This window comes from Ictidomys tridecemlineatus, chromosome 13, assembly GCF_052094955.1.
Source record: "Ictidomys tridecemlineatus isolate mIctTri1 chromosome 13, mIctTri1.hap1, whole genome shotgun sequence".
Classification (NCBI taxonomy): domain Eukaryota; kingdom Metazoa; phylum Chordata; class Mammalia; order Rodentia; family Sciuridae; genus Ictidomys; species Ictidomys tridecemlineatus.
The window spans coordinates 24,736,990-25,313,705 of record NC_135489.1 but is presented as its reverse complement, the minus strand read 5'-3'; the positions used below and the strand labels follow the sequence as shown (position 1 = coordinate 25,313,705).

The window sequence follows — 576,716 nt, the reverse complement described above, 5'->3', positions numbered from 1 at the left end:
CAGTTTGGTTCTTAATCCTGGGGGTGTGTCCTTACTTTCTCAAGTTTCAGTGGAAAGTCTGAAGTCCTTAGTAAGTCCTTCTACCTTGGAATGGTTTCGACTGTGGAGAGAACTATATTTAATCTCTGCTCAGCTTTTTCAGCCTATTCCAGTTGTTGATTTACCATGGGCCACTTGGAGTTTGACCCCCATGTGTAGAGTGAAGGGGCCGGGCAGGGACACAAGGAGAATTTAGGCAGATTTCATGACTCTATGTTTCAGACTCCTTTCTTCCTCAATTTCCAGCTTTTCCTGGGGACTCAGCACAATAGGGCTCCACTTTCTGCTTGAGTCACTGTATTGCAGGGGCTGTGAGAATGCCCTTGGGGAAAGTCTGCATAAACCTGGATCTCACCCAGGGTGGCTCCTTCCTCTGAGGGGTTGAGCCTCCTCCGGGATGTCTGCTTGAGCCTCCAGAGTTTGCAATTATTAGCGGAAGGATTCGTCTGCTATACACTACTCTATGATTACCAGAAACTGGAGTTTAATCTTTTGGCTGTAGATATTATCTATAATCTCAAAGCTCCCAAATGTATATCAGCCCCAATTTCCCTGACATCCAGACTTGTCTACTCAGCAATTCTGGGATTTCAAACAAGGATTTCAGACTAGGTATCAAAAGAAATAATGTCTCAATTATTTCTCTCACAAAATTATTCCACTGAAAGTCTTTTCCATCCTCATGAATTATACCTCCGCCCTTCACAGCAAATTTGGAGGACATCCTTGATTTCCTCCTTTCTTCCCATCCTACATTCAACCAGCAAATCCTTAAAGACATTTGCATAAAATAAAATGGCAGAAGAAAAGAGGCAGCCACAGAAATGAGACAAAACCAGCCCTGAGCTCACCGCTGTTGCTGCTGGACGATGACTACATGGCTACATGTGTGTTATTCTGTGCTCTCTGTTTTGAGGTTTGAAATAAATTTCATGTATGTCATGTAATCCCCACCCTAGTCCAAATCAACGCCATCTTACCTGGATTATTGCCATAGCTGGCAGCTGGAAGTTTGCTGGCAGCTGGATCATCAGCCGGCAGCTGGAAGCCATGATCCTTCTTACTGGTCACGTGGCTTCTATCTTTGTCCTACCTAGGATGTTCTCAATCTGGGTGTCAGGCTAAAGCAGTCGTTTAAAAAATTAAGTCCCCTGGTGTGATTCTCAGCTCAAAACCCATGAATGGCTTCCCTGCTTATTTACTTTAAAAAGACCTTGGTGGTGCAGCCCTGTAATCTCAGGGGCTCGGGAGACTGAGGCAGGAGGATTGTGAGTTCAGAGCCAACCTTAGCAATTTAGCAAGGCCCTAAACAACTTAATGACACCCTGTCTCTATATAAAAATATTTTTTAAAAAAGGGCTGAGGATGTGGTTCAGTGGTTAAGTGCCCCTGGGTTCAATCCCTGATACTAGAACAACAACAACAATAAAAAAAAAAACCCTATAATAGTCTATAAGACTTCTTGTCACATCTTTCTTTTATCTTACTTATACTGTATTCCATGATTCATAATAATTTTGTAGTGTAGGATGTCCCAGAATTTGGGTGTTTCTGATGTTTTATCAGGATTGGATTGAGGTCACGCATTTTGGCAGACAACTCACTGAAGTGATTGACATGTGCCCGTGATTTCACATCAGAAGGCACTTGATGTCTACCATCTCATTGCTGGTGACATTAAATCCGATCACTTGGTGAGGAGGTTTTCAGTATGTCTCTCTACTGTTAAAATTCCCTTTCTCTTCTTTGTAATTGATAAATAATCTTTGTGATATCTTGATCCCCAACTAACTTTCACCCACTGCTTTTAGTATCTGGTGATGGTTGCTGCCTGAGTCGGTTGTTACCATGGTGCTGCATAGTGCTGATTTCCCCATATTTATTGGTTGAGATTGTCCATAAGGAAGTGTTCTTTTCTCTTCAGGTGGAAACTGTTGTTCTGAGGGTTGAGGGTAATGTTGGCTCCTATGAGGTCTGAGGTAAGGAGTTTGGGGTAGAGACTAAAGAAGATGATAGACAGTGGGACGGGCAGATACAAACCCCCAGAGATAGGTCAAGACTGGTGTCTTCAAGGACAAACAAGAAGGTCAGGGAGAGCCGAGCCCAGTGGACCCAGGGAGAAGAGTGGGAGGTAAAGTCAGAGACGGGGCTGGTCTACCTCTGATTTGCCTTTCTAAAAGGTTCAATTCTTGGGGCTGGGAATGTGGCTCAGGCGGTAGCGCGCTCGCCTGGCATGCGTGCGGCCCGGGTTCGATCCTCAGCACCACATACCAACAAAGATGTTGTGTCCGCCGAGAACTAAAAAATAAATATTAAAAAAAAATTCTCTCTCTCTCTCTCTCTCTCTCTCTCTCTCTCCTCTCTCACTCTCTCTTTAAAAAAATAAATAAAAGGTTCAATTCTCTCACCATTCTTACCCTCTCAGATTAAATAGGTTGAACAAGTTTAGGAACAAAGAGGTATTTTTCCTAACTAGGACTAGTATACACTGACACAAATTTCATGGAGGGCAATTCTGTAAGAAGTCAAAATTGCAAACTTAATTAGGTTCAGCAATTCTACCCCTGAGAATTTGTCTCATCTGCCTATGTGCAAAATGACATAAGTCCAATATGACTCATTGCAACATTATTTATAGTAGTAAAATCCTAGCAGTAATACCAGAGCCTACCAGCAGGGGACTAATAGAATATGTTACAGCACATCCATACAGTGGAGTATTATGTCGTTGGAAAAAGGAGAGTGTTCTTTACTAACATAGAATAATTTTCAGCAAAAAATAAATGAGAAAATTAAGTCATAGAACAGTGGATTGAATACAGCACCATTTAAGGTGGGATAAATACACATAATTGCTTATATGGTCATAAACTATATCCTGGGAGGATATAGGGGAAACAAGTAATATCGATTTTCTCTGAAAAGAAAGACAGATACTCTAATAGCCCATGTTTTGAACTTTTTTCAATTTTATACCAAATCAATTTATTTCCTATTCAAAAGTAGGATGAAAATGAAGGGACTTCTTGGCATCTATGTGGAAAGGGGCCTTTTGGGGGCACACACAGCTGGTGGTGGCAGAGGGAGAGGTGCTGTGTCCTTCAGGACTATCCAAGTCCTTTCCACCCCCACCCTCCTCAGTGTTACCTTCTGAAGAAGAAACCATCTCGGGGAAATTGCTGGGCAGCCCGGAGGGAAGGTGTGGTGATGAGTGGGCAGGAGACCCAGGCTTCTGAGTCCCTACTTGATGCAGGCCTAGTGCTACCAAGTCCCCTCCACCTGCTGCCCCTCTTTCCAAGCTGCCTCTGTCCCCTCCTGTGAGGCCACAGGCAGCAGCTGCAGCACAGGGTCTGTAGCCTGGGTTCTTTCCTCTGCAGCCATCCTGCTGCCCCGCTCTGCCCAGGAACACAGAGATCCCATGTCTCTCAATCTGAGGTCTCTTCCACGCATGCTCACACACGCCTGGGCACACACAGCTAAGCTCTCTCAAGGATCTCCACCATAGTGTCTTGACCAACTGACCCCCAGAGGGACCCTTCAGACCCCAGCCTCTCTCTCATATAGCCACTAACATCCTGTCCCACAAATCAGGCTCAAAGCACGCCCATGCGCTACCCTGGTTCCCTGAGTCCTGTTGCCAGACACATTATTCACATCAGTCCTACCCTCCGGTCTGCAGCAGCCCGCTGTGCTGTGGGAGCAGCATCTGGGGAGCAGCATCAAGGCACGGACACCAGGGCACAGCACAGGTGCTCCACACTCCTGCCACCGCGGCCCTCCAGACATCAGAGCAGGGCCCAGGTCCTCTGAGCCTGGGCTGGTCATGCTCCCCATTCTTTATTCATATCCAACATTCAAACTAAGAAATCAATGAGCTGCTCCTGCTCTGCCTACAGATATTTGTATGTGACCCGGAGATTTTGCAGGCACTGAAGAGAACAACTAACTGTGGAAATGACTGTCCCTTGGCAGGTAGTCTGGAGCATTTTTTTTTTTTTCCTCCTGGGACAGCTTTTGCCTAACTCCAAGGTTACTGAATTCAATACCTCTCCACTCTGTGCCTGGAATGTTACAGGGCCAGAGAGTGGCTCCGGGGTTTGTACTCTGGGACTTCCTGTGTTGTCTTAGGCTGGCTCATGCCCTGACCCCAGGGACAGCACACACAATGGTGAAGAAGTCAAGTGGACAGGCTCAACGTCAGCAAGGAAGAAACCACAGACCTCAAGCTGGAAACGACTCCCTGTGTGCTCACGGGGGGTGGGCCAGGCCCAAAGTTTAGTCCTTCATAGAGGAGGGCGGGCCATAAAAGAACATAGGCCAACACACGTGATGAATACTTTATTGATAACTCATCATGTGTTCAATGATATTCCATCATGTGCTTACTGTTTTGTTCTTCATCAGCAATGCATAGCTCAGTGTTCTGTGCCAAGTGGCACCAAACATGCCTCCCTAAGGGACCACATCCACCCGTCCCTCACCACGCCTCTGGGATGCATTGCCTCAAATATCGCGCATTACTGTGCATTTCTGATTTTTACTGAATACACCTGTCCTACAGTATGTCCCAGAGGACATACTCTCAATCTGAAAAAAAAATGAATGAATAAATAAATATTATCCACACTTTTAAACTTCAAGTCACTCTTGAGTGTGAGAAGTTCATTTGTAATCATTATCCATTGCTCCTGGTGTTCACCTCTTATCACCTACAGCCCAGGCAGAGAACCCAGGATTTACTACCAGTTGCCCTGAAGACATCAGGGCACACTAAGAACCATACAGACATTACTTCTTCCTCCTCTGAACAAAACCATGGCCAGCTGCTATCATCTCTCACCTGATTTCTTGGAAGGCCCACTAAACAACTCCGTGTTGGTTTGGCGACATGGGTCCTTAGCATGAGTAATTCCATTTTGGTTTGGTCTACTGGGGCCTAGAGTGGGAGCTCAGTCCAAAGCAATGGCCTCCCATCAATTTTATTTAACAGGTTTTAACATGGTACCTGGCACACTGGCTACACACTGAAGACTACCTACATAGCTTTCTGTGCTCAAAATATTGCTAGACTTCTTCGTAAAGACTGATACCAGAGTTAATTTATGAATCATGTAAGAAAAAAATCTCATTGCTTCATTTCCACTTTTATTGCCAACAATTAATTAATGATAATTAATTGAATAAGTTTGTTTCCAACAATCTACTCGCTGGTCAAGTATGGGACCAAAGGTGCCCACCTTGGGGCTCCATTAACATCGTTGACAGCATCACCAGAGCAAGCCCAGTGCTCGGCGGGCATCCGTGTCAGGATGGAGGTCAACTGGGCTGTTATGGAAAGAAGCCATCCCTGTACTTTGGGGTCAGACTGTCAGCCTCTAGTTTCTCCAGTTTGTTCCCCCTCCCCCATCTTTAAGTTCTTTACGTGGCAGACGGCAGGTGGAGGTAAGGAAATGTCAGTTGTCCAGGCCAGAAGCAGGCAGGGTGAGGCAGGAGGTGGGTGGTATTCTATGTCCCTCCATTCAGGAAAGGGAGCCAGATGGAGGTTAAGGAAACCCTTCAGGGGACTGGAAAGTGGACTGGCTGGTAAACATGTGCACACTCAGGAGGAATGGCCTCTCCACCCCCACCCCACCTTCTGCACAGGCACCTAAGGAGCACCCAGAACCGGAAAGAATGAAGCACTCTTGAGTTGGTGCCAGGTCTCCCAGACCTTAACTCTTCCTCCTCCTCCCTCCAGGTCAGAGCCCAGGAACAGGGCAGTGACTCCAATCTTTTGAGAGCTTCGCTGGATGACAGCCAAGGCTCAGCCCTGTCTGTAATTCTCTTTCAGTCTTCCAAGGTTTCCCCATCCCTGAGCTCACCTGCCCTCTCCTTCCATGATGATTAAGCTTGTAGGAAGATGTCACTGTTACTTGGGTGGAGATCGCTTTTAAATTCTCCAAACAAAAAGAACAAAACTACCCACTTCCTGGACTCACGGTCTGGGACACACTTGGATATGAAGTTGGGTGGACTTGCTAAGGAAACCTTCTAAAGAGAAGGTAGAGTGTGATTTGAATGTATAATAAGTATCTACCCCATTTGAAAAGCCATCCCAAAGAGGGCTGATGTGGTCTGTTTGCAAATGCTGATAATTATAGAGCGGAAACACATATTCATTCAGACATGAAGTCAGAGGGCTCTGCTATCCTGCTGCCCAGACCGGCTGACCTGAGCGTGATCACAGAAGAGCCCTGGAAAATACTCCAGCCCAGGTAAATGGAGTCTGAGAAATGGCGTCACATCCTGGAAAGAAATCTCCTGACTCAGGAATACTAAGAACCAAGAAGATTCTAAACCGTACAAATGTGAAAATAGGTGTTCACCAACCAAGTCATTTTCCCATTCCAGAACCTTCTGGGCTTTTCTCTTGCCCCTCTGAACTCTTTCCTACTCTTAACTCTTCCTCCTGCTCCTCCGTCCCCACTGTGCTCCTTCTGCTCAGGCTAAGCTCTCAAAGTCAAATGCTGCCCACCCTCCCTGCCCACTGCAACTGCTTCCCTTAGGAGACTCTTTTGAACCCTATAATTCCACTTGGCCTTGTAATCTGCGTTGGTGGCACCCATGAAGCAAATCAAGATCCTCCCAGTAGAGAAGGCCTTTCTCTTACAGCACACACAGTGCTCAACACTGCTTCAAAAGACTACCATATTTGGTCTAGAAATGTAATCTTCATGCATCAGCAAGAATAGCTAGGATCAAACACTCACTCTTGCTCCACCTCGGAACACATCATCCTTCTCCTTCCACTGTGGGGTGCAAACCTTGCTCTCCTCAGACCCAAACACTTCTGTGTTTCTCTTGATGTCTAAGGACAGTAATTATTGACCTACAGGTTTTTCTGTTGGAGTGAGCACTACCGTGTCCCAGGGGAGGAGGGCCGTGGGGCATCCTCAGTACCACACTGCAGTGTCTACAGCTTCTACTGAGATGTTCAGACCTCCAGCCTCCAGCCCTGGTGCGCAATGACGGAGGCAAGAACTAGTCGCTGTCTACTTGGTTTCCAGGGACAGTGTTGAGAGCCTGAGGTCATGGCCTCCCACATTGAAGGCCAATGCTGCCCTAAAGAAGCTGACTCTGAAATCCACAGCAGCACCTTCGGGCTCCTCAGCAACTGCCGGACATCTGCGCACTGGATTGGGTGGATTGGTTCCCAACCCCACCTACCCATCCCACCTCTGCTCCAAACACACACACACACACACACATTTCTTTATTTAAAAAAAAAATTTAAATTTTTAGATGGACACAATACCTTTATTTTATTTATTTATGTGGTGCTGAGGATGGAACCCAGTACGCCACGCATGGAAGGCAAGTGTTTTTACCAATGAGCCACAACTCCAGCTCCACATACACACATTGCAAAGTTCAAAGCTCATCACAAAAGACAAAAGAGAAAAACGACAGCCATAGATCAAGGTGGAATCCTGCAGAAAGGGAAAAAAAAAAAAAAGCAGAGTGAGGTCGGGGGAGAATGCTCTCTAAGTATTCCAAGCATTTTGAGATTCTGAGGAGAACAAATGAAAAATCAGTAACAAATGAAAAATAAATCCTTTCTCAGGAAAGGAAGGCATTCCAAGAGAACCAATCAATCAGGTCTTTAGAGCACCTGTCAGTGGATCAAGAAGCATTTCCGGCATGCCTACTGTGTGTAGGGCCCTGTTGGAGATGGTTTGAAGGAGACCCAAAAATGTAAAAAGAAATGGGGTTGGGGGTGTAACTCAGTGGTAGAGCACATGCTTACCATGAATCAGGCCCCCAAAAAAGCTTGAGAAAAAATGATTTTAGTATCTGACCATCTGACCTTAAGGGGCTTGTTGCCGATGTGGTGCGACTACATCCTAAAGCCCTCTCCTGAAGGTGCCACACCCAGGAAACCATGGTGCGGCAATGAACTCACTGCGTCAAGCCTTCTTTCATGTGCCCGTCACTGTCTCCCAGAACCTCTTGCACGTGTATCCCATGAATATCTGAGAGCTGCCCCCAGCCTTTGTTACAGAAAGAGGTGGCATTTTCAGCAGTTGTCTACAGAAGGCTTCACAGAGATCAGATTTAAACTGGAACTTGAACGTGGGGGAATTTGAAATGCAGAGCAAAGAGCTTCCCAAGGCTTGAAGGAGCTCTGGATTTAGCAAGGGACTTAGAGGTACCACATCCCGATTATAATGTGATGGATGCTCTCACCAGCATGAGCAAGTGACGGTACTGAGAAAGGGCAGGGAGTCTGGGCAGAATGGGAACAGTTCTTGACAGAGGGCATCACTGAACTGGGCTTTGGGGGGTGAAATTTTCTCTCTTGGGCCCTGAGCAAAAAGGACACTCAAGGTACTTACAACCAGGAGAGGCAAAGGCCCTGGATCCAGCCCTTATTTGTATTTTATTTAGAGACAAGATCTCACTGAGTTGCTTAGGACTTCACTAGAAGTCTGGAACAAGGCTGTCTAGGTTGGGTCAGTACTTTGACAATATTGAAGATTTCATTTTCCTTTTATATGTTCTCACGAGAGCTTTCCAAAAAAAAAAAAAAAACACCATATTATGAGGCTTCACAGGGAAGGATAGGGTGTATACTGGAGTAACAACATTACTTCCCTCTGACCTTCAGAGACTTTATTATTTTGTGCAATCAGCTTTTGGCATCTCTAGGAAAAATAGTAGTTTTGTTTTTGCCGGGTTGGCAGGCGGGCGTGCCAGGGCCTCAGGTGTGCTAGGCAAGCGCCTTACTGCTGAGCTACACCCCCAGCTCATAAGTAGTTTTTCAAGTCAGGCTTTGTTGAGAAGGAGTAAGGGATTTCTAAATTCTAAGAGCTCTATCACATGCCAAAAGCCAAGTTTGGGTGATTGAAAATGAGTTTTACTCTAAGCTATAGAGAGAAGCTCAGGATGTGGTGTGAAAGGAGCCCCTTCATTAGGGAGATGGAGTGATCCCCAGTAATGAGAAGAGAGGCTCGGAGAAAAAGTCTAGGTTGTAAACAACTGCAGTGGTCAAGGCTCAATTATATGTGCACGTGTGTACACATGGAGCCGGGTGGGAAGGAGGCAGAACTTGCAGGACAGGAATGTGAGTCTTAGCATCAGGGTTAGTGAACTTCTTGCCTAGGTACAACCCAGGGAAGGCCACAAGATGCTCAGAGAGAGCCTGCTTCTGATTTAGAGGCATCCTGGATATGACGGAAACTCTAGTTCAGTGCTAGTGAGGGGAGGTGTACCCTAGTCTGAGAAAGCATTGTTGGCTTCTCAAAGCTTGAGGAAGATGTTAAGGACATCACAAAGTTCCAACATCCTTCTTGCCCCATCCCCAATGCCAAGCGTTTTCAAGGCCCTTATAGAATAACAGAGGCTGCTCAAGTTGGACCAAAGGCAGTGACAGAGTTGTGGACAATAGGGCATGCCGACATGTGAACAAGGGCCAGGGATCCACTTATATCCATGAGCAGATGCAGCAAGAACTGGGGTGCCCAATGGGATCAGCAGGAGGAACACCAGCTACAGAACTGCCAAGAACCGGATTACAGGCAACCTGCTTACCATGCCCCTCCCCCAAGGTGACCTCTACCTCCCTTCTCAAGCCACTAAATACCATCTGAGATGGGAAAATAGGAAGAGCCTTTTAAAAAGCTGAACGTTTATTCAAAGATGCAGTTTTGAAGCCTGAATCACAAACATGTTAGCGAGTTTAAAGCCAGGCACTTCCTCCAACACAGAGATAGGGTTCATGAGGCATTTCAAATCCTTAATATGAAAGCAAGATAACTAACACTTTCTTTGCATTATCTGAGTTTTGATGGAGGAGAGGTGGCAAGAGGGAAGAACACTGGTGGGTGTGGCAGGGAGGCCTAAGGAGAATATTGTCCTTAATAGTGGTTTAAGTTCTGGCTGGTCATCACCCTGGGTTTCTAAAAATGCAGATCCCTGAGCTCCCATGCCAGGTCAGAGGGTCTGCATTTTAAAAGCTCTCCTTGTGACTCCAATTAGACTTGGACATGACTTTCTCCAAGTTGGAGGAAAGGACAAGGGCAACAGTAGCAACCGGAGAGGTAATAGCAGTAAGGAGGGGTGGACAGAGCGTCCACATGGTTGGTATCAAGCAGTCTTAACGTGCTTAGCTTGAACAGCGGCCATGGTCATAGTTATCTGAACTTTGCTGTTGTTCTTATAAAGGGGAATTAGTGAGCCCAGGGAGAAGGTTGGAAGATGCCTACAGAGGGAGGATGTAGTCACAAAATTGAAAACCTCTGTGAAACTGATGGAGTTCTAAAGCTTCGCTGAACTAGCTAGGGTTGGGAGCACATGACTGAACGGCAGGAGACTCTGTCACAAGGCTATGCGGAGACGGAGGGGCTGGAGGGTGGAGGTGTTTGCAGAGGGGTCACCTAAGGGAGAGTAAAGGCACACTGCACCTCGGATTTCTTAGGGCCTGGAGAGCAGATCAGCTTTCCTTGAAAATTTCAGGTCCCATTCCACATGTAGACAATACTACCAAAAGGCTTTCTTCAGGGAGGGCGGTGGAAGGGGGCTGAGATGGAAGGAAAAAAAAAATTTTAAACAACTGTTCTTATATATTGTTCAGAAGTTTTTTTTTTTTTTTAATTAGAGAATGCTGCTCTTATGTAATCATGTAGCTTTAAAAAATGTACAGTGACTTCTCTAAAAGTACTTTTGGACATTTATAAATGGAAAATCTTAGAAGAGCCACATTATGGCCCAATAGCTATCTAAACAATATATTGAAATATGAACAAGGACATGATCAAAAATGTTTTAATGTAATATCACTAATAGATTAACTTGAGATGTTGAAATATATACAAATCCAAAGAATTTTCTGTTTATTATATCTGAACACTTATTGCTAGTTGATCAATAAAATTCTTTGGTTCATTGTACACTTTTATTTTGGGGTACTTGCAATAGACAAGATGTTTGGTCACATATATACTAATTAAGAATACTCAATTTAGGGCATCTAAAAACTCACACATGAAATTCTTATATTTAATTTCAAACACCAAATTTAAATAGATCAGCACAGATCTTCTGTGGTTTTCAACACAAATTAATTACATTTCCATATATCCATTATGGCCAACTGAATGGCCTTCTGCATTTTAGAATTTTATTTGTAGTAACTTTTTTTATAAGATTATGTATATGTCATGTAATTTTTTAAAATGTCTTTGTTTATTTTTATGTGGTGCTAAGGATGGAACCCAGTGCCTCACATGTGCAAGGAAAGCGCTCTACCTTTGAGCCACAACTCCAGCCCCGATTTGTAAAAACTTTGTCTGACTGTGCTGGAAGGGAAGCCTCAAACATTTTCAATTGGATATACAGACATATTTAAAATAAAGACTTTAAAAACAAACAGTGATTTTCTCTGGCTGTTGGAATCTAGGTGATTTTTTTTTCTTTTTGTTGGTGCTTTTACATTTCACAAAAATAATGGGTGTATTAGAAAGTTCGGAACCATAAAAAAAAGTTTATAAAAAATATCCCATCCAATGTGAAACACCACAGAATATTTTTGTGTATTTACAGGAATGTGATTATCAGAATTTGTACCTCCATGCAAGATGAGTAGGGGAGCAGGGAAGCCCATTTAAACCTACACCCAAGAATGGTGCTCAATTTTCTGAAGTCTCCTAAAGGTTGCGGGGTGATTCCACACCATAGCTCCATCAAGTGCCTGAAAAGTCTCACCAGAGTGAGTTCATATATATCTGTACCTCCTCAGAAACACTGCTTCGACACTCTAGGCATTTTTGATACTGGTAACACAGAAACAGGATACAGGTAATTGTGGACTTAAAAAAAAATTCAATGTCAGAGTCAGAATATATCTAGATCAGTCAATTATTGGCCAAAACATTGTGGGTAGAGCTGCCTAAAGCACACCTCGCTTCTCAAAGGGGCTAGTGAAGTAAAGCAGAGAGACAGCATCTCTGCATTTAAGAAATCCCAGAAAGGTTTTGGAAGGGGTAAAAATGTGTTTATTATGAATAAGTTTCTATGAATGATTCATTCTTCCTACCTTGGTTATGAGGCATAACCTAATTCTGTAGAGGCGAGGCTTAGAACTAATACCCATCGATAACATTACAGGGACCTTTCAACAGAAAACATACTGCTTTGGTTTTATCTCCTTTGCTGGATATGTTAAAATAAGGCATCTACTCAACGCTCTATGAGGTAAATACACTGAACCAAGTGGCCACTCTATATAGACCCAGCTTGCAATCTCTTGGATCGCTCCCCATCTTCCTCTTTTCTGGTGAAGAGTAACCTCTCAACACAAAGCAAGGGCATGGCAGATGGATTCACCCAAGGTGCCAACATTTCATCCTCCTGGTGTCCTCCCCATCTGCTTAACTCTGGGGTTCTCCACTGTGCCTAGCCATGTGGCTCTGCTTCTGATGCATGCTGGTCAGCATGAAGCAAGCAGATTTGAAAGGAACTGTGGGATCAGGCATGGTTGTTGCTCATTGCCACCTTCATGAAAATATTGGGTTAGTGTGATGCAGGGGAAAAAGTCCCTGGAAAAATGTTCTCTCTCCAGTGTAGGCCAACTCCCCAGAGAGCCAGGCAAACTAGAACCACCCTGGATACACCCAGCTGCAATCAGTGGTTGACCTTGGAAACCAAACATTATTGCTCAATAAACATTGTCCCTTTTTTTTGTGTGTGTTTTTTTCTGCATTACTTTTGTGGCATTAGACAACTGCCCTATTAGGTCTTAATTTGACACTTCTGAGTTTGGAATCTATTTTGCAACTTTTCTGAGAGCATTTGTTAGTAAAGAAGGTGGTCATCTCCTATTATTGTGTAGACTGCAGCCATCTAATACTGAGCATCTCCTTTGTGCTGAAGGCTCTCAAGTACTCTGATTCTATCTTCTTAACCACCCTGAAAATTAATTTCCCCATTTTGGAGAATTTGAGAAAATGAGGCACTTTGAAGCTGACTGACAAAATGATTTATCCAAAGTCACACAAATGGGCATAATCAGGATCCAAGCCCCTAGACCTCTGCGTCCAAGTCCAATTGTATTTTCCATTACATCAGAAATGTTAACCAAAGCTTAAAGCTAGTAGGATGTTATTCTGTCCACATCACTGAATAGTGAAAAGTTTGTTTAAAGAAGGCAATTGAGTTACAGTGCTGTTTTATTCAAGCTTTCTATCCTTATCACTCTTGGTTAAATAGCTTTTAAGGTATTTTTCCTGTTGAGAAACAGTCACAAAACCAAGGAGACCAAGTCATGTGTCTCCTCCCCCATGTCCAAGTTTAAATGATTTTAAGTTCGAAACCCCTTCTAGCCAATCACAGATTAAATATAAATTGTGAATCTAAAGACTATTCCTTGGTGGCAATACAGGTTAGAAAAGAAAGCATACTGTATAACAGATATAAAATGGAAGATGATGTATACATCATTCTTGTTTAAGGTTAATCTTTAAAAAATGAAAGCAAGGGGCTGGGGCTGAGGTAGAGCACTCACTTGGCATGTGTGAGGCACTTGGTTTGATCCTCAGAACCACAAAAAATAAATAAATAAATAAAAGATCGTGTCCACCTATAACTAAAAAAAACGAAAGCAAGGCAGATTCCTGGATATTGAATTTCACTTCATAATCCAGGTTTTATGCCAAATTTATTTATTTATTTTGGGCAAAAAAGTTGGGTACTACCCATTATGTGAAGCTTTTATTTAAAAATGTGCCGATATTACTTAAAATCATTTATTACTTAACTGTCTTTGGTGTCATACTAGGATGCATGCTAGTGAATGGATGTTAATGCTGTGGCAAGGGTTATGTGGTGAAACACCGGCTCTCTTTTTGAAAGTTCAGTTCTTAAAAATATAGAAACAAATCAATTCAGTATCATAAGGGAGTTTTCTAAAGGTTTAATTGCAGGAGGTTAGGAGTAGACTATAAAACAGGGTAGAGACATAAGTTGACATTTTGGCAAATAAAAATTGTGCCATATCTTACAAAGAAACTGTTAGAAACTCTGAACACCAAAATCTGCCAAATCTAGCTATACTTTATTAAGTACATCTGGTTATTGGAATAAAAATCAGGAAATTAATGCTTTAGTAAAAAGGTTAAACTTTTACAGTATCACACTTACCTGGGGTTTTCATTTTAGAATTAAAAAAAAAATGTCCCCTTTGCCTCTTACTTCCTTTATGCATGTAGCTTTTTGCAGAAAATACTTCCTTTAACAACTTCAGGGCAGAGCAAGAAACCACAGTGCTTTGCAGGCCACTAATTCTGTTACAGATGAAAGCATTCAATTATCTCTATAAAATTCAGTTCCTTAGAAAACGTGTTTGTGATTGACTAAGTATGTTCTTAAAATGCGGGTATACCACATTATTCAAGATCTTAATTTAAAAGTTGGAATGAAGTAGTTTGTGGTTCTTGGGTAAAACAAATAGACACTAATCTGCTTTTTTAATATAAAAGGGCAACCTAGACATTCCTATAAAATATTTTATTCCAGATGGTAAACGAGGCTTGTTTAAATCTACATTTGTACCATCGCAACCAAACAATATTTTAAAAATACAACTATTTAAAAGTGAGCAATCACTTATATTAAAATTTTATTTACATGGCACTGATGTGATCAAATACTGCCAATAACAAGAGTCAATATAGATCTCTCATGCAAAGAACCTTAAGATTTAAAATCAAAGTAAGTGAATTGCCAGTGTAGTTCAAGATGGGTGGTCTCAAAACAGAATCCCTATTGGGCAGATGCTGCAGCCTCTGAAGATTTGCTACTATCAGAATGACTACTCTGCTTAAAATTTCAGGAGGTTCTCTAGATGAACAAACTTCAGCTGTTATATAGAGTCCATTTCATTAATACACAACCACAGTATGCTGCAGGTCGCACCTTCCCTCCCCTCCCCCCCATCCTCGCTTGGGTCATGGCTGGCACTCACCATTGCTGCCAACTGAATGTTCAGGAGACCAATCTCATTGTAGATTGAAAAACCCAAGGTACAACAATCTACAGCATTTACCTCCCACTCTCTAGCTTTACTCTAAGTGGGCTTAAAAGTAGCATCTGCTTGGCTTGTGGTAGTCAGTTTTCTGTTCACCAAAGCTCAGTTATGTCTGTTTTTCATGCACCTTCTTTCCTAAAATCAAGAGTTGCTCCAAAATCTTTTTGACCACTTCAGAAAGTCCTCTCCATATCTCCAAACTGAATGCATCCTTGTATACTTAACTTTGTCCATGTTCTTCCTGGACTACATTGCACCTTCTCCTTCCTCTAATCACATCTCTTCCCTACTGAAATTTTACAGTAGTCTTATTACCACATAGCATTAAGAAAGGCAGAGACAGCCAATATTAACCACTGAATACACATTATAAAAACTGGCAAACAACTTTGTCAAACTTCATTTATGCTATAACCAGTAAGATAATGCAGCTTAACCCGAAGCAGAGTAAGAGTCTACTTTTAGGAAACTCTCCAAGAAGCACACTGGGCCCATTGCTGACTTCTCCTTGAACTTGTTCCTCTGATTCAGTGTTCTTGCCTTCTATTAATGTGGTTGATTTTATGAATAAAACTATCAGTTTAAACTGATTCTCCATTGCAGCTGCAGAATTTTCATTGTGTGTGTGACATCTCCATTTTTATTCCGTGTCTTATACTGTGAGCTTCTAGTTTTTAGATTGGTCTCATTGGATATTGTGATGAAAAGGACAAGTAGCTCAAAAAGAAAGGGGAACAAGTATGTGGTGAAAACATGCTTTTGAATAGTAGATGAACACAGTCTTTAGCTCCTGGACATACCTGGTGTTAAAATGCTACTGGATTCCATCAATTTGATATTATGCCTGCTTCCCACAACAAAGGCTTTCAAACTATTGGGAAGCAAATAGGGGGAAAAAGATATACCAAGTAGGAAAACTGCCGAAGAAAGACCTTATTTGTCATCCCCTACTCTTCAGCCACTTGATGAGCATGTGGGATGGTAAGAGACCAGGGTCATTCATCTCCCACTGCAGGTAACCAGTGTCCCCAAAGAAGGACACCTAGTAGACATGCTCCCAGGGTAAGGAAACAGTAAAGAAGGATCTCCAGTTGTCTGTTAACTGAAGGGATGTTGTAGCTCAATGTTGAAAAGTGCCTTTTTGGACTGTTAACAGTTACCTATTGCAGCAATTTTAGAACTCAGATTGCTTAGGTTTTTTTTTTTTTTTTGCAAATAAAAAACTGATGAAACTATGCTGATCTCTGGGCTGCTCAATGCCAAACAGGACAATGTGCTTTAGTTTTCTGAATTCCCCTTTTCATTGTACCCTAAAGCAAGTTTTGTCTAAAATTATTTGAAGGAGCAGCCTGCTAACCGGAAAAACACTCATCTACTTACAACCTGAGCTCTTGTAAAGTACAGACAGATTCTAGCTGATCTAAAAAGTTCCCTGAGTTTTTCAATTATGTTATTACTAGTTATGAGATTATGTCCACTATTTTTCATTGGGGCCTTTGAAAAACAGGATTTGCGCTTTTTTTCTTGTGCTGAGTGTATTTTGACAGTAAACCTGAAGTTCACCTTCTAATTTGTGTACAACTAGATCTTGTCTATTAGAACATTCATTTGGCACAAGCAAGCTATGAAATAAGCTAAAATGCATAACTAGGGCTGTGTGGCGTGTGCGGTGTTTGTTTATATAAAGCAGTACCTACCTGAGAGAGAGAAGGGACAGTGTTTTTTGTGTTAACACTGAATTTAAAAAACAAAAAAGATCCAGTCTTAAGAGCATACATATACGAAGTACATACAACAACAATTTTGTATTCATATTCTTTAGGCAGTGGATACGAAAATGTAATCCCCTTTGTAAAAAGATCATTTTAAACCAAAATCAATTAAAACATTAAAAATCAGTCCCATAAAATGGTCAACAACTCAAATGGCTTTCTTTTTAATGCTAGGATAACCGTCCACCTTTCAATGGCAACAGTACTGTTAACACAGGTAAAAGTAAACAACGTAAAAAGTGAAAGCACACACAGTTGCACACAAATATATATATATAAACTGACCAGAAATCACAGGACATTTAAGCAATGTTTTCTTAAGCAGAACTATTTTTTTAATACTTTAAATAGACTAAAATATTTGGTGTGGGCGGGGGAAGGAAATCAGTATGTCACAATTTCAACTTGAAAACCAGATGTAATAAAGCCTCAGCTCATTGTTCAATTAAAAAAAAAAAAAAAAGGAACCACATCATTTTTCTGACAACCATAGGAGAAAAGCTTACAAAGAACACACTTAAGTCTCCATCGCGGTGCATGGAGGATGCAGCCAGAGGACTAGCAGAGAGGAGCAAGAGGAGTCCACATCCATCGTACTGCAGCATGGTGATGCTGCCTCAGAAAACCTCAGCTCTCAGAGTTCAGCTGGGAAGCACCTAAGGAGTCGGAGGACTTATGATTGGAGAGCAGATGGGTCAGTCTATAACCAGGACACCCAATACTAACACCTGTTATTTACTGATGGTGTTTAATAAAATCAATACACAACATTTACCAAAAATAAAATACCACATTCTGGTTTCTTGAGAGGAGACTACAAGATGTGAGAGAGGTCAGAGCATCAAAGGCCATATATTCCCTCTGAGAGAAATCCACAACCACACGCAAGTTTTTGTTTACTGTGAAAAATTTAAATTTCACATTAAATTTAACCCCCGAAAGAAACATGGTTTGTACTGAATATACACATATTCTCAAGAACTTGGCTGTCTAGTTGTCCCCTCTATATATCACTTTTCACCCAGTTACCATTCCTGGATCACCCTTATCTCATTATTTTGGTGCTTTTAGCTATTATTGGTTATAAATCTCAAGTTCCATTCACAATAATAAGTGCCTACAGAATACATACCTTAGAATTAGAAACATTGACAACCATAGTAGCAACCATAACTAGGTCAGGGAGTAAGGGTTCATCACGGGAACACCTGAGGTAGTCACCTCTTTCTGGGTCTTGCCTAGGTCTAGTACTGAGAGTCCTGCATCCAGGAAACCCCTCAGTCCAGGCACATGAGGGCAGCTGGTCACCCTAAGGACACCTCCCTTAACATCACTAACAAAAAGTTAAGAATTTCTCAAAGTATAAGGCTACTTTTAAGGACATCAGCCCCCCAAATGTTTTTAGCTCACTTGCTAAAATGGCTAGTTCCTCAAACTTACTAAAAGGTTAGAAGTTCAGAATTGCCTTACTTAATGGTGTGAAATATAAACATTTGTGAGTACCCAATTTAGTGAGCAGTTTAATCAAAATTCACCCATGAAAACTGTTTCCAGACAAACCTTCCAAAGGTTCTTCTGGTTTTGTCCAGTTATATAGTATCTGACTGTATGTTTTCTAGATTTTTCAGAGCTAAGTGCATAATCCAGTTCTGTATGCCTTTTCATACTCTTTTTAGGTGAAAACATTTAATGCCAGCTATTGCCCACATTCTTGCTTTACAGATTGAAAAGAAGACTGCCAACTGCAGGGTATTTCCAAAAACCCAGAATTATGTTACTTTTAACTGTGCTCTACCAGAAAATCTGGCCTCGGGCGAAATTGCAAAAAATATACTCAGATATGAACATTTTTATTTTGCCTACAATGCTGTGACTGCAGTTCAAAGACTGCAGAAGTGCTTTCAACTTAATCTCTGCAGTTTTTCTTGTATTACCCTCTTACACAAAATGTTTAGTGTCACAGCATCACTATCACCAATAAAGACACATAAATATTTATGCCTTAAAGTCAGGGTCAAAAAGCAAACATGAAGCCTGAGGTAATGTGGCCTAAAAAAAATGCCCAATCAGAATTCTGCATTTTGCCAAGAAATATTTGATTAAAAATGCATGCATGTTACTTAATTGCTACATATAATTATTTCTCCTGATTTAAAGTAGTCTGTGAGCATATGAGTTATATAAAGCAACAAAATGACTACATTCTTAAGGCAATGACATAAATTTACAAGGAAAGAACCCTATCCTTTCTCCCCAAATTTCTTTTCAGCCTGAACAATCCAATGTGAATAAGAAAGACAAACGGCTATTTTCTGAGGAAAATGAAAATTTCACTGGAAGAAGTAAGACTCTTGTTCCTATAGACAAACGGTAAGAACCAACTTTTTGCTACAACACTGTGAAGGGCAGAATTTAATATAGAACTAGAAATATGGCAAGTAACCTAGTGACTAACATTGTAAAATAGCCAAAAATGTAAAAGCCACAGGGAGAAAGAATTGTCAATTGTGAAATGGAAAATATATAATATTTAAGTATTTTTATAATTCTAAAACTTTACTTTTGTCCTTAAAAATCAATATATTATGAATTTTGTTGTTTAATAACTTATCTTTAATTACAAATAAAAGCAAATCCCCATCCCAAAGAGCAAACTGGGAAGTTTGGAAAAGAATTCTTATTTTTCTGAAAGATAGAATAATGTCCTATTTCTTGAAATTTTATTAAAAAAAAACAAAACAAAACTCAAAGCCCTCCGTGTAGAGTTAATGAATCCTTGTCACCTCTATCATTAGCTGCATTATTTTTCCAAGGAATCTTTACATCTCAATAGTGAAATTTTGGTACTATTCTGGACCTCATGGCAGCAAGCCAACTGATATTGATGTTAATGTGGGTTAATACACCCTGGCCAGGTCCTCTCTGGTCAGGGACAGTCCCAAGAAACATCCAAAAATCCATTTCTGTGAGCACAGCTAAGAAAATAGGCCAGAACTACCTTCAAGCTATCACTAGATACGGAGGGTCTTTACCTTGTGGTGGTAACTTCCAGGCACCTCAGGCAGCAATCTTTTGATTGCTGAGCCATATCCCTAGCCCTATTTTGTATTTTATTTAGACACAGGGTCTCTCACTGAGTTGCTCAGAGCGTTGCTTTGCTGAGGCTGGCTTTGAACTCGCCATCCTCCTGCCTCAGCCTCCGGAGCCACTGGGATTACAGGTGTGCGCCACCATGCCCGGTTCAAGCAGCAATCTAAAGGGGACAGAAAGGAACTAAGTGGGGAGCAACTTAACAAAAAAGTTGATACTAGGTCCGTACATTCCAGAGACTACTGGATGTATAATAACTTGGTGAAGGGGTATATGACAAAGTTTTATTTGACATTAATGAATTCCATTTATTACTGTTGTCAAGCTGCCTAAAAAATGACATGCTAAGCTGCCAAATTAGGACTTTGGCAGGTATGGTGGTATGGACCTGCAATGCCAGCACCTCAGGAGGCTAAGGCAGCAGGATTTCAAGTTCAAAGTCAGCTTCAGCAAGTTAGCAAGACTCTGTGTCAATAAAAGAGCTGGGAACATCTCTCAGTGGTACAGCACTCCGGGGTTCAATCCTCAGTATTGCCTGACTCCCACCTCTAATTATGCTAATGAAAATTACACTGATGGTTCATCCATGGAATGAAAATATCTACAAGCAAGTGAAGAACTTTTTCCTGGGATCTGAGATTTAAACAGTGAATCACTCATCATTGTTAAAATGATCCCAACTGGTAATTTTTCTATGAGTGTATGTGTATTTAAATTTGTATGCTTTACTTCCTACTAAAAAGTGTGAGGCAGTTCTGCTATAATGTAAAGGTAGCTATAATATCCAAGATAGAACACTCCCTACTCAAGAAATTACATGAACACTTGAGAGAAGTTCCTATTATAAAGGCAGTCACAAGACTAGTATAGCTCACATTTCCCAGCTGTTGAGGCTCAAAACTCAGCAATTGTACTCCCAAAAGATAATTTGCCCCTCAATCCCAGCACACAAAAGGTAGTCCAAACGGAATATTCATGGAAAACTTGAATAGGAAGGTAGAGAAGGAACTCAACAGCAGGATTCTAACTCTCTGGAGAACCATACACCATTGTCTTCCTGATCCGTACTAAGTAACAACAATCCAGTGCTCTGAGATAGAAGAAGGCTGGTATGAAAGGGAAATTACTGGCTGCAAGTGGCAGAAAAGTCCATAATCTTAAATATAACTTAAAATAGAATCTGATAATTTGCTACTTGACAGTCACAAAGGCATTTAACTGGACAGAATTTCAGAGTCATTTGTAAGATTAAAGCAGTGTACCAATTTTAGTACTAACATTCTTGGTTTAAAAAAAAAATGAAGACAACATATGAAAGCACCCTCCTTTTCTGGATTACAGTAAAATTCAAAGGAGAGAGACATTCTGATTCTGCAGATAAAATACAAATTGACAGGGGAAAGAACAATCAGCAAGTACCACTTGGATACATGTTGTCAGAGGGTAAGAAAAATAAAATTCAGTTGAGGAATATAAAGGATTTAACAAAGTAAAGCATATGAAGAAAATGGGCAATAATTTGATTGATTTAAACATCAATGCCTTAGATCAGAGTTAAGAGGAAAGATCCCTGGTTGCTTATACCCATGGATTAGTGAGTTATCTAGAGATACTCTGGAGGCTGGGGCTCAGTGGTAGAGTGCTTACCTAGTGTGCAAAAGGCCCTGGGTCTCTCCCCAGCACAGGGGTGGCAGGGGGGGATACTTGGGGAGATGGCTCAGAAGGGGACAAATAGGAATGTTCATCTTTAAACCAAAGACTGTACATAAAGACAAATTTTAAGTACAGTGAAGATTGTCTTGTGTTAAGATCAAAAGGATGCCTAATACAGAATAAATGCTCAAACTATTTAGTAATTTTTTAAAATGATAGATTTTCAAGATCTATAAGGGCAGCTTTTGGAAGAGGTAGAAAATCAACTGGGTATATACTTTTTTTTATTTGATTTCAACCAGCAAGAGACTAGACTGATTGTTTTTCACTTTCAAAGTCTTAGTCTTAACCAAAACTTACAAAAGGTATAAATAAAGTGAAATTACAATAATTTTTAACAAAGGAGAAAATCTGAAGATGTTCAAGGATGGATCAAATAAAATAGCATATGGTTTAAGGTAAAAAATATAACTAGATATTAAATAATTTGCAAATATAGACTCAGAATACAGAGTAAGAGTACATAAATGGAATACTTAGCATTTAAGAAAAATCAGGCAGATTTTTTTCTGGCAAAGTGACAGGTCCTGAGAGCAACTAAGCCCCACACATTAAGCCCAATGGGAGGCCAGAACCATATCCTAGTCATCTTTTTATTATTCAATATCTGTCACAGTGGCTGGATAAACATAGGTATCAATAAGTGTTCACTGACTGAATGTATACTATAATTGGCATGGTTCAGACCTTACCAGGAAAGCTTCTTTAAACAGGATGAAAGAGCACAATTCAGTGGTATTCCAAGACTGGCCCAAATCCAGATTTATTTTCTAACTTGGGTATAAAGACTTTTCAAATTTTATTCTTAAAAAAGCAATCAAACTCTTTTTTGAAATCTCAGACAGAACTCCAATATAAAATAAGCTGCCACTGATTGAACCAAAGTCAGTGGGAACAGCATTAGCCTCTACACCCTAAGCCAGCCTCACAGCGTCTTTGTGGAGCTGCTGGGAAAATCCCAACTCATTTTAGAACTGGGTTAGCAGCATGGCGATCCAGTTCCCAGGGTGTTACAGTGCAATACCACCAGTACCATGGAGAATAAATTCTAAATAATATTGCTGATTAAATAAGGACAATTCAAAAGAGAGGAGACCCTATCATTTGGAATAAAAACTATCTCTATAAAGGAAAAAAAAAAAGGAACAAAAATTAGGCCACAGTAGAAAAAATATAATGCAAAAATCAGTATCTCATTAAAAAGCAAATATGATCATTAAACATTCATACAAAAGAAATCACTGTGCTGAAGTTGAATGCTCAATATGTTCAATACAATAGGTGTCTCCAGAGTTCAGTCCCAGTTCCATGCTGTACAGAAAAAAATCCCACCTGAAATATGGCGATGTGCCCCACTATTGAAATGCCATAGTTGGCACTACTTCATCAATGCAAGATCAACTGCCAGGACCTTCTACCACATTCAAAGCTGTTCTCAGCTTCCAGATCTGTTGCCTAACATTAGTACAAGTCCTCCTGCATGTAAAAACTTCCCAAAAGGGTAGACACTCCACAGACATTACCTCCAGCAGGCCTGACAGTGGTTAATAACTGGGACATTTACTCTAATCACAAGATAGGCCAAAGTAATAATTAGCTGGCAGTTGGAAGTCTGGAAACAAGCAGCAGGTCACTATGTTGGTGAAAAATTGCAAAGAAAGCATTGGTGGATTAAGTGGTAGTGACCTGGTGCAAACAAGACTTTTATAGCAAGATTTGAGAAAGAAGATGTAAGTGAAAATGACACAAAGCAGTCTATCACAAAATAAGGCCACCTTCAACATATTATAAACTGTAGAACCATTCTGATCTTCAAGTTTGGATTTGTGTAGAGGTTTCTGTATAAAGAATTAACACCTAAGAGTGAGTCTCCTTAAGAATGAGCCTTTGCACTTGATGGTGTTCTCTTCACCAGGAGTGCTTATCTCCCTTGATTCTTCACATGGTTTGGTCCTTCTAGGTCAGGTGTTAGCTTGAACATCACTTCCTTAGAGGCCTTCCCGATGTCCTACCTGAAGCATCCCATCTGTTATTCTCTAGCACAGTACCCTGTTTATCTCCTTCACAGACAGGATGATTACAGGTTAGAATAACTGTGTCTCAGCAAAGGCAGGAACTGTAGCTGTCTTGTTCACCTTTACTCAAAGGCTAAGAAAGTTCCTGGCACATAACAGGTGAACAATAAATATTTGTTGAATGAGTAAAAAAATTACTATAGCAAATTTTACATGAACACATACATATACACAAATATATAGGAAAATGGGGGAGTATCCAATAGAAAACAACCAAATGCTGAAAGTATCGAAAACGATACCTGTACATACAGGTGAATATGGTCTCAAAGAACAAGTACCAAAGGTATCTATCTTCAAAAATATGAAAACTTACGAAAAAAGAATCAGGAGTGGTATTTTCCATTTCTATTAAGATGCAAACAAGAAGAAATGTTTACATTGCAATGAGTCAACATTAGACATAATAATAACTTGCTGCAGAATGGACTCCCAACAGAGCTGCTGGAATCTCCTCTCACTGTAGAGCATAAAATATGGTCAACCACATACCCAGGATTAGATAAGATCAGCTCAGACTGCAGGTAATTATAAGCTAAAAAACTTGCTAAACAATTTCTCCCCCAATTTTAAAAATTCTGAATTCGTAATTATGTAAAATAACATTCAATTTATAAATTGAATACAACATACTTTAAAAACAGATGGCCCTTAACTGCTGATCATACCTCAGCATCACTTTTCTAGGTATTTTGCAGAAGCAATTACATTTACAAAAGGTCCGTTTCATAATACAATCTGGTAAGTAAGTCAAATGAAGCTACTTAAATCAAAGAGCAGAAGGCCTGCTGCTGAAATATTTTAAAATACCTTTTAAAAAATGGTATTTATATTTATAGATTGGCTTTAAAAAGGATAAATATACTGAAGTAATTCTAGCATATCCCTGAAAACAATTATACTGCCACTTGTGCATTCGTTATGAGAATACGGAAGGTTAAATCAATACACTGATAGGTTACACAAGTCAATTATTATCTGTTGAAATCTGGTTCTAAGACAAGGGAACTTACTTACTCTGCATGAACTTTTACTGCAACCAGAATTAACTGGTGCCAGCAGTGTCAGCACAATTGGCAATGATGTCACGCTGCACTGTTTTGGTATCAGAACAAAAGTGGGATGAAGAAAAGAGGCTTGGAAAGGTTTTCAGTATGGTTTCCTTATAATGAGATTTAGCAGAAAATAAACAAACATAAAAAGAATGACTGTTAAACCCCACTGAACACATTAAAATCATGGATTTCAAAAGTTAATCCACTTTTCTTCCCCCAAGAGTTTATTTTTGGTAAAAGGCAGAAAAATTAGTTTTTCCACAAGGAAAATCTGCTTCTAGATGATAATTTGAAAATCTTGATATATATTATATATTAAAAAAGACACAAAAATAACGGAGAAGTGGGAATAACAGATTAGGTACTGTAACTTTATAAAGGCTTGCCTAGATCATGAAGCAGCACACACACACCTCATTTATGCAAACTAAAATGTATATAAACGGCACAATACTGCGATACTGGGTCATGATACATTACCTGTACACATAACTACTACTGTTATTAATAAACCTTTGGGACACTCAGTCTTATGCCCAACAAGATATCATTAAGTCTTTAAATCTTCTTTTCCCCCTTAATGGGAAGACACTTCTAGACACTAATTTTCCCATCTAATATTCAAATATAGGAAACAGATTTCCACAAGGTGCTTTAACTGATGAGACCTCAAGTGCTGTTTTCTCTCTGGAATTTTTGGATAGCAAACAGTCCATCGGGACCATACACAAATACTATGACAGAAGAGTTGTTACATTAAGTCTTTTGATGGGACTCAGTTGGTGATGAGCTTTATGACATGCTTGAGCAACGCACTGAAGGGGATCCCATCTGAGTTAATACTTTGTCCAACCACTGTAGAGGTCCATTCAGATGAAGTTCAATCCAGCAAGGAGTACTTGTTACCGTCTGTCTTCTGTTTGAAAGAATACAAGAAAATAATCATGAAATTAAGAGAACAACATGGCTATATTTAGGAATCTGCATGAAGAATTCAGAGAAATTTAAATGCTGTATTAGCCAGGTATGGTGGTACACACTTATAGTCCCAGAAAGCAGAAGTGGGTGTGGTCTCTTAAACCCAGGACTCAAGACCAACCTGGGCAACATAAGGAGACCCTGTCCCCACCCATGACATGCCCATGCCCCCCCCCCAAAAAAAACCAAAAGTAACCCTCTATATACTAAAATCTAACTCCTTTTTTGGATGATTTTGAATATGATTATTATTTGGAAAAATGGATGATTTTCAAAGTATTGCAATGATTTTTTTTCTTTTTGAGAGATTTTTAAAAAATATTCTTTTCTGAAATTAAAATTAGTATGTTGTTTGCAGGCACCTGGATGAAGCTGGAGAATATCATGCTAAGCAAAATAAGCCAATCTCCCAAATCCAAAGGCCAAATGTTTTCTCCGATATGTGGATGCTAATTCACAATAAGGGGAGGGTAGAGGAAAACAGAGGTACTTTGAATTGGGCAGAGGGGAGTGAAGGGAGGGGAGGAAGTGTGGGGTAATAAAGGATAGTAGAATGAATCAGACATTACTACCTTATTTACATAAATGATGACACAACTGATGTGATTCTACATCATGTACAATCAGAAAAATGAAAAATTATACTCCATGTTAGAACAACAAAAAATTTAGCATAGTGACTTCCTAAGAGGAGAGATATGAACTAGGAAAGACTTCCCCAAACTGAGAAATGTGGATACCTTACACATTAAATCAATCAGACTAGTAGACACTCAAATATTGAATGGAATTTAAATGAAACAGGGTTCAAATTTAAAATATATCAAAACAAAACAGATTTCCCTCCTTTTGGTATCAGGGATTGAACCCAGGGTGCTTACTCACTGAGCCACATCCCCAGCCTTTTTTATTTTGAGATAGGGTCTTACTAAGTTGCTGAGGCTGGCTTTGAATTCTCAATCCTCCTGCCTCATTTCAAGTCACTGGGATTATAGGCATGAACCACCACGCCCAGTATCAAAATAGAATTTTGACCGAAACAAAATTCTCACCACAGAAGACTAAGTTCAACTTTCTCTGAAAGAGCCAGTGAACAACATCCCTTTGGCAACATCACTGAGGCTTTTGCTTAAACACCACCTCTAGTACTTCAACAAAAAGGGCAACTCCCTGGGAATCACAAATCATTCAATGACATCCTTTCTCTTCTAAAGAACTCATTTTATTTCTTTCTTATTCACTATATAGAATAAGTCAATAAATCTACTTTTGCTTTTTTAACATAATGGCCCTTTAAACATGACACAAGTCCATTATCAACTCTTCATCTCCAAACTTTAAAATGATTTGGTATTCTCATTCTGGTACATATGCTGGTGGGAAAAGTATACAAACTAGGCCTTTAAGCTTTCCAAAGTGGAATTTGAAAAAATTTTTAAATGTTTACATTTTAATGAGTTCATTCATAGAAAGGAAAGACGAAGGCAGTGCTTCTAGGCACCAGAGTAAACACACTGTCAATCTGTCATTCTGAAAAAGAAATATGCCTAACATTGTTGAAAACTATTTCCAAGGATGTGACTTTCTGTAGCAGATGGCATCAGTGCCCCACTCTACCTTCAGATTTTTAGTGTGCTCTAGCCAATTTCCAACTGTAGGTTTATGAATTTCTATGCCTGAGAACTTCCATGCTATGCCTGTAGTGCCAGGAAACTGGCATCAGCTGACATAGGTAACTAATGAGAACTACTTATTCAATGGTCTCAACTAATTTTTCCAGTTTTATTTTTCTCTACTCTCTATAAACTCCACACCAAATTGCTACTCTGTTGTCAGGATTACAGTTTTCCACACCACCCATCCCCAACTACTGAAATCTTATGCACCTTTATCTCTACCAGAAAGCCTTCTATAAGCCCCACAATTCTCCTTTTATGAACTGAAACAATCCTTCAGGTATACCTCTTTTATAATATTTAACTCTCTGCATTATGTTAAAATGCATGTCGCATATTTTAATCATATCTTCTCTATAATGCCAGCATACTAATTTGCAACAGTTTTTGATCTAGAAACCCTCAACTTTCACTGTTTTGCAAAAAGATCTCATGACTCCACACCTCAATGAAAATAGATATAAATGAAGATCCAAAATAATGGAATAAAAAATAATTACATTATAGAAATGTAGGAAACAAATATGTATTTCTTACCGATATTCTGCTCCCCATCCTTTCACAAAACTCATTCTTATGGTGCACATTCTAGTTAATTGGTACACGGCTTCAAAACCCTGATTAACAGACTGAGCCAGAAGAGCAGCAAATTCCTGGTTGTTGAAGATCTTCAGGTTACAGCCTAGGATTGAGAAAAAGTATAACTGTAAAAACTGTATTGTTTTTAGAAAATAATTTTAAAAGGACAATAAGCATGCAAAGCATCACCTGATTCCTAAAATTATTAGCAACTACAAAAACTAAGCAAGTTGATGTGACAGGTTTATTTACATTGTTGAGTCCATACCTGGTGGAATTTTACACACTGTTGCAGGGTGCCAGCCGTATCTCTGATTACAATTGGGGCTCTGCACAAAGATTGCACTATCACTTAGGCACTCAGCAAAAACTTCCCCACCTATGTAATATAAGCGCACTCCTCTTCCTAAAACAAAATACATATGGGGTTAGTCTTACAACACTTAACTATTTCAGTGTGACTTTGGGAGAGTCTTCTTGGAAAAATTCTGAAATGACATAAGGTATTGCATGACTTTTTTTTTTCACAGCCATGTTTTTCTGAATTCTAACTTTGAAATATACCACTGTATATTTTTTAAGTATTTTTTAACAATGTTTTTAAATATGTATTTATAAAAAAATACATAAACTATGTAAAAAAAAGTACAAGGATAATTCAATAGTTTCATACAAATTATGCATTACTTTGAAATCAGTAAAAGTAACTGAGTTAACTTCAAAGGAATTAACATACTTGGACAAATATTTCTTTATTAGTAGTAGTATTTCCTTATAGATCCCACTAAGGTTTTAAAAAAAAGATTTTAAAAAATTCAAAGTTAAACATATATATATTATGGTGGCAACCAAATCTCTAAATATATAATTAGGTAAGAAAAATTATATTGGCTATTTTAATAATTCTTTCTGAATCTGACCAAAGACACAGCTGCTACTGAGAGATTTTGTCAGATATAATTAAGGCAGAAATCAACTGACTTTAAGAAATGGAGATTATCTTTGTTATACAGCAAGAAAACTAATAAGATAACCAACAAACCAGATTTAACAGACAAATGCAAAAATTAGTATTTTTTCCATTAAGAGACTATTCTATTATTACTAAGATTACGGAATATTTGTGAAGTAGTCAATCATGTTTTCAGGAAACATTAAATCTCCAAAGTGGATTTTTCAGGCTATATTCTCCGATATATATGCATTCTCTGGTCATATGATAAGTTAGAAATCAAAAGTAAAAAGATGATCTGAAATTGAAGCAAAAATTTTATCTGGAGAAAAGAAAAGGGTAGATGCAAATAAAAGTATAGGTGGGAACTAAGGGCTCCTCTCACTTGCAATGACATCTGGATACTTTAACAAGAATATCCAAATTTATATGTCAAGCAAGATTTGCCATGTTAAGTCAAGTAACAGAACCCCTAGGCACTACCATTTTACAGTTATCAATCACTATGGTAAATCAGCATTATTTCTTTAAGGATGTGATTTAATTCAAACAAAACAAAAATAAACTGCCTTTTGTCAAAAGAAGCTACCTTAAGGTAATAAGAATACTTCTCAATTATTAGTGGCTTTCAATTTTTTTGACCTTATTATTAAAAAAAAAAAAAATACTCGGGCTGGGGATGTGGCTCAAGCAGTAGTGCGCTCGCCTAGTATGCGTGCGGCCCGGGTTCGATCCTCAGCACCACATACCAACAAAGATGTTGTGTCCGCCGAGAACTAAAAAATAAATATTAAAAATTCTCTCTCTCTCTCTCTCCTCTCTCACTCTCTTTAAAAAAAAAAAAAAAAATACTGAGGACCCCAAAGGGTTTTTTTTGTACGTGTGGATTATATTTGTAGAAACTTATCACATTTTATGTTAAAATAAGATTTTTTTAAGTACTCATTTAAAAATCAATCCTATAACTTATTAATGTAAATAATAAGTATATAAAAAAGAACTATATTTCCAAATCCGCAAAACAAATATGAAGAGCAGCAATGTTTCACAGTTTTGCAAATTTCTTTAATGTTTGACTTAACAGAAAACATGAATTCTCATAACATATCTTATATCTTGCAAAACTTTATACTTTGAAGCCTCTGGGATAATTCAGTGTACATTTCTGAGAGGATGAGAGTGAAAAATGGCAAGTAACATCTCGGCACCATTATGAAACACTTGTTACCTCACAAACTTACTGAAAGAGTGTCTGGTACTGCTAGACCCCCAGACCACATTTTAAGACACTCTGAATAATATTTTGAACCATATTAAATGTCAGTTCTTGTCTTAGAGATCTAGCCTCAGATTAACAGTGAGAAAGATCTGGTTTGATATATGAAGTCATAGAAGGAGCAAAAACAAAAACAAGATATCAACAATGAAAACCCAGGAGATATAAATTGGAGGGAAAAAATCATGATTTATAAAAACCAGAACCCAAAAATCTGAACATAACAATTTCAGGACTGGCGAAGATTCAGAAAGTTACAATTATTTTTAACACATGTTTAATGAAGGACTTCCTCGTATCAAGGTTGCCAAATAAAGAGAAAGTCAAAGCAGAGTTTGTAGAATGAAGACTCAACCAAGACTAATAGAAGTGAGGCATACGAACTTAAAGAGTGGAGAGAAGGATGGCATTTTCACACTCAGGTTCTTGATGTTGTAACCACATAAGGTCCATATGAACATACAGCACTGTTTTTTTCACACAAGGAAAATAAAACATACCTATATGCCTTCTCGTCATTTCTACTGTAGCATTTCGGTTAACATTAGAGAGCAAACCTAAGCAGAACCTCTCTGAATTCGATGGGTCTGTAAAGCCATCTACAGTGAGCGAGGGCTGTGATGCATGGAAAGTCTCTCCAACCCTCTGGTTTAATTCATAATATGCTATTGAACACCAAAACGCAGGTTCTGAGTAAGTAACTGGCTGCAAATCTGGGGAAAAAAAGAGATAAGTAAAAGGTAGAAATGTTGTACCAACAATTCAAACACAAACTTCATCACCATCTTCATATGCTCTATGCCAACATCAACTCTATGCCAGTTCACAAGAGGTAGAGTGCTATCTCTATTGGTTTCCATACCAGATTTTCCATTTTTCAAATTTCCCTATCTCATGAGGTCACTTATGTTAGATTATTTATTAGTAGTTTTAGCCTATTTCCTGTTCACACATAAAACAACCACAGTCAAAAGTAAGTCAACTCACCATACTTGGTGCATTTCTGATAATGCACAATGAAGGTAATTTTTGGTAGACTAAGTAGAATAAAGCTGGTGCAACATTAATGAATCAAGGGCCACAAGAAAATGTGTCATAACAAAAGGATACAAAGTATGACATTTTTAGACATTTGTCTATTTTCACACAAGGTTCTTGACAAGTTATCTTTGTTACAATAGAAAACTCATGCAGCACTTATAAGAATAAGAAAGTAATAAAACAGCATTCAGGTGGAAACAGAATATGCCTGCAAGAGACCACTTTTCACAAGAAAATAAGGATCACATGTACTTCTGTAATTTTGACTAAAACATATCACAAGAAATACTATGAAAAAAAATGACAATTTTCTAGAATAAATTCCAAATATGTAGCAGCTGAAGAGGAACTGTCAAGTGGCAAGGCAAAGTGGAGGCCAAAAATAAAGACATGTATACACACTCTCACTCATATATACCCTTCCATATGTTTTATGTACTCATCACACACACTCTTATATTAGTTGCTGCTACAAGATATATCATAAACATATCCATAGAAATATATCCATAATAGGCTAAAAATTTTTCCATAAAGAACATTTCCATGAATAAAAGAATATTTGATATATTCTTAAAAATTTTCAATAATATTGAGACCCATTATCAATTTTTTAAAGCAGTCTTTAAAACCATTTGCCAAATTATTTTATTCATTGGTATTCTTATACATGAAAAATAATTTTCAGAGTGAACTTTTCTTAAGTGATAAAACAGAGGGGGAAAGAAGTGGTAACTTACCCAGGCTATGATTAACAGGGGAGAGAGTAGTAGGAGACAGTTCTGCTGGAGAGCCTAAAACAAAAGGAATCAACTTAAAAATAGATATTTAAGTGTTCCTAGAACTGTTGATTCTGATCAAGTACAAAAACCCTAGTTGTATCTGGCTGTAATTATCACCAATAATACACAGATAATTAAATCCCCAGAATTCAAAATATATTAACGACTTTATTTTAGTTTAATTTGGGAGCTTCAATATATAAAAGACACAAAATCATATAAACACTATTGGCTTATTATGTGGTTTCCCCTTCCAGAAGAATCCACTATTAACAATTTGTGTACTTTGCAAAAATAGTCTGAGAGTCATAAGTAAATTTATTTTTCTTCTGTGCCTCCTCTTTTCATACACAAATAGCTCAGTTCTGAACTTCTAGACTACTCTCAGAAACTTCATATTAGTGTTTCCTTGTCATTTACTTGTCTATTTACCTATGCATCAGCACTATAAAATTACATCATGATCCTATATTTAGAGATATTCAGGCCACTCTTGATTTTTCAAACATTTAGTGTACTTCCAATCACATCTGAAGTATACTCTGGTTTAAACATTTTTGTCTTTGATAATATTTTGTAAAATTATCATTTACAGAATTTATACCAAATTACATTTCCAGTAAAAATACAAATGGTGAGGAGATATTATGATGATACTGTTGATACATGAAAACATAGTTTTTAATTACAATTTTAATTCACATAATTCTTATTAACACTGAGGAGTGTTATGTTTATTTATATTGTATTTCCTTTCTGTGAACAGTCTTTTTTCTTAGCTCATTTTTCTGTATATATTGGTCATTTTTCTTACTTATTATACAGGCTCTTCAAGTATTAGAGATATTAGTCTCTTCATGGTAAGGTTTGCAAATATTTGGTCACCTGTTTCATGACTCAATTCTAATTTTGAGCATGCAGCATTAAAAAAGTCCTTTTACATATGATTTGCCAATCATTTGGGTGTTTGTCTTACTTTTGACTTTAAGGTACTGCTTTTAGTGTTTTCCTACTAAGCATGATACAAGACTTGATGCTAAGAAAGATAATTACTCAGGATTTTGGTATCAATAGCCTCAAGCAATACAAGTGTAGACTGCCATATCTGTAAGGTTTTGTAATCATTATTTTGACAATCTACAAGTTTTGTCTTTTTCTATGCTCTGCAACAGTTTAAAAATTGTGTTATAAAATCACATTCTTTAAAAGTTTGGTAAATTCCCTCATGAAACTGTTTGCAGTTAACAATTTTCTGGAAATTACTCTGAGACATTTCTCTATTTCTCCCATGGACGTTGATTTAAGATAGCTGTTTCTTGGAATTAGTTTTGTTAAATTACATTTTCTGAGGAAATTATCTGATTCTTTGTGTTTTAACAAGTTAGATCTAATCAAAAAGAGGGCACAAATACACAAAATAAGAAAAAAGAATGAACAAACTCTAGATAAGAAAAAAAAAATCACTGAAATGACATTACTCAATTTCATGTGACTTTTAAAACATCTTTTGAAAATGCTAAATAATGCTATTATGATTATAAATATAGAATCAATTTCGTTTATGATCATCATTTTCTATATGAAGAACATGAGATCTCCTAAGCTTAAAATGCATGTGGGAGATGGTAGCTTCATGCAGTCCACTCCACCACACACCACCATAACCACAACACAAAGGGCAGGCCACAAAGGAGAAATGGCAGCCCCCAAATAAAGAGACACATCAGAAGAACAGATGATGACAGTATTTTAGAACCCAGAATAGCCTTCCTCCATAAGTTACATTCTTTATTATTCCTCAGCCTGAAAAATCTGCTGGCAAGTCACAACAGATACAACTAAGAAAGATCAAAATATATTTAGAACAATGAACTAAAATTCAGTGCTATTTCCTGAAGCAGACATAAAATAAACAAACTATCAGAAATGGAGGAAATTGCCCATTATTCATATTTCTTAACTGTTTACTCTTCTATTAAATACTTATTTGAAATGACCAGTAGTGTCACAGTTCATTAATTTGGACTAATTAAGAGTTTAGTCAGATTCTTTACAGAACTAGGAAAAGTGGTCCTAAAATTCAGATAGAAAAATAAAAGGCCTAGAATAGCCAAAGCAGTATTGAGCAAGCAGAGCAGTACTGGAGGCATTACAATACCTGATCTCAAATGATTCTACAGAGCTACAGTAACAGAGACAGCATGATGTTGACCACAAAACAGAAAGGAAGACCAATGGAATAGAAGACAGAGACAAACCCACACCGATACAGTTATCTGATATTTGACAAAGATACCAAAAACATACACCGGAGAAAAGAGAGCCTTTCAGCAAAAAGTGCTGGAAAAACTGGATATACATACGTAGAAGAATAAAACTAGATCCCAACTTTCACCCAGCACAAAAGTCAACTCAAATCAAAGAACTAAAAATTTGTAACTGCTGGAAGAAAACATAGGCTCAACAGTAACGGCAGTTTCCTCTGTTCTAATAGTTCCTTCCATTTCTAATAGTTAGGGAACCTCTTTAAGACCTCTAAAGCTCAAGAAATAAAACTAAGGCTCAATAAGTGGGACAACACCAAATTAAAAAGCTTTTGCACAGCAAAGGCTTTAAGAGTATGAAGAGAGCACATAGAACGAGAAGAAATTTTTGACAGCTAAACGAAGAATTTTTGACAGATGACTCCTCTAACAGGGAATCAACATCCAGAATATATCAAGAATTCAAAAAACACCAGAGCAGCAAATAATCCAATCAATAAACAGGCAAAAGAACTACACACATTTCTCAAAGGACTAAATACAAATGGCCAACAAATAAATGAAAAAATGTTCAATATTCCTAACAATCAGGGAAATACAAATCAAAACTAGACTGAGATTTCATCTCATTCCAGTTAGAATAGCCATCATCAAGAATACAATTAATAATAAATGCTGGTGAGGATGTGAGGAAAAGGTACATTCATACATTGTTGGTAAGACTGCAAATTTATACAACCACTTTGGAAAGCAGTATGAAGAGTCCTCAAAAGACCAGAACTGCCACCATCTGTCCCACTCCTTAATATTTACCCAAAAGAACTAAAATCAGCATACCATAGTGATACAACCACATCAATGTTTATAGCAGTGCAATACAGCAGACAAATTATGAAACCAGCCCACCAACAGATGAATGGATAAGAAAATATGGTACATGTACACAGTGCAATTTAACACAGCCATGAAGAAGAATGAAATTATGGCATTTTCTGGTAAATGGATGGAACTGGAGAACATCATACTAAATAAAATAGGCCAGACTCAGAAAGTCAGAGACTGAATTTTTTCTCTCATACGCAGAATTTAGATGGGGAAAAAAAAAAAAAACACCACAAGGGGGGTAAGGGTCCCATGAAAATAGAAGGTAATTAGTGGAATAGAGAAAATAATTGAGGTGAAGGAAGGAGTGATGGGAAATAAAGGGAAGAAGTGTGCAATGAAATTCACCAAATTATGCTATACACATAAACGAATATGCTACAGTGATTCCACTTTATGTGTATCTATAAAGCACCAATTAAAAATAATAAACAGAAGGAAGACCAGCAAAGGAAGGTGAACAGGAGGAGGGAAGAGAAGAAGGAAAGAGAAAGCACTAGGGATTTAAATGAAGCAAATCATATTCCATGTGTGTATGAACTGTCAAAATGAACCCACTATTATATATGTAACTACGACGCACTATCATAAAAGAGTTCAGTCAGATGTGACAAGTTAGTTTCACATATTTTATAAAAAGAATCGCTCATTATAAAATTTTAAATTGATTAGCTAACAGAAGCTATCAGAAAAACTTAAAGACAAATAATCAATAATTAGCCTATGGATTATTCATACATACATGTTGCTACTTAATTCTGGCCTACCAACAGACTTTCTAGGTATGCAAGTACTATGTAGTCAATTTTAGCCAGTTTGAATCAGCAATGCCTATGATTTGCAGCTAAAACATCTAGCAAAATCCTTGTATATGCTTTGGATAGAAGTTCACATATATTTTGAAGGATACATTTTTCAGAGAGAAATGTTAAAGATATTACTATAAGTAAGTGCCCAAAGAGGTAGTCCTCATGTGACTTACCCCCTAAATTTTTTCTTCTGTCTCCCCAGTCACAGTGCAGGATCTTTCATGGTCATCTTCACCTTCAAGCAAACTTAGCACCGATGCTGCCTCAGTGACATAAGCCCCCCTCCCCCCTCCCGCCGCCACCACTACTAAGGCCTTTGCATGTAAGGTCATGTATGTAGTATGCTTGCATACAAGTTCATATATATTTGTAGGGCACATTTTCAAAGAGGGAATGTTAGATAGTTTCTTTAGTGCTAAAGTAATCTCTTGGTGTTTAGTTTCCCCAAGAATCTCCGAGCTAGTGTTTCATTGCACTGTCACTCCATATTGACATCTACCAATTTAACAAGTTTCAAGGAGGAACTCTTAACAAAAAATTTTGCGGAGACACTAGGGATTTAACCTAGGGGTGCTTTACCATTGAGCTACACCCCCAGTCCTTTTATTTTTTATTTTGAGATAGAGTGTTGCTAAGTTGCTTATGGCCTCCCGAAGTTGCTGAGTGAGGCTAGCTAGCCTTCTGAGTTGCAGGAATTGCAGGAATGTTCCACCAAACCCAGCATGTATCAATTTCTGATTTTTGGTTTTTGATGTAAATATCACACATTCTTTTTTGCCCATTTTTCTATTAACTACTATATTTTCCCTCTTGATTTGCAAATTTTTAAAATTTAGAATCAGTTCATAGAACTGCCTTTATAAATGTTTCCCCCAATCTTTGGATCTGGTTTGGTGGTTTTGTTGTTGTTGTTGTGCTGGGGATTGAACCCAGGGCCTTGTGCATGTGAGGTAAGCACTCTACCAACTGAGCTATTTCCCCAGCCTTGAATTGGTGTTTCTTTCAAAGTAATATTGCTTTTTTTTTTCTTACTCTCAAAAACAAAAAGAAAACACACACACATAAACATGAAACAAAAATACCCATTTTTTTTTTTTTTTTAAACTAGGGACCGAAAGCAGGGGAGCTTTATCACTGAGCTACATTTCTAGACTTTTTTTTAAGACAGGGTCTTGCTAAGTTGAGTCTAGTCTCAAACTTACAATTCTGCTTCAACCTTCAGAGTTGCTGGGATTACAAGCGTGCGCCACCACACCTGTCAATACTTTATTTTTTACAGTAATTTGAGATTCACAGCAAAACTGAGTGGAAAATACAAAAAGATCCTATATACCCCTACAACCACCATTCCCACAATCTTTCTACCAATATTCTCACACAGTGGTACATTTATTACAATCAATGATCCTACACTGAAACATCATTACCATCAAGGTTCCCAGTTTTCATTAGGGTTCAATCTTTGTGTTACTCTGTCTATGGGTTTTGATATGTATCTACCATCTGTAGTATCACATGAAATAGCTTCACTTTACTAAGAATGTCTTATATTTCATATATTTAATACTTCCTTCTCTGTAACTCCTGACCTTTTAACTGCCTCCAAAGTTTTGCCTTTCCCAGAACATCATATAGTTGGAATCATATACTATGTAGCCTTTGAGACTGACCATTCTCACGTAAATATGCATTTAATGTTCCTCCATGTCTTTTCATGACTTGATAGCTCCTTTCTTTTTCACTGAATAATACCACTTATCTGGATGTGCCACAGATGGTTTACCCATTCATTTATTAAGAACACCTTGGTTGCAAATTATGAATAAAGCTGCCATAAAGATCCATGTTCAGATTTTTGTGTGTTCAATTCACATGGGCAAATACCAAGAAGCAAAACTGCAAGATTATATATTAAGAATATGGTTAGTTTTGTAAGAAATTGCCATGCTGTCTTCCAAAGTGGCAATATATCAAGTCAGGACATAGGCAGATGCAAAATGGGGCCTGCTAAAAGGGAAACCAACTAAAACTTTAATGGCCCTCATGGGTAATTGGAATTAAGAAGGCCAAAGAACAAAGCCAGTTCAATTCATCAACTTGTTCTAATGTGTCATTAGCTGAGTACATGCAGCAAAGAGAAATCCTGGGCAAGGCCAGAAAGCAAAAAGATAATCCTGTAGTCTTGCCATTCTCTTATCCAAAAGCCCTGCCAAGGAAGGGCACTAACCTTCTCTGAAACCTGAGATAATCTGCTAATAACTGAAGCACCAAATCATCACCCATCCAACTCAACTTCTAATTAGAGGGGAGGGATCAGCTTCTCAACTTAGCAACTAGAAAGAGAAAGGGATGGAAGTGAAAACATGTACCTATAATACTCCAGTATTATTTTATATAAAACACCAATTATCCAATTAAAAATCATGAAACATTCAAAGTAGGAAAATCTGATCCATAGTCAAAAGATGCATCAGATAAATGAGCAGATCTATATATTAATCAGACACTGGAATTATCAAATAAAGACCAAAGTGGAAACTGCAAAACTGGAAGAGTATATGAAATGAAGACTTAATTGGCTAAGTAGGCAAAATATTGGACCCAGGTGTATATGATCATTTGTTTGTCATATGACCACTAGATAAAGAAGCCAAACCAAATCAATGAAGAAAGGTTAGAATGAAGAGCAGGAATAAAAAGCAAAAAAGGTAAATATAAAATATTACTTATTTTCATTTAAAAATGTTTTAAGGCAACAGTAACATTGTATTTTGTGGTTTAAATATATTTATTAGGTAAAATATATGTCATAGCACAAACAATGGGAGTGATGAATAGAATTAGTGTTATAAAGTTCTTATATTTTACATGAAGCTGTAAAACCTTACAAGTAAAGTAACCTTCTAGGTCAAAGGCGTTAAACAGAATGTAATCACTAGAATACCTATAGAGAAAATAATACTAAGTGCTGGACAGGTATACCGGTACACGCCTGTAACCCAGGCAATTTAGGAGGCCAAGGGAGGAGGACTGCAAGTTCAAAACCAGCCTCAGCAACTGAGCAAAGCCCTAAACAACTTGAGGAGACCCTATCTCAAAAAAATAAAAAAAGCTAGGGATGTGGCTCAATGGTAAAGTGCCCCTGGGTTAAATCCCCAGTACCAAAGAAAAAAGAATGCTGAGGTGCTGTTGCTAAAAAGCTGAAAGAGAATTAATAGAATGGAATAAATATATTGTATTAGTCTATAAAATGAGAAAACAGGAACAGAGCAACAAGAACTATATAAGACAAAGTTAAAAAAAAAAAGTAAAATAGTGTCATAAATTCCCATCATAACCATAATCACTTTAAATATAAATGGCTTAATTTTCCCAATTTAAAGACATAGATTCTTGGGTTGACTAAGGGACAAAATGATAACCACAATAAACCATCATATATATAAAGATGTAGGTAGACTGAAAGTAAAAGGATAAAAAATATACCATGCAACCCCTAAGAAAAAAGATATAGTGATGCTAATGAGGCAGATTTTATAATTTGTTTCAATTAATCAGGAAGATATAGTAACTCTAAATGTGTATCACCCAATTACAGATATTAAAAATACATGAAGCAAAATAGAAATATAGGAAGCAAAACCTGACAGGACCAAGGTTTGAAACAACAAATAGAAAATTAGAGTTGAAGTACACTCCTTTTCACGACTGACAGAAGAAGTTAAATCAGAAAGCATTAAGAGGATTTAACCCAGGCATGGTGACAAACACCTGTAATTCCAGCGGCTTGGGAGGCGGAGGATTCTGAGTTCAAAGCAGCCTCAGCAAAAGAGAGGCTCTAAGTAACTCAGTGAGACCCTGTCTCAAAATACAAAATAGGGCTGGGGATGTAGCTTGGTGGTTGAGTGCCCCCGAGTTCAATCCCTCCTACCTACCCCCTACCCCCAAAGAGAAGATTTAAAACACCATAACCACCCTGATCTAAAAGACATTCAGAGAACATTATAACTGCAAAATACACATTATTTCCAATTTCAAAGGGCTGATGTTATATGGCTTATATTGGACCATAACAAAACTAAATCAGAAATCAATGAATCAAACTTTTAAATGACTAATGCCAAAAAAAATTTTTAAAAGTTTCTATTAAAAATGATTACATGATAATGAAAAACAACATGAAGATTTTTAGTATTAAGCTAAAATAAGGCTTAGAAGGAAACACAGCTTTAAAAGCTTTTTTAGGAAAGAATCGACACTCTCAATGTATGCCACAACAAGCAAGAGAGGAGATTAACTGCAATGCAGCTAGAAAAAAATAATGAAATAGGCAACAGAAAATATTAACAAAAGCTGGTTCTTTGAAACAATCAATTGATAAATCCCTTGTGAGACTTTAAGAGAAAAGCGAATTACCAATATTGCAATTTAAAATAGGACATTACTACAAATCTCACAAACATTAATGGAATAGTGAACATTAGAAAAACTTTATTATAAATAATCAATTTTGCAGCCGAGATGAAATTAACAAATTTATTACAAAAGACAAAGTACTAAACACAACAAGCTGAACATTCAAATAATCCTTGATTTAAATAACCAACCTTATATATTCTCTTTCATAAAACAAGAGAACACCCTTTCCAATGTATTTTATATTAAAACTAATAGAAGCAATACAAGAAAACTAAAAACCAATCTCTCACAACAGGTGAAACAAATCCTTAAAATTAGCAATATTAAATCCATAAACAAGGCTGGGGCTCATCGGTAGAGCACTTGCCCAGCACATGCCAGGCCCTGGGTTTGATCCTCAGCACCACATAAAAATAAATAAATAAAATAAAGGTATTGTGTCCAATTACCACTAAAAATAATAATAATAATAAATATTAAAAAATCCATAAACATTTTAAAGTGTTAATTCATCATAACCTAATAAAGTCAAGGTTGGCTTGTCATTAGAAAACTCACTTCGTAAAATTCACCTAATAAAGAATTAAGGAGTTGGGGATTGGGCTGGAGCTCAGTGGTGGAGTGTTTGCCTAGAGTATTTGAGATTTGTCCCACCACTATGAATGTAATTAAGTAAAAGAACGAATAGGAGTAATTCTGTTTAATCCTGTTAATGGCTACAGAAAAAGCAATGGAGAAAATTTAACAGCCATTAATAAAACATACACAAAACATTAACAACAGAAGGGAACGTCTCAATTAGATTTAAAAATAAAATCTATAAAATATTCATAATTGACATCCTACTTAATAAAGAATTATAGAAGGTATTTCAGCAACAATGAAAAATGTCCATTCTTACCACTTCTATTCAACATATTACTAGATCTTAGATCTTAAATATTGGAAAAAAGGAAGGAAAACTATCCTTATGACATGGATGTACATGTAGAAAACCAAGAATCTACGGAATTCTAGAACCAAAAGGTGAATTAGCAAGAATTTGGGAAAAGAAATCAAGATACAAAACCCAAATATCTTTTTTTATCCTAGGAATAATTGGAGATTTTTAATAATTAAAAAACAATATATTCATAATAGCCCTCAAGTGTAGCAAGGAACATTCTAATGAAAGATATTAATCTCCACTAAAATCTATAAAACATGGCAGAAAAATGGCATAGCCAATAAGACCACTATCCTCAAGTTCTTAAAGTTGACCCCTCATTCTTCACTAATAGTCTTACTTTCCAATTTCATAGAGAAGATCTTAACCATGAACATGAACTGCTTGTGTCTCTGGATCTCAATTCCTTATTTTTCTTCAAATCTTTGAACAACCAACTTGCTTCCTTTTCCTTAAAGATTAATTCCTCCTTTAATATTTTCTTTAAATACACTTCCATAGTGCTTATCATGCACTAGTAACTCTGTAACTGCTTACAAATATTAACCCTATAAGTTAGGTCTAATATTCCTTAGGACACAATATCCTTATTTATTTATTTTTTTAATGTGGTGCTGAGGATCAAACCCAGTGCCTCACATGTGTGAGGTGGGCACTCTACCACTGAGCTACAGCCCCAGCCCTGAACAAATAAAGTTTTAAAAATTCATTTTGACTTGGAAAGAGATTTATTTCAGAATACAACAAAATGTAATCAAACTTTGAGATTTCTTGTGACATCTGATGTAATCTTTAAAAGCCACAGACACTAATGGAGGAATAAAGACTTAACCAGAGAAATTTTTTTAAAGATGGGGGGGGACCATGCAAAAAAGTTATTCATATAGCTCCTGATTATTATTATTATTATTAGTGCTCGGAATTGAACTCAGGGCCTTGTGCATTCGAGACAAACACTCTATCAACTGAGCTACATCCCCAGCCCTATAGTTCCTTGTTCTTGTTTTCTGTTTGCCCTTTTAAAAATATTAATTTATTCTATCCCAGAAGGGTATGAAAATGAATTTAATTATGTCCTTCTATGAAAGGTATGAACCAGAGTTGAGGTGAGGTCAAATTTTATCTAAATTGAGACTTGTCATTTGCAGGTAAATGGATGGAGTTAGAGAAGAATGCTAAGTGAAGTTAGCCAATCCCAAAAAATCAAATGCTGAATGTTTTCTCTGATATAAGAAAGCTAATTCATAGTGGGATAGAGAAGGGAGCATGGGAAGAGTAGATGAACTCAGGAAGGGAGAGGGCATAGGGTTAGAAATGATGGTGGAATGTGACGGTCATCATTATCCAGACACGAATTGGTGTGAATATACTTGGTATACAACCAGAGATATGAAAAATTGTGCTCTATATGTGTAATGAGAATTATAATGCATTCCACTGTCATATATAAATAAAAAAGAAAAAGACTTATGTTTTCTCTCATATATGGAAGATAAAGGGAGAAAAGACACATCATAAAAGTAGAAAGGTGACTGTATTATAGAGGAAGGGGGTCATGGGGAAGAAGGAGGGAAGAGTGGAGGCAAAACTGATCAAGTTGTATTTCTATATATGCGGGAATATGTCACAATGAAAACCACCATTCTGCAGAGTTGAGATGAGCTAATGGAAACAATAATTTTTAAGTGTTTAAAGATGAAATAAAATAATAAAAATAAAAACAGTCAAACTATTAAAAAATAAAATAAATAGAGACTTGTCTATTTCTTTTTTTCTTTCTTTCTTTTTCCCCAGTGGGATCTCATTATGTTGCCAGGCTGGCCTTCAACTCCTGTGCTCAGTCTCTCTAGTAGCTGGGACTTCAGGCATGCACTACACCCTGCTGGAACCATGCTGTGGCACTGACAGAAACTGATGGTGGCCAAAAGACTTAAGTGAAATGATCTTTGTGAATCTCATGAATGAGATATTCACAACGTCATTATTATAGGAAGTAATTTTAAATGTGTCATTCCTTAAGTCAATAAGAGTGCCCCAGTGAAACAGACCAGAACTATTAAGTGAGGTTCAGAGCTAGCTCCAACATTGAATTCACTTGAGATGAGTCAGTTACTCTCTATTTTAATTTATTTATTTGTTTTTTGGGTACCAGAGATTGAACCCTGGAGTGCTTAACCACCAAGCCACATCCCTAGCCCTTTTAAAAATATTTTATTTGAAAACTGAGCCCCATTGGTGAGGCTAGCTTTGAACCTAGGATACTCCTGCCTCAGCCTTTCAAGCAGCTGGGATGATAGGCATGCGCCATGCCTGGTTCATTTTAAAATTTTGACTCATTCACCACAGGTAGTTATTATATTCATCTAATTGTTCCTTCTGTGTTTCAGTTGTACTGTCAAACATATTTATGCAACAATAGAGTACGTTGGCCTTTTTCTGTCTGGCTTCTTTCATAAACATGATGCTTTCAGGGTACATACATACACGCTGTAGCACTTCATGCTGTACTAGCATTCTTATAGTTGAATAATAGTCTACTGTAGAGAGACACACCTCATTTATTTACCCATTCATCATCTGATGGATATGTGGGTTATTTATACTTCTGGAATGTTATAAACAATGTTTATATGAATATTTATGTACAGGTTTGTTTAAATTTTCTTGGATATAGACCTAGGAGTGAAATTGCTGGGCTATACAGTAACTGATTTTATCTTTTAGAATAGCAAAATATTCCCAAGTGGTTGAACCACTTTTTATTTCTAGCAGTTTATGAGGATTCTAGTTTTTCTATATCCTCACCAACACTTGTTAAGTGTTCTTATCCAGGGCAAAAAAGAATACTGCTGATTGAAAAATAGAAGTCACTGGCATCCAGACATGCAACATTTGGAAAGCCAAGTATCATAACATTAAGATGTGTAATGTGTTATTTCCAGTGATAATGAGATTATTTCTTTCTACTATCCTAACAGTCATAAAAATGATAGCAATTTCACTGGCAATGTACTAGATATTATAAGTAATTATGTAACAACTGATTTAAAACTTTGATGTGTATAATATTTATTATATGTTAAAAATTTTTGTTTATCCTTGTTTGGGTATGATAGCTAAATACCAGAAATCTATCAAATTAGGTCAGCTAGAAGGTATTCTGTGTAAATAATGGACTGTAATTCAGAGCTATTAAGTTAAAAAAGAGCCCTGAAAAGCTGATCCTTATCCCTTACACCCCAAATCCCTCTGAAAATTTTATACTAATCAAAACAGAAGCATAGAATTCTTAAAAAGAATATTCTCAAATTTTCATCCTACCAAGAGAATTTGTGCAAATAGTTTGTTAAATTTTTAGTAAGAACATGGACATCTTTGATGTTTCAGATACAGTTAAATCAATATAGAAGATTCCTGTTTTTTGACATATTTCTCAACTTCTCTAAATTTGAGAGGGATGTGTCTGTCGTCTTTTGAGTTTCAGACAATACAAGAAATGTATAGTTATCCCTCCATATCTTTAGGAAACAGGTTTTAGGAACCCCTGTAGACACCAAAAAAAGTGCAAATTTTAAAGTCCCTTATACACAATGACATGGTAAATGCTATATAGGTAGTTTTTACACTGTACTGTTTAGGGAATAATGACAAAGTAAAGTCAAGTCTGTATATATTCAGTACAGATATAACTAACCCCTTGCCCACCCATATTTTTAATCCATGGTTGGCTTAATTCAGGGATGTGAAACCTGTGGATTCAGAGCACTAACTGTGTATTTGATAATTTTGAAATTTTGAAAGACATTTTTTACCTGTGTCCATACTTTGGTTCAATTGTTGATCACTTGTTTCTCCATCTTCACTGATATATCCAGGAGGTGGTGTTTCTACAAAATTTGGAACAAATCGAGTATAGTTGCAATTTAATTTCACCACTTTCTACCATCTACCAAATTTAACCAAAGAATCACTCCAAAGAACAAATAATAAATGTATATAACATTATTACAAAACCAACACTGGATACTAAGGACTTATGATTCAGGTTTTGATCCAAATCTTGCAGGTGAATCCTTAAAACCTAGTTTTAATACAATCTAGCTCTCTTGGCATATTTGCTTTGACATTATTATCTGGCCTCGCTTTCATATGTACATAATCTGGGGCAAGAAGCAGATGCCTTGATTCTAACTCAGTAGGGATCAAAGACATTAGTACCTGCAATTTTTTGTTTTTACACTAATACACATCATTGATGAATACTTATAGGCCACTGCATAAAACAGAGGCAAAATGCTTCCTAAAAATAAATATTAGGATTCTACTGTGTCGTACCCAACATGTTTTCTGAACAAAATGTTTATGTTCAGGATAACATTTATTCAGCATAACATAACATTTATTCAGTATCTGAATAGCTGAATAAGCTTCAAAGAAAATAAAAACATTTATACGACTTTTACTTTATAATGTTAAATAGGAAAAACAAATTCATAAGATTTTCAAAAGTTTAACCTTTGTGTTGGTGAACAGTGACTCAAACGGAGAAAATGCAAACACATACCTAAAAAGGATTTTGTGATTATCCAAAGGAGGAGAAGTAAGATATGGTTAAGGGTCTTCACTTCACTAACCCTTAATAATGTGGCTCAATAAGCAACAATATAAGTTTAACATAAATAGTAAATTTTTCATTTAAGAATAAGCATCCCAAAATCTTAAATATTGAAATTTTGAGAATAAAATATCTTCATATACTCAATAAAGAACATGAAAATAAGAATACTGCATTAAGATTATGCACTATTTAAAGGTTAAAACTAATAAAATCTTTGCCAGTTTAACCACCAGGGTCTCAAAGATCTAAGTAGGAAGTAAAACTGAACCTTAAGATACTTCATCTTAGGGGGGTGACTCAAAATGAGATAGGGAGGAAGAGCATGATAAGAAGACTACCACTAAATAGGGAAGAGAGGTGGGAGGGAAAAAGAGGGAGAAGCGGAGTTGCAAGAAAGATGGAAGGAGAACCTCATTGTTATACAGAATATATATATGATGTTGTGATGAGAAAAAGAAAAAAAAAGTGTGTCACATTAGATTGGATAGAGAGAAAGGATGGGAGAGGAGGGGAAGAGTAGGAGGGATAGGAAGGGCAGCAGAATAGAATAGACAATATGATTGATAAATGTACATTCCATGTATATATTATATGTCAAAATACATTCTGCTGTCATACAATGCAAAAAAATAAAAATAAATCGTATGGTTAAAAAGAAATTTAAAAAAAGATACTTCATCTTCCTGTATTTCTTTACCTTTTTCCTTTATTATTTATCTAATAACTGATATTAAAGCTAGAAGCATTTAAGAGAAAATGTCAAAATTTCTTTAAAAATGAGATAAACAGTAATTCTTTAGCTTTGCTCTCACTTTGAGCCAGACAAAGTCTCACTGTCTGGAAAAGTGAATAGGTATAAATCACTTCTGATTTTCTACTTTATATACTATTAACACCTGAAGAATTAAAGTAATAAAGAAGAACAAAAATAAAAAATAGATAAGGTCAAACATCTTCACATGTGAAGGCCACTTTATGTTTTGATTAACATCCTTGGAAATAATTACTCGGTACGTATCTTATAAAACTGTATGCTTACAACTTAATTGCCAAATCAAAGACTTAAAATGCCTCCCTTCCTCCTATCACTTGCACATGACAAATTTATGAAAGACTGAATTTTTCTATCTAGGAGAAGTCCTGCTTTATAGTTCTGCTATTCCCTTCCTATCCTACTCTATCATACTGTGCCTCACCCTTTGCTCTTACCTCCCAATTTCTGAGAAAGCTGACTTGCCAGCAATAAAAAAAGCAGTGTTAAATCCTCTTTTGGAATGTAAAGAAATGTACATTAAAACAAACTACGTCCTATATGTAAAACACCTTTTTTAAAAATTTTTTAACAAAAGTTTGTTTTTTTAAATTTTTAGAAGTCTTCAACGAACAAGGACTGTTCCGATGATAAAATATATTAAAGAAACATTTTTACTATAATTGGGTTAAGTTGATTATATATTTTCAGTTGTATAAAATGAAAATAAAGGATGGAATAGAGGAATATTTTTAAATGAAGGAAAAACTGAAGAGACTAAAATTCCAGTATGTAGTTTAATCCTCATTCTAATATCTTCAGTTTCTGCTAGGGAAAAAAACAAAGGGAAACACGAGAAAAGAAATAAGTGTAGTAGTTTTCTCCTTAAAAACAAATAAACCAACAAAAAACAGTAAAAACTAAAAGGGCAAGTACTGCACTGTGAAATATTAAGAGATCACACAAGAAATTTAACCAGAGTTAGAATAGAATTTGAGAACTATGTAAATTTTTTCATTTCATCACTACTGAAGTCCATTAAAAATAACCCAAATAGGAAGTTGGAAGTTACATTTACATCAAAAATTATCAAATTATTTAAGAAAAAGTGATTATTTGGTAAATTTTTTTAGTTACATTTGTTCAGGGGTACTCTTTTCTTATACCACTTATTTTGTTTACATTCTGCATTTCTCTCAGCTTCAACAACTAAGAAAAACTTACTAAGATCTTTTCTTTGCTTTGATTAAAGTCCCCTCAAAAGAAAATTAAATATAAAGTAAAACTTCTCCAAACAAAACTAAGCTTATACATTCTGCAAAACAATCACTGTCAAATCAAACTTTAATATCCCAAACCCTAGACAATTTTTAAAGTGAAATCATATTTATTAATACCTGAATGCTTATGACAAAATTTTTATCTTTCTAAGTTTAAAGAGATTCGGAAGGTAAAAATACCTGGAATATAATTACTCTGTGGCTCAATTCCCGCTGGGAAGTTAGTGTTTTCTGGAATGGAGTGGGTATAATCATCCAGAGGCGGTAATTCTGTTAGAATTTCAGTGTGTCGTGGCACTAATACCGGAGGCAAAACTACAAAAGTTAAAGAAATCTAAGTTAATGGCAAGAAACAAAAGCATGGAGATGGATGGCTTTATTAAAAAGTTTCAAAAGGAAGGATAAGGAGGCAGTCTTATTTTTAAAAGTTAGGATCTACCTACTTAGTATTAGTGACTAAGAAATTGATAAATCTAAGTGTGGCTTTAACTTATCATTTAGGCCACTATTTAAATTTCTAAGTTTACATTTATTTCATACTTTGGGGCAAAATATAAATCAGCAAAAAAAGTTCACAAACCTCCACTGAAAAAGGTGAGGAAAGATCTGCTTGGATATATAAAGTCAGATTTAAGAAATTTCCTTAAAAAAAAAAAAAAGTTGTGTTTTTTTTTAAGTAAGTTTCAAGCACATAGCCAATGAAATAAAAAGTTTTACTACAAACTTCATTCAATAACTTTTATAAAAATATTGCCATTAAAGTACTTCCAAAAGTAGAGTAAAATGCTTGAAGCACAGAATGCAGAGGTAAGTCAGTTCTAACCGCAAATCTGTGGGATTTCCTGAATAGGTACTTTGATGTCAAAAGAGTATAACAGTCCAAGAAACTGGCAGACGTAACATGTTTTTCTATAAAAACTGGGGGAAAAAAATTTAACTACTGACATATAACATGCTGAATTTAGGATAAATTATTAGACTTTTTACCCTAAAATGTCCCTGGGTCACAAGAATACCTAAATAAACTTAAGTTTATGCACTTAATTCAAAGCCACGAAAACCCTGTAATTTTCCTACCTGGTGTCTCGACTCTCTGATAGTGGTAAGGATTTACACATACTTCATCCTTTTTTAAATTAAACGCATATTCACAGTTTTCAATTGCCTTGAGTTCATGATGACTGTGAAGATCAGGCCAGCGCCATAACCGGCAATAGATAACATGTGGTAACCCTTTTCGATGAGAAACTTGAAGGCGACCATCAAGAGATCTGTTGGGAATCAAGGGGGAAAAGGAGGAGGAAACTTTTAAAAAACAAACTAACAAAAATAAAACATAGGTGTAGGCAAATGGGGTAATTAATACACTAAGAGCATAAAGAAAGGAACGACAGCCACTTAGTTAGTTTTAGTGAGAACCAGGAAGAAAAGTGTACTCTGTGATGGATCTGACAAAGTAAGCAGCAGCACTAGCAGATGTTTCCTAACAATATGCCACGCCAATGACTCAAATGCCAAAGAAAGGCTAACAATTTGGGGAATACTGATCTTTTAAAAGAATATCATGTAGTTATACTTGAAAATCTTTTCATCAACATCTACCTTTAATAAATCAAACTCTATTTAATGATGCTTCAAGGGCATTAATTCTGTATGTAACTAAATAGTCACAAAAAAGAATGATAATACCAACAATGATGTGACAGCAACTTACTCAGACTAATATAACTCATTATTCAGTTGTGACTGCTTTAATAACTGAGGTATATTTATATAGCTCACACATAAATGCAGATGGTGATGAATATGAGATGAAATGGAAAATATCAATATACTTAAAAAAAGAGAATGAGGTGATTTTAAAAAGATAACATAAAAACAAGTTAGCCTACTGTTAATTGTGATGTAAGGGGTTCATTAAATAACTATGTATTAGTATAAAGATGAGATTTAGATGGTAACAAGAAATTTAGCAAAAACTGATCATGTATATGCTTAAAAATTAGGCCAACAACAGATCAATTTAATCTTGAACTAAAATGAGTATATGGCTATCAAAATTCTTATTCTTTATGGGATACAATAATTTAAAGAAGATTCAAAACCAGAATTGCATCGATCAAAACATTAGCTGAAACATTTAATATCTTTTTAATACTGGCAAGCAGATAATATTTTAAATGCTATGCCTTATTTTACATGAAGGAAACATCCTAAGCAAAATTATACTAAGCAACCCAAACAGGTCTTCCAAAACACACCCCCTCCCACAAGATGTCTAAGATTCCATAGAGGGCAGAATATTCACCTGGTTTGTTCAGAGAAGCTGTAAAGGCCTGTTGTATCCCACTGATCTATCGTATTTGGTGTACTCAGTCCCCAAATTTCAGAGCAAGTGCTGTGCATAAATTGAAAAACAAAAAATTGATGTGAACATGGAAGCATGGTTATTCAAAATACCATGATGTAAAACATGGAGAATGTACAGAATACTTCCTTCACCCAGAAAATATACATTGCTTTACTTTTTCACAGACATGTAGTAGTGTTCATTACTATATTTTCTATATGAAGGAAGCCAATAAAATGGAACATGTGACTCCAGATAAGTTATGATTATGTTTTTAAAATGTGAACACCAATGCTCTCTAGTTTAATGACATCACACCTATAACACATCCTTTCCAATTTCCTTTACTCAAAATAAAAGATCTAATACCTATGCATTGGCCTTACTAACAGTGCTTCATTTCATCAGACCTTTTGGAAAAAAGTTTACCAAAAAATACATGTTAATTATTTTTTAATTTACTGATATTGGCAAAACACTGATATTTTTAAAATAGAAAATAATTGCAATTAAAAGATACTAGCCACAGTTAAGATTTTTCAGGTTATTTGACTGCAATCATTATAAACAGTATAACTGAAAATTATTACTGCTCCATCACTATTTAAAAAGAATAAGGTAGACTTTGAAGTCATTCTAACACAGCATACAACTTTAAAATTTTTTTCGATATTTCTTTCTAAAGAAAGAAATAACACAAGCAGCCCAGAGATAATTCTTAATATTTTCCCTGCCACCACTGAGCTGTGGGAGAAGGGAAGTTTAAAAGGAAGTTTTGCCAAGAAACATTTGACTGCTGTGTCTCTCAGGTTCTAATTTGTACTTTTTAAATTAGTCACAAGGTAAATTTCTAAAATTTAGTTCCATTTCTCAAATACTACAAAGTCTTCAAAATTTCAAGGAAGCAGAAGGTATATTTCAGAGCACTTAAAAATAAATCAAACAACTGATTAAATCCCAAATTTATACACTGCTAGTAAGCTAACTGGATCAACATTTCAAAGTATATCAACGGTGAGATGTGCTGATATTCAGTGCCAACACACACGAACTGCCATGGCCTCCCTTCCTATACTGTAGCCCCTATACTACTCAACAGTTTATTAAGGGATGTTCAGAAATTTTTCGGCACTGCCTTGAGACATTTTTGATTCTCTCTCTTTTTTTTTAAGGATACAAAATTTACCAGACTTACAAAAGACATTTCCTTTCCGCCTAAAGATATACTAATTTTAAAACCATGACATAAATGGTTTCTTTATTTAAAAGCTATTTATCAAATATATACTAAAAATATACAGCCCAGTGTAGTTTAAGTCACAATCAAATTACCTAAATTCTAACCATTTGAGTTTAAGGAAGAAATAGTAGTATACAGCTGAAAATAATTCAAGGAAAATGATTAACAGTGTAGATCAGAGGCTATTCTGTTATTATGGAGCTAAAAAGAATACTTCACTCAAGTTACTCCGGAATTGCCATGAGAACAAGAATCTTAAAAGAGAGCAGGAAGAACTTAAGTTGTGCTTTATTTAAGCCTTGAAAAAAATAAAAAAATAATAGTCGTTAAGAACATGCACTCAATCTAAAAGCTGACAGACTCAGACCCCAGGTCTAACTCAGCCATGTTCAGTCTGCCACCAGAGGGTATATTTAAATGTTTTAACATGTATTACATTACTTCCTTCATAAAATTGGAAAACATTTCTAAGAATATTAAATTTGCATTTAGCTAGTTGGTAAAAATCTGTTTATTTGTATCAGGTAAAGTATTTTCAAAAAGAATCCAACTTATAACAAAATATTTATAAAGCATATAAAATAAATTATGAAACTGTCAAAATTATGTAAAGGAACATTTTAAACACAAAAGTACACTGAGAAAAGACAAAAATACACACATCCCTAGATAAGAGAGTAGTATAGGGTTATCAAGTCTAACAAATTTATATATTTGATGCAAACTCAATTAAAATAACAATTCAAGATCCAGACAATATCATTCCAAATATAACACATCAAAATAAACAAAACTAACCAGGAACACTCTCAGAAAAAAGAGAGAATGGCCCTCCCAGATTCTAAAAATTCTCAATAATGAAAGAAGTATCAATCAGCAAAAGTATACACAAATAAAACAATAGAGGTTTTCCTTCCAATAATGGTAGAGTAGCCTCAATTAGGCTAACTTTTCTTCAGATAACAATAATAAACTCCAAACCAAATAATCAACTATTTGAACACTATTTCTCTTTTTTGGAGAAAGACAAGAAACAGACAAAATCTGAAGAGATAAGACATCAACTTATGGAAAACAAAAACTTCGATAAATGAGAACTGTGCTCCTGTGGCTTTGTACCCAAGGGAACTTTCCAGCTGGAGTTAAGACAGGGCAGCTAGAACATCAGAAAAACCTGGAGTTTTTCTGTTAAGAACGCACAGGGAGAAAAACATCAAACTGTGAATTGCCCTACACTATACATACAGATAGTTTATGGGGCTGTGCTGAAGCCAGCACTTGGAAGGCTGAAAGAATGGAAATTTTAGCTGTGACCTACATCAGAGGAAAACCATTTAGATTTTGAGATCATTTCAAACAACATATGAGAACAAAAGAGAACAGAATTCAGAGTCAACAATGTTTCACTCAAATATCCAGTATTGATTGTCAGAATTTGGATCTAGAATATCCCCCAGTCTCATGAGTTCAGAGGTGGAAAAGTAATTGGATCATGAGAACTCTGACCTCATCAATGAATTAATCCATTGATGGCTGAATGGACTACTTGGGGGGGGGGCCTACTTGGAAGGAGGAGGTCACTGGGGCATGCCCTGGGAGAGTTTCTCACCTTACCCCAATCTTTCTCTCCCTATCTGCCTCTACTGTGCCCTTCTGCCTTGATGTTACACCTCACTTCTGGCCCACAATGCTGGAGCAGGCTGACCACAGACTAAAATCTTGAGCTAAAATAAATCTTTTCTCTGCTTGTGGTTCTTATTGGGTATTCTGATCACAACAATGAAAAACTAACAACAACAACCAAGAATAACTAAACATGAAGAAATAGAAGAATGTTACCCCTAATCAAAATTTAAAAGTCGACAGAAGCAGATCCCAAGATGAACAAGAATTTTTTAGAAATTATAATAAATATGTGCAGAAACTCCTTAACTCCCTTGTTCTCCCTTTAATGCCTAGTCATCTCTATGTAAATCAGATTGTGAATCTTTGCATAATAAAATAGAAAAATAAATAGAAATATTAAAACTGGGTATTATAAAATGGGAAATTAAAAAAATCAACCTGATGATTAGGAGACAAATAAGTAAATCTTAAGTTAGATTATTAGAAATTACCTAAAAAGAACTAAAATAAGACTGATAAGCAAAACGGAATTTCAGTAATACAGCTTCAGAAAAAGAATAAGTCAGAAAAAAATATTTGAAAAAAATAGCCAGAAAAAAATTTTCACTGTTAGTAAAAACAGTAAATTTATACACCCAAGAAGCTCAATGAACACCAAGGAGTTTAAAAAGAAGAATTATATAGTCAGGTACATCATTTACCAAACTCCTAAATACAAAACTGTTGAAGCAGTGAGATGCAAAAACTCTTGGCAAAAATAACTCTATTCAAACCCTCCAACTAAGAGATCTGACCAATTTTTAGCATGGTTTCTAGCAGCCTAATACGTCCTTGGAGCAATCCAATCCCACTTAGAGTTCCTGTCAGTAAAGGATCAAGGCTGTCAAGAAAACTTATCACTTATTCCACCTAACACTTGATGATAGGCAGTTTCCCCTCCTTAAGAATATTTATACTGTAAATCCTTCTCATCTCTTTGAAAGAGATTTTATTTCCAACAAATCACTAGAATTATTCCTCATGGACCTGAAAGCCATTTTTCTGATATGTGATGATCAGGAAGTCCTCTATGAATTTAAATTCAATAAATGTTAGTTAGAAATTATCTAATCAGAAAAAAATGTCTGATTAGCAAAATGAATAATCTTAGTAACAGATAAGTCTAATCATATTCTCATTAAATAGCCCTCTTATTGCCTTTTATAATTTTCACTTCCCTAACTGTGCCCGAGTTAACAACAGCTCACTGCCCCTTCCCCACTCCCTCCTTTTCCCTATAATGCCTAGTCAACTCTATGTAAATCAGCACTGGACTCAACTCTTCCCCCACTGTAGTAGTTACTAAATAAAATCCATCTTACTCTCTTTAAATCATGTCTGCTTTATCTTTAGCAAGAGCCAGGAGAGAACAATGCATTACATGTAGAGGCATAAACACCAACTATTTATCATCAGAAACAATGGAAGTTAGGAGACAATGGAACACCCACAAAAAACTGAAAGAAAAAAAAACTATCAACCTAAAAGTTCATAACTGACAAGAGTATCCTTAAAATAAGTCAAAGTGGGGCTGAAGTTGTGGCTCAGTGGAAGAGCACTTGCCTAGCATGTGTGAGGTACTGGGTTCAATTCTCAGCACACTATATAAAATAAATGTCCACCAACAACTAAAATAAATAAATTTTAAAAAAAGTCAAAGCAAGAAGTGTTGAGATGAACAAAACCTGAAAAATTTTGTTTCTATCAGTCTGTGCACAACAGAAATGATAAAGGAAAATTCTTCAGCATGAAAAGAAATGACAACTGATAGAAACTCAAAATCATGGGGAAAAAAATTAGAAGAATTGGAAAGTATTAAGAATATGGGTATGGGGCTGGGGCTATGGCTCAGAGGTAGTGCACTCGCCTGGCATGTGTAGGGCAATGGGTTCGATTCTCAGCCCTGCATTTAAATAAAATAAAAGTCTATCAACATCTAAAAAATATACATATTAAAAAAAGAATACGGGTAAATATAAAAGATGATGTCCTTTCCTTTATTTCTATAAACGGGAGATGACAGCTTATAGCAAAATAATAACTCAAAAAGTATGTTTTCTAACAGTATAGTTACTTTTAATACCTCCTGTTGCTTAAGCGCAATCAACAGATGGTGTTAAATGTAACTGTATTGTTACAAAACTAAGGACTCATACTGTGATCAAAAAACCCCCAATATTTAAAAGCCAGAGACATTAATTAAAAGCCACATTAGAAATAAAAAATGAAATATTAAAAAATAACTCACAAAAAAGAAGGAAAGAAAAGGGAAAAACAACAAACAGATGGTAATAGAAAACAAACAGTAAAATGATAGACTTAAATCCAATCACAGCAATAGTAACATTAAATACACCACATGCTCCAATAAAAGAAATGTCAGAATGAACACAAGATGCAAAATGTCCACAAAATACACAATTTAAATAAAGACAGAAACCAAATATATAAGAAATCATCCATAAAAGCATTAAGTTTAATAAAGCAGATGATAGTCTACTATCAGAAATAATAACAATTCAAGACTATTACAAGAGATAAAAATACATTTCATAAAAGAGTCAATTCATCAAATGACATTAACTATCTTGCATGTATCTAAAACCAAAGTTTCAAAGTAGATGAAGGCTGGATCAGGAGGATCACAAGTTCAAAGCCAGCCTCAGCAACAGTGAGGTGCTAAGCAACTCAGGGAGACCTTTCTCTAAATAAAATACAAAATGGCTGGGGAAATGGCTCAGTGGTCGAGTACCCCTGAGTTCAATCCCTGATACCAAAAAAAAAAAGGAACTATTGATACACTGATGAATCTCAGAAACATTCTGTTGATCAAAAGAATCTGAAAACAGACTAAATAATGAGTGATTCTTTGACATGAAACTCTACAAGGGGTAAAACATTGAAAATAAAGATAAGAAAAGAAACACTGGTTGCAATCAGAACCACTGAGAAAGAATATGAAAGAATTTTCTAGGTAACTGAAAAGTTCTATTATATACTGGCATATGCAATATCAAATCTAATTCAATTGGACACCTGATATGTGTACTTTATCATATGAAGATTTTACGACCACAGGGAGATGAGCACAAAAGAACTCAAAGAACGGGGGGGGGAAAAAAAGAATAGAAAGTACCAACATTAAATAAATTTCATGGTAATTTAACATATGATAAAGAAGGTTCTCTATGAATTGATACGGAAAGGTTTCTAAAATATCATATTAATTCCTAGTCACACTAAAATCATAACTTTGAAATTCATTGTTGGGTGGGGAATGGATCTCTCAGCTTTCCAGTTTGTTAATAGTTGTAAATTCTGTTATGGCTAATTACTAAAATATACAGAAATATATATATATATTAAAAGAAACAAGTGCAGGAAAATTTTAGAGAAGTAGCACTGATTAAAAACTATTTAAAAAGTCTTTTACACATTCAATAACTCTTAAGCTGTTGTCTAATTTAAAACACATTAAAAAGAAAAGTCATTTCCAATTTTATTTATATGCTGTATCTCAAAAATGAAAAATGCACATCTAAGAACCAATGAAACATATAATAACAATTACCTTTATAAGTTAGTTATTACATATCAAGCTATGTTTAAGACTTTAAATATATGATAGGTCTCACTCCTGCAAGCTATGTAAGCAGTACATATCATTCAGCAAATTGTTAGAATTTTGGTGGCTACATAACTGAGTATAAATTAGTCTTTTAATATGCATAAGTTCCTACTACATTATGTTTTTATACATTTAAACAATAGTAAGGGAAGTCCACAAGAAATGTCTTCACAGTACTCAAACTGTGAAAAGCATGAACCTGTACAACAGCAAGCTACTTACAAGTACTAAAGAGACAGAAGAGTAGATCTAAATGTTAAACTAATAAAACTACTTGCTATGTGAAATCAACACTATATCCAAAAAAAAGTTAAATATTTGTTTTATGATGATGGTGATTGGAAAGATGATTAGCAATATACCAAATATATCAGTTCAATATTTCCTAAGTTTATTTAACTAATCTCAGGACACAAGTAAAACTCCTCAAGTACTAATAAGTCTGCAAAAATTGACCTCATAACCAATACAATTAACACAGACTATTACAATGTCAAAATAGGATGTAATACACCATAAACCATTACAATGATGTCCCTGCTTCAATATGTAGACAAATAACCAAGCATACCTATGTCAGTATCCCACACAAACTTAAAATTCTTTGTATACAATACAATTTCTCAAAGGCAGATTATCCCCTATTAATTATGTAACTTTCTTGCTTACATATGGAGACCAAGTAAAAAAAGATGTGAAGAAGAAAGCTGGGACAACTATTAATAGTCCAAAAATACTAATTACCAATGATAATTTGGCATACAAAATATTAGTTGAGTACTGGATTAAACCAATCACTTGGCTATAAACCTAGAGGAAGTCCTTATCAAATTTCCCTAGTAATCACACTTATGAAAGTTGTCTCAGGAGCAACCTTGTTCTTGTTAAAAGTAGCAAAGAATACATGTGAACAATTAAATATTCATTCACTGCAGAAAACCTGCCCAAAGTTGCTGATATTTAAGCATTTAGTAAGTACTAGCATTACTCAAGTACTTTATACAATCTATAAATTTATAGTCATTATTAACCCTGTAACATGAATTAATATTATAACTGATTTTCAAAAAGGGGAAAGAAACCCGAGCAGTTAAATAACTCAAATATCCAGAGCTAATGTGGTAAGAGCCAGGATTGTTCTATTTCTCCCTGGCTTAAAAGTCTTAAGTTCTTTAGGGCACACTTGTACAGAATTAAGGTTTAAATCAGGTATCAAATTTCTACAAGAGTGAAAATATTTTCTTAAGAAATGTAAATATTATTGAAAGATATAAAATACATTGAAGTATCTAATTATAAATGTTTCAGTATTATTTACTTATTATCTTATCATTGAAAATGTGATTGTTTTGATTAAACCAATAATTTTAATTGATAATTAATAACAAATAGCCTGTTACTTGCTTCAGAATTCACTTTTCCCCCTCTGTTTTGTTTGCAAGATGTAGACAATTCTGATTAAGAAAAAAGTACCTGCAAATACTATTTTAAAATGCAACTTAAAAGTTGCTGTTTGGGGTTGGGAATATAGCTTAGTGCTTGTCTTGCATGCACAAGGCCCATGCACAATGCACAATCGCCAGCACCCACAAAAAAAAAAAAAAAAGGTTGCGGTTTTGCTCATACTAATAACTATTTCTTGAAAACTTGGGATATTATTGAATAAAAATAACATAAATATAAAAGCAAGGTGATAGGAAATTTGTTTCAAAAAGGTGAATTACCACCAACAGCTAGCATGCTTTACATTCCTTCATAATTAAGGCATAATTTAGCAGTAATTAAATCTGGAGACAGTTTAACAGGGTCCTTAACTGGCTTCAACCTTCACCCTTTCTAGAGAGTTTTCCATCTTTATTCTGCAGCCTTATTAAACAGTCATTCAAAAACAAACTCAGTCACCAAATGTGCATCCTAGGATGCTGGGGTTTCACAACACGGTTCAAAATAGAACAGAGAAAGCCTAGATTCCAAGTACTTGAGCTATACCTGGCTTTTGACAGAGCTCACCACATGGTGCTATAGCACTCTTCTTACATAATTTTACAAGAAAACACACAAAATGGAATTTTAAAGAATATGCAAAGCTGAATCTCCCTAATTAATAATAACACAATGAAAAAAGTTCAAATATATGTCCAGATGTGTCAGGAATACCTTTATTCTAATGTCTTCAATATTCATGAAAAAAAGAGACCTATGTAAGAATTTTAACAACCCATTCTATCATAAAACACCAAGTAAAGCCTCACAGAGTTTATTTCTAAGAATCAAGTGAACATTTTTTTTTGAGGGGGGGCTCAAAAAAAGTTCCAACCATCTCAAAATATTTATGTCAACTTCCTGGATGGCTAGAGAAATAAGTATCTTGTGCCCATTTTTGCAATTTAAAACTTTTCAAACATCTGTAAAAAGTTGTAAAAGATATAAAAGCACACATATTCATCAGCAAGATTCTATAATTAATATTTGTTTTATTTGCTCTACTGTACATCGAACTTTCCCTCTATGTATCCAACAATCAGTTTTGATACATTAAAAATAACATTGTGGACACTTCAAAGTGCCTATTAATTGGAGTTCATTGTTCTCTTGAGGTATGTTTTACAATATGAAACATAAATCTTACCTTTTAAAATTATATCAAGTGTATAAACTGTGTAACTATCAATCCTGTTAAGATCATCACCACCCATGCCCTTTTCGGTCACCCTGCCATCTATCCACGAAAGTAACCACTGGTCTGATTTTTTTTTTACTATACGTTTAGCATCTTGTAGAATGTCACATAAATGGAATTATGTACTATATATTCTTTGGAGTCTGTTTGACTCAGCATGGTGTTTGAGATTCATCCATACTAATGTATATCACAGTAGTTCATTCCTTTTAGTGCATGGTTATCCATTACATGAACAGACCACAATTTGTTTAGTCATTCTTCAATTGATGGACGTCTAACCTGTTACCAGCTATAACTATAGTGAATAAATTTGTTATAAATATTCAAGTAAATACATGTCTTCTTGTGGACATATGCTTTCATTTCTCTTGGGTAAATATCTGTATCCTAAGTAAAATTCTTGAGACACCGGGTAGAAGCCTGTTTTGTGTTAAAATAAGCAACCAGATCTTTCTCCAGAGTGGAAGCACTTTTTATATTCCCTCTCTCACTATGCAAGAACTCCTACTTTGTCAATATCTTACCAGCATTTGATGTAATCAGTCCATTTAACTAGATTCTAGGGGGTTATGCAGTGCTATTTCCATGTGGTTTCAATTTGCATTTTCCTGATGGCTAATACTGCACGCTTCTCCATTTCTTTACTGTATTTTCTTACACAAGCTTTATAATTCTAGCTTCTGCATGAGAACTGATCCATCTGGAATGAATTCTTTGGACTGGTGGGGACAGGATCATTCCTTACAGATATCCAACTAATCTAGTACTCTTTGTTCAAACCTTTCCCTACATCTCTGTTGAAAAAAATTAAATACCCATATAAGTTTTGTCTATTTTATGTCATATATCTACTTGTTTTAATGCCAGTATCACTCTGGATGTCTTGAAGTCAGGTATTTAACACTCTAACCTACTGAGTTTCCCAACTCACAAAAATTATGTATCATTTTGCCAATTTTTTGTCTGATAGTTTCAACATGTGGGTTGTATCATGGTTGGTTCTCCATTGACCTCCTCCTAAGAAAGGTTCATATTTTCATTTTTCTTCATATGCTGAGTAATCGACCTTGTGAATTTTGTGATAAAGGGCTTTTGTTAAATTCTTACAATGTTTTGATTTTTGGCTTAAATTAGCAATTAGCTTAGAAGGACTCAAATCACAAACTTGTCTTTGGGTAATTTAAACCAGTTTTTTTGAATCAGTCTTAGTAGGGCTATCCTAAGTTTACCCCAAACGAGCAAGTTTAGAGGTCAGCCAGTGATTCCAAAATTTCTAAGTAGAATCTAGAACTCTCCTTCTGTAGCTCTCTCTTGACTGAAATTCTCTTACTATTCAGTAGCTGTGGTTATCCCAAACTGTGACCTCTGGTTCTTCAGGGCAGAATGTCAGTGGGTTTTGAACTGAACTTTCAGTTACCAGGGACACTTTGGATAAAAGCCATAAAAACAAAATCCACCATGCCATTCCCTTCTTCTAGTTGTCAAATCCCTCTAAAATATGCTATTTTTATTTCTTGTACCTTATGCCTTTTAAACTTAGTGCAGTTTGTTATTTGAGTGTCAGTTTGGTGAAAAGATGCCTATCTGTACAAAAATCAGAACTCCCTCTTAGTTTTGTCTTAAATTTCTTTTAGTAAGGGTTTGGGATTTCATATAGAGATTTTGAGTATTTAAAAAAAGGTTTATTCCTAGATATTTTAGCTGTATTAATGCTACTATTCCTTTTCTCAGTATTGCTTCCATTTGTTTGCTAGTACTAATAAAAATAGTATTGACTTTCAGACATTTAACCTGTAAAGTATGGTCTTTCTAAATTTGCTCATTTGCTTTAGTGGTTGTATTAATAGATTCCTTAGGATTTCCTACATAAATAATCATGTCATCACAAACAGAATTTTGATAGATTCTTTCAGATCTTTATGCTTTCTACATTTTATTTTCTTCACTTACTGCATTAGTTAAGTCCTACACTATAATAATGAACTAAAGACAAAAGAGTAAATCCTTATCTTATTTCTTATTCTTAGGGAAAACATGGTATTTTTTTAGGTAAGTATATTCTTATTTGTTGGTTTTTTTTTATCCTTTTGTCAGAGGAGGAAGTCTGAACATATCACATTTGCAGAGTTTATCACGAATGGATGTGGAATTTTCTCAAATTGTATGGTGCTCTCATGGTTTTTCTCCACTAATCCAATTTGTTAAATTAATTTTTAAAAGTTATAAACTAACTGCATTGTTGGGATAAACCCCAATCATAATGTACTTCTCTTTTTGTACATCACTAGAGCATATTTTAACAATTTTTCATCTATGTTCATGACAAATATTAAACTGTGATTTTTCTTCTTTTAAAGCCATCATTGTCAAGTTTTGCTATCAGGCTATTTTGACCTCATAAAACAGCTTTCATTTTTCCCTGAACTTCTATGTGACTGCTGGCATTTCTTTTTAACTGTCTGTTTTGTTTGCTTTTGTTTTCATGTGAGATGGGGTCTATACGTTCATCAGGCAGGCCTCCAAGTCCTGGGGCTCATGGCTTCCTCAGCCTCCTGAAGTAGCTGAAGACTACAGACAAGGCACCAACATCCAGGAGATATGTGCCTGTGTATCTATATGAAGTAGAGCAAATCTTTTCTTTTTTTTTTTTTTTTTTGGTAGTGTTGGGGATTGAACCCAGGACCTCACATATGCTAAGCAAATGCTCTACCACTGAGCTCTAACCCCAGTCCCTCAAATGTCTGAATCTACCAATAAAAATGCTTGGGCCTAAAATTTTCTTTGCCGGAAAGATTCTGATTAATAATTCACTTCTTTAACTCTTATAAGGCCATACAGATTTTCCACTTCTTCTTGCATACACTAGTTTAGCCACATAATTTTATCATTACATGTAGTCATCAAATTTCATGATTTACAGATATTTATAAATAACTTGTCATCCTTTTAATGCCTATAGGACCCAGCGTGAAAACCCTTCCTTCATGGCTGATACAGGTAATTTGTGCTTGAGGGCTCTTTTGCTTTGTTTTTCTTGATCAATCTAATTGAGTTTATCTTCCCAAAGAACCTATATAAATAATCATGCCATCACAAACAGAATTTTGGCTTTGTTAATTATTCTGTCTCTCATCTGTTCACTATTTTTGCTATTACTTTTGTTTTTTCTTCCTTCTACTTTTCACTTCTTTTCCCCAAGTTACTTACATGAAATCTTAGGTAAACTTTTTTTCTTTTCTAGTAAAATTTTTAAAGGTGTAAATTTCTTGTTCATCACTGTTTTAGTTGCATTGCACGTTTGATATGTTTTATTTTCATTATCACTTAGTTTGAAATGTACTCCAATTTCCTTCGTGATTTTCTTCCTAAATACCATGAGTCAAACAACTGTGTTAATTTCCAACTCTTTACCGATGTCTTATTGACATTAATTTCTAATTTCACTCTATTGTTGACAGAGAACATACTCAGTGCACTTGGATCTAAAACTTAAGATTTGTAAAATTTAAGTCTTTCTTGGTGAGTTTACCATGAACACTTAAAAAGATTGTGTCTGCTTAGTATTCCATAAATATCAAATGAATGGTTAATAATGTTAACTTAGAACTTCTATGTCTGTATTAATTTTTTTTTTTAGAGGGGAGGTCTAACTGAACTCTCTAACTTGAACATGAATTTGAGATTGTATCCCATTAACTGTACCAAGTTTCACTGCATGTATTTTGAAGGTCTTTAATTAAGTAGATACACATTTATTGTGATGACTTTTCCAAGACAGCATTTTAGAGATGTCATTCTACAATCTTCTGGCTTCACTTCTTTTGATGAAGCCACAAGTCAATCATTTCTTTGTTCTTCTGTAGGTTACATGTCATTCTGTACTGGCTGCTCTAAGATTTTCTCTTCATTAACTAAGTAAGTGTGGTTTTCTTTCTATTTATTCTGCTTCAATTTAACAAAAAATCTCACTGTATTTTTGATATATGATGCTGATAGTTTTCAAATTAAACCATTCCCTCTTCTGCCTCAAATTTGGGCAAGTTAATAAGAAAAGGAAGGCATTACCTCTGGTCCTGGTAAGCCTTGGCACATGTACAAGTGCAAGAACAGTAACCCCGGCCTCCAACTCCATTCCCTAATTGACATCCAACCCAAGCCACTGTCCTATTACTGATCCCTCAATTCATATTTGGAACAACTTGGGAGCCTGTCCTGCTCTTCCCAGAAAGCCTTATTATGTGATTAATGAACCTTTTCTGAACTCTCAGTGCATGTGTGGATGGCCTCTTCAGTCTCCCATCAAAGTTAAATCTTGAGGGTAGGAGGAGTCCTTCCCACATACAGTTCAAAATTACTAAACATTTATAATGTCCAAAGCACACATTTCAAATCATTTCATCTACCAACAAGCCCATGAATCAGGCATTATAATCCTCATCTGATACATGAGGTACTAGAAGCACAGAGATAAAGTAACATGTTTAAGGTCATACAGCTAGCAACAGGCAGGAACAGAAGGTGCATTCTTAAGTACTAATACTGTTCTATCCGTTGTGTAGCTTCTAAAAAGAAAAGGCAAACATAAACACAGAAGTCAAAACTAAAACAATGATATTGGTCTAGTATATCAGATATGTAAAACATTTATGAAATATGCTTAATTATTAAAAACTAAAGATTTCACTATAAGAGGTATTGTCTCATAAAAGAATATTTCTTTGCATAAGTTAGTGGGTGGCACCTATTCCAAATTAAAACAGGGGAGAAAACTTCTAGTCACAGTCCTCTCATACTCCTCTTTGGTTTGGACACAGTCCTTCACAGGAGAATGGGTTCATGAGGGATGATTGCAAAAACCTTTCCTGGTAATTTTCACCTCTACCTTCACATGTTACATTGAAAACACTACCTGAGATCCTGCTAAATATTTTTATCAACTCAACAAATATATTCCATGAACATAAAACACTCCCTGCATTGAAAAGATTAAAATATCAATTCTAAAAGTGGTAAGACTTGCGAAAAATAGTAATTTTTACTTTAAAAAAAAAAGCTAACACTAAAAAGAATCAAAGACATTTATTTATTAATATAGCTTGTGGAATTCTAAACTTATTTTCATATATATATTTTAACAATTAAAAAATAGCATCCTAAATGACAAAAATCCTGATAGAAATGCATAAAAATCTGGAATATACATAAAATACAAAATGAGGATTGTAATATAGAATGGGATTCTATAAAATTCAAGGGTTTATTTATTTTTTTTCTTTAAATGTTATGATGTGAACCCAAGGCCTCATATATGCTAAGCAAGTGCTCTACCAATGAACTACATCACCAGTCCTTCAACATTTTAAGTTATACACTTTTGTAATGCTTGAATTTGGTTGTAAATAAATGGTTTTATAATATGAAAATAATTTTTTAATTTAGCACCCCACAAAATAAAAACTAACTTGTATAGTGCCTTGAAATAAACAAAATGCTTTTACAAATAGAAATTTCATAAATTACATATGTAATGTACATACACGAACATATTACATGAGTAAAACCCCTTTTTAAATTACTTAAATTATTTTTCACTATAAATTTCTGTTCAGTATACTCCAGACTTTTATATCAACAGAAAAATAACCTTCCTTCACAACCCCTGCTCCCTACAGGTCTAGCAACCTAGAGAAATTTTATTCTCTTACATACATATAAAGCCATAAAGATAAAAAAAAAAAAAAAGTTCTTAAAAAAGACTAGGTGGGGAATTTAATCAGAAACCTTACCTTTTTCAGATCTAATTTAAGCATTATTAATGAGCAAAGCTTCCTAAGAACCTCAAGATAACCATTTCACAGTGCTTCCTGTAATAACCCAAAGGCAGAGCTAAAAGACAGGCTGGATTTTGAGAATAAAGACTAACCTAACACTTTCAGGAGGGAAAATGATAGCAATGGAAGAAAATTCTAGTTTAAAATAGTCTTTTTGAAAATAAGCCACCACTAGATAACAGGTAATCGTAGTCAAATATTCTGGGTTAAGGAAAAAATGGTTTTGTTTCATAGATTTCAGGCAGGTACACACCACATCCCTCCATTCCCCTAATACATTCTCCCTGTCTCTAGCAGTCACTAAATTTGAAATCCTAAATTTTCAAAAGGAGTACATAGACAACACACGAAGCAAGCTGGGCCCAAAGCATTCTCTCCCTCCGCTGTCCCATATCACTGCTTTCCAACAAGCTCTCAAGAAACTGCTTTCCTCCTTTCTGCATAAAAATCTCAAAACGATCACAAAGGTTTTTCCAGTCATGTCCAGATATATTTATTTACAATAAATCTCCCTTCAGAAATTAAAAATTCAGCTTAATCTAAGTCAAAACTTTATTGTCTCATTTAATTTCACTCATTCCACTCTACCCCTCTAGGTGTTAAAAAAAAACAACAACAACAAAAAAAAAACACCCAACTAGGTTCCTGCGTAGCAGGAAGAGGGGGTTTGATATGACAAGAACATAGGGATGGAGTACCTCGGAGGTCAAAGGCCCAGACGTCGATTCCTTCCAGTTCACTCCAGATGCAATAACTTCTTAGGCTGCTCTGTCTGGATCAATATGACCTGCAAACCAGATTCAGCCTCTTGTTCCTCTCAAGACAACTATCATACTAACATGGGATAATTTATCTTTGATTCATAAACTCTGATAAGGCAAACCTTCCCCATCATGCCTTTTTTTCACTCTACTGATACTGGGCTCCAGGTGGTCTTTTGCTTTTTAAGACAGAATTCAGTTCGTCTATGTAAAATCTCACAAACCTCATAAAACACATGTCAAACCTGAGACATTTTCCCAAAGACCTTCCACTTGGATGAAGGAAAAGGGAAATGGCATGAATATACTATTCTCTTCAAGGAAGTTCTCACTATAGGGTTCTCCTCATATCTTGATTTCATATTTTATTTATACAGTCAAATATGGTAGATAAATGCAGCAATGCTTGTCTCAGAAAATCCTTTCTCCAAGTCCTGAGGAATCACCATTCCTTTTTTTGGGGGGTGGGGCGGCAGGGATTGAACTCAGGGGCACTCAACCACTGAACCATATCCTCAGCCCTATTTTGTATTTTATTTAGAGACAGGGTCTCATCTCACTGAGTTGCTTAGCACCTTGCTTTTTGCTGAGGCTGGCTTTGAACCCTTGATGCTCCTGTCTCAGCCTCCCAAGCCACTGGGATTACAGGCGTGCACCACCGCACCTGGCTCACCATTCCTTTTAAAAGTAGGTTACAAGTAACCAACTGTTCTCAGATTTGGGGTCTCTGAGTAAATACCAAGAGGACTTCCCATTTTAATATTGTGTTACAGTTCTATTTCCAGATAAGGCACAGCAGGTCACAACAGGCCAACACAGGTGGAAAAGAAGAAGAAAACTGTATGAAGACAACAGTAAATAATCCAAGTTTAGTTCAGATGAACTATAACTGAAATGAAAGAAGAGTTTCTGGATGAATGAACAACCGCCTACCATTTCCTCCCCTGTGGTCATTTGCAGATTTTAGGTACAGGCTAAGAATCAAAAGAGGTCTGGAAGGAAAAAAAACGCACTGAGGAAAAGAACACAATAGAACCACTGACTATCACATGAGTCTCTCCCTCTTCAAGATGTTTATAAGATTTCAAAGGTAAGGCTATAGAGTCAAACTCAAACTATGAAAAGGGTAATAGTATATTTCCCCAGTGTTTGAGGAATTAGGTGTTAATCTGCCAGGTTTTCAACCAAAATCCAATAAGAGCACTGTTTGCAGAAGAGGCATAAGCCAGTGTTAGACTCAGTCAAATTAAAATGGTAACCCAGCCTCACCCCAATTCAATCCCTGATTAGATTAAGGTGACCAAAGACTCTTGCAAAAGCATCATTTGCAGCATTTATCATCCCTTTATATGTGAGCTTTATATACTGTATGCAATATACAGCATTCACTCAAACTGACATATGAAGAGGAAGGAAAATATAACTGATAATCAAAAGAAGGAACCAATAATAATAGAAGTAGACAAAAAATAATCCAGATTATTACAGTTGACACACAGACTAAACAGTAATTACCACAAATATACTAAAGAAAATTCAGGAAAGTAGACAAAATGGACAGAGAATTAAGAGAGATCTAGAATCTATATCAGAGAAACAAACTAAAATTGAAAAAAAAAATCTGAATTTAAGGACTTACTAAGTGGATTTGACAGCAGACTGGATAAAGTACAAAGAATCAATACATTCAAAGACAGGTCAACAAATATATGAACCATATACTTAAAGGTAGGTCAACAGAAAATACCCATATTTAAAGCGGGGGTGGGGGGTGGGGGAAGGAATTCATAGAACAGAGCAAAAGAGACATTTTAATTTTAGGCCAAGAACACGAGGAAATTTAAAGACTGTAGGATATTCCAAATTAATATTTTACTATTATGTCACCTCTCTACAGTCCACATATGGTACTACTTCAGGGGCTGTAAATGCTGGTACAATTACTGGTGTTGTCAGTGGCTCATGTCAGACCACAAGAGCCTGGAAATACTTCATTAAGAGATGGGAAGGAGTAAACAGCATGGTTAAATGTTGTCCAGAATACAGTCACATAGGAATGGTGTGGGCAAGTTGTAATGGTCCCAGTCAAAGATGGAAACAGATTGAAGATACTGAGAAAACAAAAACTGGTTGTGACTCTTATTTTAGGTAGGTTGAGTTTTCTTCCCCAAAGCCAGGGCATTAAATTAACGGAACAAGAAAAGTAAAGACGTAACATTTTACATCAGGTGTTCAAAATTAAAATTAGAGAGATTGTATAATTTGGGTATAAATCAGTAATTTTATACAAAAACAAAGATCCTAGGCAGGTAGGTATTTTTACCAACAAGGTGAGTGAGAAAAATGTTCCTTGTAAGAATGTAACATATACACAAAATAGGTTTGAATACCAGGCTCCTGGAGCAGGACCCACCTCAAAGAGCCGAATAACTATAAATGTAGATACCACATAAAGGTCAAGGGTCTCAAAAGTGCCTTTCAAAGGACTCCTGACCTAATCAGACGTGTTCTCACCACTTACAAAGCATACAGAACATGACAAATTGGACGCCAAGGTAATAAAAGGTACCCATTACTCAAACCTCAAAGTTCTGATCTGCATTTATGAAGTTTCATTGCTGACTTTGTAAGTAAATGTTCTATATCTGAATAAACCCAATTATGCATAACACAATGCTGCCTGGCAGAAACTTGTTCTAAAGCAAGGTAGACAATACAATTTAATGCCTACAAGTTAACATACATTCTCTTGGGAAAAATGAAAGGAAAATGAAGACATGAATTATCTATGAATATTTCAAATAGTCTATTCATGGTGACACTGCTTTATAGCTTATAAATGTGATTTGCATTATTTCAATGGACCTAAAAGTAGTACTGTGCAAGTACTCATATAATACTGCCTTGTACATATGAGGAAATGGTAAGTAGTTCAGTCACATCCCTAGGATCTACTCATCAGTACTGAGGAAGCTGACTCAAAGTAGATTTTCAAATTTCAGATTCCAAGCTTCCACCATCATAACTCTCCATATATGTATATTCTCATTCTCTCTCTCTCTCTCTCTCTCTCTCTCACACACACACACACACACACACACACTCACACCCCACATCTATGCATGAAAGACAGGGAGACAGAATGAACCTCTTTTCAAAATGAAAACAGCTTAAGAGAATCTGAAGAATATCATAGTTTAAGTTCAAAAAAATTCTCTGTAACTATTTCTTTTTATCTTGCTAAGTAAAAGGATAAAAATATAAAGTCAGAAGTAAAAAAGTTGTCTATCTGCATAAAGTTACTATAATCATGCAGTTTTGAAGTTTAGAAGACACAAAACAACATCCAAATGTCAACGACAGCATTAAAAAGAATCATCCTGGGGGCTGGGGCTATGGCTCAGTGGTACGCACTTTCCTAGTTTGGGTTTGATTCTCAGCACCACATATTAAAAAAATAAAGATCTATTAGCAACTAAAAAATATTTTAAAAAATCATCCTGGAAGGGTACATGAGACATCAGTAATACTACAAGCTAGCTATGACTGAGAAGAAAAAACTGAGTGACAAGAGAACAGGGATAAGAACAATACTTATTTTCCTACTGTATCTTCTGTGGCTGATTTTCCCATCATGTACACACACCATTTTATGTTTTTAAGTAAATAATTTTTGAAGGCAAAAATACTCAAACGTATTTTTTAAAATGACACTAAGAAAATGGAAACAGAATTATCCTTTAACAGAAAAACTGACTTCAAAGAATACAAGAAGTAAAAACCTTTATCTTAAGTTGACAAAAATCAAAATGCCCCTAATTCTATATAAAAAATTTAATTGTGCTGGAATTAAAACAAGACATGCTTTTACATATAAATATTAGGGGAAAACTACAGGTTATCACTTTATGAGGTCATCCATAAATAACCACTATTAACAATTTGGCATATTTCTCACTCAAGTTCCATGATTAAGAGTAATATATTTAGATGTATCTTTATCAAACTAAGAAAATTCCTATTTCTGATTTTTAACATGAATAATGAATTAAAACCTTCTAGATTCAAGATCATTATGTTCTAAAATATGAATACAGCACCTTATATTAATAGATTTCTTGCAGTTGAATCAACTTTGAAAGCTGGCAATAAACTTCACCTAGTTATGTTTTTGGTTTTTTCATAAACCACTAAATCACAGCTTCTGACAGTTATAACTTTTGCATCTATTTATACAAGTGAGATTGGTAGAAATTTTTCTTTTACTATTCTTGTTTAACCGTGGTATAAAATGAATTGGGCTAAGTTTTCCTTATTATTAGTTAAGAAAACTAAGGGTCAGGATTGAGTGAAGAGTTTGTTTGGTAATAATTTGCTATTGTATACAATACTGAAAGAATATCAGAAATCGTTGACAAATTGTCTGATTCCTTAAGATAAAAGATAAAAAGTGTGACTACATGCTCAAAGCATCACCTTAGGAAAGCCCCTGTAATAGTTTATGAAAATGATAAATTCTATATTTCTATAATGTACAGTAATTATAAAACTGTATTTAGGACCCAGAGTAACATGCTTTAAATTTTTATACAACTCCATCCCTAACAAGTTTTGATTTTGCATTATTGTAACTAATGTTTTGAAAGCCTTTTTTTTCTTATGTCTGATTCTTTACTAAATATCAACTACCATTCTGATTTTATAACTAAGTTGTCTCCCTTTTCCTCAGTCTTAAAAATACTGAAATGGAAAAGCTTCATGAAACCTTATGTTATTGAGTCCACTGCACCTTACAGAGGCTAAGTTCTACCACTGAAATGCTTTGTGTCACCAAACACAATGGCAGGAAGGAAGCAGTAGTGATATACATCTAACTACAGCTTCCAAACCTCCAGAGGCAGCAGAGTAATTAGGTGAGGGGAATGGGAGGAGCTTAAAGTTAATAGCAAGATCTTTGGGCTCTAACTTTAATCCCACCCTAATATTAGTGGGGCACAGGGCACAAGGGAAGAAACCACTAAAAGACAACAAAACAAGTATTTTAGCTGAAAACACTTGTTATTTTTTAAATCCATTCATTGATTTCTTGTGTTCTTCATCAACTGAATATATTTTTAGATTTATACAATTGTAATGAATTTTATTATCACCTTATAATTTTAAGTAAATGAGCTTCACCAAATGCATTTTTGTAATCCATTTTAAATAGTTTTGTTTAAACTAAGGTTTGGACTTACCCATTAAAAAAAAAAAAATTTTCCCCCCTCCCACTACCCATCTTTTTTATATTCTACATTTTTTATATTCTAAGAGTTGCCTGAATGTCATCTAAAATGTATTATGTTTAAAAATATTATTTAGTGGTTAAGGAATAAATAATAACTGTTCTATTAAAAAGTTGTAAGACACAGCAATTAACAGGGTGGAAAGGAGGAAAAGCAGTTCAATCACCAGAATGCAAGGCCTCCCACATGCCAGGCAAGTGTTCTACCACTGAGTTCCATCCTCAGCCTATTTACTTTGACACAAGGTGTAAGTTGCCTAGGCTGACTTTGAACTTGTGATTCTCTTGCCTTGGCATCGCAAGAAGCTGGAATTATAGACGTGAATGACTACACCTTAGGGCAAGCTAACAGTTTTTGACAGACAGACTACAATTAACTCTAACAAATCTACATTTTAAAAAACACCAACACACATCAAAGGAGATAAACAAGCTTCTAAATTTCAAAAAAAAAACTTTTGGTAATGAACAGCCATCACTTCACTTTCATTTATCAGATAAAAGGCTAGAGGGAAAAAAAAGTCTAATGATAAAGAAGCTATAAAAATATGAAAAGATGGGCTTGGGGCTGAAGCTCAGTGGTAGAGCACTTCCCTTGCACGTGTGAGGCACTGGGTTCAATCCTCAGCACCACATAAAAATAAAGAAAGCTACTGGGTCCATCTACAACTAAAAACTATTTTTAAAAAAATATGAAAAGAAATAACCAGAGCTATAAAAAGAACAGAAAATAAGAAAACTTAATGAACCTACAGTGATTTCCATAGCATATATACACCTATAGTCACTGGTAACCATCAGGCCACTCACTACCTGCTGTATCTCCTTGAAAAAAGCTCTACTCTCGAGCTCCTCTGTGAATCTCATCACGCAATGGCAATACAAGCCTTGGATGAAGATGTGCAAAACCACACTCCATCTCCTTTTGATGAGGTGACAATCCACTTACTGGGCTCCTATCACTTCCCTTGTGACTGTCTCAGAATCCATTTTTTCACTACAGTCTGATGCTGTAGTAAATTAATCTGACTTCTGGGCTTTCTGGACCTAAGATTCCAATGACTCCACCCTCACCAATCCCATTCAGGTTGAGTGTAAACTTCCTAGCACAGCCTGCTGGGATTCCTAACTATCTTTTAGAGTCATCTCTGCCACCTGCTGCTCCTCACTGACATTCTAAGGACACCTGTTTGCTGAGAAACTTTCACCAACTCCCCCTACTTCCACAATTACACAGTGATGCACTTGAGCCAACAGGCTTCTCCTGACTAATTCTGCCTCTATACCATCTAGATTCAACTCAGGCACAATATTCTCCCAGAAGGCAAGCTTCCCAAGCCTCCTCTATACATAACTCCCTGAGCATTTTTCTTTTATGACACCTACCAAAACTCAGAAGATTTCTTTTTTAAAGTTTATTTCCCTTACTAGAAGACAAGCAATTCAAGAGCAAATTTGAGTTTGGTGAGGAAAATCATATCAGCCATGCAGTGGGCATTTAATATGTGAATGGCGAATGGCCATCACCTAAGCAATGAACACTCAGCAAATACAACCAGATTCATTCTTAGGCAATTCACCATCAAGTCCTGTCAGCTCGGCTTCCAAATTACCTGCCAAATCCATTCATTTAGTGGTAGTACAGCCATGCCAGTCCAGCCTCCACCATCATCCTAATTGCCTGCTTCCATCCACCTCACTACACACATCCCACCCCCAGCATTTATCTCCAGGGATCAGTGATTTAAAGGAACTGCTGAAATTCTTTTAAAAAAGATTAAAATCTATTAAGAAAATTTTAGTTGCCTTCTCTATTTAGACCAACATCTGAACTCCCTATATGATCAAACTCTTTCCAAGTTTTACACTCCACTTCCTTTTAAAATCTTTAATTCAAAAAGCAATTTCCCACCAGAGGGTCTTTACTCAGGCTCTTTCCTCTGCCTAGACGACTTCTTAAGGAGCGGCTGCTCCTCAGAGCTCAGCTTATGCACCACCATCCAGCCAAGGCAGCTTTACCATCCCTTAGGCATTCTCTATCGTATCACATTGCACATACTGTCTTCTTTGCCCTCATTACCATGTCAAATTATATTAATTTGTTCACTTGTTTAGTGTGTGTATCTGTCCCCTAGGAGGGAAGGGATGTGTTTTGTTCATTACTGTATCCCCAGTGACTAGAAACAGTGCCTTGCATTCAGCAGACTATCCATAAGTATTTGTAAAACAGAAGAATAAACCAAGACCAATGACGTATATAAGATATACACGAAACAAGTAAAGAAGAAGCAATGGACAGTTAGTCAACCAAACAAGGCAGGAAAATAGTCTACCGTGAGCATCTGCAAGCAGACAGGCTGGTGTTATTGGGATTTATTATCTACAAGCATCAGGAGTATTTTCTCAAAGCTCACTGGAAGCAAGTCAAGTAGAACAGTTTCACACACTATATGCTCACACACAACACTGAAAACAATCATTTTAGAAAATTTTATATTTTTGACACACAAAAAAACTATATAAAGTATTGAAACATTTTTAAAATACCTGCCACTTAATTAAAAAAAAAAAAACAACTTCTAACAGAGGTACTTATTTGTAAATGATTAAATTTACATTCAAAACCTCAACCTTTTAAGTAATAGGTTTTTCCAATATAAAAGACTTCAAGACGAAGTCTCATTATTACATACAACATTTAAGGAACTGCCTCATATTCTGTTCTTTCTTGGCAGGAATGTTGCAACTCAAGCAAAAACTATATAAAATTCATTTAAAAAGTCAGCAGCCTCCTTTAACTCTTTACTGACTGAAGTTTTGACCAAGGGAGGAGAAAACTATCAGTTATCATTTGCTAGAAATAGAAAGAGCTTTGAATCTTTATTCAAATATCCAACCACAGAAATGAGGATATCACAGAAATTTAGGCAATGAAAATTTACTACATATATCTTAAGTCTTGTATGACTAAACCTCACTGTTCAAGAAAATGATTTGTAAAATAAAGAGACTTCACAAGTAAAATAAAATATGACAGGTTAAAAAAAGTCATATTTTAATAATCAGTATTTAGAGGTGACTTGACAAAAATTCAGTAATTTGAACGAAAATTCAATAACTTTCCTTCAGGTTCCCAAAAGCAATTTTCAACAAGAGACCATCAAACTTCAGATCTACACCACTTACCTTGGTATGGTAACACATTTAGTATTACAATTTTGAGTGGTGATAGCTTTCTCAAGCTCATCTAATCGTCCTGTTTTCTTTAGCTTCTTCACCAGACTTTTCACTGCTTTCTCACACCACTTTTCTTCCTGTCCATTCTGCTCTCCTCCTCCTGCTCCTCCAGACCCACCAGCAGATTTCTTCCATCCCAGCAGTCTCTTCACCACTGGCGGAGTGAAAGGCAAGATGGACGACATACTCTTACCCAAGGTAGCTCTCCACACTAGGGAAATAGTCTTGTGAATCTATCCTAGAAAAAGACATTGAAAGGACAATTTCAAGATCAACTTTAAAATCAAGAAATGATTACAATGTATTTTAGCAAACTACAAAGAGATACAAATTCAGATTATTACTTTTCACACAGATTTCCTTAAGTTTTCTTCACTGTCCATGAAAATGTTAATTTAAATGAATTGTGGTGACAAACAAGACAATGTTACAAGGACTCAAGTCTCAGGCAAATGTAATTTTGCAAGTAAAACCTATCAGTGCTTTGAACAATTTTATCATTATTATCACTACTTTACTCACAACTCTTAATAATGTCAATTATTAAAAGATGTTCACCAAAACAAGCCTTTTCACTTTTAGGATTTCAATCTGTTTTTGTTTTTTTTAAATGTTTTTTTAGTTGTCAATGGACCTTTATTTTACTTATTTATATGTGGTGCCGATAATCGAACCCAGTGCCCCACGCATGCTAGGCAAGTACTCTACCACTGAGCTATAGCCCCAGCCCCTTCAATCTATTTTTAAAGAACTTAACAACATACATTAAAAATGTACAACCCCACTTTCCCCAAAGCTTTAAATTTTCATAAATATTATAAAGAAACCCCTAAAAGTATAAGAAAAAAATTCATCATGTAATGCATGTGAAATAAATCAAAAGAAGAAAGGTAGTCTATGAAGAAAAAAATCCCTTGAAGGTCCTAATTGGATTTTTTTATGAATGACAGTAGAATCTATTTTGATAGATTCTACTGTCATTCATAAAAAAATATATTTTGATATATTTACACAAGTGTGGAATATATCTTATTCTAATTAAGATTCCCAGTCTTGTGGATATACAGTGGTGAGATTCACCGTAGTACATTCATGAGTTATGTCAGATTCATTCCAGAGGGAAGATTTCCAACTTCCTTCTCTTCCCTTCATTACCCTTGGCCTGATTCACTGAATTTCTATTCTCTCCCTACCCCCTTACTGTGGGTTAGCATCAGAGAAAACATTCAACCTTTTATTTTGAGGGATTGGCTTTTTTTCACTTAGCATGATAGAGTCTCCAGATCCATCCATTAACTGGCTTATGTCATGAAGTCATTCCTCTTTATGTGTAATATTCCATTGTGTATTTATACCAACATTTTTTTTATCCATTCATCTGTTGATGGGCAACTAGGTTGGTTCCATAACTTAGTTCCTGTGAACTGTGCTGCTATGAACATTGATGTGGCTCCATCACTGTAGGATGCTGATTTTAACTCCTTTGGATAGACACTGAGGAGTGGTATAACTGGATCAAATGGTGGTTTCATTCCTAGTTTTTTGAGGCATCTCCATCATACTGCTTTCCAGAGTGACTGCATTAATTTACAGTCCCACCAACAATGTATGAGTATACCCTTCCCCCTACCTCACCAACATTTGTTACTTGTTTATAACCGACTTCCTTAACAAGACCCCTAAAGTGCAAGAAGTAAAGTCAAAATCAATAAAAGGGATGGTATCAAACTAAAAAGCTTCATAATAGCAAAGAAACAATCAAGAGCGTGAACAAACAGCCTACAAGATGGGCAAAAATCCTTGCTATCTGTACCTCAGTCTTTTTATAACATATATTTTCATTTTCATCTAAGTAACAACGTACAAAGTGATTAAAGTCAAATATAGTTTGACATCACAAATACAGTTTCTCTTTACATCAAAGTGAATTCTTTAAAATCTTTCAGCTTTCACTCTACTTTTGATATTTACATTTAAGTAACAGTCTTAAAATATCAAGTTTAGGTATTATCTAGTGATTTTCCTATAAAAAATAACTTAGCTCCCTTATACCACTTTCCTTTCTCCTATCATGAATGAAAACAATTATCTTACAAATGTAATTATATAATCATGTATATAATATTTTAACTTGATAAGATATCATACAACTTTTTTCTCCATAATTAACTCATTTTGTTTTCTATGAACCTACCACAAATTCTTCCCACATTCTTCCAGTCCCTCAAATTTTCTAGTCATAATGCACCAAAAATTGACTAGCTTTCTTATATTCACATAGCCCTCCCTCACACTTAGAGTCCTATATCCTCCCACTGCAAACTGAACTGACAGTCCTCTGACCTGTGGTATTACTGTTATTCTAGGACCTTCCTTCACCTCTCTCAGGGCTGAAATCCCCCTCCCCTCTTTCTTTGGGATTGAAAACAAGGGCACTTAACTATGAGCCACTCCCCAGCCCTTTTTACTTATTTTTTTTTATTTTGAGACAGGGTCTTATTAAGTTGCTTAGGGCCTAAGTTGCTGAGGCTGGCTTTGAACTGTGATCCTCCTGCCTCAGCCTCCCAAGCCACTGGGATTACAAACATGGGCCACCACAATAGTCTTGAAGCTTCTATTTATTTTCTTTTATCTGGGGGGGGGGGGCAAGAGGGGCGGGGGGGGGGGAATAGGGGAGGCAGTGATTGAACTCAGGGACACTTGACCATGGAGCCACATCCCCAGCCCTATTTTGTATTTTATTTAGAGACAGGGTCTTACTGAGTTGCTTAACACCTCACTTTTGCCTTGCGGAGGATGGCTGTGAATTCTCGATCCTCCTGCCTCAAGCCTCTCCAGCCTCTGGGATTACAGGCATGCACCACGACACCTGGCGAAGCTCCTATTTCTTAATATCTCATCTTCATCTTTCTTGGTTCACGGACTATACTTTTTCAACTGAGTATGTCATTCCTGAAAAAGATGTATGGAAGTTAAAATAATGTAGAAGTCTTTAAAAAGACTATGCTGGGGGCTGTGGCTCAGTAGTAGAGTGCTTGCCTAGCATGTGTGAGGCACTGGGTTCAATTCTCAGAACAACATATGAATAAATAAAATAAAGGTCCATCAGTAACTAAAAAATTTATTTTAAAAAAGAGACTATGTTGGAAATCATTTTTACATATAATATTATTTACTTTTTCAAACAGCACTGCTTCTCCTTCTTATTAAAATGGTTAAAATGTGGTTCTATCATAATTTTATTAAACAAAGCAAATCCCAGATACCATCATTTTACCTCTTATAAATAGTACCCATCTACTAAGAATTTCTTCCCTAATCATTATCATTGCCTGGAATCATCTGTAACTCCAAATTTGCCTGTTTCAAAAACTTTTATTTTACAATTGGTTGGAGTCAGAATCCAAAATGAAACCCACAAAGTACTAAACCACAGGGAATAAATAATAATAACCCCTCTGCAGGGGATGGTCAAGAACAGTGAAGATGATTACCGTGATTAAAGTACACATGATAACCTAAGAGAAACTGTAATGCCAATTACAGGTACACAAAGAAACAACTCAACTTTTTGTTTCTTTTCTGAAACAGTATCTCAATATTTCCCAGACTGGCCTCAAACCTCCTGGACCCAAGTGGTCCTCCTGCCTCAGACTCCCAAGCTGCTGGAACAAAAGACATGAACCACCACACCTGGTAAATACCTAACTTTTGCCACAGGCATCAGAAAACATTTCCCAGATGACTGATGAAACACCTGAGCTTCCTTTAAGTCTGCTTGCCATTTATTCATTCCTTTTTAAACTCAACAATTTTTATTTTGCACATTTATTATGCCTGTATTTACCTATTTGTTCCCAAATCTGCTCTGTGTTTTTTACCTATACTTTTGTGCTATGGGCTGGGAAGAATGCAAGGAAGAGAAGTCCTTTACGGCAAAAAACTGGCCCAGCAAGGATGGGGGAGGAAGAGCAGAAGAGATCAACCTTCAGAGAATGATAATAAACAAAAGGAAAGAACAGATACTGGGAAAATAAAATTTACCTAATGTGGAAGAAAAAGTTAAAAACTGCAGATTCTTGCTTGAACAAAAGGTTAAATGAAAATACAACTGAGGGACTCGGGTTGTGGCTCAGAGGTAGAGTGCCCACCTAGTTTGCATGAGGCGCTGGGTTCGATCCTCAGCACCACATAAATATAGATATCGTGTCAACCTAAAACCAAGAAATAAATTTTTTTAAAAAAAGAAAATACAACTGAACAAAATACAAATGCTAGAACATTAAATTTAATTTTAGTTAAACTAAGTTTGGTGTACCAAAGAAACTTCCTGTTAGTTTTGCCCAATAAGCAAGTAGAAACAAAGATCTCAAGATCTAACAGCTAAGTGGTAACACAGAGAGAGTGTTCAGGGAAAGTTACACTCAGGAAAAAATAATATGTATGAAGGAGTTATAGGCCAGATGGTAGAAGCTGTAAGTGATTAGAGAGAAACAAAGGTGTCAGAAGTTCAAGGGACAATTTGGCTAACACATCAGGATCACACAACTCTTCAGTACCAATGCTAGGATTTGAATCAAACAGTATGATGTCAGAGGAATAAGTTCTTAATCACGATGATATTCTGCACTGCTCATTATATGTAGAAAATGTAGAGACCTAAAAATAACCACCATGAAAGCTTAAGGTCCTTACAAAGTTAACAAGGCCAGTTGCACCTGACATTAGACAGGATCAAAATGATGCACTAGCTCTAACCCCGTTTTCGGCTAAATTATGTACAAATTTAAAATCTGCTCAGTACTTACCACCTATAAGACAACTCAATTCACAGTAGCTAACTTTCAAAGGACTCAACAAACCTTAAGGACAGTGTCTCTTACTATTGATTGGTTAAGAGTTGACTACTCAATACTCCAGCTTTACTCTCCCTATCCCATATTACTGATATAAAATTGTTCATAAATTCCTTGCATTAATTAATGACTACAGGATCTATAGACATGTATCCTTTTTCATTCCTAATATTTGGAAATTTTACTCTCTCCCCGGGTTTCTTCCCTTCTCCTTCCCTTTTAATCAGTATTGCTAGTTTATTATCAATTACACTAATATAACACCTTTTTTAGCTTTGTTGTTTTTTATGGTAGGATTATTTTCTATTCATTAATTTCTGCTTATCTTCATTATTCCCTTACTTCTACTGTCTTTAAGTTTGTTGTGCTATTCTTTTTCTATAAGCTTTAAGAAAGCATGTTCTTTTCTACTGCATAAATTTAAGGCTACATATTTTTCTAGTATTATATACTTCCTTCAAAGAACACAATTATTAAAATCCAATGAAACTTGTTGAGGCTTTGTTTATGATCCATGATATGGTAAATTCTTGTACAATGTCCACTACAAGAGTAAAGAGTATTAATTCATCATTAACTGTTCTAGTGTTCTACATTATGATTACATCAAGTCTATCGACCACAATGTATATATCTTCTATGTACCTGCTTCTTGTATCAACTTTTGAGAAATATACTCAAAATTCTCACAAATATATCATTGTGTACTTGTCTGTTTCTCCTCCTAATGCAGTCAAAAAAATTACTTCAGTTTATAGATGTTCAAACTGTTATTGGATACAGATTTAGGATTTTGGTAACTCTCTGGTAAATCAGCACCCTAATATTATAAAATGTGATTCTCTTTAATGACTACTGCTTATAGTATTAGGTCTTGCCTAATCTGTATAACTACAATTTCTTTCCTTCAGTTAGCATTTCAATGGTTTATCCTTTCCTACTACTTTCTCTTAACCTTTCAGAGTACTTAAAAGATGTGCCTCTCATAAAAAGCAACAGTTGATGTGTTGTTATTTGTAAAGTCTGGTAATTTTTGCCATTGACTTGGAATATTTAGCCTATTTGCATTTTATTTAAGTTCCAATTTGATTGTATGTTTAATGATGCATTTTTCTAGTCTTCTTTTGAATTTATCAAAATTATTCATATTATTCAATCTCTATTCTCTTATTACGCATTCTTCTTTTAGTGGTTACTTTTGATTAATTTCTTTATTCATCCTTCACTTTTTGCAATCTGACGCATATATTTTTATTATTTCCTCTATAATGCTAGAATCATAGACTACTGCTAGGTTATAGTATTGTTATGAACACCACCTCTGGTTGGCTTCTGTTATTGGGTGAGGTTCTGCAGAACTTTCATCTCAAAGAATAGCAGGTCCTTATCTTCTTACCACCTAGATACAAGACTTTTGGTTTAGATGTTCAGTCTCTTAGTCTAAGCAGTTTCAGAATTTGACAGGGATTTTGAGGGGGAAGAAAGTAGTGGGTAAGATGAAAATCATTAGTGTATATTTACCTCTTTCTCAAGGATTTCCAATTCTCACCTATTGCTCTCAAGGTCCCTCCCATAGTGAATCTTTATCTCAAAGTCAAAGGACTAAAAGAAATCTCAATTTTCTTTTCTGAGATTTGATTCATCTTTTCTGCACAGATGAACTATTGAATTCAGCAACTATATTGTGGGGTTTTCCCTTTTTTTAAAGGTCCGTCACATTTCAATTTACTACTTACGCCCCAGGTTCCAGCCCAAAGGCCCCCTTCATCCTGTGTCCATAAAAAAAGAATGCAGAATTTTACTTACTTTAATCATTTTTATTTCCAGTTTTTTATCTTTAAATACTTACTTTTTGTAAATTACATGGCTTTTCTAGCTGTTTTATTAAGAATCTTGAACTACAAAGAATTACTGCAACCTATCTAGAAAACTTCCTTAATTTTATTTCAATGGTAAATATTCCACATGAGGAATCTATAAGTTCAAATAATTTAACGTGCATGAGTTCAATTTTGAAGTTAAAGATAAAACCACTTACTACTTGAAGACAATACTGGAGAATTAAGATTTAAAAATCTAACTCTTGAGAAATACTATAGGAAATGACTAGAGTGAAAAAACAAAAATTGTATCAGGTACATATTATCAGAGTATATATTTTAAAATATTCCAAAGAGTGGAGTTTCACTTCTCTGATCAGGATGTAAAGAAAATTACAACAGATTGTCACTTTCATTCTAACAACCAAAACCAGCCTGAAATGTTACAAAATCTTGGTTTCTTTGAACCATCAAACAGCTAAGGAGGCAAAGTAACCTGAATGGAACTAAATTCTATGACACCTCGACAGAAGAGAGGCCCATGAATGGTCTCTTTCCTGGTGAACTGACTAAAAAGAGGAATAACCTTTCCACAGATTAGAGCAAGGAATAACCAGTCTACACTGTAATGAATTTTAGCGGCAACATGTACACTGATACATTAGAATTCCAAGATCTCAAAGAGTGAATTTCATCCACCCCTTCACTCCCACAGGCCGTCACTAAGTGCTTGCCAAAGTATGCCAAAGGTTGAAGAATAGGGCTAGAAAGCTGCAGGAGCTCCTTTTAAAAGCTTAAGGTCCCCCAAAATGTAAGGAATCTGCCCTCTGGAGAAGAAAGAGAGAAATCAATCCAATAAACTCCTCACATTCAACTGCCAAAGGTTGAGGTAGGACAACACAGAAAGGAGAATAACCTCACCCAGATAGATACCCTGGATTTTCAACTGCCAAACCCTTGGGAAGGTATTACTTATAGAAAAATACCTCACTAGTCATGAGAGCTTGCCTGAAAAAGACCAAGTAACAGACAGCTGGAATATAAAGCAAGCCAATTCTCCCATAGTCCAGAAAGCTGGTGGCTCAGAAACTAAGTAACCAAACCAAAAAAAAAAAGGTTTTAAAAATCACACACAGACAGCAAACCTTGCAGAAAATAAAGTCTTCTCAAACTAAATTTAACTAAAGTTGCAACAAAGGCCAAAACGAGTTCAACTACACACCTTATCCACTTAGCCCATGTTCTATCAGACTAACCTGAGAACCACAGGGCTATTTTCTAGAGGTAATATTTACTTTAATCTCTGCTGTTTTATATAAATATTCAACATTCAATGAAAAATTATAACATAAGAAGTAATAAACATAGTCAAAAATGAAATTATTAATACACTCAGATCAGAGAAGGCACAGATATGGGAATTATCAGACACAGACTTTAAGATAACTATAATAAAAGCACTAAAAGATTCGATGAAAGTGATAGACAACATGCACAGCGAAAGAGAATTTCATCAGACAGTAAAGCTATAATATAAGTCCACAGGAAAATGCTAGAAATGGTATATAGTATAAGAAATTAAAGATTTCATTAAGTAGGTTTAACTACTGAAAGAAATGAGCAGTGAACTTGAAAATAGAACAAATTAAGGGATTTAAGTTAAAGTACAAAGAGGAAAATAAATGACTGGGAAAAATTCAGAATATCCAGGATCAAATGTCAACTGGGTTTATGTGACCATTTGTCTCAATTTGAGATATGGATTTAATGTAATCCTTATCGAAATCCCAACAAAGGTTTTTCTTTTTTTAAGGAAAAAAATACAAAAGTTAAAAAACAATCTAGAATAAATAACTAAACCCATCTTGAAAAAGGAAAAGGAAACTGGAAGACCTATACATTATATTCTCAAGACTTACTATAAAGCCTTAGTAATAAGTATAAGTGACATAAGAAAAAAGAACATTATAAGAACAGAAGTCCAATAACAGACATTTATATATATATATATATATTTTTCAATCATTCTCCATTAAGAAAATGTCAGTCTGTTCTTCAACAACTTTTCAATAATATGTAAAATCATAAGCCTTAACCACTCTCTCATACCATCATCAGAAAATTTTTAAATTTTATTTATTTATTTATAGTATTAGAGATTGAACTCAGAAGTGCTCTACCACCAAGCTATACCCGCAGTCTTTTTTTGCGGGGGGAGGAGGCGGAAGGGGGGGACAAGTCTCATTTAGTTGCTCAGGGTCTCACTAAATTGCTAAGGCTGACCTCAAATTTACAATCCTCCAGCCTCAACCTCCTAAGCCGCTGCCATTACAGGCATGTACCACCATGCCCAGCTAGGAAAATGCAAATTAAAACCACAATGCAGGTCTGGGGTTGTGGCTCAGTGGTAGAGCACTTGCCTAGCATGCATGAGGCACTGGGTTTGATTCCCAGCACCACATTTAAAAAAAAAAAAAAACTAAACAAATCGCAATGCAATACTATTTCACACAATCTAGATTAGTTTAAAATTTTTATGATAATGTCTAATATCAATAAGGATGTGGACTTTATTACTATCCTACTACTATAACAAATTATCAAAACTTGGTACCTTAAGACAACACATAGACTGGGGCTTTACATATCTCAATGGTAGAGCACTTGCCTCATACATGTGAGGTACTGGGTTCAATCCTCAGCACCACATAAAAATAAATACATAAAAAGATACTGTGTCCATTTACAACTAAATACACACACACACACACACACACACAACACAAATTTACCAAAATTAGTCTCAATGGACTAAAATCAAGGTGTCAGCAGGGCCAGTTCCTTCTGGAAGGTCCGAGGGGAACGTTCACTTAGTTTATTCCTGCCCTCTTTAGCTTTGAGTGGCTGCCTGCTTTCCTTGACCTGTGTTCCATTCCATATCCTCTTCTGTCATCAAATTTCCCTCTACTCCCTTCTAATAAGGACACTTGTGATTACACTTAGGGCCTGTCCAGTTGATCTCCAGATCTCAAGATCCTTAATAAGATTCAGTTTCTGGGAACTAGGATCAGGATATCTTTGGGCACTATTATTTAGCCTACCACATGGAACAACTAGAAAACTGATAGAAATTAAATAATATAATGCCTTTAATGGAAAACTGACAAGTTCCTAAAATATTGAACATACATCTACCTATATCATAATTTCACTGCTAGATACATGTTCAAGAAAAAAATTAAAACATGTTCACAATGAGAGACCTATACAAAATGTTCAAAGTGGGCCCGGTACACCTTTAATCCCAACAGCTCAGGAGGGTAAGGGAGGCTGAGGAAGGAGGATCCCCAGGTTCAAAGCCAGCCTCAGCACCTTTTATCTCAAAATAAAAAATAAACAGCACCTTTTATCTCAAAATAAAAAATAAAAAGGGCTGGGGACATGGCTCAGAGTTAAGCATCTCTGGGTTCAATCCCTGGTACCTCCAAAAAAAACAGAATGTTCAAAGTGGCCACAATCATAATAGTCCCAAACTAGAAATATGCAAAACAGCAAGAAAAAAAAAAAAGGTATATTCGTACAAACGAATACTACTTAGAAACAAAATGAATGAGCTACTTATATACTGTACAACATTAATGAATCTCACAAATATCATGCTAGCCATGATATATATAAATATATATATACGGTCCAATTACATTTATGACTTAATGGGCAAAACTATTCCAATGAAGAAGTCAAAAATGACTGTCTCACAGGGACTGGGGAAGGTATTGGAAATGTGTGAACACAGGCAGAAGTACTTTTCTGATGGAACCTTTCTGGAGTGTTAACACTGTCCTCTACCCTACTTTGAGAGGTAGTCATAAGTGAGTTATTAAAATTCATAGAAGTCAATATTTAAAGTTTGTGCATTTCATCAGATATAAATTACAATTTAAAAAATAAAAAAGATATCTGGAAAAATAAATGAAAAAGTTCCTAAATAAAGTTAAATAGATTACTTAACAATTTCTCAAAACCTTCAATATGCCAATACATACTAAAAACTTCAGAGGGAAGGAGGCTGAAATTTTCTCAAAGATGTACACCTGGCCAGGCACAATGGTGCACACCTGTAATCCCAGTGCCTCAGAAGGCTGGGAGAGGAGGACTGCAAGTTCAAAGCCAGACTCAGCAACTTAGTAAGACCCTGTCTCTAAATAAAATACAAAAAATGGGCGGATGTAGCTCAGTAGTTAAGTGCCCTTGGGCTCAATCCCCAGTGCGGAAAAACAAAAACCCCAAACATGTAAGCCTAGAGGCATCTGCCCACAACATGTAGGCAGGCTCTGCAAACACATGGAAGCAAAATTTTGCTGGGAGAGAGGTACTGATTTGAAGACAAAATCTGAGAACCCAAATGACAACCAATAATAAACTTAATTGAACCATGACAGTGTAGTTGCTGTTAACAGTTATGCATTTATTTTAAAAAGTGTTAAGTATGCTATCAAAAAAAAGGACTGAACTCTCAAAGACCATTCTTAAAGTCACTTAGTCCTTGGAGTAATTTGCTAGAAAACAATGGTCAGTATCTAATTAATAATCATACTCACTCCCCTCCAAAGGGAAAAATAATCAATGGGTCCTCCAACTCAATTGAGGAGACAACCCCCAAAGGTTTCCCAAAAGAGATAATATTATGCCCAGTTTCATCAACTTGGCTGAAGGCCCCATTTTCAAGACATAAGAAATACATATAACAATCCTGTACTGGCAGCACTGAGTATCCTGCTATAGTCAGACACTGAAAATATGAAAGAACTTTAAGAAATACAGCAGAAATAGTGAGAAAGTAAGGTTCTCTCAGTTAGGGAATGTTAAATCCATTAAAGGAGCAATAATGAGAAACTGACAGGAGCCTCTTACAGCAGTCTAATGGTAGACTATTGTAAAGCACACAAATAAGCACTTAAGTATATAAAGCTTCAACTTGACAAAACAAAGTCACACACAACTCCATCAGACACATGTGATAATCTACTAGCAGGCAGCTAAAGGTACACTTAGATACCTTTGGCCCCTGATGAATTTCTACTCAATGCCACGAAGTATGCTCTAAGGAAGTCAACAATACAACACCATGTGATAGTCCTATCCTAGTACAGAGAACATGACTAATTCAACCTTTGGAAGAGAGAAGTATCACAAAAGTCGCAGTAGAGCAGAAGTCTGAAGAGAAAGATAACACAGGAGGCAAAAAGTTCGGCATATTTTCTAAAGACAGGAAACATTTTAGGAGCTATAAAAATGTTCAGATTGTCACTAGAACAGAATACAGGAAGCACTGTGGTAGAGATGAGGGGGAAATAAGGCCAGCACAGATTTAAATGCCAAAAACAGAAGTTACTGCACTTGATAGGAATATTGTTATTTCAGAGGTAATTCACACATCTTATTGACTAAATGGATGTGAAAGTTTAGGGAGAAGAACTCAGGCATCTGATGCAGCTACCTACTGTAACTGAGCAATATAGAATGGGTCATTAGTCACCATGTGGACCATGGACAGAGGAACAAAACTAAAGAAAGGCGAAGGCTCTAGGGTTAGTTTTGTACAAGCTTTTATCTAGGGGGCTGTGTCCATCCCATGGCTAGAAGGTATGAACTACAATAGACTCAGGAAAAGACGCTAGTCAGTGCAAAGAGTGTGCCCAAGTCAGACAGAGGCAACTGAATCTTGAAGAAAAGCAGAGCAGCCAGTCTGGGCTTTGTTTCTCAGACTGTTCTGGCCTGCTCCCTGCTCCATGTCAACTTTATCCTTAGAATTGACACTCTTGGGGAGCTAGTGTGAGGGATCTCTGCTTCTTGTGAAAAACTGATAGAAAGCAAAATATAAAAAGAATCCACCTAAAAGTGCCTATATTTTTGGTTCAATTATTCCAGCCACAAGAATTTAGCCTAACAAAATGAATGAAAATTAAATGTTTGTATTATCAATAAAAATAAAGGGACTCCCAGCATCAGAAAGAATTTAATTTCTGATATACTTTTGTTTGAAGAAATGGTTCTTAGAAGTCGAGTCACATTTTTAGGGATCTAAAACTTTTCTCTTAAACCTTTAAAAATTTTCTTCATGGAAATGAAAAAAGTTTAGGCTTACACTAGATCATCTGAATGACCACATGACCCACCACACCATGTGATTTCAATGTACTATGTCTTAACATCAGTTTTAACCAACTTGGAACTAAGTAAACACATAGTTTAGATTCTTAAATTTTCCTATCTTAGTAATCATGGCTGCTTTACATCTAATTATCTCTAGACAATTTATAAATTATCATAAAATAACTTGTCAATAAAGCTAATATTTTTCAACTGCTATGAACATTTATTTTAAATAAGTATTATATTTAGCCACTGTTTAAAATGTAAATAGACTGGATGTAGGTTGACAAGGAAAAGCAAACAATATGTTGAAGACAAATGGAATAAGAAAATTAGATTTATATTAAGTAAATTGTTACAAAAATGTGAATGAGTCATTAATAGAAGATACAGTTTTCCTGCAATAGTGTGGCAGCAAACTCAGTTATTTTTTTCAACTTCTGCAGTAACTAAGTTCAGATGCTAATTGTTTCTACTTCAAGCAATAAATGACTTATATAATGCAGGTTTCAAAAGAACAGGAAGACTTTAATCTTTACTGCTGAATCAGAAAGCTTATCAAACAACACCTTAGTAAAACTGGGATTCTCAGATTACTCACTGGAAAGTCTCAATTAGGTAAGAGGTCTGACTATCCTGACTTTCTAAAGCCTTCAAGTTATTAACAACTTTTAACACTTTCATATATAGTATTCTCTTCATGTTTTATTAAACAGTTTTGTACATGCTTTTATCCAGGAGGATAAAACAGTTTTTTAAACAGTTCATATTCTCTGCAGTCTTCAACTGTGGTACTTTTGATACCACAACACTGAATATGTTATAAAAACTCTTCAAATTCTTAGAATGATTTTCCATTTTCTGTAATACTGAAATTTATATTTTAATTTAAATGTTTTATGATACCACTTTGATTTTAAATAGGAACAAAATCCCATTTTGACCCCCAATGTAGTAATAAACATACATTTCTCTAGTATAAAGGTCTAGTAAACAAACTCACTGCAATGTCCCAAGCACCAAGGGAGGTAGGTTACTATTCTTTTTTTTTTTAATATTTATTTTTTAGTTGTAGTTGTCAATACCTTTATTTATTTGTTTTTATGTGGTGCTGAGGATCAAACCCAGGGCCTTACAGTATGCTAGGTGAGCGCTCTCCCACTGAGCCACAAACCCAGTCCAGGTTACTATTCTTGACAAATAAGAACTCTGAGGCACAAAGGATACTTTGACTTTATAAATAGAATTTACTCTAGATATTATTGTTCACATGTAGATTTCTTGTATGAAATTTGGTTTTCAGAAATAAACGGTGATCTAATCAAATCCCATAAGAATAGCCTATTTTACTAGCACTGTTAATAAAGGTTACTTGCAATAATGAATAGTCATTCCTGTCACTTATCAAATCCCTATTAAATAAAGGTCTGATTGTGGGCTTTCTGTTCTGTTCATTGATGTACTCACACTTAACACCAGTGTCACAGAATTTTAATCAGTACCGCTTTCTAATTAGCCTTAACATATGTCAGGGTGAGCCCCCCTCAGTTTTCAAAATATGTATTATTGGTTAAGTTTAGCAAGTTAAGTGCCCCCCCAAAAAATCTATAGAACTTTCATTGAAAATGCCATTAATTTACATTAATTTGTAGAGAACTAAATATTTGTGACATCTAACATTTATATTACAAAAAAGTGATGTGTCCATTTATTTTGGACTTAATTAGTTATATAACTTTTCCATGAAGTTCTCACACACGTGGTTAAATCTATTTCTCCAGGAACCTTTGTACTATGAATGAGAGGTTTATTAAAACAAACTAAGGGGTTGGAGGCATAGCTCAGTGGTAGAACATTTGTTCAGCATACTTGAAGCCCTGGGTTCAATCCCCAGCACCCAAAATAAATAAATATTAGGTATTTCAATAATAATTATGTTGAATATACATAATGTTCCACCCAGCTGTCAAATCTTAGTATTTTGTGGTATTTGATCAGATGTCAGAAGTAAAGACACAGCTAAAGTCCCCTATGTATGTAAACTTTTCTGATCCCATTTCCCTCTGGCTTACTTCCCAAAGATAACCACTATCCTGATGTTTTGCCATGGTTAGCATTTTGTACATGGTATATCCAAATATTAAAGTTTTGCATACTTTGTAAATTTAAATGAACATTTAATAATGTTGATGTCAATTTGTGCTCTCTTCACTCAGTATTATAACAACCCATGCTGATATCTATATGATCCTAAATCCTGGTCATACATTTTAGCTAACATACAGCATTCCATCATAAGACTATGTCATAGCCCACTGTCCCTTCTCCTCTTGATGACTATTAGATTTCCAGTTTTCCACTTTTACAAGCTGTCATGAACAGTCTTGTATACAGTTTTAAATACTGTGTGAAAGCTGTTCTAATCCAGAAACTTTCCAATTTTTTATCCAAAAGAGCCCCATAATGAGAAATATGTTTTAGATGGCAGCCTAGTACACACACACCCTTTAAAAAAGACATTTACCCAAATGTAGTACACTATTTCTCTAAACTAAGGATCTTGAACCATTAGTGAGCACGAAATCAATGTAGTTGACCCTGAGACATATCTGTAAAAAATAAAATAAAATAAAGCAAAAAACAGAAAGTAGGGCCGTTTTTGGGGGGCAGGGGGCATGGGAGTTGGGACACGGTCTATGTTGCCCAGGCTGCTGCACTTGAAACTTCTGAGCTCAAATGATACTCCTACTTCAACCTAACTACAGGCATGTGCCCCCATACCCAGTTAGAAAAGAGAACACTTTAATTAATTCAGTTTTTGTCACATGTCAATTATACATGCTACATAGTTTCAGTCAGCAAGTGACTTTTGATGGCCTTTTGTATATTTAGTATTTCCTCTTAATGCTGAAATTATTTTAATCTTGTTATGAACATTTGCATCTTCATAAAAAATCCTTTTATATGCTGTGATATTCTACAAGTCACAGGCTAACATTTTGCTTTTTTACCATTAGTTATCTAACCTACTTGGGAATTTTTTTTTCATGTATAGTGTGAGGTTATCTTTCTTCTCCCCAACACCTATATTATAGTGCATCAGCACCATGTATTGAAACTTTCCCCTATTGATTTATGATACTACTTGTGTTTCTAAGTTCATTTTACTCTATTCATATATCTGAGGCAGATACATAGCATCATGTCTTTTTTTTTTTTTTTGAGTAGTAGATGGACATGATATCTTTATTTAATTTATTTTTATGTAGTGCTGAGGGTCAAACCCAGGGCCTCAAACATGCGAGGCGAGTACTCTACCACTAAGCAACAACCCCAGCCTACCATCATGTCTTCACCACTAAAGCTATATACTATGACTGACATCTAACAAAGTGAATTCCCTTTCACCTGCTTGCATTTTAATTGGAATGACAATGAATTTATAAATAGAGGAAAACAGACATCTTTATGATATAGTCTTCCCATGAACACAAGCATCTCTTCTTATGAATTACAAGCGTCTGAAAATTTTCTCCATTAAGGTCTCATGCATGTTTTGGTTTTCTTCCAAATATTTTCTAGTTTGAATTGTCACTTTAAATCACTTACATTTTAAATTTAAATTTTATTAGTTGCATGCACACAGATGTAATGATTCATACACTGGCTTTTTAAAAATAAATTTTATTGTGGTATAACTTATATACTGTAAAATGCAAAGATGTTAAGTTTGCAGTTTGATGAATTCTGACAAATATTTCTTTGCATATAACCAGCATTCCAATCAAGACAGAGAACATTCCCATCATCCTACAAAGTCCCCTTGCATCTTTTTTCAACCAAACTTTCCTATCCTATGTACTACTGATACCATTTTTAACACATCTTAATTTTACCAGTCATAGAAATTCATAAGTGGAATTCTACCATTTGTAATCTTCTGTTTTCTTAACTTTCTTTCATACTTTTATATTTCTAGTTTTCTAAGAATTTCTGTCATCAACAAATTCTGTTTTATCATATGCTTTTCTTCCATCAAGATTATCAAATGGATTTTCTTATGTGTTAATGTGATAAATTTCATTTACAGGTTTTCTGTTTAATCATCCTTACCTTCCTAAAACAAAACCTAATTAGTCATAATACTTTTGAGTTAATGCTAACAGTTACATACAATTTTCATTAGTGAGATGTGACCTCTATGTACCTGAAACTTATGTACCCCCTGTGACTATCTAGTTGGAGAATCAAGATTATGGTAGCCTGGAAAAATGATTTTTTCTATTATTTTCTATAACATTTTATATAAGATTGGAATGACTAAATCCTGCTTGACAGTTCTTACCCATCTGGAGTTTTCAATTAGTGTTTGGTGTTTTGTTTTGAGATATTTTAGAATATTTCTAACAAAGAATTAAGTTCTTAAACCACATAAATTTCTAATTCTTATTAAAATATTATTTTGCTAGAAATTGTTTCCAAATTGAAAGGAATTTAAAGCTGTACTCAGTATTCTTTATTTGTCTGCAAGAATACCTCTTTTCATTTCTAACAATTTGTATCTTCTTCTCTATCAACCTTGGGAAATTAAGTCTTTTAAATTTAGCACTTTTGGTCTAGTTGATCTATTGTCTGTTTTATTAACTGCTTTCAACATTATTATTTCCTTTCTTTTCCTAACTCATTACATTCTAAATTTTTTTCTAATTCATCATATGGTCAGTCATTAATTTTCAGTTACTTACTTACAAAATACTTCAGGTCCTAAGTTTCTCATACAGGCAACTGAATTGTTGCCACATCCCAAAGTCCTTTTCTTTTGTTTTTTTGTTTGTTTGTTTGTTTTTGTAGTGCTGGGGATTGAACTCAAGGCCTTATGTACAGCAGGCAAGCACTCAACCATTCAGCTTCATCTCCAGCCCTATTCCAACTTTCATGGGGATAACATTTTCATCATTCTATTCTAAGTATTTATTTTATTTTCACTGAGTTGCTCCTCATCCATAAATATACATAGCATGTGTATTTACTACAACTAGAAATTTGGAGATTTCATTGCTAGCCTCCGATTATGTTACTTAACTTTTCTGCACTGGGATCCAAGGAAATAATTTGTAAGGTATTTTCAAATGTCAGCACTTGAAGTGTCTAGAACATAATCAATTTTTGTAAAATTCTTGAGTACGTCCAAAAATACATCTTCTCAATTGCTGGGTGCCTGCTAACTGTACAATCTTGTAAACCTTGTTGTGTTTTTGTTTTGTTTTGGATGATGAGGACTGAATCCAGAACTTCAGAAACACTGAGCTATACTCCCAGTTCTCATGTAATTTTTCTAACCTACTTTAATTTACTTGGAGGTACATTAAAATTTCCTACCATGATTTGTATACTTATCCTTAAAATCCTGTCAATTTGAACTTATGATCACACCTAGTATATCTTTTCTATTCCTCTACTCTTGGGGTGTCTTTACAAATAGAGTATCTTTGATCCAAAAATCCAAAATGCTCCAATCTTCTGGCCAATGTGATGCCACAAAAAAAGTTTCACACCTGACCACATATTTTGTCATAATCAAAATGCAAGCACACTGAAAACAGTGTATAACATTAACTTCAGGCTATGTGTATAGGGCATATATGAAAAAGAAATGAATTTTGTATTTAGATCTGGGTTTCATTCCCCAAGAAATCTACATATATAAAAACATTCCAAACTCTGTAAAAAATTCTTATATACTATGGTTCCAACCATTTCAGATAAGGGATATCCAACCTGTACTAATAAAAAGCATTTAGTTGAATTTTGAAATTTTTTAATTTAATAAATGTAATCTAAGTTATTTTCATATAATTTTTGTAATTACAGAATTATATATGGGGCATATGGAGATACCTGCTTATTTTCTATCTTATTTTGTGTTTCCTAATTCTTATGCATCTTTTTTCTCCTTCCCTACCTTATACTCAAAATTTTCCTCCTTTCCATCCCCTCACCCTCAATGATGTGGAATTATACATTCTATTTCAATTCTTCAGAAGGTTACTCATAATTTTCCTAATGGAAAACCTGAACTTAACAATGGGTTGTAGGTGAAGATATGAGCCTATTTAAAAATCATAATAAATAAAATAAAAGTCATAATAAAGGAACCAGGCAGAAGGTAAAACAGTGTCCCTGGAATGGGAGGTTATCTGGCTATCATCAATTCCAGCTACTCCAGAGCCTGAGGTGGGAGGACAACTTTAGTCCACAAACTCAAGACCAGCCTGGACAGTCCAGCAAGAACCACACAGTAAAGAAACTTAAAAAGAAAACAATCTCCTGAAGATAAGAAAAAGAGGTAAGGAAAAAACTAAAATAAAATTCAGATAGCTGGAAAAATTAATAAACAGTAACTGCAAACAAATCAGAGAATATTAACTCCTCTAGACTAGCTGTTGGGAAAGCTGAGAAACATCCTGATTAACAGAATCCTCAAAATGTTTGAACTGAAAAAACCAGTTATAACAGAACTAGGAGTCAAGAGGCAGGAGGAGATAAAATGGGCAGAACTGATTAAGAGCTATCTGAAAAGGAATTATATCTTTAGATCCACTCCCCTACCCCCCACCCCACTTTCTCTGGGTGACCGCCCCTAGCCTAATGTTTATTCCCTGCAGAAGGAACAAATGGTATCCCTGGACTAGAAGGTTGCCTAGCCAGAGAAACAAGAGTAAAAGAATATAAGCATCTGGTATACAATGCAGATCTCCCAATCCCCTTCTCCTGCTGGGTTCTGTTTCCCAAATACCAGCAGCCAGACCTCTACCTAGTCAGACCAAGACTAGGGTACCTGAGTAACCCAGGAGAAATAATACAGATACTAATATTGAGAGTTTACCAACAAACAGCCCACTAAGATCCTGCTACAATAAAAATGAAAGGAGACAGCCTCACCCACATCTCCAGTTCTTGTTTAGTTTAACTCTTAATTAAAGATTCAGTTATCTTGAGGAAAAATCACAAACAAAAACAGAAAAAACAATTTCAAAAAATGAGACTACAGAAAGGGGGTACTTTTTTTTTTATCATCAATACAGTCAGTACAATAAGAAAAAGAAAGCAACATTGAAACAAGAGCAGTATGCTCCAAGAAGCATCATAGACTAAAGAACAGCTTCTTAGGAAGCCAGATAGCTCATGATAGCAGAAATAGTACTTTAAAAAAAAAAAGCAATATTAGAAGCAAAAAAATAAGTATAGAAAACCTCCCAGAAAGTAGAAAAGAAAAAAGAAAAACATTAAAGAAAGGTGAAGAAAACTGGAGGATCAGTTTGAGCTATCAAGTGCCCAGATAGGAGTACCAAAAAGACATCAAGAGATAAAGAAGAGTAGGGGAGTCTAATTGAGAAAAACATCCTGAACTTAAAGACATAAGTTTCCAAAAGAAAAGGGCCCATCAAGCCCCTGGTACAAGGGAAGAAAGCTCACCTGTATCAAGGCAAGTAGCAGTGAAACCTCAGAAAGCTGAGGACAAAGGCAGAACCTGAAGTTTTCAGAGAGAAAAAATAGGTCATATAGAAAAGAATCAGAATGGCTTTGGTTTTTCTCAACAGTAACACTGTAAGTGAAGTCAATACAGCAATGTCTTCATAATCCTGAGAAGAAAAAAAGAAGTTACTTCTAAACTCCTATGACCCAGTTAGGGTGGAATAAGTCACTTTCAACCATGTGATATCTCCAAATATTTAACCCCACACTCTCTAGAAAGGAAAAGTCCTGAAAAAATGTGTTTCGTGAGGGAAAAAAAGGAGTAAACCAAGAAAGATTACGAGGTTTAACAAAGGTGAAAACTGAAGAAAATCTATGCTACAAAGCGAAGGGTTTCCAGGATGACTGCTGTCTATCAGATGCACAGGCAACCAGTAAAAAATCTCTCAGACGAAAGAGAAGACTTTACATATATTTTATCTAATATTTATATGTATATGCAGAAAGAGGAATGGGCCTAATCTATGTCTGTTCTAGCACATTTGTTTGTGTCACTTTAGAAATTTAGTCAATGCTAGATATGGTGATGTAGGCCTATAATCCAGCCAAGAGGATCACAAGTTCGAGGCCAGCCTCAACACCTCAGTGAGGCCCTAAGCAACTTGGTGAGAGCCTGTCTCAAAAAATAAAAAGGACTGGGGATGTGACTCAGTGGTAAAGCACTCCTGGGTTAAATCCCCAATACAAAAAAAAAAAAAAAAAAAAAGAAAGAAAAGAAATTTAGTCAATAATGACAAACACTGATCCAAGTAGTACTGTCATTGAGAAAAGACTGCTAAACCTGGTAAACCTGGCAGCTGATCTGGAACAGCAGTAGGAAGAGGAGCACGAAAAAGACTAGCAAAAATGCCTCACAGAGTTGAAATTACAAACAGAAAATACAGAAAGCAAATACCTTTGAAAACAGATAGAGGGAAAAGAAGTTTCAAATATATTCAAGTTGTACAAAAATAACAAAATATTCCCCAAATAACTACGGGAATTTTCGTTTCAGGGGAAAAAAATTAAATAATTCATAGTCAACATAAAATATTTGAAAATATGATGGTACTGCCTCACAGAACATCTACAGTTTCCCTGGAAAGAATATAAAGTTACTATATTAGATTATTGACAATCTATGTCCAAACACACAGAGATACAATGCATCAGTGAAGACCTGAAATTTCACAACTATTAGTCAAAAAATCATAGGTAATCGAAACAATAAGTAGCATTAAAAAAAATCACAACACATAAAGTCTAATAAAAAAAAAAAACAGATTTCTCAATTCTCACTGTAACTATGTTCTTTCCAAAGTTGTAAGCTAGTAAGGAAAGACACTGCCAACTGGAAAACTAAGTTGGCCCCATGGTGAACAATGGATAATGTGTGCCTTTTAAACAAAAGCAAACAGAAAACATTCATGTGCTCAACTTTATGAACTGTCAAAATCTAATGTGAGTTTGTATTTAACCATAGAAGCAAGTAGTTCAGACTACCTGTTCTATGCTCAAGTTATACGTCTTTCACCTTTAATGAGCTCAGCAGCATCTGTAGCTCTATGATCAGCTTGTAAACATACAACTTACATATTGATTTATCATTCCCAGATTATAAATAATCATCCATCACAAGACTACCCAGGTCCAGACTCAAATCAACAGGAGTATTAAGCACCCCAATGGCCCTTTGAACTCCCAGTCATCTTGCCTCTCTAAACAGACCTGGCACCCGCATCAAGTCATGTGAGTTAGGTCCTCAGGCTGTAAAAATTTCATTAAGTCTAGAGTAGCACTGTCCAACAGAACTTTCTATGATGATGGAAATGTCCTTTAACTGTGCTGTTACAGCACCCATTAGCCACATATGGCTCTCTAAACTTAGAATAAAATGAATTAAAACTTAATAAAATTTAACATCAGTTCCTGAGTCACAGTAGCAGCATGTCAAGTGTGAAACAGCCACATGTGGCCAGCAGCCCCAGTTAGATACAGCAGACTTCTCTAAGGTCTAATGCTCCCCAGTGGTGCTTCAAAGACTTCCTCGGTGCCAGAATGAGAAAACTATCACGATCATCCAGTGCTACTGCATCGGCCCATTTCCCCTCCCAAAAAAGCTTTATATCCTCCCACAAAAAAAGTTTTATTTTTTATCGTTTTATATTTTGCAGTTCTGCATAACATTTCTCTTATTAAAGCTTTCTGGTTGCTGCTATATGCACAGATGTGCATGTGCTTAAAAATATGAAAATTATTACTTTAGAGCAGAAGTAGCCAATGCACAAACCTCAAGCCACAGACGGACCCTGCTGATACTAAAACATTTTTTTAAAAGAAAGCTGAGGGGCTGGGATTGAGGCTCACCGGTAGAACGCTTGCCTAGCACGTCGGAGGCCTTGGGCCCTGGGTTCAATCCTCAGCACCACATAAATAAATAAATAGATAGATAAATAAATAAAATATAAAGATACTTTAAAAAAATAAAAAGGAAAAAGAAAATTGGTCAATTAACCAACTAACATGAACAAGGGGAAAGGCGTGGGCACAGCTTCCATTGTACATTCATAAGCCTGATACAGTGGACTGCACATCAGATTCACCACCCTACATCCTGAAATGAAAGATGTTATTAAGATGGAACACTTTCTTAATACTTACAAGACCTTAAACATTATCTCTTTATAGAGAATTTTAGGAAGTAGCTGCACATGAAAAATGAAGTTCACTTTTAAGCAAACTATGAGATCACAGACTTACTATGCTACTTCCTCCAATCAAGTCCTCTTTGACCTAAGAGACTCAAGGTAATGAACACATGGATGTCCAATGGTTCACTCAAAATTATTCTTCCTTACTAATTAAATATCTTAAACCTGACACTATCCCAAAAAAGGAAAGATATTGAGCATTGCAGATTATTCAAAGAAATCCCAAGTTTTCAGATGCAAACTAGACAAAAGTCTATACTCACTTTCCACTGCTCCACAGTGCTGAGGCCAACATAATCTTAGATTTTGAAAAATTACAGATGGGGAAGAATTAGTGACAATTTCACAGTAAATTCACAAATTTTAGTAAGAATAAAACATGTCAGGATTTAAGAGTACAAACATAGATATATATCTAAATTACCAAGCACCTGTATTAACAGTATGGCTCAGTTTTAACTAAACAGAATCACTCACACTCCAGAATGTGAGCCAAGCAGGGAAGTCACAGAATTACCCTAATGTCTAGCTAATGTGACCAAACTAGAGATATTGTCTAAATCCACCTGGTTTGGAAAAATTATATTCTCTCTACATCAAATTGCTGAATAGATGTTGAAAGCTACCTTTGAGATGTAAATCTAGAATCAGCACTGAAATATATCCTAACTGAATGCCTCATAATTATACCAAAATCATGTACAACCACAAGAATGGGAAGTTATACTCCATGTATGTATAATACATCAAAATACACTCTGTCATGTATACCTAAAAAGAATTTAAAATTTTAGAGAGTTCTTCATATAAGAAAAAAGTAACTATACCAATCTTTAGAAATAATTGAAATTGATCAGTGATAAGCAATAAGCCTCTGTGCATTCTTCAATGGAAAAGGTTGTCTGCTTCTGTACTACTGCTAAAAATGAATCTTTTTTTTTTTTTTAACTAACCAAGACTACTTATTTCAAGGTCACTAGTAATTATTTGATTAAGTAGATGAGCTAGAAAATAACTCTGAGGTAAGAAAAAGGAGGATCCAAATAAATTATCAAAACTACTAATGGGCAAAAGACACAACACAGACTATGGCCAACTGTCCCCACTTACTCTACCCTGGAAATCTCTAGCACATTCTGTCTAAATGTGCAAGTGACACTGCTGCACACTGACAAAAAGAATGATTTACTCTGAAGAAAAGTTATGGCACAGGATGTTGTACCACTAAGGTCATCCTTCTACTAGAGGCTAGCATGAAGACTTTTCAGTCTGGAACCATGGTTCTCTGAATGGCAAAACAAAGGTGAAACATCTTGGTCACAGTATACTGTGGATCTTTCATGAAATAAGGCCTTTGCTATAGTACAATGCTCTAACCCCTTAAGAACTTCGGTTAATCATCCTGAATAACAACCTGAAGTATGTTGTGTAGATTACTACACTCTTAAAAAGGTTTTCCCGAACATGACTTAAGCTAATTGATGAACATTCATTACTAGACTTTCAGGTCTGGTCCTGCACTGCATGGCCCCAGACATGCTAGTCAAGCTTTGAATATTTTTGTCTTGTAGATTACCTCTATTATCCTTACCAAGCTGTTATTTGTTTTTGTTTTTTTCCTTACACTAGGCAGTAAGCTAACAGTTCCCTATTCTCCTATCTACTCCCCACCACACCTCTGTTAAAAGTTCCCACATTACCATAATCTACTGGTTTCTAATCTACTGTGGGTTTAGAAGCCAGATAAACTTTGCTTGTTGGGAACATTTTAATAAATGCCAACAAGTTCTGACTAAGGATCTCAAGGGCTCTCCTATAATTTAAGGTAAGACTGGGACAGTCTAGCTACCCCAGGCCTTTGCTGCTTAGTGTCTGCTTCTCAACAGCCTTTTACAATAGGTCAAGGATAAGAGTGTAGGCAAATCATTTAGATGAGAAAGAGTCTAAATTACAAAAACCCACAACTAGAAGAGAGGAAGAGATTATTTGGGAAGGTCCTATGTCTTAGGCAATGTTCTAGGTATTTTAACCACGAATACTGAACCTTCATAATAACCATAAGAAAAAGACATCATTACCTCCATTTTCAGTCAGAAAATAAGACTCTGGAGTTAAGTAATTTACCCATTATGAAACCAAGAAGCCACATATTAGCCTAAGATTCAAAATCCAAGGCATTTCCCCTACATCAGATCGCTACCCAATTATTCTTGATTTAATTATTTTTACGTATTACTCCTCATCCTTTCACTGGAACCTGACTAACTGAAGTTTGCTTTCTTTACCATTTTCTGTAACTAAAGGGCAATGGTTAACCAAACGGAGGCTTTATCAAACTTAGCTCCACCACTGTACATCTGTTCACCAACAAACACCTTTCTGAAAAACTGGCCCTATCTTCAGTATATAGACTGCAAAAATGGTGACAGGTGTAACACAAATTGTTCCCTGTGATACTTTAACAATTCAAATCTTCCCCACTTCTGTACATTTGACAGAAAGCAGTACATTTTAGGAATTGGCCCAATAATGAATTTACTGCATGCTTCTCCAATCTGTACACTAATACAATTAATTTTCTTATGCTAACCACTGGAGACTAAAGCAAGAGATGTGAGAAGTTACTACTTTCCTAATTCCATTAAGAAGAGGTGTACTTGTTTATTGTCAGAAGCTTTATTACTTAGACCAGGGCCTGACACAGAAAAAGCTGTTTCAAAAGAATAAATGCTATTTGTCCAATAACTACAAATTACTTGTTAAATAAATGTGTAACCTCTCCTGAACTTGTTTTGAAATCCTTAAATTTCACATTTTCTGATACACCTTTGTAATACTTGGTGGAAAGCATCTTTCCCCTTACAGAAATAAAGGGCCTTAAAAAAAAAAAAAAAAAAAAAACCCTCTCCTGCCAAAAGGCAAAGAATCTAAAAACACATGCCCCTTTCCACCCTCTAAAAATGATTCTTGTCCCAAGAGTATGAACAAACCTCCATCTGCCAGACTCCACTATATACAGCCTTTATATACATTACACAAACACCAGTACAAAAATGCTGCTACAAAACAGTTTCTGGAGTTCTAAAGCACAATACCAACAAAATCAAAAGCAAACAATAAAGAAAACTTTTACACCTAAAATTTAAAATTGACAATATTTACAAAACATAAAAATTCAAAAGGTCTTTAACCAGCAGTTTATGCAGCTAAATTGTTTTACTTACAATATAAAAGCTTCAATCTCAATGTGAAGTAATAAGACTATGACATTATTCTAATATTTACAATATGAAAATGTAAAAGGCACCTATTGCTCTTTTGAGTAGAAACAACCTTTGTTTCTGTTAAGGAGAACTGTTGAAATACACTAAACCATCCCCTCTCTTCTAACTTCAGAGTTAAAATATGTACCACACCTGACAAACCACAATCAGGAAATTACCCTGCAGTTTCTTATGAGACTATTACTTCACAAACCTTACAGGTTGTATAGAGTTAGATACAGGTAAGTTACAACCTTGATAAAACAAATTTTGTTGAAGAACTATACTGTTAAATCACAGGTGTAGCTACAAAGTACAAAAAACACGCTGTACTAGCAATTTCTTACCAAAAAAAAAAAATATATATATATATACACACACACACACACACACACATATATATATAAAGTGGGTGTTTGCAACCACACTACATCAATTAAACCTGGCCAATGAATTTCCCTAAACTCAAATAAATCCACAAGACTTTAACATTAAGCCTTTAAGTGGGCACCTTAGAAAAGCCCAAATAAGTGAACTATTTATATTTACCACTACCACAGCTAAATTATAGCAAAAACTAAGGAACTTTAAAAATAAAATCAGTGTTATTTTCTGAATTTAATGTGAACATTTGCTAAATGATCTTTTGAGAGAAAATTAAACATTCTATATCATTTCTTAAAGCAAATAAAAAAATTCTCAAACTGATACTTTCATGAAATCCATTTTACATTCCTCCCATTTCTGCTACTTTTGCTGTACTGACTCTCACATCAAAAACTTTCACACTTCATTTAACTGTTGGCCAACACGTCTCTTTAAGAAGGAAACTTCTAAAACAAAGGGATCAAAAGTTAAATAACAGCCAATACATGTTTAACATAACAGCAAATTTATGCTCCTATTAAATGGCTTTCTTTGAGCTTATCAGTGGTATACATTCAATTCATATGAAATCATGTGAGAAAATGAAAAGGAATTTTGGAAATCAATTCATATTTCAGGAACCATTTTTGAAAATTACTCCACGTAAGTTTACACTGTTTTACACACATAGTTTTAAAATTTTTAAATGCCACAATTTAGGATGATCCAAACTGTTTAGCAAGCAGTTTTTTTACATTACTGACAAAAAAAAAAAAAAAATGTTGCTTCCAAATTCGTTTTACCTGGATTTTTAAAATAAAGCTTTGATTGACAACCAAATGAGTAGCACTTAGCTTTTATGTCAAAAGGAATAACAAAAACCAACCTAGGTGTTGTTTTCCTTTTGTTTAAGGATCAGAAGGAAAACGTAACCAAGAAAGGATAAGTAAAAGACAAAAGTACCTGACCTAAGGGCAGTGTTCCTCAGAAGAAAACAAAGTAATTCAAGCTGCCATTCTGAAAACCAAGTTTGAAATTGGTGAAATCAATCAGCGAGCTTTCTAAAGGCATGTGATTTAAAAAAAAAAAAAAAACTAATAGGCTGCACCCACCGAGCAACTTTCACAAGTGCGTTAAGGATGGTCCCCGCAGAGTATCAGCGTGAGCGCGTCTGTGTGAGTGTACACAAACTATTCAGCACCCACGACTATTATGGTTAACAAAGGTTACAGGACGGGGAAAAGTGGAAGCAAAGTAGCACACGCTCCAAACTCGGCTTCCCAACTCCTGCAACAAGAGCTCTGGCCCTTCGGCTTTGGAAATCAGAACCAGAAAGTGCCGAGCGTGAGAGCCGCGCAAAGGAAGGGAAGAGGGAGTCCGCCCGGCCGGGCTAGGCTGGGGCGCAGAGCCCCTTCCCCCGGCGCCGACCCCGGCCCGCGCGCCCACGGCCCCGCCACACCCAGCCCCCACCCTCCGTGGCCATGTGACAGGCCGCCGGCGGCCACACACAAACACACCCCTGCGAGGCCGGCGGGCGCCCAGGCTTTACCTGCACCGAGGCGCCAGGTCCCGCCCCGTCAGATCCGGGGGGCCCGGGACCTTTTGTTCCTTCCTCTTCCGATGGGATGGAGGGGGCTGGGAGGGGAAGAGGGGAATGGGCGATTGAAGGCGGAACTGACAACACTCTCGGCCCCAGAGCCCCCGCCCCCCGGCCCGTGCCCGGCGGGCGGCCCCGGCGCACAGGGAAAGGAGGGAGGGCGGGCGGGCGCGCGGGGAAGGGGCCCGGCCGCCGCCCGCGGAGGAGGGGGTGGGGACGCCCGCTGCCCCTCCTCCCCTCAGGCGCGCGCCCGCCGCCCCTCCCGGCGCCCGCACGGCCGCGCCCTCGCCCGCCGGCCCACCTCCGCTTCCGCTCTCCGCCTCGCCCGCCGGCCGCAGCGCACCCACCTCCGGGCGGCTCGCTCGGCGCTCGCGGGCTGCAAGCTCGCTGCTCCTCCGCCGCCGCTGCCGCGCGGTAGACCCGCCTCCCACCCCGGGCCGCGAGCCCCGCCGATTCGCCGGCGCAGCCCCGGGGCTGGCACCCTGCCGCCCGCTGATTGGCGCCCCCAGCCGCCCGTTAGGGCGCGAGGCACGCCGGCCGAGCGCTGCGCGGAGCGCGCACGGAAGACGGAGGGAGCGGAGGAGGGAAGGAAGGAGGCCGGGCGCTGCGGGAAGGGCCGGGGGCCGAGCGGTGCGCGGGGAGTCGCGGGCCACCGCCTCCCCACCTCTCTTTGCCTTCGGCCCGCTCCGCCTCCCAGCCGGACCGGCGGCGCGCGCAGCCAATCGGCGCGCGGGGGAGCTCGGGGTGTGAGCCGCGCGTCGGGGGCCTCGAATCGGAAGGGAGACGTAGCTCGCTGATTGGTCCCGCCTCCCCCGTCGAACGTGAGGCGAGGCGCGGCCGCGCGGGGTGGGACGCCCGCGGTTTCGCTTGAGTTAGTCTTCGGCGCGCTCCCATAGGGGTTGGGGAGAGAAGCGGGGATTTAGGAGGACTGAGAGCACGACGCCTCTTCACCACCTGACCCCGAGCCCCCTACGGCTACTAGCGCCATTGGGTGGGGCCTTCCCGGGACAGCCGCTTCGTCTGTTATCCGTCGTGAAGCCGGGAGTGAACACGTGCTTAGTCCCCGAGGAGACCTCGCGTCCACTCGAGAACTAGACGCGCTTGGGGCAGAAAGGGTTCTGGAGAAGCCCAGTGCCCGGCGCGTGCAGGGCGCGCCCTTTGCAAATGAGTGGGCGGGACCCTCGTGCTGGGGACGGGGGCGGGGCCAGGTTGTAAATAAGCCGGGACCCGGGGTCTTTTATACGCGTTCGGAGACTAGGGTTCGGGGGTTACCAGGTAATTTTCTTCAACCTGAATCTTGGTCGCCGCACGAGTAAAAGTACTATTAACAGTGCATGCTCCAAGTGGTCATCGTGAAGTCTAAAAGATGAGCGCCTTGCTGTATTGCCTTAACTGCTTATCTTCCCTAACGTTTCTACTGTTCAGAGGATGTTCCCAGGCCCCAACTTCGTATGTTTGCCCTACTGGAGGCAGGCAGCAAGGCCCGAAAATTACAGCTGCGCCAGGGAAGATGTTGCTTTTTAAGAAGTTAGGGACACCCAAGCCCCTGCTGACAGAACATTAAGCCCAACTAATCATATCAGGTATTAAGCACCTACTGTGTCAGTCAGAACTAAGGAGGTCTCATACAGGTAGTTGGTGACTCAGATGGGCCTAGAGTACAGTTTTCTTACCTGCCCATTCAGCACTTATTCCTAGGTACTTGATAAATTGCCTAGGAGAGTCTAATTAAACCGGAAAGCAGCATGGGCAATACAAGTCTGTAATCAGAAAGTACCGAATGAGCATTCATAGCAGTAAGAGTTTTTGAGTCTGTTCCTTCTCCTCAGATATGAAGATATTCCAGAGGAGGGCGTCTTCAAATGGACCTTGAAAAATATTTGGCTATTCCCCGAGTAACAGATTTTCCAGGTGTTCTTTCAAAATCTTCATTTCTACTGTGTGTCTTCAAACACAGAAGTACTACTTGTGGGGAGGTTGTGATAAAGAGCACCAACCCTGGACCTAAGCCAATTGTAGTTTTGAATGGAGCTCTGTTTCAGATCTTTAGCCAAGTGGAGCTCACTTAAAGTGATAACTACTTAAATATAGTTGTGTGATGATGAAATAATGTGAAAATGCATAGCACAGGGCTTTGAAATTAAAGGAACATCAACATCATTAACTTTCCTCCATTTCTGTTGCATACAGATATGCCGAGATGAATCCACTCAGCAGAAATTTTCCTTGAAAAGTTTTCTTCCAGGGTATTTTCCTCTCGTCACTTTAGAGGCAGGCCTAATAATCCTTTCTAAAAAATAGTTTGTGACAGGGTACCAGGAAGCTAAAGGGTGCAGCTGAGTCACCTCCAGTGCCTTCTCTTACCACCTTCCAAAGCCACTGAGGAGAACAGGACCAAGTCTGTTCCTAGAAGTAGGAAACTGGTTCAGGCTTTAGATCCTTTTTCATACTGATGATAAGTCGTCGGGTTCAATATGAAATGGACTATTAAGAGCTACCTTGAGTCACAAATATTTTCCACTGTGTGGATTCGTGTGTCCACCTTATTGGTAGGAATAGAAACAAAAGCAGGGTTAATAAAAACAAAAGATTCAGAAGAATCTGCTCCTAGAATGAGAATTAGTTACTTTGGGGTATATTAATTCAGTGTGTAATATGTCTGAGGTCTTTCTTAGACCATTCCTCAAGTTTCAGATTTTGAGTCTAACTTCCATGTAGGAAACCTTCCAAGATCTAGAAGATTGAAAAAGAGGGGCAGTTTGGCTACTAATACACTCCCCCAAAGGGCATAGAAATGGGAACATGCCTACTGTCCCTCAGCTGGAATGCATCTAACCCAAAGTGGGTCAAGACAGAAACTGAAGGCACATAGAGCAGGGATTGCCATGGCAACAATCAGCTTGGAAATCCACCAGGGTACCTGAAGATCTATCAGTAGGTCCCTATTGTATAAATTATGTTGAGTGAGTCTGATTTTTGTATGGATAAACAACAAATTTAACCCTTTATTACTCTTGCCACTGAAAAATCAGTTAAGCCTGAATCAAGTCAGAATCATTTAAAGGTAGTTAAATGCACTAGAAAGACATAAGAAAAATAGTAATCCTGATTGCTTCTGGAAAGAGCCTGAGGATCATGAGTATAAAACTTAAATTTTACAATTAGCTCTCCTGTTGTTTGGTGTTTTTTTAAAAATTTTTTTCAATATTTTTTAGTTTTAGGTGGACACAATATCTATATTTTATTTTTATGTGGTGCTTAGAATCGATGCCCATGTCTCACGCATGCTAGGCATGTGCACTACCACTTGAGCCACATCCCCAGCCCCTGTAGTTTGGTTTTTTAAAAATATTCATATGTTGATTTTTCAAAAGGCAACTCATCTTCTATCTCCTGGTAAAACTGTAAATCCCTTCCTGGCTACCCCATCCCAAATCTATATCACTTTATCTGTGCCTTTTTTTCTAAAATATACTTTTGCAATGACTTCGCTTTGATAATTTTTTGACCCATTAGTTTAGTCCTGAGCAGTTTCTTAGCTTCTCGTGTGTATAATTTGTCTCCACATCTAGATTGTGAGTTCCTGAAGGCCAAGAACACCTTATTCTCGGTTGCCTTTTTACACCCTTACCAAAATATCAAGTAACTGAAGAAAGGTAAAATACAGCATTTGTACTGTGGGGAGAGGGAGGGTGGGAATATGGTATGTGCAAGTATTCTGCACCCCATCCTTCCAGTTTGTAATTAATACAGCTCCTGGGTCTCCGTGCTCTGTTTGCTCATCCTGGTGGAACTAAGTTGCAGTGAGCATTATTACTTCTTACAGGAAGATTTAGTTATTTCCACCTGAAAGGACAACCATTACATGAGATAACCTGAATAAACAGAGAAAAACTTAGGTAATTACTTTTATTGTAAATGATAATTAAGAAATCCAGCACCAGCTGGATTTATTCATCAATACAATGAAATTACATATTTTTATGAATTTATGTAGCAAATGTGGGCAAAGGTCTCTCTACACAGCACACACACTCCTTATAAGCAAGCTTCAGCTAAAAATAGTATTTAACATCTGGTGGGAATGCTGGAGACAAGAACAAGGCATGTTCAAGAAGAAATATTAAATTCAACAGGTATTCATTTGGTATCTGTAATGTGCCTAACACAAAAGTATTGGTTGATCATAGTGTAAAACTCATTCTTTGGCCAAAGACAATCAAGAAGACATACTAGTAGGGTTTTTTGTTGTTGTTTTTTTGTTTTGGTTTTTTTTTTTAGAATTAAAAAGGACTGAAAGAGAAGTTACTCCAGGTGAAATAAAAATATATGACAAAGCAAGTTCTATATCTCATTATTCTCCAAGTGTCTATTGATGTGTTTCTTGTCTGTGCATTTAAAGATCATTGGTAAATTTCTTGTCTATGCATAAATGATCATTGGTAAATTGATCATTGGATAACTAATCCAATGATTGTTGATATATTACTTAGAAAATGTACAATTCCAATGTAATGAGCACTCCCAAGATGACATCTAAATATTATCTGAGATCTACATATTTTGGAAAAAGACTAAACTAGGTTCAATATCTAAATCCTTAAAGAACAGTATACAAACTATTAAAAGTTCTGTTGTGAGGGAAGATAATATGGTAGTCATATGTCAACAAAAGGGTCTTAATGCCTTGATAATAATCGCCTGTGTGTGATAATATTGACTGAGCTAGGCTGCTGCTAGGCAGAATAAGTGTATGAAGGTCTAATACTCTTGGAAAATTTTAAGCATATTAGCATAATTGCTCTGATGAAGAGCTTATTTAACATAGCTGATTACAGTAGACAATAGATGCATAATCAGTGCCCTAATAATTGAATTAATGAGCCCCAATTGTTTATCCTTACTATAAACAGTCCTTAGCTATGAAAAAGACCTTGCTGAAGTAGTCTCACAATTGTGTTAGCTGAGGAGTGGCCAGAATATAATTAATAGTGGGAGAGAGCCAATTAATATTGGGTCTTAAAGACTTCAATGGTGGGTTTCAAGGAACAAATTGTTTCCCGACACAGAGGTTTCTTATCAGCTCCTTTTGCCTTCATATAATCATGGAGCCTGATTCAATATTGTTTTACAGTTACAGAAACAGAAGCTGGGGCTTCCCCAAAGTCCTATGACAACATAGTGCCTGGGATTATGAACATAATATCTTCTTTATCTGCTCTGGCAATGTCCACTAACTCGTCTCCCTGTCACTTGTCTACACCCAACTGTTCTAAATCTTTGCCACTTTTCAGTATCCCAGTTCCTTTTACTTTTATGTCTGTGTCCTCACCAGCTATTTCACAGTGAAAATATAGGCAGATTTCCTCCTCTAATGATAACCCTCTAGTGATAGAGAAATGGATCTGTTTCCAGATATATCCTTCCAGCCACTTCTGTGAAGCCTTCTGGAGACAGCTTTTTCCTCTGTTCCTTTGACCCTCCCCCTAGTGTATATTAGCATCCCCCCAACACACATATGTAATTTGAAATTTTTTCATCATATATAGATATATATGTATATAAGTATACAAATAATTTTTCATTCCTCCCCACTAAATGTAATCTTTGCAAGAGCAGGAAGAACGTCTGCTTTGTTCCCCACAGTATCCCTGACAAGCACCTCTGGTTGGTTCACCACAGTATCCTTAATTCAAACATACATGGTGTGATGGCGTTCAATACTTTTTTTTTTAATAAATGGGTAATTTTTACTCAAATTCACTCAGATTCAGCTTGTAAAGACTGAACTAATCATTTCCTTCTGTTTTCCTATCTGAGTGTGTCTTAGCCTGTTTCCCAGAGCCTGGGGCAAGGATTGATTGCTGGTGTCTTATTGGGACACCAAGACAGCAGTAGTAAGTAAAGAAGGAAGAACCATGCATAGTGGTATACTGTTTCAGGACAGGCCTTGAAGAAATATGGCCTGCCTCTTGGCAGATACACACACTTGGCCATAGGGGACATCTCGGGGTAGGCAGTATGGAGAAATCATGCCTTGGAACAATCTACAGAGGAAAGAATGTTATCACCATGTCTGCAATCTCCTTTCGGTTAAAGTTCATCTTCAGAGTCAAGTTTCTCTCATTTTCCATTGTGTTATCCATATTCTTTCATAGCCACTCAGAAAGCCAGGTTCTATGTCAGAAAGTCCAGAATGGGCAAAAGAGGAAAATTGTGGGCATGTGAATGGTTGGTCTCAGGCAGTCAAAACAGAAGGGACTTAAAATTAAGTCCCATGGTAGCAGGTGACACAGAGCAGTAGGACAAGGTCCCAGAAAATCTGCAAAAACACATAAACTGAGCCTGATATAATGGCACTGTTTTCATAGCAAAGTTAGGAACAGATTTGTTTTGTTCACTGCATGATACCCAGCATTCACCACAATAAGCACTAATTAAATTTTTTTATTAAATTCCTGCATACACACATAAAGGACATTACCACCTACCCAATCTACCTAAACAGACACCTTGGAGTCATCATCTTTCTTTGTCCTTAATTCCTATATAGAAAAATATGGGCAAAATTCCATTTGGCTCTACCTCCCCAGAATATGTCAGATTCAAGGGCTTCTTGCTAAGCTCACTGAACTGATTTAGACAATCATCTTTCATTGGAATTATTACTATAGCTCCTTAATCTATCTTCCTAGCAGTTCTTGCTCCCCTCCAATTTATTCTTCCAATTGCCAGAATTTTCTTTTCATAATAGCATATTATCTAAATACAAATCTGATATCACTACCTTAAGTTAACCAATTTCCTTTTTTGACCCAGGATAGAACCCAGAGCCTTTAGCATAATCTAAAAGATTTGTCTCAGGCCACTCTCTGTAGATTCACATCTCAATATCTTCCACCTTGCTCTTCATACCCCAGCCAAACTGAACTCTGGACAATTCCCAGCCCCCAAAAGCCATGATTTGTTTCCCTAGGGTCTATTCTATGCTCTTAGTTCAGCTAGAATGCACTACCCCTTAATACCTGACCAACCTCTTCTAATCATGCAAAACCATGTTTCCATGTTGCACCATTCATCTCTTGATATCACACACACACACACACACACACACACACACACACACGTTCAGTATTCATTATAAGAGACAATGTTCTCCCTTCTGAGCAACAGAGGAAACTGATGTTGCCTGACTTCAGGAGAAAGAGAATTTGTAGAAAGGTTATTGAACACTTGACACAATTTGCCGTGAAGGCTGTAGAAACAGACTTGGTAACAAGCAAGAGGGCTGGGAAGCCCCCAGGAACAGCCAAAATGCATCACAGCCTTGGGGAGAGAGAGTCACCTCCAATTCACACAGACACTTCAGTTTTCACTTCTGATTCTGTGGCACTGGGCACACACCACCCATCTCTCACATTACCATCTGGTACCCAGCTCGTAGAATCCAGATGTCACTGCAGTGCCTACTATTGCCTCCAGAATGGATTCTCCACCAAACCTACTTTACATTCCTTGAGCTCCCACTTTGGAATCTGGGGCAGATCCATTACATTGACTAAGTTTAGCATATGCCCCCGGTTCTTCTTTGCAAGCAGGGCTGGGAAAGTAAGCAGCTGATATTTTGGGCTTCCATGTTACATCTGGGATCTGCTTCTCTCACAGTAGCCATTAGAGAACTCTCCAAAGGAAGAAGTTGGGTGCTAGAGAACCCCCAAGTGATAAATGTCCACTATGTTCTCAAATGTATTCAATAAATAAATTGGGCATTGACCTATACAATGTTGTCTTTGGGGCACTAGGGATGCAAAAACGAACAAAATGACGGCTTCATTATCACTGGGATTGGTGTGGTCAAAAAGGTAGAAAATATCATCAAAAAGATGGAGAAATTGGAACCATCATAGGCTACTGATGGGAATGTAAAATGGAGCAGTCATTCTGAGAAAAAAATTTCATCAGTTCCTCAAAAAATTAAGCAGAGTGACCATATAACCTAGCAATTAACTCCTAGTTATATACCCAACAGAAATAGACATGCACATCCATACACTTGCACACATAAGCTGGGGTTGTGGCTCACTGGTAGAGCACTTTGCCTGGATGTGTGAGGCCCTGGGTTCAATCCTTAGTGCCACATAAAAATAAATAAAGGTCCATCAACTAAAAAAAACAACAACAACAAAAAACTTGCACACAAATGTTCACATCAACATTATTCCTAAGAGCCCAAAAGTGGAAACAACCAAATATGTACTGTGAATGAATGGGTAAGCAGAAGTGGCAATCCGTAGGATGGAATGTGAACCACCCAGGAGAAGGAATGAGGTACTGAGACGTGCTCCCATATGGATGCATCCAGAAATACTCTGCTAAGAGGAGGAAGCCAATCACACAAGGCCACAAGCCATTGTCACACAAGGCCACACACCATATAACTCCATTTACATGAAACAGACAAATCAGTAACAATAGGAAGTGGATGAGTAGTTGGCCAGAGGTACAGGATGGGAGGGCAACTCCTCACGGGTACAGTTTTTCTTTCTGGGATAACCAAAGCCTTTTAAAATTAGATGGTGGCAATGACTTCACAGCTTTGTGAACGTGGTAGAAACCACTAAATTGTACACTTAAAATGAATGAGTTGTGTGGTGTATGAATTATGTCTCAATAAAGACATTTATTTTAAAAATTAATATTTTGCAGTACTAGGTAAATATGATTTTTTGAAATGGTTTCATTTCTTCGCAGAGCTGACATGGTTGCAGGACTTTCTCTCTCTCTCTCTCTCCCTCTCTCTCTCTCTCTCTTTGTCTTTTTAAATTCTTGCCCTGAACACTGAGATCTTGAGGTGGGATCTCTACCTTTGAACTCTGGGTCACCAGAGACAGTGCAGTACCTGGCATACAGAAGGCTTACAATTGTTGTTTGATGAAAAGTGACCAAATGAAAGAGCCAGAACTGAATGCTGGTGTCCTAAACCCCATTTCAGATTCTGTCCAGCCACACCCACCTGCACTGGTGCTGCAAACAGATTCCCTCTGCGAGACAGTAGCCAGAGAGATGTCTACGCTAAACACCGTCGTTTTTTCTACCACCTGTCAGATCCAGGTACAGGTTGATGTTTCATACCGTAAATGTAACTTTGTTGTTTCCATCCTAATTGTGTCATGTCCCTCAAATAATCTTTCCACTGGCCTCATGTACAGCCTTCTCCCTTGAGTTCATCTGCTTTACTGGCCTCTTTAGCATCTTGTAATGGTGACTTGTCAGCCATTGGGGGCCAGTACTAACCAGGGCTTCCTGTTCTATGAACATACAATTTCAAAGGCCCATATTGTAGAGATTGTGGTTTTTCATTGATTGGGAAGCACATTATGAATAAAAATTATATAGAAAATTATTTTTCTCACAGCCTACTCAGGTTTAACTTTGCAACAAATGTTCTCTACAACTTTTTAAAAATAGCTTTATTGAGATATGATTTATATACCATTAAATTTAATCATTCAAATTGTTCAAGTCAATGATTTTGAGTATATTTACACAGCTGTAGAACCATCACCACAGTCTAATCTCAGAACATTTTCATCACCCCCAAAAGAAACTCCATACTGTTAGCATTCCTTCCTCTGCCTTAGTCAATGACTGATCTACTTCTCTATTTTTATAAAGTTGCTCATTCTGAATGTTTTATATAGGTGAAAACATATAGTTTGTGGTCTTTTGCGAAAGGCTTTTTTTGCTTAGCATATTTTCAAAGCTCATCCATTTTGTAACATGTGTTAGTACTTCATTACTTTTCCTAGCTGAATAATATTTGCTTATACGGACGTACCACATTGTGCTTATCCACTTGTCAGTCAATGGGCATTTGAGTTGTTTCCACTCTTTGCCTCTGATGAAAAATGCTACTCTGAGCATTCGTGTTTTTTCTCTTTTGCTTTTAAAGCCATAATTTTCCTCTATTCTTGATGCTCTAGGTATGCAGCTCAATTGTTTATAAAATTCTGCCAGGCTTTTTATAACAGATCATTAGTGGATATTGACATCATAAGGTTTACCTGGCAAATATACAGCCTTACTGCTATTGTGATTGCTTGTCAACATATAAAATATTTCACTGAATTAATGAAACAGTTGCCTCCGGAATGACATTTTGTGTCGTTAGTCTTCTAGTCTTACCTGGTCTTGGACTATAGTTAAGAGATACTGCTAGGAGTAGCTGGGCAAAAAGCCAAGAAAGCAAAGGAAAACCCATGTGCAAAGGCCGGGCTGAGATGTCTGGATGGGAGGAGGGAGAAAGGAAAGGAGAGAGGAGGGGGCCCTGAGGGCACTGGACACAGAGCAGCCATGTTGTTAGGGGCTTTGAATGCCAAGCTGAGGGAGGGACCTCTCCTGAAGGGAAAGGATGCAAACTTCCCCCAAATTAAACATTCGCTGAATGCACGACCCTCTAAAAACAAAACAAACACAAAAGCTTGTTGAAAATGGACAATGTGAAAGGAACTCATGAATTACTCCTTTGCGGTCTTTGCTTTAAGAGCAAAGATATTTCTCTTTTCCTCAAAATCTTCAAATTCAGTATTGACTTGTAATGATCATGTTTTAAATGATTTAATTTTTTTACTTAACAAATGTATGTTTAGCCCCTTCTATATGTAAGAGATCACTCTGATATCTGAGACTATCAGGTGAGATGAGAAGAAAGAAAAAAATATTTTAGATATTATACATAGTTACTGAATTATTTCTTTTGAAGAATGGATACTACAAATTCAGAGTAGCAGCACTAGTGTGCCTCATTAGTACAATTATAGTTAATACCATACATACATATATTTATACACATACATACATACATATATATGTACACTTTGGGGTGTGTGTGTGTGTGTGTGTGTGTGTGTGTGTGTGTGTGTTACACTGGGGATCAAAGCCAGGGCCTTGCATATGCTAGACAAACACTCTACCACTGAGGTACACCCCCAGCTCTTAATATTATGTTTTTTAAGAGCCTTATACCAAGGGGTCTTCAACTAAGAAGGCTTTTAATTATTTTTTGCCTTGGAAATTTCTGGTTTAATTCAGGGCAAAACATGGAGTATAAAAATAATCATTTATTTAAAGTACCATCCTATTGGACAAGAAGAACATAAAAGAGAGGTAGGTATTGCTCTTCCTCTAGATGAAATTCAAGTGCAACTGGGAACATGAGGTGGAGTGGAGGAGGTTCAGGAGAGGAAGACCAACAACATATATTGCCTCTTGTTATTGTTTGAGGTTCTTAGGGCTCACTTTATCTCATTTAATCTTCCTATAATCCCATAAACAAGATATATTTTTCATAAACAAAACAAGTCCCAATAGAGGTCAAATAAACCTGCCCAAGATCAACAAGCCATAGCAAACGTTTCTAATTGAAGTGAAAACAAGGAAATAGACACCAACTGTTGACACACTGGCCACCACCCAGTTCAGCTGAGTAGGCTGGGGTTGAATTTTCCTACAACTGATCTTCAGAGGTCTTTCTTATATAACCCTTCTTTGGCTCTGGGGAAGGTAACCTGGGGCATCTAAAGACTGGGGCATCTTCCTTCACGTGTCTGGTGGGGGTGATGATAGGTATTGTGAGTTTTTTATAAAGGGGAGCAGAAATTGAGAAATAGGACAGACCAGTTAAGAGAGATGCAGGTGTAAGGGAGGATTTTAACAAGATGGAACATATGCACTCCCATCCTCTGTGATCTACTAGAAAGGGCGAAATGACAGTATAGGAGAAAGAGTAGATCATGGTGAGAATGATGTCCTTGAGACAGTGAAAGGAGAGGGGACAGTGGAGGGGCTAGCCTAAGATGGGGATACTTGTGGTTCACCTACTGCAAGCATTCTCAATGAGGGCAAAAACTGGCTTTTACTCTTCTGATATATAGAGCACAGAGACACACGCTATACATGAACAGGTATTCAGTGTATCTATGATATTCAATTTTCAGTGGAGGGGAGCAATTAGGAAAAAGATATCTAACAAGTCTCTTTAAGGGACAGTAATAAAAAAAAAAGTTTGCAAAACACTGATCTAGGTTCATTGCAGAGAGGCAGAGAGTGGCTGAGTAAATGTCAGCAGGTATTTGGATTGTAGTCAGAAGTAAGCAGAAGCTGTCTTTTTTCCCCACTGTTTTATGGCATTAAGGATGTACATAATGATGGGATTTGTCATTACATATTTCTACATGCACACAATATAACAAGACAATTTGGCCAATATCACTCCCCAGTACTTCCCCCTTCCTCCCTGCCTCCCACCTCTGGAAGCTATCTTCTGGTAGCATCTATTTCCTTAGGGAAATAAAGAGGAAGAGGAATCAAATACAGAAGGAGAAAGGGAATTTTGCAGGTTTCACAAGAGATGAGCAAAGTTTAGAATGGATGTCTTGCAGGGTAAGGTAGGGAATTAACTGAAGACTCACCTGATGTTGATGGACATTTTAATCCCAGATGACCAATGTGTGTGCGCCCGTGCACCTTCCTCCAACCACATTCAGCTGCTCAGGTTAGGCAGAGATTGGGTTCAACAGGATTAGGACTTTACTAGGGAGTAGAGTGGATGGAGATATGGATAAGGGTGAATCCAAAAGAGTGCCTATAATAGTCATCAGTGCCCCATGCTGTCCCAGTGTCCTCCATACCAGTACAGGTGGCCACTTTCTTACACCCAGCACCTGCAAGTCTCCATCTGTGGGTCTTCTGTTGGCCTGTGTTCAGCACAGGACCGAAGTGCTGGGAGGTTCATGCCCCCCCCTGCCCGAAGTAGCCTTCAGCCAGCTGTAGGTGGGATACCCTGAGAGGTGTTCTCTACATCTTATCAACTCCATGCCCTGCTCCCACCTCCTTCCCTTACCTGTGGGACTCCCCCGATGCCCCACCAATACTTCCTGGGATCACCTCGTGGATCATCAATTGCATTCAAATCTTTGTCTCAGGGTCAGCTTCGGAGGGACTCAAACTAGGACAATAAAGAACCAGAGTTTTAAGCCAGGTTTGGAGAGAATTAAGAGCATGACAAGTTGATAGTGAAAAGTGGTAGAATCAATGCTTCAGAGGCCCAACCCAGTAAGGTCAAAGAAGGCAGGAATTAGGGTACTGGAAATTGTTATCAGAGTGGAACATTTGAAATTGGGATTATGCAGGTATTGTTGAAGACAACGGTTAGGGGATGGCTGTAGGTGTGCGTGACTTGGGAAAGTGGAGGGTGAGATCATTGCAGGCAAAGGTCCAGGGGCTGAGAGGCCAAGGCCAGAGCAAAAACACCTTTAGAAGCGTAACCAATACCCACCCCCAAGCGTTGTTATAACTCCATCCACTGAAGAAGTGCTCTTTTTCTCCTTGGTTGTGAGACTATAAAGCCATAGGAACTTATGGCCAGCTGTCCCACTGAGAGCAAGAAGGAGTTAGAGCAACACAAAGACAGAAGCTGGGGTAGGACAGATGGAGGATCCCATTGGTGTTAGCAGCCCTGAGTCAAGATCTCAACTTCCAAGTCTCTCCCTTCTCCATAAATTGCTCAGGGGGTTTCAAACTCAATAACTTCAGTGAAATTTTTAATTTTGTTTTGCTTAAGCTGGTGTAAGTTGAGTTCCTGTCATTTAGAGCAACAATTAAAAAAACGTTGGAACCCAGGGCCTCACACATGCTAGGCAAGCGCTCTACCACTGAGCTACAGCCCCAGCTCTCAAAGTGTTCTAATACAAGGTTCTGATGTGGACCCACAGAGGGGAAGGAGAACTGTGAGGTTTAAAGAACATCTTGCTGAGACTCAGCTGAGTTTGTCTCAATTCTGCCGTTTGTTCATTTGCTAGTGGAGTGGGCATTGTGTCTTGGGGCTTCATTAGGAGAACCTGCAAGAGTCAGTCTTGCTAACTTATCCTGTAGCAGAGTTAGGGAGGCCATCCTCTACCTAACCTCCCAGCATCCTCCACTGAGGACATGCTATTGATGCACATAGGAGAAATTTACTTCAGGATTTGTTGCCAGAAACACTTTATTTCTCTTAAGGAAGTAGGAAAGGGTTTTCTTTATGGAATGAGAGGACTAAATACTAAATTGTGTTTATTCTCTTTGGCTATCTGGAAATCAGGAGGCAAATATATAACCCAACCCATGGAACCTTATAAATTGCATATGTGAATATGGAAGTTTATGTTTCTCTCCAGATCTTAGTATTTTAATATCTTGTTTATATTTGGCTATATTATGATGTATTATTTAAAAATCCCTCAAATCACTTACAAAATAAAGCAAATATAAATAAACAAATATATAACACTGGTATTCAACCTGAGGAATATCCCTTCTCCTCTCTGGGTGATTCATTACTGTAATAATGATGGAGATAAATTTTCCAGTGGTCATGGATTGTGAAGCATTCTCTTTATTCCAAACCATGGCAATGATAGGTGATGATAAAAAGAAAACAAAAATAACACAACTGGGTTCAGAAACAAGATTAAAAAAAAAAAACCAAACAACTCCATGACCTAAAACAAAATAGAAATATCAAGAAGAAAATTGGGCTGAAGTCCTGGCTGGCTGGGCTTCTGGTCTACAGGCAGCAACTGCCATCAGGAGTTTGGCTCCTGTAGAATAATGGGGACAACTGGATCCCACTTAAGTGAGGTTTTGAAGCCAGGAACACTTACCTGAGCATGAAAGGAATCTGAAAAAAATGTTGACTTGTGTGCGAGTGTACAGCTTTGATAAAGGCAGAAGGGCCCGGAGGCTGGAACAGGCGCATTCCAACCAGGAATTGCAACACAGTGCCCACCGGGCTGGTGCTGGTGCCTGCATCTGAAGCACCCTCAGCATCTTGCAAGGCATAACCACACCCCGACAAATAGAAGACCTGGTTCCAGAGGGAGATACTGGGGCGAGGTTGGGGAGAGCTAACAAGAAACTCTCACAACCCTATTACACAGGGGAGAGAGGCAGAAACAAACTCTCTCTCAAAACGAGCTTATAAATTAAAATTATTACAAGACATTTGAAGAAAGCTAGTGCTAACATAGACCCCCAATCCAATTATTAAAATAGGAATTTTCTCCATTGGAAAAAAAATCTTAGAGATTGTGCTGAAAAAGAATAAAACGTGAGTAAGTTTAATGTGCTAAAATTCACTTAAGAGAGACATAAAAAGCACCCAAGCAGAAATAAGAACTATACGTACAACAGAATTTTTTATTAGAATTTTTTACGTAAACACGTAATTTTTGAAATTCACCACTGAACTACATCTCCAGTTGACAGGGATTTCGATGAATTGCCTATCCTCGTAACTCAGCCTCCTGAGTTCCTGGGATTACAGGTGTGCACCACCACGCCCAGCTGGAATTAAATTCTTAATAGGTCAGAACTAGATACCTTTAAAGAGTATATTAGTGGGTTTGTATGCCTGGTGCCGGAGCTCTGGGGCCCCGAGATTGTGTTTGAAGTAGTGGGTGTACCAACATGTCCTGTGGTTCCAGCGCTGGTTTTGACCGCCACATTACCATTTTTTTGCCCAAGGACTGGCTTTACCAAGTAGAATATGCTTTTAAGACTATAAACCAGGGTGGTCTTACATCAGTAGCTGTCAGAGGGAAAGACTGTGCAGTAATTGTCACACAGAAGAAAGTACCTGACAAATTATTGGATTCCAGCACAGTGACTCACTTATTCAAGATCCCAGGTACAAAGGGCACGCTATGAAGCAGCTAATTGGAAATACAAATATGGCTATGAGATTCCTGTGGACATGCTGTGTAAAAGAATTGCTGATATTTCTCAGGTCTACGCACAGAATGCTGAAATGAGGCCACTTGGTTGTTGTAGGATTTTAATTGGTATAGATGAAGAACAAGGCCCTCAGGTGTACAAGTGTGATCCTGCAGGTTACTGCTGTGGGTTTAAAGCCACTGCAGCAGGAGTCAAACAACCTGAGTCAACCAGCTTCCTTGAAAAAAAAAGTGAAGAAGAAATTTGACTGGACATTTGAACAGACGGTAGAAACTGCAATCACATGCCTGTCTACGGTCCTATCAATTGATTTCAAACCTTCAGAAATAGAAGTTGGTGTAGTTACAGTTGAAAAATCCTAAATTCAGGATTCTTACAGAAGCAGAGATTGATGCTCACCTTGTTGCACTAGCAGAGAGAGACTAGACATGGTCACGAGTTTACCAAATCCATGGTGCCACTTGTCTGTGTGTTTGGTAACAACAAACCAACATTATGGAGGCCCTGGACTGAAAAAGGAACCTCTTCCACTCCTACTTCTGAAGTAGTTAGGACTCTGTATAAATAAAAACAGTGCTTTTGGGGAAAAAAAAAAAGAGTATATTAGTGAACTGGATCACAGTATCACCCAATTCACTCAGGATGCAGCACAAAGTACATTAGAAGTTTTAAAGAATAATTAAGAAACATGAAGATAGATTAATTTGAGAAACTTTATATTTAGTAAGAGTTCCAGAAGAAAATAATTTTTAAAAATAAAGGAAAAGCAATAATTACAGGGGTTATAGTCTCAAATTTGCCAAAAGTAAGCAACGAGGCAGGAAGATCACAAGTTCAAGGCCTGCTCAGACCATTCAGGGAGACTCAAAAAATTAAAATAAAAAATAAAAATGCTGGAGGCATAACTCAGTGGTGAAATGCCCCTGGATTCAAGCCCCAGTACCATAAAAAAGAAAACAAACCAATAGAAACCATCTGTAATTGTTGGGTTTGTTTGTATGTTAGTTTTTGTTTTTTGCTTTGCTTTGTTTTGTTTATTTTTGTTTTTGTTTTTGGTACTGGGTATTGAATCCAGGGATGCCTTACCACTGAGCTACACCCACAGTTCTTTTTATTTTTTTATGTATTTTAATTTAGAGACAGGGTCTTGCAAAGTTGCTGAGGCTGGCCTCAAACTTGTAATTCTCCTGACTCAGCCTCCCATGTTGCTGAAATTACACCACATCCAGCTGCCTGGGAGTCATGTTATTAAACTATGCCTGAAAATTAGCCCCAATTTTCTAAAGCAGATGATTCCATTTCCTGTGTTACCAACACATTCATTAATTTTGCTCTTTAGTGTTTCACAATACCCTTCTGAGACAGGTCCAGTGACAGATGATTTCTCCACATTTCAGAAGAGTGAACAGAAATACAGAGCTTACTACCTAAGGTAGCTGTCTAATTAGAGATGAAGCTAGGACTAGAATTCAACTGCCTGCCCAAGTCCCTTAACCGAACGAAGTCTCCTTCCAAAAGAAACCACTTGGGTCAGAGAACCTTGCATGGATACCACAGAAGTCAAGGAAAATAGGCCCATCAGTTCAGAAGGATGAACTCAGACCAACCACCTAATGAATGAATTGATGGATCCTGTTAACTATTTGTTACAAATACAAACACTATTTGTATTTGCCCTGGTTCTGGGAACATGTGGATTCACAGTCATCCTTCTACTCAAGTTTAAATGTAGCAAAGAAGAGCAAAAACAAGACATTTTTTCAAAGAAAATGTACAACTGACTCCCTAATCAGCTAGAGTGGATGAGTGGACAGTGGTATTTTGTCTATCATGTCCCGCTCTCCCTTGTCTTCAAACTGCTCTTTCACATATAAGGATCCCCTAGGGACTCCCAAATGCTTAGATCACCTCAACCCCATGGGTCCCTGAACCAACCTGTGGCAGTCAGAAAGCTCCTACTTGGGGCCATCACAAGCCCACAGAGGGCACCTTTGTACAGAAAAATCGACCCTTCCTGAGACCCCTTATGCCCATCTAGAAGGGAGTTGTTGAAATCTGCATTGTTTATGGTGTCAAGGACACTCTGGAGCTTGTGCATGACGCTGGCAGCAGGATTTTTGAAGTTTGCATTAGAAAAATATGTTAGGAGGGTTCTCTCCAGTCCAGAGATCATAAAATTCAGGGACTTCGAACAGATGCCCACTCCAACATGGCAAAGGCTGGTCTGCGGAGAGACAGGATGAAGTCAATGTGTGGAAAGAAGCTAAAATACAAACAGAGGAAGATGGTTCAGTTCCAATTGTCCTGGAGAGTCAAGGGCATCCCTGCCTCTCCCATCATTGGGTGCTCAACCCTTTGCTTTTCTCCCACAAGCCAAAACATTCCTCATTTTTGCTTGCGCAAAGATCAAGTAGAAAATTTGTTGTTGTTGTTATTTATAACTAATGCAAATTAATTGCACTAATTTCCGCATCCCTCAATTTTAAAAGCAACTAGAGGGGGGCACATTAGCTTTAATCTCAACTTGATCAAGTATGATTTTTACACAAAGGGAAACAGCTCTGTTCTTATCTATTCCAACCCAGTAAGTGGTTTCTTATTCTAAGTCCATGCCTAAAAGGAAAATTACATGTTGGCTGCCCACTTTAATTGTTTGTAATCACTGAAATTTGCAATCCTCTCCTGGGGTGTGTTCTGAGACCTCGCCCCATGGGGCATTCTTTCAGTGTGCTTTGTTGGCAGTAGCTGTAGCAATTAGAAAATTGGGAAATGTATAAAATCCAGAGGGATATCAATTTTGGCATTTTATTTGCTTTAGTCAGTGTTGTTGTTAGAAATGTGTTAGGACCTTGGAAAAAATTAAACCATCCTAAGGACTCTACTTCTGAAATATAGAAATCATCACTATCCTTATTGGTGAATCCAGCTGTCAGATCACCAGGGTCCAATGAGTATCTTCCTGGAGGCAGAGGGGAGGAGTCCCCCCCCACACACACCATGGTTTAGAGGCTAATATTTTTAGAAAACCATCTTCCTTCAGAATATGACTTTAAAAAAAAATGCTTGTATTTACCATGTTGGACTTTTAATTTGTAGTTACAGTCATATACATAGATCAGGAAGACTGGGCCTTATTTGGGTGTGTACACACACACACACACACACACACACATAAATACAAACACCTCTGATCAAATGCAGCTATAAAGTCATAAGACTGGTTTTTAGACACACACAGAAGAATGGAGGTCCAACCTACTTCTCATCTTTAATGCCCTTTGAAAGTGAATTTTCTCTTTGGAAACAGGAAGGAATTGTTTGAGCCACATTACCTGGTAAAGTGGGTATAATCAAGCTGCAGGATGTAATTTTGGGTCTAAAAAAGTACTATTAACTTACAAGACTGGTTTTGTAAATGGCTCAAAAGCTGATTCCAAAGACAATTTCCAAAGGAAATCAGCAAATAACTTTCCAACAATGGAAGCATCCTTAGAATAACTGCATAGCCTTTAAAGAGATTGCCCAGAAGGGAAAGCACTCCTTTGGATATAAGAGGTTGTAAAGGATTGGGATTCAAAAAATTGAGACAAAAAGCACAAACTAATTCATCTGCATCAGATACAGCCACATAAAGATTATGTTTCTAAAAAAAATTATGTTTCTAGAATTTTCATCAAATGATACAGGGAAAATTGGCAGTTTGGAAGTAATCAAGCTAGATCCTAAAACAAATTCCCAGTATATAAAAGGAAAAAAATAAATTCATGAAATGTTACTGATTAACAAAATATGAAAGAAAATAAGAACAAATATATATGTCAAATGATCTTGGAATAGAGTTTCTAAATATAAAAATTATGAAAGAAATAGAAATGTAAGAATGAGATGTCTATCTATTTAATATATGTTACAAAGAACAAAACATTATATACTGTGCATTAAATAAGGCAAATAGTTAATAGCCTTACTATCAATAGAGCTATAATAAAGTAATGAGAATGTTATATATTTACATAAACATGAGTCATGTCTTTAGAATTGTTTAATCTTATTAGTTGCCCCCCAAAAAAATTTGCACATATAAAATTGTTCTAACTACCTGGGTGAGGTGGGGCAGGCATGCTTGTAATCCCAACAACTCAGGAGGCTGAGGCAGGAGGATCTCAAGTTCAAAACCAGCCTCAGCAAATTAGCAAGGTCCTAAGAAACTCAGCAAGACCCTATCTCTAATAAAATATAAAAAAGGGCTGGGGATGTGGCTCAGTGTTTAAGTGCCCCCAGGTTTCTATCCCTGGTACTGAAAAAAAAGAAAAAGTTCTAACTAGAGAAACGCTTCTAAGCATATTAATGTGTTCTTTTGCTTAATAATTCTATGCATTTGACCTTATATTAATCTACCTATGAAATTGTGAAAGGGAAAAAGAGGAGTTGATGGAGTGGGGAGGGGAAACAGGTGGAGCAGGCAGAGTTCTTACTATAGTAAAAGCATTTGATAATTTGCTTCTAGTATCCAGAATATAGTTTTTAAAGCAAATCTCTCTCTTTCATGACTTTTATTTTTCTATCATATATTTCTGTATTTTTCAAATGTTTTCTATAAAAAGCATATAAACTAAGATTATCTTTTTATAAAAGCATGCAATACCTTTGAAATAAAAAATAAATACATATTTTTTAAAAAATGTCTGTTTATTAAACAAAACCATAATCTGGGATGGTATTTTAGTTGAAAATATTTTCTGGCTAGGCTTAGTGGCGCATGCCTATAATCCCAGCGACTCCGGAGGCTGAGACAAGACAATTGCAAATTTGAGGTCAGCTTCAGCAATTTAGGGAAGCCCTAAGTCACTTGGCCAGTCCCTGTCTCAAAATAAAAAGGGCTGAGAATGTGGCTCCGTGGTAGAGCACCCCTGAATTTAATCTCCAATACCAAAATATAAATGAAAATTAAAGTTAAAAAAAACCCACTATTTTCTCTAAAGTGCAGCATATTGTAAAATATCCAAAGGTTAACGAAGTTGGGTGCCTGAACTCCATTGATTACGCAGACACGCATATTTCGCATTTTTTTTTTTTTTTAGGAGAAAACCAGTCATCCCTTGCACTGATTTCAATTATCTGTACTGTGAAAGTCCACCACACTCTTGCCTAATTAAGCATATGCTTACTGAGATTAGCCCGCGAGAAGAGATTTACCGCCCAGCGAGGCTCTCCAGCCCCCAGCGCCATCTGTGCAGCGAGCTGTGCTGGGAGCGATTTGGTGATTCACTGGAACCTGGTGAAGAGCCTGGCGAGGCTCCCACAGCAAACAGGATATGGTAATTCTCTCGAGGCTTCGCCCAACTGCTGTGGTTTCTTTGATATGCTCTGGTTCCCCCAGAGCAGCCTTCAATTTTTATTACTTTACAGTGGTTTTTACACACACACACACACACACACACACACATACACACACAACCTGGTTCAGGCAGAATGAATGACACAATGAATTTGTGAGTTTGGTACTTCTCTGTGAGACCCAGAGGAACTGAGGCTGTTGCCCAAGGTCACAGGTGAGCTACTGTGAAGCTCTTGCCCAAGGTCACAGGTGAGCTACTGGAAGAATGACAGGACCTAGCAGCGGTCCTACTCACCCAGAAGTCCTGGAGCCTTAGAGGAAAATACTCACAACTCTTGTTGCCAACCAACAGTCATGACCCCCCTTTCATCTTCATAATTCACTAGAGGGTGGCTCAAGGTCAAGCGAATCTAGTCTCCTGTGGCATTCACCCTACAGGATTTCTAAACTTGGGCTGGCTGCACTGTGTTTAAATACAGGCGTTCCCTTCCCTGAACCCCCAAAGACTTTCCCTTCCCAGAGTGTCCCTGTACCTGCTTCTAACTGGAGTTTTCTCATAAAGCAGTTATATTTGTTATTATTATTATTATCATTATCAATCATTATTATTTCGATAGGTTAACAAGCACACTATACTGATGTCAGAGAGTATCACCAAAGTAACCAAAGGAAAGCAACTTTGTCTCTCATGCACATATTTAGCCATTCAGTTCTCATCTCAGACATAAGTACTGTTATCAGGTTTTTGGGTTTCCTTCCAGAGTCATTTCACGAATCCACAAGCATATATACAATTATATATATATATATATATATATATATATATATATATATATATATATATATATATGTCATTTTTAAAGAATGATGGAAGAATTCTATTTATATTGTTACTCCTTGCTTTAAATGCCTTCTTTACATGTTCATTTAGGTATGTAATGGAAATATGAAATATATTTGCCTTCATCCATTTCATGTGACTATAACAGAATAATACAAACTAAGTAATTTATGATTAATACAAATCTATTTGGTTCATGATTCTGGATGCTGGGAAGCCTATCAGCATGGTACCAGTGTCTGCACAGCTTCTGGTAAGATCTGATTTGTCACATCATAAGATGGCAGGAGGTATCCATGGGGGAAAGAAAGCAAAAGATTAAACTCACAGCCTGAAGCCCTATCATAATTGGCATCCGCCTAAATGCGTCCCATTAAGCCACGCCTCCTAACATTGTTGCTTTGAAGATTGTTTCCAACACATGCTTTTTTTCGGGGAGGGGCACATCAAACCATAGCAATAACACTTCTAAAATAGAACTCCTGTAACTTGTGTCATTACTTCTTGGTTGTCCCTCTTGTCCCATCCTAGTCTTTGCCATCACAGCAAATGGCACTACCCAGCTGGGGAGTCAAAACCTAGGAGTCAAAAGACAGGAAGACTAAGGACCTCTCATAGATGGGAAATGAAGAAGAAATAACAAATGTAATGTGGGATCTTGGATAGCTCCTGGCACAGTGGTGACAAGGGACAGTGGTGCAAAAACTCTGGTGAAGGGCTGGGGTTGTAGCTCAGTGGTGGAGCACTTTTCTAGCATGCATGAGGCACTGGGTTCAATTTTCAGCACCTCATATAAGTAACAAATAAGGGTCCCTTAACAACTAAAAAATATTTTTTAAAAAAGCACCTCTGGTGAAATTTTAATAAAGTGTGTAGTTTAGCACTAGTATTATACCAAGGTTAATCTCCTGGTTTTGAGCATCAAGCTGTGTTTATATACGATGTGAACACTCAGGGAGCCTGGGGTGATAGGTCAAACTACTCATCCCTCACCTGGGAACGAGTAGTGTCTTCTTACCCTTGCTCTAGTGCAACCCACTGTCCACAGAGCAGCCAAGACATCTTTTAAGAATACATCAGAGGGGCTGGGGGTCATAGCTCAGTGGTAGAGCTCCTGCCTCTTGTGTGTGAGGCAATGGGTTCGATCCTCAGCACCACATAAAAATAAATAAAGGTATTGTGTCCAACTACAACTAAAAACATTTAAAAAAAAAAAAAGAGAATGGGCATGGTGATGCATGCCCATAATCCCAGCGGCTCAGGAGGCTGAGGCAGGAGGATCTCAAGTTCAAAATCCAGCCTCAGCAATTTAGCAAAACTCTAAGCAACTTAGTGAGACCCTGTCTTGAAATAAAAAAATAAAAAGAACTGGAGATGTACCTCAGTGGTTAAGTGCTCCTGGGTTCAATCCCTGGTACCAAAATAAAAGAAGAAGACGCAGATTGTGTCATTTCCTTGCTTAAAACATGCTGTTGGCTTTCCCTATTGCATTTCAAATGAAATCCAAAGTCCTGCCTAGAGTTCACAAGGCCTACGTGACCCAGACCCGCCTACTTTTCTGACCTTACGTTGTCCCACTAGACTGAGGTGCTGCTGCCACACTTGGCCTTATTGTTTCTCCAATTCTTCCTGCTTCTGGACTTCAGCTTTTGCTATTTCCTCTGCATGGAGCATTCTTCTCCTGACTTTCCTCTTCCTTGAAGTTTGAATTCAAATATTAGTTCTTCACAGAGGCCTATCCCCAAACTCTAAAGTAATTGACAGCCCCACCAACACTCTTCAATCTTTTTGAAAAACAACTTTATTGAGCTATCACTCACAATTCTCCCATCAAAAGTGTGTGGTTCAATGGTTTTTAGTCCATTCACAGAGTTGTGCACACATGGCCACAATTTTATAAACCCCATGTCTACCCCAGCCCCCAGGCACAGAGAACCACTGATCTCCTTTCTTCTTTATAGATTTACCTGTTGTTCATAAAAATGGAATCTTACAAGACAGAGTCTCCATTGGCTGGCTCTTTCTTTTAGGATAATGTGTTCAAAATCCATCCATGCTGTAACTTGTGTCATTACTTCTTTCTTTTGGTGGTTGAATAATACTCCATCATAGGGACATACCACATTTTGTTTATCCATTTATCAATTGATGGGCATTTGGGTTTTTCCACTTTTGGACTCTTATGCTTAGTGCCTCTATGGGCATTGTATACAAAAGTTTGGGTTAGATGTCTATATTCATTTCTCTTGTACCCTTCACTATTGATTTCTTTTAAGACAGCAAACTTTTCTAGAAAGGGACAGATGGTAAATATTCTAGGCTTTGTGGGACAATTGCTATAGAAATAACCAAGGTGGTGAAAAAGCACCCGAACGACATGCAAACGAATGGCCATAGCTGCACTCCAATAAGGTCTTGGGTATGGACACCGAAGTTGAATTTTCATGTGCTTTTTTACATGCCATTAGACAATGGTTATCTTTTGTTTTTTCCCAACTATTTTTTAAAAGTGAAAGTATCAGAGCTGGGGATGTAGCCCTGTGGTAGAGTGCTTACCTAGCGTGTGCAGGGCCTTGGGTTCCATCCCCAGGACCTCAAAAACAAACAAACAATAAAAAAAAAAGTAAGGATCATTCTGAATTCACAAGCCATACAGAAACAAGCAGCAGGCAAGATTTTGTCCATTGTCTACATTTTGCCAATTCTTGCTCTAAAATACATCAATTCATTTCCTTCAAAGCATTTATCACTGGAGGCTGGGGCTGGGGCTCAGTGGTAGAGCACTTGCCTGGAGTGTGTGAGACCCTGGGTTCCATCCTCAGCACCACATAAGAATAAATAAATAAAATCAAGGTATTGTGTCCAACTACAACTAAAAGAAAAATGAACATTTTTTTTAAAAAAAGCATTTATCACCAATCTTGTATGTCTGGGTAGCTATTTCTCTGCTTTTCCTCCCACGGGAGTGCAAGCTTCGTCAGATGGTAGACAATCAACATTTGGTTGAATTAATAAATGTACTCTGATATGTCTCATGGATCCCCTCTCAATAAACCTTTGGGTTGTTTTCAATTTTGTGAAGCTACAAATGCTGCTTCCAGGAATGATTCTGCCAATAGGTATAAATATTTTAAGTTCAATGGATTTGACAAATCCTCCTCTAGAAAAGTTACACTCACAAATATGAACGTGGCCACTTTCCCATAACTTGATTGACATGGGGTGTTAATCTAGAGGACAAAGCAACCAATGAACCAAGAATGAAATTCACACGTGTGAACTATCAGTGATGCTGTGGACTTTATCACAGTTATTGGGCCCTGATTTGTAAGAGCCCTCATGACTTGTACAAAAGGGAAATTAGCCCCTTACATGTCACATGTGTGTCGAATAAGCTTTTGAGTGCTTTTATGTTTTGATTTTTGACTTTTGCTTCTTTGTAGGATATTCTTTTTTCTACATGAAAAATTTATTTTTTATAAGTTGTCAAACTTATCAAACTTCCTGTAGTGCTTGCATTTTTTTACATCATGCTTAGAAAGGTCTCTCTCATGCCAAAATTATAAAGATAATTCATCCCTGTTTTCTTCTAGTAATCTTATCTGTTCACACTCTCTCCCGTGTCTGTCTGTCTGTCTGTCTGTCTCTCTCTCTCTCTTTTCCTCTTTGAATTTTTGGTAATGGCCATTAGAATGGGTGAGGCAGGGATCAGCTGTATATTATTCTAAACAATGAAACAGATCTCTCTATAAGCCATATTTTTTCCTGCAGATTTGAAGCGGCAATTTTAGAAGATACTACATTTCCAAAAATATTTGGTATGTTCAGGGTGATATTCAAAATATTTTAAAACAGATATACTATAGATTCCTGATCAACAAATCAGAACACAGGGTAGGAGTGGGTAAGCAGGCACTTGGGCTTAGGTTGACTTCTGGATTTGACTTTGTCTCTATGATCCAACCAAACTACTCCTCTCTTATTGTCTCTGAGAATGGCTGGGCTGTGCTCTCTGAGGGACTCATTAAATGCCTGACCCAGCAATGAGAACACCTACCCCTAGACTTTTGTTAGCTTTGATAGTAAATGACCTGACAATGAGCCACTTTTACTCCAAGATTCTTGTACCTGTCACTCAAAGCATCTTACCTGACACCTGGGCTGTGTATATGCACAGGTGGACTCAGTTACTTACCATGTCTGTCAGCTCTCAGCATCACTATAAGACTGGCTTTGTGGAGAAAGGGGAAGAGCAAAAAGTGTTCCTTATTTTGTTATGGGCTGGATATTTGCAAAACATCAAAATAATGTTTTTTGAAATACCTCAAAATCTCTTTAGGCCTGGCACTCTGACAATTTTCTCAGTTTATTCCATTGTTTTAATGCTTCTTGTTGCTAACTTGACTTTGCCTTCTTTTTTAAAATTTCATTGAGTAATTTGTATTTTCTTAGAAAAATCGTCTATTTCATTCAGATTTTTAAATTAGGAGAGAGCTGTGAAAAAGCAATCTCCAACAATGTCTGTCTGTTAAAAGTTCTTCAGATGTCTCAGGCAGGATACATACAAGGTAGGAGGGTAACCAGATGGGGTTGAAGTCCAGCTCCGTTGCTGTCTGTCAACCTGGCAGACTAGTTCTGTATCCTCCTGTATAATATGCAGATAGCAATAATACTGTGAGCTCCAAATGGTCAGTACATGCAAAACACTAAAAACAGTGTTGGTAAAAGTTTACTAGATGTTCAATTTTATCAATTTCATCTGAGTTGTTCACTTTTTATTTTTCAGGAATATTTAATGGTCTAACATTAAATATTTAATGGTCTACAGAGAAGTTTCTTGTTTCCTAGAGTAATTCTGTCTGGATTCCTCAAATGTTCCAATAGCATTATAGTTTCAAAGAAAAGCTCCTTCCCAGGGCTGGACAGGATCTGAATCAGTGGACAAATTTGTACTTGATATCTACTATTTCCCATTGTTTTCTCTTTTCTCTTTGTTATAGCAAAGCAGAGGGAACGTGGGGTGGGGGGGGTGAGGCCTATGGTTTGTCTTTGGTGAGTCATTCTGTTCCAACTGATTATTTGCCCAAGAATCCTGTTCATAGATTATTCTAAACTGTTCCCCCTTTTTCCCTAAGCAGTGTTTCATAAATGCACTTGAAATTTCAGTGGGAAGGCAGGTCACTGATGGCAGCCTCTGAGATGCTGGGTGTCTGAGAGATGGAAGTGAGCAGCCAGGAACGAGAGCCATTGTCTCTGGTCATCCCTCCCCTGTTTACCTCTCATCCCATGAGAGAGAAACTTGCTTAGTTTGATGGTCTCTCACACTGGGACCAGCAGGACTTCAAGTTAGACACATTCCCTTTCTCTTTGATGCCCTTCTCCCATCCCTTATTCCACATCCAACAGAAAAGACCCAACTTCAGGAAGGAGTAGTCCACAAGACCTCCCTCACTCTGACTGCAGTTGCAAGTTTGGGGGTCTCCAAGACCCCCACCCCTGAGGTTTGATAATGCACTAGAAGGACTCAGAGCTCACCCTGATACTCCACAGCTATGGTTCATTACAGTGAAAGGCTGCAGATGCCAATCAGCCAGGGAAGCAGCACATGGTCAGGGTGCAGGGAGGGGTCCAGCACAGCTTTCTGGTTGTCCTTTCTGGTGGGGTTAGGAACAGTGCTGCTTTTCCCAGTAGTGATGTGTAACGATACATACACACCATTGCCATCCAGGGAGTTCAGAGTGTACAAGTTTTATCAGGACTGTCGCTAGGCCAGGTTGACTACCCATGTGACAATCCTACTCTCCATCCCCTCTGAATGTGGGCTGATACCATGCGACCCAAAGTGGCCTCCTTAAATCACATTGTTAGACTATCCAGAGTGATCCAAAGCTCCCAGACAAACAAAAACATTCCTATCAGGCATGACATTCCAAGGGCTTTAGAGATTACCTCCCAGAAGTGGAGGGCAAAGACCAGATCTCTCTTAGGCAAGGGTAAATTCTTTTGCCACAGCCTCTATGAATACTTATTTACATTTCTGAATCTGTACCTGATTTGAATTGGAGGGAAATGATAATGGACTCTGGTGATCTTTCTGTTGGCTCAGTTTTCTTTATATATCTGGCAGCTAGAGTTCCTGGCATCTAGAATAGGGCTGGCATCCAAGAGGCACTGAAGGTATTTGTTGAATGGATGAAGCATGTATGAATGAATGGATGCCTGTTTTTTGACTATGTGGTGTGAGATTGTGGTCACTCTCTAACAATATGGTTGACATTTGTTTGGGTCTTTGTTCTGATGAATTTTCAGAGAGCATGGAGATGCCATCTCCCTGGAAGGCAACCTCTCAGTATATACAGATGAAGAAGGAAACATCCAGAGAGGCTGAGTCATCTGTCCACTGGGGAGGGACAGAGATGGGGTCAGAGCATAGGTTTCCCAACTTTCAAAACTTCTATAAGCCACACGCTTATAGAAGGGATTGTTTAAATGTAACAAGCCACATGCTTTAGTTCCTCTTTTCCTTGTAAAAATGACAAGAAAACACTTCTTTCTAATGAGCTCATTGCTGAAGAGTGAAACTCCCTCATTGAGGACATCATGAACCTGACAGGCTTGCCATGCACTGATGGAATTTAGTGCCAGGGCTGAGGACCTGGACATTGGTTCTGCTTTGGAACAACTGGGAATTCACAGTATTTGCATTTATTTTGAGAGTAGACTGTCTGGATTCCTCAAATGTTCCAATAGCATTATAGTTTCAAAGAAAAGCTCCTTCCCAGGGATGGACAGGGTCTGAATCAGTGGACAAATTCATGGCGAGAGGTATGTTATTCAAAAGCACTTTAAAAATATAATGTTTCATCTGATAGTTAAGATTCTAATAAAAAGATAGAAACAGCCAGTTCAGGAGCCCAGAACAAAATGCAGTGTGTTGGATCTCATATGGGGTCTCTCTCCTGGCCACCCTCAGTGTCCTTTGAGGGTCCCACCACTTTTCTGCCCCAAGTGTAGCTGCAAGATTAATATTTACTCAGCACTTGCCGAGTGCCTGGCATTTTCCAGGTGCCTATTAGATGTCAAACCATCTATTCCTCACCATGACCTATGAGCTGCCAATACTGTCATCATCCCTTCTAGAGAAACGGAAGCACAGAGAGCTTAAGTAACTTGTCCACGCTCGCCCAGCTGGTAAGTGGTTGTAGGGTTTGAACATCAGCAGTTCAGCTTGGGTCCAATAGATTGCCTGTCTCTTCCACACCACGCCTGCACCATGATTGAAATACCAGTTAAATTAAAATGAACTCTAAAGATGTGTCTGTTTTCTTTCTCTTTTTCTGTGTGGTGCTGGGGATTGAACCCAAGGTATCCCACATGTCAAGCCCTGTGAGTTTTTTTTTTTTTTTTGTGTGTGTGTGTGTGTGTGTGTGTGTGTGTGTTTTCTGTTGCTGGGTAACACGTTACCACAAATGTAGCAGCTTCATACACTTGAACTGATTGGCTCCCAGCTTCCATGGTCAGGAGTCTGGGGTCAGGAGGCTCAGGCCCTGCTTTTGAGGCCTCACCAGGTAGAAATCAAGCAGCTTGGGGTCTCTCCCAAGCTCACTGGTTGCTGGCAGAACCCAGTTGCTTGTGGTTGTAGATTAAGATCCTAGTAGTCCTAAGGGCTGTCCTCTGTCACATGGCCCTCTCCACAGCAAGGCTGCTGCTTCTTAAAGCCAGCAGGTGAACCTTCTTTCTACTTCGGTGCTCTCTGAGGTCTGTGTCTGACTTCGGACCCTCTGCAAGGGTTCACCTGATGAGGGCAGGCCCACTCAGGATGCTCTGGGTTTGATTCATTTGAAGGCAACCTTCATTACATTTAAACAATCTCTTCAGCTTTGCTGTGGACACCCCCACCAGCTCTCCCCCCAAAAGGTGATGCTACAAGGCACATGCACCTGGCAGGAATCTTGAGGGCCATTCCAGATTTCTTTCAGTCACAAAGCATAACATTGAAGTGAAAAATGTCACAAAAAGGTAGGAGCAGAGGGAGGGAGAAAAGGCGAAGGAGCCGTAGGTGCAGCAGCCTCAGCTCCAGAGCTGCAGGTGATAGAAGCTGTCCCTTTCCCACCCCCGCCACCTCCCCATGACTACCAACCAGTCCCGTCACTGTCAGCATGCCCAGGGGCACCACATGCTGGCTTGTCTTGTCTTAGAAACCTTCATATAGTCCCCACCTCACCCCACCTTCCTCCAAATTATTGGCCTTCCCAGGCCATCAAGGCTGGGTGCCGGAGAGGCGGGTGTCACCAAGAGCTCTTTAAGAACAGTAAGTGGAGGATTAGCAGCGATAGCATCCAGAGGAAGCTGGGAAAGAAAGAACGCAGCAGGGACCTGGTTTGTGTCACCTCCATCCTCTCCCAGGCGACTCCAGTATCTCCAATAGCAGCTCCGGTCTCTTAGACTGATTATTCCCTGGTGATGGAATCACCATCCCGAACGCTCTCCCCCAAACTAGACTCATCTCACCATCTCCCTTGACCACTGCCCCTCCTTCTCCTGTCTCCTCCTGGTGCCTGCCAGGCGTTGTTCCTGCGAAATCTAGAAGTAGAAAAAAGTGACACAGCTCTGTCCAGGCCAGGGGACAGTCACCAATTAAGATCTCTCTAGAGACAAAGTTCCACAATAATGAGCATTTGCTCCCCCACCATGGAGCCTGGGGCTGGGGGAAGAGCTGTGTATCTGTGTTTGTTTTAGATAAAGCCAGAGTGCTAAAAAGAAAGCCAGCGAGACACACCATTCCAGCAGTCAGAAATCTTTGTTGAAAAATACCTTACTAGTTTTGTACAGTGTAGGTAGAACTTGCAAATGATTGGGATTAGGACTGGCTCACTGACCTCAGTATCCACCTGCACCCTCTTGACACCAGGCATTCTGTCCATCTTTGTTTGATCTGGCCAATCTCAAGCAGCAATCGCTCTCCTTTAGAGAACCCTACTCTCTTTGGATCAAAATCAAAATCTTATCTCTCCCTGGAAATTCTGAAATAAAGTCCTTGGTGGGGCATAACCCTCAAGAGAGAAATGTTGTATTTTCAGTGTGGAATCTAAAGAAAGATTTAACTTCCAACTGGAGTTTCTATTGCGTTTGGCTTCAGATGGCAGTTTGGGCCATGGGGGAAGAGGGGGACTTATGAATAAATTTTCTTTCTTTCTTTCTTTCCTTCTTTCTTTCTTTCTTTCTTTCTTTCTTTCTTTCTTTCTTTCTTTCTTTCTTTCTTTCTCTCTCTCTCTCTTTCTTTCTTTCTTTCTTCTTTCTTCTATTTAACCAATATTTACTTAATCCTGGGAAAAGGATTATTTCAGTCTCAGGGACAGCAGACAAAGTTTTCACATTTATTATCGTGGGCAATAAAGCAAGTAAGCAATAATTATTCAGTGTAACAAAATACATGGGGTGATAAGTGCCATGAAGTTTTCTTATGAGAACATGATAAAAAAAAAACAAAAAAAACTGTGGTTGTTTTCTTAAAAAGAACGAAAGAAAGAGAAAAAGGAAGCAGTCAGATTCAATGTTGCCTATAATTTCCAGAAGTTCGTCTCCCCTCTGAATCCGGTCCCTAGCTCCTCTTAAAGTCTGATTTAGTGAAGCTCCTATGTGGTCTGAGTGTTTTTATCTTTTAAAGTTCCACTGACAAGGAGGGGCGGCTGTGGCTCAGTGCTAGTGCCCTTGCCTGGCATGTGTGAGGCACTGGGTTCGATTCTCAGCACCACATATAAATAAATGAATAAAATAAAGGTCCATCAATAACTAGAATATACATTAAAAAAAATAAAGTTCCACTGGAAATTCTGCATAGATGGAGTTAAGAGACATTGTTTGAAAAACAATGATTTTTAACCAACATTATAAAAAAAGGGAAACAATACACAAATGATAATTTACTGAAGGGCTGCCAAGAAGGACAAACACACCTGCCAGACACCTGGCCGCAGGTCTGTGCTAAAAGGCTTTCCGGCCTGGGGAGCCCAAGTCCAGCGTGCCTGAGGCCATCTTTGTTGGCTCTGGCCAATCTTTCAAGCAGCAACCGCTCCTCCTTTAGAGAACTCTACTCTCTTTAGATCAAAATCAAAATCTTATCTCTCCCTGGAAATTCTGAAATAAAGTCCTTGGTGGGGCATAACCCTCAAGAGAGAAATGTTGTATTTTCAGTGTCATCTCATAAACCAAGACTTTGTTCTGCCCTGTTTTCTAAAATGTGTATTATAAAAATATCAAGATTAAGATTATATATTAAGACTCAATATGCTTTTCAAATGTACACCACATAATTCATTCCCAGCTTACAACTCTGGCTACGCATTTCTCTGTTCTCTATTCTTACTCTGATGATTTCCAGGTAGCAGAATAAATAGATGGGGAAAGAAAGGGAGAATTTGAACAGCAGGGAGTTTGTGTAAAGATGGAAACATTTGATTTCATTGCTTACTGCACCCCATTAGGATGCCAGGAAAGGGATTTTTTTAAGGCACAAACCCACATGAATGGGGAAAATTGGAGAGTAGAAAACAGCAATAAAATTGGAAACCCACAAAGCAACTAGATAAGGGGTAATTTACTTAGCAAACCCAAGAAAATGAAGAGAAAATTGAATTCTAAGCCAACAGCGCAGAATGTGGGAAATCAACCCGGTTTGTAAGCCAGAATCCACATAAGGCTGGAGCTTTGGCAGCATCAGGAACTTCTAGAAGTGGAGGTGAGGGTGGAGGGGGACTCGAATCAGGGGGATTGGTTGAAGCTCTGTTAATGAAAGGTCCTCTATCATGTCCTTCCCCAAGTCCATGCTGCCTGACAATTGCCTAACCCACTTTGTGGGAAAAGAGGGGAGAAGACAACAGCTCTCCAGGCACCATCCCCCGACTCCCAGAGGACAGCATCTGGCCTTCATTCACCCTTTGGACAGGAGCTTCACAGAGTTCTCTTTGACAACTTGATTAGCTCCAAAAGAAAGACCTAAAGATACTGACGTGGGAGTTCCACAAGGAAAAAACCCAGACACACGAGGAAGTCTACGGTGGACTAGCTCCCCGGTGGCCCAGAGTTTTGGCTGATGGTGTACTGTTTGGACTTAAATATATGAACATCAGCCCCCCCCCCACCGCCCCGAAAATGGAGATAACAATCTCCCCAGCACACAGACTTAGCACAGGATTGGATGAAATGGTACTTGTTTGTTTTTGTGGTGCTGGAGATTGAACCCGCCTCCCACATTCAAAGCGAGTGAACTACCACTGAGCTACAGCCCCAGCCCCTCAAGGAAATGATACCTGTGTAGTACTTTAAGCCATGCTAGGCACAGAGTGGGATTTATAAAGGGTTTTTGCTATAGATAAATGAATAGACAAAGGATTATTAGACATCTAGCCAAATCTTTTACTACAAACAATGAAGACCAAAGCAAATAGAAGATAAAGTTGCTTAGAGACTGCCATTTAGAACAAGAACCAATACTCTCTCAAACCCATCATTTATATAAGTAGAGCTATGTAAAAATATATTTAAATGGATATATATTAATCATATATTATATTTAAAAATATATGTTTTTTTTACGTTTTATTTTTACACATACACAGAAAGTTCTCAGAAATTGAAAATACAAAAGTAAATCCAAGAAGCTTAATAGGAGCTTGAATACAAAATCAAAGAAATTTCCCAGAAAATAAAGCAAAAAAGTAATAAACTTTGGGCAAAAAAAAAAAAAAAAAAAAGAGAGAGAGAGAGAGAGAAGATAAGTAAACCAATTCAGGAACTCTGACAACTAAGTCAGAGTTGTCAGAAAAGGAAAAAAGAAATAAAGGCAAAGAAATCAGAGAAATAATCCAATACAATTTCCCAGATTTGTAACATTTTCTGGATCGGAAAGACCATGCGCTCCCTAAGGAATCCACAAGGAGGTAAACAATTGGAAATTTCAAAACACTGAATATAAGTACATCCTGCCATTTCCAAGGTGAGGGAAAAAATTAGTTATAAAATTGTCAAGAATCAAGGTGGCAGGAGATTGCCCCACAGTAACACTAGAAACAAGAAGGAAATGAAGTAAGAGGTCCAGAATCCTGGAAGGAAAATTGTTTCCAAGAGAGAATCTGTCAAATCCAGGATACAGGAAACTAAAGCACCAACTCCAAGGGGTGGGGGGGGTGGGAAGCAGAAGATTGGACAGGGAGAGGCCTGGAGGGATGATAGGCCCACGGTGGAGAGGAGCCAGCCCATGCTAGAACAGGCCAGCAGGCCCTGGGAGAGGTCTCTTCCCAAGATAAAGTCACTAGAAAAACTGGTCCATAGGATCCTCTTGAGAGCAGACAGACAACCTGGGAAGAAATTGGGTCAAATTAGTGAAGCATGAATAACCACACAAATAAAAAAAAAACAAGATAACTATTCTCATGAAAACAAAGAGTGGAGGAAAGCACAAGTAATCTGAATCGACTGCATGGATCAGCTATAGAAAGCTTCCACCTATCTGAAATAACGTGAAGAGTTAAGTGTGAATCTGACCCAAACATGGAGTTACTGGGAATATGGAGACTGGGAAGGAGGGTCAGGATGGAGTGGATGGAGGAAAGATGGCCGAGTGTTTTCTTCCACAGCAGGAAGTCACTAGATAACAGACCCCACAGAACAGCAAAAGCCCCAACACTGGCCTGTTATCTAGAGACACAAATAATCAGCTGCAAATAAAAGTAATTGCTTCTAGGAAGAGAAAAATTTGACATGGTGAACGGGAACAGGGACTCTTGTTTTGTTTTCCCTTAAATAATAAAACTAGCAATATTTTGTTTTATGACATAATATATATAATGTATAATTTGGATGAAAATATAAGAGTTTGAAAAAGAAAAGTTTTTTAAAAAGTATTGAATAGGCGCTTTTTCTATTTCTTCTCTTTGAACCCAGGTGGAGCCGATCGGCTCTGGAAAGACCCAGGCCAGCTTCGTTGGCTCTGCTCTTGAGGTCCTTTGTTGGTTGGTTTCCCTTGCATGTACTAAAGCCAGAATCCAGCATGGAACCTTCCAGGCTCAACCACAGGCAATTACAAAGGCTTCATTCACCAGCGGGCCTCGCGGCGAACAGTCGCCCTCACCCGGCCAGATTGGGTGCAAGGTCTGGAGGAAACTGCAGTCAGGAACTCAGCCCTGAGGGGGAAGGAGCCCTAGAATTTTGCTCATCTTGTAGAATTTCTGAGATGTTTTCAGTACCCAGCTTCCTAGCTTGGTTCCTGGGCTATCCTGCCTCCCACAAAGGTGTGCCCCAGAATGTGGGAAGGGCGCCCCTCTTGCTCTCTTCTTTCCTTTCTTGGGGCTCAGTTTCTGCATCCAGAAAATGAAGGACCTGAATCAGAGCAGGCCAGAGGGTCCCTGAGGCATCTGGAAATTTACTAACATAGATAGCTCCTCTCCCAGGGGGCCTGCCACTTTGCCATCTCCCACCCAACCATTGAACACTTGTTGTTTCCCCAAAAGATGAGTTCTGTTTTTGTTTTATTGTTTGGTTTGGGCTTGGCTCACGTCTTCTTCTGTTTGCTCCTCGTCTTCTTTCTGCCTAAATCCTGTCCCCTCCCCAAAGCAGTCTCCCACCCCCTTTATAAACATTATTATACTTTTACCGTGCGTGGCCCGCTCTATGGCTCTATGGCTCCTGTGCAAGGGCATGTGATTTAGGCTTATCTTCTTCAAATAGATGGAAAGTTCTTCAGGGCAGAGGTGAGGCCAGCATTGACTGCAGAGCTGTACATATGGGTCATGATCAGGGGAAATTTCTGAAAGGAATAATGAGGAAGGGATTTTCTGTGGTAGAAAAAGAGTGGCTGCTAAGCCTTGGTTTTGTTTACTGCTGTATCCCTAGCAGCGAGAGCAGCACCTGGCACTCAGTAAGTGTTCACAAATGTATTTCTTGGATGAATGAATGAATGCATCTAAAAGAAAAGGCTGAAATGGAGTTGGATGGCTAGAGATACTGAAGCATTTTGGAGTTCAAAGAAGCGATTATGGTTGCCCACAATAAGGAACTGGAGGGAAGACCCCCCCAAACCCTCCCTCTTCTCAATAGGACTCCCAAGGGCAGACTGCAAATAGTAAAATCTCTCTGGAGGATGGGCTAGCTAAATATTTAAAGCCTTACCAATCTGCATTACTAACCACTTCCTGTCTGAGAACTCTTTCCAAAAGAAATATAGCAGAGGTGAGTGCAAAGTAAATGAACAAGAACTTTATTGAACATTATTTATAATGCAGAAAATTGGAAACAACCTAAATGTTTAATAATAAGGGTCCGGTTGTAAGAAAATGTTTACTACATGTTGCTTAATTAGGAAAGGGAAGACAAAGTGCTATGGACCTCTTTCTTTTGTGATATATAGTTATTTACATGTATGTGCATATAAATTTATATAGGTACATATATACACATACACCTGTACATAGAAAAATACTGGAAGGATACATACAGATTGGTTCTGAAGGAAGGAATTAAAGTTTGGTTTTTGGTTTTTGCCCTGAGCTTTTCTACACTTTTAAAGTTTGCATTGCTTTGCATCTAGGGAAAAGTACATTTTGTCCCTTTAAATGATATCACGTGATGCACAGCTATCCAGGGTTACAGGGATAACAATGGCAAATACATGTTAAACACTCTTGTGGACAGCAAAACATCACAATCTCCATTTTGAGATAAGTGGAGGTTTATTCTGGGCCCATGTAATAGCTGAGTGTGATTCTGAATGATGTGCCAATTAACTTTAGAGTGTAACTTATCCATCGGGGGATGTAGATATTAAAAGTGATGGTGTAGAAAACTGAATGGTAGTTTAAGAAAAGTGATGTTTTAAAATGGGGGTGGGAGGCTGCTTTGAGGGAGGGGTCAGGATTTAGGCAGAAAGAAGATGAGGAGCAAACAGAAGAAGAGGAGACGTGAGCCAAGCCAAGTCAGACACATCATTAAACTTTTACCGTGCGTGGCCCGCTCTATGGCAGGTGCTCTGAGAGGTATTAGAGACGCAAAAGACAGTTTATAGTCTAATTAGAAAGACAAGCCTAGTACTTACAAAACCATTAAAGACTAGAGCCAGACTAGATTGTTTATAATTAGTGCTAAACAGTGAGATTCAGATGAGTGCTCTGATAATAGTCTAGATTTTAAATATTTTAAGATGCTTTGGATGTGGTGTGTGTGTGTGTGTGTGTGTGTGTGTGTGTGTGTGTGTGTGTGTTTTGAAACAGAATTTCATTAAGAATTCAAATAGGCTGAAATTAAGCAAGAATTCAACATTGGAATAAGATGACGAATTTTGGTGTTTATATGATCTTATAGTTGACTCTGTATCTGTGGCTTCTATATCTGCTGATTCAACCAACCTTGGGTCAAAAACTTTTTTAAGACTGGTAAAAAAAAAAAACACAACACAACAGCAAAGAATAATAAATAAATGAAAATAGAGTATAACAGTTATTTACATACATCACATTTTCATTGTGGTAGGTATTACAAGAAATATAGAGATGATTTGAAGTATATGGGAAGATGTACATAGGTTACATGCCACTACTGTCCTGTTTTGTATAAGGGATTTGATCTTCTAAGGTTTTCGGTATCTGTGGTGGCCTAAGAACCAACCCCCCAGGATACTGAGGGATGGACTATAGTAACGGCCTGGTAAGGACGTTCCCAGAGCTCAGCGTCTGGGACAGGAAAGTCGTGTGTGTTTAATCTGTAAGATCAGCAGACAATGGTGCTGAGGCCCCTTTTCTCCCAGGAAAAGGTTGATGGACAGGAAAGATCTATAAGGCCTAGGTACAGAGGCGGTTAATGGATTTATGGGGGAGGGTGGAAGGAAACAGAGTTTCAAGGAGATGGGAGGTGACGGGAATTGATGCCAAATGATAAGGGCGCGAGGAGGGAAGCTTCTGCAGTCTGAGGCCTGGGACCTGGAACGGTGCTGACTGGGAATTCATCCACTCCAGGGTCCCTCCCTGCCTCCAGACTCTCCACACACAGACCCAACAAGAAAATCGCCATTTCCTCGGGAATTAGAGCCTATAGGATTAGCCACCCCCCAACCATGTTACTAAAATAATACCTGTTCGTCATAATATAACAAAGTCAAAAGAGGGTATAAAAATCACCTGTCACTTTCCTTCAGCTAGCATGACCAGATTTAGCAAAGAGAAATGGAAACACAATCTTTAGGACGTACCTGTACGTATTCAACCCAGGTGGATGCCCCGTATGTTACCTGGCAGCCCTGCTCTCAGGGTTACCACAGTGGCTGGCTTCCCTCCCCGACCTCTGAATCTCATTCAGCTTTGACACTCCTCCTATACCGTGTTGGATTATGTGTCTCAAACCAAATTTATATGAACCCCCATGACAGCTCTGGACTCTTCCATGTTACGCTTTCCTTTAGCCTCCCCAGCGTTGTCAGCAGTGTTTCTATCTCCTTTCCAAGGCTGCTCCAAGTCCTAGCCAAGCCCCTGCCTGCAACATCTCCCAGATATTGAATAAAGTATTGCTTTACTTACTGATTGATTGATTGATAATGAATGGCTATGCCTTAGGGAAATTTATATCAGAATATTCTTTCTTTTTTTTTTTTTTAAATTTAGCAAAGACAAGCAAACATTGTTGAAAACTCAGTTAATCAATAGGGTTGGGGGGAAAAAAAAACCCACCGAGGATCATTCCTACAGCAATCCCTGTCCATTTTTCATTCAAGATATTGACACACACAAGTAGCTTAGTAAACCAGAACATCTTCCGTTGATTAAGCAGTTGCTCACTAAAATAATTATCTCATTTTTCAGGGACATGCTATTAACCCCAATTCGAAATTCAATTTTAAAGATTCTGGGCACTGGAGGAAGTATTCTTTAATGTAATCCTTTAATCCACCTTAATCTCTACCCTTACCTCATTTGACTACTGAAACGGAAAAATTAATCATTGTTGCTGCTCGCTAGTTAATGCTAAGCAAAAAGTGCTTGTGCCCTCAAGAGAGGCCTCGTAGCAGATGGTTAACACAGAGAGGAGTGTTTAAAGTAGCCCTGTGTGGAATCCATTTCCTCCTGATGATGCATTACCACCAAAACTAAAATAAGCAAGTGTGAACAGTTTGGTACAAATAATTGTTTTCTATGATGTATTTTGTTTATTTTTCCTTGTCATTTTAAAAACATTAAAAGGACAAACCTATTCTTATTGGAAAAAAAAAACAGAAATCTCAAAATCATGAAGATATAAAATGAAGGAAAATTAACCTTGGTTGTTCATCTGAAAAAATTAAAAAATTATTTTTATAGTTTGCCAGTGTCCTTTGATCTTAAGTCTGTAAGCCACTGTGGACAGATACTGGGATGCCCAGACAGACCAACTGGAAAACAAGAACTGGGCCCCAGAGCCTCCTTCAGGAGGGTAAACCATGCCCCTGACCCAGCTTCACCAATTTATTGCTGATTCCAAGTGAAATAAACATCAAGGTGTTGGAGAACACCGGAGGAGGCAGCAGTGAAGAGATGAAGCCACCTGCCTTTCAAAGCCAAGGCCAAAGGAGAACCTGATGTTTGCGACACAGTGAACTTGTCCCACCCTTTGCTCCCTCCCGCCCTGTCCTCTATGGGATTCTCCCTATAGGAGCCCTGGAGGACAGCCATTGCATTCTTGTCTTGCTATTGACCCTCTACCTCCTGCCTGGGGACCCAGCACAGGTTATTTAATTTGAGAGACCTCAGCTGTGCTGTGTCCAATAGAAAAGATAAATATTTTATATTCTTTAAAGGCAGAGGGCTTATGGAAAGAACGCATGCAGGGGACCCAGGGTTAGAGTGGCCTTTAAGAGAAAAAGGGAACAAGGAACAACACACAGAAGCAATTCAAGACTCATTTGTAGAGGGATCTGCAGAGAGTGTCAGTGCTTCCCAGTGCCTCGGGATGGGATCCTGGCACCCAGGACTCTTCAAAACCCCATCCTCTGCGCCAATCTGGGTGGATCCCTGCTTAACACGCAGGCAGCAAATGCATTTCTTACAGCTCCTTTTTGTAGCCCTCCATCTGGCTGTAGGGCTCTCCTCAAGAAATCTGCCAAGCTGGCTACATCTCTGGGTGCTGCCAATAGGCTGGCGTCTGGTGGCTGCTTCATGGTCTAGATAGGCCCACATTTCCAGTCCCCTCAAACTGCCACTCACACAACCTCTGCCTCTGCACCCAGCCCACTGTCCTCTCTGGGTTACCTGCCCAGACCCTGAAGCCACTTGAGTTTGAGGCCACTCACTCTCCTCCCCCATGCCAGGTGCATGGAGCAAACTTGATACCTGTACCAAGGTGACCCCAGGCTTCTCACCAGGGACATGCCAATCCTGGCTTCCTGCTTTCCAGGCTTCATCCAGAAAATGGGTGCTCCCGCTAGACAATGAGTATGGTCTTCTGGACACTTCAGGGCTGAGCAGGAGTCTTAGTCTGGGCCCCTGGTTCCCTGTCCCCCCCCCCTCTTGCTCTTCTTCTCCCTGGCTCCCTGCTTCTACCTCCCTGGGAAGAGGGTCGAGCACCCTCCTGCAGGGGAGGGTTTCATGCTGAAGTGGGTGTCAGACCTGCCTGGAGACTTGCTAGAACACAGATGGCTGGGCCTGTCCCCAGATTCTGCAGGGCTGGGCCGAGGCTGTTTGCACTTCTTAAGAGCTCTGAAGTCCTGCTGCTGCGGCGGCTGGCCCAGGGCACACACTTTGAGAATGAGCACACTCAGGATTCCCAGAGAAACTTGGGGCTGAGCCTGCAACTTTCTGGCTGGAGGGCTTCCCTGCAGGAGGATTGGGTTCTTGGCAACCTCTGGAGGAGGGAGTTTAGCTCTCCTGCCTTCTGACCCTCTTCTCTTCCCCGCTCTCTCATCTTTTCTCTCTTGCCCATCCATTTCCCTGCTCTCCCCGCCGTGGCTCTGCGTCTGTCTTTAGGCCCCTCCACACACACACACACACACACACACACACACACACACACACACACACACACGAATCCCCAGTGATGATCTGGCATTGGATTTGTGGAACTCGCTCACAGCCATCTGGAGACGCTGGGCCACCCTGACTGACATATGCTAAAATACAGGCGGCAGAAAGAGTCTGGGCAGCGAGACCAGTTTGTTAATTTAATTGAGTCTCAAAAACAAGCAGGAAGCCAACAGGGCCTGTGTAAACCCCACGAGGTGTTCTCAGAATCAGCCACCAGGCTGGCCTGAACTGAGGGAACCTCTGGGGGACTGCAGCTGGGGGCCAGGGAGCTGTTCCCCCTCTGTGCAGCCCTCCAGGGTGTGCAGGTGTAGAAGAAGATGCCCCATGGAGGCTCTTTCACTTAGTGGATACCATTAGTGACCCCATACCTCCCAGAGCCCCTTGACTGGGCTGGTGGGTCCTCCCCTTTCTCTAGATCTCTGATCTCAGGGCACCAGCTCCATCCTGACTTGGTACCTCCTTGCTCAGGAGTAGCCCAAAGCCATGACCAACTGGCTTGGAAGAAAGAAGCTGGGCCCCCGACAATGGCATTTGCTCTGAAATGAGGTCTCATTTAAATGAGGACAGTTGGTCACACTACCATTAACTCACGGTGGCACTAACATTGTCTTGCAACTTGTGTTCTCCACAAGAGGATCAGCAAAGACTGGACTTCAGCAGAGACCACACGCTGTGTTCCTTCCTGGCCTGGCCTGCTTCCCTTGCTCCTGAGCACAGTCCCCTGTCAGTCATGGGTGCTGAATCCTTGTCCCAGGCTCTGCTTCTGGTGAGCCCAGCCTGAACCCCACCTGCCTTTGTGAACAAACAAGTGGGAAGGGGGGGTTCTACAGTGATTCTGGGTGTTCTGAGGATAAAGAACATCTAAGGACAATAGCAACAAGAACCATAAATATTTGTTGATTTGCAAGTGCCTCTGGGCTTCACTGTGATGCCCCCTAAATCCAACGAGCTGCCAAAGAGTTCGTGCCTTCCTTGCACAGGAGGCCGAGGGCTTGGGGCTGGACAATTCATCTTTCTTTATCTGCATATGCGGTGCTTACTATGTAGCCATGCTGCCCGAGGCTCTGTGGGGGAAGAGAATGAGCTGACACAGGCCTGGCCTCCCACGTGGCCGTGTCGATAGATCCACACAGAACATCTTACATGGCCACACGAGAGAGCTGGGGCTTGCTGAGGTGGTGAGGGAGTTGAGAGGAGGGACTGTCCAGGGTGGGCAGGGGGCTACAGGCAGGATTCCCAGAAGAAGGGCTGCAGCTGGGGTCTGGGTCCGTCTCTGAGTTACAGGAAGTGAAAAGGGGGCAGCAAAATGGCCGGAATGCCACAGTGTGCGTAGGGAGACACAGATGTGCTTGGGCGTCTGGAGGGAACGATGGCGTAAGAAAGAAGGGGCCAGGCCCTGGGGACTGCTCAGTGCCGAGGAGCTGGCCCTGCATTTCGACAATTAGGAAGGCTTCCTGCAAACGGGTCCTCTGTGGGGAAATCAGGTTGGTCTAAACCTCCTCTGAGGGCTGGGAGCATCGCCATCTCCCCTGAGGGTCCGGGTTCCTGGTGGGGAGGTCTGGTGTCTCACGGCGAGGGCGACCCAGACAGGCCTGGGCTCTCGCCTCAAGGTGCCCCCCACCGCTGCCTCCTAGGATGATGCGTTCTCCCCTTCCTTCCTCCCTCTGGACAACCCTCTAGTCTCTTATCTCCTCAGACCCAGGTTGCTGCTGACTCCGGTCCTCCACCTCCCCTGCTTCAGAACCCGGCTGCTGGATCCCTCTTCCCGAAACACCACTTGCAGCACGTCGCTCTCCATCTCACCCCTGCTCCTGTCAAGCCTGTGGAAACCTTCTGGGAAGCTTGCTCTGAGTCTGTGTTCTGCATTTCCTCTTAGCCAGAACATCTTCCTCCTTTTCTGATCCTACTGGATTCCGCTCATCTTTCTCAGGGCCTCCCAAATGTCTGCCCTCTTGGGGCTAGCCCACCCTAGATTTCTAGAGCCTTGTCAACAAAGGTGGCCTCCAGCCGGGGCTCCCATTCCTGAGTGTACATGTTGCCCTCCTGTGGAAAGCGGCAGTGCATTTGCCCTCTGTTAGGATTCTGAGCTGGCCTTGGGATTTGCTTTGACCCTGAAAGAATAGACGGTGGCAACAATCTTAAGCCTTAAGAGACCTGAAACTTCTGCTTTCAGAGACTTAGGGAAAATCTTCACATTTCTCAAAACCTTGTAAAGAAGTCCAGCTACCCTGCTGGAGAGAAGGCCACATAAAGAGATAGGGGACCTTGGGGTCGAGAGTTTTCAGAGAGGTGAGGCCAGGCCAGGCCATTCACCAGCCAATCTAGAGCTGTGAGGTGACTTGGATCCTCCAGCCCCAGTCGGGTTGTCCCAACTAATACCAGGTAGAGCAGAGGTGAGCCTTCCCCCCGGAGCCCTGACTGCGGAATCTTGAGCAAATCCATAGTGGTAGTTGTTTTAGCCTCTAAGTTTTGGGGCAGATTGTGAGTCACAATAGATTAACCCAAAACCTAAGCATCCCTGTCCCACAGTGGGAGGCCTACAGGACCAAGCACTCGGGTATGTCTAGCACTGTGCGGGATTCAGCACTGAGAGAGTCATGTCCCAGGAAACCTCTCAGTTCCAGAAAACTGGGACAGTTTGCCTACCTAGCCCGGCACTTTGAGGGACTGTACATCACAAGGACAGAGTGTATTGGGAGTCCGCCTCCACTTTGGTCTGAATCCCGGCTCTGCCCATCTAACAAGAACAGCTTCCTTTGAGGGAATGTTCACTAGGCCCAGGCTTTGTGCTAAGCCCCTTATATGTGCTAACTCATGGAGCAGGTGCTGGGATTATTTCCATGCTTTTGAAGAAGAGAGTGAGGCAGGGGAGTTAGGTGACTTGTAGAGTCTGCATCTATTAAGTGGTGAGTGTCTATCATTCCTCAGGGCTGTTTGAATTCAGAGTCCAGATTTTTTAAATTTTTGGTACTGGGGATTAACTCAGGGGCACTTAACCATTGAGTCACATCCCCAGCCCTTTTTTGTATTTTATTTGGAGACAGGATCTTGCTGAGTTACTTAGGCCCTCACTAAATTATTGAGGCTGGCTCTGAACTCACCATCCTCCTCAGCCTCCTGAGCCACTGGGGTTACAGGTGTGCGCTACCGTGCCTGACCAAGAGTCTGGATTCCTAACAATTGCTCCCTTGTCCTATGAGCAAGTCATCTTACCTCTTTAGATCTCCTTGTCCTTGACAGCGAAATGCAGATAAAACTGGTCAGGGATGGTGGTCTATGAAGATTCAATGAGGCAGCTCACATATGGGTTGAGCACTGAGAAATTGCTCATGACATGCTGGTTCTCTTTTCTCTGGTGTGATGTAGAAACAGCCTCAGACCTCTTCCAACAAACACTGTTGAAATCCTGAAACTTCAAGTCCTAACTTAGAAATAACAGTGCCAATACAAACTTGCTCAGACCTTAACACACCAGAAACCCTGTACGTAGATATTGGACTAAAGGTGTTACTAGAAAACAATAGTGATAATTAGCACAAAAATGAGCTTCCCTGTTAAACTTAACAGAAATCCATTCAAGACCAGATAAATCTAAGAGTGATAACTCCAAAATCTGAAAACTGAAGAATCTTGCTAGGTATTTGTTACATGATAGGTCTTGCGCTTCATGGGTACATTAGAGTTCCTTCAGAAAAGCAGAACTAATAGGATGTGGATGTATAGACAGAAATTCTATAATTTATTTATAAATTATTGCAAGGAATTTACTAGTAGTCAAAAACAATACTGATAATAGTAGTGATGATTAAACAAAAAACCTTAGAAGAATGTTTAACAAATATTTGGGCTTCCTGTGACCCAGCCAAATTGTCAAATTTCACCATCACAGTAGATATCACATTCTTCCTGATCAGTTCTCAGTTAGCCTGACAGATGGTTATTGCGAACCTCATTTCCCCTGAAGCGTTTAAATACCTTGCCTAAGTTTCCATAGCTGGTGAGCTATGAGGCAGGAAGAGTTAAATCAAAGTCTTTGTGACACAAGACACTAGTGAGCATGCTTTTTTGTTCTTATTGCATGAGGGCCAGATGAAGAACAATAAAAATGTTTATGGGCTGTATATTTTCGTCCACAATGAAAATAACTTGACTTTTCTTGTGGGAAAATGTATTTTGAAATATAATTGCCCAAGTCATTGATGGGAAATTGTCTCTTCTTTTTAGTCACTAAAATGACTAAACTAAAATGTTATTTCTGGGCCTATTTGGGAGAAAAGAGATTTCTAATATTTCACCCTGTCAGAGAACAGAGTGGGCTGTGGGTTGCACCCTGCACTCTGCACCCTGCACCCTGGCACCTTCTTCCAAGAAGGGATGTGAGGACAAGCAGGCTGATCCTGATGTGGAAGAGGGCGCAGCTGGGCAGATAAGCTAAACACGACTTCAGGTGCTGTCCAAGGCTTCAGGGGTCAGTGTCTCTGGCTTTTCATCCTGTCTAATCTCTTTTCAAAACTTTGGGCATGGTTTTCCCTGGAGTATTATTAGCCCAACACTTAACTTTATCAACCTTGACCTGATGCTCATGGGAGGTCACAAATGCAGTGGACAAGCAAGAAGAGGAAAGGGAGGAGGCAGAAGGAGAGTAGAGAAGAACAGAGAGGACGCAGACTCCAGAGAGAAAAGCTTTCTTTCTTTCTTTCTTTCTTTCTTTCTTTCTTTCTTTCTTTCTTCCTTCCTTCCTTCCTTCCTTCCTTCCTTCCTTCCTTCCTTCCTTCCTTCCTTCCTTCCTTCCTTCCTTTCTTCCTTTCTTTCTTTCTTTCTTTCTTTCTTCTTTCTTTTCTTCCCCAGCCCTATTTTGTATTTTATTTAGAGACAGAGTCTCACTGAGTTGCTTAGCACCTCACCACTGCTGAGGCTGGCTTTGAACTTGAGATCCTTCTACCTCAGCCTCTGGGATTACAGGTGTGTGCCCGACCAGAGAGGAGCTTTCTCAGGGACACTGGGAAAGAAAGTAGGGAGGAAGAAGCAGGTAGAGAATGTCTGATCATTTGAGATAAGGGCTGTGGTGGATCCACAGGACCATGGGACAATGGAACTCAGGGACAGCAGGAGGAAAGGAAGGTCTGGTGACAAGGGCGTGCACAGCCTGCCGGGAAGGTGGGGCTGCAGAGCTGGGGCTGGGCAGAGAATCATGTAGGTGTGGTTGGCGGAGGTGGAGAGGAGGTCCAGGAGATATCGCCAAGGCCTCGAGCTACCATCCTGATGCACATCTGTCTCCTCCATCTTCATTGTAGTTTTCTGTCAGAGGAAACAACCGTCCCATCTGGGCTGTGTAATGAGGGAATCAAGGAAGGACACAGGGCTGGGGATGTGGCTCAAGTGGTAGCACGCTCGCCTGGCATGCGTGGGGCCTGGGTTCGATCCTCAGCACCACATACCAACAAAGATGTTGTGTCTGCCGAGAACTAAAAAATAAATATTAAAAATTCTCTCTCTCTCTCTCTCTCTCTCTCTCTCTCTCTCTCTCTCTCTCTCTCCCCTCTCTCTCTTTAAAAAAAAAAAAAAAAAAAAAAGGAAGGACACATTCCCCAGAGTATGTCCCGTGGTTAGTAGACACATGCCTGTGTCTATGTGGTATTGTACTAGGTGATGTGGGTAAAAAGAGGAGATCACTTGTCTTCTCTCTAAAGGTTGCAGGAGAATTAAATATAATAATAATATACTGGAACTGGCTCCTTTCTCCCGTCTCATCTTGAGCCTACCTTTGCACCTTTCTGGGTTCATCACCTGCTTCATATCTGAATTTTTATTTTTTCTCCATGAGATGGAAGCTCCTGAAGGGAGGGAGGGGTCATGGTGGGGAAGAACAGAAAAGAGGGGTGCGGGAGTCAGATGGTGGGTGAAGCTGTTGCATGTTGCTCACTGACTTGCCCCTGGGCTTGTTATTTACCTATTAGAGCTCATTTTTTCTCACCTGTACTGTGGGTTTGTAACACCTACCTTGTAGGGATTTCGAGAGCATTAGGGAAAAGGGCTGCTCTCTGTCTGTCTTAGTGGGCCCTGACTGTTCCCTGAGCATCCAGCCCAGAGCTAGAGCTAGAGGAGTGCTCACCAAGGACTCGTGGAGCTGGTTCTCTGGTGCCCAGGCCCCGGAGAGCTGGATTTCAGTGCTCGGCAATGAGAATCCTTGTGTGATGTAACCTCTGAGCTAGATGTGCAGGTGAGGGGGCTGTGAGGGGAGAGCCCCAGCCTGTGGACGAGGAAGCCAGAACCACACAGCCCCAGAGGGAGTGCGACTGCTCCACTGAGAGTTAGGTGGAGGGGGGCCTCTCCCCAGCGGACAGCGGACATTGGGCCAGCCCCCATGGCCCCTCTGCTCCGGGGATCCATTTGTCAGGACAGACCTTGGCTTCCTCATCCCCTCGTCCCCTGACTTTGAAATGCTGAGATCTGGTGGAAAATTAAAACCCACTTGTCAGATTCCCCAGAGATGAAAGGGACTCTGGAGCAGATGTTTCACACTGTACTTAACACTCACGGGCTCTGGCACCAACAGCCTCTGGCTGACGTCCTCTGCTCCATGGAACTAGAGCCACATGCTTCCTACAGGTGCTCAGCGGGGAGCACCGCCACTTTCCAAGGAGAGAGGCTGCAGGCTCCTGGAGGGCTCTGTGACAGGGTGGTCTTCTCCTTCTCTGCACATGTGGGAATCCGATCGTGGCCTTCTGGACCAGCCCTGATTGCAGGCAGGACTCTGTGGGACATTCTTGACCCTCTTCAGTGGCACATTGCACTTCAGGCCCTGCTCTTCTGCCTGCCAGACCCTGTCTCTGCAGTACCAACTTGAGCGTGGGCAAGTCTTGAGGCTAGCTCAAATACTCGCGGTCCCTTCCAAGGTGCACAAGTCCTCCTTGTCCTCCTGATCATTCCACCCTGGCTTATCAGCCTCTCTGCCCTCCAGCTGCCCTTGGAGGCATCCGAGGCCACAGTTACACTCCCAAGTGCTGTTTGAGGATCTTCCATAGAATTAGGAGTGAACCATCTGAGTCTTAAACTCCTTTCCCATCTCTCCCTGATACCTGGCCCAGTTCCAATCACTGTTCTCTAGGCCCTGGGCCTCTGCAAAAGTTTGCTAAATGAGTGCTGTGCCCACTCCAGCCCTGGAACAATCCACTCACCTGCCCCAGGGCTCTATTTAAAAATCAGCACTGATGGGGCTGAGGCTGTGGCTCAGTGGTAGATGGCTCGCCTAGCATGTTCGAGACCCTGGGTTCGATCCTCAGCACCACATAAAAATAAATAAATAAAATAAAGGTATTGTGTTCAACTCCAACTGAAAATAAATAAATGTTTAGAAAGAATCTGCACTGATGATCTCTAGTCTCTCTCCCTGTCCCTCACCTGCAAAGCCACCAAAGGCTTTGCCTGGCCCTCAATGGGGCTCACCAGCCCTCTGTGACCTCATGATAACCAAGCCAACAGAACAGTCGTTACTTGTTAATGCCACTCTTCTTCTGAGTCCTGGGCCCCTTCAAGAGCTTACAACCTCTCTGCTTGTGGGGGAAGAGGATCTTACTTCCTATCCATATTGCTTGATCATGCATAAATTTTGTTGAATGACTGAAAGAATGATTGAATGGATGGCCCGTGCCGCCTTGAGGTCACTGGTGCCTTCAGTTCCTATCCTGGGTGAAGTTTTATGGCAGTAGATGCTTAGCAAAAGGCTTCGTGTGCATGTGACTTATTCAGAAACAGGGCCCAGTGAGACCCATAAGCAACTTGGGAGAAGTCAAGTGCGATAGGATAAAAAATATATTTGGGCTTTGCCCAGGTTCCTGGCACAGAGATTTCTAAAACTTTGGAATTTCCAGAGTGACAGGAGCATCTTTTGTTATTCCCAATGAGTCTCTTCCAACAATACCTGAGTTTATGATAATGAGGCAGTTCTTGACAGGGCCCCTAAAGAACTTCAGGAAGGGGGTTGGTCACCAGAGGAGTCGTTCCTATGATTAGAGGCTCTGCCACAAAGCATGGGATTTTCTTTTTAAAACAACTATTGCTGCTTATCCCCAACTAATGCCTCTCTCCCTTGCTTCTGGCTGACACTTTTTTTTTCCCTTGAGCCTTGGAGAGCAGGATCAAGGAGGTCAAAATTCACAAGTCTCACCCCAGGCCCTGAGGCCTGGCTGTGAGCAGCTTCCACCATCTGGGAAACATTGCCGTGTTCTGGACTCATTGTCCCATTGCCACCTGTGGCCTCTCCTCACTCCTGGGCACAGGGAGAGCAGGGATCTCTCTGAGCAGCAGCTTGAGGGGCGATGCCCTGGTTTGGCTGAGAGGGTGGGCGGTGGTCATAGGGAAGATGCCCAGGCCAGGGATAGCTGCTGAGTCACCCATTGGCTGCCACAGGGCTCAGTTCCAGTAGCTGACTGCTCTCAGTTTTCTGCTTGTGATGAATCATTAAAGCCAGGCTCTGTCCCTACTCCCTGCCACCTCGTTTTAATATTAATCGCAGCCAAAGCAAATTAGAAGAACAAATCAGCTGTTCCTGAAACATGCTGTGCATGACAGAGCCAAATATGGTTTTATTTTTATGCAAGTTATTTATGTGATTGCTCTCTTCTATTGGTGCTTATAGAAAGATGACTGCCTTTGAAATAAGAGGTGACAGGTTGGGAACCAGGTGCCGTGGCACGTGCCTGTAATCCAAGCAACTCAGGAAGCTGAGGCAGAAGGAGGATAAGTTCGAGGCCAACCTCAGCAATTTAGCAAGGCCCTAAGCAACTTAATGAGAGTCTGTCTCAAAACAGAGAGAGAGAGAGAGAGAGAGAGAGAGAGAGAGAGAGAGAGAGAGAGAGAGAGAAGGGGCGGGGAACGATAGCTTCCTCACTGTCAAAACAACCAGAAGGTGACTGGGAGACCAAAGATGTCAAGATGATCCAGCTATGCCCAAAGTTTGGAAGGAAGCAAGATGAAGAAGCTGCCTGTGTCTGTCCTAATCTCTGTGAGAGCAGGGACATGTCTAACACAGCTCCCATTCCGTGTTAGGGACTAGCTTGTTGCATGGTCATCCATAAATTTTGTTGGCTGACTGGTAGGAGAGTGAATGAATGGATACCATGTGTGTCCATTCAGGGATACCCCTGAACCAGTGTCAGGCAAGGCTTGCATTCAGTCTCTTCCTGGGTGGAGTGTTCTGGCAGCAAAGCCTGGCAAGATGCTTTGTGTGCATGTGACTTGGAAGGAGGGGTGCCCAGCAAGACCAGTAAGGAGGCTGGGGGAAGCCAGTTGTGATAAGGGGCTGGGTTTGCTTTGTGGTTGGGCTGCATCCAGAGAACGGATCAAAAGCATGACCCAACGTCTCATCTATCCTGTGGCATGACATATCAAAACCATAACTTTAAAATTTTTTTTCTTTAGTTGTTGGTAGACCTTTATTGTATTTATTTATATTCAATGCTGAGAATCGAACCCAGTGCCTTACCCATGCCTGGCAAGTGTGCTACTGCTGAGTCCCAGCCCCAGCCCCAGTCCCCAAGATCATAACTTTTTGTCTCAGTGCTGCAGTTCCTGGACCACTGCCTGAAGCAAGCGACTTGTGTCAAAACAGACCCTTGATCTTCATCACCTCTTCGGAATATGCAGAAAGGATGTATCTGGGGAACTTGAGCTGCCGAGATTTGCTTAGGAGACCTTGAATAAAATGGTAGGCTGCTTCTTGGTGACAGGCCTGCTAGGTTGATTACCCAACAGACCGACAAGGCATTTATGTAGACAGACAGCAAACCAGGGTAAAAAAAAAAACAAAACTTGAAATTTCCATAAATGCAGAGACATGAATATTGGTCTAATTCCCTTTGTATCATTTTAATTTCGGTGTATGTATAGGAGTTGGTCGCAACACATAATCTTTTGGGGACGTAGGGCTTTAACCATCTTAGGTATGTCCTCTTCGTGGAAAGGTGGAGAACGGGAGGGGACATTAGTAATTTGTGTAAGAACTTTGCTCTCTGGGAGTCAAAGGTAAGTCTGGGAGTTGTTTGCTTTGCAAAGTCAGATCTAGAGAGAAATAGCCTGGTTCACAGCCCACCTCTTTAGGGGCTTGAATTGTCCTTCCTGGGGCTAAGGGTGTCCTTGTCAGGGCATACTTGAATGAGCACCAACATCACCCGTAGGGGTTGCTGAATCACAGATGGCTGCAACCTCCCCGAGTATCTGAATCAGTGGCTCCAGCCTGGGGGTCCCAGAACTTGCATCTCTGATAAGTGCCAGTGATGCTGATGCTACAGGTTCAGGGACCACATTTTCAGAATCACTGGCCTAGAATGTGGTTGGACATAGGTTGAGAAGCTGAGGTGTAGTTCTGGAGGGGAACAGGGGGCTCAGGACTTTGACCACTGAATCAATAGTGGCTGCCATAACAGGAAATCGTGGAGGAGTCAAAGGTTACAATCAGTCAAATGCTATTAAATGTTTAATAACTGACTCAGGGAGAAGGGGCAATCCGAGATTGTAGCTTTGGCCAATTGCTGCAGTGTAAATACACCAGTTTCAATTTACCAGTATGATACCATTGAACCCTGGGGATGAGATATACATGATTATCTCTTCAGCACATAAGGAAGGGGAAGTTGACTGGTGGGGAACAGGCAGCTTATGGTGTTTGCTGCAATAACAAATGGGACCATTCATCCATCACCAGGCAGAATTCCAGAGGTCACCCACTAGAAGAACGAAGAACAGAGGGGAGAATGACCAGAAGGAAATAAATGTTTTTTCTCTCTAAAAAATACGGTGATTCCATCTCACAAGCCTGCCCTTTTCTTGCCTTCTGACCCAGGACACAAACCACTGTCACAGACATTTTGTTCTTATAAAAATCTATATTACTTTATACAAACATTTTTTTTCTCTTTAATAAAGTTGAAAAGTAATAAAGTTGAATTTTGAAAAGGTGCAATAAGAAAAGAAAAGAAACACCATATATTATTCCACCATGGAGAAATAAATGCCACTGATAATGTGGGGTATAGTCTAGATTTTTAGTAATACACACATTCATACAGATTTCACGAGATCATTCTACATACAGTTTTGTAACCCAATTCTTGCACATAATAGAGAAAAATTATGAGCATTCTTTCATGTCATTAAATGTCCTATGACATGGTTTTTAATGAGTGAAGAATATTCCTTTATTGAGAAGCATTGTCGTTTACTTATTGAATCCCCATTCTTAGAAATCTGCTTTGTGTCCCACGGTTTTCAATTACAATTAGGCTCCAGCTGAGCTGCTTTGTATCTGCATGTTGCCATTCTACAATTGTTTCTTGGAATTCCGTTTCCTAATAGAAAACACTGGCTCAAACAGCAGAATGCACATTTTTGAATTTTTTTTTTTTTTTTTTTTTTTTTGGTACTGGAATTGAACCCAGGGGCACTTTACCACTGAGCCGCATCCCCAGCCCTTTCTCCACTTTTTACTTTGAGACAGGGTCTTGCTAAATTACTGAGGCTGGCCTTGAACTTTCGATCCTCCTGTCTCAGCCTCCCAAATTGCTGGGATTACAGGTGTGCACCATGGCACCTGGTTCATTTTGAACTTTTGATTCATAGCGTCAAAGTGCTTTCCAAAAAGGCATTTACTCAGCAGCATTTTATCACTTATTTATCAGCACTGGGCTTTACAAGTTTTGCTTTGTTTTAACCCAATGTATTAGTTCATTTGTTATTTGCATTACAATGAAAGAGTGATGTCATGAGAGATTGGCCTCCCTGCACAGGACAGGTCATCAGCAAAGCTCCCATTCCCATAAACTTCAAAGTTCCACAAAATACTTCAATATTTGGCTTCTAGGGAGAGGATAAAAAAGTGCAGCTCTTCCTCTTAGCTCTTCTTCTTGGAACACACAGGTCCAGGTAGAAACAGGAAGATTGCAGGGGACCTGGGTACCCAGCCGTGCTCAGGGAGGCACGGATGGAGGAGATGTATCTCTCCAAATGGGAGAGTGACATTTTGTGATCTCAATTCTTGAAAGGAACAAAGAGTGAACAATAGCAGGAAGTGGGAGAGAAAGAGGACAAGCTATTAACAAGCAAATTAAGACCAGACAAGAGATGAATCAGAAGTGATCTAATAACCAGCCCTGGATTAAGTGCATCTGGTTCTCCCGGGGATTTCACAGTTGTTCGCTTCAAATTGCTAATCTTTTCTGAGAGGTTCCCTTCAAGCTGTCTGGAAGGAATGAATAAATGGATGCCTGGGCCAAATGGTGGCTCCCCGGGATGTTTTATGCATGGGTGCATATACACATTGTCATGCCTCATTGATTGGGAATAGAAAGTATGGCTTTTTTGACAGAATCACAGAATTTTAGAGTTACAAGAGACCTAGATAGCATTGAAAGCATCTTTCATTTTGCAGATGGGGAAACTAAGGCTCACTGTATGATTTCTCCTACCCGTACACATCAAAATTTTGGCTGAGCTGGGGCTGGAGTCCAGGTCTCCAACTTTTAGTTCAATACCATTCCTGCTACTCGTTGCTATTTGTTTTCTCTCGTATTTTCTGAACTTAACTAATGGTGAGAGACAGAAAGAATTAATGGGTGACGGGAGTGAAAAGGGAGGATAAATCATTTCACTAATTGTCTTCCCTAGTTGGGATATTACCCAAGCAGGCACATATGGATAGGAGGGTCAGACAAATAACTCAGTGGGTGTGACTTGAATGATTAAAGCCACATTCCCTCATCTGTAGCATGGGACCACTAATTGTACCCACCTCTCAGGTTGGGGTGAGGAGCAGAGAGCTTGGCCCAGTACTCAATAGATATTAGCTCTTTTCTTCTTCTCCTCCTCCACCTCCTTCTGCTCCTCCTCCTCCTCCTCCTTCTCCTTCTCCTCCTCCTCCTCCTCCTCCTCCTCCTCCTCTTCCTCCTCCTCGTTTTCTTCTAATATGAGAAGTCAGTTGCTTCTTGGTTCAAACTGAGACAGTAAGCCACCTTGCAGGGTATTATATTTTTTTGTGCAAATATCTAAAGCAAGGAAGGCACCAATCACCCCAAGAGAAAGAAGATAATAACATCATCTGTGGCTGGATCAGTCTGCCTCCCAATGCTTCCTAGCATGCTCATTGATGGCTGGGGAGGGAGGCAGGTTTGCCTTGGGGTCCACAGAATCAAGAAGGAGGAAAACAAAGACGGGTTATCCACTCCTTCCTTGGGCCTAGGGAAGGGTGTGGTTGGAAACCTCTCCTGACCCAGCTGCCAGGATATAAAGGTTGTTCTGCAAAAACAATGGCCAACCACAGGGAAGTGTGAACAGAAAGAGCAACACCCAAGGAACTGAGCACGGGATTCGGAATCTGTGGCTCCTGATAGTGTGGTAACAGTTGGCCATGCTGTGAGCAGGGATGTCTCACTACCTTGGCCAAGTAGCCAGCCGTCAGTGCAGGAATAGTGACCAGAGCGCCCCAGGTGGTAACAAGAATACAGAGTGAGAACATTTGGCCACTCTCTCTGGCTGCCATTTACAATCCGCACAGAGCTCTCTGGAATAAGTCCTGGGCAATTCTGGGGGAAAGCCAAAGGTCTTTGGAGGGATATGCTAAAAGTTTCTGTTGTTTTGGGCAGTGATTTCTCCTTTAATTTTCTTGAAACATATAATCTCCTTACTTGTATGTACCCCAAGCTAGTCACACATGTTGTCGCTGTGGCCAAAAACCTGTCAAGAACAACTTAGAGGAGGAATAGTTTATTTTGGGGTGTATGGTTTTAGAGGTTCAGTCCATGGTCAGCTGGCTCCTTTACTTTGGGCACAAAGATGAGGCAGAACATCGCTGTGAAAAGATATGGAGGAAGAAAGCTGCTCAGTGCATGGCACCCCAGAAAGAGAGAGAGAGAGAGAGAGAGAGAGAGAGAGAGAGAGAGAGAGAGAGAGAGAGAGAGAGAGTCAGTCCTAGGATCCAGGAAGAAAAAATAAACCCCCATGACCTTCTTCCTCTAGCCATACCTGAGCCACTAACCATTAATACCCAGAAACCCATTCAAATTATTAATCCACCAAATGGATTAATTCACTGATTAGGTTATAGCTAATATGATCTAATCATTTCCCCTCTGCACATTCCCACATGACCACAGGAGCTTTCTGGGGGGTGAGCACTTTTCATATCCAAACATTAATGCTAATCCATATCTATGAAAACATATATATTGGTAAATACATGCAGAACAATCACAATCAAAGTCCTCAACAGTTCTGAATTAGCTACACAATTTCAAAACTTGTGTTTAGCTAAGGTTCCTAGCTTTAGTTAACAAGAATAACATCACAGCAAAAGCACTGACTGTGTACCTGTTATACGCTGGCTTCTGCAAGAGATGCTCATATGCCTTATCGCACTGAGTATTTGCAGAAAGTTCACTGGGTGGTACGTTTTATAGGTGAGAAGCCCGAGGGCCAGAGGGTGACTTGTAGAAGCCATGCAGCCGCAGCAGCAGAGTGGAGATTTGAAGTAGATCCAGCTGTCTCAAAAACTGCCTTTTAAGAGGAGTGTTTTCAGGTTGTGTGCTCACTGATATTCTTCACACCACCAGCTGCAGGTTTTAAGTATCTATTTGATGGCGATTATTAATATATTTCCATACCAATAGCGAAGGCATTAGAGATTGCTTATTCATACATGGATCGTGTGTTGATTTGTAGGTCCGCCGCCATCTCCTCACTGGAATAAAAACCTCTCCTAGTGCTTGACACAGAGCAGGAGCTTCATCAATATTAGTGTAGTGAAAAAAACGAATTTTTTCCTTGGTTTTAATAGTCCTCCCAAATGATGACCATTTCAGGCTTTCCAACCAGGAAAAGGAGTCCATTATCTGCTGCTGTGTAGGAGGCCTGTGAGTAGAGGCTGTTTTGAGAGTGAGGTCAAGGATGTGGGTCACTGGCCCTGCCAGAACTCTCTGACTTTGTCCCTGTCCTCCTCGGCACAGGGTCTGACCTCTCACTCTCCCGAGGCCATTCCTTCTCTGGAGTTTTGCTCCTGCAGGTCTCCCTCCCAGAATGCATTCTGTGCTTCACTTTGGGGCTACTCTCACTTCTACTTTTTCTCCAAGATGTATTATTCCCCTACAGCCTTGCCTGTCTGTGGACTCTTTCCCGTGGAGATGGTTCTGTCCCCTGTGGCCTCCCTGAGTGTCTAATGCAACTTCTCCTTGGGACTGAAGCAGCCCGGGGGAGGCAGGATTTTAAGGGGCCTCAGACACCAGCAGATGGTGTAGGGCAAACTTGTCCTTGGCCTGGGGGCTTCTGGGAGGCCCCTCAGGGAGCCTCTGGGGAAAAGATGAGGATGAAGAGGTCAGCCTGTCAGGGCCCGGGGTTCCCTGCCCCACTTAACAGTACCCTTCGATTTCATCTGTATTATGTAACTTCATTTAAAAAAGTAGATAATTCCTGGTCAAAAACCTGAAAAACAACTACTCCATTCCCATCTTCCCATCTTCCAGATCAGAAAACCTTAACTCTGGGTTATACCTTAAAATTCCTCCTTCCTTTCTTCCATGTAAGACTTTTGGCAAATAAGACCTCATTTCCCCCACCTACTTTGCAGTGAGCTGTTTGTAGCCAAGTTCCCACAAATAGAGAATGGACAATGTGGGAAACCTTTGCAATGCTCTCCACAAGGAAACAGCTTGCTCTCGCTGCTTCTGTCTCCCTGTGCTACATCACACGTGTTCAGTGACTCAGCCTTGAGTGTTCCTGTAAGGATAACCCCTGGGGAAAGGGTCCCTAATTTTTTTGTGTGTGTGCCAGGGATTCTCTGAGATGTCTGGCGTAATTCCAGGGTAATTTATTTTAAATGCATAAAATACATAGGACTATCAAGGAAACTGATTGCATTGAAATGTAGATATCAAAATAACCGAAACATGCAAATACACATATGTAGACCCAAATTTGTGACATGCAAAACTGAACTTCTTTATTCATACCAGGCAACAAAATCTACCAGCAGGACTAATAATGATTGGAACGTTGCAATACTAATGAACACTAAACGATGTTTTGAGATATCTAGCATCTCTAAAGTGATATGAAAATCGTCGTGATTTCTATGGGCGACAAAGTCCTCGATTCTGTTATAACTTCTAGTGATTTATTCCTTCATTGGTAATTGAGGGAGATGTTAAATTTCACACAGAAAGTTCTGAAAATACAGGTGTAATTTTTTTTCTTTCCAATTTCACGAATCCCTTGAATTCTATTTATGGACTCCGTGTTGAGAACCCCTGCCTGGGGGGACGGCAAAGCAAAAAGATGGGGAGAACCTGGATCCCTGAATGTCCTTATGGAACAGAGCTGCCCTACTGAAGCAGGCCACTCACCTCAGACTATTTTGGAAAAGAGAGAAGCAAATCTTACTTAAGCATTGTAATAGTGGACTTTGTTACAGCAACTTAGCTTATCTCCTATCCAAGCCTATATCCTAACCCTAAGAGAAAATGATTTGTTATGCATTCTGTTTTACACATTGATATAAATGGCTGTGGGTTAGTTCTCCTTAACCATCTCTTCCACTCTTATCTACAGACAATATCTAGATCAGGGTCAGGTAGAGAATAAGCGTTTAGTTAGTGGACAGAACTAACACTAATCTATATAACTGAGTAGAAACACTTCAAAACTCGAGGTCAGTGGACTGTGAGGTTTGGGGCAGTAAAGTCCTGAATATAAACCTTGCTTCTGACATCTACTGGCTGTATCACTTTGGGTAGCCACTCCAATTCTGAGAACCTCCCCTGTGTCATGAAAACAGGATAAAGATCTCATGGTGTCTGAAGTCCAGTGGAGTAGACTGGTGACACCTTGGATTCCACGGTGCGACTGTTTCGCCGTGGTCACATTGAAGCCCCCTGGTATGAGCTCCAGCCCTTCCACGATCGCTGTTTTGCCTGGAGTCACTGCATTCTGACTTGGAGGGCCCAGTTGGGGACAGCGGGGCTCTCACTTTCTCCTCCAGCCTGCTTTTATCACTTGGTGACACCACTAACTAGGTGCTTCTGAGAGCTCCCTGCGCACCAGGCCCTCTGGAAGGCCTCATTACTGGATCACTGGCGCCTGAGAAGATGATACCTTCAGTATTATTCCCATTTGGCAAAGAAACTGTCTAAGGCCATTTGAACCCAAGGCTAGTGATTTGTCGCCATGTGCACATATGTGTGGCAGGCACGTGGGGAGGGAAATACTGGTGGTGTGAGATCCCTGCGCAGAGAGGGGGCAGCCCATGGCGGTGCCCCCATGGGCCAGCTGTCCCACGACTTCACTCTATTAACATATGGTCCCCCCGAGGGCTGAGCTTTCTCTGTCCCAGCTCCAGTTTCCAGCCTCCTGGCCTTCTAGTGACATCGTCAGATTACCTGCTGACTTCTCTGCTTCTAGCTCACTTAACTCCCTCTGGCCCCGGCTCTGCCCTGGCCTGTGCCTTGTGGCCTGTGGCCTGGCCAGGGCCATGTGAATGGCAGGGGCATTCCAGTGGGAGTGAGATCACCTCCCACCACCCTGGGGAAGAGGCTCTAAGGGGAGGCTGGCCTGCGTCACTTGACGGCCTTGTTGGCAGATCATAAAAGCTGGAAATGCCTGATGAGGTCAGTGTGCTCAGACCCGGGAGCTGCACCCTGCGGCAGTTTCCCTGGGTGGATGACACCGCCTGCCACCGCCCTCTGGAAAGGCAGAGCCTGCAGACCCAGGCTGGGGCTCACTCTGGCCCCTGGAGGGAGAGGACAGAATCTCCCCCTTCATGCCGGGCAGCCCTGCTCCCCAAGCCTCTGCCCCAGCCCTAAGATCTGCCCTGCTGGGCCCCACCTCCAGCAGGGTGTGAAGGAGCAGGGAGAGGAAGCCACAGTCATTCATGTGGATGTGAGAAGCTGCATGCTGTGGCGGACAGGGAGAGACCTGGGTCTGGGACAGGCAGGGCTGTCTCTCTCTACTCTGGGTTCTCTGGGTCTCAGGTTCCTCCACGAATGAGCTGGTTGGCCCAGAACCAAGGACCTTCCTCTGCTGGGAGGTCAGGGCCCTCTGAGGTCAGAGGGAAGACTGAGAACAGGATTCCAGGGCTGAAGGTCAACGCCTTTCCTCAGATGTCACTGTGGGGTCCCTAGTGACATGGGGCTTTTCAAAGCCTGCTCCACCTAACAACCTCTGTTGCTTGAAGGCTGCCAGGCCAGGAAATGACACAGAAGCTCCTGGAGTGGTGCCCAAATGCCCATGCAGCCCCAACCCTGCACTCCCAGGGCCCAGCCCCTGGAAGGGGGGTGGGTAGCCCATCAAGCTTCTCAGAAGAGCTGGTGCCCACAGAACCACTTTGAAGGGCTTGGCTGGGTCTGGGCACCAGGAGGAATGGAGCAAAGAGGCAGCCCCATCCTCATGCCCCCTAATAGCCACATGTGCTAGAAGCAGGCAGGGGGTGACTCCGTCCAGTGCCTGAGGTTGGCGACATCAGAAGGGGGCTTGCTCTGCTCTCTATGGTTCTGGCTGCCACTGCACTCAGCCCACGTGGAGCTGTAAGAGAGAAAACTGAAATAACAGAGCAAATGAGGAGGTGTCAAAAGCCGGGCTCAGGGGTGCATACCAGGAGTCCCCACGACTGGGGAGACTGGGGCAAGAGTACGGCAGGTTAGTTACTCAGTGGGACCCTGTCTCAAAATAAAAAATAGAAAGGGCTGGGAATGTAGCTCAGTGCCAGAGCAGCTCTGTTTAGTCCTCAGTACCCTCCAAGCTCCCAAACAACAACAACAAAATTATCCTGCCAGTACTTCGAAGAATTCAAGAAAAAAGGGGATGATTTCTCTAGTCCTGGGGGCACCTACTAGGTGAAGCATGCATCTCCGGGCCAGTTCCACCAGGACCCTTACCCTCTCCCTTGTTGGCTGGGCCCTCTGATGATCCTTAAGTCCACATGGCACAATTGGTAAGTGTGGGTTACTCTGGAGTTTACCATCAACTCCTCTGGAGGCTTAAAAATTCCAACTCACATCAGAGGTCTTTGGGGTGTCTGGAGTGATTTCCATCATCTACTACATCCATGATTACCCCCACTTTTAGGTGAGGGAATTGAGGCTCAGGTCAGCTATGACATATAGGCCTGAATTTGCACCCAGGTATTCTGAAGCCCAGTTGAGTTCTTCATCACCTAGTCATCTGTTAGAATAAGTCATGATGCCCAAATATACACTGTAGGTCTCAAACAAGGGTAAGCAATCTAGTGACTGCTTCAAATCTTGCAGCCTGTTTTTTTTTTCCAATATATTTTTAGTTTTGGATGAACCCAATCCCTTTATTTATTTTACGTGGTGCTGAGGATCAAACCCAGTGCTTCACATGTGCTAGGCAAGCCCTTTACCACTGATCCACAACCCCAGCCCTTTGCCTGCCTGTTTTTGTAAATAAAGTTTTATTGGCACACAGCTACACCCACTCATTTTCAGATGGTCTTTGCTTTCTCAGAGGGCAGAGCTAAGTAGTTACAACAGAGACTGATGGCTTTCAAAGCCTACAATATTTCCCATCTGGCCCTTTACAGCAAACAGTTGTCTTCGGCTAGAATATAGAAATCAAGATGCATTTTGCCAAGAAAGCAGGTCAACCGAGAGAGGACTTCCTGACCCAAGAGGCTACAGCAGAAATGCACCTGTATTTAATCAAAAGTTAATGATACCCTGCAGATGGTTCATTCCGAGCTTTCAAGTTACAGCCTTAGTAGGGTCCATACTGAGACGTGGGTGGTGATTTTGAGGAAACAACCACCAGAGGAAGTTTGAGGCTAGAAGCTGGAGAGTAGGGAGGGGCAGGTTTGAGAGGAACTGCCCTGGGCTTAATGTGACAGTGGAGTCTCTTCTGCTTCCATGCATGTGGGAGGGAAACTGTCACAGGATGGAATTGTGTAGAGGGTCCCCCACAGGGTCTTGCTCACAGTGGGTGCACCATCAGCATCCTGGATGAAAATGCTGGCAACACGGTGCCCTGTAAAATGCAGGCAGCCGGGCAGGGTGAGTGAGAGGGGATCTGATGACCAGGAGCTGAGTGGAAAGGAGTTCATACCCCTGCAGCATGACTGCAGGGGCCTGGCCAAGAACTGTGTGTGTGTGTGTGTGTGTGTGTGTGTGTGTGTGTGTATTTTCCCTCTGGGCTGGATGAGTGTCCTGTTGGGGTTCACAAAGTCACCCTGCAGAGTGTCAGGTCTCTGGACTTTTCCTTCTTGAGGCTAAATTCTGGAGGCAGAAGAGGACCTGCTGTGTGGGGGCCATGGAGCAGAAATGAACCAGGAGCTGAGGCCACAGACTGTGTGGAAAGGCAGGCAGCACGTCTAGATTCCAGAGGCTCCATATCGGCTTCCCCTGCAGCATCCTGATCCCCAGTGGGGTCTTCGTGGATGCTCTGGTGTGGTCTCAGCCAGGCACAGTGTTCAGGGAGAGTTCCTGTGGCCAGCTCTGGGGCAGAGCTCTGAGCAGCCATGGCAGCTCCGTGGGCCTGACCTCACCAGGGTCTGCTCCCCTGCCAAGGTGGGTGATTCTGGGTTGTTTTATTGGGAAAGAGGCATTTCCTCCTTCTAACCCCAAGGGAGGTGATGCTGAGCAGTGGCAGGATCAAGGGACATGGTGACATGGGTATGAGGGGTGGTAGGGATCCTGGACTGAGGGAAGAGAAGTTTGCTCTGGAGACGTGAAGGTGGGGGTGCGGCCAGTGAGTGACCATAGGACGGCACCTCCTGCTCCATAGAAGGGTACTCCCTTCCTCCCCTCCAATCCAGAGGGGAGAAGCATCTCTGCAGCTCCGAGTGGAGCTTCTCGGGTGGGTAACCGTCTCCAAAGGGGACCTTTTCCCCACCCTGCTGGCCCCGCTCCCAGTAATCTCCAGCGGCACTTCTAGAAGCACAGATGCTTTCATTTGAAGCCTAGGTCCTCCCGGCCCCGCCCAGCCACCAAGCCGGCTTTGTTTCCGCGGGTGCACTGCGCGCGGCGGCCACGCGGGGGCGCCAGGGACCGGGGCGGGGCGCGCGCCTCCGCCCCTCCCTCCCGCTTCAGCTCCGCGGCCTCCTCCGCTTCCCCAGCTCCGCGCGGACGCAGAGTCGCCTCCAGGGACCCTGCAGCCAGCGATCAGCCCTCCCGCCTCGGCCGCCTGCTGTCGCGGTCTACCCTGCGCACTCACGGCGTGGCCGCGCTGTGGTCGCGGTGGCCGGCGCTGTGGTTCATCTTCACCGGGGGGCGATTTCTCGCCACCTCCTGGGATCCCGAGCGCTTGAGAAGAAATACTCACTTTACTCTCATTGATCATTTATGAGTGCACACGCTCGGCCCTCCATAGGCGTCTGTTCCGTGACTGACTATATCCACCATCTTACCTTTTTCTGATAAATAAACTTTTTTTTCCCCCCAGCAGTTCTAGGTTCACAGTAAAACTGGAGAGTTCCTCTACGCCCCCACCCCACCCCCAATCAACATCCAACCAGAGTGGCACAGTTGTCAGGATCCACAAACACGCCCTGACACAGCATTATCACCCCATGTCCCTGGTTTAATTGGCTGGTGTTGTGCATTCGATGGGATTTGACAAAGGTACGATGTGGTGTGTCCAATATCGTAGTATTGTCCTGTTCACTGTCCTAAATCCTTTGTGCTCAGCCTATTCACCCCCCTCTTTTCCCTAACCTCTGGAAACCACTGGTCCTTTTGCTCTCTCCCGTTTTTTGCAGAATTAGACCCGATTTTCACAACCATCGAAGAAATAACAATTCTTCCTGAAATTCCTTTGAAGAAACTAAGGCTCAGATCCAGTTACCAGGACCCAGTCAGGGCCCAGTCACCCAAACAGGCCCTCTGCTTGCAGCCCTGCCCTGGGGGAACTCCTGAACAATGAAGCCAGTAGTGATGTGGCAGCATCTAGGAAAACCAGACACCCTAGTATTACCACACCCTGGCACAAGCAGGCTCCCTCCCCAGGTCACCCTATTCAGGAGGTGCTACCATCCAACCTGGGTGCTTCTGCAGGCAGGAGGTGAAGGAGTTGTGACAGGTGTAGACAGCAAAGCAGTGCTTTGGGGAGGAGCCCTTGTGTGCTGCTGACAGGATTGTCCTGGCTTTAGTAGGTCACACACAAGTTCAAGTTCAAAGGGAGGCTGTTGGCCCTGCTCTCTATCTTGGATCTCACTGTGAGGGACTTCTAGAGCATGGGGGGACACACAGCTTGCAGCCTAAGTTATCCCTACCCCAGAGCCCGATGTCCTTAGGCCACTCCTTGGGCCTAGGAGCAGCCTTCTGGTAGGACCAGACATCTGTGAGAAGAGGGGCCTGCAAAGGCCCGAGAAGTGAGTTTTGAGCCCTTTCAGGGTCCCAGGTACTCAGAGCATGATCTAGAAGGGAGGACATGAGCGGCAGGTGGGCATGTCCTTTGACCAGATTTAGCCAATTAAAACACAGGTCACCGGAGTTGATTTTGAATTTCACATAAATAATCAGTGACTTTTTAGTATGAGCAAGTATTAAGGGCATGCTTATACCCTTCCAATAATTTGTTTATCAGAAGTTCAAATTTAATTGAGTGTCCCATGTCTTAACTGCCAACCTTACCCAATGGGTCAGGAGGAAAAAGTGTGGGACTTGGAACAGGGGTTTTAGTCACCAGAGTCAAAGCTGTCCTGGTTGCAGGTTTTAGTATCCTGCAATTGCAGCAAGTTTCCGGGGTCTAGGGGGACGGGACAGTGTGGTCTGACAACAGATTCTACCCTCAAAGAGTGGAATGCCTATGTGTTGGGTGGAGGATGGGGAGGGGCAGATGGGGAGGGGAAGTGGGATGGAGAAAGAGAGAGCGAGCTTGCAACAGCTGCTCCATCAGGGTCCCTCCAGGAAGCTGGAGAAGGTCAGGGGAGAAGAAGGGAAGTTCCAGGAACATATACAACACACAGGAGGGGACACTGATGAATCCTGGACTGATTTCACTGTGGTCGTGGGGCCTGCTTTTGGGGCTGGAGGCTCCCTGTGGCCTCACTGTAGTTAGCAGCCCAGGTCAGTTGTAAGGGAAAGCAGGCGGGGCTTGGTGGAGCCTGGACCACCAACCTAGTGACCAGCACAGAGAGTGGTCTCGCTGCTGGTTTGGTGTCTAGCCCATTGACCTGGGCCTGAAAGTTCTCTTAAAATACTCCCTACAGGGCCTGGACCATGTCCTCTATTTCTTGAAACCCCCATTTCCTCACCTGAAGAATGGAGATAATTTTGGAGGTGCATTTTAAGATTCAAATGAAATCACATATAAAAGCAACTTGCAAATTGGAAAGTGCTTTATCAATATAAAATGGCCTTGTTGGTTAATCCATTGTATAGGGAGCCCCTGAGAGGGACTGGCATGATACCCAAGGAGCTTGGCTCTAGTGAGAAAGATAGGCGGGTGACCAGGCAACATAGGTGGATCTGGGGATTTGAGGAGGTCTTCAAATTAACTTCTACTATTTTCATACAAGATTTCTAGCAAAAACAACAAGGTTTGCACAAAGACAAGATCTGACCCACCACCCAAAGAAAAAAACAGACATTAGAAATAAGCACAGTAACTCGGTCAGCATGAGCTAGTCTCAAGTGCATGCTTAATACCCTTCAAATTCTCCACCTTATTATTTAATTCAACGAACATGTCAATCATGGTTACTTTAAAGTCTGTTGCTAGTAATTTGCAAGTGGAGCTGGAGTCCTCAAGTGGATGGAGCGGGTAAGGAAGAGGATCCAGTGAGGTGGACAGAAGGGGAAACTGAGGCCTGACAGAGCCTGGGTGGCAGCTGCAGGCTCTAAAGGTCGTTATTCCATGCCCTTGCCAACACTTGGCATAGTCAGCTTTAAAACATTCAGCCATTCTTGTGTTTGTGTAGTGGAATCCACTGTGGTTTTATTTTAGTTACTCAGATGATTAAGAGGGTTGAGCATTTTGCTTTATGTTTTATTGGCCATTTTGAGATTTGTTTTTTAGATGCTTATTCAAAGTTCTTGTTGGTTTCTTGTCGTTACGTTCTGGACATAAGCTCTTTGTTTCCTGTAGGTGCACCAAACATCCTCTGCCCCATGGCTTCTCTTTCCACTCTCTAATGATGTCTTTGGATGAACAGCAGTTCCTCTTTGTAATACAGTCCAATTATTCTTTTCTTTTTCTTTATGGTTGATGCACTTAATGGAATGTTTTTAAAAAATCTTTCTCTTCTTCTATCTTACAGGAACTTTAGTGGGTTGCCTTTTACATTGAGATCCACACCTCACCTGGGATTGATTTTTATGTAATGGCATGAGATAGGGTCAAGTTTCATACATTTTTCATTTAAATATTCAATTCCCCTAACTTCATATACTGAGAAGTCTGTGTTTTCCCCATTCCTCGGCAGTGTACCTTTATCAATCAACTCTTCCATTTCTAATCAACTGTTAATCAACTGTACCTATTTATCTATTTCCATTTCATTGGTCTATTTGTCTTTGCACCAGCAGCACAATGACTTAGTCCATAAAGCTTGGCAAATCTTGATTCTGCTAGAGCAAATCCTCAGAGCGTGCATGCTGTACTTATCACACTTCAGTGCAATTCTTTGCTTATTGGTGTGGAAGACAGCAGTCAGCATTTACATGCCAAGATATAAACATTCAAAAATCTTAACTTTAAAAATATTCCATGCCAGGTGCGGTGGCACACTCCTGTAATCCCAGCAGCTCAGGAGGCTGAGGCAGGAGGATTGAGAGTCCAAAGCCAGCCTCAGCAAAAGTGAGACACTAAGCAACTCACTGAGACCTTCTCTCTAAATAAAATACAGAAAAGGACTGGGGATATGGCTCAGTGGTTAAGTGCCCCTGAGTTCAATCCCTGGTACCAAACCCTAAAAATATTTCATAACTTCCTTATTTTCAAGTCCTCCATTCCTAGTAAATGTATTGCTATTTTTGCATTTTTTGTTATTCTATTATCTCCAATAGCAGCTTGTTAGTTCTGAATTATTTTTATGATGTTTATTGGTTTTCTTAGAGATAAAAACATGCTCCAAATCTAATATAAATTGGTACTTTTACTATCTCCCAGTAATGTGAGATCTTAGGACACTTGTTCCATGTATTCTGTTTATTTACTTGCATATTATAATTTATATTTATATTTTAAATCCAATTAGAAATTGTTTTAAATAGCCAATGTTAATTTGAATTTATGTACATAGATAACCTTATTATTTATGGTTCTCCTTATTTTTCCCATAGTAACCTTTTTAGTATTTACTTAATGAGGTTCTAGTGGTGATACATTCACTCTGGTTTAGGTGTCTGAACATGAATTTAATCTCCTGTTCATTTTTGGAAGATATTTATTGAGTATAGAATTCTAAGTTGGTTGTCATGTTCTTAGAGCATTATGAAGATTCTAGTCTGTTGACTTCTGGCTGCTTTATTTCTGTTGAGAAGTCAATTCTGTATCATGGTTGCTTCTTTTAATACATGTCTTTTTTCTCTGGAGGTTTAAAAGATTGGGTCTGTTTTTGGTTTTCAGCAGTTTTGCTCTTATATACCTAGGAATGTGTATGTGTTTACATTTATTCTTTTTGGGGTACCCATAACTTTTGAACTTTTCAATGATTGCTCTTAAAATATACTTCCAACCTACTCCTTTTTCCTCTCCTGTTGGGCATCAGGTACATAGATGCTGGATCTTTTCATCACATGCTTTATCTCTTATGCACTTTTCTTTTTCTATCCTTTGATTCTATTCTTTAGTTGGTCATTTCTTCGATCTCCCAGTTTACAAATCCTCTTTTCAACTGAATGTAACCTGTTGTTAAACCCATCCATGGAATTCTTAATTTCGTGCATTGTAGTTTTCCTTTCATATTTAACATTTGGTTCTTTTGAAAATTCTTTCCACTTTCTGCCCAGATTCTCCACCTGATTATTTAATTCCATGAACATATCAATTATGGTTACTTTAAAGTCTGTTGCTAGTAATTTCCAAATGTGGATATTTTATGAATTTCCTTTTCTTTTTTCATTTTATTACTTAAAAAACAAACTGTTGTGTCCACCGCACGAGCAGCACGCTGGTTTCATACAAGAGGTTCGTAGCATGGAAGTTAACTAGTGAGATCAAAATAAACACACAAGACTCAATTACCTTTTTCTTTGACCAGGTCGAGACCTCTCCTCAGACCACCCGGTGGGGCAGCAAGGCTTACTCAGGACTAGCAGGAGAGAGAGAGAGAGCACATCAGGGAGTGGCCTTTTGTTGGGGAACAAGAAATTCAGGGGAAAATTCCATCCAATGAAGGTCAAGGGGGGCAGCATTCCAAGGTCAGGGTCAGTGATTGGTCTCAGGGTCAATGGTCAGTCACACCCCCACATGGACAGGCTATCGCACCTGAAGAGGGTGGGGATAAGCTCCTACACAGTTTGGCCAGAACGCCTCACACCCAATCAGGGAGGTGCCCAATCACGTGCGAGAATGGCTTCCCACAGTTGTGTATACTTGAGATTCACAATATGATGTTTTTTTGTTTTTGTTTTTGTTTTTTTTTTCAGAGTAGAAATTAGAAGTTTATTAAAGGACAGCAGAAAAGACTTCTCCCGGAGGAAGAAGGGGACCCAAGAGGTGGAATCCCCACAATGTGATGTTATTGGTGTATATAGATAGTGAAATGGTTACTATAGTGAAGCAATGTATGTCTGTCATCTGACTGAGTTACTGTGTTTATTTCTAATGTCTGTTTTTTCTTTTCGTGGTGGGTCAGATCTTGTCTTTGTGCAAACCTTATTGTTTTTGCTGGAAATCTTTTTTTTTTTTAAAAAAAATATTTATTTATTTATTTTTAGTTATCCGTGGGCACAACATCTTTGTTTGTATGTGGTGCTGAGGATCGAACCCGGGCCGCACGCATGCCAGGTGAGAGCGCTACCGCTTGAGCCACATCCCCAGCCCTTTGCTGGAAATCTTGTATGAAAAATAGTAGAAGTCAATTTGAAGTCCTGAACGATGTTATCTTCTTTCAGAGAGGGTTTGTTTTCACTTTCTGCAGGTCTGAATGACTGTAATTCATTCAGGTTCCGTAGACATTGTGAACACTTGTCTGTTTTCTTTTAATACTGCTAGGATATAGCCCTTTTGTATTTCAACCAAAAGTCTGGGATTCTTACCAACATTCCTTCTCTCAAGTGGTCTCTAAACTCCAACTGTATGTCTCAAGTCTTTTGGGAGAGAAACTCTGTTCAGTTTCTCAGTCTTTTGGTAATTTTTTAGGGGTGTTTGGTCCCAAATTTCTGGTTCACATTTTTTGGTTTATTTTTTAGTTATACTCTACAAATTCTTCCTTCCTCAATTGCTTTCTAATGCCTTCAATAGATTTTTTTTAAATATATATTTTTTAAATTTTCTAAATGATTTTAATGGAAAGATTGGTCCCAAATATCCTAGTCAGCCACAGGGGCAAGTAGAATCTTCCATCCCATTGTATTTTAGTAATACAAAATGGGTCAAAGCCTGGGGACATACAAAGGCAGACTTTCCATGAAGAATTCTTAGATATCATTGATTCTAAAAAAAAAAAAAATGGGCTCAGTTGTGAATCTTGCTTTTCCTAGCCGTTGAGGTGTATATGTCCAGTCAGTAAGTTGATTGGTCACTTTTGTGTCCCTTCATTTGGTAATGACTGAGGTATTTTGCTATTCCTTATCTCTGACCCTTGCACCTGCCACCTCAACCACATTTTTTTTTTCTCAATCTTTCCCTTCTAGTCCTACTCTCAGGTGGCCCAGTGGCCTGAAGGGCCACCGACCTGCACCTGGGGATGCAGCATCTCCCACTTTCCAGCTACTGTGAGGTCCAGTCTGAGAGCATCATGGAGAACCCCAGAAGTCTTGGGATTGATTTAAATATACCTGTCATGGTGGATGCTTTCTGGTAACTAAAGTGACAAAGTTTTGTATAAAGTAATACGTATGGCCTGTGAGCACATTTTTTTTTTTATTGCTAAGACTTCTATTCATGGAACTGCTGGAGGAGTGGTCCTCAGAGGAGATAGTGGGTCACTTTCTAGGTCACATGTTCCATAAATTGGGTGCAGCATTGACTCTGGTCATGGGCATTAGTTTATCTTCAGGAAAAACTTGGAACCAGACAGCATTCCTGAGGCCCCTCAAGGATTCCCTTCAAAGGCTCTTTTTATGGCGCCTACTCTCCCCCCCTTCTCCCCTCTCCCACCACTCCACAGTAGGAAGCTGAGGTGGCCCAGAGACTGAGGCTGGTGATCCCAGAGAAAACTGAGCATCTCGTGTCTGGACATTCCTGGTCAGATCCTGCTCTGTTAGGGACACTGACCAGGATGTCTACAGGCAAAGCCATGTGTCTTACGTTGGGAATAAAGTGAAAAATCGATTGTGAACAGAAAGCGAGCCCACAGACTTGCTCTTGGCCTGCAACTAAGGAAAAATGTGAAAAAGAAAGCTTTTTACGCGTGCAACCCCAATGCCAGTAACGCGAGCGTGTGGGCACGGGTACCCACGGGGGAGAAAAGAATACTTAGCAAGCTCACCCATACAGGAAAGACAAAAGTGGAAACAAATTTACGCATTGTTTGGCAACCGTGACTTGAAAGGCATTTCCAGGGCGTTATTTTGGTCCCACGGTGGAGTCATTTTCAACGATATTTGCATCACACACCCTTGGACAATGCACATCCTGCCCCTTTGGGCAACCTCCATCCTGGGGAGAGGAGAATGGCCTTTGACTGGGAAATGAGGCCTCTTTTGAATGCTCCCCAGAGCAGGAGCATGGAATCCTGCAGGGTGAAGAGAAAGAAATCTTGAGGACCCTCTTGCCCACCCCCTAATTTTCCAGGTGACAAAGTAGAGGTTGAGAGAGTGGAAGTAGCCTTCTCAAGATTGTGCAGAGAATCAGTGGCAGAGGAAGACTTGGAAACCGGGCTCCTAATTTTTGGCAACTCCATTGAGCTAGTGAATGAAGAGAAAACGAAGAGATGACATCTGACAAATGGGTAAGGAAGCATTCTAAATCCCCAAATCATAAATATGAGACCATGAGATAGAAAAGACTAAGCTAGTGGCTAGACGTCGGTGATGGTGTCAGATGCCGTCGTGACATGTCCTTCTCATATGGACGAATGACAGCAATGAAGTGTGAGCAAGTTTCTCACTGATCATGGTTGATCCCTGCCACTCATCCAGTCACACTTCTATTTGTGAACACAGCTACTCTGGGAGGCAGAAGCGAGGCGGCCTGGGGACATCTTTTTCTTGTCTCTGGGCAACTGCATCTGGGGGTCCTGTGTTTGGGTCTTGGCGCCTTGGAGATTTCTCCCTGGGATTTTGCTCCTGGAGAGTGTGATGCAGGGGTGAGACAGTGACCATGGAGCTGCAGCTTCCAGTGCTATGGCTGTTGGTGGCCCAGCAAGATGGTTCCTGGGCCGTGATCATGGCCAGTGTTGCCGATGCCCCCGTCTTTCAGGCCGGTTTCCTGGGTCTCTGACCTTCTGTCAGTCTGCTGAGCAGCAATATCCCTTAAATAAGTCCCCTCTCTGCTCCCAAGTTCATCTCCACCCAGCACCCTGACTGACGCCATGAATAGCCCTCCCCAGGCCCTCACAGGCCTGCAGCAGTGCACGGTTGGCCTCTTTGTTATGTGTGCTTCTCTATGAAGATCAGAGGGACACTGGTCTTTGATGTCCAAATAAAGCTGGAGTCTCTAATTAAATTTCACCAGCGCCCATAGCCCTGCTCTAGGGAAAGGAATTTCAAAGGTCAGAACAACTCAATGTCCAGCTGGTCACTCAGTGGAACTTGCAGAAACTTGTCTGTAGGGCTCAAGCACTCTTGTGTCATCCACTCCCGTTCGTGAGTGCCCAACTCCAGGCTCAGGACAACTCTCGGGACTCCTCATCCCAGTGGAGAGAGCAGCTTCCGGCCGGGAATGGTCAGTGTCGCTGACATGGGGAGGGGCTCGAGCCATCAGGGACTCAGCCAGAGGGACAGGGCAGGCGAGGAGGCATAAGAAAAGTCTCATTTTCAGCTGTTGAACAGTCCGGGCCAGCCTAATAGCAAAGCTTCCATCAAGCCTGGAGTCCTGCTGGGAATCCACAGCCCAAGCCTCTCCTTCTTAGAGCCCTTGGAACCAACAAGGCTCAGGGCCCAGTCTCAGTCCTTCCCCAACATATGCAGAGCCTATGCAAGAATACCAAAAGGGCCACCTGTCACGTGTCTTAATATTCAAACTGCTCATGAATCTGTGTTCCACCCTCCCACCTTGGCAAACACACCTTCAGAAAGATCTGGAAAGCCAGAATCTAGTTCAAATTCTCAGGCTCCTGGTAGTTCTGGACCAGAGAATCATGGTGGGGCAGAGCCAGTCTGTGGCCCTAACCCACGGCCATTCTCTTCTCTGCCACCCCTGACTCCATCCTGCCCTGAGAGGCCTTGCATCTGAACACCTGCCCACACACACCCTCCCTGTCCATCCTCCCCAACAAACGGCCACCCCAGGCTGTCCTTCCACTGAAGTGGGAGGGAAGTTCCTATGCCAACCTGCCCTGGGAAGCCGGACCTGGGAAAGAGTCCCAGGAGGTGCTAGAAGCAAGCACCACCTCCCCTCCTCCCTCTCTTTTTCCTTCCTTTCCCATCTTAAGAGTAAAAGGAAAAGGGTGAGGAACCACACATGTTCTTGGTGGATGGGGAGAAGGGAAACCCACCCTGATCAAAGACCTTCAAGTAGCAAGTAGGACTGCTGTTCCACAGCCCCCCGCCCCCACCCACCACGCCGTGCAAGTGGGAGTCCTCACCTCCTTTTCATGGAGGCAGAAAGGAGGTGAGCCAGGAGGCTGAATAACCCCGGGACGTTTGGGATGACAGAGGCCCAGGGTCAGCTTGCCAGCTCCCTGGGGCAGATTGCAGGGAGGGAGCCTCCCCTCTCCCAGTCCTTTTCAGACACCTGGAGCTCTTGGTCTGAAGGAGGAAGTAGAGCAGCGAGCCCCTGCTTCTCCAGGGTGTCCCTTCTGCCACCGTCACTGTGTTCTTTCTTGTCTCATTGTCTCCAAACTGCTGCCCCCACCAAGGCCCACGGCTTGAGCCATCCCAGGCCTTAGGAAATACATAATGCACTTTTTCAGGGCATGGCTCCTGTAGGAGTCGTGTTGAAATGGAAAATGAAAATCCATGTTAATTAACACACAGCCCAGTTATGCTGATCTGGTTGGACTAGGAAACCCTGCACTAAGGAGGGAGGTTAAGCCTGGACTGGCTTCTCGCACAGCAGGGAAGGCTCTTGGTATGGTGGAAAAGGCTCCAGGGCAATCTCTACAGCCAAGGGAGAGAAGGGTGTGGGCTGCGCCTAGCCATGCTAACCGGAGCTTACTGAAGGGGAAAGCAGTCTCGAAGGTTCCCCAGGCCTCGGGTGGGTGAAGATGTGAATGAGTTTGCCAAGACCTGCAGAGGGCTGAGGTGTCAGAAGGAAAATGGCCAGAATGAGCTCAGTCTAACTAGACAACCACGTCCAGTGGCCTTGACTCGTTCTGCCCCTTGGCTTCTTAGGGGCAGTGTGGTGCAGTGGTCAGGGAGTTAGTGACCCTGGATTGCAGCATTGGCTCTGCCTGTGCCGACCCTGTAGTCTTGTCCTTACCATTTGCCACTTTGAGCTCAGGTACTTCATTTGCCAAAGACGACATGGAGATGGGACACCACCCAGCATGAATGGAACTTGGCTGTTTAGAGAATGGACATTTTTGAATCCTGGGAGCTGACCTTCCCAGTGATCCTGTTGGGATGTAGGCTCTTCCCATTAGATGCACTGGCCATCTGACAGTGTGGTTTCACGTTGCCCCAGCGTTGGGGTTTCCAGGCTTGGGCTGCCCTAGTCCATGGGAAGGCTTCTTGTAAATTAGACAAGGCACTTCAAGACACTTCACTGCCACCTGCTGGACAATTGTTAAGATGTACACATCTACTGTGTAGTAAATATACAAAATTCCTAGGGTGTGACTGGCACCCCTCAAATGTGCTATTGTGTAGCATGCAGCCTGCACAAGAGATCTTGGTAGCCCTGATTCACTGGCCCTGTGGAGATTTTTGTGGGAGATCTAATTTATTTTAATAAATGACTTTTCTACTTTAGTTGATTTTTGACTAGGAACACAACTGATAAACGTGGGGGTGACGGCGATACATACCTCAAAAGACCAAATAATCTGAGAAGCCACAAGGCACCTGTGTTACCAGGGTTCATGCTTTATTAGTTTTTCAAGGAGGGAGGCTGACTCACTCTATCTTCCTTCCTCATTCCAGGAACCTATTTGTTTATTCTTTTGCTTTTGTTGTCAGGGTCAGAGTTCATGGTCAAAGGGAAGAACTATATTGGATGAAAATGAGTTATAAATATCCCAGCAGGGAGACTTGTTGGGGAAATGGCTGTGCAGGTCTTGTCCATGCACTGCGTGTCTCCTCTTGTTACCAGGAGAGGTGACATCAGCCTGTGCATCATGTCTCTGATGACCGGGTGTGGGCACCGGGGTATGGGGCAAGTCTGGTTGCAGCTGAAGTGGTCAGTCCCTGGTTTTCCAGGAGAATTGGAGCTCTGGTCCCCCTATTTGTCAGGCCCTTTCTGGGCTCATTTTTGGAGGGGAGTGGGGTTAGGTCATGTGGGCACCACAGTTCCAGGTTCCCATAGGCGGTGCCCAGAGTGTGCCCTGGAAGGAAAAGGAGCAGGTTCCCTCCAGGGAATCCTCCTTCCATCAGTTTATGGAAATGCACGTCTGACTCATCCTCAGCCTTCAAACCTGAAAGGGGGGAGAGGGGTCATTTTCTTGCTTCCTGTATTCCCTGGGGAGCAGGAGGACAGAAGTCTGGCTGGTGCCAGCCCCCTGGGTGACTTCAAGGCCTTTCTACCTGAAGGAGCCGCCCTTGTTTGTTGCTGGAGGCCTGAGTGGCTCCCTGATGTCTTTCCACCCTGGGCGAGGAGCCGGGTGGCCAGGGCCAGGAGAGGGAGCCTGTGAGCCACAGTCAGGCCTAGTGACTCCTGCCAGGGCCACTTCTGGAGGCTGGTTGGACTGGGAAGACAGAGAACAGATGTCTACATAAGGAGGGGAGCTGGAGGTGGGAGGTGGGGTGGCCAGGAACAGGGGAGAGGGGAGGGCCGGGTGGCTGGGAGCTGGGGAGGAGGCCACTGGTAACTGACCTCTTTGATTCTAGAATCTGTTCTCAGCGACTCTGACACTCAGTGGGTTGCATTGACCTCCTCGGTGCCCTGACAGAGCTCCCAGCAGGGGGACTGGCTTTTTGGGCCAGGCCACATGTGACAACATCGCCTCCTTGCTCTGTTCTTACATCCCTGTTGAAGCCCAGTGCCACCTGATGCTCAGAAGGGACCATCTGCCAAGGGTACACCCCGTCATGCCCTTTCCTGACAATGTCCCCTTGTGCCCAGCTGCCAGCTCTACAGTGAGCTCAGAGGGCCCTCAGGAAGGGCAAGGCGACAAGGTCCCTCCCAGGAGAGGGGGGGAAGGGCCGAGAAGGGGGCCTTTGCCCTGCTTACCCAGGGGCAGGTCTGGGATCAGATACAGGACAGGACAGGGGCAGGGGCAGGGTACTTCCTGTTGGCTCCTTCCTCCCTCGTGGCCATTGGGAACTCTAAACAAGGGTCAGGGACTTTTCTATGGACCCCCATTATTTCTCTGGCCCCTCATTTCTGAAGTCACCTGGTGCGGGAGGTGGGGGAGATCATGTGGCCCTGGACCAAGTTAATTTTGTGAAATTGTCCTGACTCTTCTTTTTGACCTGTTTCTACTTTCTGGCAGTTTTCTTTCTGGCCATAAGGAAAAGGGACACGCACATGTGCACGCATGCACACACACACACACACACACACACACACACACACACACAACCTTTTCAGAAACCAGATGGAAGACGCCTAAGGGCCATCTAGAAGACTCTCCTTCCCATGCAGGAACATACTCTCCAGCATTTTTGAAAGGCAGTGTTGAACCTTTCCAATGATGGGGAGCTCACCCCCTCACAAGGAACCTCTCTTCTTCTTGGACCACTCTAGATGTGAGGAAGTCATCTCCCTCCATTTGGGCGCCCCGTTGCTTCCTGGATCCTCTTCCTGTTGTTTTGAATTGGTCAAACTCTCGGCCAAACCCTTCCCCATCCATCACACATGTACAAGCCCCAAGGCCTGTTTTGATGTGTCCCTTAGGCTTATTCTGCAGGCGAAGGTGCTCTTGTTTCTTTGGCCTATCCTCTGAGGTCTCATCCTCCTCTCTCACTCCGTTATCGTTTGGATATGAGGCGTCTCCATCAAAACTAATGTGTTAGACGATGCAGGGCTGTTCAGAGATGAAATGTTTAGATTACGAGAGCTGTAACCTACAGTGGGTTAATCCGTTTGATGGGCTAATAATTTGAATGTACTAGCTGGGAAATAATTATTGGCAGGTGGGAGGAAGGTGGCTGGGAGAGTTCCCTTGAACTCTATCTGTTCCTGGATCCCTTCTTGCCTGCCCCACTCCCTTTCCCAGTTGCTAAGAGCTGAGCGGCTCTCCTCTACCACATCCTTCCGCCATGATATTCTGTCTCACCTTGGACCCAGAGCAGTGGAGTTGGCCCATCATGGACGGAACCTCTGAACCTTTAAGAGTCCAAAATAAGTTTCTTCTCATCTGAGGTGTTCTTATCAGGTATTTTGGTCACATTAATGAAAAGCTTATTAACACACCCCCTTTTCCCTTCCCTGGAGGTCCTGTGTCATCAGAACCCCAACATCTTGGGCCTGGTGAAACAGACCCCACCTGCTGGGGCTCCCTGGAGTTTCCACCTGGCTGGAGCTAGGAGGCTTTACTCCTGTGAAGATTTCAGAAGCAGCAGAGGTTGGGGCTTGCTGGGCCCAGTGCCCTACCCCTTCTCCATCTTCACCTTCTTCCCTTAGTGGATACTCCCACCCCCCATCCCCAGAATGAGCTTCACACAATTCCAGGAGGCCAAGGTATTAGAGTCCTATGGCCTTGAGTTCCTGCTCTGGGCGGTGCTTGTCCCTGAGCTTAAGGGGAGCCAGGGAGCATGCTGACTTCACCAGAAGATTCAAGGGGAAGGCAGGTCATTTACCTGATGAGTAGTTTAAGTCATTTTTTGAAAGACATTATTTTTATATTAAGATAAATGCAGATGCTATGTCTTAGAGTGGAGAGGCCTGGATTTCAAAACCACAACAGGAGCAGGACCCGACAGGAAGGTGGCTTCTGGCTATTTCATTAGACTTTAGCTTCCAGTCTGTCAACCAGCTGGTCCCTTTGATGAGGGGCATTTGGGTGGAGAATTCGGGAAAGTTCCTTTCGTTCAAGAGGTCAGGAAAGCGAGGGGCAGAGGAGGGGAGTGGTTATTCTGAGGGTACACAACTCAGAAGAGTCAGGACTCAAAAGCCAGACCTGTCCTCATCCCTGTACCAAGAAATGCCGCATATGAAGTGCCCACCACGGGGAGAGAGGGAATGAAAACAGAAGGGCTCATAAAGTCCTCAGTTATCCAGAAAATGCTCCACATTGAGTTGACCCCATCTAATGACAAATACATTTCCTTATCGCCTTCAGGATCTAGCATCCTCAGGTCGGAAAGAAGCTCAGGTGAGAAAAGGAAAAGAAGCCCGACTCCATACCTGGGAATGAGGGAGACACCAACATGGCAGGGAGGTCAGCTGGAGGCCACTCGGGCACTGAGCCAGGCAACTGGTAGAACTGGCTGGAGGACCACAGTCAGCAGCCAGGACTTTCCCTTGCTCACACCCACAGGCTGCACCTGGGCACGTGTGTGTGTGCATGCACACACGCACACCTGGTGCTTGGGCTCACAGACACCTGAACATTTATGATCTAAGGGTGCTGCCCAAAGCTGAAATGTGTGAGATGATGGAGAGCTGAGCTCTGGTCTCCCCCCTCCCTCTAAGCACCCAGATACCTGAAATGAGAATCCAAAGGGGGATATCAGACTTCCCCAGGGAGTGAGGCAAGCAGAGCTTGTGTTTCCTCAAACACTGTCCTTCAAATGATTAAATAAGGGTCAAAGGTTTATATTTCTGTAAAGGTGTCTTCGACACTATTCTAAATGTGGGGCACTCAGTAGCCTAAACCTTAAGCACTGACCATCTACAGATTGGCTTGTTGTCCCGAGAACTTCCCACAGTCACATCTCACAGAAGTGCGACCCCCAAGAATAATTTAATCAAGTCAATGAATACTGTTTAATAAATAGGCCAGAAAATTAGCTGAGAGTTTGCTTGGTAGGATGCAGCGTGCGACCAAAGTTATGGAAGATTGTCCCTTGAATCACTAAGGCAAACTTTTGCTGAGTGTCATTTTACATAGAGCAGTCACATAAAAAGAGTTATAAATAGAAAAAATTCCAAAGTTCTCCCACAGACAGAGAAATCAGAAACATTAAAAAAAAAAAAAGTTGAAACAAACAAAACACATCCAACCCCCTCCCCCCACGACCCATTTGCTTCAAGTTCTTGATCATACAGTACTCGACATCTTTGGATATTTTACAATATACAACTCCAAACTGCAGCCAAGAAAAAACAGAAAGAACTAACCAGTCATCTGAAAAACTGAGTTTATAAGAAGTCATTACCTTTACAAAATAAAAACAAAAGCCACAACACCACCGGATTCCAATTTGTTCTTTTTTTTTTTTTTTTCAAGTTTGGTTCGGTCCCAGTCCCTTGGCTGATGGGAGGCATGAGCCATGTTGGCTGGCAGGTCCCAGACAGAAGCATTGGAAATGGAGCCTGGAATCCCAGGTAGAGGATGGCTGGGGAGATGGGGACAGGATATGAGGCCATTCTGCCTGGCTGGAATGGCAGCTGGTGGCACAGGGAGGAGTCTGGGAGTCTCTTCTGGGGAGCTGGGAGAGGGACAGAGTCTGTGGTCTTCTCTGGCCTTTTTGTTAATTTTTGTTATTTGTTCAGGAAAAAGCCAAGGCGATAGGAAGAGCCAAGTCTCTTGCAACCACAGCTCAGGGACTGGGGGCTCCAGCCCTGGGCCCTCTGGGCGGATGCACTGTCCTCTCTGGGCTACTGAGAAACCAAAGCAAACTCAGCAAGAAAAAGAAGAGAGGAAAAGGAGAGAGCAGTCAGGAAGGCACTGGGCCAGCAGAGCTGTCTTCCTTCTCAGGATCTGCCACCAACCCCAGGGCCAGGACAGGATGGGACATCCTAACTAGGGGACATCCTTCAGGCCCCAAAGGCTACTGCCTTCTACCTTGAGCTCTTTTCTCAAAATGGGGATGGGGTCCAATATGGCAGCTTCATCCAGGAGGGTGGAGGAAGGGAGTGAGGGGCTCAAGCACAGCAAAGGGGCCATCACCAGCAACAGCAAGGCCCAGAGAGCCCCCAACTCGAGAAGCGAAGAGGTGACCCCTGGGTAACTATGCGCTTTGTGTCTCTAGGAGTCAGGGTGAAGGTAGGCAGCTGCTAGGTGTTGAAAGCAGGCCCTAGCCCTTCAATTTGGCCCCACAGGTTCCAAGAGATTCTGTACAGCCTTGGAGAGGGCATGTGGGGTGGGACAATGCTGACTGGCGTTCCCAGGGGTCCAGACACTAACAGTGGCCGGTAGGGAAGTAGGGAAATGTGAGCCCCCAGAGCTGCCTGTGGACAAGCAGTGATTCCGGCCCCACCTCTCTCTCATTCTCATCTGGTTGGGCCACATTTCTCACCTATGCTAACAGTGCTAAGACTGAAGTGGAGGTGATAATACTAAGTCCAGTAAGAGAAGCGGTTTCCCCAGGGACTTTGGGATGCAAGCTTTCTACAGTTTCAAGGACTCTCGTTGGAAGGTTGGCAGGTATGAGTGTGGTGGTCAGGGGAGAGGACACTAAATCACCAACCCCTTTCATAGCAGGTGACACGGAGGCACAGAGGGTTGACCTGTCCAAGGTCACAGGATAGGGAAGAAAAAAAATGGGCCCAGACTCCAGTGGCCTGGCTCCTGGCTCTAGGAGGCCTCCTTGCCAGTAAGGCATTTCATTCTGGGTGGCAGGCAGGCATTTCTCTAAAGGATCCCGGGATGTCTGGAGACTAGGATACCATCCTCAGAGCAGGGCTGGGAGGGACCCCCCATAAGGCAGTGGGGAGCCAAGCAAGATGTGTGCCCAGGACACTGCCCTCATTCCTGCTCACCTGGCCTGCCTTCCCGCCAAGCAATCCCCTCCTTATAGCTCTACCTGCTTCCAAAGTGTTCCTATGCACCCAGCCATGTGGCCCTCCTCTGTGGCATGGGCCCCTGTGAGTTTCTGTGCAAGACAGATAAATAGCCAAGGAGAGGAGGCCCTGCTCCAGGATCCCTGGGAGGAGATGCCCATCTCAGACACCAGCAAAAGGGAGGTGGCTGCCTTGGAGCCCTGGAAATACAATCCTGCTAGTGTGTATTTTCTCGTTTTCCCTTTGTGTTTGTGAAATAAAGGTTCAGACCCACTGGGTGGGGCAGGCTGGGCCTGCTGGGAGAGAGGACAGGGCTGGCCAGCTGGGGTTGACCAAGGCCAGCCTAGTTGTTGGCTTCTGAGATGGAGGCCACGTGGTTGAGGCCAGCGAGCCCTGGGAGGCCGGCCAGGCCCGCGGCCCAGGGGTCCGGCAGCGGGAAATAGGGCCGCGCGGCGGCCACGTTCTCGGCCAGCGCCAAGGCCAGGAGGCCGCCCGCGTTCCTCTCGGCCTCCAGCTGCGCGCGCCCGAACAGCTTCATCTGCGTCTCCTCGAACTGCCGCTCCAGCTCCTGCAGGCTCAGCGCGCCCTTGGGTGCCGCCAGGAAGTGCTTGGTGGGGCTGGGGCCCGGGAGGCACACGGCGGCGCCGCCCAGGTGGCCGCCCACCTCGCCCAGCGCAGGTGGCATCACGAAGGCCGCCTTTTCGGGCGCTGGGCCGCCAGGGCCAAAGAGCAGGCTGGCGGCCCTCCAGGCGGCGGGTTTGCGGCCGCGCCGGGGCCGGGCCATGCGGCAGCTCTGGCGCTTGATGTGGCGGTGCAGGTGGTCGGAGCGCGTGAAGCTCTTGTAGCAGAACTCGCACTGGTAGGGCCGCACGCCCGTGTGGATGCGCATGTGGTTCTTGAGGTCGTAGTTGTGCACAAACTTGGCGTTGCAGTGAATGCACAGGTAGGGCCGCTCCCCTGTGTGCTTCCGCATGTGGATCTTCAGCTTGTCCTGCCTGCAATGCAGAACCCGGGAGTCAGTCTCTGCTAGGAACACTCTTCAAGGCCCCTTACTTGCCCTTCTTCCAGAACCGGCTAAGGCCGCCTATTGTCTAGTGTCATAAACCCCAGGAGTGTTGCACATGCTAGGATCTACCTTCAACTAAGGCCACAAACTTCTGCCCCACTCCAAACAGGTGTAGCTCCTCACCTGGATTAGAGGGATAGTAAAGGAGCAGTGTCCTGGAAGACGCCCCTCCCTACTCCCTTTACACACCAGTACAGGTAATGAATCACCCCACTGTTTATCAAAGGCCTGTCTTACATACTGGAAAATAGATTTACTGGGGAAGATTTGTACCCCCCAAATCAGCTTCTGGGCCTAGCCCTCTGCTGTGCAGCAACTGCTCCCGATAATGGGTTGTACTTTAATCTCACACCCACTCTTTCCAAGCAACAGCCTTCCTTCTGGGCTCATCCTTGTACTTTCGTGCTCGGGTCTCGGTCCCATCCCAGCCCACAGGCTGTTGAGATCTGTCTGTCCTCAGCACTAATCTGCAGGCTCTAGAGGCCCGGCACACCTTGCTCAAGCCTCCTGCACTGTGGTTTCTTATCCTAAGCCCTGGGCTCTCTCCTCTTTGTCTGCAGACAATTTCAGGGTTTACAAAAGAGCCAGGTGCAGCAGGAATGCAGCCTAATCTTGGGCGAAGCTTTTTGGGATTTAGGAGTATTATTCAGAGGTAAGGCATGGCCTAGGTGGGGCTCCCATGGGGGTCTGGCAGCTCCTGCTCTATCCGCAGACCCTCACCAGTTTGCCGGGTGATCTTAAACAAGTTATGTAACTTCTTGGCACAGAGCAGAATTTAGGGCCAGACATCACTCCCCATTGTCTGGAACCCATGAAGAGCCTGGGTTTGTGTGAGCTACAGTCAACACACCTCCTGGTGGTCTTGAAAGGAAAACTGGCATCCTGGGATTGTTTTCCTAAGGTCTGAGAGCTCAGCACAGCCTGGCCAAGGTGGAGGCAGCCGGGTGGGCGGCAGGAAGTCCTCTCAGGATTATTTTGTATTTCCCCCAGATGGCCAGGAGGCCAGGCAGCCTGCATATGGTTTCCCACCTCCTTCCCGCAGGTGTGGCTTGGGTGGAGTCTCTGCCTGTAATTTTAGGCTCAGCTTTGAGGTCAGAGCAGATGTGGATCCTAAGTATCCTCCCTAAAATGGCCAGATTTAAATCACCCTTGGTATAACCCCAGGATATAGCAGGAACTGCCTTGGTGTTCCGTGGCCACTAGAGGTCTCACTGGCTCTCATTAAAAAGGGATGGAGTAGGAGAGAAGAGAATCTTGTGAACACTGGTGGTGGGAGGTGGACCAGAGAGCCGACCCTCCCTCCTGTGCTCACTGGAGGGCTAGAGGGCTTCTGGGAGGTGGGGAGGGAGAGTGCATAGTGGGTAGGGAGAGAAGGGGGAGGAAGGGGGTCTTACTGGTCTTACTGATTGAAACAGGTTAGTCTCCTCCACATACCAGACCCTCTTTTCTCCCACAACCCACCAGCCTTCCCTGCTGTGATTGCTGCAATACCCCTGCCCACCCCAGTTGCTCACCACCCTGGTGGTAACTGTAATGCAGACCATTGGAGATTTGAGCAGAAAGGGGGCCTTTAAGGGCATCCAGGTTTGTGGGTCCCACACTTGAGTGTTGCATGAGAACTAGTATCAAGACTTGATATGACAGAGTGCTGGGTGCCTCCCACAGCTCCTGATTCAGTTCTGGGGTGGACGAGGAGCAGAGCATTTGCATTTCTACAAATTGCCCGATGCTGCTGTGGCTGCTGGTGGTCCACGGACCCCACACTGAGAATCACTGGCCCCAGTGAATCCTTCACTCTGTAGGTGGCACACTGAGGCCCAGTGAGGGAAACTGGCTGAGATCACCAGAGGGTAATGGTGGAGCTGAGACTAGAACTCAGGCCTAGGAGGCAGGGCCTTTTTTCTCACCACGTCTCTGTGAACTGTGCAAAAACATAGAGATGTGGGGGGCAGAGTGCCATTTCTATCCCATAGTGTGCTTTCATTGTACTCTACAAATTCACCAAGGCTCTGATGGCCACATGGATGGTGGACTAGCAGGCTCACTTACTGGCTCACTCCCTCACCAGGCCTGGCAGAGGGCTCCACTCAGAACCATCAGTCACCTCATTTAGTCCTTACCCCAGCATTAGGATATGTGTGTATATGTATGCACATATCCAAATATACACACAAATGTGTGTGTATGTGTGTATGTGTGTGGATGGTTGTTTTTTTTGTGTGTGTGTGGGGGGGTACCAGGAACTGAACAAAGGGGCACTCAACCACTGAGTCACATCCCCAGCCCTATTTTGAATTTTATGTAGAAACAGGGTCTCACTGAGTTGCTTAGTACCTTGCTTTGGCTGAGGCTAGCTTTGAACTTGTGATCCTCCTGCCTCAGCCTCCTGAGCCACTGGGATTACAAGTGTGTACCACCATGCCCAGCCTATATGTGTGTATTTTAAAATCACTATTACACACAGTTCATAGTATTGATTGTTTGGGTAACTCTCAAACAATAGATGATGTGAAGGGTGAATCTTCAAATGTCTAGGGCCTTCCTGTAAATATCTACAACTTCTCTCAAACTTTCATTAGGGCATCTAAAATAAATCAGTGGCAATGTAGGGCATCTTGATGACCCTTTGTTGAGTACTTGCTCTGGGCAGGTGAATGCACTATGTTAATGACTCTGGAAAGGTTGCTATTTGGAGGCAAATATTTTCACCATAAGGACTCCTGGCCTGCAGCCTACAAGGGCTGGTCTGAAAGTACAGATTGCAACCATTGAAATAGGGCAGGGTGGGTGAGAGGAACCCCTCCCTGGGCAGAGCTGTCTTCCCCTGATGGAGAGTCCAGAGAGCTGGGTGAGGGGTGCAGAGAGTGGGCAGAGCTTAGGACAATCTAGTCCTGGGAAAAACGCTAGAGATCATGGAGCTCACCAGGAGCACTGTCCCCATACTCAGATTCAGTGTCTGAGTCCCAGGGTCCAGGCACCTATGTCATCAGCAGTGCACTTCCCAGAACCCTGAAAAGGTCCCAGAACTTTGAAAAAGTCCCCAGAACCTGATGGAGTCCAACTCCCTTACTTCCAAGATAAGATGAGCAAGGACCAGATGGGGAATGGCATTCTAAGGTCACACAATCTCCTTCTTCATGTGATGACCTTTCCACATGGATGTCATGACAGGTGGGTTGGCAGAGCTTGGCCTGGGTCAGGAGTGCCCCAAAGAGCCAGACCAGGTTCACTGCCTGGACCTGTTCCCTGACCTGTAAAGTGGGAGCCGGTCTGTACCATTTAACCTCTGGTGTTCCAAGAGTGTTTGCATCTGGGTAATGGGGATTTGAGGAATCTCTTTCCCATCCTGTTTTGTCTGGTTGGCTCCGTGCACGAAGCTCTTCTATTCTTGTTTCTCTGTGAATTTGGCCTGTTTATGAGCAGTGTGAGTTCTGCTGGGATGTGCTCAAGTATGGGTCTCAGACAGTGAGTGGGCTCTTAGTTATCTCTTCCTGGGGTCTGACTTAAAGGTCCCAGGCTCCCACTGGCCTTGTGCTAACTTATCCCTTAGCTTGGAACTTAAAGCTCTTTTAAACTCTCTCTGCTCCACTTTGCAGCATCCCCCACCCCAGCACTGAACCTACGTGCTGCATGGATTATGCTGTTCTCTCAGGCCACACTCTAGCCAAGCTTGCATCTTGGAACACCTGCCTGCAGAACTGGACTGTTGATCCCCCAGTACAGAGCCAGCCACAGGATGGAGGCTCTTATAAACCCTGGCTCCTTTCCCTGGGGCCTATCTGGTGTTTGCACACTGATACTCCATCCTGGGGGCCCTCCCAGAAGGTCAAGGCCAGGTATCAGTGTGCTCCTTCCTTCCCAGCCCTAAACCCCCTGTTTCAGCCCTCCACCACCCTGCACCCAATTCCTTCATCTCCTAGTTTACTCTTTCGAACTGCCTTGCTAGATGTCTCATGCTCCAAATCCCCCTAATGCTTCAAGGTCAAACTCAAGTGTAGTTCTGTGCTGTCCACCCAGGGCTGTTGCTCAGCTCCCTGATTTTCCATGCATCTGTTGCCTAAGCATTGCCCTTTGAGGCAGGTTACCTGAGGGACAAAGTGGGAGCAACTAGAAAAGATGAGGTGGCAGTGGTTCTTCTTCTGTCCCCTGGTAGTCTCATATGTGTCTGCACTGCCCTCCCAGTGGGTCAAGAGCCAAGGAGGACCAATACACCACACATGCATTGCCTGAGGCCCTGCGCCAACCTCCAGCATTCCTGATAGGTGAGAACACCTGTCCAGAGGCTGTCTTGGCAAGGCCTGCCTTTACCTTGCATGTGTGTGCTGTTTCCAGGACAAGGGCCACTGTGTGGCTGACTCCTTGCATACACACACTGCTCATCTCTGCCCCTCCCCACCAGAACCAGAAGCAGCAAGTGATACAAATTCTAGCAAATGCAAAAAGCTCCAAACCTCACGGAAATTCCCCTTAGTACTGATTGTCGCATGGTTCAGGTGCTTGCTTCAGCTGTGAAGGCCAAATGGAATCAGGAAACTGGGAGTGACCTTAGGGGGCATCTATCTACCCCCATAAGTTTCACCTGGGAACCCGAGGCTGAGAGAGGGTGACACAGTTAGCAGAAGCAGAACCAGGCCCTGAACCTGGGCCTCCTGATGACCACTCTGGTGCTCTTTCCAAAGTCCCACAATCCGCTGAGAGACACTGGGCCCTGCATGCATGCATTCATTCAGTGACAGTTACTCTGCACGGTGCCTCCTGCAGCCTTCACCCAGCACCTGGCAAGGAGGGTGCTGGAACCCGCTTTGAGAAGCACTTGTTGGGTGCTCTTTTGTACGTCACAAGGTGCCCAACACTGAGCATAGGCAGAGTGAGCGCCAGTTACATGTGTGTTGATGACCAGTGGCCAGCAGGGCTGATTCCAGAACTCCCCAGCCCTAGGTCTGAGCCTCCTCCCTGACCTTCATTCTGCTCATCTGCCATCTCATTCCACTCCCCTGCCTCAGAGGCCGGCCAGTGTCCCGGGCTCCATCTGCAGCCCCGATTCCAGCTCACTGTCAGGAAAGATGAGTGAGTCCTCAGGAGACTTCCAGAAAGGCTCCCAGGCAGGGCCATGTCTCCTGTCTGGTACCAGATGGTCTGAGACCACCTCTCTTCCTGCTTAGACATGACCTTATCTTAACAAGGTTCCCAGAACTGCCGGGAGGGGGCAGGCTGGAAAGAGGATAAAGGAAAGAGAAAGCCAGGCCTTGTTTGGAGAGCTGGCAGCTGCCCGGGAGCAGAGGGTGGTCAGCATTGGGCTCAAGGCTGGGTGGGGGTGGGAGGTGTGGAGGCTAACAGTGGCAGCTCTGGGGATGTTGGAGGGGATTGTGAGGAAACCGTTCATCACAGAGTAAATTCCTTCACAGTGGAGGTCCCCATCCTTTCCCAGGGTGGCGTGGCCTCCGTGGGACCTCTGTTGGGTCAGGGCGGGCCTCTTTCTGGTCTTGAACACTTCTGCGTCCTCTACTCTTCTGGCAGACACAGCTGGGACACCTATGTGAGCCAGGCTGTGGGTGGCATGCAGGGGCTGCATGAGGGAGATGGCCTGTCTACTCTGTAAGAGTTCCTGGCCAAAGGGTTAGGTGGGCAGGAGGCAGGTCCCCATGGCCTGCGATCAGGGACCCATGTGGCAGGAAGTGAGAGGAGGTAGTGCAGAGGCCTTCTCTGGGCAGGGTCAGGTCCCACTGGCAGTGACGGCTGCAGTTGGGACAACAAGGTGTGCAGGGGCCACCACCCATAGTGACTGTAGGCACAGAAGGGCCAGCAAGCAAGGAGTGTCTCTCGGTATCCTCATGGGCCACATGCTCCCTGTTCTTCAGGGGCCATCCTAGGTGTCACCTCTGGCAGAGCCCCCAGTCCTCACCTTTGCTCCGGCTGCCACACCCTCTGGGAGTAGAGGATGAAGAACTCTGGGGAGGGGGCTGGGGTGACCTTGGTCCAGACTACCTCTGACCTTGTCCTGAGCTCTTTCTCTGTCTTGAGTCTGACCTGAGCGGGACAGGTTGGGGCAGGAGCTTTGGCCGGCTCCAGCCTTTTTCAGGAGGGAAATGGTGCCTTGGATTAGGCCCAGGCCCCCATCCCCTCCCCTCACCAGGGAACGAGCTCCCTAATGAACACAGGCTTGGGAACACCTGGCACACGTGGAGGCACTCAGAGCCCAGTGACTACCAGGGGACCACAGCAGGTGGGGACAGCAGGGGGGCTGTAGAAACAGTTTGGGTGAAGCCTGTGATCCCCTGCCTAGGGGTATTTATATCTAGAACAGATCGATGGTGAGGCAACTGGTGGGACTGGCCAAAACCTGGAGCCACCTAAGAGGTGAGGTTTCCGACACCAAGGAAGAGACCATACCACCGTGGGGGGAAAGGACCTCCTCTCAGAGGCCCAGCAGCAGGCAGGGCCTCAGGGTGGTCCCTTAGATCCCCCTCTTGGGTGTGACTGCTGAAAGCATTAGGAAAGATGGCCGTGGGATGTGGACATCCTGGGAATTGGCATTTGGGACGCATAACTCAGAGCCTGGGCCAAAGGGCCACCAGGCAGGGGAAGGGCAACCGCCTCCAAGACCATGGGGTGGATTAGAGGGGGGTCAGAGGACCTGAGCTCCTCCCAGTGTTGAGGAGGGAGGAAATGAGGTCTGGCGAGAGACTGGAGCTCTACTGCAATTTAGGAAGGACCCCAACCCCAGGTGGCGAAACAGTGTCCCAGAGGAGGCCTCCTGGAGGGCAGAGTGTCAGGTCCCTCTCAGCCTTTGTGGGGGCCAGTCGAGTCTTGGCCTGGCGAGGGACTCTGGGAATCCCAGCCACCGGTGCTAAAGAGCCTCCGGGTGGGGTGGAAGGGGAAGGCGTTATGGATCATGGTGGGGAGTCAGCCAAGAAGCAGGGCCCCGTGGAAAAGCTGCAAGGCGACTTGGTCTCAGGGAGGAGGACTTCAATCCGGAGAGGCCAGGACCGGGACTCTTAGAGGACAGGGAAGAATCCTTCCGGGACAGTCCTGGAGAGGCAGTGGGAAGCCAAGGAGGGGCGGTTCTGAGGAATGTGTGGGAAGGGGTGAGGAGCAGGCTGTGCAGCAGCAGCAGCCCACGGTGAGAAATAGCGTCCCTGATGGGAGCAGGCCAGAACAATCTCTCCACCCCTTCTGCCCCCTGACCCTGGGCTTTCTCCGCTCCTGGGAGAGGGGGCCCCCAGAGCTTGTCTGCTCTTTTTCCGGAGGGTCAGGGCCCAGTGGGAGCCAAGTGAGGGGAGGTCTGGTGGGGGCTGGAGTGCAGCTGCAGCCGCTGGAGGCGGGCCTGGGGCCCAGATGGTCATCTGCCTGCAGAGCAAGAGGAGCAGGAGTAACCGAGGGCTGCCAGGGCAGATGGCTGGGTGGCCGGAACTGCCCCAGGGCTGATGTGGCCTGGAGGAGTAGGAAGACACAGAGGCCACCCTAAGTGACCATCAGGAATATGTTGGGGGGGGCATTCTGGAACGTCACCCTTCAATAGAAAACAGCATCACTGCTCAAACCAGGAGGCCTACTCCCAGAGAATGTTCCAGTGGCCCAGAGAGGGTGAGAGGTCTGTCTTCAGTGACTGGCCAAGTTTTAAACTTTCCCTAGGGAAGTCAGGGCCCCCACACTGGCCAGACCTGGGTGGACCTCACAGGGGGCTGATGGCAGAAAGGCCCAGAGAGAAGGAGATGGGGAAGAAAAGGACCAGGGGGCTCTGGGTGCCAGGTGGGTTCACTGTGTGGTATCCTGAGACACATCTCCCATTGAAGCCATTGGCCTGGGTGTCCCCTGAAGGGAGAGGTGTTGCCAAAGTCAGCCACCTGCCAAGGGACAGGCACAGGAGTTAGGGATGGAGCTGGCTGGGCAGAGGGGTGCTCTGGGCTGATTCTAGGCTGGCTTTGCAGATCTGGTCTGGCTTTCAAGTTGTTCTCAAGGGCCTGGAAGATTCAGGTTAGAGCAAGGCTCTTACTGAAGATGAATGAATTATACTTGGGTTGGCTTCCTCTGATTCTGGTTTACCTCCCTCCTGTCACTCTGTGCTTTGGTTAATACCTTGTTCTGCTGTGCCAGCCTGGCCCTGGGGGGTAAGTGAAACCAGGAGAAGGCAGGAGCGAGAAGTGGGGACTGCACTGCCCACGGGAATCCCAGCCACCAGTGCTAAAGAGCCTCCAGGTGGGGAGGAAGGGGAAGGTGTTTTATGGATCGTGGCAGGGAGTCAGCCAAGAAGCAGGGCCCGTGGAAAAGCTGCAAGGCAACTTGGTGCCAGGGAGGAAGCCCTGGGGTCAGCATTGGCAGGTGGCTGGGCCCATTAGCAGTGAGTGGCTAAGAGGAAGGGGACACATCCTGCAGATTTCCCCTCCCCTGTATCTGGAGGCATCTGGGACAGACTCTGTTTGGGGTTTCCCCCACAGAAGCAGCTGTAAGCAGGACTCCAAAGCTCCCTTGGAAGCCATGAGTAGTGTCCTTCAGAGCCACAGAGCTGTTTCAGCAATGTCATTTGGACTGGAACATATTTCTGAGTTCCCACCCAAGTCACCCAACAGCAGATCTCATCACTTTAAAGACTCATCTTGTTTTTTTTTTTTTTTTTTTTTTCTGGAAAAGCACACAGGATATCCTGCACTGGATATCCACCCTGAACCAAAAGTTTCACTCTGTCCTCAAAGGCCAGAGCTTTGGGCCCACGGAGGGAAATTAAAGGAATGAGCCCCAAATAATCCCCAAAGGCACATTTTCAAGAAAATGAAGGGTGGTGGTGGTGACATTAAAATAAGGGGGGGGCTGTCAAGGTGAGCTCTTTGAGGGGACAGTGGCAGTGGGAAAGGACCTGGCCTAGTAAGCTATGGTGGCAGGATTGGTATCACCAGGCTCTGTCTACATCCGACACAGTGAAGTGACCAAGCCCCAGGGCCAGACCACTTATCTGAGCTTCCCTACTGTGGACGTGGCTGAGATCAGTCTCACACCAGGGAACAACAGTGGCACCAACAAAATAGGAAAGACAGAGAAGGAACGGGATATAGCTTGCCTATGTTCATGTGTGAATATACAACCAGTGAAACTCCACATCATGCACAACCACAAGAATGGGAAGCTATCTCCAGGTGTGGAAGTCAAAATACATTCTGTCATGGGTAACTAAAAAGAACAAATAAAACACAAAGAAGGAAGAAAGCAATGGCACCATCAAGCTGTATACTCCCCAAATGAAGCCTTCCAAAACCTGGCAACGGACAGAGCTGACCTCCCATCATCCCACCTGTCAGTTTTGACCACAAAAGTTGCTGCACAAAGTACATGACACATGTTTGCTGAATGGGATGGTGTCCCTGAGAGACCAAAAACTTACAGTGTATTGACTTCAAATCTTATAACAGTGTAAAGTAATACTTCTTTCAACATGGAAAGGCAAAGGAGAGAACACTCAGGGAGCCCTGTCCTGTAAGGATGAAGGAAAGGCCTACAGGGGGCAGTCTCCTGGTCACAGACTTTGACGTTCTACATGGATGGAGGTTCGAGTTGCCTATCATTTTCTAGCTGCACACTTAAGGGGCCAGCTACCCGCCAGGAAGTGGACTGGAAACAAAGGTAATCGTGCCTGCCTATGTTCCCAGGACCCTTAGTGTGCAGGACATGCTTAATAAAGAAGAACTGTGGCTTCTCCAAATGAAACAGCAGAGCTGCACCCCTCTGGGGAGCCCAGCCTGGGTTCTGTGGATTTGCAGTGGTAAAGGAGACAGGGAGACCAGGCAAACCGGGTGCTGAGGCCCTTCACCCTGGAACAGCTCAGCTCTGACCTGACTCACATCTTAAACTTCCACCTAAAATATGAGAACATATTTTAGCTCCCTAAAGGGTTTGGAAGTCATGACACTAGGTAATGCCTAGCATCCGGCCTAGCAATGACTTGACACGTGACAAGGATCTAGCTGGGGCTCTCTCTCCATCCCTGGCCCTCCATGCCTTTGGCCCTGTCCCCAGCAAACCGTCACCCTGCCCCTGCTGCAGCTGCGCACCTGGTGAAGCGGACCTCGCAGATGTTGCACATGTATGGCTTCTCCCCGGTGTGGGTCCTCATGTGCCGCGGCAGCTTCCCGGCCCCCATGATGACTTTGTGGCAGATGGGGCACTGCTGAGATGCCTTGGGCTTCAGCTTGCGCTCCTCCACCAGTGGCCAGGGTGGGAAGAGGCTCCCCAGGTGAGTGGCACTCAAGAAGTTGAGATAGGCACCGTAGTCGTTCTCTGCCTTGATGGGGCCTAGTGGTCCCCCAGGCAGGTCAGGGAACATGTCCTTGAAGAAGTCGCTAGGGAAGGGTGGGGGAGGGGGCGGGGGCAGCTCTTCCTTCTCTTCCTCCTTGATCTTCCGGTTTTTGATGACCAGATCCAATGGCCCACTGTCCATTGGCTGCTCAGGCAGCTGGGCAAAGGCACCAAAGTCTCCCGGCCAGAGGTGTGGGAAGAAGTCTGGGGCAAATGGAGATAAGGAGGGTCTCCGGTCAGGGATGTTGGCTTTGGGGTACAGGTTCTCCCTCAGCAGAGATTCGATGGAGAAGTCCCGGATCACCCCTAGATGGCCAGGGCTGCCGGCCTGGAAGGAGTCCGGGAAGTCCCTGGGTGTGTCTGAATAGGCCTTCTCCGTGAGATGGTCCGTCTTGGAGGGGCTTTGGTGGCAGTTGATGTCCTGGGGGTCAGGCAGGTTTTCTTGGTCAGCAAAGTCCTCCGTATCGTCGTCGTCCTCCTCCTCTTCCTCCTCCTCCTCCTCTTCGTCCTCCTCGTCGTCGTCGTCTTCGTCGTCGTCGTCATCCTCCTTGTCGTCCTCCTCGCCGCCCTCGCCGCCGGGCTCCATGATCTCCAGGCACACGTTCACGATGCACTGGATCTCCAGCATCCGGGCGGCGTTGAGGATGTGCTTGACGTTGGAGGCGGTGATGGTGAGCGTGGAGGTGTAGGCGAACTCCAGGATGGCGGCCAGCGCCTCGGGCTGCACGAAGTCGATCTCGTACACGTAGGGCTGGCTGGCTAGGCTGCCGGCCGTGAAGAGCTTCTTGAAATACTTGCTGCAGGCGGCCAGGACCGAGCGGTGCGTGCGGTACTCCTGCTCCTGCACCACCAGGAGCACGTCGCAGAGCAGGCCATCGTGCCGCTGCTCGTTGAGGCTGCACAGCACCTCGCTGCTGTGGTTGGGGAAGGGAATGCCGATGAGCTCGTCAATGCCATTGGCCATGTTCTCCGCCCGAGCCCTGCGGACACGAAGAGGGAGGAGGGTTAGTGAGCACTGCCAGGGAGGACTCCGTTGAGACTCTGGACCCCCTGCTCCTCCGCACCCTCTGCTGGGCGGAAGGCTCATCCTGCAGGAGAAAGCCAGCCCTCCTCTCTCTGGGATTGGCCAAACCTCACCTGCAATTCACAGCTCGGCTCAAGCTGGCGCTTCTCTCTGTGCCCTTGGACTCTTGGAGTCAGTGTCTCCCGGGCACTGCTTAGCAAAGGCCACAGAGACTCCTGGCGGGTTTGAGTCACCAAATTTCACTTTGTAAATGTAGAATTGGGAATGCCAGCATGAACGACTTCCTGAGAGCCAGCTATTCTATCCGCCCAGGGCACAGTGTCCACCTCCCACACAGGACCACTGGGTGCCTCTGCTTAGGAAACCCTCTGGTTGTCTCACAAGTCCTCAGACTCCTTACAGACTCCCATTTTGCACTGGATCCCAGGAAGCTAAAGACCAATTTTATGGCTCATTATCAGCAAGTGGGTGGAGCCTCCTGGCATCTGTTTGGTCACCTGCCCCTACTCCTGGACTGTAGCTGATGGAGTTTCCTTTCATTTGCAAAACTTGATCTTTTTGACTTTTAAAACTAACATCTTATCTGTGTCTGTCTGTTTCTGTTATAAATAAACATTTGAAACCCACATAGATGCAAGCACATTGCTAATTAATTTATCATGTCTGGATTCTGTTAGCCTCCCAGTTTTATAAACCCCCAGGGAAGAATCTTCTTCTGAGACCCCCCTTTGTCATTATGGGTGGTCCTGCCTGATGGATGGCTTGATTTAGCATTTTCAACTGTAGGATGGTGTAAGGCTGCACCTCTACACCACCCTGATTTTCACTGTCAGTACAGTATTCAATAAATTATATGAGATATTCAACACTTAATTATAAAATCGCTTTGTGTGAGAGGACCTTGCCTGCCGTAGGCTAATGTAAGTGTTCTGAACGTGGTTGAGGTAGGCCAGGCTGAGCTATGATGCTTAGTAGGTCAGGAGCAATAAGCGCATTTTGACTTAACATATTTTTAACTTATGATGCATTTATTGGGATGTAGCTCCATCATAAGCAAGGGACATCTGAATATATGTTTAGTTTGAAGTGTGGCCAGTTGTGGCCATCAGGAAAGGAGGGCAGAACAGAGATTGATTGGCATCGCCTCCTTTCAGGAAGCACAAGTTCCAAGCTATTGACACTTGCAATCTGATGAAAACTGGCTCCTGCCGGAGCGGGTAGGGTCCTTACACTCATGGCAATGCCTGCAAGTGGCCCATGGATGAATCCTAGCAATGGCCTGATCCTTATCTTGGTACAAATTAAAATGAGCAGAAAAGATAAAGAAAGACCTGTAAGCCCCATGTGTCAGTGGGAATAGCTCTGGGGATCCCCACACCTGTGTCTTCTGGGAGTTTCAGCCCTGAGATGGCAAAGGGAGGGGAAGGAAGGAGTGAGAAGTGTCAGGCCCATAATGAGAAGGCACCAGGAGCTGGTGGATGTGCTGGGTGCTGGGTGCTTCTCCCCTATGTGCACTGGGCAGTCTGGGCCTTCCCTAGGCAATTTCACCAGGCAGTGCTCAGGAGGCCTCCCAGAGCTAAGGCTTCATGCTTCCCACCTACTTTAAAAGGACCAGAGACCCCACTTGCCATGCCTTCGGTCCCTAAAGAGGCATTTGGTACTCTCCCTGTGCCAGACACTGACCTGGGCGCTGAGGATGCACAGAGAGCAAACCAAGAAGGTCCCTGCTCTGATAGGGCAGGGAACCCTGAGGACAACAGAGCATGCCTTACCAAAGAGGGCATACAGATGGGAAAGAAGTCATCTCATTTGAAAAGATGCTCCTGGTTGTTAGTCATCATAGAGGAGCAACTTAGAACTACAATAAGACATTGCTACATACCTCTTAGAGCGACTAAAATTTTAAAAAGTGAAAACACCAAGTACTGGTGAGGATGTGAAGATGGATCACTCATACATTGCTGGTAGAAAGGCAAAATGGCCCAGCCACTCTGGAAAACACATCACAAGTTCTTAGAAAACCAAATACGTAACTATTGCAAGACCCAGTGATTGCATTCTTGGGCATTTACCCCAGAGAAATGAAAACTATGGTCCACACAATAACCTCTACACAAATGCACAGAACTGCTTTATGCTTAACGGCCAATAACTGCAAACGACCCAGATGCCCTTCAACAGATGAGTGGCTGAGCACACTGTAGTGCATCCTGAGCATGGGTCAGCAAAGAACAGGAGCATGCGGCCACCTTGATGACTCTCCATGGGATTACGCTGAGCAAAACAAGACTGTTCCATTGGCTACATTTATGTAACATTTTGGGGATGACAATGTAATAGAAATGGAGAAGAAATGAGTGGGAGAAGAGTAGGTGTGGCTCTAAGAGCCACAGGAGGGGGTCCCGTGGTGCTGGAAATGTCCTGTATGTTGACTGGATGCATGTCAGTGTCCTGGTCCATACAATACCATGGTTTTGCAAGATGTTACCACTGGGGAAGCTGAGCCAAAGGCACATGGGATGTCTCTGTATTGTCTCTCACAAGTGCATGTGAACTAATAGCTAGCTCAAAATAAAAAGTTTAGTTTAAAAAAGTAAATGATAGAAAACAACTCAAACCAATCAATTATTTTCCCTACCCTGATTTCTATCCATCATCTGTCTACTGCAGGATATGAGGTGGGGGGGTGGCGGGAACTCTTTTACCCAGGGAGGTCAGTGGAGGCTTCCTGGAGGAAGCATCATTTGAATTAAGACCTAGAAGACGAGAAGGACCCCGCCTTGGGTCACTGGGGGGAACAGGGTGGGAAGGCCCATCAGGATGCTCTTGGTCTGGAGGCAGCAGGGTCTCTTCTGTGTGGCCCCATTTAACTCGATTTTTCCACTTCTCTGTTTCCCTGGTGGCTCTGAGGGGCCATGCCTGCACACAGCCCCTGGGGCTTGTGTGGGACTCGCTGAAGGATGTTCCTCCTTCACTCTGACCAGAGAGGGTGTCTCCAGGCATATGCTTCAATAGACTCTGCTGTAGAAAGATCCGTGGGCTGCTTCCTACCACCTAGAGTAGGAGATGAACTCTTAGGGGCTCCCTCCTTTCCCTGCACCCCAGGCCTGATCCTCACTCTAGCAGCGGGAGCTGGAGGAACTAGGGCAGCCTGCATGGCTGAATACCAGGTGGCTCCTTCAAGACTGCTCTGCCCTAAGAGGGTGACTTTGTGGGCAGTTGGACGGGAGGCCAGCAGGCTGCCCATCTAGGACCTGGATCCGAGGGGCGCTCAAGTCCAAACTACATTTAATTTTGAATGTGTGGAGTCAGAAGCGGTATGACCTTCTATGCAGTGAGCAAGGGGACCTGAGGTCACCTGTCCTTGGGTCCCAGCCCTGTTTTAGATATTGAGGACCCATGGGCAGACTGCAAGGAGATTGCAAGTTTCCCAGTGAGCACCTTCTGTCTTCAGGCCAGCTGCTGGCCCTAAGCAATGGTTCCTGGAGGAGGCATCAGGATCACCATCTGCCCTTGGGCCTCCTTACAATACAGATATCAAGCACCTCCTGTGATCATCACTCCCACTCTACAGATGAGGGGTGTTGTGCAAGGATCTGAGCTTTGAGCCACAGCCAGCTCCAGCTCCTGCCTCTGGCAGCAAGGGTAACCATTTGTCTGCTGTCACCCATGAGTGGCCTGGACTTTGGGTGAAGCGCTCAGGGATACCTATGTGGCAGAGGTTGGGAAACACTGGAGACAGCAACAGTTGAGTGGTCCTGCCTTCCAGGGAGGCGGAACAGGCAGGGCAGCGGCGGACTGAGGCCCCCAGGCTGCCTCAGGGGTGCAGCCTGAAGACACCCCGAGCCCAGGCTCCTGCTCTTCTCAGTCTCAGGGAGGAGCTCTTCTCCCAGCCCTAGACAGAGCTACTGGTTCCCCAGGAAGGTCCCCTGCTCTGTGGCAGTGACAAGGCTCTGCCAGGGAAGAGTATGAGGGGAGGGAGGAAAGGAATCCGAGGCTCAAATTCTCCATCCCACCTTTTGAAAACAGCTGTGCTTGGCACTCACATGGATGGGGTGCCTGGCCACAACCCGCCCCTTCATGGATCCCAGATGTACCTCTGTGCCCCTATTCTTCGATTCCCAATCACAAATTCCGTTTTCAGCCTTTAAGCCTTTGCTCACGCTGGTCTCCTGCCTCCAACAAATGCACCTCCAGAACTCCACATCCCACCCACAGTCCAAGGTCCCACTCAGATGACCATTTCTCCATCCCTCTGTCAGACGCTAGGCCTCTCCAGCCTTTGGTCTCCTGAACACTTGATGATCCCTGTCATTTATTTGATTCTGTCTTGTACGGTAACTGGTTTTCATATGTGTTTGGGCATCTCTGCTAGATTATAAGCTGCTTGAGGGCAGATAGTACCTTTAAATGATGGCATTCATCTGGTGAAGGTCTATGTAAAGGGTTGTCCTTAGCCACACTAAAATGAACTGTTGTGTATGTTGTTCACAATGGTACTCCATCTATTAGAAGACTGTAGTGGCAGATTCAAAGATGGTCCCCAGTGATTCTTGCCTCTTGGTGGCAAGGTTTCGTGCCTTTGTGTGTTCCCTTCCTACATAACTAAGAATGGCCTGTGTGACCAATAATCTCTGTGGAAGTGGTGATATGTGACCTCTGGGGTGGGGTCAGGAAAGACATCATTGTTTCAACTTTGCTCTCGTTGGATCATTCATACTGTGGGAACTAGTGGCCATATTGGGAGGATGCTCAAGCAGCTATCTGGAGAAAACCATGTGGCATAGAACTGAGGTCTTCTGCTGACAGCCAACATGTCAATTATGTGAGGAACACATCTTTTGAGTGGTTTCTCCAATAGTACTAGAGTTCTGGTAATGGGAGCCCTGACTGCAGCCCCAAGAGACACATGGGACCAGAGCTGCTCCATTGAGCTTCTCTTACATTTCTGAGCTTCAGAAGTAGTGAGAAAATAAATATGTATTCTTGCTTTAAACCACTAAGTTTCAGAGTTATTTGTTATGCAGACACAGGGCACTGCTCATTTCACAGGCATTATAAATTTGTGATATTTATCATGACAATTTTCTGGCAGATGGCCGGTTAATGTCTCAGCCTAACAAAATCAGCATATTACAACGTTTCAGTAGACGAAAGCAAATTTATTGAGGAGGTGATATCTTTTTCCGGTTCCCACAAAGCCACCCTATGGGGAGCAGGGTTCTGAATGTCAGAGTGGCCTTCTCCTCTGAGAAGTCTGTGAGTGAAATGCCCCTTCCACTATTAGGTAAAAAGCCAAGGTCAGTAAAACCCCAGGGAATTCGTTCTTTATGGGGAGCTGAGTTTTATTGCTTGCCAGGCACTTATTCCTTTAAAGATGATCATGTTTGAGAACCCTTCTTTTGGAAAATTTCTTAGACTTTTCTCTGCCTTTTTAAGCAGAGGAGTCAGAACCCACTGGTGCTCTGTCTCACTGCATGATAACTGTGCCCGAGCCCACTGAAGGATGGCGTGGGCTCAATGCCCCCTCTCTGAGCTTCTGCAGCAAAGTCTCTACTTGGCCCTTAGAATCAGGAAACTGTAGCTGTGTGGTTTTCAGGAGGCCCCTCCACCTCTCTGGTCTTCTGTTTTCTCATCCTGCCATTGGATGGTTGTGAGAAATCTGATGACACAGGCATGCATGTCATTGTGACCAAGAAGAACTCAAGGAGGGGTAACAGGCCCTGGTCAGCCTGGACTTGAAGGCTGGTCTTCCCAGCAGCGACTTCTCACTGTATCTTGGTTTGTGGTCTTTGTTCCATTCCTGGAGGAACAGATGTCACCATGGTAGCTAGAGGCTGTTTTTCCAGGCTGAGACTAACCCCGGGCCACTGGGGCTGGGAGGGGTGCACTGCGGTCTGAAGGCAGGCGGGGGCTGCCACTGACTGTTTCATTGTCTTTTGGGGAAGAAGCACCTCCGCCCTGTGCTCTGAGAGCTTCCCTGGTGACCCCAAGATTCCCATGCCCCGATGGGGCCGGCAGACAGCAGTGTCCCAAAGCGGGTGCCATGCCCCTCCCCGCTTTCCTGCCCAAGCCTTCCACCCCCTTCCCTCTCATGGTCGAAGCTCGGGCAGTCTGTCTCCAAGAATAACATGCACAGGGAAAAAAAAATTTAAACATTCAGGCGTTTGCGCGTGCGTGCGCGCGCACACACACACACACACACACACACAAAACCCTCTCCACAGTTTATAGAGGCTTGATGCAAAATATAACCTCTAGAAAGAAGAGGATAGAAAAATACATGTACAGTACGTCAGAAAGGAAGGAGAAAGAAGGAAAGAGCAGAAAAGGAGCTCAGAAATGGAGGAGAGAGGAAAGGGGAAGAGTGACAGTGGGGTGGACGTCTTCTTAGGTATGGCCTCCATGGCAGAGGACACAAGGCCTAACTTAGCCTGTCCTTCCACCACAGCGGAAAGTTCTGGAACCCAGGCAGGTCCAAGTAACTTTGTCTGACAAAGACAGGGCCTTGGGTTATTCCACCGTAAAATGAGAGCACCTGCTCCGTCATACAGAGACCCGTGTTCCCTTCTCTCCCTTCGGTGGGGTCATTTAAAATCATATTAGTATTAGCTACCAGTACCAAGAACCTGTCACATGGCGGTCACCAAACCTCTAACACTTCCTCAACTAGCACACCTCTAGAAGGTGGGCATTTTTATCAGAACCTCCAATGAATGGATAAAGAGGCAGAGAGAAGGCAAGGGATGTGCCCAAGACCACACAGCCAGGGAGCATCTGAGCCAGGATCTGAACCCTGGTGCATTTGGTGTCAGAGCCCACAGTCCTGCCCCTTCACCGTGCTGCTGCCTCCTAAGTCCACCTTGGGGACAGAGGGATTTGAACTCTCCCCTGCAAAGACTGGCTTTTACTCTAGGGTCTGAGCAAAGCCAGGCCTGAGGGATGTGTCCTAGAGGGCCGAGGCGCACACCGCAGGTGACTAAAGGGGAACGGAGATGAGTGGAGAGTGAACACGAGAGGTGTGGACCGGTGCTGGGCCCTGTGGGTTGGGGGACCAGGCAGGCATCCAGGAGCAGGGCCTTGCCTGAGCTGCGGAGGATAGAGAGGATTTTGTTGGACATGTTGGCAGGAAGGACCTCCTCCTTATTATTAGAATCTGGAATTCCAAAATTCCTTCCAAAAATATGTTCCATCTGGATCCCCTGAGTGGCCTCACACCAAAGGTGTCCTCAGCCAGCTTGCACCTGGAATGGACAGAGAGCAGATCAGGGTGAGGACCCTGCTCCCAGACAGTCTGGTCTTATATCCTGGCTCTATCAGGTGGCCTCTGGGCCTTGGCACTTGGCCTCCTTGAGCCTGGCAGTGGGGACGTGCCTGCCTCACCGTGTGGTTAACACATCAAGTGCCTCCTTTAATCAATGTTAGCAATTACAGAGCCCAGGAAGGACACAGGCCCCGAAGAGTTGCCTTGGCGGGATGAGACCATATCAGGATCCAACGTATCTTCTGCACAGTTTTGTGGAGACTTAGGCTGTTTGAGCAACTCTCCCAGAGACACTCAGAACAGCCTCCAGAGCTCTGAGGGCCACCCCCCAGCAAGTGTAGGGTATCATACTCTTCCAAGGACATTTCAAACCTCCTGTCTCAGGCTGCTTCTAACCCAACGAGGCAGGCAAGACTTGTAAAAAATGAGGTCCATTTTATAAATGAGGAAAATGAGGCCTAGAGCCAAGCTGTGCCCAAGGTCACACCCGAATTAACATTCGAGGCAGAATGAGAACGGGGGTGAGGTTTAATGCCCAAAGCTCCATGCCTCCTGTTAGGAGCAGGGCTGCCTGGCTAGTGGACGTCCTGTGTTCTTGGTTGCTCTTGGGACATGAAGTATAGGTGTAGACAGGTCACGTCCTCCTGTGGTCCTCGGTTTGGCTATCTGGGAAACAGGAGAGGAGCTGCGGGCTGTGTGAGGAGATTCAGTTGACCTGAGGTTCCAGACACCCTTGGGTAATTGGTAAGAGCCATTTGCCCTGAGAGATGACCTGTCCAGAGTGGGGTCTGTTCCTTCTATGTCTGTACCAGTCCCAGGATGCCATCAGGCAGGAACCTGGTAGACACTGAATGAACGAAATTGGCTCAAATAAATGAGGGGATACTTATGTTGTCAGAACTGGTGGCCAGATGGTCCCCACGTTTGAACACAGCCCTGTCATTCACAGGCATTTGGAGTAATTCATCTTGTCCTACTGGTGGTATGATCCCTGTCTGATGGAGATCAGAAAGGCTAAGCCACCTGCCCCAAGTCACACAGAAATCAGCAAAGCAGAAACATGTTTTCTGCTGGAGTCCCATGAATCCCATTGCTTCCTTATCCTCTAAAGCTGTTTTGCTGATATGATTTTCTAGAACATTCTATTGCTATGATTCACAATTCCAGTGTCTCCCTGAATCTTGCTCAGTTCAGTGTACCTGGGGCTCGGGATGGTGTTTCCATCTGCCAAATCCCTGGGGCAGGCTGAGCCCAGCTAGCAGACGCCCACTGCCCAGGAGCCGACCCCACCCTGTCTCCAGCGCCCAGTCTCCCTTGCCCAGGCCTGGAGCTTCGCGCCACCTGGTGGAATTAGTGGCTGTGGTGGGAGTGGGGAGGTACTGGTCAGGGGCGGGAAGGGTGTGGCTTTTGTTTCCAGAGCTGGGACCGAGGCTGGGCCTCAGCTACCTGTGTCTGTTGAGCAGGTCTTTACCTCTGTGGTTGGTAGGCTCTGAAACCCGCAAGGGCATGGTGGGCTGCTGGGGAGAGAGGGAGAGGAGCCTGGTCCAAGCCTCCGGCCAGCCTCGGGCTCTGCTGGGCACGCTCCACCCAGCCTTGGCTGTTTCCCCAAGCAGGGTGGCAACACCCCTTGGCCCTAGAATGCCCCCGAGCCTCGGCTGCCCTACAGGCTGGGGCCATGTGGGCTGGGAGGCTGGCAGGGCTACTTCAACTTCCATCCTGTGTCCTGACTACTGCAGGCACCCCTGGCAGTGTGCCGCACTGGGTAAAGCCAGCCCCACCTGCCCTGCCACCCTGCCAGGACATGCTGAGAGTCCGAGGGCCCCAGCTCAGTCGGGTCCCACGCAGCCCTTCAGGGCTTCTGTGCAGCTAGCTCTGGGCTTTTTCTCCTCTGCCAGAGGTGATGGCCATCCAGAAGTTCCCTTGCACCCTCCCCCACCCCCTGTGTTCTTTAATTATTACAGCTGCAGCGCAGGTCCTCCCCATCCCACACAAGCCTGCACCCTCCTCCTCTCTGTACCCCATGAGACTGGTCCCCTCCTACATCCCCAGGACAAGACCCGCGAAGGCTGTGGCAGAGACCAGACCTGGGAAGTAGACACTCCAGGTTCTCGTCCTAACCACAGATTTTCACATGGGGGCTGTAGGTTTTTCTCCTGGGACCTGGCACTCAAGTTCACTCTTGTCTGATAAGGTCCTAGTGGGCACGATGCCACATGCCTGCCAAGCTTCACCTTCAGATCTTGTTCACATCCACTTTTCTCCATACACTTTTCTAGCCCCTCTGTGTAGAGAGGAATTATTGTGCCCATTTTTCTGATGAAAAAATATGAACTCCTTCTTGTGAATTCAACTCACCCAAGGTCACAGAACCAGCTAAATGACAGAGACCCCAAACCTTCAGCCTGTCGAATCATCATGCTCTGCCACCTGCCAGCCCCACCCCATCCCCATCCCCATCCCCTCCTCTTTGATCTCCTGCATCTCCTCCCATACCCACATTGGCTTGGCGGGTCAAATGGTGTCCCTGCAAGCTGTGTTCTTATTCATCCTTTATTTATTAGACGGTGTGGAGGGGAAGGGAGGTTTGTTTTCTTTCAAGGAAAATTAGACACTTTTGCTTTACGTTCAAGATAAAGGATTTACTACTTGCATTTATTACTGGTGATTTCCTGAGCCAGAAAACTCCTTGGGAGCCTTATTAAACCTTATTAAACCACTGAAAATTTAGATAATAAAATAAATCACTCGTCTCCCATAAACAGCACTCGGCCACGCGTTACTGAGTTTCAGAATCCCAACTGCCCCTGGCTGCTTCGAGGGAGGTGTCCCCGCCTGGTCTGTGGTGGGTGACCCTCCCTGCAGCCTGCATCAGCACAAACACAACTCACTGGAGGGTGGGGACACATGCCACCCCACTGAGGAGCCCTGTTCTTTGTAGGATTTCTGTCCTACCAGGAAGCTCTGCAGAGGAGTGGAAATGGCTTAGACTTTGCTAGCTATTTGAGGGGATGTGTGGACACCTGGGTGACGTGGTTCTACATTTAATGCTTCCTGGGGGTATCTGAGCCTCTGTTCTAGGAGGCACTAAGGTACCTGCATAGCTGGCCAGCCTCTAGGTGTCCCACGCTCGCATGCTGTGCACAATACCTCTGCCCACGTGCCATGGCTCCCAGAGCTGTGGCCAGAACTCCAGAAGCTACCCCATGATGCAGAGTCTGGGGACTTTACCCAGGGAAGAAGGGACCGTGGCACCAAGTGAGTCACAGCTGAAGCACAGAAAGGCCAAGAGCAGGAGGAGCGAAGGCTGGGACCTGCCCAGGTGTGCAGTCTCCCTTCAGGAGAGGATTAGGATGAAAATCCCAGCTCAGCTCTGCAAAGGATGAATGGTGTGACCTTGGACTGGCAAAGCCCCTCTTGGAGATTCAGTTTCTTCTTCAGTGTCCTCCAGCTAATCCACTGAAATATTTTGGTTCCAGGACAGATCCTTTGGATACCAAGGTCATGAACAGCTCAACTGGGGATGTCTTGGAGCTGTTGGGCTGGAATGTGGACTTCCTGTGACGCTGACTCTGCCCCCTGCCTCAACCCCAGCCCTGGCAGGTTACATAAGGATGTTAGTGTGAGCTTTTAGAGGGAGATGCACTCCGTGGTCAAGGAAGGGCTGTTATTTGGCCACAGCAAGTGGAGTGATGGAGACCGGACAGGTAGCTGTGTCCCCTCACCCTGTGTGGACAAAGGAGAGGAGGACTACGGGACGTCCCTCTTCCCCCAGTAGCCACAGGTGGTCACAGAGCTGGGGATGGATGCTTCTCCAGAATGTGCAGAGTTCATTACGAACAGCCTCAGAGCCCTGTGTAGGGCAGAGGGACAAACAGAGAGCATCCAGACATAATGCTGATGGTAAGGACGCTTGGCCGCGGCAGTGTAGGGGACAGAGGGCTGTAGTCTGAGATTCCTTCCTCCTTGAATCAAACTGGTGACTGAGATGTACTGAGTGTTCTTGGAGCCAGTCACCACCCTAAATATTTTACGTAGGTTCTCTCATTTCATCCTCTCTAAAACCTCATGAAGTGCCTACTGTCACCCTTGTCACCTCAGGTTAAATGAGGAAACTGAGGGAGAACTAGCACTTGAGGCCAAGCAGCCAGGCTCCGGGCTCTGGAGGAGTCTGCCAGGCTCCACTCCCATGTCCCTGCTGTTTGCCTGCTGAGTGTGTGAGAAACAGGGATGTGCGGGACGGGGCTCCTGGCTTCAGCCCCACAGATGTGTGGGAGGGAGACAGGTGAAGACCCCAATCCCAAGGATTGGACAGGAACCTTGGATCCGAGGGCAGGAGCTCTGCCGGGTTCAGAAGGGGGGTCTCCACCAAGGAAGTGAGACCCCTATGCAGCCAGGACATGGGGCCAGGGAAGCAGAACCTGGAGCTAGGAGAAGAGCATGTGCTAAGTGAGGCACAGAGGCTGGGAGAGCATGGCATATACAGACAGGAGCATAAGGGAGTCGGGGAGCTGGGTCCAGAGGTAGAAAGGGTGAGCTCAGGGGTAAGAGCTGGAGGGCACAGCCCCTGCGGGTGGGTGGGAATGTGAAGCAGGGAAACGCTGGGCCTCCCCAGCATGTGGACTCTATTAAAGAGGCCCCAGAAGGTTCTAGATGGGAAAGGAATCTGCTTGGGCCTGCATTTGAGGAAGGTATCAGCAACAGGCAGTCCTGGAGGGGTGGGAAGGCGGCCAGCTAGCAGTTGGGAGGCTGTGTCTTCTGACCCATACACCCGCCCCCATTATTCATGGCTACTCCCCTGCCCTTCTCTTGCCCTAGGCCTCTGTGTGGGATCCGGTTGGGAGGGCCCCTGTGGGGTGGCAGCTGGGGGAGGAAGGAGCTCCCTCAGTACAAGGCCTATCACGAGCATGAGATGTGCTGATAGGCCTCGGTCCTTGAAAAGCACTCTGCCTCCCTGCATAGCCCAGGTCAGGGCTCCAGCCAGATGGCCTCAAGATCCCAGCTCTGCCTGTGTTTTCCCAAGGAAGTGAAACCTCAGGGTTGCCTCAGCGTTTGCACTTTTCTTCTAAGCCGACGCCATCCACCACGAGAACCGCCTGGCATTTGGCTGGGAAAGAACCCACTGGAAGCTTGCAATTTTCAGGCCTAATTGCACAGTTACATATGATATTATTATATAGAACTTTTACTGCACAAAGAGAGTCCAAGCATTTCCTCTTCCTATTTACACTCAAGCCCAGTCTCTCCTCTGCCAGAATTTCTCCCTTGTTCAGTAGAAGCAGAGGGATATTTGGTGCCAGGGGTCTTTTCCAAAGAAAGGGCCATGAGGGACTCATTTGCCATGAGTGTTTTCCTTGTGGAATATCAGTCAATGAACAAATGCTGTCACTCACTCACCGTGTGCTTGACCTTGGCTTCATACCCCAGAAAACACCCTGCATCTGCTTTTGGAGGACTTCTGCCTTCCCTGAGCAGGGAAGACTAACCCACAGCAAGATGTTCCAGAGCAATGGAGCTAATGAGGAATCCAAGATGGCGGGGCCCTGCCATCAGGGATACAGGCTCCAGTAAGTCTTAGGTGGCTATCTGGGCAGGCCTCAAATTCCTGGACATGGTCATGAAAAAGTGCTGATGATGCACAGAAAAGCTAGCCCTTCCCTTGATGTTTGGTGCAAATCTTAGGGGACAGGAGCCAACCTTCCCTCTGCAGACATTGCCCCCAGCTGCAGAAGCTCAGCACCAAGGTCTCTATGACCTCCACGGAGACGGTGTCACCTTTTAGCCCCTTATAGAATCACCACCCCCAACCTAACACTCCCACCCCACTTTGGCCGCCATCACTAATTCATTTGTTCTGCGATATTTGGTCTCTAGACAATCATAAATCATAGTGAAAATATTCTCAAGGCATAAGAATTTCCCATCCCTGCCCCCAACCCAAAGAAGACCGAATGATCCATGGGTGAGCTAGAATGGGAGCAGGAATTCCCTCCCACCTAAGATGCCTGCTTCTCCTTTAAAGTCTCAAGATCAGAAGTGTTGAATAAGAAATATGAGGTTAAAAAGTTAGAAAAGAGTTGGAAAAAAAAACCCTCATGCTATTTGCAGATGATATGATTGGGTACTTTCCTATACAAATAACAGACAAGTTCAAGAAAATGTCAGAAGACCCCATGTACTTGGCAATGAAAATAGAAACAACACCTAGAAGCAAGGTCAGAAGAAATGTGTGCGATCCATACCAAGGACGTTTTAAAACATGAATGACTGCTTTTTAAAAAGACTTACATCAACAGAAAGACATACCTTGTTCTTCGATAGGGCATTGCAATATTGTAATGCCAACCCCTCCTAACTTATTGAATAAATGTAACACAATCCCAATAAAAATATCAACCAGAATTTCTATTGAAATGAGATAAGCTGATTCTAAAGTTCATATAGAAAAATAAGCCTTTAAGAATAGCCAAGAAATTTTTTGAAACAGATGATTAATAGGAACAGGGAGACTAGCCCAGACTAGCCCTACCAGATATGAAAACATTAGAAAGCCATAAAAATAAAATATTTGGTACTAGATTATGAGCAGATCAATAGAAAGTCATGGCACACCATAAATAGATTCAGATAAAATCATATACATATGAATTTAGCATGTTATACCGGTAGATTTTCAATTTTTCTTTTAAGATTAATTTTGCAATAAAAGGGATTGGGACAACTGACCAATTGTGTAGAAAATAACACAAATCAAAATAAAACTTGGATTCCTTCCTCAGTCCTTACACCAAGATAAAAAACACATATAGCAAATATTCAAAACTTTTATTAAAAACATGAAAAGAAAATATAGAAGAGTATTATTATTATTAATTTTTTGTGTTTGTGTGTGTGTATAGTACTGGGGATTGACCCAGGGGCACTTTGTTACTGAGCCATATTCCCAGCCCTTATTTATTTTTATTTTTTGAGACAGAGTCTCCCTAAGTTTCCCAGGCTGATCTGAAACTTGCAATTCTCCTGCCTCAGCCTCCCAAATAGTTGGGCTTACAGGAGTGCACCACCATGCCTGGCCTAGAAGTTATTTTCTAATCACAAAGGGCAAATGCCTTTCTAAATAAGACAGAAAACCCAAAAGTCATTAAAAAATGATAGAAAATTTTACACACATAAAAAATTCTGTAACAAAATCAAGACAAATAAGTGGGAAAATATTTGCAAACATATGATGAAGGAATTAATTTCCTCTGGGAGAGAGAGCTTATGTCAACGCATCAGGAAGAGACCTGTAGCTAACTGGAAAAATTGGCAACACACCCACATACAAACACACACACACACATGCACGTACACACACACACACACACACACACACACACACACAGAATCATAGAATCACAGAAAAAAAATGCAAACAGCTTTTACACATGTGAAAAAAATGCTCAAATCACTCAGCATTGAAGATATAAAAATCAAGCAGGGTGTGATGGCGCACACACCTCTAATCCCAATGGGTTGGGACGCTGAGGCAGGAGGATCACAAGATTGAGGCCAGCCTCAGCAACTTAGCGAGACCCTAAATGACTTAGTAAGTCCTGTCTCAAAATAAACAAATAAGTAAACAAACATATAAATACATAAAAATAAATAGATAAATAAATAAATGGGGGAGGCTGGAGATAGAGCTCAGTGGTAAAGCACCCCTGGGTTCAATTCCCAGTATATTAAAAAAAGATATTAAAATTAAGTGGATTTTAACCCTGCAATCTGTACACATGGTAAAAATGGGAGTTCATAACCCACTTGATTCAAATTTATGAAATATGATATGTCAAGAGCTTTGTAATGTTTTGAGCAACCAATAAAAAAATTAAGTAGATTTTAATTTTCACTTATCATAGGGGCAAAAATTAAAACTATGAGCCAGATATTTCCCTTATAAATATTTGCTTTGCAGTTTCGCGATTGCATATGTCTGACTTGTACACAAGGATTATTATCTCTGCAGCATGGAATGGATAGCTATTAACTGGAGGCAGCTCTGGGCCCAGCAGTGGGGACTGGCTAGATACCTCACAGAGCAGCACCCAAACATTGCACGTGTTTTTTTGCTGTGTTTGCAAAGGAAAACCTGCTTGCGTGAGCACGCAGGTCTGCAGACGCAGGGCTTACGCTGGTTACTGGTTCCTCCGGAGGAGGGGCTGGATGAGCTAGAATGGGAGCAGGAATTCTTCTACCTGTGAGGGGTAGAAGCCAGATTTTTTTTTTTCCTGTATATACTCTTTGGTGGTTTTGAATTTTAAAGCCATTACTTTTGGGAAAACATTGAATGATTTCGATTCTCTTCCTTCTTTCACAAACTGCCCAATATTTGGAATTCTTCTTTTGTCATGTCTGATCACTACTGAAAAAAGGGGCCTTTTAGCTATTCTGTTTGTCTTTCTGCCTGGGGTTAATGACACCAGTCTCTCTCATGAGGGGTTGGAGGACCAAAGGAGAATGTGGGTGGGAGCAGAATTTGGCTGCTGTCATGTAGGACCCAACGATGGGCCAGAACTGCAGGAGCTTAGGGGGGCCCATGCTCTGCCCAGCACCTGTCTCCTAGCCAGACGCAGCACTGGGGCGAGGCAGGCCAGGGACCAGAGCTAGGTTCGTCCATGCACCTGATTTCAGTCTCAGATCATTATTTATTGGTCCAACATGTATCATACAGCAGGAGAGGACACAGGTGGTAGAGCGAGCTATGATGTTTTGATACCCAGGAGGGTGTGGCCGCAAAGTATCATCACAACAATGAAAACCTACACTTTCACCAAGCCACTTATTGCATGGAATTAACTCATTTGTTACCCCCAGATTACAGGGTCAGATGCTGAGCCCAAAGGGTTGAAGTGACCCACTCAAGGTACCGGGTCAGTGACAGCCTCACCACCTGGACTCTGTCATTGCTCTATGGTGGAATTTCTAGTGAGTCCCTCTATGGGATCCCTCCGTCTCCACAGTCCTCCCGCTTCCGGTCTGGACCTTCTTTCCGTGCTCTCTCACCTGGACTGTCTGCAAAGCTGGTCTCTGAAAGGCCCTCCAAACACACCATGCTCATGTCCTCCTCTGTGCCGTTGATATGCTCACCCTCCAATCCCACCTCTTTTTCTTCCAGTCCCTTCAAGACCCAGGGGGAGTCAGTTTCACTTCTAACCTGACATCTTCCCCTAACCAGGGGGCACTCTGCATGGCACAGCAGCCCCCTCCAGGATGGCTCCCAGGGACCACTGCCTCCTGGTATCCACACCTCGCATAGATCCCTCCCACCCCGTATCTGGATTGACTATCAGGATATGAAGGAGTACAACTTGAACACCTTGCTTTCCCTGGGGACTCCTGCTGGGGGGAGAGCCATGTTGCCATGTCGAGAGACCCTCCATCAGCCCACAGAGAGGTCCGAATAAGGAGGAACTGGGGCCACCAACAACCAGCACCAACTTGACAGCTACATGAACAAGCCAATTTGGAAACAAGTCCTTCTGTCTTTAGATGACGATAGCTCTGGTCCATAACTAGACTGCTACTTCATGGGAAACCCTGAGCCAGGACTCCCCAGCTAAGCTGCTCCTGAACTCCTGACTATAAGTATTGTGAGGATAATGAATACTTTTTGTTGTTCTAAGCTGCTAAAGGGCATTTTGTTATGCAGCAGCAAGTAACTAATGCACATTAGCTAATTCAACTCCCAGAGCAGGATGTCACTCTTTGGTTCCTGCCCATTCATTCACTGTCATACCTAGACTTTTGTGTGTGTAGTGTTGCCTCTTCAACATAACAGTAGAGATATCTGTGCTTTATGATTCCCTTATAAACCTCATGTAGCAGCGACTGGAAACAAAAGGTGAGATTCACACTGACTTTCCAACTTGCTATTTGGGAAGAGCAGGCAGGTTATGTACCTGCAAGTCTCTATCCCATGCAAATGCCCAATGCTTCTGTTTGGGCTACAGCCCTCCTGTGTATGGATGGTGGCTGGGATATGGCTTGTGTGTGTCCCCAAGTTTTATATGATGGAAGTACGGTCTCCAGTGTGTGGGGCTACAGTGGTAGAATCTTTAGGAGGTAGGACCTGCGGGTTGGGATGGGTCATTGGGGAACCACTCTCAGAAGGGATTAATGCAGTTCTTGAGGAATCTCACTTCATTCCTTCAAGAGTGGGTTTTTATAAGAAGAGTAAGCCTTGCCCCCCCAGGCACTCTGGCTTCCTGACTTGTCAGGTGACCCTTCTCATACCATGATGCCATTTGCTATGTGGTGATATAGCCAGAAGGCCCTCACCAGAGCTAAGAAGATGACACTACCATATTTTTGAACCTCTAGAACTATGAGCTAGGTAATCCTATCTTCTTTACAAAGTGACCAGCCTCAGGTATTTTATTACAGCAACAGAAAGTGAATAAAGTAGTAAGCACAGAATATATGTGAACTCGTCACCTAAGCCCTGCAACTCACCATCACACTGGAGCATTCCTGTGTGAGATTTCCCCAAATTTCTGCAATGTGTCTGATTCATAACCCACTTCCTAGGGTCTCCTGGAGGGAAAGAGGGAGGAAGGGAGAGGAGGGCCTGGAGAGGGCTGTTACTGCCCTGAGTGCCTCTCACGATTTATTTACTTGCTCCACACCCTTTCCAAAAATATTTCTTCTACAGCCAGAGGGACAGCCTCCCTTTCAACTTTTCTGATGCTGAATTCTAAATAGATGGTCTGCTTGACCCCATAGAACAACTCAGGAGCTGGAGACTCATAAAGAAAAAATGCTGCAGAGGGAGACACCCTGCTCCTTTCCTGACAGCCCCTGCCCCGGACTCTCACGGAGCTGCCTGCTCTGTCCCCAGGGACACATCTGCAGCCGCCCAGGCCAGTTCCCTGAAGGCAGCCTGTGGGAAGGCACGACCCTCCCCCACGTCTCCTGCTCTTTCCCAGGCGGAGGGGACTGTTTTTCCAGACGGATCCACACGAGTGGGAGGGAGGAGGAGAGCCCCCTCTTCACCGCGGGGTCTGAGCAGAGGCAGCCCCACGAGGGTTGGGCCGGGTGGGTGGAGGTGACCAGAGGCAATTACCACGGAGCCCCTCCCCTCCCGCAAGACCCATTTTAACCAGGGTGAAATGACGCCCCAGCTCGTCCACCCTCTGATTTGGGTCAAATGAGATGAATTTTTAGCTTTTTTTCTGGGGAGCGTTTGCCAACAGGGAAGGCAGAAAAGCAAAGTCGGGCCAAGTCCTGGCTTCCCTTGCGCCTCTGTACCTGTTCCCAGTGAGCCATCCGGTCCCCAGGCCGCTGTGGCGATCAGCGCTCCTGGGTCTTGTTTGCTCCCAACATTGGTGACTGGCTCTCGCCCCCAGCCCCAGCGCGTCTCGCACGCAGCTCCAACTGTCTACCTTGCTCCTGGGCCTCCACTGTGCCCCGTCAACTTCCAACAACTGGGAGATGTCACGGGCGTGCCCAGCCCCCACCACCTTGGCCTTGTCCATCTGTCCTCTCAGCCTCCCTCCTCACCCCACCCCGTCTTCCCTGGGCTAACTCTTGCTCATCCTCTAAGCTTGCCCAGATGTCGCCTCCTCTGGGAAGCCCTCCTGAATTAGGCAGAGGCCCCCTGTATTCCCCTCCTTCCCTCTCCTCCAACCATGTGGAGACTGAAAAGTGGGTGCTACAGGGATGGGGAGTGCTGGGGTGGGGGCAGCAAGCCACAGGGAGTGTGGCAGGGTAAGCCCTGGGGACAAGGACCTCTGTGCGGCCCGCCCAACCCCAGAGCTTGAAAGGTGGGACCCACTGGGCCTCATGGACGGCTGGGGCCGGGTGGAAAGGGGCAGCAGTAGAGACAGAATGTGGCTCTGCTGCACCGGGAGGGAGGCAGGGCACCTGGGAGATGGCCCTGGGCCATTTACGAAGCCTCAGGCTCATGGACCTTCATTACTGAAACTGCAAAGGGAACAGTGTGTACTCGGATGGAAGTTCAGCCGAGTGGGGACCCAAGATCTCCCAGACAGACAAGAGTGGGGCTAGATGCAGGTCGCGGGGTTTCTGCATCCCTCCCCAGGAAGTCGCCGCTCCTCCCCTCAGTCTCTCACCCCGTCCACCGAGGGGCACCCGGCCAGCACCTTGGCTCCTCAGGGCTCTTGGCCTCGCCCTTCCTTGTTGGGACGTCCCTGAGTCCATCTTCTCCCAGTCAACAGTCCTGAACAGGCGTTGAGCTCAGGCAGTGGCAGAGCAGGGGGTCTTCAGACACAGAAGCACCCCAATTCATCAGTGTGGGGAACAACTACCTCCACACACGCACACCTCTGAAAGGCACGTGGGCTGCGTGCAAATGATGGGTTTGGGGAGGAGACCTCCAGACAGGGGCCCATGAAACACTGAGTCCCCTGAAGGATGCTCGAGGACACAGGACGGGAATGTAAGTTCCTTGAAGGAGAGGAGGAAATGCTTCTCTGCACACCCCACAGGATGAAACCTGGAGATTCTCATCCGTGGGCATCTGAGGCGGTGTTTGTTGAGTGACTCATGGAGCACTGTGGGCTGTTTACTTTGAAGCACTCAGCACCACCTCTACCGTCAGAAGGAGGAAAGGACCCAGGAGTAAAGTAATAAAGGAGGGAAAGCCCTCGGTAAATAGCAAGTGCGGCTGCAGGCGCTGCCCTTCCAGAAAGGCTGGCCCATACAGCTGCTGGTATGCGGCAAAGAGCAAAATGCTAACCCAGGACATTTACATGGGCTAAATCTCTCCAGGAGAAAAACAGGAATCCTATTTCTTCTGATTAAATAATCCTTAAATCACGATAAAAAGGATTGTTTTTCTGGAAACCTTTGACCTAGGAGTGCTTCAATATTGCTATGATTTCAAAACACAACGAAGATAGCCCACTGTGAAGCATTCCATTTTGCTTCTGAGTACGGTATCCCTCCTTATCCAGGGAGGTCAAGTTCCCAGACCCTCAGTGGGTGCCTACAGCTGTGGGTGGCACTGAATCCTACAAATTCCCTGTGCTCCCTATATGTACATACCTATGGTAGCTTAACACAGAAGTTAGGCACTGTCAGAAGTGGAGGACAGTGACTATTAATAAAATGGGACAATTATGACAACATACTATAGTGAAAGTTATTTAATGCATGAATTGCTTATTTCTGGAAAATTCCATTTAGTATATTCAGATGGCTATTAACCCCAATGAGGAGAACTACTGCATTCTTAGTGGAAGAAGTGAGGGGACACCTTTGAAGGGGCTGGACCCCTAGGAGGGGCAGGAGAGAAGTTTCCCACCACCCATATCCCAAGGAGGACCAGCATGAACCGCAAGCCTGGGTCAGGCCCGACTTTCACACTGTCTGTCCTCTGTAACCTTTCAGAGCGAAACCTGACATTCTGTTACAGTCACAGAATCCCTGGACACTGAGAGTTCAAGGGCAAGGCCTGTCCAGAGCCATTTTATCTTAATTCTTGAGCACTTTCTCTTTGTGCCAGGAAGTGAGCTGGACTCTTTAACCTATACTATCTCATTTAACCCTTCAGGTAATCCTGTGAGGTGATGACTCTTACCCCCATTTTCCTACAAGGAGACACAGGTGGCCGGGAATGGTGGGTCACAGGCCCCAGGGCTGCAGTGAGTCATTGGCCCGTTCCAGTCCGCCAGCTCCCCTTGAGAAATCTGGTAAGGGCTGGGAGAAGTGGGAATGCTGTCCTCAGACATCAGAAGAGTGGTTGGAAGGCCAGCAGTGAATGGAGCTTTTATAGTCAAGAATGCTGAGTCCCAGAGAGGGAAGAAAACACGAGGTGCCCCTGGTTATGGCAGAAAGTAAGGCCTGCTGTCCTCACCATGGCCAGCATGCCCATGCCAGCACAGAGAGCCATACCAGCTGCCAGGGGACCCGAGCTGTGACCCCCTGCTCAGCTCTCCACTGGGGACACAGGCTCGGGCAATAGCAGCCGGGGAGAGTTGGTGGCTGGTGACAGCCAGTGCCTTGGAAAGAATGATAAAGACGCTGTCTCACCCCTAAGATTACACTCCTCCTTTTCCACCGCTCGAGCCCAGAGGTTAGACTGCCAAGCCTTGGTTTTCTCAGGACTTTCCTGGCTGAAGCCCTGAAAGTCCCGCATTCCGTACATCTCCTTGGTCCCTGGCACAATGGGACTGTTGGTCACCAGAGACTGTCTCCACCTTCGGGGCTCTTCCACCCACCTCTCCTGTCTTGAGGGATCACGTGACCCCGGCTCCACCAGACAGTGCGGGGCTTTTCACTCCCACCCACACCTTGAAATGCCGCCCGCCCCATCGGATGCCAGCGGAAGTGCGCCTGCCCCCAAGGATTGCCCAACCTGGCACCTTTCTGCTTTACCTGTTAGGGGGTGGCGAGGGATACAGGGCGAGGAGAGGCAGAGGTGTGGAGAGAGCATGGGATCGAAACAGGAAGAAGGGAGGGGAGGGGAACCCAATGAGACTTAAACAGGGACAAAGAGAAGCAGAGATGAGAAAGAGGGGGAGCAAGGACAGAAAGGGGGCACCTGAACCAGGTGGGTGTAGAGGTAAAAGAACAGTCCTTTGCTGTGGCCACTGGGGCCCAGGTTCTTCACAAATGCCCCCCGGGAAGAGGTACTTACTCATGTGGGGCTGTGCAATCACTTGGGTTCCACACCCTCATTTTGAGATTTTTTGGGGTCTACATCATGGGAAGGTAAGGGCCTCCACAGTAGAAATCATGTTGAACTCTCTCTAATCAACTGAGAACTTTCAAAGCATCTTGCTCATGGCAAGATCTTAAATGTTCCTTAATAAGGATGGTGACAATAGTGATATTGATCTCTGGCAATCCAGGTCTCTTAGGCAGGTCTTTCCGAGTCAACGTCAAAACAAAGTTGAGTAATTATTTTGGAAATTTGAGCAACCTGGCCATGAAGAATGAGAAGGTGGCCCCGATCCACTGGGAAACAGAGGCAGGGCTGGCTCCATCTGTGGGCGGTGGCTGGATGGGGTAACTGAAGGGTGCCTCTCTGAGCTCTACCCACCCCAGTGTAAATCTTTCGTCAGCCTCGGCCCATGCCACCCAGCCTGCCATGCCGATGGCTGGGGATTCCCACGGGGGGAGATTTGAACAAGGAGCTCTGCTGGCGGAAACCACGAACGTGTTCTATCCTGCACCCAGATTATTGTAGGATTTCTGGACTAGCCCAAGGGTCGTATGTGTGAGCTCGTCAGATCCACAGCCCGTCTCCCTGTCACTGGCCGTGGGTGGCGAGGGAATGGGAAGATGGCGGTGGGAACTAGGAGAAGAGGTGGTCCAGAGGCAGACCTGGCTTCTCTGGGAAGGGAAATGGAAGGAGATGGGGTGGAGGCTCAAGTGACATCTAGAACATTCTCTATACAGAAAGTCGCAGCGGGCAGCTTGGTGCAGAGAAGCAAGGAAGTCCACAGTGGGCTTCTCCTCACCCTGCTCCCAGGGAGTGTCCTGAAGCCTTCTCCTTCTATCCAGGAAAAGGACCCTGCAGGCAAAAGGTTTTGGCTGCCAAGGGAATGATGTGTGTTGGTTTGGGAGAGGGCATCACTGGGAAAGTTCTGAAGGCAGCAAGCAGGACTCTGCCTCCTGCTGAGGAAGAGGGGGCTCCTCCCATTCTCACCCCAACAGCTTGCTCAGGAGCACATCACCCAGGCCCAGGCATCTGGACTCCGCTGCCAGGACCGTGAATCTTGAGCAAGATCTAGAGCTGCAGTTCGTGTCTTTCGTGGACTGCTATGCACTCTGAATAACACAAATGTTGGGGACACCAGAGCCCTGTCAGAGATTCCCAATAAATACTCCACACACACACACACACACACACACACACACACACTCACCCCTGACAAAGGCCCTCGTTGGGAGACCTGCCTAACTCTGGGTAAGTCTGCATTTCCTGGACTTGTGTGATCCCTCTGCTCGGCCTAACACCTTTTAATATCTTGCAGATGGGGTGTGACACACACACCTGTGGAGAACACCAGTATAGAGCTGTGCTTTCCAAACTTCTCAGTCATGGAATTCCTAGAGAAATAATATTTTTATGGCACATAGGCTCCAAGGGTTCTCTGGAGTCACTGGCCTGTCTTCAGATGACAAAACGGTGCAGGGGGTCAGTATCTGGGCAGAGCCTCTGGGCAGGAAGCTCTGAGGAGGACAGAGTCAGTCTAGGATGGAAGCCTGAAGGCCTGACCTCTCGGCCTGGCTCAGGTTCAAACCAGTCTCCTTGAGGTCACACAGGTAGCCTGGCCATCTGAGGCCTCCTCTCCAGCGCGGCACAGCCCAGCTCTCCTCCAGGAGAAGCTGTTATCAGAGACGGGGGTGGGGGCGCTGGGCAGGGCAGCTCATCTCCCAATCCACCCACTGTCCTGGGAGCTCAGGGTCCAAACAAACCAGCTCTGCTTTTTGCTCACGCCTCCTGCCTCTTCCCACTCAGGGAGTCTCCTGGGCGGCAGCCTTGTCCGTGGAGGTCTGGTCTCCAGCGTGGGCTATCTGCTTTCTATTCCACCTGCTACCCAGGCATGGTCTCTCAGCTGGGCCTCATTTGGGCTTCCAGGCCTCATAGCTCCTGGGGGCCCTGATCCTCACAGGGTGCTCCACCATCCCCAGCCTGTGGTCCTGTCTCTGAAGGACTCATCTGCCCAAGGCCTGCCTCAGCCCTGTCCCCTGGACTACCATCTCTGGCCATCATCACACATATATCCAGGGGATCCACATGCCCCACCAACAGTGCTGCCAAGCCCTCGGGTGGCGGGGCCCGGGATCACTGTTACTAACGAGATCAATCATTCCCCTTTGAATTAAAGCAAAATCTATTTCACAAGCCATACTGAATGCTAAGCAAGAGTGAGTGGGCCAAGACCGCATCTAGGTTACGGCAACGCACAGGACGGAGCAGCCACTGGGCATCAGGAAGCCTGGTGTGAGACCTAGCTCCACTCTCTGCCCAGGGGCTTAGCCTGGAAAGGGGGCCCAGCTTCCAGGAGTCCTGGCTTTGCAGTGTCAGCGAAGGAGCTTGGTTTTACCTTGAAGCTCTCTTCATGGTTTTGTAGCCTACAAGACTATGGTGAGGGAAAGAGAACTGGTAGAACCAGCTCTGAGTCCCCGGATAAGCCATCTGCTCTATTTCTTTTACTCGCAAAGTCATGGTTAATTTTATGTGTCAGCTTGACCAGGCCAGGGTATCCAGATATTGGGTCAAGCACCAAAAGATGAGTAAACTGTTTTTTAGATAAGATTAACATTTATATTCGTAGACTTGGAGTAAAGCAGATTGCTTTATGTAGGGGGGCCTCATCCAGTCAGTTGAAGGCCTTCAGAGAAATAGACTGACCTCCCCAGAGGAAGAGGGAGCTCTGTCTCCAGACAGTCTTTATCAACCCCAAACATCCCCCTGGTTGTCCAGTCTTGTCAGATTTCGGACTTGCTGGCCCTAGAATTGCACACAGACATGTGTGCATACACACGAACCTATCGGTTTTGTTTCTATGGATAGCCATGATTAATACAATGTGGTTGGATGAAGTCAGTGTTTGTTGTTCAAACTTGAACCCTGAGGGTCTTAACCCAGGCGGCACATTAGACACCCTAGGAACTGTTGGAACACTGGCATCCAGATCCCAACCTCAGGCCAATTGAATCAAACTCTGGGGACACTGCATGGGCATCAGTGTCTTTGAACACCCCAGGGCCTCCACCGGTGTAGACTGGGCTGGCGACCACATTGAACGCACACCCGAGTCACTTTGGAGCTGATTAAAAATGCATATTCCCCGGGCCCCTTCCAGGACCTGCAAATTGGAACCTTTGTATGGGCTCCTGTTCCATACAAAGCTCTCAGCACATGGAGCAGCTGCTGTTAAAAGTTTGAGAGCCCTGGGCAGGAGTGGGAGAGGCCAGCAGGGCCCCGTGATCCAGGGACAGCTCTTTTCAGTGAGCAAGAAGGACTCAGCATCCTCCTGTTTCCACTGGGGGCATGCTGTGCCTGCCAGGGAGGCCTCCTTCACTCCTACAGAGCGTCTGTGGCTGCCCACCACCTTGCTGTCCCCAGCCCCAGGGCAGGGCAGGGTGGGGCACAAGCAGGCACTCATGCATTTCTGCTGAGTGAATCCATGACACACTGTCCCATCTTGGGCGCCTCCCCTAGCCAGGTGTCTCTGTGAGTGCTACGCCTTCCCTCTTGCCCAACTCCATCCCTGTTGGCAAAGGCCCTTCCCTTCCTCCTTGTCTCACCTCCTAGCCATTGTCCAGGGTCCTGTGGACACCTCTGCCTCTGGAAGATCTTGCCCAGCTCTTCTCTTCCCTCCACTGTCTCTAGTCATTGCACAAGAATGGCCTAGTCAGGCCCAGAGAACTGCCCCATAAGGACACCTCATGGCCTTGGACACCCAACAGGAACCTATATATAAGAGCTCACAGCTCATGTGCAGGAAATCCCCACTGGTGGTCAGCAAAGGCTCAAGTGAGCAAGTTAAACTCCCGCCCCCATTTATTTGGAACCTCTGCCCTCAGGACCAAGGTTTTGAGCTGTCCACGCATCACCTTGAACCCTGTTCTTTCCAAGGCCAGGGTGGTGCTCTGGGCCACTGCAGTGTGGGGCTCCCCAGAGCACTGAGAGTGGAGCAGAGGAAGAACACTCTGCTCTGTCCTTGGGAAAGGCAAAGGTGAAGGGCAGGAGGAGCCAAGGTGGTGGAGCATAAAGGAGATCCGTTCTACTGCACGGTAGGGTGACTACTGTCAGCATTAGTAGGTTGTGTATTTCAAAATGACTGGAAGAGACAGTTTTGAATGCTCTCACCACAAGGAATGGTAAACACTGGAGGCCGGAGATGTGCTAAACACCTGGTTTGATCATTCCACGTATATACATGTGTTGGAACACTACACTGTATCCCATAAATGTGTCCAGTCATTATGTGTCAATTATGAAGCAAAACTAAGGGGGAAATGATTGTTCAACTTGTCACCTGAACAGCAAGCTCATACCAGGTTTGCAGAAAGATTTTAAATTTGATATTTTTAGAGAAATCATTAAAGACTTTTAAAAAAGCCAACCAAAGCCCTTCCTCTTTATAAATATATTATAATTTTCCTACTGTGTTTGAATAAACCCCTCGATGGGAACTAAAAAGGCCTGGGAGTTCCATAGTTGGGAATGGCTTGGGGCTGGGGCGGTCTGGGTCCTGCAGGGAGAGCCCAGGGACAGAACGTGACGGGCACTCTACTGGCCCTTGATCTTTTGACGAGGCTGCCCAGAGCCCTGGAATCAAGGACCCATTTCATAGGCAAGACCGACAGTGCTCCTGTGTAGGGAAGCCAAGACCCCAAACCAGGTGACTTCAAGGGGCACCAAAGTAGTGTCATGGGGATAGAAAGGGACTCACCTCTTTAATCACTCAACACATGGTTTTAAGGAGGTACCCTGTGCCAGGCACTGCCAGGCACACAGCAGTGAGTGGAAGTTTGAGCACAATGAATTCACAGTCCAGTGGATGAGGGATGGACGGTGCCATCTTGCTGGACCAGAGGCAAGAGAAGGAAAAGGAGGAGGAAGCTGTCCCCTCCCCAGTGGACATCAGCCAAGGACTCTGCAGAGCCTGCCGCGTCCCAGTACTGGGGCTTGCAACAAGCAAACAGTCAGGGACCGAAAAGGGGACAGAGAATCTCACTCTCTGTGGGAAGTTTGTGGCAGAGGTATTTTTAGGATGGCAGAGGGTGGGAGGTATTTTTAGGATGGGCTGCTCTTCCTATTACTCCTCGAACCCCCTCCCAGTGGGGAAGGGATGGAAGATGGCACTTGGGGACAGGGAGGTTGTCGGCTTGCCATACTCTGCAGAGGAAGGCAAACTAGACTTTGACCTTGGGCTGGGGCCCCAGATGTTTGACCCCAGCCAGCCGCCTGCCGGCCTTCCCCCCACAGCCACTTCCCTGTGGGAACTGGAGTCTGATGCACCCTTCCCCCCCGTCCAGGCCACATCCCCTCTCTCCCTTCAGGACGACCCGAAAGGGAAGTTTATAAGAGGAAAATGAATGAAAAGGATCCTATTTAACAGCACATACTGGGCGGAGGGACTTCCTGACAGGAACCAATGTGGAAACCAGGCCCAGTTTGGCCATGGAAAACTGGTTTGGCTCAGAACTGGCCAGAGTGGACAGGAGACCTCGGGCAGCTGTACGTCGCAATTAAACTGACCTTGTCCAAGTTCACTTTCTTTCTTGTTCCCTCCAAGCAAACAGACACTATAATAATCTGCATACCACAGCAGGAGAAAGGTACCTTTTGCTTTCTTTCTTTTTTTTTTTAATCCAGGGGGAGGGGGAAACCCACCATTTAGGTCACAGAAATGGATGGCAAATCGGGAGCAGATGTAGGCAGATGAGCGGGCCAGGCTGAGCAGAGCCGCTGCCACCAGGCGCCCAGCCTGAGTCACCCGGGCAGGGAGGGCGGGCAGCGGTGGGCAGGGGTGGTTATCTTTATTCTTGGGTTTGGGTGTGGGGCACAGCAGGAAACAATGCAAACAGAAGATCCTCAGGGCTGGGACAGGCTCAGGGCTGGAGCAGGTACAGACAGGCTCCCAACAGGCTGCTCTTTGGGCCCCAGAATTACCACAGGTCCAGAAGGGAGGGTTTCCTCCTACCCTACCTTCCTCCCCCCTCCTCCCCACCCACCTTTGCTGTTTGTTCCTTTTACTCAGGGCTCGGCCTGGCTGTGGCTGTCCAGTCAGTCTCCACCCCGGCTCCCCACCCCCTTTCTTTAAGAGCAAGGCCAGGCCAGTGACTGGCAGGGGAGGCCTGGTGCGGGCATTTCAGCCCCTGTCCTGCCTCTGGGCTTCCATGCCACGTTCCTGCACGTCGCCCACCCCTCTACTCTCTTCTCCCTTGGCTCTTGTCACTGTGATTTGTCTCTTGTAGGCTCCCTCGGGTGAAGTGCTGTCCCTGCTTCTCAGGCCCCTGCTGGGCCCCCGTGGGTATTCAGCCCCTCTGCAGACTTTTCTAAGATCACCCCACACCAGGCATGGCCCCCTGGAAAGAGAACTCTCAGGAGCAGGACCCCCTGACTCGGTGACCTCTGGCCCTCAGTAGTAGGTCTGGCACATAGCAAGGCTTGACAGGTGCCCTCGTAGGAATGGATGAGGATCACTGGACCCCAGGGGAGCCCCTGCCGCCGCCCCAGGAAGCACAGCAGGGTGGCTCACTCACCCAGCTCACCAGTGCCGCCTCAGGGGCACCTCCTAGAGTGAAGAGGAGGGCTTTCCTGACACCCTCAGGCCAGCTACAGCCAGGATTTGGTTTGGGGCAAAGTGACCTGGTTTTTCCAGCCCTTATGAATCTTCTGGAGATAGAATGTGAAGAAGAGTGAAGGTGTTTTCTCCAAGATACTCTTGATGGATCAAAGCAATGTTTAGCCAGAAGGTCTCAGGGCCCTGCAGCTGGGAAATTGAGGGAAGAAGCACCATCAAGGTCCCCTCCTGCCAAAGTCCTTTCCATCCAGTGGTGGCTTTTTATTTATTTATTTATTTATCTATCTATCTATCTATTTATTTATTTATTTATTTAGTGTGTGTGTGTGTGTGTGTGTGTGTGTGTGTGTGTGTGAGACACGTGACAGTTATTAACATACTGGCACTTTTTTTTTTAATTCTCGAATTTCCGTTGACCCTTTGACCTCTCTAGTTAATTAAAATCACATCTTTGCCAGCATCAAAAATAGGTCATCTATCAAAGTGCTCAAAGAGGAGGAGCGGCACAAGGTGCAAGAAAAGAAGAGAAAAGGGGTGTTTGGCAGTTTCCCCAGTCTTGGGGCCTCTGAGCCTTCTCCACCCCACTGCGCCCCCACTCCCACCACCCAGCAGTACTGCAGGCGCCTCAGGAGGTGTGCGGGCTGGATCGCAGCAGCGACAGCGTGCTGGATGGGGTGCACACCCGACAGCCTACTCAACAGACTCAGGTTCCCTCCATTCTCTCCCCTTTCAAATGTGCATTTTGTCTCAGGGGAGACAGGGATACAAGTCCCCAAAGGGGCTCCCTGGTGTTCGCTGCAGCGCCCTGTATTCCTGTCCACAGAGGCCGGAGATGTGACAAAGCACTTCTAGCCCTGTGCCCTAGAAGGACAAGCAAGATGGAAGTGGCAGCGGCCAGCCCAGCGAGGAAGGAGATGCGAAAACCTCCGCAGGATCTTTTGATCCTGGGAGCCCCTGAGCTGCGCTTTTTCCCCACGGAGGCTTGGGCGAGGTCACCGCTCAGCAACTGCATAGTTCTCCTTGACTCCGCCCCCTTCTGGCTCCCAGGCTGGCAGGCAAGGGCTCCACCTGCAGCTTCAGGGACAGCAGGAGCCCTCGGGCCTGCTTCCAGGTGGGGGAAGGGCAGGGGACTCCTTTCTGCCTTTGCCTAGCCTTGGTGATGTCCCGTCTGAATGTCTGAAAGGGAGAATGGTGGGTTAAACCGAGGGGCCTCGAGGGGCCCACCTGCTCAGTGGCTAATCCCTTGGCACCTGCAGAAATCAGACACTCGGTGGAAGACGCCCCATCCTCCCACGCCTGCTCCCCGAGAGCTCCAGCTCTCCTCTCCAAACTGAACACATAATCCACCTACGTGCACCTAGGAAGGCACCTGGCATGCAGCACCCGAAACGTCGCTGCCTCGCCCAGCACAGCTTGGCTCTGGCGCATGCGCAGACAAATTCAGCAAATGGTCCTGGAGCCCTTTTAGGGGACAGGTCCTGGGTTGGTGCTCAAGGCAAGGCGATAGTGGGACCCCATTTAATGAGCTGCTTCTATGTCCTGAGTACCTTGCTGGGCACTTTACTCCTGTGGCCTGATTTAAAACATTTTTAATTTAGGAGGAGGTTGAGGCTCAATATCTGATGGCGAGAATAGACAACAGGTTCTTTATACATCACCATAAGGCTCAAGGTGGTAAAGGCTTGCAAATGTAAATTAGGAAGTGCAGGGTGCCCAGAGGAGGGGGATGGTCAGGGAGGTTTCCTCTGGGGAAAAAGGGTGGCCACAATAACGCCCAGCTCAAGTGGTGAGGGTAACCGCCTGAGAATGTGTAAATGGGACATTTTTTTTTTCTATATTCAGACAATATCCAGGACACTGACCCCAAGTACTCCCTGCTTTCCAAGCACCTTGCCAGCCACTGCCATCGTGGTCTGCTGGTTGCCCAGCAACGGACTTCTAAAGCAGAGAAAGCACAGAAACCCAGCAGGAAGCAGAGTGCCTGGCTCTGGGCTGGGCAGGAGCCTACTGCAGCTTCCTGTGGACCTGTATCCTCCTGGACCACTGAACCTTTGGGACAGGTATCATGATGGCTTCACAAAGGGATCCTCTGGACTATATGTCGGAGCCAGAGGACTCAAAATGCACTGCTCAGCTGAGGACCTGCAGGGTGGCAAGAGTGCACAGTCTTTGCATCTCTTTCCAGAGCCCTGAGCACCCTCACTTTTCCAACCCATCTAATTAAATTGGGGTGGGGGGGTGCTTCAACTCGGCGCCAGCTGGCCCCCACTCTCTCCTTCACATCACCTGTGTCTGAACTCAGCCGAGGCAGCACCTAAGAGCCCTTCCAGCAAAGGCAATAGGAACAGCATAGAAAGAAATCTACGATATATCTTTAAAAGAAAAAAATGCATGTCATCTTCTATTGGCTTTTTATTAGAAGGCAATCAGGCTCATTTCTTAAAAAATCAGAAAATCCTTGGTGGGGAAGGGCACAAACTTTTAATTGCAAGATGAATATGTTGGAAAACCTAATAAACAGGATGATATCGCAGTTAATAATAATTTATTGTACACTTGAAATTTGCTAACCTTGTTTCTTTTATTAACATAAATACACATATTTATGGGGAAAGAGTCGATCATAAGTATTGTCACCACACAAGGTGATGATGTGGGTTGGGGTGGTAATTCAGAGGGTGTGACAGACTTGGTTCTCAAGGAGAACACTCTGCTGGAGATTCTGATATGGAATCTTCCAGTATCCTCACACCCCAAACTCCCTACCTGTCATTGAGGAGCGCTGCAGTAAACACACAAAACTGGGGGATGAGGAAGAATGGGTGGGGCACATCCCACGGAACCCAGTGATGAGTCTGAGCCTCGTCCTGGGCCTGGCATGGAATAACTGCTTCAAATGGGCAAACAGGTGGGGCAAGAAAGGACATCCAGGGCACACGAAAACCATACCAAAGAGTCCTGCATTGTCCAGAGGTAGATAGAAGGCGGTGGGAGATGAGCCCCCAAAGACTTAACAGTCAGCAACAACAATGGCAGTGACAACATTGCAGAGCACCCTGGAACCCAGGCACCGTGCTGGCTGTCTTACTCGCCCTGTGGCAGGTGGTCTTCACCGTTTGAGGTGGATCTCATCATTGCCAGCTCTCAACAGGCAAGACCAGGACCTAGGCTTGTGTGATGTCCCACTGCCTCCCTAGTGGCCAGGGCGAGCCCCTCAGGAGGCCTCACCACAAGGCTCTTTCATTCCTCGGCCTTCCCTGCTTACCTGGCAGGACTCCAGCTTGAACTTAAGCTGCTTCCGCCCAGAATTAAAGCGCACCTGGCATATCCAGGAGGGCCTGGGAGCCAGGCGGCAGAGCATCTGTTGGCTGAAGCAACAAATTGCCTCCAACCATGGCTCATCCGTCATAATTCTAACATCCATTCATCCATTTGCTCATTCATTCATTCATTCATTCAGCAAGTCAGTCATTATTAAGCACCTGCAATGTAGCAGGTCCTGCACTGGGAAAAGTCTTAAAGGGAAAGAGCCCTGAACGACCCCGAGGTGCTGTGTGTTCCACTGAGGTCAGACAACTGTACTCACCCTTCTGCAGCAGAAACTCAGGTGGCAGCATAAAAGTGTGATTGTCTGACTTCTGCAGATAACACAGTGGGGTCCTGGAGCCTCTGCTGCCCCCCAAGATGTCCCCCTGGCATGGGTACCATACGGGCAGCAGTGGGTCAAGTTGTGGGCACTGGTACAACTGGCCCCAGCCTGGGAAGAGCAAGCTAGAAGCTACAGGAGAATCAGTGTTCTCACACCAGAGAAGCAGAAAGAGCAAGGGACGACTGTGTGTTCCTTCCATGACGTCCCACATTTGTCCCCAGGGAGGGTGACACGGGAGGCACAGGCTGTGCTTCTGCAATGGTTATGACGGGTTCTAGGGTTGTTTTTCAAATTGAGGTGAAATTTATAGGACACAATTAACCACTTTAAGTGAAGACTGGGTGGCATTTGGTTCATTCACAATGTCAAGGGATCACCACCTCTGTCTAGTTCCCACCCCAAAGGGAAATCCCACACCTGTGAAGGCGCGTACTCTCCGCTCTTCCGCCCCTCTGCCCAGCCCCCACCAACCTTCCTTCTCTTAGTGGATTGGCCCATTCTGGGTATTTTATATAAATGGAATCACACAATATGTGACCTTCTGTGTCAGGCTTCTGTCACTTGGCTTAATGTTTGTGATGTTCGTCCACATTATAGAGTGTAGTAGGACTCCATCTCTTTTATGAATGAAGAATATTCCGTTGTATGCATACTCCACAATTTGTTACTCATTTACCTGTGGATAGATACTTGGGCTGCCATGTACTCCACATGGTGGGGCATGATGTGGCCCCCAAGCCCTCCTGCCTTAGAAGGCTGTAGGGGATGGAAGGAGGGGCTGTGGCTCTCTTGCCAGGGACGCCAAGCAAGGGCACCTCCACTGGCAAGAAAGCCCAGTCCGTGGGCCAAAGGGCTGCTGTCCAGGGCCATGGGGTTGGGAAAGTCGCTCCTCAGCCTTCAGGTCCTCTGACGGCAGCAGTGAGGTGGTCCTGACCACAGACTGCCCCTCAGGAATAGGGGAAGATGACAGGGCTTAGGTATCTCGGTATCCTCACAAGCCTGCTGTGATAGATGAGAAAACTGAGGCTTGGGGTTAAGTGACTTGCCCGAGGCCCAGAGTAGGTTGCTTTGGTGGTGAGGCCATGTGCGCAGTTCCCATGCCCCCTACTCCCAGAGAGGACCTAGTGCCATAGACTGGTGCGGAGAAGAGTCTGGCCTGGAAGTCAGGCCACGTGTCCTAGGTTTGAATTTCACAAACTGGGTAACTTTCCCACCCTGAACCTCCTAAAATAAAAATGCAGGTACTGGTGGATAAGACCAGAGTTTCCCAAACAGTTTCTAACTAGAACCCTCTATACCATCTTTCTTTATGACTGGGATATAAATCCCTGTGTGCATAAACCTGAAATAAGTTTTACTGAACAGTCCTACTCTAACGGCACACGAGGCACCTTGATATCTTCTACTCTATTCTACTCTCTCTCTCTCTCTCTCTCTCTCTCCTCAGCTGGAGGTGATGACATATTGGATTGATCAAATGGCCCATAATGGAGGCTTACACCTTCAGCATGAAATGCGCTGCCGTAAATGGACTGGTTTCCACGCTGCCCCCCAGAATTAACATCTGAGGGTGGCACTGATGCCAAACGAAAAATCTGTAGGCACCTCCCCCTCAGACCTGCTTTCCTCCTCTCCTCAGCCCTTTACGGGCTCCCCTCACACACCCTCCCCCACACACACACAGAGGAAGGAGGCCAAGCAGATGCTACATGTCTTTCCCCTAAAGATCACACTGGAACCATTGAGAGGGACCAGACGGGCTGGCAGGCCAGGGTTCTGCCTCTGCCCTGCTAAAACAGCCCTATTCTGTAGGTCATTTGCTGGGACATGGACTGTGTCTTATAACTGAATGCTTCTCTGTATTGGAATTTGTCATAATGGGGCTTTACTGCCCAATCTAGCATCTTTTTTCGGAGCCCTGAAAAAAGATGAAATGAAAGATGTTCCCTGATGCTGCCCGTGTAGGGAGATCCCTTTATCCCTTCTGATTTTAGCATCCCATATCAGAACCTTACTCTTTCCACTTATATATCCCTGCAGAAAGGAGGGAAGGCCTTTGGTGGGCCTGGGACAGGAGCCTGAATCCCATACAGCAAGGAGAGACTCATGTTGGTCCAAGCCGCTCTCCATGCCCACTCCTGCACTGGGGCGCTCTACCCCTGGGCTGCATCCCCAGACTTTTTTATTTTTTGAGACAGGGTCTTGCTAAGTTGCTCAAGCTGACCTCAAACTTGAGATCCTCCTGCCTCAGCACCCTGAATATCTGGGATTACAGCACATGCCGCTGTGCCCGGCTGAAGCCATCCTTTAAATACAACCTGGAGTGGACTCTCCAGGTCATCACAAGAAAAACTTGTCCCCCTTCCTGCCCAGTGGCTATGCAGGGTCTCCCCATGGGAGGAACTTTTTGTGGCATGAGGCCTCCTCTGTATCCAGCGTCCTTGTCCATTACTCCTGACTGAATGGTCCATGGTGCTGAAGTGCAGCATCGGGAGGTGACCAGGGCACCAGGGCACCAGGGCACGGCTCCACCAGGCACATGGCAGACAGGGAGGAAGGTGAGAGGGGCTGGGAACGCCCCAGCCAGCTGAGGCTCAGTCTTCAGGGCGCCTTGCCCTGGGGCAGAGGAAGGGAGCTGGCAGCCAGGAAATGGAGGCCAGGGCCCAGCGAGGAAGGCGGTCCTGCCAGACAAGGTGCTGTCGCCTGGCCGCGCTGTGTATTTCCACACCCCCCCCCACCGTGGCCTTGAGTGGGCAACTAGCCGTTTCACTGCCACATTCCCTCTTCAGCTTGGGGCGACTCCGAGGAGTGGAGGCAGGTGGCTCTCCAGCCTCGCCAGCCTCCCCTCACTGGTCACCTGCTCCTCTGAGCTGACTCCACTGGGGCACGTCTGCATGTCACTGGGGCATTCAACACACGCCTGGAGCCCACAGTGTGCCATGGGGGAGTGACAGACTTGGGCCCACCACGCTCACCAGGCCTCACACTTGCTCATGCCATTGCACATGCCCCCTCTGAGACCAGAGGCACTGCAGGGCCTCAGGGCACAAAGAGTGTGCTGCGTTTGAAGACCCTGGGCAGAGCGCAAGGAGCACCCTGTGGAGGGATGGTAAGTGGGATCAGGAAAGGCCTCTGTCCCCCTTAACCTTGCCTAGTGACTTCCTATGCCTCCCCAGTGGCTGAGCCCATAATTCCACAATCAAACCTTATTCCTTTGGGGTAAGCCAGACCTGGTCTTTAGCTCCTATTAAGAAGCTCAGGCCCCCGGAAGGGGTGTCGTTAAATCTTATCAGTCAATTATATCTTAGAATGCACCAGTTCATTCAAATCAGCCCAGCTGGGCTCCAGGGCCTCCCCTGGGTCTGGTCCTCGGTTGGCCCTTTAGAGGTGAAACGGCAAGGAGACAGTCCTTGTTTCAAAGACCCCAGCATCTTTCCCCAAAGCAGGATTGGGAGGCGAAGATGGGAACGTCCACTCCCCACCTGTGCCCGCTCAGCCCTGTGACGCTCACCCAAGGGCCTCCGCACCTTTCCCCACCAAAGAAGTTGGTCACCAGCTAACAGATGCAGAAGTGTACTGCTGTGGCAGAACAGGTGTGAACTGCCCGGGAGCAAAGCTGTGAAGAGGCGGCCCCCAGACATAAGTGCCCAGGAAAAGGACAGGGAGGTCAGCACCGTCCACAGACACTGTTTACCCAACTACACCTCTGAGAAGTTCAGCCACGTGTACCAAGGACAGTGAGCCTGTCCTGCCACAACCATCTACTACCGCCCACAGGTAGCTATCAAGATTGTCTCCATGGCTGAGGCCCCTGTGGAATTCTCTCCAAAGTTCCTGCCCCCCTCCCCGTGAGATCTCATCACTCAGTGCTACCTATAAGCACCTGAAGGTGGTGGGCAGTAGTCTTGACATTGTCTGTCCTATTCTCCCCATCCTCAAGGCCAGAGAAGGGGAGTCCTGCTCTGTGTGGCTGAGCAAATGGCTGAACAGTGCCTCATTTTCTCATCTGTCAAATGGGAAGAATTATAACAAAACCCTTGTCCTAAGACTATGTGAGAATCAAACGAGGTTGTGATATGAAGACAGAACAGAGCCCTCCTGGCTGGCTCCCTTCACGTCGGCTGCTCTTTTATCTCACAGTAAAAATCTTCAAAGGAAAATGGAGTACTGACCACGCAGAGTGGGTTCTGGGATCACAGCAAATCTTGGTGGTCACATGAATGTTTGGGACCTTCATGTACCCGTCCCTGCCTGGTGAGGGGCCCTGCTCATCTCCAGCAAAAAACTGGGGTGATTCTGGCCCTGTGGGAGGCCTCTGCAGGGCTCCGGGCCTTTCTCCGGGTCTTATCCAAGATTCCTGCTGCTACCTAACCAGGCCCAGTGTCTCCGCTCGAGATCACTATGGGCCACCTGTCCTTTCTACCGGCACTGGTCTACTCTGAATGTCACTGGCTGATTCATCTTCCTGGTAAACAACCTGGATTGCATCTCTCTCTTGCTCAGGTCACCTTTGATGAGTCCCCACCTGTGGCATACAGGGCAATTCCTTAACCTGACATTCATTTGCCACCTACCTCTCAGCCCTGATTCCTGACTTTTCCTTATCTCATTACCATTCCCCAACATGGTAGCCACAGCAAGCTCCCACTGAGTCCTTAGACAGTGCCCTCCCCTCTTCCACATACATTATCTCATTTAACCCTAACAACAGCCTCATGCAATAGACATTATGATTACCTCCATTGCACAGATGGGAACCTTAGACACACAGAGGTTAAATAATGTAATCAAGGCCATACAGCTGGGCCATGGGAGAGCTGCGACTGAAATTCAGAAGCCAGGTTCCAAAGGCTGCATTCTTATCTACGGTCCCATAGGGCCACACCCTGTGTCCTCTAACCTGGATCACTTTCTGTTCACACACTGTGCACTGTCCTGCTGCTCCCTTGAGTTCATCCTACCTTCAGCACCTCCAAATCCACTCCCCTCCATCACAACGGAGCCTGGCACAGCGTTCACGTAGAATGAGTGCATAGAGCCTCAGTGCGCAGAGAGGAACTGACTCCTTCAAGCCAAAGAGTTGACCACAGTGCTGCCTTAGAACACGGTTCCTGCTGGTTACGGAGTGGGGGACCCAGGTCCCTGCACTCACAGTAAGTTATGTTCTTATTCTCATTCCTCTCTCACGTCTCAGATTGGACTCAAAGTGACTACAGCTGCGACCCTGCATGGTGCTTGCTAATACAGGACTCAGGACTAATGATTGGCAGAGCCCAAGAGAGAAACTGTCTCAGATTTTTTCTTATTCCCAAATGGCTTTAGCCTCTTCCCCTCTTTTACTTAATTCTCCCATTTCTAGGATTTAAAGCTACAACTTACTTTGCACAAAGACCAGAACAGTAGATTTATAACTATTCCAAAAGGAACGTATGCAAATACGCAAGTCTGTGTGATTGGCGTCCTCAACCCTCTTCCCCCAGGGTTTACCCCAAGCATCCACCTCTAATCAAATATTGATAAGACCACGGTCGTCCAGGTGTCAGTGCTAAACAGGGTTAGGGAGAGAGAAGTGGTTACAATAAAAGCATAAAGATGAGATTTGTGACTTCTTTTCATCTCACAGTCTAAGGGGGCACAAAAGAATACACACCCAGAAAAAGTACTTTGGCTTCTACCAAGTAAATCTGATAGTCTGAAGTTGGCCCTTCAGGAGCATTAACAGGGACACATGGCTGAGTTGGGCTGCCAGAGAAACTGGCCTTAAAGGATGGACAATAGCTAGGAATGAATAAATTAAAGGCAGAGAAGGGACTGGAAATTCTGTCAAAACCAAATCAACAAATAAGCAAATAACAAAAGGAAAACTCCCATGATAATAGAAACAAAGAAGTGAATCAGGCGACGTGCTCAGCCTATCAGGGGGTTTCATTTTGGTTGGTGGAATAGATTGACAGAAGGGAACCATGGTTGTGGACTTGGCAGTGAGGAGGGGGCAAATCATGGAGCTTCGTCAGGGCCAGGCTGAGGAATCTCACCTCCACATGGCAGGCCATGGGCAGCTGCTGAGGACATTTAGATACAGGAGTAATTAGTGGAAATCGCAGTTCACCTGGTGGTGACCTGCACACAAGCCCGGTGCACTGACCACATGGGGAAGAAAAGCATTTTGAAAAGATGAAAGTCATCCCAGAGTGGTGGGGCCTGTCATCTGAGCTGCTTGGGAGGCTGAGGCAGGAGGATGGCAAGTTCAAGAACAGCCTGGACAACTTAGTAAGACCCTGTTTCAAAACTTTAAAAGGGCTGGCTGGGGGTGTGGCTTAAAGACTGAAGTCTCAGCTCCATTATTCCAACTAATTATCATCATATTTCTGCCCGGGGCCCAGACTTGAAGAGTCGAGTTCTGAGATCAGGGCTCCAGATTTCTAGTTTCCCCAACTCCTCAGGTGACTGATGCATACTGCAGCCGGGTTGTCATCCTGCACTGGGCACAACCATCACCTGGGGATCTCACTAAGCTGTGGCTTCTGACTCAAGAGGCTGGGCTGCGGCCCCAGAGCCTGTTCTAATCAGCTTCTAGGCCAGGCCTATGCTTCTGGTTTAAGGGCAACCCTTGGAGCGTCAAGGTGATAAAGAAAGTTTTGTTGTAAATCTAAATAGTTGTTCTCCATGCTAGGAACACCTCCCACCACCTTCTACCTGGCTACTGAGGCCTAATTAATCCGACCCCCTGGAGGCTTAGGTATAGTTTACAATCTTCCTGGGCAAGTCTACTGATCAGGTGGGGTAGAAATCTGCCATCCCATAACTCTGCAAGGTAAGCTCTCCCCTCTCCCCAAGTCAGCCGGGAAAGTCCCATGATTCAGAACTGGGCACAGGTGGCGGGAGTGTGGGCAGCCCTAAGCCCTTCCCACCCATGGCCAGCAGCTGGTGCCCAGGAAGGTTCCCATGGGCTGAGACCCAAGCATGGAGAGTGACAGGACAACAGCCCCGGCCAGAGACAATATGTGCTTTTTCCTATGAGAGAAATTAAAAAAAAAAAAAAAACTTGGGTTTTCTCAGGTCATAAAAGGGGGAGGTGAGATGGCATCAGGCACGAGGCCAGTCACAGGACTGTGTCTGCTTACTAACGTATGAAGGGGCAATGGCACGTGTGTTCAGCAGCAGGAGCTCTGCCATGGCTCTGGCTTGGGCTACCCTGCCTAGTCCTGGGGTTCAAATCTCTGTCTAAGTGAATTCTTTGCAACATCACCTGCAGGATTCTAGGTTTAATCCCGCATTTCCCTGAACAGCCACAGTCCCCTCTGGTGAATCATGCTGAACTAGCCTCACGGACTGCAGGGAAGGGCAAACGAAGCAAGTCCTCTTTCTGCTATTTCTCTACCCTCAAAGCTCCTAGCAGGGCTGAGCATGCTCAGTAAAGAGCATCAAAACAGGAGCAGAAGGTGGAAGGTGAGTAGTGGAGCTGGAGGAACGGAAAGAGGCCAAGATTATGAGTTGAGTGGGATGTGGCCTGTCTTTCTGGGTTTCGCTCCCCTGGTCCTTTCAAAGCCTCCACCTCCAGAAAGGTTGGCCACGAAGCCTGTTGGCTGCGGATGGGTTTCTGGCTGCCTACCCGTGCTGGCCTCCAACTATAATCAAAACCAGGCCCACCCTCCTTCCAGTCCCCTTGCCTTCCCACCCTGACCAGCGACTCCGTTCACGGCGTCCTTTCCTCCACAGACACGGCTGTGAGCCCCAAAGGGAACCTCAAACTTTTTACCTGCTGCCACATTAAAAAGGTAAAAAGCAACATGTAAAGTAAAATTTAGCCATAGATTTTAGTCCAATATCCAATATGTTATTATTTTGAAATGTATCAATAATGAGGGATTTTTTTTTTCCCCTCCTACCAAGGTTTTGAAATCCAGTGTGTACGTCACATTGGCAGGGCATCTCAATTTGGAGTGGCCGCATTTCAGATGCTGGATAGCCAGAGGCAGCTCATGGCTGATGCATTGGACAGACCTAGACTGTAAGGAGCTCCCAGGCAGGAAGCATGTCTGAGAGCCTCAGACTCGTGGGCTGTAAGAGATGAAGGAAATTTTAGGGCCACATGGTCCACCTCTTTCTCTCTTCAGGTGAGGAAACCGCCTCAGCCAGGAATGGGGAGAGACTTGCTCTAGATCACCTGGTGCCAAAGGGTCTAGCAAGGCCAGAGGCCTAACCTCCCAAATAAGACCCTAATGAGAGTAGCAAGTGTGAGGCACTGGGTTCGATCCTCAGCACTGCATACAAAACTAAGCACATAAATAAAGGCATGCTGTCCATCTACAACTATAAAAAAATAAAAAGAAAGAAAGAAAAGACCCTAATGATCTTTTCTGTGTGCTGTTTTATTTCAGTCTATGCAGGACGACTCTGCCATCCCAGCCATCAAGGCCCTTAAGAAAGGTGTCAACTGACATTGCCCAGTGATACCTTCTGTTTATCCCTCTTGGCAGGTCCAGTGCTCTGAGTATTCACACTTAGAACAATGCGTCCCTCAACCTCCAAATCCTCCAGTCCTGGGAGAAGCAGTAGAGAAATGGGGACACAGGAAGAAGGACCCTTGACCAAGAAGGGTATAGATGTCAATCACGCAATTTGTGACAGCAGAAGCCAGTGAGGGATCACTCATGCACTGATACTGCAATAAAGAGGCAGCCATCCATCCCAGCAGCCCCCAAGTGCTTATCTCTCCATGGTGGGTCCATGCCACCCACCACAGAACCCTGGCTGGGTTATAGCAGGAGTGCCACCTCTAGTTGCTAGACTCTGGCATCAGTCGACACTCATTCTACCCCCTCTGCAAAACTACTGAATGCGTTCTAAACACTGAAGGTGACCGGCCTCTCTCCAGTACACCCCAACATCTCTGACCCATCAGCTGAGCTGCATGCCCAGGAAGGAGCCCAGACCAGCAACTGTACTTGTTATTGTTGTTATTTCACAGTGGATATATATCTCTACTGATGAAATAGAAGTACAAAAAGAAAGCAAACTGAAGTTTTCATACAAACTAAATCAACAGACTAAAAGGTGAGTTATTACAAAATTTCCTGTTGAATTAGTTATGGATGAGATAATAAAAACATTAGACAGTAAACCAGAAACCTAGGAGGATATTGCACTCAAATAGGCTTTGCATATGTCTTTAAATTCTTATCCCAATAAATCCATTCTAGAAACCACAGAAGATTCCTATGGGATGGTTTGTGCAAGAGCAATAATGGGGGACCCCAACTACTACACCCATCTGCAAATGAAAGGTCTTGACTCATCCCAATATTGATGGAGAAATGTACATTCACATTTACAAGTTAAAGCAAGTTGTGTGAGTTATTTGTGTAGCTTTGGCTTCTGATCCCTGCTTTTAGTGACTTTCTAGTCTGGCTGGCTGCGGGTTTTGATTGTAGACTAAGACTGACTAGGTCAAATTTTTCTGAGCCTTGCTGCTGGGGGAGAGCCCATGGTATACAGCTGGTCTCCACTGAACACTGGGCTTCGATATATGCAGGGATTTTGAATGCTCACAGGGACCTTGTATTGGTCAGAGACCAGTCAGAATCAGATAATTCATCAGTGAGAATTTCACGCGGGGCGCTCAGCAGTAGGAACTCATGATTAACAGCAGAAGCTGCTGGAGTATGCAGGGGACAGTGTATCACCAGAGCTGACTTGAGGCTTCCCAGATGGTGCCAGAACCACAGTGGGGGCCATCTGGGGGAGACTGAGGCTACAAAGCAGGCACAGCCATGGCAGAGATGCTGTCAGATTTACAAGAGGTCTAGAAAAGCAGCTTCTCCCTTCCTCTTGCCTCTCATGAGCCAAACCCAGCTCAAAGCCCACTGGCAAGGGGGCCCTGCAATGTGTCTGGTGGGTCAGCCCCAAGCTCTCCCAGCAGAGAAGAAATCTGAGGTCATCTGAGGGCAAACAGGCCAAGGACTGGCCCAGATCTCCTGAAATCCAGAGAGTCCCCACTGAATGACTCAGAGTGGAATTTAAGACACTGCTAAGGCTGAGCAAGGAAAAGTGAATATTTGAGGCTGGAGCAGGGAAGGGCTGTCCTCCTGGTGCCCTACAACTGTTCTCCGTAAAGGAATCCTGCTCTAAGGCTGGTCTGGAGGATAGCAATGGGGGAAATAGAGGCCCAGAGATTGATTCCATTGAAAGTGCTGAGCTCAATTTCCTGGGGGAGTCAGAAAAAATCTCATTAGGAAGTGGTGCTGGGATGCACCTTGGTTTTTTAAAAAAAAAACAAATTAAAGCCTTTTTCCTTTTTTTGATAGTGGGGATTGAGCTCAGGGGTGATTCACCACTGGGCCACATCCCCAGCTCTTTATTTTTTTTTTTTTTTGTATTTTATTTAGAGACAGGGTCTCATTGAGTTGCTTAGGGCCTTGCTAAGTTGTTGAGGTTGGCTTTGAATTTGTGATCCTCCTGCCTCAGCCTTCCGAGCTGCTGGGATTACAGGTGTGCACCACCTGCGGGCTTACACACTCTTTAGGATTAATAGGCTTCTAGTATATTATGACCCAAATCCAAAGGGAGGTTCACTTAAATTGCATGCAATCTCCTGTCCAACTTTTATCCCAAAGTCAGATTCTCTGCACCCGATGAGCACTGTGGTGCTGGCTGCCTGCCTAGTGGACCCCCTGGCAGAGCCCTTCTCATTTTCTCCCTCCAGCGTTGAGCTCATGTGCAGCCATTTTGGTGACCACCATGGTTGGAGGTGGTGGCATGCCATAGTTGTAGCATTTGACTAGCATCTGGGGACTTTGCTGCTTGTTATCACCAGCTATGTGTCCGAAGGCAAGTCACCGCACCTCTCTGGGTCCCAGGCCCTCTTCTGTAAAATTAGGGAGGTGAACACACACTACGCATTGTGGGGTCTTCACTCTGAACAATCATCTTGTCCTGCAGGTTTCAAGTGGCAGAGAAGACGGGGAGAGATGGGGTAGATGGTAGATTGAGTCTAGGCTGACTTTGGAACTGTTTTTTTAAAAAAATTCTTTAAATCAGATTTACACCCCTCCCCCTTAGCATGGGCTTTCCCCCCTCAAAGCAGACTTCTAAGAAATAAATCCCAGTTAATTGAGAGTTCTGGTTACTTGGGGTGCCCTTAATCAAGGTTTTACTGCACTTTCAATCGCAGTGAGTTACACAGAGGTTTGCATATGCAGTTACTTCTTAAGTGACTTCTGTTCCCTGACCTCATATCTATTTCATTAAAATTGAACACTCTGAAACGAAAAAAAAAAAAAGGAGCACGGAGCAGAATGGTTCCACCTGGATACGGCTCTGGGGAAACAGCAGTCAAGGTGATAAAAAGCAGAGCCCAGCCATGCCCATACATTAGCTGCCCTGCCTGAGAGCCGGTCATTGTATTTCCAACCACACTTCAGAGCGGATTTCAACCTGGCGAGGCATTTCTGGGTTATTCTTCTCACACTGGGCAGGTGAATTGGGGGCAGAAGTCTCCCCCAACTCCCTGCTAGTAGTGATCCCACTTGAATTTTGGCTAGCTAAGCAGATGAGACAACCTCGGGGCTACCAAAATACTGTGTCATCAGAACTCAGGCACATCCTTAGGATTGGAGGGAAATAAGCAGTCCTTGACCTCTCGCGGCCGCTTGGAAGCAGTTTCATGGCAAGCACGGTATTGTCATTTTATCTTGAGATGAATGGGGGGTCTTCAGGGCAAAGCAATTAATAGACCCGCCCCTCATCTAAACCAGAGGTTTGGCTGTCAAAGCAAGAAAGCCCTCAAGCAGACTATCTCAATAAATAATTATTGGGAGGAGGGAGGAATGAATGAATGAATGCCTATGTGCGTCTCTTCCAGGTGTCTTCCTGCCGCCCACAACTGAGGGACAGATGTCTGTCCACTATGCTTGCTCCTCCCCGAGAAGCCAGATGGGGAATATCCCAGAGCTTGAGGGCTTTTAAACTGCGGGTGACCTCTTATGTGCATGGAGAGCAGATTTCAGTCAGGCAGATGGGCTGCAGTAGGGGAGCTCCGGCGATCACCCAGCCTCTGCAAAAAGTTGCCCATTCTTCTGGAAACTCTGTCAGTGTCTAGCACCTGCAGCTCTGAACTTCATTAGGGGCTCAGGTCTCTGATCCCCATGGAAGTTACCTCTAGGTCAGGAAGGTAAAATGTGGTCCCATTCTCTTAGCAGGAGAAGAAAAACAAGAAAGTGCCAAATACAAACATCTGAAAACATCTAGAAAGCTAAAAAGAAAAAAAAAATTAGCATTTTGGGTTCTTCAGAGCATGTGTGAAAGGGAGCGATCTAGAGGGAAACTGAATCATGAAGCTTATGGTTTAAAGACGGGGTTCAAATGGAGCAGACTTTCCGTGAAAGCTCTGGAATGCTCAGGGCACAACTCCCCGGCTGGAGCTGTGCTTTCTGGGCAGGGTACCCGGAGGGAAAGGAAGTGGGGCTCCTGAGGGATCCGTGGTGGCCACGGATGGTTTTCTGTGCCCCAGCGTGACTTCATCTTTATTGTTTTCCCCTTTCTTTTAAAATAGCCCCAAGGATATGAGAATGATTGACAGGCAGGTGGCGAAGAGAGGGCAGGGGTTGGCTGGTGTTGATTGAGACGCCTGCCCTGAGCTGCTGCCTGCGGACAGAGAGCAACTGCTCCACTGGTTGTAGAGGGGTGGTCAGTGGGGAAGGGACAGGTGACAAGATGCTTCCGTCTTTGGTCCCAAGTCTGACTCTCAACATGACCGTGAAGTCACAGATGAACCCTGCCCCACCTCGTGTGGGGGTTGGAGAGGATCCGGCGAGGAGAAAGCAAGGAGTGTGGTGAGTCAACTCAGCTCAAGGATCTCCCGCCCTAGTTCCAGAAACTTCTTTTCTACAGTCATTCAACTGAGCCATTTTTGCCTCTAGATGGCAAGTCCCTCAGGGGAAGTCCAAGTTGCATTTTGCATTTATCTCTGTGCGCTTCCTCCTGCACCGTCGTCACCGCGATTGCTGTTCCCATTTCCCCTGTGCCCATATCAACAACAAGGGGTCAGCAACAAAGGACACCCGGAAAGAAGCCTCCTCTTGGAGTGTCGGTCTAATTCTTGACGACTCTTTTCCTGAAAACAGTCTCTGTTCCCCTCACGCAGGGCTCCTCGTTCTTGAGGACCCCAGCGACTGACTGCAGTTGGTGGGCTCACAGGTGGCAAGGACACTTAAACGGAGGCCAGCTGAGACCTTGTCTACCCGCTAGAGCCACTGCCATGTGTGCCTGGACCTCGTATGCCCTCCTTCTATCACGGGCAAGGAAGATCAATGAAAGCTTGTCTGCAGAAAGGAAAAGTTAAAGAAGCCAAGATGAGAGAGCAATGGCCCCAGAAACAGACAAATATCCAAGAAATAATTGGTCACCCATGGTTTTCCTGGTTCCAGTCTCTCAAGAAGTCTTGCTCTAGTGTACTCCCTGCTTTCAAGAGCCATAACGAACTTCTGCATCCTTATAATAAATGGCATTTTTGGCTTAAGCTAGTTTGAGTTGGCTCTCTGCTTGCAACCAAAAGCTCCTTAATACACGTGACACCACCCTGCCTGGCTCAGCAGGCATCACCAATCAATCACAGCAGTCTTGCCAAGCTTCAGAATCCTTCATCTGACAGTCACTACTAATTGATCCAAGCTAGTAGACCCGCTAAAGATCTACTGGCAAAAACAAAGTCTCCACAAACTATTGACTAGCCCACAGTCTAGGGATGGGCCAGGGTGACAGGAGGACCCTAGGAGCACATGCAGAAGCCACGCACTCCGACGGGGACTTTGGAGCATGGATTTCAACCCTGGGTGGACCTCACCAGGCAGAGACGGACAGGATGAACTGCAGATGTGACGGAGACACCAGCAACCTTTACGACCACGTCACCACTTTAGTCCCCCAAGGGAAGTCCAAGTTGCATTTATTTCTGTGTGTTTGCTTCTCTGGCCATCATCACCACCATTTCCTCTTTATTTAGAAGTTCTAGAAGAATCCATTTAGAAAAAGGACACTCAATAAATGGAAAAGTTAGCTTTGGGAAGAGCATGGTGGCATGTGCCTGGAATCCCAGCTGCTTGGGAGGCTGAGGCAGGAGGATCTCAAGTTTGAGGCCATCCTCATCATCTTAGTGACACCCTCAGGAACTCAGCGAGATCTTGTCTCAAAATAAAAAAGAAAAAAGGACTATGGGTGTACCTCAGTGGTAAAGCACTCCTGGGTTCAATTTCCAGTAAAAGAAAGGAAGGAAGGAAGGAAGGAAGGAAGGAAGGAAGGAAGGAAGGAAGGAAGGAAGGAAGGAGTTGGCCTTGGCCAGAGCTGAGATGCCTGCTCTTCCTCTGCTTGTCAGCTCCCCGTGGGTCCCTACGGCACCCACCCTGGTCCATGTGGAGTGGAAGGACCCATAGGTAGTGAAGTGTAGGGGTGAAGCATGTTGCTAGACATACACCCATCAATGCATTCTGTTCCCTGGCCACAAGAATTGGCTCAGTGACAGATGTGACATAGAACAGCTGAGCACACTCAGAGCTAACTCTAAGGCTTGGTCTCAAACAACCTGGGAATAGTGTTCTCTTTTCCTATTCGATTTGAACTGCAGAAATTGGGAGAACTCTTTGCTACTGCCGGCTTGTCACCTTTGCAGACCCAAGCGTGCAGTGTATCCACATAGAAAGCAGAGTCAGGGACAAAGGAACCCATGTCATGAGCTGCTGAGCCAGGCTGTGAGTTGGACCCTGGTGGATTCCTGCCTTCAGTAGCCAATATATACTGTTTTGCTTAAGTCAGTTTGATAGGGGGTTGCTTCCACCCGCATCCCCAAATTCCAACTACACTCGGCCTCACTCACCTCATCAATAAAAGGGATTCATAACAGTTTCTTTTGCATACAAATGAGAACTTGTAAAATACTTTCTCAATTACCAAATAAGCCCTAGTGGTAAATGATAGTATTCCTCCTAGGAGTGATTTTAAGAAGGGGCACCAGTGTTCTCCAAAGGTATGAACATGTAAGTAGTAGGTTGTCTTGTCCTTCACACACTGTATCCTTGCCCATGCCAGGCACACACAGGCAATACATAATGGGCATCCGCCAAGTCAGGACCACTGGCTGCCGCTTTCCTGAGCTTTCCATGCTGGACGGAGACAGCCCAGGGAGGACCCATCTAGTTCAAATGAACTTCCACTCTCTGACCTGAGATGCACTTGGCAACCACCCAGCACCCCTCCTCCCAGCATCCCTCGGAGAACCTCACACCTGCCCACCCACCCGACCCGACTGCAGGGTGACACATGCACCCGAGGTGACTGATGGCAGGTGGCTCCCACTGACCCCCAGTTCTGGATCGGGTGGTCCCAGCTGCTTCTGAGTCAGCCCCCGGGACAAGGAGGCTCCCAGCCACCCTGGATCCTCAGGTAGCCAGCAGCCTTTCCCTACCCGGCAGGACAGCGCGAAGGCTCCCTTAACGGCCCCAGTTGTACAAATATCATGAATCACCTGAGACAAACCTAATGAAAGGCTGAAGTGCTCCCCAAGACACTTCTGAACACGATTCACTTTAACATGATAGGCACCTCCCTTTTAACGTGCTGGGCTGCGGCCCTGACAGGTACCTTCACCGGGGGGAGGGCTGAGCCCAGAGCTGTCCCAGGAGGATCCACACCCCCATTTCTTTGCTGTCACAAAGGATTCACTTGTGCTTCCCTTTGCTGTCCCCACCAGCACCCCTCTGACCCTGTCGTTGGTTTGGGGGAGTTGGCCCAATTCTCCCAGTCCCTCCCTCCCGTCCCCTCCTTTCCCCCAACGTCAGCACATTAGCCCTGGAAAGAATGTGCGTGGAAGGAGGTGGAAGGAAGGCGGCCACCACTGAGCCTGAGTTGACAATTAGCTAAATAAACTGCTTGGGGTCACCTGGAGGAACAATTCACAGACTTCCCCATGACAGGCAAAAGCTAGGGCCCTCGTGAGCGGGACCTCCCCATGGGGTGAGGAGGAGGCTGGTGGTGCTGGAGGAAAATTCTAGGCCTCTTATTATTCACGGGCTCCCTTTCCAGTTCTGACCTTAAGAGTACTCTTAACCTTCCTCCTCCAGCTTGCTAATGGGGAAATAAATCTTGGGAGAGTATCTTAAATTCTTTTTTATCACAGACTGTATCGCCGAGATAATAAGGCCAGCCTTCAGAGGAACCATTAAGCCACAAAAGGTGTGGTCATCATTTATGATTTTTTTAGCCTTAATTGCTAGACAGACACTTTAAGTGGGAAGTCTGTCTAATGAGCCCAGTCATTAAAACATCAAAAACTGTTATCTGGGGTTTCTATTTTAGTTAGACATTACATTATTTTAATAAGGGGGCCGCATTTCTTGTCACAGGGTTTGGTAATGGAGGCGGAAGCAACCCCGTGGGGGGTGGGGGAGGGGAGGCAGCTTGCCTTTGGAAAACAAGGTCGCAAATCAAGCTGAGCCCCAGAAGGGAGAGGCAGAGGAGCGGGGCTGGGATCCGAGGGGATGCAGGGGACCATCCTAACTGGGGACAGGAAGGCGGGTGGTCACGGGGCACTCTGGCCTCCTTGGGCATCACGGCAGAGCTTTTGGGTCTGTCCCTCACCTTTGTGCACCTGTTCTGGGCCCTGGCGGACTCCTCCTCACCTGGGGAAGGGGCCAGATGGCAGGTCCAGCCCAGTCCCTGGCCCCTCAGCACCCTCCCATCCCAGCGGATGAGCCCAGCTCTGCTCCCCTCCTCCAACAAGCATCAGTCATGGCTCCTTGGCATTGATCAGGGCCAGTGCTGACCAGAAAAAAAAAAAAAGAGCCACACGTGTCATTTTAGATGTCCGAATAGCTACATCTAAGAATAAAAAACACAGGGAGGACTCAGGTGGTGGCTCCGTGGTAGAGCACTCGCCTGGCATGAGTGAGGCACTGGGTTCAAACCTCAGCACCACATTGAAAAAATAAATAAGTAAGTAAGTAAATAAATAAATAAATAAATAAAAATGTTTAAAATACAGGGAAAGAGAAGGTACCGGGGAATGAGATGGATCAAATGATGTCATATGCGTATTTGTATATGGCACAAGGAGTCCCACTGTTGGGCGTAATCCTACTGCCCCAGAAAAAAATAAAAGAATTAAAATAAACAGGTAAGTTTCCTTCTAACAACATATCTTATTCAAACCATTACATACATCTTACATTTATAGCCTATCTCAGTTTCGACTGGCCACGTTTCCAAGGCTCAGCCAGCCTCTGATCTCCCAAGCAGTTTCCCATTATGGGGAATTTTTTAGAGGCTAGCAGACAGTTCCCAGCAGTCTCTGTGAATGAATGAATCGGACTCTGTCAACAACCCCATCAAGTCGGTACTACTACTTAGCCCAGTTCACAGCTGGGGAAACCGAGGCAGAGAGAAGTTATACGACTTGTGTGAAGTCACACTGCTCCTAAGTGCTGCCACCCGGAATGGGTCGCGCTGTACAGCGGGCTCGGCATGCAGTGATGCCTGGCTGTCTGGCCTCTCACTCACTGTCATTTAACCAGGCCCTCGATGACCTGGCCAAGGTCAACGTGCTGACAAGTCCCCCACCCAACCGGGGCAGCTGGTTTCCTCTGTGTGACTGACATCCCTGGCTGTGACAGTCCCAGCTAACCAAACTGCCTCTCTGACACCAGATCCTCCTCCCATGGGGGGAAATGCCAACATGTCATCTGTTATTTTGAAAAAAAGAAAACCAATCAAGACCGTTTTAAAAAGAGAGCCTTTAAAAACCAGGTTCTGAAAAAGAGGTTTTTGACACTGATCTTCTGCAACGAGGATCATCCTAAGACGGCAGTGCTCTGGGTTCTGCAGATGCTCAGTTAACACGGGCTGGAAGAAGGAGCCAGCCTTCCCGGAGAAAGTGGGCGGGGCTTGTCCTCTGTGAACTACTGTTCTCACTCCACACAGATGGAGAATGGGATCCAAACCAGGAACAGGGGTGAGGTTGTATGGGTACTAGAAGAAAATGCCAGGGTCCTAGTGGATCACAGACCAGCCTAGGACTTACAAAGGTCAAAAAAGCAGAGTTTCAGAAACAGAAATGAAAGGCTAGGAATGGCCTCATCAGCAAGACACAGGTTTAGAGGAAACACCACAGACAGCCTATGCCACCATGGCCTCTGGCAAAGAGGAAGAGGATCATGGGTTACAGGATTGAGAAAAAGGAGATTAAGGGACAAGTCAGTGTTACTTCACCAAGAACCAAAAATTCTGATGTAGGACAGCACCAAGATGGTGGGAGGAGAGAATCATACAACACAACACAGGTAGGAATCTGCCCCAGCAACACCCTTGCTCTGTGGTCTGGTGCAGTCTCTTTCCCACTGGGAGCCTTGCTTCCTTTATCTATGAAACAGGGATGATGATGGCAGCCTTGGCGAGTTCGGCAAAGTGGTAAAAATACATATAAGATAAAAGTGGTATGTCTGAGCGATTCACGCCTACATCTACACCCAGGGGAAATGAAGACAGATGCCCACATAAAACCTGCACATGAATGTTCACAGCAGCTTTATTCAAAAGACTCCAAAAGTCAGAACAACTCAATTTCCCATCAACTGATGAATGGATAAACAATATGTGGTATATCCATGCAGTGGAATATTATTTAGCAATGAAAAAAGAAAGAAATATCAGTACAGGCTACCACATGCTAACATGCCTCAGCTGAACCAGAGATCATTATGCTAAGTAAAAGAAACAGGTCACCTAGGGCCACATATTATATGATTCCAGTTTTATGAAATATCAGTAACAGGCCGATCTCGAGAGACAAAAAGATTATCAGTCATGAGGGGGTGGGGGTGGGAAGGAGGTTGGGGGAACTGGGGAGTAACTGCAAATGGGTATGGATTTTTCTTTTAAAGGTGATGAATATGTTTTTAAAAATGATCATGGTGATGGTTGCACAGCTCACCATTAAAGACTTTGAACGGCACACTTCCAATGAGTGGATCGCACGTCATGCGAACTCTCATCTGTATGTGCATCAGTACCATCCTATCCATATAATACAGAGAAATATAAGAGAGAGAGAAAGATATCTGCACTCGGGTGTCTGTATCTATCTTATCTACCTCACACACACTCCAGCAAGTGCCTAGTACCAAGAAGGCATATTGGAAGCCCCTGGAAATTGTCAGTTGGCGTAGATGACTCCATGCCCTCTGCCCCCCAACCCACTCCCTGCTAGGAGGCCACTCGGGGGCCGGCCACAGGAGCTAAATGCCCGTCAGTCAGACTCTTCCTCAGGCAGCTTCAGGCTTTCCTGAGGGTCCATTCCCCAGGCAGGACCGGAAGGGGTTCAAAGCACAGGGATCCGGGTGCTGGCCGTGCCTCCCGGGCCCTGGGCAGGGGAGCCCGCAGCTGCTGGGTAGCTGGGCGGGGTGCAGGAAGAGCAGGCCTGGCCCAGCTGTTTCAGCATAATTCAGCCCTGACCTCTGCTGAGGGCAAAGGCTCCTGGGCTTCCCGCGATGGCAACACCCAGCCCTGCTTCCACGGGAGGGCTCACCCCCCCACCCCCGTGAAGCCTGCCCAGAGCGCTGCAGAGGCTGTGTCCAGCCCCTTCGTGCTGTCCTCTCCTCAGGCGACAAGCCCCACTCCAGGCCCCAAATCTGCCGATGGAGGAAGAGTCAGGAATAGGACTTGGGGTGTGGGCAACCTTGGTTCTCAGGAGACTCCATCAGCACAGTTTCAGGACCACAGATGGGCAAAGCTGAGTGTCTCTGTCACCCGCTCTTGGGGCTTGGCTGAACTGGATCAGGCTCTCTGAGCGTCACTGACCAAGCCTGGCCCGGAACCTCAGCGCTCAACAGAGGCACTAGTGCATCTCGTGTGCGATAATTTGGGGGACACGTGGGACAAGTATTTTGGGGCGTGTGCAAAGCCTTGCAGAATGGTTAGCATCCGGGGTCCTGGCCCACTTAACACCAGAGTGCGCCCCCCAGTGGTGGGACCACTGCAAACAAGCCCCCTACACACTTTCAAAGGCCCCTGGAGCAGGACTGTTCCAGGGAGTGGGGGGCCAGATGTCCCCTCTGTCGATCTCAGAGTTTTTCTAGTCGTGATCTGGTGAGCAGGTTAAGCCTTAACCACCAGGGGAAAAAATCTGGGGGAGCCCCAGTTGGTACACTGCTCATTTCCACGGCGTAAGGACTACTGTACGGAGGTTTTCAAGGTGGAACACTGGTTCGCAGTGTTCCTCTCACACTCGCTGGCTGGAGGAATTGGCATCGGAAGCCCATTGCCTGGCATCTCGGGTCTTAACCGATTCCCTAAAGGCTAATTTAAAAGGAGCACCGGAGCCAGGCGTGGTGGTGCACGCCTGCAATCCTTGTGATTCCAGAGGCCGGGGCAGGAGAATCACAAGTTGGGAGGCCAGCCTCAGCAATCACTAATTTAGTGATACCCTGTCTCAAAATAAGTAAGTAAATAAATAAGGGCTGGGGATATAGCTCAGTGTGGTAAAGTGCCCCAGGTTCAATCCTCAGTACAAAAAAAAAAAAAAGTGTACAAAAGTAAGAAGCCCTTTGGACAGTCTTTCTGTGGTCTTGTCTTTTAGAACCCAATAAAACTAGTGCTAATGAAAAGTCCTGATAACACGCCCTGTGACTGAGCCAGGCCACTGGCAAATGAAAAATGTTTCATCATGGCCAGGCTGATGCCAGGCAGGTCTAGGGCAAGGACTGAGGCCACATGGAACTGCCTGCTTCCGCCACTCCACCCTGGCCTTGGTGACCGTCCTGTACCTCACTGATGGTGGTGGGGAGTGGGTGGCTTTGGTGGATGCACACTTCCGGCCCTTACCTACTTTCCCATGAATCCTCCCTCTCCTCTTCCCAACCCCTCACCTTCAGAAAGTACCTGGCCCATCCCAGGTGGCACAGACAGACCTCCTCCTGCCTGCTCCCAGGAGAATCTGCATTTCCAAAAGCGACAAAAAAGAAAAAAAAAAATGGAAAAAGAAGAAGGGGGGAGAGGGAGGGAGGGAGGAAGGAAGGAAGAGGAAGAAAGAAGGGTAATATTTAACCCAAAGTGTTCCAGACCTCTGCAATACTGGTGAGGTCAAGAGATGGCCAGATGGTACAAGAAAGTAAAAACTTCAAAGGGGAAATAGATTTAAAACTAAAGCCCAGGCTAGGGATGGGGAATAGCAGGGGCAGGAGGTCGGTTGGGCAGAGGGGAGGGGTGGAGAGAGCTGGCTCTGTTCACTGTGTGATTATGATATTTTCTCGGGCGTCTCCGTGTGCCAAAACCTCTCAAACTACCCTTTAAACATGGGAGATTTATTGTGCATCAATTATACTTCCATAAAGCAGCTTAAAAATGTCCCCTGGGGGTATTGTGGGGATGGGTGTTGGGCTGCATTTGGACACCCACCAGCTTGGAACAAACCCATCCTGGCATGGGGAAGGACCAAGGAAGAGGGGTCTGGAGAGTGTGTGGGGTGCTCCTCAGATCTCACTGGGTGCAGAGGCCCAGGGAGCTGCGGGTGCAGGCAGGGCGCCGTTATGTAACGCAGTCCAGCCAACAGGCCCCCCGGAACTGCCTGGTGGAGGAGGTTGGTGATACAACTGGAATCAGAGCCCCAGCTGAACCAGGAAGAGTGGAGGTTTAAATATCAGGACACAAAGTTTACTTAAAGGCTGGGAGAGAGGGAGGGGAGGTGCAGGGTCCGTGGAGGGAAAGAAGAAGGGCTGGAAAATGGTCAGGAGAGGGAGGAACAAGGCTGGGGAGGGAGGAAGGCTGGCAGGAGGGGGAGGAGAGGAGGGAAGGGAAGGATAGGGAGGAGGGGGAGCAGGGGTGAGAAGGTTGAGGAAAGGGAGGAGATTCAGGGGGGAGGAGGGCAGAGAGCAGCTGGGGAAGGGCTGAGAAAGAAGGAGGGGAGCAGAGAAGAGGTGGGAGGAGGGCCAGGAGGAGGGAGGAGGGCCAGGATCTGCAGCAAAGGCGCTGACACAGCAAAACCAGGAGAAGTTTGCACAGTGGGCTCTCGGAGAAGGTTCCGGGAGGTCAGTAACCCCTCCCAGGCAGCCTAGAGGAAAGGGGAGCCTGGAGATATTGCTGGAGATAAGCAAGGCTGGAGCAGAGGCCAGGGATGACCCCTGAGTGGTCGCTGCTGGCCAAACTGCATGCCACTCCGTGGCTCCCAGGTGGCAAGTCACACACACACACACACACACACACACACACACACACACACACACACGCACACAACCACCTGGACTGCATCCTCCCCCCCCAGGGGGTTGTTTTCACGTCCTCACAGTCTGGGGGCATTTGGGGGGCTCTGGCATGAGCCTGGATCAGCTTTAGGATGGAGCCCAGGACATCTTCACAGGTGCCCAGGGAGGCCCAGGAAATGCTTTCAGGAACCAGGCCACCCAGAGGGAAGCTGCAGAACCAGCCCGCACAGCTGATTTTCTTAGCCCTCTTTTGCTCCCAAAAGGTTCCCCAGGATTTGGCCTTATGCCAGGCTCAGTGACACCACTTTTCTTCCCCTCATGGAAGACAAACATCTTCTTTCCAATGTCAGAGCCTGTGAAATTCCCCTGAGGGGCCCAGAGGCTTGGGAGTGAACTGACTTGCTCAGGGTCAGAGGTGCTGACTCCAGAACCCACGACCTTTCCACTGTCGGGGTGCAGTGGGGTGCCCAGAGGGGTGCAGCAGCAGGCTGGTACGGAGGCTTGCAAGCCTCCAGGGCCTGGACGTTTCTCATGCAGGGAATTCCCCGTAGGAAAGTGGGAAATGAACCGTAGGGAGGAGCTTACAGTGCAGAGAGACCCTGATAGGACACCCTGGGGAAGGGACACCTGGGGAGGCTTTCTGAGACCCTGGCCTTGGGGTCCACAGGGCAGAGGCCTGCTTCTGCCCAAACTCTGCAGACAGGGCCTGTCTGGGCCTGTTTCCTGCCTCGTCACACTCTGTCTTCAGAGTACACTGGCTCTTTGGGACCCGTGAATGATCACAGTTACTAAATGACCCTGGAACTCTGTAGAAAGAGTGGAGAGAAGGAAGCACGCAGAGGTGGGTGCAGCAGGCAGTGGGCACATCCCTGGCAGGAGACATTTTTCAGGGGGTGCTGGAGTGGGGAGACCTCCTGGGGAGGATACTTGGAAAGAGGGAAGAGAAAAAGACCAGGCAGGTTAACTGTGGGGAAGGGGGTGCCATTGGGAGCCCAGGGTGTGTGTGGGCAGGGCGGGTGCTGTCAGGGGCCCACTGGAGGCTGAGGGGAGGAAGGAAGGGGCCGAGGGAGTGCAAGCCCTGTGCCCTCCAGGAGGGGGTCCTGCGCCATCCTGCTTTCCAATTTTGCACACCTTGAACTTGTGTCCCCTGGAGCTCCTGCCCTTTCTAGATCGGGAGCGAGTCTAGGTGACTTTTGCCCTGCAAAGCTCTGCTTATGGAAATGCTCACAAAGATGAGTGAAAATGTAGGATACGGAATTTGTAAACAGCCTCATGGTCATTAATGTGTTGCAAGGAGCCCCTGAATCAGTGCAGCCGTGGAGAGATAAGTCGGAGGAAAGACGGCGGGTGATGAACGAGGCTGTCTGAGGCAGGGCCTGGGAGGAGGGGTGGAGGAGGAGCAGCGGGAGGAGGGCGGCGGGTGTATATCTTCTAAATGTTCCATCACGAGCCTGCCTCACTGCTAACGAACACAAATAAATGTTATTTATTAAAAAGGAAAAAATGCTGGATTTCTTAAAAAAGAAGAAGTGCTTTCTGGTGCAGATGCATTAATGAGTGACTCAGACGTAGCAGGTACCTGGGCCATAACCCCTTCTCTACCTCAGCCCCGTGCGGGCACCTGGTGTCTTCCCAGACCCTGGAGTCCTGATGAGCAGCAGGAGTGGGCCTCAGAGAAAGCCGTGGTGCTGAAAGTCCCAGAGCTCAGCCCAGGTGGGCTGCAGAGGGGAGGAGGGCCCATTTCACAGGCAGGGAGACCGAGGCTTGTGTTAGCCGCAGGTGAAGTGACTTCACCACAAGCCTGTGGGAAGGTCGTTCGGGGGAGGGATGGTTGGTCTTGAATTTCAGCCCAGCACTCTTCTGTTCTATAACTTGATATGATTTGGAAGTGCTACCCAGAGGCCATGTGCTGAAGCCCTGGTCACCAGCCTGTGGTGCTAGGAGGGGTGGCACAACCTTTAGGAGGTGGGGTCTAGTGGAAAGGAATTGGGTCACTTGAAGGGGTTATTGGACCTTGGTCTCTTCCTGTGCTTCTGCTCCCTGGCAGCCATGATGTGACCAGCTGTGCTCCATCATGCACTCCCTACCCTGATGTTCTGCCTCCCCGCCCCCAGGCCCCAGAGTCAACGGAGACAACCAACCATGCACTGAAAGCTCTGAAACCCTGAGCTTAAATGAACCTCTCCTCCTTGAAAGTTTATTATCTCGGGTAATTTCTTACAGTGATGGCAACCTGACTAAGACAATACTGTTCTGCATTACTGAATTTGTTAGCACTGCCACCATCATCCCCCAGGGACAGTATTGTCCTCTTCCAGAGATGGGGAGCGATCATTTTGTGTGTGTATTCTACACACTGATCAGAGGGTGGCACATTCTTGTCAAGGACGTGGACCACGTCTGTATCGGCTGTCCTCGCTCTGGCCCTGCCCAGGCCTCTCGCCTGATTTGAAGAGCCGCGCTCCAGAGACCTCTCCTGTGCTCCGCTTCTTTCCCAGCTTGTCCTGCACTCCTAAGCATCTTCAGGGAACTAATTACCTAATCAGTCCATCTAGAGGAAGGCGAGAGTCAGGACGCTGATACGGAGGCATGGAACAATTGTGCCAGGCGGCTTCTTGCTGTCAGGCTCCTTGTCTGTGTCAAATTATTAATTATGATTCTTAATCACTCCTCTCCCCCAGGACCCCTGAGATTTCTCTCGCTTCCTCATTTGGCCTTCCTCGAATGCACAGATTTCCGTGTCTACCCAGTCCCCAGCCCCAAGGCCAAGGCTGTGCCTGACTCATGCCTAGGTCCCCAGCCCCTCCCACTACCCTAGAAAGGAGCAAAGTCTGTGTTGTCTTGAGTCAGAATAAAAAAACAACTTGAAATTCAACAAATCCTCATAGCTCTGCGTGCATGCAAAATGGGATATTCGGATCAGGGGAAATGTCAGTGGGACTGTGTTATTATGCTTTCGTTTCTTCCAAGGAGTGGAATGAATTCATGCGAGATTTGTGAAATGAACAATTAATTGGAAAATTAAAAAGTCAACATAGGAAACTTTGAAAGATTCTTTAGATGGCATTTCTTTTTCCTTCTCTGAATACTCGGGTGACCCACAGTGAGCTGCTCCCCAGGACTGTTTTGATTCTGTTGCAACAGTCCAGGGAGTGGGCAGAGGGGAGAAGCCGGAGTCTAGGTTGGGGAGGGCTTCCCAGGAGCCTGGGCTGGGGAGGGCAGGACTCGGGGTGGGAGGCATACTCTAATTTCACCTCGAATGTGCTACACACACATCAGAAGAAACTCAGACACCGTCAGGAAAGAAACAGAGGAAACATAAATCCACAGGATTTCTTGTTAGGCAATTTAGCAATTCAGGACCCTAAAATGATTATGTATATTCTCTTTGAGCCAACAATTCCGCATCTATTTGTCTGTCTGCACAGTTAAGTGTGTGCAGTGGTTTTGTTACATAATATTCATCTCAGTCTTGGTATGTTGTGGAAAAAAATGTTAAAGGTCCAACAAAAAAGCATATTGGCTAACTATAAAGTATGAGATTACACATTTATACAATGAAATGACTTGTGGTCAATCCAGTTAAGTATTTTATTACATGGAAATATGCTATGCTGCTACATGTACAAACAATATGTACAAAATAATCCCAATTCGTTGAACAGAATTTATGTTCTTAAAAAATGTTTGGAATAATATGCATTTATGGTAATAATACTCAGCGGGAGAATTACAGTAGTTTATTTTCCTTCTCTTGATTGTCTTTCCCTTTCTTCCTTTCTTTCTCTTTGCAATGGGCATGTATACTTTTATTTAAAAAAAAATTAGAATTAGGGCTGAGGCTGTAGCTCCGTGGTAGAGCGCCTGCCTTGCACATGTGAGGCACTGGGTTCAATCCTCAGCACCACATAAAAATAAATAAAGATATTGCATCCATCTACTACTAAAAAAAAAAATTAAGTATACTTTCTCCAGCAAAAAAAAAAGATCATTATAAATAATTGAGGAAAAAAGTTTGCAAGCGTATGGCAGTTAATCCACTGTGTGTGTGTTTGCATACGGTAAGTGACCAGGTTGTCTGAGGTCAACACATAACAGGAGAACTCCACTGTGGGTGCCTATTACAGGAAAATCTGCCCAATAGAAAACCCTAAATTGATAGGGCAATAAATCTCAAGGAATCCTTGAGGACGTCCTTCTTATGGTCCTATGAAAGTATTTTGATGTGGAACAAGGGGAATTGGTCCCTGGACCTGGTGGTCACATTAACTAATTGCAGAAATCCCCTCTAAACCCCAGTTATCTCACCTGCCAAATGGAGATATCTTCCCTCTATTCTTAGGGCTGTGGAAATATATAAAAACGTGGATCCCACCACCCATAAGGGAGAACCATCACTGTTAGTTATTTGGAAAGCCAAGGAAGAGGCAAGGTCAACTTTAAAAGGGTAATTATAACTCCACTGGTGTCTGGACCTGCTCAGGCTAGAGACCCTCCCTGGAGCACACCTAATGTCAAAGGCTGGCAAGAGAGAATGGGGCCAGGCCATAAGGCCCCTTTGGGGGATCCCTACAGGCACAGAGTTTGACCACTTTTATTTGGCTCAGAGTCAAGTTAAAAGTCAAGAGAATCCACAGGTCCAGGGCAGGGGATATAGCTTAGTGATAGAGTACTTGCCTAGCATGCCCAGGGCCCTGAGTTCAATCCCCAGAAGTAAAACAAACCAAGAACTTCTACATGTCTAATATTTCTCCCAGAGTCTTAGGAACAGAACATGTGCAAATGATGAATTTATCCTGAAACCCAGCCCTCAACGAAGATTCCATCTCCAGGGGCTTTTGGGGCTTCTGGTGACATAAATACAGTCCTGGCCACATCAACAGCCCTGCTCCCTGTCAGTGTGAGGAGCCTGCCATCAGCAGGGCTTGGCTAGGAAGCAGGTTTTTCACCAGTGCACGTGGTGGCCTGGGACCCCCTGGGACACTTCGGCCAAGTCCCTTCACTCTGGGTCTATATCTACTTATCTGTAAATGATGGTTGTATTGTCTCATAAAAGGCCTTTTCCGTTTAGGGGATCTAGAGTTGATCTAATTCTGTCCTCGACAGTGTCCACCATAATGGTGGGTATGTATGTAAATTTACAAATGGCTCAAGGACAGGACAGACATGGAGCCCCTGGTGACCTCTGAGGTGCTTTCAGTCCCTATGAACTTGTCCCTATGAACTTGTTTCATACAAGTGGAATCACGCCATAGGAGTCCTTGCTTTCTTTCACTTAGCAGATGTTTTCGAGACTCACTGATGTTAAGCATATATCAGAATTTCATTCTTTTTACGGCTGCATAATGTCCATAGATGTCTTCATAAATATACGTCATATATTTTATATATATATATATATATATATAACTTTTTATCATTTCATCTGCTAATGGACATTTGGGTTGTTCAAACCTTTTGGCCTTTGGGAACAACACTGCAGTGGACATTTGGTTAAAGAGTCTGCCCGAGTCCCTGTCTACAGTTCTTTGGGGTGTAGACCTAGGAGTGGCGTGGCTGGGTCACCTGATAATTCTGTTTTACTGTTTGAGGAACCACGAAAACTTTTGGAGTCCTACATAAGTGGTAAGACCCTCAGGAAAAGCAAGGGAATGAAACCCCACCACTCACCACAGTGGTTATTTCCCAGAGGAAGGGAGAGGCTGCCACCGAGGAGGGGACCAAGGAGCTCAAGCACTTCCAGTTATTACCTAGCACTGTTTCTTGAAGAGACAGAGGGGTTCACAGGAGTTTTATTATTGTTCTTCACAGTCTCTCTGTCTGTCTGTCTCTGGATACACAGAGACACACATTCATAATATTGTGAACCATTACTATATTTATATAATCATATATAATATATTCAGATATTATGTACATAATTATTTTACATAAGCAGATGATGCATTAAAAAAAAAACAGAAAATGCAAAAAAAAAAAAAAGTCCACCAATGTCCTCTCCCCTCCTAGGACAGGAGCACAAATGCCCTCAGGGTGGGAGGGAGGCCCCGCAGTGCTAAGGGTGTAGTTCACAGACGCCTTGGTGAGCACCTGTCACACTGCCCCGCCAGCTAGTCTGCAAGGCCCTGGAAGGCGGGACTCCGTGGCCAGCAGAGTCCCTGGGAAACAGTGCTCGCTCCACACATGTGTCCAATGAACAAATGAATATACCAGTATTCATCCTCAGCCTCTCCCAGGTCCCGCCGGCTGTGGTCCCTGGTATCCCACCAGATGCTTCCTTACCCAATCCGGAGGCCACCGTCTTCCTTCCGTCCTTAGTGCCCCGTCCCTGCTCAGCTTGTTGCTTCCTGTCGCCATCATCCCCAGTTTCTGAGCCCGTTGCCCTGAGCTGGGCCGGTGCTGGCCTTCCCATGGCTGTCCAGGCCAGCAGGCCACGCTGACACAACTAAGACACCATGTCACCCGAACCTTAACTGTAAGATTCCCTGGTTCAAGCGCCTCCAGGGTCCTCAGTCATTTCCTGATGTGGCCAGACACACACACACACACACACACACACACACACACACACACACACACACACACCTCTCTCTCTCTCTCTCTCTCTCTCTCTCTCTCTCTCTCTCTCTGTCTCAACCCTTAATAGGTCCTGTGCCCTCTCCTAGGTTCTGCTGGGAACTGGGAGACACAGAGAGAGGACACCATGGTCCACATGCCTGGGCCTAGCAGGAGAAGCCTAAACTGCAGGGACCTCGCCCATGTTTCCGACTGGATCCTACCTCTCCCCTCCACGGCTCTGGATCCAACCCAGCTGGGTCACTCACCGTCTGGGGACACCTATCCCCCACCCCCGCCCCATGTTTACGTCTGTCTGTCCTCACTGATTGCTGTTGTAATCCTTCAAGGGGCAGCAGAGGGGACAGTCCTCCAGCCAGCCCTCCCTGGCTAATCCCATCAATGCTTGAGTCTGGGTGGGCAGAGTGCAGGGTCTGCCTCACTCAGGCCACAGGGCCCCTTCCTGTCACTCTGTGAGTGTGGGTCCCTGCAGCCTCAAAGGACCTCCTTCCTCAAGGGCGGGGACTCCACTTGTTAATCCTTTTCTCTTCTCACATGGGCCCTGACGGAAAGCTGTGACCTGAGAACGGACCTCATCTCTGCCTTCCCGAAGGTTCCAGCAATGGACCCTGGGGATGGCTGAGAGTGGGACTGTGGCCAGCTGCCACCCCACCCCAAGGACCCACTCCCAGAGAAACTCCAGGTATGTTTCCAGGCAAATCTGGACATCCCAGGACATCCCCGTCTCTGTGTGGGCAAAGCAGGAGGCAGGACAAACCGGAAGCCATGGCCGAAGTCAGCAGACGGCGGGTGACGAAGAAGACGAGGGAATGCCACCGACAAGAGAAAGCCCTTCAGTCTCGGGCGGCCAGGTGCAGGTGGCTCAGCCTCTCTGTCCCTTGTGTCTGCCCAGTCAGAAGGCAACCCGTCACAGAGGTTGGGAGCCTGGATGTCAGAGGGACGACTCCTGGGTGGAAATCCTAGCTTGGACGCTTGCTGGTTGTGTGACCTTAACCAGGTCCCTTGACTTCTCTGGCGTCATTTTGTCATCTATAGAATAAATAACCCCTGGCTGTCTGGTGTGACGACGTGTCAAAACATTAATACAAGAGAAGCATTTCAACGGCCCTGGACCATCTGATGTCCCGAGTCGGAGGTGGCTGGGCTTACTGTGCAACCCCATCCCACGTCCTGGAACACTGACTGTCCTGTGGACAGACCTTCGTGAGCCACTGAGCTATGAGTGGAATGAACCTTTAGTACAACACACACTCCACTCTCCAGAAAGGCGTGCCCAGCTGCAGGCCTTTCAGAAAAGCTGGGAGCGGGTATCCGTTTCACTGAGTCATCGTTTGCCAACATGGCTGTTCTAATTTTCAACAAATCTTTGTGAAATTAATGAGTTCAAAAAAAATATTTTTTTTAAAAAAAAACACCTTGCAGGTTTTTGTTTTTTTTGGGTTTTGTTTTTTGTTTTTTTTTTTTTTGGTAATGGGGATTGAATCCAGGGACGCTCAACCACTGAGGCTCATCTCCAGTTCTTTATTATCTTTTATTTCGACACAGGATCTCGCTGAGTTGCTTAGTGCCTCACTAAGTTGCTAAGACTGGATTTGAACTCACCATCCTCCTGCCTCAGCTGCCCGAGCGGCTGGGATTACAGGTGTGCGCCACCACGCCCGGCTACCTTGGAGTTTTGAGTTTTTTCCACTAGCAATAAGGTTCAACTGTTTCTGGCTTATAAAGTGGTCATTTGCATACACAATCCTGTATTTGTGAACTGCCAATTCTTCTCTCCCCTTTCCTGCCCCTGAAATGCACGGCTTTCTTTAGGCTATGGAAGCTCTTCTGTAGCATTAATACATGAACTTTGTTTGCCATATGTGCTGCAAATATATACATATGTTTTTAAAATGTCTTAAAAGTAAAAATTTCATTAAGAAACCTAGAAAATTTAGTCCTCCACGTGTCTCCCTCTTCTAGCATTTTATCATAAGAAGATAATCAACATTTATTATCCAGAATATTCACCCTCATGCCATTTATATTAGAAGAAATAGGAACTACCTAAATATAATGTATTATGGTACATTAACAGGAATAAATATTACACAATCATTAAAATGAGATTTTCTATAGATGATTAGCTCAAAGATAAAATGCTGTGATAAAAGTAGCATAATATCCAAAATAATTCCAATTCTGTAAAAAATTATATAATAAAATTACATATGCTTTTTTGCAAGAGGATATACCAAATATTCATATTAATAATATTAAATGTTAATAATATTAGAGTTATTTCTGAGTGGTTGAATTTTGTTTTTCTGATTTTCTACATTTCCTATAATATATTAATTACTTTATAACTAAGAGATTTATATACTCAGAGCGGATCAGTCTCTTGGTTTCCACCGGGTAACAGAATTCCCTGAACAGGCTGATGAAACACAGCTGCTGTGCCCCACCCCTAGACGTTCGGAGTCGGTAGGTCCAGGTGGGGAGGCTGCTTCCTAACAAGTTCCCCATCAATGGAACCAGCTTCTGCTATTGGCTTGGTCCCATCAATGGGACCAGCTTCTGCTCTTGGCTCAGGGAACACACTCTGAGATCCGCAGTTCTGTAGTAAACGTATTTCTTCTCCCAGGGCCTTGTCTCCATCCAGGTTGGGGAGAGGACAAACAGGGGACCCCAATCTTTTTTAATCTTTGAAGACTGATTATTTTTACCAGGTGAGAAGGAACCAGCCCATCACCGGGAGCCCACCACGGGCGAGGCCCCATGCTGCCAGCCTCACATCCCAGAACTGTGTCCCCTGTGTTCCCTCCCTGAATCCACTGTGCATCTCCCTTCCTTTCTCATTTTTCTGATCAAGTGAACTTGGGGGAATTTCTCATTTTGAATTAACTCTCTTGTGTGACTGACCATAAACTGGAGGTGGGGGGTCCAAGCACTCTGCTTTGGTCCATTATAAGTGCCTGGGAAACATGAGTGGTTTGATTGGGTCCCTCCTGATCTCCAGGGACTGTCATGGGCTTAAAGGACACGGTGGTGTGTGGAATTGGCTGGATCCCACCCTCACAAATCTTATATTACTGTGTGAAGACATGCAATGTGCATAATAATGATCTCATTGATGGGATTGCATGCTCTGAAGAAAATAAAATAGGAATAAAATTGCAAGTAATTTGGGGTGAGGGGCTCCTTTATTTAGGGGCTTAGAGAAGGTCTCTGAGTCTTCAGTGTATTGGTCCTAAGTGAGGACAGAGGGATAGGCTGGGCAGAATGTCGTGGGCCCCTTAAGCCAGCATTTCTTAAACTGCCGTGTGCATACAGCCCGGGGATTTTCAGAAGGTCTGGGATGGGGCCTGAGATGCAGTATTTCCAACCTGATTCCAGGTGGGGTCCAAGCTTTGATGCCCAAGGATGCTCCTATCTGAGTAGCAAGACTTTAGTCCACAGTGAAGAACAGGGAATTCAATCTCCTCGCAATGGGAAAACATTCAGGGGTTTGAGGCAGGAAGTGACAGATCCTACTTGTGTTTTAGAAGATGATTCTGGGTGACAGAATGTGTAGGCGGGCTCTGAGCAGAAGTAGGGAGACAAGAGTTCAGAGGCAGCCAAGGGCGCTGGCCCTCTGGAGGCGGCGAGTGGTGGATGCGGAGGAAGCTGCCAGGTCCAGGGAACATGTTTGAACTGGGGCTGGCAGGCAGGCGGTGGGACTGGATGTTGCAGAAGCAGAGAGAATGGGGAGAAAGAGACTCCACGATGCCGTGCACCCAGCAGGCATGTCTACACTATCCCAGGGAAGGGGCAGGGTCGTGCTGACACCTGCTCCCACCCTCCCAGGTGGCTCTTTTTGCATCTTGCACATGATCCCAAATCAGAGCCCCCAGGCCTTTCTGGACTTGCCTATGGATGGTTTGAGGAAGAAACAGCTTAAGTTTTTCACACTTCCTTCCCTGGTGTTCCTGCCCTGAACGGAAGAAGCAGGACCAAATAGCTCTGGGGACCCAGGAGAGCCACTGGGCAGCTCAGGAGCCTCTGCCAGACCCTCCCAGTCCTGGGGAAGCAGTCACTTCGAATGTCTACTTCTATGCTTCCTGCAGAGCTATGTGCTCCCCTTCCCTGTCTCGCTCCCCTGAAAAGAGAGCTGTCCCTTGGAGAGAGATCCAGGCCATCAGGTGGGCCATGACGTGGGGAAGAAGGAGGTGGACCAGCCATCTGGTGGCAAAATTATGACATAAATGACTCTCAGACATCCGTTTTCCTCTTCCCGGGTAAGCTGTGCCCCTCTGCCGTCACCAGAGTCAGGGGACAGGTGGCCTTCCCAGCTGCTCTTGTTGTGTGCCTTGAGCCTTCTACAACTCTTTTCCTTTGAAGGCTGGTCTAATAATCTGTTTCATTTTTAAAATGTACTTGTCGTATCACACTCTTAAAGGGCAATTTAAGGGAGGCACCTAAATATACCTAACTCTGCTTCTCGGCTCCCTCGGAGCCTCCCGTTTGTATATGCTGTGGGTCTAGCAGGGTGTCACCCTGGTGCAAATGGGATTGGGGATCTGGCCGTGTGTGAAACTGAGGGGCAGAAATTCTCCTGGAGAGAATAGACCGAATGGACCTTGAGGATGGCCTGACTCAGATCTGCATCTGAGAAATAAGAACTTGGGAGAGAGGCTAAGGACTGTGGGGGGCCCCAGGCCTTGCGGACAAATGGGGTGCAAAGAGAAGGTGCGGGCCGTGCTGGGGGCAAGTGGCTCTGGAGTGCTCCCGGTGGCTGTGGAGTGGGGACCATGTTCTCATCAGGCAGCAGTAGAGACTCCTAGATATAGAGGCTGAGGAATTAAAGTCAGAGCCATCGGTTGCTGGGGCCTGTGGGATGCTGCAGTCCTGGTGACTTATAGCAGCAACAGGAGGCTTCCTGCAGGTGCAGGGAGATGGTGCCAGCCTCCTGCAGCTGGGCGAGCTGAGCCAGAGCCATTGCCGTTTGGTTCTTAATGTTGCTGTGACCAGTATCCTGGAGGCTGTGGAAACTGAGCTGGACTTGGACAGACAGCCATGCTAGCCCAGAGCAGTGGAGACCCAGCGGCACGGCCAGCATGATTTCCGGACTGTTCCTTCTGAGCCAAACAGTGCTTCACACCCTGCCCCCTGTTGCTATGTTGTGTCTGGATCTGTCCCTTCGATGGAGTATAATCCTGAACCAAGAGGGTGGCTGGCAGTTGATAGTACCTTTCTCCTATGTTTCTCTACATGGAGGTTACTAATTTTCTTTTCTCTTTTGTTATGAAGATAGAGTGGTTGTTTGATGGGAATCGAACTGCTAGAGCCGGTGTGTGGGAGGCAGAGGGCAGAGACTGGATACTCTGTCCTGCCAATGAGCAAGCTCCCTGTGTTAGGGGCCTCTTAGCTAGTGAGCCATTAAACCCACAGTGGTGACAGCCGACTGTCCTGAGAAGGCCCAGAGCAGCTGGCATCACAGGGATTAGACTGACTTCACACATTACAACACGCTCCATGAAATATGGGCAGCAAAGTACAAGGGGTGGAGCTGGGGCAGGGGACATGCCAAGTGAGACAGGAGGCCTGTGGGAACCAGAGGTAAGTGGATATGAATAAGACTTCCCTGGGTTGGTGGCCCTGGAAGGGTGGGGGACTGCTGAGGGCTTTGGCAGGGGACGGTGTTGCAGAATCCCGTCCAGCTGTGCATACAATCCACCCCTCGGGGAAGAAGAGCTGCCCACGCCTGCGCCCCTGAGCCATGCACAGGCTGCAGAGGACACGCAGCTGAGCCACCCAGGGGTGGCTGCAGGTGCCAGGAGCAAGGTTAGTGGTCAGCCATCAGCTCAGGACAGCCTCCAAGTATTGTCTCAATTGGAAAATGCCACTTGGCCCAAAGTGACTTCTTTCCAGGGACCATCCACATTCAAGCTCTGCAGGAGGTATCTGTGGCTCTATAAAGGCCTAGGAGTTTTGGTCCAACTTGGGAGACACTTCAAGGGTCATTTCAGTTCCAGAGGACCCCAGGGGGCTGGCTGACACTGCGGGGCGGGCTTTATTGTGGTTTCTCCCCCTATCCTGCCTGCTGGGTCCCCTGCTCCAGCAGGAGTCCATCCTTCAAACATCCTGCACATCAAACTAACACCATAGTGAAAAATAATCCACACAGCGACCCTCAAGGCTAATTCTGTGGCTCGTTCTCCAAGCACTGAAAGAACAGTGGGTATAGAAATAAGTGCTACAAGATACATCCTTAAAATACAGCTCTTCCTAGGAATGTTTATGGAAGTTTATATTAATGTATTTGTAAGACAATACACGTATATTGCAGTCTCATTGATTAATACCAAGAGTCATTTCTTTTGTATTTTGTGTATAATGCTCAGCTCTAGGGTCTCTGATGGACAGGAGGTGATGTAGCCTGGGGACAGTGAGATGGTTTCTTCCCTGCAGGGCTCAACCAGCCAGGAAAAATGCCAATTAAGCCAGAGCTGTCTGCAAGGAATCATTTCAGTTGTCATGTTCACCCCGTGACCTGGGGATCACAGGCTAGGTATCATCACCCCGACTCTCCAGGCACACCGGGCCCCTTTAATTGGCGACAGTTACTTTGGGGCAAGGTGACCTTTACCTAGAAATGTCCAATTCTCTGGGCTGATGAAAAAGGTGAGCAAAGCCTGCAGTCTGTCCTGGCTGTGACCCGAGGGCAGGCCTGGGATGGGAGGAGTGGGAGTGGGTGTCCAGGTGGACATGGAGGAGACGCTGGGCTCACACACTTTTACCCAGAGCTTACAGCATGGATGGGACAGACTCTGACCCACAGTCCCCAGAGCCAAACCAAACATAGCCCACCACCCTGGAGAACTGAGGTGTTCTGTTGTTAATTCCCTTTTCGGATGCATTCATAACTGAATTGTTGCTTATCGTGTTATTGATTAAGCCATCTGGGTGGGGGTGGGGTGGCTCCACATGGCCACCCTGCGGTCCTGGCTGCGTGAGCACCACAAGGACCTTTGGGCACAGTGATGCAGGGGTGGTGGTGGGATGATCCCAGGACCTCAGGACGAAGGCCAGGCACTCATCCTCAGATGGCCAAGACCTGGGGATCCTCGTGGGGTACCGCTTGGCATTTTTGGTTTGGGCTGACCCTGGAGTCTTCCGTTCCTCAAAAAGCAGGAGAGAGTGAGGAAATGGGATAAAAAAGATCGTTTTCTGGGAAAGAGGAAGAGCGTTAACATTAATTGGGAAGAAGGCCCCCGACCTCTGCTCTCTCCCAGGGACTCTGGGAGCAGTAGCCAAGATGGGGAAGACCAGGAGGGAGTCTGGGGGCAGGCCAGGGTAGGCCATGACTGCTCTTCTGCACTCACAGCATGAATCAGTGGTGGCAGGAGAAATGTCAAGGTCATGAGTAGGACTGGAGGGTCACGGGGGAAGAGGTGGTTGGGGCTCAGAGACATGCTGCATGGGAGAGAGCTCTGAGTGGAAAACTATTTTCAAAACTAAGGTTACAGTGTTACAGATATATTGCATAATTTATCTCTTGAAGCCTCCGCTGAGCTCCGAGGGCAGTGAGGATTATTCCACTGTAGAAAGAACACGAGGCTGGGAGGTTCCAAGAAGTTCACGGTGGCTCAGTTGGAAAGTGGATGATCTGAGACTGGAACTCAGGCCTGAGTGGACTTATACCCAGTACCAACCTCCTGTCAGCCAGGGAAGCCAGGGAGATGGGGCTTGTGCCCTTGAGCCCCTTCTGCCACCAACTTGCTAGGGAGCCGCCTGGATAGGGCGCGTGGACAGTCCTCTGTGCCATGGTACGAGCCACCATCCAAAGGCAACTTGTTTAGGGATTCTTCTAACCCTACAGTCACCAGGGAGGGGTGACAGGACAATGGGTGCGCTGGCTGTGGTGACACAGTGGCCGGGAAGGTGCTCCTACTCTTGCTCATGCTCGTGGCATGAGTGTGGCCTTGGCAAGTCTAGCGGACACACACTCTGGCTCCACGGTACACAGGACAAGAACTTTCAGACCAGCAGCGTTTCTGATGCCCTAACGTTGCCTGCCTTGCCCTCATTAAGGAACCCCAGTGGACTAGGGAACCCAGGGCAGCTGCACTTGCCCAGGCAGCCCCAGGAGACACGGTCCGGCAGATGTCCATCTGGTGTGAGAGGCTGCACTGCGGAATGCGGCTGTGCATTCTAAGAATGTGTGGCATCGCGAAACTCTTTCCCCGGGGTGCTGTGGGCAAGGGATCCCAGAAGGGCCTGCCAACAGAAAGGAAATCAGTGTGCAGGAGGCAGAGCCACTGCAGGGGCACATGAGCACCTGCAATGAGACCTTCGGAAGCTCTGCACATTTGGCCAGGAGTACTTACTCTATGATGGTGTCATTTTTATAACATTTGATCTCTCCAAGGAATATAATTTCAGAAGTTCATATGACGGTGTTTTCTATTTCCTTTATAACATTTCCTGCTGGTTCTTCCCCCCTCCCCTTATTATTACCTTTTCTGATTTAGTCCCTGGTGATAATTACTTCAAAAACTCTATTGAAAGACAATTCTTAGTATTACCACTGGCAAAATAACTTAGTCTCAGAGCAGGCCAGGATTTTGTCATAGACAGATCTAAGGAGTTTCCCATTAAATAGACCAGAGGAACTCTATCTTTAATAGGCCCTCTGACCCCCTGAGACTTAAAGATATTCAAGTGCTACTCCTCTCTGTCCACATCAGAGCAGTTTTCAGAGCCCAGGCCTGGACAGTGTGGCTCCTGAACCCAATCACCTGAAACTGATTGTGGGTTTAAGTCTCCCCTGTTTTCCAAAATCAACTTATTTTCAAAATTCCAGGGGAGGTCCTGTCTTTAGGGAACCTCTCATTAGCTTCATGTTGCACTGGGACACCTGCCTGGAATGGGCCACTGTGACCAATCCTGGTTTGTCCCGTGAAATTGCGAATGGCACATTTACATTGCTCTGGGTTCCAGGGATGCCGCTGAGGAGGGACGTGAGACCGGAGAGGGGAATGTGGAGCTCCATACTGAGTTCTTTGCCCTGTGGGAGCAAGCCTCCCAGAGCTGCTCCTGGGCAGACCTTAACCTGACTAGCCTCAGGCAAAAGAGATGGGGACTTCCTGCCTGGACACAGGTCGGAGTGACCACCTGCAGCCTTAGGGCAAGGAGCTAGTAAGGGAGAAGAAAGAGATGGGAGGAGGAAGAGGAGATGGTAGGGGGAAGAAAGAACGGGAAGGGAGAACAGGGGGGGAAGGTGCACATGACTTTACAAAGGTTCTGTCCAGAAGCACAGGCTCCACGCACTGAGACGTGCCACGGGCCAGGCACTGGAGGGTTCTGCCCTCAGTCTCCTGAGGCTTCATGCCCATCTTACAAATAGGGAAATCTCAGCACAGACAGTAGTGAGGCCAACATCAGAGCCAATAAGTGACCAAACACACTGGAACCAGGTCCTGCCTGCAGTGACCATGTGCTAAGACTGCCGTGTGGGTCCTAGCTCAGAGCACCTCTGGGAGGCCTCCCGGACCCCTCAGGCCACAGCCCATCTGGCCCTTCTTATGCCGTTCAGCTGAGATGGGTGCCATAGACCCTTGGTTCCTTCTCACATTCTGGTCTTATCCGGCTAAACAGATGACAGTCCTTCAGAAGGCAGGAGGGGAGACTCCATGTGTGTCCTGCTGGGCCACCAGGCCCCTGGCACAGTATGGGTGCTTCTCTGTCCTTGCTGATCAGGCATCACTTGGGACAGCCCTGCTGGCAGTGGGCAGTGGGGAAGGGCCTGTGGGCCAGCGTTCCTCCTCCCAGGGCCCCATCTGTCCCTCCCTGACTTCTCACAAGAGGCCCGCTTGGCCTTTCATCGCAGCATGAACTCTGGGGTTGGCTGACGCCCTGCCCCTCTCCCCTGGCTGCATCTGCAGAGCTCACTCCCGTGTTACTGGAAAAGACTCCAAGAGCTGAAGGCCAGATCCACTCCATACGCCACTGGAGTGGGGAGGAGGGGGCGGCTAACGGTGGGGGAGCCATCCCCCCAGCCCCAGCAGGGATCAGCAGAGGAGACCAGAGGGAGAACCAGGCAGCAGACTGGAGAATCCCACAACTGCGTGTCCACCAGACCTGGGGCAGAGAGGCCATCCAGTCACACCAAGGGGCACCCTGCCCAGGGCCTGAGCCACCTGAAGTAGCCACTAGGTGCCATTTATCCTCCAACCTGCCCAGGGCACACTCAGTGTTAGTTACCTCAAAGAAGCCCAGTGCCCATGGGGAGGGTGACTACTCTACCCTTTGAGCATCAGCCACCAGAGTGTTTCAGTCCTGTTTGTCCTTTCAACAGCCTCTGCATCTCCCCGTCATGCGCGACAAAACGACTGTCCTCCCTAGAGCATCCTCACGACTGGAGGCTGATTCTGTACACAGGCCTCATGAGCAGCTTCCACATCATATGATTAAAGTGGGTCAAGGGGATCTACTTCCCACTTCCAGTGTAGACAGCAGGCCCCTTGCTGACCACAGTGACTGTTCACTTTCCCCTAGTGCCTGATTGGGAACACGCCTGCAAGTCCCCTGTCTCAAACTCAGACACCCTGTAAAGCGGTGTCTCCCACCCTTAGGTGAACTCGGAATCAGGGGATGAAGTGAGACCTTAGAAGTGGTGCCAGGGGCCGGCAGGGGTGGGTGACTCCGGAAGACAGACTGATTCCTGAGTAGGTGGGCCCCAGTGGGCTGGAGGGACGTGAACAGGAAAAGCAGTTGCCTATCAATGCCCGTTTCCCTGCCCCCTCAGCTGGCTAGAACCCTGAGTGTAGAGTTTAGGCATTTGCTGAGGATACACACACACCACCGGAAAGTCCAGAGGAAAGTACAGATTGCCCAGAAAACTGCCCCAAACATGTTCCTTTCAAAGCTGCCAACTGGGAGGCCTCCTGATCAGTTGGAGGCAGATCCAGCCCATTTCCTTTTATTGCAACTTCCATTCGTCTAGAATTTCTCCCTCCTGCAGGTCCAGGCCACAGAGACATTAATCCCTATTCAAATGAACCCTCATGTTCTTTAATTGCGCGCACGGGCGCACCACACACACACACACACACACACACACACACACACACACACACACAAATCTCAATACACCCCCAAACAGCACCTCCAATGTCATCGTGGGTGCGTTCGCCGGGAAGGGAGGGAGAGGGCTCTGGGCCTCTGGCATGGAGGCTGGCCTCAGGTTTCCTCACCTGGCCTCTCTCTTGTTGGAAGGCAGAAATGCGAGCCTTCCTTCCCTCCTCCCCCTGGTCCTCCCTCCAACAGCTTTAATAAACACTGATTATTTCAGTCCTCAGAGCACAGCTGTCCTGGGAATTGTCCAGTCAGGGTTACGGGTGGGAGCCAAAGGCTGGAGCGTGGAGCTCAGATCTCCAATGAGCCAGCCCTCCCTTCCCCTCCTCCGCCTGCCTGCTCCTAGCAGGTGGGAGTTGAGGAGGAGGGCATGTCTCTGGCTGAGACAGGGGATGACAGAAGCACTTTCTGAACAGGCTGCGGAGGGCCCAGCCCCAATGGGGGAGGGTGGGGAGTGGATCTGGCAGACGGCGCTGGAGGTGGAGTCTCCGCCCGCATGACCTACAGGAATTCAGGCCCTAGACCCTCCTTCATCCAAATCAAGGAGCCCTGAAATTGCACCTCTGGGGATTAGCCTTGGGCTGCTTCTCTGCTTAAAATGTGCTGGTACCTTATTTAAGGGTGAAGCAGAGCTTTCGTGGACTTGTTATCTCTAGGAGGTGTTGGGGAAATGTTGGCTGAATGAATGACACTGAGGGCTGCCACCGGCAGAGGAACAGAAGAAAGCAGTGAAAACTCTGGGGCCTTCAAGGGAAGTGCACAGGGATGGGGAGAGAAAACGGCCCCAGGGCAGATGTGACCTCTCACAGTTGTGCAGGCGGTCAGCCAGGGCAGTCGTGGCAGGTGGTCTGGTCCTTGCCCTCAAAGAACACAACTCTTATCACAAAAGTGCCACTGGCACTGAATTGTTTTCAGTGCCAGAAGCCCCCTTTTACAAGATCAGACCCACCCAGAACTTAATCAGCTTTGTGGAAAACCCTTTGGAGCTCGCCAGACTAATCTACTCCTCATTTCAAGTAAGGAAATGGAGGCAAGCAGGGGTCAGACTGCGTTCTTAAACTTCACCACCATCGCCTGCCTGGGAGGGTTCACTTCATTCCCTCCAGGGTGAGCCCCTGGAATCTTTTAAAAGGATTCACAGGTGATTGGTTGCAATGCTTACGTGTAGGAACTACTAGGCTCAGCACTAGCTTGTAGCTGAAGAGTCCACTGGTAGCAGAACCAGGTCCAGTATGCTCTTGGGTCATATAGACCAAATTCCATTACAAAGAACTACAGCACTGAGGTTTGGTTCTCCTGAACATGACGCCACAGAACAGCTAATTATAGAACGTTAGCATGTCCAGATGAAAGGGTTCTTATAGTCTTTGGTGGTTTTGAAATTAGGTAACCCAAAATACTATATAGATTCAATGTAATTCCAATTAAAATCCCAACATCATTCCTTACAGAAATAGAAAAAGCAATCATGAAATTCATTTGGAAAAATAAGAGACTCAGAATAGCCAAAGCAATCCTTAGCACAAAGAGTGAAGTAGGAGGCATCACAATACCAGACCTTAATCTATACTACAAAGCTATAGTAACAAAAACAGCATGGTATTGGCACCAAAATAAACATATGGACCAATGGTACAGAATAGAAGACACAGAGACAAACCCACATAAATGCAGTTATCTCATACTAGTCAAAGGCGCCAAAAACATACATTGGAGAAAAGATAGCCTCTTCAACAAATGGTGCTGGGAAAACTAGAACTCCATATACAGCAAATGAAACTAAACCCCTATCTCTCACCATGCACAAAACTCAATTCAAAGTGGATCAAACACCTAGGAATTAGACCAGAGACTCTATGCCTAATAGAAGAAAAAGTAGACCCAAATCTTCATCATGTTGGATTAAGTCCCGACTTCCTTAACAAGACTCCTAAAGCACAAGAAATAAAATCAAGAATCAATAAATGGGATGGATTCAAACTAAAATGCTTCTTCTCAGCAAAGGGAGAAGAAGAAATAATCTCATTGATTATTAGCAAAGAAATAATCAATGAGGTGAAGAGAGAGACTACATTTTGGGAGCAAGTTTTTGCCACTCATGCATCCGATAGAGCACTGATCTCCAAGATATATAAATAACTCAAAAAACTTAACACAAAAACAACAAACAACTCAATCAATAAATGGGCTAAGGAGCTGAATAGACACTTCTCAAAAGAAGATATACAATCAATCAATAAACATACCAAAAAAAACAACATCTCTAGTAATTAGAGAAATGCAAATCAAAACTACTTTTAAGATTTCATCTCACTCCAGTCTGAATGGCAGTTATCAAAAATACAAACAACAATAAGTGTTTGTGAAGATGTAGGGGGGAAAGGCACACTCATACATTGCAGGTGGAACTGCAAATTGGTGCAGCCCCCATCCAGAAAGCAGTATGGAGATTTCTTCACTTGGAATGGAACCACCATTTGACCCAGCTATCTCACTTCTCAGTCTATACCCAAAGGATTTAAAAACAGTCTACCATAGTAACACAGCCACATCAACGTTCACAGCAGTACAATTCACAACAATTAATCTGTGGAACCATCCTAAAGGCCCTTCAATAGATGAATGAATGAAGAAACTGTGGTACATGTATACAATGAAATATTACTCAGCATTAAAATAAAATTATGGCATTTGCAGGTAAATGGATGGAGTTGGAGAATATCATGCTAAGCCAAACCCCCCAAAACAGGGGCTAAATGTTTTTTCTGATAAGTGGATGCTAATCCATAATGGAGGGGGGGCATGGGATGAGTACAGGAACTTTGGATGGGGCAAAAGTTGGGGGAGGGAGCAAGGGGGTAGGAAAGATGGTGGAATGAGATGGACATCCTTACCCTAGGTACATGTATGATTGCACGAATGGTGTGACTCTACTTTTCATGTACAACCAGAGAAGTGAAAGATTCTTCATTTGTGTACAATGAATCAAAGAGCTTTCTACTGTCTTGTATAACTGGTTAGAACTAATTTTTTTAAAAAAGGCGGGGGGGACTAGGTGAGTTCCCCTCCACTCGAGTCCAAGTTGTCTCTGTCTGGAGTGTCACTCCAGTCAGACCCATAAAAATGGCATAAAATTATTCCACTGCAGATCATAAATAGGGAGAACACAGAGCCCCCAGCCAATTGCCTGTGGAAACTTAAAGAAAAAACTCAGTATAGAGCTGAAGGAAATATCTGGGTATGTGGAATGCTCCAGTAGGCCAAAGGGCTCTCGTGCGGCTATGGTCAGCATGACTAAGCAGATTCCGGAATACTTCCCGGGTACTGCCTCCTTGTGCATATAAACCCTTAGAAAATAGGATGGCCACAACAAAAAGACATTATCAGTAAGTGCTGTCAAGGACGTGGAGAAAGTGGGGCCTTCGTATACTGCAGGTGGGAGTGTACAACGGTGTAGCCACTTTGAAAATCAGTCTTGTGATTTCCAAAAGATAGAGTGGCCATAGGACCTGGCAATTCCACTCCTAGGCAGATACCGGAGAGAAATAAAACCTATTTCCATGAAAAAACTTGCACACAGATGTTCACAGCAGCCAAATGTGGAACAAACCCAATATCCACCAATTGATGAATGAATAAATAAAATATGGTTTTATCCATAAAAGAAATATTCCTCAGTGATAGAACGTGAAGGACTGAGCTGCCTGACAAGACGGGTGACTCTGGGAAGCATTATGATGACTAAAAGAAGCCCATCACAAAAAGCCACGTTCCGTCCTTACATTGGTATGAGATGACCAGAATAGGCAACGTCATGGAGAATACAGACTTTTGCTGGTCTGAGGTTGGGGTGAGTGGGCAGCGACTCCAAAATAGGTACAGGGGTTCTTTCTGGTGTGACAAAAATACTCTTAAAATGATTATGATAACAGATGCACAACCCTGCAAATATACTAAAAAACACGGAATTGTCACCTTCAAAAGGGTCAGTTGCATGGAATGTGAACGACATCTCAATAAAGCTATTATTAAAATACAAACTAACAAAAACAAAAGAAGTTCCTGTTATTTAGGTCCTGCTTACTCGAGGCGGTTTCTGCTAGGCTTTCCAGGGGCTTGAGGAAGGCAGATGTCAACGGGAGCTGAAACTGCTGTCACCTCTCTATTAGCTTTTATCAGTTGCTTCACCAAGACCAGTGGGCCAATCTGTTATCTCCAGAAACAACTGAACAGAATTGTCAGCCAGAATCTATAGCCAAAAAAAAAAAAAAAAAAAAATGACCACAGCCTCCAGTGTGTGTATGCACATATGCACACACGTGTGCAGTGTTCAGGCCGCACAGTTCACCTTGAAGGTCAAGTCCAGTTACACGAATCACTGGAGAGGGTCACATGTTCTTCTGCAGCTGGTTTGTATCTAACCTGGCGAGGCCGACAGAGATCGTGTGCCACCTTCTGTAAATTTGGAGTCTCGGAGTAGCTCTGTTCAATTTGTCCAGTGGATAGACTCGTTTATTGACTGATGGATTACAGCCTCCTTAGGGTTCCTGCCCCAGGTGGGGGCAGGCTGTGGCCAAGCAAAGGCTCCTGTTCTGTGCTGCCCGAGTACACAGGCCACGCTGCTCTTGGGAAACAGCTCTGACCCCATGGGGGGAGCTTCCTTCTCCCTCCCACACGGTGGAGGGAGGTGTGTGGGGGAAGGAGGCCCCACTTTGGCAGATCCCCTCCTGAGCAAGGCCAGGATGCAGGGCTCTTCCAAATGGAACAAGAGTACCACGGAAGACAGCAAGCATTCCTCTTTATCTAAACACGGGATCGAGATGTGCAGAGGGAAAGTGAAATTATGCTTCAATGGTGAATGTCACCCACTGAAGATAAACTCTCCCTTCAAAGGAATTACTCATCGCACTTTATTATCATGGTACCTCGGGGTCGATCAGTATTCAAATTTATTAAGCAATGACATACAGAATATATGATATCAAGGACCCATTTCATCACTCCATTTCCTAAGCTTTTTTTTTTTTTTTGCTTAGTCATGAGAAGTTTAGCAAGTTACAAATCAAAACAAAAACAAGCATGCACCCCACTCGCTCGCTTGAGCGCACACACATACACACACACACACACACACCACAAAAATGGGAGGCAAAAGCTCTGCGTGGAAGTTGCTCTAGTCGGGTGGCTTCAGAAAGGAAAAACATGATCTCTGACTAATATGAAGGAGACTCCAAATTGCTCTTGGCAATAATCTCCCCACCCGATTCCCCTCCCTCTATTCATCTCCGTGGTTCCCAGCCAAAGGAAAATAAACTGAACAGCCCTCTCCCTGGCCCAACCTGTAGGTCTGTACGGGCTGAGCAAACAAATATCCCTATGCAATTATACACCTGTGTGATTGCTGTAAACACGGGGACAGCCAGGCGGGTGCTCTCACCCTTATCAAGCTGGTCATCTCCGTATTAGGAGAAAATGTCTTTATTCTGTCAGCATGACATCAAAATGGAATGCAATAGGATCTTGTGACCTCAAGTCCAGGATTTTTTTTTTTTTTTTTTTTTTTTTAAGAAAAGGAAAAAGAAAGAAGGGAAAAACTATCCTTCTGGAGAGAATTGGTGTCTCAGAGCATCACCCAGACACCAGACAGGGAAGAACTCTGAGGCTGATTTATCAGGTCACTGTCCTCACAATAGTGACAGTTCATGTTAGAGATAGTTATCTTACACCTATTACACCACTTGAGATGGAAGGAAGGTTAAGAGGCCAGATGTCCTGGAATATTTATGTCGGCTCCATCTCAAACATTCCTCTGACACCGTTCTATTAGGACAGATATGTCCGGTCAGCTAAAACAGAAAAGGACAGGAGTCTCAGGAGATGGCACTGTCAATGCAGGCACAAGCAGATGGAGTGGTCTTTTCGATTGAGCCCCCAAACCTCCCTGGCAGGCCCGTGTGTGCTGCTGTGAGAATCACGGATGGCTGGAGACCTGGGTTCTCGGCCTGGCTTTGGTACCAACAAGTGCTGTAACTCCCTCTCCAATGGTCAGATCGGGGGCTTGAAGGCCCAGGAGTCCTGAGTGTGTGGGACACACCGTCCTGGTCACTGGGGAACTTGGCGGGTGCATAAGGAAGGGGACATGCTGGGTCAATTTTCAGCTCTGCAGGCATTGCTCCAGAGAGGGGCCAATCCTTTCCTAGGCTGCACAGGTCTCTTATCACTTCCAGTTGGCATGTGCCAAAACTACATGCTCGCTGCTCACAACCATAACCCTTAAATTGATCATACGAACAGCAGGAGCTCAAATGGCTTCCTGGACACTAGGAACAGAGGTGGATTATGGTGTGTGCACTCCTCAGTGTTCCCTTGAGCCAGGGACAAGTCCTTGTAACTGCAGAGTGGGGATGGTTCCTCATTCCAACCATTCCCCCTAGAGAGTCAGGGACCAGTGTGATTCACTTATTGTTGGATGCCCAACGATTAGTATGGCACCTGTAAGCACACAGTACACAATACAATAGTTGTTTTGATTGATTGATTGATTGATTGATTGGAAAAAACATTTAGGTTCAAAAAGGCTAATCCCATGTGTAATGTATACTACTTTATGTTGTACAATAATTATACCAGAATGATTCCCATCTCCCCAATTATGGTATAAGATTCTAAAAGATGTGGGGCAATAATGGATAGCTTTGAATTCTGCCTGTTATCAACAAGCTGGACAGCTACTTAATCCTTTTGAGCCTCAGTTTCCTCATCTGTAGAGTGGGCTGATGATCCATATCTGATGGGAATGGAGGACTAGAGGAGATAATGCACGCTGAGCTGCATCTGGCATGTAGTATGTGGTCTCCAGACACCCTGCCCCTCGCCTCCCTCCTTCTCTTTCGGATTTATCTCCCAGCACTCCTTCAGCAGGACAAACCTTATGTTCTGCTGCTTCCAGGCCTTTGCTCTCTACATTTTCCTCTTTCAACTTCCTGCCACAATGTCATGTAATTTTTGAAGCTGTTCTTAAACTCTGGCCGCCAAGTGCCTCTTATTAGATCCCAGAGTGGCTGTCCCAGCCGACTGTGGCAGGGCCCTCTACTTGGTCCCTTGGTTTCTCTATGGCTGTGCAAGTCTTACCCACCTGTGCTGGATGCCCCTTGGGATCAGGGTGGTAGGGGCTCCTTTCCTGTGTACATTTCCCCACAGGGCTCAGAAGGAACTTGGTGGGCTCCAAATCTACCAATCTTACCAAGTTTATTTATTTATTTATTTATTTATTGGCACTGGGCATTGAACCCAGGGGTGCTTTAAGACTGGGTTACATACCCACAGCTTTTATTTTTATTTTGAGACAGAGTCTGGCTAAGGTGCTGAGCCTGGTCTCCAACTCGCAATCCTCCTGCCTCAGCTTTCCAAATTGCTGGGGTTACAGGTGGGTGCCCAGCAACTTTACCAAGTTCCGCAATTCAAGCTGGGAGCCACAGGACTCACTTGGCACAGGTGGCCCACAATTCTGTGTCAGTGGTCCTGGTCTCCTCCGCTGCCTAGCTTGTGATCTTGGGAAGCTCACCTTGCCCTCTGGCCTCAGTCCTTTGCCTGTAAAATGGGGTGGATAAAGGATGGTGGTGGCTGCCCTTACCATGATCCTTAGAAGGGGCGTATTTAGGAAATACCACCAAATACTCTGTAGAATACCATACCCAGGGAGACAGGCAGAGCTTTCTGGGAACGCCGATTTCTCTTCCTGTTCAGTTCAAGTTGGGCCTTGAGGGAAATGGTGGTATCCCAGGCTGCTTTCCCCTCCCGGAGACTCATCCAGAGGGGACTCCTAAGGCCTTTCTGAGAAGCCTGGAGAGAATTTAACTGGGTGAAGGCAGGGGGAGGGAGGAGTGGAGCTGAAACTTGAACCTGACCGGGCCTTTACTACCCCACTCCTCCCATCCCTAACCCTTCCAAAAATCTATCTAATCTGGAGAAAACTGCCTGATTGCTTCAATCACTTCCTTTACATTTTCAAAATCCCGCATTTAGAGGGATACGAAGTGGTCCGCCACCAGCTGGTCAAGGAACAGCGAGATTGGAACTGGGCCTTACTCCTGCGCAGAACCGGGTACAGCTGCTGAAAAGGGCATCCGCTCGCGGGCACAGCCACAACCGGGACAGCACCAGCAGGGGCAGAACCCAACTCCTGCGAGCGTTCACCGCTGGGCACCTGGACACGCGCAGCAAAGGCCCCTGCCGCGGCGAGCGGGGGTTGGGGTGGTGGGCAGCTCTTTTTAGCTCCCTTTCCCGCCGCTGAGCTGTTTGGAAGAGACCCAGACCCTCCGGAGGGTGTCGCCCGCCCGGGCGCCCGCGGGGATCCGGGTACACCACGCGCGTTCCCTGCCCGCACTTGGTCGCCTCGGGCTTTGCAAGACTCCAGCTTGACTTGCCCTCCGGGGAGGGAGACTTCCCAATGTCCTCAACCTTGCGGGGAGGGCTCCCAGCGACCGTCACACCGCGCCTCGAACCGGGGACCCAGGCGGGACTCCCTCCGGCGGTGCCTAGAGACGCTGGTCAATTCCCGGCTAATTTCTGCCCACGTCTCCGGACCGTGGCTTCTGCCGAGTTGCCGTGGCTTTTGTTTTCCCGCAAGTTTTGCATCTGACCCTCGGGAGAACCCAGGTTTCTGGGGCGGAGGGGGCGGTTATTTAACAACGTGTATCCGCAACTGCCTTCCCGAGTCCCCCTAAACTCTCTCGCTGTCCCCTCGCTCAGCGGGAGCCCGCCGGGATGGCCGACCGCGCCGGGAAGGCTGCGGAGCTCGCTCCGGGTTCCCTCCGGTGTTCCTCGCGGGCTGCGCGGCCCCGCGCCCCTGCCCCTGCTCGGGCGACGTGGGGGCTTGCAGTTTCCGCGGACTCCGCCACTCGCGCCAGCTAGAGCCGCCGGAGCCGCCCCACGGTCCCCCGAGACGCGGAGCGAGAACGACCGATCGCAGCGCCGGGAGGTGGGGGCCGCCGCCAGACGCCCGCGAAGCTCCTTGGCCGCCAAGAAGGGCTTCCTCCCCACCGCCCGGGGCTTCCCGGAGCCCGGATCGTAGCCCCGCTCCTGGCTGAGGCCGCCGCAGACCCACCTGGCCGCCCCGAGGACGCCGCGCTGGTGCCCCGGCCGTGTCCTGAGCGCCGCCAGGGTCCGGGGCTGGGAATCCACGCGGCAGCGCTGCTCCGGGAGCCTGCCGCAGCCGGCGAGAGGTTGTCATTGATTCGCGCTGGGCGCGTTAAGCCATTCCAGGAGTGGTTTGGAGCGAGCACTCCCACCCCTCCCTCCAACCAGAAGTATTTGGCAGGCGGCCCCTTTCGTCCACCTGTACTGTTAAGCGCGGGACAAGGACCTATGTCACTAGTGGCGCTTTCTGCTTCACTTTATAGCACGCAAATTAAGCTCTTTGGGGGAAGGCAAAACCGACAGGAAAGCAAGGAGGAGTTTTGCTTCTCTTCTGGCTCTCTCTGGCACTCCCTCCACCCCAGGAGTTCACGAAATGCTTTACCACTTATCTCAAGGCAAAGGAAGCTTTTAAAATTATTGTTTTGTTCAATTCCGGGTGTTTTGTTATATTTTAAGAACCATTTTATTTCCATTTGCCTGGAATCTGAGCCCAATAAAATTACTAGAATTATGTTTTCTCCTTAAAGGGTCGTGATTGTAACTTAAAGTAAGCACTACAAAGGTTTGCTACTATTCAAGTGACAAAACAAAAACAAACAAACAAACAAAAAACTTTCAAAGTGCAGGTGGTGAGCACAGAATGCAGCTCCTGCCTACACAGGGGACTCAGCAGGGCCTGGCCCAGAGGGGGTCACCAGGCCTGAGGTGGGGGCACCGATGCCACCTCTCTTCACCAAGCAGCACACATATCATACAGGCTGACTTAAATGGCAACAAGAGAGTCCAACATGCACATTTGCGTGGGCCATCTGTCCATCACCGAGAGTGTGGCCCACCACCCTCTCCCAGTCTTTTCTTCAAACCACACACCACACCCTATCTGAAAACTGCCAGCCAGCTGGGAAGCTCAGGCCTATTTCCCCTGGAACTGTCTGGTCACCTGGAGAAAATTGTCATTAACTCCTAAACAGCTGGTTGTTCTCAGAAATGGAGGAGGAGCCAGGAGAGAGATTCCTTCCTGCTGACCAGCTGCCCTGTGTGCCCCCAGAACAAGAAGGAGTGCCTACCACAGGAAACAGTGAGATGCTCAGCCTTCTGCTGCCTCTGCCAGACTTCCAGGGACAGGCAAGGAACCTTAAAGCACCTCAGAGCCAAATGAAAATTCCAAAGACATGGTGGTCCCAGAAGAGCCAGGGGGGCTGTGTTCTGTGAGCTTCTGAAACACCACGCCCACTAAAACATCTCCAACCGGTGCCCCCTGCGTGAAGCCCAGTGTTAGGGATTCATTTCTTTTTAGGGTCCCCTTGCCACCTAGCCAAGCATACCAAATGGCAGCAGGAAGGGCATCTCTGGGTTTCACCCTAAACGTTACTCTAAAATGATAAATGCCCAAGTCCTGGGGATCAGGCAATTCCACAACAGCTGTGAATGAGTTTGTCAGCTCCTCCGTGCTAGGGTGCTGGGGAACAGTGGGGAGGGAGGGCTAGATCAAGGGATCAAAGACCGAGGGGAAGGCGTGCACACCTCATGAGATAAAGTGTGGTCCAAGATTGGGTAACTCCATTTTTCTAAAATCAAACCCCACCTATTCCCATACTTCCAGAACACCCAAGTGAAAGAATGAAAAGTCAGTTCTCTTGGTCCACAAAGTCACTAATTAAACATCTGATCAAGTGTAACTCCATGCTCCACTCCCAGATCCAGGCAGGTGCCGGCACATGACCTGGATGGAGTCAGTATCAATCCAGAATTGTTTGCCATGTGTCCACAGGGGTTTGCCTTCATGGCCTGCAGGTGGGTGGGTGCAGTGGAGTGCCACCCTCCGAGGCTCTCATCTGTGGGGCAGATAAGGCACAAGGGGACTGTTAATGTGGGGTAAAGTGCATAAGCACCATCCACTACTGAGGAATGGGAAATGATTTCTGCAGAGCGGACAGGAGCCCAAGCAGTGAGTAAGGCAGGCTATGTGACGGGGGCTCTGGATGGAGGTGGACAGGTAGTCCAGAGGTTTGTGTGGCTGAGAGCAGGAGTGTCAGCTGAGGGAATTAAGTCAGGAGATGGCATCATGGGGCAAGTGGGCAACGGCTCTGGCTCAGGGGTCCTCACCAAGAGTGGGGGTCTATGGGATGGAGCTGGTTTATTACAGCTTCCCAGCTGAGCCTACTTTGCAGGGGAGGGAGGCTTGAAGAACCATTTCAAAGCCAGCTGGAGAGGGAAGTGGGCAGGGGGACGTGGGGGAGGACTCCAGCAGGGAGTCCTGGGAAGGGGGGAGGTGCCCAGCCTGCCCTAGGCAGCCTCTCCTCACAGGGCTCCAGCTCCAAGCTAGAAGGAGCGGCTGGGTAAGCCAGTGAGTGGTGCCAGGGCTGATGACATTGCAGCCAAGAGGGGTGGGGGAGAGCTGGCAGCTGTCCAGCCCGCCCGCCGGGTCCTGCAGTGGACAGTGTCTGTCGCCCTCCCTCCCCCTTAATCACTGTGTGTGTGTGTGTGCCCTGCTGGGACACGCCCTTTGGAATGGCTCTGGGCAAAAAGTGGGGAACCCCGCCCTTGTAACCCTCCAGCCTCACTTGGTGCCAGCTCCCTCCTGGGAACAGGAACATAAAGGAGACCTCAGAGAGGAGTAGGGTGGGGAGAAGGGGATAGGAAGCTCCCAAAGCCACCCACAGAATGGACTCTGGGACGGCCAGATGGTAGACCTGTGATTGTACATTTTCTTCCATGCCCCATTCCTTCCGGGGCCCTTTTTGGCTCCCTCCCTCTTACTCACCCTGTTCTCAGGCTCCTTCCCTCCCACCCTGCCCCACCTCTGCCCCCACCCTGGCTGTCACCCCACCTCCCTGGGTCGGGTCAGCCTGAACCCTTGGAAACAGGTTGGCTTCACAGGCGCCCTAACTTTCAGGGTTGGTCCCAAACCCAACCCCTTCCTGTTCCCAAAGGGCAAAGCCTCCTGCTCCCCCAAGGCGAAGCAGAAACACTAGTTGCAAAGGTGCTACTGTCTACACTTGAAACCCGGCAGGGTCTGGCTGTCAACTGTGATGTGTGCACACAGAGTCTGTGCACGGGGCATACCTGGACAGATGTACGTGCACAAAGAGCTACACGCAGACCTGAGCTGTGTGGCCTAGAAATAGTGCTATTTGTATCCACCGAGGGTCTACCTCCTCCCTGAGCCCTTACAGAACCCTGAGGCAGATCCCATTATTTTCCCATCTTACTGATGAGGAAACTGGGTCTGGGAGAGGTCTTATAACTTGTTCAAGGTCATAACGCATGACACGCCATAAAACTGGCAGTTACACTTCAGTCTTCATGGCTCTGGTGCCCAAAGGCTACCCTGAGGTTCAAGCACTGGCTCTTTGTTTAGTCATACAATTGGTTCTCTAAGAAGCTTGACCTTGGTGTTGTGTGCCTCCCTCTCTCCATCTGCTGAGTGGAAAAGATAATGCTTCTTTCTGACCCCAGAGTGTGAGGGTCATGTTAGCCGTGGCCAGTGGGGAATGATGCAGGTCAGAATTCTGGAAAGCACTGGAGCAAGGATTCCTAGAGAATGCCCTTAACACTGGGAGTGAGTGTTACTCAGGCCAGAAGCATGAACCACTCTTGCTGCCTCCTCCTCTTTCCTGCCCCCCGACCCCGCCCAGCCAATCCTTCCATCAGAGTCTGTTTTCACAACAGATCTTGAATCTGCTCTCTTCTTGCCACCTGGGCTGCCAGTCCCCAGGCCATGCCACCATCTGAGGGGACCTCCTAATGCATCTCCCTGACCCACTCCTGTCCTGCTCCTCAGTCCAGTGCACGTGGCTGCCAAGCAATTCTCTTAACACCTGCAGGTGGGGTGGGATGCCCTTGAGTCGTAGGCCCTTGCCTGGCATGTGCGAGGCCCTAGGTTTGATCCCCAGAACCACTAACGAACCAAACAACATGCATCTGGTTGTGTTCTGGGCACGTTGGATGTTCAACAAGTGGTTTATTAAATTTTAAGGAAAACTGCGTCAGTTGGAACAACAGGAAGAGGGTGGCATTTCTAACGGGGGTCCTTCAGGGGAGGGGTATACCAGCCTCTTCTTTTGGGGCCCCTCCCACATCCTCTGGTACAGACCAGTACCTCCTGACTCTGGAGTCCCAGGTTCAGGTGGTGCCATCAGCACCACATTCACAGGTGAGATGTCAGGCTGTGGGTTCAACTCTGAAATGACAATCCTTGGCTGTTTAGCATCAAGAACAGAAAGGGAGCCACAAATTGAATCTCAGTCTGTTTTAACAGCCCTTTATGTGTTCACCAATTTTTAAAAAATATTTATTTTTTAGTTGTAGTTGAACACAATACCTTTATTTCATTTATTTATTTTTATGTGGTGCTGAGGATCAAACCCAGGGTCTCACACGTGCGAGGCGAGCGCTCTACCGCTGAGCCACAACCCCAGCCCATGTTCACTGATTTTATCCAAATCAGTTAGCTCCTACATTTCTGACCCTGTGTTTCACAGGGACATTGCCAGACTGCCTCAAACTCCTCCACACCTTCAAACACACAACGGTGATCCAGAGAAGTGGCCTCCCGAGCAGACTGGCCTTTGGCTGCCCTGTCCTGTGGGAGCTGGAGGGCAAGGGCTGTGGCCTCAGAGCAGAGAGCAGATACCTGCCTCCTGCTCCTCAGGTGCACCGGGGACTGGTCGGTGCTTGTCTAGGGAGGTGCTGACTAAGCACACAGAGTGTTCTTAAGCACACAGGGGTGTTCTCTCAGGGGGAAGTGAGGGGAAAGAACCCTGCTGGGCTGGGGCGCAGGAAGGGTCCTGAGTCTGGCTGGCTGCACAGTCAACAGGGCAAGGGAGTAGGGTCCCAGCCCTCTGCACACAGCCTGAGGGCCCAGCCGGCCAGGGCCTTGCCCTCCTCTCAGATGGTATCACACACAGCCAGGCAGGAGCTTTAGCTAAGCCTGGCCAGGGGTGGGGCTGGGCCTGTTGCCTCAGGAGCCGCCTGGCAGCCCAGAGGCAGAGGAGGCTTGGTGAGAACCTGGCCAAGGTGGGACCGTGGCAGGAAGAGGGGGTGAGACCACCTGCTGGGGGAAGCGGATCCCCCTCTCCTCCCTCATTCCCTTCCCTTCTCTTACAGGTAGGCACTAGCGCTGCCACCCAGAATACCCAGGCTTTGCCATGAAGCAGTAAGCAAACCCATGTGGTCTCTGCCCTCACAGAGCTGACCCTCCAGCAGGGGGAGACAATAAACAGGTGTGCATCTGTGGTGACCTCGGGTGGGTGAGTCCAGCCATGCATCTCAGCTGCTTCCTTGGGTAAACCATTTGTCCATAGCTCACAGCCTCTCACCTCAATTGATCCCCACCCCCAGGGACCGGCAGAGCAGGAATTATAGCTCCGTGTTAAGTGAAGAAATGGGGTTGAGGGTGGGGAAGTGACTTGCCCAAGGTCACTCTGGGAGTAGTGGTGGAGCTGCCAAGGGCACACTGGCTTCCTCGCCTTGCCCAGTGCTCCCAGCGGGACTCACCTCCACAGCAGGGGAGGCCCTGACCCTCCGCTTCTAGAGACACTACATTTATACACAGAAAACTAAGAAGAAACGAACTGGGAACTTCAACCTGGACAGAACACTAATTTGTCTAATCGTAAAGGAACTCTCATTGTGCAGGATGGGATCCCTGGGGGTGGAGGCCACATCAGCAGCAGACTCTGGACTTGACCCATGACCCCTCTGGTAAACATGGTGAAAGCTGGCCTGTCCTTCCTGTGTGTCTGCGAAGGCCCCATTACCCAACCAGGTTATTGGGACCCTTGGACATAACAAATATTCTCTGGGTGTAGACAAAGACTTTCTCCTTGACCTGAGCCCCCTTCTCTACTAGGCCTTGTCTTTGAGCTGCATCTTGGGCCTGCCTAACTCAGTTTTAATAAGAATCCTGCTAAGTTTAGAGAGCATCTCATTCTCTACCCCAATATCTAATTACCCTGGCCTGCTGGCCTGCTTCCAGCAAGAAGCCCCCTACTTCTCATGGCTTCTCTTAGTAATTTTCCAAGTACAACCCCACCCTCACAATAAATTCCTACTTGTCCTTATTGAATTCAGAGCTGAGCGCCATCTCCCTCCCCTTTTGCAATTGGCTCAACTCCAAATACAGCCAGATAAGTGGGGATACTCTTATTGTAATAGTCCTGAAGAAAGTCTTCCTTAACCATGTCTATTTTTTCTTCAATGACTATGAGGCCACCCTTGGAAAGGATCATTTTCATTGGCCCCACCCCCCCCAGGACCCCAAGTGTGCACTTTTGAAGCCTTTGTCTTCACTCGTGATTGAGTGACTAGGGATCAGTTGGTGAGTACCACTCCTGGCCCAATCCAGTGCTCTGGATGACAGTCCTCTGGAGCATGGCTAGGATACATTTTGACTCTTGGGAGTCTGAGTGTACCCTGAGGTTCGGTATAGTCTGAGGTCTTGGGTGGCAAGGTACCTGTTTGAACAATAATCTCCCTGGACAGAAGTCTTCTCCGGCTTTCCTGGTGATTTATTCTCTGAGTTGGGAGGAGCAAGACATCCTTGACTCTTTTAACCCTGCCTCAGGTCCAGAGGCAGGGCTAGAGACCCAGGCAAGGAGGCTGGGTTAGAGTCCTAGGTCTCTTTGTTTGGGATCTGTCATTAGTTAAGAAAATGGAGCTTCTTGGTGGAGGTCTCCTCCTTTGGAAGTCCTGCTAACAATCTGCTCCACAGCCACACTAAAGTTAGGGTGGAGCTACAATGATGCCCCAAACCCACTCCTCTAAGACCTCTCCCTCCCCATCACCCTAGCTCCTTTTCCTTTCACCTCCTTCAATGTCCCTTCAACTCCATTCAGTCCTGTGATGTCTCCCTTCAATCCCCTCCCTCCTCCATCCAACCCCTCTACTTCTCCCACTCCAGACCCTCAATTCCCTGCGACCAACTGAACATTGAACCTCTGATTCTGTGGAGGCTATGGAGGACTCAGAGGTCCCCAAAGCAACAACCTATCAAAAGAAAATCTTGAAAGTATTTCCCAGGAATATTGGTAAAAGCTTTAGCCTTCGTATAGAGCATGGGAACTTAACTTGTTCCATCTGCCAGAAACCGATTCAGATAAAAATAGGAAATAGGAAGTGGAGCGAAGACAAGAGCCGACCATGATGTGTAAATCAGTTGAGTTTTGTGTTACTGTGTTTACATAACTCATGGACCAAACTTTAGAGTAAAAGCTAAAAGGTCTCATTTGTGTCTCTGTGTATGTTTATGTACGTATGCATGTACGCCTCGGGTATATGACATTCTCCTGCTTCCAGATGGCATTACCAAATTAATTTATAAAGCCCTTTAAGAGAGTTCTATTCAAACTGACTTCAGTGCAAATGCAGTAGTCCCCCTTATCCATGATTTTATCTCCTGCAGTTCCATTTACCCACCGTCCCAAAATACTAAACGGAAAACTCAAGAAATAAACAATTCATAAGTTTTAAATTGCATGCTGCTCAGAGGGTTACTTGAACTCAAGTACGGTAATACTGGGAGAGTCCATCTGATAAACGAGATGGCCACTAAGTATACAGCAAGGATACACCCGAACAAAGGGATGATTCAGGCCCCAGGAACGACAGAGCGGGAAGACATGGGGTTTTATCACGCTACCAGAAGGGCATCCTGGGGAGCAATGGAGGTCAGTAGTAGCTTAATGCTACAACTCTATGCCAAAGGCATTTCATCACATGGACATTGTATCAGCTCCTATAATTGCAAGAAGGGTGAGTATATATGATAAGGTATTCTGGGCACAAGAAAGAGAGAGAGAGAGAGAGAGCACATTTACATAACTTTTATTGTAGTATATTGTTATAACTTTTCTATTTTATTATCAGTTATTGTTAATCTCTTACTGTGCCTAATTTATAAATTAAACTTTATAATGAGCATGTATATCTTGAAAAAAAACCAGTCAGTCTGTCTGTCTGTCATCTATCTATCTATTGGTAGTGCTTATATAAATTAAGTATTCCTGAAATGCTCAGAAATATAGAAACTAATCCAAATGTTTTTCAAGTTCATATAATTTAGACAAATCTTGAGCAAATAATACTAGTTTTAATATTGTTGGCTTAATAAAACTGGCTTGTATTTTGAGTTACCAGCATTAAATGTAATATGAGTATATATTTTATACTTAGCTTCTTTTTAAAAGGTTTTTATTCCCTTTTGTGATTTTTTGGGGGGATACTTTCCTAACATGCATGTGTTATAAAAGTATTGGATAGGAGAATGACTCTAGGCAACAGCAAGTTTTGTTTAATGTCTTATGAAATTTTCAAGAACAATCAAAGCAAAATTGCTAAGAACATATGTATTCAGTTAGTGTAGGTGGATTAAAAGTTTTAAGAATGGAGTTTTCAATAATAATTATATTTTATAATATCTGGCTAGAAATGCTTTCCAATATCTTTTTCAGTAACTTGCAACTTTAGATCTATGCTGAATTAAGTTAAGCAATATTCAGTTTCATTAAATAGCTGGATCATTTCTAAGCAAGACAAATTACTGAAAGTTAATTACTAAGCACAAATTTCAAGTTTGCATGATTTCGTTTCTTATTTTTATATTTTATAGACAGACTTTAAACATGCTTTTTCTCTACATTGAGAGTTGTACTGTAAAACAGTATACACCTAAAAATAAGGTGATAATATGTTCATTAAATTTGCTAGTCTGCTACAGAATCTTTGCATATGACAGACAGTTGTCTCTTTCAAATCTTAAATGAAAACTTGACTTTCAAATGACCTTGAGATTTCCCAGAGGGCCCCTGGGAAATCTAAAAGTTTTTTTCCCCCCTTATCATCTTGTAAAAACATATGTTAAAATGATTAAGGTTATTTGGTATGTTGAATTGCATGAAAAGCATTGTCAAGTAACAAGATGTACTTAACCTTTCCAATGTTATATTTATATGGGCAAATGTTATGAGTATAAATATTCCAGAAACCTTGCAAACTTCCTAGAAATTTGTCAATAACTTTGCTGTTCATGATAGGTCCTGTGTGTAATGTTATCACTCATAATCAGGTCTCGTCTTAAAACATTGAGCTCCACAGAAATAACTTTTCTTGTCAGATGAAGTCTCATCAGACCTTTAACCACAGGCCTGTTAAATATTTTGTCACCTGAGGATTGTTTTGCTCTAGTCTGATTCTTCTCTGCCAGGGTTTGCCACCAACTATGGGTCAGACTACTTTGTCTTCAACAAAAAAGGACTGTCTCCGAGGCCAAGGAAAGGAATGCACCAGGTACTCTGGGCTCCAGGCTTCTGATGGCATTGCTTAAATAACTGAACACAATCTACCACTGGACACTATCAGAATTTTTACTCTCGGGGAGAAACGGTCACATTGGTAAACCTACTAGCCCAAGATCAAAGCAAAGCAAGAATTAATTACATGAGAATGAGTGAACTGAAGAAAGAGAAGCATCTTTTGTTTAGAGTACTGCTCTTGGCTTTATGGAATCCTGTCCACCCCCACCCTCCCGCCTTTTTTTAAGCCATCTGTAACTCACAACCATTTAGTAGATTATACTTTTGTAAACAGCAATAAATCCATTTTCTTTCTGCCTGACTCCTCCACAATTCAGAAACTCTCACTGAATGTTCTCATTTTCACAGCAACAGAATTATTTGCATAAGTTCCTTAAGAATCTGTTCCTCCTTATAGTATGACATACATGGAAACACTATTTGTAACCAAGGCTTTGATTGAATGTCATATTTGAGACTGATAACCTCATCCGATGGTCAAGGGACCAGACATACTTAGGGAACCAAGGTCAACTTTGTGGAGTTAGTGTCTACAAAACCTTCTCAGGAAAACCATCCCAAAACCCAATTTATAGGGTCCCTAGTCTTACATAGGAGTGATGATGTTGACTTCCTGGCAGGTCCAGGAACCTTAGGATATTTAGGGGACATCAAGAAGAGAGGATTCCCCCAAACCTATAGGCCCTGCAGGCATAATCCAGTGGCAAGTTCTTGGCTGGGCTCCCAGCTTTGAGGGACTTTTCAGAGTCCAACCTGAGACTCTTTATGCAAATATGCAGCAAAATAAATTTTGAAAGGCCCACGTGGTCAGTCGCCATGCTTGCTACATTTAATGTGCATAATCAGGCCAAATCTCGTGAGACCAGACTTCTTTTATAAACAAGAATAATCTTACTTTGATTATCTCTGATCAAAAAGGGGTGGCTGCAGAAAGAAATTTTATGTTTCAGAATGATAGTGTACACTTGTGAATTACCAGCTCTATCCTGTTGATTGGCTGTGAAGTATCATTATCCCTGCAGACTGGACTGGATCCTGCTATCTTGCAGATAGTCAGGGCTCCCTTTCCTTTGCTAGTGTTTGCTAGGAGGAGGAAAGGTAGTGACAAGGATGGGTAAGGTGAGGGCATACCTGTGTGTGTGTGTGTGTGTGTGTGTGTGTGTGTGTGTGTGTGTGATGTTTCTATAGGTTAATACGGGAAGAGACAATGCCTGGCAAGACCCGTATTTGGGGCTGGGTGGCTGACAGTTAGGCAGGGAAGGGTGTACCTTCAGGTGCCTGCAGTTTTTCTGCTGCATCAAGCACCCAATAGGGCTCTGACATTTTCCAGAAAAGCATCTGCGTTAGCTGGCACCCGCAGGCAGAGGTTGACCCCATTCCTTGTGCTGGTCAGTCTTCTACAGGGGATTTTCCCCCTAGTTTCCAGTACTGGGGATTGAACCTAGTTCCTCACACTTGCTAGGCAAGTTCTTTACTACTGAGTTGCATTTCCAGCCCTTTTAAAATTTTATCAGGGTCTCACTAAGTTACCCAGGCTGTCTCAAACTTGCAATTCTCCTGCCTCAGCCTCCTGAGTAGTTGAGATTACAGGCATGTGCCACCAGCCCACCTATTCATTAGGCAATATTGAGAATGACTGAGCCAAGACACTGCCCTTCCCTAGGAAGGGGAAAAGACTGCACAATGACCTTTGTGCAGCACAAAGCCAGTGAGACAGGGACCTTGCAGCTGAAGCTGGTCATTTTGTAGAGCCCAAGGTTAGGTCTGGAGGATGGACAGGGAACAGGGTACAACTAAATTGCTGCTACAAGATCAAAACAATCGGTTTGGCCTCCAGAAGGACCACTGTCCAACCCCAAGGACAGAGCCAGGGTCTGAACTCAGGTCACATTTACCACCTTTAAATCACTTTTAATCCTGGGGAACTAGTTAATGTGGCTCAGAATACTTTTGTATTTCTAATGCAGCAGGGAAAACCCAAACAAGGCAGAAGGTAAGCTCTGTTAATCACAACAGAAGTAAAACATTCGACTAGGCCCTGTTTGAGGTTGTTGATGCTTTGGTGGGGGGCATCACCTAGCAGAGAATAAACTGCCCCCTGTCCAGAGTTGTTAGCAGAATTACCTAGCTGCAAGTTCACAGACAAATGCAGTTTTGAAGTCCTTGAAAAAGGCTTTACCTCTCACTGATGGGGAGCAAAGGTTCACCAGCCTGGATTGGGTGCACAGAGGGTGTCCTCGCAATGATCAAAGCCGGGTGAGTTTCCCAGATCTGGACGGGTGGCTACAAAGCCTGGGCTCCACCTCAGGCCGACTTCATCACAATCTGAGCCCTGACTCTGCATTCTCACAGACTATCCGGGGATACGTGCTGAAGTGGAAGAGGCAGTTCTAATTGGTCACTGATCAGTTTGGCTGAAGTTGTGTAACTAGTCAATGCCAGAGCTGGGACAGGAACCCGGGAGTTCCTATTCCTGGGCTGGGGTGCTGTTCTGCTGCAGGGCTCTTCATTCTCTGACCAGGCTGGGTGGAGGGGGATCGGGCCTGGACCGCCATTCTCTCTGTTCTGGTCTCCCTGCCAGCTCTGGCCTCAGCACACTAGGAAGTCACGTTTCAGTGCTTTTCCTGGCTCTTCTGCCTTGAAAGCTGAGGCCCCTCTTCTCTGCTCATGCTCCACATTCTCCATGAACCCTCCTCTGATCAAGCCGAGGAGGGCCTTGCACACTTGCAGTGTGGGTCAGATAAGGAGGTGGGGGAGGGGTGCTTGAGGGTGGGGAGCAGTGGGACAAAGGCCGGCCTGCTCAGAGCCATGGGTGCATTTAAGGGACAATATAGTGGTAAAGTGGTTGGGGCCAGGTGATGGGCTGGTGAGTCAGATTTGGGAGTCCCAATATTGGGGGGCTGGGGATCAGGAACACACCTAATCCACCATGTGTGTCGATGGTGACATTGCTGTTTATGCAGGAGAGCTGGGCTCTGGCTTCAGCAGAGGTCTTAACGGGGTGTCTCAGGTGGGCTTCCAAGGCTCTTAAATCCCCGGTTAAGTCTCACATAAGACTGAGTGCAGCTGGAAGCACGTTTCTTTTCCCAGGCAAACAGCCTGTTGTGTTCATTAAGTTTGAAAAATAGTTTATGGCCTCCAACACTTTCAGCAAACAAAATGCAGGTGAAAGGTGGGAAGTCAACTAGAAATATAAATAGTGGTCCTTCTCAGGTAGATAGATTGATAGAAGAGAGATGGGCCAATTATTCATGTGTAGATAAAATGAATAAATCTACATGCAGCAAATGGGTATAGTAAGGAATCACGGTCTATGTCACCTGGGTTCCTTATCTTTCATTGTTTCTTGTCTTTCTGGCTGTGGGGAGAGGCACCCTGATGCCAAGGAGTTCAGAGTCACTGCCCTCCAAGGATGATCGAGGCAAAGATAAAAACCTGCGAGAAAGGATGAAGTCAGTTTGTGGGAAAACGGGATTTGGTTTCACAACTTTTCCAGAGCCGTCCCTTGCGTAAGACGGGACACATTTGAAATAATCACAGTGAGTCCTTGTTGAGCACTTAGTGGGTGTCGGGCAACGTGCTAAGTGCTTTACAGTGTTATCTTATTTACTTCTCAGAGCAGCACTATGCTTTGGGCAGTATCATAACCTCCATTTTACAAGGGAGGAAATGGAGGCCAGAGATGGTACGTGGCTCGCCCCAAAGCAAACAGCTGTAAGTGGAACACTGAGCCCTGGAAGCCAGGCAGGGTGCGTCTACAGCTGGGACTTTTGGAGCCTGGGCTGGACACAACCTCAGAGAGCAGTGATGTGCCATTCCCAGATCAACCCCATTTCTACCTCCCACAAAAGGGCCTGGCCCTGCACATCAGACCCCCACTGTTTCCTTTACCTTTGAAACAATAGTGTAGTGTATAATTTGAATTACTCAGGCTAATTGTCAGCACAAGTAAAGATACAGCAATATCTATAGCAGTTATGTTAATTCCTCCCATTTACTGAGAAGCACTGTATAGTCATTTTCTTTCTTTTTTTGGTACTAGGGATTGATTGAACTCTGGCACTCGACCACATCCCCAGCCCTATTTCGTATTTCATTTAGAGTCAGGGTCTCACTGAGTTGCTTAGCACCTCGTTTTTGCTGATGTTGGCTTTGAACTTGAGATCCTCTTGCCTCAGCCTCCTGAGCTGCTGGGTCACCAGTATGCGCCACTGTGCCAGGCTTACAGTCATTTTCTTAACCCCATTCTTTCAACAAGCTTCTAAGGTAGGTATTGATATGGCTACTTTACCAATGGGGTACTGAGGTTCAAACAGGCTTAGAGAGCCGGCCCAGGGCCAGCTAGTCAGTGGACAGGGACTGCACTGTCCACATCTTCTTTCAACTTTTCTGCTTTGTTGCTGGGTAACGCAGGGCCCAGAGGCACAAGGGCTGGCTTCCTTTCAGGTATGCCTGATGACTGGGGCATGGCGAAGCTCCCTGCCATGGTCAAAAGGAAAGAAAGGGGGCAAGGAGAGGGGGAGGAGGGGAAAAGAGGAAGGTAGAGAGGAAGGAAGGAAGGGAGGGAGGGGAGAGGGAGGGAAGGAGACAGAGATGACGATGGCCATGTGACAGGAAGAACCAAGTTGTTGAGAAATGATCTAAGCACACAGCTACAATTTCAAAAGGTTTACAGAAAGGGGCACTGGCCGCAGTGCTGTGGATCAGTCTGCCCCGAGCTGCTCCCTCCCGCATAGTCAGGTGTGACCTATGTCTTTTGGGTACGTGGCTGTGGTCTTTGGGGTCAGAGTTCACTGCCTCATAAAAATGTTCTTGTGAAGGAGTAAAGGTGGGAGCAGCTCCCTTAGTTAAAATCAGTGGCTCTTTGAGCCCCTCCCCTTCCTCGGGTTTTGGCCTTGATCCTGGCAGCCCTAGGGCCTGGGAGCCATGAAGTGTGGGTGGCAGTAGGGACAGCCTACCCAACAACAAGGCTAGGAAGGTCATGTCCGAGTACAGCTGAAGGGCAGGCCTGTGCCCACCCTGCCCATTCCAGAGGCCCTGTTGGATACAGTGTGAGAGGTCTTTGGTGGCAGAACACCCAGCCAGTCTTTTAAACCAGCAGGCAGGGTCAGGGCCAGGCACAATTCCTGGCATGTGGACTATCGCCTGGGGCCCTGACAAGCAGACATAAACAGGGGTCAGGAGTCCACTAAGCAGCCAGGAGAAAACAGTCTGGGGAAGGAGCCATGGTGGGGGTGAGCAGAGCCCCTGATAAAGGACCCATGGGCCTTATGGGCCTTGGGCCATGGAGGGGCTTTCTGTTCTATGGTGTCCTGGGTCAGGCTCTGGAGCAGGGTGAGGGCTGTGACCAGGGAGACTCGGGGAGTCCCGGAGTGTGTGGATACTGCTTGTGTCCCAGAAGCTAGACCTACCTCCTAGTGGCCTTTCCCCCCAACTATCTCCAAAATCAGCTGTCAGTCTTAGAGGATTCACTCTCCTGACTCCATAACCTCTTGAGTCTGGTATTTCCTTTCATTTTTGAAAATATAACTTTGTGTTCCTTAATCTTTTTTCCCCCCTCAGTTCTGGTAATTGAACTCAGGGTGCTTTACCAGTAAGCTACATCCCTAGCCCTGCCCTTTTCTATTTTGAGACACGGTTCTCACTAAGTTGTCCAGGCTTTTAACTTGTGATCCTCCTGCCTCAGCCTCCCGAATAGCTGGGATCCCAGGCGTGTGCCTCTGTGCCTGGCAGTGTTTCTTAATCTTGAAAATAACATATACACCTTGAACAAAAACACATGTGTGTGGGACTTTATTCTAAAGATGGGCTTTTTTACCCTCTATCCTTCACCAGCCATTTTATGGGGACCGTTTTCCCAGAATGCACTTGCCCTCATTCTCCATCCCTGTTTCTTACCACCTCATGTCAAGTCTTACCTTCAAGTGCCTCCAGCTGGCATCTGTGTCCTCTGATTAAGCCAGTCACCCTCTGAGCTACATTGTTACGACTAAATGTTCAAGTTCTGGTCTCTTCGTGAGAATTGCTTAAACCATCGGAAGAGGCTTGTTTAACAGAAAATCAGAGAAACCCTGCACCCTCATCCCACTGTGCCAGTCCTCACCTCAATGCCTCCTAGAGCCACCGAATGAGCAAGAGCTGGGACGTTCCTGGATCTTCACTAGCAATCCTCCACCTATTCCCACCTGCCATCAGGTCTCACACAGGCTTGGAAACTAGAAAACTAAATCTATTAGGACTGTGCATAAAACAAGAGCAAACAGGTCCCTAGCGACCTATTGGCCTATGGACCCCAGGGGAGTGTGCGTTAGAACATCTATTCTATGACCTCTTTGGGTGGTTCAAAATTATTTGATTTTCTTCTCAGTTTCTTGGCTCTATTCCAGATATAGGTGAGCAACCAGAGAAATGAGGTTTCCCTGTATCTCTCATATTCTTTAATATGTTGTATGGGGATTTGTTTCTTTAACATTTTAAATTAGCTCTTTCTTGATGCTGTGATATTTGTGAGATGTGGTCATCTTGGTGGGGGAAGGGGGAAGCTCCCAATCCTCTGGCTGGGCTGAGAACCACTGGTTTAGTGCAAACAGGGCTAGACTAGAAAAACTAGATTTTGAGATCTTACTTTCTCTGACATTAAGCCGTGTCCCCAACAAGGTGGGAAATAGTAGCATGCTCGGGCTCAAGGAACTGCTGGACTCCTCAGAGACCCCCGCCCTAGGACCACACCCTCACTTTACCCTTGAGGAAATGGGGTGTGTCCAAGGTTACAAAAGAAGCTGTTGGCTAATCTCCTCCTCAGGAGACTTTATGAAATGATTAACAGCAGTCTGTGTAGGAATGTGTGCATTTATAACCCACCTTGCTCCAAAAAGGATCAGAGCCAGCTTCTAAATGTGACTGCAATGCAAAGTAAACATACATCACAAATCAGGAAGAAAAGTGAGGCACAGCCCAGGGCAGGGTGGAGACGGAGCCAGACTTAAAAGTCAGTCCCCAAGACAAGCACCCACAAGTGCCGTGCCTGGCTACAGAGGACTGTACCAGGATGCCTCAGTCATGAGTAGGGTGACCATGCCCGCCCCATGGGGGCTCTGCTTTTTTGATCTCTAGGTCTTGCCACTAACTCAAATTGTGCTGCTTCTTTCCCAGGGCATGTCTTCTGGCTTGTCTAATTGGCAAATCTTGCTTTGTAGGATCTTTGTGTGGATCAAGGTAGATCTTGTATGTAAAAGAAAGCATGGGAAAGGTCGAGTAGGATATACACAAAATGGTCTATCCTCCACCTCAGGGGCTGTCTCCTCGTAACAAATTCAACACTGTTCATGAGCTGTTGGCTGATGTGGCTGCCAGACAGAAGCTGCTGTGGTTGGTCAAAGTTAATTTTCCTTGGATTCTTAAGAACATCAGAAAATACCAGGACCATCTAAACCCAGAGATGCTGTGTGATTATTTCATGAGCTTAAGTAAGGCCCAATACCATCATTACACCTTTTTTTTCCTTTCCTTGATTCAACTGGGAAAAATTAAGGCACTTAAAAAAGAAAAGGAAGGAGTAATGTAAAGTTAATCTCCCTTAATGATGTCTGTCTTCTGCAGCAAGAGTAATGTTGGATAATGCAGAGAAGAGAATAGTTCTGGAGAAGAGTAGACACCTTTAGGGCCTCTCCAGCTGCAGTGTGGCAGACCTGGGCACTGCCTGTCACTCAAAGGGCATCTCCAGCCCTCAGTGTTGGGGGTAAGATAAAGCATCTTCTGAAGGCAGGCCAGAATGTTAGCTGAAAGGCAACCGTGCTCTAGAGCAGGCAACATGCAGTTCCCAAGGGTGGGAATGGGGTGAAGGAGCTGGTGCAGAGTAGGAGAGCTGCGGGGGGCAGTGCTCATCTGGCTTCCCCTGTGTGGTTTTGCCTATAAACTGGAGGTACTCATGGAGAAGAGCTTTTCAATAACCAAGAGCATTCATTAATAGCAAGGAGAATCACAAATACATCAGTAACACACAGCTAATGTTTGTCTTGAGGTCGAACATGAGAAGGTTATGGGGGAAAGAAGCCATCAGTCTCCTTGGAACACACTGGTCCCACAGGCAGTGGGACGAGAGCTTGCTGGACCCTGGGGAGAGGAGCGAGCAGTGGGATGAATACACTGTGTCTGGAGGCCTCCACAGTGTTAAAGTGACTATCCACTCTGGCAATGAGTGAATATGAGTTACTCTTATTATCCTCCTATTACAGATGAGGAAACTGAGACTTGGGTCAGTTGAATTACTTGTCAAATGGGCAAGAATATCGTTGTCCCAGCAGAAAGGCAGCCAAAAATCGTGTGAACTCTGGAGCTGGACTCTACATTCTAGCTCTGCCATTGATTGCTGTGTGACCCAAACCAAGTTCTTCAGCCTTTCTCTGCCTCAGTGCCATCATCTGTAACAGCTATTAGGTGGATTACCTGAGCCAATATTTATCGAATGCTCAGAAAAGCCCTTAACATCTAAGCATGCCAAACACACAGACTTCTAAGACAGTGTCTTCTGCCTCTGTAGCTCCCAAGTCAAAGGGGGCCACAGGTAAGATCACAAATGTACACCCCATTCTGCAGGAGAAGTGCTGATCTCACTCAGTGTCAACCAAGGGTGGTCAACCAAGGGTAGTGCAAAGAAGGGCTAGAGCTAGAGGGAGGAAAGGAGCAGGCACCTGGCAAACTTCCTCAGTGTCCTGGGGACAGTCCCCTGCTTCCTTTCTCTTTGAGGATTCTGCCAAAGAGGAACACACAGTTTTGATAAATACCCTTGCCAAGCAGGAACGAGAAGGTATCTAGGTGGACAAACTGACAAGTTAAATATGCCCAGGTCACCACCCAGGGACAAACACTAGCTCCCAGCTCTGTCCCTCCTTCTCTTTCTCTTTGCTTTAGGTGGATTTGTTTAAGTTGCTGCCTTAGGTGCCCATCAGAGGTGGTGGGTGGTTTGCCTTTGGGGAGGGCTACAAAGGTTCCAGATAAACAAGCCCTGGCTAGCTTTCCATCTAACAGTCACAGGATGACCGTGGGACTGCATGTTTCCAAAGCCATGGGCCTGAATGCTTAGGAGCAGGGTCTCAACTGGGAGGCTGGGGCTTGCTTCTAGCCCTGGTCCTTCTTCCACTCAGCTGCATATCCTCAGACAAGAACTTCTTCCTTTCTGGTCCTCCCTACTCACACTGGTAAAACAAGAGTCTTGGTGGGTAAGATGTCACATGCCTACAAACCCAGCAACTCAGGAGGCAGGAGGATTGCAAGTTTGAGGCTAGGATCCACAACTGAGTGAGGACCCTCAGAAACTCAGTGAGCTCCTATCTCAAAATAAAAAATAAAAACGACTGGGATATAGCTCCATGGTAAAGGACCCCTGGGTTCAATCCCTGGCATCAAGAATAAATAAATAAATAAATATATTAATAAATTAAATGAGGGTTTTTGGAAGGGTTGGGTGGGGGTGATGAATTGGAGGGACCTTTTCTGCCCTTCCATCAGTGAGTTGCAAGAAGCCTTCTGGGGCTGGGGCAGCAGAATTCTCAGTGGCTATTTCTGGGCCTGCATCCTCCCAGCTCCTTTTGCAAGACTCTCCATTTTGTTATTGACGTGTTGACTCACAAATGAAGTGTCCCAATGTTCTTGGCCTTGTTCTGGTGAGAATAGAAGACAGGAACTCTAAGAGTAGAGGACAGCAAAGAGAAGTTAAGGGACACTGCATCAAGCCCAGCTCTCTCCATCCGTCTAGAGGCTCTGAAGGCACCTGGTTTGATGGCTTGGAGTAGCCATGAAGTTTCTGGGAGTCAGGGGATAGGCTAGGATGGATTGTGAAGGTTGGGTGGGGAAGTTGCAGGGCCTCCCAGAGGAGCTCCCTAGAGGCTGGAGGTGAGAGGGCAGATGGGGAGGTACCATGAAAGCTCAGCCATACTCTTCTCTTCCCTCTTTCTCAGCCCTGCGTCTGCTTCCAAGCAGCCAATCAGAAGGCTCCATCCCCTCCTATGGGCTGTCTTCTCATCTGAAATATGCCTGGATTAAACAACAGTTCCTGCAGTGCAATTGTCTGTCTTTGTTTGGTACAAGCACTGGGAAGGCGGGGGCAGGGAATGCAGAGAGTGGAGTGCATCCCTGCCCTTGAGGAGCTCAGCCTACCTCTCACTCTGCTTAACTGATGGTTCATTTGTTGGGCACCAACTTAATGTTGACCTCTCCTAGCTGGATCAGAAGCTTCTGGGGGGCTAGGGGCCATGTGTCCATCCTTTTTTCTTTCTCTTCTACCCTACCATCTTAAAACACCAGCACGTGGTGGTTAAGGGTCCCTGGAGGCAGGTTTCCCTGGTATGAATCCTGGTAGTGTTCCACTTAGCAGCCTAAGTTCTCGTGCCTGTAAGATAGTAAGAATAATAATCCCTACCTCATAGGGTCCTCTTAGGGATCCAACAAAGGAATGCCTAGAGAATACTTAGCACAGGGCCAAGTGTTCATAGAAGGTGCCCCATGAATGTTTATAAATAAAAGGCTTATCACAGTGAATGGGCTGAATTGCTTCTGATCGAAACTTGTCATGGTGAGCAAGTCACATGCACATTGATAATTTATCCATTAAGGATCTATGTCCACAGATAGTGCAAAGATGAACTTAAATACAGCCAAGCTCAACTATTTTAAATTCCAAATCGTGACGTCTGAGTTTGTGAGCATCTACTGACCCCCAAAGTGTTCACCATTGATCCCAGCCTCTTTCCTCTCTAAATACTGTATTAAAATTGACAACAATAGCCTGATTGACTTGAACTTCCCCTGCTTTCATTTTCCCCCAGATGGGCCCCCATCTCATGTATGTGCCACAGCAACCCCACTTAAAGCCAATGGCCAGCAGACAGGACCTTGGAGGCCTGCAGGACAGCAGATTCACAGAGCCCTGGGCAGCCCAGAGCTGACAACAGGGGGGTGTCCAGTCCCAGAAACCATGGATCTGTGGGGCCATGGTCTCCTAACACAATGCCTGGCAGGGCTGCAGAATGACAAGCACCCCGGCAGGAGCAGACATGCCCCAGTCTTTTGTAACCTGTTCAGATATTGGTTGAGGGTAATTGAATGGAAAAGAGTCACAGCATTAATCTCTCTGATCTGGAGTTGCCAATTTGGCTCACACTTAGACTTACCTTCAATCCCAAGCCTCCTCGGCACAATGACTGGGCTTGAAGTGACCCAAACTCCCATGACAGTCATCACTGGCTGGTTGGCTGATTGCCCTGGAGAAACACTCTGCTAGCACTGGCAGTGGGAAGGGGCTGAAATCCCAAGGGCCCTTGGAAGCCTGGGTCTTCTCGGGGCTTCCAAAAGATGAATTAGTCCAGTTCACTTGCTGAGGCCTCATTCAGTCGGTTCGAGTATTTATTGAGCATCTGTTCTGCGCCACTCAAGTGCCAAGCTAGGTCCCTAAAACCGAGCTATCCTAATATTGACGCACAGTATAATAAGAGACTAGCACTAGCACAGGAGCCAGGAGGCTGGTTAGTGTTCTAACTCTGCCACTAACAAGCGGTGTGACCTTAGACTGGTCACATCCCTGTCCAGGTAGGTCTCAAGGGTCTCACCTATAAAACCTGAGTCTGGACTGATGATGCCCATAGTCTCATTTTATTAAACAACATCCCTGAGGTAGATAGTGGCACTCTTAGTCTGGGAGCTCTAAGCTTACAGAATATACAAGCTCAACAACCTACCAAGCTCCACAGGGCCACAGGGAGGGTTCCTCCTTTGCTACCTGGAAATGCAGCTGATGGAGCTGTGGGGTTAATGAGGAGTTGAACTGACCACAGGAAGACATAGGGACAGGGCGGGGGGAGGGGAGTTTAAGAGGGACCTATCAACTTTCTTGATGTGATATGAAGGATCCACGAAAGATCTCCCCTGCCCCAAATATGTGCTCCCCAAGCGCCGATTTAGGGTTCCTATTGTGGGATTCTACAATTGAGAGAAACTTTTAAGGGAAGGCTTAATCTCATTTTGCTGGAATTCTCATGTGAAGTGAAGATAGCCTCAAGAAGCGCGCGGATCCCATCCTGCTAGGTTGCCTGAATCCTCCGTCTTTGCCCGAAAGGGCCTGGACACCAGAGGCCCTGGCTGTTTGAGGCTGCTGGGGCTCCAGGGACCCTGAAGTTACCCTGAGAGGGCTGCAGGGGTCCGGGGAGGTCCTCTGGGTTGAATTCACGTTAGAAGACTTCGCATTAATACACAGAGGGCCTGGGGGAACAGGACGGGGGGGGGGGAAGAGAACTCACAAGATTTGGATTCTCCAGGGCGGGGGAGTGGGAGAGTTGAGGCCAGGAGCCTGGTGCCTCCCTTTGGCTAAGGATTCGGCCGAGGAGCCTACACCGAGAGGGGAGGAAGGGAAGGCGGGTCAGAACACAGGGTGGGGCCGGGACTGGAGAAACTATAAAACCACTGGGCGGATTCACGAAAATTTTCCGAGCCTGGAGAGCGAAGAGGGTGCCGGGCAGCACCCCCGTTCGCCGGGCCCACGCCCCTCGAGGGGTCCGGCCTGTTCAGACTGGTTCGCCCACCTCTCCCTCCCCATCACCCCGCGGCGTGAACCCTGAGAAAACAGGATCGGGAATGTGAGGTAACCACAACCTCTGCGTGGGCACCTGAAGACTGGGGACTCCGCGCCAGCTCGCGGCCCTTCTTCCGGAACCCCGGCTCCTAACCCCGCCCCTCCCGGGCCCGCCCCCAATATCCCCGCCCACATCGGGGCGTGCCCTGTCTGGGCCCCGCCCCTCCGGTCGGCTCCCTCCCGCGCACCCAGCGCGCTCTCGTGCCTTGGGAGCCCGCGTTCTCCTGGCGCTTCCCTCCCACGCCTCTCCCGCGGGCCCTGCCTGATTCCCGGCCTCTCCTCCGCGTCCTCACACCAAGCCCGCCGACCTCTCACCCCCTATCCTCCCCGGGGGGCGGGGGGGCGGTTCGGGGCTGTGCGGCTCCACCCCTGCCCGCGGTCACCGCAGGAGAGGCGGGCGCCAGCCCGGGCGGGCGGGACCTGCGCTGACCCAGGAAAGCGGAAAACGCGCGGCCGGACCCCCGCCGCCCACCCCCAGACCGGGCTCTGTGCCAGCGCCCAGTGTGCGCCCGCCCGCAGGCCGCCAGGCTGCCTGCAGCTATCTACCGGGTGGAGGGCAGTGCCAGCTACAGGCGGCCCCGAGGCGCGAGCGCCGCCCCTCTGCCCCTGGCCCGCCTCCCCCAGTAGCAGCACCTTGTACTGGGAAAACAGAGGAGCTTGAAGCTGAAGAGATCAGTAACAGGAATTCGGGACTAGACTAAATCCCATTCACTTATTTTCCGGACGACACGGGCATATTGCTGCCCTGTGCCTTAGTTGTTGCATCTGTAAAATGGAGATAATAAACGTACCTGGTGGGGGTGTTGTGAATTTTGGTGCCTGGAACGTAAGGGTGCCTCATAAATAGTTGTTATTACCTCTTCCCTGCTTTTTCATTCCACAGAGGGATGTCATTAAGGATCGGTTACACACCTGGCTGTGTATGTGCACTGGAGGTCCCTTGGTGTGCTGCAAATCTAGGAGTTAGATGTGGAGTTGAATTCCTAGCCCTGGCACATTGCAGCTGAATGTGACCTTAAGGTAGCTCTCCTCTCCAGACAGTCCTCCACAGTAAAACAGGAACTGCAGTGTTCACCTTGCAGAGCCAGTGCTAGATTAAATGAGATGGTGGAGGAAGAGGGATCCAGGGAAGTTCTCAGCACACAGTAGGTCCCTCTCAGAAAATAAGACACGAGAATGGAGAGACCTGATAAGGGAAGGACAGACTTAGTTTCTTCTACATCAGAGCTCTGGAGAGGTAAAACCTATGTGAGAAAACTACCCTACTTTGGGATGAGCACTGAGGACCAATCCTGAAATCAGTAGGAAAGGCAGCAGCCAGCAAGCCTTAGCATCTAAGGGAAAGAAGAAACTCCGAGAGTGGGAACTTGGTCATCCCTGGGAGTGGTCCCCAATGATGCCTTCTCCCACCAGAGTTAGGTGGACCTGAGAAGGGAAGTAGGTACTCCAGAATTACTGATGTCAGCTTCTGCTTTATCAGGGAGGCCCCAAGGTGGCTCGCCCATTTCCTCCTATCCTAACTGGAGAAAGGAAAGGACAGTTGGAGAATGAGCCCTGTGCAAAACCTCTGCCCTCTATAACTCCTGTGAATGTGGCAGAACCTGGTTCTGCCTGTGCTGTGGCTGTGTGGCTCTAGAGCTCAGATGGTTCCCTATCTGTAAAATAAAGGCTTGGCCAGATGCTTTAGAGGGCCCCTGAGCCAGAGCCCACCTGTCTTCCTGAAAGCAATACTGCACTCTGACCTGTAGGAATGCAGGGAGAAACCACTCCTTGGGGGAGCAGAGCTGGTCTTCAGTGCCAGCAACCCTTCTGTGAACTCCTAGGAGCTCTTCAGTGGAGTGGAAATAAACAGGTTTCCTGAGGCAGCCCAGGAAGATTGGCTATCCCACTGAACGTGACTCAGGGTTGGAAGGAGCCTTGTGAGTAGGTGTCCAGTTTTCTCACTTAGAGGAGACAAAAGCTCAGAAAGGTCAAGAGAATTGCCCAAGTTCATGTGTCTTTTCAGGGACAGAGCCAGCTGCTTTGAAATCCACTATACTGTGCAGCCTCCAATTAATTTGGTTCACAACACCACACAGTAAGCTGGTAACCAAGGCTGATCAAAACCTCTCTGAAGCCATGTCACAAAAGCAAAATGGAAATGCATTAGTTTCACTACTAGAACGTGCTTCAGGCAGTGAGAAGAGTCATTCAAATAGCCCAGACAGCCCCCAGAAACAGTGTCCTCGGCCAGAGGGGTTAATGGTGGGCAGTGGGCTGCAGCTCTTACCAGGTCAGGGGCGATTTGCCTTTGTGATCAGCGCTGCAGGCTCCGTGAAGAGAGTCCAAGGACACTGGGCTCCGAGTACTAATATGCATTTTTATTCTGCAATAATTTTCATACTGAGTTCAAGAGGCACCAGCTCCAAGTACATAAAACCAAATCAAATTAAATTAATTGATTTTATTGAAACCTGCTGCCGTTGTATTCAAGCCCACAGCCAGGGGCATGACCCTCGTGAAATACCAAAGGGGCTTTCGAAATAATTAAATTAATCACACCCTGGGTTATGCACAAGGGCTTGCTCCTGTGCTCACAGACAGGCACTGTTTCGGTCACAGATGCAGGCAAGAGAGGTGCACGTGGCCATGACACAACCCCAAATGTGGCACTTCCTGGAGAGCCGAAGATGCAGACTTCTCATTAAGCCTTTGTTCGTGCTCTTTTGGCAACATATCCACACGCACACTCGTGCGTACACAACCACAGCACCACTCACACATGCTCACATACACACATGTGCACTCTCCAGCTGGAACTCCGCCCTGGTTCCTGGTTCTCCCTGCTTGGCCCAGCTCAGGCCTTGTGCTCCCCTGCCCCACTCCCTGCTCCTGTCCCCCTTCCCTCCTGGCACTCACACCCCTGGACTTGGATGGTGCACATCCTTACTGGTTATTGCTTCATGAGAGGACTGTTTTATATCACTAAGTCAAGCCCAGTAAGTCCCTTGAATGCACAGAGTGGGCTGTGCCTTCTCTGGATCTCTCAGGAAACCCAGCATAACCCAGGGTAGAATTAACCATTTTAAGTAGTCTGCACAAGGAAAGAGCTTCAGACATTTATTAAACATCTACTACGTGCTAGGCACTGTTCCAATGACTCTACTACATTATTAACTCATTTAGTCCTCACTGAACCCCTCCTCTCCCCACTCCAGTTGGGATTGTTATGATCCTTATTTTACAGATGAAGATGTTGATGCACAGAAAGGTCAGGTAACTTGGCTTAGGTCACCCAGCTGGTAAAGGACACAGTTATATTGCTTCTTGGTAAATCTTAAGCCAGTTCCATAAACCCTGTCAACAGTTATGCATCAGCTTTTGAGACAACATCCCCAACACCATGTGGATGCACAAGATCCCAGCATCCAAGTAGAAGGGACACTCACCAATCATTCATTTTACATAGGAAGAAATTTGCAAACCAGCAGATTTGTCCAAGGTCACATAGCAAGTTAGAGAAGAGGAGCAAGCTGCCACCTGTTGTCCCTAGCCCTGCCTGAGAAAAAGGATACTGACTGGTCCAGTTGCTCAAGTATTCCAGGCTAAGAAAGAACTTTGAATTAGCCTGTTCTTTGGCTACCACAAGTGTCCCGGGAATCACTCTGTGAGTTGCCCACATTCTGAGCCCCAAGACCTGCTGCATTCAGGAAACAAACCCCCAGACTATGGCCTCATCAGAACAACTCGGGTCCATTCCTCAACAGGCCAGGACACCTAGGAGCAAAGCCTGGGGCTCCATCCTAGCAAGCTTTCAAAGCCACCCTTTCACCCCTTCCCCTACCCCTTCCACAGTCCCCTCACTAGGATATGCTGTGCCCTCAAATTTAACCTCAAAACAGAGCCCTGGACACCTGCTAACATTGGTCCTTTCCTAACTGAGAACCTGAGTCACTTAATACTAATGAGAGATGTGGTCACCAGAACCTCTACACGACTCTCCACGGAGTCTGTGCTGTGCTACTGAATCCCTGTGACAGTCTCATTTTACAAATGAGGGGAATTTAGGTAAAGGACACAAAGCTAGTAGCTGGTGGGGCCTGGACTCAAACTTGGGTCTCACTTTCTCTTTTTAAAATTGCTAACAGTTTGTTAGTAGCATGGTGTATCTGTTAGGCACCCCTGCATCATACATTTTTCCTATATTTTTTGACTTTGATTAACTCTTTACAGGAGAATATTTTCTTTAAAAATTGTGATAAATATATAACATAAACATTGCTATTTTAACCATCTTAAGTGCACGATTCAAGGGCATCAAGGATATTCATACTGTTGTGCGACCCTCGCCACTAACTGTTTTGTCATTCCAACACAAACTGCTCAAATGATTGCATATTGGCTCATTCATCCTCTTTCATCAACCCAAACACCAACTCTGTAACCATTAAGCACTGACTTCTCACTTCCCTCTCCTGGTCGCCTCTGATCCACTGTCTCTAGAGTTTGCCTATTCCAGATGTTTCACACAGTGGAATCCAACCGGATTTGTGCTTTACGTTTGCAGATTCAGTTCTCCTGAAGAGTAAGACAGATCCCTCAAGGTCTCAGGCCCGGTTTCTCACCCACCAAAAGGACACAGTGAGGAGTCTTCAGGGGTGCTGGAGGGGAGGGAAGGCGGACGTGGGGAGGGCCTTCACAGGGAGCGCCGGTCATCACAGGGAGAGCCGGTCCTGGGGAGTCTCAATAGCCTTGCCTACTTGAGGGCAGAAGGACCTGGTTCAGTCTTGGGTGGACCAACAGGATCAATGAAGCAGCACATTAGGGAAGAGGAGAAAGAAGTCTCTAGCAGGAAGCCACAGCGCGAAGTGACCCCAGTGCTCTCGGGGTACTGTGTGGTCACAAGTAACCAGAGGCTCGGGTGATGATTTTGCTGACAATGGTCCTGCACCAAGCCTTTTGGGACACAGTCAGTGAGGCCACTGGCACTTCTTAGGCACCTGTGTATATTGAGCAAGGAGGTAGCTGGGTCACACTGCCCTTACTGAATAGTGGGGTGGGGGGACACTGGGTGCTGTTTCCTTGCTCCCAGCCCCCGCCCAGGAAGAGGCCTCTTCCTCTCTTCAGGAGGGGCCCTCCAGAGCTCAGCCCTGCCCTTCTCTGGCCGCTGACCTCCATCCCACCCTTCCACCAGAGGCTTCAATGTCGCTCTTGGCACAAGGGCCATCCGGGGGTGGTTCTGTGACCCTTCCTCCTTGGCCAGAGGCAAGGGCCAGAGCCTTCCTCCCCCTCACGGACCTCCCACCCACGCCTGAACCCCCACTCTGAAACTGTCCTCTGACAGTGATCTCCTCCAGGCCACACGCCCTCCCTCCTGGCCTCCCCGCCCAGTCCTGTCTGCCCCTCCCAAAGCCCGGCTACCCATTTCCTCTGTCCTTTTCACCCTTTGGCGCCAGGACCTGGCTATTCTGAGCCTTTGGCCCAGCTCCTTCCTCCTTCCAGCTGCTCCCTTACGGGGGCCTCCATTTCTTGCCTTTTCTCTTTGGCGTTAACTGTTACCAGGCCCTGCCTACACTGTGTGTGTGTGTGTGTGTGTGTGTGTGTGTGTGTGTGTGTGTCTGTGTCTGTGTGTCTGTGTGTGTGTCTGTGTGTGTCTGTGTGTGTCACTGTGTGTGTCTGTGTGTGTGTCTGTGTGTGTCTGTGTGTGTCTGTGTGTGTCACTGTGTGTGTGTGTCTGTGTGTGTGTCCCTGTGTGTGTCCCTGTGTGTGTCTGTGTGTGTCTGTGTGTGTCTGTGTGTGTGTGTGTGTCTGTGTGTGTGTGTCTGTGTGTGTGTCTGTGTGTGTGACTGTGTGTGTGTGTGTGTGTGTGTGTGTGTGTGTAAATAGACTCTGGATCCTTTCCAGGAGGCTTTTTGTTTTTTGTTTTTATTTTTTATTTTTTTTCAGCGATCTTCCCGCCTCTTGCCAGAAACAATGAAGGAGTAAGGATGAGCCCCGCAGAATGAGGAGTCCTCTCCTGGTGGCCCACGATTCCTTTATAAACAGCAGCCAGGAGGGTTCATGGTTCCTTTCAGAAGATGCTAGGGCAATTACTGCAGAGCTTATAAAATCACACTGAATGATATGTTTGAAAAGATGATTTTCTGTGTTCGGCTTTGGTGAAGTTTTCCACAAAAGCAGCTACAGTCAGATAAGGTGCCCGCCCACATAAAAAAATAGTTTGAGTAGGGTTTCTTCTAAAGGGTGGAGGGGACCCCAAAAAGGAAAAGCAATCCCCATGCTCTCTCTGACTTGGCCTTGGTCACCAGGAAACACATTCGAGGGGCCTCGGTCAGAACTGTCTCCCTGAGCTCATGGTGAGCTGGACCTGCGGGGAGCCAAGGGCAGTGCAGGCCCGAGCCCGAGTGGTGAGGGTTCAGGGTGAGGGCTGGGCTGATAAGCCGTCCTGGGCTTCCTGCAAGAAGGCCCTTGGAAAAGGCTCGCTGGCTGCAAGGCAACCTCCTGGCACCTTTGCAACAAAGCTTTCAGAGCCAGGGTGCCGGCTGATTTGTGTTTGACAAATGCATAGTCCGAGGATCCAGGGCTTCCCAAGTATGACACGAGACCCACGAGCCCTGAAGGGGGGGAAGTGATGAATTTGGTTAAAGAAGTAAAAGACTTTTATACAATGAGCTGGGTAGCTCAGTGGTGGACTGCTTGCCTCGTGTGTGCGAGGCCCATGGTTCAATCCCCATCACCATTAAAAAAAAAAAAAATCCCGAATGACATTTATATGACAAAGATCCACAATCCAAGTTGAAAACAGACTGGGAGAAAGTATTTGCTTTATACATAACAGAACACAGGTTTAAGTCTATAATATACAAAGAGATCCTATAAATCAATAAGGAAAATAACCAAGTATATGAATATCCACTAAAATCATTTAAGCTGGGGGTTGGGGGTATAGCTCAGTTGTAGGGTGCTTGCCTAGCATGCAAGAGGCCCTGGCTGGGTTCTTCCTCCAGCACTACCCAAACCAAACCAAACAAAAAAACATTAAATTTCATTAAAAAAATCAATTTTTATTTTTTATTTATTTACGATTGAGACTAGGTCTTGCTTGATTGTCCAGGCTGGCCTTGAACTTACCACCCATCTGTCTTCTGCTTGCCTAAATGCTGGGATCCCAGGGTCTCATACCATCTCATACCAGTGGGCTTCATTAATGTTTTTATATGTAAAAACTGCTGAGCACTGATGAAAGTATGTAGACAGAAGAGGAGGCAAATATTTTAGAGGAAGAATACCAGGTTTAAGAGCTAGGCCTGAGATCTAGTCCCCTGTCTTGTGAGACCTCAAGTAAATCACTCTCCCTGTGTGTGGGGGGGGTCCCTAGTTAATATTTTAATGAAAGTCACGTCAAGGATGGTGTTGGTTTTGGGTCTTTGCATGGAGCATGAGGATCCCTGTCACATGTCCCCTTCTCTGAGCACCTTCAGAGGATCATTTCACTTTCTCTTCTACCCTTGCCACATCAGCCTATTAAAAATGGGAGCGTCACTGCCCAGCTGTGGAATCTGACAACATGAAACAACTGGTCCAGGGGTCTTGCCCTATCCCTTTAGGGTTCTGTCTGTGTCACAGGGTCTGCTGTCCTGGTGGCTCTGCAGGGGACAGGAGCAGGCGATGCAAGATGGCAGAAGGGTGAGGTATAAGGAGAGAGCAGGGCTCTATGGCCAGGCAGCTCTGGGTTTGAATCCCAACTCTGCCCCCTCTTAGCCGTAGGCTGCCCATCTCTCAGCAGTCCAGGTTCCCTTCTATCTACTGGGCACAGATTCCCCACCGTCCAGCCTCATGCCTTCCTCCTCACCAGGCAGCTGGGCACACCTTGGAGAGGGCCTTGCCCTCCTGTCATTTGGATTTCCACTTCCCAAATTTGCTGCGTGTCTGTCCCTGGACAGGGACCCCAGAGGGCTGAGAGCACTGGACCAACGTCAGGGCCCTGCCTTTGTCGATTTTGAAGCTGCAGCATCTGGCACATCGTGCTGCACACAGAAGTCACTCAATAGTGTTCACGGGATAAATGAACGAAAGTTATGAGTAGGACTCCAAGAATGTCAGAAAGGCGAAGCGACAGACTGAGGTGTCTCACGGAACGAATGAGGTCTCTGCAGAGGGTCCTGAAGTCTCTTTGTCACGGGCAAAACAGAGAAGGGAAAACACGGCCAAGACTACTTGTCACTGAAGTGTCACATTTGCCAGAGAAGCTCCATTTTACACCTGCTTCCCTTATAACTGTAATAATGCCCACTTTCCCCCTCAAGAGGGTCCCATTGGGATGATAAATTGTCTATCCTCCTGCAGGTAGGGACTCTGGTTCCCTGACTCCATCTCCTTCCTCATCCCACATCTCTCTTAACCTTAGACAGAAAAGCAATTAAAATGTCATCCATTCTCTATTCATCGGATGCCCCATTTGAACCACTCTCACCCTGAAGGCCACCTTCCCCCAGCCAAACCTGCCAACGCGCAGACCACCTGTCAAGGATGGGGGGGATGGACTGCTTAACTGTCCTCTACTGTTCCACCCACGAGTGGACCCAAGGCACCCTACAGTGTCCTCAGAGTTCTGGACGACTATGGGCACACGTGGCCAGGCCTGTGCCCAAGCAGCTCAGCTAACTAAGATGAACAGGGATTCATTCGTCACAGCCCAGGGGGGCCCTGGCAGCCTCTCCTGAGGGTGGGGAGGAGGAGATGAGAGTTGGAGTCCTGAGCTCCATCCTCCTAGAGAAATGTGGGGCTGGGGGAGGCCTAGAGATGCCAGGGACTCCACCCAGGAGCTCACTAAGCCTGGATGGCCTCAGAGTGGCGTTTCCTGACCGGTTCTGTCTTGGCTGACAGACTGAGAGCTTGTGACCTGGCTCCCTGGCCACTGAGCCACACAGCCAGCCCACTTACTAATCTCGGCAGAAAAGTGGTGGTGGAACAAGGGAGAGGCCACCTGTCAGGCAGGAGTCCCAGCAATGAGCACGGGCCCAGCCACTTGGGGCCCTCCATGCCTGCTGCAGGCCTCGGGCTGGTGAGCCAGAGCGAGGCAAGCCAGGTGCGCACCTGTCACCCCATGGCCAGGCCAGGGCCAGCTCCACACAGCCACAGTCAAGAGTATGAGTATCCACTACTGAATGACTTCAACCTCCTGCTTTCCAACAGCTGCGGGGAATGGAGCAGACCTGAACGGAACTGCAGCACTAACCAATTGCATTAGTGCTTTTCCAAACCCTTATTTGCATAAATTTGGACCAATAGCATTGACTCAAGTGCTTTATAAACCCCTAGACTAGCACCCGCAAGCGGCAGCCCTCTCAGCCCCTGAGAAGCCTATTTTTATTCTTGAATAACCCCTACTCCGTGGCCTCTTGCTTTCTGTTGTCTGTGAATTTCTTTCGTGGGATTTGCAAGACAAGAACCTGGAGAGAGGTTTTCAGTGACCCGTTGGGGCCCGTTGTGACACGGCAGGGCCTAGCCCACCATTAAGGCTGTAGTTTATGCAGACCCCACCCTCCAGCAGAATGAGGGGGATCTCTGGTTTCAGTTGGGGGTGCCCTCTTACTGGTCCTCAGTCCCCCAGAAGAGAAAAAGACCCACTAATGACTTAGCAGACTGTGCGCTTGGAGAGCCCCCACACATGCACAGATGCCTCTCTGGGCCTTAGCTCACTTGCCTGGGCTCAGCCCCTTCCCCTACACGCACCCCTCTGTACTGACAGGTGTCAGAAGACCTACTTGCAGGTGCTCCCCCTTGCTGATCCCCCACCAGGACAGAGAACCTTCACTCCCTGCCCCACAAAGGGTACATCCTAGAGCCCCACAGCCCACACTCAACTGGCACTTACCCAGCGGCCCCTCTGGGAATGGGGCATTAGAAATTGGAACCTGGGGGTTCGGGGTTGTGGCTCAGTGATAGAGCACTTGCCTAGCATGCGTGAGGCACTGGGTGTGATCCTGGCACCACATACAAAATGAACAAATAAAATAAAGGTATTGTATCGATCTATAACTAAAAAAAATATTAAAGAGAGAGAGAGAGAGAGAGAGAGAGAGAGAGAGAGAGAGAGAGAGAGAGAGAGAGAAATTGGAACCTGGGATGGCAGGTCTCATTCTGCTGGGCCTGCACCCAGACGTCCCCTTAGCTTGGGGTCTCCCTAGTCTTTCCCTGGATTTCCTGAGCCCAAGGAGCCCCATCATCCAGGGCTCCCAGGCCCTGCCCCTACTTCACCAGGAGGCAAAGCAGGACCTGCTGCTGCTCCCCTGAGCTGGCCACCTGCATTTTTCCTGGAGGAGGAGCCCTGGTGGCTCTTGGGGAGCAGTGGGGTGCCACACCCGGAGCTCTTTGTTGTCAAGAACTCAACCCTCTGATCCTCTTGAATCCTCCTCTCCTCCCAGAGGGTGCTTCCCTACTCGGCCAGGTCCTCCACTCTGAGGAACATCTCAGGAGCCATCCATCACCAAAGTCTTGGGGTTGATCTCTGCAACTGTGTGGCTGGAAAGAAGCTGGAAATGCCACTGCTGTCACCATGGAGAGACCCATGGCACCTGGAGGGCAAAGACTCTGTACCTTTCCCCAAGGCATCAGCCAGCTGGACAGAGGACTCTCCCCAGAATTCCACAGGCCACATTCAAGTGTCCGCTTGCTGCCCTCTAGCCACTCTGGACCACAGCTCATAGTAAGCATCTATTCGTGAATGACAGGGGCCTGCTGGGGACCTGACTGCTTTGTCTGGTGCAGGGGCCTGCAAGGCAGAGAGAAATGCAGGAAATGCAGGATGAGGAAATGCAGGCTCAAGCAGGGTACATGGTTCCCTGAAGCCACTTGGCAAAGTGCCAGGCCAGGGTTCAAGTTCAGCCCTTCCTCTCCCTAAAGCCTGTGGTCTTTTGCATCTGGGAGTTCAAAGCAGATCAGAATAAGAAGTAGTCCTAGATCTTGGGTAGCTCTCACTGAAGCAGGCAGACAGGGTTACTCACAACTGCCTGCTACAAAACCTGCTGTGGCAAGGCCTGCCCACAGGGCTGGAACCTACTCGGAGGTGGCAGCAGAGGCAGAGAGTCACTGTCCCTCTGGGGCTTAAGAGAGGCATCTGGGAAGAGGTGGCCTGAGCTTGGGCCATGCAGGACAGAGAGGTTCTGAGCCACAGAGAGGCCAGGGTGAGGCTGGGGGAGCGCTGAAGATGGATTTTAATCAGGCTTCTCTCAGGAAGCTCCCTGGTGGGATGAGTCTGTGGTGGGGGCTTCTCAGAGCCCCTTAAATACCCGGATGCTGCTAATTGGGGCAGCCATGTGCCCAGCCTGGTGGAGTGGACTGCGGAGGAGGAAGAACTGGAGGGCTGGAGGTCCCTGGGGAATCTGTGGCCGGTTAATCCTCTGCAGGAGCTGCAGGACTGGAGGGGGCAGGGAGGGCGGAGGGGACAGCCACATCTGCGTGCCCTGCCTCCACCAGTGTGCCTGGGAGATTCAGCCACCTCCTGGCCTCCATCAGCAGGAGCCGGGGAGAGGCAGATAAGCAGGGCTGGAAGGACGCAGTGGCCCCAGCGCTGCAGACTTATTATTTTTCCCACACACTTGATTGACATGACCCACGGGGCACGAGGAATGGCCTTCACTGGAGCTGGGAAGGGGAGGGCAAGGACCGCTCTGGGGTCCTTCCCCAGGGAAGCAGCCTGGGGTGGAGAGAGCTAGGACTTGCTGCTGCGTTCCAGGCCTGCCGTGGGGGTGGGGAGGGACGGTGTCCTGCCGGCTGCAGGATTTTCATCTGGGCCCAAGAGGGTGCTGCCTGAGGCCGAGAGGCATCCTGCCGAGTCAGAGAGCCTGGGGGCTTGCTAGGATCTGGTGGTGGGGAGTACTGGGGAGGGGAGGCCCCACCGTTCTTGAGTCTGCAGGGACGCTGTGGGGCACAGCCCTCATCTTACTGTGGGCCATTGGCACACAGAGACCCTCCCTAGGCCTCAATGCCCACTTCTGCACAGTAGTGGGCACCTGCGCTGGTCCAGATGACCAGGGCCCCTGTCAGAGCTGCCTTCTGGCTCTTTTCCTTACTCCTTGAACAAAGCCTTCTTCCTCTGCCCAAGGTGCTCCAGCCCTGAGTTGATCAACTCTCCTGAGTTGATCTCCTGAGTTGATCTCTGTGTGGTGCAATTTTCTTCTCCTACACAGTGAGCAGCCCACTGTGTCACCAGTGTTGGGCCTGAAGCCTGATTAAGAGAGTCAGCAGGTCCCTCAAAGTTCAGGGACAAATGAGCCTTGAGCTTCCACTCCACGTGGGGCCTGCTGCCTACTGAAAACGCTCCCCTCAATTATCTCATTTAATTTTGACATCAGCTCTGGGAGGAGACGGTCCTCATCGTCATTTCCCCCACGGGGGCATAACTTCTTACACTTTTAAGTCCTCTGGGGCTTCTCACCATTTTTGTTTTAAAACCCAGGCTCCTCCCACCCACCTTCCCAACAGCAGGCCCCTGTGGGAAGCTCCCTGGGCAGACTGTCTGTCCCCAGGCAGCCTCAGGGCCCGCAGCACTTCCCCTCTCCCTGTCCATTCCGTGGACCTATCCCCGAGGACACTAAGTCTTGCTTCTCCCCCAGGCAGGGGGAACTGGGGCCAGGGAGCTGAGCCCTGGGCACCACATGTGGGGACACAGCATTTCCTCAATATTCACCCTAAATGCCTCCCTTGCCTCAGACCAGCCCTGGCGCTGCCCCAGAGTCTCTTGGCCACCCCCAAAGGACCCCTTTTTCCTTCAAAGTCCACAGCCTCCCCAAGGCCCCTGCATTGGATGGTGTCATGCACTATGCAAACCCCGGGTGTCTTGATTCCTGCATGAGCGTCCATCCCTGCAGAGACCAGTCCTCCTCTGTCCTAGAGCCCTCGGGCCTGGGCCACCCCACCTCTATCTCCAACCTTGCTGTCCTTTGTTCTCACCCATCCTCTTCAGCCTGGGAACTCGATTCATCTTTTAGAATCTACATAAAAATATGGCTCATCTTTTTAATAAAGCATTATGTAGCCATTAGAAATTATGCTTCCACATGGGTGAATTCTTCTATAATCTGGGTATAAGAAGAGGTTTCCTGCTGGGCGCAGTGGGAGGCTGAGGCAGGAAGATTGAAAGTTCAAAGCCAGCCTCAGCAATTTAGTAAGGCCCTGAGCAACTCAGTGAACCTCTGTCTTTAAATAAAATTCAAAATAGGGCTGGGGGTGTGGCTCAGTGACTGAGTGCCCCTGAATTCAATCTCTAGTACCCACCCCTGGATCCCCCCCAAAAAGAAGAGTTTTCTTAACCTGTGCCTAAAAATCCAGAGGGAATCTAAGGAAATGTTGACTCTACCAAAAAAAAAAAAATTATGTGACAAGCCCTGTAGGTAAAGTCACAGGTAAGTGATAAACTGGGAGACTGGGAGAACTATTTGCCACATACATCCTAGATGAAGGGTTAATGATAGTAGTATATGAAAGACTTCTAAAGGAACTGAAACCCAATACAAAGTGGGGAAAAGACATGAACAATTTACAAAAAGAGATGTTAAAAATGAAAAATGACCCTTAGATCATGAAAAAAGAAGTTCAACTTTTACTTGTAAGAGAAACAAAATTACAATTACCCTTAGATACTAGTTTATGTCCAGGAGATTGGCAGGAATCCCACAACTCCATGGTACCTTCTGTTGGTGGGGTTGTGGGTAAACAGGCAGAAATACAAACTGGCCCAGTCCAAGGAGGGGGATGTGTATCAAAGCTACACACACGTGTATTCTTCAACTCAACAATCCTATTCTTAGAAATTTGTCCTAAAGCACAAGAGACACAATTTTTCCAAGCACAAGAAACATATGCATCAGCATTATACCATTATTTGTGATTGCAAACTATAGGGAACTATCTAGGTGGTCATACATAGGAAAGCGATTGAATAAATCAGAATGTACAGACAGCTGAATATTATACAGATGTGAAAAAACCAAGGAAGAGCTCCACAAACTGGTACAAAGTTATTTCCATGAGATACTATTCAATGCAAAGAGTATGAAAAAGAAGCATATAGAATACGGGACGTTTTCTGTAAGAAAGAAAACAAGAAAACTTATAATTTGGCTTGTTTAACAAAAAATAATAGGATTTGTAAGTAGAAAACAATGCAGTTGGTAACTTACAGGGGGTGGGACACAGGAGACCGTGACATGTCTCCAAGTATATCTTTTTGTGTACTTTTGGCTTTGAAAAGTGTGTTCTACCCATTTAAAATTTTAAATTAAATTAAACCAATAAAAATGGACAGGGAGAAATCCTGCAAATTGAAAAAAGAAAAAAAGAACCTAACTCTATTTCAAATAAATACCAAATGACACTGAAGAGTCAAAAAAAAAAAAAAGATGGAAGGAAAGAATGTGAACCCAAGGTGTTCCTGAACACGGCAGCTGGGATAGAGGGAGTGGGAAGGTGTGCTGAGGGTTTGGGGAGCCCAGGTTTCACTTTGGAAGGACACAAAATAAGAGATGGAGAAGGCAGGAACAACCCTGAAGAATCAAATTGGAATTGGAGGCATCAGTGTGGACTTGGGATTTCTAACACGGGAACATGCGTGGACATGCACATCAGCATGTGGGTGTTACACGCGTGTTTGTACGTGCATGGGAGTTATGGAACTGAATAGGTAAATGGGCACACGTGTTGTTCATGGTCTGTCTCTTCAAGGGGCCAAGAAACAAAGATGCCCAGCGGATCTTGGCATTGAATCCATTTCCCACTATAAAGAAATCAGAGCTCCTCAGAGAAACGCCTGATTCCTGCACTAGAGCAGGGCAGGCAGGAGATGAGCCTGGGGCTTCGAGGGCCAGAGAACAAGAGCAACGTGTCCAGATAGGGATGGCGGCATAGCAACACCCGGTGTGGGTAGGCTGGAAGGAGCTCCCACCCTTCAAACCTGAGACAACTCAAGCACCAAGTTCAGTGGGAAATAACAGATCATCAGAAAAACAGGAAGCCATCAGTTAGTAAGATAATAAATAGACAAATATACATTCTACTGCCCACAGTAGAAGGCCAAGGGCCAACTGGTACACAGGGAGCCAGCACAGGGGTTAGAAAAGCAACTTCACACCATCGTGTTAACGACCCAGTGAGATGACAGCCATCATCGGATGCATCCAGGGAAAATGCACGAGGAGCAGGGGAACTGTGTGTCTCCACATGGATCCCCACAGACTGCTTCCCAGTTCCAAGGAGAAAAAGCCGTTGTTGTGCGTGGAGAAAGCAGACAACACCTGGGAGATGAAGATCAACCCCACCAGCTGGGTGCCGTGGCACATGCCTGTGATCCCAGTGGAGGGAGGCTGAGGGAGGCAGGAGGATCTGCAACTTGGTGAGGCTACAAGCAAGTAGGTAGACCCTGCCTCAAAGTGAAAAGTCAAAAGGGCTGGGGATGTGGCTCAGTGGTCAGGCACTCTTGGGTTCAAATCCTAGTACAAAACAGACAGAAAGAGGGAGGGAAGGAAAAAAGGAAAGAAGGGAGGGAGGGAAAAAATTAACCTCACCAATGAAGACTGGTGAGAGCCTCCAGGTGTGGTTCCCAGAGAAGATCCAAAGAAGGCCTATACAGGATTCTGACCAAGAACACATAATCTGGACCCAATCATAAGGCAACATTAGACAAACTTAAAATGAGAGCATTTGATTAAAAAATAAAAGGGAGGGGCATTGCATTTTTCAAAGATGTCCATGTCATGAAAGGTTAAGAAAGGCTATGGGAATGTTCCAGATTAGAGGCCAAGGACACAGAACTCATCGCAATACCCATCCCTCCATGGGATCCTGTGTTGGAGGGAGAAACGCTGTCAAGAACATCCTGAGGTGACCTGGCAAGGTTGGAACAAAAATTGTAAATTAGGTAAAAGTGTTGTATTCATGTTAAATTCACTGACCAATCAGGGAATGTGCCCTAAGTTTGGGAAACTCATGCTGAGGTTTTTAGGGTCCACAGGCCATGGTGGGAGCAACTTACCCTCAAATGACGAGAGGGAGGGAGGGAGAGGAGAGAGAGAGAGAGAGAGAGAGAGAGAGAGAGAGAGAGAGAGAGAGAGGCATGTGTGCATTCAAGAGCACATACGATGGAAACCAGACGATCAAGACACTCAGGAGACATTCTAAGGGACCCTCCACTCTGGCTTCTGGTCAAATCAACTTACGGGGCCTCCACCTGGAGGCTACAGAGGCCCAGGGCGGAGTGTTTAATGTCTTGTCTCCCTTTCCTCAGAGATGCCTCAGGCTGGCTGTGTCCCTGGACCAGCAATCACAGCCAGGTCACGTGGCCCGCATCCCACCCTCCCTGTCCCTGCTCTCAGCAGCCTCCTGTCGTGGCCCTTCAGTCCCCTGGTGGGACAGCTCTCTAGCATTAAAGCCCTGGGTGCTGCGCTGGGTCTCCTGAGCCCCCCAAGCCTGGGCTTTTGGACCAGCTCCCTCCACATGGCCCACGGAATGTGCCACCTGTGTCTTGCAGGCCCCTGGCTCCTGCGAGCCCTCCTGGTGGACGTGCTTGGGTCTGGTGGTGCTGGAGGTCGGTGCTGGAGGCCCTGCGTTCCGCGCGTGTGCAGTGAGGGTCAGCTGCAGAGCCTTGTGTGCTGCAGAACAAGAACCAGGCGCGCTGCTTCTTGTCCCCATTTGATGTCATCTTTTCCTAAGTTACTGTTACAAGAAGGGAATGAAAAGCGAGCAAAGTCGTGGAGGAAGGCCTTTCTTCCTGGCGAAACCCTTTGTTGGGAACCCTTCAGGAGCCCGATTCAACGAGCGGAGCATGTGGCCGCGCATGGTCCTCAAAATGAGTTCCGAGCGACACTCGGGCTCCTCATTATTCATTCTATCAAAATCAAGATATTAGCTCAGCCTGCGGCGTCGTCAGGGCGGGTCCTCTGATGCATTGTCTGCTTCAAAGCGGAGAAGGCCTTTCATGCCAGGCCTGTCAAGTCCATTCTGTCCCCTGCCCCGTGTCGCAGACACCGGCAGGCCCGGGACAAAGCAGCGGCGCCAACGTGTGGCCTGCCGCAGCCGCTGCCTCGTTGGCACCCTGCGCTGGAGTCCCCGAGGGTGGCCTTGGAGCAGAGGGGAGGGCCCCGTCTGACCCCAGGAGGGGGTCTCTCTCCTCCAGGGCCACAACTTATTTTGAAATGGGTGGAGGGGCGATGGCCAGGGACCCTGAGACTGAAAAATCAAAACTGCCTGGCTTCCGTGCTGCTTTATCTCGGGGTGACAAAATCACAGTGCAAGCAGGTTCCGCGGCTCCAGCAGGACACACAATGGCTTCCCGGCGCTAGCTTCCCCTGGACGGCAGTGTAATGGCGCTGCTAGGCAGACTGCTGGGCTCTTAGCTTAGTGGACGCTTGGCCTCCTTGAGGCCTGTGGGTGGGCCCACAGTCCCCAGCTGACAGACTTCCCTGAGTGGGTGAGAGGGAGTAGAGCCCGATGGCAGGTTCCAGAGTACTGAGCGCATGTCCCTTGGAGGCTCTCCAGCTAGCTCTAGACCCCCTGTGGGAGCTGTAGGTGGACCAAAGAAGGCTTCTTAGGGGAGGTGGGGTGTGACAGATGGGCACTCATGGGAGAGGAGAGGGAAAGGCAGGGAGGAACATGAGTGACCAGCTCAGGACCAGGCATCTGCTAGAGGACAGGTCAGAGGTCCGGCTAGAGGGACTGCAAGCAGGTATTTCTTCTTCCTGTTGTTTCCCTGAGCAGCCCTAAATTCGATATTAATTTCCCAAGACCAGTCTTGTTGATCAGTGTTGACTTCCCCAGCACACCTGTGCATATTCCAGATGAAAATGTGTTATAAGACCACTCCATTTGGCTGGTGATTACCATGGCAATCAGGCGCTCACTGACAGGACAGCGCTGCCCCTGAAGACAAGATTCTGCAGAGGGCAGTGAGGCAGGCAGGCTGGGGCTTGGGATGTGTTCTTCCCTGGGGAAGTCTTGGCAGGTGGCATAGCCCCAAGGCCTTGGGGGCTTTGCAGGAAGAGGGGGCTGGGTCAGATGCGGGACAAGTAAGGGGCAGGCAGGTCCTGCATATGTTGGTGCTCCAGCGTCTGTAGAACTGGGACAGCTTTGCAGGATCCCATACAAGAAAGCATCTGAGCCATCAGGCCCCCAAGGTCAGGTACTTTTTCTAGAAGACCATTCAACCTCCCTCTTGAGCCAGAAACCACCTCTAATGACCTCCTGGGACATTATAAAGATGTGATTATTATAGCTTCATTCCATCATAGGATTATGGGTTAGGGTCCAGTGGAAGCCCAGGCCGCTTGAAGTTCATTATTTAATCCTGATACAGTCTGTTTTGTTTTCAAGACCTCCAACCGAGCTGACGTCTCAGCTTCAGATCCCAGCTCCACAATTTACTGGCTATGTGACCTTGGGTGAATTACTGGGCTTCTCTGGTCCTTTTCCCTTATAAAAGGCGGATACTCAAAGTTGCTAGTGCACACAATTGTTTTTAGAATGAAGTGAATTAATACATGCAAAACAGAACAGTACCTGTCAGAGTAAGTACTCAGAAAGGCTGGTCACTGATGTCCTTGAATCACCCCTGCACAAGTGTCACAGGGGAGGGAACTGAGGCCAGGCCACAAGGTAAGTGGACAGCAAGGACTACACCAGACAGGACTTGCCGTCGGGGCACTGCTCTCTAACATTATGGAAACCTTTCTTTTGATGAAGAAGTGCATGGAATTGGAGCAATCTGTACATGCGGAAAAATGAGAATACATACCCTATTTGAATCAAATGTATGATATGTCAAGATCACTGTATTGTTTTGAACAACTAATAAAAAAAAAAAGAAAAGAGTCCTCATGGGAATCAGAATTTTGACACCTGCAAGACCCACCAGGGATGCAGCAGAGCCTGCCACTCAGTGCACGGGGGCAAGGAGGACAGAAGGTACAGCCAGTATCTTTGACTTCACCCAAGCACTATGTCACCTCATTCTCTTGATAGACCTGTGCTACCCTCTCTAAACAAAGAGGACACCAGGATCCCAGTGGCCCAAAGCTGCATGGTCATAATGGTGGACAGCCTGGGACTAGGCCCTCTCTCTGCCTCCCCACTCACAGCCTCTTCACAAAGATGTCAGTCAGCTTGCTGGCTTCTGGCTGTCCTGTTGACAACCACAGCTAGGACCTGGTGCACCTTCTTAAGCCCAGTTACCCCTTTAGTCTAAAAGAAGCCCTGGAAGCTCAGATAGGGGATCAGAGCCTCAGAGCAAGCACACCCTAAAAAGGAGAAGACATCTAGAGTATTTGGTTGTTCCCACAACCATCCAGACGCGGTAAATGTCTTAGTAACAGTCGCGGCTGCACCGATTACCACTGCTGTTCTAGGCCCAGTGCCACCCTCTCATTTTCATATAATGACATTTGTCATCGAGGGGCTTACACTGTACCAGGCACCATATCATGCAAATCTGCCGGGGAGTCATGGGCTCTGTATTACACAACCTGCCCCACCAGAGGCAGTGACAGGCCATTATTTTGTGTCCTGCAAACTCTGCAGTGATAAGGAAACTCTACCAATTTGATGCTTTATCGGGTTGCAGGTTGAGGAAAGATATTATTTCAATCAAGATAATGATTCTATTTCTCAGACGGAAATGAGATTTTTTTTTTCATGGCCTCATGGGGGTGCCACCAAAATCTGTCTTGGGGCTGGAATAGGCCATGCGCACATTCGAGGATTTCTTGCAGCCGGAGAGAGAGCATCAACACGAAGGAGAACTGGGCAAGGGAGCTCGTTTGCAAGAGCAAAACATACACTTCGGGCCTTTACGACCACAAAATAAGTTCTATTTGGATATTTATTGGCATTAGACAAAACCCAGGAGACCAAAATGCAGCCGGTAAGCGGGCGGTGTGTGCTGGGTGGCCTGGGGCATGCTGGATGGTCTAGAGAGGCTAAGGATGATCACAGAGATGCACAGACCAGACCCAGCTGTGACAGGACCTCGGAAGTTCTCTACGCCTGCCTGTCACGTAGATAGGTTCCTGGGCAGCTCTGTTGACAGATGACCTAGCTACTGTTTCAACGCCTCCCACCACAGGATACTCACCCATTTCCTCACTGACCAGATCCTATGCGGAGAAAGTGCCTCCAGATTATGTCAAGTCACCTCCTCAAAGGAAAGCACAGTGAGAATTCCAGAGGTGCTCACACACAGTGAATCTAAATATACTCAGGAAACTGAAAACACGTTTCAGTAAGTCATTAAACAACGTGCGAATGGCAGCAGATAATAAGTGCAGCAAGACCTCAATGATCTGCACTAAATAGAGCATTTAGTGAAACTTTAAATTATTTTCAAGATTGCAGAATTCCAAGGGCTGCAATACAGAATCCTCAAACTATGTGTGATTTGCTTTAAATAATACTTATTATTTGCAATCAGAAACAATGATAGCTTGCAGCTCTTATCACTTATTAAGCAGTTTGGAAATGTGTGCAAAATTGTTCAACACTTTAAATCTTCCACGGAGGGTTTGACCAGACTATGAACTGCTCTCCTTCCAAAAAAGGGCCACATTCCAGCTCATCCCTTTCTGGAATAACCCCAACTGCTGATTCTTGAGACCCAAGAGTATCTTTCAGTACAACATGAGATTCACTAAAACTTGGATATCTAAACCACACTGTCACTGTGAGCATACAAGAGATGGGCAGGGGACTCTCTACTGGAGATCTTTTGGTACTTTTGAAATTAGAGCCACAAGAGTATAAGACCTATTAAGAATGAAATTCCAATAAAATTCAATTTTAAAAAAATCACACATTATGAAGTTTCTTCTTCTTCTTTTACATCATGAACACATATGATTTTTGTCAATGGTACCTCAATAAGGCATTATGAATTTCTGTTTTAATACCTGTACCTCTAAATGCAAACCTAACTGCAGTGAGAATTACTGCCAGGTCAGATGAGCGTGACATGTGGCTGTCCTCACACTAGAGACACTCATGAGAACAACAGGAGATGTAACTGGTCCCCTTTACCTGCTGGGCGCCCCTTACCAGCTGCTGAGAGCATGGCTCGTGGCTTTCACCCGTGACAGTCTCTGGATCTGCTGCTCTTGGCTGACACGATGCCATGGAGCCTACACCACCAGCAACCCTCTGGAGGCAGCTGATGGCAAATGGGGCTACACAAGCCCTGACCCTTGTCTCCAAACCAGATGCCACCACAGTGTCATATGTGAGAATGGAGAAGAAGACCTCTAGCACATTCTCACTCAGGGCCTCCTTCCCTTTCCTGCCTCCCCCTCTCCAACAGTGCTTCCTAAGAGCTTTCCCAAGAGAGTTCCATGCACCCAAAACCCACTCAGGCTATGCATCTGGGGAGCCCCAACTCAGCAGTCACCGGGGGTTCCAAATGAAGCCCTCTCGTGTCGACAGAAAGCATCCCTGGTGTTAGAAGAACCCAGAGCCTTCTGTTTTGAGGGCAAAACCATCTCCACCCTCCGAAGACCATCCGTCTGACATTCGGCCCAGGAAAGCCAGCGACCCAAAATGCTGGCCTCCAGGACAGAACTCCTACAGCAGGAACGGACAACACTCACTCTTCCTCTCCAGGACGAAGGCACAGAAGGCAGGGCCACACCTGGAAGGGCCTGCTCCTTAATGAGAGATCTAGTCATGGACAGTGTGGACTTCTCAGCTCTGTCACTCGAAAGCTCAGTGAATATTTAGTGACTCCAAGCCCAGGGTCCTGATCTCCAAAATAAGAATACTGAACAGAGCCTTTGTACAGCTCCTAGGCTACAAATTGGTAACGCTGTGGAAATACCGGTTGCTGGTACTGGGATTCAGAACTAGCACAAAACAAATAAGGAATTAACTTTGGATAAATAATAAATCCCTGCTGCCCTTCATCCTGGGTTCCAAAAGCTCTGGGGAAGGGCAAGGGGGCAGCTGGGAACACTAACCTTGTGACTGTCCACCTGTAGCTCAGAGAATGACCTCACCACTGGTCTCATAAAATGCTGGTGGCCCTCAAGTGCTACTGTTTGGAGGAGGCGCTCTCTCTCTCTCTCTCTCTCTCTCTCTCTCTCTCTCTCTCTCTCTCTCTCACCCAGAGAAAGTCCCAAATACAGAATTTCTTGTAATCTATCCAGTGTATTGATCTCAAGTACAACTTCAAGTTTGGTGGAAAATCCATGCAGCCATTTCCACATGCAGCAGCAGACAAATGGGCAGAAATTTAATTGTATTTACAGAGGCGAGGGACTCTTTATTGCATTCTGGTTCTTTGCATCTGGACCGTTCATGAAGCTATTCCAGACCTTCACCAACCTCCCAGCCCTGCAGACCCAGGCCTGTGCTGCACTCCCTGCAGGCTGATCCAGGTCCCAGGAGGGGCCTCTGGCCCTGGTCCTCCTCCTTGGAAAGGCCTGCCTCCTCCACCCCGGGTCAAGTGTCTCCTTCCCCAGGAAATCTTCCCTTCTCGCCACGCCCCCAGCACCAGTTGGTTGGGCAGTACCAGAGGCGGCCCATGCACCCTTCCAGAGAGCTCTTTAATTGTCTCACATATAGATGTCTTCTCTTTCCACACTGGGAGCCCCTCCAAAACACAGCCTAGGCCTGCTGGCTCTCGTGGCCTGCTCAGAGACTGCAGGTGATGCCTGGCCCCAGGGGACTAAGGCTCTCAGGGATTGTATATATGTCTGCTCTTAGTTTAAGATGCTGTAACATGGCCTAGATGAGGATTCACTGTTCTGAATAGCAGCCAACGTAGCGCTGTGTGAAAGCACGCCTTTCTTTTCCCCAGAGGAGTCCTGCTCTGCCCACTCACCCATCCGCAGGCCAAGGGAGTGACTGTCTTGTGAAGCCAACAGGAATGTCCTCCACTCGGAGGTCAGAGCCAGGGTTCCAAGCCGCCTCCTTCAATCTGATGCCTTATATTGCCAGGGTCCAACCCACTCAACAAGAGTCACCTTCCAGAAGAACCCAAAGCTCATTCCACCCAGGTCTTGCTTCTTTTCCCTACTAGGGAAACCTGCCCACTGGCCAGGAACACTGTGAAATCACACAACCAAACGAGCAAGATTCATACTCACAAGCACCAACGCCTTAGTCTTCAATTTCAGGCCACCAGCTTTTCGGCCAACCTGCTCATTTCCTGCAAAGAGAAGAAAGGGGCAGAGAATCACATTAGCATCTGCTCTGGGGATCCCTCGGCGCTTTCCTGGCCGACCTCAGGCTTCTGCACCTTCTCTGCATTCCCACTCTCAGCAGCAAGCATCTTCCCTCCCTGGGAACACCATGTGCTCGCTGGGTGGGCGCCCCCACTGCCGCAGGCCTGTAGGCTCAGCCCACGCCGCCTCCTCCCGCTCCCGGCGCCGTGCCAGTCTCAGATTGACCACTGCCTCCAATTCCCTGAAGGCGCTGGGCTTCTTCCCACTCCGGAGTGAGGCCTCCACTTCTGTAGCATGGGGTTGCCTAGCAACCCTGCGCGCGCTCCGAAGGCCCTCCTAAATTGGACCTCACAGCACAGGGCATCTCCTTGTACAGCTGCCTGCATCTTAACAATCTGGCCCTGAATAATAACACAATGGTAATTGCGTTCGTGGACCCCCAAACTACATTTAAATAATGTTCAAGAGCTGACACCAACCAACAAAGGCCAGAAAATGCATTGCGGAGGTTGACGACGAGGCCAGGCGGGAACGCTTGGTGCGGGAGGGAGTTGACACCAAAGACTTGAGTTAATGACAATGCCAACCTGCACCGTGACTTCTCCTGCCTTCTGCCGGAGTGTGTCACCGTTTTAATGTGTTGTAATGTGAGTTTGGGCAATTAATGTGCAGAAGTAGTGACGCTCGGAGACAGGATGCCCTTTAGCTCTGCTGACACACGCGTGCATTTTTGGAGGGAGCTGGGGAGGGGAAGATGGTGGATGGGAAGGGGAACTCTGCCTGAGTGATTTTTCTTGGCTTTTAGGATCGTGGATAAATACATTTAGAAGGGGAGGGAAAGGACTCATCAAGCAAGAGTTCAAAGCACTTGCTACTTCAGTGAGGGACCAATGCAAAGTGACTGATGTATTTTAGGATAAGAAGTGAAGGCAAAGGGGTCTTGGCACGGGCTCCAGCACAGAGTGAGGGGGCTCAGCATGGCACAGGGAAGGTGGCGTGCATGACAGACCTGCCTTCGTTCTGTGGCCCTGGCAGAGAAGAACGCGCACCTCTGCTCAGGTGCAAGAGTCTAACGCAGGCGCAATAGCCAGATGGCAACCTGCTCCTTGTGGAGTGACAGCAGGGGCCAGGGGATCAGGCCTCAGCATTTGAAAGTCTGGAGCTTTTTTTTTTTTAGTTCAAAAACCTCCTATCAGGCACTCATACCGACATTCAAACACACACATCCACCCAAAGCATTATTTACGACAGCCCAAAGGACCAGGAAAACCAGCGTCCATCAGAAACTGAACAGGTAAACCAAATGTGGTACATACATAGGAGGGAACATTGTTTGACCTAAAAAAAAAAAAAAAAAAAAAGAAGGAAATTCTGATACGTGTTACACCATGAATGAACCACCAGGACAGAATGTTGAGTGAAATAAGCCAGTCACAAAAAGGCACCCTGTATGATTGCAATTTTAGGAGTCAATTGGTAGAGACAGAGTGGAAAGGTGGTTGCAGGGGGATAGGGGTGGGGGTAGCGGTTAGTGTTGAATGAGAGAGTTCCAATTGGGGAACATGGAAAGTTCTGGAAATGGGCAATGGCAATAGTCGCACAGTAATGTGAATGTATTTAACACTACTGAACTACACACTAAAAATGGTCAAAGTGGTAAATCTTATGTTATATATATATTCTACCTCAATTTTTAAAAATCCCCTTGCAACAACAGCACAACGGGCACAGCATGTCCCTAAGAAACTTCTGTCCTCTTCATCCTGGAAATCAGAGTGGACACTGACACTCACAAGCTTGGACGGAAAGACGGTCACCAGGACTAAAGGACACACTGCAATGTATGCAATACACAATTAAGCACTTACAGATTTTATTAATTTGGAAAGGTCATTAGTGCTAATAGCTTCTTTGAATGAGGTTGATCAAACTGCAAGGGTAATTTGTTTTTGGCCAGGGAAACCTGTGGTGGCTCATAAGCATGGTGTTCAGGCAGCGCAATCTCACACTGAGGTTGGAGCATTGAGAGACAGGATTCTCTGAAGTCTAGATACCATCACCCTCTAGAACCTGGCTTCCTTCCAAGGAGAGTACTCACTGCATGTCCCCAACCAACTTCCTCTCCACATGGGCTCGTGGGCCCCAATGATACCCTCAATCTTACCCTTTGCTCACTCTCTGCTCCCTTTCTGGGCAATCTGACCCAATCCTTCTCTTCTGGGCTCACATCAAATCTCACATCTCATGGACTTTCTGGATCCCCCAACATTTCTTTCTCTGAATGCCGTAGCCTGCAACCTAGCCCTTGCTTAGGTACTATCTTAGGTCCCTGGACTGTCACTCACACCTCTTGTGTGCCGTGGGCTGAACACAAGGTGGGCTGCTCGGCTGCCTTGCCTGCTTTCCCTGGGAATGCTGAGCACAGCTCCCTTGCCCAGGGTACAGAGCACATCTGCTGGCTGCAGAGCCCTGGAGCTAAATATTCCAGGCAGGCTTGCTGTTCCCTCCAGCCATTTAGAGGTGCAACTCAATGTGTGCAATAAACAATTGAGCATTTACAGATTTTATTAATTTGGAAAGGTCATTAGAACTAACAACTTCTCTGAGTGAGAGTGAATAAATAGCATGGGTAATTTTTTCAGTGTCCTGGATTTTTTTTTCCCTTGGAATAATGTGCTTTAAGTCTCAAAAAATAGTGTTGCCAGTAAAAAAAGAAGAAGAAGAAGAAGAAAAAAAAAAAGACCTAGGAGGAACCCAGCAAGAGCTCTGAACAAGCCTTGCTTCTCTCTCTTCCCATCTGTAAATGGGGACATGATCTCAGAGATCTTTCCAGCTCAAACAAATAACAAATTTGCAACTGGAGGCAGCTAGTAAGATTTTCAAGGTCACAGTGGCCCTCGACCCCCACCATCTTACCAGGTGCTGGGCACCACTGTGCCTCTGGGTAGACGAGGCGCCAGGCACACCCTCAGCCAGGACAAGGTTCTCAATCACTCCAGGGGCCTTCCCAGACACTGACCTGGGCACTGGCAAAACCTAAGCCTGGTTTGTCTGGCTCTCGTTCCATCATTAAGGAATATTTGAGACTAATGACTTGTTTTCTCAAATCTCCAGGCATGGCTGGAAATGGGCCAAAGGGCATCATCCAGGCTCTGTCTCCCCAGCTCTTGGCTCTGTGACCAGCAGCACTGTCTGTCAAGGGCCAGCCGCTGTGGGACAGATGGTCCTGGTTCTCCCAGACAGGCGAGATTAAATGGAAGCAGCATTCAAAGAGCAGGAGCCCCGGCTCCAGCCCGTTGTCCCGAGGAGAAGCAGTTGGCCCTTGACCAGACGGTGCTGTCAGCTCAGGCTTTTTCTGACATCCCTCTGTTTCCCGGTCATCATCCCCTCTTCTCTTTGCCTTGGAGGCAGTTAGACATAGAAAAGTGGGAAGTCAGGGTCTGTCTGAAAATGTGTGGCCACAAACACCCATGTCTGCACTTCTGGATGGCTTGTGGCTTTCAGGAGCAATAAAAAGACTAACAGTTGTGAATTCAAGCTATGTGACTGACAGCAGCAACACCAATATTAACATTAATATGATCTAACATTTGGGGGATGCTTTATGATTAAGTATCTTCCCAGGTAGGTAGAATAGCTCCAACCCATTTATTGTATCTGCTAAGTCCCCGGGTCTCTGCTACTTGGTGGCAATGCAGACGTGAGAAGCTGTGCTTCCTACCTGCAAACTCCTCCCAGGAGGGCTTACAGACAGGAAGGAGGCTTAGAGGTCTGGGGTCACCCCACTGCACCTGGGAGAAGATGAGTACATGGCAGCCACCCAGCAGGCATCTGTGACTGGGACCAGGGCTCTTCGGTGTTGAAGGGTGGCCAGCACAAGCAGATACCTGCCCTGACAATCAGTTTGGGGTCAGAGGCCCCAGGAGACTCCCTCAGGATGGCCAGATGATGGTCCCTTTGGCAAGGTCTACAGCTGGCCCTGCCACTCAGCAACTCAGCAGCTGCGTGAACTTGCAAGTGATTTAACTTCTGTGCATCAGATTCTCACCAGCAAAATAGGCACATCAACAATACCTACCTCTAACTTCACATGGATGGAGCAAGAATTAAATCAGAAAACGGAGGGCACACTTGGCACTGGGCCTCCGGTGAGGCCAGTGAGCCTCCCTAGGAGGTCAGCCGTGTGCAGGGAGGATCCTGACTGCTGTGCTCTCTGCCAGGTCCCCAGTACCTGGCAAAGGGCCAGCGCATACTGAGCGTTGATGCTGTTCCATGGAAAGTACTTTGGGGGCTAGTGACAGCCCGGCACTGGTAGGAAGGGCTTGGTGTGATGGGTTGTCACTGTGGGCCATCCAGCCTTGGGCTTGGAGGGCCTCGGGGTTGACCAGCAGAGGGTCTCTGGTGACAGGGCAGCAGGGCTGCTCCTAGCAGAATCCTTTAGAGGCTGTGCTGGGAGGATTGGAGCTGGCTTTTTCTCTGATGTTAAATTAGCCACCTTAGGAATGCAAGATGGTAGAGAAACATGCTCACCTGCCCAAATCCCCAAAATGGATTCGACTGCCTGACTGGGGGAGCGGACACACCCCTGCAGTTACAACCAGCAGGTCATTCCCCATTACGCAAGGTCCCTTCCCTGGGTTCTCATTGGCTGAGCGCTGGGGGGGTCTAGAGCCTTCTAGGTTTGGTGGTCTCCTACTGGGCATTTAAACCTTCAGTTACTCTCACCTGCCTTGGTCCCCTTAAGGTGGGAAGGCTTCTTGGGTTGAGAGCATCTTGCAGTTTCTTTCTGTTGGTCAGGCCAGTCCCTCCCCCTGTTTGTCAAGGGGCAGTGACTTGCTGGTCACTTTCCACTCAAACTCTCCCCTCCTGCTCCTCTTCTTACCTCCCCATTTCGCATTTAAGGCCAAACACTGGATTCTGAAAATGGACCACCAGACTTTATTTCTCACAGTAGAGTCACTTTGGAAGACAGCGTGGTGGAGCCTTCCAAGGCTAAACACGGGCTTTTTGTATAATCTAGAAGCATGCTCAGAGATTGACTCAAATGGACTGAAAATTCATGTCCATGTTTAAAACAAAAAATCCATGCAGATATTTATGGCAGTTTTATTTATGGTTTTGTTTTTTTTTTTTTTTGGTTGTTTTTTTTTTCGGGGGTGGGTACCAGGAATTGAACTCAGGGGCACTTGACCACAAAGCCACAATCCCAGCCTATTTTGTATTTATTTAGAGACAGGGTCTCACTGAGTTGCTTAGTGCCTCACTTTTGCTGAGGCTGGCTTTGAACTCATGATCCTCCTATCTCAGCCTCCCATGCCACTATTATAGACGTGCACCACGGTGCCTGGCAGCAGTTTTATTTATAATTGCCCCAAACTGGAAGCAACCTACATGCACTCTCAATAGGTGAATGGATAAACAAATGGTAGTATATCCAGATAGCAGAATATTATTCAGTGATAAAAAACAATCTGTTCTCTTCTCAGTGAGAAGACACAGAGGAATCTTAGAAGCATACTGCTAAGTGAAAGAAGCCAGTCTGCAAAAGCTACCTAGTCTATGATTCCAACTATGTAACATTCTAGAAAAGGCAAAACTATGGATGCAATATAAAGATTGTAGTTACCAGGAGTCAATGGGTGAAAGGTGAATACGTACACAATAGGGAACTACGCGCGGGGCAGAGACTCTAGAGACTCTATTGAAAGAGAATGTGGAGACCTGTGTGACATGCTAATGGTGGATACATGTCCTTGCACATTTGTCAAAACCCATAGAACACAGAACACAAAAGTGAACCCTAATGTAAACCCCAGTGTGAACAACGACTCCCCAACATTAGTTTATCCAGTGTATCAAAGACTCCAAACCTGAGAGACATAAGACAATAACCCAGGAACCTGGAGGCGTAAGGAGAGAGGGGTATATGGGTCCCCCTGGTCTTTCTGCTCCCTTTTCCTGCAAGCCAAGAACTGCCCCTCACTGGATGGGTAGGGGGCTTGGGGAAAGCCCAGCTGATGTCTAGAGAATGAACTGGGGTCAAACCATCCCATTTAGTCTACCAGAGCGTGAGGCCAGTTTGGTCTGGTCTGATTGAGAGAGAGAGAGAGAGAGAGAGAGAGAGAGAGAGAGAGTGTGGATGTGTGTATGTGTGTGTGTGTCCAGGGACATGCTCTTCTAAGGCAACTGAATCCTCCTTCAGTCATTGCTTTGGGGTGATGGCCCCTTGGAAGTCCGAGTTTCTGTGACCTTGGCCTAGATCTTAAAATAGCCCTGAGAAAGCGGGAAGGCTGAGCCCAGAGCCAAGGTCAACAGTAGAGCCTGGGCCAGGGGAGAGGAGAAGAGGGGAGAAGAGGAAAGAGGGGGAGGGGGAGGGGAAGGGGGAGGGGGAGGGGGAGGGGGAGGGGGAGGGGGCCTGACTGAGGAACAAAGGCCTAATCTCCCTGGTCAGGCAGCTTCCCTGGGCTCTTGCTCAGTCAAGCACATTTTATTTTCTCTGGCCTCTGGAGCTGTTCCTGGGCCTGGCAGATCTGAGTGAGGGCCTCCAGCAAGGATGGTCCCGGAGCTGGGGGGAGAGGGCCAGCCACCCAGGCCTGCCCCAGCGCCCCACTGCCCCCACGGTGGACAAAGAATATTCAGTGTCACAAGACTGAATGAGCTTAAATATGGAGAAAAGGAAAAAAAAAAAAACTTCTCTATAGGATACAAGGAAAAGAAATAAGTCTGAGGTATCGGGATCTGGGAGGCAGCAGGACAGCCTCTCTGCGGGTGAGGGCCGGGGCGTGCTGTTTGCTGAAGTTCACCGAGGGCTCTCTGCTGATATCATCTGCGGAGGGAGCTTGGGAGGTGCGTGCTGTGGAATTCGCCTGGGTGGTAGCCCCAGCCCTGCTTCCTGGTTCTGCTGCCAAGTGGGGCTGGGATTTTTTTGAGGCTGCCTCTTGGGAAAGTGCTGGAAGGGGAGCCAGAGGGAGGGATCAGGCCACAGGTGGGATTCCCAGCTCAGAAGTACACAGGGAGGCAGGCGGCCCTGTCTCTGTGACTGCGGCCTCCCCTGGGTGCCTCTTCTTGCCTCTGTTGGTCTAGTCTTCAGTCCTATTTCCTGGTGGTCTGAATCCTGTAACATGCCTTCAGAACCCGCTTTCCAGAATGTTCTACCTCCACTGGTGTCCAGCATGATAGGAATACTTAATGCCAGCCTTTTGTTCTGTCAAAGAGGCATTTCTAGCCTCTTTCAGGTGGAGGAGAAAGCTGTGTCCTTCCCACTCCACTCTTTAAAATGTATCACAACTCCCACAAGAGCACCAGTGACAGGCGGAAACGGACACCAGGAGCAGACAGGTGTGTGGCTGTTTGGAAAGGGGAGGGCCCACCAGGGAGAAGCTCCTCAGGAGTCATCCCCTTGGCTTCTAGGCTCTTCCTAGGACTAGATCCCACCCAGAGTGGAGCATCAGGAGATCATCCATGTTTATCCCAAAGCAGGACTCGTCTAGAGCACAAGGTGACACTGTAGATGGCTACCTGGGACAGTGGACAAAATAACTCAACAGAGTCAACCAGGATGTGTTCCCCCCACCTTTGGGCCTTGAGAAAACTCAGCACTCCTCTGGAGCTGCCATGGCACGCACGACATGGGGAGATGTCCCCTCATGCACCAATTCCCCTCTCAATAGGAGGTGTTGGGAAGGATCCAGAGGGAGGCAGCCAGCACAGCATAGGCCCACGGAAGCATAATTGCCTCGCAGAAAATGTGAGCACGCTGCTTGCGGGGCTCTGTGCACTCCAAAGAGCCCCTCAATCCCACCTCCTGCAAGGAGTTTGGGGGACACCCTTTACTGGGTCGCCTCATATCCAGACACCCTGTATCTGGGACATCCCGTGAGCAGTTCATATCTCACGTGCTTCAGTTCCTCCTCCCTGCTCCCCTAGCAGATCTGGAGGCCAGGGACTGCCATGTGGTGCTGTCTCTAGAACCTCCTGTCTTTCCCTCCCCAAACCCAGCCTCCTACCCCAGAACCTTCACTTCTCTGGCTGAGAGTTGCTGGAAAGAGATAAGCTGACCTGAAGTTCCACAATCCCCCCTTATTGCTGGGACCCAGGTTCTAGAAGGTGGACACTGTGGTCCTGTGATCTTCGCTGTCACAGATCACTCTGTTTAGGTCCATCGCAGGCGCGTTCATAGGGGAACCTGAAGCAGGGTGAGGATGGCGGGTGAGGTTGTGAAATCAAATCCAGAAAGGGGGTCTGGGAGAACTGTGTGTCCGCAGCTCAGGGGACCTTGACCGGTGGACCTCGGTGAGAACTGAGGACCGGAGGTGGTCCATGAAATGAGCTGGGGCAGGTGGGATGCTCATTAGGGAGGCCTCCCTGGAGGCACAAACAGTGAGCAGAGTCCGGAGGGGTGGGGAGAACACGGAGAGGTAGGGTCAATGCTGTAGAGGAAGGAAGGAACCCAGCAGGATGGAGCGGGGCAGTGAGTTACCAGGTCTGGAGGGAGCAGGTGTTGCTGGTCCGTGCAAAGGAGAGCAAGAGATGCAGCCCTGATACAGAACTGGGCTGGGGAGCTGTGAAATCACCCATCCCCACTGCCCTGGTGCAGGGAAGGAAAGAATGAAGAGCAGGAGCTGGACTGCAGCATTTGGCTCGGGGACCCCAGAGAAAACTCTGGGAGAAACAGAGAGACTGGCCCAGGCTGAAGCCATCTCCAACTTTCTTTCTGCTTCCTCTTGGCTACTTCCAATTTCGTCAGCTCTGAGGAACCCACCCAGCTAAGCATCCACAGCCCAGAAATGAAACCCCTTTCTGCATACCAGGCTCCGATCCAGAGGGATGGGAACTGGTTTCCGGGAGCCAGAGCCCACCGCCTATGTGCTGCGGTAGAAGGTCTGCTCCGAAACCTGACAGCATCTGGCAGGTGCCTGTACATTCAGTCACCAAACCTCCAAGGCCAAGTCAAGGCCTTTCCTTTGACTTTGTAGCTCCTGAATAGAATTGTTCTTACTGTCTTTGTGCATAAAATCACTCACATGTGACATTGCCTACAATTCCAATTTCAGTTGTCCCCCCCCACCCCAGTGAAATGAAAAATTAAATATACTTGCAAAATAATCTGAATGTAGGGCTGGGGGGTGGTTAGCTTTGTGGTAGAGCCCTGCACAGCATGTGCAAGTCCCTGGGTTCAAGCCCCAAGACTTGGGGGTGGGGTGGGGAAACAAAGAAAAAGAAGGAAAAATATTACTAGATCTTTTTGGAAATTTCTCCAAACTTTCATAGGGTTTTTTTTTTAACTTTCATCTAACTCAAGAGCCTTTTTAAAAATCCACATTTTAAAAAGTCTTTCATAGAAACAACCTTTTCTTTTTCTTCTTGCAGATGTATTTAATTCGCTTGCATATTATTTAATTAAACTGTATAATTACAATAACCAGTTTCACTGGCAAAAACAGGTTTGAAACTAAGCCAGCAGCGCCCAGGGAAAGCATTTGGCTCAGCTGGTGAGAGCAGACACAGGGGACGTTCTGGACAGTGGCCTTCCTGTCTGAGTGCTCCTCCAGCTGCGGGCATCAGTCAGAGGGAGTGGAGGCAGCGCATGTGTTTGGCAAGAGGGTTAGCTGTGGTTTAGAGAGCACCTAGCTCTCCCCTTAGCAGGGCCCCAGTGAAAGCTAAGGTGAGGTAGGGAGGAGGTCTTCCCTGCCCCCACCTCATTCAGGACTCACCTGGTGCCACCTCCTCCCAGCTCCGCCCCATGCACCTCTGCAGATGCCGTCCCTCCTCCCTCCCACACCCGAGTTCCCCACTGCAGCTGTCTAGGAAGGATCTGGCCAACTCTTCAGCCAAATGTGCCAGTCTTTGCAAGTGATGGCATTTCTTACAAAAGTGAATTTTTTCTAATGATATGATTCAGGCATCTGCAGTAGGTGGGGAGGAGCTGGGTGTGGGCGAACATCTAGGAGTCCCTCAGTTACACTGCGCCACGCCAAACTTTTGATCATGCCCAACTGTGCCACAGTTTTGATCGCTTCCCTTAAGAAGATTCAGCTTTGGGCTCACCTCTGTCTTTCATTCCTCATTCCCAAATCCCTGTGTGGGGTGGAATGCTCTCGCTCTTAGCCTCCCTCATCAGTCATTTTCTTTATATCTAGACTTTCTTACCTCATGGATCACACAGAGCAAAAGTTAACATTTAACCCAAATGCCATTCAGCCAACCAGCCAATCAACCAACCAACTGACCCATCAATCCCAAGTCTCACTAGGCACCAGCAGTCAAGAAGACAGAGGAAAATGCTCTCCAAAGAAATGCATTCTTAGTGGACTTTGGCTATTTTGAGGTATCCACCATTCATCTCCCCTTCTTCTTAGTAAAAGAATCCTAAATTCTTTCTAGATTATCACCTGCCCCGCCCCCTACCCCAGCAACTGAGTTTCAGGGTAGGTCATGGTTGATTTAAGCCGATCTGTTCATTTTAGCTCTCTGGCCATGGTGGATTGGGCCAATTTCATCATATAAGAAGATGTCTGTTGTGGGTTTCTGGGGGAGAAACTTCAGCAGTGGTGACGCAGAGAGGGAATGCAAGGGCTGGAGTTTACACTGGGCAGCTACTTTGTTACCAAAAGAGCCCAGAGTGCAGCACTGAGCTAGTCACAGAAAAACAGAAATGGAAACCTGATTAAATCCCTCCTAAATATCACCCTGTTTCTGAACTTTTCATTTTACCTCAGTCAATAAATTCCCTTTACCAATTTCACTTATTTAACTTTTTAAAAAATTTACTAGATGAACAAATACGCTTACATGCTTTGAAAAATCAAAAATAATAAAAATCTAACCATGAAAAATATTTTACCTCTCTTCTTAAGTCCCAATTTCTAGAGATAACAACTCTCAAATGTTTTAGTCATCTCTTCTGTTCTTTATTGCCATATTTCTAAATAATATGATGTATTAGTCAGCTCAGGCTGCCATAACAAAATGCCACAGACTGGGTGGCTTCAACAACAGAAATGTATTTGCCACAGTTCTGGAGAGTAGAAGTCCGAGGTCAACATGCTGGCTGATTGGGTTCTGATGGGAGCTGTCTTTTTGGCTTTCAGAGAGCCATCTTCTCACTATGTGCACAAAGGGAGGGGAAGGCAGACTCTCTGGCATCTCCTCTTTATAAGGACATTCATCCTGTGGGGTCTGAGCTCCACTTTTATGACCTCATTTAGCTTTGACAATGTCCTTTCCAAATACAGCCCTCCTGGGGGTTGGGGCTTCAATATATCAATTATGGAGAGATACAGTCCAGCTCGAAGCACGAGGTATCATTACTGTTGTCAGATATTACACTCCTCTGCATTGTGTCTTAGTGTCCCATAATGGAAATGAGGTTTTCTCTCCCTTCTGGTCCCATCTCCACCTCCATTAAACACACAATTCTGTTTCTCTGTGTCTTCCTACCATTTTTAGTAAAATCAACTGTCGGTGCGCACAGTGTGATGATGATGTAAGTGTTGTTCATGGATGAGCCACATGATAATATTTCCTTTCTTGCATAACTTTTTAATCTTTGCTAGTGTTAACATGGCTTTGTATGCACCTGACATCTATTTACATAACAACTGACTGCCAGAACTATTAAAAGCCCTTCAGAAACAGGTTGGCATGTTGGGAATCCATGGAATCAAGTGGGGAGTCATCCCCTCTAGAGTTCCTCACCTCCAGCTCCAGTCTGGACCATCTGCTCCTGAGCCTAGCACTCAGGATGTAAGAATTCACCTGGGAATTCCACCTGGAATTCTTATGTCTTATGTCTGGTTTCTAGGGCTGCTCTAACTAATGACCACAAACCAAGTGGCTTAAGACAACCTCAACTTATTATCTTCTGGTTCTGGAGGTCAAAGGCCCAAATGGGAGTCATGGAGCTAAAACCAAGGTGTTGGTGGAGCTGTGTTCCTTTGAACCCGGGGGTGGGGGACACGTTTCCTTCACTCTGATAAGCTCTCCTGTCTCCCTCTTTCCCTCACCAAATCACTTGTGATTACACTGGGTGCACCTGGCTGACCCAGGACAACCTCCCATCCCAGGGCAAGCTGATCAGCAGTCAGCTCTCCATCCGCCATCTTGAATCCTGTTGGCCATGTAACCCAACATTTTCATGGGCTCTGGGGATTAGGAGGTGGACATCTTTGGGGGTCATTATTTTGCCCACCCACCCTGCACACACACACACACACACACAGACACACACACACACACACCATTCTTGGTTTTGGTTTACTCTTGTTTCAAGGTACAAATCTTCCTCAGGTGGCTTCCTGAGAAGGGAGCTCTAGGAGGTACAGTATTTGAGACTGTGTCGACCCGAAAAGGCCCAATTCTCCTTCTCTCTCCATGGTCCATTTGGAAGTGAACAGAGGACAGTGAGCCAGAGGCCATGTTTCTCTGGAAGGTTGAAGGCACTGTACCCAGGTCCTCTAGACACCAGGGACACAGTGGGAAGTCTAAGACTGTTCTGTGTTCAAATTTCTGTATGTGAGGCAGCCTCTTTTTCCTCTCTGAAAGTTTTATAAACACTTAGTATTCTGAAAGTCCACAATGGCCCTTGGGATGGGTCTGTCCACTCATGGTGCTCGTTTCTGCCGTTCGGAAGCCAGTCCTTGGAGCTTTCTTGCAGACATCTCTGATAAATTCCTCCTCTTGGAGGCCTTTCTTCTCTGTTCTGGGAGTCCTCTTGCTGGCCTCCTGCCCTGGCCTCCTATATCCTTAGATTTTCTATCCCAGTTCCTATGTCTCCTCTTCCAACACTCTGGTGAAGTCCTTCAATTCTCTCTCTCTCTCTCAAACCTTCTACTAAATTTTTAATTTCTGATATTTTATGTTTGATTTCTTAAAGTTCTCCCTTATTCTTTCAATGTTCTCTTTTTATAACCTCCCATTCTGGTTTTATGGCTGCATTATCTCCTCTTATCTCTCTGAAGATATTAATTATAGTTTTATGGACGTTTTCTTTCACTCCTGGACTTGGCCCTATTCCTTTTGGCTCTTTTTTATTTATTTTTTGTTTACTTGTGTTTTCTCTGTCTCTCAGAGGTTTCCTTTCTACAGATACCACATGACCCTTGACCGACACTTACACTTAAGGGTGAGACACTAAAAAGTTGGTGATTTCTCTGCGGGGGTTTAGGTAGGGATCTCGTAATTTCTTTGGGTAAATGTACGTGATTCTCTTTTTCTCCTGGGCCAGCAGATTATTTGCAAAGGACCCTTCCAATCACCTGCCTTGGAATTGCCCAGGCTGCCTGTACTCTTGGAGCCCAGGATGGAGAGTGCTAGAAGTCTCACCCCCAAAGGTGCTAATTTTAGATAAATTCTTTCATTCTGAGTACAGTGCTCAGACTTTCCCTCATTGTGTGCAGCATCTGAGTCCAGACCTTCTCAGAATGGTTTCCTCTGGAAAAGCAACCTCTAGTCTCAGCCAGGGGGAAGCAGGGGTTGAGAAGGGGGGTCTGGGGGCCAGACTCTTAGCACAGATTTTCAACAAGTCCCAAGTTTTCAAGTCCATTCCTCACGTCACCTCAAAGAACCTAAAACTCCTAGTTCTGCTCTGAGGCATGTTTGAGGAAAGGGGGGGGCGGGCGAATGCTTCTAGAGCCTTCTCTTCAGCACCCCAACTTGGGTTTCTGCTTTCCTCTCTGTTAAGTGGACATCCAGTCGCCCCCACAGACTTCCCGGCCTCAGTTGTGTGGACACCCTCGCCGGCTGTCATCTATTCTCGTGTTCTAGTTGTCCTTGTGAAGCTGGGCTTTCGTCAACGCCCTCACGGTCACCTGGTGGCAGGGTGGGGCGATGGGGAAGCGGCAGAGACCAACACAGGTGGTCACATCACCACTCGGAACTCCGAGGCCTCTCCTGCTGCTCCAGGGGCGCTGGGCCTCAGCTGTGGGCAGACACACCACCCTGCCCACGCCAGCCACGGCAGCTAGTTCCCGACAGGCTGCCGACTTCAGGGTCCACAGGTCCCTCCCCAGGACTCACGCTTCCTCTGCCTGTGGTGCCAGGAGCTCCTAGCAGGCACCATGGCTCTTGTCACCAGCCCTCAGCCCACATTCCCACACTCAGCTCAAGTGGGCGCCCTGACTGGGATCCCCTGGCCCCCACAGGCGGGGCCTCCACCCTGGGGTCTCCCCAGAGACTCTGGGAGCCAGCCTGCTGGGACAAGCCAGCGCACATAGACACAAGTGGCCCTGATCATCCACATCTCCTGGCTGGAACCCTGGTGCAACCCGTTTCTTCATGTCAGAAACAACAGCCACCATAAAGGGATTCCTTCCCTCCCTCAACGCCATGTGTAAGACCCAGCCAGCGACTAGCTCCTGGTAGGCCGCAGAAGAGGCACCTTTTGTGTCCTAGCAAACTGGATCAAAGCTCCTCTGTCGTCCACTCCCACGATGACATCACCCCTGGCTCTGTCCTGGCCCTGGCATGGTCCCTGTCCCACGCTCTGGCAAGTTCCCTACAGAGCTGTGACTCATGGCTCTGGGTTTTCCATGCGCCTCCTTCTGTCCCCTTGCTGGAACCCTGGCCCTCCTCCCGCCCACACTCCAGGTGGCCTGCTGTTCCTCCATCTTTTCCAGAGCCACCTCCTTTACCTGGCCCCAGGTGCCTCTTTCTTTTAAGGATTTGTTATGAAATACTCCAGACAGGCAAAAAGGCAAAAAAATGAATACGACGCACACCTGCTTACCCACCACCCATGGCATAAAGAAGAGGCGGCTCCTCCGAACCCCAGGCCCACCTCTCTCTCTGACACCACATTTTCCCGCAGCCTTTGTTCTATTCTGCCTTGGAAAAAGCCCAGGGAGCTGCATAAATCCAGGACACAACCCGCTGTCACCTGTCATATTCATGTTTTTGCCCCACCCACCAGCCTGTCTTCCCCCTTTGTCTCTACTGCTTCTTTATGGGAGTGGCTTGCTGAAGGTCCCCATCTAGGTCAGAGTCACAGGAGCAGGTCAGGTGAGTTGTACCAGGAACTATTACCCAGGTGGGGGAAGCAGCAGGTGGGACCAAGGTGCTTCTCTCCCCGAGGCCGTGGGTCCCTGGTGGGCTGGTGCACGGGCAGGTACCGGGGCTGGGAAGAAGCAGAGCGCCCTCCTCTGTGAACTTGCGGTCTCTAGGGGCCAAGAGGTGCTTGCCCAGAGGCAGCACTGGAATCTGGGGGATCTGCCCGTGCAGGGGGCGGAGGGGGAGCTGGGGAGGCCCCAGGATCACGTGATGAATTACTGCCGGAACTCGAGGGTGGGTAACAGTGACAGAGGCAGAGAGGACCAAGTTGGGACCTTCCAGATGAGGGATGGCAAGTCAGGAGACACAGGTGGGGTGCCAGAAAAAAGGAGCCCAGGGAGGACAGGAGGGACAGCAGCCCCAGACGAGGCCAGCTCTGCAGGTACTTGAGACCCTCTGCTCAGACTCCCTCAGGGAGAGTGGTGAGTATTAGGGAGCCCTTTGTGACTGCGTCCCCTCCCCACCCCACTCTACCACACATGGACTGTGGAGTGGGACAGAAGGTGGGTGCTGCTGACCTTGGCACCACCTGTGCAGAGGCAGAAGAGGACTGGCCAGATACCCTCTGGACAAAGACTGCCCACAGGCAGGAGTCCATGGGGGCTGGTGCCCACAGCCCTGGTGGGGGTTCAGGGGTGGAGAAAGGCCCCCAGACCCCCCCAGGAGTTCATTGCCTGCTGCCCACTGTGCCCTGGCCTTGCACCCACCTGCGCCAGGCCATCCCTCCCAGCAGCCATTGACGTCCACCCCTTGCTCACACCCGCTCCGGGCCTGCCCAGGATTGTCAGGCCCTCTGTCAAGCAGGGTAAGCCCAGATGTCTGGCTTGGGTGCCTCCACCCTGAGCGTCTTCGCCCTTCCCTGCCCGAGCCCTCACTTGCTGCCTCCCACTCCCTTGCTCTCCTCTCAGGGTCCTCACTCCAGCACTGTCAAGGGCAAAGGGCTCCGTGGACACTCAGCCTGCCTCCCAGGGGCAGTCCTGGCTCCAGGTGGGATCTCGGCGGGTGCAGGAGACCAGGACAGGCGCCAGCACTGCACACAGGCAGGCCTCACTGCAGCTGAGCTGGAGGGCCGCATGTACCTCTGGGAGGTCCTTGCTTAAGCCCCTGGGGGGAGAAAGCTGAATGATGCTGAGAATAAAATAGCAGTTTGAGTCCGTTTGGGGACCACTCGGAGGTGTGGATGCATCATCTTTTCTTCTGGCTCCCGACACACATTTTGGAAATGCCAACATCAGGGTCCACTGTTCCGTGGAACTGCTTCCAGGTGTCCATTCTCTGCAATGCCCATGACACTTTGTGACCCTTTCTGGGGTGACCTTTGAGCATCACCGTCCTTTGGCAGCTAGAGCATCAGCCCATCCCCGCCCCACAGCGGGGGTGCCCCTGAGGTCTCACGCCCAGCTCTGCCATAGCAGCCATCCCACCACTGAATAAACAAATCCTGGGCAGATCCTCATACTCCAGCCCCCAGCCTGGGCCTGGCATGAGGGAGGTGCTTGGTTGATACCAGGTGACCTCCATGTGGTCTTTGCATTGCTGGATTAAAAAGAAGGCCTCTGAGGACTGGGCATCTCTGGAACCCACAATTTCTCTGTGGACTTTTCAAGTGAGTCTCCTAGAGCTTTGTGCATGGGCTCCTGAGCCTGAGCCAGGTGCCCAAACCATCAGCCACAGTGTGAAGCTCCCTTGCTCCTCTATGGACAGGGGTCCTCGCCCATTCTCTCTGTAATGCCCACCCATCTTTTGTGTTCCGTCCACCTCTGATTTATACTGCGACAACTCTACCAGGCCACACCCTGGAGTGGTGGGAGATGGAGAGAGGATCCTTGCATAGCAGCAGACACTCTGGGGTGGAGGCCTCCTCCTCTCTATCCCCCCAACTCTTCCCATGCCCAAGTTTTCATTCAAGACCAATCTCCCTGTGAATCTTCCCAACTCCCATCCCAGCTGGATCTTTCTAGCCAATTCCTCACTGCTCTTTCTGTCTTCACCTCCTGCGAGACCTTCTGGCCTGATTCTAAGGCAAGCCGTAGCTGGACAACTAAGCTCCCTTTATCATTTTGCTGGGAGGCAAGGCCCAGGCGGAGTGGGAAGGTGCGTGTTGGAAGTCTTGAGCTCATTGGTGTTAGATAGAGCCAGGGATCCTTCCTCTTCTTGTGGCTTGAGCTTTGCCTCCTTATCTGCAATACAATTCCTGAAAGACAAGGACCAGGCTACATGCCTTGCTGTCTCCCTCTTAAGAGCCAAGCACAAAGGCTGCCCTGACTTGGACTTTGGGGAACGTTTGCAAGTGGTTGTGTTTTGTGTTCCAAGGCATAAAATTACCTCCACACATGCACTCCTGGGTACCGGTACCAGCCTCTTCTCCTAATGCATCCCAGTGATACAGCTGCAATCTCTGCCACAGTCTCCCATGGGAGCCCTGATCCTCAGAGGTGCAGAGGGAACCCATATGTTCAAGCTCCTTTGGACCTGCAGGTGATTTTCATTTGGCCTGCTGCCTGACTTCTCTCAGTGTCCAAGTAAAGAGGTAAATCCTCATTGTAATGATGGCAAGGGTCTGTAAACAATAGAAAAGCGGCCCAGCTAAGGGTGGGTAGGTGTGGTCATGCCTACTGGGAGACCAATGACTGAGGACTTCCCTCTTTCCTCTCCCTCTGCTGCGGGGAGATTTTCAGAACAGCCAGTGAGCCTCTATGGAAGTCCAGCCTTGTGCCGAGGGGTTAAGGGCATCCTTCCCCCAGTGGATTACAGTTGGTTAATACAAGACTAGAAATAATGGATGAATCTAGCAAAGTTGCTAGGCATAGGTCAATGAAGGAAAATCAATTGTATTTTCTTTAGACTGGTAACAAACATATGGAAGATAAAATTATAAAAGTGCTGCTGACAATAGCACCCTCTAAAGTTGAAGGCCTAAAGAATAAATTCAGTGAACCTGGCACAACCTCGAGAAGTCGGAAACAGTGCAGAGAGGAATCAAGACTTCAATAAAGGGTGGTACTATATTATTCATGGATTGAAACAATCAGTGGTGTTAAGATGTCTATTTTCCCCCAATTTGCTCTATAAATTCAATGCAAGTCCAATCAAAACCTTAACACGTGCACATGTGCACGTGTGTGAATGGAGAATCTACGTGGAAACGTGGGAAAGGACCTAGAATAGTCAAAGCAGAAGCAGCAAAGTTAGAGGAATCACACTACTGTCAAGCCACAGTCACAAGCAGAGTGGGATAGGTCCAAGCAGAGACAGAGGCCAACAGGACAGAAGAGAGTCCAGAAATCGATGCATTTGCATGTAGTGACTCAGGACAAAGGAGCTGCTGGTCTGCGGGGAGGCGGGGGGGGGGGGGATTGTGTTTACAGCAAATGGCGCTCAGTCCGATGGGCAGCAATATTTTAAAAAAATGTTGGCTTCTGCCTCACACCAAAGAAAAATTAATTTGAGATGGATCATAGATCTAAACATAAATGATAAGACGATAAAGCTGCCAAGAGAAAAACTTGGACCTTGGAGGAGATACGCTCATGACCTTGGGTAGGCAAAGAAGTCCCATCAGCAGGACAGAGAAAAAGGGCCAAGAAGCAATGAAAAGACTAATTGGAGTTTATTAAAACTAAAAAACCCTTCTGTTAACCAAAAGATACCATTAGTAAGCTATAAAGTGAGAAAGATGTGGTAGAGAACTCATACGTAGAATATATCAAGAATGATTATGGACAAGGGAAAAACAGATTTATCAATTTAAAAATGGGAAAATGTTTGCACTTGGCAAAAGAGGATATCCAAATGGGCAATAAATACAAAATCATGCAAATGTAAAATAATCAGGCCAGAGTGACATGTCATTGCACCAATCAGAACAGCAAAACAGAACACCCAGCGTGGGTGAGGATGTGGAGCAACGGGAACTCTCTTAGAATAACTCTCAGACTTCTTCGAAAGATCATTTGGCAATACTCAAGAAAGCTGAATAGACATGCACCCTGCAATCCACTCCCAGGTGTAAGTCCCAATGACATTTACATTTACCAAGAACCATCATTAAGACTCCTTGCAGAGGGGCTGGGGTTGAGGCTCAGCAGTAGAGCACTCTCCTCGCATGTGTGAGGCCCTGGTATTCGATCCTCAGCACCACATAAAAATAAAAAAATCAAGGTATTGTGCCAACTACGACTAAAAAATAAATATTTTTTTTAAAAAAGAATCCTTGCAGAAACAGAGAAATGAAAAGTTGTACTGCAGTTGTGTACAATGAATCAAAATGCATTCTGCTGTCATACACACCTAATTAAAATAAATAATTTAACTAATAAAAAAAGTTTAAAAAGAATATACTCATATACCTTGAAATATATTTAAAACAACCTTATGAATGGCCATACCAATTATATCTGTGGTCTACCATGACATACACTCTATCTTCAATCCTAAAAACTTTTACTTTTAAAAAATTATGGGTTGAATGATGTCTTCCTGATCATTTGAAAACATTTACTTAATTACCTGTAAGTTCAAATGTTTTTATTATTTGTATTAACTCTTTGTGAATAATTTCTTCGTGTCCTTTACCTGTTGTGGAAGGTTGCTTTTCTTTTTCATATTAAGTTTTGACAATTTTCTTTATATTAGATGATAGAAACCCATTGGTCCTCTTATGCATCAAATGCCACTTTCTTTTCATTTACCTATTTGTTTGGTTTATGATTTTGAAATAAATGCATTTTCATATTTGACAAAAAAAAAGAGAAAATCCTTGCGTGGAAACTTTTCCCAATAGCATCTCAAACAAGAAATGATCCAAATGTCCATCAACAACAGAAAACAAAAATGTGGTATGGTCACACCATGAGCATTGTACAGCAACAGAAGAATGAACTGTGGCGTACTCTACAACATGGACAAATCCAAGTTCTCCAAATGGTCCAAGTTCACCAAGCTGTACATTTAAAATTTGGGCACTTAACAAAAAGATGGGAGGCTATGTGCATAGGAAGAGGCCAGGACTGGAGCCAGAGGACAGAAAGGGACTAAGGCAGTAAGGAGAGGGATAATGAGGGCTGAGAGCTGACCTCGTGGCCTTCCTTGGGCCCCAGAGCCTTCGGGGACAGAGCTGGTATCCCAGTAAAGAGGTGAATGCATTAAGGGTCAGTCCTGAGGATAAAGGACCTGTTGCCACACCTCGCCCACTTTGAAAGGACAAACAGGAGTGGCTCCCGTGCTTTTGGAGTTTAGGCCCTGACATTGCACAGCCTCTATGGAGACTGGACACAGAGGCCGGCACCTGGGGCCACAGCAGTTTCTGTCCCTGCCCCTGGTTTGTGTCAAGCGTTGGCTGCTCTAGAGGAAATTAACAAAAGAAATTTTCTTTTCTTTTTTTTCCCTTTTTTAAAAACTGGGATCTACAGACTCACTTCTAACTTCGACTTATTCCCCAAGAGGGGAAGGGGGGTAATACCTCTGCTGGCTCGGAGCCTGGAGCCTTACCAGATAAGGGGATGTGGCTTTACGTTTCATTTAACTCCTGCAGGCTCCTTAGCACTCCCACCCACTAAATATGGAATGTGCCGCCAGCCCCAGGAGGGCTGTGTCAGCACTTCTGCTCCTCTCTGCCACAGCTCCTTGGCCTGATCTCGAAGCCCAGCTCAGGCACCCTTCCCCACTCCTCAGATTCAGAGATTCAGTGGCAGCAGCAGGGCTTCCGCAGGCCACTTTCTTATTTGCTCTTCCTGTCTCCGTTTAATTTGTGATTTATTGATATTTGTTTGCTTTTAGCAAACTGGCAATCTGGCTTTCCTCCCCAACCCCAGTCACTTCTATTAGGGTGGCTCGGGAAGTCTGTTTGGCTCCGCTCTCCATCTGTCCCATGTACAGTGTTGCTGTACTCCATGTTATACTGTTTAAAAATAAAGTCGAAAAAGTAACAACCAAATAGATGACAGCCTGGCAAAAACAGCAGCTGTTGCCCATAAGGCAAAATAGAAAATATTCTCCTGGATGTATTTATAGAGGGATGGATATCACAGAGGGAATATAGGGAAATGCAGATCAAAACCATAGCAAGAGGGAAGAGGTCTCAGCCAATGCAGTGCCATTTAACCTGCTCTGATGCACAGGAGGTAGAGGATCCCCAGGCTGGCACCTGTTAACTCCAACCCTCAGGCTGAAAAATGGGGACATGCCCGGCTAATGAGTCTGAAGAGGGACACCTGAGTTTGCATCCTGATCCTGGTACCTGCCAGATGCAAGTCAAGACAACAAGTCCCAATGTTGGAGCAGCTATGATAATGATTTTCCCAGGAATTCTGCCTTCAACAAGCTTAAAATGTAGTTGAACTAGCAAACCAGAGTGTTACCAAAAGTTAATGATGAAATTCATTTTAAAATCCAAGTCATCTGACACCAAAAGCACAAGAGACAATAGAAAAGTTAAATTGGACTTTGTCAAAATTTAAAACATTTGAGCATCAAGGAACACCATCAAGAAAATAAGAAGCAACCCACAGAGTGGGGTAAATATTTGAAAATCATATATCTGATACAGGATTTGCATCTTGAATACATAAAGAACTTTTAGAACTCAAAAATAAAAAGACAATCCAATTTTTAAAGATGGTCCAAGGATCTGCAGAGACATCTCTCCAAAGAAGACATACAGATGGAGGATAAGCACATGAGAAGTCACTCAATGTAATCAGCCACCAGGGAAATGCAGATCAACCCACAATGAGATACTCCCATACATCCTTGAAGATGACTAGAATCAAAAGTCAGCTAATAACAAATGTGGGAAAGGACATGGAGAAATAGCAGCCCTCATACACCAGCTGGTGGGAACATGCAAGACACAGTCATTTAGAAAGACAGCCTGGTGGTTACTCAAAAAGTTAAATAAAGAGCTATCTTATGAGGTGGCATCTGCATTTCTAGGCACATACTCAAAGGGAATGAAAATATATGTCCACCTATAAACCTGTACATGAATATTCGCAGCAGCAGTACTCAAAGTGGGGAGAAGTGTCCATCAACTGATGAATGGATTGAAAAATGCAATATATTCATTCAATGGAATATTATCCAAGCATACAAAGAGATGGAATTTGAAGGCTGGAGAGCTAGCTCAGTTGGAAGAGTGCTTGCCTCACATGCACAAGGCCCTGGGTTCAATCCCCAGCACCACAAAAAAAAAAAAAAAAAGAGTTGAAATTCCAAACATGCTACAACATGGATGAAATTGAAAACATTATATGAGTGAAAAAAATCAACAAAACACATTTTTTTTATTCCATTGATTTGAAATGTTCAGAGTAGACAGATCTATAGAGACAAAAAGTAGATTAGGTGTTTGGCAAGGGGCACATGGGAAGTGATACTGAAGGGTATGGGGTCTATTTTGGGGCGTGAGTTGAATGTTCTGGAATTAGTGTAATAGCTGCCTAACTTCATGAATGTACTAAAAACCAGCAGGTTCTATGCTTTAAGTGGATGAACTGCCTACTATGTGAATTATACCTACTTAAGCTGTTTTAAAAAAAAAATCCGTAAAGGTCACATAGAGGAGTAAAAGATCCAGAATAACCAAGTCATTATTGATGAAGGAAACAAAGTTGTTGGACTGAAATGATCTGGCTTCAACACCTAACTATAAAGTTACAGTAATCAAGACAGGCCACACTGTGAAAGACATGATGAACAGATCAGGGGAACAGAATAGAGAGCCCAGAAACAGACCCACATAAATAAGTCAACTGATCTTTGACCAAAGAGCAAAGGCAAGACAATGTGGAGTAAAGAGAGTCTTCTTCAGGAAATGGTGCCGGAACAACCGGACACCCACATGCAAATGACAAATCTAGATGCAGATCTTATGCCCTTCCCACAAATCAAAACAGATCATAGACTAAATGTAACACTTCAAAACCCCTAGAAGTAACACAGGAGAAAACCTCAGTGACCACAGGCCTAGTGATGATGTTTTAGATAAAAGAGGATGAAAAGAAATAACTAATAGGCTGGACTTTATTGAAATGAAAATTTCTGGGGCTAGGGATATAGCTCAGTTGGTAGAGTGCTTGCCTCACATGCACAAGGCCCTGGGTTCAATCCCCAGCACACAGACACACACACCTCCCGCCCCGCCACACACACACACACACACACACACACACATAAAATTCTGTGAAAGACACTGTCAAGAGATTGAGAAGACAAGCTGCAGACTGGAAGAAAATACTTGCAAAAGACATCTCTGATCAAGAACTGTTATTTAAAATACACCAAAAAAAACTCATAAAACTCAATGATAAGAGATGAACAATACAATTAAAAATGAGCAAAAAACCTGAACAGTTATCAAGAAAGATATACAGAGGCCAAGTAAATGTATGAAAAGATGTCCAACATTGTAAGTCATTAGAGAATTGTCAATTAAAACAAAATGAGGTATGATTATAAACCTATTAAAGTGGCCAAGATCCAAAACACTGACAACCTCAAAAGAGAATATGGAGCTGGAGGGAATGCAAAATGGAGAAGCCACTTTGGAAGACAGTTGGCAGATCTTTGCTAAACTAAACACACTCTTACCGTGTGATCCAGCACGCTGGTACTTACACAAACGAATCGAAAACTTACGTCCACGTAAAAACCTGCACGTGGTATCTAAGGCAACTTCATTCATAATTTCTGAAACACAGAAGCAATCACAATGTCCTTCAGTAGGCAAATGGGCAAATAAACTATGGTACACGCAGATAGTGGAATGATTTTGAGTGCTTAAAAGAAATGAGCCATCATGCCATGAAAAGACATGGGATGAAACAGATGGATATGACTAAAGGAAAGAAGCCAATCTGAATAAAAGACCCCCCCACCATATGATTCCAACTATACGACACTATGGAAAAGGTAAAATGAGAGACAGAGAAAAGATTTGTGGTGATTCCATTGATATGAAATGTCGCTATCCTATGGTGGGGGTTAGAGGGAAGGGAGGGATGAGTATGTGGAGACACAAAATTCTGAGGGGGGTGAAACTGTTCAGCATGAGGACGCGAGGGTAGATATATGCCATTGGACATTGTCCAAACCCACAGCATGAACCCTAGTGCCAACTACGGACTTCAGGTGATGATGATGTGTGGATGTAAGTTCATTAACTGGAACAAATGTATCACTCTAAAGAGGAATAATGACCGCAGGGGAGGCTGTGGGGACGGGAGTCACATGGGACATCTCTCCACTTTCTGCTCAATTTTGTTGTGAATATAAAAGGGCTCTAAAAAAATAAGATTTATTAATATAAAAAAATCTTAGCCAAGAGAAGAGATGGGACAAGTCAGTGAATGATTCATCACTGAGCAGCTGTACAGCGGAAGAGGCAGGAGGTCAGAGCAGAGAGAGCACTGCTCAAGACAAAGAAGACGTGGCTGGGTCTTGAAGAAGGGGCAGAATTTGCAAAGAACTGGTGCAGGTGTGGGGCAATAGAGAACAGGTGTCATTTAAGGAATAGCCCTGATTGTCCTATTGGTCCCTCCAGGGTGGAGCACCATGGAGTTGCCCAGACTCAACTCCAGCCCACACAAGGCCTGGCTCAGACACAAGGGCAGCCGAGGGCCTTTCCACCAGCAGACCTGGGAGTGTGTCTGCTCCGGCTTGCACACTTGCCTGCTCCCGTGGTCTTGGAGGGTTCAGCTCCTCCTTCACCCAGAGAACATACTCCCTTCCCACATGAGATAACTTGATGGGGGCGCTGGGGAGGTGGGCTACTGTAAGTCACTCTCCAGGCCTCCTTGGGTGGTAAGGAAACAGGTCTCTGTGCATTTGACTGCCCGAGGTCTGTGATGTAAGTACCGCATTTGTCTTTTGGTGACTGGCTCATTTCACTCAGCATCATGTTCTCAAGGCTCATCTGTGTAACAGCATGTTCAGAATCTCCTTTTTAAGGCTAAATAATATTCCACTGAATGCATATACCACATTTTGTTGAGCCATTCATCTGTCAAGGGACACTGGGATTACCTCCACCTTTGGGCTGTTGTATATAGTGCCATTATGAACATGGGTATATAAATAACTATCTGAGATATTCCCTTTTTTTCATTCTTTTGGACATATAACTAGAAGGGGAATCCATGGATTCAAGTTTATTTTTAACTACCCTGTTGTATATATGTATTTCAAAACTCAGAATTGTCACCATTTGTCTTCAGTGGGTGTAGTATGAAATGATAAGTAAACTGATCTCCCCCAAGATCTGGGTTGAAAAGGCCATTCCAACAGTCCTGCTCACAGAATTTGATGTTGACGTTAGCAGACCCTTAAGAGGACCTCTAAGCCACCTCCACTCAGCGCAGACCCCTGCTCAGGACCCCAGTGCCTGCGGCAGTCCATGCTCCCAGCCACAGGGTGCTCACGCCGCAGCAGGCAGCTGATTTTGCCTCAAGTGGTTTCTATTGTCTCTAAGTTCCTTCTTGTGCCCAAGAGAAATTTATTGCTCAGCTTGGGCACGGAGGAGGAAGAGCTCTCCTGGGACCCCGCAGGGTGCTGGTGAAGCCGCAGGGGAAGAAATGGCTCTCCTGGTCTCTGCGGCTCCTGGTCTTGTGGAGAGAGGGGAGGCTGGAGCCGTTACAGAGAAGAAGCTGCCAGTTTGAGAGGCAAAGCCACTGCAGCTGGAGGGCAGGAGGAGGGCGAGCTCAGCAGCCACCCTTGCTGCCTGGGGGTGAAGGGCATGAGCAGGACAGGGGGAGCTGCCACACACCCACCACCCCAAACCCGCCTCTCCAGGCCTCTTGAGCCTGGAGAGAGGAGAACCTGCCCCCGCCCCCTGCTTCCTGCAATGACGTCTCAGTAGCCAGGGTGTTTCTAAACCCCCTGCTCCTTCAGTCCATGTGTGTCCCTCCTGAGCCCCTTGGGTCCACCTCCTGAGCCCTGTGGGATTCTTCCTTCCCCTCTCTCCATGGCCCCCACAGCCATTAGACCCTCACCCTTTGTGGTGGTGGGATTTTCTCTGCCCAAATGTGCAGACAGAAGTCCTCATGCCGAGCACCTGGACGGGGTCTGGGGAGGCTGGGAGAAGGCTCCTAACATCTGTCCCACAGCAGGAGCATGAGACTCACACCTGATGGGAGCTCACTTCCTGCAGACCCCGCTCCAAGCCCGGCTCCAGGCATCTGCACAGATTAGTCTGTCTACCCCTAGCCGCATCCCTTTGAGGCAGGTATTTTTATTGTCCCATGTTCCAGGTGAGGACACTGAGCTGCACAGTGTAAGTCCCTTTCCAGGCCACACAGCTGGTAAGAGGTAGGGAAAGGATCCAGGCCCAGGCAGCAGTGATGTGCAAATTCACACTAGAACTGATTCCCAACGAGGACCAAGGAGTCTGCATTCCCAACAGAGGCAGCGCCTGCCTCTGCAGAAAGGCCGGCTCACATGGAGGCAGGGGCGTGGTGAGAGGTGGCCGAAGAGAGATTTCTGCACAGAGGTCTGGCAGGCTGCATCCTCCACCCCCTCCTCAGCCAGACTGGGTCAGAGTGCAGAAGCAGCAGGGGGTGGGCTGATCCCTGTTTGGGTAACTGGAGCGGAGGGCAGAATGGGTGGAGAGGGTTGGAGGCAGAGAGACTGGTCGGGAACCACAATAAAAGAACCAGAATGTATAGGAAAGGCAGCAGAATACAACAGACATGAGTATATCAATATGTAAATCAATGGAAGTGTAACTGATGTGATTCTGCAAGCTGTATACAGGGTAAAATGGGAGTTCATAACCCACTTGAATCAAAATGTGAAATATGATATATCAAGAACTATGTAATGTTTTGAACAACCAACAATAATAAAAAAAAAAAAGAACCAGAATGAGAAGGAGCATCCCCAACACCCCCATCTGGCCCCTCCCAGTAGTGGGGCAGGCCCTGGGGTGCTGGGCCACTCCCTCCACCAGCTTCTGTGGTCCCCAGTTGTGATGCAGAGTCGCGGGCCCGCTAGCCAGGATCATCATTGCTGCTGACGGCATCAGGAACCTGACTACCTCCTGCACCACAGAACCGGGGCTCTGCCTTCCCCAAGTTCACGTACTCGAAGCCGAGCAGGTGCCAGCACCAGCAACCTCTGCAGTCAGCACGGTGAGGTTCGCTCGCTGTGGAGTTGGCCTGGAGAGCCTTCTGGACCCTGCTCAACTCAGGCGCACACCCAGGTGCAGAGGTGACAGACGAAGGCGCCCCAGCCAAGCACCACTTTGCCAGGTGCCAGTGCAGGTGGCTTTGGTGGCTTGGACCTGCTCTGTGATGCCACGCCAATGCTCTGATAGTGGCCAGGCCTCACTGCCCCTCCAGATGCGGGAGGGCAGGCTGCTTTAGGAAACACAGACGATTGAGATCCCGGGTCCCGGGGTCTGTGCCGGGAAGGGGTGCTCCCCAGAACTCAAGCCGCCAGGGCCCTGGACACCGAGCCCCGCTTTCCACCTACATGCTGCACCAGCAGGCAACCAGATCTTTGACATTTACCCCATCCTCTGCCCTGAAGGAGTTCTAAGGAAGTGTCCGGAAACTGCAAAGGGAGGGAAGGAGGCAGAGGTGGGACTAGTACATCTAGGTGCAGAGTCCCTGCCCTGGGGCTGGGCAACCCTGAGCTGCATTCCAAGATACCAACCCCCAGGCCCAGGCTCTGTGCCAGTCAAGTCTGAAAACACCACACCCACAATTCCCAAGCCTAAATCACCAACAGGATCCCAGCCCTTGGAAGGTCTGCGACGACACACTGGGCCTCAGGCAAAGAACTTCTTGCTTTCTTCAGAAGAGCTGGGGAGGGCTTAGGCTGGACTGCAGAGGCAAGGGGGGCCAGCAAGTACAGGGCCAGGGCAGCCTCCAGACCCAGAGCCAGCTCCCTGACCTGTGGGTGACAGGTGTGCCTCATTAAAGGCTCCCACACAAGGACAGAGGAGTCAGGATCCAGGCGAGGATTTTTCCCACCTGCTAGAGGCCCAAGGACCTCAGTCTGGGTTTCCAGGGCTTCTCCCATGTCCAGCTAGCGAGCAGCACATGGTGAACAGAGATGCCTCCAATTAACTGAGCTTCACAAGAAAAGCGGCTGTGAGTGGGGGGGACTTCTGGGATCTAGAATATTTCCTCTACTTGAGCTCATTGCAATGGTCCTTATCACAGACCCTCACAGTCTCAGGGGTGCATGTGCGGGTGCGTGTGTAGGAACTTACTTCTTTTATTGGGGGGGGGGAGAGTTACCAGGGATTGAACCCTGGGACACTCAACCACTGAGCCACATCCCCAGCCCTATTTTGTATTTTATTTAGAGACAGGATCTCACCGAGTTGCTTAGCACCTCACAGTTGCTGAGGCTGGCTTTGAACTGAGGTCCTCCTGTCTTAGCCTCCCATGCCACTGGGATTACAGGAGTACACCCCACAGTATACCCTGGCAAAACTCAGTTCTTTAATAGGTTGGTCCTACAAAGACGTGGCCAGGAATCCCAGGTCTTAGTCCTAGTTCTGCTACAATGACTTTGAACAAGTCACATAACTCCCTTTAGCCTTCAGTTCTGCACCTATAAAATGGGAGCATTGCCTGTTCTCGCCTCTAGACCATCCCAACAGGTGGGTATTAGGAGGAGGATCTGCTTTAGACACTGCTGTTTTCTTATAACCTCTTATGACTTATGGACTTGGGTGATTTACCTATCTTACATTTCCCGGACAATCTTGAAGATGAAAGTGGCTAACAGAATATCTAAAGCAGTTTCTGAACAGGATCTCAAAGAAGCCCTTTAAAAGTTGCAATAGCAGCCATCTTGGATCACCAAGGTGCTAAGGTACAAACAGTAGAATAGAGTAATTGAAGGTCCAGATAACCATGGATATTTCATACCAGCCCTGAACTATCCACATAAAGGTTTTCCTTACATAAGAAAAAAAATGTTCTTTATTTTTTTTGGTAGTAGATATTGATCTCAGGATGCTTTACCATTGAGACACATCCCACATCCCTGGCCTTTTTTATTTTTTAATTTGGGACAAGGTCTTGCTAACTTACTTAGAACCTCAGTAAATTGCTGAGGCTGGTCTCAAACTTGCAATCCTCCTGCCTCAGCCTCCTGAGATGCTGGCATTACAGGTGTGTGCCACCACGCCCAGCTAAGGAAAAAAAAAAAAAAGAAAGAAAGAAACTTTGAAATTGAAGTCAACATTGTCGCCGTTGTCTCCGGTGTTCATTGCTAGCATCTGAATACACTGTCTCGGTGTAAGTTTACCAGAGCTCACAGTGCAGTACTCTCAACCATCAACTCCACAAAAATCACAAATCTAGAACCAAAGGGGGGGGGGGAAACGCTCAAAAACACAAAATCTGATTAACAAAACCAACGAGAGCTAAAAGCATGGGAAGAAAGAACTGCCCACATAAGGAGCCATGGATAGTCCAAGACAGAAAGAAGCCAAGAGCAGACAGAGGCTGGAGAGGACGGGGAGGGCCTCCCCTGGGAGAGGACGAAGAGGGGACTGCAGACAGGAAATGGCTCACATAGCAGCCGGAGCCATCAGAGCTCTCTGCACCTCACTAGGGCCACCCAGGCCTAGAACGGAGTGTTCTGGAACATTCAGCATGAGGCACAAATGGAGGGTCTCTGCCTGTCAGAGCCAGGTTCCAGCACAACGCCACTCAGACTCCCCAAGGGCGAGGGGGTTCACCTGGCCAGGCCTTTTCCCAGGCATGAATTGGGAAAGATCAGAGTTTTCATTCAGAGTTGCCAAGAATTCCATGATGACTAAAAAAACTGCACCTTTCACACAGCGCTAGGCACACAGTAAATGCCTAATAAGCGATAGCTAAACAGCCGGCACATAGTTAAGGAGCCTGTATTGAGGTCTTTGAACTGGGTTCTCAGTACTCAGTTAACTCCAAGGCAGCTACTCTTCCATCCAAATTGCTAAAGTATTTTAGTGGCTTAAAGTTTATTCATCAGCTAAACACCAGTCTGTCCACTGGTTGCAGAATTTCCCCTCTGTAATGTTTCCGATTCCTCTCTTCCCAGTCCAGATGCCCCGGGTGGTTTAGCATCCATGATTTCAGAGCACGTGCCTGTTCCCTGTTACACACATGTGCATGCCTGAGTGTCAACAGTCCCCACGCAAAATCTACTTCCTCCACTGGCCAAATGTCATCCACTTCATCTGATAGCTTAACCTGACTTTGTTAGAGTTCTAGAAAGGGAAGGGAGAGTGGGTAAGAAAGAGGGAGAGGGAGAGGGCAAGAATGAGCCAGCCCAGTGACCAAGACCCCTGGAGACTCTGCCTGGTGCATTAGACAATAAGGAAGCGGGTCTGCTTCCGGTGGCGTGGTTGCTGGTTCGGCCGTGGCTGCCGTGATGCCTGCTGTGATCCACACACACGGCCTCCTTGCAATGAGACTCTGCTGCTCCTCTCATCAGATGGTGAATCTGTTTTTCCAGCCCTTGAACGTAGGCTGGTCTTGTGACTCGCTTTGAGCAACAGCATGCCATGTGTGTTAGTCACCTTTGCATCACGATAACAAATACTTGGGTTGATCAACTTATAAAAAGAAAAGGGTTGTTTTGGTTCACAGTTTTGGAGGTTTCCGTCTGTGCTGGCTTGGCCTCATATGCCAGTGTGAGGCCACATGGTGCAGGGAAAGTGCAGGATGGAGGCCCCCTCATGGCCACAGAGCAAAGAAGAGGGAGAAGAAGAGTCCGGGGTCCCATAATTCCCTTCATGGTACAGCCTCAATGACCTCGTGGGAAATTATCCCACTAGCCTCACCTCTCAAATGTCCCCCCACCTCCCAAGGGCTGGGGACCAAGCCCCTCACACCATGGCCTTTTTAGATGTTCCAGATCCAAACACAGCATATTGCAGTGACTGTAACTTCCGGGCTCCTGCAGCTTCTAATCTCCTCCTCACAGAGCGTCAGCACCACGTAAACACAGCTGGCTCCAGTGGGGATCAGAGACACCAAGAGAAGCCCAGCCACATCAGGCTGTCCCTGCCAAACGGGGCCACAGAACTGGCACTGAGTGCAGCCCGCCCCAAATGCCAACCACAAAGCAGGAACACATAACTGATTATTGTCTCGACCCACGAAGTTTTGGGGCTGGTACACAGCTGCAGACAGGTGACACAGGTAGATCCCTCCATCCAGGAAGCATCTCCCAGGTGTCCACCAAACTCTTCTGTCCCAGGCTGTTGGACAAGGACAATCCCCGAAGGCTCTCCTCCATCCAGTTTGGTTTTCATTTTCTCCCAACTCTCAGTCCTAAGCATGGACATGTCAATCATGATGCTACGTTGTGGACGAGCAGAGGATGCATGTCACAGTCATGGCCTCACATGTCATGTCATGAGCCCTCCAAGGCCCATCTCCTCCTTTAAAAGTAGAAAGCTGAGGCCCAGGGCTCTTCCATTGTATGTTCATGCCTCTTCTGTGGTCACCTGCACTGGAGCACCTGCGGGTAGGCCATGCCTGACACACCTTTGCACCACCCAGGGTGCTGCAGGGTGCCTCACCCACAGTGGGTGGCCAGGACACGTCCACCAAGAGGGCCTCTGAGTCCAGCTGGCCTCCAGCCTGATTACAAATGAGCCCTACCTCTCTGTCTCCAGCCCCAAGGATGGCCACCCTCAGAAGTGCCCCTGGCAAAGCTATATGGGCAAACATCCGGGAACTGAAAGGCTACCGTCTATCCTGTTTACCACTGAGAAGAGAGGGGTGATGTGTGCCCACTGGCATGCTGCTGACTTTCCTGCAGCCTGGTCCTGCAGAGAGCGCCTCCACACACCTCCCTCCTCCCCTGACTTCTCCCGCCATGCCTCCAGGTAGGGCTGGCAGGTAAGCTAGGTTCGACACTCCGTTCTCCAGTCACAGAGGAGGAGCTGGACCATGCTGTCCTTGGAATGGCCTCTGCCAGCACTGGATTAAATTTGGGTTCCATCCATCCGTTTGCTCCTAGTCTCCCCTTTGCCACAGGAAACTTAAATGATCCCAGGAAAAGTGATTGTTGGTGTTGCCATTGGCTACCGCTGCTGTTAACCTGACCATTATGACAGCCCGGAGCCTCTCAGGAACAGGGAGTAACCGGACCACCGTCCAGGGGCTCTCTGAATCTGCAGACCCTGGTGAAACAGCGGACCTATTTCACTAACTCCTGCTTACCATCAGGATCTTCAGCTGAAATTGCTGGAATGGTCTTGGCTTTCTAGGAACTGAGGCTGGGAGGTTAGAAAAAGTAAAGGTGTAGCCTGGGACATGTGGCAACTGTCCCCTGCCTTCTCCCCTCCGCCTCAGAGCGAGGGAGGAGAACAAGGAGATGTAACTGAGGGGCAGTTGCTTGTTCCTATGAAGAGCACCTTCCAATGGCCTCGGGATGTGCAGTGGAGTAAAGGAGGGGCACCAGGGAGATTGGGGAGGGGGGCCACCAGGTGCCCACTGGTCCCTGAATGGAGAGGTTGCCTCGAGGGAGGCCAGCTGGGCAGGGAGTGTGCTCAGCACCCTGGCTCCTGAGCCAGGGGACGGCCCTGCCCAATGACCCCAGAGTCAACAGAGGCACAGTCACGATGACACAAGCAGCAGCCTCCCTCACACCCCACATGTCATTTGGTGGGCCTCTGTTTCCTCCTTTGTACCCCAGGCAGGGTAACTGCATGAGCCCCAAGGACAGTGGCCAGCTCTGGCCACGGGTGCTTTGTGGAGGGCCGGCCCCTAGAGCAAATGCCCATCGCAGCCTCACGGGTGGGAGGAGGTGACCGTGCCAGGCCCAGGCGCACGGGGGCCTGGCCCTGGGAGAGGATTCTGGGCCGGCAGCCTCACTGCCCATGGGCGGGGCAGCCTCTTGGGCCTCTCCTGCCTCCTCCACCCTGGCAGGACCCCTCCTCACTGCCCCACCCCACCCACTGGCCTGGAGCAGCCGCCAAGGGCGGAGGCTGCGGCAGGAAGGGCAGAAGCAGCCCTGGCACGCTGTGGCTGACCCCCACCCGCCCCACCCGCCCGCAGCCCTTCCCTGGGTGCCAGGAGTCAGGAGGCTCCAGGCAGAAGCAGAAACCGTAGGCCTTTCAGCCGGGAGGGCAGTACACACACAGCCACACCCCACCCACTAGCTCACACCCACGCACGCGCACACACTCACACACACACACACACACACACACACACACACACACACACACTCTTCTCTCTAGACTTCACAACAAGAGTATTTCTTCCCCTCTTCCCTGTCCCCTGACCCCTCCAAAGGAATCCATCTGGCTCTCTAGTGGCAACCACAGAGCCTCTAGCCATCTGGAAGCACAGGCAGGGAAGATGCGTGCCAGGCTGGGTGAAGACAGCCCGGGTCACTGGAAGGGAGGGAAAACCAAGGCTCTGCCAGATCCCATCAAAGCAACGTGTTCACCTCCCCAGATCTAACCCCTGGTGTCCCCTACAGCCCCCACAGGTCCACGCGAGTGGGTCTCCCCAGGTCCACGTCCCGCCTGAGCTCAGCGCCAACGAACCTTTCTGACCCATCCTGCCACCAGCACCCACGCCAGTGACATCGAAACACAGCCACACAGTCTAATTTTAGCGCTAATCTTCCCTGGCCATGGTTGCATGGTTTCTAATTATTTTATTCCCAAGATTAACCTTGATGGATAGTTATACATTTTCCAATTTACTATACAATATCTTGTAAAGTGCCCTTTAAAAAAATGTGTGGATTATTCCACGTGGTTAATTTTCCCAGCTCTAAGGAGAAATCTGCAGATAATCACCCACCCTAGAAGCTCTGATTCAATCCCCGTTTCCTTTAATACTAATAAAATGGACAGTTCATTTATAAGAAGTTCCCTAAAAGAGGGTATTGAAAAACATTATATTTCTTTTAAAGTTGTTAAAGGGCATAAATCCATTACTCAGATAGAGATCGCTTAATAATTTAATGCCTTTGGCTTGGCATTGTTCCCGGAATATTTTTACTTTATCTGTCTTTATTTTCAGGTTGGAACAAATTGAGGAATAATCAGCTCTGTTGGCGGGAATTGTCCAAGAGCCGGCGGGAAGGAATGGGGACGACTTGGGGGAGCCGGCAGCCCTAGGGAACTTGCCTCTCTCCCTGGGCTTCATCCTGGGGCTGGTTCAGGTTGGGGCCGAAAGGGGACGGGGCTTTCCTGGGGCCTCCACGTGGTGGGGCACGTGGACTGCAGGTTGCCTGGCAGGATGTAGGTCCCCAGAAGCAGGGTGGAGGGCGGGGTGAGGGGCTCCCTCCTCCCTGCCCCTGCCCAGCGAGGCAAGCAGGTTGGGGGAGGGGGGCCATGAGACAGAGCCTTTCTGCAGAGGCAAGTAGTTTGCATTTTCCAAATAAAATCATTTACATGATGTATTAACCCAACCCCATCATCAAAATCGTTAACGTTTCTTTGTGCAGATTAGCAATAAAGAATAACTAAGAGCAGGAATCAACAACTCCTTCCGGCTCATCAAACACCCCCCCCAAGAGGTCTAGAGGGGCATCCCAGGAGCACCCCACTGCCCTCTCCCAGCATGGTGCTCAGCTGACCCCAATGATCCGCCCTCGGGGATCCTTGCTGACTGTTCCAGCCCCAACCCCACCAGCTTGAGAGCAGGGTCCAAGGGGCTTAGGAAGCTGCCCCCATGGAACAGAGGGATGCTTGGCTCTGGGACGGAATCCTGGTGTATTCCTTCCCCTCTCTGCCCGTCAGAGTCTCTTGTAAAATAAATCCACAGAACTAAAATGACGTTTAAGGGCTCTCTCCACTTTCCTGCCACATGCAGGTGTGCTGCTCCCACGCCTAGGACAGATATCTGGGCACTCGGCACGTGTTTGCTGAGGGAATTGAATTGAACATGCCAGACCCAGGAGGGGGAGGCAGGAGGGGGAGGGCAGCGGAACCATCATCACAGCCAAGCAAGGAGGGAGCACCTGGCGGTGGAGCTCAGAGGCTACGGAGGCTCCCAGGGGAAGGGGCAGCAGAGGCCAGCGGCATGGCGCCTAACCACTCTGGGAGTGTGGCTGCCTCTCCAGGTCCCACCGATGGAGTGACGTCACCTGGATTTAGTGCATAGAGAAGAGTCAACACAGGCTGCTACAGGAAGGACCAAGCAGAAGAGCCTCAAAGGCCAGATTTTGACTTATCTTCCAGGAACAGCAGCCAGTTTTCCTGCAGAGGTGGGCACAGCTGGTGATGCCAGTCACAGTACCAGCAAGTACATCTGGGCCCTGGCTGCCCCCCAGGACTGCAGGATGGGGAAAGGGGGGCTTAGCACTGAAGCGATGCTCCTGGTGAGGACCCTGGGCCCAGAAAGACCTTACTGCCATTGTGTTACCGCATCCTGAGGGCCTGCAATGGTGTGGGCAGAGATGCCTCACACTTAACAACATTTCCAAGGTTTCTGGAGCAGTTCTAGACATCTCGTAGCAACAGGAACTGGCTCTTTTCTTTTTTTTTTCCAGGATGGTGTCCTAGGAGGAGCATGCTTCAGAATGAGATAGCCATAGTCTCAAATCCTAGATTCATAGTTCACTAGCTGTGTAGCTTTGAACAAAAGCCCTAACCTCTCTGAGTGCTGATTTTACCACATGAAGAGTGAGTATAACCTGACTTAGAACAGTTAGGAGATTAAACAAACATGAAATGTGAAAACAGCAACTGTGCATGTGAACAGTGGTCTCTACGAAGATCACGCACAGTGTGATGGGCGGAAAATGGCTGCAAATTCTTGGATACTTCTTGCATCAATAAGTGGGGTCTAAACCCTGTCCGTGAATCCAGCTGACCTTGGGATTTGTTTGATCAACGGAAAGTGGCATAAATGATTTCCCCAGCACTTCCTGGCAGTTAAGAATACCAGTCAACCTTTCTCTGTACTCACAGACCCAGCTACAACACACGCCAACTTAGTAGCAGTTTTGAAACAAGGTCTGGGCGTTGAGAACTGTGTTGGTTTTAAATGGGTCTTCATGATTTCTGAGAGAGGACCCATGTTCATCTGCACTTCTGTGATGAAGGGAAACGCTCAGCTAAATCACCTCAGCTCCTGCAGGGAGGCAGGAGGTGGCAAAGACCAAAGGTCAAGAAGTTCCAAAAGTCCCTTTGTGAGATCTCATCTTTGCCAGCTCTGCACTTCCCAAGTGGGTTGGCGTCTCCTTTGAGGACAGTTGGGTCCTTGCCTCCGCAGGGGTGATCGCCTTCACCAGGCTCCTTCCATCTCTTGCCAGGTGTCCATCTCTTGCCAGGTGTCCATCTCTAGGCCAGTGATCACAAACTCAGTGGACAGCTCCCAAAAGATGAGGCCCTTCCACTTTCTCCCAGTCTCAATCCTTCCTGAACCTCGAGATCTAAGGAAGAACCTCCCTACTTTTTGAAGTCTTCTGCAATGGCAGTAGTCCACAGCAGACCGGTCACTCTCCAAGCTTACAGTAGCTTATATCTATTTCATATAGATAGTAGGTTGTTTTACAATATTTGGATATATTCAAGAAATATATATTTCTAAATATTATAACATTTCCATATATTTATCCTAAACCAGTTTTACAGCTGCCTAAGTATGTTCTTAATTTATAATTTTAATAAAGAGTAAGACACACTGATATATATATGTGTATGTGTGTATGTATATATATATATATATATATGTGTATGTGTGTATGTATATATATATATGTGTGTGTGTGTGTATATATATTCTGTGAGAATGCATATTTACCTGTTAAAATACAAATGTAACACACTATGCACCTTTCTATATCATGATCTATTAAGCCTTGCTTTGTGACCTCATGTAAGATTTATTTGGGGAATCACCCATATGAATTCTCAGTTGGTTGACATTTAGCTATTATATTAAGCATCTTTTTAAAATTTTTTTTTTTAGTTGTAATTGGACACAATATCTTTATTTATTTATTTATTTATGTGGTGCTGAGGATCCGATCGAACCCAGGGCCTTGCAAATGCTGAGCCACAGTCTCAGCCCTATATTAAGCATCTTGATTGATTTTCAAGTCTTCTACTCGCTAATTTCTTGATTTACTATATTGGTCAACTACTGAAAGAGCTGTGTTTAAGCTTCCCAATTGTAAATGGGGATGTTTTGTTTTTCCTTGTATTTTTGTCTTTTAGAGCTTTTTTTCTCTCAATTAATCTCTAATACAGTATATTTTTTTTAAAGAGAGAGGAGAGAGAGAGAGAGAGAGAGAGAGAGAGAGAGAGAGAGAGAGAGAATTTATTTTTAATATTTATTTTTTAGTTCTTGGTGGACACAAAATCTTTGTATGTGGTGCTGAGGATCGAACCCGGGCCGCATGCATGCCAGGCCAGCGCCCTACTGCTTGAGCCACATCCCCAGCCCTACAGTATATTTTTTAAAGGAAAGTTTTTTTTAAAAAAATGGACACAATATCTTTATTTATTTTATTTATTTTTATGTGGTGCTGAGGATCAAACCCAGGATCCCACATGAGCGAGGCAAGTGTCCTATTGCTGAGCTAGAACCCAAGCCCCTTTAATACAGTATTTTTTATTAAAAATATTTTTCTGATATTTTTCCATTTGTTTATGGAGGATTTTGTTTTTATTCTTCATTGCAACTTAGATCTCTCTTCTGTAATGAGATTCCTTTTTTAAGCACACATTTTAGGAATTCTTTTGGTGACTGTCTTCTGGTATGAACTCTGAGTTTTTATCCAAATATGCCTTTTTTATCATTTACATTTGCATAAAATTCCAGTTGGATGCCCCCACCCCATCAGCACTTTGCGGACGTCTCCTGGCTGCCATGGTTGCCATGGAGAAGTCAGCCTGTTCTCCAATGTTGTTGTCCTTTGCAGGCCATCCATCTTTCCTCCCTGGCTGGCTGAAGATCTTTCTATTATTAGTATTGTACAATTTCATGTTCGAGTTTCTCAATGTGGGTTGCTTTTCATTTATCTTCTTGGGGTTCATTTTAGTTCTCTAATCAGAGAATTTGTTTTTCATCAATTCTAGGAAATCCTGTCATTTTCTCTTTAAAGATTCTTTTATTCTTCTTATTCTCCTCCTCTCTCTTGATGAATTAGACACGTGTGAGACCCACCTGTTCAGTTTGCTCTTAGCTCCTCTGGTAGTCTCTCAATTTTTGTCTCCTTTCTTCATTTCGACAACCAGGTCTGTTATTTCCCAACTTTCCCATCCAGATCTCATTCCTGTGTCCAAGTCTATCAAGAGTCTGGTAGGACGTTCTCTGGATGACACTGACCTGCACTGTGGTGTGGGGCCAATGTCAACCCCTCCCGAAGTCTTTTAAGCTCATAAATGAATACCTACTTTCACAAATTTGGGGCAGAGTTTTGCCCATGACAGGGGCTTGATGAATTTTTGTCAAGTAGGTGTATTAACCTTGCAGAAACTGATGAACTTAAAACTCAGGAAGTCAACAAAGGTGCCATCTAAAAATCCTCTCCAGATTCAGAGAGGTTGAGGATTTTGTTTGAATTGAAAGAAGATTTCAGGAAGGAAAGAGGGCTTGGACTGAGCCTTGAAATATGAACAGAATGTTCCTGTGTGCAGGTGTGTGCAGGTGTGTGTGTGTGTGCGCGCGCGTGTGTGTTTTCAACTGACAGACCTCCCTGGAGCAAGAGACGAAGGTGGGAGTGAAGACACCAGTCGACTAAGAACAGGGGTAGACAGGTGGGTTGTTTGAATTACTGAGGGTCAACTGTGAAAATAGACTGTGGACTCCGATTATGGAAATGTCAAGAGGGTTTCCATCTGTTTTATTGGCAATAGGAATCTGATGATTCCTTGACTGGGAATCTTGGCACAGGGAGTCTGTTTGATTCAGGATCCAGGCAGAAAAGCTAAACCCATGCCAAGTGGCTTCGCAGAGGGACTTTCACATGGGAGACAGTTTTAAAAGTGTTTAAAGGGCTGATAAACCAAGTAGGCGAGGGAGGATGGTATCTGGAGATTAGAACAGGAAGCAGCAAGCGTCCCAGCGGGTGGAGGGGGAAAGGACAGGTGATGTTAGAGCCAGGAGCTGTTTGTTGGTAGAGCTACAAGTCAGGTCTGGGAAAGCTATAGTCACCACAGGAGATGACCCCCAGAGCTAAGAGAAGGACAGTTCTACCGGGGCTTCTCCCCCACTAAAATTTCTCTTTTAAAAAAATAATTATTTATTTATTTGTTTTATTTGTTTTACATGACAGCAGAATGCATTTCAGTTCATAGTCCACAAATGGAGCACAATTTTTCATTTCTCAGGCTGCACACAAAGCAGAGTCCCACCATTCGTGTCTTCATCCATGTACCTAGGGTAATTATGTCCATCTCATTCCACAGTCTTTCCTACCCCCATGCCCCTCCCCTTCTCCTCCCTCCCCTATGTCCTATCCAAAGTTCGTTTCAAGCTGAAAAGCTTCTTCTCAGCAAAAGAAAACAATCAGTGAGGTAAACAGAGAGCCTACAGAATGGGAGAAAATTTTTACTACATGCACATCAGTAGAGCACTAATCTCTAGGATATATAAAGAACTCAAAAAACTTAACACTAAAAAACCCCCAAACAACCCAACCAATAAATGGGCTAAGGAGCTGAACAGACACTTCTCAGAAGAAGAAATACAATTAATCAACAAATATATGAAAAAATGTTCAACATCTCTAGCAATTAAAGAAATGCAAATCAAAACTACTCTAAGATTTCATCTCACTCCAGTCAATTATTAAGAATACAAGCAACAATAAGTGTTGGCGAGGATGTGGGGGAGAAGGTTCAGCCACATCAATGTTTATAGCAGCACAATTCACAATAGTTAAGTTGTGGAACTAAGCTATATGTCCTTCACAGATGAATGATAAAGAAATGTGGTATATATACACAATGGAATATTACTCAGCATTAAAAGAGAATAAAATCATGGCATTTACTGGTAAATGGATGGAGTTGCAGAATATCACACTAAGCCAATCCCCCAAAACCAAAGACCGAATGTTTTCTCTAACATTCTTATCTCCTATTAATGTCTTCTGCCAGCCAAGCTGAGCCAAAATCCAGCTGACCAGGAAAACTGGAGAAGGAAATGTAAAGAGATCATTTCTCTGCAAAACAGCACAGAGCAAATATCAGCAGGAAATGGCACAGAGAGCAAAAAGTCAATGATAAATACAGATCCCAACAATGATATCCTGTTGGGAGAAGCAGATGGAGGCTTAGGAGCAAGAGGAACAGCTGGGGAACCCACAAACCAGTTCAATATGGGGGGCTGGGACTCCAGCCACACCAGAGGCTGGGGAAGAGAAGGAAGGAGGAAACTAAGATCTCAAATGGCCAATAAGTAGAAGATGCTCAATCTTGGCAATCAAGAAAATAAACATTAAAACCAGACTCAATACACAGTGGAATAGCAAACCTTGGAAATTCTGACAATATCAAGTGTTGATGAGAAGGTGGAGCCATGGGAAGGCAGTTTGGAACATTGCCTTTGCCTGCTTGGGAATAGAATTTGAAACATCCATTTCAGAAAAAAAAGCAGTTTTCCATTATTTAGCAAAAAGAAAGGCATATTCTAAGGTAGATATTTCCATCCATAGCTGTGCACTCCACGGAGTTGCGTGCACAGGGCTACAAGGAACCATGCTAGGAAAATGCAAAACAGCCTTATTGGCTATTAGTCCCCACCTGGAAATAATCACACATCAATCAAGAGCACAAACGATTATTTTTTAAATTAGCATACATGCTCATATATTCATACAGTGGAATGTAGTAATAAAATGAACTTTGACTGCACACAAATAAATGATTCTTACAAAAACAATGTTAAATAAAAAACAAGACCTAAAAGAATATATACACATTTTCCCCCCTCTGGTACTTGGGGGTACTATGCTACTAAGCGACATCCTCAGTCCATTTTATTTTTTGTTCTGAGGCAGGGTCTAGCTAAGTAGCTGAGGATCTTGCTAAGTAACTAAGGCTGGCTTCAAACTTGAGACTCTTTTGCCTCAGCCTCCAGAGTTGCTGGGATTATAGATGTGTGAATTGTGCCCCATTTATAAAGATTCCATTTTGATTAGATTCAGAACAGGCAAACCTAAATGATAAAGATGAAAACACAGGGAATTATTATGATAAAAATACAGATAATGGTTACCTGTCAGGGGGGAAATTTCTTTCTAAAAAAAAAAAATTCTGATAATTTAAAAAAAATGGATGGTGGTTACTTGAGTATTTATTTATATTACAACTATTTGCTAAACTGTACATATAAACTATAGGTACTTTTTTCTGTAACACAGGTTTAAGAGTAAAAATCAAATAAATCTGAAACAGAATGAAAGAAAGCAGGAAGTCTCTCATGTACCTTTTCTCATGAACTACTAGAGGATGTGCTCCATCAAAACAAGGGAGTGGCTAAGAAAGGAAAAGACATTAGATAAAGAAACAAGAGATCCAAACAGAAAAGAGGGAAAGCAAATCCTTGGGATAAAGGCAAAGGAGGATCCCAGGTTGACAGTTTTGGGCCAGAACAATCAGACAATAATGGAACAGGTCGGGGTCTCCAGGGAGGTTTCAAGAAGATGAAATTGACAGCTGGCGATGTACTTGAAAAGACTGGGAATGGGATCTAAGGGAATGTTTGTGATCGAATTAATGATAATAAAACAAAACAAAGAAACTCCAAGGTAAGCATTGATTCCAGAAAATAAAAAGTTATGCCTAAAAGGAATCATACAGCAAGCTACTTAGTTAAGGTGTAAAAAAATGCAGCATCACAATAACAAACACTAAATATTGATTTAGTCATTTGCATGATAAAAGGACCGGATATGGGATTCAGGTTTTTCACCGGGACTTAGGGTGAAGGGAGCCACCCTCCTCCTCCAAATAAATAACAAATAGCAAATAAATAACATTTGAAACATGAAAATATAACTGTATAGGAATGCTACTTAGAGGAAAATTAAAACTTTTATAAAAAAAAAAAACAGCTAGAAAGGGAAAAGGGAGTTGTCTCTGGCCAATGGGAAACAAGGTGGTGGGGGAGAGCATTGCTGGGTTTTTTTGTATAAGTTTTATAGAACTACATGATTTTGAGCCGTGGACATATGTATCTTGATAAAGACTAAAATTAAACTTAGAGGAAAGATGGAACATGAAAAGGAGGACTAAGTCAGGAACAGAGGGGGCCAGGCTAAGCTGACTAAGAGCATGGAGAAGACCGTCACAAAGAAATAGTGAAGGACTTGATGACACCCTGCAGGACAACAGGACAAAATAGGACGACCCCAGGGTGGCAAGTCTAGAGGTTCTGTTCTGTAACCCACCGCACCACATCCAGACGTGAAACAGGAAAACTGTCTTATAATTTTAATACCTACTTAAAAGTTATTATATAGAATTCGACTCTCCTTCCTAATAAAAATTTAAGAACAAGAATGAGAAAAGTCTTGTTAAAAATATCACTGAGCCCATCCATATTTAAATTAAGTCATAACCCATTTAATTCAGAACGTGTAAATATTCCTAAGATTATCACGATCATTGAAATCATTGATAAAAATGTAATTGTTTAACATTGTCATGAAAGTTCTTGTCAAAAAAAAATCAGAGGTGAAGACAGCGGCAGAGGAGTAAGTATGGAAAGGGAACAGACAGAAATGTGTCTTGTGTACGACGTACCCACACACCTAGAAAATCAAATCAGCCCCGGTTACAGGAATATTAATATGCTTAGTGCTGGGCACGGTGGCTCATGTCCGTGGTCCCAGCCCCTCGGGAAGCTGAGGCAGGAAGATGGCCAATTCCAGGTCAGCCTGGGTAATTCAGTGATGTCCTGTATCAAAGGAAAATCAACATGGCGGGAGATGGCCTTGGGGTGGAGCGCTGGCCTACCAGGCACAGGGCCCTGGGTTCCGTCCCCAGCACTAGGGGAGAAACATCTACTGATCGGTTAATCTGTGAGGCGGACGATTTCTCCCTTAGTCTTGACAAGTCCAGGGACTTCCTATGTGTCTCAGATTCAATCAGGTGTCACTGACCCCTGTCATCTGGGGACACGTTCTTACTCCAAGTTCAAGGCTTTCCTTCTTTCTCAATATGCCACACGTGTCCCTTTGCACTTGCTGTTCCTCTGTCACCTCATTCAGGTGCCTTCTCAAAGTGGTACCTTTCAGTGGTGGCCTTCTCCGTCCTCCCTTACAAATGTCACTTTGCAAGTGGCCTTTTATAGACACATAATCTCTCTCCTGTCATTCTCTATATCCCTGCCCTGCTCTATTCCCCTCTTTAGAAGACATACTGCTGTCTCTCCTATAGTTAGGGTTTTCCTTATTATCTCTATTTTCACTAGAATATAATCTCCAAGGGCAGACGAGGTGGCAAACGCCTAAAATTCCAGTGAATCAAGAGGCTGAGGCAGGAGGATGGCAAGTTTGAGGTCAGCCTCAGCAATTTAGCAAGGCCCTACGCACCTTAGTTAGACCCTATGAGAATAAAAATACAAATAAAAGGGCGGGGGATGTGATTCACTGGAAAAGTGCCCCTGGGTTTAATCGTGTGTGTGTGTGTGTGTGTGTGTGTGTGTGTGTGTGTGTGTGTGTGTGTGTGAAATCTCCAAGAAGACAGGCATCTTTGGACTGTAACAGGATGCCTGCCCTATGAAAGGCACCCGGTAAATCCATGCTGAATAGATGATTAAATAGAAGGCGTACAAAACACTCAAAAGACCCAGGAAGAATTATTTTTCTCTTTAGAAAAAAATGAAATCTATTCACAGATGAAGTGACCCGCCATCCCATACAGAACATCATAAAGCTTCTCTCTAATGAAAATTAAGGCTAAAGAACGGACAACACACCAGAGCCAATGTTTGAATAAGCAGGACAGAGGTAATTAATATTTATAATCTATAAAGACCTCATTTAAATTTATAAGAAAAACACCAAGACTGTAATAGATAAATGAACAGATAATTCACGGAAAATTATATATGACATAAACAAACCCATGGTGAAATAGTGATCCTCCGGGTAAACAAAGGAATGTAAATTAAGGCAAATTTAACAGGGCTTCATCTGTCGAATTAGGGGGGAAAAATGCTCTTCCTAACTGCTACCGAAGTTGAGATAGAACGAGTACATTCATTCCAGAGTAATGACACTGTATTAAACAACATTTTCGGAAGCAATTCGGCAATACAGAGAAAAGCCATATACACGTCTGTGTCCTTCACCGGTAATTCCTCTATTAGGAATTATTCCTATGGAAATTTAGCAGCAGCCAAAAGCTCTTTGCAAGAGGATGCTGGCTGAGCCGTTATCTATAAAAGCCCCAAACTGAAAACATACAAATGGCCAACATTAAGGGGAATGGCTTAATAAATTACGCTGCCTGTGCACAATGGAATATTATGTGGCCATTAAAATGATAATTATGCAGAAGCATGAAGAATGTTTATGATCCACTGGTCACCTAAAGCAAGCAGAACACGGGTATGGACCTGGGATGAAACTCCCAGCACGTATAGACGTTTAGAAGAGGCAATGTGTGAAGATAATGGAATAGTTGGATGGGGATTAGGGAGATTTGAGAGGGGACAAACAGAAAAATTATTTTTAAATGCTTCCTTTAAATGTTCACTCGGAAGCTCCTGGGGTTTCTAACAGGTTCAGTCCTGGAGGAACTTTCCTGTGTCTGAAGTCACCGCAGATGCCCGCCTGGATGCGCCCCGGTGAAACATGATCTTTACTTTTGTTTACACTATGAGGGTGGCCCTCTCCTTCCTGTCTCTGTGAACCCCCCCTCTGCTGGGGTGCTGCATGCAAAGACGCACAAATATGTCAACTAACAACAAAACAGGACTCGGAGGCCAGGGCTCAAGTGGCCCCAAACCGCTCCCACTCCTGCTGACGCCCGTGGAGATACTGTGCTTTGGCCTGGGGGACCTTGGCTTTCCCCTCTGAGAGCTCCCGGGTGGAGGGGGTCCCCAAACCAGATGCGTGGCCTGGACACCCCGAGCCAAGGCCCCAGCCCAGGTGGATTGATGGCGTGGAACCAGGTGCGGCCAGTCTCCCAGAATGCTCTCCTCCCTGTCGTCCCCCTGGGGACAGGGTCTCTAACTGTCCTTATCAGGCCTCCTGACTTTCTTGGGTTAAACCGAGCTGAACTCCTGCGTGGGGCCCTGATAGGCTAGACTAAGACCCAACATGGGGTCACCCAACCAAACCTAAACGAGAGAGAGAACAGCCACATTTCTCAAACAGGTGACTTTCATCTGCCATGATAATGAGGTTCCCTCCGCTTTAGTTAAAAAAAGGTGACCTGAGGGATCAAGGTGTTAACCCATTACTTCCCTATCGTTCTGTGCCCCGTTCCCGCCTTAGAAGACAGTGGCTTCGAGGTGACCGTCCGCCTCTCTTTGTTTCTGCCTTCTTCAGCGCTTCTCTGTCTATAAAACTGACCTCCTTCGCTTGTCTCATTGAAACCTTCTTCCATTTTACGGAATGAAGCGTTGCCTGATTCTAGAATTACAAAAATAGACTCAACTGCTATGTTTGTCCTTTAACACTGCTGCATCCTGGCGGTGGGATCTTGAGCAAGTTCCTTCACCTCCCTAGGCCTCCTTTACCTCTTCTGTACAATGGGCTGGCAGCCCCTCCCTGGAAGAGCTACCTGGGGACTGAGGGCGGGAGTAACTGTCAGCACAGGGCGGAGCCAGCTCTGTGCTGCTGTCCTCTCACGGCTCCAGGGCTCTGTGCACAGTCCAAACCTGGTGTGGGACAGAATCTCTCTGCATGATGTAATTCCCAACCTGCTTCTGGGAAGAAATTAGTGTTGATAAATGCTTAAGCAATTTTCTGATAAACTTTAATGAGATTAAGACCTCTTCTGGGAAGCCAGTTACCCACCCACTCAGCGGCCCGCCAGTCAGGAGCTAATGATCTTGAAACCATCCTTCTCTGCATCCAGTCTGACTGTGATTACCTAATTATCCTGTTTCCCTGTGAAATTTTTCTATATGAGGCAATCCCTGAATTGGCCTGTTTGAACTGAAACCTTGACACATATTTAAAAGCAAAATGTCTGAAAATATTAACAAACATTACATAACATGGATACTTGATATCAGATATTTGTATTCCTCTCCTAATTTTTATACTCAAGAAAGGACCCTGGGAGGCAGGAACAACACTAGTTTTTACTCACATTTTTTTTAATCCAGCACTTAATATTGTGACTTATTATAAAAAGCAATCAGTACTTGTTAAGAGAATAAATAAATGAAAGAAGAAATAAACTTTTTAAAAGAATTGGTTTTTTTTTTTTTTTGCAGTGTTTGGGATGAAATCCGGGGACTTGCACATGCTAGGCAAGCACTGCACCACTGAGCTACACCTCCTAACTCCTTTTTTAAAGCAATTGAAAAGAGCACTAAGATAAGCCACAAGGAGCTAGGCGTGGTGATGCACACCTGTAATCCCAGCAGCCCCAGGGGCTGAGGAAGGAGGATCACAAGTTCAAAGCCAGCCTCACTGACTTATTGAGGCCCTGAGCAACCTAGCAAGACCCGGTCTTTAAAAAGAGGATGAGGCTTAGTTGTTGAGTGCCGCTGGGTTCAATCCTGGTTAAAAGAAAAAAATGTACATATGCATATGTGTGTGTGTGTGTGTGTGTGTGTGTGTGTGGCCTATCCTGAGCACATAATATTCTGGTGCATATAGATATATGCTTAAGCAATATACTTTATATATATGCCAGAAGGCCTGGGAGTCTGCATCAGACAGTGCTGCCTGTTTTGGATTCAGCTGCAGGACCAAAACTTGGTTTTAGCTGTGTGGCTTTGGGAAAGTGTCTTTGCCTTCCTGAGCTTCCACTTCCATGTACTATTGGGGTTATAGCAAATTGCAGAGTTCCTGTAAGTTATTTAAGAAGTGTAACACATGTTGAGTATGCTAGGACCTCTAAGCACCTTACTTCTGCCTCTTACGTTCATTCTTTTGGTGACACTGGAAAAGTCATGTCCCCCTCTTCGGGTTTCAGTTTCCTCATCCATCAAGTAGAAGTTAAAAAAAAAAAGCTAAAAAGAGAAACCCTTCATGTGCCAGAGGTATATGAAAATGAAATCGAATGATTCCTTAACTATACTTTTAAAAAAATACAGATCAGAGCAGGTTTTTTTTCTTCCAGCCAAGATGGAGAAACAAGAACCGGATTTGCCCTTCTGTCTGGAGCACTGAGAACACTGGACAGTCACATGAAACAGCGGTTTTGAGGACACTGGACGTGAGGCCCTGAAGGACAGTGACAGCTGAAATACAAAGGGAAAATGACCTGGGCCCTGCATTTGTCCCACTGTAGCCTTGAGAGAGGATGCAGGCCACGGAGCAGGAGGGAGAAACTGAGGCAGAATGGGAGATTCTCCTGAGTCTGGAGGCCGTTCAAGTTCACAGGACAGAGCACCAGAGAGAGGAGAGTTGGAGAGAGAGAGAGAGAGAGAGAGAGAGAGAGAGAGAGAGAGAGAGAGAGAGACATCCAGGGACCTACAAAAGGTCCTCAAGTGCTCACCAGCGTGCTGATCAAACACATGCAAGGATCATGCCCATACCAAAGAAAGAACCACCCAGAAAGGACCAGAAGAAATGGTGCCAGACACACCTGAGCAGGAACAGCGCTGTTTCCTCCTGCCAGGCTGGAAAACCTCACCGAGCAAGGGCTTGGGTTAGAGCGTTCAGACAGGCCTAACCCTGCAGTGCGGAATAATTAGCCCCCGCCATCTATGGATCTAGTCTCACCTAACCAATCCGAAAAGCCAGAACCAACAGGATCAAACTGTTTCCAATAACTGGAGTTCAAGAACAAAGCTCAGAGAGTATTTAAAGGAATACAAACACATCCAGCACAAGAAGTAAAGTCCACAATGCCTGACACCCAGGGCAAACTTACCAGGTGCTCAATAAAGACAGAAAATAGGATCCAACCGGAGGAGACAAAATCCATCAAAATTGACCCAGAACTAACACAAAGAAGTTAGAATTAGCAGAGGAGGACGATGAAAAAGTTAGAGCCACATTCTCTACATTCAGAGAGTCTAAGATAAAGAAAGTAAGATATGAAGAGTCCCAAATCAAACTTTGAGGAATGGAAACTATAATGTTTAGGATGGAAAACACATTGAAGAGGATCCAGTTAGCAGCTGATCAGGAAAAAAAAAAAAAAAGGAGAAACTTGAATACACAGTAGCAGAAGTTATCCAAACAAACAAACAAACCCACACATACTCACCTGGAGAAAAAAACAAACGAAAAAATTCCCAGGCACCAGCGCACCATAGAGCTGACTTCGAGCTGCCTCACGTATGTGTCATTGGGCTCTCCAGAGGAAAGAAAAATTGGAGGGCAGGGGAAAAGTATTTTTAAAAAACAATAGCAAGAAATTACTAAACTTAATTTTTTAAAAAAATCTATAAACCCACAATTCCAAGAAGCTCAACAAACTTGAAACATAAGAAAAATGATGAAAAGTATATCAAGACACATCATAATCCAGTTGTTCAAAATCAATAAAGACAAAAATCTTAAAAGCAGCCAAAGAGAAAAGACATATTGCATTCAGAACTTCAGAACAACAAATACAAGGATTATAGCAGATTTCTCATAAAAAAATAACGTGGGCACAAAGGCAGTGAAGCAATATCTTTTTTTTTTTTTTTTTAAAGAGGTCAACCTAGAGTTTTCCACACAGGAAAAATATCTTTCAAAAGCAAAGATGAAATAATGACTTTTTAAGCTGCATAAAAGTTGAGGGAAAAAAAAAATCAACCAGCAGACCCACACTATAAGAAATGTCATAGGACATGTTACAGGAAATGTTATAGAACATTCTTCAAGCAGTGAAAAAGATACCAGGTAGAAGTGTGAACCTCTTCAAAGCAATTGTAGCATCAGTAACGGTCATTGCATTTGTATCTATGTTTTAACAATAATCAAGCACTTAAACAAAATAATAACTTAATGAACACTTGTCCAAAAATAATAATTTAATAAAATGTACAACAACATTAACATAAAGTCAAGAGGGGGGGGTAATGAAAATGTATTGTTACGAAGTTTATATACTGTACATAAAATGACATAATGTCATTTGAAAAAACACTGTAATATTAGAGACTTATTCTGCAAACCTAAAAGCAACTATTAAAATAGCAAAGAGTTGCAGGTAATAAATTAATAAGGAGATAAAAGGGAAGCATAAAAAATATTCAGTCCAGAGGAAGGCAGAAAAAGGAAACATGGAACAAGAAAAAGATGCGATGAATAGAAAGCAAAAAGAAAGATTATAAATCTACACCTAAGTATCAATAATCACATTAATAATGAGTTGTATAAACAATGCCATTAAAAGGTAGAGCTTGTTCAATCAGATAAAAAAGACTCAACTACCGGACACATTGCCTACCCAGACCCATTTTAAGTGGAAATAAATAAATAGGTGAAAATAAAAGGATTGAAAAAGACGTACCACGCTAAACTAATCAAAACAAAGCTAGAGTATCTGCACTGATGTCAGATGAGGGGCACTTCAGAGCAAAATCATTACCAGGAATAAAGAGGCAATTGCTTTAGGAGCAGCTCATCAAGAGAAGGACCTAACAGTCCTCCTCCAAAATTATTATACATCTAATAATGAGCTTTGAGAAACTTGGAGCAAAAACTAAAGACCAAGGGGCAACTTTAATAGTCATGTATCTAGTGACATAACTTTATACTTAAAAACCTTCCCAAATATAAAATTTCAGGCCCAGATGGCTTCCTGGTGAATTCTATCATTTAAAGAAGAAACTCTCTCAATTATTTTTTTGGGGGGGGTATTGGGGATTGAACTCAGGGGCACACGATCGATCACCGAGCCACATCCCCAGCCCTATTTTGTATTTTATTTAGAGGCAAGGTCTCACTGAGTTGCTTAGTGCCTCACTTTTGCTGAGGCTGGCTTTGAACTCGGACTGCCAAGCACTGAGATGACAGGCATGTGCCACTGCCCCTGGCTGAAACTCTCCCTATTCTAAACAAACTTTTACAGAAAACTAAAGAGCAGGAAACTCTGACTCGTTCTATGAGACAGCATTACCCTGATCTAAAACCAGACTGCAACACTGTAAGAAAACTACAAACCCATGTCCCTCCTGAAAAAGAACGAAATTGTCAATCGAATTCAGCAAATGGAATAAAGCAATATCTTATAAGAATAAAATATCAAGACCAAGTGTTATTTATCTCATAATTCTAAGGTTGGTCTAATACTTAAATATCAGTAAAAGGTACTATATTAACAAACTGTTAGTCGGCTTTCCATTACTATAACAAATACCTGAGAGGTGTTTGTTGAGAAGTATTATAAAGAGAAAGGTTAAGGGTAAAGGTAAAGGGCCAACCGGGAAGAGAAGAGTGAGAAAGTGGAAATACTGGAACAATCTTGACTGTTACATCATGTGCGTGTATGTTTATGTAACAACAAATCCCTTCATGGTGTATAATTATATTGCACAATAAAAATATGGAAAGAAAATGTTAATTTTGGCTTGCAGTTTTGGAGGGTCAGTCCATGATCAATGGGCTGGTGGGAAGGCGCACATCATGGTGGGAAGGCGTGGCAGAGCAAAACTGCACTTGTGGACAAGGAGCAGGAAGAGAGGGAAGAGACTGGGATCCCACGAAGTCCTTCAAGGACACACCCCCAGGACCTAATAGCTCCTCCCACTAGGCCCGCCTCTTAAAGGCTCCACTGCCTCCCATAGCACCACCCTGGAGGCCAAGCCTGTAATACCTGGGCCTTTGGGAACAATCCAGAGGCAAAGGAGAGCACAGACTAAAAGGAAAAAAACTTAGGATCATCTGAATTGATGCAGAAAAAGTGTTTGTCAAAAATTCATTCATTCCTGATTAAGAAAGAGAAAACGACCAATAAACTTGGAATAGAAGGGAACTTCCTCAGCCTACTAAAGGGCAGCTGCAAACCTGCACTCAACAGTGAACAGACCCTGTGGCTGGCATACTTAATGGTGAACAACCGGATGTTTCCCCTCTAAGATCAGACAAAGCCAAGGGTCTCATGCTCATCACTTCTATTCAACATCGTCCTGAAGGTTCTAGCAAGCACAGTAAGGACACCTAGAAAAAAACCCATCCAGCTTGGAATGGAAGAGATAACACTGCCTTTATTCACAGTCAACAATGACTGTTTATGTAGAAAATTCGATGGAATCTACAGAAGTTATAGAACTAATTAGAGAGTAGTAATACCAAGTTGTATCTCTTGGTATTGTATTTCTATATATTAGCGATAAACAATCAAAAATTGAAATTTAAAAAAAAAGCAGTATCTTCTTAGAATAGCATCAAAACATGAAATACTTAGTGATAAACCTGACAATAGATTGCAAAATCTAGCTGGTCATGGTAATCTGTAATCTGAGCTACTCAGGAGGCTGAGGCAGGAGGATCGCAAGTTTAAGGACAGCCTGAGCAATTTAGTGAGCCGGTGTTTCAAAATAAATTTTTTAGAAATGAAGTGGGGATGTAGTTTAGTGGTAGCATGTCCATGGGCTCAGTCCCCAGTTCTGAAAAAAAGAAATCAAAGATCTAAATAAATGGAGTTCATGGGTTAGAAGATTAACTAATATCAATTCTCCCAAAATTGATCTATAAATTCAATGCAACCCCAATTGAAATTTCAGTAGTTTGTTTTTTTAAGAAATTGGTAAGTTAAAGTTATGTGTAAATGCAAGAGGCTAAGCATAGCCCCAAAACCTTTGACATAGAACAATTTAGATAACTGGCACTACCGGATTTCAAGATTTACAGAGTAATCAAGACAGTTTAAGACTGGCATAAAGATCAATGAAACAGAACATAATCTCTAAAAATAAAGCCACCTATACATAAACTACAGAGTTTTGACAAAAGCACAAATCTAATTCATTGGAAAACAGCCAGCCTTTTTAACAAATTGCTAAAACAATTAGATAGCCAAATGCAAAAAAAAAAAAAAAACCTTTGTATATACTTGTACCATAGGCAAACAAGAACTCAAAACAGAGCACTGTCCTAAATAGAAAACATAAAACTAAAATTTCTAGACACAAACATACATAAAAAAAAATCTTTGTGCCTTGAGTTAGACAAAGATGTCTTCGATAGGACACACCAGCATTATGAATAAAAGAAAAAATATTTAAAAATAAGACTTTACCAAAATTTAGACCTAGTCCTTATAAGACATCAAAAAAGAGAATGAAGACAATTTATAGAATGGGAAAAACATTTGAAACTCATATATCTGATAAAGAACTTGCACATAGAATATATATATATATATATATATATATATATATATATATATATCCCAACACCCAATAATAAGAAGTAAACGACTTCCCCAAATAGGTAAAGAATTTAACCAGATGCATTGCCAAAAAAAGTTTAAGACATATGAATAGTGAGTATGCACATGAGAAGATGCTCACCACCGTTGGTTAAAAGGAAAATGCAAATTAAAACCAAAGTAAGATAACAGCACACAACAATTGGACATTCAGATTAAGAAAACTGAGACTCCAAAGTTCTGAGGAGGATGTGGAAAGACTAGAACTTTCATCCAGTTTCAATGGAAGCGGTAACTGATACGACTATTTTGGAATAGAGTTTGGCAGCTTCTTAGTGAGTTAAAGGTATGCCACATCATCCAATCATTCCACTCTCAGGTGTGCCTCCAGGAAATGAAAGCCGATGTTCCACACAAATGTCCTAGCAGCTTTGTAACATCTAAGAACTGGAATCAACCCGAATGTCCATCATCTGGCAAATCGAGAAACAACCATAATAATATCCAAACCATGGAATACTCTTCGGCAAGAAGAAGGGACGCACTGTTGATACATGCAACATCATGGATTAATTTCCAAGTAGTTACATTGAGTGAGAGAACACATAAAAAAAAAAAAAAAGTCCAGACTAGGCGATTCTATGTCTATAAAATCCCAGAAAATGCAAATCATCCACAGTGACAGAAAGCAGATCTGCACAGAGCACCCCTTGCGTCCTGAGGGTGGAATGAGTGGAAAGGTACAAGGAGGCGTGAAGAAACTTTGGAGTGAAAGACATGTTCATTTTTTTTTTTAATTATCGTGGTGATGTCAGAGGTGTAAACACAAGTCACACTTCTCAAAATCATCCAGTTGAACCACATGCAGTCTGCGGTACCTCACCAAGGCTGTTATAACCAGCACTGCCAGCTGCTCCTGGGGGTCCAACAGGAGAAAGATCAACCCAGAGAGCAACGGCCACAGCCCAGGAGCCGGGCTGGGCCTCCTTCCCATCATCCCACTACTCTCTCTCTGGCTCCAGTTTGAGCCGGAGAACTGCAGGCAAGTTGGCAAAGCGAGGCCACCAGGGAGGGCCTCCTGAGCCGCTGACCCAGCCCCGAGAGCAGCGTGAGCTTCCCCCTGGAGATCGCCCACTTCCTGCCAGCAGACAGCAGCGAGGCCTGTTCTCGCCCACCCGTCTGGCCTCTCTGAGAGTCCTGCCTCCTCCAAACTGAAAACTGTTCTCCAGGACGAAACAAAATCGTGATAGAAGGCGGCAGCGTGGCCCCACACCGGGCTCTAATGGGCAAATTTGTATGAGCAAGGGCAAAGTGAAGGACAGCAAGTAAAACACTGAATTAAAAGCCACTTAAATTAAGAATTCAATAGCATCCACTTAACTAATAAATAGTATTCCTCTTTGCCATTGATCGACTCAGGATTGTAATGAAGAGTTCCAGAGGCAACGGCAGAATGTCTTAATTCATGGTATAAACGTCACCAACCGTTGGGTTCCCGAGATTGAATGTGTCGGAGAAGAGGGGAATGGAGAGCCCACAGGAATTAATTCTTGGAACATCCCTGCGGGGTCAGCATTATTATACCCTGCTTCTAGGTGGATTTAATATCGCCAGTGCTGGGCAGGGCGCCGTTTGCCCGGGGGGGCTCCATAATCGTTATTAAGTGATGATCGGGTAGATAGACCAGAGCCAGCGTTCACACTAGATCAGCTGTCCTCTTTATTTCCAAGTTAAGAGACTGAACAAATGTAGTGTTGTTATTATCATGGTGATGATTATTGCCATGGTGTATAATAATGGCCCAGCGCTGCCAGACCAATGGGATAGACAGCGCTAAGCCACTGGCTGCAGAGAGAGAGATTTCTCTTAGGGCAATGTGCTGCAAGAGAAGAGGGTGTTGGGAGGATGCCCCATATTCCCAGCCTCGAGTCCTACCCAGCCGTTCTGCCGGAGTCCTCTCCTCTGGGCCACTCCTGCATCAAAGTGCCTTCATGTCATGGACACCAGGCCCACAAGAGATCTGTTCTCGCTCCTTTGAAAGGGAACGCTGGGTGGTTTAAGCTCAGGCTCCTAGCCACTCCCTGGGAAAGGTGTTCAGGGGTGTGGCCACTTTGAATCTTCTAAGCCATCTCTAGATCCTATTTTCTGCCCCAAATGAGAGATGACGGAGCGTTTTTAGCCCTCCTTGGACAGAATGAACACCGCCTGAGCTCTGCAAATGATGGCAGAACAGAAGGACCAGAGGGAGGAGCAGAGGGGACCATGGTGGTTGTCACTATCCTCTGATACTTGCTCTTGTATGTCTGGTCACAGGGCTGGGCTTCCTATGGCTGGAAAGTAACAAGAGCATTGAAGGCACATGAACATGAACGTGAATCTGAGGCGCCATCATTTGCCCCTTACAATGCTCTGCCTGTTTACAGCTGAGGAAACGGAGGCACAAGAGAGTAAAGCCAAGAGCTCGAAGCTGTGCAGCAAGAGGATAGCAGAACTGGGTATCAACCCAGGCTCCCCGGCTTGGGGTCCCTTCTAGACACCATGCTTCCAGTCTCCAGGAATCCAGTGAGGTTGAAGGATGAGACCCCTGAAGGGTGGCAAGAGGGGAGTCTTGAACACGTACCATGACACTACCCCCACGGTCAGGCCCTCCCAGGGTTCTGGGGAAAAGTCTGTTATGGGCCTGTCCTCAGAGAGCTTCCTCTCTCCCTGAAGAGAAGAGACAAGGCCTATCCTCCAGGAACCTCCAAGGGAAACACCAGTCAAAATAAAACCAAGGTTCATGAGATAATAGGAAAATACTCAGAAAATGGTATTATCAAGTGGTCTTATCTCAGATAAGCCAACAAACCTACCACATCAATACGTACACCAACCCATGGCCAGCACACACAGAAGCGTCACCCAGCCTTTCTTTTCTGCTGGGCACGCCCTCCCCAGCCAACACGCGGCACTCACCTGCATAGGGCACTCGGGCAGACTGCACGTCCCTCTCACTCACACCGCTCTCTTGTTTCTGGGGACACATGGCAGGATGGAAGGGGTTTTATGTTCTACCGAGGCCAAGTCCACAGAGCACGTCCCGGACCGTTTGCATAACCTAGCAGTGACCCCCGCAGCCGTGTCTCCTGATGTAGGACCCACAGGCCGAGAACCTCTGCTGGGCCTGCTGCAGAGCCCTCTGCCTGTATCCTCTGCTGTCACTCAAGTCCCCACCAGAAAGCCTGTGTGTCCTGCCCCCGGGTAACCTCCACGTGGCCTGGCTCGGCTTCCTCACAGCCACCCTTCCTTCCCGGTCTACAGTGGCCCCAGCTCGCACAGGAACCATGTGCTCTGGCCTGCAGCACCATTCTCATGGCACCAGCACAGGCAGCCTGGCCTGAGGTGCCCGCGCACCCTCCAGCCATCCCAGCAGCCTGTGGGTGGCACTGTGCCTGTTATGTCTGCACCCTCCACACCCGCCCGAGACTCCTGAGCTAAGGACTGGGGAGCGAGGGGACAGACAGAGGTCGTCTGGTGGTCCATTTCTTTTTTCAGATGAAGGGAGAGGGGGCCTTCAAAAGTGGACCTAAGGAATGTGTGCAGCTGAGCTCTCTGCCACCTTTAAAAGGACCTCCCTGCTCCCCTCCTGACCTGTCCCCAGCAGCAGAGTCCTGAGCGGGTGAGCAGTGTGGCTGGGCTAGCTGACTCTCACCCCTGGGGAACTGCGGCAATTGAGGCCCATGGGGTCCTTGGTGACAATAAAGCTGCTAAAGAAAAACTCAGCAGAAAGGAGCCAAGGACATAAACAGAGAACACAGAGGAGAAAATACAAATCATAAACCGACATATAGAATAGACTCGCAACCACAGATATGCAAATTAACCCACTCCAGCCCCCCAGATGCAAAGGAAGGCAAGAATGTACCATTTTACACCAATAAATTAGCACCAAAAAGATGCAGTTCGTAACTCAAATGCTGGTAGGACCGTGGAGAAATGAGAACATTCATAAATGGCTAATGGTATTAAAAAGCTGGCACTATATATGGGGAAAATATTCAGCGAAACATAGCCAGGCCCATATAGATATTTGTGCCCTGTAACCTTGTAATCCCACTGCTGGGATTTCACCCTAAAGGAACAAACAGAAATCTGTCCCCTGCCTTGCTGAATCAGCACTCCTTAAGGCTGATGATTGCTAATACCTCCAGTGTGTGGGTGACATCTCTACAGTCAATTAATGAGCCAATCTTTGTAAGATATAACATGAGCCAGCCTGGCTAACATCAATTACAGTCAGAAGCTGAGCTGTAATCGTGGGGCGCGGAAGACTGAGCGGTTCATTGTTTAAAATGACCACAGAATCAAATCACCTTTCTGAACGAAACTGGGATAAATCAGAGAGAAACAAAGAAAGGAGCACTCGCCGCAAGTCCCTTCACACAGCTGGCTCTGTGTCACAGCACATCCTCACAGATACAGCCAGGCTCGCCCCCTCCAGCTCTGGGAAGCCCAAGCCACCGTCCTGGGGCTCGGCTTGATGGAGGACTTTCTGGGGTCTGCTGGGTGGCTGGGATCCAGCTGCCAAACACAATCCTGGTTTCCCAGAGGTGGAAGCACTTTCCCAGGTGCTGGGAAGCTCTGCTTCGCAAAGCCTGGCTGCAGGGGTTGGGATTAGGGAAGCTGGGGAGGGCTACCACCAAGTCACCATGGCAACAGCCTCCCTGGCATCACCCTCCCCCTAACCCGGCCAGCCCCCGCCAACTGGTCTGCTCACACAGGGACTGTGACTAACTGCATCTTCCTGTGGCGGACACTCCCCCACGGGCTGGTGCCTGAGACAGAGCCAAAAGGGCACCCGGTAATCCTTCACCTTCACCAGGAACTTTGCAAAGCTCTTTCCCGTTATCTCAATTCAACCTCACCACCAGGGGGGAGGCGGAGGGACAGGGATGCAGATAAGAGGAAGTCAGAAAGGTTACGCCCTCGGGATGCTCACAGGGGAGGAGACCCTCCTTCTGGGAGAGAAACAGTGGGAAGAGATGCGGGAGAGAGGGACGAGCTCTGTCGTTCTAGTGGTGCCTCATACAACCTTGTGACCTGGGCATCTCCTGGAACCTCTCTGGCTAATGGAAAAGCTGGAGTACTGGACGAGAGCCAGAGCTCACAGGCTTCGGGATTAAATTGCCTGAAATAAAAATTAAAATGGGGCTCTGACATAGGGTTGCCAGGTTCGTCAAGTTATATTAAAAACCACCGATTATCTACTCTCTGTCACTATAAACCATTGAGCATCACTATGATTTCCTAAAAGAGGGGACATTTTAGCCCTCAAAGAGTAGGGCAAACTCAACTTCAGTAAGCAATCCTTTAGGAGAACATATCTGGCACTGTCTTTGGGTTTCCACTTCCCTTCAGACTGGTGAAGGAAGAGTCCAGGGTCCACTCGCAGACATGGAGGGCTAGTGGTCCAGAGACGCCTGAGTGTGAATTCAGGGCCCCACTGCTGCCAGGGGCTGTGGCTCTCCTCTGGGCTCCGCAGGGCAAATGGGATCTGTTTTTTAAAAAATAGAGTTTCCAAAGCAGGGCGACTTTTCCCTGAACAGCTGAAGAGCCTGGTTCTCCTTTGCCTCAGCGATTCTCCCAGCTCACATCTGCTGCAGACGCGTTCCTGCGGGTGGGTGGGCGCCTGTTGCTCTAGATAGTTCCTGGCCCTTCAGTCCAGTCCCTGCACCCTCACCCCTGCATGGCCATGAGGTCCTGACTTGGCAGTATTTTGGGAGGAACAGATGGATGTGGACCTGGAGGGCTTGGAAGGATGATGAAGCAAAGGCAGTTCTTCTGGGTGGTGTCACCCCTTAGGTGCAGGTGGCTCGGTCCACTTTTCTTGAATGCCCAGCTCATACTCAAGCTGGGCATCAGAAAGAGTCTATTAAATATGAACTCCTCCCCTCTGCTCCCTGAATTTGTGATTTGGGTCCAGGGGTTCGCATTTCTAGCAAGTTCCAGGTCACGCTGCTCCTGCTGGTTGGGTCTTAAACCACTTTTTGTCCTCACCCCCTTTTCCCCCCAATTCTAGGGATTGAATCCAGGGCCCCATGCATGCGGGCAAGTGCTACAGAACTGAGCTACATTCCCTGTCCTGCTTCAAGCTCGTCATTTTGGAACCTTCCCAACTATGACAAGGCATCTGGGATCCAAATGGAGCTTGAATGGGGCAGTGGGCTGGGTCAGAAAGAAAAGGATTAGGGGGCGGGGCCAATGCAAATAGTAAGCTTGGAGAAGGCCTGACAAGTCCCTAAGCTACAGAATGAGTCTGCAGGGCGCCTGTAATCCCCATTCAGGCTGAAGCTATAATTTACAACTGTGTCCCCTAAGCATAGAGCTCCTGAAAGGCTTCCTGGTGGGAGTTCCTGGTGGGAGTCCCCCCTGAAGTCTGGTGGGGAATTTGAGGCTTTGAGGCCAGGAGTAGGGTGGGGAGGACACTTCCTCTTCCATGCACCTACCCACACCCCAGTGGGCCACCGGGTTTCAAAGAAAACATTATTCATGATATTTGTAACAGGGGGACCACTTCCATGGGGCTTTGCGTAAGAAAGAGAGACTGGACGTTACTGCAGATTGCCAGGGAAAGTCGGAATTTAGAGCCAAAGAGCAGAGAGGGGATGGAGGGAGGGTTGGAGGGTGGGAAATGACCCACAGGAAACATCGGGGTGAGGGAGCCTTATGGCTAAACCAACCCAGAGGGTTCCTGCTGAAGGTAGACCAGAGTGACCAGATCTGACTGCAGGGTGGTGGAGGCTGAGGACTTTGACCGGACATGGGGAGTGAGGGCTTCTGGGAAACTGATACAGCGGGATTTTTGCCCAATGCTGGCCCGAGGTGAGGGTAAAATAAACAAGCAGTTCTCCTTATGGTCATATTTTAAATAAAACTGACAAAGAAACAAACATGGCTTTGCTTCTGCTGTCATCCTATCAAAGAGGCACTTCTTGTGGGGCAGAGTAATGCACACCTGTAATCCCAGTGGCTTGGGAGGCTGAGGCAGGAAGATCACAAGTTCAAAGCCACTCCCAGCAGCTTAGCAAGGTCCTAGGCCATTAAGTGAGACCTTGTCCCTAAATAAAATATAAAAAGGGCTGGGGATGTGGCTCAGGGGTTAAGCATCCCTGGGTTCAATCCCTAGTACCAAAATAAATAAATAAAGGCACCTCTTGAGTCTAATCATGCCAACATTTGACACACCCTCAATGAAGGGCACTCACAAAATAACAGGCCAGAGACCCAGAAAGTCAAGGGTCAAATGTTTTCTCTCACATGCAGAAGCTAGAGAGAAAAAAAAGGCACTAAAAAAAGGGGGCACCTTGCAAAATACAAGGGAGAGCAGTAGATCAGAAGCAGGGACTAAGGGGAAGAGGAGAGGGATAAGAACTAGAGAGTGAAGTTGACCAAATTATGTCATGTGTGTGCATGAATAAATCAAAATACATTCCAATTTTATATATAACTACATTTATTATATATAATTTTATATATAACTATATTTAAAAATTAAATATAAAGAAATAAATAGCCAGACCCAGTGGTGCACACCTGTCATCCAAGTGGCTCAGGAGGCTGACGCAAGAGGATCACGAGTTCAAAGCCAGCCTCAGCAATGGTGAGGTGCTAAGCAACTCAGAGAGACCCTGTCTCTAAATAAAATACAAAATAGGGCTGGGGATGTGGCTCAGTGGTCAAATGACCCTGGGTTCAATCCCCAGTGCGAAGAAGAAGAAGAAGAAGAAGAAGAAGGAGGAGGAGGAGGAGGAGGAGGAGGAGGAGGAGAGAAAAATAGAAGGAAGACCAATAGAGTAGAGGAAGGGGACCAGGGGAGGGAAGAGCGGAGGGAAAGAGGAAGTTCTGGGAATGAAATGGAGAAAACTCTTATATGCAAAATAAACCCCACTATTATATATAAATATAATGCACTAAAAAAATAAATAACTGTCCTGTATTAACCCAAACCATCCAGTCCTGAGAGTCAGAGAACCCCCAGCACCAGGACCAAGTGGGCGGCTCTCTGCCCAGGGGCAGGCTTCTGACCACTGTGCTCCATGTCCTAGCCCAGCAGTGCTGAAACACAGAATGAAACACCGGTGATTTTATCCCAAGTCACTTGTCCTTTGCTTCCCTTTCGTGTTCTAGGTAACTAGGTAGAATGGGTTTTTAAAAATGTTGTTTAGCTACCTTTATATGTATTCATGAGTTTCATCTCAGATCAGTAAAGGAGTATTACAAGACATGTTACCAAAAAAAAGGAGGGGATTGGGACTACACTGGGAATCTTCCTTCCTGCCTAATGGGCTCTACCCCATTCTTTTAAAGGGCTTACGTAGTATCCCACAGCCAATCAATCTCCCATTTGATATTTAGATCATTTAAGATTATTTTCCATTTTTCACGGCTGCAATTAAGGCTGCAGCAAACATCCTGCCTCTTTGGCTTATGAGCCCATGAGCAGTTTCTATAGTAAGTCAAGTTAACCAACACACAGGTTATCTCCTTTCAGCCAGCCCCCTGCATTGCTGAACATACTCCCCTCAGGACCAAGGGCCTACATGACAGTAACACTTTTAATTTTCTTGTCCAGGCCTTGTCACTGTCAACAACTGACCAATTCCTTGCAACAATTCATCAGGCACCAGACAAGATGCATGTTCAATGCTTACCAATGGGGACTGCCCTCAACAGCTCCGTGCAACTGAAACTGATGAGGAGTGCAGTATAATAAAACACACTCTGTGTGAGTGGAAACAGATGGAAATGCATTTTGGAAAAAAAAATATTTTTGCATTCTTGTCAATATGGTAACCAAGCTCAGAGAAATGCAAGAAAACCAGATTCTCTTTCAGGCTCAAGATTCACACATGGCTTCTCTCCAGGGGTTCCCTAGGCACTGGATGAAAAGTGGTATAGAATGAATGTGCTCCCCATCAATTCATATGATAAAATCATAACCCTGAAGGTGATAGTGGTAAGAGGTAGGAGGAGCCATTGGGAGGTGATTAGGACATGGGAGTGGGACCCTCATGAATGGGATTAGTGCCCTTAGAAACCCCTGGAGAGCTTCCTCTGTCCCTGATACCTATGAACCAGGAAAGGGACCCCGACTAGATACCAAATCTGCTGGAACTTTGATCTTAGACTTCCCAGCCTACAGAGCCATGAAAAATAAATGTCTTTTGTTTCTAAGTGGTATCCTGTGATAGCAGCCCTCATGAACTAAAGCAAAAGGTCTTCTAGATTTCTAGCACCTCAATGTCTCAGTCTCACATATGTGAAATGCAAGCACTCTTTACAGGTCTGCATTCAAGATCTATCAGCGATTTCAGCACTGGACACAGAATTTAGCAAAGATATTTTCCATAGGCCGATGAGAGCAAGTTTGGAGGGGAATATTTGTGAAGAGTAAGCTATCCACTTGTTTAAGGATTACGTTTAATACTTTTCACAACTTATAAGCATTCCTCCTAACCCACGCCATTCATTTATTAATTTATTCACTTTATAGATATAGATCTAGAAGACTGTGAACTAAAAGTTTTACACCAGATACTTACTAAAAATGGCAAAACAGATTTTACTCAACTTAATGCAGTAGGGGAGACAGACTTCGGTGTAGAACTGAGTTCCTCTGAATACAGCAAAGACAGCCAGGGATTTACGGCTAAGGAGCAGAGAAAAGGGTCCAGAGGATGGAAATAACTAAGAAGAACTTGATTAGCTATCAAGGGTAGGGGATTTTCGCTGAACTGGCTTAACAGGATTCTTGCTAAAGGCTAAGGGTTTAGATATTGAGGGTGGAGAGGGAGGCACTTGATTAGATATGGAGGGTAATCAGATATCAAGGGTGGAGGATTCTCAGTAACCTGGCTTGGCAGGATTCTCTGCCCAAACTGGGCTCAGTAGCCCATGGTCAAGACTTAATCGAAAAGAGAACTCAAAGAGGCCTGAGTAAAGTTTGGTCAAGGAGAGAGTCCTTGTCAAGACATGAATGTTGACACAGATGTGGTGTAAATATGGAGATAGACATAGATACGGATATCTCCAGCTATCTATCCATGTGTGCATACTGCCCCCGTCTATGGGCTGCTTTAACAAAATACTTTCACTGGTTAATTCAGAATGACAGAAACGCTCACAGTCCAAAGGCTGGGAAGTTCGAGGTCAGGGCACCAGCAGATTTTGCTTCTGATAAGGGCTTGTTCTCTGCACTTCCTTGCAGCACCATCACATGGCAGAAGGCTAAGAAACTCCATCAGGCCTCTTTTATAAGGGCACAATCTCCTGTTCATGAGGACTCCACCCTCATTATCTCTCAGAGGCACCGCCTCCTAACATCATCACCTGGGGGTTAGGTTTCAAAATATGGATTTGGGAAGGACACAGACATTCAGACACATACAATCAGGTACTGTGCTGGAAGCAGACATGAAGAGGTGGACAAGCACAAATCCCCATTGAGCCAGAGCCCATCCTCAGAGCTGCTCCACACACTGTGCTACCGTAGCAGGGCAGACCTACAGCACCGAGATCAAAGCATGAAACCCACCATTCTAAAGAATGTCCATTCTCAGGTTATATGGACAGCTGAGATTATGGGGCCTCCAGACCACATCTAAAGACTCCTAGGAGACTTCTGGGAGCTGAGGGAAGACAGCCCACAACTGGAAGGCAGAAGCCACTTTGATGAGGAAATGGTTCTGATGTTTTATTTTCAGGGGTTAGTTCCTCTGGGTCACTGTCCAGGAGAACTCCAGGCCACACTGAAGGTTTGTTAGCTGTGGCTCAAAACTGGATTAAAATCACCTGTGCAAAATAGATTCTTGCTGGGCAAAGTGGTACAGGCCTATTATCCCAGTGACTCTCAGAGGCTGAGACAGGAGGGTCACAAGTTCCAGGCCAGCTTCAGCAACTTAGGCCCTCAACAACTTAATGAGACACTGTCTCAAAGAAATAAAATTAAATAAACTAAAATAAAAAGGGCTGCAAATACAGCTCAATGGTAAAGTGCCCCCAGTACCAAAAAGATAGATAATAATGGTGATGATGATTATGATGATGATGATTATATATGTATACCATACATACATACATGTATATATATATAAAGATTCTTGGGCCAGAGATGTAGCATAGATAGAACATGTGTTTAACATGTGCAAGGACCTACAAATCCAATCCTCAGCATATATATATAAAAATAGAGTCTCCGATAGTTAAAAGAAAAAAAATCAGATAATTATTGTTACAAAGACACTTAAAATACTATAGAGCAGCTGAAAATAAAATAATGGAAAAAGACATTCCAATAAAATAATAATGACAAGATAACAGATGTGACACTGTCAACATTGGACAAAAGGACAATAAAAGAAATAAATATAAACCAGTTAAAGATTTATTTCAAGTAATTAGCAACAACAGACTAAATACAAAGAAAGTAGAAAAGCTGAAACAATAAACTGTATAAAAGCACATATTAATAAAAGAGGAAACTAATTACCAAAGCCTAAACCTGGTTCTTTGGAAGACAAATTTTAACAAAACTGAACCAAGGGGAAAATATTACGGCACCAAAAAAATCAAAAATAGGATTTAAAAGGAAATTTCTTGACAAAATGGTAGATACTTTTAAAATTAACGAAAAGGCTCTATGAACCATGATAGAAAAAGATAAGCAATTTTCTTCGAAACTGTATATATTTACATACGTGTGTGTGTGTGTGTGTATATATATATATAACTTATATATATATATAAAGTAAAAAATTTACATTAATAACTGCCATATAAACTGAATTATTAAAAAATTCTGTGATTCTGACACTTTATGGAATAGCTAATCTCTAGTCCAAACATTCCATCTCAGAGAATAGAATAAGAGGGGAAAATGAGCAAAATGACTTTATAAGGCTGCATAACCAAAACTTTAATAAACTGCACACAGATAGTCCAATATGAGAAAATTATAGACCAGTCTTGCTTAGAAAAAGAGATGCAAAAATTCTATTTAAGATAGTCTGAAATCAAATTTAACAATGTGTAATATCATGACCAACTATAGTTTATCTAGAAATGTAAAATGTTCATCATCAGAAAACTTATAAACATGCCACATTATCAGTTAATGGACAAAAAGTATGCCCACCCTAGCAAATGCTAAAGAAAAAGTGTTTGACAGAATCCTGTATCACAATAACTTTGCAAATTAGTAATGAAAATCTTTAACTTGATAAAAGTTTTAATTGAAAAATAGTATCAAACATTAGATGGAACAGTGAAAATTTAGATGTCTTTTCATTAAAGTCAGGGCCCTAACAAGGATGTCTCTATTTCCTTTGTTATTTATTACTGAATTCAAAGTCCTATCCAGAGCAATAAGACAAGAAAAACAAAGCATAATAATTGGAAAGGAAGAGAAAAATCTCATTATTTGCAGATAATATCATTGTTTCTGATGCACTTTGTAATGGTTAATTTTACGTATCAACTTGATCAGGCTTAGCAGGGCCCTGATAGCTTGTAAAACATTATTTCTGGGAGTGTCTGTGAGGGAGTCTCTGGAAGAGACTAGCATTTGAATCAATAGACTAAGTTAATAAGATCACTATCACCACTGAGAGCAGACATCATCTAAACATTTGATTGCCCAAATCAAACAAAAAGGCAGAGGAAGGATGAATTTGCTCTCTTCTTGTGCTTTGTGGTTCATCTTCTATTCTTGACCATGGGTTCTTCTGGTTCCTGGCCCTTTGGACTTGAACTAGAACTTACACAGTAGGCTTTGCTAGGTCACAGGCCTCTGGCTTTGGACTGGGACTACACCTTGGGCTTTCCTGGACTTCCAGCTTGGAGATGGCCAGACTATGGCATTTCTTAGCCTCCACAATCACATGAACCAATTCCTCCCAATAAATTTCTTTCCATGTATTTACATATATCTTATTAATTCTGTTTCTTTGGAGAACTCTGACACATACACACCCAAAGCTAAAAAAAAAAAAAATTAAAGAATTCAAAAAGAAAATTTCATCAAATGGAAAGAAACATACCAAGCTTATAGATGAGAAGACTCGATATTAAAGTACTGATCTCCCAAAACCAATCTGGAAACCAATGTAATTTCAATCAAAATGCTATGAGAGCTACCACCTCACATCTACTAGAATATAAAATGGTGCAGTCATTTTTCAAATGATTAAACAGAGTTTCCAAAAGACCTAGCAATTTCACTCCTATGTATATACCCAAGAGACGTGAAAACATATGCCTACACCAAAACATGTGTGTGAATGTTCACAGCAAAATTATTCATAATAACCACAAAGTGGAAACAACCCACATGTCCACCAAGTGATGGATGGATAAACAGTGTGGTATATTCATACTATGGGATGTTATTCAGCAAAAAAAAAAAAAAGGAATGAAGTACTAATTCATGTTATAACACGGATGAATCTTAAAAACATTGTGCTAAGTGAAATAAGTGAGACACAAGAAGCTTACAGTTGTATGAAAAGCATAAATTGTGTAAGTCCATTCGTATGAAATGCAGAGAATAGGCAAATCCCGTGAAAACAAAAGTGGATTAGTGGTTTCCAGGGGCAGGGTAGGTAGAGGAGGAACAGGAATTGACTGATAATGGGTGTGGGGTTTCTTTTGGGGTAATGAGAAAGTCCTTGAATTAGTAGTGATGGTTGCAAAACTTTGTGAATATATTAAAACCCCCTACTGGATTGTTCACTTTAAGAGTGAATTTATGATTTGTACATGGTAGCACAATTTGTAACCATTTCCTAAAGTTTTTTTTTTTTTTTGTAGCACGTGACACTAATCATAAAACTCATATACAAATGTAAAGGGCCAAGAATCAAGAATTTCTTATACAATTTTTAAAAGTAAATAAAATACTGGAGACACTTGCCCTGTTATACATCCAGACTTATTGGGAAATTTAGTAATGAGACTCGTTATTATCGTAGAGATAGGCAATTAAGTCAAAAAGTAACAGCAGTCCTGGGAAGAGACTCATACATAGAGGTAGACTTGGTGTGTGGCAACAGCATTACAAATCAGTAGAGAAAGGACAGACTGATTGACCCTCAAATGAACGATCTAACCCAATGACGTTTAAAAAAACCCATGAAACAACATTTTACATTCAGATTAGTAAAACGACACCATAGTTGTTATGTCATAGGAGAAAGGACAGAGAGTAGAAAGGAAAGGAGTAGAGGAGGATTCCTGGTGTTTTAGTTTGGACCATAAATGCCCCCTGCTGCCCCCCACCACGACGCTATAGGGAGGGGCTGGAAATCCAGGAGGCAAGACCTAGTTGGAAGGACTAGGTTGTCAGGGGTGTTCTCTTAAAGGACATATTGGGATCCCCACCCCGTCCTCTCTGTTTTCTAGACACCATGAGGTGAACAACTTTCCTCCTCCACACCCTTCTGCATTTTGAGGCTTGGAATAGACCCAAAGGCACAGGGTCAAAAATCCATGGACTGAAACCTCTGAAAAACTATGAGCCAAATAAACCTTTCCTTCCTATACATTTGAGTTTCTCAGGTGCTCCGTCACAGCAACAGAAAGCTGACTAACACAAATAGTATCTACCGTGTTTCTTTCCTTAAAAAGAAAGGATCCAAATCAAATGCTGCAGAACTGTTAAGATTGATTACTTATGGCTCATAATTTACGGGTAATGGTTACATGATTTCTCTTTATACGCTATGTGTTTGAAATGGTCCCTAATTTTGTAAGCTTCCATAAAAACACTCCTGCAGGAAATATGACAAAATATTAAGAGTGGTTTCCCCAGAGTAGTAGAAGTGTGGGTGGTTTTCTTTTTATTTCTAATTTCCTATATTTTTCTTTCTTTCTTTTTTTTTTTTTTAACAATAAGCAGGTCTTATTTCGCTAAAAAGGGAGAACATTAAAATTATCCAAAAGGGCAACAACCCACTTTCTTACTGCTCTCTTGCTGAGAAACCCACATCAGAAGAGAAATAAAATGATAATTTCTATAAATTTCATAGCATGTTTTGCTTTCCATAACACATCTACCCATCTGTTTTATAAGCGTGTGAAGTAGACAGGTGAAGTATCATGCCAAGTTGTTTGTCCTGGTTATACATGGTTGGTTAGTGATGGAGCTGGGTCACCAATCAGACTCTTAGGGCCTTGAATCCTGTGCTTTTTCGGCTGCTGAAGACTAGCTCTTACCAACCCCCCAGAGGCCCGTGGTATAAATGTGCACAGCTGCTCCCCAGCTGTCAGAACAGATACGTCCTGAGGTTTACTGGTTCAGTTGGGTATTTTGAACTAGAATCCTGTTTTCTTACAGGACTGGCATTCTGATCCAACCAGGCAGGGCCAGAGATTCCCAGAAGTCATCACCTCTGCCCTGACTTCTCTTATCAGCCCCGCACCCAGCTGCTGGCTTCTGCCAGGGCTACCAGGATGACGTACCAGGCGCCTCGCGGCACTGCCAGCCCACAGCTGGAGAGCCTTCTCCCCAGCTTGCCTCTTCCCGGTTCTCCCTGTTTTCAAAAATGCCACACGGATCTGCATTCGATCCAGAAGCTTTGGGAGTCACCCTAACTCCATCCCTCTCCCCTCCAGCCCCCAGTGAGCTCCCCACGGTTAACATCCAACCCATCAATAATCTGTGGAGCCTGCCTCTAACTTAAACCTCAGTGCTGTCATCTTGTCTCCATTCTCCTGTCACATCTGTTGTCCAAGCCACCATCCCCACACCCCCACACTCACAGTCACTGGGCATTTGGCAAAAAGGCAGGGGGTGGGGAGACTGGCCCAGAGCCAGGGCCCTGGCTCTCCTGCGTGTGTCATTCGGTCAGCGAGCTCCTGCCCTGTCCTGGCTGAGAAGCTGAGTGCAGCAGTGTCCTCCCAACCCCCCACCCCCAACAGCGTGCTGATCACCAACCTTTCCTTTTGCAGGAACTTACTCGGGTGGCCTTGTCATTGTCAACGTGAAGCCAAAGTTATTCGTCCTAATTATGCAAAAAATGTATAACTGGAAAGAGTCACAAGTGAGCAAAACAACGACTTAATTAAAAGAAAGGTTTGAGCTCTAGCCATGAAAAAAAAAAAAGACTGATTAATTAATAAATACTAAACCAGGACCCGCTGAGCTGGCGGAGCGCGTGCCTACACCGACCTGAGAAGACACATGTGAATGCTAAGGCCCCGTATTGCATCCTTCCTGTACCCACACCTACTGGACGACAGCAGCTGGCAAAAGAGTGGCTTCCCCCGTAGAAGCCAGCTGTCGCATTACCAGAGGTCCCATCAGGAGGTGTGTGTGTCGGGGATTTTCAATTGTCATAGAAATTCAGTCATTTGTGACACAGTTCCTTACGGGCAGGAACTCGGGCTCTCAGCCCAAAGCCTGGCACATAAGTTGACAGAATGAATCAAATCCAAAGATGGAAAGGTTGAAGCCCAGGCAAGTCCGGGAACTTGGGGTTCACTCTGACGAAGCTGGGATCCTCATGACCCTCAATCCACACTACTTACTGTATCCAATGGAAATGGTCTTCATCTGTCACTTTCCTTTGCACTGGATGTGTTTTTCTAGGCTTAAGTGACCTCCAGTGTCTGCCTAGCACGTCTTCCAGGAAGCAGATAAACAGCCCCGAGCAGGCAGGACGCACACCTTGGTGAGCCTGGCCTCTCTTCCCCTGGCTCTTAAGGACGCCACATTTATAATCAATGAAACCAGAAGCCCTTTCAATTCCCACCATCTGCTAAGCAGCTCTGGCCAGGGCGGTCCGCAGCAAGAACCAATAGGGACCTGTTTCCTCTCCCCAAAGGCAAATCTGCTGTTGGAAACCTCTGAGGCATGAGATCCTGGAAATGGAAGTGGGGTATGGAGGAAGGAGGAGAGAGACACAGATGGGATTTGAAGAGGTGGAGGAGGGCAGGGCAGAGGGCAAACCCAGGGGCAACCGTGCTGGGGGCCAGAGGCCACCTGTAAAATTCTCTTCCTGTAAAAATTCCTCCTAAGTCTCAGGAAAATCAACCAGGCTTTCCATTCCTGTTCTCGTTTTCTTGTTTTCTTGCTATGTAAATAGCCAATCCTGGGGTGGCAGGTGCTTCCTGAAGTTTCCTGCCCCAGATGAAAGTGTAAAATAAACAGCTATTCTCTTACAAAATTTTTGAGGATTTATCATTCACAGCTATTCCAAGGAAGTCTAGAACAACTAGAAAGCTGTTTCACAACGTGCGAAGTGCAAGTTTTATGGCTACATCATTAATCATCACCCCGGCTGCTGAGGACACACCCGGAAGTGGGATATTGGGGGAAAACAAGAAAAGGGGTGCTCACTCCCAGCAACCTGGCAGGTTTCTTCAATGGAAGGCACAAGGGCCTGAGTTGCAGACAGACATTGGAGGTTTATAACGGACAACAGAATTCCGGAACTCATCATGGGTACCCACAAAAACAGCATTTTTTAAAACCAACTGCCTTTCCTCCAGGTAGCAGCACACTCTCTCAGGATGAGGGGGTCGGGACACAGCTGTGGGGCAGGGGAAAGGTCAGGGGTGAGGGTGGACAGCGGGAACCCATCAGAGACGGTCACATGGCCTCCTGTTGCGAGGTGGGTTGTTTTTCCCTGTCCCTTCATCTGGACTGGCCATGTGGTTTGTTCTGACCCAGAGAACGGGGCACAAGTGACCTTCTGGACTTGGAGTGGCCTTGCAGATTCTGCTTTCCCAGAGGCAGTTTCCCGACACAGTGCGACGTTCTTCAGCAGAGACATCACAGGAGAGAAAGGCCCTGGAGACTGAGGGGGAGTGGGCAGCGGACGAGACCCCTTGGAGAAGTACCACCCAGGCTTCCAGCCCAGGGCAGTCTCCCGGCCCAGACGGGAGAGGTGCCACCTTGGATCTTCAGCCCCAGCCCAGTGGCCCAAGGGGAGGCGAGGGAAGCCTCTCCTGAGAGTCCTGCCTGCATTCCTGACCTGCTTTAAGCCACTGTAGCTGGGATGGTTTACAGTGTGGCAACAGACAACGGAAACCCTACCTCACTGCTCTCTGCTGCCAACCCGGTCCCCACAGGCTGTCCCCTGAGGCGCTGCAAGGAGTTTAGGTTTTGATTCTGTTTCTAAGTTGTGTGCTTGTTGTTGTTTTAAATCCATCCACCGGAGGATCTCGCTGGGAACGGTGGAAACTGGTTTAAGGCTGACAGAGCCCTTAAACAGGCTGTCAGGAGAGCTGGTGTGCCAGGCTCCTGTCACCAGGGTCGCCCGCGCTGAGAGAAGAGAGGTCCGCAGTGGCGTCCACTCGGGGAGGAGGCAGCCCGGCAGAGCGGGGCCCACCCACCATCTCGGAACCCCGCTGCTGCCTGTCCTGTGAGCCCCCTGCGCCTGCTCCACCTTTTAGAAAAGGTGTGTGGGGGGGCTAAAGGGAAATCGGGGACCTCCAGTGCCCGGCGGCCTTGCGCCCTCTGCCCTCTCCAGTCTGAAGTGACCGGCTGGCAGAACTGCCCGCCCATCTCCAGGCGCCTGCCTCCCCTTGGGCATTTCATGGTCAACACCAAAAAAGGAAAAAGAGGTCAAGTGTGTTCCCCAGGCAGCTTCTAGCAAGGCTGCTGTCCCCCCACGTGGGCTGCCGGTGGACCCGGCAAGGCGCGGCTGCCTCATCACACTGATCGTGTTCAAGCTGCAAGAGGGGAGCCCCCCAGTAAGTGAAGGCACCGGCTGCGTGGGGGTTGGTGTGGGGTTCCGTCTTCGGCTCGCAGCACCATCTGGCTTTTTTTTTTTCTTTTTTTGGTGGTACCAGGATTAAACTCAGGGACACTTAACCACAAAGCTACATCCCCAGCCCTTTTTATGTCTTATTTAGAAATAGGGTCTCGATGAGTTGCTTAGGGCCTCGCTGCTGAGTCTGGCTTTAAATTCTCGATCCTCCTGGCCTCAGCCTCCTGGGCCATTGGGATTGCAGGCCTGAGCCACCACACCCGGCTCACAGCTGGCTTTTGTGGGGGCCGGAAGCAGACAAGGTTAACTGCCTCATGATGACTGCGTTTGGCCACTGCTAAAAGGAAGGTACCCTCCGTCCTCAGCCTCAACGGCTCCCCCCTCCAGCCCCAAGTCAGGGGCTGCACAAAGCCAGGGCTGTCCAGGCAGCTGGACCAGGATCCTGTTCACAGGGACCTGCCTCTGCACTAAGCTAGCCTTGATACCGTCCCTTGGAGGCAGGGTTCAAAAGCCTTGAGGAAACAAGATGAGAGAAGTCCCAGGCAGTGGCTAGCAGCAAAGACAGGCAGCTGGAACCATCCAAAGGGGGTTGAAGAAGGGAAAGGGGTGGGATGTGTGAATGGACGTTTCACCCATCTACAAATGGTTATTGAGTGACTACTATGTGCCAGGTGCTGTGCCAGGTGCTGGAAGCAGGTTAAGAAATAGGAGACACATGGTCCTTGGCCCAAGGAACTCACCCCACAGTCAGAATATCACGTGGCAAGTGCTCTAAAGCAGGAACAGATAGGGGCACCTACTAGAGGGGGCTGGGGCTGACAGTGCCAGAGAAGGGGTGGGTGGAAACACATGAAGTTGAAGGAAGTGACAGTTCCCAAGGCCCCCCATCACTGCGGCCACTCTGCTCCCTCCTGGGACCCCCAAGTGCTCTTCCATCCAGCATTCCTGGCTCCTGGCTATCTTCCTGCACGTGTTTCTTCAATGTTCCCTTCACAGAGCTACGAACCTGCTCAACAGCCTTCAATGGCAGGCAACCACCCAGAGGACACGCTCTCCCTCACAGAATCAACTCCCTGGCTGCCCAAGGCCCACACCACCGCCTCAGCCCATCTAAACACACCTGGAGCAAAATCTCCCCACAAAGCCACCCTGCCCAATCCCCGCTCACGGTCACCTGCACAACCATGTGACCCGCCCCAACCCTGACTCTGAACACATTTAGCTATATTATTTGCAAAAGGTCTCCATGTCTATATATAAACCTCAACACAGGGGGCTTTAGATTCACCTGGTTATATATGTGGGGGACACAGTCCCCAACACAGCACAATACGAACCATCTAGGAAAAGACCCCAAAGCCCAACTAATACCCAACACCCCAGGTCTCAACTTCCCCATTAGCAACCGTGCCTTGATTGAAGCATTAGCTGTACTAGGTCATGTTCTGTTTGAATTAAAAATGCTTAGCGTCATGACTCAGCAATTCCAGTTCTAGGTATGGATAGCTAACTGAAATGCTTCCAGTCACCCTCTAGAAGACATGAACAAGAGTGCTCACGGCAGCAGGGACAGTGTCAGTCCCAGCCCGGACTTATCCCAATGCCCACCTACAGTAGGATGGGTCAATTATGGTACCAAAGCACAACAAAGTGCAATACATAAACAAGAATGACCAAACTACGACAACACATGGCAATATGGGTGAGTCCCCAAACATATCAAGTGATATAAGTCAGACATCAGAGAGGAACACTGCAGGACTGACACAAAGTCTGTGTAAAATGCAAACATAAGCCTTACGACTCTGTGAGGCTAAAAGTGAGAACACATCTCTTGGGAACATGATCATGACCAGAATGAGTCACTAGGGTGGCTTCTGGGTGCAGAAGATGCCAGGATCCAAATGCTGGCTTGTGACTTTATTCACTGAGCAACACAAATCTGATATCTGCACTTTTTCGGGGTATGTGATATTTTTAAGAAGACATTTACCTTAAAAAGGGAAAACAAGAAAAAGCTAGATGGATGAGGGTACACTGAAATTAATGCTTTCTTACACCAGGAAATGCAAATTAGCAAAACTTTAAGAAAGGGAATCGGGTAATATTTATCAAAATCTTTAAAAACTTCATATCCTTTGACCTGGTAATTCCAGCTCTAAGAATTTATCTTCAGGAAATAATGAGGATGCAGTGTTACCCGTCACAGAATTATTTATAATAGGGAAAAGTTTGGAAATAGCCTAAATGTTGAGCACAGGTATATTTATTGTGCAGCCACTAAAATGTGTTTTATGTAAGATATTTAATAAGAAAATCATGGGAGATCTTAATTTCACCTTTCTATTTTCTCTTTCTTCCAAATGCCCTATAATGAACGTGGATCACTTTTACCATGAGAAAAGAGTTATTCAGAAATAAATAAATGCAAACATCCATGAAGAAATTAATAACTCAATTCAGCATTCATTTCATAGTATGTATTGAATCTTTCCTTGCCAGGCTTGGGGATGGTAATGAACACGGCTTAAGGCCTGCTCTCAGAACCTTAGTCTAGTCAGACAGAAAGTCAAGTATGAATTATTCACAGTTGATACAATGGGAAAAGCAACCAATCTGAGCTCAAAATATATGGACTTGAGTCAGCTCTACTACTGACACTTTTTTACACATTGGTAGTTCATTTATCTGTAAAATAAATAAAAGAGCTCTCTTGGCTACCTCACCTTGATGTATTCATCTGCAAAAGGAGATTCAACTGAGCATGCTCTGTGGATGTAGGCTGCAAATATTGTGATCTGGTTATCACTCGTGTCCTAAGCAAAAGGGGCACATGACATGCTCTCCAGTTCTACTAAGAAACATGGTCTCCCCACCCCACCTCCTCCTGCCTCCCCTGAACCTCACTCTGGTGATGCCAGCATCCATGGAAGAGGGACCCGGGTTTAAAGAAGGAGGACGTTCTTGTCATCATTGAATTCTGGTTGCACTGCATGGTGTCAGAGAATGTGACCTGCAGGATGTTGATTCTTAGGCATCTGCTGAGACATCCTTAGTGGCCTTGTCTAAGGTCCGTTTTTTTTTATAAATGTGGAGCTGGAAAGAAGATGATTGTTCCATTTGTAGAGTGCAGGGTTGTATGTAGATTCACTGATTCATGCTTATTACTTGTCTGGTTTTAGCCTTTCATAGCCTCAGGAGTGTCTCCTTGATCTGTCTGTTTCTGAGAGGTGTGTTAAAAATCACCTGGAGCAACTGTGCATGTATGGGTTCTTCTCTCCTTTCAGTTCTTTCCATTTCTGCTTCTCTTATTTTGAGGCCATGTTGTTAGGCACATAAAGATTCATGATTTTTTTTATGTCCCTGTGGACTCTTTTCTTTAGGGGTGGGACATACTGGGGCCTGAATCCAGGAGTGTTCGACCACTGAGCCACATTCCCAGCCCTTTTTTATTTTTTTGAGAAAGGGTCTCACTAAGTTGCTGAGGCTGACCTTGAACTTGTGATCCTCCTGCCTGAGCCTCCCAAGTCTGATCCTCTTTATTTACACTTTTCACCTTAACACCCTTCTTTGTCAGTAACATTGCAATGCCAGCTTTGTCTGGGTGTCTGCCTGGGTCTATTCTTTCCCACTCTTGGCTTTCATTTCATTAAATTGTATATGTGTCTCTTACAAATAGCACACATCTGGATTTTTGTCCTTAAAAGTAAAAGTATTTCTATTTTAATGAAAAATTTAACCTGTTTTGATAAAAATGTTTTGATAGCTGCATATCAACTTGGGTCCCATTTTCCTGTGAATAAATTTTTATTTTTTCGTTTGTTTCTTTGACTCTCTCGGCACGTGTAGTTTCCCCACACTTCTTTGTGGATTCCCTGAGCTGATGAGTAGAGTGCTTATGATCCTTATTTTACAAAACACACACACAAAAATACCAAAAAATAACAACAACAACAACAACAAAACCACTGCCCTTTTATCTCCTGGGACTGTCCCATTGGTTTCCCAAACACAGGGACCAATGTGAACTTCCTTCTTAAGGGGTTCCCAGCCCCAGTCTGCATTCATTCTATTGCTCTCAGGTCCCCACACTTCTGCAGCTTTGGCCTCAACTCCCACAGCTCAGGTGCCCAGCCGCTCTGCCAAGTTCTCATTGTTATCCTGCCATCTTGGGCATGCAGGGGTGTGTGTGTGTATGTGTGTGTGTGTGTGTGTGTGTGTGTGTGTGTGTGTGTGTGTGTTTCGGGGTCACTTGTGCATTAAATGTCAGCAGGATACCTCATGGCAACCAGAAATAAAACAATGGAATAAAGATAGTGAAAAATATCCTCAAAAGTCAGAAATAACTGACAATCTTAAAATTGTATACCCAGAAAAATTGTATTTTAAGAACAAAGGTGAAGACATTATCCGACAAACTGAGAGTAACAGAGATCACCACCAACAAATAAGTCAATGACCTGGACAGGACAGGTCACTACTTATCACTAAGAAGATACAATTAGAATAATTCTAAGTGTGCCACACCTAGTAAAACAGCCTCAGAATATGTGAAGAAAAAAATTGATGCAAGAACAAAGAGAATCTTAGAATGGGAAATTTAGAAACTCTTTGCAGATACAATAAACAAGGATATAAAGATTTTAAACTTTTAATTCTGTGCAATTAGCAAGTTTGATTCAAGGCAAAGCCTACACCTCAATTAGAGAAGACATTATTGGGTTCACATACAACAGTTTATTCTTTTTTTTTCTTTCTTTTCTTTTTTTTTTTTAAGATGGGAGTCTCCCTATTTGGCCCAGGCTGGTCTCAAACTCTTGGGCTCAAGGGATGGATCTTCACACCGCAGCCCCCTGAATTCCGGAACTTCAGGTATGGACCATCATGTCCAGCTTATGTAGATAAGAATTAAAAACCTGACCAGAAAATATGAAACAGTTTCAAGTGATTCCATTCTGGTAATGTAATTAGGATTCAATAACTAAAAACAATTATAAAATAAATAGAAATAAGCATTGTATTTGTGAATTTAAAAACATTCATCAAAGATAAAAATCATAACAAAAACTTTAAAATATTTAGAACTATTTGATGAACGAAAATACTATATGTATATTAGAAATGGATGGAAATGCTATCAAATTTATGGAATGCAGACCAAGCTGTTTGTAGAGTGAAACTCATAGCCTTGAATTCTTATGCTTTTTTTTTTAAAAAAGACCAATTAATAAAAAATTGTTTGAAAAAAAACAATAGAATAAAACCAAATAATATATAGAGAATATAAAAAAGGAAACAAAAAAAATTAAGATACTATACAGAAGATTGGGTTGGGGGTGTACCCAGATGCAGAGTGTTTGCCTGGCAGGCAGGAGGCCCTGGGTTCCATCCCTAGCACTGTGAAAAAGGGGGAAAAAAAGGGAAAAATGCTCAATAGAGATCAACAAAATAAATACTGTTTCTTTAAAAAACTAGCCACTGGTAAAAATTGATTAAAGAAAGAGGACAAGGAGAAAAGGAAAATTAGATAATGTTAGAAAAGAAAGAGGGGAACTAACTTCAGACACTATAATGGTTTTAAAAGATCATAAGAAAATAATATGAAGAATTTTAGGGATCTTTAAAAACTTTGGGGAACAATGAGCATATTAAAAATAATAATAATAAAGACATGCTTTCCCAGAGGAATGAGAAGTTGTGCTCCCTTTGTGCACAATATGTCAAAAATGCTTCCTACTGTTAACTAATTAATTAATTAATAATTAATTTTTAAAAAGACATGTTTTCTAAGACCTAGAACTTTACAGCAATGTATTTCAAAACTCAAATAAAATAGGCAAATTCCTAGAAGCAGATCATTTATAAAAATGGGAGGTAAAACAAATAATGTCATAATCAACAAATATATTCAATCAGGAATTTAAAATCTTCCCACAAAGAAAACAAGGCCCCAGAAGATTTTACCGGAAAGTTTTATCAAACCTGGGATAAAGAAATGATCTAATTTATATATAATCTTCCTAGAGCATAAGGAAGGAAAGACGGCTTGGTAACCCATTTTGTAAGACTAATAAAAACCTCAGACCAGGAAAGTGTGAAAAGGAGAAATTACAGGCCAATCTCACTCATGAATAAAGACACAATACAGCAGAAAAATAACTGATAAACCAAATACAGACGTATATTTTTAAAATATATATCATTATCCTTGAGTTTTTCCAAGCAATTGGAAAAATTGGTTTAACATTAGAAAATCTGCTAGTGTAATTGGTCAGCTCAGCGCCTTCAAAGAGACTCGTCCCACAATTATCTTTAAGAGAACGGTGGGGTGGGGATGGGAAGCACCGGATAAAATTAAGTTATTCCTGATTAATCTCCTGGCTCACCCTGAACTCAGTGGAACTTTCCTAACCTGATAAAGGCCCTCTAATGTAGAGTGGCCTTGATTCTCAGTGGTGACGCACTGGGAGGGTTCCCTTTCAGATTAGGCACTACACAACGCTGTCCCCCATCCTGCTTCTATTCAACCCTGTGATGAATGTCCCCAGCCAGCACATGAAGGCAAGAAAAAGAAAGAAAGGATTAAGAAAAAATTGGAAGGAAGAAATGAAGCTACCATGATTTGAATGTGATACAGTCCTCTACACAGATCTAAAAGAATGGATGGCAGTGGGTTGGCATAAAGGAGGACAGGAGAAGGCTGGGGTGTGGCTCAGTGACAGAGCGCTTGCCTCGCCCGACGTGAGGCACTGGGTTCCATCTTCAGCACAGAGTAAAAATTAAAAAAACAAAATAAAGATATTGTGCCCATGTATAACTAAAATAATATTTTTTAAAAAAAGAAGTGGAGAGTCGCTAGTGATAAGACTGCCACGGACTAAAAGCTTGGGTCCCTCAAAGATTGTTGAAAAATCCTAATCCCCAAGGGATGGTGTGGGGGTCGGGGCCTCTGGGAGGTGATTGGGTCATGGGCGCGGGACCCCTCAGGAACGGGACGGTGCCCTCAGCAATGGGTCCCCGTGGAGCTCAGTGGCCTCTTCTACCACAGGAGCACATGAGGACTCAGTCAAGAGGAGGCATCCGTGAACTAGAAAGGGCTCCCAGGCGCTGTACCTGGCAGCTCAATGGTGCACTTGCCAGGCCTCGAGCTGCGGGAGAGAATTCCTAGTGTCCATGAAACCCTCCATTTGTGGTATCTGGTTGTAGCAGCTTGAACAAACTAAGACAGAGGTCAAGGAACCCATCGATTCGATTAGTATACACCTGGGAAGAGTAATATTCTAAGAGGAGATATCACTCAGTATTAGAAAAATAAACCTTTACTGAAATCACAAAGTGGACCTGTCAGCACCTTAAAATGACCAACGAGAGAAATGCAAGGTTATGCCCAAGGCACACCACTTCCCATCACCAACTCCTGGCCATTAATTATTCCCCGCCACTGCTACGGTGAAAGCTGCTCGCTTCCTTGCCTGAATGAGCATCAGGCATTGGGGTGGCTCGGCCCCCACCCGCCAACTCCGCCCATCTCTAACCCCTTAGATGACCAGCCCCTCGAGGGCAGCCGCTGTGTCCTCCTCAGCATCACACCTCCTGCCCTAGGGGACCCGCAACCAAACCTGATCACGGAGTAAGCGGATGCGCTCACCTGTTGCCTTCGCCCATTCAGGCTGCCATCTCAAAACACCACCAGCTGGGAAGGTCAAAAAAAAATGAGAGAGAGATTGGTTCCTCCCAGTCCTGAAATCTAGGAGGACCAAGATCAAGGCGCTGGCTGATTCTGCTCCTGCAAGTGTCCTCCCGTGGCCATGGGCATGTACACAGGGACTCCTGTGCCTCTTCATCTTCTTATGAGGGCATTTGTCCCATCTCGAGGGCCCCATCTTCAGAATCTCACCTCCCAGAGGCCTCACCTCCAAATAACTCCAAATAACCTCAGGTTGGGGATGAGAGTCTCCACATGAATTTGGGGGAGACCCAAACATTCCATCTTTCGTAACCGCCAGTCATCCTCCCCAGCCACCCCCCTTCTCTGTTTTGACACCATTTCAAGTAGTGGACGGTCCACAGGGAAGAAAGAAATTAGGGAAAAACACTGCAAAGACCAAAAAGACCAACTACTGATGGTCAAAGGGGGAGCGTGTGGGGCTGGACGGGGACTGTGGCCGGAGGACCCCCTCCTGTCTCCCTGAGGAGGCACAGACACCGAGGCTCAGGATCAGCCACTGCTGTCCAGAACTCTGCGGTGATTTTCAACCCTTTAAAAAACACCTCCTCTAAGAACAATGAATCGAAACAATCTGGGGATCTGGGCTCCTGGTGGCGAGGTCTCCTGGGCAGGGTATAGGGCTGGCCTGCTGCAGCCGCTGTGAGAGGCATTAGGAGTCATTACCTCCCTGGAAAAGGGTGAGCAGGTTGCTCCGTGCTTCAGAACGCGCTGCCCTCTGGGACCCAGGGAGGGGACGGGAGCAGAGGCCTGGAGAGGGACCAGCAGTCTGCAGGTGCGTGCACACACGCCAGCCCAGAATCTGGAATTAATCACCTGCAGAGGCACAGTGGGCAGATGGGGGGGGGGGGAGATGCAGGGAAGGAGTCACAGCAGCTGAAACAGACACTAAATTTAGGCTGGTCCGCAAAGCAGGACTTAATTAAATTAATCCTGCACCCACACCCCCACCCCCAGCGTCCATTTCGAGGTGGTTTTTTTCCCCTCATATTTCTTGCCTCGATTCCATTATAATAAGAGCCTCCAAACATTGATCCCTGACAGTTGCCCTGAGGCCAGCTCCTCTGGTATGGGTGCTGGGAAGGAAATGCCATTTCCAGCCGCCCTGGGTGCTGCTGTAGCTAGCACTGGGTGAATCCCCCAGCAAGGCCATTTGCAAGGATCTGCCAGGCTGTCTCTCTGATGAGCTGGACCTGCCTCTCGGCTGTCCCTCTCCTCCAAAGGAGGCAGGGTCCCCACATCAGGACCAGGGTTTACTGCCCGGCCCCACCTCCGGCTTCCACACAGCCAAGGCTGGCCTTCCCCAGTCACTGTCTGTCCCCGGCAAGGCAGTTTTTCCAGCTGATCTTACTGTGGTCCTAAGGGAGTGGCAGCGGAGGCCCTAAGGGCTCCACGTGTCTGCTGAGAGGGCTATGAGTCCCTGACAATCAACCCTCCCTTCCGAATCTGTAATCTCCCCCACGTGCTCGGCTCTGCTGGTCCCCCTGCTCCTTTTCATTTATATTTCATCAATTGAATAGGAACCAGGAGCCCTGGGGTTCCTCTACCCGCTGCAGCTTGCAGCAGGACAGGGACAGAAAGTGTCCCTGGGCATCCTCCCCCCTGGCAACACAGGAAGGAGAGGACTCGTGCCAGGGCTGGGCATCAAGGCAGTCCCTCAGAAGGCTCTCGAGTCAAGCTGCCTGCAGAAGGCTGCTCTCAGAAAGGGCTCCTCGCTGGGGGGAAGCTGGAGGGGTCTTTGCTCCAAGGCCAACGCTGAGTGCCGGGGACACATTGCAGCCTGCAGGAGCCCATCTCTTCTTGTCTCTGTTTTTATTGTCATCGAAGGGTCTCTGCTTTTGTGTGCCTTTTTTTTTTTCTAAATTTTGGAAAATATTCATGTCTTTTGCAAAAATTAGGTGATACTGGCACACAGTAGAACATTCAAAAAGCAGGGAAGGACAAAGAGTGACAGAAGTGTCTCCCCTGCAGCGTGGGCCTCTGCCCTCCGTGGCCTGTTGGCATGTGGGCAGGGAGCGGGCTCAGAGCGCTCTTTTCTCTGGAGCAGTGATGTTCTCTACAAACTGCCCTGCGCCTCACTCTTTTCCTCGTACGCTTTTAATCGTACAGCATCCCAAAGGCACCGGCAAATAGGCACATAACAACCCCCCAGCATCGTCACATCTTACCATTATGTTGTTTGTAACCTTGGATTTTATTTCTGGAAATTCAATGTTACAGGTCTGGTTGGGGACCTGGGGCCCTCTCTGGTTCCATCCCCCCCCCTCCCTCCCCAGAGAAGCTCTCTCATGATTGGTTGTTTATAGTCCCTAACTTTTCTGCTTGTCCCACTCTCTCTCCAAGCCCCTCATCCCCAGGGAAATCCCTTCTGGGCTGGGCTGGGCCACTGTCACTGGCATATGGCACATACCTCAGTGATGTCCCTGTTGCCTACTGAACGAGCTGGGCCTGGCATCGCTGCCCCACTGGGCCATCTCAGGGCGTTGCAAACCTCATAGACTCCCAAACAGCACTGTCTCCTTCAGTCAGGAGTCACTGCAAGTGGCACACAGCACGGCTAAAAATCAGTGCCCGCTAAGGCCCCTGCAGGAAGGCAGAAACGTTAACTTCATGAATTCTCTTTTTGTTTACACTCTTATTAGAAAGAGAAAAGGTGGAGTAGGGGTGTAGCTCAGCGGCAGAGCGTTTGTCTAGTATGTGCGCAAGGGGCTGGGTTTGAAGGAAAGAAAAAGGAAACCAAGGACAAGATGTCACCGGGGCTGGTGGGCTGGGTCAGGCTCTGCCAGCTCAGTCCTGTGACGCTGTATGAAGTTGTGTGCCTTCCTTAAGGAGGGCCTGCATCGCAAGTCTGTGAACGACAAACTCCATCCTGTCCTCGTGGTCACTGAGGGTCGGAATATCAAGGTAAGTGCTGGATTTGCTGACTGCCTCGAGTGTCCTACTGTAACTGGAGCTGGGCACACACCTGCCCGCAGCTCTTCCCACGGTGGGCACTGCCTCTCCTGGTGAGATGGCAGCGGATGCCAGTGTGGTGGGCGGGGGCTCTGGAGGCAGCCCCATACTGTTCCTGGCTGTGCTCAGCCCACCCATCCCGACCTGCACCTCCATGTGGGGTCTCCAGCCCACGGGGACTCACGGGGCCAGCTTCACGGTGCTCTTCCTGGGTGCTCATCTCCTGGGCCTTGCTTCTGCTGATGGCCCAAACCAACACCGTGCCACACCACACTCAGATGAGGGCACTTCCAAGATTATGCCAGTCCCACGTTCAGCATCACCAAATAAGGCAGCTGAGACCAAAGCCAGGGAGCCAGTGTCCAGGGTGCCCAGCAGGCTGACCCCTACGTCCCCAGGAGGACTGTCTCCCTTAGCAGGGCCAGGCCACAGCACGTGTGGGCCTGTGTGGGGGGCTCCTTTCCAGTCCCTGGCCCTGTCCTGGCCCTTCTCTTGCTGCACTCACACACCTGGGCTCCGAATGGCTCTGCAGACCCATCCCAGAGACCTGGGGCTCTTCTCAGAAGCCAAGCAGCAGTGACTCTGTGTGTGTCATCCTGTGTCTGAGTCTCAGAAGTGGACAGTGTATCTGAGGGCCAGAGAAGGCTTCTCCCTACCCTGCTCAGCCCGAGCTGTCCTCTAAGGCACAGATGTGAGCGTCCAGCCCTGCCTGTCCCAGAGACACCCCCCAACAGATCCGAGGGCCCAGGACAGCGCTGCAGGGGTCTGGAAAACCAGAGGTGGGCAGATGACACTTGGCACCTGGGATGATGGGCAGGGGGGAATGAAAGGCGAGAGGAAGGCCATCAGGGGACTGTGATATGTGAGCCTCTCCAAACACGACGTTCAGCACTCAGGAGAGGAAAGACCGCGTCCCACAGTCCCTGGTGAGGGGTCGTGCTGCATCCTGGGCGCCCTCACTGCCCTGGTGTTGCCAAGAAAGGTTTTGGCCTGTGCGTGTCCATCACTTCATCTGACCCTCCCAACATCCAAGGAGGCGGACAGAACAGGAGATCCTTGGCCTCTTCTTGCCTAAACTTGAGGAGAAGAAGGGAAGTAGCAGAGGAGGTGAGAGGCAAGCTGGATTCTGAAGGCGGATCTCCTCAACCACAAAGGCTTGGTTCTCCCCAGCACCCTCCAGGGTGAACAAAAGGCTGTCTGTCTCTGCAGCTGGGGGCCAGCAAGAACTGGCCTGCTGACAGGGAGGAGGGGGAGGCTACAGGGAGGACGGCGAGGTTAAGGGAAGACGGAGAGGTGAAGGGAGGACGGCGAGGTGAAGGGAGGACGGGGAGGCTCAGGACAGGACAGAGAGGCTACTGGAGGAAGGAGAGGCTACGGTGAGGCAGAGAGGTTAAGGGAGGATTGGGAGGCTACCAAGAAGACAGGGATCAAGGGCACAGGTCACGTGGGACAGGGAGGCTACGGGGAGGAAGGAGAGGCTACGTGAAGCAGCAGCACATCCAAGACCCTGTGGCAGAGAGGTCCGCCTCTTTGAGGAAGTGAAGATGCTCAGAGCACACATGGGACATTTATTTTTCTGCACATTAATACTATCTGACATTGGATACCTTTTTTTTACACCACATCTATACCCCAAATGGATGTGTGGCCACATACAGTAAATAGGTATTATAGGCTCGGGGATCCACAGAGATCACTTGTGGGTGACAGAAACGCTCTCCAATGCTTAGGAACCCTCAGCGCCTCATTCTTTGGGGCACTCTTCCTGGGTGGTCTGGGGTGGGCCTCAGGTTCCGCACTGAACAAGCTCTAAGCTCTGCGGCTGGGACTGCCCTGGGAGCCACACTGCAAGCCAGCCCGCAGAGCTGGTGGCAAAGGCTAGAGCAGAGCTTCCAAGATGGCTGTGCATTAGGGTCCCCTGGGCACTCTGAGGACACAAAGATGACTGGGCCCCACCCTAGTCAACTGAAGCAGGCTCTCTGAGGACGGGGCCCAGGCAGTGGCATTTTATGAAATTTCCCCGTGATCCGAATGTGAAGAGGAAGCTGAGAATGCCCAGCTAGGCCCTGCGTGGGTTTCAGGTTATGTCAATCATCCTCCAGGCTGTGAACACAGTCTCTCCCTCCCAAAGAGTTTTGCCAGCAGGGAGCATGCGGGCTGCTCTGGAGCAGGACAACAGAGGTGTCTGCACCAAGTCTAAACCATCTGCTGTCAGAGCAGGACACCGATTTAACCCTTGCTTTACAGCTGGCTTCTTGAGCCCCCGCAGCTGGTGAGTGCAAGCTCAGGATTAGAGCCCTGTGCAGGGCTGAGCACTCTTTGCAGTTCTCATCTAGGTCCGAAGCAGGAGGGCTCCCGGGGACCAAGGGCCAGGAGGCTGCAGATGCTGAGAGACATCGCCATGGTCCCCCATCAGTTCTCGTGCTGGAAAACTAATCCCCAAATCCACATGCCCATGGTATTTGGAGGTAGGGCCTCTGGGAGGTAATTAGGATTAGATGATGTCATCAGGGTAGGGCCCCCTGAAGGAATTAGTGGCTTTGTGAGAAGAGGAAGAGAGACCAGAGCTAGCTGCCATGTTGTCATTCAGCAAGAAGACCCTCTCCTGACACCTTTGCCATGCTCCTGGGCTTCCCACCTCCCGAACCACAAGCTACATAAACCTCCATTCTTTTTTTTATTTTTTATTTTTTTGGCACTGAGGATTGAACCCAGGGGCACTTAACCACTGAGTCACATCTCCAGTCGTTTTATATTTTATTTAGGGACAGGGTCTCACTGAGTTGCTTAGCACCTCACTTTTGCTGAGCCTGGTTTTGAACTAATGGATCCTCCTGCCTCAGCCTCCTGAGGCACTGGGATTACAGGTGTGCACCACTGCACCTGGCATAACCTCTATTTTTTTGGGGGGGAGGAGAGAGAGAATTTTTTAATATTTATTTTTTAGCGAATACAACATCTTTATTTATTTATTTATTTATTTTTATGTGGTGCTGAGGATCGAACCCAGCGCCCCACGCATGCCAGGCGAGCGTGCTACCGCTTGAGCCACATCCCCAGCCCAATCAACCTCTATTCTTTATCAATTACTTAGTCTGTAGTATTCAGTTACAGCAAAAGAAAAACAGATGAATACAGATATCCAGGAAGGAAAGGATGGGAAAAAAAAAAAAAAACTGTTGGAGAGGAAAGTGAAAGAGGCCACCCCCAGTTCCTTTCAAACCACATGATTTCTGCAGTGACTGCCTTGACCACATGAGAGACAAACTTGCTGTAAGTAGCAGACAGGCAGAGCTAGCCAGGAGCTCAGTAAGGCCACCAGAAAGCCATTACTCGGACAGCGTGGATCAGCCCACACGTCAGCTTTGCTCCAGAGCCAGGGCCTTCCAGCGCTGAGAACATGCATCAGAGAGGATGTGGGCAGGAGGTCTGGGCCTGGATGTTAGGAAGTTTCCAGGAAAAAAATAAAACAGCATATTTAACCGTCTACTGCAAATGGCCTCTGAGGACCCAATAATGTTATTTGTCATGAGCAAGGAATGTCACTGTTAGTCTGCTGCTATACACCCGACACCCAGGACAGATGAGGAAGGGAGGAAGGCACAGGAGATGTTCAGCCAGAAAATAATCAAAGGACAGGGTGGGGGTGGGGGGGCACAGGCACTGCAGAGGGCCTGTTTTTCCTGCAGGGAGGGGGGCTTCTGACAAGTGGCTGGGATGGGGGTGGGGCAGGTGGGGTGGGTTCAGAATGAACTTCCCCAAATCAGAGCCACCTAGAGGGAGCTGTCTGCCTTCCAGCACAGCAAGCCCAGGGCTGGGGACACCTGAGGGGACACCTGAGTGGAGAATCCCGGCCAGCTGTCATGGATACGGGGAAACGATTAGCGGCAAGAGACTGGGAGAGAAGCCTGGGGGTTTTCTGCCGGAGCTCAGGTGACTTGGCCTCCTCAGGGTGAGCCTCTTACTTTTGACTGCTCTGTGACTGTGGGCGTGGAAGGACTGGGCATGGGCAGCGAGCAGAGGGGCTCACCGTGGCCCCCAGCGTGAGGAAGGCCAGGTAACCGTCAGGAGGCCAGCCAGAAGGCTGTGTCAACCTGCAGGAGCACCTGAGGGAACACAAACAGCTCAAGGCGGTCTTCAGACCGCTCTTATCCCACCCACAGAGGATGGGCTCCCACTTGGGTCACGGTCTGTGGGGAAGCCAATGTCCAGCCCCATGATTTCTGAGAATTCTCCTTCTTCTCCTTCACTTCTGACTTCTGGCTTCTACAGAACTCCCCTCCTCTCCCCCCAGAGTTGAGGCTGCTCCTTCATCTCCACCCCATAAGCCCTTACAGAAGACCCAGCCCCATCTTCCAGGGATCCCTTATCCTCCAGCAACCAGGCACACGGGCCAGGGGTGGGCAGTGGACGCCAATAAAAGGGCGGGTTTGTGGGGAGAGGCACTGTCAGGATTTTAAACTGAAGGGCAGATGGCTCCTGTCCCTCCACCTCCCTTGGCCACTTCCACCAACTCAGTTCCCAGCCTGGGGCCCGGCCTGCCTTCTCTCCATCCTTTCAATTGCAGTCCGTGCTTGGATTTGGTTATGGTTTAGATATAAGGTGGGCCCCCAAAGCTCATGTGTGAGACAGTGCAAGAAGGTTTACAGGTGAAAAATGACGGGGTGATGAGTTTTAACCCTAATCAGTGCATTAATCCCCTGATAGGGATTAACCGGGTAGTAACTGCAGGCAGGTCGGTGTGGCTGGAGGAGCCGGTCCCTGGGGGTGTGCTCTTAGGGTTTGTATTTTGTCCACAGGGAGGGGAGCGCTCTCGCGCTCTCTCTCTCTCTCTCTCTCTCTCTCTCTCTCTCTCTCTCTCTCTCTCTCTCTCTCCCCTCTTCCTGGTGCCCACATTCTGACCCGCTCTCCTCCACCACCCTCCTCTGCCATGAGGTTCCGTCTCACCTTGGAACGAGGGCGATTGAGCCAACCATCTGTAAACAGAAATCATGAGCCCAATAAACTTTTCCTCCTCTAAACTTGTTTTTATAGGGTCTTTTGGTCACAGCAGTGAACAAGCTGACTCAGACAGATTTACCAAGAGGACTTCTCCCTTCTCCTGCCCTCAGGGTTTCATCTCTCGCCCATCAAGGTAGTTGCTAAGAGAGAGCAGCTCCCCCGCTCAGAGAGCACCAAGGCCAGGAGGTGAAATAAGAACTCCCACACTCTCCAGCCCTTGCATAACGGAGCGCTGGCTGTGGCAAGCCCGATGGATGTCCGCTCCCTCTGGTGAACCCACACCGACTGGCCGAATGTGGATGTTCAAACCTGAACTTGAACCTCTCAGGTGGGTTCTCAAGCCATTTCTCCAAACAGGCCTTTCCCCAGAAACCACACTCCGCAGCTGATTTTCAGTTCTGCTGGAGGCCTGAGCAAGTTCAGCCAAAGCTATTGACCAAGAGGGGCACTCTGTGGACCATTATTTGCAGTTTCTGTTTTTTGGATCTGGTCTACAGCTGCATCCTCTGGCTTGGACTTACCAGGAGCAAGCCTCCCTTTGCAACCCCACAGCCTAGGGTCCATGTGGAGTCTCTTATTTTGAAAGCTTTTAGGCCCATTAGTGTCCACAGTGGTAGGAATAAGGCAAGAAAGCGAGGTGACGCACACCTGTAATCCCAGTGGCTCGGGAGGCTGAGGCAGGAGGATCACAAGTGCAGAGCCAGCCTCAGCAACTCAATGAGACCCTGTCTCTAAATGAAATATAAAAACAGAGCTGGGGATGTGGCTCAGTGGTTAAGTGCTCCTCAGTTCAATTCCCAGTACCAAAAAAAAGTTGGGGGGCACCTGAAGTCTGGCCAGGTCAGCTGTCTCAGTGTGGGAAAGGTAAAACAGGCTACTAAAACTCCCTCCCTGCCTTTCTGTCACGAGAGTGCTTAAGTACAACTGTGTGATAAGACCAATTTCCAGCCCCCCCGCCCCGGGAGGGCACAGTTCTGAATTTCTTGAGGGCAGATCTCAACTATCAGCGCTTTCACTTTTCCAATCTTGCCTCTTGACCCATGCATGCTCCCTTTAGAGGACAGAAAGGGGAGAGTTAAGTCCATTTTAACAGTATGTGTCCTAAGTTCCAAAAATATAAGACAAGGAGTCAAAACAGGCAACCAGCTCACAACTGCCAAGACCCCCTAACCTCCCAAACTCCCTCTGAGGAGAGCTCAAGGGTCTTTACCCCCTCCCAGCCCTGGAGACAGAACCCAGGGACCTCCACCTGCGAGCGCCTACCCATGGAAGTGGGCACTCTACCAGCCAGCTGCACCCCCGGCCCTCCAAGCTCCCTCAATCCCCAGAATCTACAAGGCTGAGCCAGTGGGAAGTAAATCCCGGAGGCAAAGTGCCATGTGGTGTGACAGCAAGGCTCAGGGATGGCCTCTGCCTCCCTGAATGCCTCAGCAGCTTGTGAGCAGATGCCTGACTCCCTGCAAGTCCGTTCCTGTAGCATAAGGCGTTGACCCTGTTAAAATACCAACCACCCGCAAGGGATGAGGCTTTGAGGTGATCTTGGCCTTGAGAGCTAGGCTTGCCATAAGTTTGGAGATCAGAGCCCAGGGCAGCTGGGAGAGGGAAACAACAGGGTATCGGCCCGATGGACAAAGACAAGCTCCACAGCTCAGGTGGCATCTGGCCCCTACTCCAGGTGACAGTCCTCGATTCCAGGCTTGGCTCCACTTCCACTCTGCTCTGTGAACCTGGTTAACTCATTCCTTTGGGCATCTCTATCCCTTTTGTAAGGCGAACCCCCAAATAATCTTATCTCACGCCTTGCAAAATCAAGGGTAGCTCTGACTATTCTCTTCGTAGGAAAATAGTTCTTTGATAGGAGGAGCAAGGCTTCGCCGTGTGCCAGGTACTGCTCTAAGCCTTTAACTTGCACTAATTCATGTAACTCTTTAAAAGATTCCGGAAGTCAGGACAATGACCATGTTCATGGTGCAGATGAAGACCTCACAGCAATCAGCCCAGGGTCCCCGGGTGAGTGAGTGGCAAGATCTGGAATGCACGCAGGACGCCTGTCCAGAATCCACACTTTAATCATTGCGATTTGTGTACAGGGACCTCCAAACACAGAGTATGTGCCAGGCTGTCTGAATCCTGCATTCACCAAGAGCATTAAGTGCCCCATGTGACCCAGTCACCAACAGGGGCAGCCTCAGGACCTTTTAACAAAGGCACTCAATCCACAGAGACCAGAGTAACTACCTAAGTCCATTTTAAGATTCCCCCTTGGACAGACTGTCCGCTCTGGAGCAGAGCAGGCCCCTGGTAAGCAAGAGGGCCTTGCTGGATTCACTTCTGATGCCCAGACTGCTTCTGAATCCCCTTCTGAGACACGGCTGGTTGTGCTACACCAGCTGACACTACAGAGAGACAGGAGGCGCCCAGAGCCTTTGTTACCTTTAATTAGGTGTGCTCTCATTGATTGATCGATTGATTTTCTCCCTCAGGTTGCAGAAGCCGGCGATCCTGCTCCCCAGGTGCGCAGGGCCTGCCTCTGGAATTATAACAAGCACTAAGCAGGCCCAGCACGCCGATCCAGGCCTGCGAGACCGCCACCAGCTCCCTGTCAAACCTCAAATTGATTCTGAAATTGCTTTGAGGACATAAAGTGGCGAACAATTTGAAGCCTGTGTAATTATCTGAGCGGCTATTGTGGGGTGCGGCCATCAGGACTTGAGCCCCTCTGAAGAGGCCGGAGCTACCTCAAACGAAAAGACTGAAGAGGTGTTGAGGACCTCACACGGGAACAGACCGGCTCCCAGAACAGCTCCCCAGTCAGAGGGAGCCAATGAAAGGTCTGTCTTTGGAAAATCCACCCTTCCACAGTTTTACGAAAGCTGTTCATAATCAACTGAGTGTCTCTTGAGCACCTGCCAGGTGCCCGGCGCCGCGAGACAGTGGTGGGCAAACGAAGAGATGACACCCCTCGTGGGTGCCGTGTAACCTGAGTGGAGAGGACAGTGACATGGAGACATGTTAAATATTAACACATGATTCGGTTAAGAGACACTCAGAGTCGCCAGGAGTTGGTGAACGCAGGCCTGTGGCCAAGTGCTCTCCACCAGGGTCTGGTGCCAAGAGAGAAACTGAGGTTTGGGGAGTTGAAGTCACTTGCCCAGGCCCCCCAGCCCCCAGGGTGGCAGGTGCATTCATGACTAATCCACCGGAAACAGGAAGAAAGCCAAGGCTGCTGCTAGGCGGTCCCAGCTCACCAAAGTTTTTTGAACGGGAAACGCTCAGAAACACATTCGGGAAGGAGGAAAACCAGAGTCTGCGCTCAGGGCATCACCATGGTTGCAGTCCCAAGGTTTTACAACTGAAAATCTCTGTGAACAGAATTAGTTCCAAATCGACATTCCAACTTGAGCACAGTTCCTCTGTCGGCAACATCTCAAAAGCACATTTTTAGCAAGAAATGTGTCAAAGGGACAGTCACACCCTCTGGTGCATAGATGCCTACTTTCACGGGCATGTGGGTAGGTGGCCTTCCTTGGCCTGCTCCGAGTGTCCCTATGCCCCTGAGGTCTCCACCTGAGATTGCTCCTGACCCCCTCGTGGCCAGACTCTGGGCCACAGCTGGGGTAAATCTGCAGAACGCCAGCTGCTTCTGGGAAACAGGAACCTCAGTCTGTTCCATTACCTTATTTTTTTTTTATTGTGATAAATATGTACACCATAAAATTTACCATTTTAACCATATTTAAATGTACAGTTCAGTAACAATGAGCACCACCACCACCATCACCACCACTTTTTTGTAGCCCCAATCAGCCTGGTGACTGGGAATAGGTGTTAAGAAACCTTTGTTGACTTAATGAACAGCCTAGTATCCAGGTGCCTAGCAGCTCCTGGGCTCTGACACAGAGTTCCATGTGGCTGTAAAACCCAGTGTGCTTATCAGATCTCCTCTGCTCACCCCCAGAGAGTGACCATTCAGCTCCAGGTTAGCAACTGCCCACCGACCCCCTCACCTGGCCACACATAGAGGAATAGAGCGGCACAGGGCCAGAGCCCCAGCACCCCCTCCCTAGGACCAGGCATGCATTTATGCAGGACCAATTGCAAAACTCAACCGAAAAGCCAGGTTTTTGGAGCTGAGCATTAAAAAAACCAATAGGAATCAGCTACAAAGGAAAACGGGCGGGTCCCGGAACAGATCTGCCCTCTGCACTGGAGCCCTCCGAGGCCCTTGGTGTAAAAATGCGAGCCAGCATTCTAGGGAGCAGGCCTGGCCAGAGGTGATTTGCCAACTATCTGCCACCTCCTTCCCACCTTCCCTCCACTCGCCCACTCCACCCTCCTGAGGAATCTCGGGCCTGGCACGAGAGACAAACAAGGGGCTTTACTGTCCCTGTAATTGCTCCAAATCCCATTAATTACACGGTAAGCCTCCAACAATGGGCCTGGTGGCCTGCCTTAACACAAGCCTGGCTTGGGGCAGATTCCAGGGCCTGCGGGGCCTCAGTTTCCACCACTCTAAAAGGAGGGGTTGGTGAACGCTAAGCCCCTTCAATCCACCCATTCTGTGACCCTGAGCTTAAAAGCCAGACACGACAACCAATCACTTCTCACACTGTCACCCTAAAACACCGAGACCATGGGTCTACGAAGATGGCAGGCTGGAGCCTCAGAACTTTCTTTCCTCGTTGAAAAGGACTTGCCCAGGTCAGGGGCTGGCGAGGACCCAGGCCGAAATGGACTCCCAAGTCCCAGGCTCTCAGGCCTGAGCCCTTCCAGCGAGAGCCACTTGGTGTATTTCTTGCCACCAGAGATTTCTAAGCCATTTATAAGGCCGCCTAAAATTAAACTGTCACCTTCCTTGGCAAGAGCAAGTATTCCTTACGCTATGCAAATGACTGTCCTGGAAGCCACATAGAGACTACAATTTGGGGACTTTTTTTCTTTTTCTTTTCTTTCTTTTCCTTCTCCTCCCCACTCCCCTCCCCCTCCCCTTCCTTCTTTTTTTTTTTTTTAGTGTAGTAGGGAGTCCTACAATTAATTCCTTTTAAAAGGAATTGTCCTCATGATGCACTCCCAGGCTATCCCTTTTCTGTACACTGGTTTTGCAGGAAGCAGGAGGTACCTATGAGACAATAGCAAGTTACGGCCACCCCAGTACCCACGTCACCCTTCACGAGCCTACAAACACACCCCCACGTCTACTATGTACAAACAAGGGCACTCCTCCAGTTGATCTGGTCTGACCCACACCCCGCGACACACACTCCCTGTCCTCCCAGGTCTCCCCCCAGAAAGGAGGCAGGGGGTCCAGAGTGAGGCCAGCTTCTTAGCTCTGTCTTCCCAGCTTTGTTCCTCAGGCGGGGTTCCTCTGGCTTTCAGAGCAGGACAGTTCTCTGCTGTGCCTATGTCCACCCTCAGCTAGTAAATGCTAGATCCCCACCACCACCACCACCCCACTAAGCATCGTGTCAACCAGCCTTTTACTCCTCTCCAATATTTTCAGACATGATCCAGGCTACATGTCTAGGCTGGCCAAAGTCCTGTCTTGGTTTCTCCATAGGCACTTTCCAACCCTCCTGCCAGCCTGGGGCTGCCCTGAACCTTACCCATTAGACTGGCTTCTCATGGTCAGAGTCCTCGACCTCCTATTAATGGAAAAACGACTCGTTTTGCCAACCCAACCATCACGCACCCATACTTTTGCAAAATGCAATACAAATGAATCAATGGGAAAATGATCACGTGCTGGAATACGCTGGATGTCCAAACATCAATTAAAGTTTCTAAATGTTTACTCTCGATTTCTGTTCTTGTGTCCAGACTGGTCACAAAGAATGCTGTAGACCACACTTTGAGTAGGACTGTTTGCTCTGGACCAGTGGTTCTCAAACTGTGGTCTCAACCAGCCAATGGAAATTTGGATTCTTCAGCCGCACCCAGATCTCCTGAAACTGTCACCGTGGGGGGTGGACACAGCAACCTTTGTCTTAGCACACCCTCCACAGGAGCCTGAGCATTCAGAAGTTGGAGAACCAGTGTTTTAAGCAATCCCTAACCTCAAGAATGACTCTGGCCTGGAATGCCAGGAACGCTTCAGAAGTGATATCTACCTGAGGATTCTAGAACCTTCCAGTCAAGGTCTCCTGCCATGTTCCTTACCCCATCCTCTCTGGAATGAGAAGAACCTTGCAGGTTTGGCCATGGGCCTGTAGTGATGGGGGATGGGGGGGAAAGGTGTAAAAACAGAGGTTGCTGGAGCCCCACACTGCTGAAAAAACACTCTTTAATTAGGGCCAGACTCCTGGAGATCACCAAGGCAGGCTTGCCTGAGACCACTAATCTCCATTAGCATTTTCCCAAGGGCTACATCCAGGTTATGAAATAAGAGGGCCGTGTGATTTGCATATAATTTGCATATGTCTACTTGGACTGCACAATCTTCTCCAGCAATTTTCAACAGAATTACAATTTTCTCTTTTAAACCCACTACTGCCCTAAGGGTTGCCACTTATCATTTTTCCTGCTCTCTCCTCCTCACTTCCTTTCTGACAAATCCACAACCCAAGCAGAAAGTGGAGACAGTGGCTACTTTCCACAGAACACAGCAGCAGGGCTTGGGCTCCGTGGGGCTGTGTGACCTAGTCCTCCCACTCAGGAAGGAAGAACTAGACATAGGAATTTCATGGGCCTATAAAATCCATCTTTCGAAGGGAGCTGCGTAGCCAGTTTCCACATTGCCAACATCCACTGCCTGATAGTCATCGTAAAAGTGCACCTTATTACCAAAAATTATTGGGAGAATGTTAAGTCTCAGAAAAAGGATCACCCTTTCAAGGGAGAGAAATTTTCACCTTATATAAAACTTATTATGTTTACTTTTCCTCGTTTCTTCTTAGATCCAAGACCTGAACTCTGGCTCCCTGGAACATGCTAGGGGGGGCAGCCTCAGGATTCAGCGTCCTGCAAAGAGACTGTAAGATCTAGTCGCAGGGATCTGGTAAGAGTTGCAGAGGGCAAGCGTCTGGACCAAAACTTGGTTTGCTGTCTTTCAAGATCATTGTCTGTTTGAAATCACTGTTGTGGACTGGGAATGTAGCTCAGTGGTAGAGTGTTGGCCTAGCACAAGTGGAGGCCTTGGGTTTGATGCCCAGCACCACACACACACACACACACACACACACACACACACACACACCACCCTTGTTGTGACTATAGGGGTCTTTAGGAGCTTTCATTTCTTGTTACTCCTGAGCAAATGAAAACCATCCCTTCCTTTTTATTCTTTGTTCTCCATGCAGATCTGCATTTTAAAACTGGAAATGTTCAGAAGTGGACTCGAGTTGAAAACAAGAGCCATGTCCACGGCTTCCAAAGAACGGCTACTATTGGAACCCACAGCCTTTCTTTCTTTCTTTCCTAGCACTAAGAAAAGGGAGTAAGAGAAGGACTGGTTTTTTTGTTTTTTTTTTTTCTATTTTTGTTTTTCTCCAAAGATGGTGAGCAGCCTTATTTCAGAAGGGCCAGGAAAGGCACTGACCCCCGAGCCCATGGGGCGGGCAGGCAAACTGCCTTCCTGAGTTTTCATTGAGGACACTTCGGCCTCCAAGCGTCCGAGGTTCTTTTCATCACCCACCCCGAGCTCAGTCTCCCCCTGGCTCTGGGGATTTGAGGTGGGGACACACTCCATAACTATTTCCCTGTGAGGCGACCTAATAAACCCACTTCTCTACATTTTGGCTTTGCTAGGGGACACATTAGCAGGCCCCTGGCCATCTGGCTCCAAATACCAACACAAAGTAACTGCCCCTCCATGTGACAAATCTGTGCGCATCTCTTCAGCTAACTGGGACACTCATGCTCCGTGCCTGGCCTTTCCGAGCGTGGACAGTAGGAATGGGGGCTTTCTGAATGAATTTAAAGATGAATGAATGAAATTCAGCCTTTTCTGCCTCAGGGGAAGCCAGAGTCTATTAGAGTAGCTCTCAGTTCTGCTCAGCTTTGCCTCCCAGGGGGCATTTGGACATGTCTGGGGACCTTTTTTGGTTGTTCCCAACTCAGGAGTTGGGTGGCTATAGCACCAGAAGGGTAGAGGCCATGGATGCTCCTCAACATCCCACAAGACACAGAACAGTCTCCACAAACAGATGAGAAAACAGAGGGTCCAGGAAGAACAGCAGCTTCCCCGGAATGCGGCTCTTCAGGGCAGGGAAGGAATTTCAAACCCAGCTGCGGCTGCCTCCAATCCTCTGGCCTTTACCGCATGCCTTGTGGGGAGGCCCTGGAGGGGTGTGGATTTTAAAGGCACGCATGGCTGACAGTAATAAGGTAGGCGTTTCTCCATTAAAAAGTAGCTTTTTTTCAGATTTTTCTTTATCCAAAAGACAAAGTGGAAAAGCAACCACCTTGGGCCAAACATTTCACCCCAGCAAGTCTGCTTTGGTTCCTGATTCCTTAGTAGGTTACTCTTTCAGATGAAGGTGAGAAGGCCTGCTTCACTGATTTCTTCTGCCTCCTTGGGTCATCCTGGACCTGCCCCCTGCTGCTACCCAGTGTCTACCCATCTCTCAAAGTCGTAATATAAAGGGTTTATCACCTGGATAGATGCTGGAGGAGTGGCATAGTCACCATGTGGATGGCACTGGATATAGTTTCATTGTCCTCATATCATCTGACATTCCCACGGCTGTTGATGGATCCAGGAAGCTCTTGTACCATGGTCCATCTGATTCTCCTTTTATAATAGTTTATCACTCCCCAATTCCTAAGAGTGAACCTGAGATATTAAGCAACAAGTATTCCTTGTGTGGATTCCAAGGGAGGCTTTCTGCTTCCCAAGACAGTTGTGGCTAGCATACCCAGTTCCAGGGGGCACACTTACATGAGCAGCATGCCTTAGAGTTGTAGATTGGATCCACCCTGAATCTAGCAAAATCCAGAGTCCTCAGGCCAAAAAGAGCAGAGAAAAGTTGTCAATAAACAGCTCAAAACAGTGATTCTCAAGCCTGCCTGGGAATGGCATCACGTGGGAGCTTTTAAAAGTACTGTGAGTGGGCCCTTCAGACAAACCAAATCAGGTTGTGGGCGTGGAGCCCCAGCAGGGCCCCAGCAGGAGCGTTCTGAGCTCCCGCCCCTACTCTCGGTGATTCTAACATTCACTGTCCTATTTCTTTGCTCCTCCAAATATGGCCCCTGGATCAGCAGCAAAGGCCCCGGAGCTTGTTTGAAAGGCAGCTCAGCCCTGTCCAAACCTACTGAATCAGAGCCTGCATTTTTTTTTTATTACAATCTTCAGGGCATCGACAAGCAGAGCTGGTCTTGCAGAGACTCGAAGCCACCCTCTTGGGTCTAGCCCTGAGGCAGAAAGCATTCTCTGTGGATCAACCAGATTGCTAGATTTAGTGAGCGAAAATACAAGACACCAGGTTTCATTTGAATTTCAGATTATATATATATATATATATATATTTTTTTTTTTTTTGGAACCAGGGATTGAAACCAGGTGTTTAACCACTGAGCCACGTTCCCAGCCCTTTTTATGTTTCTTATTTTGAGACAGGGTCTCACTAAGTTGCTTAAGGCTTCACTAAGTTGCTGAGGCTGGCTTTGAACTTTCGATCCTCCTGCCTCTGTGTCCCGAGCTGCTGAGATTACAGGTGTGTGCCACCATGCCCAACCAGATAATAATTTATTTTTAATATAAGTATGTCCTGTGCACTTTGTGGGATCTATAAACACTAGACTCTTTCCATTGCTCACCTGAAATTCAAATGCAACTGGGTGCTTTTTATCTGGCAGCGCTGCCAGTGGGATCCCCAAGGGGAGGCAGGAGGGTGGAATTGCTACAAATCATGGCCACGTGTGAGCTGCTGAGACCCTGTGGGATAGTTGGAGGTGGCAGGTGTGGGCAATGCTGGGCCCCTGGTCAGGTGCAAGACCCAGCCCTTTCAGGAAGGCCTCTCTGGCAGAGCTTCCTTGGAGACCTGGGGAAGAGGAGTCCACAGGTGCCCCCCTCCCGAGGCCAGACCACCCCAAAGACGACTGACAGCTGGGAGAAGGGTGCAGGCTGCAGGCCACCCGAGGTGCTACCCTGACCATGGCTTTCACTTTTAATGAGCCATTTTCCGAGGACTTCGCAGGCAGGCAGGCATTGTTTGCAGCCAGCAGGGGAGTCCAGAGCTGGCTGTTAATAGGCATGACTCCCCTCAGCTCCCCCTCCTCGCCAGGTCTGCACAGCCCCTGGGGATGAAAGGAACCCTCAGCAGAGGGCAGGGCGACCTCTGAGTATGGCAGCCCTCTCCTGTCCTCTTTGAGGCCATCAAAGCCTACCCAAATCTGCCTGGGGAATGCCTTCAAGAGTGCCAATTAGAGTGGGGACACAGAGCGTGTGATTTCAGAAGCCAGATGAGTCGGGACACTGGGAACACGGCAGCTTCTGCATAAAGCAGGTGCCTGGGGGAGCTGACCTTGAGAGACACTCTGCCACTGCCACCAGCAACACCCAACACCTGGAAACTTGCTGGGGGTAGATTGGCACCCCGACGCTGAAAGAGGTTTGCAGGACGCAGGGTCTTTTGAAAATTCAAAACCCAACAGGACACAGGGAAATGAGCAAAGGTTCTCAGTAATCCAGCAAGGAAAGCAAACCTGAGGGCTGGGGCTTGGAGTGAAGGTCAACCCCAGAGGGGCCCAAGTCCAAGGTCAGATCATGTTCTCCACCCGCCCCTTCCCCACATGCCCCCATTCTGTTTGAATGCAAAGCTCACTGCCCTGGTGCTCCACACAGGAGTCCCCAGTTTTGCCATTTACTAGCCTGAGGACCCCTAAGAAGGGCCTCAGTTTCCTCATTTTAGGCAAAGGGACAGGTAAGGGAGTAGACAAGGACCTGTATTCAGTCCCAAATCCCACACTCCCTGCAGGAGTGCAGATCCTAAAGGGCCTGGGTGGCTCTGCCTCTCCAGGGCAGTGGGTCGGAGCTTGGCCCCTTCTCCCACTCAGCTGTGCAGAGGCCTGGAGGCTGCATGAACTCAGTGGTCTTGAAATGTGGGAGTCTCAACTAGCTCGTCGCCCACCCTGCTGCGCAATGCAAAATGGACAGAGGTTTCTCACAAACCTGGGAGAGGCCCTAGGAATGGAGGACAGACTTCCAGGTCCATGTAAGTACCCAAGGTCCATGCGGCCCCCATCAGGAGGGGTCACACTCTCTGTCTTCCAGGGCTAGAGAGGTGGCAAGGTTCCCCGGGTGAGACCTGGCACTAAGGCTCCCTGATTTTCCCACCAGCCCCACCCCCGCCCTCCACACACCCAGCACCCCCCCCTCCCCTGGCCTCTGCAGTGCGCTCCCTACTCATTTTTCTCTCCCTTACACTTGGAGTAGAATTGGAATTTTCAAAAGAATGTTACTAAAAATCTTCATGGAAAATAAACCGAGGAAGTGGAGGAAAATACACTTTGAGAAGAAGGCCCCTTCCACATACACACAGCTGAGGCACTGTCCCCTGGGGCATGACGGAGGCCCAGGCCTTCAGTGGAATAGGACCTTCACCTTGTGCCCAGCTCATCCCTGACCTCAGGGTCTGGTACAAGCCAGTGCCTGGCCTTTGACCCAGGCCCCAAGGCCAGCTGCACCCAGATCTGATTCCAGAAGTGAATCGTCTCCCCAGACGCTGTTTGTCCCCCCAGAACCTGCATTTCTACTCCGAAGATGCCAGGTGCAGAGCTCACCTGCAAAGCATGCGGGAGGCACCCGGGCTGTCAGCTTTGTGGATGGATAGTTTCCTCCTAGGTCGCAGCTGCTGCAAGCCCAGCTTTGCACAGGTATCTCAGTTAACCCTCAAGACCCCCGGATGTTAGCAGGGACCATGACCACCCCCACTTCACAGGCGATGCAAGCCAATGCCCCAGGTCTTGCAGCTGCTGAGGGGACAAGCCTGTGTGCCGTCAGTGGCTCTCACTCTGGGAGGCTTTGAAACATCCAGATCCCAGGTCCCTCCCCTAGATACTCTGATCCTGTTGGCCTGAGTAAGCCAGAGCATCAGAATTTTGGAAGCTCCCAGAGCCATTCTGATGCACAGCCTGGGTTGAGATAACTCAGCCTACACTCACCATCTGTCCTTTCCCTTCTTCAGGAGGACTCCCTGCCTCTCTCCAGGCCTTCCCACCCCAGGGGGCCCACTTAAGTGCCTGCACACCAGCAACAGACCTTAACCCCTTCAGTGGTGCCAGAAACATGCACTCAGCTGCAAGGCTTCCAGGCCCTCCAGGTGTTTAGGAGAAACTGAGGGTTGGTCTGGACCTCTGGCCTGTGGAGTACTGGCTGTTTGTCTTGTGCTCTCTGCCGCCCCCTATTGATACCAGTGGAATATATCACTTGCTGGAAAAAAAAACACAGCCTAGGCTTTCCTTCCCCTCCTCCACCAGACTAATCTGAAACACTCTGTCCCTGCTCCATCCATCCCCCAGGGGAAGACCTGTACCAGAGGCCCACCTGCCTGATCCTCAGGCAGCTGAATTTTTGGAGAGGCCCCCCTCTGCCTTCCTCCAGCTGGTCAGTGAAGCAAGTCCCAGGGGCCCTTCCCAGGCACATCCTGCTCCAGGCCTTGGACAAAGGCTGGCAGGGCAGACCGGCCATTGCTCACTAGAACGGTAAAGCTCATAGGCCCCATCCTCCTTCTGGTCCAACCTGGCTCATGCCAGCCCAATTCTGGGGACCAAAGCCACTGGGTGGCCTGGCTTTGCCCTGCTGCGTAGGTCTTCCTGGGGCAGGGCGATTGGTCTTGGGACAGCATCTTCCCCATCTTGAGTCCAGCTCTCCAGTTCCCATCTCTTCTTTTCGGTCTTATTTTTCCTTGGGCTGGGGATTGAACCCCAGGGCCTCACACATGGTAGGCGAGTGTTCCTCCACTGAGCTATACCCCCAGCCCCTCCTCATTAGTTGTGTTTATTCTTAATATACAAAAGGTCTCACCCCTGAGGGGGGTGCACCAGGTACCCAGAGGGGACAGCCCCCAAACAGATCAGCCCTTGACCAGGCCGGTCAGCGCATACCTAGCTCTGCAGTCATCTGAGACCTGATGTGAAGGGAGACGAACTCCTGAACAGGCCCCTTCTTCATGGGCCAAGGGCACAAGCCCCAGCCTGGTCCCCTGTCGTGGCAGCCAAGGCAAAGGGCTTAATCTATTTGGTAGGTTCTGAGCCCCAAGCCCCTATAAGTGCAAGGTCCAGTGACAGATTCTTTTAATAGAGAGGAGGTGGTTGGGAGAGGGGACCCTCATTCATTCTTTCATGCAGAAAGACAGTGCAGCACAGTGGTGGAAGCAAGGCCTCTGCAGCTCTGCTATGTTGGTTCAAATCCTGCCTTTGGCCATTTGAATGTGACTTGGGCCAGTTGCTCACCTCTTGTGTCTTGGTTTCCCCATCTGTTAAATGGGGTAAATAAAACAGTGTGCCTTACACAGAGGAAGGACCTAACAGATTTTAGCTATTATTTTGAACTTGGAACTATGGGCGGACACAATGCTAAATATCCATTTTACAAATATTTTTTGTACTCAAAAGGAAAAGAATGACAACCATGTAACAATATAGGGGGAACTTAACATAAGATGAAGTGAAAAAGACTCCAAAAATTATCTATAGCCTAGTAAGTTTGAATAAGGCTGAAAATAACTACAATAAAATAAGCAAATTAAGAGTGCATACTGACGGAGTAACCCTAGATAGAAAGAACAGCAAGAGACTGGGAAATGTGGGCTTAAAGAAGATGGGTGGGCACCCCGGGGGGTGAGCTGGGCAGGATCATACCTATATTTGGAAATAAGATTTTGTCAAATCCTAGTTTTATTTTGGGTGATGGGCTCTTCTGTGTTTATGACATTAATCAAAATAACTCATTAAGTATATAATTAAATCAAAGCAGACCAGGAATGGACCAGCAGAAAGAATGGCATGTGTCAAAGATTATAATAACACAACTTCTAAATTCCAAGGGTCAGAGCTGGGCATGGTGGTGCATGCCTGTAATCACAGCATCCTGGGAGGCTAAGGCAGGAAGATGGCAAGTATGAAGCCACTCTGGGCAGTTTACCAAGACTTCGTCTCAAAATAAAACACGAAAAGGGCTAGGGGTGTGGCTCGGTGGTAGGGCACCCCTGGGTTCAATCCCTAGTAAAATAAATAAATAAATAAATGTCATTACAATAGGGAGACACGGAAATATGCTGAGCACCATATATAGCCTTCTTACTGCTCAGGCCCCTCATCTACCAAGGCAAAGAGAACAGAAAAAAATCTCCACCTCCTAGGTGCTCACGACAGAGGTAAACAAAAGGTTACCGTGTCGCTATGTGAGTGGTACCCAGAGAAATGGATTTGGGAGACAGGAAGTGGATGGTCAGGGAAGGCTTCCCTGGGCAAGTGCCATTCAAGCAGAGAGGTGAAGAAAGGGGAGGGGGAGTCGTGCAGATCTGGGGCGCAAGGCTTCTAGGTGTGTGTGTGTGTGTGTGTGTGTGTGTGGTGGGGGGGTCCATCTAGGAAAAAGCCCTGAGGCGGGAGTGCACAGAGGACCAGAGGCAGCCTGAGATGGGAGGAAGCGGGTAGGTGAGTCAAGAGGGAAGACAGAACCAGGTCATTTGGCTTTTACTCTGAGTGACACGGGGAGCCACTAGCAGGTTCTGAGCCAAGGAAGAAGCCATCCGACACATTTTAAAGAAAGCTGCTGGTCACTGTTTTGAGGGCAGACAGATGAGGGCAGAGGCTGAGGTGCCAATCTGGAAGCTACTGTAACAGTTCAGGTGAGAGCTGACGGCAGAGGGGGTGGGAAGCGGTCAGTCCTGGACATCCCTATAATACAGCTGCTGCTCTCCCGGGTCTCCTAGGCTGGCAGCAAAGACCAGACACGCACCCAAATAACTGCAATATCAAATCTACCAGCAATTCTACATCAGGGCAAATCCAGTGGGCACCTCCTGCCTCCTTCTCTTCCCCTCGCCTCCCAGGAGGGTCCCCTGCCAACTGTGGGAAATGTGCTGGCAGAGCAGCCCTTGTACCGCAGACCCCAGATCTGGGCAGCCACTACTTCTGAGTCATGCTCTTTCCCAAATGGATCATGCAGCCAGCCTGACCGGAAACCTAGCCATCTGTGCAGCCAGAGGGGCGACAGCCCTTCCCCACTCAGGGTCTGTCTGCCCCATGATTCCCTTCTTGAGCTCTGCTAGGTTCCCTGGTGCCCTCTTATAATCTCCATGCAGCCATACTGCTGGGGAGCCAGGGAGACTTGAAATCAGTGCTTCTCTTGGCTTCGTGTTGAAATTATCTGGAGAAATTGAAAATGTACTTGTGCCTGCACCCTGGTTCAGAGACTGCTGTCACAGGCCTGGGGTACAGTCTGGAACTGCAATTTTTTTCAAAGACAGTGGCCTGGTCTACCCCACCTACCCCCATCCCTTGCAGGTGTCACATACCACAAGGCTCTCTCCTGCCCCCTTGTTCTTCCACCCAGGGGCAGGGTCTGATCAGTCCTGATTGAGTTGACTGTGCCCACACAGGCAAGGGCCATGCCAGGCAGGACTTGTGCCCACCTAACTCATACAGTGGGCTGAGACCCAGGGACTTTCTGCAGGGCCATCCCACAGGTCTGGAAAACGGAATGGCTACCCAGGACCCACTGCTTCCGGGGGCCCCGGGGCTGCTTCCCAGACCAGAAAAGCCCTGCGGCTCAGCTACATTTAATAAGGCAGGCTGGGCGGGCTCCCTCCCCAGCTCCTCCCGACTCCTGTTCCTTCAGGACTAGGACTTGGAATGCATTTTTATTAGACTTTTCCTAGGTGAAAATGGTGCCGGGCTGGGGGTGGAGAAGCTGGATGGAGTGTGATTTACACCTACCCTGCGTCCTCACACCTCCCAAGGGCAGCAGGGAGCTGCAGCCTACAGTTCCCGCAGCTGGGCCACAGAGCAGGCTGCTGGTGGATCTGCCCCTGCCAGGAGCAGCTGCTTCCGTGCCCCCACCTCAGTCTCCAAGGTGCTGAAAGCCTTTGGAAAAGGAGGAGGGGAAAATGGACGCTGATGTCCATAAGTCTCTAGCAAAGTAGCCGGAGGAATGACCCACCTGGCCCAGACCCGCACCCGTCTGATCTCTTTGCTTCCAACAGCTGCTTTGACTCCCCAAGGCCTCTCAGTCCCATCCACGCCTCCACCCCTGCACTGCCCCAAACAGGAGAGGCCACTGTCCCTGGGTGTAAGCTTAGTAGGAAACTCCTGCCCTTCTTTGGGTGAGTTTCCAGTGGACTGACTTTGCCCGGGGTCCTCCTAAAAAACCTTCTCAACCTGGGCACCACTGCGAGTTTGGGCTCCTTGGTCAGCATACTGGAGGATGCTGAGCAGCACCCCGGCCTCTACCTGCTCCATGCTGGCAGCATCCCTCTCCCCGAGTCTCTGACCATCAAAAATGTCTCCAAACATCACCCCATGTTCCTAGAGGAGGGTGGCTGAGAACCACTGCTATGACAACACAACTGGACACCACAGGAGGTCAGGGAGTGTTCTGGCTCTTCTGAGGGCTCAAGAGGTGGCCAGGACAGAAATCCAGGATCTGGGTTAAGTGACTGTGCCATGAGGGCCAGGAGGCCACCCTCTCTGGGCTTGAGGGTCATCCTCTGGCCAGTATTTGCTCAAGGCTGGCACTGTGATAAGTGCCTGGCATGGAGAGTCCTATGTAACCTTCGCAACATTCCTCTGGGGAAAGAATTGTCCCTTTAAAAAATAAAAATAAATATATATATATATATATATATATATATATATATATATATATATATATATATATATATATATAATTTGTATTTGTTCTAATTAGTTGTATGTGACAGTAGGTGCATTTTGACACATCGTATATAAATGGAGTATAACTTCTCAGTCATGTGGTTCTACATGATGTAGAACTGTCCCCTTTTGGATAAATGGGGAAACTGAGCCTCAGGGAAGACAGGTAGGCGACTTGCTCAGGAGCACGCGGCAGGAAGAGGCACTCTGGGTCAAGAGCTCAAGGTCGTCCTCACAGGGGTCTGTTCTCCCTCCCCAGAAGGAGGGGACCACCTCTGGAGTCCTCCAACTTTGCTATCCTTTTCATGATGTTGCTATAAAAAAGGATGTTCGGGGGGGGCAGGGGCACAACCTGCCCAAACTGCTTCCCTCAGTGAGTGACGTGTCCCACTACAGTCTAAGTGCTGTGTCGGGATCCTGACCATCAACAGGCCTTGGAGCTGGCCCTCCAGTGAGGAGGGAGGCAGGCAAAGCATGTTATGTGTTTATTTAAAGCGGTGATTCTCTGGTCTGCATGTGGGTATCCCCCCACAAATTCCTATGTAAGTGCTGGTGTTAGGAGGCCCGGACTTTTGTAGATATTAGATTGTAAGTGCAGAGCCCTTGTGGATGGGGTTAGTGCTCTTACAGGAGGCCCCAAAGAGCTTCCTTGAGGCTAAGTGAGGTCACAGCGAGAGGAAGCCACCTGTGAGGAAGTGATCTTGACCTTGACCTTGGACTTCTCGGCCTCTGGACTGTGAGCAATCACTTTCGGTTGTTCATAAGCCACTCGGTCCCTGGCATTCGGTTACAGCAGCCTGAATGGACTAGAACAGGCAGTAAGGCTGAGCCCCACACACTGGAACCTCACTCAGCCCAGAGGGCCAGGACAGGGACAGCCTCGCTGCTCTGTGATGGATGAGCCGGAGTTAGCCCCGAGCAAGGGGAGAAAGCCCTCACCCCGAGATCGCAGGGTGCACCCGTGCCAAGGCAGGAAAGAGCACCACTTCTTCTGGAAACCAAAAATGAAGACAGTGCGGGGGCGCTGATGAGGTGGCAAGGAAGTTGTGTGGCTCTGGCAAGAATCTACCTCAGTCCTAAAAGCATCAAGAGGCCATCAAAGGGTTTACATAAGGCAGTGGCCAAATGGGACAAACATATTTACCACAGCAGGTTATGTGGAGACTGGGGAGGAGCTGGGGGGTGGCAAGAGAAAATGGGCTCCTGGGTGGGTCTGGGGGAGGTGGTAACAATCTGGACCAAAGGCATTCATCAGGCAGAGTGGAGGAAGCCCCTGAGTGGGTGGAGGGGCGAGGGCAGGCTGAAGCAGGGGCTGGTGGGCAGAGTGGACAGCCATGCTGTAACAGGAAGAGTCTGTTCCTAGGGGTGTGGGGACGCATCAGGAGTTCCCAGAGAGCACATTAAGTTTAAGGGGTGCTGTGCATGACAGCACTGAGCTGAGTGACTCATTATCCACTGACTGATTGATCAGTGCATGACGCCGAGACTTCTCTGGGATGCAAGTCACTTTGAGGGCCCCAGTGGACACAGACCCACCTGGACAGGAGCAGAGAGACAGCAGAGAGGGTACATACACACCACAGCAAACCTTCGGGGAAGGAGCCCACGTCGTGAAAACGTAAGTTATTATTACTATTGCCTTATTGGATCTGACGAGATCACAGTCCAAGGTGGGGCTCAGCCGCCTGTGATTCCGTATAAATGGGCTCTCGGGCGGCAGCTGGCTGTTGCATTGATTCTTATTCACTCAGAAGCTCCATCATGAGGCTCATGTGAAATGTGTGAAATATCCTTTTTTCATGCCATAGCAATGAAAGGACTTCACAACTCTGTAGCCAAATGAAGGTACTTATGAGTAATGGGAATGTGCACACGGGTGTCATCTTATTACCACGTACAGGCAGGCTGCATCGAAATGTGATCTCATATTGAATCAAGCACTCCCGCCACTCGGGAGGGCCAGGACATACCAGCACGGGCCCCAGGTTGAGAAGGTGACTTCTGATTGGCCATTCAGGGGCTGGGGATTTAAACATGCTGGCTCACACCATTTAGATGGTTCTAGGACCATAAAATGTCAGGGTGGGAAAGGTCCTCAGGTCTCACAGCTCACCTGTGTGACAGGTGAGGCAGGAACTTGCACAGTTGCCTAGTTCACCAGCAGCAGGTCTGGGAGGAGAATCCACAGCCTGATGAGCCCAAGCCACAGCCACTTCTCCTACTGGGTCCAGGGTCCATCAATCTCTGCCCAAGGGAGAGGAAAGGGCAGGAAAGCTCCCAGCATTCCAAAGGAACCTGCACCCTGACAAGCACTTGGGTGACTGTGGAGCCTAAGGGGCTGGGGACAAAGTTTCTCGGAGGAAAGGGAACAAATGATAGGAGTCTGGGGACAACATCTTAATAATTTACCTACTTGTCACTAATATATACTGCACCTACTTCTAGCAAAGATTTGGGGTGATTTGTAATTAGACACACATATACAACAAAGCATTCAGATGGATGAGAGATCAACAATTTTTTTTAATAATAAAAAAAAATGGAGAGGCCCAAGTGCCTCTCCCTAGGGGACTGGTTAGATAAATTCTGTCCAAGCATGCCATGGAATACTACGCAGCTATAAATGGATGGTGTTGAGAAGATAATGCTAAGTGAAGTTAGCCAATCCTCAAAAAACAAATGCAGAATGTTTTCTCTGATATAAGGAGGCAGACTCAGAGTGGGGTAGAGAGGGGGAGCATGGGAGGAATAGATGAATTCTAGATAGGGCAGAGAAGTGGGAGGGAAAGGGAGGGTGCAGGGGGTTAGCAAGGATGGTAGAATAGACATCATTACCCAAAGTACATGTATAAAGACCCGAATTTGGTGTCAACACACTTTATATATAAACAGGGATAGGAAAAATTGTTGTATATATGTGTAATAAGAATTGTGATGCATTCCACTGTCATTTTTTTTTAAATCAATAAAAAAGGAATATCACACAGCTATAAAAACCTGAGGAAGTTCTCTGTACACTAATATAGACAGAATTCCAGAATTTAGAGTTAAGGAAATAAAATAAGCAAAGTGCAGTATGGAGTATACAGTTATCCATGTTTTATATAGTAAAATAGAAAATTAACAATATATATCCAAATTTCTGCATTTTACCACAACAAAAGACTGGACGAATAAACCAAAATAAATACAAAGCATGCCTACATGGGGCAATGGGGAGAGTTGTGGAAGGGGACAGAGACCAGAGTGAGCGGTGTTAGTGTGCACCTTGTCATTTCGGTTTTGATCCATAGAAATGCTGTACTGTTCAAAACTCCAATGCAATTTAATACAAGAGGAAATGGGAAACTATTGCAAGTGGCTGGGATCCCACCCTCACATGAACCCAGGAAGTAAGTCACTCGCCTCTGGCCAAGGAAGAAGCTGAGAGTGGAGAGCAGAGGGAGCCAGGGGTACCGGGCAGCCTGATTGATGTCTTGGTGGCCTGGCCTCCCTTCCACTTCACTGGAAGGACCAGGAAGCCTGAATGGTATGGGACCTGCCTGAGGCTAACACCCACCTGTGCTCTCTGGAGGGGGAGCCCACACCTGCTCCCAACAACCCCTGACTCACCAGGGTTCCAGCTGTTGACACCGGTTCCAGGAGCAAGCAAACTGCACCAAGTTCCTGGGCAAACTCCTGGCCCCTCTCTGCCCGGCTCCCATCCACAGCTCCACTCTACCCTCCCAGCACCTTCCTCACCCCAGCTCTGGCGCTGGTGCCCAAGTTCTGGGAGCAGCACCCATGCTGCTCAGCCAAAGCATTGTCAGACATGGGAGGGCCGCACCCCCAGCTGAGGATGGGACAGTGCACTCTTCCCCTCCCCGAGCCGAGCCTCCAGCCCTCCCAGGACAGGAGGGATGGACAAACCCCTTACTGAGCATGCCACCCATGTGGCCATCAAAGAATTAAATTAATTCTATCCTGTTAATATATTCTATCCATATTACAGAAAAGCACATGATAAAGAATCAGAGTGATAAACATAAGCAAAAATTTTTAAAAAGGATATCTATCAAGTAAAAACATAAGTTATGAGTCTTAATATATAACTCAATCCCATGTTAGTTTATATCATGGGTCTGGAAAAATATATCTATATTAAACGGCTACCTATAGAGATGTGTAGACAGGATATAGATGAGGATGTGATTGTGGATGTGGGTGTGAGTGTAGGTGTGGATATGAATATGGATATGGATATGGATGTGGATATGGATATGGATGTGAGTGTAGATGTGAGTGTGGATGTGGCTATGGTATAGATATGGATGTGAATGTAGATATGGATATGGATGTGGGTGTGGGTGTGGATATGGATGTGGATGTAGATATGGATATGGAGGTGGGTGTGGATGTGGATGTGGATATGGATGTTGGTGTGGATATGGATATGGATGTGGATGTAGATATGGATATGGATATGGGAATGGCTGGATGTGGGTGTGGATGTGGCTGTGGATATGGGTATGGCTGTGGATATGGATGTGGATGTGGCTGTGGATATGGGTATGGATGTGGATGTGGATGTGGCTGTGGAAATGAATGTGGGTGTGGATTTAGTAACTCTCTAAATCATTGATAGTGCTGATCTTTGGGGGAGAGTAGAGGCACACAAGTTCCCTCATTCTCTCAGTTAAATACTTACATTGTTTGAATCTTTTTCTTATATGAAGCAGTTACTTTGGTAAACTGAGCAAAGACCTAATTCACTGCATGCCCATCATATACCATTGGGCTGACACACACAGGGTCCTGAGTCAGAGTCTCAGGGAGGAACTCTCCTCTCAACCCTGTCCCATCCACCCCATAGGAACCTGAAGCCTAGAAAGGTCATGGGACTTTTTTGCTTGCTCTGCCCAGTGAGATGATGGCAAAGCTGGGCTGAGGATTTCTTTCTCCAACCTCACAGCCCTGTGCTCTCTCCACCACACCATGCGGCTTTAAAAGGATCACACATCTGTGGGGGATTCTTTATGGCCAGTAAGGGGAGAAGTAAAAAAGTAGTGGCAAAAAAAAAAAATCTAAAAATAGATTTGGTGCTGCAGGACTCATCACGTGGCTGCCATGTCAATACCACCACTTCCTAAAAGTCAGCCATTGACCCATGGAATATTCCAGACAACTGTTCATTTTAAGATGAGCCATTAACTGTAAATCAAAGCCCGGAGTGAGTGCTGAGTTACAAAACTAATTAGAATAAGTGGGTAAATGGATGTCTGGTCTCAGCCCAGGCGGCCACCTGTTTTCCACCAGGGCTGGGGAAGATATATCCTCCAACTGATAAACTCGGCAGAGGCTCAGGTAGGCTTCTGTAAGAGCAGCTCTCTAATATAAATAGGATGGTCACTCTCTCCCCAAAAGGCGGATGAAATGGCAGGCTGCACATTAATCAATTAACAAGCATTATTAAATCTCCAGTTCCAGTGAGCACGGGCTGATGGCTGCTTCCAACTTGGAAAGGTTTTCCCAAACATTCTGCTGGACCCTTCCTGCGCTGTCCCTGGTAGATTTTACCTTCGGGGCTGGGTCTGAGCAGGTGGCTATGGGTCCTGCTCAGGGGCACACAAGACAGTTTGAGTGGCAGAGCGAGGTCAGCTCTTCCTGGCCTTGCCACACTGCGGGGGCTGTAGGGAGCCAGGAAAGTAGGTACCGGCATTCCTCCCGCCTGGACCATGATGGGCCCAGCCGCACGCATCTTGCCACTCTGACACTTTACCTTCTGGGTGTGGCTTATGTCAGTGGGTTGCCTGTGGACACAATAAGCGCGTTTAGTGTTTGACTAACTCTTCCCACGCCTTGAAGTGCTCGTGCAAATGCTGCCCATGAAGCCCTCTCTCCATGGTCCACTGGTGTGGGTAAGGCAGACAATTTAATTATTTCCATTTCATAGCCAAAGAAACTGAGGCCCAAGGCAACTTGTCCCACACTTGATTTCTTCTTAGTGGAAGAGAAAAAAACTGAAGCTCCAGAGGTCCCTGGGATCAAACGTTCTCTCTACCTCATCTCATTTTGTCCTCACCACAATCCCAGGAGGGAGAACAGCCACTCCCCTTACACTTGAGGACATGGAGGTCCAGGAAAACTATGTCACCTGTCCCAAATGGCAGAGCCAGAACTCAAAGCTGAGTCTCTGAGGTTGCCATACAAGTCCACGGTGGGGCCAGGAACTGAGAAGGTCCTTTCCCAAAATATCAATACTAACAATAGCTCCCGTTTCATGGGCTAAGCCCTGTCCACCCAGGACTCCTGAGGACAGGCCATGTGTTTGGCATGTCTGTAAATCCTGGAATGGCTTGGGGTGGGCACTCAGGCACTGGACACACCTTGTTGAGTATCTGCCACAATGCTGTCCTTACGAGGGCCCTTTTCTTTCATTTGCTCTGTGCAAATTAGAGGACCATGTGGGCTTTGGGGTGGCAAGTGGTCTTAACTGCTGTTCACAGCCCAAATAACTCCATTCTGTCCAGCCGGGAAGTCGCTGCCCCGCCACCTCTCTGCACCTAGGAAGCCCAGCCGGCCTCTGGTGTCGCACAGACCGTCACCTCTACCGCAGCCACTGCGCCCACCTTTCCTAACCTCTCTCGCCCGGGTCGTCTTCTCACACTGCCCTGGGCAGTGACTCCATGATGTCGGGGGCTTGGCTGTCAGAGCCACAGCATGCTGCTTTATCTCCGTGACTTGAAGAGAGGACTGAGGGAGAGGGATGAGCAATCCCAGCTTCTCTGGCTCGGATGGAACAGAGGAGGCCATGGGAGTGGCTGGCAGGACTGGGCAGGGGGAGCATCGGCCCCTGCTCTGAACAGGGAGGATCTATGTCCCCAAGTCAGATGACATCTTAACCCAAACAAGGTTTATGTGTTCCCCTGCAGAATGTGGGTATGCAGGAGCAGGGGCAAGGGCAATATTCTAACTGAGGGACCTCTATCCACCTACATCCTCCTCTGGCTACCAAGCCACCTGGCTCAGGTGACCTTCCCAGACCACCGTAGCCAAGAGCAATCCCCTTTTCCTTCGAAACCTCCATGGCTTATCTTCCCCAGAGCTGGGTGGCTTTGATGGTTCCCTCAGTGATTGATTATTCTTATGTCTCTCCAACTCCATCATGAGCCCCCAAAGGGCAGAGAACTTGTCTTTCCACCTTTGTGACTTCTGAGTGTGTGACACCCACTAACAGTCACCAGCTGGGTAACAATGGACTGTACCCTGTACACAGGGACCTGAGCACAAGCCGCAAGCAAATATTTGTGGACTGACTTTTAGAAAATGGCACCACATGATTGTCACACATGACCTTTGGTCTTGGGCTCTACTGTACCCATTCTAATGAGGTCGGTAGCAGGTGATATGAGGTCGGTAGCAGGTGATATGAAGCTCATCTCACAGATGGGGAAACTGAGGCTCAGAACGTGTAAGTGGTTGCACAACAGTTAGTAACCGGAAACGGCTCTGGATCAGGCTCTGACCTAATCTGACTTTCCTTGCAGGGGCTGGAGATTTCTATTTCCTCCAAAGCACGTGACAGATCAACAGTTTGGGGATACTTCATTGCTGTCACCTACTCTCTTCCACAACGCACAGTACCAGAAACTCTGAAGGCTCTGAAGAAGTCTCTTTGGCTTAAACACAGCCTTCTCCAAACTTATCTTACCCTGGGGCACTTCCGCACATCGGGACCCCACATTATTGTGTCCTAGGGATCTGTTCTGCCCACTGTTCCTTTCCTCCAGGGTCATCTATGCTCCCAGGAGAAGCTACATGTTACTGGACTAGGAAAGGCTTAAGCCAGAGGAGCAGAGCTCCAAAGGTGAAATTTCAGGGTCAAACAGCTAGTAGGGACATTTCTTCTTCACTTTTTTTTTTTTTTACACACAAAAGGCCATAATAAATCCCCATGTACCCAGCAATAGTCACCAACCAGTTTCAATGGGGCTCAATATTCTACAGATAAAACTTTTGCTTCATCTATTCCTCTTTTTCCCAAAATCTCTTGTAGAAAATCCAAGACATCCTCTTGTGATCCTAAACACTTTTGTATGTAACACTGCCACAATATCACACAACCTGAAAAGCTAGCACCAACTGCCCACGACCTAACTCCTATCCTGTGTCTCATCTCCCAGGTTCTCTCAAACATATCCTTCTGCTTTAGGTCACCTTGAATCTGGATTCAAACAAGTCCCACAGACTGCATTTGGCTGGTGTCTCCTTATTAATCTGTAACAATTCCCCTCAACTCTACTTCCATTCGCATCATTTATGCTGGAGAGATGAGGTCATGGTCCCGAGGCACTTGCCTTGGTCTGGACTGGGGAGAGCCACTGTGGTGGGGTTTCTCGTGTTCCTCTGGTCCCCTGTATAAGTGGTAGTGAGACCCAAAGCCTGACAGGTTCAGCTTCGTGGTGACAGCGGGCCTCAGGTAGAGCTGCATCCTCCCCTTCCCACTGCATCTGGGTACCCAACTTTCAGCCAAGCTGATGAATGGTCCATGGGCATGAGGGTGACAGACAAATCCTTTTGACAAACTTGAGTTTTTCCAATATCTCCAAAGTCATAGTGCATTCTGGAGTTTTGTTCTGGGTGGATCTCTAACCCAAGATTGGCCCGTTTTTCTATGATTCCATGGACCATTCTCCTACCACCCCGTGCTACAATTCCGTCAGCCCTTGCTTTCCTAGCCTACCTCTGGGTATTCTTTTATCTTTCTTTCTTCTTTCCTTTTTCTTTAAGAAAAGACATTTTAAATTACCAGACAAGCTGGGAACCTCAGTTCCCCATTCAGTCCAGGCCCTGCCAAGGAGTCCATGAGCTAAACTAAAGGCCCAGGGTTTCAATAGCCCGTGGGTTCCTCCTCCCACATCTCAGGAAACAAGTCAAGATCTCAAGGAGAAAACACAGAGTTGATCATGATAAATATGCATCCAAAATTTTTTAAAACCAAATTGCACAAATCAAGCTTATTCTGAGAGGTTCATGTTGCCCGGGGTCTCTAGTGCACCAATCAGCATAATTAAACAGGAAGATCTCTCAGGAATTGATTGTGGTTTTTCACGTTTTCTTTTCTTTTTTTTTTTTTTTAATCATCCTAAGACCATTTCAGTGAGATGATTTTAAGCTAATAAGAACCCCCAAATTAGAAACTAATTAAGGAGACGGAAAATACAAATGTATTTGTTTTTAGTCGGGCACTATTTTTATCAGAAGAATCATGAAAAATTAAAATTGTTAAATACATGTATGAAGGTTGTCAGTCAAGGGCAATGTGGCTTTCTGCTTCTCCCTGCTGCAAAATTTAAGGTGATATATGAGGAGCTTCTCCCCGTGGGCCCCTAGGAAGCAATACACGCACTAATTTTGCAGAGCAGAGCGCACGGTGCTAGACTTGGCGAGGAAAGGGTTCTGCAATAATGCTGGCAAATCCTGGGCCACCGAGGGCCTTTGTGCCTCTGGCTCTCAGAATGCATGCAGCAAAATCAGAGAGGGCACTTTCTCATGACCACTGAACGGAGGGGAACAGTTAAGGCCCAGGGAAGTTAAGAGATCTGCACCGGGTCACACAGCAATCTAGGAAAAAGCCACGACTACTGCCCTATCTAAATGCTCCTTATTATGTAGGTCCCCCCACACACACAAACTGGTCCCCAAATATGCCATAGATTAGCTTATAAAAGAGATGTTAGGTCACAATGATACTGGTTTGGAGGACTCTTAGGATCCGTGACACCCTTAACAGCTCAGGGCCCAGGAGAGGTGGTAGGGAACAGGAGACAGCTGCAGAGGGGGTGGGGGCCTACCCTTCAGGGGGTAGGTCCTGTCTAGAATGACCCAAATACCACTGCAGCAAGCGTCAAGGGCCAACCCCCCCCCCCCCCCGCACACAGTTCAGTGTGGCCCCAACCTTGAAACCCTGGGGTCGGAACTGGGTTTCATTTGTTTCAAAGCCTGTGCCCCAATTCTAGCACAGCTAGAGCACCCAGTTCTCCGTGTCTCCCACCTGCACCTTCTGATCCTGTTCCCCAACACCAGGTAAGGTAGGAGGATGTGGGATCAGCCAGGATCCCTCCTTTCTGAGCCCAGAAGTCCTCACCAGACCCACTCCAGGGGCTGGGGAGGGCCTGCGGGCTTCCTTGGTTCTGCAGGACGGATGGACTATGAACATCCATGATAATCTGTATGGGAGCCTGGTTAGAGACTCCAGCCCACAGACCGAGGGAAAATGAAGACGTCAGGGTCTCCCCTCCCTCCCATGAACAGACAAGTTCCTCCCTCGTCCTGGAGGAGAAGCGTTAAATCAGAGGAGTGCACCCTAGGGTGGAGAGCCTGGTGGGAGCAAGTCCCTGAGTCACAGGGAGGACACGCACAGCGCACCACGTGTGCGAGATGGAGAGGGGGCGCTTCAGAACCCCACAGCAGCCTCCACCCAGCTCCTAGGGAATCAGCAGTCTCCACAACATGTGATAACTCTATAGTGGACTTCCATATGTCGCAGCTCATGCGAGTCTCAGGAAAACCTCAGAGGACAGAGATTACTCAACACATTTTTCGGATGGGCTGGGCATGGGGAACTTGACCTTGTGGAGAGTGCACCTCGCTGAAGCTCTATGGCGAAGATACTAGGTTAAGTGAGGGGAAGTCACTGCGTTCTGCTGGCGGCTGCAGAGACTAGTCTCAGAATAACAAGAAATGTACCCCTGTACATTCAACCCCCAGGAAGAAGAGCCATACTTGGTGACACTGAGATTAGGGCTCTCTTCTCCTAAGGAGGAGTTATCTGTATTTTTATGGCCATGAAAAGAAGGATAGATAAGGTGGAGATGGGCCTTTGTTTCGAAGGCTGTTGCTGGAGGCTGGGGAGAGAGGGCTGAAGGATACCCAGCTTTCAGAGGAGGACCCCTAGGTTGGACCCCCAGGACAGCTGGGATGACTTGGGTCCCAGAGTGTTTGGCAACCTTCAGCCCACCAGAACCCACCTTGGCCATGCTGACTCCCTAGAGAGGGTGGCCTGGGACCTGGCATCCCCTGTGGCAGGGGCTGGTGTTGGGACACAAGCCGGATGCAGGGGCCTGCCTCCTGCGGTTGACCCACAGCCTGCAAAAGGACGGGCCACAGCGGCTTCATTCACCAGCATGGGCCAAGGTCCAGCCTCCCTCAACACTCCCCGTTTTTCCTGCCCCGCCGAGCCCCCACAGTTCCCAGGCACCGGAAGGGTGGAGACGGAGCTGCAGAAATGCCTGCTCGGAAACTTTTGCCAAACTCAGCCAGTGAGGGAACTCAGACTTGTTTTCATTCGATTTGGGAAAAATAAAAGGACTCGTTTCTTGACATGGAGTGTCACAGAGAAACTTACTCACTACTGTTTCAGTCCTCAGAGTTGTCCAGCAAGATAGAAATTATTAGCTCCAATTTCCATGGAACTTCTGAGGCTCAGGGGACTGAAGAGAGCATGAAGTCAGGTCCCAGAACTCACGAGTGGCCCCATCCTGGAGCCAGGGCTGGCTCCTGAGGATGCACAGCACCTTCTAGAGCCACCAAGATAGAATTTATTGTTGAAGTGAATTTCTCCGGGGATTCATTGGAGACCTTTCATAAGAAGGGAATGTTAAGCTCACGAGCCTGCTGTTTAGCTCAGGATCCACCCTGGGTGCTCCTTGGCAAGAGATTCTAGATTCTAGACCTTGTGTTAAACGACCCAGTAGCCATTAGCCACATGTGGCTACTGCACACTTGAAATGCGGCTAGTCCCAACCAAGATGTGCTATAAGCATAAAACATACCCTGGACTTCAAAGAATTTATACAAAAAAACTACAATGTAAAAATTATATTTCCTTCCTAATTTTTACATTGATTGTATGTTCAAGTGGAAATATTTGGGACATATTGAGCTAAATTAAGTACATTCTTAAAATGAATATTACTTGCTTATTTTCAATGCACCTACTAGCAAACTTGAAATGAGTGGTGTGCCTTATGACTGCCGTCACCCTCCATCACTACTGAGCCACTTGTACTCGGGATCCCTGGTCTTGCCTGGGCTGCTGCATACCCCCACCCTGCCCCTAGACATGGAGCTATGTTGGAAGCAGGAGTCAAGACTCTCCAAGCATTCTGAGGATGTTCTCTCCTCTCTACACTTGACCAAATTCCTGGGTCTGCCCCTCCTGCCTCCTGTCTTACTCCAGCCCAGCAACTGGCACAGCCCCCAAATACGCAGTCACCTATCCTGAATGTAGGGTTCACTCTAAACCACATTTTCTCTGGCCAGAGGAGTTCTGATCACCAGGCCTCAAAGGCTGTCAGTCACCAAAAGAGTCAGAATGAATTTCTTCCAGCCTCCCCTGTTCGCAGCCCAGCAACCTTGAGCTCTGCCTAGAGCAAAACAATGGAAGTCAACGAAATACACTGACCACTGATGGTGGTGCCAGCTGCTGGGCTCAGTGCGCTGCATGTTTTATTCTATTGAACTCTCCTTACCAGCCTAGGCATGAGACAGGGTGGTCCCTATTTTGAAGACAAGGGCCTATGGCTCCCAGAGCCCTGGACCTGGCTTTGGGCTTTTCTCTGCCACCACGCCCTTCTCCAGAGATTAGGCTGCATCTCATTCACTGCTTTTCTGGCACAGGGTGTGGTGCCCAATACACACAGGTACTTGGTAAATACTAGCAAAATCAGTTGAGAACATCTGGCAGAGTATGGCCTCTGCTCTGTCTGGCCCAGGTCAGGAGGCACCCGGCCCCTTCCTCCCCAGGGCCATGCATGTGATGGAAGTCCTCGCCCAGCCTACAGGGCTGGATCTTTGCTACCTCCACCCTGTTCTCCATGACCTCCCACCACAAGGCCGTGGTGCTAGCCCCCAGCCAAACTTTACATGTGCAGACCACCTGCCCAGCTGACAGCTGGGGTGGGGGGGGATACACCCCAGGTCCTAGTTAGCCCCAGGCACTTGTGTGGTTGCCTGCTCCCAGCTAAGACCCCCAGGCACCACCAGCCCCGGGAGCTCAGTTCCCCTTCGGTTTTATCACTTAAGACCGGAGTCAGGTCCTGGGCCTGTCTGGTGCCTGTGGCTGGCCCATTTCCCAAGAGCTGGGCTCAGCTTTCTGGATCCCTTCAACCTACTCTTTCTGCCTGATTTAGAACAAGGCCACCCAGAAGTCCTGCTGCTCTGCCCCTCCCCAGCCCTGGGCTCTGACCCGAGGACCCTGACACTGGCCTGCACTGGAATGGAATTTGCCACACCCTCTGGGGCCTCCCACTTCAGGCCCTTGGCCCTTCTCCCCTTTCCTGCTCAGTTTCCCAAGGCTCCAAGCTATTTTTGCTTCCGTCTCAGCTGCCATTTCCCCTGTGGTGGAAATTGCCAGAGTGGTACCCTGCACAGCACGGCACGCACAGGGAAGACCAGACAGGCAGAGGAACAGGCTCTGACGTCAGAACGAGCTAGCTTTCGGGTCTCCAGCCTTAGAGGTCCCCTCTGTCCAGTCTCAAATCCCTGCCCGCTTGGCTCTGGGGATCTCTTGATGCTTCCTGCCTTGACCAAGTCCCTGGTTCAACTGCTAGACTCAAGATCAACTGCCAGACAGACTGCGTGTCCTCTCCAGACCCCCATTCATGACCTCCCTGGCCGCCTTGGGTCATCTTCCATTTGTCCTGGCACCTGGAAGGGAAGGGGAGCCACAGCCTTCTTTTCTTCTTTTCCTAAGGAGCACTGAACCATTATACTCTGTTACTCAAGGCGTCTGAACCGAACCTGAAGACCTCCCAACCAGCAAGGTGTCCAGGTCCACCCTCCTATATTACGGATGCAAGGAAGAGCTCCTGCACCCTTGCTGCCTCTGTTTCCCCATCGGCATAAATTCCCTGCCTCCCACAAGAGTGACCGAGGTAACGACTTCCTGATTTGTAACTTCCTGATTTGTAAGACCTGCTACATCCACCCAGGCACCAAGCCTTCCCACAAGGCAAGGAAGTGAACCCCGCTGATGCTAAATCTTCCGGTGCGTGGCTCTGGCAAGCACGTGGGCAAAAACTAATAACTATAAAGCATCCATCCATCCTCTTATCAGGCCTTCCTGAGCTTTGTTTGCATAGTTATCTTCCCATGGGTTGACACTTGGTGTCTCCTGCAGGCTGATATATTCTCCTACCTGCCATATCATTCATAAAGGATAGACGAGCTTCAGGTTCATTACCTGTCATTACACCATGTACATGTCGCTGGGGCCCGTAGCATCGATTCTTCTTGAGTCACCCCAGTGGTGCAACCCCCACTCGGAGGCTCCAGGTCCAACAGGCTGTGGATTTCGCTCCACCTCAAGCCCTGGGTGGGCTGCACGCCATCTCTTTTCCCTCTCTGGCTGAAACTCTCCTCCAGGATGGGGAGCCTTCTGAGTTCCCAGCTGCTTCAGAGGGGATCTGCAGAGAGAAGAGACCTGTCACCAATCAGGACTAGAGACGCAGGTCCCCGTGGTGAACGGGTCTCGAATCTTCAAGCCATCCCTGCATGGTTCTTTATTATGACATCAGTGCCTGGTGACTACAACTCTGTCATCTTTAGTGATCTGGTGATCATGTCCTGCTCCAGGCCCACACACACACACACACACACACACACACACACACACACACCCTCCACTCCTATTTTCTTATCTCTGCATGTTTCATTCTGTCTAAAAGACCCATCTTCCAATCACGCAAGCAAATCCAGCCTCATTTAGAGTGTAGCTCAGACTAAAAGAACCTGTGAGCTGCACCATTACCCCAGCAAGGAGAAGAAAACAGACGCCCTTTGCACTCAAGAGATGGAACGCTCCTCTGCTCTTCTCCCCAGGACCCTGAGGCGAGGCTTTGAAGTGCTGTGATCTGGGAGGCTGCAGGAGAGCCGCACCTGTGTAGGTGACGAACCGCTTTCCAATACCCTTCTCAAAGCGGGAGACAGGGAGGGATGCAGAGCTCCCGGGGTGAGGGGTAGGACTCAAGGTGGACAGGGAGGTCCTGAATAGGGGTCTGGAGAGGACACGCAGACCCCTGTGGTAATTCTGGCTCGACTGAATCCCTACACTTCAAGGTCAAGATCATGGCTCACACTTGGCCAGGAAGGGCCAGAGGACCTCTGGCGGCAGCCATCCTGCTCAGGCTGCCTTTGGGCACTGGGTCCATGCTGGTTGGTCACAGCCCTGCACCTCTAACCAGGCCTGGCCTCCAGGCTCCCACTGCCCCAGGTGACCTGAGCTCCACACCAACCCTGGGAGCTCCTGCAGGCCAGGGCAAGAACCTAGGGCAGGGTGAGGGCAGCAGAGGAAGGGACGGGCAAAGTCTTCCCTCTGGCCCACGTGGCGATTTTGAAAGATGGCCACGTCTTACGTGCCCCTTACACAATGGCCTCCGCTCTTCCAGGATCTTGTACCCCGTGGTGTACACTGGGCTTCCGGCGGCTCTGTGAAGGGGTGCTTCAAAGACAGGAGACAGAAGCACAGAGAGGTTGAGAAGCTTGCTGAGGGTCTGAGCTGGTGTCAGAGTCAAGACCAGGATTTCCGACTCCCAGGTGTCACTCCTTCCAGCTTCCGGTGTGAGGGGGACTCCTCCCTGCCAAGCCACCCCAGGGGGCAGCAGGTGGATGGGAGTGAGGAGGGGCTGGGAACAGCCCTGAAGGAAAAATGCGTCCAGCAAACTTAGTGATAGACGCGGAAGACAGGAATGTGGAGGCACCTGGTCAACGGGAGCGGTCAGGCAGAGAGGAAATGGGCTGTGACAAAGAGCCACAGATTCCTGGGGAGGCCATGCTGACCTTGAGCCTCCTGGGCTGCTCAGCCTCCTTGGCTCAGTCTCTGAGGCCCTTCTGTGCAACACAGGGACTTACAAGCCCCTTTGAAAAGCAAGGCAGGTATTATTACTATTAATTAGGTACCAGGATTAAATCCTGGCCACTTAACCACGGAACCACCCAGCCCTTTTTATTTTTCCATTTTGAGATGGGGTCTCACGATATTGCTTAGGGCCTTACTAAATTGCTGAGGCTGGCTATAAACTCACAGTCCTCGGGCATCAGCCTCCCTAGCCGCTGGGATTACAGGCATGCGCCACCGCACCCAGCTAGCAGATGTCGCACCCTATTGTCGCATCAGTAGGGATTGAACTATAGCTCAAAGAACAGCCCTGTAGCTCAGTGCAGACCCAAAGGTCCAATCCAGTCATCAGAGGCCACAGCCTCAACACAGGAGGCCCCAGTGAGTGACAGGAAATCAGCCCTTGGGTGTCAGTGCTGTGCCCGAGGCTGCCCAGAGTCCTCGGACCTCTTAGTGAGTCCTGCTAAGGGCAGCAGATGCTGTGGGGAAGGAGAAAGTGCACCCCTAAGAAGCCAGGCCCCATCCCAGCCCCCCAGCTACAGGGTCACCTGGAGCTGGGCCCAGGTGCACACATCTCTGCGGGGGAGGTGCACAGCAGCACTTCCGGGCTCTCCTGTGAGGTGGGGCTGAAACATATTCACAGCAGATGGTGCTGTCGCCCTCACTCCGGGATTCTCAGTCCTAATTATCTGTGCTGTCAGCCAAACAATTAGCTCTTGAAGAAAAATTGCACGGTCCACTCCCAACCATATGAAAAGGCAATTTTCCCAAGGACGAGGGACACTTAGGGCAGCCTTGCGTTCGTTTCCGGATCTCACATCCTCTGACCTAGGTCCTCTATGGATGGCATTGGGGCGACACCACTCCTCCCAGCATGTGGGCTCTTTCCTGTAAAGAGGAGGGGTTGGCCGATCCCCAGGAGCCCCTTCACCACGCTGTGCCACGCGGTCCCACATGCACATCCTCTTTCATCTAAATTTTAAGTTCCCTTGGAGCAAAGATTCCGTTTCCATTTGTACCTTTGTCTATTCGCTTGTTTATTTGTCCATCATCCCTTTACTTCATTCTCGCGGCTCCCAGAAGATACAAAGGAAATACCTGCTCAGTGACAGAGTGGATGCTTTCTGGGCTCAATCCCCAGCACAAAGGGAAGGAAGAGTCTTTTTTTTTTTTTTCTTTCTTTCTTTTTTTTTTGGGGGGGGGGTGGTGCCAGGGATGGAACTCAGGGTCACTCAACCACTCAGCCACATCCCCAGCCCTATTTTGAATTTTATTTAGAGACAGGGTCTCACTGAGTTGCTTAGCGCCTCGCTGTTGCTGAGGCTGGCTTTGAACTCAAGATCCTCCTGCCTCAGCCTCTGGAGCCACTAGGATTACAGGCATGTGCCACTGTGCTCAGCTCTGGACCACTTCTGGGAGCTCTTCTGCCCTGATGTGGGGAGAGGAGGGGAGTTTGGACGGGCGAGGAGGTATCGCCAGGGGTTTGAGGACATGCACTGCCTTGGTACCAGTCTGCAGGCCTAAGTCTTGATGCTGCACTTCGGTTTTCTCTGCATATCTGGGTTCCCGAGGCCCACCAGCAGAGAGGTGGAGCCCCCACCCATCTCCAGCAGGGTCTCCTGGGACACTGTAGAGCGGAAGAGCACAGTTGTTCAGGAAAGATCTGAGGCATGAGCCAATGAACTACGACTTCTTCCTTAAAGGAATTGTGTTAAAAGAAAAGAGTTTTCACAGGGCTAAGGCATGGCATTTGTCACCTAGAAGGGCGACGATTTAAAGCCTGGCTCCGTGGTTCTGGTTCATCCATCACCGCACAGTGTCTTGGAGAAGAAAGCAGGTGAGCCAGCCGGGTGGGGAGCTGTGCGCTGGTGCTGTTGAAAGACCCTTCGGGATGACGTCACCCTGGGCCACCTTCGACAGATGGATGTGAAAGGGGAGAGGAGGAGCAGCCCTGCAGCAGTGGCCTCTCTCTTGTCCCACCAGTGGGAACTCACAGATAGAAAAGGAAAAGGCCGGATTTGGGCACTGTCTGGCCCATGGAGGGGCCACGGGCCTCCTTTAGAGGCAGGGGCAGAGTCTGGGGCACCTGGGGAGGAGGCCAAGAACCTGAGCAGGGGCTGGTGGGGCAAGGAGCTGGGCCTCCTCCACCTCCTTCCTTCCCAGGCCAGGCCTCCTGTCACCTTTCCGCCCCCTCCCTCCGCCCACCTGTCCTGGACACAGGCTCCCTCCGTGCCCTGAGCACAGCTCTGCCGCCAGCTCCTTGGCACAAGGGATGGTGTTTACCCTCCAAGTGGCTGGTGCCCACTCCGGCTCTGCCCGCTTGACGGCAGCCCCTGCCCAGGGCCCAAGTGGGACTGGCGCCAGCGTCTGGCAGGAGACATTTCTAAATATGAGGCTGGCCCAACAGTCAGGTTCCCAGGCCTCCTCTGCCCTGGAGACCCAGCCAGGATCTCCTCCAGGCGGCCAGGGACAGGGCTGGGGGCGGCGGGATCAGGAGGCAGCCAGCTGGGGCCGCCAGCAGCCGGAAACCGGCCTGAACCCAAGGCCCTCCAGCCTCGTTAGGGGAAGAGAAAGGATTACTCAGCGCCCGAGTCTCATCAATTGCCCACAACCCTGGCAGCGGGGACAGGAAAGCCACTGCCTGCTCAAATGTGCACGGATTAAAAATACACAAATGGAATATGTTTTCTTCCCCTCTCCTCAACCCCCCGAAGCCTGGGATGCTTGTTAAAAATAGCCTTGCTGTGGCATGGATCCTCCACGACCCAGTGGCTGGCAGGAGAATTAAGGAGCCATAGGAGACAGCACTGTTAAGTGGCTACCCCTGGGGAGGGGGTGGGGAGGGCCCCGAGGGGAGGGGGTGCTTTTAAGCATCTCCGGACACACTTCACATTGCTTGGAGATACACACACACACACACACACACACACGTTTATGTATGTGTATATATATGTATGTAGGTATATATAAGTATATATATGTAAGTATGTATTGTTTTAATAGATGTTCATCCATGGCATCCTCCAGTCTGAGCTTAAGGCTGAATTTATTCCAATTTAGCAACAATACAATCCAGTGTCACCCAATGAGTGCTGCATCCAGAATCGCTGTTTCCTGTCTGTAACTAGTTGGCTGTGTGACCTCAGACAAGGTGCCTGAGCTCTCTGGGTCAGTTTTATTAACTGTAATGTGAAGCAGTGAGGTTAAATACTAAGCCAGGTCCAGTTATGGACTGTCTGGTCTTAAGGGCTGAGGAAAGACATCTAAGATTTGTCCCTTGTTTCTCCCCACAGTGAAGAGATGAGGGGATCTATCTTTTGGGTGAAGGCAGGGGTTTTCAAATCTGGAAACAGGGAGGAGAGAAGCAGTTAAGAGATGGAGACCAGCTACACACCTTGTTGATGACATGCACCACGGAGGAGGAGGATCGGTTTCACGTTTAAAATGTCCTGGGCTCAAATCCTTTCTTGGGCTGTCAGTAACTATGTGAACTCAGATTATTCACTAATCATCCCTGCAAGTTGGTCCCCTCACCTACTGTTTAGCCCACCCTCTGGAGGTCACATCTCATGGTGGTTAAGGCTTGCAACCTCTGGAATCAGGCTTGTATCTCAGCTCCACCATTTATTAGCTAGCTGTGTGGCCTTGGGTCAGCAACTTACCCTCTCTGTGTCTCAGCCTTTTCATCTATAAAGTGGGAGTAAGTGGGAGGGGTGGTTGTGCTGCCTGAGCCCACAATCCTGCCCCAACAGCCAGCTGGGCTCAGACGGTTCACTCTGTCTGTCCTGACCCTCGGCTGTCCATCTTTGTGAGCCACCCCACTGGCCTGGAGCCCTCCCCACTCACTCCATCTCACGCCCCCTCGGGTCCTTATCCAGCAGCCGGGTACCTGCTGTGGCTGTGGCTTCTATCCTGGAGCCAGGGGGATGATGTTGGGGACCAGGGACTGTCATGTATCCACATGCTCCTCATCACCTGGGGACCTCGTCCAACATGACCCTTGAACTCCCAGGGACCACGAAGGCTGTGCCACAGCAGTGGAACTCCATCTGGTTTTGCTTGTCCTTTCCTAGCTTTTCCCGATGACATTTTATCGTCTCTGTCATTTAAGATGCATCTTCTCCCTCTTCTCTGATGCCCGCGCCCCACAACGGCCCGCTGTTCCCTGTTACTGAGGTTCTGTGCGGTTTGAGCACGAGCTGCCTTTGTTGCCCAGGCTGGAATCGGTGCCTTAAATCCTCTCGGTCAACCCCCCAAAATAAAGCAGCCTGGCCGGTGTGTTTCCTCGGAGCCAGGGTCCAGCGCTGTGGCGCCATCACCTCACTATAGCAACAGGATGACCTTGGTAACCCAGCGTTCAGTGATTAAGAGTAAAAATAGGAAGCCAGTGGGTAGACGTCGGGAGGAGCTGCCGCGGTTTGCGCTGGTCGGGCTGGGAGGGCTTGGCGCCCCCGCGGCCTCTCCTGCAGGCAACAGCGAAAACCAGCCCCCGGAGCTGGTTCCCGAGAGCTGACCAGGAGCCCTCGGCATTTTCTTCTTTGTTTCCTGTCTCAGGGCCTCTGCCACCTTTCAGACCAGCCCCAGACACGCTGGAAGGTGGGTCCCTGGAGAACCACAGTCATAGGACACTCCGGCCAGGGGAGGCCTGCAGCTCCTGGAGGGACGGAGCATGCTCACCCCACTCTCAACTCCTGCTCCAGGTGACCCTGACCCCTGACCCACACCCCACCTGCACAGGGTCTTGCCCACGTGTTCCTGGGCGGAGGTCTCAGGCCCCCCAGGATCCCACCCAGGCCTTGGCGCTGATCTGGAGAGACGGCAGGGAGGCCCAGTTCAGCTGATTCCACCCGGGGCACAGCCTATGAACCCAGGTCCTAAACCCACTGTGCACGACAGAGCCAAGTTCAAGGCCCAGCTCTGCCACCATCCGGCTGTAGGACCTTGGGCGAATCACCTCCTATCTCTGAGCCTCTGTTACATCATCTATAAAATTTTTTAAATGAGTTTATGAGATCTCTTGGTCCCATCTGCCTCTCGCACTCTGTGCTGCCAATGGAAATAACTAGTCATCTAGCAAAACAGGTGATACATCCCACCTACGGGGACTTTTCCAGCCCACTATAAGACCCCTTCCAGGGGATGCCAACTGAATGAGGCTTTTATTTTTTTTTAAATGTTTGCACGTTTCTCTTCCATTTGTGGCAAAGGATCTAAACCTAAATTAAAAAACAAAAAAGAAAGAAAGAAAGAAAGAAAGAAAGAACACCTGAATTTGGCTTGCACACCTCCATCCCCAGCCTTGTTCCCCAAAACACTCCACAGGTTGAAATGCTGGACGTCATTTAACCTTGGCCGATGCCCCTGGGCCATCACCGCAGCCTCTGCCTGGGCTGAGTGTTGGTTCCTGCCCCTCAGCTTCCTCTCCTCTCTACCCCACAGACAGGCTCCCACCCGGGTTGGCACACCTGCCCAAAGCCGCTGCCCTGCCTCTGATGTACAACTGGGGTGCCCTGGGCCTGGCACCCTCGGGCCTGAGTCGGGGCGGGGCTGGGGTGCTACAGAGGAGGGCCTGGCTTTACCATTTCCACTGGACTGGCCCTTGCTTTGACCTCTGCGGCTGAGCTCTGTCTGGCTGGGAGAGGTGGGGGGTCCACTTCGGCCCCTTCCGGCCGACACCTGTTGCGGCTTAGGCCCTGGGTTTTCCCGGAGCAGGTTTATAGACCATCCACATCCCTCGGGGCTGGTCGAGAAAGCAAGCTCAGATTTAGGACTTCCCCCAACCCTGTGCATCCCTGTTGTCCTCCCTCTTCCAAAAACCAGTCCCCAGTGTCACTCTGCCCTTGCCTTTTGCTGCAACCAGGCTTCCTTGTCCCTGCCTTCGGGCGGGAGGAGGGGCTCAGAGGCCTGAGGTGCCAGGCAGCTCCTCTGGAGCCCAGGGACACTGGCAGGGCACCGTGTGGGCATGCGCCACCTCTCCCTGCAGATGGCCAACCTCTGCCTCGCTGGCCCGGTCTGGGGACAAGCCAGCGTCCACCTAGGCCCTTTCCACACCAGGCCTTCATCAGCCTCTCCCCTCACCTGTCCCAGTCAGCAGCCACATTTGTCAACAACCCTGCCACCATCCCGTGGGGACTTGCTGCTCAGCAATGCAGCCAGCAGAGCCTGGGGTTGGGTCAGAAAAAAGAATTCCAGAGTTTCCCCACAGAGGTGGGTGGGGGGTGGTTCTGGTAATGGTAACATCTGCGGAAAGGCCAACTTCCAGCCACGGGAGGGCGAGGGCTCCGGGGATGAAATGTAAAGTCACTTGGAGACCCTGTGAGGCCTGTAAGGGAGACCCTGAGGTTGACAAGAAAAAAGGCAGAAAGGGGCAGCAGGGCACAGGAGCAGGCGGGAGAATGGGGAGGGAGGCTGAAGAGGGAGGCTGAGGAGGGAGGGGTCGGACAGCCTTCTGAGAAGCAGCTGCGGAGCCTGGAAGGGGCGGTGGTGAGGTGATAGAGCAGCCCTGCTGGACAGACGGACTTGAAATTCCCTCCAGAGGGCTGGTGGCCTCTGCAAACCACAACCCTACCTATCTCTGGGAGCAGACCAGTGGCTCAGAAAGGAGCCAGGACTGTCTGCAAAACAGCATGAACCTTGCAAAACAAGAGCAGCCGCCACTGCCAGGCATGTTCCATGGGTACGTCGAAGCAGCTGTCGCAACCTCTTGCCCCGTGGGGCACCTTCTTCTGCTCTGCTGTCTGGTTTTCCCAAGAGGCCGAGGGTCACACACCGTCCGGAGGTGATGTCACTGCAGGAGCCAGGCCAGAGGTGTGCTCAGATCTAACGTCAATGCACAGGGGGGCGGAGCCGAGGAGGATGGTGGGGGGCGGAGCCCAGACTGTCGAGGGGTGAGGTTCTGCCGTCTGGAGGTCCTCAGGCTGCAGATAGGCCTCAACAGGGGAATGAGGTCCAAGTGGTCCATCAGAGTGCAAGATGTCCAAGGACTAGCAGCGCCATGCCCAGCAGAGGCCATGGTGGGATGGTGCGTGGGGCGCATCCTGGAGGCCAGTTATTTTTTTTTTAGTTGTAATTGGGCCCAATACCTTTGTTTTATTTATTGAGTTTTATGTGGTGCTAAGAATCGCACGTGCTAGGCAAGCGCTCTACCGCTGAGCCTCAACCCCTGCCCCTGGAGGCCAGTTTTAAGGGAAAGTTGAGAGAGACTGCAAAGCTGCCAGGAGGTTCTCCCATGTCTTTTCCATTTTGTGGCCCCTGCAGCTGGCACAGCACCTGGCCTGCAGCGGACACTCCAGCCATCCTGGGTGGAACTCGCTGGGTTCCCTGCATTGGGGGCTCTGACTCCCGGCACAGCACCAAGACTCCCTGACGTCACTGAGGGCATCTTGCAAAGCCGGCTTCCTTCCTGCTCTCTTCTACCACGGACTCCATCACCACTGCCACGCGGGGTGGCTTGAGTTCTGGAGGTCAGAGCGGCTCAGCGGAAAGGAAGGTGTCCACCGGCCCGTGTCCCTTCTGTCCTCCAGAGGCTCTGTGGGAGGGACATTTCCTTGCCTCCTCAGGCTGGGAGAGGCCGCCTGGATCCCTGGGCTCCCTCCTCCATCCTCGCGGCCAGCAGCACAGCGTCTCTCTGGGGCCATCCGGAGTGACACCTCTGATCATGGCCTGGAAAGGTTCTCAGCTGTTACGGGCTCATGTGAGAGGACCAGGCCACCTGGACCAGCCGGGATGAGTCTCCAACTCCATGACTCTGAATCCCATCTGTAAAGCCCCTTTGGTCAGAGAAGGGAACGTATCATACTCACTAGTCAGGGCCACTGAGTGTGGATGTCTTTGGGGACTATTATTCTCCGCACAACAGGAAACACATTACATTGTTCAAAATCCAAATGGCACACACGGTTTTATAGAGCCAAAAGTTGCCTCCTGTCCCTGCCGTCCACAACCTAGCTCCTTGTTAACATTTCCCGATGTTTCTAACCCAAAAGACTATGCCTAAACAAAAATCGGTATGTATTAGTTTTCCACTTTTTTTACATAACTGACCATACCATCATAGTGATCTGCATCCCGCTTTTATCAAGATACTTTTGAGATTGTCCTAATTCAGTAGACAGAAGCATCTTTGTTCTTTTTTATGGCAGCATACTATTCTACCTTGTGGCTGTATTATAACTGACGAATCTAGCCTCCTACTAAAGGGCGTTAGGTTGTTTCTAATCTTGTGCCCTTACAAACAACCCTGCAATGAACTACTCTGTACACAGCCATTTCTTGGATGTCTGTAGTATGGATTCATAAGAGTGGAAGTTCTGGGTTAAAAGATATGTGCATTAGAATTTCCCAGATTTTGTTGAATGACCCTCCAAAGAGCTGAATCACTTGACACATACTCTCCCCTCCCCAGCCCTGTGTGGGTGCGAGATGTCAGTTCATTTTAACCAAAAAGCCATTTCTCGTGTCTTCCACATCTCCCACCATGCTTATTCTGGGATATGCCTTGGAAGCCCTGTGATCTCCACTGCTTCCCATTCCCTGGGCTCTGGACAGCAATGGGGACATGGACTGAGAGGAGGCTGCAGCCAGCAGCCAGCAAAGGGGCCCCCAATCAAAGACTTTGGTAGGGCAGTGGCTTTGAGCACGTGCATCAGCCGAACGGTTCCTCTAACCACCCGGGCCACTGCAGGCTTACAAACTCACTGGTCCCCGCGAGGAGAGCACTGCACGGCTGTCTAAAGGAGGGACTGTCACCACCGATGTGTGACAAGCCCAAAGTCCACAATGCACATCTGTTCGGAAGATGCCTCATCCTCTCCTGGTGGAGCTGCTGGTGCAAACCCAAGGAGCCCTCACAGGCGGACGCCGCCCACGACCTCCAGGTGACTCAGTCACTTAATCAGGGAGACCAGGAACCCTGATGGCAGCAGCCGGTTAAGATCTCACAAAGCCGTGAGCTGCCGGGGAGCCCAAAGGTTGTCCCTCACCCAGGCACCTCCCAGCCCCACCAGGCCGGGCCCCGCAGGTATCTGTGCAACATGTTCCTAGAGCAAGGCACTGTCCCCCCTCCCTGCACCCTTGACCCTGAAATATAACCTGCCGCCACTTGACCTGGCTTCCGCTGGCCTGTGAGCACTCCAAGGGCCAGAACGCCGCCCAGGGCTTGCTGCGCACCGAGAGTTCAGTATTGTGTGTTGGGTGGGTGACACTGAGGCCCAGGAGCAGCAGGGACAGCACTCCGCCTGATCAGTGGCACCCACTGACTTACCTGGTTGTTCCCAGTCTACTAGGTGCTCCCCCTGAGTTAAGATGCTTGGGGACAGCACACACGTTCAACAGGGCTTCTTGTCCTAAATTGCTGCCCTGTTCCCAAAAGCCCACCGTTTGGAGCCACCGGTTTGGGGTTTTTTTGATACCAGGGATTGAACCCAGGGTGCTTAACCACTGAGCCACATCCCCAGCCCTTTTTAAAATATTTTATTTAGAGACAGGGTCTTGCTGAGTTGCCAAGTGCCTGGCTAAGTTGCTGAGGCTATTTTGATCTCACAACCCTCCTTTCTGAGCCTCCTGAGCCCCTGGGGTTACAGGCACGCGCCATTACCTGGCCGAGCCACTCTTTTTAGTGAAAGCATCAACCTAGAAAGTCCCTGCCCAGCAAAGAGACGCTCCGGCTCAGTGGTCCTCTATCCCCTGGTCTGGGGTGGGGTACGGGAGCGGGAAGGACGGATCCTGGCTGATGCTGACCAGGGAGGCCAGACCAAGGGCACCGGCCCCAGAGGATGAAAACAACGGCTCAAGGGTGTCAAGCTCCCAATTTTACAAATGAACCAAAACCCAAAGAGGAGCAGAAGTGACGGGGTTAAGGGCAGAGAGACGAGCGAGCAGGTGAGCGAGGGAATCCCTACTGGAGACCCATGGTGGTGACTCACAGGAGGCACGGGGTTCTCTGCACAGCAGTGTCAGGGCCCAGGTCACCTCCCGGTAGCCATAGGCAAGCCGTCCACCCGAGGCATCTGGACCAGCTGCCGTGGGTTTGCTCAGAGAGAAGCCGAGCAACGTCCTCCAGACGGCAGACGACAGCGGGAAAATGGAAACCGCCATGAAGATGACCCTCGGCTTTTGCACAGGGTTGGCCAAAGCTCTTACAGCTTCCTCGCCGGCGCTCCTGACCCTCCAAGCCACCCTGGTGAGGACACACCCAGTCTCCTGATGTGCACACTGAGGTGCTGAGAGCTGCAGCCCGGGTCACAGGGATAACCAGGACTGCAGCTGCGTGCAGGTCTTGTGACTCCAAACTGAGTGCTGGTCACCACGCCAGGACACACCCTGCACTGCCTCAAGTTGCAGCCTCTGGCTGTGCGGAAAGCTCTCCTCCCCCTTCAATCTACGGGACTCACTGATTCCCTCATCAATCCTTCATGGCTTTGCTGATTGGCAGATGGGTTGCCCGGGCTTCAAAGCCAGGAGCAGAGAGCAGGAAGTGAGGCCTCACTTCCTGGCCTCAATTCTGATCCCACATGCAACCCTTCTGCTCCTCCTGTATACAGTAGAGGCCCAGAGTTATCTTGAGGAAGGTGCGTGGAGTGCCTCAGTACAGGTCAGCTCCGCCCTGCTCTCTGTTGTCACAAAGGACTTGTGGCTTCTCAAGAAAGGCCTGGCGTGCATTTCTGGGAACCGCCTACATCAAGGCCATTCGTGGTCTTAACATCCGTGGTAGGTGGAATTGGAGGACCCTGGGGTGGGACCTCTCTCAGCCCCACAGCAAGTCAGAGGCTGAGCTGAACCTGTGGCTGTGTTTTCAGACAGCGACTCCGCCCACCTCCTGCTCTCTGCTCCTGGCTTTGAAGCCGGGAAACCCATCTGCATTTTGCATCAAAACATGGGCAGGAACAAAAGGGAGTTGGGGACACAGTGTCATCCCCCTACTAAGAAGCTTTATCTCCACTTCAAACCACCTCCTGGGCCTTCCGAGTTTTCCTTCTGAGTTTTCCTTCCTGAACTATGTGGAATGGGCGACACTCAATTGCTAGCAGCTACCAGCCTCCAGCATCTCCGTCACAACCTGCGGGGGTGGCCCGGGAGGACACCTGTGTAGCACACCTGTGGGAAACACTCGGCCTGCCCACGAGGCCCACGGAAGCCACGGGTACTCCAGCTGACATCCCGTCCTCAACCTGAACACAATTAATGAACTTGCTCGTAATGGCTTCCTGTCGGAGGCTGGCTGTGCACCCTATCTGAGCGCGGTTCTCACGTACAGACCATCCGGCCTGGAGAAAATTGACTTGGAAACCGGAAAATAGGGAGGTGATTAATTGCCGGCGAAGGGACTCACTGGCAATCTCCTCTTCAGACCCTCATCCTCAAATACAATTAGAATGGAGTTTCTCTTCCCTGATGGTTTTCGGGACATGTCAATCTAATGGACTCGGGAACAGGACTTGAGACAGGCACCGTGTCCTGCCTGCCCCCTGCAAATCTCCCAGTCACTCAGCCCCTCCCGGCCATTCAGCAGGGGAGGAGCAGGCTGGCATCTCAGGGTGGCCTCCCTCCTCGGTGTCTGCAGAGAGAAGGCAGAAGAGGGGCTAACTCCCCAGGCAGGGCTCTGGTGTGTCTGCCAGGCTCACTGATGGCCTCGGCTTCCCTTGGCACCCGGTCTCATGCACTCAAACCTTCTCAATGCCCAGGTCTCAGCAGGGGGCTCCCCTTTATCAACTCTGTCTTCCTGCTGCCTCTCAGACCCCCAAATGGGGGTACCGGCCTCTGCCACACCAGCCTTTCCCTGTCTCCGGGTTTATACCTGTCCTACACCGCCTGACCCCGGGAAAATTCCCCCGAGGCTGGCCTGGTAGAGCACGTTAAGGCTCCGTTCCTTTCTGGGCAGCTCTGGTTCATAAAGTGAGCCTCAGGAGAGGAGGGAAAGGAAGTCATCTGTAATTGTGAAATTTCAAAAACCACGGGGGAGACCTGGAGTGAGGCTTGGGGGAGGGAATCGGGGGCAGAGGAAGCTCTGGGATGCAGCCTTGAAATGACGTCGCACAGAGAGTCAAGAGCTCCTACTGAAAAATCTGTTTTTCAAAATGCAGAAGAGTCCATTTCCAGATGTGTGCTTCAGGGAGCCCAGCCGCCGTAGACCAGCCTGAACTCCTCACGGAGCACTGCAGACCCTCCGCTGCTGGCTCCATACAGCCGTCTCTACTTCCTGCCCTGCCCAGGAACTCCGCGCTGTGGCTGGCCTCTCCACTCCCCGTGGGCCTGCTGCGGCCTCCTGACCTGGGCTCCCACATGCTGGCCAGCAGCACTGACTGCACGGAAGACTCTGGGGGGACCCATGCCCAGAGTAGGCTATGTGCTCGGTGCCCAGCTCAGCAAGCCAGGTGCTGCCCACCCTCCACAGCCTCTCTGCTTTGAGAAGCCCCCCACGCCACTCTGTGCACGGCCTCTCCCCAAGTTCCCTGGTGCAACTCTGACTCTTCAAGTCTCCACGCTTACCACCTCATAGTCTCTTGATTGGGCTGGGTGGAGGTAAGTCCCCATCCGAGACTGCAGACACCCCACCCACAGGCCAGAGAGCTAGGTCAGCAGGGCCTTCAAGGTGTGGGACTGGGACCCGCAGTAGCAGCACCTCCTGAGCCCCACCCCAGAGCTCTTGAGTGGACACTTGGTGGCGGAGCCCAGTACCCTGCTTTAGCCAGCTCAGCGGGCAGCTCTGATGAAGTCTGAGAGCCACTGAGCTCCGGGGTCCTTGATGCACCCCTGCCGGGTCTGCTGAACCGAGGAACCATTGTCCAACTAGGAAAGGAGCCGGCACCCTCCCAGCTGCCCATTCTACTCTGTTGGACTCTTGGGGACCAAGAGGGATCTAAAGAATCTCAAAGTGAATGAGAAGGAAAGTCTTCATGGCAACCTGAGGTCCAGGCTGCGGGCCAGCAGCACAGAGCAGCCGGCCGCCTCAGCCCCCTCCACAGAGCGGGGTAGGTCCCTGGCCCGTCCTGCTAACTGGGTGGTTAAATTATTCAGCAACCAATTTGAGCTCAACAATGTCCCTGCCTCCCAACCAAATGATCTGCCCCTGTGTGGTAAGTGCTTTTCCAACACAAAGCGGGCAGCGTGTCGGGATTTAGTCTGGGGAGCTCCTCCACACCCCCCCATGCCTTGAACAGCCGGGGCTCAACCCGCATCTCACCTCTGGGGCACATCTAGGGGAGGCCAGGTCAAGACAGGAACGAAGAGTCAGATCCCAGCACCAACGCAGACGTAGAAAATCAGATTTGCTGGGAGCGGCCCGGGAGTCCAGACCTTGAACTAGTCTCCCCAGCCATCAGCATCACCCCTGGGTGTCTGAGAAACAAGGGACAGCCCGCCCACCTTATCCGATGATGGGAACCCTGAGGCTCACAAGGGTGACCTGGCACCCTAGCCACCCTGGAGGCCCCACAACACTCACGGCCTGAGTCTCACCCCAGCTCCCAACACCAAGATCCTACATGACCCTTCTGAAGACTCCCCAGCCAGCCCCACTGAGCTGGGAGAGGCTGGCGAGGCAGGGCCAGCCCCTGGTCAGCAGCCCCCCTGTACTCCTCAGCACTGTGTTCGGAGCTGGGCACAGGAGAGCCCTGGGCAAGCTTCAGGCCCCTCACTCTCAGGAGTGTAGGGTCTCTGGGGTCCCAGGGGCAGGTCCATTGCAGAGGAACAGGGAGCGCACACTCTGACAGAAGCAGACGGTGCCAGGGAACAGGAGGGGGAGGCCAGGCCCTGGGCAGCAGCAGAGGCTGGGCCAGGGCTTGGAGACAAAGACAAGCCAGAGCTCCTTGTTGGTCTTGCTCAGAGACAACCCCGGGAGAAACACCTAGGGGCTGGGAAATGGGTCACCGGCTCTCACTCCTCCACTCCACCTCTCCAGAGCCCTTCTGCTGACACACAGAAAAGGTGACAATGAAACAGAGAAGAGTGCCAAGGACAAAACAAATCTGCCCACCCAGAGGATCCAGGGGATTCTCACCAAGTGCCCGGGAAGTGCAGGACAGGGACAGACTTCCCCGAGGACACAGAAGGGGACTGCCAAGCGGAGGAGCTACCTGGGGCTCCAGGACTGCGCTGGCATTCACACCCAGCCCCCACCCAACCTGGTCACCCTTCCCACCCCGACACCAGTCAGAGGGGTCCGTAACAAGAAAGAGCCACATTCCCAGGGGGGGTCCGGGACAGAAAGTGTGCTGCATGCCTGCCTGCCATGTCCACCCTCCTCCTCCTCACATCAACCTCTGCATGGCTGGACTTGTCCTAAGGTAATGGCAGCGGGTGTCTGTCATGTGACACACCTCTTCTAGGCCTGGCACCCGTTCCTGTGCCAGGCACGGTGGCACACGCCTGCAATCCTAGCGGCTCGGGAGGCAGAGGCAGGAGGATCGCAAGTTCAAAGCCAGCCTCAGCTACAGTGAGGCACTAAGCAACTCAGTGAGACCCTGTCTCTAAATAAAATACAAAAATAGCACTGGGGATGTAGCTCAGTGGTTGAGTGCCCCTGAGTTCAATCCCTGGTACCAAAAATAAAACAATAAAAAAAAATAGTGGTGACAGGGACCCAATTCTATACTAAAAACCAGTAAATTGCACACTTGAAAAGCGTGAACCTCATCTCTGTGAGGCTGTTAAGAACACGCCCAGTTTGCTCTCTTCCTCAGGCCTGGCTCCTCTGGCTGCAGGACCACGGGGTGGTGGCCTATGGAGTCGCCCAGGCACAGCGCAATAACCCCATCTCCAGTGCGGTCCAGCTGTCCTGTGAGCCCTGGAGGGTTTGTGCTGCAACCTGGAAGTGGAACTCACACTCCACTCAGCACCTTGCTAGGCAGAACTGCCCCCAGGTCCCCAGCCTGTGACAAGGAGTACGGGAAGGACATTTCTGCCAAGGGTGGGAGACAGATGATGAATGCCCTGAAGATCTCCACCCACAGACACATGCAGACCCCAGACTGGGGCCTCTCTCCATCAATGCTGCCCCTTCCCCTCTCCCAGGAGAAGCCAAACTGTCTCCTCTTATTGGTCATTTGCTCCCGGGCACGGAGAAGAACTCCCAGGGCAGTCTCAGAAAGAAGAAACTGCAAAGGTACTCAAAACATTCCCCCCCCCCGCCAAAAAAAAGTATAGGGAACATTATTAGAATGTATAACATGACCACCTTACACTACCTAACAGTACTCCACTAGGTGACAGGACGTGATACAGGTATGATGGGAAGTTAAAGTCTTTATAGTAGTGACAACAAGACAGATCCCACCTGCCACTCTGGGAGAGAGACAGAGGTAGGACAGGCAGAATGCACAAAGGACACTTTTAGGAGATGAGTGTAACAACCGTGGGGCCTTCCAAGAGATCAGAACATAAAAGGCGGATGGAGAAGGCTTTCCCTGCCAGCCCAGCCCCGGAACGCCCACCACAGAGCTGGACATGTCAGCTTGGTGACTTCAGCCAGCTGTCCTTTTCCTCTGGCCCAAAAAGAGAAGGGAGAGAGAGACCTGGAAAAAAAGCCCCAGGGCTATAAAACGGGAACAAAAAGTCAAGCGCTGAGGCCAGGCTGGGGTGGAGGGAGGCAGGGGTACAGGAGAGAGAAGAGGCCAAGTCCAGGGGTGCTCACCAGGGCTAGGGACCTGGGGGAACTCAGACCCAGGAAAAGAATCCAGAGAAGCTTCCAGAGCATTGGGGTCTCAGCGCTGCTGTGCTCCAGCCACTCCCACAGGCCCTGCCACAGATTCCAGGATGTGCGAGAACCTAGAACTGTTCATGAATGGCGCCATTAGGAAGCAGGCTGCCTGAGGTCATCTGCCAAGGTAAGAACAACGTGGAGTCTGGGAAAACCAGCCCGCACTGGGCCTCAGCAAGGGACCCCAGAGCTACTCCATGGGCACCGGACCCCTGAAGCCCTGTGAAGCTACAGGGATCGTTCCTTCGAGTCTCACTTGCAGGCAGATGGGTGCAATCCGACTCTGCAAACATCTGTGGAGTTCCCACTCTGCAGACTGGAGAGCAAGAGCATGCAGGACAGAGCTCCAGGCCTGGACCTTCTCTCTGTGAGCTCCCAGGTCCCAGGAGGCAAACATGGAACCCGGAGCCAAGGCAGCTATAAAGCAGCATGTCCCGGAGCAGCGGTGGCGCAGGGCCAGGCAGGCGAGACGGACCTCCTGGGGACGGAGCCCAGGCGTGATGGGGAAGCTCCTGGGGGAGGTGACCCTTGAGCTGGGATTTATAAAATAACATTCCTCCAGCATGCGGTGGGGGGGCTGGGGTCCAAGAGGGCTGTGGGGAGAAGCTCTGTCCTGTGGAAAGTCGCAGAGCACACACGCGTGACAGAGCCGAGGAATGACGCGAAGGCCAGGGGAGGGGTTGGAGACGTGAGCCTGGGGGTGCCGGCAGGGGCCAGGGCAACCAGGGCTTTGCACTGGACTTGACCCTGGGGGACGGGGAAGCCAGGGGTGGGCTCAGGACACCTTGAGAGGCTAGCTCCGCAGCCTGAGCGAGAGATGAAGGGCTGAAGCAAGGTGGGGGTACGGTGGGCACTGAGGGGAGCCCACAGCCTTGGGAAGAATTTAGGAGGTAGGATCCCTAAGACCAGGTGACTGGTCAAGGAGAGAAGGACGTGGAGGACCTGAGGGAGGGGCCTATGGGGCCCAGAGCAGAGACCCAAATAGATATGACAAGGCAGCTGGTGACCATGGGTGACAGTGGGAGGAGTGAGGACAGAGGACTCCACACAGGTCCCGGGTCCCAGGAGCCTGTGAGACACAGGCAGGAGGATGGGAACCAGAGGGGCCACAGGTACATAGTTTGTCCTGGGGCTGCGGGGGGCTGTTCCGTCCTAGGGGAAGGAGCCAGTGGAGAGAGACGGGCTTCCAAGACGGGCGATACCAGGGTGGATAAAGTCTGGAATGTTCACAGTGGGGAGCCTGGGCAGGGGACCAGGAACTGGGGATGTCTGGTCTCCCTGTGCCTTATAAAACTCATAGAAGACGGCCTCCAGAGAATCCCAGCTGACAGAACGCACGATGGCTTTGGTTTTGGGTTTTTTTTTTTTTTTTTTTTGGTACTGGGGATTGAATCCAGGGTGCTCAATCACTGAGCCACATCCCCAGCATCCCTCCCTTTTTTAAAAAATAGATATACATATATTTTATTTAGACACAGGGTCTTGCTCCGTTGCTAAGTGCTTCACTAAGTTGCTGAGGCTGGCTTTGAATTCACAATCCTCCTGCCTCAGCCTCCTGAGCCGCTGGGATTATAGGCGTGTGTCACCACACCTGGCCAGGACGGTTTTTGTGCAACCGTTTTCATGAAGACAGAGGCTTGGTTTCTCAAAACGTTCCCATACCTGATCTCACTGGTGTCTCACAGCGGTTCCGATTTGACAGATGGGGAAGTTGGGTTCAGGGAGCGTGGGAGCCTCCCCAGAGGCACAGAAGGAGGGCGGCTGGGGCCAGTCTTGGCACCCAGTCTCCCGGGCTCAGGGTCTGCGGTCACCCTGCCTCCTGGCTCCCCAGTGGGACTCAATTCTCAGATCCCAGAGGACGCCCCCGCTAACTCACTGCACAGTCTATTGCTAAGCATAGACTCTAATGCCCCCCTCGAGTCTTCTTTAACATTGCCAGACACACCGGGTGCCAGGCCTAGAACCATCCGCAGGATAAACTCGATTCTTAAATATCTTCCCAGGCACACACGCCGCCCTGGGATTCTGAGGGACCTTCTCTCCTGGCTGCGATGTCCTGTGGAGGAGTAGAGCGGGTTCCCCCCTGGGGAGCTGGAATCCCTTGGGAAGCTCTTAGTGACACCCTACGACGGGCTGTGCCCCACCCACAAGTCGGTGCCTTGGGGTAGGCTCCCAGTGTCAGGGGCATCCGAAGCGTTTGGCTCCATAATGGGGGCTCAAAGCCCAATGTGGAGGGAAAGAGCCAGTGAGGCTCCTGGGGCAGCCAGGGAGAGCAAGGAGGAGCGGAGGGGGAGCAGAGGGAGGAGCAGAATTCCACAGGCTGGTGCACTGAAGAAGCCCGTGGCCAGTGCGGCAGGAGGAGGGCACAAGGAGGGGTTGCTGCCCCTCCTGGAACGGCAGGTGACCTGCCTGGGACCTGTCTCCCTCCCAGCAGCTCCGCCTTGGCAAGGCATCCTGGACGTCCCTCCTCCTCTTGCAGAGGAAGTGTTGGGGGCTTGCAGGTGTGAAACGCCAGCCCCACAGTTCCGTCATCTTTAGGGAAGGGCGGGCCAGATTCCCCTGCCGGAGAGGAACACCTGCGACAGAGTCACCTCTGGCCTCTCCCATGGCCGAGCCCTGCCACGGCTGGGTATCTCTTACTTCCAGACAGCTCGCCTGCTCCCAGGGCCACAGGGTGCTCCTAGGTAGGAGTGTGCCTGTTTCTCCCAGGAGGCTTTGAGCGGGTGTCTGTGGTGGCGTTAGGAGGCGGGGACCCGGGAGGTGTCCTCGTGAGTGGATGAGCACCTGCATTGGAGGCTGATGAGACCCAAGTTCCCCCTTCCACTGTGTGAGGGCAGTGAGAAGGCACCATCTGTGGATCCAAAAGCAGGTCCTCACCAGACACCAGCTCTGCCTTGGTCTTAACCTCCCAGTCTCCAGAACTGTGAAGAAGAAATTTCTGGTGTCAATAAGTCACCCAGTCTCTGGTATTTTGTCACAGCAAGCCAAAACAGACGAACTTGGAGCCCAAGGTGCCTGAGAGACAGTGAGGCCCAGGAAGGCTGGTCACTGTTGCTGCTGCTGTGCTGATTGCTGCAGCCTAGAACATTCTGAGGGTGTCTCTGCAGAAGGCTGGCCCTTTAAGAACTGATACGGTGGAGAAGGGCGGGTGCCATCCACCAGGAGGACAGAAGGTGAGAGTCCCCAGAGTTGGAATTTGGACATTAATTTACTGTCGGGGAGCCACCCCAGCCCCGACCCCGCTGGATGCCTGCCGCTGCTGCAGGACGGACCACGTTATTAAAGACAATACCCCACAGGAACCTAAACCAAACAACCCCGGGCAACACGGGTTCAGGGAACCTTTGGCTCCATCTCCAAGGCAATTGAAAAGAGCTCAAAACAGATTAAAATATGAGATGAATTCTGAAGCCTGGGAATGAGATAAAATGAATCCTGTGACTGAGGGGCCAATATGATTATTTCATTATTTGGTTAGAAAGTTAAAATGTGCAGGAAATGTCAGATGCCTTCCCGAGACAGAGGGAGGTGAGGGACGGCGGGCGGCCATGGGGGCGTGTGCTTCTAATATTAAAAAACAGATTCACCCCTGACTTGGTTTTAATCAGAAGCCCCCCTGGGGGCCACCTGCCCGCCTGCAGGAGATCTTTTTAGGTCACACGTCCCTCCCCACCACCCCTCCCCACACATCTGCCTTTTTAAAGAAGACCCTCCCCATAACATGAAATGCCATGGCCACCCAGGTGGAAAGGCAGCTGTGGAGAGGGCCGGGGGAACGTTCGGAGCAGGTAACACCCAGGGTGGCAAAGTCATAGCCCCTGGACCAACAGGAGGAGGAGGGAGGGGCCCAACCTGACCAACTGCCCGTGTGCCCAAAGCCACAATCCAAGAAGGGAACAGAGGGGGCGGGAACAGCCAAAGGTATGTTTCTTAAAATAACCCCACAGGAGACAGGAAGACCCAGGACCCTGCACCCGAGCCCGCAGCCACTGAGGAGCGGGAGGGCCTTGCAGTCTAGGGGACAAGATGCTGACCGGAACCGCTCTGGCTGCCGGCTCCCCCGACACCCAGCTTGCAAGACCCTCGGTGAAGCCTCCCTTCCTCTCTGCCTCTGCCTCTCAGTCCGTTCTTTGGGGTTGGGGAGGCCAGGGGTTTGTCACACAGGAACAAGGGGATGAGGCCGGGGAACAGGAAGGCTGAGGGCCAGAGGCCCTGGGGCACTTCTTCCCAGAGGAGGTGCCCGCCACGGGCCTGACCTCGGAGCGCTGGGGCTTGGGAAAGTGCAGGAAGCCCAGGGGGGAGCATCGAAGTAAGCCAAGGCCCCTGCCAGGAAGTGCCACCACACCCAAGGGACCCTGACGAGACAAGTCACACTAGTGTGCAGAGGCCAGGCAGGAGGCGAGGGAGAAGGTTAATGAGGAGGCTGGAGAGCAGATGGATGGAGTCCCCATTCCCCCGCACCTGAGTCCCCACATTTAATTTTCTCTAAATGTGCAAGAATATCCAAAGGCCAGATGGTGAAAGGTCAGGGGTGTGGGTGCAGCTCGGTGGCAGAGGGCTGGCCCAGCTCATGCAGGGCCCTGGATTTTGACCAACCCCAGCCCCACCAACCCCAGCCCCACCATCTCCTCCTCGCTCCCCAACTGTCCTACTTCCCACCTCAAAGGAAACCAGTGTGATGTGACTTTCCTTTATCCTTTCAAAACAATTTATTCATGTATGAGTAAATACCTATCTCTTCTATCTTTCATGAACAAACAGTAGCATACCAAATACACTGTTCTGCCATTTCCCATTTAATTATGAGTACTGTAAATCAACAGTTCTCAAAATGGAGTATGCATGAGAAATGACCTGGCCAGCTTGCTAACACACGGATTGCTGAGTCCATCTTACAGTCTCTGGGTCAGGAGGTCTGAGGTGGGGCCAAGGATATGCACTCCCAACAAGTTTTCAGGTGATATGGATGCTGCTGGTCCAGGGACCACACTGTGGGAACCACTGGCATAGATCATGCTACACAGATCTAGAAAGAGCTGTGTTTATTCCTGTTCACGGCTGTGTGGTATTCCACGGTGTGGGTGTACAGTCGTGTGTTTAACCAGCCCCTCCATTTTCAAACTGCTTCCAACTCTTTGCTGTTTCAAACAGTTCTGCAGGGTCTACACTTGAGCATTTGTTGTTTCACTCAGAGGAGGGAGGATTCTGGGAGAAAGCTGGGTCAAAGGGAATGTGCCCAGTTTTGACAGATACCCCCAGACCATTCTTGGAGGAAGCCTTGAATACTTATATAAGGAATTTTGAATTTTAACTGATGCAGGCTTTTGAGCAGAAGACTGATCAGAGATGTGCATTAGGAAAATTAATCTAGCTCCATGGTGATGCCTGGTGACGTCTAAGGGGTGATGACCTCCACATTGGAGACCCTAAGGGTGCCCCCTGAACCCTGCTCCTGGGAACCACACCTCGGGATCCCCTCTCTTGAGGGCAAAGGTGACTGAGGGTCACTCCAGTAGACTGACTCCAGAGGCTCCTTTCTGCCTTTGAAGAAGCGAACGGCCATGCATCCTGCAGCACGAGGAGCCCAATGCTGCCGATGACCACTGACCGGGAAGGCAGGTCCTGCCTGCTCTGAACCTTCGGATGAGAACTGGCTCTGGCTGGCGCCAGGGCTGCAGTCTCATGAAAAACCCTGAAGCTCGGGGCCCAGCCCTGCCCCACCAGGACTCCGGCCCAAAGACGTCAGAATTCTGTGAGTCAATAAATGCAGATCCCTTCAAGCACCTGAGCTTGCGGCGACTGGAGGCGTCACAGACAATGAAAGCAACATTTAGGAGAATGCTCCAAAATAGAGGTCACAGCAACGAAGGTCTGGAATGAACAAGGGTCGAGGGCAGGAGAGAGGAAGGAGGATTCAGAGATATTTCAGAAGGCTCCGGCAAGCTCCTGGGCCAAACCTCGGAGCAGTCGGGGACAGGGAGGAACAGACGCCCTTGCTCCTCATCCCCCTCTGAAAGCAGCACGTGGCTCATCCCTTGCAGGTGGCTCTGAAATTACCCCAACACAGCCTCCCCAGGCCACCAGCTGCCACCTGCCATCTCTGGCAAGTCAGATAAGTTCCCTAATATACGTATGACATTGTTGAAATTTTTTTAAAAAGGAAGTAGAGAGGATTTCCAATTCTAGGGAATGGGAGTAGAGTCACTTTTCCCAATTCCTTCCCCGAAGTACAACCAACCCCTCTGAACATTCTACATAAAACAAACTAAGACTGTAAAGGGTTAAAAAAAAAAGGTGGCGAGCATCAAGGAACCCTGGACTCTGAGGAAAGACAGGATGCTAGTGTCCTGAACCTTCCTTTGGCTCCATGTGTCCCAGACTTGGAGTTGAGACAGACCTCAGAGGAAAGAAAATCCCCAGAGACAGAGACGGACATTACGTGATAATTAAAGAGTGACTCCACCAAGAAGACACAGTAATCCTAAATGTGTGTGCACCCAACAACATAGCTGCAAGATGTGATGCAGACGTGATAGGACTGACAGGAGGAAGACACAAATCCACCATTACATCCTCATTCAACAACTGAGCAAACAACTGGACAACTAGCAAGGATATAAAATCCTCCATGAAATCATCAACCAATAGAATCTAATCGACATTGATAAAGCAGTTGACCAACAATGGTAGAAGACAAGTTATTCTCGAGTGCCTGAAGATCCCATGTCCAAGTAGACTACATCCTGGCCATAATACAAACCTCGATGAATTGAAAAGAATTTCAATCACACAGTTTTCTGATAACAGGAAAATCTCCAAACATTTGGAAATTGATCAACAAATTTCTAAGTAATCCCGGAGTCAAAGAGGGATCCAGATGTCCTGCAATGGTTGAATGGTTCATCTGACTATGGTATATCCATACGGTGGAATAATACTTAACAGTAAAGAGGGACAAATTATTGATACATGCTTCCCCCAGATGAATCTCCAGAGAATTATGCCAAGAGGAAAAACAATCCAATCCCCAAAATAGTTACTGTCCAATTCCCTTTGTGAACCATTCTTGAAGTGACAGAAGTACAGAATAATGGCTTGCAAGGGTTAAAGAGAAACTGAAGGCAAAGGAAGGAGGTGCAGGTACAGAAGGGTAACAGGAGGAAGTCCTTGTGTCGATGGAAATGTTCTGCATCTTGATTACATTTGTGTCAATACACACAGTCCCACATGGATGATGGTTCAACTCACAATTTTTCTACTTTGTGACAGAGTAAAAGTAGTACATATTCAGTAGAAACCGAAGCTCACATTTTGAATTTCCATCATTTCCTGAGCTAGCCATATGCCACCCGACACTCTCTTGAGACACGGGGCAAAGGCCATGAGTCACAGTTCCCTGGTGAGCACACGATCACCAGTGGGAACATCGGACACCACGGTGCATTGTGTTACCAACCCAAGGTGTCTTCTCGGTTATGGATTAAATGTACCATCAACTACAATATTTTTGACTTATGGTGGGTTTGTCACTGTAAAGCCCCATCATCAGTCTGCATCCAGATAGTAACACTGTGCCATAAATTTACAAGATATTGCCATGGAAGGAAACGCTGAAGGGGATTTAGGAGCCCTCTGTATTGTTTGTCACAATTGCCTGCACATCTGATCATCTTAAAATAAAGGGGTTAATTAAAAAAAAATCCAGAATCCCTCTGAGAAGCGTTGATCAAGATAACAGTGCCAACACACACACACACACACACACACACACACCCCACACACCACCTGGTGTGTCGTCACCATTTAAGTTTGTACTCATTTTTTATGCCTGGTGTAATTTTCTGCCTCTCTCAAGAGAGGCCTCCGCCAGCTCCGTGGAGTCAGAGAGAACACCTCTGACACTCTTCCTTTGGCCCCTGAGACTCTTTCAGGGTTTGGCTCAGGAACAAGAACTGCATTTGTAATAGGCCTTCAGAACCCACCAGGAAGGGAGGAGCAGGCAAGCCGCAGGAGGTGACTCAAGCTACACCAGAGGGAGGCCATGAAGTTCCTGCACTTACATGTAAACAGCAGTTGATGGTACAGGCCCCATGTCACTCCACATCATGTACACACCCAAGAGTGGGAAGTTACCCTCCACGTGTGTCTGATATGTCAGAATACATTCTACTGTGATGTAGAACTTGAAAAAAAAAAAAAAAAGAACAGTGCTTTTCCAGCTAGGAATGGAACACCCGCAGGCTCCTGCAGATTTCTCCAGGGTGGACTGCAGCCTGGCAGAGCTCATCAGCTGTTCCTGGGCTGCAGACGCTGTGGGCTGGGGGTATTGTGTGTGGGTCTCCTCTTCTTCGGGAAAGGAACTCCTTCAAGAAATGGGTGAAAGCCACCGACCACCACTGCAGAAAACCACGTGACATGCCCAGATCCACATGCCCCTACAGACCCCCTTTACATTAAAGTGCAGGAACTTCATGGCCTCCCTCTGGTGTAGCTTAAATCACCTCCTGCACCTTGCCTGCTTTCCCCCTCCCGGTGAGTTCTGAATTCCTATTACAAATGCAGTGTGCTCCTATGTGGGCATAGGAAAGTTATGTCCGATTCATTCTCCTGCTTTTCCCATTCCCATCCCCTTCCCTTCTCCCCACTCCCTGTCCAATCTGGTGAACCTCCACCACACACACCCCTCCCCCACCTACTGTGAGTCAGCATCCACATATCAGAGAGAACATTCGGCTTCTGGGTTTTGGGGACTGGCTGATTTCACTTAACATGATAGCCTCAGGTCCACCCATTTACCGGCAAATGCCATAATTTCATTCTTATTTATGGCTAAGTAATATTCTATTGTGTATATATACCACATTTTCTTTATCCATTCATGTGTTGAAGGGCATCTAGGTTTGTTCCTTAGCTCAGCTATTGTGAATTGAGCTGCTATAAAAATGGATGTAGCTGTGTCACTATAGTATGTTGATTTTAAGTCCTTTGGGTATATGCCAAGGAGTGGGAGAACTGATCCAATGGTGGTTCCATTCCAAGTTTTCTGAGAGGAATATCCACACTGCTTTTCAGAGTGGTTGCACCAATTTGCAGTCCCACCAGCAATGTATGAGTGTACCTTTTCCCCCACGTCCTTGGCCAACATTTATTGTTACTTGTATTCTTGATAATTGCCATTCTGACTGGAGTGAGATGGATTCTCCGTGTAGTTTTGAATTTCTCTAGTTGCGAGAGATGTTGAAAATTTTTTCATATATTTGTTGACCATTCTTATCTCTTCTTTCATGAAGTGTCTGTTCGGTTCCTTTGCCCACTTATTGACAGGGTCAGCTGATTTCTGGGTGTTAAATTGGGAACACACTGCTCCTCACTGGATGCGAAGCCGTCCGTTTCTATCCTGTGGAGATGGAAGTGTCAGGCTGCATGGGCCTGGGGACATCTCTGGTGAAACCCCTGCTCAGGGAACTCCTGACTTACAGAAAGGGAAACTGAGGCCAAGGACAGAAGAGCACCTTCTGAGACAGCAGCAAAATTCAAATTAGATCTCAGGTCTTCTCCCAGCGTCATCCCTTAGCTTGGCTTCAGAGCCTGACATGGGGCAGGGCCACCGGAGGGCAAGCTGGGCAGGAGAACGTCCCTCCCCACACTGTTACCAGTGGAAGGTGGCAGTGGGAGCCAAGTCAGACCCAGGAATAACAGGAGCACAGACATGCAGCGGTTTAAGGAGCAAGAACGTCCTCTGAAGATGCCCGACTGTCCCAATGTGGCAGCTTTAACTACTCCTAAGACACACAGATAGGTGACAGTGAGTGTAGGAACCCTAGAGAGATTTTACTACCTTGGAAGACAGGCCATTAAATGCCACTATTTCTGAGGACGTTTCCATCTGTCCCCTTCTTTCCCTGAGCCCCTTCATTCCCACTGTGATTTCTCTACCAACTGGTCACAGGCACCACAAGGGTTAACGAAGGGCCTACTGAGTGCAAAGATCATAGGGTTCATGAGACAAGGTCCCCACCTTGGCAGGGCTGGACCCCTGAGGGAGCTGATGACATCTTCCATCCCAGCCCAGGCTCACGGGAGCCCCTGACTACCTGCCGGGTGCATCAACACACCCTCCTCACCTCCTTCGAGGCGTCCCCTTCACCTGCTTGTGCCTGGAGAAAATCTGGAGCAGGAAGAGTGCTCCCCATGGGCACGTGGGAGCCTCCGCCTGGCCTCTCTACCTCCACTCTCAAGCCCTTTAGTCTATTCATCAGCCACTTCCTAAGCGAGCATCTGAATCCCCCCCGACAACATCATCCCTCTCTGGCCAGTCTCCTGGCCCTGGCCCTCAACTCTTCTCTAAACACATTCTGTTGACAACCACAATGCCTCCACATCTGCAGGTCTTTCCAAGGCCCCTACTCCCTCCCCGAACCTGAGAGTCCCTCTCCACTTGGGATGTCCTTGCCCTCTCCACTCTCACCTCCTCCATCCTCTCAGCAAACGGTTCATGGTTCTATACCCAGCCCAAATGTCTCCCTGCACTAGCTGGGGCCCTTCCCCCCGACCAGAGGCACCCGTCTATGGCTCTCGGAGCACCTTGTCACACAACGTCTTATCACTTTGGGATTTTACTTTTCTGTGTCATCCACTGAATCGGGAGCTCCACAGGAGCCAGGGCAGTGCTTTCCTCTGCCTCCCCAGAACCCACCTCACATCTGGCTCCTAAGGAGGTTGTCATGGCATGACACGAACAGAGCCCACTCTAAAATCTTTCAGAGGAAAACCACATCGCCTTGAAAGAGAGCAGCAGTCAAGTTGCAGGGATTCATTGCAAAAAGAGGAGGCTTGGGGTGAAGAACTGAGCAACCCATCGTCACACTGGATTGTGCAAAGAGCTCTGTGCTGGAGCCCGCAGGCCAAAGCTGTCCAGCTTTGTTCCCATCAGCTGCACGGTCCTGGGTGAGGCAGTCCCCCCCACCATCACCTCTGGGGTCATTTACAGCACCACTTGACATGGCTCTGAGCATTGGCAAGGCACTCTGCCACCCCCTCTGCTCTTCTGTCATCTCCACTCAGGGTTATGGGCCCCTTTCCTGGATCCCCCATTTGCATAACTAAAATCTGAAAAGGTGTCACCAACCAAGGACGGCCGTTACTGCCATTCCACCTTAATACGGGACCACTGCAGCCCCCAAGGAAGTGTGCTCATGGGGGGAGTTCAGGCACATGATGGGCAGTGGGTAGACATCGGGTCAGTGGTAAGGGGCTCCTTGGAGACACACCTTCCCTGCACTGCCCCCTTCACATGGCAGGGGCGAGGGCTGCTCCACCAGCTAGATCCCAGCAGACAGCAGGGCGCGTGCCGGCCTGCAAGAGTTAACGTTGGTGGACTATCCCGAGGGTGAGACCCAGCTCCTCTTCCTCATTCCGTGGTTCCTTTTATCTGGTATTTCTGGGCAGGACAATGAGCAGGCCGACTGGAAAGTTACAGGCCAGGGTTGCCAGTCCCTGCCAAAAATGCATCAGAGTGGGCTGGAAGGAAGCTGGAGGGAGACTTGAGCCTCTTTAATTTCCTCTTCTGTTTTGCTCTGCGTGCACTCCCCAGCCCACCCCATTTGCTGTCTTTTGGCCCTGATGCTCTTCTTCCTCCAAAGAAGCACCCTTTCCATCTCGGTGTACAGGAGCCTGGGGGCAGTCTCTCCCTCCTCCCTGGTGTGCAAGCCACATTTGGTAAAGCTCCAGCCCTGCCTTGAGAAGTAGGGGCTGCTGCTAGCCCAGGATCAACCAGGAAACCAATCCCCAGGCCCGGTGGAAAGACAGGGGCAAGCAAGGGCGGTGGATCTCTCCTTCTCTCCCTGTACACTGGAGTCGGGACACAACGGGAAGCAAAACTGGGAAGATGGTGGGTGGAAGAGAACTTCCAAACTCCCTGCCCTCCCCCAGAAAAGGGTGCTCCCAGAATGCCCCATGACCACTCACAGGGCCCCACCCTTGCCCAGAAGCTTGTGGACGTCTGCTCTCCAGGGTCTCCCTGGGCAATGCACGTATGTGACACATGCAGGTAAGTGCGGAGGAGGAAAAAGAGATCCGAATTGAAATCCTGCCAGTTACTTGACCACACTGAGCCTCAACCCTCTCCTCTTCTTGGGGACAATGTACAGGACCCGAGGAGGATCAAATCAGCCCAAGGCCAGTCCCTGCTCCAGGACTTGCATGCAGAAAATTCCTTCCTGGATCCTGGCAACCAGTTGTCATTTAAAAATGACAGACTCAGGAGCAGAAGGCTTGGCTTTGGGTCCCAGTTCTGCCATCAACCAGCTTTGTGACCTTAGGCAAGTCTGGCCCCCTCTGAGATTGTCTCTCTGCCTCCCCATCTTTAGGAACAGAGCTCCTCACACTGCAGCAAGCATCAGGATCACCTGGAAGGCTTGAAGAACACAGCGGGGTGGGGCCACCCCAGAGTCCCTGTGTCAGAGAGTCAGGCTGGGCCTGGAGAAGGTGCATTCTCAATGAAATCCCAGCAGATGTTGTTGCTGCTGCTGGCCCCGGCATCCTTGGGAAGGTGAGGCCGTCTAAGAATCTTTCCAGCTCTAACAGCTTAATGAATATTTTAAACTGATCCAATGAAGTTGTTAGTGACTGATAGTTGTTTAATGTGTTCTTCTTGTGGCTATTTGCATTTTAAATAGAATAATGTATCCTACTGCTAAGTTGGATTTAAAAAAAAAAAAAAAGACCAGCACTAGAGCCTACTCAAGGAAACCATTGGGAGGGGAGAGCTTTCTGGGCCTCTCCAGCCAGCCCACGTCCAGCAGGTGTTGCCTAAAGGACAGACTTCTGGAAAACTCTAGCTTCCCACGTGACCACAACCCTTGGTTAATTACTGTTTCAGGCACAATGTCGGAGCTGAGGACGGCCCTTGGTTGCCTGAAATCAGCCCAAGGCCAGTCCCTACTGCTGGAAGCAGAGCTGTCAATCAGCCGATGACATTCTGGGTCCCCCCCACTCCTGCCAGGGCCCTGGAGAGCAGCCTCCTGCCCCGGGTGGGAGACGGAGCCCAAGGCCTGCACCCCGGGGCAGTCACTCAGGACCGTCTTTGCAGTGTGTAGCCCCTCTCTGTTTCACTCCCTGCTTTTGTGTCACAGTAAGGCCTGTCCAGCCGGGTGGCCAGGCTCTGTAAAGGCTGCTGTCATTCTGCTAATGCTCAGGGCTTGCCTCAGGGAAGAAAACTGGCCTGCTCGTCAATTACAGAATAATGACACCCTCCTCCTGGGCCTCCCACCCGTCCCCACTCACCAGGGCCCTCCTGCCTTTGGTGCCCAGAAACATGAAGAGGGCAGACATTGTTGTCTCGTGACACTCCCCATCCCCACCATGTCTCCATGTCCTTAATCTAATCTCAAACTCAAACATGTGAATAATGTCTTTAGGGAAAGGCTGAGACTGAGGAAAATTTTTTTAAAAAAGATTCCCTGAAAGCATCGAGGGGCCTTAGTCCCAGCCTCACCCTTTATGCAGGTCACAGATGGTGGAGGAAGGGCTGCCTTGGGCAAGCCCATTCCACCAGAGCATCCCACAAAGCCCTTGGTTTTGCTAAACTGCTTACAACTGCCAAAGCCCAAGCCCAACCCAATCAGGACAGATGCTGATTAAACATGGCTGGTTAGACACGTGCATCTACTTTTACCTCCTTCCCAACTCTACTAGAATGACAATTCCAAAAAAAAAAAAAATTAAGTACAAATACACATGAATGAGAAGTACTGGACAAGAGACAAAAGCAACACAATTTTGGAAGCTAGATATCAGATGAACAAGTGGTCAATGGCTCAGGAATTCCAAAAAGCTGAATTCAAAGTCAGCAGTAGGGGAAGCTGAGAACCAACCCAATTTACACTGCAAAGCTCTCTTTACGGCTCAGAAAGCGCTGGTACCAATTCCTCTTGCAAGCAGGAGTGAAGAGGAGAGAGGTAAAATAAGACAAATTGATTGGCGCTCAGTTTGTGAAGCTGTCAGGGCCTCAGGTTCTTTCCCTGATCAGCGATTGCCCCCTGTCCAGCCTGGCAAAAGACAGAGGTCATTCTTTGAAAAGGATAAATAAAGGCTTTCTGGTCCAAGAGACAACAGGCAGAGTGGAGGACAGACCTATCTTGATGAAAAACAGGAGGACTCAAGATCATTTATTTGCATCTGGCTCCAGTCCTCACGGCCTGGACTCTCAGAGCACCAACTCTCAGCGCTTGCCCCTCCAGGTCTGAGGACCCTCCCAAATAAGCAGAGAGACTTCAAGATACTGAAGATTCCACAAGAAAAAAAAGGGGGGGCCAAGAAATCATTCTCCAGTGAAGTCCCCAGTCATCAATCCCCACTGCATTCAGGAATACTTAAATATGTGCAGATAAACAGGAATAACCAGACAACAGAAGAGAACATCGAGGTTGAACATCAGAGACCAAAGCAAACAACTTGGAAGAAAAAGACACAGAGATTCTGCAGGGAAAAGAAAAGTTGAAATAAATGTATCATTAATTTCTTCAGAGGGAAAACACACAATCCTAAAACAAGAACCAGAAAACCAAATCCTGTATAAAGGAATCGTCAAAGGGAATCAAAAGGATTCTTGTAAATTAAAAATATGATAATGAAGCACTTGATGGCGGGCTGGAAGTTAAAGTAGAGGAAATCTTCCAAAAAGATGAAAAAGAGGAGGGAAAAGTCAATAAAACTACAAAACTCGTCCAGAAGGTCTACGGTTTAAATGAGAGTCCTAGAAAGAGGGCACAGGAAAAATAAATAAATAACAAGAGAAAGAAAACATCTCCTCATTCCTGGAACTGAAAGACTACACTTTACATGTTGAAAATATCTGCCAAGAGCAATTATATCCCATCTATATATGAAAAATTATATCCCATCTATATATGATATATCAAAGTATATAAGTGCATTCTACTGTCATGTATCACTAATTAAAACAAATAAAGAAAAAAGAGAAGCGAAATGATGATGAAAATAGATCCACTGTGAGGCAAAAAGCATACCATGCTCATGGATTGGAAGACTCAGCATTGAAGACATCAGTTCATTCTGACTTTATAGATTCAACTCAATTGCAACCCAAATCCCAGAAAGGTGTTTTGGATATATTGACAAAATTAATTCTAAAGTTTATATAGAGAAGCAAAAGATCTAGAATAATCAATATAAGACTGAAAAAGAACATAGTTAAAGGACTCACACTGTCTAACTTCCAGACTGCCTATAAAGCTATCGTAATCAAGACAAAATAAAATTAGCAAAGCATAGACACTGTGCCAATAAAACAGAATACAGAGCCAGAAACAGGTCCACAAGAAGGTATTCAACTCATCTTTTGTCAGAGCAGAGATAATTTAATGAAAAAAGGATAGTCTTGTTAACAAATGATGCTAGAACCACTGAACAGCTATCTATTTATATCTGCCTATCCATCTACCTACCTACCTATATATCTATAAATGCCCCTAGACATATACTTTATATCTTACACAAAAATAAAAATGGATCTAGGGCTTAAATTAAAATTAAAAATTAACATTTTGATGAAAACAATATAGAAAATATCTATGAACTTGGGTTTGGTGGTGAGTTTTTATATCACCAATAGTGTTGAAAAAGCACAGGTGTTTAAATGAAAAAATAAGTAGGATTTTTATTTTACAAGTAAAAACTCCTGATCCATGAATGATATTGTTAAGAGAAGGAAAAAACAAACACCAAACTGGAAGAATACATAAATAGGATTTGTCAAAGAAAGAATATGTATCCAAAATACACAAACAAGCCTTAAGACACAACGTTGAGAAAACAAACAACCCAATTAAGGAATGAGAAAGCCAAATGCAATGGTACACACCCGTAATCCCAGTGGCTTGGGAGGCTGAGGCAAGAGGATCCTGAGCCCAAAGCCATCCTCAGCAACAGCGAGGCACTAAGCAACTCAGTGAGACCCTGTCTCTAAATTTAAAAAATACAAAATAGGGATGAGGATGTGGCTTAGTGGTTGAGTGCCCCTGAGTTCAATCCCCAGTACTGAAAGAAAGGAAGAAAGAGAGAGAGGGAGAGAGAGAGAGGGAGAGAGAGAGAGAGAGAGAGAGAGAGAGAGAGAGAGAGAGAGAGAGAAATGAGCAAGATGCCAAAAAGATATATAGATGGCAAAAAGTATAAAAAGATATTTAGCATAATTTATTACTAGAAAGTTTCAATTTAAACAACAATGAAGTACAACTACACACCTGTTGGAATGGCTAAAATCCCAAAACTAACAATACCAACTACTGTCAAGGCTGTAGCACAGTAAGAACTCTTAGTCATTGCTGTAAAAAATAGTACAGCAACTCTGAAAGCCAAGGTAGCAAAATTTTTAAGTAAAACTAAATATAGTCTTATCATATGACCGAACAATCATGCCCCTAGGTATGTACCCAACTGACATGAAAACTTAGGCCCATATAAAACCCTATGTGTGAATGTTGATAGCAGCTTTAGTCATGAAATTTCCAAAAGTTGAAAACAACCAAGATGTTCTTCAGTAGCAAACTGGATAAACAAACTGTAGTACATCTATATAATGGTATGTTATTCAATGGCAAAAAAAGAATTGATCTACCAAGCCACAAGAAGATGTGCATGAATCTTACATGTATATTGCAAAATGAAATAAGACAATTTGAAAAGGCTACATACTAAATTATTCTGATTATATTATATTCTCAAAAATGCAGAATGAGAGAGATTTGTAAACCATTGGTTACCAAAGGTTCAGGAAGGGGAAGAAGATTGGATAGGTAGAGGGATATTTAAGTTGATGAAACTATTCTGTAGGATATTGAAATGGTGAGTAAAGACATTAGCATTTGCCAAAATGCAGAGAGTTTTATAGCACAGAATTAAACATTAATGTGTGAAAATATTTTTTAAAATCATTTAGAAGGCAGAGGAATCCCAGGATGGAACACTGAGTGTGACCAAAAGATGTATTACAAATATACTAAACAAACTCCCTGAAAAGGCTGAGAATAAGGTATTGACCTTAACAGCTTTGGAAATGTGGAGCGTATAAGACAAAAGGAGCCACACACAGCACTCCACGCTAGTTGATAAAGTTGCTTTCCATGAGGACATAGGCTAACGATTCCCAAATGACTACACAATTACTGGAGTTGGACAGTAAGTCATCGGATGCCCCTTGGTGGGAGCTAATTTCTTACTGTGTGAATTTTGGAAATAGGTACAGATATGTATGTACAAGAGTTAGTACATACACTCATATATCCTCATCCTACAATCTGAAAGGATCTAGAAGCAATGACACATCAATAGCAACAAGCACACCCAATGCCCAAATCCTTTTAGCATCACTCTCTAATAAAAGAAATGAGGACTCCTTGGAGAAATGTCTGACTCCAGGATCAGGGCAGAAAACATACAACAAGAGCCTGGAGCATCTTGTCCTGCCAGAAAGTTTTTAAATGCATACTCCCCCATACCAGTGTTGAGGATATGCCAAGGGAATAAAGGAGCCAACCAAAAAGAGCTACTGGTGGCCACAGGTAGGACAACTTAATAAGGAAATAAATTCAGTAATATGGGAGTATAATCCAAAGCATGCAATGAATATTCATGAGTCTACAGCAAAATAAATAAATAACTGTGTGAATAAAACAAATAATAAGGAATAGATAAATCTTCAGCACAGAAGAATTGCAAATAAGGTAGGTAGATACTCCAACCTTAAGGTTGTAGAGCAAAATTCCCAATTCTAAAGTGTGAGCTATGCATGTGATTTTCTGTCAAAGAGAAAATTATAGAAAGGGAGGGGGATAAAAGAATAACTTAAAAGTGCAGAAACAGGGGCCGGGGTTGTGGCTCAGCGGTAGAGCGCTCACCTAGTATGTGCAAGGCCCTGGGTTTGATCCTCAGCACCACAGAAAAATAAATAAATAAATAAAACAAAGGTATTGTGACCAACTACAACTAAAGAAAAATATTTTTTAAAAAGTGCAAAACATTATCATGTGATCAAGGTGAAGTGCACAATGACAAGCACCATGGAAATGACAGAATGACACAGGGTGCTGATTAGGAACGACTCCTTAACCCCGTGATCACCTTCCCCCAAATGCTTTCCCCCAGTGAAACACCAAATATATCTCAGTTGAGTAACGTTCTACAATTTACTTGTCCAGGGCTCCTCAAAACCACCAAAGTCGGTAAAAACAAGGAAAGTCTGAAAAACTATCAGAACCAAGAGGAGTTGAGGGAGACGTTATGACTAAACGCCAGTGGTCTCCTGGATGGGATCCTGAAACAGGAAAGAACACCAGGGAAAACTAAGGAAATCTGAGTAACAAGTTAAATTTAGTTAATGATAATATGCCAATATTGGGTCGTTTATTGTGAAAACGTATCATACTGATGTAAGTTGTTAATAACAGGAACAAGCAGATACGAAATGAGAATGCTCTGAATAATCTTCACAATGATTCTGTAAGTTGTAACTGTTTTAAAATAAATAGTCTACTTTTTTTTCTTTTTTAATTCCTTTCTGGTAGTAAAAAATAGGCATGTACAGAGGATCAAGTGTTGGAATAGTTTCAGACTTCTCAATACTAGTGAAATCTAAAAGACAATAGAAAATGCTTCAAAACTCCCATTTCTTAAGTGTGAGCTATGAGAGAAAGGGAAAAAGAGAGAGAGAAATGAGAAAACTAGAATTCTCTACCCAGCCAAACTAGCAAATATGATGGTAGAATAAAGATACCTGTGGACATTCATTTACCCCCATTTAGGATCTGCTCCGGCAATACCTGGGGATAACCGAAAGAAGAAGGAGAAGGAGAAGGAGAAGAGGAAGAGGAAGAGGAAGAGGAAGAAGAAGGCTTGGGATGTAGGAAATAGAAAAATTCAACACAGGAGAGAGTCAAATAATCCCAAGGATGATGATGAAAGATGATCCCAGATGACAGATATGCACCAGGTATAGAGGTCAAGTGGTCCAGACTAGAGCACATCAGAGACACAGAGAGATTTCTCCAAAAATTCTGAACATTTTGAGAAGATATTTAGAGGACAGGTAGAAATTTGGCAATTGGGTTCGTAGTTATGAATTCATAAACAAAAATAATGCAAAGATCAATTCTAGGAAAAACAGTGATTCAAGAAAGGAAGAGCATCCCAGACATGCTCATGTGAGAAGAGCATTATGTAATTATAACAAGGTAGACACTCAATATTTATCCCACCAAAATTACAAGGTGAATATGTTAGGAGGTGTGGGGGGGTAAGTGTCAATCAGCTTTTGCTAAGTTACACTGCAGTAACAAAAACATCCCAATGGCTTACAAGAACAAAAGCTGTTTCTCACTCATGTAACTTAGAAGCACAGCTGTGGGCCAGTTGTGGCTGCACTGCATGTCTTGTTCATTCTAGGATCTTGGCTGAAGGATCAGGTCCTCTTTGGGGACATCTCCATTTTGTCAGAAAAGGAAAAGAGTACCTCAACCAGATCACACAATGGCTCTTAAACTTCTGATCAGAAGTGGCACACATCCCTCCACTCACATGCCACTGACCAAGCCAATCAAACAGTCACATGTAATGTCAATTCCTCCCACAGGCATGCAAGTCCCAGGGCAGTGGAAAGAGGCGTTCTATGCGTTCACAGGCAGGGGAGGATCAACAGGAACCACAGTCCAGTTGCTGAAGGGCTGAGTACTGCAATGCGGGGTAGAGAGCAGGTGCAATAAAAGAACTCAACTTTCACTTCCACTAGTGGGAAACCAAACAGATCACGCCTAAAACTGAAAAATCAGGAAGCAGCCATGTGGGTTTGTTATTTAGAAATATGGACGTAAGGATCCAAATTCAGGAGCAAGAACTGAAGATGGTTCCTTCTGAAGAGGTAAATTCGGGGGTTAGAAGATTATTTTTTCATTAGTTGATAAACTTTTTGCTAAAACTTGTTAAAAGATGACAAGCTGTGACCAAGGGGCCAAGCGGCTCTTACTGCCTCACTTCACTGTGCCAGGGTTACTTTTCACTGTCTTTGATAGTGAGAGAGTACAAGAATCTCTTTAAAACAAAGAAAGCAAAACCATTGACCGAAAATAAATAAATAAATAAATAATTTAAGAACATTGACCGCTCTATTATAACAGCACCCCTTCAAACCCCACCACCTAGCCCCACATCCTCAATAATGACTCCTTCCTACATAAGAAAAACCTAGATTTTCCATGCTCTTTTTTTTTTTTTACTCAATTCCATATACTCCAAGCCACAAAGAATAAGGATGAGTAATACAGAATCTGATAACAACATAATGTAAAGCCACATGATCGACTTCAGAAGCATCAATGTTATGGCTATGGAGGAGATTCCTCTCACCAGCTAACCTTTAAATTCTCTCCCCACATACAGATGAGGTTAGGATAAACTATGCTAGAAGCCCTCCAAAGAAGGAGAAAACATTTATCTAAATTTTAAAGTTAAGGAATAAAGAATAGGGAGGTTCAAATTTACCAGCAAGTAAAAAATCTACCTAACATGATACAGCATAAACAGCAGATCAAGAGTTCACTTTATTATTTTTTTCCCCTCTACATTCTCAAAGTGCACCTGGCACCTTGAAGGATGTGAAAATAGGAGACAGTAAACATCTTGATCATTGCCTAATAGAAAATGCAATTGGCTCTAGCATTTTCTTCTTAACTTAGCCAGGCCACACGTGAACTTCACTGACAGGCATTTCACCACCACCGACTTCCAAAACCTGAGCAAAACTGGAGGCAACAGCATCTCCGTCTCTGACAACCAGGAATCAAATCATCAGCCTGTCAACCCTCCACTCTCCAGGCTCAAGACAACGTAGAAGTCCCCTTCATTCACAACCCCTTATAGAATCCTCCAAAACAAAAACTGTCATGGAACACTAATCTGATTGCAATCTTTTTTAAACCGATGGAGCTCAAGAACGGGAGAAGCCGGGCATGTGGTGCATGCCTGTAATCCCAGTGGCTAGGCTGGGGAGGCTGAGGCAGAAATATTAAAAGTTCGAAGCCAGCCTCAGCAACTTAGTGAGGCCCTAAGCAACTTAGCAAAACCCTGTCTTAAAATAGAAAATAAAAAGGGCTGGGGATGTGGCTCAGTGGTTAAGCACCCCTGGGTTCTAGGAGAACACATTGATGCATTTTTTTTCAGACATTTAGATTTTCTAAAGTTTTAAAATACATAAAGTATAGGGGAAAGAGCATGTGTAGGAATTTAGCATATTGTGTAAGCAGCAAACAGCAGAGTCTGCTCAGGGTTGTAGAGCTTGGCATATTGGAAGCCAGGCATGAAAGCGACTCATGACAGATAAAGTCTGGACTTTAAAGGTAAATATTTGAAAGGTAATTTGGAGTGGACTGGTGATGTGGCTCAGCACTGGCCTGTCATGCCTTGGGGTCCTGGGTTCCACCCCAGCCCTACAGATTCTTCATCATCATCATCATCATCATAACCATCATCATCATCCTGGAGGCTGAATCATTTTAGGGGTCAGAACTGGTGGGGGCGAGGGACTCCACCTGTGTCCTCTCAGAGCTTTACATCACAAGATCCCCGATTAGAGCAGAAAAATGGAGCCAATGGGATGAAGTCAAAGAGAGTCTGGTGGAGGACACAGACTGGGGGACTGTTTCAATGGGGTGGTGAAGGGAGGAGGGATCGAAATAAGAAACAAAGCTGGAGCAAGGGTAAGAATGAGCCCCACCTGGGCCTGGGTGGGGCAGCAGGCATTTGCTCCATGGTCCCTCCTAGGAAGTGAGCTGGGTGAGCACAGCACAGTCTTACTACAAATTGGCCTGCACTAGGACCAGCCTGGTAACCCCTGCAACTCCCACCATGCTGCGAACTGGGGGCCGGAGACAGCAAGGCAGGAAGAGGATCATTTTTGATGGGTCAGTTTTCCCCAGCCCGATGTCACTACCCCTCACAGCTGGAGTGGTTGGACTTGGTTAGATGCGGAGACAGACCCAGAGAGATGCCCCAGGCAGCAATGTGGGGTACAAGTCTCAGGCATGGTCCGAGGTGCACCTCACCTCATAGCGTCATACTAGCATGTACCCACATCCTTCACTGAATGGGGCTAAGGTGACAAACTTGGAGTTGACACAAGTCACAGGGGACCTGATATTATTTTTTAGCTCAGTGTTGACTTCTTTCCGGTTTGCACATCTCTTTTAGTTTGAAGTCAATTTTTTTTTTGGGGGGGGGGGTCTCAAGGATTTCGTAGGTCAATGAAACCCCTAGCAGTTCCTACCCTGGCCTGGGGTGTGTGGCTATCAGGAAGCCATCGGTGACCTCTGATGTGGCTGATTGGGATCACTGGACTCAAACACCACGGTGAGGAGCTAAGGTCAGGGTTTCAGTTCTCAGCCCGGCCCGTGGGCTTGGCATAGCTCAGCAGTTACAGATCCCATTTGGGGGGATGACCAGAGACCGGGAAATGACGCCACATGAAGTCTACGTGCTCCTGCTAGCAGGATGCTGATAACACACCCTGGACAGGTCTGCCCAGAAGGCATGAACCATCGGGAGTGGGAGGCAGTGGGGCAGGGGCAGATGTGCACAGAGAAGTAAGTGAAGCACACAAAAAGTCCCTTTAACCTCTTCCAGCTAGCAGTCCAAAAACACACAGGAAACCCTCGGTATCTGCAGAGTCGTGATTTGTGGTTTCAAACAGGCACAGCTCTGCTGGCTGCCGGCTCCTCGCTCCTCGCCAACCCGCATGGTGATCCTGCAGGCAGCCAGTGTGGCGGACACATCCCTGGGACCTCAGAGCTCTTCTCAGAGTGGCCTTTTCAGCTGCCCTGATTCTCCCCCACAGACTCTCAGCTGCACTGTTTAACCCCTTATGGCGTTGTCAGTAGTCACAGCCCCCTGAACTAGGAGCAGCGACCTAACTCCGCCCTGCCTCCACCCACCTGCAATCAGGAAGCGCTGTCCGCCTGCAGGGCTGCCCACCTGCTTAACTGATCTGGGAGGCTTCCCGTCCTGCCACAGACCACCAGTGCTGTTGTGCTGGCCTCAGGAAAACCCGTCCTTCTCACCGTCTCTACCAGTTGCCAGAATCTTCCAGGCTAGATGTTTAAAGGTGGAAAGAACAGATGGGGGGGAAGCAGAGGGCAAATCCTGAGACTCCCCAGGGAAAGAACATCACCAACCCAATGTCCACTTCCTTCCATCCGCGGAAAAGGCCCTTACCCTTGCCAGCGCAGTGGGTGCCGGGTATCCAAGGCCTGATACCTGTCAAGGGGGGATTCAAACCCAGCTGCAGAGGCTGGATTTACCCACAGTGAACATAGTTTCAAACCACTCATCAGCTTGTTGTGGCTTGGATCGTAGGTGTTCCCCCAAAAGCTCGAATGTGAAACAATGCAAAATGGTTTAGAGGTGAAATGACTGAGTTATGGGAGTTTTAACCTGATCAGTGCATTAATCCGCTGATAAGGATTAACTGATGGTAACTGTAGGCAGGTAGAGTGTGGCTGGAAGAGGCTGGAAGAGGTGGGTCCTTGGGGGCATGACTTTGGGGTTTATATCTTGTCCTTGCTGAGCAGAGCGCTCTCTCTCTCTCTCTCTCTCTCTCTCTCTCTCTCTCTCTCTCTCTCCTCCTTAGTGCCCATATCCCCCTAGCTACTTTCCTCATTCACACTCTTCCGCCATTTTGTTATGCTCACCTCAAGCCCCAAGGAAGGAAACCCACCTTCCACGGACTGAGAACTCTGCAACTGTGAGCCCCCAAATAACCTTTTCCTCCTCTAAAATTATTCTTGCAGGGTCTTTCGGTCACAGTGACAAAAAAGCTGACTAAAACACAGCTGTTCTGCAAAGTCCAAGTCATAGAATGGTGGGAAATATAGACAAACAACTTTGGGTGAGGGATGATGGATACAGCCTGGGTGCAGATGTGCTGGGAGAATGTCATTGGTAACCCTAATAAATCCAAGGGCTCCGTGTCACCCAGTCTCTGTAAGAATGCAGGGCCCAGCAACTCACACAACTGTAAGGAAAAGTCTTATGGAATGTCATCAGATGCAGGAACCAAGTCTCCCCTGCCTCACTGTAGCTTCAAATCTTTTTGAATCTCCCAAACCTTCATGTCCAGCCTGCAGCATCTCCATTCTCTCTCCTTTCTCAGCCCACAGCACAGTAGAAGCCCTTAGTTCCAGCAGGACAATCCGGAAAGACTTCTTAGAGTATGAGGCAGGTATGGTGAACTTCAGCAAATGAGGTGGATTTTAATAGAAGTGAAGCAAAGAATTATTCCAGATTGAGGGACTATAATGAGCACACGGGAGGGTGAAATGTCATTTCATGTTCAAGAACAGCATGGTAGCTGGGGTTGGGCTGTGCACAGATGCACAGGGAACGAGACTGGAGACGTGGTTGGAGGGTTGGCACGGAGGTCAGAAGGCTGGACGCACAGGAGGGTTTTGGTAACAAGACAAAGTGTGCCAAACAGCGTTCCAGAAAGACTCACGAAGTGAATTAGAGAAGAGGCCAGGGACCGATGCCCTGCATTCCCCAGCAGGCAAGGCTCCATCTTAATAGATGCTCAAAATGAACGGGGCTTTGTTTCTAGCAGACAGGTGAAATGGAGACTACCAGAAAACTTGGACACCTGAAAGTTAACTGTCCCGTTTTAGCGTCACTCAGGCCAGCCGCCCTCTCCAGCAAGTCTCTTCCCTGAACTTGGGGAAGTTGCCCAACATGAGTTTACGGGCACATCTCTTGCCTCTATCTTCCCTCAAGCCAGAGAAACCAGAGCTGCCATGGGCCAGGGAAAGAGGGGCCTGGCGAGAGGGCTGGGCCCCTGTCACCTGCGCACGCACACACACACACACACACAGACACACACACACACACACACACACACACACACACACGGGTTAACTTGATCAGAAGTGGCATCCAGCTGGCAATGGAGTATAATAAATAATGCGGTGTGGCCAAAAGCACCCTGCACGCTGCTCTAATTGGCTGTGCAGGCTCAATTGACAGAGTTGTTTCCCTCCGCCCAATTGCAATCCCAGCCACCTGTCAAAACACCTCAGTCGCCACCCTGTCCACCCCGCCTCTCTGCTGAGTATCTCCACCCCCACCTCCGGAGTATCTTCACAACCAAATGATTGTGACCACTTAATCGGAATGCTACCTGGTTTTTATTTTTTTTTTCCAATGAATATTCAAATCATTTCCCCAGTGAGGGAATACGTTTCTTGGGGTCAAAAATTGAGTCTGACATTTTCACATGGACTTTCCCACAGCACCCATGCTTATACTGGGCCTACAGAGAGGATGGAAGAAACTGTCGCTGAGTAAAGGATTGTTTTAAGACTTTGTAAAATACAGCAGTGCTGTGTCTGCCTTCTTCTTTTAGAATGGGAATCCAAGAGAGACATTGGCTTCTTATTTTAAAAGCAAACTGATTTTAAAAGATCTGATTGCATTTAAACTGATAAACACTAGTACCATGGAAGTGGGAGCTGGAAAAGAGATTTGTGCAACACAGTCCATCTCCCAGAAGCAGCTGGGGCCTGACTGATCTGGAATGGGGAGGGGTGAAAGGGGTCTTTAGCTGTGCACATGGGTGCTGAAGCCATGTTCTCCAACAGATCTCAAAGGCTGTGCTCTTGCCTATTGTTTAGGGGATTAATTTGGCCTCCCGCCCCCCATACACAAACACACACACACACACACACACACACACACACACGAGTCCTTATTGGGACTATGTCACTACTTCAGCTCAACCAAGTCATCAGACTTTCTAAATAATTATCCTGAAGACTGACTCATGTGGAGGCTTCAGGCTGAGAGTAGCAGGGTAACTTCGAAGCTTCCAAAACTGCATTTTGGCACTTATTCAGAGAGTGATATTTAGAACACTTTAAGCCTTTCTGTGTGGGTATGTGTGTGTCTGGGTTATCTATGTGTATGTGTGTGTGTGTGTGTGTGTATATATATACATACATACATACATATATGTTGTCTGTGTGTCTATGTGAATCTCTGCATTGTCTGTGTGTTTGTGTGTGTCTGTATGTAGGTGTGTATCTGTGTTGCATGTGTATGCATGTGTATGTGTGTATGTACGTGTACGTGTGTATGCATGTGTATGTGGGTATGTATGTGTGTGCATATTTCTCTGTGTGAATTGGGGCTGTCCATGGACCTGGTGAACACTTGAAGGCCCACACCAGCCCAGATACGTGCTTGTTGATGAGCAGGTGGAAATAGTGGACCTCGGAAACAGAAAGAGGTGGATTCAATTTCCACCTCTGCTCCCAGCTAGATGCATGACCCAGAGCTGAGCCCTTTATTTTCATGCCTTTAATAAAGCTGAGCCCTTTATTTTCATGCCTTTAAAAGGTTTTTTGCAGAGATTAAAATAGGTATAAGCAATTATCCCAGTGTCTGGTGCAGGAAAACATCAGTCAACAGCGGTGACAGGCAGGATTTCCGTGGGGTGCTCCCTGGGGTGGACGCCCCTCACCCTCCATCCAGGCCAGCTGAGGCCCCAACCTCAGCCTCTCTGTGACTGAAGAGTCCAGCTGAGGACACTTTCTTGTTCAGTGAGGCTCTCCCCTGGTGAAAGAATTGGATCAATATGGAAAAGAAGATAACTCAAAGCAAAAGTGATCAACCATGCTCTGCAATTCTCTGTGGAACTGTACCTGGTACAGAGGCACTTGCTACATATTTATGAATGAATGAATGAATGAATGAATGAATGAATGAATGAATGAACGAACGAACAAACTATCTGTAATTTATCTAGAGTCCCATCTCTCCCTTAGGAGATGCCCTATTCTCACCGAGCTGGAGTCAGACGATTTCCCACAGAAAACATATTTCATGTTCTTAAAGATGCCACTGCTGATGTCATATGAAGCTATGGCCACCCACTTGAGGGGAGAAGGCTGGACCGGGACCCCTGGATGAAGGAGTCTGCTGAGTTACCCAAGCTCTTTCCTGTTTTATTTAAAATCAATAATTATTTCTAACTACAAATGGAATCGTTGTTCACATTAGAAAAAACAAAATATGTCTAGGTAGGTCAAACAAGAAAATGTCAATTTCAGTATTGTTTTAATATACATTATGTTTTCACACAGATATATTTTTATAAAAATGGATTTATTCCCAAAAAAGTGTCCTTTTTACTTAGTAATTGACATTGATCATCCTTCCAGAATATCTCACGTCTCCACAGAATTGATCTCCTTAGTCAGGAAAAGACCTTCATTTTTCAAAACAGCTTTTTAACACCCACATAACAAAAGCAAGACATAGACAAAATCCAAACAGCACGGAAGAGGTAAGTAAAGGGCACAGTGAAAGCCTGCCCTCGTGCCCAGCTGGTCCCAAGAGGCAACACAACACTTAGAGCCCAATTTGGGGGATTGTTTAAAAACCGTAATCACATCTCAGGATTCACCCACGGGAACCTTCCAACAGCTTCCCGGGGCGTGCAAATCCCCACCCGCCAGGCCTGCCCTCTCTGCACCCACTTCCTCGCTGGGTGCTGTATTCCACCCTCACCAGGAGCCCGGGTTCTGCCCTCCCATACCTGTCTCCAGAAGAGACAGCTTCTTCCTCCCTCCAGAGCCTGTGCCCTCCACGTGGGGAAACCCAGGCGCTGAGAGGCGATGACAGCAGCAACCAAGTAAGAGCCACCCAGACTCTCGAGTCCTCTTCCTGCCCGAGCCTTTGCACTTGAACCCTGTCACCTGCCCTTGCCAGGGGCTCTCACATTGGCCTTCACATGCTCCAGGGCCCAAATGCTCAAGGACACAAGGCCTGGGCAAGGAGGCTGCTGAGCCACGGCCGACACAGGGGCTCCGACTCTTCCTCTGCGAACAACTCACTGTGTAACTAAAAACCCCCAAGTTTCCCTTCCTCGACCATTAAATAAACGAGTGGACTGGAGCCTCAGATCCCTCATTATTCAGTTCCAGAAATAAAACGATGGCCTCTGGGTGACCACCAGCAGGTGACAGCAGGACCCCCAGAACAGAACTGGCCATTGAAGAAATACCTTCTCAGCAAGATGCTGCCCATAGATGTCTCCCAATCTCTGTCCTCCCAAAAAACCCCACGTGGTGAGAACTGCCACCCTCAGAGAGAAAAATGGGGCCTGGGCATCTGAAGGAACCACGGCTGGTAAGTGGCGTGGCCAGGACGTAAAGTCCAGGCGGCGTGACTCTCCGAACCTCCTCCGTGCTCTAAGTGCCTCTTGGGTTTTTGCTAAGCGAGTCAGTCGGTGACATTTTGTATAGAATAATAAAACTATTAAATCACCCAGATGTGACTTAATGAATTCACAAGTTCACAGAAATAGTACAGAAGCAGGATCTGCTCCTCAGCCTTTATCTGTCACTGCTTCATGTACCCGCCTTTCTACTGCAGTGATTCTCAAACTAGAGAGTTCCAGGGAACCTCCCGAGGCGGCTTGTTCTACTACAGATCTCTGGTGCACCCTAAGAGTTTCTGATCTGGGCGGTTTGGGTAGGACGAGGCCCCATCGTGGGCATCTCTCCTAAGTCCCAGGAGACGCTGAGGTTGCTGGTCTAGAAGGGTGGGCCCTGCTTGGAGGGAGCCACTGCTATAAAACCCTCTGGCTGCCCTGCCTGGAGAGGCTCGGGGTGCGTAGCCAGCTCCTTTCCATGCGAAACCCGCACAGCCTGCCAGTGGCCGGGCTGTGACCGCCTTGGTGCTTCTCTGCTCAGGGTCTGCCGCCTACCTCCCTCTCCCCTCTGCGGCTCTCTGCTCAAGGGAGAGCTTGGCTTTCTGCCCCAAGAGTTGGCTTTCTGCTCCACACCAGCTGGCAAAGGCTGAAGGGAAGGACGTCTAAGCAGGCACCCCAGGGGGACGAATTCCCTGGGACAGTCCCTGGACGCAGAGGGCAAGCCTGTCCCCCTTTCAAAGCACGAGACCTTCCCTTTCCACTATTTATGAGAAGGTCAAATACATACATGCATCTACATACAATAGTTTCTTTACTAACTTTTTAGAAAAAATTTTTGAATTTTTATAGATGAAATGCCCTTTTTTACCCTAAAATATGGTCTTTTACAGAACCTTTTTTTTTTTTTTCAAAACAACACACTGGCACACCCCCATAGAATGCAGAAGAGGATTTAAAACAGAAGTCCAGGTGCAAGCTAGGGCTGTATTTCTCTGTGTGGCCCAATTCCGTGCTTGGAGTGACCAGGTATAATCAAAGGATGGCTACTTTTGGAATGAAGGCCTAAGTTAGGAGGTCTTCCTCTTGAACTCTACTCCTTTCAGGGTTGCAAAATGAGAGAACTGGTAAAAACCAGACCACCATAGCACAGTGTCCCCAGTGAGAAGACTTCAAGGAGCAAAAGATAGCTCTGGAGCTGAGCCAGGGTGCTGGTACACCAGAAACCCGTGAAGGAGATGAACGGGTCTTGGTGACCTCCTCGTCACCCTTCTGCTCTCTTCCTCCTCCGTTGCCTGCATCAGGTGGTCCCAGCAGGGAAATGCAGCCAGAAGGCCACTCCACCACCTGGAAAGTCGGGAGGCCAAGGTCTGGGCTCCACTCACCTGCGGACCAGTGAGCGTGCTCCTGGCCCCTCACCTCAGCTCCAGAGGGAACTGGCCTGGTGACTGAAGAAGTCACTTCAGCAAAATCTGTGAGAACCGGAAAGGGCTGGGGCCAAATGTGCCAATGAATACGCTTCTGATGTGACAATACCTTGGAACTTGCAAATTGTTAATGACTGGGGAAGAACTGGTATTGCCCAAGCACTGAGAAGGCCCTTATTCCCCGCTAGGATGGGGACAGAATAAGACCAGAGGGTGGCTGTCCCTCTCCGGCTTCCTTCTGCAGGGAAGGTGAACCGGGGTTTGTACCCACACAGGCATGCAACAAAAGGATTCCTTTCTCTTTCTTCCACAGTCCCTGTTCACTAATACCCTCTCTCTCTCTCTGATGATGTATATATATAAATATATTAATGTTGGAATTATGTACCTAAAGCAAAGTCTGTGGCATGTAAATCATACTTCAATAAAGCTATTAAAATATTTAAAATACTTTTATAAATGTAAAAAAAAATGTCCTCTGATTCTTCTCTAATGAAGTTCTGAATCGAAACGGAAGGTAAGTTTAGTCGGGACACCTTTAAAATGATCACACACTCACACACACACACACACACACATACACACATGACTAATGCAAATGCCCCTAATTAAAAATAAAACACAAAGAGCAGAAGCTAAGAGGCACCAGGACAATCAAAACCAACCCGACGTCAGTAACCTCAGACACGTGAACCAGGAACTTCTTGAACAGCTAGGAAATGGTGTTCTTCCCAGTCCAGGAACCAGGACTCTCCCAGATACCAGGAGAGGTGCAGAGCTGCCAATCTGCAGGGAGCTCTTCAACCTGCACACTTTCTGATTGAGAATCATTGAACAAAGCAGACCACAAAAAAAAAAAAAAGGTGTCACTGGTGTCCCTCCCCAGCCCTGGCCTGTCTCCAGTCCCAGCAGTCCCCAGGTTGGCAAGGCCACAGTGGATTTCTGCATCATTGCCATCAAACTTGAAAAGTCCTATAGGCCAGCTATTTAATTCTTGCTACACTGAAATAGGGTAGAATAGACTTCAACTTGGCATCCTTTTTTCCCTGAACTTCAAAAAGAAAACCTCCACGTGATGGTTTTTAAAATTCAGGTGCCTTGTACCTGCAAAGCCTTAAAAAAAAAAAAAAAAAAAGTCTCAGAAGTTTCTTCTCTTCCTGCTGCTCTATTTTGTTTGGTCAAATCAAGTGCTGCCAATGGCAAATGCTCTAATGACTGATTAGAGAGTGAGGCGTGGGTAGCTGGATTTTTCTGGTGATTTTAGCTTGAAAGAGCAATTTCTGAAGAGCTCTCTGCCTCGTCACGGAACTCAGTGAAGCCAGAGACCAGCACATGACTCAAGCTGGGGGTGGGGGTGAGGGTGAGGGTGGGAGGCCAGGGAGGCCAACCAGGGAAGATCACATGCAGGTTCAGTGGGTTCATTTATTTTGATGAATCTTTTCTTTTTAATCAACCGTAATAAGACCATACTACGTTTTGCCGTGCGTATGATATATTTTGGAAAGGTAATGAAGTCTGGGGATAGGCAATCCAGCTCAGTTCCCAGCTATTCAATCTTTGCTTAGAAATAGGTATTGCCCAAGCACTGAGCAGCCCCTCAGTGTGTGTGTGTGTGTGTGTGTGTGTGTGTGTGTGTGTAAAAATTATGGGGCTGGCACATTAGCAAGGACAAAAATTAGCCAGGTTCTACTACTATATTGAGATTTAGAACATCAGAGTACAGTGACTACATTTTTCGTGGAGATCTTTACAGCTTTTTGGAGTTATGAACCCATAATATGCAAATGCATGGGGCTAAGAAATACACATTCTTGGCAGAGACTGAAGATGTTATAATGTGTGCTGTAAACGGCGATGCGTATGTGTATAAAATCAGAGCGCACATACTAACTGGTCGATTATCCCCTCTAAAACCACGCATAAATTCTCCTGACAGGAATTGGAATTTTGCACACATCCCAAGAACGCACAGACTCTTAATGTGCTGTATGTGTGTGAAGGATGGAGTATAAAAATCAACCAAAGGGTCACTAAGCTAAGTAAGGGAGCTTTCTGATTCCCGAGCGTGACAACAAAGGGTTCCAGGGCTACATTTTCCTCCTGAGCATAATAATTATAAAATTAGGAGTAGTCGATAATATTTATTGAGTTCTGGGCTCCATGACAATCACTGTGCTGGGTGCTTTCCATCCATGATCCCATTAAAGCTAGAGGATGTGCGTGCGTGGGGTTGGGGGGTAGGAGGTGGAAGTGAGTCTGTATGCATGTGTGCGTGTGTGCATATGTGTGTGTGTGTGCATGTGTGTGCGTGTGTTTTCTATTCAAAGACTTTAATGCCCTGGCCAATGACTACTTTCCCAGGAAATGTAATACTTTGCAATGGTGAAATTGTCAGTTTGTCCATCAATAGCATGAAGGAGAATTCAGTCCCCAGGTAACCGGTGGCAGGTGGCAGAATACCAGCACAATGATGTATCCTTTTGAAGGAGGACTACTTCAGGCTGGGAGTCCATATCCAGGTAATTGTCATTTCTCAGCAAAGAACTGAAAATTAGGGAGCTGTAGCCCAGAAGCTGAGAGGAGGTAACTAATGCCCAAAATAGAATGTTGCTGAGTCAGGTCCTCGCAGACACAGGGGCTTGGGAAATGGGAGGGAAGGAAATGAAAAGCCTTTAGTTAAACAATAGCTTTTAATGACTTCCGCACATAGGTGACTCTGCAAGGTGGCTGAATCGGGTGCATCAGAACCTCAAGGAATGAGGAATTCCTGGCAGAGCCACGGAGGAAGCACAGGGCAGGATTTCGTTTTCTATCCTGTAAGCAGAAATGTTGCTTTACCAAATAATTCACTTTTACAACCTCTCTCTGCATCTCTACCCACTGTGGCAATGCAGTCGAGGATACATCTCAGGACTCCGGGTAGACAAAGGCCAGCACATGCTTACCTCTCTTCCAGTGGCTAGAAAGGACAGGACCTGGGATTTTGCCCTCTGCCTTCTCATCTGTACTGCCTAGCTCGTGAGCAAGATTTCTGTGTTCTTGGAAACTTGCTGAAATCTGAATCAGAAGATGATTTGCAAAGTGGGCACAAGCACATCTACCATCAGAGCTCACCCAGACGTAGGAAGCATTTTCCTTGCTCTTCATAAACATTCTGCAAGGCTCAAGGCAAGGAGTCTGAGATGAGCTTAACTTCATCAGGTGAAATTCCGATCTGCCACCTGCTATTCTTTCATTAAGGCACAGACTCTCAAGTGCTAGAGACAGTCGGAAAACTAACAGGCAGGATTTTCTGTGTAAATGGTTTGTATTTATTTGTAAGTTAGAACTAGGGCAGAGAAACCTTGAGACTACAAAGATGGATATAAATCCACTGGAGGAAGCTTATGCAAACTGGGGCCTTGGAGTGGGGTCCTTGGGTCTCTTCACCACATCTCATAGCCCGATCCTGACACAGGATTTACTAGCCCTCAAATCATTTCCTGTGACCTGTCCACTCACCACCCCATACAGAGCAGATACAATAAAAGAGAAATTTTTTTTAAAGAGAGAGAGAGAGAATTTTTTAATATTTATTTTTTAGTTATCGGCAGACACAACATCTTTGTTTGTATGTGATGCTGGGGATTGAACCCGGGCCGCACGCATGCCAGGAGAGTGTGCTACCATTTGAGCCACATCCCCAGCCCCAAAAGAGAAATTTTATCCTCCACCGTGGGACACAACAATAGTCTATAGCACGTCATGTGGCCCTCAAAGAAGGACAAAAATAGAACGATCCATCTGCAGAATTATAAAATATGCATAAATGCACATTTATGTAAAGACCTCTGGGAGGCCTTTACACCTAAATGCAGTGACCTGGTGTGGGGTTTGTTTTTGTGTTTGTTTGTTTGTTTTTGTCTCTGGGGATTGAACCCAGGGTTTCACACATATAAGGCAGGTACTCCATCCCCAGCCTGAGACCTGGTATTTCTTTGTGCTGGTAGTTGCATTTTTACAACAATACTTAAGTGGCTCCAAAAGCAATTTCCTAAAATGCCATATGAAAGAGATATTGGCCAATGAATAAAAATCCTACTTGTTTGGTGCTAGACTGAAATACATGCGCTTACTACCTGGTATCAAGTGGATGGTCTCTTCCTAAATTCTCACCATTGAAGGCTGAAACTGAAACTACTACGCCTCTCTTGACACATATCAGCACCAAGCTCATGGAGGCAAAGATGTTGGAAGTGAACTGGACAGCGGGCACCAGCCTGAGAGGTCCAAGCTACTGCAATTACTTCCCCAAGTCGGACCCCTTAACCAAATGCATTTCCCCCACCTGCTTCCTACACATTCTTACAGCTGAGGGGCGCTTCCTCGCTAAGCTTGGCCCTACAAGACCTACATGATGGTCCTACAACCACTCCTTTGCCCAGGCAGGGTCCTTCCACCCTGAGCACTCTCTGGAGTGAGGTGGAGTAAATATGGTCTCTGGAATCAGAGCGCTGTCATTTCCTGGCAGGTGGTACCACCTCAAGCAAATTAACTTAAACATCCCAAGCCTCAGCTCTTCATCCACTAAATGGGAATAATCACGTGGATTTGAGAGTTGCCATGAGGATTATGGGAGCCACACCCGGGAAGTGCCTGCCCGGCCCAGTTGCTCATAACATGTTGTCATCCTCCTACCCGCTCCCTTCCGGAGGGTCATCTCCAGCCTCTCATCTGCCCACTCGACACGCTCGGGACAGGAGAGCACACACGGCTCTTTCCCTAGCTCTCCAGCCTCCCAAGCCCCACTGCACCACGCAGCCCTCCAGCACGAGGCCTGCACATGCCCTGTGTGGATCACCATCTTCCAAGCAATTTTTGGTTCCTTGAAGGCAAGACCATGTCTTGGGCTTCTCCTGACCCTGTGAGGAACCCCGCCCATGACAGAAGACCCCATGGGACCCCCAGTGCACCCTGTGCTCCCTGGGAGATCCCTGCTTTCCTACCTGCAAAGATTCTTAGTGACCAGACAGTGTTCAGGGCCATCGGCCACTCCTCAGCAACTGGAGCTCTCACCTTGAAGCCCACTGAGGGCTGTCCACTCTCTTGGCCTGGGGGCTGCTTCAGGACGCATGCTGAGCCCCAAGAGGGCAGGCTTCCAGGCCTGTGTTCATGGGAGGCAGATCTCTCAGCACAAGAGGGGGACAAGAAGCAGCATACACCCAGGGACAAGCGCTGGAACCTCCAGACCAGGCAGGGACATGTGCCTCCTTTGATCCAGCCAGGGTCATCCCTCTGTGATGACCACCCCCCCAACCCCGTCACTGGGCTGCTCCCCCATAACTGCCCTCAGGGTTGCCCTGAGGGTTGGCCCTGCTCTGAACTCTGAAACCAGCCCTGATTCCCAGGGATAAAGAGGGTCTCCAAGGTCCTCAAGGTCAGAAGGCACACACCAAGGACAGATAGAGTCCTCCTAGCTGAGCCGGGGCCCCACAGGAGGACCCTGCAGAAAGGCAGTGACCTTGAGAGGCAGCTGAGGGGGAACAAGGGCACAAGCTGTGGTCAGTAAACAGCCAACCAGCCCAGGGCTCTCCCTGGCACCCTGCACCCCACCTCCAATTCAAGTGGCCCAGCACTGCCCCTGGGGACTTCCCTTTTCCTTCACTGGGATTGCACCCAAGCCCCCCTTCCCCAGAATGAAGTGTCTGTCCTTTGCTCCTATCAGAGTGGCCATCTGAGACCCTCGCCCCAAAGTGTGAGCGCTACCCTGCAAGCCTTTCTCTCTTTTGCACCCACCTCCACTCAGCACATAGTAGGAGCTCAAGAAACACTGGGTTAATGAGTCGAGGTTGACTGTATGATTTTTTTTTTCTAGGAAGATCATCTGAAAGTTGTTTATTGTACTCTTAATCCTTAAACAACTAAGCAATTTTATTCCTTGAAGCGAATAATAACTCAGAGAACTTATTCCTGGAGTGCTAAAAATTTGCCTGTATTCAGAAAAATCAAGGATTGCTTTCATTAAAAAAAAATCACTGAGTACTGCAGCAACAAAAGACTAGAAACAACCAAAATATTCATGCATAAAGGCAGTCAAATAGTCAAGGTAAAACAGGCCAATCGTAGGTATCTCCAAGATACATTAAGTAGAAAGTGGGCCAGGCACAGTGGCATATGCCTGTAATCCCAGCAACTCAAGAGGCTGAGGCAGGAGGATCGCGAGTTCAAAGCCAGCCTCAGCAAAAGTGAGATGCTAAGCAACTCAGTGAGACCCTGTCTCTAAATAAAATACAAAAATAGGGCAGGGAATGTGGCTCAGTGGTTGAGTGACCCTGAGTTCAATCCCCAGTACCTCCCCTCTAAAAAAGTATAAAGTGGAATAAAATGTGTATGATGTGTATGTTCTGCTTCCACTTGGTAAAAAATTAGGGATACGCGCACTCATGTCCACACGCACTCATGTCCACACGCACATAGACATGTTTTATTGTGTTCTCGTCAAATGTCTTCAAGCCAAAGAAACCATCGGTGGCCTTGGGTAAGAGAACTCACAGCAGTGAGAAAAAGATGTTTCACTTTAAGTACCCTTTTGTACCTTTTGAATTTTAAACCCTGGAAGTGTTGACCTATTCGAAAAAATTAAATTAAAAATTCAAAGCAAACAATGTGAGGGAAAGTAATATAAAAAATCTAGTTTAGGAAAACATGAAAGAGAAATCCTCATTTAAAAACAGTTCAAGGCAGACTGTTGAGTCATCTGTGAACCAGGAAGGAGACAAAGCCCAGGAGCACACCCCAGGAAGGCAGGGGGCTGCCCGGGGCCTGGCATTTCTCCCCGCTGCCTCCGAGGGTGACCTTGGAAATCGGTGTGGCCCCTCTGGGCCTCAGTTTCCTCATCTGGGGACAGTAGTCCAAGCCTGCCCCTTAGAGCACTGAGGCCCCTTTCCTGTTTGGGAGGTGGGGTCCCCAGGTGGACACAGCCAAGTACTTGGTGACAATGTGACCCTCTAGAAGGCTGTGGTGGGGAGATAAAACCCCATTCCCTGCTCATCAGAGCGCAGGAAAACCAGCGCCTGTGACTTCAGTTGCTGAAAATACCCTGGGACACGCCCTTCCCTCCAGACACACCTGCTGCCCTGTCCCTCCCTCTTCCCACATCCTCTCTGCACAGGCCCAGTGCCCATTTATGACAGAGCTGAAAAAGTTCCTTTTTGGTGCTGATATTTCCTCTAGGGCCCCTCCTGTCTTTTATAGCTGCCGGTGGAAGCCCTCTGAGATGGCCAGGGACAAGAGGACGCTCCGGGGCTGGAACACAATGAAAACCTGTCACCGTTTTAAAGTCACAACGCTCCTGCTCCATCTCCAAAGCACACCTCACAGAAGGCGGCTCCACGGTGACGTCCGGACGCTGACCATTCTCGGAGAGGCTCACTGTAGGAACTGTCCAGACACGGCTCTGAAACCGGCTGCTTTAAAACGGGAGCCCAGGTCCTCTCTGCCGCCCAAGCCTCCGCGCCACACCCCACCTGCACCCTCTGCCTGTTGGCAGGTGGCTAAGGGGCCTTTCCACATCCTTCTCTCAGGAAGGAGAGAGCACCAGAGCACAAGTGGCTCCTAGAGAGAACACGACCTCAGGCCACAGACAGGAAACTGGGGCCTTTCTAGAATGGAATGGCTGCCCCGAAATAAACCTACACCCACTGCTGGGCTAGGACAAAAGGCAGCTCTCACAGTCCTTTAATTCATCCCCAATTGGCTTACAATTAATACATTCCCTCCAGGGGTGGGCAGCTGCTTTTCCCTGGCAATGCACTGTCCCCCGCCCCAAGCAGCCCCAGCCCTCTCAACCTGTGCCCCAGGCTCCCCCTGATGTCCACTATGGCCACCACTACCTCAGGGTCCTATTAAGCACTTGAAATGTGACGAGGGTCCCACGTTGACATTACAATATTTTCAATAAGATATATTACTAAAACTCATTTTATCCAATCTTTTTTTTTTTCACTCTTTTAAAATATGGCTACTAGAAAAAATTACGAAGAGGGCTCACTGGCTTCCTACGAGGCCACACTGCTCTAGATCTCATCCAGCCCCTAACCAGCTGAGCGGACCTGGCCACTCCCGTCTCCATGGGCAGACGTCCTCCATTCTAGAGGCCATTCGGTGCCCAGGAGAAGTACCATGTTCTCATCAGTGACCTTTCAATTAAGCTCCTGATTTCAATAAATGTGCTCCCTCCATACAAAGTGGGGAAGGGAGGGGCCCCCGCACCCCATGGGAGATGTCAATTCCACCTACAGGCGTCCCGTTGTCCCCAAAGACATCGTCCATATAGACTGGGTTTTTATCCCTGAAATCGGAGCAGCTTGGGAAGAAGGAGGGAGTCAGCGAAGTCCTAGCTTTTTTTGGTACCAATTCTCAATGTTTTGTTCTCCCTTTTCCTTGGATTCAGGAATAAAAATCGATAAAATGCATGAGTAACAGCGGCTTCCACGCAGGGATCCCTTGATCTTTATCTAAGTGACTCCTGTGTGCTAGCTCGGTCTCGTTCCCTCGCCACCCTACCAAGTAGGTGTCATTGCCACCACGCAGACAAGGAAGCCTGGGCTGAGAGGGAAAGTGAGCGAGCCAAGGAGTCGAGTCTGGGAGTTCATCCTCACTCGCCAGACCTCACCGGCGCTTCTCAGCCTCAGTTTCCCCACAGGGTACCTGCCTTTAGGCAAAAGGTGCCTCACAGTCCCAAGGAGCCACCCTCTGCTGGGATCAAAGGTACCAGTTTGAAGAGTCTTTTGCCAGTCCCTGGCTTGGGCTGCACAGGCTCAGTCCTGTGAGGTCCCGTCCCTGCCCATCCCCTGCCCGGGTTCCTCTACTTGCCTCCAGGACACCAAGTGCTGCTACTATCCCCTTCTACCAAGCTCCCGCCTGAGCCTCACCTCCTCGGAAAGCCACTGAAACCAGTCAGTGCCTTGTTTCTGGGGTGGGCCTCTCTGGGGTGGGCCTCCCTGGGGTGGGCCTCCCTGCGCTGCCCTTTCTGCTCTTCTTCCTGCCCTTTGAGCCCTGGAGCCTGGGGACCCACCTCCAGCCAAGCACCCTCTCAAAGGAGACCCTGACATCCCTCAGCTGAATCAGGAACAGCTCTGTGTTTTATTCATTCAGCAAAGTAGTCCCCCAGTCCCTACTACGCGCCAGACTCTCTTCCAGGTCCCAGAACAAGGCAGCAAAGAGAAAAAGTACCCGGACTCCTGAAGAAATGAGGGCTTTCCACAACCGTGATGTCCTCAACGCCATAATGGAAGGACACAGTTCCTACTTCTACAGTTTCTCCTGCAGTTAACGGGGACCAATCTTTTTATATATATATATAATGGATAAATAAAGTATGGTGCATGCTCGAAGGGATGCTACACAAACATGTTTCCAAAGATCATGAAGACATCCTTCAGTATGGTAGAGGACACTTGCAACACCATGGGCTCCCGGTCCACAACATGATGGTGCAGAGGTTAGCAGGAAGAAGCACTTCCCCCAGGGCAAACACAGTGTGCTAGGGAACAGGGAAGGACAACGGTTTTCCTTGAAGCATCAAAGGTAAAGCTATCTGGAATCTCACTATTGGATCAGGAGACTTGACATCTTCTTTCAGAATCAGTGATTCACAGTGGGAGTTCAAGTGTCAGGTCCCAAGGGAAAGGAGACCTTGGGTTAGTGGAAGGCCACATGGGTTTTAAAAGTTTGGGGAAACAATGTCTATTGCCAGTCATATTTCATATTTATGTTTCTATGTGTTAATGAGCATAGGAACAAAAAAGAAGACTGGAAGGAAATACCCCAAAACCGAGGTGTTGAAGCCGTCTTTCATTTTAATTGTATACTTTTCCATATTTTCTAAATTTTCTATCATGACTCTTATTCCCTTTACAATCAGAAAATAAGCAGTAAACTGAATGCTAATAGTTTTTTAATTTCCTCATGAATCTGTTTTTATGGGCACCGTTTCAGTGGGGTTTGGAAATCATCAGGGTGTGAAGCGCGAATGAAATTCCCTGCTCCTGCAGGGCTGAGCGTGCCCCTTGGCCCTGGAGAGGGACCCTCCCTGCAGCCATGCTGGCAGACAGCTGCCCACAGCTGTTCGGAGGAGGCTGCCAATGAGTGGCGCTGGTGGAAAAACACAACATTCCTGACTCTCCAAGGATGGCATTATGCTTGGAACTCTTGCCCACCAAAGAAGTAAATAAACAGAGTGAGAGCGAGAGCAAGAGAGTGAGAGAGAGAAGGAGAGAGTGAGAGAGAAAGAGCGTGCACACACCAGCCTAACAAGCCAGGGGAACTTCAGCCCTGGAGGTGGGTCAGCCTGCAGAGCTCCTGAGCACATCCTATATCATTTGACAGACACACAACCCCTGCACTAAGCCAGCCTTGACTGGGGCCTTTCTGGGCTGTGCCCCTTGAATGCCACCTCCCTTCCTGCCATGCATCAGGATGGACACACACACACACACACACACACACACACACACACACACTTTAATTGTGCCTCAAGGCCAAAGAGACCCAGAGGGCAAGGCCCTGGCTGCCTCTTCTTCACACAGCCCAGAGCAGTGATTAGCATCTCCACTCACCAGCTATTTACTCTGCCACGGGCCAGCCACCGCTCCAGGGTTGAGGGAATAACAGGGAGCAAAACCAACAAGGCCCCTGCCCTCAGGGAGCTTACAGTCCAGTGGGGAGTCAGGCAATAGCAAGAGGAGAACCCAGATACATCCCAGATGGCACTGGGAGCTGTGAAGAATACAGTGCAAATGATGTTTCCGTGGAGACCTAACTGACCAGGAGAGGCCAGCTGGGAGGATCTGAGGGAAGGGCAATTGGGGCAGAGAACAGGCACACCAGACACACAGGAGCTCTGTGGCATTCAGAAGTGCTCAGAAACAACAAGGGGTAGGGTGGGGCAGGGGACTGGGGGGAGGCCAGAGGGGCAGGCAGAGGCCAGATTGGGAGTGGTCACAGAGAGCCACAGAAGACAGTGGCCTGATCTGCTTTCCAAAAGGCACCTCCCTCTGTCTGCCCCCATGTGAGCCTGGGCTGGACACAGAGAGAGCTTTTAGCTGTTGGGTCCATGCTGGGTGCTCCTGGCACTCCTGGTAGAAGCCTGGCCCCAGGGCTCTCACAATGCCTGTGAAACCCCCTCTCCTCATGCACACTGCCACCACATCCTTGCCCTCCAGACACCGGCCAGCGTCACAGAGCACAGCCAATGGCAACCAAGACGCCAATCAGACTGCTCTCCACCCGTATACCGATGCTCAACCTATGACCTTGGGTCAGCACACACTTTGTGCCCAGGCCTTGTGCTGGACACTGGGCACATGGAAAGGAGCAGCACACGAGCCCTGCCCTGAAAAGCATGAGCACATGTGCCTGTGCCAAACTTGCCAGGCCACCCCTGTCCATGCTGCCCACCCCTGACTCCTCCTTGACATTCAGGGCCTCTGACTTAAGTCTTCTCCCCAGGTGAAACCCTGAAATGGTTGTGATGGGCAAATCAATTCTGCAGGTAAGACCAGCTCAGAGGTGGGCTTGATCCAACCAGCCCCAAATCTCTGCCTCTGATGGGGGAGGGGATTCAGTCTCAGGAATGAAGTTGAGGCCAGCACCATGCAGACAAAGGAGGACGTGGGTACTGGCTTAAAGAGTGGGTGAGCAAGGAGGACCATTGGGACTGGCCTGGGGAGGGCTGGGGAAGATGTGAGTCCTCAACCCTCCTCCGCCAGCCCTGCACAGAAGGGCCTCAGCTTTCTGTCAGAGGAAGCCACATCTAATCTGCCACTTTCAGAATCTCCTGCATAAAATTCATTGTTGTCATTATTCAGAAAAGCCAACTACTCTTCCTTTAGCAGGTTCTCAGTTCTGCCCTGGAGAACTTCACTGTGCAGAGGGGGCAGTGCTGGAGAAAAGGTGCCCAGGCTGGCTCTAGGAAACCCTGGCGTCCTAAATTCCCCAGGCCTGCAGATGTCCCAAGAAACCCTGAGGGCTCACTCCACACAGGTGGGGGCTCACTGAAACATGGTGGGTATTTTTCCAGTAGAACATCATCCCAGAGAGAAGTCAGTGCTGCAAATGGTTCCAGACCCTTGAGTCTCTTCTTCCCAGGAGGGGAGGAGGGGATATAAATAGCCTGGACTCCTTCAGCCCTACACAGGCACAGATCCCACACCCCCGCCCCAGCCTCAGCCAGCTGGTCCCTCTGCACCCAAGTTCCCACAGTCTGCTAGGAGAGGGAGGACAACTGCCCACACCCGGTGGGGGTGGGGGCAAATGCCCTGATGGCTGGTCTTTGGCCTTCAATGAACTACAACTGTAACCCCACCTCTCCATGCCTCTCCGTAACTGCAGTGCGGGAAAGGGACAAGGGTCCAGAAACATAACTAGGGAGTCTCTTACATCCTGGTCAACCCAGGAAGCCAAAAGTGCATACTCAAAGTATGTTAATGCAGTGGGAGGAGTTATAGGAAAGACACTGTTCTGTCACTGTGCCTCGGTTTCTCCATCTGTAAGATGAACACATAGCTGAACTATCTAGCTCATGGGGATGCAAAGAAAGTGAATGATGCTGTCAAAATGTAACACTATGTTATTATTAGGATGCCAAATCTTGGTTTCTTCTACAGGAGTCCTCAGCATAGCTATGGGGACATTGATTCTAATCTATTCAAGAAAGCAAAAGAATTATACTCAGTGGCACTGCATTAGCCTTGAATTCTTGATACTGCATGTCCTTGAAAGCAATAAAACTTCCAAAATGTTCTCTCTTACAAGTCATTGCTGACTAATACAGATTGACACACACCACACCCAGACCTATTTTGATTTAATAAGGTTCTGCCAGACCATACATAACATTATAGACTGAAGGCTAAGCACTGCACTAGACCATTTTGGATTGAGGGGTAAAAGCTCTCTTAACCATTCTGTTTATCATTCTATTCCTTCCTGGCCCCTCCCTATACACACTGGTAAGAAACAAGTGGCTAAAATCTAAGGGGCCAACTCGCAGCTCTTTTTAATTAAGACACTTTGTTTGCTCAATACAATACAGAGTAAAAAACATTTACTGAAAACCAACTCATTGATGCTTAATAGCTGTGTCAAATACTCATAACAACATTAATTCCAACACCCCCAGATAATTGCTCATCTTTCTCATTTGGTATCCACAACAGCACAGTATTTGTGTCCAAGTGTAATTGATCCGAAATTGGGCTCCCTTTCAAAAATATCTGTAAAACCTAATTACCAGGAAAACAGAGTTCTGGCATCCTATAGAAGTGGGTGCTTCCGTGAGACAAGCTGCAAGCCATCTCCACTAATCAAGCCACATTATCTTCCCAAAGGAGTCTGAGGAATTTGGGGTAATGAGGGAGCAGGAAAAGTTGGGATAGTGTCAGACTGGACTCTGCAGTGATATCCGGATTTTGTTAAGCTGAGGACCAGGGAGGGGAAATATACCCCATTAGCTGGTGAGCAGAGATTTAGAAAACACAGATAATAAGCCCACCATGGGCCTGGGGTCTGGGGGTGGCATTTCTGATCTCAGGCCCTACAAGGTCTTGTGAAGGGACTCTCTTCGCCCTGACCTGATACTGATATCACCTCTAGGGCTCCCGGCCTCTTACCACTGTGCAGGTCCATTTCCTTCCTTAGGCATAAGGTTATTCATTTGTACAATGTGTTCTCCTCATAACTAGGGACTTTTTCAGTCCCCAAATTCTGTGAGCTTCTTTAAAGCAAAGAGCACCCTTTCTGCTTAGGTACTCGTGGGGGAGGGGTATAGGGAGTGGGCACCCGACCAAGGAGAATGAAGGACCAAGTGTTTCTAGCTCTCACGCAGTTTTGTACCTACTTGCAACACCCAGGTATCAGACCCGCTCTGGGAATAATGATTTCTTTCAGCCCAGGATGGACCTACCGGGTGGTTCTACCTCTGCTGCCCTGGATTAGTCAACCCGGCCAATGAGGAATGGGGCCAAGCCACGGGACCGCAGAACCTCTCTCCCGAAGCTAGAAGTCTTAAAAGACTTCCTCTTTTAAGGGGTCTTCTCTTCCCAGGCCACCCCTCTTTCTGTCCCAGAAGCCTCAGAAACTCCAACCCTAGCTTTTGCCAACGGTTCAGCCAGGATCACTGGGCAGACAAAACACTCCGCTGACCCCCAGCTCCCCTCGCCCTGCGCCATAGTTGCTGAGGCTTGGGTACCAGCCTCCATAGCTCTATAGATTTCAACTGTAAAGGAGCTGCCACTTCGCTTTTCTTTGGCTCCCTCCTGGCCTTCCTTCTGCTGAAATCAGTTAAACGGCCAGAATAACAAGGCAGCACAGCGTCCGGGGACAATTCGCTTTCTACCGAGCAGGAGGCAAGCACACCAATAGAAAAGACGCGCACGGTACCCACGCGTGTCGCTAAGAAGGAACCCTGAGCTGCCCCGCGCAGGCGACAGATACACTGCCAGGCTTGGCTTAACTTGACCGAGGCTTTGAGGAATTGTGTTCGTGCACCCATTTCTCCTGACTTCCCAATTTGACAGCAGCAAGGATAGTAGATGCCACCTGAACGACTCCTGGGTCCAGGACCACCACGCAGCCCTCAGGCCTCAAGGCGAGGTGCGGGATCCCGCATTTCCAGCCCTTTTCTAATACTCCAGGAAAGACCGTGTGAGGTGTGGGTGCCCAACTCGCAGAAAACCGTCACTCCCCAGAATGCTTCCGCGCCTTCGCAGCAGAAGTGCGATAAAACTTTTGGCAGAAACCACCTGTGGCTGCCGACAGGCCCGCCCTGCCCGGGCCCGGAGGCGCCGCCGAGCCCGGGGCCGCACGCACCCGCAGAAGTTCCCTTCCAGCCCCGCGCGCCACTTCGCTCCGGGCCGTGGTGCCAGCCAGGAGGCGCGGCGCCCGCTTGCTGGCTGACTCTCCGCTGGCTCTCCCCTCCCTCCTTCCCTCCCTCTCTCCCTCCTCCCGCCTCCTCCGGTTGCATGGCTGCCGCACGGAGCCCCTGAATAGCCACCGCAGCCCCCCGCCTCCTGCCCAGCGAGAGCAGGGCGCCCCTGCCCCCGCCGGCGCCCTGGGGCTGGCGGACCGCTTGCCTCCTAGCAACGGCCTCGGTGACCGCTTTCGGGCGCTGCTGATGCACAGCCACCCTTCTCCGCGCCCCGCGACCTCGGCAGCTGAGGTGCGGGAGAGACCCCTGGCAGCGGTGCCCAAGACCGGCGCGCGAAGCTGCTCACCTCTGCGCGCCGCCGGCCCCGCGCGCCTCCCGCACTTGGCGCCGGGCCGCGGTGCTCGCGTCCTCCTTCGGCGCCGCTGTCGGTCCGTCCCTGCGCTCGGGAGCAGCGCCGGCCGCACCGCTGTCAGAGTCTCGTGGCGGGGCTACGCCGGCGGGTGTGGAGTCGAGCGGCGGCGGGCGCGCGGGCAGCTCCTCCCTCCCGGTGCCGCGCCTCCGCCCTCCTCGCGCCCCGCCTCCCGCTCCGCGGCTGTCAGCCCCGCGCCCCGCGCCCGGCGCCCGCGCCGCCAGCTCGGGGGGCGCACGGGGCTAAAGGGCCCGGATGTCTGCGGTCGCCCGGCGCTCGCGCCAGCCCCCTCCGCGGCGCCCCCTCCCCTCCCTGCCACACATGCACTTGCTGCGTCCCAGCCTCCTCCCCAGCTCCGTTAATTTCTATTTTGACAGTAACTGTGGCGAGTGGGCGGCGCTGCGGGGGGCGCTCAGGACCCGCGGAGGCGGCGGGCGGGAGTCAGGCCCCAGCGCGGGGGAGGAGTAGGGGGCCAGGCAGAGCCACCAGCCGCCGGGGCTCCACCGCGTCTTTTTTCTTTCTTTCCTTTTTTCTCTTTGCCTCCTCCAGGATTTAAAGGGACAGCCCAGGCCGAGGCTAGGGGCCAGGTGGCCGCCGTTTCTCCGGTCTCCAGACGCCCTCTGCGGCCCGGCCGGACCCGCCCGCACCCGGAGCGCAGGCTAGGAACTGTCGGGTATTTTTAGGTGCACACCCGGCCCGGGACAGTGGTGCTGCAGAGCTTAGTTCAGTTGCCTGGCGCACAGCTATTTTTACAGAGTCCGATTGGGGGAGGAAATCAAACAACACAGCAACCGCTTTCCCACCCAAAAGTGGGGAGCAAGGAGTGGAGGCAAGAAGTTTCCTAAATGCTCTCGGAATTCCCGTGAGCGCAACAAGACGCTTCACGAAAGCGCTGGTTTGCAGCACTCCGGGGCGTCCAAATCCCTACAGGCAAACCCCCCCTGAAGATCACTCGGGCTCTGGACCCCCAGCACTCTGCATCCCGCGCACTAGCCACGGGCCGAGGGCCACCCGTCAAGCCCCAGGACAGTCCAGGAGGCGATTTTCCGAAGCATCCAATCCTTACGCTACACCGCCTAGGGGAGGGCAGAGGGGGTCTTGGCTCCGCCCCCGCGGGTCCTATCCGAGTTAAAAATCTTGGTGGGTCACGCTGAACAGTGTGGTGGTGTGGTACATTTAGAAGGACCCATCCTAGCGAAGAGAAGTAGATCTCAGCTCCGAAGAGACTGCAGGAGCTTGCACGTGTTCTAGCCACCAACAGGCCAGAGCACATTCGAGCTGGCTAAACCCTCTACTTTTTTGCAATCCACCACTTGGTGCTTCTGAGGATATAAGAACTTTGGGCTTGCCTGGCTGGACACCCACGGCTGCATACCTGATGTCATCGGGTCCTTTCCCGACTCCCCCCTCCGATATGGGAAAGTCTGCTGTTCTCAAACTCCTATAGAGCTTGTTGATCTTAGTCGTGCGCAGGGCTCCCAGAAGAGGCCATCTCAGTGCCCGAACTCAGGCCACCTACCATTAAAAGGGCAGTGGTACTGCAAACGTCTGATAATGTCTTTTAATGCTGAAGACACTAGATGAAATCCTTCACGGAATTCACACAAATACACTGGTGGACCTCTTGCTTAGTACTTCTTCCTAGTCGCTGGGATTCTTTTCATCCTTTCGTTCATCCGAGTAACAAATGCGCATTGCAAGACACTATGTTGGGAGTAGAAAAGACAAAGACGAGCCTGGAATAGAATGTAACAACTGAGAGTGAGGTAGAATATGAAAGGGGTCTGGAAGATAGAGTTTGCACAATTGCATGGCTTTTAATGTGCCAGAGAGGCCTGGCTTTTCCTACTAAACAAATGTCACTCACTGGAGATAGGACACCATCTCATTCAAACTGTTCAAAGGCCGGTTGAAGCCTTCTGTCGAAACTAAGAGATTTTCAGACTTGGGATGTGAGGTTTCCAAGTTGCTAGAGATTCTAGAGTGGCAAAATAATATTTCCTGCTTTAAGCAGCCCTGGGATCCACTGCCCTCCCCAATTAAGCTGTCTCCCTGCTAAATTAGGTTGTCTGTCTCGCTTCCTTTCATTCAATGTGGAGTGCTGCTGGCCCAGCCGAAATGTCCAAGCTTCTAAGCCATAAATCTGGCTGTGCCCCACACCAAGCATGGGCATATATTTAGGGAGCACCTGGAGGATTGGAACCCAGGAACACCAAGACATCTGCAGGCCATGGGAATGTAGTTCTGGCAGTGAGGGCAGCTACAGCCCTGGAAAGGGTGTATTGTCTGAGAAAAGGGTAAAAATGACTCTGAATTGGAAAATCTCTTCTCCTCTGTCTCAGAGTAGAGGTTCCGTAGCTGTAGATCACTGAACAGCTTGACATGTCCTGAGCTATGGATGGAGGTTTACCTTGTGTTTTAGACAAAAGTCTCAGGGTTACTGAATTGAATCACAATAGACAAAACTTGTATAAATTTAAGCATAAACAAGATGAAAATAGTCTGCAGCAGTGAATGTGATGGAGAATTTTTAAAGAAAGCAGCTACACACTGCACTTATAATTTGTGTTCAGTTGTATATTTCCCACAAGATTTAGAGCACCTTATCCATCTTGTTATCTTGAGTGCCCAACTCATGCTCAGCCCCTAACAGGTCTTTGTCAAAAGTTTAGATACACTGAATGAGCAGAAAGTCATTTCAGAATGTTGGGATGTGGTTACACATAAGGGCCAGAGATCCAGTGAACTTTGTACGGCTCATTTGTAGGTTACTTGTTCAGATATAAGTGCAACAGTAAATTTTAGTTTGCTATAGTTAATGGGATTCAACAACCAGACTCTACCACTTACCAGGCAACCTAGAGAACAGCACCTCATCCAACTCCTCAGTGCTTCAATTAGCAAATCTAAAAAAAGAGCCTAATAATGGGGCCCTTTTTACTCCATAAGCATGCTGGGATAATCAGGCAAGAAAAGGTCTGGTCAAGTGTACCCCATAGAAAACATTCATGAAGAGGCCACTGTGCATCAAGTACTATGGAAAATATTATAAATCAATATAGATAACTGTAATGAATTTTAAAGAAATTTTGTGAGAATTGGGCTCAAATTGCTTATTTATAGCACAAGTAGGTTGAGAGACTGCTTATGAAAAGAAAAAAAGATAGTGAGGAGAATTAACATTTACTGAACTCCTTCTAGAAGCAGAACTTATGATATGCATTGCTGTATGTTCCCATGACAGCTGTGTGCAATACATTTTACATGTGTAGATGAGAAATCTAATATCAATGGCAATGGGAATGACCAGGGTCCCAAGGCTGGGTGGTGACAGAGGCAGCTCTTGGACCCGGGTTTGTGAATTCAGAAGTTCAGAAGCATCTTACCTTGTGACACTGCCTCTAGGGATGAAAGAGAGTATAGACTTTAAGGAAATGGAACTGAAGAGAATTCAAGGACACCATTGTCCATGTTACACTGAGGTTGGGTGAGGTGCAGTTTATATTGAGGGGCACCTTCTGGAAAAATCCCCCCTCCCTTCCTCTCTCTCTCTTTCGGTTCTCTTGGTTTTTCCATTTTCATGAAATAATTTCATGAAAATTTGAAATAATTTTAGATTTATAGAAAAGTTGCAAAGATGGTGTAAAGAATACCCATATACCTTCACCCAGATTCCCCAGATACTAACATTTGCCCATGTTTGCTTCTTTCTGCTGTACATATGATTTCTTCCTGAATCATTCGAGAATAAGCTGAAGGTATGATGATCCTCTACCCACAAATTCTCCAATGAGTATTTTCTAAGAAAAAAGACATTCTCTACCTTAATGATCAAAGTCAGAACATATCCAGCAACACACTATTATCTGATCTAAACAGATTTTACCAAGTCACTAATGGCAAAAATGAAAATAAATACTGGCCAGGGTCCAGTGGAGGATTATAAATTGCATTCAGATGTCACATCTCTTGGGAGCATATTTTCTATTGGTAAATATAATTATCAATTTTTGTTTCTTATTTTAATGGCCTTGTATTTATAGCCGATAGGGGGGTCACAAAGACCCTCTCCTTGACTAAACTTCAGCCGACTTTTTGAGTCCTTTCTTTTCAAGTGGGCCCTCCCCCTGGGTCCTTCTCTTGAGCCTGCCTGGTCCAGATGCAGCAAGAATCCTGCCGAGTCAGTTTAGTGAGAATCTCCAACCCCTGCTATCTCATCACCTCAATATCTGATCAAATTCCTTATCCCTGACCCTTGATATCTGCCACACATATCTGTCATATACTCTTGATGTCATCTCTTAGTAATTTTCCATCCATCCCTCCAACCCTCTTTCTTTACTCCTTGACCTTAATGCCTACATGTCTTTGTTCAGACCTATCTCTCTCACCTATTAAAATACACTTCATTGAATAGTCTTGACCCATAACCTTTGTTACCATTTTAACAAGTGTCAGATTTTTATTTTATTATTTATTTATTTATTTTGGTACAGGGGATCAAACCCAGGGGCACTTAACCACTAAACTACACCCCCAGCCTTTTTAATCTTTATATTTTTCATTCTGAGATAGGGTCTCACTACTTGCTTAGGACCTTACTAAGTTGCTGAGGCTGGCCTTGAACTCATGATCCTCGTGCTTCAGCCTCTTGAACCACTGGGATTACAGGAGTGTACCATTGCACCTGACTCATTAGAACTATTTTTTTAACAGGGAAAAAAAATACAAATAAAAGCCACTTATAATTATCCACCAGCTATAACCAGTGTTATTGCTGAATTTTTAAAAATATGCAAGTGCAATCCTAGCAATACAACTTCCTGTGTCTCCCAGAGAAGCGTCCCCAGCATCCCCTAGAAAATGCTGTGGACATGGCTCTTCTACTTCCTGTCTCCCCTGCGTTCTTCTCCAGTGTCCAGTATAGCTCCTGCTACACCCAGTTTGACCATAACCCGCCTTGGCCATTTGCCCTTCACCACAGACTCTAGTTATTGTCTCCCTGCATGCCCCGCAGTATCCATGAAGGAGCTTGTGTGGGCAGGCCATTCTCCTGTGCCTCCACCCTGTTCTTTTGTTTGCCACACCAGGCAGGGCCTACAAAGACCATGAGCGACAGATTAAATAAAGGGTTGGAGCAGCTCAAGGGAGTCAGAATGTACACCTGGACAACATGAAGTGGAGCATGAGCTGCAACTTCCTCCATGTTCTATGGAAGAGTGACCAGGGTTTAATCCTTCCCGATGGGTTCCTTCATGGCTCACCTCCGTTTCTCATCTGGCTCCCCAACTTTCAGGAACCCTTATCCCACATGTGGTCTGTCTACCCTTTGATGTGACTCCACAGAAGAACCAACCCCTAACCTCAGAGAAGGACTTTCCCTAGGATCCCCTCTTTTTCCCCTGCATTTCCCCAAGCTTTGGTCAGTCAAGTTACCTTCAGAACCATGCTGGGGGCTGGGTGGTCACCAACAGACTGATCAGTGATGACCACTGGCCTCCTAAATGTAGCTGAACAGCTAAGCCAGCCAGATGAGGTCCGCGGGTAAGCCCAGCCCTCAAGACCTCACAGCAGTCTGAGTTGCGGGTGTAACTCTGGATTCTTCCAGCTGCTCCACAAGTAATTGTCGAACCAAGTGTATACATGTGTACAATTCACCGCACATCCCAAGGACAATTCTTAGAGATGATTCCATCAACATCAATGAGGATCAGAGAAACAATTGCTAAGTGACTCAAATTTTTGCAAAATATTATATAGTCTTAGCTCCTTTCCTTCACCCTTCTCCAAATTATATCGTCTCATTGTCCCATGCCCCTCCTGCATGAGAATGTAGAATGAGAATCACTGAGCTACAGCTGCCCCTGGGATTTCCCTTGCTTAGTCAAGCACCAGGTCAGCGCTGTGTAATTACAAGGATGTGATTAGACCTTCGGTGGAGAGCTCTTACCCTATTCAGAGGCTGGTGGATGGAGAAGAGGATAGCTTTTATTCAGGATGTGCTGGGCACCAGGCAAATATTTGTTGCAGAGCGTCTGCCTAAATACACAGTTTGATTTAAAAGTGCATTATGAAATTTATGATCCATGTGAAGTATAGTGATTTAATGATGAAGATTTAGAATAATGGTTAGAGAAGAGGTATTTACATATTTATTTATGTAAATACTATCAGTATGTGGTAAAGATTCTTCATAGTGTCCAGATTACCATCTCTTTCTGTTCAAGTTCAAAAGCCATCTTTTCAATTTCTTTCTTCCTTAAATATTGTTAAACATGCTATTCTTCATTCATTTCACATCTGCTCATCTCCACCTTGAGAAAAGGTAGCAACTCTGTTATGCTCTTAATACCATGATTCTTCAGAACCTGCTTGTATTGAAACAATTTAGCCCCTCTTGTTTCTGTAGTTCCCAAATACCATGTCGATGTTGTACCATCTGGACATGAATCTTGGCTTCCAAGAACTTTCTCACAGGTCGTCACTGTTTTTTGTTGACAAGGACCTCAAATGCAAGTCCTGCCCAGAGCATGCAGGAAAATGTGAGCAATCATCCAGTTTCCAGTGGTGTTAAATTTAACATTTGGAATTTTATTGTGTAATTGCAAAACAGCACATATTCCACCCATGTCTCCTCTAAACTCTTAAGGCTGTAATTACTGCATCTTAGAATGTGATCTCTTTCAGTGTTGACCAAATCCCTGGGTTCCCTATTAAATAGTATCTTTCCAAAATTCATGGCCACCTAGAACTTGTAAATGTGACCTTATTTGTAAAGATTTGGTTTTACAGATGCTATCAAGTTAAGAGCATACTGGATTCTAGGGGTCTCTAATCAAATGATTAGTGTCCTTGTAAGGAGAGAAAAATTTGGAGACACAGAAACACACAAGGGTGAAGGCCATGTGAAGATAGAGGCAGAGACTGGAGTGATGCATCTTCAAGTTAAGGAACACCAAGAATTGCCAGGAACCAGGAGAGAACCATGGGAGATTCTTGCTCAGGGCCTCCAACAGAAACTAGCCCTGCTGACACCCTGATTTTGGACAATGGTATCCAGAACTATGAGAGAACAAATTTCTGTTAAGACACCAAATTTGTAGTATTTTGTTATAGCAGCCCTCAGAAACTAATACACTTTCTATAGACTGTCACCAGTGGGAAGGATGGGCAAGGAGCCTGAGGTTAGAGTAAGAAGAAACATCCATCTTTGGTCCAGCATGGTAAGAGACCAAGCTGGAAAAGTACATCATCAACATATCAGTTGAAGCCAAGCATTGGCATACATATTCATCAAACTTCTTGTTTTACTTTACATTTTAAAATTATTAAGAAAGCTAGCATTTTTTTCATAAGCTCTCTGGCCATTGATGTGTGTGTGTGTGTGTGTGTGTGTGTGTGTGTGTACATATACATTGTAATTGCTTGTGACTTTTGCTCAATTTTGTTTGGGTGGTCCATCTTGTTTCTTCCTTATTTGTGAGAGCTCTGCACATAAGGAAGGTATGACTCTTAACTGTCACATATGTTTCAAATATGTTTCCACTTTATCATCAGCTTTTAAATTTTGTGTTTATTGATTTTCAAATGTATCAATCAGGCAAGGAACATGATATCTACATAAACTTCTCATAATACATAGTATATTTGGTTTTAAAAAGTTAAATTCCCTTTAAAACACAAGCATGTTCCTCTCCTCCCCAGGGCTAGCCACTTTTAACCTCCTTCCAAATCCTGTCCTGTGCATCTCTGTAACAATTCCTTTTGATGTACCCAGGTTTTCAATTTTGCTTAGTTACATTTTTCATCCCTTCAAGGTGGGTGGAGAGGTCACCCAACCCGTGACTGGTGTCACATTAGAAACACCTTCTTGGCCCCCAAGATCTATGAATACTCACCCATATTTTCTTCCAATGTATTCATGCTTTCATTTGCTTTTCCACATTGACATTCAGAAGTAATCTGGAATTTAGGTAGAGTATGTCTCAAGTATTCCTCAAGTCGGGAACTTCATCATTTTTCAAATTGAGTGAACATTAAAAAATGCATATTCCAGAACAAAGAAAAAGAATAGACCCATGCACAAAGGTAAGACTCTTCAAAGTTAGTCAAGAAACAGTAACTAGAGTACAGGAGAGTGGTTTGGGGAAAACAGAAGATGCCACCTCAAAGGCAGGAAGTTCAGACCAGGGAGGACATCAAGGGAGAGCCATTTCTATCTGTAGGCAAGGGGAAGAGCAGAGGGTTCGAGGAGAGTTTCTGTGCACCAGCAAGTTGCCCAAGAGTGGCAGGAGAGCTGGGTCCCCTCCTGCAGGTGCAGTGATAGGAATGTAGTGGCAGGGCTCTGGCTCACCTCACCTGTGTGCACACGGGGTGGGGGGCAGCAGGACAGGTGGCACGTGCACTCACTGGATTTCTCTTCAGGGGTCGTGATGGGCACCGCTGCTCCCTGGGTGGCTTCCTTGTCCCAAATAAACAATCATATGACACAATGTCTGAAAGCCCAGAATATTTCCTGTCTCCTCTGGCCCGGCGCCCTGCTGCTGCAAACCTGGGGCCATTAGAGCCAGCCCTTCACTTCCTCCACCTTGGTCCCCAGCGCCAGGGCCCATGGAGCTCCGTGAGCTCACTGAGCCTGGCCTGCTTGGCACCAGCTACACAAGACACTGAACCTTCTTCTGCCAAAGAAAACCCCAGTGGCTGGGCCAGTGCCCGGGACTCACTCCAACAGGCTGGCTCAACCATGCTACCCACCTACAGGCTCTGTCCCTTCCAGGGGTCTGTTACTCCCTTTGGGACCCTGATCTGAAGTCCTGAATAGGATCCACTGATACCAACAAGGAAGTTATGTTTCCGAGGAACCATGATCTTTATTCCAAGTTGCCCATCAACAAGCAACTGTGCAGAGGACGTGGAATTTCCCAGCCTTCAGAAATCTATCCTTTAGGGTCTCATGGATTGATCATCTGCTCTGTGACTCTTTACCAAAATTCCATGAAAACTCGCCGGCCAATTGCTTCCCTGTGCTTCCATAGGGAATATGTATAGTGTTCTTGTAACCCCTGTTGCTTGGGAAGCAAAGAGGTTGTATTTCTGAGCCAGGCTTGGTTGATGGGTGCTGATTGCCTGATAGCCATCTCAGGAAGGATGCTGAGCTGGGTGCCGTGGAACATGCCTGTCATCCCAGTGCCTAGAGAGGCTGAGGCAGGACGATGGTGAGTGCCAAGCCAGCCTCAGCAATGGCGAGGCGCAAAGCAACACAGTGAGACCCTGTCTCTAAATAAAATACAAAATAGGGCTGGGGATGTGGCTCAGTGGTTGAAGGACCCTGAGTTCAATCCCTGGTACCCTCCCCCCCCTCAAAAAAAAAAGAAAGATGCTGAGACACAGAGGGCACATCAGTTGGTCCCCTGTCACCAGTTAGGAAAGACAGCCCCAGTGGGTTGTCCAGGCACCATGCAGCTGCATCTACCAGCCCAAACTACCGTGCTGCACTGCCCTTGGTTACCCCACCTGCCTCTGATCACCCCGTGAACAATCTGGGTGATTTGCTCACCTTTGTATCTTCAGTGCCTTGCATAGAGCTTGCCACTGAGTAGGTGTTTAAGAAATTTTTGTTGTTGAATGAATGATTGTTAAGACTCTTAATCCTTCCCATAGGGTGAGAAGCAGATGCAATCTGCCTGGCCTTAGACACATAGGAGTTAGGCAACCTCATGCTCGCTCCAGCCCAGACTCCCAGAGCCCTCCACACAGGGAGACCGCTCCTTCTCTGGGCACTTCTGGTCTCTACGGAAACCTTATTCCTGATGACATCTTGTTTGATGATTTTTTTTATAGCTTTATCTGTGTATCTCCAAATTAATAACATGAGGTTAAGAATTGGTAACTTCTACTTTAACTCAAACCATGCCCAGCCCACTGGTACCTGTTGGTACCCCTTGGCATTGAAAAATTTCCAGTGAAATGAATTGAGCATCATCTTCTGATTCTCCAGTTTTACCATTTTCTCTGGTTTTTTTCAACATCATTTGTCCAGATTCATATCTGGTAGTAAATAGATTTCTGTGTTATTTAAATGTATCTGATTTCCTCTTATCAAATAGTGATCATTTTAATTGAATTTATGAATATTAATTGAAACACAGAATTCAATTTGGAATGCACCACACCACGTCAAACTCCCAGCCGAGGGTACTGACAGAGTTCCTGTCTCCTCTCTCCACTTACACATACTTATTCCTTAAGTTGATGGTGATTTTTAGAGTGAAATATTTAATACAAACAAGTTATGAAAGATCTTTTGGGGGGTAACACAGAGCAAACTATGCTCTGATATCTACTTTATATCTACTTTATGTGAGCTCTTAGACAAAACCAGCCATAAATGTGGGCAGAATCAGCAGGGCCACCCAGCCAGATTCAGGGGACTTTACGAAACCCTTCCCCAATGCACACACAGCCCTTCAAGCCTGGAGGTAAAGCTCAATATAATGGAAGAGCACTTGCCTTAGCATGCTTGAGACCCAGGGTTTGATTCCCAGCACAAACTAGAAAAAAAAAAAATCACCCAAAACCTAACACAGGTGCCTTAGCCAAGCGTCACCAACACTACAAACAAAATAGCAAACATAGTCCATGTTCTCTCAGCAGCACTTATACTAAAATTAGAAGGATAGAGAAAAGATTCATTAATATGGCCCCTGGGCAAGGATGGTGTGCAGATTCGTGAAGCACTCCATACTAAAAGAAGAAGAGGAGGAAGACACAGTCCATGCCCTTCAACTACTTCTCTCCATGATGATCTAGAGCTTTAAACATTTTCTTGGGCTGCCGAAGCTGCAGCAAACCCTCACTCGCGTGGCATGCCATGAAATAGGTTTTCTAGAGGTTTCTAGTCCTCCAGAGAACAGGACTTAAGATAGATTCATGCTATTGTGTATGTTAGAAAGAAAACCTCCTAAAGCATATTACACACCCATTTTTAAATCAGAAAGCCCTCAGGAGAACTTACCTCCCCTGGAGCCTGAGAGGCCCCCGTGCTTCCCACCCCAGCACATACTCTCTCCTTCTCCATCTTGCTTCTCCTTCTTCCGAGCTCTCCCCTCCTGCCTTTCCTTTTTCTAAAAGCAAGATGGTAGCAGTTGCATCTGTCCCCTCCTCCCTGCAGCCACAGCAACCGAGAGCCACCCCCATCCCTGCCTGCTCTGCGCCCTCTCCACTCGCCCCTGCCCACCCAGCCCTCCCTCTCCCCCTTCTCCTCTTACATCCTGCAGCCCCCAGATGCTCCCGATGCCCCTGCTTCCGGTAGCCGTCTCCATCATTCCTGCGCTGGGAGGCTCCCGAGAGACCCAGCCACTTGGAGATCTGACGCATGTTCTTGCTCTTGGCTCCCCAGATCCCACGCGGCTTATCCAGAAGCACCTTTCTTTAAAAAGAACAGGAGGGCAGCCGGAAGGTCCATCAACAGATGGATGGTCATGGGTTTTGGTTGGTGGTGGGATGGGGGGACTAGAACTTTTGATCTGGAAAGCTCAGAGAGAGGAGTCGCTAGGGGAAGTCCCTCCCAGCCAGTGGGGGGCAAGGGTGATATTGGCAGGGCGACTCCCCAACCAGACTCTTGCTTCTCCACTCAGAGCAATTGCAGCTAATGGGGGAGAACGGCCATGTGACCAGGGGTGACAATGCCATGAAGCAGCGACTCCGAGGAAGATAGATACAAAGGAGGAGTGAGCTCTGCTTCCAGGGCTGCACCGAGGGGCTCTGGGCTGAGTAACTGGGGCGCGTCTGCCAACTGGCAGCTGCTGACAATTTCAGAATGAGAGATGCTTCGGAGGTGCTGTTCGTCATTATGGTGATTAGGAGTTCATGTGCTGCTCGCGACCAACCCGGAGCCACCAGGCCCTGCCGCTTCTGCTTCTGTCAACAGAGGCAGTAGCTCTGATGGTGCTCCGTCGTCAACATCAAAACCACTTTGGAGTTTCCTGAATGAAATATTGGAGACCTACAGAGGTTCTCCCCTACCGGCCATGAAGTGTTTCATAAAATGAATCGTCGGTTGAATTTCCAATCTGAATTCGCATGCTTGTTGAAGGTGGGGATCAACACGGTCATCTACGAGGACAGCTGGCTCCAGGGAAACCCTCCTCACCCTCACACTCTCCAGGAATCGGCTCTTCTCCTCTCACCGGCTCACGGTGCCCAGTCTAGCCTTGTTCACCTGAATAAATGAGGTCCCGTCCCCTGACGTCACTGATGTGCTGGAGACATAGAGTGAGCAACCCGTGCTTACTTCCTTTCTTCCTGTCTCCCTCCGGCCAGCCGCCTCCACCTCCACCTCCAATTGTTCCACATCTTTTTCCTTAAAAACTCCCCCACCGCCCTTCACTCTCCCTTCTGAACACTGCACACCCCCCACTTGTCCATGGTGGCTGTTTCCTTTTAGCAGAGGAACAGACGGTAATCTCTCTCTCTCTCTCTGATCCACCCTGTCCCCAGGGTCACAGCCAAGTTCCCCAAAGGCTCCTCTCTGCTGCTGACTCTTCCTCACTGCCCAGCCACTGCCCAGTCACTGGCCAGTCTACTCTCATCTGCCCCTACAGTGACTCTTTCCACTGGAGGCATGTGACCACACCCTCCTCGGCCCCTGGAGGGCAGGAGGCTCCTACCTCTCCCTCCTCTCTCTTCCTGCCTCTCTGATCCCTCCCCGGCCCCTGCCCTCTGTACCACCCACCACTGCCCCCCGCCCCGCTCCATCCTGCGTCCACACTTTCCTGCGCTGCACACTTTCCCTGGGTACCGTGACATCCCCAAGTCTGCCCTTCCGTCCCTGACTCTTGTTACTGAGGTCCCAGAGGTCACCCTTGGAGGGCCCACAGCATCTCAAACACAGCGGTCCCCTAAAGGTTGCACCTGGGTTCATTTTTATTTATAAATAAAAGTGTGTTGGCCATTCTTAGCTTGGTTTACCCCAGAATCAGACCTCTGGACGCGGACCTAACTCCAAGGAGATGAATTGGAAGGTGACTTGTCAGTGAGGCCTCACGTGACCACTGCTCCTAAAAATCCATTCTCCACCCCCCTACTCTGCCCCTGGTCCCACCAGGCTCTTTTCTTGGGGTCTTTACCAGCTTCTAGCAGACTCTGTAAATTACTCATTGACGAGGTCCGTCTGTGTGGTCTGTCTGTCCCACTAGGGTGCCCGACCACAGTGCAGGACTCATCATCTATTTTGTTTTCTGACATCTATTGTGTTTGTCAAATGTCCTGAACACTGGGCAGGAAGCCTCCCACGCCCACGTGATCAAAAGAGTGTGCTGGTGAACTGCGGTGGCCTCTTTCCTGGCCCTCGTCACACAGGTACCACATCCCGGCAGACACTGCTCCCTCCTCGCCCGAATCTCACCCAGCACCGTGCAAGTCACATTCCAGACATGAAGGAGTGTTTCCCAATCAGGTCTGAATAAAGACGGTGGGACTCCATCGCAGGTGACGGTTTCTAAGAGACCCTCATGGTCCAGTCACCTCTCCCTGGGCCCCACCTCCCAGCTTGTGGCCCTGAGGACTCCGTCTCTAACACGTGCTGCCCAAGTCACATGTTCGGACCACAGCATTTTGTGAGAGTTTTTATTTTTCTCTTCTGTCATTGAGCCATTCTAAAGATGAGTGTGGAAGAGTCATCTTGGAGTTGTAACGGAGGCACCCACTCCCTTGGAGGTTCTGGTGATGTGCTGGGTGATGGGACAGTTTGGGGTGGCAGGTGGCCTCTTGAGGAACTTCTGGACTCCACACACCACTCTCCTTTCGACGCCCACTTTGCTTGCTCATGCTTCTGTGTAGATTATTGCAGAAGAAGATGCTGGTGGCCTACCTTCCTGCCCCAGGGACCCAGCACCCATCCCCTTCTACAAAGTCCACCAGAAGTTCCGGACTTTCCTTGTGAGCCAAGCCGAGAGACCATGCCTGGTGGCCAGGAGTCAGAAAATAAATTCTCCAACACATCCAGGCCTCCACAGGACCCTGGGCATGTTTGGGTTCTGGCTGCCAGAGTTCTCCAGGGGACTGGAGCCCCACTTGCGGTCCCAGGTAACTGCCCCGTGACCCCTCATTGGTCCTTCTCTTCCCCATCCTGCTTCCCTGACTCCCAACGGTGATCCTGGGAATGTCTCTGGACCACTCCTGAACTGAAATCTTTTCTCTCTGCATCTGCTTCTAGAAAAACCCAATCTAAGACAAACACCCCATCACTATGTGCTACTTTTCCCAAAATGGCTCCTGGTGGATGTTTTTTACTCTATATTGGGGATTCTAATACATCTAAAACTCACACATTAGGTACCTTCGGGCAGCGGATTACTGCAAAGTGAGGCTCCAGACAAGCAATGAGATGGAGCCAATACCCCCGATATCTCTCTCTGGCTCCCTCCCTTTCCAATGCCTCACCTTCCCTGGACACTATCCCAATTTCTAACACCAATGATAACCTTGCCTGCCTTTGAAATTCTCATAAAGTGCCCTCGTTCAGTATGGACCCCTTTGGTCCGACTTCTGACACTCGACATCGTGTGTGTGTGAGATGCATCTCCATGAGGCTGATGGGGGCTGCAGTTCCTTCGTTGGTGCTGGATCATATTCTGCTGTGTGAAGAGACCACGGTGCGCCTTTCCATTCTACTCTTGCTTATCATTCAGGGCTATTCCAGAAAATGCTGCTATGAACGTGCTCGCAGGCGCACCTGTGTCCACGGTTCTGTTGGTCCTGTGCTCTGGGGCGGTGTCATTGTCGGTCTGAGGACACTTGTGATCGAAGGTAGGGGAAAGACTTTTAAGCAGGGAACCTTTCTGGGTGCCTATGATGTGTTTCCATGCAGGCGGCAGAGCTGTAATTGTTTCTGTATTACAGATGGTGAAATGAAAAGGAGACTTGTAGAGGTCTCCTGTGGCCACCAGAGCAAATGAGGACCAAACAGAAACTGTCGTCTCATGGTTCTGGAGACCGGAAGTCCAAAATCAAGCTCTCAGCAGCATTGGTTTCTTCTAGAAGCTTGGCGGGAGAATCCTGCCATGGCCCTCTCCAAGCTCCTGGTAGCCCCGGCCACCCCCGGCCCTTCTTTGACTTATAGATGCTTCGCTCCAATCCCCGCCTGTGTCTCCGGGTCCCCTTCTGCCTGTGGGTTTCTCCCCTTCTCTCCTCTTATGAGGATGCTCGTTATTGGATTTTGGGTCTTCCTAATCCCCCCTAATTCTTCCTAACTTCACTTTGAGGTCCTAACCTTAATTCTATCTACGAAGACCCTTTTCCCAGTAGGGTCCTGTCTCTGGGCCACTGTTCAACCCACCACGGGACCCGAGAAGCTGGAGCCCTCTGCTCCATCAGAGCTAAACTCTTGAAATCAGTGAAGGAGCTGAGTTCGCTGAGCAGGCACCTTGGCCCAGCCAGGGAGTCTCCCAAATCAAAGCAGAAATTAACCAAACTCCTCCTAAAGGATCAGCAAAGTTTTTTTCATTTTGTGAAAATTCCGAAGGCTCCCAATCAGGGTCCTGCTGACCTTGTTATCCCTACCACCGCCATCGTCCCAGGCAGTCTTCCCAAAGAAAAGTGGAGGTGGCCGAAGGAACCCCCAGGCACAGAGTGAAAATCAGGCCACTAAATGAAAAAACCCCAAAGACGAATTTGAGGACCGGGGCCTTCCTTGAAAACACACACACACACACACACAGGAATAATTGTTGCTTTACAAAATATTCTTTTTTTTTTATAGGTGGCCACAGTGTCTTTATTTTATATTTATGTGGTGCTGAGGATGGAACCCAGTGCCTCAGGCATGCTAGGCGAGCGCGCTACCTCTGAGCCACAGTCCCAGCCCCTACAAAATTTTCTTTACAGAGACACCTGCCCCCATCCTTCTGTGCAGACTCCTCCTCAAGATCTTTTCCTACCTTTAAAACCACATTCCCTTTGCTAACACTGGGTTTGCTCACAGCTTTTGAGGACCACAGCGACTGCCCAAAGCCAGGTCTCCCGTCCCAGTGAGAAAGCTCCGGCCGTTCACCCACTCCTCTGCCGTGGTCTCATGAGCCACTGGCCGTGGGCTCTGGTGAATACGCTGATCTCATGCCCATCCTCATCTGGAAAAAAGCAGAGCTTTTCCCTTACAAAACAAGCCTCACTCTGTCCGACCATCCTGAATCAGAAGCCTTCTGTTCTGTAACGGCAGGGACCGGGGCAGCGCGTACCCTCTTCCTTTCCCCCTCTCCAACTTTTAAATAGAACTAACTCGTTCCAACATAGTGGGAAGTCTTTCTCTGAGAGTCTTTGTGTAAATCTAAATGTATTCAGGAAGAAATCTCTGTTTCTCTTGCACAACAGAGTCCGTGACTTTGATCGACTCCGGGGTTTGCATGGGCTGGAGCGTGGGATGTCCAGGCAGGGCTGGTCACAAAGGGACCACAGGACCACACAGCCACACCAGCAGTGACAACACCGGTAGTGTTGGGAGCTGGGTCTGTGACTTTAGTGACCTTCTCATCTCCCCCCCCAGTCACATCATGTCACCAGGGTCCAACCCTGCCACAGCAGCAGCAGACCCCTTCCCCAACTGCATTCCCATCTCTCCAGTCCCCTCTGCGTGGCCCCATGACCCTGACCTGCCTCCACACCTCTCGGAGCTGAAGAAGAACCTGCACCTTGATTGGGACACAGTTTGAGTCTCGTGTGTTGGAAACCTGGCCCCAGTCAGTACTATGGGAGAGGATGGAAACTGCCAGAGGTGGGGACGGGTGGGAGGTAATGAAGTCACTGTGGGTGCTGTCCTCGGTGGGAGGTAATGTCGTTTCCACGAGTGCCTGCTTCTCATGAGAAATTACTATTGTAAAAAAGCAAATGGCTCTTTTTCACTTTCTGGCTTCCTGTCCAGCTGTTCTCTCATGTGCTCCCACCAATGTGATGCCATCTACTGTGAGGTCCTCACCACAGCTGATGCCAGAGACAGGCCCTTAAAACCCCAGAAACATGAGTGAAACAGATCTCTTTTCTTTATAAAGTATCCAGCCTCCCGTGTTTTGTGATAGCATTGGGGAAAGGATAAGAACAGGCTGTCTGCTACGGCTACACTGCACCGCCTCCTCCTGGCCATGGTGGGATGAGAAGGAAAGGAAGGAGCTCAACCCACAAAGATCAGCTGAACCCCAGTTCTGGTGCCAACTAACTCTGGGGCCTCGATCAAGTTCCCCTGCCATTCCACACTCAATTACCCGCTTCTCTGCCAATCACTCCACAGTGTGGCTGTCGTGGGGGCTTCAGGCAAACCATCTGGGTTTCAAATTCTGACTATCCGACTGTCTATCTGTGTGACCTTGGACAAGTGGCTCAACTTCTCTGTTTCTTAAACTATAAAATGGGGATGACCAAAGGCCTGCCTCACAGGGTGACTGAGGAGGAGATGAACTAATGTGAGTGAGGCGTGTTGAATAGGGCCTGCCCCTGGGCAGTGCTCCATTGGCCGTGGGACGCCTGTGAAATGCTGGGTGTGGAGAACCATGGAGAGGTGCAGAGTCAGGAGGAGAGGTACGGGGTCACTGCCTGGTGCCCACCCCCTTACAGGGCTTGGCTTTTCCAATTCCTTTCTCTAGGGAATGCCCACTCCCCTGTGAAGGGAAGGGGGCCTGGCCTGGGGGGCTGCGCCAAGCCTCCGGCCCGGGACCTGAGTATGTCCCCCTCTGAGACGTGGGAACCCTCCACTTAGAACCAGGAGACCCAGGTTCCCTCCTGAGCCTCCTGCCCGCCAGGAAGTGACCTTGAGTGCGCGACTTGCTTTCCTCATCTGCCTCGGGATGAACCAGAGCTTCCCTGCTCTCCCAGGGATGCTGTGAGGTTGGGAGGGAAGAAAAATGTCCCCAACACACAGGAGAAGATCCGTGACGCTCCAGGAGGGCCAGGGAGACTTGGAAGGTGAGATCAGGTCTCTAGCCAACCCCTTCCTCCCCAGCCGCCTGTCCAGCGATGGATGGACGGATGGATGGATGGATGGATGGATGGATGGATGGATGGACAGACAGACGGACAGCACCTCCTACACATTGAATCAAATGCTTGCAGAGACAGCTGGAGGCCGGGAGCAGGAAGGGCATCCATAACACTCGAGGGTTTCCATCCCCAAGGGCCCTGACACCCATCCCTCAGCACGACGTGGGCTGCGAGGAGCTGGCCAGACACGTCACCCGTGAGATCACAGGGCCACCAGGAGGGCGGCCTGGGGCGGGGCGGGGAATTGACTAATTCTGTGCGCTGCACTGTGCCATCGTGCACACGCCCATGGGTGGTGGTGAGGCAGAGCAGGGCAGGGAGGGACAGGGCGATTTCCTGGGATAGAACCACAAGTCCTGCCAGATGGCTCACAGGCCTGCGGCTGGCCCCGGGCAAAAGTGCAGTAGGAAAGTTTGTCTTCCTGGCGTCCCTCCCTCCAGGCCACCGTGGTCACCATCCCCACCACACCCTCACCCCAACATCCTTCTCTTGCAGTCTCCCCTGACAAGTCCTCTCTTCCCTCTGGAAGCCCACCTTCCCGACCCCAATGGACCCCAAATAGCCTTTGCCTACTCCCCTGTCCTGAGGTCCAACCGTCTCTCACCAACGTGCGCCGTTCCAGGGTCCAGCGGTCCACCAGTCAGGGCCTCCCTCATCACAGTGGCGCTGAGTGTCTCCCCCAGGTAAGAGTTTGAACTCCACCTGTATCAGCACTCTCTGGCCCAGGCCTGCCTTCCAAGGACAGAGCAGGTCCCTCAGAATCGGAGACTGAGCTGGACTGCGGAAGATGCTCCGTGAACACAGGAGCGTGCTGGGGTTCCGTTTGTTATTTTTGACCAGTTACCTGCATGTTGGGTACGGGCAGCCACGCGGTCAACGTCTCTAAGGTTGGGTGGAATCAAGGAATTCCTGAGAATGGAGGGAATGAGATCCCCAAGGACCTCACTCCCTCAGGCAGGGTCAGGGGACCTAGTGTTCCAGAAACAAAGCCCAGTTCAGACCGGGTCAAGGGTCTATGGGAACTCCCTGTGATCGTCTGTGACTTTTCCATTCGTCCAAGAATTATTTCAAAATAACAAAGGAAGAGGAGAGGACAGACCCAGATGGTTTTACGTAATTTTTATCAAAGTTGGAGGAACAAAGTGTTCCTATTGTATACAAATTCTTTCAGAGCATGGAAAAAGTAAAAAAAAAAAAAAAAAAAAGTAAAGAAAAGCAAAGATCAGACTCATGCATGAACTCGCATGTAATAGTCCTGACATAACTAAGAAATTGAATGTCCATATATGTGGTGTATGTTCATGTGTGCATATATACATGTTCTGCACGTGTATGTATAGGGCATAAAGACGAACATGTCAAAACAAAATAGGCTTTAATTCAGGAATGGAAGGATGGTCTAACATCAGAAAACCTTTCAATGTATGACCCCATGTTAACTAATTACAGGAGAAAGATGGTATGCTCACATCGATGCAGAAAGATCATTCAGGAAAACTAAATATACTTTAACAGTCATTCAGGAACAAGAAGTCTTAGAAAACTAAGAACTGTAGATAATTTTTTAACAGAACAAATAGAATCTATCATGTTATTAGAATAAGAAAGCTGAATAAGGTTTGGATAAAGGAGTTATATGATAAAAAAATTGGCATTAAGAATAATATTGTAAAAGAACATTAATTATGTATAATTTAAAATGATTTTATGTGTTTTAAAAATATTAACATGATCCTATATTTATAAAACATGTATATTGATATGTATAGAAAACAGTTTAGAAGGCTATGTATTAGATGTTACAAGTAGTTATCTATGGACAGTAGAATTTTTTGAGATTTTTATGTATACTTGATTTTTTTGGTCAATATAAACTAGTCAATATAATTTAATGTTATATCCAAACATGAGACAGACAAGTCAAGAGAACTTTTAACCCTTTCTTGAGGGAAGGTGTTAAAACATTTTTATACCGCATATCGGTACCCTATAAATAAGCTAATTGTCTTTTAAAAAATATATCTAAGTTTACTTCTTAGAGAGTAACGTAAAAGTTTTATAATATATATATGTACTTATAAAAGATTTAATGATATAATTAAATTTCCAATTACTTTGTTATTATTGTATAAGTTTGTAAGAGACCATAATATAAAACTTTAGTTTGGAGATGCATCAGCTTAGTAAAATGTTCTCTTAAATCTTATATTTTAGGGCTTGGGTTTTAGCTCATTGGTGGAGTGCTTGCCTCCCAGATATGAGGCACTGGGTTTGATCCTCAGCACCATATAAAAAAAAATAAACAAAATAAAGATATTGTGTCCAACTATAACTAAAAAATAAATATTTTTAAAAATTGTATACTTTAAAGACTTACATATTTAGGAAACAGAGACACAATTGATATATAAAAATTAGAAATAATTATCATAATTACATTGATGTTTTCAAGTCAATCAAGTTTAGCTTTTAAAGAAAAGTTTGAAATTTGGAATTTAATTTAAAGTGGTATTTAAAAATAATAGTTATTGTCTAATTTTGATTAGACATTAATTATTAGTAAATTTGAATTTCTTTAAAATTAGCTCTTTTTTAAATAATAAAACTTACCAGCTTAAGAAATTAATCTATATTTTGATTTACATTAGCATATTTGATCTTAGGGAAAGGCTTAAATATTTTTAATTGATTGTCCCATGTATTCATAACCAACTTAGTTACATATCAATTTGTTCTCTACCTACTCAAACTTTCTTTATGACCTACTCAGACCTTCCTGTAGATTACTATATAAAGATTCTCCCATCCAGAAAAACCTTTTCCTTCCTAGCAACAAAGTCTCCGATATATAAAGACTCTTTTACCCAGAAACATTTTCTTTCTTTCCTTCTACAGTTCTCCAAACTTTCTTCCCTCTCTGTAGAATCCTATTTTTTTGTTATATTCTGGAACAATCCCTGTAAATCTTTGAATCTAGACAAATTATTGTATTTTAATAAGACAAAATATTTTTTTAAAAAAGAATAAGAAAGTTGAGGGAAATTGCTATATATATAAGAACAACATATAAAAATTAATGCACTTTTATAAGTCAGTAATGAACAACTAGAAGATATGATAGAGGAAAAAGACAAGTAAAATACAGAATCTATATAGAGCTATTTTTTTTCAAAAGAAACACACATGCAAAAGCTTCAGAAAAAAAATGTCCACCTCCTGGCAGTCATCTGTGGATGTGGAACAAACTTCCCTAGCCCTTAGCAACCTACAGTGGCAGTCATTTTCCTTGCCCATGGCCCTGGTGTGGGCTCAGCTGTGTCACTGTAGTATGCTGATTTTAAGTCCTTTGTGTATAAATCAAGGAGTGGGATAACAGGGTCAAATGGTGGTACAGAGAGGTGTATCTTATTTATAGATATGAAGAGTTCAAATAATTTTTTAAAATGCCAATTCTCCAAATAATCCACAATTTTAAAATTTGTTCTAAAAATGCCAAAGATGTGGTTCTTATTTTATTTTCATTTTGTATATGTGCACATGCGTGGAATGATGACTCCAGTCTAAAATGCACCGGAAAGAGCTAAGGCGTTAGGAATCCCATTACAGGTGAAGAGGGGGTGTGAGCACAGGCTGCCTCCTCCCCACCCCCAACCCCACTCTGTTGCAAATAACAGCAAAGGGATTTTTAAAATTCATAAACACAGACTGGGAGAACAAGAGAGAATTTGGCAACAAAGTTTTTGGAAGATTAAAAAGCAGAGGAAAGAGTAGTAAATAATTAATTGAGAGCAGCTTTTCAGGTACAAGAAAACCAAGTTCTAGGTCAACAGTGGGGAGAGGGGACAATGTGACTAAATGGCAGGACGGCCACAGGCACAGGAACCAGTTATCTCTGGAAATGAAGGTGAAGGCAGACGGGGCTCAGAGAGGTATCGGTAGAGTATATGCAAGACCCCGACCGTCCCCCACCACCAGCTGTTTTCTGGAGGGATCTGCCAGGAGTTTCCAGAGCAGGGACCACCAAGCCAACTTGAGGGGAGGAGTCTCGCCCTGAACCCAGAGTGTTGGTGAGAGTGTGTCTCCCCACACCAGCAACTCAGCTCCCCGCCCCTCCAGGCCACTATTGAAAGCTGAAGGTCGGGGTGAACACCTTCCAGAGTCTGACCCTGAAGTTCTTCCGGTCTAGAATTCCATTAGCACCAATCAGCTGGGGAAGAGGAATGGAGACATTTTCAGACGTGGAAGGTCTCTAAGTATTTACCTCCCTAGGAACTTACTAGGGGACACCAGGCCCTGGGACAGGAGAGAAACCAGAACTAGGGAGGCCTGGGCACAGGGCTCCAACAGGAAAGAGAGACCTGGTGCTGAAGGAAGAGCCGGGAGGCAGTCCACAGGCTCGGGGCTTCCAGTCCACACCGGAGCACATCAGGAATCTCAGACTTCCCAGAAGGTGAAATTGTGCCCCGATCACTGTGAAGGGGAACGGCAACTGGTGGCGTTGAGTTAGATGTGTGTAAATGGAAAACCAGCCAACACAGAGCAAGATGATTATGGCCTCTAGGAACAAAAAGTTGATGGAAAAAGAAAAGTCATTGTGGTTTACTCCGTGGTTCATCTAAAACAGTGTTTTTGAGATTTTTTTATTTGTTCTTTTTAGTTATACATGACTGTAGATGTATTTTGACATATTCTACATACATGGAGTAGAACTTCCCATTTTGTGGCTGTACGTGATGTGGAGTTACACTGGTCTTGTCTTCATATATGAACACAGGAAAGTCATGTCTGATTCATTCTACTGTCTTTCCCACCCCAACCCCCATCCCTTATCCCCACTTCCCCCCATCCAATCTGGTGAACCTCCACTTCTCCCTCCCCACCATCTATTGTGAGTCATCATACGCATATCAGAGAGAACATTTGGACTTTTGTTTTTTGGGACTGGCTTATTTCACTCACCATGATGGTCTCCAGTTCCATTCATTTACCACCAAGTACCATAATTTCATTCTTCTTTATGGCTGAGTAATATTCCATTGTGTGTGTGTGTGTGTATATATATATATATATTTTTTTTTCACATTTCCTTTATCCATTCATCTGTTTAAGGGCACCCAGATTGTTCCATAGCTTAGCTGTTGTGAATTGAGCTGCTATAAACACTGATGTGACCACATCACTATAGTAGGTTGATTTTCAGTCCTTTGGGTATATGCTGAGGAGTGGGATAACTTGTTCAGATGGTGGTTCCATTCCAAGTTTTCTGAGGACTCTCCGTACTTTCCAGAGTGTTGGCACCAATTTGCAGTCTCACCAACATTGTACCAGTGAACCTTTCCCCCACATCCTTGCCAACATTTACTTTTACTTGTATTCCTGAGAGTTGCCATTCTGACTGGAGTGAGATGGAATCTCAGTGTAGTTTTAATTTGCATTTCTCTCATTGCTAGTGATGTTGAACATTTTTTTCATATATTTGTTGACTGATCATATTTCTTCTTCTATGAAGTGTCTGTTCAGTTCCTTTGCTCATTTATTGATTGGGTTATTTGTTTGTTTGTTTGTAAACAGGGTTTTTATGCAGCCATATTAAATTCAAAACATAACTAACCAAAATTATAATACAACCAGATTGGAAGGAGGAGGTAAGGCAGGCTGCACACGGGTGGAAGGGGCAGAGGGGCTAATAGAATGGCGTTTAAGATCTAATGATTGCAATTGAAAAATGAATAGGCAGCAAGCAAGGTAAGTTTAGATGTATTATGCACATTTGGAAATGAGTTCCGAAACAATCAGAGTTGAAAACAGTCGCCCCTTAGGAGGGACACGTGGAAGGGGAGCAAGGGGCTATTTTTCATATCAAAACACGTAAAACGATTTAACTCTTTAAATTATGTAGATGTATAACTTCGATGAAAACAGAAACTTTTAGCACAAAATTCTTAAACTAATTGAATGATGGCAATAATATAGCCTCTTACCACACTATCAGGTTTGAAAAATTGCAAAGCGCCACGTGAGTAGAGGTATTTGATGGCTAATGAGGCACAGAAACAATTGTGCAGGTCAGTATTTATAACCCAGTTGATATTTTGAAATGTCACCGGTCTGTCATTTGTGCTCAATCTTCCAAATTGTTCGTGCTTATTTAGCATAAGTTGCTCCAAAATAGAGAAAACTTTCATGCTACATGCACGCACGCGCGCGCGCACACACACACACACACACACACACACACACACACACACACACTACACACACAGAGCCGAGAATAGCCAAGGCAAATGAATAATAAGATGTCAGGGGGCTTGCTTGCTCAGATATCAAGATTTCCTTGCTGAGGGCAAGGAAAGCTTTTGACAGAGAAGAAGCAGTTATGTGAGATGAAACGCAGGAAATACATAGATATGCAGATGTTGGTGGCCTGTGCTAGACAGGCCGAGGCAGGAGCTATTTCCTTGATGTCCCCCAGGCTCGAGGGGAAAGGGGGCAGCTCCTCAGCCTTTACTCTCAACATGAGAGGGTTGCTCTTAATTTTAGAGGGGCCCCCAACCTCAATCTGTTGCTTTAACATTAATTGCAATGTTTCTTTTTCTTTGTAAGTGTTATGGGTTAAGTAAGAGGTGTCCCCCAAAAAACTCTTATGTGAGACAACGCAAGAAAGTTTAGAGCTGAAATACTGGGTTTTGAGAACCTCAATCAGTGCATTAATCCCCTGATAGGATTTAACCGGGTGGTAACTGTAAGTAGGGAGGGAGGGTGTGGCTGGAGATGGTAGGGAGGAGGGCCTTCGGGGTTAATGCTTTGTCCCTTGATGAGGAGAGTTCTCCCACTGCTTCCCGATTGTCACATCCTGAGCTTTTAGTGTTCCAAGGTGGGGCCTTTGACAGCGAACAGATCTCGAGGTCTCATGATTAGGAACAGCGCCCTTCTATAAAGACTCCAGAGAGTTAGCTGGTCTCTTCCACCCTAGGGGGACATGACAAGAAGGCCATGAACAAGAAAGTAGGCCCTCACCAGACACAGAATCTGCCAGACCACTGACCTTGAACTTCTCCACTTCCAGAACAGCTCGAGAAGTGAATTTCTGCTGCTTCTATGCCACCCAGTTGATGGTATTTCATCACAGCAGCCCAAACAGACTTAAGAATATATAAACACAGAAAAGCAAATTGTGATGTTTTGATATAATAAGAAATATGTATTTGGCCTCTGGTCCTAGTTCCTGGCACACAGATCCTCAAATCCTTGTACACTGTAAAGATCTTTTGTTCTAATATTTGGTCGTTGCCCTGGTTTCTGACACAGCGCTCCTAAGACCTTTGTCATTTCCTGAGTGATAGGAGAATCTGACTTGGGGCTTCGGAACCTCTTGACATTTCCTGGTGATAGGAGTATCTTTTGTCCTAGTGAGGTGATTCTCCTCGGAGAGCCTCCGGATGGGGACTGGGAGCAGGAAAATCAACCCTGTGATTAGAGGGTTGGAACGTGCAGCCCCACCCGCTAACCAGTGACGAGGGAGGTGGAGGTGAAGGTCAAGCTGATCACCAACCAAGTCCACTGATTCCATCAGTCGTGTCAATGTAATGAAGTCTCCATTAAGCCCCAAAAGGATGGGGTTCAGAGGGATTCCAGATAGCTCAGATGCCTGGAGGGTGGCCGGAGCGGCAAAGGGCATGGAGGCTCCCAGCCTCTTCCCACGTCCCCTGCCCGATGCACCTCTTCCGTTGGCCGTCAGTCTGTATCTTTTATAATAGATGCATAAATGGGAGTGTTTGCCCGAGTCCTGTGAGCTGTCCTAGCAAGTCCACTGAACTCAAGGAGAGGGTAGTAGGGTTTAAGCCCGTCTATAACCTGGGGTTTGAAATGGGTGTCTGAAGGGCAGGGGGAGAAAACATGGGACCCAGCCCTTAGTCTGTGGGATCAAACACCATCTCCAGGGAGATAGTGTCAGAACTGAACTGGATACTGGGACACTTAGCTGGAGTCTGTGGAAGAGCAGATAAGATGTTGGTGGGGGAACCTCACACTCGTTAGTGTGGCCACGGGCAGGGCGCTCTGTGTCCTGAGAGTACAGTGGGAGAAAAAGTTTGGTTTTTCCTCAATTAAAACGGGAGATATGATTGGATTATAAGAGCCTTGATTCATTGAATTAATCCCCTGGTGGGAATTAACTAAGTGGTAACTGGAGGCAGGTGGGGTGTGGCTGGAGGAGGTGGAGCACTGGGGGTGTGGCTATAGGGTATTTATGGGGTATAAATTTTTTAGGTGGTGGGAGAAGTCTCTCTCTCTGCTCTCTGATCACCATGTGAGCTGCTTCCCCCCACCACACTCTTCCACCATGATGTGCTGCCTCACCTTGAGCCCCAAGGAATGGAGCCTCCTGTTTATGGATTGAGACCTCTGAAACCGTGAGCCCCCAAGTAAACTTTTCCTCCTCTATGATGGTGCTGGTCAGATCTCTTAGTGGCAGCTGCAACAAAGCTGACTAGAACAGTATCTTGTGCTTGGTAGGCTGAGGAGGGAGGAAGAGGGAATAGGCCAGTTAGACACTACAGGTTCAGCGTCCCTGGAGCCAGGCATAGAGAGCTGCCTGGAGCTCTGGAGCGGGCTGTGGCCAAGTGCTCTCAGGTCTCAGCCCTAGAGGGGTTTCTCACCTGCCCCATCCCAGCCCTTTCTGAAGAACCTGCCCACCCACAGGCCAGATGCCACAGTTATCCTGTCCTACAGAGACTAATTAGAACCCAAGTGGACGCCTACTCAGGGCCATGCCCATCAGTAGAGAGGTATCAAGGGAAAGTAGACAAGCCAAAGCCATGTGACATTTGTGAGTGAGCAGGGACTCCAAGGAAGCAGAGGGGTCTTCACTCTCCCAGGAGGTTCTAGTTCCCAGCTCCTGCCCCTGCCAGCCCAGCCCTGACCTTAGGTTTTAAGGGACTCAGTCAACCCGCTTTGTCTCGAGTGTTGGAGTGGATTTCTGTCTTTTCTACCTGGCCAGGTTCAGCTAGAACCGTCTTGGAACTCATCTATTATTTAGAGAACCACTTTAAGGAAAATCAAATGCCTGTGGACTCACGGAACTCTCTCCCTTAGCTGGAGATTGTCAGTTACCCTCTACTCATTAAAAACGTAATGGCACTTGGAACGCTGTCAATTAGAATTTGGAGCTGGAATCTGCCAGCCAGGGAGGCCATGGATTGCCAGCAGCCATAGTTATTTAGTGGCCTGGAAAGGGGACCATTTGGTTCAGACCCCCCCTGGCTCCCAATCCAGGCACTTTGACACATGCTTCCCCAGGGAAATGAATGTCAATCACTGCACAGTGGAGAGCTGCCCCACCAGTCCACCCTCAGGGCTAACCACATGAGGGGTCACCCCAAGCTCTTGTCCTACCTCTCCACAGTCAGATGCCTCTATCAGGAAGGAACCTGCCTGGGTTGGCCTGGGAGGAGGGCTCCAAGCAGGACTCGGGTTTTTGAAATCCTAGTTGCTTTTGTGCATTTAAAGTCTCAGCTGTTGCTGACCTTAGAACCCACACTTCAGTACTGAATGAAGGGGTGTGGCTGTGTGAGCTGGGGGTGGAGGACTTCTCTGAAGGGCGCTCCCACCCCTCCCAAACTGGCACAGGATGTCCGGCCGGCCGTGGTCGGCTTTCTCCACCCTGACAGAGAAAGCCAATTGAAACACCGCCTCCTGCCAAGGCTCTGGGACCACGCTCAGATCCCAGGCCCTGGGGGCAAAAGGCAGGTTCGTGCCAAGTTCTCCAAAACCCAGCTCCTCCTGGGCTCTCATCCTGGAAGGGTCCTGGCCTCCTCTTTGGAAAGGGGGCATCAATCTTTGGAGGACTCCTGACAGCTGCGGAGCCTGGAAGCTGCGGTCCCGGCTCAGGCTGTCAGTCCTGCTGGCGCTCTGCGGTGGGCAGGGCGGTTCGCAGCGTCTGGAAAAGCACTTACTGGTTTGGTTGTGGTCGGTCTTTGCAGCTGAGCGGGCTCCAAGTGCCACGTCTCGGAGCGCCACTTTCTCCACCAGCTTCTGCATCCGGAACACACTTAGGAAAGGTGACCAGGTGTGCCCACTTGCACACTTGTCTGGGTGCTGCTTTTTGGGAACTCTTTGTCTGAAGCCCCTCCTCCAGCAGTCGGGGCAGACGTGATTGACAGGACGAAGGCTAATACCACAGCTTGAATGAAACTCTGCTGAGAGAGAGATTTCACCTGGTTTGTGCCTCATGGATCTGCTCTGGGGCACCATGGGACTCCACAGCTTTCTTGGGAGACGCAGGAGAACAAATCTCCTCTCTTATTTTGCAATGGGGAAACTGAGGCTAAGAGAAACCAGGAAGCAAATTGGGGCCAAGCTGAGAAAAGGCGCACTGACAAGATGGTCTTCCTGACCCGGGGATTCATACAGTCCTTAGGACACCGTGGCCGTGACCAGGGTAGAGCACTTGAGGAAACTGGGGGAAATTGATGTGGGTGACCGCAAACTTAAAAATGCACCCACCTTTCATCCCGGTGGCCCCAAATCCTAGCACTAGAGACCAGAGCCCTCCCATCCCCACCCACCCCTCCCATCTAAGGCTGTTCTCCCAGTCCCCTGGAGAACCTCCTCCCTTCTTTACTGTCCCTAAATTCTCTTTGTCTCTCCTCACTCAACCAGTTTGCTAGATGCTTCTCAAGGGCAGGGATGATGCCCTAGATCTGGGAAACCCCAACCCTACTGGCTTTTTCATTGTTTGCCAAACAGTGGTGTCACGTACATGGCCTCGGGGGCAGGATCAAAGAAGGCAGTCATTTGGGACTAGGGGAAAGGCTCTGGTTTTCCATAAGAACCAACCAGGGAAAAACCATTCGAGGTCTGAGGAATGAAGTGGGGCTTTCTCTCCAAGTCCCGGGAGGCGGCTCTGAGGTAAGCTTCTTGCCAACAAAATGGACCCAGGGCGATCCCGGGTCTGCTGACCCAGGTTGGCTCGCCCACAGGGAGCTGCCGGGGCCGTCCAGCAAGGGGACGTCCCAGCAGCTCCCTACCTGGAAGCTGCCATGTGTGCCTACCCAGAGCCCTGGCTCCCTGCGCGACCCATGTTGAATGCCGTGACTGAGACTCCAAATCAGGGGCGTCACATCGGCCCCATCTCAGACCTCCCATGAAGGATTTTTTCATGCTCTGTGTCCCAGAGTTTGTGTCCTTATAAAACAAAGGAATTGGACCACCTGGCCTCTGAGGGACCCGCCGCCTGGTCTAGAATGACAGGGATGTGTGGGTCTGTTTCTCCTTTGACTGCTTTTCTTTGGCCCCTCCATTGCCATTTTTGCCTGGGACAGACGACGTAATTCGCTACATAGACACCCACCAACCATGTCACCCTCCATGGGGTGGCCTTAGCGCCCAAAGTCATGTGAAATCTTTGAACCCTCCAATTTCCCTTAAGAAATCAGGTAAATTTTGCACTTTTTTTTTCTATATTATCCCTGAGTTGCTTAAGACAGAACTTTTGATTTATAAATCTTAGAGCAACGTGGCCCTCCAGGAGTGTGCTTCATGCTCACTCAACTTGAGGCTCCTGTGGTAACCTGCTGCATACCTAGGAAGCATCAGTCTCCAGGTGCCTGCAGGGTCACCAGAGCTTCCAGAGCTAAACGTTTGTCCTTCCATCCCACCAGAAATCCTTCGTCAGATGTTCTTTTCTGTTAAAATGCAAATTCCCTTGGGAAGGGGCTAAAAATTGGACCAATCTGAAACAAACACAGGATTCTATGCTTGGCTCTGAGAAGCCAATTGCAGCAGGCCAGTCTGGGGCGGTTTGGGTTAGTAGGAGCTGATGAACTTCAATTGAGTCAACACAGCAGTCGGACTGTGTCCTCCAGAACAAGAAGGACATGGTCTCAACACTAGACAGTCCCCCTAAGAACTGATGCAGAGCTGGAACTGCATCCCAGAGGCACCTGGGCGAACCCGGACAGAGATCAGGATTGTTCACCACCTGAGGAATGAATGAAAGACCAGAGGGATACCAGTGGGGATACCCAATAGTTGCTGTGAGGACGGGTTTGGATTTGTGTAGTTCCAGGGAACAGAACCAAATAGCGGTCCCATGTTTTAGGAGTGCCGAGGGAAGCCCAGTACCCTGTGAGACGGAGACAGGCTGCCTTGGGAGGTAGTAAGCACCCTGGGCCTGGGAGAGTCAGGCAGGAGCTGGAGGGCCACTGGGATCCAATAAAAGAGTGCGGACCTAGATCCCACTTCCTAGATCCGCTTCCAGCAAGGTCAGCACTGGGGAATGCGGTCAGCACACAGCCACCATGGTCAGCTCTTCAGGATCTCTCTGTCACAAAGTGCCTCCTCCCCTGAGCACTTGCAACTCGGGTTGGGAGACACCTGACCATCAGGGCCTGTTACAGGCTGATGGGCAGCCCTTGCTTCAGAGCAGGGCTGGCCAAGGTTTTCTTGGGTTGCAACACCGGCTGCCATTTTTTTTCTGAACCTCAAACTCCATCGCAGTGTCTGCTTCTGAAAAACTCCTCCTGAGACAAAAGGATACTGCATAAGATGGGTCACCCCCAGACTCAGTAAGGTGATCTTACTGTAATCATTAGCTTATACTTTACTGTGAATGAATTTCCATGAATATGAATGAATCTTAAGAAATCTTTACAGAGAACAAGTTGTTGCACAGGGACCTTAAGACAGTATGGAGGGGGAAATGCATAAGACAAGGAGGGTAAGAGATGATGGGGTTTTTTTAAAAAAAAGACATAATAGACTGAATTGTACACTTAAAAGGGGCAAAGTGTGTGGTATTTGAATTACATCTCAATAAAACTGTTTATGAAATATTGAGAGAGAAAACGGATTGATCTAAGTTGTCCAGACCCTCCTAGGCTGTTTCAGAAAATCCCAGTACCACAGAGCAACATCAGGAACTGGAGAAACCCATCCAAGACCTTTGGCCCCTCAGCAAAGCTGCCCATCCCCTGAGAGGAGGTTGAGCATGTCGAAGGGATGGGTAAGCTGCCTGGGGGGCTTTGCTGGCCCCTCCTTCATTCCTGTGCCCCAGAATCCACAAGGAGGAGCCCTCCTGCCAGACAACTCCTCAGGCCGCCATTTTGTTCTCTAAGAACTGAGGTCAGCGGACTTTCCCGTGAAGGGCCCTGGAGCAATGTGGTATCTGTTGTAACGACCCAACCCTGACACAAGAGTGCAAAAGCAGATCTAGACAACTCACTATGAATGGACACAACTGTGTTTCAATCAAACCTTCCTTACAAAAATAGGCAGTGGACCAGAGGTAACCCATGTATTCTAGTTTGCTGACCTCTGTGCTAGAATCCTGGGTCAACCTCCTTGGAAGGTTTTCCCTATTTGTTACCCAACCAGGCATCATGTTCTCTGTCTTCTAGGCCCCGCTGGAGCAGTGGTCTATACATATTTGACATATATTTTAGTTCAACTAGCAGCAGAGATTCATAGATATGGTTCCTACTCTCAAGAGGCCCAGCCTAGCTCAGGAGATGCCAGGTTTCTATTGTCACAACTAAAAGGCTCAGGGGTCACTCCAGGTAAACTGGGCTAACTGGGCTGCACGAAATAACCACACAAGAGACACAAATACCTTTTTCTTTGGAGTCGCTATGATGGCTCCTCTGACCTTAAGGGTCAGCAGGAAGAGAGAGAGCGAGAGCCCACGCTGACCCCTTTTATTGAGAAGAAGCTATTTAAATGAGGCAAGGGGTCAGGTTTCAGGGGGTTGAGTCTATCTTCATGATGTCCACTATCTTCATGATGACACCTGGGTAGGCCACACACAAGGGCACAGTAAGAGAAGGGGACACACACAAGGCACTTCCATGGAAGATTCTATCCTAAACAGGGCAAGGGGTTATATTACAAAGGAACAGGTGAGCATAGCTTCACCCACGGGGCTATAGCAAGACACACCCATGCAGGACACACTGACCCTCGAACCCAAGAAGGGTGGGGAAAGCTCTGCCACATTTCTGTGACTGAGCACCTCAGCACCCAGCTGGGGAGTGTGACTCAGTCACATGCAAGGTTGGTCTCCCACAAGGAGATATGTCCAAAAGCAGGTAGTTCTCATTCAGTGGAAAAGCAGGTTCTCAGGTGTATGTTTGGGCCAAAAGCATCCCTGGCAACCTCACCAGGGTTCCGATCCTTAACTCTGAGGGCACTCATGCTGGGCTAACCAACTGTCATCTGTGGTCCCTTCCTGCCATGTTGTCCTACACGTGTGCAGAGGATTTGCCTTTTTCAAGCTAATCTTGGAAACAAGGACAGATATAATCCCAGCTTGCCCCTGTGCCAGATCCGACAGGTATTGCTTTGGCTCAAAGTCACAGGAGTGTGCACGAGGAAGAGTGTTGTATGGCAAAGCCTTGGCTGGGTGTGGGCTCAGACACCATGCTCCTGTGTCCCCCGCCTGCTCAGTCTATTTCAGCTTCTCCCTCGCTGGGCCTGGACATCCAAGCAAGGCTTTCTCAGCTGGGATCAGCAGCCTGCCCTCCCAGTCTCGGCCAGGCTCTGTCTGTGTGCACCCCCTAGTGGCTCCTTGGCTGGGAAGCCAGGGAGAGTAAGCAGGGAGGAAGGGCCAGGGATTGAGATGGGGCTGTTTCTACCAGGCTCCTCCTCGCCCACAGGAACCCAGCCTCCCCTGGGGGTTCTGGAATGCATTCAGAGCTTGCAGAAGGAGCCAAGTTCATTCCTAATCTGATACCTTTCATTCTTTCAACTGGGATGCTTCATTCAGTCCAACGGCAGGAGACACCGGGCACTGCGGATCACTTAGATAGGCTGCGGAAGTGCCCCGGGCACTTAAGATCTTCTAAGGGCCCTGGGGACCCCTCAGGTGAAGAGGGAGCTGTGAATTTTTCTTTGGGGGAGTCATCCTTTGTCCCTGCCCCCAGTTCCTGCACCTTCAGTGTCTTCCACAGCAGGGTCTCCTGGGGAAAGGAAGGACAATCTGCCCATCTCTCCGACTTGTGTTATGTCTGAGAGCCACATGGCCATGAGTCTCGATGAAGGTGGCCTCAGCACTGCTGTTGATGCCCACAGTGTTGGCTGTGCCACCCTTGGTCAGGCTGAGGTGCTGCTGAAGCCACCTTCAACTCCAGCGCCCTGCCTTCCCCATAGCCTTTCTTGGCCACCCCCACCCCACGGCCCACTCCCCCCGCCCACTCTCAGAATGTACTCTGTCACCTGAAGATGGGGCGCTGATGTTCTTCTCCAGGACCACCTGCCTCTTCCAGCCCGTGTCTTTTGCAAACGAGCATGGGTCCAGGAGCCAAAGGCCCGTGCTTTCATTCCAAAGCAGCCCTCAAGGCCAGGTGACATTGGACGAGCCACTCTCCCTCAGCAACGAGGGGACTGGTTGTGGCCAGTATTTCTGAAATTGCCTGCGCATTAGAATCATCCAGGAAACCTTTTAAAGTGCCATTGGTTGCTGGGAGCTGACCCCAGACAGTCTGATTCATTTGGTGCGGTGAAGGACCCAGCCGCCAGGGATGGTTATAAAGTCTTGAGATGATGCTCAGGTACAGCCAAGTGGAGTTCCCGTTCAAGGCACCGGCCAACAGAGGGGTCAAGTTTGTCAGTCAGACCATGTCCCTCCTCTGTTTAAAACCTGCCAATGACTCCCTCTGCTACTCAGGGTAAACCCAAGGTCCTTTGCACAGCCTGCCAGGCACAACAGTTGGACCTCAGCTCCCACCTCTTCCCTCTCAACCAAAGGTGTTTCTAGGCCGCTCCTGCCTCAGGGCCTTGGCACCTACTGTTGCCTCCACCTGGAACACTTTCTCAGAGAGCCAAGGCTCAATCTCACCTCCTTCAGGTCCCTACCCAAGTGACTCCTTGTGAAAGAAGCCTCCTGGGACCACCCTGCCTCTGCCAGCAAGCCGCCCTACCTCTCCCTGGCCCCCACCCTGCTCTGTTTCTTAATGGTTCAGCTGCACCTGATCTGTTCTGTTTGCCGACTCTCTCTCCATGCACAGAGTAAGCTTCAGGACATCAGGGACTTCGTTTTGCTCATGGCTGTGTCCCCAGCTCCCAAAATCATGCTGTCAAATGACAATGACGCAGGCTTGCCTAAAGGAAGCTGTGTTCTTAACAAAAACACGGGGGGAGTCACAGCTTCAAGCACTCAGCCTCTTTATAGGTGATGTCCAACATGGAAGTTGTTCTAAGGGACAGTGGGAACATTCCTTGCCAGAGGCTCTTGGGGACCAGGACGTTCAGGCAACACCCGCTGCCTCCGCACCCCTGGAGCAAGAGGCCTTAGGGCCTTGGCACATACTGTGCCGTCAGGGCAGCCCCCATCTCACCGGAGCACCAGCCCCAAGCTTGGGCCCAAGGTCCCCTCCATCTGAAGTTTTCCCAGAGAGGAGAGAGCACCCAGGCCCCGGCCACCGCTGCTGCCACCGCACCTGGGCAGAGGGCTGTGCCAGGAGAGCACTTCCCATTTCTGCATCTCACCGCTTGAACACTCAGCGGCTGCCCAAATGAAGTCATGTGGTTCGATGGCAGCTCTCTGGGTGTAAATGCCACCCTATCATTGTCCTCGAGACGCTTCTGAAAAAAGAGCCGTTTTTTACCCGAAGCCTAATTCAGTTAATGTTCCCAAAACAAATGAAGGGTAGAAAGCATTAGTGGTGTCCGGGCTCCTCTCTGTTTAAAGACCCTCCGCTTTGTCCCCCTGGAACCCACAAAACCCCCAACCCCAGGAACCACACTGGGTTTACCCCTGGGAGGGGTGGAAAGGGACGCCCAAGGGCATCTACTCATGTACCCAGGGTCCCAGCACCAAACTGGTCCCAAGGGACACAAGAGAAGCTGTGATCCCAGAGGCTAACTAGGGTCTATGACCTTGAGGGTGGGCCAAGGACACCCATGAACAGGACAAAGCAAGATGGAGCATAGTTCTTAATCTCAGCATCAATGAGCGAGTTCATCCCACGAGGCAGCCTGGAAGTGCTCCATCCGTTCTGGAAGAGAGAGATCAGGCTGGGCTGGGATTGTTCTGGAAGCCTGATGGCCCCACCCCAAGCCCACTTCCTCCAGGAAGCCTTCCCCACTCCACAGCTGCTCTTGTGCAGGTCTGCAGCTCTCAGGTGGCACTGAGCCATCGTCACCACCACTGCTAATGTAGGCCCAGGTGGAGTCACTCCCGCGGGGCACCTGCTCTGGTTACGTGGGTGGGATCTCACCAAACCTCACACCCTAGAAATGGAGGACCCGTGTGGGTGTGGGCGTGGACCTCGATGGGGCCTCAGTGGGGTATGGGTTCACTGCAGGACTCTCCCCTATGAGGGTACAGTGTTCTAGATGTGTGGGGCCATGTTTCCTACTCCTTTGTCCCCTTACCAGTACCTCTCACAGTATCCGTACCCTGCAAATACATTGGCTAAACTAATGGAGGAACGGAAGGTACCCGCAGAGTTGGGATCTAACTTGAGCCTTCAAGGACGAGGCAATCCACAAAGTCCCAGAAGGAGGGGTGTTGTCCAGGACTCCAGCAGCATCTTTCTGTGATCCACCCCCCTGCCGGGGTCTCACAGATCACTCCTGGTTACCAGCAGGGAGGGCCACCAGAGGCCTGATGGAGATGGTTTGCCAACTACCTCCATTCTGCATCTGCACTAGCTGTATGCACACCAAGGTCATCTTTATACCCCAGGAAGCCAGCGTGGTGCCTGGCACATGGTGGTCTCCACATGGCATGCACTGGGGGGAACTGAATACCTCCCACCCGTTGGTAAGACTGCAGCAGCCAAGACCCTGGGCTTTGGAGAAGTGTATGCAGGGGCAGGAGCCCAGGGGAAATGCCCCCTTCTGCTGGGCTCCACTCTGCAGCCTGAGGTTCTGCAGAAGCAAAAGGATCCCAAGGCTCACACAGCCACTGAGCTCTGCCAAGTACAAGCTCTAACATCTGCTCTGAAGGCCTGTCACATACAAGACCACGAGGCCAGAGGCATCCCCCTGCAGCTGAGTTGGGAGAAGCACAGCCCAGTGCCTCACAGCCAGCACATGACCAAAGCGAGGTGGCTGGGCAGAGTGGCATCTGGGTGGGAGGCAGCATCCTAAGGACAGGAGGATGCAGAATTCAGAGCGGGGACCAGGGTGGCTAGAGTCCTCACAAAGCCTGTCCTTCGTGAGCACTAGGTTCCCAAATTTGCAAAATCTCCTGTCTGCAGGAGAATCGAATCCATGAGGAATGTGGACTGGGAAAATCCTAAATGCAACGCAGCAGCGGTAAAAGGAGACATTAGGGTACCCCTTCCTCCTGTCCACGCCCCTCCGTCCAACAAAATAAAGAGAGACAGAGACAGAGAGAGAGAGAGAGAGACTGAAGAAAATGTCACGGCAGCAGTCCCAGTTCCTGTCTCCCCCGCTCCCGTCTGCACTCTGCAGGAAAGTCCCTTTTGGTTCACCAGATGATGTAGGTGCTGCTGGCAAGAGACTCCTGGGAACTGGCTGCCAAGCTCCTCCAGCCCAGAAAGAGCTGTGAGCTCCTCTGGAGCAAAGCTTGGGAGCCATTTACCTCCTGCACCGCACGCACAGCAGTGGGGCCACTGGTAGACTCTGGGGTGGAAGATGGGCCTTCCTTCATTCCAGCCTTGTGGCTTAGTCGCCGCTACTCCTCTCCTTTTCGGGGTGTTCTAGTGGACACCAGGATTTGCCCGAAGCCCCACATGGTCAGTCCAGGGGCCAGACACTCCCAGCCCTACCCAAGTGTGGAGCAGACACATGGCCCCAGGCCACGTCCCTGCTTCTTTCCTTACTCAGAACCTCTGTTCCCTTGGGTGTGCCACGGGAACCCTAATCATGCCCTCCCCTCACTAACTGGGGACTGTTAGCATGGCACAGGGGACACTGGGCATGTAGTCCTGGAGGAAACTCCAAGGGCTCCAGGTTGATTATTGTCACTGCCTCTGCGTGGCTAGTGAAGGAGGGGGAGGGTCTGCCAGGCTGCCTGGGGCAGGGTGAGGCCTGGCTGGGATCCTCTCCTCCTCTTAACAGGTCTGCAGTCAGGAGGCAGGAAGCAAGACCAGGTGTGGGCACACAGCTCAGGGGAGAGGGTGCACCTGGCCAGGGCAGGGCCATGGGGGTTGGAGGGGACCATCTGTATTCAGGCTCTTGCCTACAGAGTGGCTGGGGCCCGGGGGAGCAGGACAAACAGGAAGCTGCAGAACCACAAGGCTATTCAGGAGCCTCCCGACTTGTTCCCAGATCGGGGGTGGAAGAGCCCGAGAAAGGGCACTCAGTGTGGCCCAGGCTGGACTGGAGCATCATGAGATTCCCAGAGACCTCCTGGGTCCTCGGAGGCCTGTCTGCCTCCGCGTTTCTGCTAGACTCCCCCTTGCAGAGCGTGGGTGCCCTCTTCAGAGGCAGGAATTCTGCCAAACTGAATTGAAATACTTGGTGGGGCCCCCAGGGGCGGGCTCCCCGCCTGGCACCGCTGGGAACCCAAAGGGAAGCTAGAGAGCCTTCCTGCTGTCTAGGTGACTCCAGACCCTTGTGAACACTTCAGGAAGAAACGTGGCAGGGACAGGGCAGCCACCGTGGCTGCCGCCCAGGGCAGAGTGCAAGGATCCAGAAGATCAGGAAAGTGCTTGGAGCAGAGAAACGGGACACTGCCATGTGATGGGGGTGGTGAGGACAGCCTCCTAGGTGGGGGCCTGGTGGCAGCTCATGTGGGATGGCTCTTCGTGGTGATTCGGCCCTTAGTGGGTTTTGACTGTTACCGCCCCAAACCTGTGTTTCTCTCATCTGTAGAATGGAGAAGATAATACACTTGGCCATGAGCGGTCCCTATGATCCAATGAGGTCACTCACACAGCATTTTAAGCAGAGTGTCCCTCACGGAGCAAGCCTCAGCAACATTCGCTGTGATTAAGGAGGGAGGCCTTGAACTTACCAAAACAAGGGGAAGAAGGACCCGACAGGGGTGGCCCCGGGGGACAGGAGAGGTCAATCCAGTCCATCAATTTAGGTCTGAGCTACTCAAATGAAGTCACCCAAGAAGTCGCTATGTGCAGGCTTCAGAGGAGAAGTGTGCGGTGGAACCAGCATCATCGCTCTTTAGAAAGCAAAGGGTCTGGCCCTGTCCTCCTGCTCTCAGGTCAGCGTTTCCCCTGATTCTTTCAGGGTGTATTTAAGTGTGTCCTCGTCCAGGATGCTGTGCTGGGGGTCGTGGCCCTGCAGAGCGCTCAGAGGGTCTTCACCTTCGAGGAGTTGGCAGGTGACAAGTGGATGCACACAGATCCTAGGGGGAGAGGTGGCTTCAGGGGGCCACATCTCAAATGGGGCCAGGGCACTGCTGAGGATGGGATCCCAGCCCCCACCCCCACCCGCCAGGCCCTGCAGTGCTGGGCAGGCCTGCTGCTGCTGCCGCCGAGGTCAAGGGCAAATGGGCCTCTGCTCACCCAAGTGGAAACGAGCAGCGGTAGAGATCTGCCGAGAAATTCCAGCACCAGGGCAGAACGTCCCCGTCAGCCTCCCTTTACTGAATTTAAAACCCTCAGCCCCGCGGTAGAGGATTTGTTCTGTGTTCACAGAGAAGTGGTCTGTGAAGATCTAACCTTGGCTTTGACTTTCTCCCTGCTTTCCTTGCAGATCAGAGCCACAGGGGCCTTAACTCTCAATCCACTAAAAAAAAAAAAAAAAAACCCAGCTCCCTGTGGGGGTTAGTGAGAGGGTGCAGTGTGTTACAGTGTTATGTCTGCTATGGGAGGTACCTCAGTGACACTGTAAGAAGGAGTCCTAGGGGTTGGGGTTGTCGTTCAAGGGTAGAGCCCTCGCCTAGCATATGTGAGACCATGGGTTCAACCACTAGCACTACCAAAAAAAAAAAAGATGGAGTCTTTTATCATCCCCATTTTACAGATGAGAAAACGGAGGCTTAGCAAGGATTAGTAAGCTACCCAACACTCATATAGCTAGAAGGGAACAGAACAGATATATTCATCAGAGTTGTGCATCAGCATCTGGTTGTAACCACTACTCTCTGCCAGTTCCCAGCTTGGAGATGTATTTTAGGAAGCCCTTACAAGACTCTAAAACTTTTCTTACTGACCCTTTCTATGTTAGAATATAGAATATAACTGAGCAACTGTGATTTGTGTAGAAAAGGACAATGGTTTGTACACAGACAAGGACCGTATCTGGTGGGGAAATATGTTTTATTTGGCTAAAATGATGTTTTTGATATTTAGTTTTTTTACTTTAATTTCTTTTAAAATTAAACAAAAAAAAAAAATTGCCTCCCTTAGATCCTGTTTTCACACCTTTCCCTATTTAATTGCCTGCTTGTCTACAGAAAGCATTTGAAACTGTGGCCCCTGGTAGAGCCCACATCCCTGTGCCCTGGGACTTCAAGATTGGTGCCTGGGAGGCTGGTTTTGAAAGTACTCCACCTTCTGTCCCTCCGGTGATACTTTGGGGCCACCTCACCTGCACTGAGAATTTAGATCAAGTGCCCAATACACTCTCGTCCCTTCCCTACTCCACCAACTTGGCCTCCCCCGTCGGCCCTGCAGAGGACTCCACAGTCCCAAACCAAAAAATCCTGTGTTCCCAAGGCTCAAAGTCCAGCACTAACTCGTGGTCTTGGCCAGACCGAGGTAGCCCATGAGGCCTGGCACGGACAGAGGCCTCCGAGCTCAGCCTGGGCTATTGCCCTTGGGCCTAAGGAGGCTGCAAACCCTGGACAGCCCCTTCCCAGCTCTCAGAGCCCTGCGCAGCCGAGGCGGGACTCCAAGCCCAGGAGATGACTGGCTGATCCCCGGGCGTCCCAAGGTCTGTGGGCACCCCTGTGTTGACATGTGCCTGGACCCAATCTCCAGCAACCTTGTCTCGAAACCAGGAAAGAGCCTTCTGATGGGAAAACTACCGTGGAAGGAGGGAGGGAGAGAGAAAGAGAGAAAGAGAGAGAAAGAGAGAAAGGGAACAAGAAAGCAAGGGAGAAATGCAGAATAAACCAGTTCAAAAGATGTGGTTTTCTTCTTGTGGCTAAATGCAAGGGCTGGGTGGTTTAAGGAAAGCTCTGAGCCCAGATTGTGGGGCAGTTAAAGACAGGGTGGGGCTGGGCAGAGTCCTGAGAACAGAGCCCGTCTGTGGAGGGTGCCCTGCCCAGGGGAGAGGCAGAGCAGGAGGGCGGGCGGCTCCCCTCACCTGGATGGCTGCCCTGGGCTGGGGCTTCTGGTTTCCCTGATAAAAAGCCTTCACAAGGACGACTCACCCAGGAACTGGGCTCCATCTGGGAGGGCAGCTGCCAGAGCCAAAGCTGTGCCAGAGAAGATCCGGACACAAGGTGAGCCTGCCCAGGGGCCAGAGCAGGGGCTCTGCAAACAAACCTGCATAGGAAGAGCCCTGGGATGAGAAATCAGGTTTTAATTCTGGGGCGAGGCCTCAGGGCTTGGACGGGGTCATGCACAGTTCCAAGTAGCTAAGGATCCAGACCCCTTCTCGAGGCTGCCTTTCTGCCTGCTCCTTGGGCGCAGGAGCATCAAGATGCCTGAGAGACAGCCTGAGGATAGCTAGATCCATATGACACTGTATTTGCCAGACATGGGTCAAATTCTATCATTTCATCCCCACATGTCTAAAAAGAAGTAAGGGAGAAATAAAGAACAAACTGTTGCTGCTGCTGTTTTGCAGAAGGAAAGGAAATAGACACAGAAGGCTGAGTGACTGGAGGGATGGGGGGCAGGCAGTGAGCACTGTGTCTTCATCACTGATGACAGGCTGGCTCATTGCAGAAAGTGAGAGGGCCCAATATGAGATGACTTCCTATTCAGCCCCAACCCACGCACATACGCAGGAGAAGCACCTCACCCTCCAGGAGGCCAATGCCCTGGCTTCCTGATCTAGAGGAGGGCGAGGGGCGTGGGGCCACCTGGCCCCTTCCACTCTGAGAGATGAGGCTCAGCACTGTCACAACCAAGTCAGACCTCAGTGCAGAGCAGCCTTTGACCACAGCCTCCACTGTGACTATCGTACCCAGGAATTGGAATTTTCTGGTAAATTGCAATTTCTGGGTATTATACATCTTAGTGGCTTTCATTATTGTTGCTGGAAACTTCCTTAGAATGGCTGTGTGAGCAATCATCCCAGGGCTACTGTCAGCCCATCCAGGGAGGTCCCCAACAGGTCCCGAAGGTGGCCATGGGGCGGAACGTCAACGCATGTGGATTGGATGTCTTTTCAGCCAGACCTCCTGGTTCCCATGGGAACTGAACAGCTGCCCCAGCTCCTGGACCTCACCCCTGCCTCCACGCCAGGAGCCTCGAGTCTTCCCTCCTCTCAAATCTCTGTGCCTACCAAAGCCAGCAGGGACATCAGAGATCACGGAAGATGCTGCAAAGTGGCATTGTTGGCGCTAAGAGAACTTGGGAACCCCAGAGACCAGTGATTTGAAGCCCTTCATTTAAGCTCTCGGTGGCAGGGGGGACCCTCCTAAGTGGCTTCTGTGAGGATTAAAAGGGAGTTCCACTCACATGGCCCTGAGCACAGTGTGCAGCCCAGAGATGCTGTCCATGGATGGTGTTGACCATTAATTTCCTAGACCAGCTCCTGAGTTTACTGATAGAGAAACTGAGGCTAGGGAAGTGGTATTGAATGAAAATGTGTACCTGGCATTTCTTATTAGCATTTGACAGGCATTTCCTTATTTATTTTATGAAATCAGATGAAGAATCATTAGGGATCCACAGAGGTTAAGAAGTTTCCTCAAAGTCATCCAAGATAGTAAGTGGTTATGGTCAGATTCACTGGAAAATGGCCTGGAGGAGTGGCCCACAGAGGGTCTCTGCCCGCCCGGTACCCAGTAGACTCAAAAATGTGGTGAATGAATGAAAGAAGGAGTGGAGAGATGCACATGGAAGATCTGAGTTCAGACATCACTGATGAGTCATTCACCACCACCAAGGAGACTGGCACTAATTTTCATGGGACCATGGTAGGTCAAAGGAACTTGACCCACCAAGGAAGTGTTTCTGGAGGGATCAAGGGTGTTTGCATTACAGAGGGGACCTCCCGTATTGCAGCCTACACTCAAGTCGCTATGCTGTGGCCAGATACAAAGTCCCCTCCAGCACGCTGGCTATTCTGGGGCATAAGAAAAGACCACTTAGTCTTGTTTTTATCATTCCGCAAGGAAGAAAGGAAAGGAAAGGAGATGAGACAAGAGTAAGTGCTGGGTTTGGAGGGGAGGAGGTTGTGTCTGTGCAGGGCGTGAGGAGTGCTGAGTGAGGAAGTGAGCAAGTGAGGGCTGGCAGAGGGAGGTTCTGGGGTGGGACTGGGTTCCATAGCTGGACCGCCCTCCTGTCTACTGACCACCTCTCTCCTCAGTGACTGGGCCACAGGAGCATTGCTCACAGAGTCTCCAGCCCCAAGGGTCCCTGTACATCGTGTCCAAAGTCTGAACCCCCCAAATAAAGACAGTTAAGTTCTTAGGTATGGGACCTTCCTGAAGTCTAAAATTTGAGGTGGGCCTGATAGCACCTGCCCGGTCTTCCCCTGTGAGATACCAGAAAGAGGGACTGGGAAGTAAAGGGATCAAAAAGAAGGGGACACAACAATGGCACGACCCCAAAGACCAAAAAAATAATAATAATAAAAATGCAGAGAAGACTGAAAAGCAGATATGAAAGCAACTGTCATGACTGACTGGATCCTGAGGAAAGAAAGAAAGAAGAGAAAAAGGAAGAGGTCGGGAGAGACTCTAAAGACCATATAAAGATTAATCAGAATCATTATGCCATCTCTTCTTAATGTTTGGTAGGTTTCACCAGTGAACTTGTTTGAGCCTGGTACTTTCTATTTTAGAAGGTTATTAATTATTGATTCAATTTATTTAATAGATATAGGCTTATTCAAATTGTCTTTCTCTTGTGTGAGTTTCAGTAAATGGTATCTTTCAAAGAATTGGTTCATTTCATTTAGATCATAAAATTGTTGAGCATAGAGTTGTTCATAATATTCTTTTTCATCCATTTTTATATCCACGGGATCTGTAGTGGTATCCCTTCTTTCATATATATTAGGAATTTGAGTCTTCTTTCTTTTTTTCTTAGCCTAAGATAGAGGTGTATCAACTTTATTGATCTTTATATAGAGACAGCTTTTTTGTTCATGTTCTCTATTGATTTCCAGTTTTCAACTTCATTGATTTCTGCTCTAATTCTTATTAATTATTTTCTTCTGTTCACTTTGGGTTGGATTGTCTTTTTCTGATTTCCTAAGGTGAAAGCTTAAATTGTTGATTTTAATCTTTCTCATTTTTAAGAAGCACATTCAATGCTATTAATTTTCCTCTAAGTACCGCTTTCACTGCATCCCACAAAGAATCTGAGGTGCTCAGAGGCCATCAGAGCAGAATGGCACAACCCTGGAGGGAAGTAAGTAACTACATTCTGATCTATGACAATAGAGAAAACCATGATTCCCTCTGACCTCTACAAGTCCACTGTCATCCAAAGATTAATAAAAACTGTCATTAAAAGGAAGGTTCTAGTTGCAAAAGTAACTATGAACATAGTGATTTCCTGATCTGGCCCCCACCCCTACGACCTTGTCAATTGGATTTTCTGGGGAAGTTGCAGAGATAAGAGCTTGAATGATCTCGGGGACTTACTCATTAATATGATCTACTTTATTCTTCACTTGTTGGAAAATACAGAGCTTCTCCCAGACCTTCTACAGAACCAGGTATTCAAGAGGTAGGCATATTGTCCAAAGAGAGACCTTTTCCTTCCAAGAAACTTTCAGACTCCATGGCCTTCTAGATGAGATAATGCCTCAGTCTCTAGACTCTAAATCATCACCCATTTCTGCAGGACTGTCTTCCACATCCTTCCAATCCGGCCTCACTCTGTCCTCTGCCCTCAGTCAAGGTCAGACCAAGTCCATATAGTGCAAGCTGGGCCGCTCAGCCAGTATTCATCACCAAAAATTCATCAACTTTAAGACACATCATACCTGCTAGAAAAAGGAGATAGGCTATTCTTCTAGAATAAAATGCACCCCATTTTATCTCAATTAAAGTTTTTTACTCCAATCGTTCCTTCTGTCCACATCTACCTTTGTTGCACATCCCAAGCACTCCTATGACATATCCTGACTTTTAGACTGCAAGTAAATGTCTTAAAGTTTACCTGATGCCCACACTCAGAAGCCATGGGCCTTGGCAAGACATGGTGACACTTCTGTATCATCAGCATGCTGGATCAGATAGGGGCAGGATTTTGTAAGTATTTTCATTTATTTCAGTAATCAAAAAAAAAATCAAGCATTTCCCACATTTCTGACATGAAATAGTTCCTCAAAACACAACCATGTAAAGTGATATGATCTCTGGCTTCAAGAAAATCACAGACCGGCAGACACTTAGCAACTGATATAGGGTCACACACAGTTAAGGCTCAAGGAATCCTATTTCAGCCCTTGTGGTAGGCACACCACAAATATGCATCTGTTCACTAGAGGGAAGGATAGAGAGACAGGTAGACAGGTGCATACATACTTACATACATAGAGTCGGATTTATGGATAAATGGTCCTTCCTCTATTAAAACCATCAGGATCCCAAACATAAACCAAGGAGACATCTAGACGGGGCATCAAAATTTAAATTCAGAAAGTAGCCTCAAGGTGAAGCCCCCAGGTGAAGACAAGCTATTACTAACCATTACCTCCTAAGGGGACTACAGCATTAATATTACATAAGGAGTTTTCAAAGTTACAAATGATTCTCAGGCTCCATCCTTAGAGATTTTGATTCAGTGGAGGGTAGTTTAATTCCTGGGCACCTGGATGTTTCCTAAAGCTTTCAGTATTATTCTGATGCATCATTGAATTTGAGAGCCTTTGGGAAAGAGCCCCAGAAACAAGGGTCACTTCAGCAGGAGAGGGTCAGGTAAGTACAATGGACCCAGGAAAGAGAGAGCACCAGGAAGATAGCAAGCTTCTTGGCTCAGCTGGGGCAGAAAGTAAGGCTCCCTGCACCCCTTGAACTAGACCTAAATCTGCTGGTGGGAGCCAAGAGAGTTGCACATGGTTCATATTAAAGTAACATATAAAATACACTAAAAAGTATACTTAATGCTAACATGGAAATGCTCACCTAGGTGTTCCCATCAAATCTCATAGGATAACTCTCTGCAAAGGAAAGAATGTATGGAAAAACGAGAAAGCATCTTAATATTTTCACAGTGTAAAGTATTATTTTTCAACAGTAGAAATGTGAACGGTGATTATCTCCTTCATTAAACCCTAAAAGGTCAACACTGTGGACTCAATCAGCTTAACTCATCCTCATCTTGTCATCGGCTTGTCCTGAAGCCACCAAAAAGTGGCTGATGAAGGCCTCCCATACTTCTCTACCAGGATCTGTCACTTTCCTGGCCTGAACAGTTCCACAAAACCCAGTTCAGAATTGCAATCCAGGAACCATCTCATGAGACACATACAAGCCTTTGAGCTTCACTTGAGAATGGACCCTTTCTAGAAGCCACTGGCTTTATCCCTGGTGAGCAGAAATTCAATCCCGTATAGGCAAACCATGAGTTAGAATTCTGCAGTCAGGATACAACATTGAGCTGCGTGAGCCTTTAAGAAAATCTATTATGTGAACACTAAATTCTCCTTCATTGCTAAATTAGAAAATTATTGTTCAGAGAAAATCCACACTCTACCAAAGGGTTTTCTACCAAGCTCTTGGAAATATGGGGCTCTTCCACGCTTTTCAGGACCAGAGCTGTAGTGTGAAATGAAGCACACCTAGGCGCTTCCACAGACAACGTTAGCATACTTACATCTTCATTTAGAATGGGCAGAGCCCTTGCAAGATAACAAAATTGCATCTGGCTAAATAGTCTCCAAGGTAAGAATCATCGAGCAACATGAACCTGATCCCAACACGATCCCAGAGCAGAGCATATCTGACACCGGCGTCAGCCCTCCTTGGATCACCATCCCTGGCTTCTTTCCTAAGCTTCTGCCTGTCTCCTGAACGTGCTGCTACCACTGCTTGTGACAACCTCTGTAAGCTGGCAAGAACCCAAGTTAGGCCCTGCATGGCTTTCGTGTACTAGATACCAAACGGAGATGTGGTTAGAATGCTACGCTCAGATTACGCCAGGTCACATAACATAAGGACGTTTGCTCCCGTCAGGAAATGGAAGGTGAGAGGGGGCTGCACAATAAAAGTCTCCCCATTTCTCCTTTCAATAGACTATTCTGAAAACAGTCTTCTTCTCAAAATTCCTCTGGAGAAAATCCAGTGTGCAGCTGGAACACATGTGTCAACTGCCACGCCTGTCCCCTTGGCTCACTGAGAAGTGACGCCTGCATGGTACCACGCTGCACAGCTCCATATATTTCTTTACCTCTCTTCCCATTTTTCTTAACCCTTCTATCCCTGGTCTTATACCTTGCAAATATAATATCAGCATATTAATTCTTGCTTAAATCTCTGCTTTCTGGAAGATATGAGCTAAAGAAATTGACCAAGAGTGGTACTAGAAAATAATTTTCAGGATGAATTTGAGAAGTTGAATGGCCTACCTTTCGTAAAGTAATAGGTATTTTCTTTCTGGTGGTACATGGCTGGTTATCATTCTTTAGCATTTGGTAGACTTGTGATTATTTCTATTTTCAATGTTGTTAATTGGGGTAAGTGCAGGTGGAGGAATTGGAAGGTCAAGTGACCACACCCTCCACCAGTATAGAGGAAATGTTACTTATGAGGATTGTGAACTATAGTGATTACTTATGACAGCATTAAAAAATTCATTTGAATAGTGGGACGAGGAAGCTGGTTTATGGCTCTAAAAATCAGATTACTTCTTTAGAATATTAAAGAAGGATTTTATTTCGTGCAACCTCAGGGAAAATTGTGTTGAAAATGAGACCCAGGATCTGATTGTAAGAGTTTCAGAACTATCATGAAGAGGAAATGCATAATTTTGGCAAATATTCTATGTGAAGAAATCAGAGTGCTGATAGGTAATATGTAGGCATCTGAGACTAGAAGAGGAGGTGTTGAGAGCCACAGCCAAAGGGGCCCCAGCAAACTTCCAGCTGCCAGCAAGCTTCAGACTGCCAGCTGATGATTGGCTCACAGTGGCCCCAGCAACATCTAGCTGATTGGCTCCTCTGCGGTGATGTTCATTGGGCTGTTTCCCTGCCCTTCAGACTGTCAGCTGATGATTGGCTCACAGCGGCCCCAGCAACATCTAGCTGATTGGCTCCTCCACGGAGCTGCTCATTGGGGGACTTCTTTGGCTCCGCCCACGCGACCCAGCCAATCGGCCTCAAGAGCAGGAGGATGGTGGGAGGTTGAGAGGCTGGTGTGGGGGAGAGAGGCTTGTGGAAGCCGGTGGTGGCAGTTGGGCTCTGAGGGTTTTTCCCTGGAGCTGTTTTGTTTGGCATTTGTAGTTCTAAAAATAAAGTTAGTTTCTTTTTGACAAGTGGCTCCTGATTTGTGCCAAGCCAGACTTCGGCAAGGAGGTATTAAGGTAGATGTTGAACTTGAACAACTAGAAACTCCAAACTCCATTAAATGCCTCCTTCACCTTTTCCAGAGAAGACTGGACTCTACTTTGCCCAGAGAAAGCATGCTGATCTCACTTGAAGTATTTGCTTCACTAGATGATGCTTGTCTTACTCAAGCAAGACAGACTCCAGCAACCCTCACTGTCTCCAGACTGGTAGCCAGGTCAGGTCCAGGAACTCAGATGGAGATGGAACATCCCTGTTCCAGGAAACAATGGCCCAAATAAATTATTTGGATTTTGAAAGCAACAGAAGTATAAAGACTTAAAACTTCTGTTTTAATGTCTCTGTTACCTTAGAAAACCACCAGTCTTGATTACGGACCAAGTTGTTCCAGGAATAAAAATGTTCTATGTTCCAGAACACATTCTGTTTCTTGGTCCACGTGATTAACAGACCCAATGGGAAGAGGTGTCTGTCATGTATAGGGGTGTGGCCTACAAGGTGGGATCATGTGCATTTGGTCTTACATTAGTGCTCACCAGCCAGCCTCTGTGCATTTGAGACTCTTCACCACCATCTAGACAGGATGGCCCATCTTTCGTCTGTCATCAAATCCCTCTCCTCAGATATCTCAATATTTGTTCAACGTGTCTATGAACAGAGCAATCAAGGTGACAAAGTCACATCAAAGTCCCAAAACAAGGACTACTGTTCATTTACTGAATATTCAACCACAAACAAAACAAGACCAATGTTTTTTAAAAAAAAAATGTTTAAAACTAAGAAATAAAAAGTTGAAAAGATTTTACATTAAAAAAAATATTTAAAGGCCACTGTTGAGTCCTTGAAATGGCATCATTCACCACGGAGAGCAGCTCGGCACCTGGTGTCAGGTCAAGTACAGAGGAGCACTTTCACTTCAGAGAAGGCAGCAACTCGTCATTCCCAGAATTGACACCAAGCCCCAGGAGAATTTTCTTCAGCTGGAGGAGGCAGTACACACACACACACACACACACACACACACACACACACACACACCACAACATATGGCACAATGACAAGGCCTGGAGCATTGTAACAATTTGTTGGAAAATGAGTGAAGCGTGAATAAGTGAATGAACACTAGTAAGTGTGTAAACCAGAGAGGGAAACCAGAGAGTGAAGGGCTTGTGTGGTGGCAAGGCCTCTCCAGCCTCTTTTCCCTAGCCCTCAACCCGGGCCAGAGGGCAGGTTCTTTCCGGAACCATCATAATCCCTCTCCAACATTTGCACATCTGCATCTCTCTGACACTCACCCCCCACTTTCAGATGTAGGCCCCCAAATTTCTCATATTAGTAAAACACCCTGACCAGTATTTAATTTTATCCTCATGTGATCTCTTATTTTATCTCGTGTGTGTGAGACACCAATGGCTCACCAGTATTCTCCCCCTCTTCCTGGGCACATGGCTGAACTTCGTTGCCCCGCCCTCTGCAATTTGGTTAGGATCAAGTGACCTAGTTCAGACAAACGGAAAATGATGTCTTCCACCTCTGGACCCCGCACATACAAATCTCTCATGTGTGATTCTCCATTCTCATCTGACCTGTGGAGACCTTGGAGGCCCACCGTGGAGACGGCAGCTTCATAAGATGGAAGGAGGCCGGAGCTCTGAGTGACCGCGTGGAGCAGGGACTCCTGCCTGACTTGCACTGGACTTGTACATAAACTTGAAAGGCTTTTATCTTGTTAAACCACCGACGGTTCGTGGTTAGTTGTGACAATAGCCTATCCTGAATAAAACAGGAAGACAGGTGTGTATTTGATTCAAAAGGAAATCCAAAGCCAAATCGGAAGGAGAGAAAAGTATAGGCAACGTCATCTGGTTTGTAGTCAAACACATCAAGAGATTATTTCGTGGATCACTGGCTTGCTGACCGTGGAACTCTAAGCATGTCATTTAACATCTCTGAGCATCCATTTTCACATCTGTTAAATGAAGGGTAAAAGAACTATCTTGCAAGTGTGTCACGGGATGAGAGATCATCTTCATGATATGCCAGGCACAGATGCTGGCAGACAGTAGGTGCTCAGCAAAATCCCCTCCCGTTGTCATTAAGTCATGGGTTCACATAGGACGAAATTTCAGAGGCTGTCAGAACTGGCTCTCTGGAGGCCAGCCTAGGACAGCCCCTGCCACACATTCTGTTTGCCCCATCCCTGCTGTGTGTTCCTGCCACATAGACACCTTTTCATTCCCAAAAGCACTTGTTAGAATTGATGTCTCTGAAATCAAGACTGAAAATCTCTTCTGAGCACTTTTTGTCAGTACATCCTTTAAGGGCGGGAGTTAGGCCCCGGGTTCAATTGAACTGACATGGCCTGTTTTGTATCCCACTAATCTACTGCACTTGGAATAAAGGTGCTGGAGGTCACACACAGTGACCAAAGCCAGCTGCCCAGTCTGCAGTTTTCAAACTTCGCCTATTTCCAAGACAGCATGAGCTGCACAGACAGAATAAAGCATTTCAGGAAAGAGTTTTTGTGGTCTCCATTCAGGCCTGCATCTCACCACGCCCTCTGGTGGCTGTGAATTTAATTGGATTTGTTTGTTTGTTCCTAGACTCCAGAAAGATGGAAATTCTCACGTTGGAGCATTGGAACCTCCCCTTTGTGAAAGATGAATGGAATTTCTACCCACCAGCTCTTGGAGGAAGATCTGGGCAGTTCCTGGGCAGCCTCCAGAAAGGTGCACAGGGATGGAGAGGAGTGCCCCTGCAAGGAGGGAAACCTCGGGGTTTGGGAGTGAATGCAACACCAAAGAAAGGAAGGAAGAGAAACTCAAGCTAGGAAATCTCTTCTGGTTGCAGACCACTAGCTACATACACCCTGGCCACTGCAGGCCACTCTTGTCTCAGAAAATACCGCCTACAGACACGGGGCAATTTGGAAACAGCACCATCTACTGTTACCACGCTGCTATTGCACTCTGCCTTCTTCCTGCTGCCCTGCAGGAGGCAGGGGAGGGAGTCCTGGGTGGTCACCAACCAAGGCCCAGGCAAAGGAAATGGTGCAGGGAGGACGCCTGAAACCTTCTCCCGCCGTTGCAATGTATGATTCCCTGTGCAGAGATTCGGCTCATTGATTCCACAAGGGTCATCTAATGTCCATAAATTAAGAAGATGTGAATATCTGATTTATTAATTTCTATATGCCTGGTTTATATTCAAAATCTACTAGCCAGGCACAGAGGTGCACACCGGTAATCCCAGCAGCTCAGGAGGCTGAGACAGGAGGATTGCAAGTTCAAAGCCAGCCTCAGCAACAGCAAGGTGTTAAGCAACTGTCTCTAAATAAAATACAAAATAGGGCTGGGAATGTGGCTCAGTGGTCAAGTACCAAAAATGATAATAATTTACTGAAGATTTTATTTGAATAAAATAGGTTATTGGCTAAATCTGGCTCAATACCCAAAACCTCTAGGGTATTTGACCTCTCTGGACACATTTTCAGGCATCTGTGGTTCCAAGTGTATGAACTAGAATCCAGAGAGAACAACCTGGAATCACAAGATTTACCAGCGTGGACAGTCACCAGGCATGTCATGTGACCAAATCACAAGCCCTCAGGGGAATTTTTGGACCTACACCACATAGCCATTTGGAATAACAAGAGCAGGAATGGTGTGACTACACTGGAAATTGTTACAGGACACATTTGGGGGACATAGGACAGGAGAAAGTGACACCTGAAAGTTGACTGTGAAAGGAAGAAGATGTTAATCCCCAAGCCCAGGTCAAAGGGGTGACCCAGTCATTGTTTTGTGCAATGATTCATACGCAGTACAAAGGAACCCAAAGCCCAGGCTGTGCCAGCTCTGAGTTCAGCTGTGTCCCCCATGGCCGCCCCCACCCCACCAAATTCATATGTTGATGTCCAGATCCCAGAAGCTCAGAATATGCCCTTGTTTGGAGATGAGGTCTTCACAGAGGCAATCAAGTTAAAGTGAATTTATCATGGTGGACCCTAACCCAATATGGTCAGTGACCTTGTAAAAAAGGGGAAACCTGGATGCAGACATAGAGAGAAGATGACATGAAGAGAGCCCAAGAGAGAGCACGGCCACCCACAGACCAGGGAGAGAGGCTGGGAAAGAGCGTCCCTCGGCCCCTTGGAGGGAACAATCCTGCTGTCCCGACTCCGGCTTCCTGCCGTCTAAGCCACCCCGTTTGTGGGGCTTAGTCACGATGGTCCTACCCCAGCCCTGAGGACAGGGGGGGCAGGGGCTGTGCTTGATTGACAGCAGGGAGTTAGATTGGCACCAGGGCGGAGGCCAGGGGCTGAGGTCACTTGTCCTTGGGTTACACACAGCTTCCTCTCTTCTTTCCTCCTGCCCCGTCCACAGTATTAACAGTAAGCTTCCTCAAATAGCCCCTTCCTAACCAGGCACAGTGGCACACAGCTGTAACCCCAGGGACTCAGGAGACTGAGGCAGAAGGATGGCAAGTTCAAAGCCAGCCTCGGCAACTTAGCGAGGCCCTCAGCCATGAGACCCTGTCTCAAAATTAAAAAAATAAAAAAGGGATGGGGATGTGGTAAAAGTGGTAAAGTAGTACACACCCACTAACACACACACACACAAAAAAAAAAAAAAAAAAAAAAAAAAAGCCCTTTTCTTGTTCCTTGGATGCCCAGGGACCGAGACGCATGCTTTGTCACCTGTGCAGAAGTTCGGTTGCAGGTCCCAGAAAGCCATGGCAATCTCTACGACTAGTTCTGGGGAAAAAAAAAAAAATTGCAAAATGGATAAATTTGAGTCTTTTTGACTCTCCCAGAAGCTGCACCGACCTCCTTTATTCCATTTCCTCTACTATGACTGGCTGGCCTTACCCAGGTCAGTGAGGACCTCCTAGGAGGGCGCCAGGACCAGCATGCCCCGCGTATCTTCAAAGCTCCCTCTTCCACCAAAGGATCCTCATGAGCAGTCAGCAGAAGAAACACTTCTAGACTCTACCGCTTCTCAAGTCAGCTCTCCCCGGCTGTGAACCTTGCTCCAAAGACATTTCTTCTTCATTCCTTCTGTGAAGTGTAGCTAAAAGGAAGGCAGACTGATTAATTAATGCCCACAGAAGCTTACAAACATATGTCCCAACTGAACTTCTGGGGGACACTTACATTTAATGCTTAGCCAAATGATCCCCTGGTAGGTTCTTATTTCCAAACAAGAACCTATAAAGCTAAATATTGTCTCTTTCCTGCTCTGTCTCATTTGTATGCCTCAGCCAATGGAGAAAAGAAATTTGTAAGTCTAGTTTCATTCCCCTTCAATAAAAAAAAAATCAGACATTTCCCACATTTCCAACACAAACAGTAACAAAGACACAAAGGTGTTGAGATGTGGTTGCTGCTCCAAGCAAATGACAAACTAGGGTTTAAAAAGAGGTGCCATGGGTAACCCAAACTGAAATTTCCCCATCTTTAAAAATAAGCAGCATAAGAACCTTATTATCAAAATCTGTGGGCTTCAACCAAAGCAGAACTTGGAGGAAAATTCATAACTTTAAAATCCGAATATTAAGGAATTCCAAGGAGACTCTATTAACGAAGAATATAACTCAGGGCAATATGGTCAGTTTAGTTCACCATCTCTCTATACCCTCTTCTGACAACCGAGTAGACCAGCTAGGATCTCCTTCACCACAATAAACCCATAAAACAAGAGCAACAAAATGACCTCCAACTTCTTCAATCACTTTAGGTGACAACCTATCACACCCTCAGATATGGGACAAACCCATCCAACCAGCAACAGCAGGGCTTGGTCACAAAAATGAACAAGGTCCCCCACAAATCCTCGGTCCCCTGCGCCAGCCCAGTTGGAGAGCATCCTGTGCAGGAAGTGAAGTCCCCAGCTGGACAGTGGGAGGAGGCAAAAATAACCCAGCAAGGAGGTGGGCGGGGCAAAGAGGGTGGAGCAGTTTAAGTCCCTAGGAAGGCTCAGAAATAGCCGCAGAAGGACGTGTTCCAGCAGGAAAATTACCGGAAACAGAAACCAAGGCGAGCTGAGCAGAGCGCTAGGAATAAGGGAAAGGGCTTGGATGGTGGGGGAGGAGGAGCAGGGCAGAAGGTCTTTGAAAAGACCACACCACCAAAGTTCACCTGGGAGGCCCGCCGGGGTGGCGCAGGCCTACAGGCCTAGCCCCTAGGGAAGCTGAGGCTGGAGGATTGCAGGTTCAAGGCCAACCTGGGCAACATGACGAGACCCTGTCACAAAATAAAAGCTAAGACGTGCTGGGATGCAGCTCAGTGGTAGAGCACTTGCCTCTCATGCCAGAGGGAAGGCAAGACCCACAGACTCAAGGACAGAGGGTGGAAGGTGGAGTGGGAGGCAGAAAATCTCCCTGAACCAGACTTGCAAGTTTCAAGTCATTTGAGGTTCCAACATGGGAGGTGGCCAGTGACCCTTGAAGCTGGGAAGGCTGGCCCAGCCCTTCTTCTCCCATACCTGTCCAGCCAAACCTTGCAGAAGAAACGGTCTCTAAAACCTGCTTTTAGCATGGGGGAAAAAAATTCCACCTACTTTCTGCCAGGCACAGTGAAGCATGCCTGTAATTCCGATGGCTTGGGAGGCTGAGGCAGGAGGATTGCAAGTTTGAGGCCAACCTCAGCAACATAGCGAGACCCTATCTCAAAATAAAAGAATAAAAGGGGCTGGGGATATGTCTCAGTAGTAAAGCAATCCCCAGTACAAAGGAAGGAAGAAAGGGAGGGAGGGAGGGAGGAAAGAAAGGAAGAAAAAAAAGGAAGGAATAGAAAGAAAAGAAATCCCGCCTGCTTTGTGGGTCTTGAAGAGAAAGAATGGCAAGTCTGGTGTTTTGACTCAGGAAAGCAAGGAAACCTCCACAGCCTGTCAGAGACCCTTGGACTCTGCAGCTAGAGGGAGCACCAGGATTTACGTGCAAAGGCACAGAGTGGCACAGTCGGTGAGAAGCCCGGTCTTCTGAACCTTTGGCTCTGGTGGGGAAGGAGAGGGGTGTGAGTCTGGGCTGGGACACTGCAGAGGTGCCCCCAGGAACCTCTGGGCAGGCACAGATGGCCCTCTCCCCCTTGCTGGAGGACACCAGGCTTCCCCTGCTGGGAGGCTATTCAAGGATGAACCTGAGAAGAGGCGCCTCCTGCCCCAGATCTGCCTCTTGGTCACCCATTGGCTCCAGAACAATGATGAAGTCACCTTGCTTCACGGCCTGAGTGGGTGTCCAGATATTGGACACACTTTATTCTGGCATGCCTGTGGGGGCGTTTCTGGATTTGACTGGCCTCCCTGATGTGGGTGGGCCTCGCCCAACCCTCTGAAGAGCCTGCAGGACAAAAGGCCCAGTAAGAGAGAGCTCTGCCCACCGGACCCTGCTCGCTAGGTCGCCTGCCTTTCCTGCCTTCAGACTCTCCTGGGGTTTCAAACCCACGGCTGTTGGACTGAAACCGCACCAGGGCTCCCTGGGGTTCCCAGCTTGCGACTGCAGATCTGGGGACTGGTCAGTCTCCGTGACCCTGTGAGCCCATTCCGTGCACTAAGTGTCTTTCTCTGCACATACACAGCCATCTCTGTTTCTCTGGAACCCTGACTGGTGCAGGGAGAATAAGGATAAGTGAAGGGAGTACTCACTTCCCTGGGACTTAATGTCCTGGTGAGGTGCGATGGTCAATTGGAATCATCAACTTGATTGGATTAAGAGGCCAATGACTGAGAGGTTTATGGGTGTGTCAATGAAGGTGTGTCTAGGAAGGACTGGTATGGGGGAGACCCTCCCTCAGTGTGGACAGCACCATCCAATAGGATGGAGGCTCAATTCTTGAACGGGGTCTTTTTTTTTTTTTAATATGGTTTTTGGTTGTAGATGGACACAATACCTTATGTGGTGCCGGGGATCGAACCCAGTGCCTCCCACATGCTAGGCAAGCGCTCTACCACTGAGCTACCACTTGGCCCTTGAACGGCTTCTTGATTGCTGCTGTGATCCTCTGAGGATATCGGACTCTCGCTTCTTCACTCTTCCCAAGTGGACTCTGCCGGTGAGTCTCCAGGGAGTTTCCAGAAGCCTTCTGTCTTGGGCTAGGGTGGCCCCGCTGTTCCCTCTTGTTCTTCAGCCTCTCGGGCTGTGCAGCTACTGGTTCTCCTAACTCTCCAGCCTACCGACGGCCATGGTGGACTATCCAGCTTCTGGTCGCATAAACCAACCCAATACGTCCCCTTTTATAATTATACCTCCTGCTGATTCTGTTCCTCTAGAGAACCCTGGACAATACACAAGGACACTAGAGCAAGTGGCAATGTGCAGCCTCATATTGAAGCTGCAAAGGCTCCGTGGAATGTGGACATGACTATGGCAGATGAGATGAGGATCCTGGGGCTGCCTTGTCAGGAAGGTGAGAATGGATTTATTACGCGAGGCCAGAGACAGACGGTGAGGCAGCAGGAGCCTCGCAGCCCAGCGAGCAGAGGCATACCCAGAAGACGGGTCCTCCACGGGGAGCCCACGCTCTGCCCACTCCATGACTGTGGCCATCCATCAGGAGGCTGACGGGCTTCCTGGGGAATGGGATCATAGCTGGGGTGGGTGTTCGTCTCTGCTGTTGGCAAATGAAGCACTCAGTGGCAGCCACTGCCGGGCCAGTGAGGGGAGATTCATGTTGCTAGGTGTCCACAGCCTCCTTCTCCACCGTCACGGCTCCATTCATGGTGGCTGGGGAGAGATGGTGACTGACGTTCACAGAGCGTCTCGTTGAGTCACCTAACTATTAAGAGCCTCCTCCAAAAAGAGTGCTTTCTAAGAGCATCCAGGTGGGACATGAGCGGCCTCGTCTGTGCCCAAGCCCGAGGTCTACCCACATAACCTCCCCAGCCTTCCTCCTCCCAATTCTTCAGTCCTGTTCTGTCTGAGTCCTTGACATTTGACCAACTGCCCCTGTATCAGGACAGATCCATATCACGGACTGAGTGTGCATGGCCCTCCCAAAGCTCATGTGTTGCAAGACCTCACTTTTATTGTGACCATCTTTGGAGATGGGACCGCTGAGAAATGAACGCTAAATGACATCATAAGGGCGGGGCCCCCATTCGATAGGATTATTGTTTTTTAAAAAGGTCACCAAAGAGCATGCGTTCTCTCTCCTCCCCACCCCTCCCCACCCTTCCCATGTACACACACCAAAGAAAAGTCCCTGTAAAGACATAGGGAGGGGCTGGGGTTGTGGCTCAGCGGTAGCGTGCTTGCCTAGCATGTGTGAGGCCCTGGGTTCGAGTCTCAGCACTACATACAAATAAGTGAAAATAAAAGCCCATCAACAACTAAAAAATATTTAAAAAAACAAAGACATAGGGAGTAAGTGGCCATCTGCTAGGCAAGAAGAAAGCCTTCACCGAAACCCAAGACAACTGGCACCTTGGTCTTAGAATCCTAGCCTCCAGAACCGTGGGAAAAGTGATTGCTGTTGTTTACGCCACTCAGGCTGTGGCATTTTGTTATGGCAACCCAAGTAGAAAAATACAGATACACACCCTGTGATATATTTATATAAAGGTTTGAAACATGCAACTCGACCGTATGTTGTTTAGAATACATCCACATGTAGTAATAACGTAAATGCATGCACGGGAAGGATAAACACCAAATTGAGGACAGCGGTTCCTTTGGCTGGGTAGAGTGTCAGGGGAAAAGCAATTGAGGAAGATCCAGGAAGCCTCCACTACATTTATTATTTTGTTTCCTAAAGAAAATGCTGCATTATTTTTTAAAGATCTTGTTGTATGTTTCACATGTATCACAATAATTTATTTTAAGGCTTGAAATGAATCCAGTGTGACCCAGGTATAGAAAGGGCCAACCTATCACCATGATGGTGTCAGCCAGTTGGAGGATGGCGATTTGGTTACGGTGGCTTCGTTTCCCTCTGAGAGCTCATCTAATCTCTGCAGCTCGCAGACAAGCGGGTCTTAGCTTCTATAAGCTCCGATGGCTTCTGCCTGGCCCAGAGTTTGTTCCCTGATTACTTCACGTGCCCTTATCCATCATGAAAGAATACCTACAGTTACCGTAGCTCCTAGGTCTTGGGTGCCTGCTCTGGGCCGACATGGTTTTGCTTTCTACGTCCATCCTTCCAAACCAGGCTCACTATTACTAATCGCATTTCGCATTAGGAAACTGGAGCTCGAAGATGCTCAATGATTCACACGGAGAAAAAAAAAAAACTAAGCCCATCCACTTCCTGCCAGTTCCTTGAAGGCAGGGCCCTGTCTCCTCTCCTGGGGATCCCATGGCAACCAGAGGCAGCGTGAGATGAAGTCACGGCAGACCCTCTGCCCTGGGCTGGGTGGTTTGGAATAGAGCCTTCCGTGACAAGGTCTAGCTTCAGGGTGGCTGGGTAGGACATTCCCCTGGTGATGGCTGCACTGGCGTGGCTCCCGAGAGCCCTATAAGTGCCATGGGCACCCAGGCATAGCATTATGGTCTCCACCTCTTCTTAGCCCTGGACCCTGACTCCCCTGAGCACTTCCCACCATCCTCCACTAGGTGTCAGTGGTAGATCATTTTCTGGTGCCCGAAGGCGACCCACTTCAAACTGTGTAAAGCCAAATAGTGGGCTGCCGAGAATTCTGTGGTGGCTTCAGGAAAAAAAAAAAAAAAAGACTCCTGTCCTCAAGGCTGTGGCATGGGAAGAAGGAGAAATAAGAACTCACATTTAATGTAGGACTTCTGCACCTCCAACAGTTCATATGCCATCAATAATAGCCAATGAGCCGGGAACGGTGGATCACGCCTGTAATACCTGACACTTGGGAGGCTGAGGCAGGAGGATAGTGAGTTCAAAGCCAGCCTCAGCAACTCAGCGAGGCCCTAAGCAACTCAGCGAGACCCTGTCTGTATGTAAAATTTTTAAAAAGGGCTGGGGATGGGCTGGGGATGTGGCTCAAGCGGTAGCACGCTCACCTGGCATGTGTGCGGCCCGGGTTCGATCCTCAGCACCACATACCAACAAAGATGTTGTGTCCACCGAGAACTAAAAAATAAATATTAAAAATTCTCTCTCTCTCTCTCTCTCTCTCTCTCTCTCTCTCTCTCTCTCTCTCTCTCTCTCCCCTCTCATTCTCTCTCTAAAAAAGAAAAAAGAAAAAAAAAGGGCTGGGGATGTGGATCAGTCGTTAAGCACCCCTGGATTCACTCCCTGGTACCTCCCCGCAAAAAATACCCAAGACACTATAGTATGCTACTTACAAATACTAACTCACTTATGCCTCATACCAAGCTGTGCGATAAATAAAGAAGCACAGAAAGGTTAACTAAGTTACCTAATGTCACAGAGCTAGTGAATGGTGTGGTCATTTTTTTTATCTTTCTGTCCTATTGCCATCCCTATTTTGCAGACGTGGAAATCAGATCCAGAACTAGATAGCAGCAGAAGCAGAATTCAAACCTACATCTACTTGACTCTATTTGTCCTTTCTTCGAGATGTTGAGAAGACTAGTTGGAAGGTGGGGTCCTGTGTCCTTGACCTTCTGAAGGTTGCCTCGTGGACCCCATAAAGGAGGTGCAGGAGACGGGGCTGAGCTGTCCTGAACTCCCTCAAAGGAGAGAGAGGAGCAGCCAAGTCTGTCAATTCTTCCATGCAGCAAGGATGTCCTTTCCCTGGAGTGGACAATGGCGTGTGAGCAGCATGATGTGGGTCACATCCCGCTGGGTGTGTTGGAAGTGGTTTGTCATTCGTCACGTGTTCTCCGCTCCCTCTTCTGCATCCTGCATCTGCATCATCGGGTAGAGATGCCCCCCTCCATGGCCATGAGGTGTGAGGAGGAAATAAGCCCGTGGCCTCAGACCCCCAAGATGTTGGTGCTGTTTGCAGTGGTGCACAAACTGACCCATCCCTTCAGACACAGCCCAAGGCACCGAGTGGAAACATTAGTCTTTAACATCTTGGTGTGATTTTGCATTCAGCCAGGAATTGGGAGACACGGGAGCTTTCCTGGGGTTGGGTAACCTCCAAAGATGTTCGTCCTAAATAATCCTTCTCCCTTGTGTGTGCATGTTGCTCCTCAGGTTAGGTGAAGTCTGACTTTCTCTACTTTCAATCAGAGCTGATGTTAGTAACTTGTTTGACCGACAGAGTGGGGTGAGGTGACGTTCCGGGACATCTAAGACTAAGTCGAAGGAGCCTCAAGCTCTTGGAACGATCACTGTTGGGAAAGCAGTTGTCACTACTTGACCGAGCGCTGGGCCTTGGTTTGCAGGGGAGGGGAATGCAGGTCCCTCTGACAATTTAACGAGAATCATGTATATTCTTCCAATTGAAAATGCTCGCAGGCATTTCCATATTAAGTTTCGTGCATGATTTCAGGGGATATGGACACCCTGAAGCCCTCCGTGGCCCCTGAGAATCTGCCTGGGACCGAGCTGGTCTTGGCTCAGGAGGCCTTCAGCTGGGGGAATAAAGGAATGAATGACGTCATGAAGTTGAACCTGAGGGTGGTGGAGTCATAAAGGAGTGTGAGAGTGTCTCGGACTTGGGCGTGGCACAAAGCACATTTGCAGTTTCTAAAGGTGACAGTGACTGTGAAGTGGAGAATGGAGGAGAACTGGGAGACCGTTGGCAAAGTACCATGATCATCCAGGGAGGGATGGAGAAGCCCTTCTGGCTCGGCATGTTCGTTCGTTCGTTCGTTCATTCATTCATTCAGCAAACGTTGATCAAGCCCTGAATTTGGGTCCGGCAATATTTTAAGCCTTAGGAATTATTACGGAGAACAGAGGGGTGTCAATCATGTTGGTTTGTTATTTAACTATTCTAATTAATTTACCCCTTGGCCAAATTAGGGTTTCCTTTACATTGTGCTCCAAAAACAGTAATTTAATTAAATCCAAATAGCACAAGGATTCTGATACATCCCACCATTCCCCCGATAGACGGTTAGGCCGTGGATGGAAGAAATAGATATCAGATGGCAGCATGAAAAGCTCCCATATTCCAGTTACACACACACACACACACACACACACACACACACACACACACACACACACACGTGCTTGTGCATTGTCCAGGGAAGGAATCAAGTTCACTCCACCTGTGTTCTCCCTCGAAAGCTCCAGGCATAGGCCCGGCCCTGCAGAAGCCCAGTCGGGGGGACTTTCTGGGCCCCCCCATTTTCAGAACAACAATCTACTCCCTACAGAAGCTCCCAGTAGCATTTAGGTCAAGATTTAGGTAGAGATTTCCAGAGAAGGTGGCGGAGGGAGGAAGCCTGGTTTAACAGCAGAGTGGAGAAAGGGAAGAGGAAGCCTTCTTAGCATGTCTAAACACAGCCCCAGGCAAGACACCTCTTCAAAGTTATTAAAATACAAAAAGAAAATAGAAATCCTGTGTTGACATTATTCCGGAGCTTATCCAAAGATGAAACACCTCACCTTGATTTGTTCCACTTGCAGACAGCGGGTGGCCTCTCCTCATCTGGTGCACGGAAAAGCTGTTCAGGACGGGGCTGCCCCTGGGGTGGGGGTGGGTGACCTGGGGGTCTGTGCTTACCTTCAAGAGGAGGAGTCGGTACCAAACGAGCAACATCAAAATGGCAGCACTGTGGTCCACGGCTCTGGCTTTCGCCTTCGTTTCCGTCGGTAAGCGCCGGCTCTTCATCTCTGCTTCCAGGGAACGTGGGGACTGTCCCTCCTTCCACTGACCAGCTCTAGGACGGAGGCGCTCAACCTGTCTGGGTCTTGATTTCTTTACCTGCCGCAGGGGATTCGCAGGCCTGTTTCCCAACTTGTAAGCATCTCAAATAAGAATAAGGTTGTGAGTTTGAAAACTTAAAGGTATTTTTAAATGCAGGATCTTTTCATGCTTCCCTCATGCTCCATGCCTCTTGAAAACCATGAATGGGGGCTGGAGTGGAGCTCCGTGGTAGAGCGCTTGCCTAGCATGTGTGAGGCACTGGGTTCGACTCTCAGCAACACACGCATATATAAATAAATAAAATTAAGTCTATCAACAACTAAAAATATATTTAAAAAAAAAAAAAAGAAAACCATGAATGAATGGTTCCCACCCCGACCCTGACACAGCACATACAATTCATTCACTCATTCAACAAACGCTTCTCGAGTATTCATTATGTGCCGGGAAGTATTCTAGGCACCGGGGAGACATCGGGAACAAAATGTCCCTCCTGGAGCTTTATATTTTAGTGAGACAAGGCAAATAAATAGAAAATATGTCAGGAGGCAAGTAATATAGAGAAAAATAACTAAATGATGAAAGCCTGAAGTCTGAATTCTACTCTTGTAAGAGATAGATGGGGTGTGTGTGTGTGTGTGTGTGCGCGCGCGCGACAGAGGGAAAGGAGTGGGCGGGGGGAGGGGAAGAGGAGGGGAAGGCACACATAAGTATATGTGTGTGTGTGTGATTCTGGAGGTAAGAATTAGGATGGAATTGTTTTGACTTTTGGAGGAACACAGAGTCCAAGACCTACTTAGTCTATGATTCATGGGTCTGGCTTTGCCTGGACCGGGGCAGAGCGTCCAGACAAGGTGTCCTGTGGGCTTAGTCGCAGATGGCCCAGTTTGGGGACGCTGAATGAGACAGTGGCTGGGAGTTGTGCCTGTCAGGGTCCCTTCCCTCTCTGAGAGGGTGAAGAGGCCCCTCTGGTTTTCCCCGTGCTCCTTCCTGTTCTCAGGATCAGCTCCCGAGAGAACGTGGCCTGGAAACCCCTTGGTCCCCGATCTCCCTGTCCTCTCTAGGAGGTGGGAGAGCAGACTTCTCCCAACCGGGGCCGTAGCCTGGCCTCAGCTCACCTAGGTTCACCTGGGCTGGGCTGCACCTACAGATCCTGTTTCTCTGATTCTGGAAGATGCAGCTTTTGAAAGCTTCAGGACATAATGGACCCTCCATATGCGATGAATATTATCTAGTCAGCTTTCTGAGGCTGATCTCCTCAGATGTAGAATGGGTATAACAGTTGCAAACTTGTAAGGTGGATTGTGGGTTTCATTCATAAATAAATAATACACTGCACTCAGAAAGATTTACTGTGTGCCAGGCTCTGTGCAAATAACTTTACGTGCATGATTCACTATTATTATCATTATGCCCATTTTACTTAGGGCTTTGTTTTCTGTTGCTATAACAGAATACCAGAGGCTGGGTAATGTATAAAGGAAAGAAGTTATTTAACTCACAGTTTTGAAGGCAGAAAGTCCATAACTGAACAGCAGTGACTGGCAATGGACTCATGTTGCCTCCGTCCATGGAGGAAAAGCAGAAGGGTTAGGAGGTGCACATGGAAGACATGAGGGGTGGCTTTGCTTCACAGCAACCCACTCTCATAGTAGCTAATCCAGTCCCGTGAGAAAGTTATTAAACCCTCCTAATGACATAATCACCTCCTAATGGCCAGCTCCAAACAGCATCACAATGACAATCAGCTTTCAACGGGAGTTTCAGGGGGGACACACCGTATTCAAACCATGGCACCATTTTACAGATAAGAAAGCTGAAGCAACATTCTTAAGAAATTGCCCAAGGTCATGGCGCTACTATGTTGTAGAGCCAGGACTCCTAATCAGGTCTGTCTCCAAAACTAGTGTGCTTAATAAATGTCTATCTAGTACATCAGTCGTAATAAGACTCTCAGTTAATAACTGCTAGGAACCAGATCACCCCAAAACCTCACAGCTCAAGACAATCACCAAATTCTCACCCACAATCCCACAGGTCAACAGCAGGCCAGGCTCAGCGGACAGTCCTTCCAGCCTTTGCTGGAGTCCCTCATGCATCAGTGGTCAGTGGACGGTTGGCCAGTGGCTCTCCTGGCGTGACCATCTGTGGTCTGGGGGTCTCAGCTCTCCTCCCTGCGGTGGCTCATGCCGTGCAGGCCAGCTGGGACTTTATCCCAAAGCCGTGACATCAGCTTAAAACCGCGTACGCTGTGACTTTTGCTGTGTTCTCCTGTCCAAAATAAGTCAGCAGCCCAACTTGAAGAAATGGGGAAAGAGACTCCCCTTCTTATGAGCAGGAGCTGCAAAAGACACTCTCAGAGGAGAAGATGCGGGGAGATGATGGAGAGAGATCCATCCACCGCAATGGGATTTAACAAGTAGCAGCTGGCGATACTGATGGCTGTTAGTGGACAATGTCCACCACAGAGGCTCAAGTAATGGCTCGCTGTGTTCCCTGGAGAATGTCTTCTAGTAATCAAGACCCTCAGCTCCAGAGCTCAGCAGGAATCTGTGTGGATCTTTGGCTCTGGGATGGCATCCTTGTCCCATGTCCCCAAGAGGTGACCAAGATGACCAGCAGCAGCTCCAGACTTCCACTGTCCTGATTCAGCTCGCCCAGCTGGAGGGGAAAGTCTCTACCCTCACCTCTGGGAAAGCCCTGTGTCCCCAGCCCCGTCCCATAGGACCCCGCCGTCACCCCTGGGCCAGGTCTGACCTAGGAGGGTGCCCTCCCCTGAGGAAGCTGATGGTGTGTGGGCAAGAAGAGGAGAGGCCCTGAGAAAGCCACCCCAGTGGTGTCCACTGCGGCCTTGTCTCACGTCCCAGAGGAGCCCCTCCAGAGCTCCTGCATCAACTGACCTGAAAGTTCAGGGGCCGTCCTTGACCTTGAGCAACATCTCCTTTAAACGCCCTGGCGATGCCTTAAATGACAGTATTGTGGAAGCCACTGAAAGAGGAAGATCCAGATCAGAAACTGCAGGAGGTAAAAAAACCAAAAGAGAACAAAACAGGACAGACGGGAAGTCGATAGGAGAGGAGGCTCCGCGCGCAGAACACACTGGGCGCTTTCTTCCCGCCTGGGGAACATCCGGGAATGAGGCCGCACAGAGGGCTAAAGAGAAAAGAGAACTCCTGGCCCGGCCCAGGAGGATGTCCTTCCTGTTCACCTCGCGATTCCCACCTTCTGAGTCAGGGTGACCTGCCTTCACGTCCTGTCACCCCAGCGTCTCGCTGTGCCATCTTGCAGGGTGGCATACGAGCTCCTGCCCAACCAGGACACTTCTGGAAGTGAGAGGGGATGCCAGTCACAACTGCACCAGGAGCAGGGAGGGAGACTGGTCGTTCTCGGTGTGACGATCACTCGTCTAGAAGACAACGCGGAGGGGAAAACATTTGAGATGGAAGATTACTTAGAGAGGACATCAAAAGCAGGATCAGAAAAGAAAGTTTTGGTAAATGAGACTTCAGCAAAAACTGGGAACTGCTCTTGAAGAGCCACAGAGGGAGAGTTTACACATCACCTATGGCAAATCCAATTTTGGTTATTTTGAATCAAGTTTCTGTGAGCATTTGGTGAGAGTCATTTGTATAGAATGTGTGCATGTGTGTGGCCATATGTTTTGATTTCTTTCTTCTATTTTCTTTTCTTTTTTTTTTTTTTCTTTCTAGTACCAGGGATTGAACACAGGGATGCTCAACCACTGAGCCACATCCTCAGCCCCCTTTATTTTCTATTTTGAGACAGGGTCTCACTAAGTTGCTGAGGCTGGCCTCAAACTTGTGAACCTCCTGCCTCAGTCTCCCAAGTCTCTGCGATTACAGATGTGTGCTGTAACACCCGGCTACTTTGATTTCTTTTGGACAATAGTTCAGGGTCACAAAGTAGCATTATGAAGCAGGATTCTCCAGAGAAATAGAACCAATAGGAGATGGCAGGAAGAATGGGTGAATGGATAGATTGATTTATTATAGGAACTGGCTCACACAAGTAAGGCCCAGAAGTCCTGTAGCCACCATCTGCAAGCTGGAAGTACCTGGAGGCTACAGGTGGAATTCCGTCTGAGGCCAGAAGCCTGAGAGCCAGGAGTTCTGATGTCTAAAAGAGGAAGATGAATGTCCCCGTTCAAAAGGGAAACAAATTTGCCCTTCCTCTGTCTTTTTGTTCCATCAGACCCTCAACAGATTGGACGAGGCCCACCGCACTGGGGAAGGCAATCTTCTTTACTGTCTACTGACCCAGCTGTGAACTCTTACAAAACCACCCACACAGACGCTTTCAGAAATAATATTTTTCCAGATACCTGGGTATCTTTTAGCCCAGTCCAGCTGACACCCAAAATTCACCATCGAAGGCAGGCATTATGCTTAGCCTGTAAAAACTGCCAAGCCAGTTTTCAAATGGCTTTATCATAGAACTCTCCCGTCAGAGACGCACGAGGGTTCCAGTTACTCCCTATCGTCACCACTGGGACTGATGGACTTTTCTAAAAGTATTTTTTTTTAGTTGTAGATGGACACAATATCTTTATTTATTTATTTTTATGTGGTGCTGAGGATCGAACCCAGGGCCTCACACGTGCTAGAGGAGTGCTCTACCACTGAGCTACGGTCCCAGCCCTGAAGGATAGTCTTTTTCATTTTAGACATTCTCGTGGGTGAGCACGTTGCATCCCATTTTTATTGTGCATTTCTCTGATGACTGAGGATGGACGACTTTCATGTGCTTGTTGGGCTGTTTATTTGTGGTGCTCTGTTAACACCTTTGCAATCTCGTAATCGGGTTGCTTGCCTTCATTGAATGAGCTAGCTTTTCTTTGGTAACTGTGGCACAGATCCTTTGTTCTTTGTTTAGAGAATATTTTCTCCCAGTCTGTGGCTTTTCCATTCATTTTCTTAATGGTGTCTTTTTCTTTTGATGGGTATAGGTTTTTAATTTTGATAAAGCCCACCTTATCCATTTTCTACTTTTGTGGTTACTGATTTCTGTGTTCCACTCAAATTTTTTTTTTTAACTATCCACAAACAGTAAAAATAGTCTCTTTTCTTATAGGAAACTTCATGATTTTAGCTATTATGTTTAGGTCTATGATCTACCTTGAATTAATTCTTGAATATGGAGTGAGGTCGGGCTGAAGTTCATTTTTTTCCTATAGGAATATACGGCTGTTTCAGCGCCATTTGTTGAAAACATTTTCTTTTCCCTCATTAAATGGCCTCGATGATTTAGTTTAAAAAAATCACTGGATGGTACAGGCTTAGATATATTTCTGCTCTCTGTGTTTTATTTCATTGATCTTAGTTGTCTCTGGGCCAAGATCACACTATCCTTCAGTATCTCAGCTTTATAAGTCCTGAGAACCACGTGGTTTAAGCATCCTAACTTCAGTCTTTTTCAGAATATTTAAGCTCTCCTGTGTTCTTTGTGTTTCCAAACAATTTTAGAGTAAACCTGTCCATTTCTAACAAAAATCCTGTCATGGGGTTCAGTCTCTAGAGCAACTTGGGGAAATGGATATCTTTACAATATTGAGCACCCTAGTATATTTTCCTTAGCATGTCTTATATGTTTCATAATTTTTAGAATATGTGTCTTTCACTATAAGGTTTTGAGTTTTTCAAAAAATGGATATACAACTGTACAATATGATTTCTATTTTTACTAGGGGTAAATTTTCAATCAAATAAAGAAATAAACTTTACTCATTCATTTTATCAACAAATAAAATAACCACATAACCACAAGAGATAAGGCTTTGTTAACTGCTGCTTATCCAATAGGCAGATCCGATTAGCTCCTGATCAGAGAGTGTCTCTTTGGCTGGATTTAAATATCCCTTAACAGGTTTCCATACCCATGTGGGACTCCCATAACATCTTTAAAAACTCACTATATCTCTCAGCCAAATTTCTCTTGCTCTCAGGACTCATCTCCAGTGCACCTTCTCTAAGAAATCCCCTTTGACCGCAGCCTGCGGCCAATGCCCAGTTAGTGCCCTGCTGTCTCCTGGAGAGCCCTGTGTTTACCTGCATCGCAGCTTGTGATTAGGTGGGCAGCGAGTCGACGTCAAAGCTCACGGGTTTACTCCCTCATGGAAACAACCGTCTGGAAGGAGGTGGCCTGAGGCTGGCATGGCAGTTCTATCAGGTCACCAGGGACCTTTCCCTCACTTACTTCTTCAACATCCTCACTTGATGATTCTCATCCTCAAGGTCACCCCTTAATCCAAAATGGCAGCTGTACATGCAACCATTTGGTCCCCACTGCACACAACCAGGAAAGGCAAAAGATGAAGACTGCCTTTAGGTGCTCTTCCGGATGTCCCCTAGGCACCTCTACTTAGAACCCCAGGGCCGCCACCTTTATCTGGGTAGCAGATAGGCCTCCCAGCTGAGCCTCAGTCTTCAGTTACTCCTGGAGGAGGAATCGAAATAGACAGGCAGCCTGGGCTTCCTGATGAGATGCCCTTAAGACACCATCCTAGAATTGCCTGATTGCTCACAAAATGTGCTTTCTGCATACTTAGTACAGAGCCCGGGGGGCGGGGGAGACCAAAAATGTTATTCTTTTGTATTGAGGTTTCTTACCCACACATGGATATACTAATCTTCAGGGTATATCCCGATGAATCTCCACATATAAATATATCTAGATAGCCACCACCCACATCAAGATACAGAACATTTCTAGAAGGTTCCTTCATGTCCCTTCCCAGAAAACTCCTCTCAGAGGTAACCACTGTTCTGATTTCTCTTGCCTCCATTACTTCTGCCTCTTGTTGAACTTCATTTGAAAGAAATCATGACACTCCACATTTTAGTTAAATCAATTAGTGTGGCCTCTAGGATCAGGGACCAATCATTGGAGATTTTCTGTATAAGTTTTCACTTCAAATCGGTTGTGATATAAACTTCCTTTTAGAACACAGGCGTGTGCCACCGAAGGGTGGTTCCGTCAATGACGGACCACATGTACAGCGGAGCTCCCATAAGATCATGTCACCTGGTGATGTCATCATCATCTTGATTTGTGGAATTACTCTACAACTGCACACAACAATATTGCCTAGGAACGCCTTTCTTAGGACATATCCCTGTGGTTAAGAAATGCATGAATGGGCCTGGGGCAGTGGCCCACGCCTGTCATCCCAGCAGCTCGGGAGGCCGAGGCAGGAGGGTCTCAAGTCCAAAGCCAGCCTCAGCAATGGTGAGGCACTAAGCAACTCAGGGAGACCCTGTCTCTAAATAAAATACAAAATAGGGCTGGGTATAACTCAGCGGTTGAATGCCCCTGAGTTCAATCCCTGGTACTAAAAAAAAAGGAAGAAAGAAATGCGTGCCTGTCACGAGTTCATAACTGACATTCCAGAATTGTCATTCAGTCCAATTTCCTCTCCTCTGAAACCCTGTCCACAGTAATGTCCTCTCATCTGTCCTCCTTTCCAAAAGAAATATGCCTTAGACCACAGCTGCAGCCAGCCGTCTGCTGCGGTTCTAGGTGTGCCTGCCCGGGGACAGTGAGGGCGGTGGAACATCAACAAAGCTGGCGACGAGATGAGCAGACTCAGGCGGCCATCTGGAACACCTGCCGCCGGCCCAGCGTGAGGCCGCGTGCCAGTCCAAACTGCCCGGCTGAAGGCTCCTGCCTCTGCCACCCCCACCATTGGCAGGGAAGCAGCCCCTGGTCGCCGGCAGTCGGCTCTTTCTCTATTGGCCAGAAACAGAAAAGTGGGCCCCGGCTTTGTTAATCAGGCGCGGCAGGATGTGGCCAGGGCTTGGCAGAGCGCGAGCTGCACACAAAGGGCTGTCAGAGCAGGTCGGGCTGACGGAGGGGTTGTCTTTGTAGCAGACGCAGAGCTGTCCCTCCCCGATCAACATGACCCCGTTCTTCCCGGGAACCACCCCAGAAAGTCTGTCCTGCCACGTGTCAGGCTTTGGCCACTATCAGGAAGTTGACAGGCACAAGGGGGAGGTAGGGGAGGGGCGAGGGGAGGTCCGGAGGGGCCACAAGAGTGAGGATGCCATCCCACCCACGGGGAACGCAGACGCGTGGGAATGGTGGCATTGGAACTAGGTGCCATGGTGCCTCTCCCATCAGCTTGAGTCACAGCACCCTGCCCAACAGGTCCCCAGGGAATGGGGCTCAAGGCCAGTGCCAGAGGATCCAGGTGATTGTTGGGCATCTGAAAATGTCCCCTGCAAGCCCTCTCAGAAAGTTCTAGCCACACACTCCCATACGAACAGCGACTCCCTGTAAGAAATGACCCTCTCCCCGCTGTGAGTCCAATCTCGGATCCGGGAGAGGGACCGACCTCCAGGTGGACTGGATTCACAGCCTCCACGTTGAAAACCACACAGCTCAGAGCAGACCGCCAAGCTCTCGGGATGTACTTCTTTGCCATCTGTCCTGTTTGGGCCCGCCTGTCATGGGGTCTCCCTTGTGCCCAGAAATCGGAGCCGAGGACCAATGCTTATGTGCAAGTGCCCTATGGGAGGAGGTGATTTCAGGAAGTGAAAGCCGGGACGGGGGAGAAAAGCAGAGCAGGAGAAAGCATGGACACCAGGGTCCACTGCAGATTTGGTCTAGGCAACATGGCTGGCCGCACAAGTCCCCTGGGAATCCTATGAAACACACCCAGGATGGTCCCTCTGGGCGACAGGGGGACAGCACCCGTCAGTTTTGCCCCCTTGTGGGTGGGTGTTCGCTCACCTGCACTTCCCAACTTCACAGGCAGGAGGGCACTGAGTGAGTTGTCAGGAGCCCCACAGGGCAGCACCCAGCAACCTCAGGACGGGATGTGAGAGGGACAAGCAGGACCGTCCTGCAGAGCCCCAGCCTTATACACAATGTCACTTAAAAATGTGCCTGTGAAATGTACAGATTTCACAGGTCCACACAGCGATCCGTCGATGGCATTCTGGAGTGGACAATAGATAAGTGCCTACTGTCCTATCGATACATGGGAAGAATATTTGCAGTGTCTTCCTGTTCATTCCTGTGGAACCCGCCATTCCTGACTAATCGTCTCTCTCCCTGAGCGAACGTAGCAACGCTGTCATTACCCACAGTGCCACAGCTCCTCAGATCTGGGTGTATCCAAACACTGTAGACCTAGCGCCAGCACTTAACGCAGGTGATGGTGACATCACAGCTCAGGATGCTGCGTCATCTTTCCAGTTGCCTGCGAATCTTGGCTTCCAGTGATTCAGAGGCTGTTAGTGGCTTCACTGATGATGGATGACCACAAACTCGAGTCTGGCCAGGGTGTGCAGGATACTGTGACGGTGACCCATTTTCAGGACATACATGTGAAACTTACCCTTTTGAACTTTATAAACTCAGAACAGCGCGTCTTCCAGCCAGGAGTCCCTTGCACTCTTGGGCTATAATCACTGCATCCTAGAATGTGGTCTCTCTCAGGGTGGGTTTCACCCCCGCCTGTCACATCCAGCCATCAGAAGGGCCAGTAGGCAAAAGGCCTGCAGGGAGAGCCAGAGAGCAGAGTTTCCACAAGGGGGCCCCAGCAGGGAGACCAGGATGTCACCATGTGGTTCAGAAGGGCCTCTTGGGAGCAAGAACGTGATCATCTTTGGGTGACATCTCCACAGGGTTACCTTGACCTCAATGGAATTGGGCCCTGGGTCCACCCACACAGGCTCAAGAGGTGGAACTCCTTCTGACGTCCAGTTGACCCTTGCATGGTATGTGTTTGTGCACGTTTGTGTGTGTGTGTGTGTGTGTGTGTGTGTGTGTGTGTGTGTGTGTACACCTTGGGAGAAACTGGGCCCAGGTCCAGGCAGGTCACAGTTCATGTTTAGCAGTTCTTAGAAACTTCCAAAGAAGGAGTGGGGAGGGGTTGGCCGATCCCGAGACCCAACTTAGCAGTGGGGGTCCCACCTGCTTTGACCCAGGGCCCTGGGTGTTCAGTACAGGTCTGAGGTGACACACTGTTGGGTGGGCCCTGTCACAAGCTGGTTGGAGCCCCTTTCTGTTCACCCCAGAAATGGCTAGAAGTGAGGCATAGAAGACCTGTAATGGCACGTAAGAGAGTCTGACTCACTCTCCAGCAAGACTGCGGACTCCTGAGGACAGGGCTACGTCTTCTGAGCACAAAGAACTCGGCTGAGAGGGTTGAACAAGCCCCTGGCCAATGTGCTGAATATCCTTCTCCCTACTGTTGCTTCCAATTGGGAACTTTTCCCCCACATATTTTACTGGTGCATTATAGTTGTACATAGGGTGGGGTTTGTTGTTACACATTTGTACCTGCACACGATACAACAATATAATTGTCTGATATCATTTCCCATTATTTCCCCTCCCCTCCCCTCCTCCCTCCCCCTCCTCCCTTTGTTCTGCTCTACTGATCGATCCTCATGAGATCCCCCACCTCCAACACCTACCTTTCCTTTTTCCTCTCTGGCTTCCACGTAGGAGAGAAAACACATCACCCTTGACCTTCTGAGTCTGGCTTAGTTTGCTTAGAATAATGCTCTCAAGTCTCATCCATTTTCCTGCAAATGACATAGTTTTATTCTTCTTTATGGCTGAATAAAACTCCATTGTGGATACACACCGCATTTTCTTTATTCATTTGTTCATCGATGGACCTGGGCTGGTGCCACAGTGGCTGCTGTGACCTGTGCTGCTATAAATGTGTGTGTGCAGGTATCACTGTAGGATGGTGGCTTTGATTCTTCGGGACAAATGCTGAAGAGTGGCATAGCTGGGTCATCACAGGGTCTGGAACTTTTACAGTAGATGAGGCTGATGGCAGTTAAAGCCACTCTGAAAGGGAGACTCAGGATGTCACACTACTTTGGTGCCTAGAAAGACTCTTGAGAAAAATGACAGCACTTTTTCCTGTGCTTACGAGAAAAGAAAAGCAGTAAGTTGATTTCGCCAACTGAAATGGGATATAAAATGCCAATACTACTGATAAGGCTAATGCAGAGGTCTATCATCTAAGAATCATCCCTAATCACAGTGTTGGAGATCTCCAGCTCTGAGCTTCTCAAGCCTGGCTTCCCATGAGGAGCTCCTGAGAAGATTATTACGCTTATTTTATTTTCTTTACTAGGGACTGAACCCAGAGGTAGTAAACCACTGAACCACATTCCCAGCCCTTTTGTGTTTTTATTTAGAGATAGGGTCTTGCTCAATTGCTTAGGGCCTCACCAAGTTGCTGGCTTTGAATTTGCAATCCTCCTGTCTCCGCCTGCCAAGATGCTGGGATTATAGATGGGGATTACAGGTGTATGCCACCACACTCTGCTAATTTTTTTAAAATCTTGAGATAGGGTCTTGCTAAGTAACTGAGGTTGGCCTTGAATTTTCGATCCTCTAATCTTAACTTCCCAAATTGCTGGAATTACTAGCGTGGGCCACCGTGCATGGCTCCTAGGGAACTTTTAAAATACACTGACTCCTTGACTCTGCCCTCAAATATTTGGACTTAACTGGTCTCTGTTGGATCTTGGACACTGTATTTTTTTAAGCTCTCTAGATGATTCCAGTGGACAACAGGGATTGAGGACCGCTGACCTAATCCCTCCTGGCCCCTCTCCTGACTTTATTCATGAGACGATGAGATTTAGGGGAAGAAAAGAGGAGTTGTGCGGGGTCCCAGAGCCCGGTGGCCTTGGGGGGTCAGGTGGCCAAGCCAGCTTGAGACCTTCAGCTCCTGATTCCTGTTTGGATGGTTTCTTCTTCTCCACAGCTGTGGGTGAGGGCGGCAAGGCTCTTTCTGGGTGTAGCCTCTGCTGGAGGAGAGAAGGGGAGAGACCGAGGGTGCTGAATGATGGAGGAGAGAAGAGGAAGAAGGTAGCTGGGTGCAGAGGCCATGGTCAAGGTTGCCCCACTTTCCAAGGGTAGAAGGCAACCACCTCACCATCCTGCACAGCTTCCCCCAGAGGAGGAAGAAAGGAGTCTCGTCCTAAGGTTACACTGCATGGTCATTGTCACCTGTTCCCAGCTTTGTGTCACTGTGAATGTGGCCACAGTCCCCAAAGCCAGGTACGATTCCCAGCTGCGCTGGGCTTGAACTGCTGCTTTACCCTGCCCAGGGAAAACTGCAGCTGACACAAAACAGCCACCCCCAGGGGACGGTCATGCTGAAAGGGCCCTGTGTCTTAGAGGCTGCACAAAACACCCAATTATCCCCACGACTCCCCCAGGGAGAGAATGGAGAGGTGAGGGCTTTGAAAAGCCAGCCTCCCTCCGGGTTCCATTAGGGGGAGCCTCACACAGGCACCATTCTCCTGACAGCCCAGAAGGTCACTGGGACACAGGGACACAGAGGCAGCTCTTTGGGACTGGGGGAACAGCCTCCCTCCCTGTCCCAGCCCAACCAGGGAACCCCAGCTTTCCTTCTTAGCTACCGAAAGGAAGGCAGAGGGAGCTGATGTCGAAACTGAGCATCACAGAGATGATTTCCAGCACCGGAAAGCCCCGGAAGTCCAAGCCAGGACGTCCTGCTCTTGCCCAGGCTTGCTCTGGGCTCCGCGAACCCCTTCCAGTTGCTCCTGCCCCACGGTCCCACTTGGTGTCCTCTCAGCAGGCTGACCATCTCCCCCTCCACCTGGGGCTGTCCCCACTGCTGCATTACTGTGTCCTCTCAGCCACATTAACTAGTTCTGGAAGGCAGGAAGCCCCCCAGCTATTAACACAGTTCTGGGCTCACAATACATCCAACTCCATGAATATTTGCAGAGTTGACTAGCAGATATTTGGAGATAACGACCTTTCCTCGTCTCCAAAGTTGAATCTCTGGGCTTTTATTTCACTCCAAGAAATATTTAAGCTCTAACATTGAATATACAGCTCCTAAAAAGCATTTATTCCTAAATTCCACAAGTACTTCCAGGACGGAGTGTCTTCCAGGAGTTAAGTGTATGGAGTCCTGATGTCTGAATGTAGAGCTCCATTATCCAGCCCTTCCTACCTGGGTCACTCTGGGCAATTCATTTAGCCTTTCTAATCCTGTCAGTCCTCATCTGTAAAACAGAGATAATATTAGTGCTAGATTCTCCATCTGTTGTGACAATTAAACGATCCAATGCTGGTAATATACTTAATATGCTGTCCGGCACATAGCAAGGGCTAGATAAAAGCAAGATATTGTTATTTATTGAGCCCCTACATCTTTGGGCCCAGGTTCTGGGCCCACGGAAGAGAATAAAGCAAATGTATGATTTTAAGATTTGTAATCTATGGGGAGCAGTCTTAGAGAGCCCACAAACTGCAGGGCCCTAATTGGAATATAGAGACATAGACAGGGTATTTTAGGGAGGGAAGAGCAAGAAGCCCAATCAGACTCCAGGAGGAAGGGATGGCTGAGTGTTGGATGCATAGAGGACTAGAGGTAGATGGGGTGGCAGTGCAGCAATGGAAACCGCATGAACCAGGGGAAAGAAACTGATCAAGCCCGTGTGTGGGGATGGGGAATTGGCGGTTTGATGCTGCTGGAAGCAACAGAAGTCAGGGAGCCGCGTGACGCTGGGCCGTTCTCTTCTTTCCCTTCTCACTGGTGTTGGTCAACAGAAGTGCCTCAGAGTGAGAGATGCAGGACGGAATACTTCCTCTGTGTCTGCCACCCATTCCCTGTAGGAAGCTTGTACCTGAAGGATGAGGGGGAACCCACAGATGGAATCTATCTGGGACCTGAGACCATGCACTTGGCACTGTGTTCAATGCAAGCCCTGCACCAGGACACAGCCTGTAGAACACAATGGGGGCCCTCAATTCACAGAGCCTCTTGCCTGGGATTGCCACCCCCAACCAGGAACCCTGCTGGCCAAAGCCCTGGTAGAGGATCCATGCAAAGGCAAGCCTCCTGTCTCCCTGCATGCTCAGAGACCAGTGCAATGGTCACCTATCCTGGTCACTGTAGACCTCTCCACACACCACACTGAGGGATGAATTCACCAAGTTGGAGGACCCACACTGTAGGAATGCCCTTTTATAGTCTTATGCAGGGGGCGGGGCCATGCTTGCAAGCCAGGTCTGCCCTCATTACCAAATAAGGAAATGGTCCAGCACCCAGGTCATACGCTTCCGGTCCTATTATACACTGCATCCTGAGGTCAGCCACTGCCAACAGGAGCAATGGATTCACAGAGGTGTAAAGGAAGACAACCACACCTTTACCCTGAAGCATCAGACAATCCTGAGTCAGAATTCAGGCTCCACCTCTTACAAACTCCACAAATTAATGACCTCTCCACAT

The 576,716-nt window shown here is 46.5% G+C and overlaps 2 protein-coding genes, 2 long non-coding RNA genes, 1 other non-coding gene and 1 pseudogene across 9 annotated transcripts; 3 read left to right on the top strand and 3 right to left on the bottom strand.

The window, feature by feature from the left end:
• Positions 1–17,020: 17,020 nt before the first annotated feature.
• Smad2 (SMAD family member 2) lies at positions 17,021–103,169 on the bottom strand. Of its 4 annotated transcripts, XM_021725027.3 has the most exons (12): positions 102,974–103,169; positions 77,498–77,689; positions 74,687–74,975; positions 50,367–50,456; positions 49,136–49,329; positions 48,239–48,373; positions 45,222–45,296; positions 32,048–32,101; positions 30,767–30,979; positions 28,307–28,444; positions 27,997–28,141; positions 17,021–25,721 (listed from the first exon to the last, which is right to left on the bottom strand). In XM_021725027.3, exons 3-12 carry the CDS (start codon positions 74,920–74,922, stop codon positions 25,598–25,600), a joined length of 1,404 nt encoding a protein of 467 aa, XP_021580702.1. In that variant the 5' UTR covers positions 74,923–74,975; positions 77,498–77,689; positions 102,974–103,169; the 3' UTR covers positions 17,021–25,597. The 4 variants fall into 4 exon arrangements, with proteins under 4 accessions (XP_021580702.1, XP_077886193.1, XP_021580704.1 ...); XM_078030067.1 differs by lacking the exon at positions 28,307–28,444; XM_021725029.3 differs by lacking the exon at positions 50,367–50,456.
• Positions 103,170–118,463: 15,294 nt separating this feature from the next.
• LOC101967844 (proteasome subunit alpha type-6 pseudogene) lies at positions 118,464–119,355 on the top strand (annotated as a pseudogene).
• Positions 119,356–180,285: 60,930 nt separating this feature from the next.
• On the bottom strand, positions 180,286–501,350 carry Zbtb7c (zinc finger and BTB domain containing 7C). 2 transcript variants are annotated; one of them, XM_078030065.1, is made up of 5 exons: positions 501,159–501,350; positions 438,870–439,092; positions 320,905–320,966; positions 193,365–194,588; positions 180,286–183,253 (listed from the first exon to the last, which is right to left on the bottom strand). In XM_078030065.1, exons 4-5 carry the CDS (start codon positions 194,570–194,572, stop codon positions 182,602–182,604), a joined length of 1,860 nt encoding a protein of 619 aa, XP_077886191.1. In that variant the 5' UTR covers positions 194,573–194,588; positions 320,905–320,966; positions 438,870–439,092; positions 501,159–501,350; the 3' UTR covers positions 180,286–182,601. The 2 variants fall into 2 exon arrangements, with proteins under 2 accessions (XP_077886191.1, XP_077886192.1); XM_078030066.1 differs by lacking the exons at positions 320,905–320,966; positions 438,870–439,092; positions 501,159–501,350 and adding an exon at positions 275,841–276,146.
• Positions 221,943–225,730, top strand: LOC144369795 (uncharacterized). Its single transcript, XR_013429571.1, has 3 exons — positions 221,943–222,200; positions 223,627–223,875; positions 223,992–225,730. It is a non-coding gene; the product is annotated as an uncharacterized LOC144369795 (long non-coding RNA).
• Positions 501,351–511,861: 10,511 nt separating the features above from the next.
• Positions 511,862–511,969, top strand: LOC120886701 (U6 spliceosomal RNA). Its single transcript, XR_005729785.1, has one exon. It is a non-coding gene; the product is annotated as a U6 spliceosomal RNA (small nuclear RNA).
• Positions 511,970–549,538: 37,569 nt separating this feature from the next.
• On the bottom strand, positions 549,539–565,790 carry LOC144369794 (uncharacterized). The gene is made up of 3 exons (XR_013429570.1): positions 562,307–565,790; positions 553,624–553,825; positions 549,539–553,509 (listed from the first exon to the last, which is right to left on the bottom strand). It is a non-coding gene; the product is annotated as an uncharacterized LOC144369794 (long non-coding RNA).
• Positions 565,791–576,716: the final 10,926 nt, after the last annotated feature.

Excerpts from the sequence above, each read along its gene's own strand:
- Zbtb7c (XM_078030065.1), bottom strand. The coding sequence starts at position 194,572 with ATGGCCAATGGCATTGACGAGCTCATCGGCATTCCCTTCCCCAACCAC. Across the intron at positions 183,254-193,364 it reads TGCGAGGTCCGCTTCACCAG|GCAGGACAAGCTGAAGATCC; the intron begins GTGCGCAGCTGC and ends TCTGCATTGCAG.
- Smad2 (XM_021725027.3), bottom strand. The coding sequence starts at position 74,922 with ATGTCGTCCATCTTGCCTTTCACTCCGCCAGTGGTGAAGAGACTGCTG. Across the intron at positions 50,457-74,686 it reads AAATGTGTTACCATACCAAG|CACTTGCTCTGAAATTTGGG; the intron begins GTAAGTGGTGTA and ends ATTTATGCACAG. Across the intron at positions 45,297-48,238 it reads ACAGAGTAATTATATTCCAG|AAACACCACCTCCTGGATAT; the intron begins GTATTTTTACCT and ends CAAATTTTGTAG.